This window comes from Dipodomys spectabilis, unplaced genomic scaffold, assembly GCF_019054845.1.
Source record: "Dipodomys spectabilis isolate Male_0828 unplaced genomic scaffold, ASM1905484v1 ptg000145l, whole genome shotgun sequence".
NCBI lineage: Eukaryota > Metazoa > Chordata > Mammalia > Rodentia > Heteromyidae > Dipodomys > Dipodomys spectabilis.
Window position 1 is genome coordinate 22,111,723 of NW_024870822.1, and position 576,716 is coordinate 22,688,438.

The 576,716-nt window shown below is 42.6% G+C and overlaps 1 protein-coding gene across 1 annotated transcript; it reads left to right on the top strand.

Annotated features, from left to right (window-relative positions):
* The first annotated feature begins 120,591 nt into the window (after positions 1-120,591).
* On the top strand, positions 120,592-440,035 carry Galnt18 (polypeptide N-acetylgalactosaminyltransferase 18). Its single transcript, XM_042691681.1, has 11 exons — positions 120,592-121,333; positions 280,482-280,674; positions 298,917-299,083; positions 345,882-346,065; positions 348,010-348,207; positions 353,625-353,739; positions 379,172-379,357; positions 385,102-385,239; positions 391,447-391,542; positions 425,316-425,480; positions 439,618-440,035. Exons 1-11 carry the CDS (start codon positions 121,099-121,101, stop codon positions 439,762-439,764), a joined length of 1,824 nt encoding a protein of 607 aa, XP_042547615.1. The 5' UTR covers positions 120,592-121,098; the 3' UTR covers positions 439,765-440,035.
* Positions 440,036-576,716: the final 136,681 nt, after the last annotated feature.

Below are 576,716 nucleotides of genomic sequence, written 5' to 3' on the forward strand. Positions count from 1 at the left end.
CACACTTTTTAAATCCATTCTGTTATTGACAATTGGGTTGTTTGTAAAGTTTTTAATTATTACTAATAAAGCTGTACAAATCATTTCATCATGTTGTTAATCTCTTGCATAAATACCTTAGAATGGATTGTTGTTTCTTATAGAATGATTATTTTAACTTTATAATCAGAGTCATCACTAATGGAAAGTCCCAGGACCAACAATCTGGACTTCTAGCCCATACCTCTCAGTTGCTCAAGAATGATGATTGGTTTTTATATCAGTGTCTGTTTACCATTCTGCTCTTCTACCCCACCTCTACAACACCCCTCCAGAGTCTCTATGTGGAAAATTTCAGGGTGGAATGTCCCATCAATGTGGCAATGTTCTGGTCTCCCAGACTGTCCAAGGGGATCATAAGGTAGTAATGGCCCCTCAACATGACACTCAGTCTATCCAAGTACATGTCTGTCTGCCCACCATACCCTCTCCTAAACTGCTTATTGTTTTGAGGTTTTAGATTCATCTCATGACTGAAATTAGAGCTTTTAATAACCCAGCATTAGAAGTTTGCCTTAAATTATATTTGTTCTCATAAGTAATAAACAACCAAAATGTGATAGGCCAAGATATATGAACCAAGTACTGGCCCTAACTCTCTCCCAAGTAGTCATTTTCATCACAAAAATTGTGTGGGTCCTATTGAAAAGAAAAAAAAAAAAAGGTCAGATAGCAATTCTTACAGTGTCTGTTTCTCATTCTTCCTTTTGTTCATTTAGCAAACACATGAGTATTTACTCTGTGCTAGGTCCCTATGTAGTGGTGAAAACAGCAAAATATACAAAATGTTCCAATTAGTACAATATGTTTATCACCACAATATGTGCAAGTACAGTGCAAAACTGTACAGGACCAAAACTGAAGGAGTGATTGTCTTTCTTGGGAGGGTAGAAACAGTTTTACCATGGGATTGAATTGAGACTTGAAGGATGAATAAGCTTAGCAGGCAGATTACAGCATGGGAAGTAGGGCATCTTTGACATTCTAGAAGGGTGTTCTAAAACAATACATATAAAGGTATGGATGCATGGAACAGGCAATCTTTGGTGAACAGCATCTTGTTTGATTGGAATATAAGAATGGCAGGAGCTGAGTGTTGATGGTTCATGCTTACAGTCCTTAACTACTCAAGGCTAACATCTGAAGACCTTGGTTAAAAAAGTTTTCAAAGTGTATACTAAGTGGTTGTACCATTTTGCATTCCCACCAGTACAGGTATGAGTTCTAATGGGTGCTCACTCTTGTCAACACTTGATTTCTTTCTTTTTTTGTCAGTCTTGGGGACTGTCCTTGAGCTTATTGTTTTGCTCAAAGTTAGAACTCTATCACTTGAACCACAGCACCATTTCTGGCTTTTTCTGTGTAGGTGGTACTGAGGAATTGATCCCAGGGCTTCATACATGCTAGGCAGGCACTCTACCACTAAGCTACATTCCTGTCCCAACACTTGATTTCTTTTTTTTAATCTTTGTCAATCTTTTAAATTATATTTATTCAAATACATAATTTAATTTAATTAACTATTATATCATCATTGGTCTAAGGATTACAATTTCTCTACATCCTCAAATCATCTTATCTATATTTTTAGAAATTGTATTCCTCCCACTTTGTAAACTCAAAGTATGTTCACAACTGCATTGATACTGATTCCTCTGATGACTAATGTTGAGCATACTTTCATGTGCTTATTGGTCATTTGTGTGTCTTGTTTTGTGAGATATTCATTCTAATTATCTGCTCATAAAATTTAATTTTTACATTCATTTTGATGCTAACTAAAATGAATCATGGAGAGATGAGTAATTATTTGGAGACAATATGACAATTAGTACACTTGATGGTCTTTCATGTGTCCTTGCTATTCTGTAAGGCAGGTGCAGATGATGAGCCTGTTTTTCCTTGTATTGACATTGACTTTCTCAGTCTTTTCTGGATCCAAAAATAATTCTGTTGAATACCTGCTTCTTGGTATTCTATGCTTAATTTTTAGCACCAATATCCTGTAAGTTATCCTAGATCATTCTGTCTTCCTTATGGGTCATGCCCAACTTAAAATTGGCTTACTTCATCTTTGTATTTTTGTTTTGATTTCTGTTGTCAACATCACTGATTAAAGGCAATTTCTCATTTTTTTTTTTAATTTGGAGAGGGAAAGGGAAATAACAAAATGCTGAAATAAGGATACAGGTGACCCATTATAACAATGAGATGTACAAGACACTATGTTGAAAATGAACTTTACAACTTGATGGGGATTGGAGGGAGGAGTTAGGGAGATGGGGAGGGAAGGGATGGTACGGGAAAAATGAAGGAGGAAGTAACAATGCTTGATAGGAAATGTACTCATTACTCAGGTAACTGTAACCCCTCTGTATAGCATTTCTACAATAAAAAACATCAAAAAAGGCAATTTCAGATTATTTTCTACCTTGAATCCATATGTTTTTCTCTGAGTGATATTTCTAAATTGCCAGTCATGCTGCTTCTTTCTCTTGCTCGAAAATCAGCACATAGGCTCCTTATCGCCTACAGTTTCTACTCTAGGCCTTTCTTAACCAGGTCCTACTTGCTTCTTCCTCCACCTCCACTATCTGTCTTCTACCTCATATTTCTGTAAAACTAAATGGCATGCAGTTTCCTGATAATTCTATATTCTTTCACACCTTCCTGTCTTTGGCAATCTCATTTCATTTTCTGGGAATGCTGATAATTTATTTATATAAGATCTGGTCACTGTTTTGGGGACCTATTATAGAGAGAACTAAGTCATTGAATTGTCAAACCACACAATAAAATCAATATATTTGGGCTGGGAAGGTGGCTCCGTGGTAGAGCGCTTGCCTTGTATGCTTGAGGCCCTGAGTTTGATTCCTCAGCACCACATAAGCAAAAAGAAAAAAGCCGGAAGTGGCACTGTGGCTCAAGTGGTAGAGCGCTAGCCTTGAGCTGAAGAGCTGAGGGATAGCGCCCAGGCCCAGAGTTCAAGCCCACGACTGGACCCCCCCCCCCCAAATCAATATATTTCCAGATGAGCTTCAGTGGCTCATGCCTGTAACCCTAGCTACTCAAGAGGCTGAAATCTAAGGATCAGGGTTAGAAGCCAGCCTGATCGGGAAAGTTTGTGAAACTCTTATCTCCAATTAACCACCAAGAAAAAACAAAAGTGGAGTTATGGCTTGAATGGTAGCTCTAACCTTGAGCAAAGCAAGCTCAAAGACAGTGCTCAAGTCTTGAGTGCAAGCCCCAGACCAGCACACACACACACACACACACACACACACACACACACACACACACACACACACACACACACGTGCACACATGCATTGTATTTCTTCTCCCTGTCCCCTTCCTGGTATCTACCTAAGACAGGATTCTTCTGTGTGACTTTGAAACAAAGATTTTATTTCTAGACAGAGGAAGTTATAGAGACTACCCTGTCTCACATTCCAGATTAAGATTGAGCTTTCTGGCCTCATTTTGGCCTTGTAGACAGAAGATGTAAGATAAGAGAAAGGCTGTCATACTTTGGGCTCAGCTTGGTCATTAATGTGAATAAGTTAGGAACAAGATTGATTCATGGGGCATGGTGGTTTATGCATGAAGTGATTCATAGGACAAGGTAAGATAATACAATTCCTTTAACATATATTCCCCCCACCCACATACACTCTGGCTGCCTCTAGCCTAACTTTACAGCCAAGAAAGAAATGAAAGCAACAGTTATGAGAAGCTGAAGTTCCAGATCTTTTATGAACTTACATCTTTTATTCCTTTATGCAAGGTAGTTTGTTGTCTCCCCATTCTTTAGAAAACTTTTAGTTTTAAACATGAGGGAAACACTGGTGCTAGTTGCTCACAACTGTAATCATAGCTACTCAGGAGCCTGAGATCTGAGGATCTCAAGGAATAAAAGACATTATCTCCAGGGAATAAAGGCTGAACTAGAGGCATGGCTCAAGTGGTAGAGCATCAGCCAAGAGCAAAAAAGCCAAGTGAGAGTATGAGGCCCTGATAAGCACAACCAAATCAAACCAAACCAAACATGAAACAAAATGCATTTTAGGGGTCAGAGAAAATAGTGTTAAGTAAATTGCCTATGGGTACACAGTATGGTAGAGTCAGGTATGTAAATCAGTATTATCTATAAGTTCAGAGTTTTCATACTTTCTATAGCTGCCAAGTTAGCTTGTCAATACTGTGACCTGCCAGCTAAACCAACATTGGGCTTTGTGTCATCCTTTGATTCCTCAGTTTGTTCAATACATCTGAAGAAGTTGGAGGAATAGCACCTCTCTTCAGGCCAGGGGCATGGTTGATGGGGACACAGGGACAGAGCCAGCAGTTGTGCTGTGTGAAGTACTGTCACATCTACCAGATGTACCAGTTTTCTCTATCTAAAGGGAAAATATCATTGGTGGAAGAGTGAGTGCCCTTTTGCTGTCTCTATATCCAATGAATGATTTAGGCAAGAGACAGCCCAGAAAGACTCACTTCAATTATACCCAGGTAAGAGGAGCTGCTGAAACTGCCTCTCTTGGTTTATTTATGAAGATGAGTGGAAAAAGGCTTCCAAATACAGACGTGCAGAGAAGAGAAACCTGGTGACACAAGAGAAAGGAGAGAGAAGGACTGGGGATAGAATATGGAAGAGCAAGGCCAGGGCTGTGGTGGCTGTTGGGCCATCATAGGGCTTCCATAAGTCAGGAGGAGGAGGCAGCATGGCAGAAGCTGAGAGGATGGGCAGGCTGCTGGTGGCCACTGTCACCAAGATTGAAACTGGCATCTCAGCTTCAATGGAAATTGATGCTCACATCCAAGTTCATTCTTGTTGAACATGGAGTGGCCTTCTACACACTTTTACTGTTCTGGTACTGGAAAACTTTTTGCTTTTTTTTTTTTTTGTTGTTGTTGTTGTTGGTCATGGGGCTTGAACTCCAGGCCTGGGTACGGTCCCTGCGCTCTTCAGCTCAAGGCAAGCACTCTACCGCTTGAACCACAGCGACACTTCCAGTTTTCTAGTGGTTTATTGGAGATAAGAGTCTCACGGACTTTCCTGCATGGACTAGCTTTGAACCATGATACTCAGATCTCAGCCTCCTGAGTAGCTAGGATTACAGGTGTGAGCCACTGGCGTCCGGCTTTGAAAAACTTTTTTAGAAGGTGAACCCATATCTTTTTCTGTGATATGTGAATAGATTTAACCCAAGGGCTTTTATCCTAGTTAAATGCCCTCCTTTTTTTTTTTTTTTTTGTCGGTTGTGGGGCTTGAACGCTGGGCCTGGGCACTAAGCTAAGCCTAAGGCAAGTGCTCTACCACTTGAGTGAAAACAGCACTTCTGGTTTTCTGGTCATTAATTAGAGATAAGAGTCTCATGGACTTTCCTGCCCTTGGCTGGCTTTGAACCGTGATCCTCAGATCTCAGCTTCCTGAGTAGCTAGGATTACAGTGTGAGCCTCCAGTGCCAAGCTTAAATGCCTTTCTAAAAATGTCCTCTACCTCTACCATTCTTCCCTGCTCCCTCCTTTTTACCTTAGATGTCCCTGTCTTCACCAGTCTTCCTATTTTTTTTGGGAGGGGGGGTCCGGTCGTGGGGCCTGAACTCGGGGCCTGGGCATTGTCCCTCAGCTCTTCAGCTCAAGGCTAGTGCTCTACCACTTGAGCCACAGTGCCACTTCTGGCTTTTTTCTTTTTGCTTATGTGGTGCTGAGGAATCGAACCCAGGGCCTCAGGCATGCAAGGCAAGTGCTCTACCACTGAGCCACCTTCCCAGCCCAGCAGTGTTCCTATTAACTTATGAACACATTCTTTTTCCTTAATCTTCATTTGCCCATATAAGCTCCAGTTTGCTGGAATATCAAAGTGAGCATATTGTTATATATCTTGTAATGAGGTGGACCAGATTGCACAGCTAGGCAAGGGGGTTGTGGCCAGTGAGTGTATTTCCTTCTTTGCTTTTCTTTTCAGGCTTAATACTAGAACATTTCCTGTCTAATATGACTATTAGCTGCATGTAGCTACTAACACTATATGATAGCATCAAGATTGTGTATTAACACCTACATGCCTCATGTTCTACAGACACTTGCTCTAAGCTCAGGTTTAAATCCTTGGTTTATTTTCTCCACCTCCCTCATCTTGATTCATATTGCATGTCTATGCTTCTGAGTCACCACAAAGCAAAGTTTATACACCATAAAGGGTGGGCATACCTATAAATATATATATATATATATATATATATTATACACACACACATAAAACAATAGTTTTATTGAGAATAATTCACATTCCATAAATGTCATACCTTTAAGGTGTACAATTCATTGGTTTTTAGTATATTTAAAAAGGTGGGCATGAACTCATTCTGTGATGCCATCATAACACTCACCCTCAAACCAGGCAGGGACTCATCAAAGAAAGAGAACTATAGACCCATTTCTTTGATGAACATTGATGCAAAACTTTCAACAAAATTTTGGCCAATCGATTTCAACAATTCATCCAAAAAAAATCATACACCATGATCAAACAGGATTCATTTCATGGATGCAAAGCTGGTTCAATGTATGCAAATCAATTAATATAATTCATCACATCAACAAGAGCAAGGATAAGAACCACATGGTTATCTCAATAGATGCAGAAAAAGCATTCGACAAGATCCAACACCCCTTTATGATGAAGGCTCTGGAAAAATTAGGAATCCAGGGAATATTCCTCAATACAGTAAAGGCTGTATATGACAAACCTACAGCCAGCATTATACTTAATGGTGAAAAACTAAAGCCATTTCCTCCTAACTCAGGAACGAGACAAGGATGTCCACTTTCTCCATTTCTAATTTAATATTAGAATGCCTAGCTACAGCAATAAAACAAGATGCAAACATAAAAGGGATCCAATTAGGGGAAAATGAAGTAAAACTCTCCCTCTTTGCAGATGACATGATCTTGTACTTAAAGAATCCCCTGGACTCCACTCCCAAATTACTCGAGCTGATTCAAAACTTTGGCAAAGTAGCAGGGTATAAAATTAACCCTCAAAAATCAATGGCTTGCAGGGCACTGGTGGCTCACGCCTGTAATCCTAGCTACTCAGGAGGCTGAAATCTGAGGATCTCTGTTCAAAGCCAGCCTGGGCAGGAAAGTCCGTGAAACTCTTATCTCCAATAAACACTCAGAAAACCGGAAGTGGCACTGTAGCTCAGTGGTAGAGTGCCCGCCTTGAGCTGAAGAGCTGAAGGACAGCTCTCAGGCCCAGAGTTCAAGCCCTATGTCCAAAAATAAAATAAAATAAAATAAAATCAATGGCTTTTCTGTATTCCAACAATGGGAAAAGCCCATGGCTGAAATCAGGAAAGCAACTCCATTCATAATAGCCCCACAAAAAAAAAAATACTTAGGAATTAACCTAACTAAGAAGTGAAGGACCTCTATGATGAAAACTTTAAAAACCTGAAAAAGGAAATCAAAACAGAACTTAGAAAGTGGCAAAAACTCCCATGCTCCTGGATTAGAAGGATCAACATCGTGAAAATGGCAACACTTCCCAAGGCTATCTACAAATTCAATGAGATACCCATCAGTATTCCAACCTCATTCTTCAAGGAAATAGAAGAGGCAATCCAAAAATTCATATGGAACAACAAAAGACCCAAAAAGCAAAAATGATCCTTAACAGAAAGAACAATGCTGGAGGAATATCAATACCAAATTTCAAACTCTGCTACAAAGCCATAGTAATCAAAACAGTTTGATACTGGCATAAGAACAGATCTCAGGACCAATGGAATAGAATTGAAAACCCAGAAATGAACCCACAGACCTATAGCCATCTAATCTTTGATAAGGGAGCTAAGAAAATAGAATGGAAGAAAGACAGCCTCTTTGGTAAATGGTGCTGGCAAAATTGGTTAACTACTTGTAGAAAATTAAAGCTAGATACTTGTATATCACCTTGTACCAGAATCAACTCCAAATGGATCAAAGGCCTTGGAGTCAAAGCAGACACACTGAAAACATTACAGGATGGAATAGAAGAAACCCTAGGTCTCCTTGGCACAGGCCATAAATGTCTTAATAGAGACCCAGAAACACAACAAATCAAAGAAAGGCTGGACAAATGGGATTGCATGAAGCTGCAGAGCTTCTGCATGGCAAAGGACATAGCTAGCAAGATCAATAGAAATCCCATGAATTGGGAGAAGATCTTCACTAGCCATACAATGGACAAGGTTCTCATATCCAAAATATACTTGGAAATCAAAAATCAAATTTCCCAACAACAAATCCTCAAAGAAACAACTGCCCAATAAATAAGTGGGCTAAAGACTTAAAGAGAAACTTCTCTGAAGAGGAAAGAAGGATGGCCAATAGACGCATGAAGAAATGCTCAATCTCCCTAGCCATAAAAGAAATGCAAATCAAAACAACATTGAGATTCCACCTCACCCCAGTTAGAATGGCTATAATCAAGAACTCTAATAACAACAGATGCTAGAGGGGATGTGGAAAGAAGGGAACCTTACTGCATTGTTGGTGGGAGTGTAAACTTGTTCAACCACTTTGGAAAGCAGTATGGAGGTTCCTCAAAAGACTCCACATAGAGCTCCCCTATGACCCAGCAATCCTACTTTGGGACATTTACCCATATGTTCCCAAACAAGACCACACTAAAGCTACCAGCATGACTATGTTTATTGCAGCATTATTTACCATAGCTAAGATATGGAACCAACCCAGATGCCCCTCAGGAGATGAATGGATCAAGAAAATGTGGTATATATACACAATGGAATTCTATGCCTGCATCAGAAAGAATGACATTGCCCCATTTGTTAGGAAATAGAAAGACTTGGAAAAACTTATATTCAGTGAAGTAAGCCAGGCCCAAAGAAACATAGGTCCCATGGTTTCCCTTATCTGCAATAACTAGTATATGTCTGAGTCAAGCAGAAAAGGTCAGAAAAGTTGATGTTTGGGGAATGAACCTCAAGATAAGTATTCAAATGTTTTTGTTTTTTTTTGCTTTCATGCAGTTGTTTCTAACATATTTATAAGATGATTTCTTTGTTACTTTGTATGTCCCTCCCCCATGGTAGAACCCATGCTTTCACTGTATTTGATGTTGGTATAATTTGTGGAGGGGAAGGAAAAAACAAATTGCTTAAATAGGGATACAGGTGGACCCATCGCAATAATGTGATGTACAAGTCGTTATGTCGGAAAATGAACTTTACAGCTTTGGCAGTGAGGGGGGCGCCGAGATGGGGGGAGATGGGAAGGAATGAGAAGGGGAAACAAAGGAGGAGGCAACAATGCTTGATAAGAAATGTACTCATTACCTTGCCCATGTAATGTAACCCCTCTGTACAGTATTTTCACAATTAAAAAAAAAAAGGTATGTAGAGGCTGGAAAGTTGGCTCAGTGGTGCTTGCCTTGCATGCATGAGGCCCTGGGTTTGATTCCTTAGCATCACATAAGCAGGCAAATCCGGAAGTGGCTCAAGTGGTAGAGCACTAGCCTTGAGCTGAAGAGCTGAGGAACAGCATTCAGGCCCAGAGTTCAGGCCCCACAACCAAAAAAAAAAAAAAAAAAAAAAGGCAGATATCATCACCCTCTAATTCTGGAACATTTTCATTGTTTCTAAAGAAACCCTGCACCTACTTCATTTACTTGTCCAGTTTCTGGGACCCACTGATCTACAATCTGTTTCTGTGAATTTGTTCACTCTAGACACTTTGTGCAAAGAGAATAGTACACTATGTAGCTTTTCCTCTTGGCTTATATTTTTCTTCTTTTTATTTTTTATTGTATAAATACTGTACAGAGAGGTTACAGTTACATGAGTAAGGTAATTAGTACATTTCCTCTTGAGCATTGTTACCTCTCCTTTGTTTTTCTTCAGCCATCCCTTCCCTCCCCACCTCCCCAACTTCTCCCTTCCCCACTCCCATCCCCTGAAATTGTAGAATTCCTTTTTAACATAGTTTCTTGTACATCTCATTGTTACAATGGGTCAGCCTGTATCCTTGTTTCAGCATTTTGTTATCTCCTTTCCCCTCCCCAAATTAGAAAAATGTATATACAAGAGGCAGTGCATGGAATCAAATACAGTGAAAACACGGGTTATACCATTGGGGAAGAACATACAAAAGAAACAAAAGAAATCACATTGTACATTATGAGTGCATTAAAAACAACCACAACAAAGATAAACCCTCTTCTGTCTCTATGTTGGGGTTCATTTCACTCAGCACCATCTTATATGGTCATAACTGCATAGTTTTTGACCTTTTTCTACTTGTCTGGTAAGGTTATCCTAGGCATATGCTAGTTATTGCAAATAATGGAAACCATGGGACCTATATTTCTTTGGATCTGGCTTACTTCACTTAGTATAATTTTTTCCAAGTCTTTCCACTTCCTAACAAATGGGGCGGTGTCATTCTTCCTGATGGAGGCACGGATTGGCTTATATTTTATGTTAGATAATTACAGCTACCCTATCTGGTGACAAGTCATTGAGCCTATTTTGTGTGATGCAATGACGAGTAAGCTCATATTAAAAACCTAATTCTATTTATCTGTATTCAACCCTTATGATCATTTTGGGATGTAGATGCCACATCCATTACCTAGTAAGGAAATGAAGGCATACAGAGATTATCATTGACCTGATACCACTGGTCTCTTAAATGGAACAACAGGGACTTAAGCCCATTTCTCTATTGTTTAATTAAAAAAAAAACCAACTAGTGTTAAGGTACATGTTTTCTTTTCCAACTTCTCTCCACTGTACCATAGTATCTGACACTCATATGTATGTTGTACGATGGATGAATGATCCAGGCAATTAATTAGCTGAGCTATGAAGTGTGGGGAGAAGGGAGTGGCCTCTGGTGTGCTAGGGCTGCTGATGCTGTGGCTAAGCTGAGCGGGGGCGTGAACACAGCAGGCTTCATCACCCATGCTGTGCAGTCCATGCTTCCTGCCTGCCCTGGGGATATGCTGTGTTCAATCTGGGCACTCCTCATGGGGCCATTAGTGTGCCACTGGGGCACAGCCGTGAAAGCTGCCCAGGCACTCCTGAGGGCTGCACACTCAGAGAGGACAATTTCCTTACAAATCAGGGTAGATGGCAATTGGAACCCAGTGGTGACTGGGTCATTCGGAATAACTTAAGGTATGAATTGATTTCTCAGCTGGATACAGTGTCGATGTCCTGCTTCGTATTTTTGCTTCATTGTGCATATTACATGATTTGGAAAAGTAACAGGCAAATTAACCCTTGTATAACACAGGCTGGAGGAATAGACAGAGATTTTGCTTATAATACAGTTTTGACATTTGTAGGGGATGGCACCAGGGACAGAGCAAAGAGGAGGCCAAGATCTACAAACCTCATCAACCTACACATGAGATGCTCTATGGGCTCTGGAAAGAGGTGCCATTCCCTGAGATTTGTGGCATGGGGTGCCATGGTGTGACATTGGGTGAAATGGTAAGTTGAACACAAAGCCATATCTACCAGAGATTTATTCACTGGTAAGGATTCCTCTCTCTCTCTCTCTCTCTGGCAATTCTGGAAGCAGATCACTTCATTGTGTTTCTGACTATTGCTTCCCAATTGCTGTGGCATCATTTTCTGGATTCTGTCCAAGAGCACTTTGCTTCAATCCCTCCAAGGCAAAAGGTTCAGTGGTCATGTGGACAACCCACCTTCCACTCACAACCTTTTATTGTTCTTTTTATTCCTGCCGTTCTTAGAACATAGACTTTAAGTGCTTCCCTGTTTCTCTCAGCCTCAAGGTCCTTGCACACAGTTTTGTCTTTCTGGAATACATGTCCTTTTCTGGGGGCCAAACTCCACTCAATTTAAATGTCACTTCCTTGGGGAAGCATTTTCTGATTTCACACCTCATTCCTTGCACCATTATCTGCTTCCAACCTTGTGTATTCCTCTATCAACAGCATTTATCAAAATGGTAATTAAATAATTAGACTATAATTGGTTGTTTAATGATTGCCTTTTCTGCTACAGGGCCTTGGCGCCAAGAGCAGACATTTTGCAGCCTCTCCCCACCCCCACACCTTTGTCTCTCTAGTAGAGATCATACACCGTAGCATGATTGGATGGATGAGTATCATTCTGGCAGGTGTCTGAGATATTAAACTTGGCATTTCCTGGATAGTTGCTGATTAGTAATTACATTTAGTTCTGGGAATTATCACTTTTATATAAATCTAGATTCCATATGGTCTTGGTGTGGTGCCATATGCCCAGAATCAGAGATCAACATGCACCCAAAAGTTTCTACATCTTTTTTTTTTCAGGTAAGGGGTAGGTTTATTCAGTAGACCTGCTGGGACCAGGCCAGGTTGGCCCTCCACGCAGCTGGGAAAGGCCTGGGAAAGAGAGCTGGGAAATAGAAAGAGCTGGGAAAGAGAGAGGTGGGAAAGAGAGAGGTGGAAAAGAGAGAGCTGGGAAAGAGAAGAGAGAGCTGGGAAAGAGAAGAGAAGGAAAGAGCTGAGAAAGAGCTAGAAAAGAGCAGAGAGAGAAATTTCTACATCTTGAGCACATTTTCTCTCTGGACTTTGACCCCCTCATTCCCATTATTTTTATTTGATAGATTGACAACTCCTTGGCTGTTTGAGTGAGGAAAAGGGTACAATGACAGTCTACAGGGGCCAGGGACTTATAAATACATTAATTTGGAGACTTTTAAGTCTAGGCAAGAGATTATAGTTGCTTAGAAACCAAAAGCATGGGAACATTTGAGATATATTTAGGAGAGAATTTGATAAAGGGTGTCCAGATGATTAGTCCAAGTTGTTCATGGTGACTTCATCATCCTGTTTTCTGGGGGTTTTTATATCTTGTTCCTTTCTGAGATACAAAGTGAAGGCTTAATGGCAGATTTGGGAGGCAATTCTCTCCCATAGAGAACCACAGAGGAATACAGTACCACTCCCTTGCTGGATTTGAACCAGGAACCTGTTCTCATTTACTGTGACAAGATTTGAGAGAGCCAGTCACAAAATGAGAGTGAGAAACTATTACAGGAAGAACCTGAGCCCTTGCTAATATTAGTGAGTTGCTGGGTGTAATGGGTTCTGGAGGTTACCAGAATTCTGAGTAGGTAATAAAATGATGGTTTCCCAATATCTTAAATTTTTTAAAATTGCTATTATAAAGGTGATGTACAGAGGGGTTACAGTTACATAAGTCAGGGAAAGAGTATATTTCTTTTTGGACAATGTCACCCCTTTTCCTTGCTCTCCCCCACTTTGTTTCCTGCTATATTAAGATAGTTGGTTAGATTTTTTTTGGGGGGTCCAGTCGTAGGGCTTGAACTCTGGGCCTGGGCGCTGTCCCTCAGCTTTTCAGCTCAAGGCTAGTGCTGTACCACTTGAGCCACAGCGCCACTTCCGGCTTTTTTTCTTTTTGCTTATGTGGTGCTGAGGAATCGAACCCAGGGCCTCATGCAGGCAAGGCAAGCACTCTACCACTGAGCCACCTTCCCAGCTCTGGTTAGATTTTTCTATTACTTACAGCAGCCCTGATACAAGATGGACAGAGGTAGTTCAATGGGTCCAGAAGTTCTGCTGGCTTGCTGGGGTCTCCTCAGTAACATGGGGAGGCAGCATCATATCTTTTAGATATGTAGGATACTAGGATTCCAAGATTCCTCTGGACTTACTCAAGGATGGAGCTGGGGCAGATATATAGTTACCTCAGTTGGGAAGGGACAGAAAATGATCCACATCAAACAATCCCTCTTTTGAGGTTTCAATATGCATTAAAATGAGAAAGCAATTATTTACTGAGTTTTCTGAAGGTCAGCCTAAATTCTGTTCCTATTCTTAGATAATATAATTTGAGGAATTCCCACTCCCAAGAGAAACTGCTGTGTTACAAAAACAATAGAGATCAACACGTAGGAAAAGGGGAGGAAAAGAATATTCTATTATTCCATAATCAACATAATCAAATTGTTTTCTTTGCCCCTGTATCCTTGTATTCTTATCTGTGTTGGTGAAAAAATGTACAGAATAGTAATCATGGTCTAGACATCATTAATGTTTTCACTGAGATGTGACACTCTTGCCAGGAGGTGCCCAAATCTGTCCAGCTTGATAATTTTTATACAAGTGTTCATTTCTGTAACCACTCCCCAGTTCAAACTAGAAACGTTTGTCTGGGTATCATTTTGTTGTTTGCTTTTTAAATTTAATGTCACAACAGAAGTGTGTGTTACCCTGCTGTGCATCCTCAGAATTGTTTGGTATACTATACAATCTTCATATTGCTCACTACTAACGGCTTTGAAAATTGAATCAGATGGCTTTATCGCAGATAGCTGGGCCAACCCACATCATTGGACATAAAAGTTGTTTATCAAATTCTTCCAAACTGTAAGGAATGCTTCAACAATCTATATGGCAGAGGTCAAAAACTAGCAGACTGTAGGCTGGTTTCTGTCTACTCTCGTTTGCTAGCCTTCCATAGTGTTGGAACACACAGTTTTCTTTTTAAAAAGAATATTTGAGATTGATTTGAGTTGTGTTACAAACTTAAAAACTCCAGAGAGCCCCCATACAAATATTCATTTTTTACTTTTTGCTTCTTTGAAGAAGCAGATCTACGCTCATGGGCCATGTTCTCAGCGGCAGAAATCCTGTTGTATTGAATAGGGCTTCCTTCCTTTGAAGGAGCATATGCTCCTTGGTTTTCCATGGTCTTCATGACTCAGAATTTTTATACATTAATTTACAACATTTTCCTGAGTCTGTTAGTCACTTGGGCTTGCCATTGTAGGTACATGAATTTCTTTTTTCATAATGCCTATTAAGAGGTCATTTACAAGCCGGGCGCCGGTGACTCACATGTATAATCCTAGCTATTCAGGAGGCTGAGTTCTGAGGATCCCGGTTCAAAGCCAGCCTGGGTAGGAAAGTCCGTGAAACTCTTATCTCCAATAAACCACCAGAAAATCGGAAGTGGCACCGTAGCTCAAGTGGTAGAGTGCTCGCCTTGAGCTGAAGAGCTGAGGTATAGCACTCAGGCCCAGAGTTCAAGCCCCACGACCACCACCACCACCAACAAAAAAGAGGTCATTTACACATGAAGCTGTGCATAACCTCAAGAAATAATGTATACCAGTATGTTCAGGAGCGCATGGTGAGAAAATAAAAAACTAGTTTGTCTAAACAATAGTGGAGACAATGACTGCTTATGACTCTGACCCAATCAGGTCACTCTGAACCTCAATTTCCTCAGCTTTCAAGCAATAACAGTGACACCGGTTTTGTCAATCGATTGTGAGGATTTAGTGCATGGCCCACTGGGTAATCAATAAATGATGGCATAGTAAAAATAATTCAATTGAGAATTGTTCTCAATGGCCAATTAATCTATCCAATTCTGGTTTTTGGGTGACAAAGTTTATTTATTCAATTTTTTTGTTTATTTGCTTTTTTCTGGTCCTAGGGCTTGAACTAAGGGCCAGAGCTAGTGCTGTCCCACTTTGAGCCACAGTAACAATTCCAGATTTTTGATGCTTAATTAGAGGTAAGATTGTCACAGACTTTCCAGCCCAGGCTGCCTTTGAGCCATAATCCTCAGATCTCAGCTTCCTGATTAGCTAGGATTGCATGGATGAGCCACCAGTGCCAGGGTTTATTTTTATAAAAATGAAATTTAATTTCCTCTTAAGTTGCTGCTCTTCATTCAAAAGAGCTCCAGGGACACCTATAAAGTTTTTAATCAGCAACAATAATAATCATAAGTGGATAAGATTTAATCATGTGTCTAAGTGTCAAAAGACTGACATTTAATATTGTGATTTAGTTGAAACTGTAAATTTAAATGTATTGACTTGTTTGACCATGCTCAGGAGGTTAGGTGGAAGCAAATTGGTCCTTAACTTTGCTTGAATAGATGTTTCTTTTCCCTTTTCCTCTTTCTCTTTTCTCTTTTTTCCCTTTCCTTTCCCTCCCTCCCTCCCTCCCTCCCTCCCTCCCTCCCTCCCTCCCTTCCTCTCTTCCTTCCCTCTTTCCTTCCCTCCTTCCTTCCTTCCTTTCCTCCTTCCTTCCTTCCTTCCTTCCCTTTCTTTCTTTTGGTGAGAATCCTGGGGCTTGAAAAAAAAGCTTGATTTTTTTTTTTGCTCAAGGCTAGTACTATACTACTTGAGCTACAACTTCACTTCTGTTTTGGGGGAGATTAATTGGAGATAAGAATCTCATGGGCTTTTCTGCCTGGCTTGGCTTTGAACCACATTCCTCAGATCTTAGCCTCCTGAGTAGCTAAGATTTCAGGTGTGAGCCACTGGCATCTCACCAGAATGGATGTTTCTTTAAGAGAATTATGTTTCCTGTTGCCCTGTTTGTCATTTTTCTGTGATTATTGACAGGTCCAGGGATTCTTTGAAGAGAATCTCTAATAATGTATAGACAGGCTTTGGGGAACACAAAGTATTGACTTCAGTAGGAGGTCCTAGAAGAAGTTATTTCATACATAATCCTATTTTCTGCTAAAAGCCTACTAGAAATCCTCTCTTACATCCACCCTCAGAAAGTCTACTAATTCAATTTACTTCCTTTTTATCTGGACCCATACCTCCTTACCTGAACCACAGTTCCTTCTTCACATAGCAGTCAGGGTGATCCTTAAACATCTCAACTCATATCACCATAATCCTGCTTCCTAACAGTCTTCCATGATTCTCATTTCACTCCAAATAAAATCCAAACTCATCATGGTACATGAGGCTCTGCATTATTGCCAACCAACTTTATCTCATGCAATACAACACCCTTGTTTATTATACTCCATCAACACTGATCATGCCTTATGCTGATTCTTTCCCAACCAAGAGGCTCTGCATGTGTCTTACCCCTGCCTTAATATCCCTTGCCTTATACACTAGTCCTGTCCTCTTTATCAAGTTAGCCTCTTCAGGTCTCAAGTTAAATGTTACATTTCTACCCTACCTAAGGAGGCTATTCTTTCTTACAACATTGAACATTCAAACTCTCATGTATTCTTGATTGATCAGTCAGTGCCCTTGTCAGTTTGGTGGTAATGGATTAGGACTCTTGAATCTGATCAGTTCTGAGAACTGATTGATCAGCTGAGTCTGATGGGACTTGACTTTCACTGATGCTCATTCTGATGATTGGCCCACTGTTTAAGACAAAACTCCCACTGAACTCTCACTCATGATGTCAGTTCTGGTCTTTCCTATTCTCCTATCATTTTCTTACCTTGACTCTTCCTTCCCTCAGCTTACCTTCTATAATCTCCCTTTTTCTATTGTATGCTCTGATAATAAGATTGATGAACATATTTCAACCTCAAGAATGAGTAAATCAGGAGACATCTTTTTATCAAAAACATTGAAATTAACTAACTTTTTAGGTTTGGAATCATTAATGGGTTAATTTGGTATCCCCTACTGGTGACGTGTGATATTACAACCCAGCTCTATTAGGTGTTATCAATGTCCATAAAATAGGAAAGAAAGGGGCTGGGAAGGTGGCTCAGTGGTAGAGTGCTTGCCTTGCATGCATGAGACCCTGGGTTCTATTCCTCAGCACCACATAAGCAAAAAGAAAAAAGCCAGAAGTGGCGCTGTGGCTCAAGTGGTAGCGCACTAGCCTTGATCTGAAGAGCTGAGGAACAGCACTCAGGCCCAGAATTCAGGCCCCGTGACCGGACCCCCCCCAAAAAAAAAAATGGGAAAGAAAAGAAACAAAATCCTTGGACCTGTGGAGTGAGACTTAAAGACTTCTCATATGTGGAAGAATACTGAGCTCTGGATTAGAGAAACTAGATAAATCAATAAAATGAGAAATCTTTAAAGGAAAAGTAAACCTCTAAATGTAGGGACTTTTCCTCTTAGGGTTAGGGTTCCCTTCTGTCTTTCTAAAAAATATAGAGTAAGATACTTTTCCTGGTCTCCGTTTTGAAGCTCCCTTATGTGGGTTTAGTTATTATTTTAAAACCACATGGATTCTCAACTCTTGTGATCCAATAGCTCGTGGCTCACAAGCATGGGTGCTCTGAATCCATGCTCACATAGGCTGTATGGCTGACTACCATGACCACTTCCTAACATAGGTCAGCACTGTAATTATAAGGTTGACATACTTATTATCTATGAACTTATTTATCTTGTCTGTATCACATATAGATCCATAACCTCCACCAATTCTTCTTCCCTCAGGCCCACTTTTCCTATTTTTATAAAAGTAACAAAATGAAAATAGTGGCAGTAATGATAGTCATGGTGGTATCAGTCTAGAGGTGTCAAATTCCAGATTTCCCATTTGTTTTTAATTTTTGAGCCTCTTTGCGTTTCAGTTTTCTCTTCACAACATTGAATTGCAAGGCAGATGATTGTGATGGTTGAATAAATATATGAGAAATGATCTTTGCACTCAATAAACATTCTTTTGCTCCATTCTCAAATATATTAACCTGTTTTAAAGGCATGGAAATAGTGAAAACCAAAAATTACTGCTTTTGCGATATAATGTCAGGAAGTGGGTGGCATAAATATATTTGGATTTCAGCTCTTTCACACAATTCTGACAGTATAGTGTAGAGGTGACTTCCTGGTCTGCATACATATAATGTATGCATTGCTACTATGATTCCAATATGATGACTATCCTATTCTTTGGTTCTGACTTAGATTAGTAACTGATCCTATTCAAAGATTTGATGGAAAAGACATTCTAAGATTAAGTTCTGTGCAGTGATATGAACAACTTCTTTGATCTATTCCTTCCTCTTCAGCCCTTTCACCACTGTCATGATTCAGGAACTCATCATTTCCTACATGCATCACTGCACCAACCCCCTAACAGCTCTTCCTGCCACTGGGCTCTTCCTCTCAGATCCATCCTTCTCAACAGGCAGAACAATCTTTCAAAAATATGCCTATGCTGTCAACCCTTTGCTTAAAAGCCTTCGGTGACAACCTGCTTTCCAACCCCAACAGTTCTCAGCTTCTGGTGTCATGACACTGGTTTGTCACATCAATTCCAAGACATTCATCCATCTATTCAACAAATATTTGTTGAGAATTGACTCTGTGTCAGTTGCTGGTGTGTTTGGGAGGGTATATCATTAAACAAAACAGACAAAAATATCCAGGTTGTCAGAAACTCATTACTAGCAAGAGTTAAAACCCTAAAGTCTGTGAATAATTTATTTGAATATTATGGTGGATACATTTTATTTCCATAATAACATTACTTTAAATCACTTACATGATGAGGTACTTCTTAGTGGGGAATAGAGAGGGGATTTATAGTTAGTAGTAGGGGAATTGTGCATAAATTGGAGTATGCCTTTGGTAGCATGTATATAAACAATATCACAGCTTATCTGAAGGAAAACTACTAAATTTTGCTGCTTGTCTACAAGATATAGTACAAATTTTTTAACTTTTATTGATTGGCCTCTGTTTGTTCTATCAGTCTCATCCTCTACTGTACACTTGCTTGTTTTCACTCCTTAAAGATCTTTTATATTGATTTAACTCCATGCAGAAGAAGAGTTTGGATCAAAGATAACTGAAACATACAAATAATTTTCTTCTAAGGGTTGGAGTCCTATCTCTATGAGAGAAGAGACCAAGATCATTTTGGGAACTAAAAACAGGGACTGAAAGGGGAATTTGTTGGGATCATCAGAATACCACTAATAGATTGTATTTTAGAGAAGTATATTTATTAGCACCTGATGAAAATAGGCACAATCATGTGATGATAAAGATGAAAACATACAGCTATTAGCATGTCTTTATTCAATCAAAAGTATACAAAAACATATTGTAGGATAGAATAGCTTTAGGGGATGAAGAACTAACATGTATATAGGAATTATTCTTATTTTGTTCTGTTATGAGAAGAAAATGGATAAAAATGTACTAGAGGAAAAGACCTTTATTTTCAGCCAGACACAAAACAACCCTCAAGCAATGTCACAGCAACCCAGGCCTGATGGATTTTGCAGTCACAATTGTTCTCATGTCACAGAGTAGACTTCCAATTGACTCATGATTACAGCTTCACTTCTGAGCCACATGCTCAAGTCATTTCCTATATTCAGTCAAAATATAGATTTCATCCCAATTCTTTCAACTCCAAATGTTAAGACTCTTCCAATGAATGACGTCAAAGGTGATGTTTGATGCAACCTTGACAGCTTGAAGAGGGAGAAAGCAATATATCATAGAAACTGCTCTAGTCTAGGTTTTATTCAATAGAAAAATGTGAAGGAAGAACTTTGTTAGCATAGATATGGCTTGATGGAGAAGATCTAGTCAGGAGTCAATAGTCTGTGTTTGGATGGAGCTTCTCTAATAATATGTAGGTTATTAAGCATGGATGGTTACTGATTCATTAGGACATGATCCTCTCAGAGGTAAAAGAGAACTGAACAACATCAAAGACAGCCTGAGATATGTATATGTGTCTTGAAGCAGGAAATGGAAATACAAACACTAAGGCTTGAATCACTCAGGAGGATGTGAACATGAATATAGCCAGCAGGGCAAGCAGCTCAAAGCCTGTGATTCTTGGAGAGCTAACTTTGGGAAATTATGTTACAAAGATCTTAGGGACAAGACTATATCTCATTCCTTTCTGCCCTCATAAACGGGGCTCACCATTCTTTTTCCAAAAATGCCATTGCAAATTGTTTTGACATTGATGGGTGGCATTGATGACATGCAGTGAGGGGCATTTTGGGGTGACCCTTACTTTGTAATTAACCCTCCTCATTAGTGGTTCACTTGCCACTGATGGGCAGTAGGCACATGTTAGTGGGTATGTAACTGCCAAACTGGGCTGGGCAAACCCGTTTTCTGGAATCCTAATTGTCTCCAATCACAGGGAAATGAATTACAGGGAGAAGAGTAATGAGAAGTGGAGCACTCTGGCAGCCAGCCAAGAGCTCCAGTTAGCTGCAAAGCCCGGCAATCTGCATCAGAGCAGGATGCTGGCAGGAGACCTAGGCTGTTCATGGAAGGCTGTGGGGCTGGGGGAAGGGTCGAGACACAGAGATAGAATAGTTGATTAAGAGAGAGAAGAGATTTGAGTCTCTTCTTTTCCTCAGGACCTCGTTTTTAAAATTCTATCTCTCTCTCCTTCCCTCCCTCCCTCCCCCCCACTTTGGTCAGTTGTGGGGCTTGAACTGTGGGTCTGAGTGCTATCCCTGAGCTTTTCAGCTCAAGGCTAGTGCTCTACCACATGAGCCACAGTACCACTTCTGGTTTTCTGGTAGTTTATGGGAGATAGGAGTCTCACGGACTGGGCTGTCTTTGAACCGTAATCCTCAGATCTCAGCTTCCTGAGTAGCTAGGATTACAGGTGTGAGCCACCGGCACCCAGCCAGGACCTCATTTTTTTCCTCCTTTCATTCTTTCCTCTTTTCTGATCCCCAAGAGCCTCCAAATCCCCCTTAGCCATTGTATTAGTCAGTTTTCTGTAAAGAACACACTAGCAGGAATTATATGTATGTGTATGCATGCATATAATACAGAATATATTATATATGTTATATATGTGTACACACACACACACACACATATATATATATTTAAGGAGAGGGAAAGAAAGAAAGAAGAAAGGAGGAGGGAGAAAAAAGGATGGATATATGTGTGCATGAGAGAGAGAAGGGGGAGGAGCTATTATTGGCTAAGGCCACCATCTTGGATTCCCAGATAAGCTTATAGTATAGATCAAAGACCTGTGCACAGGGTCTGAGGACAAGAGAATGTGGCTGCCCTAGCTTATGTGCCAGACAGAATAGATTAAACCTTTTATTGCCCTTCCTTTCTTTCCAGGCTATCAATGGATTGGATGATGTCCACTCACATTGAGAAGGACCATCTGCTTCACTCAGTTCACAAATCTAAATACTTCTGTCTTCCAGGAATACCTTTGGTTATGTGAACATCCTGTGGCCTAGTTAAGTTGGCACATAAAATGAACCATCACCACAATGATCTTGAAAGCTCAGGAAAGTGAAGAGAGGGCAGGAAAGGAAACAGAGAAAGGAAGTATGAATCTAAATGAGAGAGCAAAAAGGATCCTAGTAAATGTTGTTCTTCATCTTGCCTTGAGTTCTCTGTTGCTACTTTTGGTATGGGGATGGAGCTGCTGATGGTGCTCGTCTTTTGGATGGGGGGGGTAGTTGCTTATGCTTAGACATTTTTCACTACAATGGTGAGTGATGACAGACATGGAAACCCTAGAGCCTTACATCTAGATTACCTTCTGTGAGTAAAATTAGGAATAATAAAAGTAGCACAGAATGAGATGAACTCTCTTTAGAAATGTCCCACAACTTAATAAAATGAGCAATTAGTAAAAGGCAGCAAAAAAAGTAGCTAAAGAGTACCAAGTCTATCAAACCTGTCAAGTTATGGAATGCTCATCTTTAAATGCCTTTAATTGGCTGCAGCTGAAACCTAATGAGGAGACTGCTGGAGGGAGATTTGCCAAAAGAGAGGACTGGCTTTCAATAAGTTTTTTTTTTCATGGAGATCTTAATGGCAAGATTGGGCAGGGAATAGCCACCACTGTCCAAGGAAGAGGTCTGGCGTCAGGCCCGTTGGTCTGGACCTAGAGGAATGCTCTTGTTATAATCAAGGATGTTTTCACGGGAGCTCACAATGGTTGGGGAGAAGCCCTTTCTGATCATACAGTTTCTTCATGTCCTGATTCATTTATTCATCCCCTGAATATCTACTGGGTACTGTTTGGTAGACCTTTTGCTAACCACTGGGATACGTAAGTGAAGAAAATACATGTAGTTCCTGTGTTCACTGAACTTGTAGTTGAGTAGAAAATATTGAGGACACTGAATATTGAGGACACTGGGAAAGGGAGGTGGCAGTGATGGGAAGGTGAGTCCTAAGTCAGAGAAGGCCTTTATGGTGTGCTGAGGTGCTTGGAACCCAAGTTCAGGACAACTGTGTTTAAGTAGGACTTGGCTGCAAGTGAAAGAAACTCAACTTGAACACCCTGAGGGAAAAAAGGAACGTATTAGTCTAAAATCTAAGGAAGGAACAAGCACCACACATTGATAGGTGGCCAAAAGGGAGGATGGGCTCAGGACACTGGTTATCAGGAATTTAGACATGGCTTTAGGACTGTCCCTGCCACTCCATACAAGCTGGCTTCTGCCTCTCTTCCTGTACTCCTTCTCCAAATGATGAGAAAACAGACCCCTACAGCTTCTGAGGATTATCCTTTGTATCCTTTACTGATGGAGAGAGACCTGTCCTTTATCCTGCCCTAAGTCAAATATTTCATGAAGAAGGCTTATTGTCCCACTCAGGTCAGAGATCCATCTAGAACCAATCAACTGTCTGTACAAGGTAAAGGAAATAATTCATCAAGTTCCTTAGGAACCAATAGAATATGTAAGTTTAGCACCCTATTCAGGGTGCTAAGAGTCCATGGATATCCTTAATGTCAGTGTTTCTAGACTTGTAAGCCAAGTTCCTAAGGTGATCTAGTTTTGGAATAGACTGAAGTATCAGTGCTAGGTTGCTAGGATGTGATAGGATACCTAAGGATACCTAAGAATTCTGATTTTGCAAGGGCTGAGAGAGAGAGGAGAGAGAGAGAGAGAGAGAAATACTATCTAAGGTCTAGAAAAGAAGAAGAGGGAGAAGAAGGAAAAAGAGAAAGAGCAAGAAGAAGAAGAAGAGGAGGAGGGAGAAGAGAAGGAGGAGGAGGAGGAAGAGGAGGAGGACAGATGATCCAGTCCTTTTGGATATATAGGAATGATTTAGTTCTGGGCCTACCAGCTAATATTCAAGGCATTGTGACTCCATCAGAGCAGGGAGAGTTTGGATCACTAGCTGGTACTCTCTATTTCATGCCTCTAACATCTTCAGTGACAGAAGTCTTGATGTATGTCAGGGATTCCATGGAAATAATGAAAAGTTCCTCACAGGAACCACATTTTCCTTCTACCATACACTGCCAAAAGTGGTATCAATAAACAAATGATAATAATAATTGAGAAATTAAAGCTGGTTGTCCCTGTTTGGATAAAGTTTTCCCCCAAACTTTGTGTTGCCCATAGATTCTCAGTGGATCTTCCAATAACAACTTGGTCAGGCAAGGTTTCAAATATTAAGTATTTTAACACTCTTACAAGTCAGTGTGCCATATGACAATAATAAAAAAGAGAATAATTATCAAGAGTAAGAAGTTTAAAAGGGATGGCTTATTTCAACACAACAGAGAGATAATTTTACATATATGTAAAATTAATATTTCCAGCTTTGGCTGAAACAGAAATGTTTGATAAGCCATAATTAGATGTCTTTTAAAAGCGCATTTGATCTAAAGAATACAGGAACAGGATTTCTTGGAGTCCAGCATCAAATTTTGATCGCCCTGAGGGCAAAAGTATGTGTATCCTCTGTTTTCCTAATTCAGAGTCCTATCCTAGTTCAGCATTGTTTAATACAATGTTCTGTGAAGATGCTAATATTCTGTGTTTGCACTGGCTACTGTACTGAGAGACTAATTTTTTAAAAAATTGTATTGTAAAAGTGATGTAGAGAGGGGTTACAGATATATAAGTAAGGTAATGAGTATATTTCTTTTTTTATATTCTTAACACCAAGATTTTGCTGCTTACGATTTTTCTGCAGAGGCTGGAGGATGCAAAGGCTATAAGAGTATATTTCTTTTTGAACAGTGCTACCTCCTCCTTCATTTTCTCCTGTGCCCCCCAGTTCCCCTCCCCCTTAAGTTGTAAAGTTCATTTCCAACATAGTGTCTAGTGAGTGTCACTGTTACATTGGTTCACCCTTTGTCTCACCATTTCTGTTATATATATATTTTTAGTATACTGTTTGCAGTTCTTTCTGTTTTTCTTTTCTTTCTTTCTCCCCGCCACCCCCCTCCATTGGTTTATTCCCTGTTGTCACTGTTTTTAATTTCTGTATCTTTTGTCTTATATATAAGTTTATATGATTTGGGAAAGGGAAGGAACTAAAATTTTAATTTAACTTTAATTAACTTGAATAGTAAATGAGGCTAGAGTCACTATTATACACAGTGAATTCTAAGATCGTGGCTCAAGGATTTGGAAAGTTACTGTAATTTGGAAGAGAATACATAAATGGTGTTAATAGAATGTTAACCAGATTTTAGCTGATGTGCAGGGTACAGAAATTGTCATAATGGTGAGTGCAGTAGTCTGGGTCTTGAATGATGATACAGAGGCCCATGTGTGGCTCTATTGAGAGGCAGGGGAAATTTTGAGAGGTGAAGCCTAGTGGGAGATCTTGGGTTATTGGGAGCATGCTACCAAAGAAAGGTGAGAGGGACCTTAAGCTTTCAATTCCCATCCATTTGGTTAATGGTCATCCTCTACTAATGCTTCTTCCATGACATACTGGGCCATTTATATGCCCAAAGCAGTGAAGCTACATGGCCATAGCTGAACCCTCCAACACTGTGAGCCAAAATAAACCTCTTCCCTTTCTTGATTACCTTGGGTGTTTTTGTTTCAGAAATGGAAAGCTGACCAACACAGAAAATCGATACTAAGGCATGAGAACTATAAAAGACTCAAGATAGCCAAGGTAACGCTGAGCAAGCCATCACATTACAATACCTTGTTTAAAAACACATCATTAAATGTACATAGATCTTGAGCTATTGTGATCCTCTGCTAGCACTATCCTAGACATATGCGAATTATAACAGCTGAGGGAAACCAGGCATCCTATGTTTCTTTGGGTCTGGCTTACTACACTTAATATGATTTTTTCCAAATCTTTCCATTTCCTTACAAATGGGGCAAAGCCATTCTTTCTGATGGAAGCATAGAATTCCATTGTGTATATATACCACATTTTCTTGATCCATTCATCCACTGAAGGGCATCTGAGTTGATTTCATATCTTGGCTATGGTAAATAATGCAATCAACATGGTTGTTCTGGTAGCTTTAGTGTGACCTTGTTTGTGATTATTTGGGTAAATGCACAGGAGTGGACTTATAGGGGTGTTCTTTGTTTAGTCTTTGGAGTGTTGAACAAGTTTACATTCCCACCAGCACTCTAGTAGCATTCCCTTTAGGCCATACCCCCCAACCAGCATTTGTTATTATCAATTTTCTTGATGATGGCCATTCTAATTGGGGTGAGGAGGAATCTCAATATTGTTTTGATTTGCATTTCTTTTGTGGCCACAGATGTTGAACAGTTCTTCATGTGTATATTGGCCATTCTTATTTCCTCTTCAGAGAAGTCTTTCTTTAAGTAGTTAGCCCACTTATTAATGGAGTGGTTGTTTCTTTGAGGATTTTTTTGGAAGGGATTTAATTTTTTGAGCTCTCAATATATTTTAGATATGAGACCTTTGTTGTATAGCTAGTGAAGATCTTCTTCCAATCTGTGGGGTTCCTATTTATATTGCTATCTATATCCTTTGCCATGCAGAAGTGCTATAGTTTAATGCAATCCCATTTATCCAACCTTTCTTTGACTTGTGGTGTTAATGATGCTAATCAAAATGAATTATGAGATATGGAAACAAGAGGTCTTTTTGTTTTTTTCTTAGTGTACTGTATGCAGTTATTTCTTTTTACTTTCATTTTTCCTCTCCTTTGGTTTACCCCCTGCTGTCACTGTTTTTAATTTCAGTACCCTTTGTAGTGTATACAAGCTTATCTGATTTGGGGATGGGAAGGGGAACCACAGAAATGATAAGACAAAGGGCAAAGGACAAAGGGTGAACCACTGAACAGTGATACTCACAAGACACTATGTTGGAAATGAACTTTACAACTTGGGAGGAAGGAGAGTCAGGGAGAAGGGAAAATGGAAGAAAACAAGGAAGGGGTAATGCTATTTGAAAAGAAATATACTTATCACATTATTTATGTAACAGTAACCCCTCTATACGTCATCTTTACAATTAACACACACACACACACACACACACACACACACAGCATGATACTGGTATAAATAGAAATTTTATGGTAATTCCATCAGGGCAGGGACAAGTTAATCACCAACTAGTCCCCTCCACATTAGTGAAAATCTTTTGATAAGAGGAACCTAGGGCACCCTGCCTGCCAGGGACTGCCTTTGGAATGGACTGCTGAATGCCATTTGCATTAGACATGAACCTTTGGGAATTATGGCAGAATGGCTCTAGAGTGTCCTCTGCTTTGCATCTATAGTGTTCTCCACAGGCCCATACAGTCCCAAGGGGGCAATCAGGGCCAAGAAGACATTAGAAAAAAGTAAATTTGAAAGTTATGATTAGAGCACACTTTGTTTTCTTTTTCTATTCTGTAACTCCACACTGTAGGATGCAATTTTCCTTTCTTTCTCTTTCTTTCTTTCTTTCTTTCTTTCTTTCTTTCTTTCTTTCTTTCTTTCTTCCTTCCTTCCTTCCTTCCTTCCTTCCTTCCTTCCTTCCTTCCTTCCTTCCTTCCTTCCTTCCTTCCTTCCTTCCTTCCTTCCTTCCTTCCTTCCTTCCTTCCTTCCTTCCTTTCTTTCTTTCTTTCTTTCTTTCTTTCTTTCTTTCTTTCTTTCTTTCTTTCTTTTTTGTCTGTTGTGGGGTTTGAACTCTAGGCCTGGACGCTTTCCCTCAGCTCTTCAGCTCAAGGCAAGCACTCTACCACTTGAGCCACAGCACCACTTCCGGTTTTCTGGTGGTTTATGGGAGATAAGAGTCTCACAGACTTTTTCTGCCCGGGCTGGCTTTGAACTGTGATCCTTAGATCTCAGCCTCCTGAGTAACTAGGATTACAGGTGTGAGCCACCAGCAATGAGATGAGGATATAAAGGTAGAAACTGGGTCATAATTTGATGGGGATGCTGTAAAGGATATTAGACTGGGTAACAGATAAAATAGACTGTGGGTCAAGACACTGTCTAAATTTTCTGCATGATGTGTAAGTTCAGAAACTTACAATGTGGTGCTCAGTGTGGGAAAATGAGGGGACATTGGAGCCCAGAGAGGAACATTTAGTCCAGACTTCTGGAAAGCTAGGAAGGTCACTCAGAAGTCACCCTTCAGCAGAAGGCTGGAAAATAAATGAATACGACTTAGTCAGGGAAAGGGCTGAGAATGATAGATCCTTATACCACTTTGCTTTGTAACTTTTTTGTCTTTGTGATTTTTTTTAAACAAAGCATTATCTGCCCCAACTGTCAATATTACCAAGGTTAAGAAACCTTGACTTACAGTCAATTTACAATCCATAACTTATGAGAGATGGTAGACTATTCACAATTGCCATTTGACTGTGCTTTTTTGCTTCTTCATTTTAGAAATGATCTGCATCCATCAATTGTTAGATTTTTTGTTTTTATGCTGGTCCCAGCACTTGAACTCAGGGTCTGGGTACTGTCTTTGAGCTTCTTTTTGCTCAAGACTAGCACTCTATCACTCAAGCCACAGCATTACTTCCAGCTTTATTTAGTAGTTTTTTAGAGGTAAGAGTCTCACAGACTTTCCTGCCCTGGGCTATCATTGAAACATGATCCTCAGATCTTAGCCTCCTGAGTATTTAGGATTATAGGTGTTAGCAATTGGTGTTGACAACTTAGCACATTGTAATATAGAAGAAAAAAGAACCAGGCCATACTTGTAATACTGAATTTCTTGATACTGAAGCATGTGCACTACAACCAAATGTATCCATTGAACCACTCAGATTCTGCATCTCTCTCCTGGCATCATCTAAGCATGATACTATCCAGTCATGAGTTATGACTGAACTCTTGCTCATTGTCCCCTTGTGATACCTCTACTACCTCCCAGCTCTAAGGTCCTTCTGAAAGGTACAGGCTCAGCCTGTACCATTTATGGGTAAAGAAGGTGGAGAATGTGATTTATGAGTGATGTTGAAGACCCTTGGGCATTTGAGGGGAAAATGGACTCTTGATCTAGTTTCCATGGCCAAATTCCAAGAATATGCTTACAACCTTGAACTCCCCCCTGGAGTCATATATCCATAAAAGTTTAGTTAAATGTTAAGAGATCTGAAGCTGTTTTATGATTAACTAAACCTAACTTTATTTGTCATAACCTTTTATATAATGGATTTTATGGTCACCTCTGATAACCTCTTCTCTATGGTTGTTTAAAAATATATCCCATTTTACCATGCTGGAAAAATGGCATGATACAAAAAATCATAGAATTTAGAGAAAAATTATGAATCCCAATGCCCACTTAATTAGCTATGTGACCTAGGTCCCTTATATAACATCTCTGAGTGTGTGTTAGCTCACTTGAAAGTTAAGGCAAGATCTGTCTCATAGAAAGTTCCTGATAGAATGACTGACATATATCAGGTGCTCACAAGATGTTTAATTCCCTTTAAATTTTTATTGTATATACTTCAAGCATATAGTATGATATATACATATATACTAAAATAGTTAATATAGTTCAAAAATTGATGAATTCTTCAAGCTATATAGTCCCCCTCTTCCCTGTTTTGGTGTGGTAACATGACATAAACTCTATTCTAGCAGCAAAAATTTCCCAAAACAATGTAATTCCATAATCCTCTCCTCTCCAAAGTTTAGCTTTCCATGGTTTTTTGTTACCTGTGGCAAACAAAGGTCCAAAAATGTTGAGAAAAATTCCAAAAATGATTCATAAGTTTTCAATTGCACAGCAGCAAGTTATGTGATGAAATTCCTCCCACTGTCTTGCTCCATCAGGCCTGGGATGTGATTCATTGTTTTGTCCAGTGTATCCACAGTGTATATACTATCCATCCATTATTCTCTTAGTAGCTACCTCAGTTATCGGACTGTTCTTACAGCACTTGTGTTCATGTAGCCCTTACTTTACTTACTAATGGCCCCAAAGCACAAAAGTAGTGATACAAAGGAGGCACTGGGGCATAAAATATGGAACTATGGATTAAGTCTGTGTTGCAATGCTGTATGTAGGAAAATATAAAGTATTAGCATAGGGTTTGATACTGTCTAGAGTTTGAGGCATTCACAGGAGGTGTTGGAACATATCCTTCCCTGGATAAAGGGGAATTATTGTATCATTAGAATCTGCAATTCTATTATACATAGAGCCCTAAGACTTCTGCACCCTATGTAACTGCTACTTTGTATCCTCTGACCTACAACTACCCATTTCCTTCCTTTTCCAGTCCCACCATCCTTCTTTTTAAAGTGACCAATACCAGATTCTCTTTTCTATGCTTCTCAAATCCTCATACCTCATGAAGATTTGTTACATTTGGTGGCTATAACTTATAATTAAAATGAATAAGAAAGAAAATCCTTTAGTCATGTAGTTTATAGTATCAAGAGGTGTATTGTATCTCATAAGATAGGAATTCTAAATTGCCTCCAGATAGCATATAATGCCTGTCAGTTTTCAACACCCATTTTCTATTAAAGATTTATGTAAAAAAAGATTTGTGTAGGAATGTACAAGTGTAAAACATGTTTAAACAACCATGTTCCTTACCAACCTTGGACATTTTCTGTTGTACAAACTTTTCATTTTGGATGATTTTGATTAAAAGGATTATGGGCTAGATTTTTTTCACCATATACAGTGTAGAACTACCTCAGTAAAATGTTGCAGTTTCTTTAAACAGAATGCATTCTTAATGGTCATCTGTCAGAAGTGTATGTGATAGTGTCATGGCTTGGCTTTGATCAGAGATGTGAGTGAGTTTTATCAGAATTAGAGGTCTGGCTTCCCACCACCCAAAAGCCTAACATTTGGGAAAAGAGAGTTGGTAGGAGGATCAGATTTATTTATGGCTGGAAATCTTTTTTTTTTTTTTTTTTGGTCCGGTCGTGGGGCCTGAACTCTGGGCCTGGGCGCTGTCCCTCAGCTCTTCAGCTCAAGGCTAGCACTCTACCACTTGAGCCACTTCCGGTTTTTTTTTTTTTTTTTTTTTGCTTATGTGATGCTGAGGAATTGAACCCAGGGCCTCATGCATGCAAGGCAAGTGCTCTACCACTGAGCCACCTTCCCAGCCCTATGGCTGGAAATCTTGAGAAGACAAGGAAGAGCTATCACCTCAAAGCTTCATCTTAAGGTGTGGGATCGGGACCACAAAGGGATTTTGTAAGGAGGGAAGGGAAGAGCTGGGCAGGAAGGTCTTCCTCCTGTAGGATATGTCTCTTCTTTCCTCTGGATTGGATATCTCATGAATCTCCAATAGCTAGTTCCTGTATCTTCTTAAGTCAGACATCAAGCCACACATCAAGGTACGTACTTTGTGTTAGCATTAATTGTGTAGGAGGGAGCACTTTAAAGGTGACAGATGTTCTGGGTTCTATAACTCTATAGAATCCTGGGCTAAAGGGAAGAAAGGGTAACAATCTTGTGGAACTCTGACAGGAACACTTCCCCCTTACAGCTGCCCTGTTACATTGTCTGTCCACAAATTAGCTTGATACAGAAGCTAGGCAAGTAGAAGTGGGTTTCTGAAGATGTGTGACAGGGTTAGTGAGGGGACATTATACTGGCCTGCTCAAGCCTCATTCCTCATATGGCACTTGGAGAGGGTCACTTGCCTCTGCCTTATCCATTCAGCAGCAGCAGGGCATGCAGAGAATTTGGGTCCTCTGACCCCTGGCTTTCCTGCTGTGCTACCCTGTTGTGGCCTAGATTCACATACCCCAGTCCCTAGAGTAAGAAACTAGTTGACCACATCAACAAGCTATCATATTGAAGTGTCTGTAAGAGTCAAAACTAAGGAACATCTTTTGTGTGTGTGTGTGTGTGTGTGTGTGTGTGTGTGTGTGAGAGAGAGAGAGAGAGAGAGAGAGAGTGAGTGAGTGGGGGGGAGAAACAGAGTGTGTGTACTGGGACTTGAACTCAGGGCTTAAGCTATCTTGGCTTTTTCACTCAAACCTGGTACTCTACCACTTTAAGTCACACCTCCTCTTTTGGCTCCAAGAAATATCTTAGTGTGGCTTGCGCATGATGGGCTGGGTCAGGCCAGGCAACCTGCCTGAGAAGAGGGGAAAGAGGGAGGGGTTATAGCTCAGAACTGTAGCTGGTCTCTTGAAATGGACTCAGCCAGAAGGTAATGGAAACTTGTCCCTCAGCAGCACTGCAGTTACCTTGACAAGGCAAGGCTGATTGGAAATTAAAATGCATGGAATTGTGCAGGGAGCATTTTGTAGAAGAAACAGAATCAACTTAGTGGCACCATTGAGGCCCTTGCAGCTGAACACCAGATGGGAGGATTTTCAAGGAAACCACAAGGCTCTCTTCTTTTCTGGAGCAAAAGATTTAGTGGCTGGGTTAGTTAGGAAAAAATGCTATTTTAGGAGACACTGATAAAGGCTGAGCAAAATGGTATGGAGAGCCAGGTTGCTAATAGATGCAACCCTAGCCTGAAGCCAGTTTGGAGGAGTGGCCATTGATCATTGATAGCTTGAGTCATTGTGTGTGTGTGTGTGTGTGTGTGTGTGTGTGTGTGTGTGTGTGTGCACGCGTGCACAGTGCGGGTCTCTTCAGGTCTTTATGCTGTTCCAAATTAGCTCTGGTGCATGGAATTAGCGTATCCAGAGTTATCACTTCTTTTTCTGATCCAGCTGTATGAAGCTAGATGAGCAATTCCAACCTGAACAGGTGGCCATGGGTCCAGAACACATCCTGTTCCCAGGACCATTTGTCTCCTGGCAGGAAGCTCAGCCAGAGAATTTTCCTTTCCTTAAGCTCAGGCTTCTATCATTAAAAATGTATATGTATGGAAACCTTGCTTATATCTAAAATGATATCAGTCAGAATGCATTGTGGATGTACAATGCATGCTTTCTATATCTGACTTCTTACATTTGATATTTTTCCTACTGGTACTAGGGTTTTGCTAGGGAGGTACTTTACCACCAAGCCATACCTCCAGCCCCCTTTTTTGCATTTGTTATTTTTGAGATAAGGTCTCACTTCTGTCTGAGTTCCCACCTGGACTGCAATCTACCTATTTTATGCCTCCCACAAAATGAAGATGACTTGGTGGGTCACCATATCCAGCTATTGATTGAGAAGGGGTCTTGTGAACTGTTTTGTCTGGACTAGACTTGAACCACAATCCTCCATGTCTAAGTAGCTAGGATGACAGGAATGAGCCACCACTGATAGTGGCTTCCAAAGAATGTCACATCTTCAGCCTAGAACCAGTGAATGTGTGATGTATGTATGATAGATTTAAGGCTCTTGAGATAGAAAGATCACCCTGGAGAATATGGCTAGATCTAATGTTATCACAAGGTCATTACAAGAGGGACACAGGAAAAGTTAAAGTCAGAATACGAGATATTGGTGACTAAGCCAGAGAATGAAAGATGTACTTTGAAGATATGCACCATGAACCAAATGGGTACCTTTAGTAGCTGGGAAAGTGTAAAGAGATGGAAGGTATGCAGTCCTCCTACTAGCACCTTGGTTTTAGGCTTCTTTGAACATCTATACATTCTTATTTTGTATAATAAGTTATTTTGTTCCAGCAGCTATAGGAAACCAGTACACACACACACACACACACACACACACACACACACACACACACACACACACACACACACACACACCAGTTTATAAAATTCAAGATTTATAAAATTCACTTATAAAAAGATAAAATTCTAAAGTCCAGAGGCAGATGGTGGATAAGCTGGAGGCTAAACAAGCTCTCACGTAAAAAGCAGTTTTAGTGTTCCAGTGAACAGTCCTAGGCTAGAGAATCACACCAATTGTGCCATCACAGTACAGAGAGTTTGGCCAGAGAGGGAAAATCCAGGCAATGGTCAAGGAGACAGATCTGAGCAGCAGTGGCAGCAGCGGTGACTACTATGGCCACCTTATCAACAGAGAGAGTCTAGGACAAAGGCACCAGATCCAGTGTGTGAGTGGATTCTACTCACCACCAGCAAGAACTGACAAGGAACAGAAATCTTCATCCTGCTGATTGCAAACTAGGGATGGCCCAGGAACCAAGAGTCTGGCATGAATAGACCCACGACATCTTCACTCCTTCTCAGGGAGCAGCGGTGGGAAGGTAGCCCCTTCCCCATCACTGAAGAAGATCTCCATCTTTGATACTGACAAAGGCCCAGTTCCAGCTCAGGCCCTGGAAGCAAACAATAGAAGCCCATCCACAGGTCACAGGAACCTGACCTGAGCTGCCGGGCTCAGCTCCACCCAGGAGAAAGTTGCCCTTCCCAGGCAGAGAAAGCTCTGCCCCAGGAGAAGTGACTTTCTTCACTGGGTAAACAGAGCCAGAGGCTGCCCCTCCCCACTACAGCCTAGGCAGAACTTTCAGCAGCAGGAGGGGTAAAAGACAAATAATTGAAACTCAGTAAACATAAATCCTGAGAATGGCTCCAGGCTGGGCTCTGTGAGTGTCTCAGGAGCTAGCCCCTCAGGGAAAAGCTACTGATAGGCCTTAACCCTACCCAGAACCTAGTCTCATTACAGCAACTCCAAACTAGAGGAAACCACCATCTCCTCTTTGGTGATACTCAAAACACATCTCCCTCCCACTGAACTAGCCTAGGAGGAGGATTACAAAGTCCTGGGTAAGGCAGAGCTTCTTTCTGCCTGCTCAAACAAACTGACTTAAGAAGCCAATCAAGCCACAGGAAAACCCAAAACCACAAGCAGACCAGAGACACCACCAAGAGACTGGTTACAGATACAGGGGATCTCCCCCCCCCAAAAAAAAAAATTTTAAATAACTCTTCTTTCTACCTAATTTTAAAAAAAAATTAAAAAATGTTTTCTATTTTTTTCTTTCACAATTTTTATTTTAGATGTGTGTGTGTTTTAAATTTCTTTTAACCTTTTGTTCCTTTTTTTCTTTTTTTGTGACTTAATTGCTGGTCTACTCAGCCCCAGATATATACCTGTTGTCAATTATTAGACGTCATCCCTCATTGTGTACATACTTAATTCAGAAATTTATTACTCAATTCACAATCACTTAGGCTTAACTTCCTTAATAGTAGCATTATTTCTTTATAACTATATATTTTTAAAGTATTCTATTTTTAAAATTTTTTATTTTTATTTTTTCATTTTTCCTTTTTATCTCTCTCCTCCCATCCTATCCTTTTCTTTTCTCAATATCATTTCTTTATACTTACATATTTTTTAAATTTTTAATTGTGAACATACCATACAGAGGAGTCACAATTACATGAGCAAAGTAATGAGTAATGAGAAAAACATTTCTTATCAAGCATTGTTGCCTTCTCCTTAGTTTCCCCTTACCATCCCTGCCCTCCTAGACCCCCCCCCACCAAAGTTGTAAAGTTCATTTTTCAACATAATGTCTTGTACATCTCATTATTGCAATGGGTCTACCTGTATTACTTACATAATTTTTAAGTGTTTCATTTTTTAAATTTAAAATTTTGTTTTTTTCATTTTTTTCTTTTATCTCTCTCCTTTCATTCTGTTCCATCCATTTTGCTCTCTGAGATTAGGACTACCTCTCCACATCCCTCTAATCCTATTTTTCCCCACAATTCTCTGTAAATTCCTGGTCTGCTGAATCCCTCTTTGATGTTCTTAGTCCATTAATCCGTAGTTGTTTGATGTTTAATAGATTGTATCTGTTGAACTAGATTGTATCTGCAGCCATTTTGATTGTGCAACTAAAGGACTCTGGTTGATGCTTGCCTTAAAATAGTTTTCTAGCACAAAATTGGTGTTAATTTCATACCAAATGGGCAGAATAAGCCAGAGAAACACAAGAAAAATGGAAAGTTTGGATATCTCAACTCTCACTCATGATAATCAGATGACAGAACAATTAACAAATAATCCAGAGGAGTATTCCCAAAAAGCTCTACAAACACCACTGGTAAACATGGTGAATGAAAAGATTGAAAACCTGCAAAGGACTCAGTGTGAGCATGATAAGGAGTGAGACGAGGTAAACCAAAGATTAACACAGGAACTTCACAAGCATAATGAGGCTGACCAAAAGTTAATACAGAAATCTCATGAGCATGAGGAAGCTAATCGAAGATTAATACAGGAATTGCATGAGCAGGCTGAGAACAGTCAAAGAGAAATACAGAAATTACATGAGCATGAGGAGCTAATCAGAGAGTAATATAGGAATGCGAGAGCGGGATAAGAATAGACAGAGATCAATAAAGGCATTCATGGATTCCATAAACAGACAGCTGAAGGAATCCAGGGAGACCACAAAGGGAATGTTGAATGAAGCCCATCAGAAGTAAAGGGAGTCCAAGGAAACCATAACCAATCAACAAAGTGATTTGAGAATAAACACTGAACACTAAATTAAGAAAGTAAAGAAATTCAGACAAGATCTAAAACAAAGCTCCAACAAAGAATTTGAAGCCATCAAAGCCAACCAATTAGACAGAAATAAAAAAAAAAAAAACAAAAAACAAAGTAGAAAGTCTTGAAGTAGGTTAGACCATGCAAAAGACTGAATCCCTGGGATGGAAGACAGCCTAGATATTCTAGAGAAAGAACATACAACTATCCAAGACAAATCCAAGAAATTATAGATCTATTCAACATTTGATAGACATCATTAGAAGGCCTAATCTGAGGATAATGGGTGTAGAGGAGCACCTAGAGACAGAAGTTATGGTCTATGAAATTTATTGAACAAGATCCAAGCAGAGAACTTCCCAAGCATGCATAAAGATAGGCCTATTCAGATACAAGAAGCTCTTAGAACCCCAAATAGACCAGCAAGGACAGGACATCCCACGGTCACTATAATCCACACAGGATCAATTCAGACCAAGGAAAGCTGTCAAGGAGAAAAGGCCAATCACCTATAAAGGGAAACTAATTAGAATCACCTCAGATTTCTCAGCAGAGACAATTAAAGCAAGAAGAGCATGGAATGATGTATGTCATGCCCTAACAACAAACAACTATCACCAAAAATACTGTACCCAGTTAAATTCTCCTTCATAATGGAAGGTCAAATAAAAAACTTCCATAGCAAAGAAAAACTGAAACAATATATCTCCACCAAACCAGCTCTACAAAAGATACTTAAAGAGGTCCTACACATAGAAAACCAACAATAAAGGCCAAGAAACCACACCCAAACTGAGAATCCAAGAACCATAGGAAGAACCCAGTTGTCACAACCCCAAAAGAAGGTGGATAACATGGCAGGAACTACCAAATACTTCTCAATCCTAACTCTCAACATTAATGGAGTTAACTCTCCAATTAAGCCTCATAGACTGTCTAGTTGGATTAAAAAGCAAGATCCTTCTATCTGCTGCCTTCAAGAGTCACACCTTGCCCATTAAAAAACAAACAAACATATTTTGAAAGTGAAAGGCTGCAGTAAAATCTACCAAGCAAAAGGCTCCCATAAACAGGCGGGAGTTGCAATCCTAATATCAGATAAAATAGACTTCAAATTAAAATTAGTGAGAAACATAGGTCCCATGGTTTCCCTTATTTGCAATAACTGGTATATGTTTAAGACAAGTAGAAAAAGTCAAAAGCTATGTACATATGACCAGATAAGATGAAGTTAAGCTAAATGAACCCCAAGATAGGGATATAATCAGGTTTTTTTTTCTTGCTATTGTTTCTAATGTATTTATAAGGATCATGTGATTTTTTTTTTTGCTGCTTTGTATGTTTTTCCCCCATGGTATAACCCCTCTCTTCACTGTATTTGATGTCAGTCTAATTTGGGGAGAGGAAGGGGAAAAAAACAAAATGTTTAAATAGGGATATATGTTGATCCATTGTAACAATGAGATGCACAAGACAGTATGTTGAAAACCGAACTTTACAATTTAGGCAGGGGTGAGGGGGTTGAAGGGGGGGTGGAGTGTAGTTGTGGAGATGGGATGGAAGGGATGGTAGGGGAAAAACAAAGGAGGAGGCAACAATGCTTGATAAGAAATGTACTCATTACCTTGCTTATGTAACTGTAACCCCTCTGAACAGTATTTTCAGAATAAAAAATCTTATTAAAAAAAGAACTATTAAAAAGAATGAAAAGATAAAATTCACTTATATTTAGACATAATACACAAAGTAAAGATGCTAAATAATTCGTATATAAGTAGTGGTTCTAACTTAAGACTGTGGTCCTTGGAGCCTGCTCGGTCACTCTCCAGTATGTGGCCTCGGGAAAGTCCCTTAACCTGATTTTACCTCAATTTCCTCATCTCTAAAATGGGGATATGATCCTACCTTAGAGGCTTGAAGTGAGGGTGCAGGAAGGCATTCTAACTAAAATACTTATGAATGCCAGGCTCTTAGTAAGCATGGAACAAGAGACTACTATATTATCTTTTGAGACCAGAAGACAGGTTGATTTCTCCATGGCCATGGGATTCTGAGGTGGCATAGCTGGGCTGGCCCTTGCCAGTCTGGCTCTAGAATGGCTTCCTGACTATCCTGCCTTATCACCAAGTACCTCAATTCCCCAGCCCTCAATTCCCACCTGCAATGCAGGACTATTAACCACTTACCTGTCCAACTATACATGCACATAGACAATATATAATATTGAAAATGAAAGGGTACTATACAATATATTTAGTTTTCTAACCAATATAATGAAAATATTTCAGTTAAATTTATTTTAATTATAATAATACAAAGATGCATCATTTTTTAGAAAGAGCTAGGACATTATAAATAAAGCTGAAGTCCTTGGCCATCACCTTGGATCTTGGACTTCTTGTACCTTAAGATCTAGGCTGAAGCTAGGCTCTGGTAGCTCCCACCTGTTAACCTGGCTAATCAGGAGGCTGAGATCTTGGGACAGCAGTTCATAACCAGCACAGGTAGAAAAGTTCATGAGACTCTTATCTCTAATGAACCAGGAAAAAGGCAGAAGTGGAGCAGTGGCTCAAGTGGTAGAGTGCTAGCCTTGAGCAAAAAAGCTGAAGGACAGCACTTAGGTTTGAGTTCAAGCCCAGGACACACACACACACACACACACACACACACACACACACATACACACACACACACACACACACACACACTTTAAGCTTAATGATCACTTTTCCAAATCTTCTTTAAGTATCTCTGCACTGGTGTACAGGGACTTGTATTGTATCATTTGTTTAGGGTCCACATTCTTATGTGAATTGTACTTTGCTATAAGGATTGTTCTGAAGTTCAGCATTGTGTACCTGCGATCTATCTACATTTAGAACACAGAGCTGGTTTATTCCTTATAATTGCTGAATTGCATTCATCGCATTATGTTTTTCTATTCCATTACTGGTGAACCTTTAGGTCATTTTCAATTTCTTGCTATTGGAATGTTTCATTTAGCTTTCTTACTCAGGCTTCTTGTATGCAAATGGAAGTAGTCCCTGGGTAGGGATGTGGGTGAGGAAATGCTGGGTCATAGGCTATGCACAATGGCAGTTTGATAGACTGTGGAAGAACCTTTCACAGGTTGTCCTTATTTCTGTTTCTTCCACTTGCATGAGGGAATTTTTTCTCTATGGTATCACTGACACTCGATTTTGCCAATGTCTTTATTTTAGTGGTTTGGCTAAGTCAACATGGGATCTTTTTGTTTTAGTTTGTGTTGGGAAAGTTTACCAATTAGATATTTGAACAATTTTCCCCACTGGCTATTTGTGTTTCCTCTTTTATGAACTTCTTGCTCCCATTCTTTTTTTTTTTTAATTTTATTTCATTGTAAAGTTGCTGTACAGAGGGGTTAGACTTCCATGAGTAAGGCAATGAGTACATTTCTTGTCGTGCTTACTTCTGTTATTACTCCATTTTTTCTTGCATTGTCTGCTTTTTTCTTGTGATTTGTAGGTGTCCTTGTCAATATCGTTCTGCCTAATACATAAAAGTCTACTTGGCATTTTGTGTTAATGTCTGCACAGGACTCAGCCTTGCTGAAGCCAACTCCGAGGCCATATATTGCTCTCCATCTGCACCTGTACCTAAGGTGGTTCTGAGACTTGGCCAAGTCATTCTTTTACATGTTGTACGTAGTGGATTTCAGGCTTTCACAGCAGAAGTAAGTTGTTTTTGACAGATACCAGATGGCCCACAAACCTAATAATATTGACCATGTTTTGCTTTGCAGGAAGAGTTTTCTCTACTATAGACAAATCATGTATGTAAGTGGTCTCTCCTTCAGTGGGTTCATAGTTGTTTAGTGCTGGCCACTATAACAGGCAATTCTATAATCACTTCCATCACACACACACACACACACACACACACACACACACACACACACACACACACACACACACACACCCCTCCCTCCATATCACTGACTGTTTCCATGGGCTGGATTCCTGAAAGTGGACTTGTTGGCTTATTCCAGCAAGCCATGATCCCTTGAGCTGGTAATACACTTGAGCTGGAGACTATCTTAGGAAGTGCAGTTATTCTACTAGGAACAGAGGTAGCTTCTTACTATATAGTGTCTGTCAGGTACTAGGCATTGTGCTAGTGATCTAAATATTATCTCAATTAATTCTCCCTATCTTGAAAATGGCATCAAGAACTTGTGTGTGTGTGTGTGTGTGTGTGTGTGTGTGTGTGTGTGTGTTGGTACTGGGGCTTGACCTCCAGGTCTTGCATTCTTGCTTGGCTTTCTTTTGCTCAAAGCTGGTGCTCTATAACTGGAACCACAGCTCTACAGCGTTTTGCTGGTTAATTGGAGGTATGAGTCTCACAGACTTTTCTGCCTAGATTAGCTTCAAACCTTAATCCTCAGATCTTGGCCTCCCAAGCAGCTAGGATTACAGGCATGAGCCACTGGTGTCTGGCAAGAAATTCATTTTATATGATGAACTTGAGGTTCAGTGATCTAAGTAGTTTGCCTGAGGCTTTAGAATTGTTACAAAATGGTGTCAGAATCAGAACTCTCTTCTCTGCCCCCAGACTTTCTAGTATTCTAGCTTAGTATTGTCTCTCGTTGCAAAGTAGAGGTGTACAGACAGTTGCCACAACAGTCTTACAAGAAGTAATTTTGCATGTTTACACTTGGTTAAATGAACAGGTAACAACATTTGTAATTAATGCAGTAAGTTTCTATAGACAGATGGGTTAGATTAAAGTGATTCTACAGACTCCTAAAAGACTGGTTTTCTTAAGGAAGCTAAATATTTCTTTTTCAATCTTATTTGTGCTTCTATAAATAAAGGCACAGCTGCGATGTAGTGGAAAGAACACTGAATTAAAGAATCTGAATTTGGAAAAATTATATTTTCTGCCTCTTCCCAAAATTGCTGTGTGACTGTGGGCAAATTTTGACACTCTCTGGGTCAAAGTTTATGTAGTGTGAATGGTCAATCAGTATGAAGTACTAGACCCCAGAGCCCGGTATATGATGAAAGTGAATCTGTGAAGAGCCTTGTCTCCTGAGGACATTTCTAGAATGAGAGTGTAATTTGATATACTGTGGTACACAAAGAGAACTTTGTGCTAAGGCTCAGATTCTGCCTTGCTCTGGGACCCCAATAGTGAGAGATGCCTGGTACCACCTAATGCCATGGGAGAAGCCAAGTTATGTCCTGGCACTCAACAGTTATGTCTGGCCAGGGCTCTTATTTGTGTGTGTGTGTGTGCCAGTAACAGAGTTTGAACTCAGGGTCTTACTCTCTTACTCAGCTTACTTGCTCATAGTGGTGCTCTATCACTTGAGCCATACCCCCAATCTAACTTTTTGCTGGTTCATTGCAGAGGGAAACTGGCAGAATTTTCTGCTTGGACTGCCTTTGGATCTCAGTCCTCTAGATCTCATCCTCCTGAGTAGCTAGGACTATAGGCATGAGCCAAAGGGCCTGGTTGGTCCATGCCTTTAAAAAGAAAATTCAGGCAGAGAACCTTAACATTGCTAGCTAACAGTTACTTATGCTGGAGACGGTGCCAAGTTTCTCATTTAATTCTCACATAACACTGAAATGATATATTCTTTCTCTCAGAGGCATAAGATGGAAGAAATGGAGGCCTGGACCAAGGCAAGGACCATGACTGTGTAGCTAGGAAGCTAGAAGTCACATCCAGACCTTCAATATTGCTCCTGGGGCTCTTCTCTCCACTTCAGCAGGGAAGCTTTCCTTAGGAGCATTCCTTGCAAGAATCAGGCATGGGCTTATATCCAGCTTCAGACTTCAAGGTGTTGGGATGTGTCATCCTGGGCACACAGTGGGTTAGACCTGGTCTGTAGTCCTTACTAAATCTCCTCTCTTAGCACCAGGAAGGCAGGATTGCTTTGCTTGGCCATCTGGCGCCACAAGTCACCATGTCTGCCTAAGATGTATTGATTTTGCTTTAGATCCCCGGGAGCCTCTCCAAGCATTAGAAAGCAAGATGCATCGTCTGTTCATTTCACTTTGCACATGGACTTTCTACTGTCAGCAAGGGAGTCTCTCACCTCACGCTGCTGCCCAGCATTCAGGTCAGAATATCCATTGTCTGTGCGACTCTGTTGGGACTACTGTCACTTTCTGGTTTTAGCTGCCTCCCCGACCATCTTGCTCACAATATAATCTCCAAAATGGCCTGGAACTTGTCATTTATGTCCTCTGCCAGACTAAACATTTAGAACAGAATACGCTGGCTTCAGCAATGATTGAGAAGCCTTCCAGCCAAGAAGCATATTGATTTCAGTTTAGGCAATTGGAGCTTTTTCAGGTCTTAAGAGGCACTACTGAAGAGCTTGAGACTGATGCCTGCTGATAGACTTGCTTTGCACTCCCAACTCTCCAGTTGGGACCAGAGGGACTCAGAGATCCTGGGTGGGGAACATAAGCCTCCTTCAGTAAGCTATGCTGTCTCTATGAAAATTAAGAGTAGTTTGGCCTCAGTTCAAGAACTGTTATGAACTAGAGAGGCAGCAAGCCAAATCAGGATGAGTATGGGAAAAATCTAGGTTCAGATTCTTCCCTTTCTACAAGTGCGAGTCATTTCACTCTCTGTACCTGGGCTCCTCATCAGTAATTGAGTAATGAGCATATGAATGCACAAAACTTATGCTAACTAATCAAGCACTAGACAATCTTAAATAAAAAATTTAGCGGATGAATTGCGCTACTCTGCCAACATAGATAATGCCTTCTTGTGAGTAAGCATGACAGAATTTTTCTTCTCACCCTGAGCAGGCATCTCGTCATCAACTACTGCATGGAGAATGGGGTCTGGTATATTTTGCATTTTGGTAAAAATCCTGATTGATGGTAGACAGCTTCATTTATGGGCCAATTCTAGGGATAGAGCCATCAACACCAGACCCACGTACAGCCCCCATTTTTCCATTTGTGTGTAGAACATGTATCTACAGAGCCAGTCTCCTTCCACATCAGTTCTGTGCCAGATGTTAAAATGCCACTGAATAAGTCAACGCTTTCCAACCAAGGAACTCACCATTTAGAGTTACTTGCATAAAGCTAACTTCAACATAGTGCCTTAGTGACTGCCCCCAAAGAATATCACTGTGGTTAGAGGAGGCTTCTCTGGATCTCAATTCACTCTCAGAATCTACTATCTCAGGGAACAATCATAGTAACAGAACTTCTGGGTATAGAAACTTGCATACAGTGGCTCAGAGCCATTATCAGGTTGTTTTCTGACTTGTAAAAGTAGTGACATCATTTGGGGAGGGGAAGGGAAATACCAAAATGCTGAAACATTTGTACCATTGTACCATTTGTACCCATTGTACCAATGAGATGTACAGGACACTATATTGAAAACGAAATTTACAACTTGGGGGAGGAGTTGGGGAGGTAGGGAGAGAAAGAAGGGATGGTAGGGGAAAAACAAAGGAAGGGGTAACAATGCTCAATAGGAAATGTACTTATTACCTTAATCATGTAACTGTAATCCCTCTATATAGTACCTTTACAATAATATAGAGATATATAAGTATATACATATACATACATACACATACATATACATACATACATATATATGTGTATGTATATATATATATATATATATATATATATATATGTATATATATAGTAGTGACATCAACATGCCAGCAGGGAGAAAAGAAGAGGACAAGGGATAAAGCCCACTTTCATCTGAGTCAGGCTTCTTAAAGGGGTCTTCCACCACTTACTAGTTGCACACATTGCTAAGCAGGAGGGAGAGTTGTTATTGTAGACAACTAGTGGCCAATGCAACTTCTATCCAATGAAACGTTAGCAGTTTACTACTACTTGAGATCTCTGATATAGGTTTGCAAATAAAGATGGATGTGGAAGATGTCAACCTGAACAAATAAGGAAATTTTGTGGTACAGGTGTGCTACATGTGTGCTCAGTGGTCTGATTAATGTTGATTTGTGATCCTTACATGATGAATGAGAGCTAGCAGGTGAAAGATGGAGATGTAACAGAAGGACTGAGCTGATGTTGAGGCTGACTAAGAAGGAAGTGGCCTTGGGGCATAGGCTTGGGGAATGTAGCAAGTATACAACACATTTCCTACAATCAGAAAAGCTGTTTTCCCTGTCTTTAACTGTGACAGGGAAAGCAAGAGAGAATCCTAGGAGGCAGCAGTATTCCAGGGCTATTCCTTTGGCTATGAAGTTCTGACCTGAATCTACAGCAGCAGTGAACGTTTTGCTACTTCAGCGTTCAGAAAGGCCCCTCCCTGCTGGAATATGTGAGCCTGGAAAGTCATGCTGCCGTCCTCCTGCATTCTTAAATTGATTTGTCATGATGCTATGAAGCAATTGTGTCTTTCAGATCAGAATAACTTCATGTCTTAAAAAAGCTTCTGACTAGTTGCAGAGAAATTAAATTAGAATAAGAAATAGAGTTTGATAAGTGGAAATCTAACTTTGCCTCCCTGCAGAGAAATAGTTGAATTGCAGCCAAAAGTGATTGATGCATTTTCTCAGAGAGCTGGATCAATGAGAGATACTGATGTCCCAATTTATAGAGAGGTACTCAGAGATATGGGGAGACACAGGACAGGCCATGGGAGCTTTTGTGGCTCCATGTCCTTTGTCCCTCCATATGTTTTTGTAAAAGTATTGACCACAGATATTGTAGACATTCACATAGCCAACAGCTTGTCCACACTCATCCCTAGAGCTGTCCTACAAACACCCAAGCTTAGCCTGTCTAAACCTGTTTGCATCATTCCTCCTCTTAGACAGTCCCTCACAACACCCTCCCCCTCCCCCCCCATCTAAATTCTGTCTGGAATTCTTGGCTCCACCCTATATTCTTGTTTCTAACCAATCCCCAAGGCCCACTAATTCAAATATAATAAATAATTCCAAGTCGGAGGGCTCCCTCCTTGTCAGGACCAGGTTGTGAGTAGGTAGGTTTTTTGGCCCACTAGAGAAGCTCTCTGACATCTGGGACAAGGTCTTACCTTACCCTGTATGTCTTGAAGTGCCCTTTGGCTGGAGAATCCTCAAATGGTAGGTGTTCAGGATCTTTGGGTAAATGCAGCTATTGTGTGACCACCTAGGCTTTTCTTGATAGTCTTTACCCTTGCTTTTTTGAATGGCAAATAGAGAACATTTAGCATGAAGCTCTGGCTAAATGGAGAATATGTGATGAATCTAGCCTGAGGATACATGAGTATATTTCCTGTGATATGTGCTGATAGCTGCCTTTTCTGGTGTGGTCAGTGGCCTTGACTGGGCCTCACCTCTGTTACTGACACAAATTGACCTCGAGTGGTCTAACCCTGGAGGTGCTCTCAGAGTTTCCCATGAAGCCAGTCAGTAATGGGTCTTCCATGAAGGGTTCTGGAGGATGCAAAGCTGAGTGTTGTCCCCCAACCCTCTGCAGATACCACTGAATGGGAGTTAAGGTGTTAAAGAAAATACGTCTTTTCTTACCCTTTTTGCATGTACACCAAGGAGCACTAAACTGCACATCTTAGTTCTGAGACATTCATGGTGAGATTTTTTGCCTGTGGATAAGTACTAGTTGAGTTACTATGGAGGAGCAAACCTAGAGAACTCTCATGAGGCTAGAAAGTCACCATCTTGTTGACTTTCCAACTTTACTTACAAGACCCTAACTATTATAGTTTAGACTTTAAATTTACATCAAAGAGTCATGTGCTGAAGGCTTAGTGGTCCTAATGGGAGGTGGTAGAAAGGCTAGGAGGGGCCTACTGCGAGAGAGTAGGTCACTGGAAGTGTATCACTGACAGTGTTTCTTAGTCTCTTGTCCCTTCTTCTTCCCTTTATTTTTGCTTCCTGGGTGCCATGAAGTGAGTAGATTCCTTTACTACACATTCCTGCTTTGCTTCAGTCCCAAAGCAATGGAGCCAGCCAACCTCGCACTGAAGCCATGATCCAAATAAATCTTACTTCCTGTAAGTTGATTTCTCTCAAGGTTTTGTCACCATGAGAAAAGCTAACTAACATATTAGCCCAAACTTTTCTTTCCCAGGTTCTGCTATCAATCTTCCCGTGGATATTCCTACCCTCAGTCCTTCCCCTTGGTTCCATCTTTATGTTCAATCTCTGCTATAATATCTTTCAGTGGGTTCTTTTGCCCTATGTGACAGCATCTTCTCTCTTTTTACATGGCTTCTGTCAACATCTATTATAAAAATGTTCTGGGACATAGCAGTATATCATAAAGCTGGATGTAGTGGCATCCAGCTACTTGGAGGTAGAGGTAGGAAGATCAAGAATTGGAGACCAGCCTAGGGAAAATTAGTGAGGCTCAATATAAAAAAAGCAAACAAAATAAATGTAAAAGAGCTAGAGGTATGGCTCAGGTGGTAGAGTTTCTAGTAAGCAGGAGGCCTTGGGTTCTACTTTTAGTAGGAAATAAACCCATTCACTGTGTGGGATGCTACCTGCCATGGTAAAAATTTAGCTTTGAAAGGAATTTTCTCACAATGTGATTTGTGGCAAGACATACGAGAACATAGTTCTCCCTAAAAGAATTGGGCTGAGAAAAATAGAACTTATAGGATGGCATATGTTTGAGAAAATGTTAAGTCTTTGTTGGAGATACTCCTTAATGTTTTTCCTTTGAATAACTGAAGTTGTTTGAAGCTAACTACTTGGTCACTTGATAGACAGCTATCAGACCCATCCCTTGTGACTGGCTGTCCTGAGCAGTCCCAGCTGTCATTATGATAATCTGGTTACCTTGAATGAAGAAACTCTACTTCAACTTGAAGACAGCCAAGGCCATGGGTGCTGTGGAAGCCACTTCTTCTTCCTTAGATAGCCTTGCTCCAATCATGACCACTGCAGCTTGCATTTGGCTTGCACTGTTTCTGGGAGACTTCACGTCAGCTATGACAAGTCTTTTCAGGCCAGGTGTATGAGAGTTCAAGAGAGGCATTATGAATTAAAGGCTGAGGGATCCATTATTCAAAGCTCAGAGTTGTAACTCTAGCAGTTTAGTGTTAGGGTATTGACACTCAGAGCAATAAGCCCCTTTACTTGAACACCTTGGAACATAACTCTAGCTTTGGTCTCAAGGCTCTAGGTATAAAGGTCTATAGCCACAGCCTCTGTCTTTGACAGCCACAGGCAATGAACTATAAGTTACTGATTCTCAGGGCCTAGAGCTATAAGCCTTTGGGCTTGAAAGCCCAGCATATAGACCTCTGAAAGTTCAGGGCTGCCAATACGAACGGAGCTGCTCCTTGCTTATTGGTGATTTCTATTAGATTAGAGCAAAAGAACCTTCATCTATTCACTTGTACTATTTGTCATTTGTACAGTGAGGATGATAATCTTATCTGATCAGTTTGCTATGAGAACTAAGGGAATAAATAAAGGGGTAGGTGAACGAACACACATTCACACTCATAAAGTATCTCTGCCCATTCAATAAGCACAATATAAACATTTGCTACTATGACTGCTCCACCATAGCTTCTGGTTGTCTCTTCTCCACCCCGTTGTCTCTGTCAGCTGTCCTTCACAACCCCCTGGCCTAGGGAGTCCTTCCAGCTCCCACCAGCTGACTCCTAGCCAATCTCCTATACTTAGTTCAGGAATCTCCCTGAGCCTCCTCTGACACTCCAGGCTCATCCCAGCTTTACACTTTTACCTTCTCATACAGTAATCTCTTTACCAGTTAATTCCCTCAAGAGCTCATGGAGAGAAGGGCTTGAATTCTGTTCATTTAAAACAATTGCCGGTTGGCCTAATAACAGGTACGAGAACAAATGTAGTAAAAGTTAGTGGACTATAAGATAATATAGTACTAATAAAACTCCCTTGTCAGAGCTCTCTTTCTATACAGACCTGATAATAACTTTTCTCTGCTCAAAAATGTTTAGTCTGAGACCATATTCAGAATATAGATCTGTAGTTCATTTCTTGTTTTCTTTCTAGAGAGTTGTCTTTGGTGAGGTCTTGATTGAGATAGCCTAAGGTAGAAGGCGCAGAGGGAGAACAGAAATTAGGAAGAAAGAGCAAAAACACAGATAGGCGAGAGTTATGCTCTGCTAGCTCACTTCTATACTGCCTTACCACTTCCCTGTGATAAGTCAGTTCTGTGGAGTTGGTGCTACTGTCTCCCTGAATTCCCTTAGTAGAGCAACACAGCCTCCTGCTTCCTGGATTATCTGCAGTCAGGAGTTGGCAGTCAGGAGACCAGAGGAGAAGACGGCTGTTCTACTCTTCCTGTCAAGTGACAACAATAATCTCGGGTCACAGAGCTGGCATTTGCTTCCCAATAATGAGGCCATTACTGGGTGAGTAAGCTCCATTGCAGGACAGGGACTCTGTTCAAATCACTGGGGAGTCTGTAAACATTTCCATATCTGGCTGTACCTTTGACAGATAGAATTAGAATGCCTAGCAATGGAACCTAGGTATCAATAATTGGTAACACTGTCCTCCTGGGTTCAGTGGGCAGCAAAGTAGATGGCCTGAAGGGTGGTGGGAGAGATGTTGCTGAGCTGGACGAGGAGAGAGAATCAAACTCATTACCCAGTGGTACTGCTGGGCCTGGTGTACTTCTTATTAGCGAAGGGTTGAAGGTCAAGATGCTTCCCTCTTCCCATCCTCTCTCTGTAAGTGACATATAGGCATTGACACTGCCCATGTGTAGTTGAACAGCCTTTTTCAAATCATTTCATAAGCAGGCAATCACATGATGTGCTTCTGGGATGGGATCTCCCAACTGGCCCATTACATTCATTGTCCAGTTAGAAGATTAGTACATTATGCTAAAATTCCTGAAGGAGGGCTACAGGAACAAAAAAATGAGCTTCCATCACAGAGGCATGGGTTGGGTAGGGAGGACTCCACTCAGCTCAAGTTCCTACTATTCATGAATGTGAACCGAAACGGTTGAATGTTTTTGTGAGAGAAGCTGAGGAGTAACTGATATATCCGGACAAAATGATTGTGAAGAAGAGGCCCAGCAATTGTTGGTTCTTTCCTCCCTCCTTTTCTCTTGCTTCTTTTCCTCCCCTTTTCCCTCCATATGTGTTATGTGCTACTCAAACCTCTGAGTATCATACAGTATATACAAAATACAGACCCATGTATCTTGGAATTCACAGTTAGGTAAGGGTTAACAGGCCTTAAATATAAAAGTCTAAGTTATGAACAGGATGCCATATGGAAAAATAAGATTTTCCCATTATATTATATATTTACCAGCATATTTTTGTACATATTAGTGGGTTTCATTCTGACACTTCCATACATTTATATTATGCTTTGAATTTTGTTCACCTCTCATGACCCTCTTGTCTCCCCCTCCTCTGCTTTCTGGTTCCCTTCCTCTACCCAACTAGTGTTGTCTACTTTCATGTACCTCCTTTTTAAAAAGTAGGTCTTGTATATAAAATAAAACATGTGCAATATAGAACAATATAGTCTGGCTTATTGTGCTTAAAAATAACACTTTATATTTTATTTATGAGTAAGTCGAATTTATTTTGGTACCTGTGGCCTGTGGAATAAGAGCTAGCCAATGGATTTGGGATAATGGGAAATGTATCCCTAGGCCGAGGGAACAGCATAGGTTAAGACTGCCTGGTAGGAAGACACTTTGTGTTTCTTTTCTTATACGATACCTTCCCCAGACAGCCTCTGATTACCTACTCTTTTCCAGGATATGTGCTAGGGGAAAAGAATATAGAGACAAGGGCCAGGCACAGTGGTACACATCTATACTTCTATGCTACTCAAGAGGCTGAGGCAGGAGAAGTTTTGAGCATAGGTGTTTGGGGTCAGCCTGAGCAGCAGAGTGAGACCCCCCTCCCATCTTAAAAGTAACATAGAAGTCAATAAGGTATGGTCTTTAAATTTGAGGAACTCATAGTTCAGTGGGGAAGATAGTATATAAGGAATTAGATTGCAGTCTCCAAGGGAGCAAATTTGACTCTGCTGAATGCATGAAAGGGTGTATCCGTGTGGGTGATCAGAGGTCTCAGCAGGAAGAATTGGGCTTTGATGATGCTGGATACATAATGACATCTGGAAGGCATTCTCTAGGAGCCAGACATGCAAAGTCACGGGGGCAATATCAGAGTGCTTGGCAATCTCAGGAAACAGAGTGTGGTGAGTTTGGGGCCGTGGGTGAGGCATGTAAACAGAACTACCAAATAAATCTCACTCGAGTTGTCTGGCAATCGGGGCAGACAGGCTAGATGATTCTATGCTCCCAGAAAAATCTTCACTTTCCAAGGAATTCCTCAGATGGAGTTAACTGCCTGGATTCAATTCCCCTGGAATGAAAGCTCTCAGATCCCTGGGTGCTAGGCAGCTAGCAGCTCCCAGCATCCCAAGATACCTGACATTTCAGCTAGAGTTCTTGCTGCCTGAGTCCAAAATGATTATTCTTTTCTTTCCTCCTGGGTCAAAGCCACTTTTATATTTACTCCCTGTAAATGAAAAAAACAGCAAGAGCAGAGAGGCCTGGGAGACCCACAGTACATATACCTGTGTTGAAACCCTGCCATGTCTCTCTGTGATGCCTGGAGAATAGAGGCTGTACACCTGCTAGTCCTCTGTCTGCATGGTCTGGATGCACCAAATGATGCTTGCTGCTGGTCCCTCAAGCTTTGTTCACTATAAATGGGATGCTGGATTAGGGAGAAAGTGAAGTAAATGTGTATGGTTGGGGGGACTAGCTTTGAGAGGCTCTTGAGAAACATTTTTAGGAAGTTGAACTTCATCCCTAGGAAATGAGGAACCAGGGGAGAATTTCCCATATGGATAGAACATGATAAAAGCTGTACGTTTGAGGGCTGGGAAGGTGGCTCAGTGGTAGAGTGCTTGCCTTGCAGGCATGAGGCCCTGGGTTCGATTGCTAAGCACCACATAAGCAGAAAAAGCCAGAAGTGGCATTGTGGCTCAAGTGGTAGAGCACTAGCCCAGGGATCAGGCCCAGGGATCAGGCCCCACAACCAGCAAAAAAAAAAAAAAAAAAAAAGCTGTACATTTGAAAGATGTCCCTGTTGACTAGTGTGGAGAAGTGTGAGATATGCGCAAGATAAGCATTGGAGTTCACAGGAATGTTAGCTTCCTGAGTGGAGCTTTACTTCTTGCTCACTGCTTTATTCCCAGAGTCTGGAACAGTCTTTAACATATTGTTAATACTCAGTAAATGTGTCATAAATTGGTAAGGAGATAAGACGTTATCACTGGACCACATGAGAGATGGTATTTAAACTTGGTCAGTGGCCTGGAGATAGAAAGGAGTTAGAGATACTCAGGAAATTTGGAGCTGGAGGAATGTGTCTGGAATACCATTGAGTCCAGGACCAAGGACAGAGAATTCAGCAGCCAGGCTACAATGGGTAAAGTCTGATAGGCTGATGATTGACTTGACAGTCTCTATATTCTGTTCTTAGTCCTCCATGACCAAGGAGTCATTGGCTGTATGATGTAAATCTACACCAGGAAGTCTGGCTAGGACACCTCCCTGCCCTTGGTGAACTCTGACACTGTGGTTTCCCAGCAGCTGTGCTCTTGGCAAATTATTCTGGGTCTCAATCTTTCATCTGTAAAGTGATAATAAAGAATTTTGTGCTGATTGTGCATTTGAGATAATTCATATAAATCATTCAATACAAATTATGACACCTAAGTAAAAAACGCGTATAAATGTTACTTTATAGCTAGAAGCATTGGCTAGAACCTTTTATAACACAGAGTTCCAGGGATCAAAGTTCGAGGCCAGCCTGAGTACCAAAGCTCACCAAATTCCATCTCAACCAATGGCTAGGCATTCATCTGGCTGAGTGCAATGCTGTGCATTTGACATCCTCAGAGACATGGAAATACACAAGTGGGAGGATCACAGCCCAGGCCTGTTGGGGGCACAAAAGAAGACTACCTCAAAAATAAACAAGACAGGGTAGACAGAAGATATCAGTGAAGGAATAAGGAACTATCCCAACTTTCTCTAATCGGAGATGTAGGGTCCTAACACACACTTTCCCCAAAGAGATCGACAACAACAAATATATAAACAGAGAATCACAGGAATGGAAAAAAAAAACTCATAACTTGTCCACACAAGTATGGAAAACTGTGAAGAGCCCTCCCCCAATCCTCCCTCCAGTGCCAGCAGTGCTACAGCTGCCCGGGACTCCAGGACCTGACCAGTGAGACTGAGGCATCCAGAAGCAGAAGGTGTAATAATATCCAGCACATACTAGGAGTTCAAGAAACTAACCCTTCCCCAAGCTGATAAATGGGCAAGGGAGGTAAGGAGAGACTTCTTCAGAAGAAGAGATAAGAATGGCAAAGAAACACATGAGGAAATGCTCATCATACCTGGCCATAAAGGAAATGCAAATTAAAACAGCCTTGATATTCTATCTCACCCCAGATAGATTGTCTGACTTCAGACAACAACAAATGCTGGCAGGGAAGTGGGGGAAAATGAGTCTTACTACACTGCTGATGGGAACGTAAACTAGTTCAAACTACTCTGCACAGCAGTCTGGTGGTTCCTCAAAAAACTAAACATAGATCTTCCCTACAGCCCAGCCATACCTAGGTATCTACCTGAGCATCATTAACCAGGATACGATAAGGACAACTGCACTATTCACAATAGCCAAGATATGGAAACCACCCAGATGCCCCACAATAAATGAGTAGATCCAAAAAAATGTGGTGCTTATATACAATGGAATTTTACACAGCCATTAGAAAGAATAAAATAATTTCATTTGCAGGGAAATGGAACTAGAACAAATCATGAGGTAAGTCAAGATCAGAGAAACAAATGGCACATGTGCTTTCTGATATGTGGAAGTTGTATCTAAACTGCACTGGGATATGACAAATTACACAGGATTCCAGGTACTCACATATAGTGGGACCAAAAGAAAATAGCCTTAGGAGAGAATCACAAAGGTGCAATACCCAAGCGCTTCTTCATATGTATATAAAATAGTGTACATACCACAACAAAGTCCAAAGATATGGAAACAAAAGATTGTTTTAAATTTTGTATTTTCTTTTTCTGATGACTCTGTGTTCTTTACCTTATATAGGTGTATTCACATGAATATCTGTGGGAGGGTGGGAGTGGAGGGCACAGAATCTGAGGAAAAAGGGTAAAAAAGTGCAGTAGTGGAGCCCACTGGACATTGATAAAAGTGAACTGTACAACTTGTGTGGAGATATGGGAAGGAGAGAATAAGGGAACAGATCACACTGTATGAAAGACAATGTACTTACAACCTGATGCATGTAAATGTAACCCCTCTGTATATCACCTCTATAATAACAATAAATTAAATTTAAAAAAAGAAAAAAGAGGAAAAGGAGCTGAGGGCCTGGCTCAAACGGTAGAGCACCTGCCTAGCAAGCAGGAAGCTCTGAGTTCAATCTCTGGTAATGCTCCCAAAATGTAGTACTTTATTATCATATCTATAAAGATCTTTGTTTATGTGCCTGTACCTACAAATTCAGAAAAGTGGAGCTTTTCCCAAAATGTTAACTCCAAAGAAAGAAAGAAAACTAAGTTGTCTTTTGAGCATCTTACCATACCATTTTTTTTTTCTTGGAAATGGAACTTCTGAGGAAAGGAAAAGCTTCTCCTTCTGATGAGAGAACAAAGGTCGTCAGGTCCTCTGGTCTGACCTCTTTAGCCTGGAGCAGCAAAAGGGTGCTTCTCTCTAAGCTCAAGCCTGTACTGTAGAAACACAGTACAGACGGATGGCTGCAGGCCATCTGTGATTTAAGAAAATAAGATCTAGTTCCCCTTGCACCTGGAGTCCTATTGACTCTCTTCCACCTCTGAGGATCTGGCTCCTTGCTATGAGAACCCATTTTAGGCAGACCAGGTGCCACAGTGCTTCGGGAATGGGGGACCCTGGTTTTAAGTCCTGGCTCTGCCATCTATTGGGTAAGCTCTCCATTTTTCAGTACTGGGAGAAAAGATGTTATCCAGGGAGCTGTAGAGGGCTGGGTAGCACTGAGGAGAGCTACTGTCTGAGAGCACTGTGGACAGAGCTGGCACATGGATGTCTGTGGTGGGCCAGTTTGTCTGTCTCTCTGGAACTGCACATATCAGCTGGGACTCACTGCAGTGGGAGATTTTCATGAATTTTTAAGGTCAACTTCAACAAGGAAGGAGCAGGACAATTTTCTATTCATTACAAGTTGACATTCAGTAACTCTGGGTAGAAGCTTAAGCTGGTCAGGGCAACCTTGAAATGTAATTTTGCTTCTATTCCTCAAAATGTTTTATTTACTTGTGAAATTGTGGTTTTTCGGGCGGGGAGGGGGCCAAGGATGAAAACCTTGTTACAGCAAAAAGTAATTTTTACCCACAATTCCAATACCCTAAGAAAGTAAACTTACATAGTGTATTTGAACTTGGCTTTTATTACCACCAGCCAAGCCCTGAGAGTGCTAGCAGGTAAGTTACTTTATAAGGTATCTTCTTGAGCTATTAGTAACACTCCTAACAAATCTTGCATCTCAAAGGATTAATAGGAATGAGTTTCAGTTATGACTACAATAAAGAAGATTTCACTGTTTTTTATTCTGGTGCCCTGCATCTGGTATGTACATTTTTCTAATTGGGGGAGGGGAAGGGAAATAACAAAATGCTGAAACAAGGATACAGGTTGACCCATTGTAACAATGAGATGTACAAGACACTGTTGAAAACGAACTTTACAACTTGGAGAGAGTGGGGAGGTAGGGAGGGGATGGTAGGGGAAAAACAAAGGAGGGGGCAATAATGCTTGATAGGAAATGGACTCATTAATTTACTCATGTAACTGTCATCCCTCTTACAGTATCTTTAAAACAAAAATATATTAAAAAAGAAGATCTCTCATATAGTACAGATAATTTGACTTCATCAGTTTATTCTTTTCAAAACCTTTTTGTGCTTAGGCATAACGGTTTAAGCCTGTAAACTAGCAACTTGGAGGCAGAGATCAGAGGATTATCGTTGAAGCTACACTTGGGGGCGGGGAAAACAGTACTTGATCAATGTCTGGGACTGGTGTTTCCTGCCTATCATCCCAGCCATGTGGGGAAGCACAGATAGGAGCTCTAAGTCCATGCAGAGCTGTTCATAAAGCAGCACCGTATTTGAAAATAATAAATGCATAAAGGGGCCAATAGAGTGGTCTAAGTTGTAGAGTGAGTTATGAAGCCCCGAGTTCAACCCCTAATACCTCTAAAAAAAAGCAACAAAAACAAACCAATGAAACTTTTTGTGTTTGACAAGCAATAGAAGACTAGTCCCCATTTTAAGATATGGACACTAGGGATTTGGTCATTGATGGGCAACTTGTGGTTCTGTTGTCTCTTTACTTCCCCACTACCAGCTGAAATATGTAGGAATTGCATTGGCTTGGTTTATCTTTGCCATATAGGTTGCAGGGAGGCCATGACCTTCCACTTGGAGATAGTATGTTCATGCTGAGCCTCTTTCGCTCTCTGTCTCTCACTGTTTCTCTGTCTCTGTCTGTCTGTCTCTTAGAGGCCAGTATGAGCTGGAAGAGGAGCCAGTGTCTGGCTTGTAGGCAGTAGAGTGTACAAGTGGCTCATTGCCTTATGCCCCAGGGCTGCAGTAAATTAATACCCTGTGGTCTCCATGCCTCTGGCAGCGATGGGGAGGGAGGTTGGGAAAGTGACATTTCTGTAAATAACCACACCTGGTTCTGAAAGCAGAAGGATTGGCATGTCCCTCTTGCCTCATCAATTACCATCAACCTTTCGGAAGGGGAGCCCCAGGGGAGAGAATCTCTTCACACACTTAGGATTATTTATAGACATCTCATCTGGGGAGCCTGGTTGGCTGTCAGCAGCCTTCCTCCACATGTCTTGTGTTGTTCCAGGCCCAGTGGGACACACCCCTCATCCCCCTCACACACACAAAAGAGGTTTTGCCAGGCATAGGGTCTTAGTGAAGACATGGAAAGGGAGATACTGGGCTGGGTGCCTGAGTTTCTGTTATACGCATCTTGTTCATGGTGAATGTTGGCTGAACAGCCACTGCTAACCAAGGCCACTCACCACAGAGCTTCACAGCATGCCTTGCAAGCAGATAACCTGAATCCAGTTCTTATTTGGAAAAAGAGACTTGGTGCTTGGAAATTTGGGGTGGGAGGTGGAGAGAGAAAGACAGACACAGAGACACAGAAAGAGACAAGACACAATGACTCTATTTGTGTGATTTTGATAGAGATAAGCCTGAAGAAACAGGGCTGATATAGGCAATACATGCAGGAACACTTCAGAGAAAGGGAAATTGTTAAAACCTAGAGAGCCAGGTATGGTGCACACCTGTAAATCCCAGCACCTGGAAGCCTGAGCGAGCAGAATAGACTGCCAGTTCCAAGCCAGCCTGGACTACACAATAAGACCCTATCCCAAAAATCCTAGAGAAGAATGCTCTCTGTGGACACACTAGAGGCACCAGTGGAGTCAGGGAGAGGGGTAAGTGAGCCACTTGGATGTTTGATGTGTGTTAGTACAGTGTGTCTGCAGACACACTGGATTGGAACCAATTAGAGATTAGCAGATTAGAGATCAGAGATTAGCAGAATGCATCAGGTAGGTATTTAGGAAGATATATTATGACACCAGAGCTTAGTGCCAAGGCCAGGGTATTGCTTGCTGTTGAGCGGTGTTGTGAGTGCATGTGTGTTCAACAGCTAGTTCAATCCCAGCCACGTGAGGGGACCACCGACAAAGACAGAAAGCCACAGTCCTTGAGGGATGGATGACTTACCAACATCTAGAGGATGACTTTCATGTTCATTGCTCTGCTCAGCAGAGACCTACCATTGTGGTTGAAATATAATGATTACTTACTCTATAAACAATTCAAAAAGTTTGTAATAAATTCAACCATCCATTCTCTCACTTTAATTTGAATTTTTTGATGATTCTGTCTTCTTTCCTTATGTATGGCTCATTCATGTATATATCTTCATGAGGGTTGTGGGGAAAGGTACAGAATTCGAGGGAAAGGGGGTTAAAAAGTGCAGTGGTGGGGCTATACTAACGAAAGGGAGCTATATTATACATGAGTGGAAATGGGAAGGAGGGACTGGGAAAGAATGAGGGACAGAAGACACTGTAGGAAAAGAAGTGTGCTCATTACTTGACACATACAATCCCTCTGTGCATCACCTTTAGAATCACAATAATTTTTGTTAAAAAGAGAGAAAATAGCACAATAAATCCTTATAGACCCATCACCTAACAAAACAATAACGTCACACTCACCTTTGTTTACTCTCTGTCCCCTGATGGATTATTTGAAACCTAACCCAGATATTATAACTCTGGTAAATATTTATGTATTTATTTCTAAGAGACAAGGATTTAAAAAGCATATGCCATCACTAGAATGAAAAGCCTTGGTAATCATTTTATAATATCAATTCAATATCAAATTCAATATTAAATATTGAATTAGCATTCAATTTCCCCAATGGTTTCATAGCTTTTCTAGTTGGTTTGCATGAAGGGAGATTTAAGGGCCACAATTTTTGTGCATTAAAAAAAATCATGTTAAGGCGCGACCTTCTAAGCCCTCAACTAATCTCCTGAGTTGGTAGGATTCTGCTTTTTTTTTTTTGCCAGTCAGTCCTGGAGCTTGAACTCAGGGCCTAGGCACTGTCCCTGAGCTTCTTTTGCTCAAGGCTAGCACTCTACCACTTGAGCCACAACACCACTTTTGGCTTTTTCTGTATATGTGGTACTGAGGAATCGAACCCAGGGCTTCAGGCATGCTAGGTAAGCACTCTACCACTAAGCCACATCCCAGCCCTCTGCCTTAATTTTATTTGCAAGACTATATTTTAGATATTGTCATGTGCTGCCATCATCTATGTGTCCTTGTCTCTTTTTGTGACAACAGTCATTGGTCATCATTGTCCAGATGTATTATTTCATCTTGAGGTTTACAAAAGTGGCTTTAAGTCTCTAGTACTAATTAAACCCAGGGCCTCGTGCTTGAAGATGTTCTACCAATTGAGCCACACCTGCTCTCTGTATTTTGTTTTTGACATGGAGACTCCTACCTTTGTCAGGCCTCAAATTTGTGATCCTCCTGCTTCCACCTCTTGCAGACATACACACCATGCCTAGGTGCAAACATGACATTTTAGTTCTCATTACTTCCTCATTTGTTCTATGGAATCTTTCTATAAGGAAGATAGTCCCTCTTGAACAATTTGATTACCTTATGATATAGTTCAATCAGGAAAAGCAGTTACATGTTAGATTCTCTGCATTCCAGTGATGAAAATGGTGGATTGATTCCCTTATATCCTCCAGAATAGACCAAGATTTTTTTTTCTTTTGTGCCATTAGGAACTCATAAATGTTAACATGTTTGATTTGTTTCAATTCATGTGCTTTCTAGAAAGCAAATATGGCCAAGTTTTGAAAAGTTTTAAAAGTTTAAAAACTTTTCAGATATAAGCTTATATCATAGGTTCAATTCAAATGTGCTCCTAAAGGGCTTTTTTTATTTGATCTGGAATATCTTCCTGTTATGAAAATCTTGGTTCTTAATGACAGTGGCATAAATGCTTATGGGATTTATTCTCTTTTATTGTAGAATATATATACATGCATGTCTCTCTATATAGTGTATGTGTATATTATATATGTATATATATGCCACTAAAACTGATTTTTACATATATTTATTAGTGTAACAATTTGAGGTTTTTTATATGCATCTCACTACAGATGTACAACTGAGTTACTGTATTTTCAGAATATTTGAAATGATCTATCTCCATATCAAGTTACCAATGTAATGCAGTTAGGTTTATTTTATTTTATCTTTGATTTTTAAAATTACTTTACATTAGTTAATACAGGGAGGTTTAAGGAAGGTTTCATTGTTACATTTCCACACATACTTATAATGTATTCCTTTAGTCTTGAATTTAGGAATTGCCCTTTTCATTCTGATTTAACCTTATTTATAGTAACTTAAAATCTTTCTCTAGTTCCCTACAAAAACCTAAAAAGCTTTTTACCTCTTTCATCTCCTTCTTCTCCCTTTCCTTTAACCTATGCTATTTATATTACTATTCATCCTTCCACTGCACATTGATGCACAGATACACACACTCACCCCAACACACTCACACTCACAAAAACACAGGCACATGTTTACACACTAGCACTCAATCACACACACACATTCATGTGTATATATACACACTCATACATTTATCCCATACATACTCACACAATCACACACACACACACACACACACACATGCACACACAGACACATAGACATGAGCACCCACACTCATTCATGTGCACAGACTCATGCTCTACCCCCCCCCCCCCCACTCATGTACACACTATCTAGGTAAGCAATAGCTCATCAAGTTCACCTTGGGTTTTTTTTCCACCTGATATTTCATTCTGAAGTTGAGTCCCCAGCAGTGTCTAGAGTCCCCAGGGTCCTTCTTGTGCAGTTGCACAATGTTACATATTGTCATTTGAATGTGCTGCAGTTTGTTCTCCGAGTCCTGTTGCTAGACCTCTGGGGTTGGCTATAGCTAGGAGTTCTGTGCTCCTGGTTTCTTTTGTGATGAATTCCTAGAAGGCCTGCCTGCAGTAGAGGTTCAGAGTATGGACTCTTTGCTTTGCTTGCTCTCCACCTGAGGTACCTTTCTGCATTCCTCCAGCGTGATGGCAGCACCAGCTGCTACTGCCAACCTTTTAGGCTTTTGCCACTCATGGAGGGACATGGTGTGTGAGTATATTTTTAATTTGATTTTTTTTCTTAAAATGTCTGCTGTTGAGATCTTTTTGTGTAGCATTTGTATCTTATTTTCTGTGGTGTGTCGGCATAGTCCTGGTTTTTTTTTCTTGTTTGTTCCTTTGATCCTCTTCTATATTGATCTTTCATTTTAGCAAGTTCTTTATACACTGGAAATTTTAACTTTTTATTTAAAAAAACCATTTCCCCCTTGTTTGACATTTATCTCTGAAAGGTTAAAGTTTGAGGCAGTGACCACACTTGTTGCTTGATTCTGTCTAGCAAAGCAACACGTGGAGGTAATCAAAACACCTGGTTGATTGTTTGCCTATATAAGACCTGCAAATCCTTAGCTCGGGGCTCTCCTCCTACACTCCTCTGTGTCGGAGTGTAGGACGAGGCCCAAGCTGAAGCCCGTTTAAATAAAACAGCTGTAGAGTCTGACTCTCGGTGGTCTTCTTGTGGTGGGGTCCTGCGACCTTGGCATTACAATCTCCTTTTTTTCCTTATGGTATGCTTATATGAAACATGTATTTTTAATTTTCTTAGTTTTATGTGTCAGAGTCCTCAATCCTTCCCTTCAGTAGCTTCTAGCTACTGAGTTAGAGATAGGAAATTTCCCTCACTCCAAGATTACAGAAAAAAACAAACAGGATGTTTTTCAAACTGTGTGTATGGACTCATAGCACATTTACCTTTCTTATCCATATGAAATGTCTTGGTGCCCGATATAAAGGAGGAATGTAATGTTCTCATTTTGCATAAGGCCTTTTAGTTATCACTAGCTTTTGGGTAAAAAGACCACCTACAATTAGTGGTTGTGCTTTTATAGTATACATAAAGTTTCCAGTGATCCTGGGATGTCCCCCACAGCTAGCAAGGGATGACTGTACTGACACAATGACTGAGAGACCTAAGCTTCGCAGCATCTCATGAATGGCCATCTCACATCATAAGATGATACTTGACACCCACATGATAGCCAGGGACTGAGGGTGAAGGGAATGGGAAGCAGCAGTTTATGGATATGGGACACCTTAATCCATTTTGTTTTGCTGTAAGAAAATATCTGAGACTGAGTACTTTACAAACAAGCTTCCCATGTCTGGTCAGGCCAAACAACATGGTGCTGTTATCTGGTGAGAGAAGAAGCAAAGAGCAAGGAAGAACCAGGTTTGTCCTTTGTAACCCATGGAACTTTGTAAATTGTGGAACTTTGTAAACTGTGGAACTTTGTAACTTTTGGAAACCAAACAGAGCCTTAAGAGAATAACATCCAGGGCTGGCAACCGCATGACCTAATTATCTCCATTACTGTTCCACTGGGCAGTGACCCTTCAACGTGAGTTTTGGTGGGGGATAAGCCACATTCAAATCATAGCACTGGGGTTCCTGTCAGGGTAATGAAAAGATCTTAGACTTAGGAATAAGAAAAGGTGATTGTGTAATATTGGAATGTACTAAATGCCAATGAACTTTCCCTTCTGAAATGGCTGATGATATTTGTGAATCTCACTTAAATAAAATAAGGTCCAATCAACAATAAAGGGCATTGCAGGGAAGGGTTTAAGCATCATGTAGTTGTTTGTAGGATTTGGAGTCATGCCAGCAGTTACCCAGATCTTCAAAGGAAGCAGTAATGTATCTTTCCACCATTTTATACTCCAACTCCTGCGTGCATAAAGGACGGGGTAGCCTCTGTGAAGTCACAGCTCAAGTGGGAGCTAGGGGTGGCCCTGGGCTGTCTGAGAGAGGAAAAGTGATGGGATTGGGAGGTGTCTATGCAAGAGAGCAAGAGTCAAGGTCCAGGCTGACCTGTCACCTGGGACAGGAAGAAAGGAAGAAGGAAGAATAGGATTGAGAGAGGTAGAAATGGAAAAGGATGGAGCAAAGAAGGGAAAGAGGGAGGGAGGGAAAAAAGAGGACACCTTGTTTTTCAATCCAGTTTCTCTATGACCTACAAAAAAATCAATTGCAGAATGCATAACTAAATAGCATATTTTTAGAGAAATGCAAAATGTTCTACTCATGCATTTTTCTTAAAGTTTATTGTTTTACTTAATTATAAAAGCAGCATAATATTTATAAATTGGGAGTCACAGAAAAGCCTAAAGAAAAAAGGAACACACACTCATTAACCCACTGCATAGGAACAGCTACTTTGAACAGTTTCATATGTTTTCTCAGCATTTTATCTTTGCCCTTCTTTGAATAGCTAAAGCCATATTATATACAGTTTTTAACTGGCTTTTTTTCCCATGATGTTATAAACTTTCCACTTGTGTTTTAGGACTGTTCTGTATGTATTTTGGTATAGTCTGCACATTATTTCTTTTTTTTTTCATTTTATTGTGAAAATACTGTACAGAGGAGTTACAATTACATGGGCAAGATAATGAGTACATTTCTTATCAAGCATTGTAGCCTCCTCCTTTGTTTCCCCTTCCCATCCCTTCCCATCTCCCCCCCCTCCACTCCCCACCCCGTCTTTCCCCTCCCCCCCCAACGTTGTAAAGTTCATTTTTCAACATAACAACTTGTACATCTCATTGTTGCAATGGATCCACCTGTATCCCTATTTAAACGATTTGTTTTTTCCCTTCCCCTCCACAAATTATACCAACATCAAATACAGTGAAAGCAGGGGTTATATCCTGGGGAGGGGCATACAAAGCAACAAAGAAATTATCTTACAAATATGTTAGAAACAATCACATGAAAGAAAAAAACATTTGAATACTTATCTTGGGGTTCATTTCACCTAACATCTGAACTTTTCTGCTTGTCTCAAACATATACTAGTTATTGCAAATAAGGGAAACCATAGGGCCTATGTTTCTTTGGGGCTGGCTTACTTCACTTAATATAAGTTTTTCCAAGTCTTTCCATTTCCTAACAAATGGGGCAATGTCATTCTTTCTGATGCAGGCATAGAATTCCATTGTGTATATATACCACATTTTCTTGATCCATTCATCTACTGAGGGGCATCTGGGTTGGTTCCATATCTTAGCTATGGTAAATAATGTTGCAGTAAACATAGTTGTGCTGGTAGCTTTAGTGTGGTCTTGTTTGTGATCATTTGGGTAAATGTCCAAAAGTGGGATTGCTGGGTTATAGGGGAGCTCTATTGAGGAACCTCCATACTGCTTTCCAAAGTGGTTGTACAAGTTTACACTCCCACCAACAATGCAGTAAGGTTCCCTTCTGTCCACATCTCCTCCAGCATCTGTTGTTATTAGAGTTCTTGTTTATAGCCATTCTAACTGGGGTGAGATGGAATCTCAAAGTTGTTTTGATTTGCATTTCTTTTATGGCTAGGGAGGTTGAGCATTTTTTCATGTGTCTATTGGCCATCCTTCTTTCCTCTTCAGAGAAGTTTCTTTTTAAGTCTTTAGACCACTTATTTATTGGGCAATTGTTTCTTTCAAGATTTGTTGTTGGGGGATTTAATTTTTTGAGTTCTAAGTATATTTTAGATATGAGACCCTTGTCCGTTGTATGGCTAGTGAAGATCTTCTCCCAATCTGTGGGCTTTCTATTGATCTTGCTAGCTATGTCCTTTGCCATACAGAAGCTCTGCAATTTCATGCAATCCCATTTGTCCAACCTTTCTTTGATTTGTTGTGTTTCTGGGTCTCTATTAAGAAAATTTCAGCCTGTGCCAAGGAGACCTAGGGTTTCTCCTATTCCATCCTGTAATGTTTTCAGAGTGTGTGTTTTAACTCCGAGGTCTTTGATCCATTTGGAGTTGATTCTGGTGCAGGGTGATATATAAGGATCTAGGTTTAGTTTTCTACAAGTAGTTAACCAATTTTGCCAGAACCATTTACTGAAGAGGCTGTCTTCCTTCCATTCTATTTGTTTAGCTCCCTTATCAAAGATTAGATGGCTATAGGTCTGTGGGTTCATTTCTGGGTTTTCAATTCTATTCCATTGGTCCTGAGGTCTGTTCTTGTTGTCTGCACATTATCTCTGCATGTTCAGCAGCCCTCCTATTATTGGACATTTGTTTGCCATGAGAGCTAAATACTGAACTATATCTACAGTAGAAGCCACAGGTCGGGTGGGGGGGGGTCCCAGAGATCCTCTGGGGCAATGAGACTGTGAAATTACGAACCTTCAGTTGAGGTGACTGAGTACAATCTTGGAGAGGTGATGGGGATTTGATACAATTTTGGTGACAGAAATGAAATCACAGCTGTATCCATCCTGGGTTTTTTGTTTATTTGTTTTATTTGTGGGGCTTGAGCTCTGGGCCTGGGTGCTGTCCCTCAGTTCTTCAGCTCAAGGCAAGTGCTCTACCACTTGAGCCACAGCACCACTTCCGGTTTTCTAGTGGTTCATTGGAGATAAGAGTCTCACTGACTTCCCTGCCTGGGCTGGCTTTGAATCGTGATCCTCAGATCTCAGCCTCCTGAATAGCTAGGATTTCAGGCTTGAGCTACCGGTGCCTGACTTCCATCCTGTTTTAAGACCAAACAGAAATCTGGAAAAGACAACCTGAGTTGTCATAGGAGTCCCTGCCCTGTACAGTGTTTACATTTTGAGCAGACATTCTTTGAGCATCCGGCCAATGTAGGCAAAGGGATGTGAGGCGGGATTAAGGCACTATCTCTCTGCATCTCCCAGGAGCACCACACCTGGCCAGGCAGGGAGGGGCCTCCTGTGCGGAGGTGACTGGGAAGTCCAAGAGACAGTGTAGTCAACATTGTGACATGTGAAGGCTAACAAGGTGTGCAGCCCAACTTTGGCAGCATTGATGGGGGCTAGGCACTGGAAAGCTTCCTGGAGAAGGTGACTTCTGATCTGAAATTCCAAACACAGATGATAATTGAAGTCCTCTGAGCTCTAATGTAAGACCTCCTCTTGGCTATTTCCCTTCTCATCCCACATTCATTGGTAGCTGCTTGTGAATGACTTGGCTTCCTTCATCAGTAGAGAGTTGTACTGCTCAGGTCCACATGATGAATTCTTCTCATTGCTTTGTGTTAGAATTAGGCCTTTAACTGCAAAAATTTTTCTCAGCAGTTCTGGCCTGGATTCTTTCAAACCTTCAAACCTCCAAGAGTATGGATGCTATCTCCTAAGGCATGCTGAATCCACCAGGGTGATCCGCAGCCCCCAAGAAGATCTTTCCTGGACCATAAAACACAACACATCAGTTCCTCTTTAAAGCAACAGTTCTGTGTCATGGGCTCTGTGAATACTAAACAAGATAAGGGGCCTAGGCCTGACTCGGAGCTGCTGCTGGGATGTCTGATCCTGTCTTCCTCCCCTGAGCTCATCTGTGGAGATGATGAGTCACAGAGTTCATTTCCACCCTCAAGCTACTTCTTCCAATTCATTAACCAAGTCATCAGTCAGTATGACTAATTGTTACTGTTTGAGATAAATGTTTAAAATATCATTGCCCATGACAAGGTACTTTTAAAGTTCAAGGGTATGTTGAGGATGGCAGAGGAATATAATATGCATGCACAGAAGGCTCAGAAAAGAATACTGGAGACTACGTAAGTCAAGGGCCTGGGCCTGGGCTGGCTGTGTACCCTCAGTGCCAGCATCCACATGGTACCCTCCCCATCAGAGCCCAGAACAAAGACTGCCTGCTGCTCTCTTACTGCTATGTGCCTGCCAGCAATGGTTCCAGCCACCTTGGCTGCTGTGCAGGAAACAGACACTATCCTTCCTGGATCTCCATGACTTGGTGGTATGCCTGGAAATAGCCCTTTGACAAATGTCACTGGTTTCCTTTCAATGGTGAGCTGTGAGCCATGTGACCTCAACCAAGTGTGGCTGAGGTTCTTGGGGCTACCAATAGAAATGGGCCTTTGGTTTCCTGGACATAGAGAGTCACCAAACAAATCAAAGGATGTAGGTGCCTTAGGCTGTGGTTAGCATAATTTCCACAAATGCCCAAGATGTTTTTGAAATGGAATTTGGACTATTGAGTGGCCAATAGTCAACCCCTAACCCATTAAGCCAGGGTTATACATAGACTGATCCATAACCACACTCCTGTCACCACAACTACAATCTGCAGTGTAGTTTTGCGGGGAGGGAGTTCTTCCTTAGGAATGACCCTGCTCTATATAGCCAGAATAATTCATTCCTTCACTTCCATTTTCCATGCTTGCTCATTTTGACCTTCTTTCAAAAAGCTTCTCCACAGCATTTCACTGATGATTGCTCTTACCCCAGTCAGAACGTGGTGTTGATCTTTGGCTGGACACAATCTCTCACCCTGACAGGGTCACTTGGACCCTCATATCACAGTTCCTTGATCCCCATGTGTAGCAATAGGGTATGCTTCCAGTGTTGTCACTGACTTTGGATAGTGGGTGTTTGCTGGCCACCTTGTGTGCTGGCTGAAGCATGACTTAGAGTTGTACACTTAGATTGGCAATCAGGAATAAATGCCCTTTATGAGGAATAAACTTGGTAGGTAATAACCAACCTAACTACCCACCCACTCATCCACCAACCAGACCATCATCACCACCACTAAGAAAAAATAAACAAGAAAAATTCCCAGTTCTTAACACACTGCTCATCCTTCTCTTAGACCAAGTACAGTCTTGGGTTTTTTCTTTAAAGGCTTCTAATCATGGTCACACCTATATGCTTGGACTGAAGGAGTGGTCTAGGTATGGCTCATAGGTCAAGAGCAGAGATTTTTCTGGCTAGGAAGCTTGTATTTAAATCCTAGCTCAGAAGATAATGAGTTGTTTTACCATCTAGCTGGCAACCACTTTTCCCATGCCTCAGTTTCATCAAATGTAGCCAAAGATGATAGTATTCCCAGCCTCTTGTGTTTGCTGTGAGTACTACGTGAATAATTACAGTAAGAATTTTGTATACCAGAACACAGTAAGCGCTGTCAGACTTTGCTGGTAGAAGGTTCTGGTTGGTCATTGGGCTCATGGCCGTGGCTGAGCCACCTCACTCTGAAGGAGATTCTGCTTTGCTTATTGCTCCTCTTGCTTTGAACACAGGGTTTGACATTTTCCATAGTAGATATTTATTACAAGAATTCCATTATGGCTCATTGGCATTTACTCCCTCACTCCCCCAACCAGAGCAACTGAGCTAAGACACAGAGATTGCTTTGTTTCTTGTACTCTATCTGGGACCCCTCCTTCCCCCATGTCCTGACCCACACCTTGCTCTTTGCTCTTCTGTCACAGGCATGTGTCAAACACATGTCAGGTGTAGGGGCTCTCAGAAAGTCCTGGCAGTCCCCTCTGCTCTCTGTGGGCAGGCTGTGGCATGACAGCCCACCCCTGGCCTTTGAACTTAAGAATGCCCCACTATAGGCCTGTGACAACCAACCTGCCACTGTGGAGCCCAAATCTTGGAAATTGTTATTGACCTATGGGAAATTCTTGAAGTAGCCAGGATAGTTAAGAGCTGTAGCCAGCATCTGGAATTAACTAGAAACATATACTCTGAGAAAAATCTTCCACATGTGGTAGGTGGGAGCTTCTAGATGACCTGGAGTCTACTTTATTCTATTTCCTTTTTACCAGTGTCCGGTTCAGGTTTGGTGGAGTATGTCTTTGCTTGCCCTCTCAGTGGCTGATGATAGTGATCATAATTGTGTCAAGATTATCATGTCTTACATCACTTAATCCTCAAAGCTGTCCTTGGAGATAGCAGTTATTATTCCCATGTCCAAATTTATCAACAAAAATTCAGAAAGCACAGCGATTTGCCCACCTCCATACAGCTATTAAATAGTAAGCTGGTTCAAAGCTGGATTTGTCTTCCTGCTGTCCTCCTCCCCCCGCCCCCCACACCTGCCCACAGCCTGCGCTTTCACCTTCTGTGTTGCTCTCTTTGTGTGTTTCTTGCATGGACATTGGTGTCAGATAAAACTATGTTCAAAACTTGAACATAGCCTTATAGGCTATGAACTCAGATGGATCATTTAGTCTCATAGTAGCAGAGCAATGATAGCTAATACTTACTTGGGACTTGTCAGAGCCTGGAGTGCTGAAGTATTACTTGTTTAGCTTATGGCAACCCTGAGGTTGATGCTGTTATTTTGTGAGGCGTTAATGACCAGGACCTAGGTGTTAGCTCAAAAGATTCCAGGAAATGGTCATTACTGATGAAAACACTTAAACTGAAACTAGACACAGGCTAGGCACAAAACTGGCACAGACCAGAAAGTCTATATTGAGTAATTAATGTAGGAGACCAAGGCTATTCTCTGCTAATGCCTTCATTTGCAAGAGACACACCTGAGCTGGGTTAGAATCTGCATTTTGATTTTCACTGCTGAATGTAGCTGCTTTGCTTCCTCAAGTTCCCATCCTGCTACCTTCTGTAGCCACAGTCTGGACCTTGTATGTGAGACTACATGGACCCATTCTATGATGGAGCCCAGGTACCAGCTCCAGCCACCTGATGGACTGTCATTCCAAGTTTTCTTCTAAACACAGAAGGCTCATTCCTGAGAGAAGTATGTGCATGAGTGTGTGTGTGTGTGTGTGTGTGTGGAGGGGGGGGAGGATGATCATGACTCCCTAGTGCCCTTGTGTGGTTTTATCTATAATAAGAAAGGGGAAGGGGTACCTTCATGGTTCACCATCTGTCACATGCCCAATAGGACAAACCATTCCTCTCAACATCATTCTTAGGACTTTGCTCCTAGGGATAAGAGGAGAGGTGAGGTTGGGAGTCAGACTGGGTATAACTTGTGAAAATACATCATTCATTACCTGCAAAAGAGCACCTGGAATCAAGGGAGATGGGAGCCAACAGCTGGGTCCCTGGGGCGGACAGAGGCCACACTGGAGCTTGGGAGGCAGGTCATCCAGGTCAAGCTACACCATCTCCAGTGTTCCCTGCAGGTCCTTTAATGACCCATTTCCACCTTGGCAGGAAGTGTTTTTCTTTTTATCACACCTGAGCATCTCCTCCTCCACAGTATAAACTCATTTTCTTTGGCCCCTGCACTGAGCAGTGAGAGGCCAGCTGGTCACCGATTTCTATATCACAGCCCCTCAGATCCGCAGCAACTGTTATTAAATCTCTCTCTTCAGCTGCCTCTTCTTGGGCTAAATAATTCCTGCTCCTTTCACCTTTCTCCACAGCTCTGTTTTCATGCTCTGTGCAGTGTGTGTCTTCCCCATAGACTAGGAGCTGGGAAGCCTGGGGGTGCATCTGTCTTAGAGGCTATGGCTGGCGGAGGGAGGAGAGCAGCAGGGCAGCCTGGTCACTTTGTCTGGTCAGTCTACATCTCTGCCCATGAGTCAAAGAAGAAAGATATATTTTTCCACCAGGGACAATCTAGGCTCCTGGTTTTGTGGCCTTTCTGCCCACGCTGCACCCTCCACTGGGTTCGATGTGCCAGGACAGGTGAGCAAGAGAGCGGAACAAGCCAGCTAGCAAACAACAACCACTAGCTAGCTTGCTCCACTAGCTGCCAGCTAAGTGCATGCTTTAGCTCATTAGTTTCTCCAACAACCCAGCTGACCTCATTTTATACAACAAGCTTCTAAAGCTCAGCTCTAAGGCTGTGAAGTGTGTTGCTTGAGACAGTGCTTGTAGGAGAAGGTACAGCCAGATCTACAAGCCTGGTAAAGGGACTTCAGAGCCAGTACTATGACTACCGCCAGCTTTCTCTGCTTATTTTGCAGGGAGTGAATCAGGGATAGGGAAAGAGCCCTCAGGGCTGCACTGGGAGCTGACAACTACTGTAGACAGCTGGAGACAAATGCATAGACTCAGAATCTATGCATTTGGGGAAGCAGAGGAGAGACCCAAGGAGAAGAGAGACTAGGGTCAACTGCTCAGAATGGAGGCCAACTGTAATTCTTGCTTATTTGTCTTCTGCACAGGTCCAAGGGAACCTGTCTCCATTGTAGCCATTTCCTGTTTGTGGCCCAGGCCTGTCTTCTTGCTACATACATGTCACTGATCTTCCTCTCCATAAAGAGTGTCTCTAAGCTTTCCAGCCCCAAGAATCCAAACTCCACCTAAATATACCTCCATATTCTTCAGTGGGAACCCCTTTAGAAGGTATGACTTCCCAGGACCTGCCTCTACTGCTCTCCTGATCCCGTGGTTTATCTTCTGACTGTATTCCCAACACATTGCTCCTCAGTTTCTTCCTCCTACTTCCCAATGTAGGTAGAAGAGGGGTCTTCACTTTTATTTGCAATACTGTTTTCTACTACCACCCTTTGGGGGTATGAGTAGATAAAAAATGTCTTCCCCCAAAGATACTCTAAAACTTGTGAACAATGAATGTTACCTTATATGGCAAAACAAGATGTCCTTGTAGATGTGATGAAGGATGAAGGATTCTTTAGAATTATCTGTGTGGGCTCCAAATGCAATCATATGTGCCTTTATAGGAATAATGGCTTCTGATTTGTTTTTCCCATCACACTGATGGGGACAAGGAAGTTAGGTTGATCAGCATGCTGAAATATAAGCAGTTACTAAATAGATCGAATGAAGACCTAGTTCAAGGTGACTCTAGAGTATAGGCTTCTAAATCACCCCTCCCCTCCCCCCCCCCCCCCCCCCACACACACACAAGCTACCATCTTCAGTGGGTATCACTGTCCTATTCAGCATGGTTAATTAGAGCTGGGCTTCTCACAGCCCAAAGCTACAAACTTCAATTGTTAATTTATAGAACTGATCACTTAAGAGATGATAAGGTACTCTTAATTCATTCTGGGACCAAGTCCACCAAGCCTATGACTTTGATATCTAATGGTCAAAATGCCTTTCTAATCCAATGTGATCCAGAATGGCTGATGGAGGGTCTGGGGGGCAGGGGTGAGAATTTATCCTTTACCCGATTTACTATGTGCATTAGGATCTTCTTTCTTTCTTTCTTTCTTTCTTTCTTTCTTTCTTTCTTTCTTTCTTTCTTTCTTTCTTTCTTTCTTTCTTTCTTTCTTTCTTTCTTTCTTTCTTTCTTTCTTTCCTTTCTTTCTTTCGCCAGTTGTGGGGCTTGAACTCTGGGCCTGGGCACTGTTCCTCAGCTCTTGATCTCAAGGCAAGAGCTCTACCACTTCAGTCACAGCACCACTTCTGGTTTTCTGAATGGCTTATTGGAGCTAAGAGTCTCACAGAGTTTTCTTCCTGGGCTGGCTTTGGACTATGATCCTCAGATCTCAGCCTCCTGAGTAGCTAGGATTATAGGCATGAGCCACTGGCACCCAGCTATTTTCAAAATGACTTTCTCATTCTATTCTACCACTCACACTGCTGACTAAATATTGCTATTGTTATTATTATTATTTGTTATTGTTTCCTCCAAATAATAAAAATGAATTCTGGAACTATTAAAAAACAGACTATAAAGTTGGAGAAAGGGACATTTCCAGAAAGACTGACATTGTGGCATGGGGAGATGAGGAGCAAGCTACTAGGTCTGGGATAAGTTTGGAGCCACTGAAAGGGCAAGTTGTGAATAGAGGGATCCTCTGGGCTTGCTACTGCATCTCCTTGAAGTTCTTTTTTGTTTTTAAGTGGAATTGTGGGTCCTGTGGCTCCCCTAATCCTAAAGTGCGAGCATAGAAGAAATTCTTTAATGGCAGAAGAGAGTTGCATAGCCTTGGGGTCAGGGCTGGAAGGAAGAGGCAAGAGAAGGAGGTCCCCTTATTTATCTCCATCCTATTGTGTAGCATAACATTGGGTACCTGACTGATGCTCAGCCATGATACAGAACTAGAGCAGATGCAATGAAATAATGCAGCTCCAGCTCTGCTCGATTCCCTGGGGCACTATGTTGACTCTTTGAGCACAATTCGCCCATCTGCCACCTACAGCCTACAGAGTTTATCTTGGGGAGAAAGGGCAGCAATGCACTATGTGGACTCCAGAGCCTTAAAAAAGCCTGAGGCCTGAAAAACTGGAAGCTATGTCTGTCAATCCTTTTCCAAAATATGATGTTCCTTCTCCCCACCCCCATGGTTAAAGCACAATTCTGACATTAACATATTTCTGCATAATAATGAGGATATACCTATTCCTTCCCATGGGATTCAGAGAGCTATTTTCAATTTTGAATGCAAAAAACCACAGAAGCTAACTATAAACATTTAAATTTCCTCTCACCCTGTATTAGTGTTGTGCAACCATAAAAATACAGTTTAGGAAGAAAATGTCAACAGCATTATTTGTGCCTTATAAAGAGTTCCTCGTTGTTCCTAGACCAACAGTGCTAGTTACTTCTTTCCTTGCCTCCTTATTCAACATTGGACAATTTTGCATCCTAAAGAGCCATTTTTTTTCCTAAAAAGTCTTTGTGACCCTTTTTTATTAGATTTTTGTTGGCCACACTAAATGATTCAGGTTTGGCTGTTCTAAGCCAGGCATTTATAAGGCTTTACCTGAACTCACCAGGCTGCAAGTGATACATTTTGGGGAGTGTTTGTTAGTAGATACTACTTGCTGGTATATATGCCCAACCTTGCCAATGAGGCATGAGGCAGCAAGACCCCTAAGAGGGAAAGGGCCTTGTTACCTCCCATTCCCACAATGAATAGGAAATCCACTCATACTGAGAGAGCAATTAAAGCAACTCTGTGAGGACAGCATCCAGAGAGCTTCCATTGTTGCCCACACAGCCCTATGACTTAGACTTGTTTTCCTTTTGCTTAGCTAGTAAGTTTCTGCTATCACATTGGTGTGTCTGCTGTCTTGAGGCTCACGTGCATAGTGTACCCAGTTCTTGCTTGGAAGAACATTTGCTGGGTCTCTTCACTCTAGGGCCCTCAGACTTAGACCAGGGTGAGGGTGAAGCATAAGTCTTCTTCTAGAAGCTCTTACTTGACTAGAACATGAGATCAATGGAAGTGCAGAGAAGCTAAGAGCATCTTATCTCCCCAGGAGTTACATGTAAAAGTAGAAGTTAGATGTAGTTGTTTGAGTTAGGAGTACCTAACTCTGGGCAAAACCATGAATGAGCTATGGTTTTACTGGTCTAAGTGGGAGAGCTGGGTTCTGAGTGTGGCAGAGCTGATAGCTCATAGATACTGGGGAGAGAAACAGAGAGGAAATTTCTAACATTCAAGTCAAAGAGTTAAGGGACAAATGGATTTTGGGTGATTTTGGAGGAGGCAGGGTAGAAAGGAAAGAAAAAAACTGGTTAAACTGCTTATAGGTAAATATTTGTAGGCAGATATTAGATTCTGTTTCCAGTTCCAGCTCTAGAGGTGATAATGACCTTGAACATGAATTCCAGCTCTAGAGGTGATAATGACCTTGAACATGTAGCTTCAAATTCCTATTTTCCCATCAAGAACATGAGGCCAGTTACACCATCCTCTTAGTGCCATCGTAGGGTTTAGATGGGAGACTTGTGTGAATCACAGGCCACAGGGTCTGGCATGTAGTAGGAGCTCCAACACTGGCATCACTGATAGGAGTTGAGAATTGTGGTTTCCATCAGCACACAGAGGGGGGAGATGGTGGTAAACCATTGACTCTATGACATTGGGTTTTATAGTACTACCAGTTCTTCAGTGGTGCTTTAGTAAAGGGAGGGGGCTGGCCTTGCCCACGTGGAAAAGAGGCTGAGAGCTGGTTCTGTAACAACCCCTCCCTCAGACTTTGGGATGGGTCATACCTATGGCTGTGTATTGCCCAGAAAGCACTGCAGAGTCTTGGCTGGTACTGGGGTTTGAACTCAGGGTCTTGTACTTGCTAGACAGTTACTCCACCATTAAACTCATATTCCCAGCCCAGAAAGTTACAATCTTGAGATACCATTCCAGCTTCTTCAGCCACTCATTGTTTTAGCTGGCCTCTAAGGAAAATGGAATCCCTAGTTCTATGTGATTGGTCACTGGTTGCTCCCCTCCCATATGGCTCCATTGGAGTACAAAAATCTTGCCCCTGCAACACTGGCCCTTTATCTGTCATGTCAGACAATCAAACATAACCATGTGAGTCTGTTTCCAGAAACTAAGGGGTGATAACAGGAGTAAAATCTAGCATTGCTTTGGTACGTGGTAATGAGCCTCTAAAAAAGGAACTTAATTACACCTTGAAATTGAATGATTCCTTTATTCTCTTGAACGGAATGTGCTGGACTTGGGAAGCCCCTGGCATTCTTGCTGCCTGGTCTATTTCTACTCCTGTTTTGCTGCCAATGCTGTTTGTATCACATTCCAGAAAGCTTTACTAGGGTTGTAATCCTAATGAAAATGGATTGCTGCCTGGCTTAGAGCTCAGAGATCCTCACAGATCTGATCTTAAGCAGAATGGTAAGGCTATACCATGGGCTGTTTGAGTAAGCCTGGGTGATTTCAAGTCACCGTGTCCAGCTCAGTTTTATCATAGTAACAATAATACAGCTAGAAATATATATTTAAAAAAAGAAGAATAAAGAAAAAAATAATACAGCTAGCTTTTCTTATCTATAGGTTCTGCATTAGTGGATTCACCACTTGTGCATTGAACATACGTAGAAAAGAGTGTGTTCTGTTTTCAATATGTACATACTTTTCCCTTGTCATAACTCCCTAAATGATATAGCATTTTATCTACTTATGTAGCATTTACATTGTATCAAGTACAATGAATAGTTGAGAGATTATTTAAAACATACTGGAGGATATATACAGGTTTCATGCAAATACTATGTTATTTTATATAAAGGACTTGAACATTTGCATATTTTGGTAACCATAGGGGTGGGCATCCTGGAAACTCCCTCTCCCTGCAAATACCCAGCAATGTCTGTAATTATGATTATTGGCATATAGTAGGTGTGTCAGACATCAAGTCTGACAAACATCTGAAAGAAGCAACTTAAAGAAACAAAGCTTTATTTTGACTTGTAGTTTTAGAAGTTTCAGTCTATCTTGATGGGAAAACAAGGTGAAGAGCAGCTCACATCATGGTAGACAGGAAGAAAGAGAGAGAGAGAGAGAGAGAATGTGAGAGACAGAGACAGAGACAGAGAGGGAGGGAGGGAGCAGTATTAGTAGGATTCCTTCTTCTCTTTTGTTCCATATGGGCGGTCATATTCAGGACAAATAGTCCCCTTAAATCCCTTAATCCTGTCAGGACATACTCTTACAGATCTGCAAGGGGTATCAGGGGTGTGTTTTACTAATTTCTCAGGCACTTCTTATTGCCTGAGAATCCAATCAAGTTGAAATCAAGATTAACCAACACAGTGGGTTAATTTTTTCTTTAAACTGGTTAAAATGAAAGCATGTAGCCTAATGCCAAGTAGATGACCGAATCTGAGTAGTATCACTTTCATCAAAGGGCAATGCAAAGTGATAACAGCAGCTTGTATTGCATACAGTACTATAAAGTGAAGGGTGACACCTGAGCAAGGAACCCAGCAGACTGCCTGTCATATCCTGGCAATTAGCATCTGCTCACTGTTGTTATCATTGTCAGCTTTGTAGGCTTTTTGCACCATCATGAGTTTGAAAACAGGAAGTGAGACATCATTGCCCCAGAAGGCTGTTCTCAGGGGTCAGCTCTCCACACCACAGCAGGCTGGGGGTGAGGGATGTATGTAGGTCATGGGATGGAGGAAGTGAATGAGAAGCAAAGGGAAGGGTCAGGGATAATTCCAAGAACATCGAGTGATGCTAGTTAGTTACTTCTCGGTGACAGGAATCTAGATCAATCTAGATGTTTTGGTCTCAAGGAGGAAGCTTGTTGTACCCTCTAGGCATGCTGTTCTTGAAATCCTGATAGCATTTCCATGTACAGGATTAACTTCATCCCCACATCCAGAGTGCAGGGCATTCTTGTCAATTTTCTTCATTTCTATGTGTAATTGTTTGCTTCAGAAAGCAAGAATGCAAGAAGGCAAGGCCAAGCAAAGGGAATGGATGCTTTAATCCTTCATTGGGGACTAGGAGCATGGCTGGGACAGTAGAGCACTTGTGTAGAAGTACCAGGCCCTGGGTTCAAAGTCCAGTATCATGAAACAACAACAACAAAACAAAATCCAATCCAATCATAGATGGAGCAGGGTTTGTAAGACTTCTGTTAGATGATCTGACCACACCTGGTCCACATCTGAGGCCAGCTTGGATCTTCCTGTCCCTGAAGCTGAGATGGATTTGGATCTGTGTTCCATGACTACAGACAATCCAGTTCTTCTGTAAGATTTCTGTACTATCCTATGGTCTACATCTACATCAGGTTTATTTGGATGAGGATCTTGTCCATTTTTTGTATTTATATACACATAAACTCAGCCTGGGATTTGGGTATATAGCAGACTGAAGATTCAACTGAAAGTCGAATGTTATATGTTTCCAACTCAAGAATGTCCCTTGGTCACATTCCCATCTCAGAGGACCACTCCCCAGTCTTTCTCTCTGCTCTTTGCTTTCTCTAGTGACTACTCTTTTCTCTCTATTTGGCTCCTGGCCACTTTTGCGTATCTATAAATTATTGTCACTGAGCAAGACTTCCCCAGAAATAGCTGGGAATATATTGCCCCCTCCCTCATATTCAGACCCAGGAAGACTTCTTAATTGTTTGTTGATGAAGAGCAAGATAATGTGCTCCACACCAAAAAGATACTTCAAAGCAAGCTGGATAAGACAAACAACATCACAACCATCTGTCCTGAACCCCAGGCCTTCCTTCCCAAGCCAGAGAATAGCTTGGCCTGACTAGCTCCATCCTTTGAAAGGACAGTGTTTTCTGGAAGCAACCTCAGTCCCTTGCAGTCTGCATACAGAGCTGTGTCTGTCATTAGGCACAGCCACTTGCTGCCTTGGACTGATAAGCCTAGGTGACAGGTGGCAAGGTACAGTACTGGACTAAAGGCTTCAGCCAGAGGCCAGCACTCATGCTGACCAGACCAGAGAGTTGGCGCCACCTTGCAAACCACACCACTGCCATTTGCTTCTACTCTGCCCTGAAACAAACAGATCAAACTAAACACACTCCAAGCTTCTTCCTAAAGGATGGGCTAACGCAGCTTTCTTTTTCTGGTAAGTGCTGTTGCTACCTGGACAGTTTTAACAAGTCTTCACAGTAATCCTGCAGTAGACACTGGCTCACCCTGCAGATGAAGAGGCAGGTGAGGAGAGGTCATTCAAGGTCACGGTCAAACAAGGGCTTCAGAACTTATGCATAGCATTGTTCATGCAACATCCTTTGATTACTTTCTGGAAGGATGGGAAGGAATAAATAGTTATTAGACATCAGTCGTGGGCCCAGCTCTTCCCCATAACTATTGCCCTTTTCAGTTCTCCTTGTATGGATCTGATATATGCAAACTCTGCTTTTTAGATGAGGAAATCAAGTCTAGAGAACTTACCCACAGGCATTATGTCAGTGTCCCAGACTTCATGCAGCCAGCAGCCAGTTCGAGTTTAGTTGTTGCCCAGGCTCTGTTCACCACGCACGGACGTTGTAGGAAACTTCACAGCACACACACTCCATCCAGCTTTGTTGGCTCATAGCTTCCAGGCTTTGTTAGCTGCCAGCTTGCAGAATGAGTCATTAGCTGGCCAAGCTTAGCCCTGTCCAGGCTCTCCCAATAGAAACCTCTCCTGGCACCTGGAAATTTCCTTCTCATCAGAATGACTTCCGGGCTTGACTTGCTGCTCATGACCTGAGATGGGGTTATTACTAAGAGTGAGCAGGAGGCAGTGATAGTCCCATCCCCGATTTCTTCTGCCTGACTGGCAAAGGATATCGCTCCTGTATTAGAGGAGAATACCTACTACAAACAGGATACTTACTGCTCAGTACTTACTTCCTGACACAACCACATTTATTTGCTTTATTTATTTGGTTTGTTTACTTTTTTTCCCTCCCTAACCCTGTGTTCTACAAATGTTCAGTAAGTATAAGTTCAAGCTCACTGTGGTGCTGGCAGTCACGTGATGCCACCTAGTTAATAATGAGAAGCAGGGCAGAGATAGAACTCTAGACACCCACTTGCTGGAGCTCAGGGCTTCCCTTGTTCTACACAGACTCATGAAAGTGACTAGACATGAGAAGGGAGAGCTGGAGTCCATATCATGCTCAGACAGAGAACAGCAGAGAGAACCAGAGATCTTTCTTTTGCCCACAGGCTGGGCCCTGGTGCTAGAGTAGTGCTCTTGACCCTCAGGCCACACAGCAGGTCTAAATCTGTGAGAAGAAGCCAGGAGCCTTAAGGGATTAGAGCAATTTGTTGGCAACATGAAAGAAAATCTATCTTAACTTCTCCCTCAAAAAACGAACAAGTAAACTAGGTGCCGGTGGCTCATGCCTGTAATCCTAGCTACTCAGAAGCCTGAGATCTAGGGATCATGGTTCAAAGCCGGCCTGGGCAGGAGAGTCTGTGAGACTCTTATCTCCAATAAACCACTCAGAAAACCAGAAGTGGTGCTGTGGCTCAAATGGCAGAGTGCTCACCTTGAGCTGAAGAGCTCAGGGACAACACTCAGACCTTGGCAAAGTTCAAGCCCCACGACCAACAACAACAACAAAATAACAAGTAACCAAAAAAAAAAAAAAAAAAAAATCTAGTAGGAATCACAGTAAACAAAACAAATTCTGTCTTGGAAAAATTATTTACCTTGAGAGACAGAAAAAAAAGTCTTAGAAACTTGCTGGATGTTTGAATACTATGAAAGACCCTGGACTCCCTCCCTAAGGTAAACTAAGAATAACAAAGAGATGCAGTATTTTGAATGCAAAAGAAACTGGGTAAAAAAATTTTAAGCGTAATAAAAATAAAGCATCAACAAATTAAGATTTTTTCCTCAATGGTAATGTTTAGCAGAACTGACCCTATTGCCCAAATCTAATTTGGGGACACATTTGGGGAAATCTGTAAGGTTAGAAATGAAAGGAAAAAGCAGATAAGAATAAGAGAGGAAGTGATAACCGTGAAAACAGGGCTTGAGCGTTAAATCACGAAACACTTGGTACCTAGCTCAATAAGCTAATACTTGGCCCAATACCTTGGGACTCATCCAATGTACAAGACTACTTTTGGAGGAGCCTACCCCTCACATTTTGCTGTAGCACCCGGGCCATCCCCTCCTTGTGGACCAAAGTATGCATGGAGCCTGCAGCCTGAACCTACCCTCAGCTCATCTCCCTCCTCCCTTCTCTTTATCTGGGTTTTCTAAATTGAACTCTTGAACCAACAGCCCAGGCTTCTTTCTCATACTTGAATGTGCTCTTTCCTGGATCCATCCTCCAAAAGTGAGAATGGCAAAAGTGAGAAAATCTTCTGGCTGGAGATGGACATGAGGTAGCTTCTTGCAGGACTCATAGACAGTGAGACATGCAGACATATAGACACAAGCATATCTTCTTTTGTACACACAATGCCCCCCCTGATGTGGTTTGGAGCCAGGAGTAGAAGAGAAACAGAGGCTGTCTGGAGGTTCTGCCTACAATGCCACATTCTCTGCACTCAGAGGAAGATGAGAATTCCAAGTTCAAGTCTGTCTTCCAGGCATATGCTTATAAGTGTGTACTTGCCCAAGTGGGAGAACAGGGCATATTTTATTTAACAGGATGTTAACATGATTTATAGCACTTAACTAGTAATGCATAGGGCTCTCCTTTCATGATCTTTCCCTGGGCTCAACATTTGCGTGCAGTTGGGTGGAGTTTGCAGTGACATTTCTGTTCTTGGTGACCAATTCCTTTAGGTCACCTATGTTGAGGAATGGAACCTTTTAGCACTGCCTGTGCAGACAGCAGCTGTCATTCCCTTCATAAAAGAAGGGAGAAAAGGACTTTGGCGGGGGAACCTTACTACCATGGGAACTAGAGCCTATACCTTGAAACCTCACATCACTCTTTCTCTCTTTGCCTTTGGGGAAAAGCCCATGAGGCAATCCCTATAACCGAACAAGTACCATAAACTGTCTTCTGAGGCAGCAGCCAGAGCAGAGACCCCACCTGCATCTCTGCTCCTGGTATCTAGACATTGAGAATAGTTGACCACTTGATGCTGGAGAGAAGTCTTCTACTTCCTGAATGGGATGGTAGGTGGGCAGTGAGTGGCATTTTACTTCCATTGGTTCAGGTCTGCAAAAATCACCACTCATGCCTGGGAATCCTGAGTAATAATCCAAAGGGTACTGATAAGCAGGGCTTGGCACACTCCCCTGAGCATAGTGCTGGGGAGATGTTGCTGCCATTTATGCTGATAGCTCTGTTGAGACTGCTGTAGGTGATCCTGTGCCAGGATACCCCTAACACACCATGAGGAACTCAGAGGAAACATATGGGACTATGGACCTGCTGCCTGGAGACACAGATAAATAGTACTTGTGACAGTTAATACTCTGTGTCAATGGGTCTTGGCTATGGTGCCTAGTTTGGTGAAATGCCTCTCTAGAGGTTTCAGTAATGGTTTCTCTCCAGATGTGATTAACATTTAAATGAGTAGATTTTGAGCAAAGTAGATGAAGCTTCATTATATTCTTGACTTCATCTAATCAGTGCAAGTCCTTAGGAGCAAAGACTGAGATTTCTCAAAGATGAAATTCAGCCCCCAAACTCTAATACAGAAACCCTACATGGTTTTCCAGTTTACTGTCCCATGAAAGCTGGACTTGGCATGCAATGTTTATTCTTATCTAGGTCTCTACCTGCCCTAAAGATTTCTGAATTGCCAGCCTCCTGATCCCATGAACCGTTTCTTCAATGTATCTATCTGTCTATCAACCACCTATCTATCTCTACATACACACACACATATAACACACACACACACACACACACACACACACACACACACACACACACACACACATCCCAGGGAACACCAATACAGATCCCAAATAGTGCATTCTAAGACTACAATGGGAGAGGGCTAGGGAAGCTCTTTGTCCCCCAACATCTGGCTCAACAAAGACATTCTGAAGTCTAATTAAATCCTCAGATGAATGGCTGAGAGTTGAGAGCAGTTTCCAGATCCACCTTGCCCCAGAGGGTAGAATGTGGGCTATGAACTGGTATTCTAGCACAGGGGAAGACAGAAAGAAGAAGAATACAAAGCCTCTTGTGCACCCCACCTGTCAGTTCTGGCTCAAAGGGCAGAGTGTCCAACCTTAATAGGAATGTTTTAACTATCTTCTTCTTGAGTTAGCTTTCTTTTTCTTTTCTTTTTTGTGGCACTAGGGTTTGGACTCAAGTCTTTGTATTTGCTAAGCAGATGCTTAAGCTACATCTTTATTCCTTTTTGTATATTATTTTTAAGATAAGGCCTCACCTCCCTTCACCACTTATGGCCTCAGACTGTGATCCTATTTATGCCTCTAACATAGCCAGGATGACAGATATGTACCTTCTACACCCAGCTAATTTGCTGAAATGAGCTCCTGCTAAGTTTTTGCCTAAGCTGTCCTTGAACCATGATCTCTGTCTCTCAAGTAGCTAGGATTACAGGCACAGCCACCAAATCCAGCATTTGAATTAGCTTTGCATATTAGGGAAATTTCTGCCTTCAGTCTGGCAATGGTTTCTATTAACCTCAGTTTCAGTCTTATTTGAGATTATTTAGTTCCAAGTGACAAAAGCCCATGCAAGCTAATTTAAGGGAAAAAAGCAAAATTAATGAGAAGGACATGGGTTTTTAAAAGCCTAAAAAGATGAGAAATGAAGCCAGGCCTTATGAGGTTTCCTTATGCCTGGGAAACCAAAGTGCTCTGATTTACATTGAGGGCTGTGACTGGCCGGCTTTGGGTATATGAAGATTAAAATGAGCCCATTCCTAGACTAAACCAGCAATCCAGTGCAATCCTTCCAAGGCAATGAGCACTTTCTTCTTTATACAGGGCTGGCCCTTCAACTTGAGGTCTATTGTGAACCATGCTGATATATGTCATTGTAGTGTAGGCTGGTGGGAGGGTGCTGACCACTGCACTGGGACTGATCTCAATAAGTCAGATCTGGCACTTGGTAGCAGTTTCACTAGGTGCTGGGCTCTGTTTGTTCTTGGCCCTAGACAATTATAGAAGTGATGAGCCCACTGTTTAGTAAAAGGGCTCCCCAGTAAACTAACCTTGTCACCAGCCTCTCCCACAATGTAAGGACACTTTATCTTGTGTGACTGGGCCAGCACAGGCCTCAGAATTCCCCATTTTTATTAATGAGGCAGCCCTAGTCCTGCTTTTTACTATGTAAAAAAAAAAAATCTCTCAAGCTGGGCATGGTAGCTTACGCCTGTAATCCTAGCCACTCAGGAGGTTGAGCTCTTAGGATCGCAGTTGAAAGCCAGCCTGGGCAGGAAAGGCTGTGAGACTCTTATCTCCAATAAACCACTCAGAAAACTGGAAGTGGTGCTGTGGCTCAAGTGGTAGAGCACTAGCAGAGCTGAGGGACAGTGCCCAGGCCCAGAGTTCAAGCCCCACAAATAACAAAAAACAAACAAGCAAACACAAATCTGTTAAATTTTCTTGCCTGCAAACTATTTTAAGATGCATGGAGCCCTTTTTAACTGCTATGGTTCTTTCAGTGGTGGAGGACCCATGCCTTAACCCTGTATGTAACAGTACTCAGTAATTGTTTATTTCAGTAGAATTCATGGCTACAAAACAGGACTCAAGCCTGTGTCTGAAAGGCTGGATCCAGCCTGGCTTTAAAGCCTAGTGATCCACAATTCCTGTTCCCTTCTTCATCAGTTTTCCCTGCCTTCGCTTGTACTTGGGAGTTCCTTTGCTTCTCACTGCCATGGGATTGTGAAAAAGAAACACTGAAGTCTACCCTGTAGATATTACACCTAAATCTCAGAGGAAGTGAGTTAAACATATAGATTGTTTCATCTCACGGGACTTTGTGTCTATTACGCAAGAGTTCCCACCTTCTCAGCAGAGCTCCAACTAACATAAAGGAGTAAAAATATCTCCCCAAATGTCCTCTTCATGGCTGGGATTGCCTACTCTCCAAAAATAAAAAATAAAGGTCTTCAGTATCATATTCTGCCATCTTCCTTGATGGAAAAACGATGAACGAACTCTGAGGAGTGTGACACTGAGGTAGCAGTGAAAATCATCAATACAAAGACTGACCCTTCCTCCCTGTTCTTCCCCCCTGCCTCCCCTCTTCTTCTCTCTCCTCCCCATACCCATTCTTCTCTGCTTCAAATCTATTCCATTCTCTCAGTTTGGAGAGTGGATTTTTATTATATAAATATTTCCACTAAAGCATGATGTAAACATGGCTGTCCTAGTTCCAGATTTATATGGTACCCCAGTTCAAGTGCTCAGCATGGACTAACTTCTGTTTTCCCATGTTAAAAGCAGGTGTGTGTGTGTGTGTGTGTGTGTGTGTGTGTGTGTGTGTGTGTGTGTGTGTGTGTGTTTGTGGTGAGGGTACTAATTGATTAAAAATTTAAATGTACATATTTGTTATATACATGTTGGGTATAATGTGAAAATAGAATACAGGTATAAAATGCATAATGATTAAATCCATTATGCATTTGTCCTTTTGAATTGAGAGCTTTCCATCCTCTCCCAGCTTTTCATAAAATATGCAGTAAACTGTAGTATAATGCTGTAGAACCCTGAACTTAATCCTCCTATTAAAATACATTTTGGTACCTATTGTTTGACCTCTCTCCATTGCTTTTCTCCCTACTCTTCCCAGCTCCTAGTAATCATTACTTTCTTCTTCACGGTTTCTATGGGTAAGTGAGATTAGGCAGTGTTGGTCTCTATGCCTACCCTATTTCTATCAATATAGTTAGTGTCCTCCAGGTCCATCCATTTTGCCACAAGGTAACAGGATTTTATTCTTCTTATGGCAGAAAGGTAGAAGAGAGTTTGCCAAGTGGTCCATGTTAGCACTTAGGACAACCTCCTGTGGCATCTGGTCACCAATCACAGCCCTGTTGTCTGACTTTCCAGGACTAAAACAATCAAGCTTTTGATAGTGTGAGAGTTTTAATCCTGGAAATCCACTCTGGCAAAGCAGAGTTCAGGGATAAGTAGTTGCAATATCCGAGTTCTGTGTTCTAATTTGAACTCAATTCATAGGGGACCAGAAACAAAGTCAATGAAAGAAGAGTCTGCACTATGAGTTTGAGAATATGGAGTATGAGATGTAATGAAATTTCAGGTTTCCTTGTGTTTTATAACTTATGTAGGCCATCACAAAATTAATACAATATCAATTCTGCTATACCAAGTCCCAAGGAGAGTTATATCTCTTCCTTCTACATTCCCACAACGTTGTTCAGGTATCAATTTCCCACTTATCAAACTTTGGTTAACAGTTTGATTTGCTTAACATATTCCATTGTATAGACATACTATAATTTATTTATCTATGTTCTTATTGATTGACAGTTGAATTTTTTCCAGTCTTGGGTTCTTATGAGTAATATTGCTTTGAACATTCAAGTGCAAGTTTTAGTATAAACACATGTTTATATTTATTTAGGATCTGTATTTACTAGTGGGATTTCTGGGCCCTGTAGTAAATTAATATTGAACTTTAAAAATCTTGTTAAACTGTTTACCAAGGTGAATTCATTTTCATTGCATTTTGTATAGACTCCAACCTCTTTATGCAGCTTAAACTCTTTCTTTTCCATCTTGTCTCTTTGTTCTTGCATCCACCTATGTAGTTTGCCAAATATAATAAGCTCCTTCATATCCCCTACCATTTGCAAAATGCACCGGTATCAATTGACTGGACTGTAGATTTTCTATGCATACATCCCTGAATTGCGCAAGGGTATTTCCCTTCACAGTGCCAAGGAAGGAACATAAGATTTCATTCTACAAAATCTGAAAACATTCAAATGAATGTGCCTATTCATTTATGTAATTATACTGAGCACTTCCCCAAAAGCTCTCATTCCAAGTACTTCAGTAAAATAGAATAATGAGCCAGAGTGTTAAGAGGAGACAAACAGTCTTGGAACCCAAGGTCTTGGGAGAATTAGGACCAATACCCTAGGCATGGCTTCTCTGTGGGGAAAGATGCTGAGGAAGGGTCAGAACAGGTCCATTGTTGGAAACTGGGACACCAGCTCAAGCTGGGAGCAGCCTTGTTGGATTGAAAACAGACCCTTTATGGAAGGAATGAAGTCTGCTTCTGATGGCTTTAGAAAAAAAGTGTTAACTAGGCCAAGTAAAGTTATCCTCTGTTGCCTCGGTTCCCACGTACATATGAATCCTTTAAAGATTCATGTTTGTGACTTTCTGTCAGAGAGCCTAAGAAGGAGAGGATGGGGTGCAATGTAAACAAAACACAGAGCCAAGCATACTTCTTACATAAAAGGCAGGAGTCCATAAGGTGGATCAGGAGTGAAGCAGCTAATCAATATAGGCATATTTTATTTGTTTCAAAGCTATGTCTCTCTACTCTCCAAAAATGATTTCTTCTAGCTCTCTCACATGAGAAGGGGGAAAACTCGCCTCTCTGGAAACCAAGCCATATAAGAGGGGATTCTTAGGCTGAAAGTAATAGAACTTGACTCTGACTACTGAGACAAGAAAAGGAGAGTTATTGAAATTAGTGAATAGCTCTAGGTTGGATGCCTATAGGCAAGGAGCCAGGGATAATCCAAGGGTATCAACTGTAGAAACTCACCAACTTTTCTTTTGGAAGCTACTACCCAAAGACCTAGATTAAAAAACTCCTGACTAGGAGGATCTGGTTGATACATTGTAGGTCATATTCCCACTTTGGGGGGTTGGGAATAGGAACCTGTGACTCTTAGTTTCATCAGAGCCACAGAAAGGAAGTAATATATAGCAGACAACACAGGTTATTCTCTATTCTGTTCGTGGTAGAGTATCAATAATCAAATTAATTAATCCACTTGTCTTTAACCTTATCAACATTTATATAATGTAATCATACTGTGCTCTGGATTAAATAGATGAAATGAAGCACACCACTTACACTTAAAGTAGTTACTGTGCGATGTTGGGAAACAATAAAAAAAAAACACATAGTCGTTCAAATTATGGTCCCTCTGGTTGCAAGAAAACAAAAGTCATTCCAAGTTACTCAAGTAAAACATGTTGTTTATTGCAGAATGTAGAGCTTTCCTAGAACCAAAGGACATGAAATCATGCACAGCTGAGCACCGGATCGACGAGCAGAACCAAAGCAGCTGGTTATGACCTCTCTCTCTCCCTCTCTCTTGGGTCCCACGCTCTCCTCTTTTCCTACTCACTGTCAGCTCCATTTTTCTTTCTCTGCAATACATCTTTCTCCTTTTACTTATCAACCTGCCAGTGTTGCTATTACTTTTCAACTTGTGGGACCTTCTCACCACCAACTGTCAGCAATCTTGCGTCTCATAACACGTTCTCAGAATCTGTGCATCATTTGGTGCAAGGTCACACAAAGTCAGGTTTCTGGCCAACAACCATGATGGATATTTTGGGATGGGAATCAAGGGGTCATCACTAGTTCAGGTCAGCCCCAGCCCTGTGTATACATCTTTGAGTGGGAGTGGGATATTTGGGTGTAGGAATGTGAAGCTGTAACTGAAATGGCTGTATGGAACATCTTTTGCAACATCTAATTACAATGAATCAGAGAAGATGAATGACTGATGTTGAGAAGAGAAAGTTCTTTTGCACCCATGCATTGGAAGAAGTGTAGTAGAGGGAAGGGGAGACATGGGAGGACAAGTGGATGAGGTAGTAGAACTGAGGTGTGGTACGTGTCTGTTGCATTGGTAGTCACATCTCCCTTCAAATTTTAAAATTTGACCTCAGGTGCTCACTATGCCTGGAATGTTCACTATGGTGCTGTGTTTCCCCAACCAGTCTGACTAGTTTCTTCCACTCACCAAGGTCATGAATGGATCAGAGATGAGCAACTAGACCAAACAGATTGTTTTTTGTTTTACTAAAAACTTATTAATGAAAATTTTCTGTTGACTATGATCAAATGCTCTCATAACAGAATAAATCAGACATGAATCCATTATCCCTGTATCTGAAAGGAACCTCTGTAAGAATGAAGCCAAACAAGCAAGTAAAAGCAGACCTAAGGAAAAATAACAACAACAACAACAAAGATAACTACACTGGTGGATGACTTTATTCACTTGTAACTGGATTTCTCAACTGGGCAGGTACTGATGCTTGTCTGAGTAAGGTTTCTGTCACTCACAATCAAAGAGCCCAAACTAATACAAAAAGGTTTTTGTTTGCAGGTCTAAGTTACAAAGGAAAGCAGAGCCTTAAAGAAAGGCTAGAAAGTATCCAGTTACAAAAACATTCTAAGGCAAAAATCAATCCAAACATCCTAATACAAAAATTATCACCTGAGTTTATTTCCTTCTACACTTTTTCATATACATATACTTTAAATATAATTATTATAGCTTACAAAATTGATTAGAACATATCATTTTCCATATTTTACATGCTTTTAATAAACTTCCTCATACTTTTAATGCTGTTGATGACAGTAAGAGGATGCAGTAAAAATCAAATTAATCATTCCTATGTTGATGGATATTTAGTGTTTTTCCAATTTTTCATAGTAACAAGGTGAGGTTTAGCCTGAAGGAAAAGTTATTCGTTTTGGGGAAATGATTCATTCCAGGTCAGGAATTGGAGGGGGTTCAGAGATTGGAGAGAGAAGAGCTTCTTCCTTTCCGATTGTAGTGAGTGTGTTGTCCAATACCAGAGCCGCTTTGGACTCTATCCTCCTGATGCCAGGGGCATAGCATGAGCAAAATGGCACTGTGTAAAGGCTAAAAATGACTGCATAGCAATGCCCCAGATCTGAAAAAGTGAGCAGGATTCTTTGTGGGTTGGTCAGCTATGGATACTGTCCCTGGAACTGAAGTGACTCACCTGAGGTAGGATAGCAAGCTTCCCTTGGGTCTCTCCTGGAAGTCTGCTCCAAACTGCTGGGCTGTTTAAGGGCCTTAGGCACTTTGGGTATCAGCCATCATAGGAGTGGCTCAAGGGGCTATGAGTGGTTGTGTTACCTGGTGGCTTGCCTGGCTGTTGCCTGACAGTGAGGACAGAGCATGCTCCAGTGGAAGCACAGAAAGAAGACAAAGATTTAGTCTTCTGGGTCAGTTTCAGGTACTACAGCTGCTTAGCCCAACCTTGGGACAGAGAATGAATATGGATCTCCCTTGTAAATACTCATTGGATTTCTTGAAATTACTAAGAAACATAAATTTCCAGATAACAATGGATTTTCTGCTATGGTCAATATAATTCAAAAGTAACTTTATTTGCATAAAAAAAGAAATATGACTTTATTTTGTGCCAGAGGCTGTTGAAATAGGATGTTTTGAAAATTGTTATCCTAAAAATCAGCTTTATTAGGTATAGTTTATATACAATATAAATCAGCCAATTTTAGGTATATAAACCCATAAATGACCTCTGACAAGCTGCTGATCTGCTTTTTGTCACTACAGTTTTGCATTTACTGGAATTTCATATTGATGGTATCATATAGTATGTACTTTATACATGTTAGAGTCTATTTTAATTTACTCAACATGTTTTTTTAAGATTCTTTACTCTTAATGCAGCAGTGGTGCTCACTAGACACTATGTTGAAAATGAACTATACAACATGTGGGTGGGGATCAGAGGAAAAAAAACTGGGAAAGAGTGAGGGAAGGGGGTAACATTGTCCAAAAAGAAATGTACTCTTTCTCTGATTTTTGTAAATGTAACCGCTTGTATATTACCTTTATAATAACAATAAAAAAATTTAAAAGTCTTCACTCTTGTGTATATATTCATTATATTGTTACATCATACTTCTTTTTTATTTTTTTGTGAAGATGCTGCTTGGCAAGAAATGTACTCATTACCTTACTCACGTAACTGTAACCCCTCTGTATGGTATCTTTGCATCATATTCTTAAAAGCTATTTGTCAGTTGATAAACATGGGTTCTTTCTAGTTTTTGCTAGTATGGGTAATAGTGTCTTGAACATTTTAGTTCAAGTCTTTGTGTGGACATATGTCTCTCTCTTTCTTTCTTTCCTTCCTTTCTTTCTTTCCTTCCTTTCTCTCTTTCTTTCTTTTTGTAGGTCATAGGGCCTGAACTCTGGGCCTGGGCAATGTCCCTCAGCTCTTCAGCTCAAGGCTAGCACTCTACCATTTGAGCCACAGCACCACTTCCAGCTTTTTTCTGCTTATGTGGTGCTGAGGAATGGAACTCAGGACCTCATGCATGCAAAGCAATCACTCTACCACTGAGCCACCTTCCCAGCCCATGTCTTTATTTTTCATGATAAAATAACTACAACTATTATTCAGGGTTTTACAACTGAAACAGAGAGAGAGAGAGAGAGAGAGAGAGGGCGGGAGAGAGGGAGAGAGGGAGAGATTTAGGTTTTCGTTTAATTAACTTTGTCTTTTTTTCCTGTTTTGGATTTTTTTTTTCTGTTTTGGATTTTATCTATTTCCTCTAAAGCGATTAAACAATGGGAAACTCTCTCTTACAGTAGCCCTAGTTTAGGTCCAATATCTACTGGGATCTTTTGTCTGGATAGCTAAAGTTTCTTTTTTTTTTTTGAACTCTGGGCCTGGGCACTGTCCCTCAGCTCTTCAGCTCAATGCTAGAGCCACAGCACCACTTCCGGCTTTTTTCTTTTTTCTTATGTGGTGCTGAGGAATCAAACCCAGGGCCTCATGCATGCAAGGCAAGCGCTCTATCACTGAGCCACCTTCCCAGCCCCTGGATAGCTAAAGTTTCTTATGGTACAACTCTACTGAAAAGTTTTTGAATAATATTTATCTGAAAATGTGTTTGTTTCACTTTAATTTTTGAAAGGTACTTTTGATGGGCATGAAAATCTAGTTTTTATCATCTTGCACACTGTCTGCTATAAAAGCTTTTGGTCTTATCTTTGTCCCTTTGTACTTACTATGTCCTTTCCCACTTAGAAGCTTGTGAGAATTTCTTTGTTCTGGTTTTTCTTCAGCAATTAGATTATGAAGCTGCATGTTGCATCTTTTAAGTTTATTCTTTTTGGCATCACTGAGGTTTCAGGTCCAGAAACTTAAAATAGTGAAAAATTTCTGCCACTATTTCTTTAGCTATTTTTCTACCTCTTTCCTCCTTTTATAGGATTCCAGTTACACATTTGTGAAATGACTTGTTAGGGCCTCACAGGTCACTGAGACACTGCTCAGTTTTGTCCGTCCTTTTACTGTCTGCTTCATTGTGGAGAGGTTTAGGTATTTTTTGGTTTGAGATTGAGTTCTGTTAGAGCAGCTCCAGCAGCAGAGGGCTAATTTAGGCCTCCTAAGGAATCTAGCTGATGTCTTTTCTATTTCAAGGTTGTTCTGCTTTGGCAGATAGCAACATGAACTGTTCTTAGTAGGAGTTGAGAACCTGGTTGTTCAGCCAACTTCAGTCTGATGGTTTCCCCAACCTCCAGCAATTCCATCTTACCATGTTTAGATCGGGCCTTAGCCAAAGGCATGAGAGACTCTCTCTGTAGATCTCTGGTGCTCTTTCCTTGAGTAGCTCTCTTCTTCTGTTCAGCATAGTTGTAGCCCCACAGTAGTCTTTCGGAACTCTTCTTTGTTTTTTTTGTTTCTTTGACTCATCAGAATGACAGCCATAATGCAGAGCTTGGAAGCTGTCTCAGGCAGTGTGCTACGTTAACTGGAGGGCCACAGTGATGTTGCTTCCCACAGAGGTCATGGTTCAGTACAGCCTTTGTCCACTGACTTGGAATCGCTTTTATCATATATCTTGCCCAGTTTTCTAGTTCTTCAAGGTGAAACAATAAATCCCATACTTGGTACTCTATCATGTCTGAAAACGAGTGCCCTATATAATTATTTTTAATAAAATGAATATCAAGCAATAAGTAACATATGCTTATGTTTAAAAAACATTAAATATTTAAGACAGCCCAAAATATCTACTGAATGTCTACCCATGCTAATATATAGGAATTCTATTCTATAGAAATAACCCCTTTTAATTAGCTTATTTTTTATTATAGGATCCATATTTCTAAATAATTTCTCTACTGATATTTCTCATTAATTTCTGATTTATTTGCTGATTTCCTAATATGATTAAAAATGTTTTATGTAACTTTTCCATTTTCATCCTTCACTTCTCTAAAAAGTTGTATCACAACTAAAATGAGGGAAGATGGTAGCACAGTTTTATATTAGCTTACATCATGGCTATGCATATATTGTTTACGTCAGAGTACTAATCATTTAATTTTTAGTTTTGCTTTTTTATTGTTAGAGTTAAGAATTAGCCCATTGATAAAATAAGTCTTTTGCCATTTAGGTGTTCTTAATGTTTACAAAAAAGGTTCCACTTTAAAAGATACAGTATTTAGCTAGTCTCCTTTTCTATTAGAGGCAAGCCTCAGGACCTCTGTGATAGCTCTGGGGAACTTGTACATCTGTTTACTTGGAGCACCCAAGCGTCACTTCCCATTTCCCATCTATTCATCTTTCTTGGTTGACTTTCTCTGTTTTGCTGGAGTGTAACCTCAAGCAGCTACTTAGCAAATGAGCTGATATTTTGTGTAATTTTCTATTCTCTGGTATTACTAAGACAAAGTTGGATGTCATATACTCCTCATTTTTCATTTGTGACTTTTAATTTTTGTTTTAGAATATTTTCATAATTCTTTATCTCATATACCCTAATATTAATGCTCATGGCTCTTAATGTGGCCCTTATTTGTTTGTTCGTTTGTTTTACATTTATTTATTGTATTGAACACTCTATAGACCCTCCTTTCAATGTGAAGGTTTGCCTTTGAAAAATCAATAACACCCTTTTCCTAGTTTTTCTTGCAGTTGTCCATGTTTCCTTTTATAATTTGTATGACAAGGTTTCTGGATTTATCTTATATTAAATTCTATTCTCCTTATTTATTTTTTTCTGTCTTTTCTATCTTGCTTCAGATTTTCTTGATTTATTTTCCAGAAATTCTATTCAAATTTTAAATTTGGTAGTCACATATGTCATTTTCTGAGAGCTCTTTCTTCATCTCTGTTTTCATTTTTAGTTCCCCACTGCTTAATGTATGCATTTTCCCCTGAGTAACTAAAGATAATGATTAAAGGGAATATTTTCTTCTGTTGTGAATTACTTTCTAAGGCTTGTTTTTCTGTTTGTTTTGATTTCTCACTTTATGTTAATGAATTTCTCACATCCATTCAATCTGTTTAATCGTGGTTCTCTGTTCAAATTTAATGAGTGTGGGTGTGAGTATGTGTATATGTGTGTCACTGTAGATCCCAGTGGTGCTTCTCAAATGGTGGTTTTCAAGATACTTAGAAGAGTTCGTCACTCTATTGGTATTTCTCTGAATGCCAGAAAAGACCCCCTCTATCCAATCAGGTATATCTTGGACACAATATCTTGCTGTCAGGGTCTGGAGGGTAAAATATGACTAACAGTCAATTGAAAGTCAGTACCCTTCATCTCATGTGTTGCCTGTAACCTTGAGTAGTTCTTGTCTATTTCTCCAGGGAAGAAATATCAAATCTCCTAGGCAGGGAAGAAGTGAGTAGGTTGAGTACCAAATGACCTCTTATCCTTGCATTCTGACTCCTTCTGGATTCTGTACCATTGCAGTTTCATGCAGTAAATTGCTTCTTTTTCATATCCCTCATCCAACAACTTTCAGTTTTTAAAAATTGGTTATAAACCTCTTAGATGATTATTTTCTCTTCCATGTTCTCTTTCTCTCTGTGTTAAAAATTCTTTTAGTCAGAGCACAAAATGAAGAAAAAATAAAGACACACTATCCCACTGCCATCTTTAATTATAACTCTAGCTTATATATTTTTTAATTGATATTGCTATAATGAATACCTTTTTGGACCTGTAGCCTTTTCTTTTCGTGAATTAGTGTAGGATCAAAAGCACAAGTAAGAAATTTAAATAGGGAGGAAGGCTTTATCTCACATTTCTGAAGATGAGAAGAGCTGCAGAAAAAATTGAGGCTAATTGAAGAGAGATGAAGAGCTTTGTGTCATGTTTTCATGTTTTAAAAGAACGTATTTATTAGTAGAGTGACAGCACTGTGAATGTGTTTTACCCTCAATTAGTTAAAAGGGGTTTCTGGGGCTTTTGTTTGAGCAGTAAGAAGTGAAAGTTGATACAACTTCCTGTCTCTGTCTGAGGTAGGTCTTCTTGCTGCCATTCAGACTTAACTCCCAGAAAAATAAAATCTCCACCAAGACCTCAAAGCTGTAGCCCCAAGAACCACGGTCTCCCAGAGACTGTGCCTGGATGGACCCAAGGCCTCTTTTTCTCCACATCCTAGCCCAGAAGAATGTGGAGATACAGAGAGTAAAGAAAGGGATTCCTACCAGGTAGGAGTTGTTATGAGTGCTGTGTCAGGAAAGGGACTAGCTACCTACATAAACTTGCCCCAGAAGCAAGGCCCCTGGGTTTGGGAGATGAATCATGAGCTCTAGGCTATTAACTGCTCCCTATCCCCCTGCCCAACTTCAGCAGCACCTGATTCCTCTCTGCCTAGGATCAAGATGGGGCAGCTAGGAATCACATGGTTCATAAACCAAATGAACCAAGGAATGAATCACTTCATTTCACACTAATTCCCTATTTGGACCACGGATTCTGCCAACTGTGCCATCCATGTACCCTCCAGTTTGATTTTTTTCTCTCTTGGTTTTTCTTTCCTTAACTCTCGCCTTTCTTCCCACCCCAGCTCTACTTTTTCATCCCTTTGCTTCTTTCTCCCTCCACTAACTTACACTAACTCATACCAACTGTTGTTGAACAGTTGTTCAACTTTTTAGAACATTTCTATTCTATTGGGGTAAAAAAAAAAAAAAAACCTACCAGGATGAGTTTCAGTTGTACGTTTTCCCAGAAAATGAAACAAACAGCAGCATTTTTCTTGAACATGATTTTTAGAAATTGTTATACATTGACAAATTGTAAGCTAACATGTCTATGAGGGCACAGGGTGATAGACACACAATATGCAATGATCAAATCCGATCAATGAACATATTCATCTTGTCAAGTTCTTACCACTTATTTCTGTTCTATAATGAAACTTTGTACCCTTTCACCAACATTGAAGTTCCCTTGCTCCCCTCCCCCATTCCCTGTACTATTGTTTTCACGTAATGAGATTGATTATTTTAGATTCCACATAAAAATAAGAACTTACAGCATTTGTCTTTCTGTGCCTGGCTTATGTTACTTAGCATATTGTCTCTCAGTTTAATCTATATCATCACAAATGACAAGGTTTCTTCTTCTATGGTTGAATCTGTAATTTGGTTGTTATGAATATACAGCAATGTACATGGAAAAACTTTTATTTCTTATACTTCCCCTGCAGGCTTTATATAATAATGTGGGCATAGAAGAAACCCCAGGAAATGTTTTTAGCTGAAAATTAGTCCAAAGGAGGAGGAAGACAATGACAAAGTTTCTCAATTGTATAGTACTTTACAATTTTCACAGCCCTCTTCTCTGCATTCTTATCTCAGTCCTCAGCAGAGCCTTGGGAGGTTCTCAGGCTCAAAATAGTATCTTTATCTTGCAGATGTGGTGACAGAGGCCAGGTGAGTTTTCTGACTTGTCTAAGATCACACAGAAAATATGTCTGCTGACATATAGGAGGTCTCTGACCTCAAAAATGCCAAGTTATTGTCAATGCATCCTGAAGCTGGGAAAAAACACAAGGCAGGACTTGGAAGTCATAAGCAATAACCATGAAATCATATAGTATTGCCTAGTGTTAGGGTTTAGATGTTTATGTTCTCTCCAAAACTCTTGTGTTCAAACTTAACTGCCATTGTGCTAGTATTATGCCGTGAGGCCTCCAAGAGGGGATTAAGTTAGAGGGCAAAGTGATTATGAATGGGATTGAGGACTTTATAAGAGACTCCATACAGTGCACAACTCTATTACTCTTTGTATGAGAATGTGTGAGAACATAGCCATCTTGGAAGAAAGGAACAACCGTTACCAGATGCCAATGCTGGCACCTTGATTTGGATGTCTCATCATCCACAAATGTGAAAACTTAATGGATTAAGATATTCAGACAAAAATCTATTGCCAAGAACTTTAAAAAAATTAATTTGCAGTTTATTATCAGTTATTTGATTGAATAGCTAACAAATTGTTTTCACTTTGATTAGTCCATTCATTTATTTTAAAAGTAGTAATTGGTTATTTATTTCATGTCCTGTACTAATATGTAGCTAGAAGAAAAAATATCAACTGTAGTCAATGACATCTGACAATTTGGCACAACTAGGATATAACAGGCAGTATGTGAATTTATTTTTTTGCTACCGTAACATGTATCCACAATGTAGTGGCCTAAAAATTTTGCACTATTATCTTATGGTTCTGGAAGTCAGAAGTCTGTCATGAATCTCATGGAGCTAAAGTCGAGATGTTGGTAGAGCTGTGATCCTTCTGCAGACTCTAGAGAAGAATCTGTGACCTTCCTTTTTCTAAACTTCTATAGGCCTCTTGGTTTCCTTGACTGTGGTCTCTATCCATCCTTCAACCCAGCAATGGTTGTTTGATATATTATTAAGATGCTACATGCTTCCTTCTTCCCATTGATTTGTCTTCCTTGGATAACCCTGAATAATCTCCTTATCTTAAGTCACATGATTATCAACCTTAATTTCATTCATAATTGTAATTCTTCTTTGCCTTGTAATGTGATGTATTCACATATTCTAGATGATTGAATATAGACATCTTTGGGGGCCTGTTAGTCTGCCCACTACGTATAGTAGGAAATCTAATCCTGAATGACAATAACATCATAGTTCTAGGCATCAAATGAGTATTAAGACCATAAATTCAGAGTGAGGAAAGCCTTCTCTGGGCTTGAGTACTAAAGAAACTCTTCATATTAGGAAAGGGAACTCTCTTTGTATTAAGTAAGAAAACTGAATGAGCAAAGTGTCTAGAGGACCTGGTAGGAACTGGAGAAACTATTAGGAACCACAGGAGATTCCTAAGAACAAGAACTTTGATGAAGACAGAGTTTTGAGTGAATGAATCTGGTACTTGATAGATGATCACAGGCTTTTTCTCACTTTCATGGAAGAGAAACCTACTGGCCAAAGAGCATGGAGGCCTTATGAGAAAGTCAGTGAGCAAAGACACTGGCCAGATGGTAGAGAGGTTTTCACTGTTTTGAAGAGAGGATGAGGCTCTAACTTTTTCCTTTGCTCATGATGGTTCTTCATAAACAAAAGTCTCTTTGGAATAATTCCCAGAAAATCCCTAAAATTAGCTCCTGATCATCTTCAAGTACATGTGGGCTACTTCACATCCTTTTCATTTGCAATTAGGGCTGTGGGGTGGGAGGGAAGTCCTGGAGTTTAGATAGGGTAAGGGGTTGAAGGCTTCTCTTGTAAACCTTTCGGAAGTCTTTTGTTCTAGTATTAGATGGCCATTTAAGTAGCATTGGTTGCCAACTTGAACCCTTGCCAAATATGTCGGCTCCATTTTTAGCTGCTCTTTTAGGAAATGTGAAGCAGAGGAAAAGCACAGGGAGACAAGCAGAAAAACTGGTTTCTGCCTTTCTGTTACCAGTTGTCTCTGGGACCTTATGCAAATTACATTTTCTTCTTATAGTTTCCTCATTAATCAGGTGTATAGATTTTTTTATGTCAGTGGTCTTTAGGGTCCTTTGAGTTATGTGTTAGTACTCTAGCATTCAGTTTGTGTTGGAACTACTTGTGGTGATCTAAGCTGGCTCTGAATCTACCAGTCATCTGCCATTTCCCTGACTTTGTGCATCCCTTTCCTCACCTGCTTTGGGTCTCTTCTTCACAGTATATTGGCGACTCTTTGTGTGAGCTGCTCCAAAATGTGTACCACAGATGCCATTATTCATGCATGCATCCTTCCATCTGTTTCCCCAATAATTCAGTGCCTGCATTTATAAAGTGAGCAATTGCAGAAGCCTGAGCCTTCTTGTCAATTAATTAATTAATTAATTTTTGTGCTGATACTGGGGCTTAAACTCACAGCCTGGCACTCTTGCTTGGCCTTTTTACTTAAGGCTTACACTTTACCACTGAGCCATGTTTCCTCTGGCTCTTTGCTGGTTGGTTGGAGATAAAGGCTCTCAGATTTGTCTTCTCTTGCTGGCTTTAAACCTTGATCCTCAGATCTCAGCCTCCTAAGTAGCTGAGATTACAGACATGAGCCACCGACTAGCCTTCCTGTTAGATGGGAGGAAAGTACAATCTAGTCTTCTCAAGTCAAAGGGATCAGAAGGTATCTGAGCTGGAAGGACATTTATCAATCACCAAGTTCAACAATCTCTTAGAAACAAGCAAATGAAAGTCTAAAGATCACATGGCTTATATGAGAATGTCAGAACCAGCTGAGTTTGGGAATCAGTTTCTCAGACTTCAGCCCAGTTCTGGTATCTCTTTCCATTATCTACCGCATCCTATTAACTGATTTGAAAACAAAACTGTAATGAGCCCTAAATTATTTTCTCCTTGAGCACAAAGAATTTTTAATTGGGAAAGGATGTGCCCAAATTTGTGATGAGAAACAATTAACACAGTCTCAGTGGAGTTACTGGGCCATGGCCCATTGTTTCAGTCAAGGTATTGTCTAATAGGAAGAAAAGGAGAATGCAGAACTAGAGGACACAGGCCTTTCTTGTACACAAAGCCCTTCAACTCCTTATTAAGCTCTGCCAAACACGAGTCTAGAAAATCAAAGAGCACTGCAAAATCCCAACTACCCACCTAACTCCTCAGAAGCTCAAGGCCAAGATGGCAGACTACACCTTGACTGAGTTTCTGGCTATGACAGGAAGCCGTGGGTTCCAGGTTTCCATTCTGTCTGTGATCCACTGCGGGGAGAAGCTACTACCTGTTTATTCCTCTTTAACCCTGATAGCCAAATGGAACCAAACAGTAAAAGACCATTTTTACAGCTCTAGGCAGGGAACTGCCTTGGACCTCTCCCTTCACCATGCTTTGATGTTTTATTCTGTACTCCATGCTGGTTTCTACTGCCCCCCCTCTCTTTTTGTATGTTTTTTATTGTAAAAATACTGTACAGAGGGGTTACAGTTACATGAGCAAGGTAATGAGTACATTTCCTATAGAGTATTGTTGCTTCCTCCTTTGTTTTTCCCCTACCTTCCCTCCCACCAGCACAACTACCTCCTTCCCCCACCCCTTCCACCCCCACCGAAGTTGTAAGGTTTTCAACATAGAGTCTTGTACATCTCATTGTTACAATGGGTCAACCTGTATCCCTATTTAAGCATTTTGTTTTTTCCCTTCCCCTCCCCCTGTCTTTTATTTCCAGCTGCATGGATCAATCCTTGAACTTGTTTAGCAGTGCTGGGGATTGAACTCAAAGCCTTATACAAACTATACAAATTTTCTACCTCTTGAGCTACTCTTGTGTCCCTTAATCCTTTAACTGAGCAACTGGATTTATTTGGTTCATCTCTTGCTTCTCACAAAGTGGTGGATCATGCTCATCCTTTCCCACGCCTGGCCACTTGAGGTTAAAGCTCAATTCAATTTTCATTGGCTCCAGTCCTCAGAAACTCCTCAAGGAACGAGTCACTCTGGCTTGTCCCTTTGGCCTAGCTTAGTTCCTACACCTGAGCCATTGTGTCTCTTTCTAGGTCTCCCTCAGATCCCTTTATCAGCCAACTGCCTGCATCTGCTAGTGACTGTCCGCAAGTTATCATGACCCATGCCCTTATATTCTACATATAGCATCTGCTAAGGATGAAGACATCCCTGCATTGTCTCACAGCTCTAGGCGCATAAAGACCTTTCCCTGGCCTTCTGTAGAGCCTTATGTCTGGGTTAACCTCAGCAGTTCTTTCTCATGCCTCATCTATCCCCAAGGGAAGGATATTTAGAAATGACCAGTGCTTTCCCCACAGCACTTTACTTTTTTCTTTTGCCAGTATGGTATTTTTCTTTTTCTTTCTTTTTTTTTTTTTTTGCTGGTCCTGGGGCTTGAACTCAGGGCCTGGGTGCTGTTCCTGAGCTGTGTTTGCTCAACGCTAGTGCTCTACCACTTGAGTCACAGTGCCACTTCCTGCTTTTTTGAATAATTTATTGTAGGTAAGAGTTTCACAGACTTTCCTGCCCAGGCTGGCTTTGAACCATGACCTTCGGATCTCAGCCTCCTGAGTAGCTAGGATTATAGGCACGAGCCATCAGCACCTGGCTCCCCATATTACTTTAGCTGACTGTTTAGAATCTCATATACTTTGGGATATGAAATTAGTAATGACTCCTAGGGTTAAAAACAACTTAAGAATCATGCTTAATTTAGAATTTGTGGTTCTGTGATTGTCTGCATTAGAGTCACTTTATTAAAAATATAGGTTCCAAGCCAGCCGGCACCCCAAAACACTGAATTAGACATGTGTGTAGGGAGAGATTATTAGGCACAACAAAATTCAATATCTACTGATTTAATCCAGCTGTTATCTCGGTTAAGCTATCCATAAGAAACAAAGGACCTTTCTGATCCAGGCTGTCCTCAAAAAGAGAAGTCACCAAACTATCAGAAGCACTGATAATACATGTATCATTATATATGTTTTTAAAATCAGTAGCTTCATCGGAAACCTTTCTTTTATAGAACTCTGATTAGTAGTTGACTAAAGCATTCTAGCTACAATTCTATCTTCCTTTTTGTTTCAGGAAAACAGAGAAGTGTGGGACAGCTTGTAGCAAGTCTGACCTCATCAGGAAGGAGCTGTCGGCATTGACAGGTATGTCGGCTCTGACGGCTGTGATAAGTAAAAGAAAGAATAGTGAAGAAAAAGTGGGTCACTGTCTTCATATCCAAAAATTGACATAACATTTTGTGTGAAAGTGAATCTCTGTGGGAGGTACCTTTCAAATTAAGAGACACTTATGGAGATGAAGTCACGTCAAAATGTGTAAAGACAATGGAGAAGAGAGCTGGGGTATTAGAGGAATCTGTACAGAACCAGAGATTTCTGACTGGAAGGGACTCCAACACACACAACTTTCAAATATTTCTTTTCTTGTGTCAAAGAAAACTTTATGCAGAAGTTAGCCCAGAGAAATGTAGTTTTTCTGGTGTGTGTGTGTGCGTGCATGTGCGTGCATGTGCGTGCATGTGTGTGTGTGTGTGTGTGTGTGTGTGTGTGTGTGTGTGTGTGTTTTAGTCAGGGTAGACTGAATTATATGCAGTAAGAAACAACCTGAAAATTGCATTTTAGAATAGTAGAGGACTTTTCTTGCTTATATCATAGTTGCATCAGGGATGATTTTGAGCTCAGCTCTAACAGCATTTCACCCCAGGCCCCAACTTTAAGGAGCAACCATCTTGAACATTGCTTGTTACCATGGCAATGGTAGAGACAACTCTGAATAATACATTGGCACCTGAACATGTCATTTTAAACTGGAATGACAGTTTAAAGTGACATACTACTTCCAACCAGGGCTCAATGGTTAAAAACCTGTCATATGGCCCACACAACCATACACAGAGCAGAAATTCAATCTTGCTATATGCCAAGAAGGCAGTTTCTAACAAAAAATATATGATGGACACCACAACTGATGTTTCTGAGTGTGTACCAGCACCCATTGAACCCCAGTGTTATCCCTAGATACCTTCAAGGAACTTTAGGACTCCATGAACACTGTGGAGTCTTATAAATGATGAAATTGAGGTCAAGTTGATTACTTAAAGTCAAGTACTATCAAAAAGTAGATCAAGATGGAGCTCTCTGGGCTCTCAATCCAAGGTTCTTTCCATATTAGCCCAGAAGAGATGTGTATGGTGGGGGGGGGCGGGGGAGGCGTGGAGAAGAACAGCAAGAGGAAGTAAGAATGGAAAGAAAGAGAAACAGGGAGAGGGAGGAAAGAGAGAAGGAGAGAAGGGTAGCTGAAGAGTTAAATATAAAGAACAGATGCACTCTGAAAGGAAATGGGAACTTGAGGAGCTTTTCCATGAAGGCTTGCTATGCATTCTAAGTGACAAATAGATGCAGTAAAGCCATTATATTTGCTCTGATTACCCAAGGGATGCTTGGCAATATAAAGAGTTTTGAAGAGAACAGCAACTGCTGATGAAACGTGGAGCTTCTAATGTGGCAAGGAAGCCAAGCAGAAATCACCAACTTTCCCGAGACCTGAGAGAAATACTTGTGTCAAGATCACAAGCCAGGAGGATATCAATGGCTTTCCTTCAAGTGGAGGGAGCATTGTGCACAGACCATTCATCCCCTAGGATTCAACAAACATTGACTGACCATCACCACTGTGCACCAAGCACAGTGTTAGGTGTGAAGAATCCAAGATAAATAACACACAGTTATAAAGAAAAGGCAAAACCCAAACACAAGACTGGAGAGGAAGCTTCAGGACTTTGAGGCTACTTACATAGGTGTGTCTTCTTCCCAGTTTTCTCAGTGTGCGTTTGATAGCAGGGGTTGTAACTTTTCTTTCTTTTTTGGGGGGGGGGGGTTGGGTCCGGTCGTGGGGCCTGATCTCTGGGCCTGGGAGCTATCCCTCAGCTCTTCAGCTCAAGGCTAGCGCTCTACCACTTGAGCCACAGCGCCACTTTCAGCTTTTTCTGCTTATGTGGTGCTGAGGAATCGAACCCAGGGCCTCAGGCATGCAAGGCAAACGCTCTACCACTGAGCCACCTTCCCAGCCCCCAGGAGTTGTAACTTTTCTGCATTCAAGTGCTCCATTGTCAGTCACTCACTGTGACTGTCTCTCACTGAAACACATCATCACCATCTGACCCCATATGGCAGTATCCCATCTTCCCTGTATCCTTACCCTCTTTTTGCTGTGCTAGTACTGAGGCTTAAACTCAGCCTCATCCTCTGATTTGGCTTTTATTTTTTGGTTCAAGGCTGGTGCTCTACCACTTGAGCCAAACCTCCACTTCCAGCTTTTTGGTGGTTAGTTTTATGCCAGGGCTAGTTTCAAGCCTCAATCCTCAGATTTTAGCCTCCTGAGTAGCTAGGATTATAGGTGTGAGCCACTGGTTCCTGGCTTACCCCACCCCCTTTAGGAACCAGAAAGTCTTTTTTTTTTTTCTGGTCCTGGGGCTTGACCTCGGGGCTTGGGCACTGTCCCTGAGCCTCTTTGTGATTAAGGCTAGTGATCTACCACTTGAACCACATCCCCACTTCTGGCATTTTCTGAGTAGTTTATTGAGATAAAAGCCTCGCTGACTTTCCTGTCCCAGGCTGGTTTTGAACTGTGACCATCGGATCTCAGCCTCCTGAGTAGCTAGGATTACAGGCATGAGCACTGGCACCCATCTAGGAAGTCTTTATTCTCATTCTCTACACTGCAGTCTGAATGGTGTTCATCTAAAAACATCACGAAGATCCCCTTGTCCTTCCACCTGTATCTTTCAATGCTTCCTAACTTGCTCTGGGAATGTGAGACTGAAGACGCAGTTGCTCCTGACCCAGACAGAATCAGAAATCTAGACAGGGATTTCTAATCCTTATTTATCTCCATCATTTCCCTTGTATCTCACCTACACCTGCACATTCATGTTTCCAGGGCACAAAATGATTGGCTGAGGTGATTTCCCACCTGAGAGCTTTTGCAGGTGCTGTCTCTGGCCTATGTTCCTGCTCACCTGGTGAAATCCTGTTGCTACTCACCTGACCACTCCTTTCAGTACCCAGGTCTGCCTTGTTCGGACCATACTGTTTGAAACTAGTTATTTACTTGTAGGAAACCAAATAAGCTAAGTGCCAATAGCTCAGCTTCTAGACAGATTTAATGTGAATTTTCCTTGCCTCGATATTTAGTAGCTGCAAATAATTCTGACTCTCTGACTTTTGGTTTCTTCTTCTGTAAAATGAGTATGGTAATAATGATACCTTCTGCACAGATTTATTCTGAGGACTAAGGTAATTCATAGGTAATTGCAGGGTTAGCTACAATGATTACGAACATAAAAATAAATACTATATATACAGATATATGTATATCCTACCATGCTGTCAATTTCTTCACTACAGGTATCTTCTTTTATGCAACTTTATCTTTTTCATACTTAGTGCAGCACCATCAAATAGTAGATCTTCAATATATTTTTGAATGAATGAACCAATTAGGACAGTAGTAAATTATGTTCCATCAATTATTAGCTTAAGTAGGCAGGAAAAATGTCAGGAATATATTAGGATTTCCAATGGATAGGTTTGAAAAAGCAAAGCTTTGTGTGCTCCACTTATTTGGAAAGCTTATTGGTGTGAACCACTAATTTCTTGGTGAGATCGCAGCAGGTTGCCCACACCTCATTCACACTAAAGAGCAGAGTGAGGATTAGCAGAGGGGGAGCACTGTAGTCAGTCTCCCTCCCCCTCCAATGGGTTCTGCTACTTTCCTATTATGGGACTTTAGATTGATGACCTCAGTTTCCTTTGGTGGTGACGGACCTATTGACCTCACTGAATCATTTAGAACTGTGTGTTCAGATCTGTAGCTCTGCCATTTAGTAGCTGCTCATTACTTGCTAGCTATTTTACTTTGGATTGGTAGGTGGGTTATTTCTTTAGTTGGCTTGTATGTAATTTGGAGGTGAAGATTCAAGGTCTGTATGAGTCAGAACATTCAATTCACAAGCGTGAATAGGAGTAGGGAAATCTTGTGAAGTACAGGTTGTAATACTCCCCTTGCCCCACTTTCCATGACTTTCTAGTAATGCTTTCTTTATGTCTCTGTGCTTCTTCATTCTCTTTAGCCAACAGGATTCTCTGTTCACTTATCTACCCACACATGGCCCAAGTGGGCATCTCCCTACTTGACACCACTGTCTTTTTTGGGGTGGGGGTGCTGGTCTTGGGACTTGAATTCAAGGCCTGGGTGCTGTCCCTGCGCTTTTGTGCTCAAGGCTAGCAGTCTACCACCTGAGCTCCACTTCCAGCTGTTTTGTGGTTGAGTGGAGATAAAAGTCTCACAGACTTTCCTGTCTGGACTGGTTTCCAGCTGTAATCCTCTCCTATCAGCCTCATGAATAGTTAGGATTACAGGTATGAGCCACAGGTGCTGGGCAACCACCACTGTCTTTTGTTACTCCTCATTGCTAATAAATTTATCTTTTTTATGCCCCAATTACAAATTCCTGGGAGGCAGACTCTGACTAGGCTAGCTTCTGGCCAAGAGGTGCCCATCTTTTGTTGCCTTGGCTTCTCCAGAACTGGGCTCAGTGTGGTGGCAGAATGCACACAATTTCCCTGCCAGGACTGAGTGTTTCTCTAGGAAGGGAGTGTGGGCAGAAGGAAGTGCAGATGTCTCTGGCACAGTGTCCTGTTCCCAGAGGCTTTGTATCTTTTCAGTGTTCAGTGGAGGGAGAAAGATGGAATTTGGTGGCACAGCAAAACCTTGGAGGGACTACACTCATTTATTTCTGTAGCCATCATTGTAAGAACTGCCTTCCCTGGCGTTTGTTTTGTTGCTGTTTGGTTTGTTTGCAGCCCTTCTCTTTGGCCACCAGGAGCGGTGCCTCAGTTTTGATGGCATTTGAGGAAGTCCTGCCGACTGTCTCATTCTATGCTTCCTGAAGTCACTCTATTGAAGATAGTCATTATTAAAGCCGGGCTTAATTGATCACACAACTGAAGGAAATGAAATTATAGACATCAGCAACATCTAAGACAATGGGTGTCTCCTTCCTTCAGGGGTGGAGTCCCCTTAACTCTCCTTCCTCCACTCCTGCCAATTACATGTTACTGGATCTGATGGCCCTGGGTCTAGTCATTGGTGGAGAATAGCTTAAACTGAAAGCATTCACCTTCTCCCCTCTTAGAACTGCCCAACTCAGATGAACCATCTCCCCTCCCCTTCCCCCTGAACAAACCCACCCTCTGGTCTTAGAAGACAGCCTGAGACCAAGGCCACATCTGGTGCTGACATCCCCTGGTGGACACAGATGCTGTTGAAACTTTGAAACTCCCTATTCAAGATAAGATGGCTTTCCCACGCTGCCTCCATTTCACCCTGCTTTCATCTGCTCTGCCTGACTTCACTTTTTCTGTCTGATAAAAAGAGATAGTTGTAAAGTAGTTCTGTTCAGCCAGTCTACAGACTTGGCTGCCTTTTCCAGGTTTTCTTCCTGAATAAAACCTATTGGACTGTTGAGTTTGCCATTCTACTCTTTTTCTATTCTTACGGTCATGATCAGAGCCTGTGGTCTGCTCCTGATTCAAGGAGATCTGGAGGCTGTGGGGGGGACTGGAGTTTCTGACTGGTGAGCCTGGGAAGGCCAGGGCGATGTGGAGGACAAGAAGATCCTGTGTGTCAGGAGCAGACACCTCAGGAGGGAAGAGGAGCTTGGGCTGGGCTACAAGATCACTAGTCAGGACGGCCTGGGAAGGGACTGGAAGTGGTACTTTGAGCAGAAAAGAAGACACCACCTGAAACGTGCGATGCTAAGGGTAAAGATGCTATTTCTCCTTGGCTCATTCTCAGATCTTCTATATCATAATGGACTTGTGTTCTTTCCTTCCTTCCTTCCTTCCTTCCTTCCTTCCTTCTTTCTTTGTTCCTTCCTTCCTTCCTCTTTCTTTTTCTTTCTCTTTCTTTCTCTTTCTTTCTTCCTTCCTTCCTTCCTTTCCTTCCTTCCTTCCTTCCTTCCTTCTTTCTTTGTTCCTTCCTTCCTCTTTCTTTTTCTTTCTCTTTCTTTCTCTTTCTTCCTTCCTTCCTTCCTTCCTTTCCTTCCTTCCTTCCTTCCTTCCTTTCCTTCCTTCCTTCCTTCTTTCCTTCCTTCCTTCTTTGTTCCTTCCTTCCTTCCTCTTTCTTTTTCTTTCTCTTTCTTTCTTCCTTCCTTCCTTCCTTTCCTTCCTTCCTTCCTTTCCTTCCTTCCTTCCTTCCTTCCTTCCTTCCTTCCTTCCTTCCTTCCTTCCTTCCTTCCTTCCTTCTTTGTTCCTTCCTTCCTTCCTTCCTCTTTTTCTTTCTCTTTCTTTCTTTTTCTTTCTCTTTCTTTCTTCCTTCCTTCCTTTCCTTCCTTCCTTCCTTTCCTTCCTTCCTTCCTTCCTTCCTTCCTTCCTTCTCTCCTTCCTTCCTTCCTTCCCTCCCTCCTTCCTTCCTCCCTCCCTTCTTCCTCCCTCCCTTCCTCTCTCTCTCTTTCGGTCCCTCCTTCCTTTCCTCCTTCCATCCTTCTTTTCCTCCCTCTCTTTCTTTCTTTTGTGCCAGTACTGGGGTTTAAACTTGGGGCCTCATATTCTCATTCCATTTCTTCACTCCCAGCTGGCACTCTATCACTTGAGACATGCCCCCAGTTGTGGCTTTTTGCTGGCTAATTGACAATAAGAGTTTCAAAGTTTAATCTGCCAGCCTGGCTTCAAACTTTCAACCTCAGATGTCAACCACCTCACAAGTAACTAAGATTATAGACACGAGTCACCAGTGCCTGGCTAATTTCTCTTCTTTTGCCTCAACTTCCAACCTCATTCCACCAAGGCCCAAAATCCTGATGCTGCTCACCCTGCTCAGGATTGGTTGGAATGAGCTGTGCGCATCAACTGTTGAACAATTGAGAGGAAACTGGAAAGTTCTAGCAAAATCCCTCTCTTTAAACCTGAACCCCTCTGCTGCCACAACTCTCTTGCACCTGAAGACACAGACCTTTGTTCTATATGACAAACAGAGTAGTACTCCTTTTGGGCCCGTCCCTTTGCTGCTGAGCTCTCTCCAAGGGCAGGGGTTGCTGCTTTAATGTCTGGCAGAGTGTGAACTGTAAACATGTCATTACACTTAAAGGCTGTCTCAGAAGTGGTAGCTGAAGAACAGGCCCTGAAGAAAAGTGGTATTTGGCTGAAAATGAGCTGTTGAATAATTTATCTGGAATTGGAAAGTCAATACCTGAAGTGAGGCGTGGTGAAACTTGAGAATGTGGAGGTAAACACTGCCAGGTTGTAATTTTTGAGAGAATATTATTAAAAAGGAATGACTTGTAAGAAGGAAGGAACACACCAGGGCTGGAGTGGGCTGAGTCTGACCAGAGCTTGCTTCAAGGCCCTTGCCACTGAGCTGGGGGAGAGGAGGGACCAGGAAGAAGCCCCGTGAATCAATGGGGATGAAATAACCATGGGCTTGCTTTGGTCCTAGCAAGAAACTAGCAGTTGACACCAATAAACTTTCCAAATAAATGAAGCACAAGCTGGGCTTCGGTGGCTCACGCCTGTAATCCTAGCTACTCAGGAGGCTGAGATCTGAGGATCTTGGTTTGAAGCCAGCCCAGACAGAAAAGTTCATGAGACTCTTACCTCCAGTTAACCAGTGGGCCCAGGGAAGATTCCTGGATGAGGGAGGATCTGGACCTAGAGGGAGGAATTGATTAAGGAGGGGGCCTGAAAGGGACTTCACCAGATGCACAGTATGACAGGAGAGGAGATCAGATGCTGGTGGCACCTGTGGGTTGAAATGCACCATACAGAACAGCAGACAAATATCTGCTGAAGTGTGAAATGACGCTCCTACAGATTCTTTGACATTCTTCTGTGGCTTGTACTTGACATTCATTCACTTCCTCACTCAGCAATGTTCAGTATGGACCTGACTGAGTAGCTAAGGTCCAGATTCTGGGCTAATATTGAGCACAGCATTGTCCCTGGTCTCAGGAGCTATATTCTGTAGAGGGAGACAGATAATCAGTTTGGTTGTGCTAAGTACTCTGTGATCACCATCTTCAATCCCTGACATGGTGTTAAGAAGTAGTTGAAATAATTACCTGCATTTTATAGGTAAAGAGACTGAAGCTTCGCAAAGCAAACCAATTTGTCCAAAGCACTCTAGTCTGTTAACGGTGGAGCCACAACTCTATCATGTTTTCCTTGCAGTTACGATTCAGGTTGAGTGTTTGAATGGGAAAGTCTAAGGCCATGATCCAGTGTGAGCCACATAGCTGTTCAGGCTAAGAAGGATTTCTAGGGGAAGGAGCTAAAGTAAAACTGGGAGAGCTGGGGTAGCAGACAGGGTGGGGTAGGAGTGGTCTCAACAAGGGCCTGGAAATGGCAAGAGGAAAGACCAGAAAGACTGTTTCAGGCAGGGCTCTGGCTACTGTCAAAGAGGCTGAACTTCCTTAGGGCTAGGAACTACTGAAGGATTTTGAGAGGTGGAAGATGGGGGGAGGGGGTGCATGTATGTGTTTGTGTCACTTAGTCGGTATTGCATTTTTAAAAGCTCACTTGGGTCAGGTGTCTAGTGATCAGGCTCAGGCCTGAATTCTAGCCACTTGAAAGGGAGGTGGGGGTGGGGGAGGGGTGAGACTGAGGCTTGTAGTTTGAAGCTAGGCCTGGCAACAAATCTGAGAGGTTCTTTACTCCAATTGACCAGCAAAGAGTTAGAAGGGGAAGTATGGCTCAAGTAGGAGAGCACTAAGTGTGAGCAAAAAAGCTAAGCATGAACACGAGGCCTGAGTTCAAACCTTAGTACTAGCACAAACAAGAAAACAGAAAAGGAAAAGGGTCACTTGAGCTGCTTGGGAGGGTGTTGATTAATTAGTAAGGCCAGAAGTGCAAGTTGTTCGAACAGGGAGGCTACTGAGGCAGGAAATGAGTGAACCAATAAACGTGAAAAAACCCTGAATACTTTACTCACAGGAGGATCCCTCGGGCTTGTTTTTTTAACATTTGCATTCAACTCTAATAATTCATTTGTTTGTTTCTCCAATGTATAGCAGGTTAAGAATAGCAATTGGGGGGGGGTGGTGGAAATCCATGAGGGTGCAGTGGGTATTCAACAGGCAATATGTGAGAAGTGACAGCTTGATTGTAAGGAAGACACAGAAACAGTATTAAAAATGTCCAAACTAACAAACTTACATTGCTGAGTAGAATGGGGCTATTTGATGAAAAGGCAAGTAACCCTGCTCCAATGTCATCCTCCTGTGTCATGCTACCATTTGACCTCATTAATTAAGAGTATGGTGTATAGTAACTTCTGCTGCAAAAGCCAGGAGAGAAAAAATAACTCTACCTTCCCAGCAGCACTCAGAGCTATTGGTGGGTGTATGCCTAGATGACCTGGTGTCACCCTTCCGGTCTTCATGCCCAGCTCCACCTCTCTGCCTGTGTGAGGATGATCATATCAAAGTGACTGGCACAGAGGGGCTGGAACTCAGACTCAAAGCTTCTCTTCCGACCTCAGTGAGCCATGGTTGCACATGAGCGGAGGAAAGGAGATCACAGTGGCCATGACAGTGATAGGTCTTTTACAGAAGTTAGACTGGAATATTTTCAAGACCGCTGCAGTTGTTTAGGGATTTAGAACGGGCCCAGCTACCAAAGGAACAACCCTCAAGAAACATGAATATACATTTTTCCTTATCACCTGGATTCTCAGATTTGACCAGATGTGTGGCTCAGGCTCCTCACCTGGCCTCATCACCTACCATTGTGATTGTAGCCTCCACTGCCAAGTGTAGAAACCTCCCTTTCTGGAGGATTTAGGTTATCCCTGCTCCATATCTTGGACTAAATCCCTCAGTACCTGTGTACTCAGACACACAGGGACTACCCACCATGCCTGAGCCCAGGTGCTGAGCCTGCACAGTAGGTGTGCCAAAACAGCAGCCCCAAACTATATCTGTTTGACCTCAGGCATCTCCGTTAGGTGGTTAGAACACCAGTGATCTGCCACAAAACTTCTACTTCAGGTACTTCATTTTATTTGTTGTTGGAAACAGATGAAAAAGAACAATTTCTCTGTTCCTGGGTGGAGTCCTGAAAGGATGAATCAGGAAAAATATGCTGTAGGAAGAGTAGGAAGCACTGGAAGATTTAGATTCACTTATGGCTCCACCAACCATCCTGGATTTTCTATCTATACTTCCACTGTTCTATTGGATTCTGTCTGGGAAGCCAGTTAGGAAAAACATCTTCCATAGAGAATGGGTGGTATATCTGAGAGAAAGGCCCTTGTTTCAGTCTTTTCCACTTAAGAACTGGACTGTCACTGGAAATAGGACTGTTGGAACTCAGATCTATCCTGCACAACTTTTACTAGCTTGAGTTTTAAGCATACTTCTTGTTGCTATGATAGAGTTTTATCATTGTTTTCAGATTATGCTTTTCTAAGTTTTTGTTCATTGATTAGATATCCAGCAAGATATTAAACTGCTTTTACTAATTAAAATAAACTAGCATTTATTTGGAGTTATCTAGATATCTAGTCATGAGAATAGTGAGTTTGGGTTCAGATGTTTTAAGGAATATTACCGTCCTATAAAAAAGGAGCAAAAGTCTAGTTTTAATTGCTTAGAGATTCTTCTTACATGTTGGGTTTATAATTCTCTGATATGATCAGATAATCTATAATTTCAGTGAAATGCTCTTCATTCATTATTTGTTTAGTATCCTAATAGGTTTCCAGGTTATTGTTATGAGCAAAACTCAGAGATATGCATCTTGCTCTTCAGGAACCAATAGCCTAAAGTTATAACTAGTCAGTCATCTAGAAGACTTGGTGAAATATGGTTATAGATGTGCAATGTATGTAATTACTGGTTATAAGCAATGCACCTTTTATATGGTGCTTTTTGATGGACTCGGTGAGCAAAGGAGAAGGCTCTATCAAGATAACACTTGCACTTTTGGTTTGTACAATGTATAGATGCTAATGTTCACTGAAGTGAGAACCTGAAAGAGGACCAGATTTGGGAGAGCAGGGAGAAGGAGAGGCCCATGAGTATGATTATACCATCTTGATTTGGAGATGAGTTTTACTCATAAGAGCAATTGTTACTAGGCAATCAGCTCCACTAGTTTGGAGCTTGAAGGAGAAACCTGGGTGGAAACATCTGCATATAGACCGTCCTTGGTGACTGGAGTGTAGATAAGATGGGCTAGGGCTGGAGGAGCTACAGCATTTAATGACCAGGTAGAAGAGGATATGGGTTGGCCATGGGGAGATGTATGAGGAAATCTGAGCCAGCGCATCCTCCTAGAGGATAGGAGGGAGAATGTTTAAGGGAACTTAACCATGTTCAAAGAAGCTGAAAGACTCAAATCAGTTGAGAACTGAGAACTATTATTTGATTCTACTACATTGTGATAATGATTGAAAGCTATTTTGGAGATGGTGAACATGGTTGGCGAATGAGTGGAAGTGAGACATTTTTGATGATTTTTAAGATAATAAATGTGCATTGTTACACTATGGTTTTGGAATGCAATATCACAAATAATAATGTTACCAAGATTTACAGAAGTAAACTTCATTAATTTGCACAACCTACCTATTTGCTGTACCTATCTGTTCAATAGAGGCCTGAGAGTCTGCAATGAAATTAGATGAGATAGTAAGAACTTGCCATGTCTATGAAACTACATGGAGACTCAGGAGATTAGCACTGAATTCTAGATTCTGCCAGCCCCTTCATTGTATGTACAGCTGCTTGGATAAGGGTGTCATGCACTCTGGGTAGTGATGAGCCATGAGCTAATACTTAGTCAGCATTTGGGCTGTTCCCAGGGATGAGATTTATATTGATATCTGTAGCTACATCCTGCCACATCTGCCTGTCCATTGACACCTGCAAAAGCTGTCTTATCTGGACTCATTCATTTGAGTAGTTTGTACATTTGTGCATCTGCCACGTGTCTTGGAACCAACTTTATGCAAATCCTTTGATGATAAATTCCATAGCTCTCTGAGGAGGGGCTCTGGACCTGCTCTGGTCTAGTTTTGTCAGAGGAAGGTTGCTGACTCTCTCCTAGCTGCTTCTTGACACTTGCAATTTGTAGTTTCTCTAATATAGAAATCACTCTATTCTGAACTAGCTAGTCACCTTGCTGCTGTGAGAAGTTAGTGGGACTGCTGAATATTTTATTTACCATCTGGCAGTTAGCAAAACCCAGGACATGTGTATGGGTCAATAATGCTCCCGACCGTGGTCTAGCAATCTTGAAAAGGTCACTGCAGCTTTTTATGCCTGGCAGGCCCCAGTGGCTCCTCACAGGGGCCTTTCCTATTTCTTGGAGATGAGGAATATAAGTGCTTTGGACAGAAACAGCTGATGGAGATGTCTACCTTTTTTGCCCAGAAATTAAGGTGGCCACAAGGAACGTCTAAGAGTCATTTTGCTGCTCAGCTCCTCTTTCCCCTTCTCCCTGAGCTCATAGCAGGTCTTTTCCTGGGTCTGAGGAAATCAGTGACTCTATACTGAGTAAGTAACTCCATTAGTGACTCCAGTAGAGACTCCATAATGCTACCTCCCCTTGCCTCTACTTGCCTCTGCACCAACCAGATCTTCACTTTTGAAAAGGAAGATTTGGGAGCATTCTTTTCTTGTTTGGGGGAAAACATCATAGTCCTCATTTCAACAATCTCCTTTGCAGGTACAAATATTTCCACAAGGTCTCATACATTTGGTTCTTCATCAGACAGCAGTAGCAATTTCTTCATGGAAGATAGAAGTCCTTTCACCATTATTCAAGAGGGAGGTGATTGGTAGAAAGAGCCCTAGACTGGAGCCAGAGCCCTCTACAACTTTTTCACCTTTCATGCAGCAGATGCAGACTTTTCTTCTATTAAGTGGATGTAATGATAACTTACCTTGTGGAGTATTGGGAAGGATGAAATAGACAAGTGTAGACAGTGATGCAGAGATTGGAAATCAGTAGGGCACTTGACCTTCCATAGAGATCTGAGTGGCTTGACAAAGCACATCCTTACTGCCTATAGTTCTACTGGTTTCAACTTTTAGGGACTGTATAGTAAGCCAGTTCTCCTCCCTTTATGTCATAAAACATTTAAAAGTATAGCTGTATACACGTATGCTATATAATCGGTGTAATTATGAACTGAGAATGAAATATTATCATTTATTATTTAAAATAAAATGCTAAGTATAATCAAAGCTAACATCCATTGAATATTTACCACATCTGAGTGCCAAGCTTGACAAATATAATTTTATGTAATCTTCACCACAGCCCTAGGAGTTACAGCTAGCATTTGACAGATGAGGACATTGAGCTACAAGAACATAAACAACTTGCTCAGATGCATAGCTGTAGTAGAAATCAGATGTGAATTCACATGTGTCACCACTATGCTCTTCTGCCTCTCTAGTCCCTATCTTTTATCTTCAGTTGAGTATCCTTTTAAAGAGCAGGGAGCCAAAGCTCTCATAAAATCTCTGACTTGTAACTTTAAAAGCAGGAAAACTCTTATTAAAATATTATGTCAAATGCAGAATATGCACAAGTGGCCCCAAATGAGCAAGAGTGGCAAGTAGTGGCTAATAAGATTCCTGCTCTCATAAGTGGTAAATGTGATTGTGCATATTGATCATTCCTTTGTTTTTTAGTAGGAAACATACCCTTATGGCTAACACAAGTCATTCAAGAATCTTACATGTCTGATGTAGTATGCTTGTATCCATACCCATATAGACACACATGTAAAACATACACATGTGTGTTTCTGCATTGATCTGTATGCATGTGAGCAAAATATACAGTACATATTATGTACATACATGCACACATATCTGTACATGTGTGCACAATGCATGGATGTATATTTGTGTTATATGTGTTATCTGTATACACATGTATGTGCATGTACATACATCTGTTTGCACATGTGTGTATGTGCCTTTGTGTGTGTACTTATATATGTATGTTTGCATGTACACACATGTACAGGTTATTTGTTTCATTTGGTGAAATATTTTTCCGTTTGCATTGCTCTCTTCTCTTTAGCCATAAACCATAGTGCTAAAGCTCACAGGTGTAAGGCTGGACTGGCCACTTATTTAGTAGGTATATTGATCCCAACTCTACAGATGAGGACATGTACTTAGACCAGTTTAAGGACTAGTTCAGATCACAAAGCATGGGTTTGAAGGATGTGATTCAGACTTCAGCACAACTAGAGCAATCGTTTTTGAAATTAATGAATAATTCTAATTTTGAAAGTGCTGCATTCAGAAATGACCAATTCTGGAAATTCAGACATGTATAGTTGAATCTGGTAATGGAGTTCAGACATTGGCAGCTACTACAAACCCTGGTTCTTTTCCAAAAGCAAGTCCATGGATCCCAGCTTTGTGTGTTTTGCTTCTTGGGGATTTCATTGAAATGTAGATTTTGACTCAGCAGATGTGGGCTGGGCCTGATATTCTGCATGTCTAATCCGCACTCAAGGGACAGTAATGCAACTGGTCCTGAGCCGCACTTTGAATGCAGGTCATAGGGTAATGTGCATTTTCACTTTCACTGTTACTGCCAAGTGACACTGCTGTACCCATTATCCTCAGGTCACTCAATTCCCATGTGTTCTCACTAATACTCCAAAATGACCATATTACATTTTGTTTTTGTCAATCTGATAGGTGAATTATGGTATCTACCTTAAAATTTTATTTTAAATATTTTAACCAGTTTAAACATTCTTTGATATGTTTATTAGCCATTTATATTTTCTCTTTACTTGCCTTCCTCTTTTGTTTTTATTTTTATTTTTTGTTATTGTTTTGTCAGTTGTGGGCTTGAACTCTGGGCCTGGGTGCTGGCCCTGAGCTCTTCAGCACAAGGCTAGCGTTCTATAACTTGAGCCACAGTGCCACTTCTAGTTTTCTAGTAGTTTATTGGAGAGAAGAGTTTCACAGACTTTCCTGCCTGGGCTGGCTTTGAACTGTGATCCTCAGATCTCAGCCTCCTGAGTAGCTAGGATTACAGGCATGAGCCACCGGCGCCCGGCTTAAAATTTGTATTGTTTCCAAGACCCACAACCAACAACAACAAAATTATTGTAAAGTTGATGTACAGAGGGGTTACAGTTACATGAATCAGGTAATGAGTACATTTCCTTTTGACCAGTGTCCCCCTCTCCCTCATTCTCTCCCAAGTTTTCCACTGTAGACTCCCCTCCCCCCAAAGTTGTATAGTTCATGTCCAACATAGTGTCTAATGGGTTTCTCTGCTGAATTGATTCACCCTTTGTCCCGCTGTTTCCCCTTCCCCTCCCCAAATCAGATAAATTTATATACAAAACAAAGGGTACGAAAATAAAAAATAGCTATAGAAGGAAATAAACCAAAGAAAAAAAGAAAGAAGAAAAGAAAACAAACCACAAGCAGTAAAATTAAAAACCTCTTACTTCATTTTGATAAACATCATTTTATATGATCTTGTGTTCATAGCTATTGAGCCTCAGGTCCAGGTGTAATTATCTGTCTTTTACTATCCATTGGTTTACTTGTAGATTTATAGGCACATTCTAGTTGTTATGAATGGGGGAAACCATGCAGCCTATGTTTCTTTGTGTCTGGCTTACTGTGCTTAGTATAATTTTTTTCTAAGTCTTTTCCATTTCCTAACAAATGGGGCAATGTCATTCTTTCTGATGAAAGCATAGAATTCCATTGTGTGTATATACTACATTTTCTTGATCCATTTAACCACTGAGGGGCATCTGGATTGATTCCCTATCTTGGGGTGGAAAACAATGCTACAATGAAAATGGTCATGCTGGTGCTTTAGTGTAACATGGTTTGTGGTCAATTGGATAGATACCAAGAAGTGCGATTACTGGGTCATATGGGAGCTCTATATAGAGTCTTTTGAGAAACCTCCATAAGGCTTTCCAGAGTGGTTGGACAAGTTTACATTCCCACCAACAGTGTAGTAGCATTCCCTTTTGGCCACATCCCCTGCCCCTATCTGTTATTGTTAGTTTTCTTGATAATGGCCATTCTAACTGGCATGAAGTGGAATCTCAATGTTGCTTTGATATGCATTTCTTTTATGGCCAGAGATGTTGAACACTTCTTTATATGTCTTTTGGACATTCTTATTTCTCTTTTGAGAAGTCACTCTTTAAGTTGTCTTCATCTTTTCTTGGCCTCCTTTCTTCACCTATACTTTATTGGTTTTATATTAATTCTTTATATACTCTGGGCATCAACTCTTGGCTTTTTAATCATCTTGCAAATATTTCCTCCAGCAGAGCTGTCCAATTTAAATGGCAATGGAGCTGTTGAGAACTTGTTAGGATACAATTTGGTGTATCCACAAACTACTTGTACCTTTCTCTTTCATCTTACTATATCAGGTAAGTGCGTTTCCCTACCACATTATAGTTGTTTATTTGTCGCCTTCCTTTATTAAATGGAGGCAGAAAAGAAATACAGTCTGTAAGTTATCTATGGATCACTGGTACACAGCAATAAGTCTAGCACAGGACAGACTCTTAGAAAATGTGTGGTGGATACCTAAGTGACCAGAGATGGGTTAAACAGAGCTATTTGCAGGAATCTGAAATTACTTTGGATACTTGCATAAGGTGAAAGAAAGAGGGGTAACGAGGCTTAAATCTTTAGCTAGTAGTTAGAAGAAGTCTGCCACTGGGTAGCTGGTCTTCTCTTATTTACCTATTGGATGCTAAGTTGCTCAGAGATAAATACTTTATATACCTTAATTCATCTGATACCCATGAAATCCCGTGAGATGGATATTATTGCTGTTATCCCCACCTTAACAGTTGAAGAAACTGAGGCACAGAGCAGTTATCTAATTTGCCCAAGATTTTATAGGTTATAAATGACCTAGTGTATAAACCCAGATTGAAGTCTGTGCTTAATATTAACACATGAAAACACCAGCCCTGGCCAAAGCAGACATAAAACAAAACATTTCTTTCTCCATTCTCCACTTCTCTTGCAGAAATATGCCTTTTCTGACACTTCAGACCAGTAGCTTGGCGGAATCCAATATTGGGCTTCCCAATAACTCTCCTTTCTGAACCCAGCATCCACCCTTTGGAAGCTCAACAATCCCTGTCCCCTTAGGAACCTGATGCCTACTTCCCATGCGGTCAGTCCATGGATTGAGACTATCCAAGATCAGGACCTAGATTCCTACCCCCTACCTCCCAACTTCCCCTCCAAGGCCCCATTAGCCCCTCCAAGTCCTAATGAGCGTCTCTAGTCCCAAGGCTTTGCACCATGCTGCCATCTGGTGGAGACTGATGGGCACTGACAACCCTCTCTGGGGAGTTGACTCCAGCTCTAATGGTTCACTGTTCCCTTCTAACGCTCTGTCATAGTACCCACTCAGAAGGTAATGGATTGGTGGTTGCACTCCATTAATGCTCGGATTTTTCCAACTCCAATGTCATTTTGAAGGAAGACGTGTGGTGGTACATCCAGGTAAGAAGTCCTACTTAGCTGGCCCTCAAATCACAGCAGAACAGCAGCCTCCTCAACATAAAAGGTATGCAAAATCCAAAGGCTCTATTGGGCAGCCCTTTTAAGAAACTTCAGCCCTTTTGTGCATTATCTAAGGTATCATTTCCTCTTGTGGGAGGAGTAGAAGGAGACTCTAGACTCCAATTCTCAGAATAAGTTTAAAGAGCTATTTTATATTAGTCTTTGCTTCTTTTTGATTAATTTCACTTCTGGTAACACTAGGCAGTCCTTTGCTGGATGCATGAAGCTTTAGTTCCCATAGCTTCTGCTAGGGGAGAGAACTGATATCATTCAGTAGGCAGACTATGTGCTGTTAAACAGCAAGTTGTATTTAAAGGAAAGGTGAGGAAACACTCAGGTTAGATCAATGACCTTGCTAGAGAGTCAGGTACATCCTCATAGTCCACGAATAATTGTGAGTAGTTCAGGAAAAGAGGCCATATTGAGACTGTAAAACACAGATTATATCTACAGGTCTCTAGTAAACTGGGTAGTGTCCAGGGCAACTGATTATTCACACCAAACCTCAGAAGCTCGATAAATACTTGTTAGACTGAATGCAGTTGAACTAAAGATAGGAAAGACGCAAGATTGATTATAAGAGAGCTTGTGCAAAGACTAACTCCTTTCTTTTTTAAAACTTTTATTTTATTGTAAAGATGCTGTACAAAGGGGTTACAGTTACATAAGTAAGGCAATGAGTACATTTCTTGTCAAGCATTGTTACCCCCTCCTTTGTTTTTTGTTTTTTCCTACTATCCCTTCCCTCCCCCAGACTAACTCCTTTCTAACCAAGTGCTCTGAAAAAGCTTTCTGGATGGAGTCTTTGTACCCCTCCCACTTTCCTTATTTATAACCAAGGGTTTGGGGGAGGGGTCTTGCATGGAAAATTGAAACACTTGGAGCAACCATTACCTGGGGGAAACCAATCTTCCATTTAAAAACTCTTATCAACCCAGGCACACCATTGCATCTGGAGGGGAAGACAGACATTATGCATAGAAGGCCAAATGTGCCGGAACCCAGAAAGCAGAGCTGAGACAAGTCTCTTGCTTCTTTTAGTTCCTGTGCTTCCCATCCGGGAGAGAACTGATACTGTTCAGCAGGGAAACCAAGTCTTGTTAAACCACAGTGTGCAATTTAAGAAGTTATGCTTAGACCTAGAAAGGGAAGAACCATATTCCAGGACTGTACTAAGCATCCTAAGTCCCTACTATGTGTCCTGCCCTAAGCCCTTTCTAGTGTAGTCAGTCGTTCATTTGATCCTCACCAATCGGTTCTTTAGCAAGGTGTTACTTATACTTGATATATGGTAGAAATTCTGTCCCAGTCTCCCATAACTCATAATGGTGGAGCTGGCTGGTTGTATGTCCAGTGAATAGTCTTTGCCCTGGTCAGCACACCCCTGCGACTGTTTCAGAGAGGAGAGCCTGGTTTGCTTTCTCTTTGGTGTTTTGTTGCATTCAGGTCCTCTATAGTCACACATTATCTTAGAGGATCAGCTGGTACAAAATTGAGGGTCACACATGCTTGAATCTTTTCTGTTTTAACTTGGAGATTGGTTTCTTTCCCAATAACAACGTGGAAAAGAAAGTCCTGTCTCTGTCTAATTTTGCTGTGGTTTAGGAAGATCTTGGAAGGAGCTGAACTCACAGGGTTCCTTCTAGAAAGAGCCAAAGGACTATGCAGGGTTACACCTTTACCTCAGCAGTGCTCAGGGCATTGCTGGAAGCCAGTGCATCCTGGAGAAAGCCCAAACCCTTCCCTTGGGTTCTGAATTATGCTCACAGGAGGATAAAGGAGAGACAAGTTTTCTCCCCTTGAGGTAGGCAGCACGGTTTTCTACTTTCAATATATATATATTTTTAATTGTACATGTTTTCTCTCCTCCTGAGTGTGTCACACGCATGCATAATATCCTCTTCCTCCAAGTTCCACTGCTTCTCCAGCTAGGGGTGAAATCTTCCTTTGTTGCTTCTACTTGGGAGTTTTTGTCAGCAAAGCCCTGGTGAAGGGATCCTTGGATGAACAGGCCAAAAATGGTCCCTTATTTGACTTTTTCCCTCCCCTCTGTGTGTGTGTGTGTGTGTGTGTGTGTGTGTGTGTGTGTACCTTCCTCCCTCCTCCCTCTCCCTTCCCTCTTTTCCTCCTCTCTCTCTCTGCTAAATCCTGGAAGACTTCACTTGAGGGAACCCCTGATTATCACTGGTTGGAGTGTCAGCGCCTAAGGGAATATACCCGCAGGCCGCTTTCCCATCAGGTAAAAAAAAAATGCAATTTGGAGATGAGAGTCAGGAAATCTGTGTTTTAAAGTCTTTGTTTAAATAATTCTGTTCAGACGCTGGGAAGTGGTTGCGTTGAAGGGAGACATGGAGACTCACTTGCTGCAGTAAGAAGCGCAGCCCTGTGCTGTCTGTCACTGCCCTCTTCAACACAGCCCATTACCCCCATTACGCGGGACAAACAACACGTGTAGGGACCGCGCAGTTCGTTCCTGTGCTGTGTCCCTGTGCACTTGGAATGAACCTGGTCCACGTGAGAGACAACCGAGAACACGGCAGAAGATGGCTTGCTCTGGGAACTAGATAGGCAAAACCTTGGAGGGTGGGGACAGAGAGATGACCAGATAGACGATCCCATACGTCTATTAAGTCACCAATGCTGCTTGGAAGAGATTCCCAGGAGGCTTGGCTCCTCTGACATTTGCCAAATCTGGTGACAGCGAGGCCAGCAAAAAAGAAGGCAGAGGGCAGAGAAGAAACCAATGTGAGGCCAAGGAAGGCCTGGACACATAGGTGTTGGTCTCTCTACTGGCTGGCAATGGTAAAAGGGTGGAGTTGGTCTTCTGGGGGGTGGGGTCAGAGTGAGATGCCTGTGGCTAGAGCAGGTGTGGGGGGGTGGGGGGGGGGCGGGGGAGATGGGCCAGCCGCGCAACCTCCAGGAAACCAGCTTCCTGGACCAGAGCAAGAGACGGACTTCCCCTAGAGGCCCGGCCTGGCGGCGCGCTGTCGCCGCTGGGAGCCGGGTCTGGGGCAGCCTGTGCGGGCGCGGGTGGAGGCTCAGGCGCGTCCCTGGAGGCGGGAGCTAGGGCGGCGGGCAGGTGGGGCTGCGGGACCGGTCTCCGCCCCCACGCGCTGTCCTCGTTGGTCGGCGGCCGCCCAGCACCGGCCCCTCTCCGGAGCCGGAGCGCGATTGGTGGCGGCGCTTGTCTCTCGTAGGGGGCCGGGCCGCGCTGCTCCGCGGCTCTACCCGCCGCCGCTGCCGCCGTCCTCCTGGCAGCGCGGGCGGGTCGGATCGCCCAGGCAGCCGGCGCCTGGTGATGGGAAGCGGCGCGGCCGGCGATCCAGGCAGTGGCAAAGTTTCCCAGACGTGCGTATCGGGGCGCACGCCTCCCGGCCACCCGTGACCGTTCTGGGAAGCCCTTAGGGATTTTTTTTTTAATTGGAAAAGAAAAAAAAAAAAAGAAAGAAAATCCACCTCATTTTCTTTGTCAAGTGTTCGCGGTCCGGGTGGCCAGCGGCGGAGCTGCAAACTTGGGCACGGCGGCTCCATAGCCAATAGACCCGGCTTTGGAGAAGCTCTGGACTCGGGCGCTGGGGTACCCAGCGGCCCAGGCGTGCAAAGGGTGTGTGTGTGTGTGTGTGTGTGTGTGTAAGACAGAGAAAGTGTGTGTGTGTGCGTGTGTGTGTGTGAGCGCCGGTGAGTCCGGGGCGCACAACGAGGAGGGGGGCCCCGGAGCTCTATATGGAGAAGAGAGCCCAGAATGGTGTGCACCAGGAAGACCAAAACTTTGGTGTCCACTTGCGTGATCCTGAGCGGCATGACCAACATCATATGCTTGCTCTACGTGGGCTGGGTCACCAACTACATCGCCAGCGTGTATGTGCGGGGGCAGGAGCCGGCGCCCGACAAGAAGCTGGAGGAAGACAAAGGGGACACTCTGAAGATTATTGAGCGTTTGGACCACCTGGAGAATGTCATCAAGCAGCACATCCAAGGTACGGGCGCTCCGGGAAACTCGGGCCGCCCACCTGGGGTCGGGAGTGCCCAGCAGCTCTGCGCGGGGTGCGCTGGGGCTAGTGCGCAGCGCTCCCGCAGCTCCACACCAGACAGCCCGGCTCCGCCGCCGCCGCCGCCGCCGCGGTGGTTGGGTGGTGGTTGGCGGGGAGCTCTGGGGTCCCCTCTAGTCTGTGTGCGGGACCCTCCGTGCCTGCGGCCCTGCGCGCTTCCCCGGGGCACACGTGTGTGCGTGGGGCTGCACGCACGCCGGGCTGTGCTGCTCGCTGTCGCTATGGGGGCGCGCTGCGCACGTGTCCCAATGTGCGTGTGCAACTCCGGGGGCTGCTTGCTCGCGCGGGCGCTCGGAATCGCACCTGAGTCCAGCTTGGAATGGGTATGCGTGCGTATAAGATGTTTGTGTGTATACAAGAGAAAAAGCGAGGCTGAAAGGGCTCCTGTGCCCACGATGAGCGAGCGACGAGAGGGCTGCCCGCGCGACCCTAGCCGTTGGCGCTTAGGACCTGCAAGCTGCGGGACCAGCCCGGCTAGGAAGATTGTATCGCTCCAGCCCCAGCCCTCCAGCCTGGCTGGGCTTGAACTGTGTACGTTTGGGGGGGGGCGGTGCAAAGCCAGGGGGCAATTTGCTGAGGCGGGGTGTGTAAATTGGTAGGTATCCTCATCACCACGTTCTACTCATCCAGGCCCTCCTAGGAGCAGGTGTCAAACCCGGGAGGAGGCGCTGGAGCTAGGCGGTCCACTGCGGTGGCGCCTCCGCCCAGGACCAGAGAACCCGCCAGGGGAGCCGCGCGGGTGGGACCCGGAACGGGTGAACCCCGATCCCTCTAGTAGCTCCACTCCCAAAGCCAGGGAATGGTCTGGGAGGAGCAGAGGGATCCAAGGGGTTGGGCCTGGAGTTCAGTGCTGCTCTGGGGTGGGTGTCTCCGGGCCAACAAGAGCTCCCTAGAAGGATTGGGATTTGGGGCGCTTTCATGAGGCTACAGGGTAAGAGGAGGTGTGAGGTGTCAGAGGAAGGAAGGGAGTTATGGGCACTGGAGCTGGGTACACACTGACACACAGACACACAGACACAGACACAGACACACAGACACAGACACACACAGACACACACACACACACACACACACACACACACACTCCTCCCTTCTCCTCCATCGTCTCCAGACCCCCTTACTATCTACTGGGCACGTGATCTTCTCTTAGGCTCAGGGCTAAGCCTAGTTCACCGGTAAGACAGGCAACACTCACCCCAGCAAAGACTGCCAGCAGGTGCTTTTTTTTGTTTACTTGGGGGTGTCTGGATTTCAGTCCTCACACTTGCTGTCCTTGCCACAGAAGGGACCCACTCTGTCCGCATCTGGCCTGCTTCCTCCTGCAGCCAGAGTAGTTCCTTCCCTGGAAGGCCTGGCCAGGTTCAGGAGAGTGAGTATTGGCGTCTCTACCCATTGTACTTCCTGATCAATGAGTTAAACACAAGCCATGGCGTTAATACTTTGCCCAGAAGTAGGATCCTGGCAGCTTTTGCCTCAAACCTGCTCCTGCTTGTCAATCAGGTATGGGGTTTGGCATGTCACATGGTCTCTCAGTGAGTGCCTGTTGCTGCTATTTCTTGTCATTTACCACCCCCTTGGACCTGGGTTGACAATTCATCAGCACCAGAAGTACACAGACCCCTCTTGGCTTTTCCCAGTGTTCACTGGAAGACACAGGGTCCTGTGTGGCATGGGCATTTTCAGTTTGCCCACTGATTTTGAGAGGTTTTTCATTCACTTATTTGTGTGTCTGTGGGATTCCCTTGTGCTTTTCTTTTTCTCTTTTTGTTATTTATTATTTTTATTTATTTATTATTTATTTATATTTTGTCGGTTGTGGGGGCTGAACTCTGGACCTGGGCGCTGTCCCTCAGCTCAAGGCTAGTGCCCTACCACTTGAGCCACAGCGCCACTTCTGTCTTTTTTCTGCTTATGTGGTACTGAGGAATCGAACCCAGGGCCTCATGGATGCAAGGCAAGCACTCTTCCACTGAGCCAACTTCCCAACCCCTTCCTTGTGCTTTTCTATATGGTTAGGGAGGAGGTGAGCAGGGCTGTGTTTGTGGAGGCCCTGAGGGGACATCAGGAGCCTGTGAGCTCAGCACAGAGCCATCCCTATCATGTTGAATGTGGACCAGGTCAAAGGGTTTATAAGGCTCTGTGTGAAAACCAGCACAATGTTGTAGAAGAAAAGAACCTTTTTGAATTTTTCTCCCATGAAACCGTACGTGCTATTCAGTACTCTCAAGTATACCTGACAGAATTGGGGGAGATGGGTAAAAAAGATAACAGTATCCTTAAAGCATGTGTTGGTCCAGTTCTCTCACATACATGCAATGGAATTGCACAGATTGAATATCAGAAAGAATTGAAGTTCAGGATAAAAAGACAAAAGCTATGACACACAGTATATGTGTGTGTGTGTGTGTGTGTGTGTGTGTGTGTGTGTGTGTGTGTGTGTGTGGAGGGGAGGGGCAGGGGAGGGTGGAATAAGGGCTTAGAAAAGACTAGATAGGAGGCAGACGGAAGACAAGGGTTGTTGGCTGGTTGTGTAGTGATGGTATAGCAATGACTGATAGCTCCCTCCAGGGTTCCCACATGGTTTAGATCTCAGGTGAGGGCAGAGGAAAGGATGGGAAAGGATGATAAGATGTGACTCCAGAACTTGACAACATGGGCCAAGTCTTGTGCATCCATTGTCACTACATTGTCAGAAGTAACAGTCAAGTGTTTGCTAGTTAGTAGTGCCTTTAGAAAATCCATTTAGTTCTTCTGAGTTGACTGCTGACTATGGGATAATGAGCAGAAAGTCACACAGCACCTACTATGTGCCAAGTCCTATTCTAAGAGCTATGCGTATACTGACTGAGTTACTCCTCACAATCTTATGTGCCAGGTGATACTTGCTCCATCTTACAGATTTGGTAACCAAGGCTTGGAGGGGATATTTGACTTGTCCTGGAATTCAGCTTGAGAGTGTGTGTGTGTGTGTGTGTGTGTCTGTGTGTGTGTGTGTGAAAGAGAGAGAGAGAGACAAGGCTTACTGTGTATCCTGGTATGGCCTCCTGCCTCTGTCTGCCTTCTGAGTTCTGGGATTATGGGCATGCACTACCACACCCAATTATTATTATTACTTCTTTTACTGTATAAAGAAAAGAGGTTTGGTTTGAGTCTCCATTCTGAAGATTAGATTAGCATCTGCCAGACTTCCTGTATTAGAGACTGTTCCTAGTCACATATGATACTGTCTCCCAAGAAGGCTAGCTGGTCACAGGGGAGGAGTATCATTGAGATGGTGAGGGTAAGGCCTCGGAGGATAGCAGAGGGGTGACCTCAGTACCCTTTCTGTTTGGAGATATTGTCCATTGATAAACTCCAACTGCTCTGGATGTTGTCTGGTTCCATGAGGAAGGCAGAGGCCACATTCACTTACCTAATGCTTGTGACCACTCAGGACAGATCCTGGTGTGTCTATACAGAGAATAGATACCAGATGGATAGTGGATGAATGAATGAGCAACGGGGCTAATGCCCAGCGCACCAATTAGCTATAATGAAAGTGTTGCCATTCTCCAAAGGATCTGTTTTGCTTTAGAGTGTTGCTCAGGCTCCATTGTTTCCCCCCCCCCCCCCCCCCCAACCATTTGGAAGGAAAGCTGTCCCGGAAGCTGCAAATGTCACAGAATGCTCGGCAGGGCATTCAATAGGACTTGCAATTAGAAGAGGCTTTGGAGCATCACCCTAGAGATCTGTTCTAGTCATCGCTGAAAGTTTGTTTTCCTCTTGGGGATTGCAGTGATATTTCATTTTAATTTGTTTTCTGATTGAATGATTTAATTAGATGGCATTGGGGAATCTCTTGGGAATGCAAATTGTATTTTTGAGATTTTTTTTTTTAACAAGTCGATGTGAAATGACAAGCTGGATAACTTCAGATTTTGAAATCAAGTATCTTGATGATCTGGAAGCACAAGTAAGTCTTAGCACAGGTTGAAATCCAGGACTTTAGATCTTGCTTGAGATAGTGAAGGGCTGAAAGAAGCCTGAGTGTTAAGAGAATGTGGAAAAGAGAAATGCCCATTCATTTTTGTTTGGAGAGTCAAGACAAACAAAGGCATTTCTTCTTTTCTTGATTGGTATCTTTCTGAGTCTGTCAAATAATGTGCCAATGTTTTTTTAAAAAAAATATTTGTTTTAAATAGAAGAGTACTATAGCTGGGCGCTGGCAGTTCACGCCTGTAATCCTAGCTACTCAAGAAGCTGAGATCTGAGGATCACGGTTCAAAGCCAGCCCGGGTAGGAAAGTCCGTGAGACTCTTTTCTCCAATAACCACTAGAAAACCGGAAGTGGCACTGTGGCTCAAGCGGTAGAGTGCTCGCCTTGAGCTGAAGAGCGCAGGGACAGCGCCCAAGCCTAGAGTTCAAGTCCCATGACCAACCAAAACGATTTGGCAACAATTTGCAATGTTGAGCGCTTCCAGCTCATCTCACTTCCCTCCATAGGTGAGGTCACCATTGACATAAAATTTTATGTTCTGCCCTTTCTGTTAGAAGCATTGTATTTCATGTTTGCTACATACTTGATTGGTTCTACATTTGTGTCAGGGGGACCTCACACATGCCAGACCCTGCACTGGGGAGGGCAGGAGGTTACTGGGGATACTCATGAGCCACTCTTTGCCTTACTGTTCTGGACTTGTTTCCTAAGGGCAATAGAACCCATGTTGTTCAACATGGTTGGATTTCGAGTTAGTTAGCTGAAAGACTGGCCAAGGAGGAAGATCACACAAAATCTTACATGCATGCATGCATGAAATACTTCCAGTCTTATTCAAAAATATGCATCCCATGGCCCATCTTTTTTCCCATTTTTTTACTACATATATTAGTTGTACAGGGCATTACATTGTGATATCTCCATACATGCATACAATGCAACTTGACAAAATTCATCCCTTCTATCCCTTACTCTCTTTTTTTTTTTTTTTTTTGGTCAGTGGTGGGGGCCTGAACTCTGAGCCTGGACGCTGTCCCTCAGCTCTTCAGCTCAAGGCTAGTGCTCTACCACTTGAGCCACAGCACCACTTCCAGCTTTTTCTGCTTATGTAGTGCTGAGGAATCGAACCCAGGGCCTCATGCACGCAAGACAAGCACTCTCCCTGCTTCTTGAAGCAATATGTTCAAATTGCTTCAGGAACAGTACAGTACCATTTACAAAGTACTGTAGTTTGTCCTACCCTCACACATTCAAGCAGAGTACTTCAGCTGAATTCACCCTTACATTCTCTCTTCTTGCTCCTCCTTTCTCCTCTGCTGGAGCCTGTTCCTCAAAGAGAAGCTGTTTTACATTCCTGTCATTCATTTTTAAGGACTAGATTCTGCACATACAAGAGAGAACTTGCCATGTTTGTTTTTCTCAGCCTTTTGTCTCTTGATGTCAGTCCAAAGCTCTGTGTTTGTGGTGGCCCTGCCCCTTGCTTTCCTTTCTTCCTGTACAAACCACACCCAGAATGTCCTATCCATGAACTTTGATTTCACCTCTCTTTGAAATTGCGAACAATCTCAGTGGAAAAGCTTCCATGTGTATGATTTTTGTTTTCATCTTCTGCAGTGATTTTGCTGACATGTCATTTGACTGCTTTTGTGAAGTTACTACCTTGTATAAAGCTTTTAAATTTATTTTCTTAGGAACAACCTTTCTGATCTTATTACTAGTCAGATTTCCCCAGTTTACATACTATTTAATTAGGTGTAGTGAAAATTACAAGCAGTAATAAACACGTTTGGGATAGACCCAGAAGATGGTGGAAGCCCTATAGTTAGAAGGAGATGTGAACAGGGTGGCAGAGAGAAAAGCCACAGAGGGCAAAAACATCATGGAGTTTATTTTGCAGAAGAAATAGAAAGCATGTTGAACCTGCAGAGGTGAGTGGAAGATCTTTTAAGAGAACATGTATTGTATTTTAAATGACTGCATAGTATTCCATCACTAGTATACCATTGTTCATTTGACCACTTCCCTATAATGGACATTTGTTTTGCTCTTATAATTGGAGCAGAAATGGATATCTGTTCCTGTTTTTTTTCTTTAGAGTTATTTTTAGGGTTTATTTCCAGAAATGAGGTTACTATTGACCAAAGAATGTAAAAAACTTTTTCTAAAGGCAAGCTTTCCTGCATAGGCACTGGCAGGTTTGGGTATTATTTTTTTTTAAATTTTTTTTATTATTGTGAAAATACTGAACAGAGGGGTTACAATTCCATGGGCAAGAAAATGAGTACATTTCTTATCAAGCATTGTAGCCTCCTCCTTTGTTTCCCCTTCCCATCCCTTCCCACCCTTCCCCCGCCCCCCCATTCCAGCCTCCCCCCCCCAATCCTCCCCCCACCCCACCAAAGTTGTAAAGTTCGTTTTCAACATAACAACTTGTACATCTCATTATTGCAACGGGTCCACCTGTATCCCTATTTAAACAATTTGTTTTTCCCCATCCCCTCCACAAATTATACCGATATCAAATACAGTGAAAGCAGGGGTTATACCATGGGGGAGGGACATACAAAGCAACAAAGAAATAATAGATTTAGGTATTATTATTCAGTGTTTTCTGGGAAATGAGATCACCAGCCTTTCCACCTGTACTCTTAGGTTATTCTAGATATGACTTGCTTCCTATACTACCTGCCCTGTTGGTTTTCATCTGGGAGAATTGTTGTTCTCTTAGATGGCCAGTGTTCTTTATTTGTGAATCTTACTTTAGTAAATTAATTAATAATGATAAACGCTGGGTAGTGGTGACTTACACCTATGATCTTTTCCACTCAGGAGGCTATCATCTGAGGATCATAGTTTGAAGCCAACCTGGAGAAGGAACATCTTTGAGACTCTTATCTGCAATTAATCACCAAAAGGTGGAAGTAGAACTGTGGCTCAAGTGGTAGAGCTCCAGCTTTTAGTAAAATGGCCCAGGAATACTACCTAGGCTCTGGTTCAAGGCCCAGAAACCACCCCTACCCCGACTCCCCACAAAGAAAGATAGACAGTATGCTTAGATTATGTATCATATACATAATATTTGTTTTAAATAGAAGTCTTAAGGTAGTGTTTTTCAAACTGTGTCCACAGGAGCTCAACCTTCTTGAAGGTTTGTGGGGACTGAGAAATAAAAGGCCCTACGAGTCTCCTTGGCCCTTCTTCTCCCAGCCCCCCACCCCAGCCAAGGCAGCAACCCTTTCATGTGTTTTACTATTTGGAGTTCTGTAAAATATCTCATTTTTCAAAAGGCTCTGCTTCTTTCTAAGAAAGGTTAAAAATCATTCTTCATACAGGGAAGAAAAGATCAGACCATTACATTTTGGTAAGGGATGGCAGTGGCATAAAGAATTCAAGAGTGTAAACAAATCTAAGAGGAAATTGAATTTCTGGGTGGCATTCCAATAACATCTATTTACCCTCCTGAATACCATGATTAATAATGTATTACATTATATGACTAATTTCTAAATCCATTATCTTCCTTCACTGAGTCAAGATCATCCCAACAGTGGGAGAAATGGGTTATTAGCTGCATTTTGTTTCTTGAAAGTTTATTAGGCAGATTATGTGCATATTAATGTACTCTGGTTTTATCGTAGCAGCTTGTTTATCACAATACAAGTTATGTCTGGGCCTAACAATCAGAAATGTCCCAAGGTGGCTATTTCTCAGCCCCCTGTACTATAGCTTTAGGATGCCACCTTAAACTGGCTGGAATTCTCATCTAGTCTTCAGGAGATAAGGCTTGTGAAGAGCAGACTCTTGACATTGGCCCAGTGCTTGGAGTTGATCCAAGGAAAGGTTGGTATCTAAGAGCTAAACTAAGCAAGGCACTGGTGGCTCACACCTGTAATCCTAATTACTCGAGGCTGCAATCTAAGGATTGGGGTTCAAAGCCAGCCAGGGAAAGAAAGTTCATGAGACTCTAATCTCCAATTAACCACCAGGAAACTAGAAGTGGCACTGTAGCTCAAAGTGGTAGAGTGCCTAGCCTGAGCAAAAAAGCTCAGGGACAATGCTCAGGCCTTGAGTTCAAGCCCCCACAACTGACCAAAAGAAAAAAAAAGTAAAGCTATTTGCCCTTTGGAAGGAGCTATGGCATATACATTTACACATATCTACATTTCTACCACTAACAGAGGATGGTACTCTGTGTGTGTGTGTGTGTGTGTGTGTGTGTGTGTGTATGAATACTGGGGCTTGAACTCAGGGCCTGGGTGTTTTCCCTTAGTTATGGCACTCTACTACCTTAGCCATGACTCAAATTCTGGCTCTTTGTTGGTTTGTTGGAGGTAAGAATCTCATGGATGTTCTTGCCTGTGCTGGCTTTGAACTGAGATTCTCAGATCTCAGCCCCCTCAGTAACTAGGATTACTGGCATGAGCCCCCGCCTCCATTTAGCTTAGGGACTGATACTTTGAGGGAGTTCAGTAGCAGGATTAAGAGCTGGGCCTAATTGCTTCTGTTAATAGCCCAAGACCACATCTTCATGGCACAGAGGGACCTTGCCAAGGAGTACAACTTCCCCCCCAACCGAAGAATTTTCATTTTTAGCTAGAAGTGTGTAGGCTGTAAAATAAATGAATTCCACATTCTTTCCCACTCACTTGACATAAATTGTTATTTGCCCTTGATAAGTAGCTTGGTGTAGAAGCTCAAGGAGAATTCAGAATGAAAAGTGTTGGAGAGCCACAGTGTGCTCTCAGAGGGCTGTGAAGGTCAGCTCCAGTCGCTCGGGCCAGTCTGCTTTGTTCTCCCAGCGATATTTATGGGATTCGGAGCCACCTCCGAGGTTATGAAGCATCTCCATTGTCATCTCACAGGATTTTGTTCTTTCTTTCTCTTTTTTGAGGTACTTGGAATTAAACTCAACCTAGTGCTTGCTAGGCGGGCATTCTACTGCTTGAGCCAATCCATTGGTGTGGATTATATATGTTGTGTTATAACACATATAATTATGTTATAATATATGTGTTGGTCGCTCTTTGTACTCTTGTGAGCCTGTATTATAATCTTCCTATTTGTGCTTCCCTTTGTCACTGGGATAACAGGAGTGTGCCATAGTTCAGAACTTTATATCCACACTAGCCTTGATCCTTAATCTTCTGATCTCTGTGCCTTTCAAGGTAGCTAGGATTATAGGCATGATACCACTGTGCCTAGACATTGGTTGAGATGGAATCTTGTGAACGTTTATATCTGGCTGGCCTCATGACCGTGATCCACCAATCTGCACTTCCAAGTAGCTAGGATTACAGACATGATCCATTGCACCCAGCTTTACCATCTCACAGGATTTCTGATTTCACCTAACTTGCAAAGCTGAATGGACATTCTTTGCCTTGCTCTGGGATCAAAAGTTTTTGGAGGTTGTTGCCACCTTCCATGGCTCTGTTTCTATTCAGGAGTTAGGGATGGACCCACTGACTCATGGAGAACAGCACTTAGGCATCATCTAATAGGCACTGGTGTCCTATATAAGGTCATCTTGAGAAACACTCCGGTGACTAGGCAAGAAGACGTCTTTGAGGAGTGAGAGAACTGTGCTCTACATAGAGCTGGAAAGAGGAGAGCTGTCCCTACATGTTGGAGGGATATTGAAATCAGGAATGGGAGAAAGAGTGGCTGAGGGTTGTTGGTTGGCACTCCAAAGGTTGGGCCGTGCAGCTTATACTCATCTCAAATGTCTCTGGAAAGCTGGGGGTTCAGACTCTGTTCTGGCAGACATTCGACTATTTTTGTCTCCTATCCTGGGGGATCAGAGGTGGCTCCATTCTGCAGTGCAGTGCTGAGGGCATAGATTCTTGATGTGCCCCTCCCTTGCACACAGGCCCTCGACACACAGGGCATGCAGCCCAGGGCAGTGCCAGCATCCCAACACATTGCTACTAAATTAGTATGCATGGGAATGTGATAACCTTGAAATCTTTTTAATTTATAGAGTTAAAGTTAATCATTTATAAGTGTTGCTACTTAAATGATTATTAATGACAAATTGCCTTCCAACCGTTCCAAAGCACAGTGGGTTGTGGCAATGGCTGGGGAAGAAGGCTGCTCTGGAATCTTTTTGGGTCCCTGTGCCCTCCGTAGACACTGTGGAGTACAGTGAACTGGGATTTTAAGCAAAAGGGTCTCTGGCTGTGTAAGTGCTAATGCTTTACTGGTCTTTCTGACTACATAATTGTGGATACAAATAGGTTGCCAGATGAGTCACCCCAGTGAGGATGTGGCTCTCTTTCTCTACCTGCCATTCAACTTTTGGTTTCTGACCATTTATTTTTGGGAGATGAAGCTAATAGTGTTAGCTGAAACTCCCAAACATCAGCGACACTGAGATATTGAGAGTTTCCTCCATGAAGCCACAGAGAACGTGAGACTGGATCTGGCAGGTGGTAATAATCACCCTCCAAGAGGATTCCATTAGACTCCTCTCTGAGGTCTCTCGCTTTGGAGTGTCTGGCTACTTTCCTTTCATGGCTTTCCTTTCACTATCAAATAAACTTAGTCTGTTTACTTTATATATACAAAAAGAGCTTACAAAATAGGGTGTTAAGGAAGATCATAAAAGTGGCATCTGTACTCTACCTGATGATGGAGGAAAACAACATCTAAAGAGGAGCCTTGGGCCCAACTCTATGGCCTGAATGCCCTCATTTTACCAGCCCCTTAAGTTCAAGTCTCTGACAGGCACATTTAGATTATGATTGCTAAGAGTTGCATCTTAGTCACTAGCTTTACCCTAGTCCAACTTGTTCAAACATCTCTGGCCCCTGAGAACTTAAGAGTTTAAGGCCATTAATGCCCCTAGAGGAATGGAAATATAATTCAGGATTTGAAACTTGATCATGCTTATAACATGTAGGAATTTATTTAGGGGAACAGCACCAAAATTACTGGGACCAATGAATATGAGAGTGAGAAAACTAAAGAAAGCTTTACAGTGACAAATAAGAATCCTAGATGAATCTTTCAGAGCTATGTGCATATAAAGAAGATTGATCAAACTCAAAAATTAAGGGCTGGGAAGGTGGCTCAGTGGTAGAGCGCTTGCTTTTCATGCATGAGGCCCTGGGTTCGATTCCTCAGCACCACATAAGCAAAAAGAAAAAAGCCAGAAGTGGCTCTGTGGCTCAAGTGGTAGAGTGCTAGCCTTGAGCTGAAGAGCTGAGAGACAGCGCCCAGGCCCAGAGATCAGGCCCCATGACTGGACTCCCCCCAAAAATTTAAATCCCCCCAAAACAAATTCTCAAAGAAACAACCGCCCCATTAATAAGTGGGCTATCGACTTAAGAGGAAATAAGAATGGCCAATAGACCCATGAAGAAATGCTCAATTTCTCTGGCCATAAAAGAAATGCAAATTAAAACAACATTGAGATTCTACCTCACCCCAGTTAGAACGGCTATAATGAAGAACTCTAATAACAGATGCTGAAGGGGATGTGGACAGAAGGGAACCCTACTGCATTGTTGGTAGGAGTGTAATCTTGTTCAACCACTCTGGAAAGCAGTATGGAAGTTCCTCAAAAGACTCCACATAATGCTCCCCTATGACCCAGCAATCCCACTTTTGGGCATTTACCCAAACCATTACAAGGCCATACAAAAGCTACCAGCACAAATATGTTTATTGCAACATTATTCACCATAGGTAAGATATGGAACCAACCCAGATATCCCTCAGTAGATGAATGGATCAAGAAAATGGGTTATATATGTACAATGGAATTCTATGCCTCCATCAGAAAGAATGACACCACCCCATTTGTTAGGAAATGGAAAGACTTGGAAAAAATCATACTAAGTGAAGCAAGCCAGACCCAAAGAAATATAGGTTCCATGGTTTCCCTCATTTGCAATAATTAGTATATGTATAGGATAATCTTCTTAGATGAGCAGAAAAGCTCAAAAGCTATGCACATATGATCATATAAGATGATGATAAGTGAAATGAACCCCAAGATATGGACACATCCCTTGTTGTTGTTGTTTTTTTTATGTACTATGTGATTTTTTGTTTCTTTTGTATGTTCTTCCCCCTATGGTATATCCCCTGTTGTCACTGTATTTTATTTTGATACCCTGCATCTTGTATATACATTTATCTAATTTGGAGAGGGGAAGGAGAATAATAAAATGCTGAAACAAGAACACAGGATAACCCATTGCAACAATGATATTCACAAGACACTATGTTGGCTATGAACTTTACAATTTTGGGAGGGGAGGAGTCTGGAAGGTGGGAGAAGGAAGGGATAGTAGGAGGAAAACAAAGGAGGGGGTAACAATGCTCAACCAGAAATGTACTCATTACCTTACTCATGTAACTGCAATCCCTCTGTGCAAGAATTTTTTCTTTTTAAGAAGACTGGTTGTATGCAGGAAAGGAGGAAGAGAACCACTCCTGTGTGTCAGAGACTGGGCTAGGTGCTGTTGACTTTATTACTTTATTTTTCTGATTAGGCAAATGATTCTTTTGAGCTTATGATTTCTTTTCATCTTACCACATGGTGAGGTATGGTTTTAGAGGTGAGACAATTCAGAGCTAAAGAATGCATGACTCATTTCTAGAAGCTTGGTCTCCAGCAGGATGGCGTTGAGGTGGGCTCTTAAAGTGAGGGATGGTGGGAAGTGACTAGATAGATCACTGATGACTCTGTTCTTAGACGGGATTAGTGTAGGCCTGGATCCTGGCTTTCTTGCTTGTCTTCTCACACGACCGAGCACTCCTCCCACAGGTATGTTTTCTGCCTAGCTGTGATGTAGCTTGGAGGCCCTCACCCAGAGGCTGAATCTCAAAGGCTGGCTGATCTTCCACTTTCAGCCTCCAAAACAAGGAGTTTCCACAAACATTTTTTCTTTCTATATTACCCAGCCTCAAGTATTTTATGATAATGCTTAGAGTTTGTTCAAAGTCAGAGGGCTTCTGTGTATGAAAACAGGAAGGGAAACTAGATCTAGAATCTATGGTGTGTACAGAATAAGACAGAAGAGGAAGACTTATGTAGAGAGGAATGTGGTTGAGGGTAAGCTGCAAGGCCTCAGTTTGAGTGGGGGGATCAGCAAGAGAAGGAGCCAGGCAGATGACTTGGCTTGTCCTTGGGTCTGCAAGAAACTTGGAGGCCTGGGTGGGGAAGAGGGACAGGCTTTTCAAAGTTGAGGAAAACTTTTCCTTTGGATCAGTGCAGATCACTATGGGGGTGTAGGAATTTGTCCTTGTAGGAAAAGCAGGGGGCTAGCAGTGACCATCAGGCACTACTTGTGACTCATCACTCTGGTGGACCATGCATGGTGCTGGTGTCCTACAGAGCGTTGGTACAGTCATATGCCTTCCAGAGTGGCCAGCCGATCTTGGTTCCTTACAGTGTTATAAAATGGAACATCCTGGCTCCAAGGAAGCCCAGGTTAACCTAGATAGCTGGTCTCCCCAGTCTTCTCTCAGTGATGAATTTTGTTTCTTGGCGCCATCCCGCCACAACAGCCTCTGCTAGTGCTTCATCTGTGTCTCCCCTTTCTGTTCTTGAACCTGAGCTATGTGGAGGAGTTATGAGAAAACAGCCAGGGTCCCTACAGCCCTGGCCTGGTTCCTCCGGCCCACACAGGCTGCCTCTTCTCCTTTGTTCTTTCTTTCTCCTTAGTACTCTCTGATTCTAGCTGTCTGTGCCTCTCAGGATTTGGAAAGGAAGAGACAATTGCTTTAAAGGAAAGCTCTAATAAAGTGGTTTGAAGCCCCAAACATCAGCAGCTGTTTATTTGCCCAAAACAGTAGGAGTCCGTATTAGTAACCTTGCAAAGTTATACACTGGAAAGTTGAAAGTAAGCAAAAATCTTACTGGAGAGCTACAGATGTGACTCTCTTCCTTTGTAGAACCGATCTCTCTTCCTGTTTATGCGGATGACATTTTCTGCTTGCCATGTGGAAGACCTGCTTTGATCTTCCATCACCACTGTGGTTAGCTGCACCTTGCTTGGTGTCCCCAGGCAGATGAATTTTCTGTTTTCTCTTTATTGTGATGATAATGCTTGGTGTTTAAGTGGTTCTTGTCTCAAAGGAGCTCAACAAGTGGGGCAGGCTCTGTCTAATTAATCATCATTTTTCCCTGATGGAAGAGAAGGAGCTGCAGAGGAAGGGAGGGGACAGGAGGAGGTTCAGGCCTGCCTGCCAGTTCTTGGGCTCAAAATGCTGTCTTAACACATTTCATTATCTTCCACGTGGAAAATCACATTTTAATAACAGATGGATCACTGGATTTGTTTTGGTTTCTACAAGAATCTAGGGTGGAAAATGAACGGTATTGACATAGAACTTCCAAGTCTATAGCTAGGGCTAGGCTCTTTTATTTATGTGTTTTTGATGTATAGTTTTTGTGTTTCTAGAACCTGGGGTAATATATTAGAAGAGCAATCCTATGGAAAGATAATAGAGGAGACTCTTATATGACTGGAAAATTGGGAAGGAACCAGGGGGAAGGGCTATAGAAATAAGCCTGAACAGCTGGGTTCTAGTGGCTCATACATGTACTCTTAGCTACTCAGGAGGCTGAGATCTGAGGATCACAGTTCAAAGCCAGCCCAGGCAGAAAAGTCTGTGAGACTCCATCTCCAATTAATCAACCAAATGCCAGATTGGAGGTGTGGCTCAAGAGCACTGTCAGCAAGGAAGCCAAGTGAGAGTGTGAGGCCCTGAGTTCAAGTCAAAGGACTGGCACAAAAGAAAAGAAATAGGCTGAACTTGTGTAAAGGGAAGGAAGAAGAAAGAACTGACATTTGTGAAGCCCCTGTTATAAGCTCAATTCAACAAATCAGTTCCATTCCATTTTGGTCAATGTCACCCCTTTCATTCTCCTCTGCTTTTCTCAATCCCACCCATGCTCTTTCTTCAATCTCCCTTCTCCCAAGAATATTGTATTTGGATCCCATTATTGTGCAATTAGATAGGGCTCCCCCAGACTGATCAAACCTGAGATGGTCCTAAGTTAGATTTGAGGGGGCCCCAGCCAGCGCTGGTGACACTTCCGCTGGGATGAGCTTGAAGACTTAGCTGGTAGGAGAATTATGAGAGGTGTTCAGCTCCCTGGCTGTGAATCCCTGGGTGGGACTATCTTCTGAGGAAAGACTCATGTTTTCTTCCACCTTGACCCCCAAACCAAGTGGCAAACCCATCAGCCCAGGGACGATGTGATTTAACTCAAAGCTGTGACTTACAATTTCAAGAGCAGCCAGGAAGATGTGATTTAAGACAATTGTCAAGAAGATTTCCCTTAATCTTTTCCTTTTTCTCCCTGCACAAAGCTTGCATTTTTATACGGTATAATTCTAATACACATTCTTTACAACTCACGGGTAGATGGAGTTTCACATTGGGACACTACATTGCATTTTTTTAAAAAAGTGCTTATCTATTTAAAGACCTTTTACACAATATTCCTTTCTGGTGATAGCAGAGAATGGTTTTGCTTTTTAAATAGAAGGAATTGAAATAAATTGAGAAACTTTCTATAAATAAACTTCTTTATTGTTTGGGGAGGGGTTATTTTGGTCACTTTTTAATAGGAATACAGGGGGCTGGGAAGGTGGCTCAGTGGTAGAGCGCTTGCCTTGCATGCATGAGGCCCTGGGTTTGATTCCTCAGCACCACATAAGTAAAAAGAAAAAAGCCGGAAGTGGCGCTGTGGCTCAAGTGGTAGAGTGCTAGCCTTGAGCTGAAGAGCTGAGGGACAGCGCCCAGGCCCAGAGTTCAGGCCCCACGACTGGAAAAAAAAAAAAAAAAAAATAATAGGAATACAGTTACCTTAACAAAATAATAAAAGTAATTATTTACCTCAAACGAACAATCATAAATTCAGAATGGTTTTCAACCCAAATCAGTTGTCTTTGGCAAAAGAGGTATAGCATTTTTGAGTTTATAATTCCTTTTAGAAAAGCAGAAAGCTTGCATTGATTTTTGCAAATCTGAAATGAAGCATCTTATTACACCTTTGTCACTGAGGAAGTCACAGATCTGTGCTGTGCAGCCCCATGAGGCCACACCTCCATTAGCAAGCAAGGGAAGCCCTCTTCTCTTGGTTTCCTCGCCATCCCTCCATTATGAAGGCTGGCTAGTGTGAGTTAGAATCGGAACTTGCTAGAGCTGGAAGAAACACATCTCCTCAGGCTCAGACTGTTTGCTGAGCTATCCAAGACCCACCACAAATGATTGATTACTTCAAGGACCCTCCACTGTGCCCTACAGGCTCTAGGATGGAGATCTAGTGGTCCCACTTGCAAACCTAGATGGCTTCTCTGCAGATCCAGTTATGCTTCTCAACCTCAGGAGTAACTTCGGCAGCGGGAAAGTCAGTCCTCTGTGGAATCTCAGATGAAGCCACATGCTTCTTCAAGGGATGAAGGGATAAGCAGTGTTCAGTCTTCCTTTGATGGAGTCCCCTCTCCCTCAAAGACCCGGTCTAGGCCCCTGGGAGGTCACACTGCACCCACCAGGGACCGTCTTGGGGATATGGTATGCTGTTGACCTCAGCTGACTTTGTTACAAGTGGTGTATGAAAGCTCCTAGTGGTTCAGCCTCTGTCCCTGGGAACAATTTCGTCCCAGTCTTCAAGCCAGAGTAGGGATTCTGACAGAGGAGGGCAGAAATTTTAAATGTGAGAGAGGCAAAGAGAGAAAGTTGACATTTACCAGTGTCTTAGCCTCCTATCACATACTTGAGATCAACACGGACAGTTGGCTGTTTGCTTTGGACCTATGGCAGCAAGGTAGCATATCAGGTAGGAGCCTATGATGGAGTAAAGCTGCTCACTTCTTGGCAGCTAGGAAGTGAGCAAAATAGAGAGATGACTGGGTTCCAATATCCCCTTGAAGGCCACACCCCCAATAACTTAACTTCTTTCATTAGACCACACCCCCAGTAGTTCCACCACTTCCCATAATCCTATAGGCTGAAGACAAAGTCTTCAACATATGGGCCTTTTGAGATCCAAACTACCCTACTACATATTAGGCAATTTCATCCACTTCATATTATTTAATTCTTAAAATGAATCTGGGGATGGATTCATTGGCCCATTTTACAGATGAGAAAAGTGTACTATGTTGTAGCTATCAATTAGCTTTTCCTATTAGACTGCAGATTTCTTGAGGATGAAGAGTAGGTCCTGCTTTTTCTATTTTCCAGTGTTTCACACCGTTCCATCTACATTGTAAGGCTAAGTGTTTGTTAAATGACTAATGAATAAATAAATAAATGGGCTTGCCTTAAACTTCTCAGGGAGCAGAGACGTCAGGATTTGCATCCAGATCTCTGCCTACAAAGCTATATGAGAGAAAGAAGCTAGGAGACTGAGAAGCTGGCTCTCATCTCCCTGGGGTGGGTGGCTACCTCCGGCAAGGCTCTGCTCCTGGGTTAGTTAAGGCTAAGGACAGTTAAGGCTCCTGGGCTCTTTCCCATAGTGACCCAGGGTTCACCCTGCCATTTCATGGTTTCATTTGAATGGAATGCGTTTCCCTGTAGAGACCCTCCAGGAACCACCTGGAGAGAGATGTCTAATGCCTTTAGGGGATCCTCCATGTCTTCATTTTAATAAAGCTGTCACTCACTGTCACTTTCAGACTATGGCAATCTAGTTGGTACTCAAGGGAGAAAACAAAGCTGTACTAACTGCAGAGAGAAATGCCACAGAGGAGGCAGCAAGCACATGTTCACCTCCAGACAGGAGGGGGATGAGAATAAGGTGACCGTACCTGACAAGAGAAAGGAGAAAGCACATCTTCATTTCCAAGAAAGGATGAAGACCTCTTCAGGCTTCGAGCTGAGGGAATACCGGCCTGTGGCTTTCCTTTGAAGGACACCAGCTCAACTTTCTACATATAGGCCCAGATGGCTATTTCCCTTGGTGGCAGTAGCCACTTAGATCTTTCTCTTACACCTCAGGAAAAAGATGGGGGAAGGCCAGTAGTAAGGAGGAAAGATTAGTGTCAGAGTCATTGATAGGGGCTCCTGCTTGCCTCAGGGATGATCTAATAAGAGATGGCCCAAGAGACAGCTGGAGATCTAGAAGCCTGGGCTTCCTGTTCATCAGGTGGATATAGATCCAGTGTGGACCTGGAAGGCTCTATGGTGGCCCCTACACCTTCCCCATCCTTAAGGGACACAGGAAGACTAGCTTCCTTATACCCTACCTGGCAGGATACAATGGCCTGTGAGTCACACACAACTACGATTTTTCTTTTCTTATTATTTCCTGGTATTTCCAATTTGAAAAGAGTCATTTAAGCAGTAGGGTGGAAGAGGGCAGAGTAGACATAGGGGAAAAATTGAAAATGTCATTTAAAAATGACTATTGCATTCTCTTTTACCTCTGCAGACAGATGACTGTCTCACCTTTTGCCTACGGCCTGGGGCTGTAGCTGGTGGGTCGAGCTAGGAGAGCTGAGATTTTATTTTCCCTTTCATTGCCACCAGATTGTGTAGCCCTCAGGGTGAGGGGCCTGATGGAATGAAGCCAGGGGCTGGAAACTAATTATACTTCCCTGCATGGCTGAGTCTGTTAATGCCAAGCTGTCACTGGGGAGGGTCCTTCCCTGGGGTAGAAATCTTTCTTACATTCCTTACCTCTTTTACTTTGTCTAGGGAACTCAGACCTTTTGGGGGTTGTCAGTTTGAGCTTTTGGTTTGAAAAGCCCAAGAACCATCCCACAGCTCTGAATTAGAGCTCTGGGTTCTGGTTCCAAGGTGACATTGTGATACATAAGAGCTGTCCCTCCCTCCCTCAGCTCAGGTTTGCTGCTCTGGTGGGGGCCAGCAGGGCTTTGGAAGCCCATGTTGGTCTCAACCCTAAAACGACTCCTCACTGATGTTATGCTGACAGAGGCTGCCAGGTATCTAGGACTGGAGACAGATTGCTTGGCACCACTGTCCCTCCCCTTTCCCAGCAGTGTGGGATCCAGACTGTGTCATATGACTTGTAAGTTCTTACTTTCAGGACCTTTACCTTGAGCCCTAGCCAGGTGCAGGCCTGGTTAGCATCGTGTCATCAGTAGAATCACACAGAATGAAGAATGATCAGACTATCCAGTCATGCTTCTAATTAGACTTATACTTACTAATCACAGCAATGCAAAGCCATTGTTAATATAGTACACATTCAAATTGATAGATGACTTCCTTATTTATTAACTCATTTTTGGTGGCAGAGATTTGAATCAGGGCCTTATTATTGCTAAGCAGGTATTCTATCTCTGAACCACGTGTCTTATCCATTGGTTATTTTTGAGATCGAGTTCTGCCAAAGCACATGCTTGAATTGTGATTCTAATACTTCCTGCAATAGCTCAGATGACAGATGCATGTCATCTCACCTGACTTCTTCCATTGAGAAGCTGTCTCCATTAGTATTGTCCTACCCAGCATGACTGGGAACTGTGATCTTCCCAATCTCAGTCTCTCATGTATTTAGAATGACTTGTGTGTGCTATTTATTGGTTGAGAAGTTTTGCTTGGGCTGGCTCTCTCCTCTTGATACCAGCCTCCCAAGTAGCTAGAATTATAGGCATGTGACAATGGTACCTGACAACATTATGTTTTAGATGTAAACACCAGTGAAAAACTACTACCAGTCCTATCAAAGAAAACAGAACATTTTAATTAAAAAGTGTAGTAATTATATTCATTAAGTATTATTTAAGTTTTCTAAAACACAACTTAAAAACATCTAGCATGTTTGTTTAATTTCAGTGCAATACATTAAAGATCAGGGACACATGTTACATACATCAGAGCTGGATTATAATCATCATCATCATCACCTTCACATGAATCTTTCCCCATGTATTTGATGATTAATTGGCTATATTTTGTGATACTATCACCTTACTGGATGTTTAGGGATCCAATTAGTGATGGATTAACCCAGGCATTCTGATCTGCTGATGTTGCAGGAACTGACATGTGTACAGCAGGGAACTGGAGTAGCATCTGTGTTTTAAACCTTTGTTCTGTGAGGGACAAATTAGTCTCTACTTTAGTTGAAAGAGATGTGGATTATGGGGGTTTTTGTGCCTAGTGTGGGAGTCCCTGATGTACTAGTTCCTGGGGGTTCCACCTTCTAATACCATCAATAAATGGGAGATGGGGGGTTACATTCAAACCATAGCAAATGGGTACAATGGATGAGTATGACATATTCAATCTGCAGATAACAAACTTGTTATGCTTTGCAGTAACTCTTACTCCAGTGCTTTCTATCCCTCTTTCCCCCTCTCTGGAGATCTGCAGACCAGGTCTATTTAGTCTTTGGCTAGCCAGAAACCTCATCTACAGTAGATCCAATAAAATCCATGTATATTTTTAAGGACAGAAAATAAGGTTCTAAATACTGAGTGGAAGCATTTTAAAAATACAGCTTTTGTGACAACATGAAGATTATGAATATTCAGCTTGCACTCCATCTCAAGCAATTAGGCAGATGCATATTGGCAGGAAGGGCGTGTTACCTGCTGGCAGAAGGGAGGGGACTGTCTATCATTTCACAACCAGATTTCCCTAGAGATTTGCCAGATATGTCAGAATCTGATTTTAGGAAAATTTGGGAATGGAGTCTCTGAAAGAGTTTTATTTCTCTCCCCCACCTTTATTACCTGCACAATCCTTGGCTACATCCATGAATTTATGCTTTACCTGAAAAATTTCCAGCTCTATGCAGAGAGAACACTCCCTGGATTCTGAGTGCTAAGGCACTGACTGAGTCATAGTCAAAACAAAAGAGCAGTTTCCAGCCTCAGAGGATGGAGTGATCTATATCTATGGTAAAACTAAGTCTTGGCTGATGAGGGCCGTTTGGAACTCTTCTCTCCGTGTTGAATTCTCATTAGAATTAATTGATTGCTTTTGGAGAAGCACCAAGCACAAATTGAGAATTTGATGTTTGATGAAAAGACAAAGCTCAGAATTGTCCTCTTTCAGAGGAGACTGTATCAGCTAGGAACTCCTCAGCTTTTCAGGGGAACCAGAGTCTGGTTTGTGTTCATAGGTTATCTGAGACAACCCAAGTTCAAAAATTAGGAAACCATGCACATAGGTCATAAGCTCTAGCATTTCTTTTTCTTTTTTTTCTGCCACTACTGGGACCTGAACTAAGGGCCTGGGCACTGTCCCTTAGCTTTTTCACTCAAGGCTGGTGCTCTACCATGTGAGCCAGAACTTCACTTTCTGGCTTTTTGCTGGTAAATTAGAGATAAGAGTCTCTTGGGGTTTTGAACTGGAATCCTCGGATGTCAACGTCATAAATAGCTAGGGTTATAGGTATGAGCCACTGGCACCTGGCAATTGCTAGCATTTCTAAATTTCTTGTGTTATACTACAGGCAGCATAGAGACTTTGCCAGACCCAAAGTCCTTATTTTTAATTTAGGAAATATGGTTATGTGAGGTAAACAGAGTGCTGGTAAAGAGAGCCAGCTGTTGTGCAAATGATTCTTTTCTTGCTGTACAAATCACCTGGGTTAGATGATGCACCTCTGAAATGGCAGTGTAAAGAATTATGTGGCTCCTCTCCTGGGTGAAACTGCATAAAAAGTGAAAATTGTTAAATTGAAACAACCATTTAAAGTCTCTGGAAGTTACCCTAAGGGCATCCATCAAATAAAGCAAAACTTACTCAAGAAAATCTTAAGTTTTAGTAAAACAGCCAGAACCTATGACATGCTAGGATTACCCCATTTCCTCCAGAGAAGGTACTTCTCAGATCTACCAGGTGTGTTAGAAGCTCCAGCAGGGCTGAGAGGCGAGGCCTGCCTTCTGTCATCCAGTTCCCACTCGGATGGTTGAAGCTCTAACCTAGGCCAAGAATGCTGGGTAATAGTTCCATGCCAACAGAGGCAATCTGAGCAGAGAGTAACTACCATCCCCAGCCATCACTCACAGAGCAGGGATATCACTAGAGACGTGAGCTGCTATACCTAGCTCCAACTTTAAGGCCATGGTACAGAGATTCTGCCCAGGGGTAGAGGCAGGCTGTAAGAGCACAGAGTTCCTAGCTTCCTCTAAAGAGACTGACTTTATTTGAAATGGAGTGTGAGGGAGTTCGGGCCTAAAAGTGATTGATAGCATTTAAGAGAAGACTAGTAGTTTTATAATAGCAGCAAGAAAAACAGTAGGCCAGCTAGACCAGCTAGACCAGAGAGAACAAGAGAAAGAGATTTCTCCTGGGGTCAAAGCAAGCCATAGAGAATGGCCTCAAAGACAATTGCCTTCAAAAGCATCCAAATGGAGTTGGATCAGACTGCCAAGTATTTTATGTCTAAAGGCACCGTTGAAGACAATCAAACAATCAGCTAGCAATTAGTGGAGGCTAACTGCTGGCTAACACAGTGTAGCCAGAAACTTAACAGGGAGATAAGCAAAATATATGGTCATAGAATTTCAGCAGTGTCACCATCATGTCAAAGGGCTGGATTGGAGAGACAAGAACACTGTACATATGCCCAAAGTCTCCCCTTCCAAGGAGTGACATCAGATACTGGTTAATGTAGAGGAGCAAGAGTCTTCTGACATAGTCTGCCCACAACAAGTAGGCAAAAAAATGAGAAGAGAAACCTGGTGTGAAGAGTGATCATTATCCAAACTGACAAAAATATAAAACATCTGATTTTCAACAAAGCTTTTAGTCATCAAAGTCCTAGGAATGTATGACCCATATACAGAAAAAAAAAACCCCACATAATAGAAATTGTCTTTGAAGGAATCTGGATGCTGTTCTTACCAGATAAAGATGTCAAAGTAGTTATTATAAACCTGTCAAAGAACTGAAGAAAACCATGCCGAAGGAATTAAAGTTTTTATGATGATATCTTACCAATAGGTAATATCACATTATTTTAAAAAAAAGTGGAAATTCTGGGCTTCAAATGTATAAGAAATGAAGTAAAAAAATTCACTGGAGACATTAACATATATTTGGGTTGTCAGGAAAAAGTATCATCAAACTTGAAGATAGATCAATAGAGATTACAAAATCTGAAGAGAGATAAAAGAACAAAGAAAAATAGGCAAACCCTTTGAAAACTGTAAGATTTTATTAAGGGACCTAATGTTATATTTAATGGCAATATCAGAATGAGACGAGAGAGAAAGATTCAAGAGAAATATCAGTAGCTGTAATAACCAGTAATTTCCTGAGTTTGATGAAAAATATTAACCTCTATACAAGAAGCCCCCCAAAAAACTCCATGTAAGACATATACAGAACTCCACATCCAGACATCTTATAGTCAAAATAAGGGAAGCTAAAAATGAATTTAAAAAATCTTGAAAGTGGCAACAAAATCCATACATTTCATATAAGAGAATGCCTATACAATTAACCCCTGACTTCTCATCTGAAGCAGTGGAGGCTAGAAGCAGTGGGGTAGGTCTTCAAAGTACTGGAAAAAAAAGAAAAGAAAACAAAAAAGAGAAATCAACCCTATCAATTCAGTATCTTCTATATGGCAAAACCATCCTTCAAAAATAAAGGCAAGCCAGGCACTGGTGGCTCATATATGTAATCCCATTTACCCAAAAGATTGAGATCTAAGGATCATGGTTTAAAGCAAGCCCAGACAGGAAAGTCTGTAAGACTCTTTTTGCCAATTAACCATCAAAAAGCCAGAAGCAGAGCTATGGCTCTTGTGGTAGAGTCTCAGTGTTAGGGAAAAATGCTAAAAACCCAGTACCAGCACAATAAATAAACAAACAAATAGAGGCAAAGTGAAGACAATAACAGATAAGCAAAAAATGGAAAACATTGGTATCAAACCCACATTACAATGAATCTATGCAATGTTATTTAGACTGAATGTGACACAGGACTGCCATTTGCATTCTTATACATAAAAATCATCCCTAGAGGTAATTATACAGGCAAGTATAAGAGATAATGTAATTGTATCTTCTCTTTGCTCCCCACGTTTGTTCTCTTAAATGATTAAAGGAGCCACTGTAAAAAGCAGTAGGCAAATAACTGTGTTGCTGGGTTTAAAACAGATAGAAATGTAACACACAGTAACATCACAGGGGAGGCGCCGGGAAGAAGGATTAGACCTATAGAGAAAAGCTTCTGTATTTCAGTCTAACTAAAGGAAGGCATTTGGATAAGTTCAAATGCATGTTGTGGGGCTGGGAAGGTGGCTCAGTGGTAGAGCGCTTGCCTTGCATGCCTGAGGCCCTGGGTTCAATTCCTCAGCCCCACATAAGCAAAAAGAAAAAGCCAGAAGTGGTGCTGTGACTCAAGTGGTAGAGCACTAGCCTTGAGCTGAAGAGCTGAGGGACAGCGCCCAGGCCCAGAGTTCAGGCCCCACGACTGGACCAAAAAAAAAAAAAATGTATGTTGTAAGGTTCATACTAACCACTAAATAAATAATTCAAGAAATATCACATATGAGAAAGGATGTGAATGAGAACTGATAGGTACATTAAAAATTAACTTGATTTAATCACTGAACAATGTATACATATATCAAAACAACATGTTTATGAGATAAATATGTACAATTTTACTTGTCAATTATAAGTTTTACAACCTGACAATTACAAAGCTAGATAAAAAGAAATATAGCTAAAGTCATTAAAGGAATACAAGAAAAAACCAAGTGTAGTGTCCCATTCTGAGTGCCTGTCATTCCAAGAGGTAGAGATCAGGAAGGTTGTAGTTCAGTGCCAGACTGAGCAAAAAGTTTTGACCAATAGAAAGCTGAGCATGTTGGTATGTGTCTGTAATCTAAACTATGTGAGAGACATAAAGAGAAGGATCATAATCCAGGCCAGCCTGGGCCAAAAGCAAGATCCTGGTAAAAATATAGCAAAGAAAAATGGGCTCGACCCCACAAAAAATAAAATACCTAGGAGTTAACTAAAGAAGTAAAAGACATCTCTGATGAAAACTTTAAAAGCCTGAAAAAGCAAATTAAAGCAGAACTAAGGAAGTGGAAAAATCTCCCATGCTTCTGGATGACCTATCCAGTCCACATGTAAAAGCTAGGCATTGGTGGCTTCCACCTGTAATTTTAGTTACCTATAATTTTGAAGCTGAGATCTAGAGGACTGTGGTTTAGGTCTACCCCAGTCAGAAGTCTGTGATTCCATCTGCAATTAATCAGCAAAAAGCTGGGCTGGAGGCTTGGCTCAAGTGGTAGAGTGCTAGCCATTAGTCTAAGAGTGTCTGGCACTCAATTCAAGTTCCAGTACCAGCACACACACACACACACACACACACACACACACACACACACACACACACACACACACACACCATAGAAAAGGAGGGAGGGAGGGAGAGAGAGAGAGAGAGAGAGAGAGAGAGAGAGAGAGAGAGAGAGAGAGAGAGAGAGAAATAATGTGAAGATTATCAGATTGGATGAAATGACCAAGATACAAGTATATATGGTCTATAAGAGCATATATGACTCAAAGTTACAAATAATTTGAAAGGCAAAGGCTGTGAAAAGTATATTATACGAACAGAAACCATAAGGAAATTGGAAAAGCTATACAAATATTAACCAAATTAAACAAACAAAAATTTTAAAACATTACAAGAGATAAAGAGAGGTATTTTCTGATGGTGAAAATTTCAGTCAGGAGCATACGGCATTTATAAAAACATGTAATATCAGAGACCAAAATATATAAAACAAAAAACTGAAAATACTGAAAGGCAAAATAGATAATTTAGCAAGAATAGCTAGAAATGTTAACTTTTAAAAATAATTGCTATAACAATTAAGCAAATGTACAACAAAAATCCAAAAGTTTTGATCACTACTACAGACTGGTGAGACCTAACAGCCATCTATAATTCATTTCATTTAATAACAGCAAGGAATACATTTTTGAAGCAAACATGGGATATTCTCCAGAAGAAAGCATATGCTAGATTATACATGAAACTGCAGTGAATTTGAAAAGGGTTCAATTCATGCAAAATACATTCTCTAATCACACAGAATGAAATTAGAATTGATAACTAGAGGAAATCTAAGCAACTCAAAACATGTGGAAATTAGACAACTTATGCCCAAGTAACCAATGAATCAAAGGAAAGAAATCAAAAAGTAAATTGCAAAATAGTTTAAAGTTAATGAAATGAAAACACAATGAATAAAAATGTATGAAGTTAAAGTAGTACTTAGAGGAAAATGAATAGCTACAAATGTCTGTATTTTGTTTTAATTGCATTTTCTCTTTTCGGTACTGGGATAAAACCTGGCACATGGCACTTACCAGGCAAGTGCTTTGCCACTGAGCTACATTGTAGCCCCAAATGTCTGTATTTTAAGAGAAGGAAGGTGTCAATCAGTAACTTAACAAGAAGGCTGATGAAAGCCACTCCCCACCAAAAACAGATATCCAAGAATGTAGCATCATGGTTAGGCTTTGGTGTGGACCAGTCTGGGTTGCAGACTGTTGACCTCTTTTTGTATCTTCAGTTGGTGATGAAGCTCCTGGGGGTCTCCTATACAAAGGGCACTAATCCTATTCATTAGGGAAGAGTCCTCATCACCTATTCATCTCCTAAAGCCCAACTTCCTAAAACTATCACCTTAGTCATTTCAACAGAGAATTTTGAGGCAAAACAAACATTCCAACCATAGCAAACTATAAAATGATTTAATCACCTTGGAAGAGAGGTTTAGGTTTCCTCAAAATTTTTAAACATAGAGTTACTATATGGCCCAGTAATTCCGTTTCCAGATATCTACTCATGATAATTGAAACACATACCTGAGCAGAAACTTGCACACAAATGTTTATAGCAGCATTTGGCAAAGAGTGGAAATAATGCAAGTATCTATTAATCAATGAATAGATACACAGAATATGGTGTATGCATACAATAATAAATTCTATACAATCTATACAAAGGATAATAAAGTACCAAAGCCATTCTACAACATTGAAGCTTGAGAATATACTAAATGAAAGAAGCCAGACTCAGAAGGCCAGGTATTGTATCATTTGTTTGATCTGAATAGGCAAACATAAAGAAACAGAAAGCACATGGATTAATGGTTGCCTAGGATTGGGGCTGGAGGTGGGATGGGGCATGATAAATGATTATTATTGGTATAGTATTTCTTTAGGGGGATAATGAAAATGTTCTAAAATTAGATTGTGGTGGTAGATGCGTAACGGGGAATATACTAAAAACTGTTGAATTGCACCTTTAAGTGGGTCACTGGTTTGATATGCTAGTTACACAACAGTAATGCCGTTACCAAATGAAGTGAGTTAGTATTGTTAACTGGCTTAAGCTAGTGGTTTTCCAACTTTGGTGGGTCCCCATCCGTCCTTTAAAACTCTACCACTACCCAAAGTACAAGCACAAAACCCACTTCTTTCAAATAAGGGAAGGCTGTTAGAATGCTTATGGAGCTCATCTTGGAAATCTTATCTGTGGACCCTGGGTCTGCTCTCGAGTTGAGAAAGCCAGGATCTCTTAAGATTGAAGGAAGAAAAATTCTGGCTATGTAACTATCCCATTTTGAGCTGCTGTGGAGACAAAGGGAATAAGATCCCTTGTATGTCTTGCCACCCTTTCATTTAGAGAAGGAAGGCCATACTTCCTAGTGCCTTTCAGAAATTTGGAAAACTGAGAAGGGGATTTAGTGTGGACTTTTAGTATCCTAAATTATTTTTAGGTTCATAAACTAACAAAGTAAGAAGCATCAGTGGAGAACTTCTAACCAAGGGCACAAACTCAAAATGCCAGGCATCTTGACTTAATGAGCAGTATAACTTAAATGAGTGGTATAGGTTTACTATAATAAAAAGAGGAAATAGTCATAATATGTAGAAAAGTGGACTGTATGTCTTAATTAATAGAGGCAGGCTGCAGTGGGCAGATGTGAAATAAAGCTTAGCTGCTGGTTAGACCTAAAGATAATCAGCACCCTTAAAAAGGAAGCAACTTGCTTAAGTTCAGAGACCCTCGCCTTCTCTTAACACTTTGGAGCTGTGTGAAGAGCTTTCTAGAGCGGGTCCTAGACTTTCTAGTAAATTGGCCCCTTTCCAATTTATGGTATTGAATAATAATAATACTATTGGGGCTCCTTGATCTGCCTCGGGGAACAGTCAAACTTTTATTTGAAAGATGTCCCTTCTTTTTTTGTCTTTTTTGTCTTTTTTGTCTTTCTGGTTTTCCAAGAAGGACTCATGCTGGATTTGGTGTGCTGTGCATACTTAGGTGAAGGTGTATGGCTTCTCCTGGGCACCCTGTGGAACTGGGCCCCTGGCTTGTCTGGAGGTGCCTGCAGCAGGAAAGATGGATGGATGGTTCCAGCATTATCTAGAAAAGACAGTCCATTTCCTTGCCCGAACAGCATGTTTTTGTCTGCTTGACAATGTGTGGGAAGCATCTTTGATTTTTTTTTTGTAACTGTGCATATAATTTCTTAGTATTTCACTTCCGGGCATTGATTAAAGCTTTTCTGTCTCTTTAGAGTCATTAAATAGAAAAACGTCTGCTTGAGACAGATTGACGGTGTTTCTAGGGACTCACTTAGAGAAAAAGGAATCTCCTTCACTTGCTGAAAAGTTTGTTCTGGTCTGTGCCGAATAGACATTAATAGCTAACATTTATTGAGTATTTAGTATGTGCCAAGCATCATGCTAAACGTTATATACAAATTATCTCACTCTGTCTTCCTAGAAACAGTCTAAGATAGGCTGTTAGGCTCTACCTTTCCTTATGTAAGTTCATTTCCTGCAACTCCTTTATCCCCTCCTTCACACACATTCATTCAGAAGGAAACCTTTCCTAAAGCTAGTTAACATGGACAGTGATACTGGCTTCTGAGTAGAATGCCGGTGGTTGAATATGAGAGTGAGGAGAAACCTAAGCTGCCATGGTCTCCCCTACTATTTGATCAAAAAATAAGAAGGGTTCAGTTATTTTCATCATACAAATCATAAACCCAAGAAGCAAGGAGAAGAAGCAACTTGAAGAGCTTTATCCAGTTTCATAGACTGGACTGGACCAAGCCCTGTGCTGGATGCTTTATTTATTTATTTATTTATTTATTTTGGGTCCGGTCGTGGGCCTGAACTCTGGGCCTGGGCACTGCTCTCAGCTCTTTAGCTCAAGGCTAGTGCTCTACCACTTGAGCCACAGCGCCACTTTCGGCTTTTTTCTTTTTGTTTATGTGGTGCTGAGGAATCGAACCCAGGGCCTCATGCATGCAAGGCAAGTGCTCTACCACTGAGCCACCTTCCCAGCCCAGTGCTGGATGCTTTAGATTGTGACTACAGCCAATCCTCACCACAGCCTCACAGGCTTCTTTCAGTAATGAAGAAGGAGATTTAGATGCAGGTTGAAAACTGATATCCCACTAGTGTGCAATGGGTATCCAGGGTCTGAAACTAGAACAAGGAAAAGTAACTTCCAGATCAACTTCTAAACCTTGGGGTTTTAACCAGGAGAAATGTGTTTCTCATTTCACTTACAAGACAAGCAACATAGACATTCCTGGAAAGTTAAAAATTTTTTTTCTTTTGTTTTGTTTTGTTTTTTACCATCTAGGGACCTAGGTTTAGTGTTGCAACCATCTGCTAGATCTTCTGCATGTGGCTGACCGACATAGGAAGAGAGAGAGCATGGAGGATTGTGTGGGAGACTTCCATGGGCCAGGGCTAAAAGTAGAGCATTTCATTTCTGCCAGGTTTTATTGGCAGGAACTCAGTAATATAACATCACCTGACAGCAAGGAAAGGTGGAAAAGTGTTGTCTGGAGGAAAAAGAATTGGGTTCCAGTGAACACATATCAATCTTGGCCACTGTGTTGTTTGTTTGTTTGTTTCCTTTCTTCTTTCTTTCCTTCTTTCTTTCTTTCCTTCCTTCTTTCTTTCTTTCTTTCTTTCTTTCTTTCTTTCTTTCTTTCTTTCTTTCTTTCTTTCTTTCTTTCTTTCTTTCTTTCCTTCCTTCTTCCTTCCTTCCTTCCTTCCTTCCTTCTTCCTTCCTTCCTTTCTTCCTTCCTTCCTTCCTTCCTTCCTCCCTCCCTTTCTTCCTTCCTTCCTTCCTTCCTCCCCTCCTCTTTCCTGGGGCTTGAACTCAGGTCTTCGGTACTGTCCCTAAGATTTGTTTTTGTTTTTTGTTCAAGGCTAGTGTTATACTGCTTGAACCACAACTCCACTCTGGCTTTTGTGGTATTTTATTGAAGATAAGAGTCTCATGGACTTTGCTGCCTGGGCTGGCTTCCAAACATAATCCTCAAATCTCAGCCTCCTAAGTAGCTAAGCTTACAGGCTGAACCACTGGTACCTGGCACTCATTGTTCCATATAGCCATATGGTGCATAACAAATGTCACAAGCCCCCTAAGATATTACCACCTACTCCTGATACTGAAACACTGCAACACTTGGATCAGGTCCCTTGTCTTTATAGTCTTGAAGAATACGTTCACAGACACAGAGGGTCCAAGGGAGGGTATGTCTGGGTTCTGTTGTATAGGGGTAAGGTGTCTCTGGGAGACATGACTACATGATTCTGAAGATCTTTGGATAGATAACCTGCAGGCCATACTAGCCCCCTACCCCAATCAAAGGCTTCACACAGCCTGCACCACCTCTCCAGGTGTCATTTAGCCCCTCTGACTGGATACCCATTCCAGCACACACCTCTGTGGTCCAATCAGTCCATTGTTCAGATGCAAATCTTCCAGAGACAACGGGCCATGATATGATGCCCAGGGGCTGGCATGCACAGCTGCTCAAGGACCTGATGAGGATGCTGAACTTCCATGGGAAAAGGCCATTGCCCTGATTGTCAGCCAGACTCCTTTTCTTCATTTACATAAGCACATTTCTTGGAATATATCTCTTGTCATTAAAAGACACATGATTTTATGTGAATGTCAAGCCTAGGTTGTCACAAAGTCAGCAAGTGGCAGAGCCAAGAGAAAGGCCTAGATCTGTGTAGCTCCAGATCTAGATTCTCCTCACTGCCTGTCCTCCAAGGGCCAGAACAAACTTTATCTCTGGACATGGTGGGTGTTCCATGTGATGCCATGGTCTCAGCATTTCTGGTCACTGCCTTGGAGTTCTAGGACACGGTCTTTTGTGTGGCTTTCATCCCTATGTCTGGCCTCTGTTGTCAACTCTTGGAGCTGTGAATTTGAGAGTAGTTTGTGGGGGAGTTTTGGGAACTGCTGACTCAGGGCCAGGCCTATGAAGCTCCTGGCTTCTGCATGGCCTCAGTGGCTCTGCTGGGAGTGATAGGCCATTGACAAACTGTGTCAACCTTCCAGGCAGGCTGGGCTTCAGCAAGCCTGTAGGTCTTGTTGGACAAATCAGCTGCTTCAAGGCTTAAAAAAAAACAAAACCTGCTGAATGTTACTCTTGGTGGAAGTGCCTGGAAGTGTAGCAGTAACAGTTTCCCACCCTTGGTGAACAGAGACAGGGAGCTGTGATGCAGTACTGGAGGCATATCTGGAAGCCATTTTTAGCAATGTGGCTAAATGTGGAGTTGAACTCGAGCGGTAGGCATTTTCCATGTTTGGTAAAGGGCACTGTGTGCTTTTTTTTCTTTTTAAGTTCCATACCTTGTTTATTCAGAAAACCATGAATATGTTTCTTTCCTTGGAAAATGCTTTTTAACCATCACGTTTCCTGTATTCTCACTGGCTAGATGAAACTTGAGTTGGACAGTGACTTCACCTCCTCTCTCTTTCTAGGCTTCTCCTTCTCATATGGCAATCACCAAGGAGAGGGAGTACAGCAAGGGCCAGATATATTGATCTCTCTCTACTTAGGGTTTCAGGGTCAGTTCATTTTCTTCTGTCCATTGGGAAAGGTGTCCCAGGCAGGAGATACTATGTGTGTAGTTCTTCTCACGGTCAATGACTGGTGTTCTGTGTCAATTTTGTCTGCTCTCCTGAGTCATGGAACTGATCTTGTGCTTCTTCAAGCCTGGGTAGAAAGAGGCCTTGTAGGTAGAGTTCTAAAGAACATTGCTTGTTTGATGTTGATGGAATCAACATCCTTGGGAATTTTTCCAGTTCCAGATGTCTGGAAATTAGAAGCTAATAAATAACATCTGCTCTCATCAAAAGGTAGAGTGACAAAGTACAAATCACAAGTCACTCTCAATAAATCCTGGAGCTGGCATTTGAGATCCAGAGTGTGGAGCCAGCTGACTAGTGTGCACAGGATGCAGGCAATATTCTATGAATAGAGAAAACTGAGTAAACATTTTCCTTAGCCCTCTTGCTTAATCCTTGAGTCTCTCCCCACCAGAGTTAGGGGGAGAGGTTGAGGCTGGTCAAGATGCTGAATGATAAGGAGAAAAAGAAAGAATATTGCTAAGCCCAGAATGTATCTGATCCAGAGAGAGAAATTATAAATGTAGATAGTAGTAAGAATTGACTCAACTCATAGTAATCAAGGCATGGCTCCTTTGTTTTTCCCTACTTTGCACTTTCTTTTCCCCTCCCTCCTTCCCTCTCTCCTTTCCTTTCCTTTCTTTCTTCTTCCTTCCTACCTTCCTTCTTTCTTTCCTTCCTTCCTTCCTTCTTCCCATGTATTTAGTGATTTAGTCCACAGACATCTAAAAAGCATTTTCTTAAAGTTTTTTTTTGTTTTTTTGTTTTTTGGTCCAGTCATGGGGCCTGAACTCTGGGTCTGGGCGCTGTCCCTCAGGTCTTCAGCTCAAGGCTAGAGCTCTACCACTTGAGCCACAGCGCCACTTCCGGCTTTTTTTTCATTTTGCTTATGTGGTACTGAGGAATCGAACCCAGGGTCTCCTGCATGCAAGGCAAGCGCTCTACCACTGAGCCATCTTCCCAGCCCTAAAAAACATTTTCTTAAATGCCAGATCCTATGCTATCTGACCAGAGTGATACCTGTAGTCTTTGCCTACAAAAAGCTCACAGTCCCAAATGAGGGTGAAGAATTGGACTGATGTAATACATTTCCAAGGTGAAAGTGATGAGGGCTGTGAGAAACAGACAGATATATCCTGGGTAGAAGGTGAGCAGCTAAGCAGAAGCATGTGCAATCTTGGGGAAGTTTTATGGAGAAAGAAGGATATTTGAACTGTGTACTGAAAGATAGGTTGGATTTCAAATGTGAAAGGTTGTAGAAAGGATTTGAAGATCTCAAACAGGAGGACCTATAGGTACAAGGGTGTGGAAGTTGGAAAACAGCAGAAAGATTTACAACCTGTCTTTCTTGTGACAAATTGGTGGAGACATGCCACTCAAAGTACAGGCTTTCTTCCTCTCCCGCTTACGTTCATATTTGTGTGTTGTGACAGGATACGATCTATGATCTTATTATTCGTTAGGATCCTGGTAGAGGTCTGTAGAATGTGAGGGTGTGGCTGGAGGGGGGCTGGGCTCCACAGCCATTGACTCTTTTCTTTCTTTGTGAGTACCTAGCAGAGAAGTCAAGGAAATACTGTCCACTGCCCACCCATTCCCTTCACTACAGGTTGGCTTTGCATCTGCTGACCAGTGTTCTGCCTCAGGACCTACTTCTGAAACATCACTGCTGAAGGCAGTAGATTTTGAACATCAACCTCAGCTTCATTTCTCGAAGTTTCACTGTGGTATCCTTGCAGACCTCAGATTGGAGCTCCAGGGGACTCCTGCTCATTACTGCCTCCCAGAGAAGCTGGGAATGCCACCTCTTGCAAATCTTACACTTGGCATCTGACTCACTTCTCAAGAGTGAGCCTGTTTTTCCAATAGGGTTGGACAATGTGGCGTAGTGCCGTGGCATCATGGGGTGCCATGGTTTGAATATGGCTTATTCCCGTCACAAATTAAGTTGGAGTTTAATCTCCAGTTTAAGGTATTAAGAGGGTAAGAGCTTAATCTGGGTGGGTCTTGGGGAGGTGATTAGGATTAGAGCTTAATCTGGGTTGGTCTTGGGGAGGTGATTAGGATTAGATGAGGTCATCAAGGGCAGAGTCCTGTGGTTGAATCTTTACCTAAAGGAGAGAGATCAGAGGACACATACGCACACGTGTGCACCCAGTCCCTACCATGGGCTGCTCAGTTGCTGCTCTGAGACTCTGCCAGCAAAGAGGTCAAATCAGAAGAGTCATCTAGTCTTGGACTTTGAGCTTACAAACCAAACAAATGGAAGTTTGTTTATATTTACAGTTCTGAAACTATGATATCCAAGGTCAAGGCACTAGTAGATTTGATGTCTGCATCATAAGCAGGTGTCTTTATTGTATTCTCATGAGGTGAAGGGGATGATTGGGCTCTCTTGTAGTATAAGGCATTGTTCTTACTCATGAGGGCTCCATCCTTATGACTTAAGTCTTTCTCCCAAAGGCTTTACCTTCTAAGGATTCCAGTGCATGGATTTGGGGGGAAAACATAAACATTCAATCTATAGCAGCTTCCAAAATAAAAAAGTTACTGAGAAGAGGTTATTATGTTATCACAAATCTCTTTTAATGCCTAAAGAATGCAAGTGTCAAACTTGTTCTACATTCAGTTTGCTGTGATAATGTTGAATGTCTTGTGGTGGTTGACGTATATAAATCACTTTCTTCTTCACATAGATATGTAAATTTTAAAAGCAGACATATTTTCATAGTGTTTTCAGATAATTATGGGTGTTCTTTCATATCACACATAAACTAAAGAGATGCTGTATTTTTCGAAGCTACTAAAACCTCTGTACTCCCTGGTCTGATTTGTACTCAAGCCTGCATCTTTTCCCCAGGCACTATTCACTTGGAAAGGTGAGTTCCCACGATGCCAGCTGTCCACTTTGCTTTCCCCCTATCCTGGACATGATTTCTGGGCTTTCCTTGGCACAGTTCAGTGTCTGTCCTTTAGCTTCCTGTCCCCAACTGTTGGCAGGACAATTTGCTTCAATTTTGTTGTCTCTGGCCCACTTGTCCTGAGATTTGGAACCAAGTCTTCTGGGATCTCAGGGGTCACTTCTTCTTGTCCCTTTTTGGCTTCCCTCTCTATGTTCTTTTCTCTCTGCCTGGCCATATTCTTCAAAGCACAAAACTGCCTCTAGCCAGCACAGCTCCTGATACCCTCTAGTTTGAATCCTGATGGCCGCTTGAGAATTCAGTTCACTGTGTTACATCTGGTGTGAACCTTGGGAGTTGTGTGACCTGCTGAGTCCCTGTGATACTCAGTTGGGCTACACATGGGTGCTGTTGTCATGCACTCCTTGCATCTACCTTGAGTTCTACCTTGGATTTATCTCTCCCTCCCAGATGCATTGTATGAATTGAACCTTAATCGTGAATCCTTGGTTTGGTTCTTGCTTTTTTCAGGGAGATAAAGATCAGCAATCTCCTCTGGTCACTTATGTAGCTGGGGTTTTGGCAAGTGTCTTGCTGTGCCCTCTTTGAGGTCTACATTGGGATGTGTGACAGCTCCTAACACCTCTGGTATTTTCATGCTCTACCTTTGGGAAATGAGATGTAAATGTGTTCTTTACTAGTGCTAGGTAGAGAGAAATTTAGTAGCTACATTGTTCCATTTGTTAATTGAACCAAGTTTCTGTCTTCTAGATTGTATTTTCATGTATGGCTCTCAATGGCATGCGCTTATTCATTCATATGAAATGCGCTACTTATATACTGGCTGCATACTCTGCCATGTAGTCAAAGAAAAACCCCAAGGAATCAAACTGGTTGTCATCCATTAGGAGATAGGAGATAGAGAGTTAGTAGCTAGAAGGAACAGGAGCCCTGAGAGAGCCTGAGAGGTGGTCCTTGGAGAATGGGGGAATCAGGTGGACTGGCTGTATGTTCCTGACACTAACCCAACAGAAGTCAGCTTCCCTGGGGGCTCTGGAAGAGCTTCCTCTTTATGGTGACAAAATGTGAGCAGCTTCTTAGAAGACTGGAAAGTACCAAATTTTTTCCAGCCTGTCTCTTTCTGAGAAGAGCGTGTGGACATCCTTCCTGGGATGTGTAGTCAGGGTATCACCGGAGGCCAGCAGTTCTGTTTTGTATATAACACATTGTAGGAACAATAAGATCACTGAGAATGCTTCAGATCCTTTGCTCCTCAGGCCCATGGTGGATATGCTGGCGTAAAGGATGGAGGATGATGTTGGGTAAGGCTGAGGGGCTTCATTCTCCTCTCGGTTACTGGTATATGCTTGTAAAATGGCCATCTGACCAGAACTATTCTCAAGGACCTGTAATTTTATTCATTGTAAGAATAAATTCCATCACCTTTTGTGAGGTCTTTCAGATTTCATTTGTTTCTACTAGTTTGTGTTGTAGTACCATCTCAAAGCTTTTCAACCCTTTTGGTCACTATGACAAGATACCAGAAGCAATTGACTTAAGAAGAGGAAAGGTTTGTGTTGACCCATAATTTTAGGGGTGGTTTTAGTCCATGGATGGTTGGTTCCATCTAGATGATGGACAGCTCTGTTTCCATCTGGTGGTAGAAAGAAAAGGAACAATGGCCAAATATCCTAATGGGTCTTTAAGCTTTGTCTCAGAGTGTGGGCCTCATTTCTGCTGGCCCATAGCAGTGAGGAAGCCATTCAGTGTGGGGTGGGGCTGGACCCTCTCCCCGCTCCACTGTACAATACTGAAGCTGCAGGACAACCAGCTGGGGCATGGAAGGAAGGGCAGGACTAGAGGGGTGCAAGCCCAGCTCTGTGAAGGCCCTCTGCTGGCTGGGCTTTGCCTGGTACCCTCCTGTATCTCCTCTCTACTGTCTCCATCTCTCACTGCGCTCTGGCTCCTCAGGCCTTCTGCTGTCCCTCAACACACCAGCTTAATTCTTGCCTCAGGACCTTTGCCTGTCTGGATTACCCAGTTCTTCACTTGCCTCCTGCTCTTTCTTCAGCCCTGTGCTAAGACACTGGTTGAAGAAGTGTCTGGCCTTCTCTACCCTCACTTCCTTACTCTCTCAGAGCATCAGCTCTGTTTCGGTTTTTTTTTTTCATCCACACAGGACCACTGGGACTCCTTCTCCTTCATCCAACGGCTCCCTTCCTTCTTTCTCTCAGTCCATTGTACACATCATGGTGGCAGGGCACACCGTCCAAACATCTCATGTGTTTATCTTATCTACCTGGCTCTGAAATTCGGTGAGCTTTCAATAAATACATAAGTGGAGGCTGCTCACATAAAACCTGTCCCAAAGAGGAGGGGCTCCCAACTCACAGGGTGGCATATCCTTTGGAAATAAGCACCAACCTAGATGCTGTCTTGCTAAAAATGTGAAATAGCCTTGGGCATTCTTTTAGTCTCCTGATGGAACTTACTTCTACCTCTTGAAGTGTAACCTCCAGAGTTTCAGGAGAGTCAGGAAGGGTCAAATCTTCGGCCAGAAGCCCCTGTGGATCTGGTAACAAGCTGAACCCTTCTGGGCACCACTTAGTAGGTGCAGTAGTAGGTGGCAGAAGCCTGCAGAGGGTACAGTGTGGAGGGGCAAGATGGGTAGCCAGCTAGCTGGACAGGTCAGCTGGGGTTTTGCTGCCTACCCCTCTCCTTGGATCAGTGTTTAGTTCCAAAATAGCAAGATGGTCAACAACTGGTCCAGGTGGGCAAGGAAGCAGAAAACCTTGGCTGGCATTCCCAGAAGGCAGGAATTACTCACCCTCTGCACCTGGCTCTGCTTAAAGGCTGTTTGTAACCTGGATGAAAATGAATCTGGCACTTCCTTCAGAGCCAGTGCTGCTTGGTAAGTCTGAGTACTCCTTTTGCTCTGACTCCCCACCCCTGTGTGTAACCACCTGGCTCTCCCCATCCCTGAATCCTTGCACCCTCAGGCTCAAGCTACTTTTGTCTGTGTCTTTGAATGGTTACAAAGATGAGATCTTCCCAGCTGCCACAGCTGAGATGCAGCGAGTCTCCGAGGGAGAGAATGCCCTGCTATCGGCTAGTGACAACCAGGCAGGGCCAATGGTTACTGCACCTCCTGCTGTGGCTATATGGACCCTCTGGAGCAGCACCTGTTCAGATTGCCTGCATGTTCTGCTTGGTTGGTGTACACCTATTCCAGGTTCCAAATGTTTTGAAGACTATATGCGCATGGAGGTCTCCTGAACTACCTGACCATAGAACTGTAGGCACTGAGCTCAGCATGGTGGTGCATGCTTATAATTCTAGCATGGTCAAGCTGAGGCAGGAAAATAAAGAGTTCAATGACATCCTGGGCTATATAGCAGGATCCTATCTCAAAGAAACAAATAAACAAAGTAAAAACAAAGCAACCACAAACTAGGCACTTGAATTTGGGAGGCCTGGAATATTCAGAGGTTGCATCTTGGGGATAGTTTTGTGTTGAGCAACCTAGGACAAGGCCTCACTGAAGGTATGGGAAGGAACAAGAAGGGCCTTCCTTTACCTGGGTGATGAGGAGCAGATGTGATTTGCCCTGGGTCTGGGTCTGTTGAATGCTTACACAAAGGACTTCGCATGTTGGGGATAGACTGGAAAACCTGGACCCTTGCTTAGACTAACTCTGACAGGCTGAGGGCCACATGGTCAGTGAGCAGCAAGGCCAGGTTAGTCTGGTGGTTAAATAGAGACTTCTTTTGAGAGCTATCTGTCCATATTTTCTGTCCCTTCAGCCCACTTAATTTCCGTCTAAAGTGGAAGCAGTCCAGAACTTTCCATCCCTCTACACCCCCTATCCAGTCTTGCTTTTCATTGCTACAAGAAGCCCACTGCTCTAAGGGGGTGGGAACATTGTTTTGTTGAATTCTCAGGTCCTGTGAGACTACTTTACAGTGTCCTATAAGGCCACTGAGTCACAATGATATAGTCCCAGGGCTCTAACATGACATCCTCCACAGTCCTGTCCCAAGGCTCTCAGGACTCTCTCCTTACTTAAAATAGGGTTAAAATGTATATTAGCACTCATGCATTCCTGGGCTTAGCACATTGATTTATAAAAACCATTTATTTTCCTGGCCTCAGAGCACATAGGAATGGGCTTGATCATTTATCTAGAAAGGGACATATTATCAATTAATCTTAGTCACAACTGCACTTTAGTGGCCTCTCCCCACTTGGAGCTTTGGGCATCGGTTCTAAACCCTGGTCTAATCTTTGTGGTTTTGGATTATGCTCTGTGCCCAGGGCACAGAGAGTGTGTTCGGAGAGCTGATGGTGGGACTGATGGGTGAGAGAAGAGACAGAGATGCACACTCAGCCCCACTTCCATCAGGGCAGTTTTGCTACACTGTATTACACATGGGGGTCACACAGGAATTAATCTGAACACCCTTTTCATGTCTCAACCGAGTTTAGAGACTATTGTTTGTAGTAAGGGAACCATAGGGCTCAGTAGAGTAGCTTACCACCTGTAAGCTTGATCATAGTTGGAGAGTTGGTGTCAGTTTGGATATGATTTGAGAGTTCCCTGCAAGGGTTCGTGTGCTGAAGGCTTGGACATCAGTGTGGTGGAGTTGTGGAGATGGAGACTCTTAAGAGGTGGGCCCACTGAGAAGTCCTTACTACCTGTCTCTAGGTTGCTCTCTGTCTCTCTGGTTGGTGCTATACTATGTGGACTGTCAGCTTCCCAAACTATGAGTTATGTAGAGTTCTTTGTAAGTGTCCAACCTCAGGTATTACAGCAGCCAATAACAGACTCCTGCACATGGTAATCACTGGGTCTATCATAGCACTGACTAGAACCTGTTGTGGGCAGACCAGGGTGGCCAGCAGGCTCCGGAGAGCTGGCCTCATCCCAGGGTAGCTGGATATGATGCTTTCCCTGCTATCACCACCATTTTCCCAAACAAAGGCCTTGGACTCAAGTTTTTCTTGCTGGTATTCTATCTGCCTCAAATCAGTTCCTAAGCTGCTTTTTATGTCTGCTGGGATGCCACTGGCCAGGAAACTCAAGCTGCCCTCCTGGCTAAGTATAGCTATGGAAGTGGCCTTCCTCACCCCTCTTTCTCTTCCCCTCCTCCCCCCTTTCATCCCCCACCCCCTTGAACAGTGATGCTGCCCTTACCACCTTCTGTATTGCCTGAGGTTGGAGGCCAAGAAGACCTTTGGCTTTTCAGGGGACCAAACCTTTCGCCTTTTGCTGCTGACAAAGCCCCTTCAGTTTCTGGGAAGAAATAAAGCATCCAAGGTATTTTATTTTTTTGAGAGCAGTTGCTGGGGAAGTGGTTGGGATTGTGCTTCCCTTTCTCCTCCAGGCCATCCCTTTGTTCAATGCAATAGGAATCCTCTGGGACAGCGTCGGCTGGTGAGGACATCACAGTGCTCATTTGTCCTGGATACAGGAAGCCCAGGCTCACTTGTGACACACAGCCTTGATACCCATCACCTCTTGACTCTGGAAGGAGCAATCTCTTAGAGATGCCTGTTTGATTTTTACTTTTTTAAAAAAATTCTTTCTTTAAAAGCCCAGCAATAAATCCATCCTGGAAAAGGAAGGGATAAAAGAGAACCCCTTCTTAATTGGCTCAAGGCCACTGCACACATTACCAGGTGCACTCAAGCTGCAATTTAGTTTTTAATTAAAGTTCCTTCCACCTACAGGAAAGATGAACATTGAGCCAGGTTTCTCACAGTTGAAAAGGTGTTTTGGGAGAACAGTTACAAGGAGAAAGTTTGGCTTATTCTTTGCTTATTGAGTTTGAGCTTTCTTCCTTGTTACTCTTTCTGCTTCCTCCACACAAGTATCTGTCTCTTCCTAGCTGGTGACCTGCAGAAGGGTCCTTGTCTTCTCTTGGTCCTTGTACAGATCTAGTGGCGGGTGACCTGCAGAAGGGTCCTTGTCTTCTCTTGGTCCTTGTACAGATCTAGTGGCAGCTGAGGTTCTCTTGACTCATTTCTCATTATCCCTCATTCCCTGGCCTCCACAGGGTTTTGGCATGTTCTAGGGCCAGTCACAGGGTCTCTGAAATTGAATGCTGTTGGCTTGCTCCTCAGTAGTGTCTCATCCTTTCTTCTTCCTTCTTTTCTTCTTTCTCTTCCTCTTTCCCTGCCTTTGACATGCTGTGCTGGGTATGGGAGGATCTGAGGATTATGAGAATGGGTGAGTGCATGGGCCTCATGTCAAAGAGAACAGAAGGCAGTTCCCAAGGCACAGAAGGAATTTTGAAGTCATCTTATCCTAACAAAGAACCTTAGTCTCTGGAAGATGAAAAGACTGCGTCCAGAATCTGCAAGATCATATCTAGCCCGCTCTTACAATAGAGAGACAAGAGGGAAAATTTTTTTATTGTCAAGGTGATGTACAGAGGGGTTACAGTTACATAAGTAAGGTAATCAGTACCTTTCTTGTCAAACTTGTTACCCCTTCCCTCATTTTTCTCCTACTTTGTCTTACCATTCTGTTGTTCTCCTTCCCTTCCCTAATTCAAATAAACATATATACAATATCTAGGTATCAGAATCAAATACAGTGACAACAGGGGATATACCATAGGGGGAAGAACATACAAAAGAAAAAAATCACATAGTACATTAAAAACAACAACAACAAAGTAAAACCTCTTGTGTCATGTCTTGGAGTTCATTTTGCTTAGTGTCGTCTTATATGGTCATATGTACATAGCTATTGAGCTGTTCTGCTCATCTGCTAAGATTATCCTACATGAATACTAATTATAGCAAATGAGGGAAACCATGTGACCTATGTTCCTTTGAGCCTGCCTTATTTTACTTAATATAATTTTTTCCAAGTCTGCATTTCCTAACAAATGGGGCAGTGTCATTCTTTCTGATGGAAGCATAGAATTCCATTGTATATATACACCACATTTTCTTGATCCATTCATCTACTGAGGGGGGTTACAATTCTACAAGTCAGGTTATGAATACAATGCCTCTTGATCATTCTTTCTTCATCCCCCCTTCCCATGATCATCTTCCATCATTCTTCTCTATTCCCCACTTCCCATCCCTATCCTCAAGTTATGTAGTTCAATTTTTACATAATGTGCACTGAATACAATGATTACATTGCTCACCCCTCCAAGAAGGAAAATCTTGCTGAAGAGGATCAGGCAAAACTCACTCCATAGAATGAGCTTGGTCTTCATGGTTGTTTAAGAGTGTGGAAGACAAAGATGTGTGGTGGAAAGGAAGGGAGGGCCTAGCTTAAACAAGCATTTAATAGCCAAAAAGCAGAGGCTAAGCCAGGGATGGAGAATGGATCTGGAGTCGAGGGAAGGTGCCAGAGAGACTGTGAGCACTGGTGGCTCTCAGATGCAATGGATGGCCTCCATTGGCCAATACGCTGCCAAGAATTAATTGTATTTATACTAATGAGCTTGGTCCTTGGGTACTAGCCTGGCTTAAACATCTCTTAAATGTTGGATTTATGATGTCTTTTGTATAATAGTAATAGTAACTCCACCAGGCACATGCTGGACAGATGTACCCAAATATTTAAAGAAACCTAAGCTGAGTGCCAGTTTAAAACAACAACAAAAAATACCTCCTGATAAATCATGGCTATTAATTTGCATGCGTTGGGGCTGCCAGGCTGGAGGAAACAATTCTTTAGCCTCCTGGGAGCCTCCTGGGAGTGTGGAGCAGCAAGCCTTTATGAGCACGCAGGGTAATTTATACTAATGCTTCTGCTCTGTCCTTGCTCTCCTAATACAACTCTTTTGGTGGGAGAGATGTTAAATTGGCTCCATCTGTTTTGTGCAGCTCTCCTGGCCATTCCTGCAGCCGGGATTCCCCCTTAAAAGCACCTTCTGTGGCACCTCTGGAACGTTCTGCAAAGTGCTAGGGCTGGTGGGTAGACCTTCATGACACATGACAATGCTTGAGCCTATGTAAACCTATACAATGTTGTGGTGGCATGTGTGTGTGTGTTCTGTTTTTTTGCCGGACCTGGGGCTTGAACTCTGGGCCTCAGTGCTCTCCCTGAGCTCCTTTTGCTCAAGGCTAGCACTATACTACTTGAGCCACAGTGCCACTTCTGGCTTTTTCTGTGATTAACTAGGGAAATAATCTCACTTTCCTGCCCAGGCTGGGTTTGAACCAAGATCTTCAGATCTCAGCCTCCTGAGTAGCTAGGATTACAGGCGTGAGCTACCAGCATCCAGCATATGTGTGTTCTTTTAAGTGGTGAAAGGCCATGCTAATAGCCAGGTGTGATGCCTCTTCCCAGAGGATATGAGATCATGTAGCATTGTCAGAATTTGGAGGTGATTATGAGTTGAGAAAGGATCCTCTGTGGTGGTTTTTTTTTTTTTGCCGATTGTGGGGCCTGAACTCTGAGCCTGGGCGCTGTCCCTCAGCTCTTCAGCTCAAGGCTAACACTCTACCACTTGAGCCACACCACCACTTCCGTTTTTTTCTGCTTATGTGGTGCCAGAGCCTCATGTATACAAGGCAAGCGCTCTACCACTGAGCCACCTTCCCAGCTCTGTTTTGGTATTTTTAAGGCCATTTTAAAGACATAATTATATAGAAGTTCAGATGATGCATCCATGTATCTTTTATTCCAAACCAATGGGTTGGCTCATCTACCATTCACAGCCTTCAGATACTCCCTCATCATCCATTATGCACTGGTGGAGCTCATCATGCGATCAGTGGGATGCTCTGCTTCGCCAATGAATCGAGAAGTTAATCTTCAGTATGGATAGCTGTGTGCAGGGAACCTTCAGGACATACACATTAACTATACAAGAGTGACCCGTGAAAGATGCTATGGCCCAGGAAGGGCAGAGCTTTGGCACTAGGTCGATGGATATTCAGTGTCCATTGCTTGTGAGTCCTGGAATACCTTCTGTGGTATTTCAGACACTGACTTAGCTGGAAAGTGGGGAAGATAATGTCCTACCATGTGTTTCTGTGCAGTGTGAAAGAAAAGACAGTTTGAAAACATATTGCACCAAATGGGTACTCAGTACATGGCCTTATCTTCTGTCTGATGTAAAAATGCAAAAAACTTTGTTTTAAGAATTCTTGATATTTTTACTTCTGACTTTGGCAATTCAAAATGGCAGCCCCTGTCTGCATTTGTTACTCCTTTTGTCTTTGCCTTCTTTCTTGTTAGTAGAAGCAGGTACATGATTCTGTACCCTGAAAGATGGCAGAAGTTAAAGGCCACTTAAGGGCCATCTGTTTCTTGTCATCCTTAGAAGGGTAGACAGCTGGTCCTTGGCTTAGACTTTCATATCTGATGTTGTCAGTGAGGGATTAGGACCAACGGTTGGATCCAGGACAATGTCTCATGTACAGCACTGGCTAGGTGTGACTGTAAAGAAGCTCAGGATATGGAACCGTGCCTGAATTCATATCTTAAGCTTGGGGGACCTCAGATAAGCCCTTTAAATTCTCTACCTCAATTTACTCATCTTTATAAATGGAGATCACAAGCATAACTCCTTCAGATGGCTTTGATGAAGATTGAGATAAACAGGTGCCTGGCACATGACCAATAGCCAATCTTTTTATCTGGTACCTGGCATAGGACCAGTAGTTATTGTAATTATTATTATAATTATTGTTATTGTAATTATTATTTTACTATGAATTCCCTTGGTGTCTATAAGTTGCTCAATGGGCAAGCAGACCGCATACTTGTGTGTCCTCTCTGGGTGAGAAAACTGAAAGGCTCAACTGCTACCTGGCCAAGGATCCCTCAGGAAGGAGAGTCTGGGGATTCTTGTAAGACCCTACATGGCTAGGGTATCTTCACCACTACTCAATGATAACTAAAGGCTTCATATGCCTTCTTCCAGGGAGAGACTAGAGGTGCCTAAAAAAATAGAGTCATCTGCTATGTTAAGATGTCTAGGGTGGAACCTGAGGACCTGTGTTTATACCATGCCTCCCAGGGAATTCTAGTGCCCCGGTAGCGTTAGAATCCATAGTCAGCATTGCTTGCTATACAGTTCATATATTGTCCTGGGGCATACGAACAGAGCAAGGGTTCTGGGATGAGCAAATGCCTTCATGATGTGACACCAGGTAGATATCACTATCAGTAGGTAAAATAGAAATATGTGGAATGCAGGTGAAGAAAATGGTCTTTAACATATACCAATTATTTTCCAGGTCATTGGATTTCTTTCTGGATTAAATAACCTCATTAAGTATTATGGGCTCTATGGAGAAAGTCTTTTAAAACAGGATTGAAATGTTCTTTGTCAAACTATTATGTTTGGCCTTGGCATGGCTAATTAATTGATATGAAGTTGCCAGAGCCAACTTGGCCAATTGTGAAGGGTTTCTGTTTGAGTCCATCGTTGACCGGCATCATGTGTCTCACTGTCTACAGAGAGGGCCCTGTAACCAGAGGAACTCAGAGCTTACCAGGCACTCCTTTTACTGGGCTCTGAACTTATCATTCAGAGGACAGGAGCTTCTGGAAGTACAGGGCCAGATTCAGGTCAGTACTAATTTCGAAGTGTTAAATTTGTCACCTAAGAGCCTCATCTTTAGTACACCGAAGAATCTCATCGCAGACTCACTGGCTTCCTGCTTCTACCACACAGAGAATCAAGAGTTGATTCTCTGAAGACAAGCCTTGAGACTGGTTTTCTTTTTTTGTTGTTTGTGTTTTTTAAAAGAAATATTGTAAAGGTGATGAACAGGGGGTTATAGGTGCATAAGTAAGGTAAGGAGTACTTTTCTTTTTAAACACTGTTACCCGTTCCCTCATTTTATCCTGTTTACCTCTCCCTAATTCCCACACCCCAGTTGTAAAGTTCATTTCTGACATAGTGTCTCCTGAGTATCATTGCTGCATCCTTTGTCCTGTTCGTCCTGTTTCTGTGATTCCCTTTCCATTCCATGGATCAGATAAGCTTATACACAAGACAAAGGGTACAGAAAACTGAAACAGAAAAAAGAAAAAAATAGGAATAACTGCATACAGGACATAATAAGAACATCTTGTTCCAATCCTTGGAGTTCATTTTGATATACTTCATTATATGTGGTCCTATGCACTTAGTGATTTTTGTGTCTGGAAGTTGCCATATTGGTGATGACTGAAGGCACGGGCCAAGGTCAAGGGCCAAGGACTAGTCAACTTGGGCTCAAATCTTGACCCTGGCACTTGCTAACTCTGAGGCCTTGGGAAAATGACTAAATTTGTTTTATGCCTTAATTTTCCCATCCTAATAAGACTTACCTGACTAGATTACTGTGAGGGGAAAAAGTTGAATTTCCTGAAAGTACCCAGTGTAAGTTGACCATATAGCTACGTAACGTTTACCATGGGCTATGTGTGGGTTTAACTGGTAAGGGACCAACATGGGTGACATTTGGATAGTGAGTGGATAGTGAGTCTTTGGAGGCTAGTGAATTCTCCATTCATTCCATCCCATTCAATGTACAACTATGCATCCAGCCCTGATGGTGCCAGGCCCACACTGTTGTGTGATATTATAGAGAGCAGGGATCATTCTCCTTATGGCATTTACTTTGGGCTGAGCCTAATATTGAATGGCTCTTCATCCTGCGAGAAGTGCAATTGAAGTAAAATTTGCAATTTGTCAAGAGGAACAGGTGTCAGTGGTAGGGAAAGCCTTCTTGAGCTTAGTGGTCAGGGAAATTCTGAGACAATTAAGCTAATATCCCAAGCAATAAGAGTGAGAAATATTTCTGGGCAGAGGACAGAGTCCTATGCTTGAGGTTGTAGGATTCTAGAATTCCAGGGAAGCTGGATGTGGTGGGATATTCCTGTAGTGTTAGCATTTGTGAGACTAAGGCAGGAGAAGAGAAGCCAGCTTGGGATACAGAGTGAAACTATGTCTCAAAGACAAAGCAAAACAAATACGAAACAAAAAAAAAATCCTCCACATAAATAATCAAATAGAAGAAGCCAGGGAGAGTGCAGGGTAGGAGGCCGGAGAGGCTGGCAGCGGGAGCAGACTCGGTGAGGGCTGCCAGGCTATCTATGCTAACAGAGGGAAGCAGATATGAATAGTACCGGACTAGTCAGTCCAGGCAAAAAATGGAGGAGACCAACAGAACTGTGGGTCTCAAAGTTTGTGCTTTCCACAGTGTGGTAGATAGGTAGGGGCAAGGAAGGAAGGAAGGAGAGAAGTCAAGAGGTCCTGGGGTAAACTGGGATAGACTCAGTTTAACAGTTTGAGAGACACAAACTGCATCCATGGAAAAGAACTGTACCTTCCAGACATGGTTCAGAACTCACCCTTCTTGTGACTTCCAGGCTAGCTGAGCTCACTCACATCTCTGCTAACAGAGGAAAAAAGGCCTTGCTGTGTGTTTTCCCAGGCAGGAAGCATCCACCCTGCCTTTCCTCCATTTCCCACCAAGCCCTCACTTCCCGAGTGGCCTGCTTTGTGCCTGGCCTTCTATGTCAATCTCTTTAAACCAGAGTTCCTGTCTCCCCTCAGCATTTCCTGTCTCCAAGGACTAGCTTCTCTCTTTTTAAATTAATCTCTGGTTGCTCCAGCAACCTCTTGTCCTGTTTTCTGATCCCCACTTCTCATCTCTGCCCTGCTTGCCTACTTAGCTGCAGCCTGAAAGTAGGTCACAGTCACCCTGGTTCTGTCCTGGCGTTCCGTGGTCAGTGCTGGTGCAAGAATGGCTTCTCATCACATGGGGTATTGTTCAGTTATTTTGGGAAGGACCCTTTGTTGTAGGAAATGGGAAGTGGTCCCCAGTTTAGTGCAGACCTGACTGCTAAGCATCCATTCTGTTTTCCTGGGCTTAGAATGTGGGTGCTTTGAGAAATCCAAGGCTCTCAGTCACTTCTGCAGAGTTCTCATAGCTTGCAAGCTTCCTGGAACCAGAATTCCTGAAAGAGTTCACAGAGAAAGTGAGAAAGAGAGTGAGAGAATGAGGAAAATCTAACCAAGCAATAAGTCTAACACTAGTCTCCTGTCTGAGGTAGTTTCCAAGTTAGCTGTACAATGCAATCCTATTCCAAAGAACACTTTTCCAGATTGCAATGTTGGAGTGGGGGCGGGCAGTTGTCTTATACTGAGACTGTCAGGTGAATTCAGACTCAAGTGGAAAGCTGAAATCTTGAGCATTATTATTCTACAGTGGTGAATCAGAATCATTGCTGTTTTTGTTTCCCTTTAGCCTTCCAAAGTTCAATTGCCATGGAGAAAGAGAGACTAATGTTTTGTATCTCTTGCTTGAGTTATGGCAAATCTACCTCATTGAACTCTGGCTTGTTGGGCATTCAGCACTGGCTGGCCCTTGGGAGATAGTGAATGCTTGATGAGGCAACAAGGAGGTAAAATCATGAATGCATAGGAAGTCAGGCATCCCTAGGGCTAACAATGTACCAGTTTTAGAAAGGCCCTCAGAGGTCCCCTGGTTGGTGGTTTTGAGATGCATTAGGTGTAGAACTTCTAGGCAGGCAAAATATTGCCTGGAAATTGGACATGGTCTGTAGTACAGCACAGACTGGTCTGGCTGGAAGCAGGAGGTAAAACCACATGGCTACAGACTTCTTAACTCTATCTGCAGAGATTTCTCTGATGAAGCCTGGGATAGGCTAGAAAATTACCCACCAGTTTAGATAGGGTCTTTTGCCTAAGGTCATCACACCCTGAGATATTCATGCTTCTTGATCAGAGACAATCTGAATCAGAATTTGGAGCTCTAGTCATATAGCTTCTTGATCCCTACTATGTATCTTGCTCTTAAATAGTGTATATCCACTGGCTCTTAGTTGAGAGCTTCACTCGGAAAGGGAACAAAGTCAGGACTGGGATTCCATTCCCCAATGGGATTTTTTATTTTTTATTGTAGCTTGAACTCTGAATCTGAGTGCTGTCCTTGAGTTTTGGTGCTCAGGGCTAGTTAGCACTCTACCACATGAGACACAGCTCCACTTCTGGCCTTTTGTGGTTAATTGGAGATAAGAGTCTCATAAACTTTTTTGCCTGGGCTGACTTTGAACTGTGATCTTCAGAGCTCAGCTTCCTGAGTAGCTAGAATTACAGAAACATGAGTCATGGGTGCCCAATGGGATTTTTTTTCTTTTTTTACATATTTTTAAATTTTTTATTATAAAGGTGATCTCCAGAAGGGTTTCAGTTACATAAGTAAGGTAATGAGTACATTTTTTGTCAACCTTGTTACCCCTTCCCTCAATTTTCTCCTACTCCCCCCCTCAAGTTGTACAGCTCATTTCCAACATATTGTCTTGTGTGTATTGCTGTTACATTGGTTCCCCTCTTGTCCTTTGTCTCACCATTCTGTTTTTCCCCTTCCCTCCCCTAATTCAAATAAACGTATATAAATACCAGGGTACCAAAATCGAATACAGTAACAACAGAGGATATACCATAGGGGGGAAGAACATACAAAAGAATAAAAAAAAATCATATAGTACATTAAAAACAACACCAATGGGAGTTTGGAAACTTTAAACCCACCTTCTTCTTTTGTAGCTAGAGTCACTGGCAGAAATGAGTAACAAACTAAGGGTGGTACAGAAAGAATCACTCCATAAGGAGCTTTGGGTGTACACGGATGGAAAATTGGTCGCAGTGGGGAGGGAGTCAAACCTGGACTTTGCTGAGAGGGATCAGAGTGGTAGGAATAGGAATGTAATTGCTGGCGGACTCTCTATAGCTTGCTGCTCCCATACTGGAGGATGTTTAGTCCATTATGTATACCTCTGGTTGTAAAACAAATAGCCCCACCTTGCAGTGGCTTGTGAGACAAGTTTATTTCTTCCTCCTGCCATGCCTAGGGTATGTGTTGGCTAGGGTTCTGCTCAATGTACTTTCTCAGTCCCTGCCAGGCCTGTCTTATAGTGTCTGAGAAGGGCAAGAAGCTGAGCCAAATTGCATAGTCACATATCAAACTTCTGTTCCTGCTTGGCATACTTGTTTGCTTGTTTTCCTTTGGCCAAAAGAAGTCATGGGGCAGAGCTGACAGTGGGACAGGGCCTTTGAAAGTCACAAAATGAGATTTTAAAGTCAATTTTCCATTACTGTAGATAAATGATAAAGAGGTTTCCAAGGTCGTAGTTACTTGGCCTTGTGGTTTTGGGTCTGTGGTGCCACAATGCATCGTGGTGGGAGCTTGTGACCAGGAGGTAGATTAGTAGCAAGAGAAAAGAAAAACAAAGGAAAAGTGAGGGAAGAAAGGACCATGATCTCAACATCACCTTCAAAACTATAGCACTGATGACCCACCTTTTTTCTAATGGGCCCCACAACTTTAAGAATTCTATTACCTATCTTTAGGGATACAGGCTGGGGATATAGCTTTTAACACATGGGCCTGGGGAGATCCAAAGTATGGCCCAAATCAAAAGAAGGGAGTTGTATGATGCTGAACGGAGGCCACAATTAGCAGGGAAGTGGGGGTGAGGTGGGGGGAGTGGAAGGCCAGAGTGATCATTCCTAGTACTTCTCTCCCATCCCTCCCAGGAAGTATATGTTTTCTCTTTTATGGCACAGCTGTGACAGGTGACAATTCCATCATGAATGGAAGTTGATTGGAACTTCCACACAACTCCACCTTCTCAGTGGAAATCGATGGGTTCCTACTTGAGTGGAGGTGTTAGTGTTTTTCATGATATTGATTCTGAATAAGTCAAGAATGAGGAAATGGCTCTGCAGTGGGATTGTTGGTGATTCAGATCTGGGTTCCTTGAAGAAGTGCTTCTGCAATCTTCTTTAACAGTGTCTGCAGATCCTGGATCAGCAGAAAGCTTTGCACCTGGGGGTTCCAGGTGGCCTATGAGGCAACAAATATCACTAAACACTGTGTAGGCATTCGGCACTGGGGAACACTAATGGCTCTGATGGCTGCTTGTTGTCTGGATTTCAAAAGGAAACAAGTCTTGCCGGGTGCTGGTGGCTCACGCCTGTAATCCTAGCTACTCAGGAGGCTGAGATCTGAGGATCGCGGTTCAAAGCCAGCCCGGGCAGGAGAGACCGTGAGACTCCTATCTCCAATAAACCACCAGAAAATCGGAAGTGGCACTGTAGCTCAAGTGGTAGAGCGCTTGCCTTGAGCTGAAGAGCTGAGGGACAGTGCCCAGGCCCAGAGTTCAAGCCCCAGGACCGACAAAAAACAAAAACCAAACAAAAGGAAACAAGTCTATTAGGAGGGAAGTGGGAATGGCAGGGCAGACCAGAAGGGACCTAAGAAGGAGGCAGGAATGTGCACTGTTTTTTTTGCCAATTGTAGGGCCTGAACTCTGGGCCTGGATGCTGTCCTTCAGCTCTTCAGCTCAAGGCTGGCGCTCTACCACTTGAGCCACAGTGCCACTTCCAGCTTTTTCTGCTTATGGGGTGCTGAGGAATCAAACCCAGGGCCTCGTGCATACAAGACAAATACTCTACCACTGAGCCACCTTCCTAGCCCCCGAATGAGTACTTTTTAAATGTAGCATTTAGGGTTGAATTCAATATCTTGTGCTTGCTAGGCAAGTATTTTATTGTTTAAGTTACACTCCAGCTACTCCATCACCCCATTTTTGTTTAATTTTTCAGATAGGGTCTCACACTTCTGTAGGAACTAGCTTCAGATGGAAATCCTCCTACTTCTGCCTCCCAGGTAGTTGGGATTGTAGCATGCTATAACCCCAAGTTTATTATTGAGATAGGGCCTCTATAAATGATTTTTGTTTTGTTTTGGCCTGGGATGGCCTTAAAACATGATTCTCCTACCTATACCCACTGTATAGATCTGTGACTACAGATCCCAGGAGCCCACTTTTGCATCTATATGTTCTTCTTTGACTAAGCATATACCTGTACTTCCAGCTATTTGGGAAATAGAAGTAAAAGGATTTCTGCCAGGGCCAGCCCAGGCAAGAGTGTGAGACTATCAAAAAAATAAAAATAAAAGAGGTCTGGGGGGGCATAGCTCACATGGTAAAGCACTTGCCTAGCAAAATGAGGCTGAGTTCAAGCCCTACTCCCACAAAACCAAAACAAGCCAAACACCCCAAGTCCCCTTCTCTGTTACAAAACTAATAAAGAAAGGCTAGAGAAAGCATCAAAAATGCCTCCACGTCCATTCTACAAAAGAGAAGCTTGTGCCAGGTCAGGAAGATGCATCTTTGAAGTCATTCAAGTTCCTAGTTTTCCTGTAGACTTCTTATTATGGAAGATTACAAGTTGCAAGGAGAGTATAAAACAAGTGCCTATGGCCTTGGCCTAGACTCACTATCACTGTTAACATTTGGCCACATTTATCTTACCTTCTCTCTATGGATACTTATTATCTTCCTGAACCATTAGAGAATTACAGACATTATGTTCTAAATAACTCCAGCATGTCCTTCCAATGGACAAAGACCACAGTATACTAATTACACTCAAGAAAACTAATGTCAACACAGCACCATTATCTACAGTCCTTATTCATAGTTGCCCACTGTGCCAAGGATGTTCCTTGCAACAGAGTTCATCTGCAGGGCCCAAACTCTGCCTTCTGTCTGTTCTCATGAATAAACTTTCATTGGGATGCTGCCACACTCTTTCATTTGTTTGTTGTCCATCATTTTGTTCCTTTCATGAGAGCCGAAGAGTTGAGTTAGCTGGGAGACAAGAATGGTCTTGCAAAATAAAATATTTTATTACCTAACTTGAATATTAGCATTGAGTATTCCAGCAGCCAACTGAGGCTCATGTTTTGCATAGGTTCCAAAGTTTGAAAGGTATATAAATGATCTATAATTTATAAACATTTTTAATGTACTAATGATAGCCATCTCCTTGGCCTGTTTGCCTCTAAGGCATTATGCTCTGATTGTTCTTCTCGAATTTCCCATCTGTTCCCTGTAAGCCCCACCCTCAGGAGTTGCTTAATATGGTGTCATAAAGTGTGGATTTCCCATTCATGTCTTTGTTCCAACACAGCTCCCCACCTTGTCTTGAAGACTGAATATAAGGAAACCTCCCGGACCTTCCCATTCCCAACTTCCTTTTACCCACCATCTGATTGTCCAAGCTCTTGAGACCTGTGGGGCTTCCTACAGTCTGAGCACATACTGTACTCAAGTGTTCACTCATTTCTGTTGTTCTCACCACAACTTTGTGCTGACTGCACAGCGATGTCTCCTGCATGCTACTATAAGTTCCTAAAGTGCTCAGGAATTGCTTACCAGATCAATGAATGGATTCCTCAGTGGTTTAAGGGCTTCTATTCCTGGGGCCACCTTGTATGCCTTTCAGTCCTCTCTGCTTCATTTCCCTTTCTTCCCAGTGTCTGTCACTGAGGTGCTTACTTATGGTCACCATCACTCTAATGCAGAGACCAATATGAGAGATTACTGGAGGAGAAAGGAGGACTACCAAGTCTACAGATTAGCAGCACCTTCTGCCCTTCTGCAGTCAAGGTTCTATTTTGCCCTCCATTACTCAGCTCTAGCCTGTGGCAATCATTGGTGGTTGCTTGGAGTTAGGATCTGACATCTGTCACCACTGGGCAGGTTACATTCATAAGCGGTAGGGTGACCACTGGGTATGCTGGCTTAATTGTCACAGACACTTGGCAGAAGGATACTGTCCTTTTGCTTCAGACAAGGGAACTGAGGCACATACTGACAGTCTCATGGTTAGGAAGCATCAGAATGGAAGCATAGACTAGGAGCTGTGTGATTGCAAAACCTCCTCCTTGTACCCAGCAATGTACCACAATTTCCCTTGGGAGCACTGGTGTGTCCCTGTCACCTCAAGTTAATCCCTGAGGGCATTTAGTGCGGTGAGTTTGGAGTCAAGGTCCAGATTAGAGGTATCCAGTGGAGGGAACGGCCTTTGACAAAGGAGAGGCCCTTTGTCTGCTCTGTTCGATGTGTATCCAGTAGCCACATGCCACTTAGGAGCAATTGAAATGTGGCTAGGGCAACTTACTTAATTGTAATTAACACACTTTAATACTCCCATGTGGCTAGTGCCTGCTTGGCAGTGAAGCCTAAAGCAAAAGCCGGCTGAGTTCATTCTGAGTAAATATGCTGTGTGGGTTGGATTAGCAGTTTTTATAGAAAAATTGGCATGTGATTCCAAACAACCTGATTAGCAATTGATTTGCTCTGGAATTGAGGACTGCATATATTGTGCCACTCCGATGAACATCAATGATTTTGGAGGTTGCGTGCAAGACAACTGATTTTTCCAGTCTTGAGTAAGGCAGAGGGAAGGAAGAAGGCCATGGGGAAGAAAAGACATGGAAGAGAAGATAGAAGGGACCTTTGGTGATAGATCCCTTAGGTATTTACTGTAGTTCTCATGTCAGGGAGCCGTTTATGGATATGGGATGCCTTGGCTTTCCAGTTTGGAGTTGCAAGCAGAATATAGACACCCAGGAAAACATCTGCTTTCCTAGAACATGGGTAGAGTCTCAGCAGTCAGTTGTGTTATCTCTTAAGCTGGACTGCCCACAGGGAACCTGGAAAATGGAGCAGCACATTCTAGGGTGAAAACTTCCAAGATTGGTAGCCTTGGAAAAGTTATTGTATCTCTCTGTGCTTTTTGTAACCCCTCTGTACAATATTTTCACAATAAAAAAAAACTTACTTAAAAAAAAACCCTGTAGTTTCATGAGACTCTTATAGGAGTGAGCACTTTGAGCTTAGTACCTCCCTGGTACTCAGACTCCATCCAGTAAATCCTTGCTGAGTTTTAGAGCATTGGTACCCTGCCATGGTGCTGCAGTGCAGGTCATCACAGCCCTTTATCTTCTGTATTCTGCCTCCCCACCCCCCTCTCTCCACTGACAGTTTCTGGCTTTCAGAACTCAAAATACTTTTGGGAGCTTTGCAAAAATGTGCTCCTAAATCCTGGGAAAGGATGTCTGTTTTCTCATCTCCCTCTCTCTGGTTATTTATAGTTCTGGATAGAAAAGAGCTGCTTTGATTTCTCAGAATAGTTTCCATAAAAGTGTGCTGTTGGGGAAGCAGGGATGGGTGGAAAGAGTGTTAGACTTGGCATGGGAGAATTTGGGTTTGAATCTTGCTTGACAGCTCTGTGACTTCAACCTCAGGTAAAGCCTCAGAGCCTCAGTTTCCCTACTTGCAACATGGGGATGGTAATGATGGCTAAGTGAGATGATACAACCTGTTGGCTACAAAGGGAAAACCTTGAAGATGTCAGTGGTACCTGACCCTTGAGATCCTTCTGGGGTTTCAGTGTTCAAGCTCACTAGTTGGCAACTTTGGGCTCTTTCTAGTGGGGCTTACTCTGGAAGCTGTCCGGAAGCAGTCTGTGGAGTTTTGCACTGAGAGGCAGGCAACAGAGCGCATTCTCCCAGCTCTCTCTCTCTCTTCCTCTGCCAAGGACCTTATTTAGACGATTGCAGCAAAGCTTGTGGAAGAACAGTTCAAGCTGAGCTGAAGTTGCCTTGTGGGAACAAAGTCAAAGACAGCTGCATTCCCATACTCAGGGTGGCATGAGGTAAAGAGCCAGCTTGAGGTAGATACTTGGATTCCAATGTTTAGCAGGGTAGGTCCCCTTCCAGCTGCTCTACTCCTCCACTCTGCATGGGGGCAGTCTTGTTTGCATAGGAGATGAAGCAGATGACAACAGGGAAAAATACAGCAGATATAGAAGTTATAGAAAGTAACACATGGAGGAAACACAGGAAGTTCCCGTGTCTCCTTAGTGTTCTGAATGTGTGAACACTGGGAGACTCTATGAAGCCTCAGTCAGGTGATAGGAAAGGAAGGCTGGGCCATGAGACATGCCCAAGTTCAAGTTCGTTTGCTACTTTTTAACACATGACCCAGGATAAATATCATCTCTTAGACTGCAGGTACCTAAGATTAAAATGAGGATTAAATCAGCTCTTCGTGTTTGGACAAACTTAAGCGGACCTTCATCTCATGGCATTTCATAATAAATAATACGTTGTGTGCTCAACTTGCCTTGCTATTTGCAGAGGCTCACATGGGACCACTGAGAGCTTTGAATGGTGCCGTGCTGTGTGCCATGAGGTTGTTGAGGGTCAGAGGCTGGTTTGACGGTAATAACAGTCAGTGGTAGGTGTTTCCAGCACAACTACAGAAGCCCTAGTCCTGTGTATTCGCAGGCCCAGTAATCTACTGTTTTGGAATAGATTCAGCTGTGTCCCTCCCCTCAAATATGTTATGTGGGAGTTGTCACCTCCCCTGCCTCGAAGGTGACCTGATTTTGGAGATACTTTACAGAACTAATTAAGTTAAAATGAGGTCATTAGGGTGAGCCACAATCTAGGATTGGTATTTATATAAAGAGGAGGTAGCCAGGAGCTGGTGATTCACATCTACTTAGAAGGCACAGTTCTGTAAGACCATGGCTTGAGGCCAACCGAAGCAATAAAGTTCACAAGACTGATTCTCAATTAATAGCTGAGCATAGTGAAATGCATAAAACAGGAGGACTGCAGTCCAGGCATGTGCCTGGGAAGAAGGTGAGAACCTATTCAACAGTAACAAGGCAAAAGAGGAACCAGAGTTCTGGTTCAAATAGGAGAGCATCTATCTGCCTGGGCCTTACTTAATTCAAACCCCAAAACTGCCCGTATAAAAAGAAAAGAAAGGAAGGACCTAAGGGAGGAAGGGAAAGATGGAGGGAAGGAAGAAAGGAGGAAGGGAGCTTGGATACATAGACAGACATGCAGGAGGAGGGGGCGGAGACATAGGGTGGAGCCATCACAAGCTGACACGGGACATGGAAGACATGAGGCAAGCCCTCCCCGCACAGCTCTCAAAAGAAGACCCTTCTGCTCCCACCGTGGCTTGGACATCTCCAGGACTATGAGAAAAGAGATTTCTATTGTTTAAGGCACTCTATCTGTGGTCCTTTGTTAGGGTGTTCTAGCATATAAAAATGCACAATGTTCCCACCACTTAGAAAGAGTTCTAAGTGTGTCTTTGGGGACCCAGAGCCTGCCCTGCACAGTGTGTGGCCATTGGTCAGTCCCTTCAGCCTTGTGTCTCGGCTTTTCCTCAGAGCACAGAGGCCGTACTTACTGCACCTGCCCTCTAAGACATTCATGGTGAGGAGAGACAGGAACTTGGTGGTGGCTGGAGTGATCTTTCCCATCCTGTTTTACAAATAGACAGTTATCCTATAGTTGGCTCTGACTAGCATCAAGCCACTCCCTCACTGCTTGGAAATTTCCAGAGGTAGCACCACACCAACTAAGACTTGGGGACAATATTTGGGCACAATTCTGTGCTTATCTGGACCAGAAAGTCTTCCTGTGACTGTGTACTTTTGCGATGAATTGAGGAAGGGAGGAGCCAATGTTTACTAGACATTTGATTTTTGTCTTGCTCTGCTAGGCATTCATGTTTGTGTTCTCTTTTAGTCCTTACTGCATTTCTGTGAAGTAGATATGATCATACCCTCTTCACAGACTGGGACACTGATTTGTTAGGCTCAACTGCTTATAAAGTGCTGTGCCCCAGAATGGTAGGAGTCTACGCTTTCCTTTCCCTTCATTAGAGGGCTTTATTTGGGAAAGAAAAGTTGAGTTTGGGTTCCAGAATATGGGGTCACCTGTGCAGGGTCCTGGGTGGAGGCAGGGCAGGGCAGCTGGTAGGAGGCAGTGGCAGGGCCCCATTGAGCCCGTGTCCCCTTTCCTCCTCTCCCCCTACCTCCTCACCTCCCTGAAAAAGGCTCTCAGCAGTTACCAAGCCTGCTGTTTCTTCATGGATTTTTAATAACCATGATGAATGAAGCAAGAATTGATGAGAAAAGGCAAATGGTATTTGGGTTATGTATTATTCTAGTAAAATGCATTTTTCACTACAAGTCTTAAGTGGCTTTTTTGTTAAAAGGCCATCACAGGAGGAAAGGTTAAATAAAATGAGTTTTCCATGGCAAAGGTGTCAACCAAGAGGCTTCTGCAGGACTTGACCCTGGGCAGCAGAGCTGTAATCTTGGCTGGGTGTGGTTATGCTATGGCTATGACACCTTTTCCAGGGAGAGGCTGGCTGAGTGGCTCCCCAGAGAAGGCCTGGCGGGAATCTTAGTCAGACTATCAGAGGGGTGTGTGTGTGTGTGTGTGTGTGTGTGTGTGTGTGTGTGTGTGTGTGTGTGTGTGTGTGTGTGTGTGTGTGTGTGTGTGTGTGTGTGTGTCCAGAGAGCTTGTACTGGTCTGGTGTCCCCAGGATGCCCTTTGTCCCAGGCCTAAAATATATTGGGCACCAAATGATGTGTTACTTTGCACAGGAAAGTTCTTTTTCTTCTCCAATATGCCTCTGGCAAGTGTCTCCAGGGTGGTGTGGAAAGACCTTTTCACCACTAGTCTGTTCTGTGCATCTCATCCTGTCCCACTGTTCCATCCCACCCTGTTTCCTTCCATGCATTAAGCACTCAAAAGGGTGTGTTCAGTGCCAGGTCCTGTTCCAGGTGCCAGGAGTCCAGCCGTGACCACAATGAAGCCCCTGCTATCATGAAGCTTGCCCTTTAAGAGGGGAAGTCAGTTCTTAGTTCCAGCATGAGTGGAACAATGGGTTGAGAGCCCTTAGAGAAGAAGGTGAAGGCAGGGTAGCATGGCAGAGCCAGGGAAGGCGCCACAGATGATTATCAGCTGGACATTCAAAAGTCAGATGGCCTTTTACTAAGCAAAAAGCAATCATCTCTGAGCTGTCACTTGCTAGGTGCTGGGCTACATTCCTGGTGTTCTGCATTCCTTACCCACTTGACTTCCCTCCTGGAGCTTGTGAGGGAGCTGCTCTTACTATCTTCTCCATTTTCCAAAGGAGCAAGCACAGACTCGAGTGGTGCAGCTGAGGAGGTGGTGAAGTTGCGGTTCAAGCCTGGGCAGGCTGAAGCTGTCTGGCATGGCCAGGAGACATTCCAGACTCTCAAGTGGGCATGTTGTTGCCCTTGATCACGAGCTTGAGATGTGAAAGCTTCAGTAATGTCCTTCTGGACGGCAGATGTTATTTTCTCATGAAATATATCTCCTTGAGCCTTGTGCCCAGCCTGTGACATGGTAGCGAGACAGACAGGAATGGTTGTTAATGACAGCGTGTTTTCCTGGCCCTGGTAGCTGGGTATACCCAGAAGCTTGTCAGGAAAGAGCCTTAGCCTGGCCCTCCAGCCACTAAGGCTGCAGGCCAGGAAACTCTGAGCCTGGGCCTGGCTTTCCATCTCCAGTGTTTGTGGAGAAGGATGGTGAAGACTGCCTGGCTCCAGCCACTGCTTGCCCAGGGCACACCCAACTTCCACCTGCAGGGACAGTGCAGTTCCCTCCACAGAGCCTGGCCACAGTCAGGACACACAAGGTCCCACGCTGGGCATGTGCAGGCATCCAATGGCATGGCTTGAACTGTTTTCCTTTTAAAGAAAATAGAAGGTTCTATTGCATCTGTTACTAGGTCCTGCCTTTTCTCTGTGTTAAGGTACCACCAATCATAAGGCTCACCATTGATTTAATAATATGTTTTGAAAAGAATAAAAGAAAAACTACCACATTAAAATACACATTGATCTTAAGGTTCATCACCAATGCAAGAAAGAAGCAGGCATCCTGGAAGCCAGGATATTGTGTTTCAAAAACAACTAGAAGAAGGAGGGGTAGTGCTGGCTGGGGCTGATGCGGGAAGGTTGGTCAATGTCTACTTCCATTCAGTTCTGTCTGTTGCCTCTTATTTCAATCATCTTGTATCATTTGGGGACATATCAAGTGGCTGAAAAACACACGGCTGAATCTGTTCTCCAACTGCGTTTGATAAATAACTTCCACCTGGAACTGGGGAAATGTTGGGTTCCATGGCTACCCGAAGGCCAGCTGTGATCAGCAAGTGTGTCGGTACATCTTTGTGTTTGTAAGAGCAAGCCAGGCAGCATGAGAATACCTTGCTGTTAGAGCCAAGGTGTTCAACAACCTTGAACACAGTTGCTTTGTCTCTCCAGTTTCTAGATTCCCTTTCTCTAGCATGTAGATACAGAACTACAAGAAGAGCAGTCAGGTGCCATATCTTGGTCTGTGTGTGTGTGTGTGTGTGTGTGTGTGTGTGTGTGTTACAAATACTAACTCACTGAATCCCAGTAACAACTCTATGGAAAAGATACTCCATTCTCTTCCATCTTCACAGGTGAGCAAACAGAAGAATAGGGCAGTTAAATAATTTCCCCTAAGTCACACAACTACTTTAGTGGTAGAAACAAGTGTTGAACACAATCTCATGCTTATGGAATCCATGTTATTAACAGTGATGGTATTAAGTTAGAGTCATAATTACTGCAATAAACAAAAACCAACAAAATCATTTGAAAGATGAAATCTAACACAGCTTCAAAAATAAAACAGATTAACTGACAATCTTTTCAGTAGAGAAAGCCGAGTCTCAGAGACTCTGCTGTTTACAGGGATCTGGAGCTATGCCTATGACATCCTGGTATGTCTTGAACCCGTTTGAAAGCAGCTAGGCTTGGCAGTCTTTAAGGGCCACCCAATGCCAGTGTCCTGGTGTCCAGGAAGGGCACAAAGTCTGGCACTGGGGTATCACTGGGTTCTATGGTCTTCCTGCACAACTAATGGCATGGAACCTCTTCTATCTGATATTCCTGAAATATGTGTTCACCATTTAAACACTGGGGCCTGGAAGAAATAGCCTTTCTATTCTTCTGGCTATGCCATACATTCAGTATGACATCCGAAATGATTTGTGATTATAGTTTCACTGTATGTTTTTCAGTCACACATAACTGGGTGGCTTTGGCCACTTATGAACTAAACAGAGTGGTAGCTTCTACCGACACTTCATAAGAGTCTTGTTCTATGCAAATAATATTGCATTCTACCTTTTGCATTTTAGAATTTCAGCAGGCCATTGCTAGCTGGTGTCATGCAGGGTTGAGTGCAAGGTCTGTGGGCATATGGCCAATTTCCTCATGTAGACTGAGAAAACCCACAGCAGAGGTAGTGAACCGGTGAGAAGTTTGACTTTTATACTAATTTTTTTTTTTTGGTTGGTTGTGGGGCTGGAACTCTGGGCCTGAGCACTGCCCCTTAGCTCTTCAGCTCAAGGCTAGCGCTCTACCACTTGAGCTACAGTGCCACTTCTGGTTTTCTGGTGGTTTTTATTAAAGATAAGAGTCTCACAGACTTTCCTGCCCTGGCTGGCTTCGAACCACGATCCTCAGATCTCATCCTCCTTAGTGGCTAGGATTACAGGCATGAGCCACCAGCGCCCAGCTATACTAATTTTTAAAATCAAGTATTCCATCTTGCACAGAAGTGAATTACTTTTCACCATTATGTCTATGCCATATTGGCCCATACGAGCCTGTTCACTGGTGCCATGTGGGTGACTCACTCCAGTGATATTTTTGCAGTCTCTATGGGTGGAACTGCAGGCGCGATCACAAAAGCTGTCAGAGTGCAGGGTGTACAGAACACAATTCAGAGCATGACAGAATGTGGATGGTGCCCTTTAGTATTTTATATACATGGTCTTGATGCTGACTCTTTAATGGAGCAATGGAATTTGGCCTTCTCTCCTGCAGAACCTGGGCAATCCGGGCATGTTTCTGTTTCCACCTCATTGTATGTTCTTGGGCAGCTACTGTTACTTTTTTCTCTGCCCCAGTTTAAACCTGAAGCATTTGTTCAAGGGGACTTCCTAAGTCCCATCAACTCTATGATGGTTTTGCTTTAGCCCTGAGTTCAGCACTGATGGGCTCTTGATTTCTGGCTTTGACCTGTGTCTGATCTAGGTTACAGAGCTGTGAAAAAAAATGAGAGAATGCAAACCAGATTAATGTGCAGGTGATACATGTTGCATTCTCCCAGACCTAAGTGCTTTCTTTCTGTATTCTAGAAATCTTTAGAGAAGAGTCCATCTCTTTGAGAAAGTGGCTCTTGGTCCAAGAGAGGTCTGTTCCCAGAAAGGACTGACCAAGGAGGCTTTGGATCTGAAGAAGCTGTAGCCAAGGGAGGCATATCCTTGCAGAAAGACCCAGGGCCTTATTTATTTGTTTGTTTGTTTGTTTATTGTCAGTTGTGGGGCTTGAACTCTGGGCTTGGGCAGAGTGTCCCTGAGCTTTCAACTCAAGGCAAGCACTCTACCTTGAACCACAGCACCACTTCTGGTTTTCTGGTGGGTAATTGGAGATAAGAGTCTTATGGACTTTCCTTCCTAGCTGGCTTTGAACTGCAATCCTCATACCTCAGCCTCCTGAGTAGCTAGGATTACAGGCAGCTCAGGGCCTTATTCTTCTGGTAATGCCATTAAGGAAATGAATTAAGTCTGGCAGGATGTGTACCTGCAGGTGTGTTAGTTTCCTAAGGCTGTCATAACTATGGGTGGCTTAAAACAACAAGAATTTAGTCTCTTAAAGTTCTGGAGGTTACAGTCTGAAATCAAGATGTTGGCAATGTTGTGTTCCCTCTTAAAGCTCTGGGGGAGAGTCTTCCTGGCTTCTTCCTAGTTTCTAGTGGAAGACAGAGGCCCTGTGTTCCTAGGTTTATAGATGTGTCACTATGGTCCTTGCCTCCATCTTTAGATTGCCATTTATCTTTATATATTTTTTCATGAGGATATGGGCCACTAGAATTGTGCTCATTCTAATGTAGTGTCATGGGACCTCATCTATCTGCAAAGATCTGTCTTCAAATAAGACCACATTCTGAAGCGTAAGTGGGGTTGCTATTCAGTCCAGTCCAGTGGGCCGTGGGAGACCCTAGTGTCCAACCATCCTTGATGTTATTCTCCCAGAGCCTCTCGAAGGTGTCATTACAGATCAGGATTCTTTGTTTAGACTTGGAAGCTGAAGGATACTGGGAGCCAGCTTCTTGACTTCTGTCCTGTGTTCTGTAACTCATCCAAGCCACTGAAATGTAAAGCTTCTCACTAGCCAGTTTCTGCAGTGCCCCAAATTCATCCAGGGCTGGAGGCTCATCACTTACCCATTAGCTTCTTCTTCAACCACGTTAGGCTTCATTCATTTGCTCTGCTGAGCAGCTGCAAGTGGCTTCTGAGTCCTAAGCATGTGCTGTACAAAGGACTCTGTGTGAATGGGGATGACAAAGTGGCTTTGTCTTCATGGCTGTCATACAGATGTGTGAGGAGACAGACATATGAGTGTGTGCTGAAATGACATGGCATGTGCTAAGTGCTGTGAAAAGAAAAGGAGCCATGGGACGTGGAGGAGCCCAGGCTTAAGACAAGGAGCCAAGAGAGGTCCTTACCTCGACCATGACTGTTCAATGCTTGGCAGCAGGTTAGTCTGGATAAGTGGTTCTACAGTCCAGCTCCCAATTCCAGACATAGCTGAGGGACAAACCAATCTTTCCTGTGCCACTGGGGGCCCTGACGGCCTTAAGAGTCTTTGCTGGCTCCCAGATGCCTTCATCAGGAGTTAGTGCTCTTGTGGGTCTGCTGTGAACATGATTCTAAGAATGAACATGATGCACTCGAACCTTTTAAAGCCCAGAAGGAAAGCATAGTAAGGTAGGAAAAGGAGGTTGGCTTCTGGTGATAAATTAGACAGACTGCCTGACCTTTTAAGGGTAATTTAACTTCTCTCTGCTTTGGTTTTCTCTCTAGAAAATGGGGATCATATTGTACCCCTCAGCACACTGTAGTAAGGATTCAGTGAAGTAAATCTGTCCTTAGCCCATGATCACAAGGATCAGCTCCTTTCCATGCACTTACAGACCCCTCCACAGGACAGCTACCTTGTGAACAACGTGAACTTCAGAAATCTGTTTTGGTGCATAGTAGGTGCTCAATAAATGTTTGTGCATAGATGGGGGCAATGGTAGCAAACAGCTGCTTATTTTTGCAGCTGCTGGAAGCTCCTAGTGGCTGGAATATCCAAAGGCAGTGAATTCTCTCTCCTAATCTGCACCAAACATAGCCTTTCTCATGTACCCTCCTCTCTGTGTCAGACTTGAAGAGCTCTGGGAAGATTGGGAAAGTTGGCTTGAATGTGGTCAAGCTTTTAAAAAAAAAGTGCCACAGAATGTCACTCTCAGCTATGGAATTCAATCTGTTTGAAATTGTAGGGTCTGGGGAGTAGCTTTGCAGGGAATAATGGGCTTTACCCCAGATAACTGGCACAAGTGGAGGTCAGAAGTAGAGCCTAGGAGGACTTTGGTACTGGAGACTCACACTAGGCCCTTGGTTTCAGGACATACATGCCAGCACTTGCTCTCTCTTGGACTAATGCTGTTGTGATCTGACACTACTATTCACTGGAGCATGGATTAAGCTGGGCTTGGGGCAGATAAGAAGCCCAAATATTGACACAGTGTCAGGAAAGTTTTCTTGAGTTAGACCTCCTGGAAAGAGAGGCCCCTGCCTGTATCTGGGAGAGACCCTGTTCCTTGGCAACTTATTGGCATGAATGGTGAGGATGGGCAGAAGACTCAGTCAAGTCGCCCTGCCCTGCCCTGCCCTGCCCTGCCCTGCCCTGCCTGCCAGGGCTCCCATAGAGATTCTTCACATCATCATTCAGAATCCTTATTTGAAATTCTGATGGCTCCATGCTTCTCCACCTCTGTGAGCCTCAGTCCCCACTCTAGAATGGCAATGATTGTTTGTTAGTAGGATTTAATGAGACCATGATTCTAAAGTGCTTGGAAAGCTGCCTGCAAGGTAGGTTTAAGGATTATGTTTCCTGCCCAGCAGGCTGCTCAGAACCAGCTCATAGCCCCCTAGGCTCTTCACCCTTCTCTGTCAGATCTATCCAAGCCAAGTCAGGCTCCATGGAACAGCATTGTATAGATAAATACACTTGAGTATTTTGGTGGGGGAGGGGAGTAGCTGGAATGTAGTCATCCCTCTGTCTCTGAGGAAGATTTGTTCCAGGGTACCTCTCTCTCAATTCTGTGAGGACACCAAAATCCAAGGATGCGCAAGCCCCTTATGCAAACATGTAGTGTTTGCACGGAACCCATACACATCTTCTCCTATAACCGTAAGTCATCTTTATGCTCCTTCTAACACCTAATGCAGCGTAAATAATATGTGAAGAGTTGTGATACTGTGTTGTTTAGGGAAGAATGACAAAAAGTCTATACATGTTCTGCACAGATGCAATTTCTTTTTTATGAACCTTTTCAAAGCCTGGTTGGTTGACTCTATGGGGTGGGAGCTGGAGGATACCACCAGCCAGCTGTACATCAACTACACTAACGGCTCAGAGATACTGTACAGTAAGAAAGGATGCTTGTTTCAGGCTGTCTTCAATATATTTGATTACAGGTTCCTTTCCCAGCCCTTCTTCCCCATTTCCCCTACAAAATACCTGTTAATAGCCACAGATTGTGATTGTCATTGAGACATAGATCATAGGTGCCTCCTGCTCCCCGTGACCTGCTTCCTCCCCCCCCCCCCATCTCTCTGCCTCCTAGCTAAAACCCAGCAGCTCCTCAAGAAGAGGGCTGAGCTGGGCAGCGGGGGAACAAACATACTGGAGAGATAGCTACGGGGGCCCGGGCAGGAGTGGAGCCACAGAGGACAGAGGCCACTGCCATGACTGGAGATGTTGTTGTCACTGCAGGTGCCAGCCAGGCAGAGAGATGAATGTGAGGTGAGGGGATAAATGCCCTCTGTACCAGCAGAGGGTCTGGGGAGTGCCTGGCAGGACAGCACTCTCTAGAAGATTGGTTCTGCTGGCCTATAACCTGCAAATCCTTTTGTGGTTATAAAGTCATGTGCAGGGCTGACTGCGCAGAGGGAGCGTGGTGATCGATGTATAATTATGAAAGTATCAGGGCAGCAGAGCTGGGGAGCTGTGCAGTCTTGTGTGGTAGTGTCCCCAGTGCTCCCCGAGGGATGTGACTATGCATTTTGTAAGTTAAATGGATTTCGGGACCTCTTCTGCAGACTTGTGATTGGGGACATGGCAGGTGACCTTGGCATCTGGTGAAAAGTGGCTGGAACTGAGCAGGAAGATGTATCCGGAGGGCTACTGGGGACTGCGGATTAGCCGTATGTCCCAGTGTGGGGATCTGGAGTAGATGGTGGAGCTTGGTAGTGCTTATTTCCCTCTCCAGTGCTTCTTCTTACTAAGAGCCCCTCCATGAGTGGTTCCATTTTCTCCTTCCAGGGCATTCTGAGAGCGTCACTAATAGACCAGCCATCTCTCCCGTGTTCTTCATGAAGGCAAGACTGTGGTCCCTCAGGACCAGGCAGGACAGTAGAGGGGGTTTGTAGAGGGGCAGCTCTGCTGGTTGCTGTGGCTCAGTTCTCAGCCAGGAAGGCAGAGTATACTGAGATGGAGCCAATCTGCAATCCCACAGGAGGCAGGAAGGCTTGCTTAGGATGCCAAGTGCTCAGGGCTCAAGAAGACCCTAGTTGGGATGAGAAAAGGGATAATAAAGAAAGGGAGGGAAGTTGAACTCTAGGGTGGTTCTGAGCTTCAGAGCATATCCCAGGCTGGCTGAGGTATAGATGGATGGCCCCCTACCCTGCATTCCAGGTTCCAAGGGGTACCGTGGAACCTGGAATTTGCAGATATAGCAGGTTTCCAAGAGAAGCTGATGATGTGGTCCTGACTCAACTGTTGAGAAACCCTGGTCTAAACTAAACTCAGCCAAGGAAGCTAAGCACAGAGGTGTGTGTGTGTGTGTGTGTACACGTGTGTGTGTACACGTGTGTGTGTATATGTGTGTGTAGTGGGGTGAGATAAATGGATCTTGCAGCTGTCCTGTAGGCCTCAAACTAAGGACATACCTGCGGTAGCTAGGAATGTGTAGGTATCGGGTGCAAACAGGGCATGGAAGCGAGGAAGGCTATTACCTGGGTGTTGAGTACAGGAGACCTTGTCTTTCCTGAGGAAGCTCAACAGAATCACATTGAAGCCAGGATGTTGGGCCCAGCCTGTAGTCAAAGCCAAGAGGTCTTTGGGAATGTCTCTTCCTTAGTGACATCATGTCTCTTTCCAGTTTATTTCAAATAAGCATGGCTTGTGGAATCCTTACCAGGAAACTGGCTCCAGGCTGGGCCCAGTGTTTGCTTGTGTTTAATCCTAACGATGGGGCTCACTGAGGGTAAATGGTGCTGGGATGTGAGCATCAAATCACCTGCTCCAACCCCCATCCCGAAGCTCTGTGCTAGACAACAAGGACATTGGGATGGGTTAAATCAGGGCCTGCCTTCCAGAGCTCTAGGTCGTACCAGGAAGATAGAAGTATAAATGTGAATTTAATACATGACAGGTGCAGTTGTACATGTGAGCACAGGGGTCAACTGGCATTCTGACGTTCCTGGGCTTCTGCTTACAGTCTGGCTGTGGTGGGTGAGTGGAGTGCGTGACTCCAATCTCACTGCCCAGAATCCCTGCTTTCTGAAGAGGATATGTGCCTCAGATCCCCACAGCTACTCTCTTCTCTCTTTTTCTTCTGTCCAGCCTAACATACCTATCAATACAGAGTTTTCCTTTGCAAAAGCTCTTATTCCACTCTTAGGAAGTGTGCCGTCAACCAGTGGTTCTCCCAGTTGGCTTGCACCACCCTGCAGTGGGTCCCTTACCTGGGCCACAGTAGCTACCCAGTCAAGACCCCTGCTCCTTTGATCCCAAGATCAAGGATGATCCCAAGGATGCCAAGGGACTTAGATATTTTTGAGCATTGAGTTCCGTGTCTGCCAATTACTTGGGCATCCTATTGGGGAAGGAAAGTCATGGGGAGGTGGGAGTGGTGGTCTTGAATTCTTGCAGGATGTAGAACACTTTTCTCTGTGACACAGCTCTGAGGCATATGGTTAAAAAAACAATTAGATTTGGTCCTAATATAGATAGCAACTTTATTTAGTTTACTTTTCCTCAGAGAGAGACATAGAGCCTTGAGCTGACCCACTTAAGCAAAAGTTTATTCTTTCTGACATGAATAAAATGAGCTCACCAAAGTATCTGGAAAATATTTGGGGGTCTATTTCCTTTTGGGCTTCTTTAGGAAGGGATAGAGAGAGTGCAGTTTTAAAAATATATTTATGTTATTATAAAGATAATGTACAGAGAGGTTACAATCACATAAGTCAGGTAAAGAGTACATTTCTTTTTGAATATTGTCACCCTTTCCTTCACGCTCTCTCTCAATTTCCTCTTCTACCCCTCCCCCCATAAGTATAAGCTGTATAGTTCATTTTCAACATAGAAGTTCTGTTTCTATGTCCATATACTTGGATTGGCTACAATAATATGACAGCTGTACAGAAAGAGCAGAGTCCCTTGGAGTCCTTGGAGTCACTGGTGGTCACTGGTGCTTGCCAGGTAACAATGAGACCTCATTAGCATGACTATTTACCTATTTGTCTAACTACCCTAGACCTCTAGTGTTCAAGATGGTAGTCACTGGCTCCATGTGTTTGTTTCAATGAAATGGAATTAAATCAAGTAAAACCTCAGTTCCTCTGCGGTACAGGCTGCACAGGAGCCACGGGCATTAGATGTTTAAGATGTCTAGAATACAGACTGAGATTTTTTAGGTCATCTACAATTATATGCTAGAATTAGGTTCAGTAGCAAGTGACAAAAAAAGCACAGTATATTGGTGGCTAATCAAGAGAGAAGGTTGGACAAGTTTTTTAGTCCAGGGGTATTTCTTCCTTAATTTAAGATGCATTGCATTAAGCAGTCTGGAGCTAATCTGCTTATTCCAGTATCAGAGCCCTGAACCCCTTTTAGTTAGTTGCTATAATATTTTACATAAACCGTTCACTCTGTGGTCAAAAATGATTACTTCAGCTCCAGCCATTCCGTGTGCCTTTCAGCTAGCAGGAAAGAGGATGGAAGGGGAGGACACATCGCTCGTCTTCATAGACAATTCCAAGAAGTTATGTGTACCACTTCCTCTTCTGTCCTGTCTCTAGACTGCAGTCACACAGCCACATCTACTTTTCAGAGAGGCTTGGAGGTGTCCTTTTTCTGGGTCACCAGGAATACAGCTATGATTTTTTTTTTTTAGTGATCAGTTTTTGTCAGGATAGCTAATAAGATGTACAGATGTTCTTTGACTTAAGATGGGGTTATATCTCAATTAAATCCAACATAAGTTGAAAGCATCTTGTTAAAAATGTATTTAACACACCTATCAAACATCATAACTTCATCTCACCTACTTTAAATATGCCCAGAACACTGTGTTAGCCTATAGTTGGGCAAGTCATTCAACACTAGCTTATTTTATAATAAAATATTGAATATCCCACGCAGTTTGTTGAATACTATACTTAAATTAAAAATGGATTTTTTTGTAACACTAGACTGAAGAAAGATGAAAAATCCAGAATTAGAAGTATAGTTTCTACTGCTCTCACACTGTATGAAGTAGAAAAGTCCTAAGATGAGCTGCTGTGAGTTGGGGCCATCTGCGCATTAGTATGAGTGAGCACAGATGAAGCCTCTGCTGTCCACCAGGAACACATTAGACATGATCAGCAATGATGTGTATTTTTGTCGCATCTTCTGCAGACAGCATGAAGATCTGTTTATTGAATTTACAGATGCTTCCTTGGACCAGAGACTTTTTAGCATACAAAAATGGAGTTGGTCAAGTTGGGAAAAGTGATGAGCTATTCATGTGTTTAGTGGTTTGTACTGGAGGCTTCTAGTGATTTTGATATGGGGCATCATTACTGATGGAGGGTGTGGAAGTTCTGCTTCTAGGGGCAGGGGACCTCTGTACACAACATTCCCCCTTTGCAAGTGCCAAAGCTCTGGCCTAGGGCTTCTGAAGGCCAGGATGTTGTCAGAGAGAGTGGAGGCAGGAATCAGAGGACTATCTAGGACAGGTGAATCATTAGATTCACAGAGACAGGTTTGTCTCTGTGCTCAGAGCCTTTCCAGTGGGTCAGAGAGGTGCTTTCTGTGGTACTGGATAAGGACTACCAAACACTCAGGCTCAAGCCTCCTGTAGTTTGTTGGAGGTGTGCCAATCTGTGCATAGAATTGTGGGGAGGGATGACTTTGATTGGAAATGACAGATTCTGCTTTCCTTTGCAGCTGAGTTCTTCAAATTCTTGGAGATGCCAGTGGTGGCCTAAGGGGGCTTTATTTGTGTGACAACTGGTAGTTCAGTGTCAGACAGGGATGAGAAATAAAGGTTCATTTAGAGAATCTTGGAAGTGGGGAAGGCACAGGTCCATCCTGGCTGCTCAGTATCAGGAGGCAGGGCTAGTCAGATCCCCACCACCTTCTCACCAAAGCAGAGAGGGACTCAAGTCAAAGGAGAGGGCTTACAAAGACCAGACTTGGCCACCTCCTTGCTGAAGGGTCTAGGGAAATTCTGGCAGAGGGAACAGCAAATGAACATAGCTGGGGAATGTGCTGTATTCCAGGAGTAGGACTCAGAGCACAGGGGGCAGGATGAAAGCCTGGGAAGCCGGGCTCCAATGCTGAGGAACTGGATTTCTCGGAAGGGAAAGGAGAATTCTCCTGGGGTAGGTAGAATTTAGGATGGAGAAAGTGTAGCAGTTAGCTTTCCATCACTATAATCAAATACCCAGTGCAGCCTGCTTATGAAGAAAAGAGGTCAATTTTGACTCGTAGTTTTCAAGGTCAAGTCCATGAACAGAACTGATATTACTTTGGGCTTTCTGTATGGATAATGGATGGCAAGAAGTCATATTTTAAGTCATATTTTGAGGAATAGGGAAAGAGAGATGATGGGTAGGGCTCCAAATCTCTTGCCAGCGTTCACTTCTAGTAGCCTGAATCATACCCTAGTGTCCTCACGAGGCCCCACCTCCACAGAACCTTCCAGGAGCACCATTCTGGGCACCAAGGATATGGACTTTGGGGGAGAATCCTTGTTCAAACCACAGCAAGGGACAGAATCAGAACAATGTTAGTACTATTTGCCCTAGTGGCAGCATGGAAGATGTGCACAGGAAGTGGGAGGGGTCAGAGAGGCCTACTCAGTGGTGGCCGGGGATGTCTTGGACAAGCATGTTCTTGTGTCATGTGGAGCAGGTGTGTCAGATCTCCATGCAAGGGTTTCCCTGTACCCTAGGATAACAGGCGGCTGCCTTAGCCTGTGGAGAAGAGGCATGTCTGGCCACTTGAGAACCTGAGCTGTGGGCACTGCCTGAGGCTAGGAAAGAGCCTTGGGCTCTGAGTGGCCCAACAGAGAGGTGCCACCATGAATTCTCTGTCCCCTGGGCCCTATTAGCTGCTGCTGGCTTTGAAGGTTCTTTGCATCACTCACTGTCTAGAGGCCTAGACTGAGCCTAAAATGGCACAAAGTAAGCTAGAAGCCTCTCCTTGCTGCTCCCATCTCTGTCTGAAGGAAGGAGTCTCACCAGAGCAAGGAAGGACGAGCCACTTGAACAGTAAGACCAGCAGCATTGATTGTAATTGTTGTGCACCTACTGTGTATATAGCACAGGGCTAATGTATTCTGCACACTCCTCATTGAATCCTCTTAACAACTCTGCAGCCTAGTCATTATGATCAGCATCTTTCCTATTAGTCAGTTTAAAAGCAGAGGCCCCTGCTGCAGGGGGCCCATGTTCAGCCACTGACCCTTCCTTCCTCTGGCTTGGCTGTCCTCTGGGGAAGGGACTGACATTTACAGAGGCACGCTATTTACTAAAGCTTCTTGATTGGAAAATGCTTCTTAGCAAAGACTGTTTAATCCAATGGGGATTGCAGGAACCATGGAGGACCACTCTCAAACAGGTGACTTTTCTGCAAAGGGTGTCCCTGATGAGCGTGGCATGGACATGGTATATACCCTTGCATATCCCAGTGCCACCTGCACATATGCCACAGCCTGGAAACGGACGCATACACATGTCTGCACATGGGCGTGGGCGTTGGGATTTCCATCTGGGCTGTTGAGGCCTGAGGGACAATGAAGGGAGTTAAAGCTTTTCTTCCCCAGCTTTTCTTGCCCAGCTAGCAACCTGTGTGTACTTTCCCCTTCCCTTCCGGTCAAGGCTGCTGTTAGTCACTGTTCTTCCATCTGGTTATTCTCTACACAAGAGTTTTCAGAGGAAGTGTGATGGGGCAGGGGCAAAATGTGAGTCTTGCTTGTTGTGTAGACCTGACTTTGAGTCATAGGCACTTGAGCTCTGAGATCCGCTTTTATCATCTGTAAAATGGGGTGCCAGGGATACCCCATTTCATGGGGTCCAATAGCTGTAAAGATAACACGATGAAATCATTTGATACTCTGCATATCCCATCATAATTATTTGGACAAGTTTGGGAAGGGCAGGTTAGCATAGTAATTAGAAGGTAAAGGATTGTATCTGTGTATTTATGAGGGCATAATGAAACTCACTGAAAACTTGAATAATAGAGGGAGGGGAAAAGAGAGTAATTAAGGGAGTTAATTTGATGAATATAATAGGTGCATACATGAAGTACCATGATGAAACTTCTTTGAACAGCCACTATACACGTAAAAAAAAGAAGGATGGAAATGTATAATGGGTCCTGCATGGGCAGGGTGGGGGAGAAAGGAAGGCGAATAGAGAAGGTGAAAATACTTTATATACATGTATGAAAATAGAAACATGAAACCTGTTGAGATTTTTTTAAGAAGGGGGAGGTATGAGAGCAAAGTGAGGAAGTGAATCTGATCAGGGTACATTGTAAGCAAATATGGATATGTCAAAATGACCCCCCTGCCCTTGTACAGTTAATAGATGCTAATTGAAAAATACGGGGGGGGGCGGAGCTTACCCTTTATGAGCTTGTGACCCAGTATCATTTACTTAGACTCTCTGAATCTCAGTTTTCTCATCTGAAGCATGCACACAGTAATTGACTTCTGCTGTAGCCCCAGAACTCTCTGTCTGAGTATGAAACAGGGGTGGCTTCTCAAGACAAATCAAGTCTCCTGTTTCAGAGTGAGGCCTGAGTTAATGTGCCAGTTGATGCCTACAGGACGCATACCTATGAAGAATCATGCCTGTAACTGGAGCTGTGTTTCTTTCAATGCACCTGTGTGCCTATTTCAGTTTCTGGCACATTCATACTGATAAGTTTTGGATGAAACAGACAACTGACTATATGACTTCATGCTTCTGAAGCAAATTAGCAGAGTGCCTGGCAAGAACAAGACATCCAGAGACATCAAAGTGCTTTGTTATCACTAATAGAATTTGTATCTGGATATAAATCAAGAGGGCCTACCACATCTGGCTCACCTGCCCACCTCACCTCATGACTGAACTTTGAGCCTCACTTTCCATCCCAAGGTACCTGGTTTTCACTGATACTAATTTAGAGCCAGGCCTTATTCAGATCCTCCCCTCAGAGGGAATCTAGCCCCCAACTATGGCATCTAGATGTCTGGGTTGAGCTCATTTTCTCTCTGCTTTTTTGCCTTTGAAGGGCATGTTATAGCCAGGGGCCTTCAGCGCTGGTGGGGAAGCCTTGTGCTCTCATTATGGGACCCAGAGAGCAAGCAGGACAGGAGATCGGGCTGGTTTTTCATGGTTCCAGCTTCTTGCTCAGTCCTGTGAGAAGAAGAGGCATTTAAGGGAAGACTGAGGCAGAATGGGTTTTCAGAGAAGCCCTCAGATCCCAGCGCCCAGAGGAGGAGGAATAACTACTCTGCACTTACCCAGTGGGTACTGCACACTCATTCCAGTCAGGATGTAGAAGTCTATGTTCTCATCTGGCCCTTCACTTTACAGATGAAAAATCCTGGGACCTATAGATGGATGGGATGAGTCCCAGGACATCTGGTGTCTTGGGGACCAGATAAAGTTCCCATGTGCTTGAGGACCCTCCTATCACCCTATCACCAGCTCCTGTCCGATGCTCCTGGCTCTTCCCCCACCTTCTTCTCCAGCAGGCTGCAGCAGCACTTGATCTGTACAGAGAGGTCAGATTCTGAGTGGATGGTGAACACAAGAACAGGGAAGAAGAGCTGAGCATCCTTGACCTGAAAGGTATGACCTTGATGGCATGTTCAGCTCTAGAGTGCAAAGAAGTCCCAAGTCCCCACTGAACACCCACTGCCCTCATCACACCCCTGCATTGGGCCCCTGAAGTGGCCCAATGAAGTGGGTACAGGGATGAGGGCTGAGACATCTGATTAGAAGATTCTGCTGTGAATGAAGCTAAGATGGAGGATAGTTGTGCCGCAAATACTATTTATCCCCAAAGACCTCATTCAAAAGGTTTGTACCCATAGTCATTAGTCATCACAGACCAGTTTGGCTGGACTTCAAAACTTCCTGAGATAGTGGCCCTCAAAAGAGGCATAGCTTACAGTTTTATGCTGTGATAGAGGAGGCTTTACTTTAATAATAGTAAGCAACATTACCTCTCAAGGGAATCAGATTTACTGTCCCTCCATTAAGCGGGGGTGGAGGGAGTAGATGCTCAAGCAATGTAGTTGTATAGCCAAGGCTACACAACTACAACAGCAGAAGTAGGATTTGAACCTTTAACTTTGGAGTTGTATTCTTACTCATCTCAATGCACAGACCTGTCTTTGAGCATGGCCATGATGATTGTTTTCTGGAACTATGATGTGATAGGATTCTTTGGCCTATGAAGAGCAAGAAGAATTTGGTGACTTCTTCATTCAAGCATCACTGAAGTGTTGTAGGCTAGCACTTTGCTCTATGACAAGATCATGCTGGAAAGGATTAAACAGACATCACGGAAGCAGGAGAGCTCTGGGGAGGGGGTCTGGGTTGCTATGACAGCAAAGGAGTCATTGTTCTCCACCTGGTAGGAGGAGAGGCTGATGAAAGGCTATAAGACTTTTGAGATAGGAGAGCTATTCTGTGGTATTAGGATTGGTCTGGGGTGCCACCTTAAGAAGGGCCTTATATTTCAGGCTGATGATGTAAGACTTGGTCCTGTAAGCCATGGTGAGCCCTGGAGGAATTTTAAGTAGAACTAGGAGGAGGCCTGTGGTGTAGGGAGAACACTGAAGCTGCATTGGAAGAGAGATGGGAGAGGGCAAGGCAGAAGGCATGGAGCCCTGACTGGAGATAATACAAGAGAGCAGATGAGGCAGGCTTCAGGTGGAAACTAACACTTTCATGGTGGCAATGGAGGTGGATCTTGAGGAAGCCCTGGTGGCCAATTAGGCAGGGGAGGTGAGAAAGGTGAAGAGGATGGGAGGATTCAGGATCTGAAGCATGGGTGGGAAGGCAGGCAATTCTTCAGATGGTGGGGGCTGCTACTGTTGGGTGAGGAAGGTTGAGCACTTGTAGGTGTAGAGCAGGATAGTGAGGACAGCAGCTGCTAGGCCATCCCCATCTATCTCAGCCAGTGGGAATGCTGTCGTTCACCCTGCTAATGCATGTATTTTAGTGATCTCGTTTCTTTTTGTCCAAAGCAGCACTGCAAATCTCTGAGCAAATCGGATATATTTTATAGGGTCAAGATGGACTGGGAGATTTTTCTCTCCCCTTTTCTGTCAATTCAATGTGTAACTAGAGTGCACTGGTTTCATCAGCCTTTCTGCCAGTTTCTATTTGGGCCCCCCTGATAGGAACCTGCTTGTGACACGTTTCCCTTGAGTCTGACATGTTGACAAGAACAGAGAGAGTCACGTACAGATGATAGCATTTCATTTAGCACTTGTTGAAGGCAGCTCTGTGAAGTATTTGTCATATTCAAGGTAACAGGAGAGTCTTAAAAGTGTCATCCTGAAATCACAAAGCAGGGTAAGAGAAGCCTACAGATGGAGCAGATCAGGGGTCAGCTTTCAAGACCAAAGGATGCTCCTCAAAGCCATCTCTGAATGTTAATTGGATTGCATAATCCCCCAGTTTCTAACCCTGCTTGATAATTAAAAGAGGAGCAGCAGTGGCTCTCACCAGCAAGCCCTCACCCTCAGCTCTGCATGCCCTTCGAAACTCACAGTGCGAGTGCAGACAAAGCAAACCAAACCACCCAGGGTCCCTAGGCCTGCTATTGTCCTAGCACCAATATAAGAGTTGCAAGTTCCCATAGCAACAAGGAAAAGAAACAATTATCCTGAACTATCCAAGGCCCTTTGCCAAGGTTACAAGGACATAGTCTCAGCCTTTGAGAAGATGACTTACTAAGCAGACAGCACTCTGTGAGTCTTGAAAATATTGACAGGGAGCTGGAGAAGAGTCTTTGTTGTTGTTGTTGTTGTTGTTTTTACACCCACAAAATATGTTTAGAATAATCCAGTCCAACTCCTTAAGTTAGCAGAGAATAGAAAGCAGGACCTAAAGGAATTAAGCCCCTTGCCTACGGTAGCCAAGGATTGGGTACCTTTCCCCCTCTCCCTTCTCTTAAGCTCTGCAAAGTGCTGTATCTCACAAAGCAACTGAAGGTTGGCCATTAGCTTTCTTTGTCAACTAAGGACCCCTCTTCTTTATTTCACATCCATTTTTGTTAGCACCTTTCCTCACTGTGGGGCTGAGATTTGGTTTTACTTCCTGAGGCATAACCACAACTTTTCTTCTAGCAATGTCTTTGATAACCAGTAAATAAACCTGAGCATTTGACATGGATTCATTACCCCTGGAAGATCAGCAGAAAATGAACTTAGGAGATGTGTCGTCTTCTCTGGCTGCTAACTCAGGCTTCTCCTCACCCCATGGCCTTTCCAGTATCAGACATAGCCTTGGAGATGATGGTGACAAGTCAGCTGCTTGCAACCCTGACCTTGGACTCAGAACCAAAGTAGTCAGGTGTCAGGTCAGGTTTGGATTTCACCTCTCTGCTTCCTCCTTATGTTATCCTGCCTCATCACTCAGAGTGCCTAAGTCTAGATTTCACCATCCATAAAAATAAAATCTATGATAACTCTAATGCAGGGGGCTGACAAAAATAGACTGCCCCTCTGCACAGTATCTGGTATGCATGCATCAAACACTTAAGAGTAGGTAGTCATTATTGTTATTCTATCAGATTAAGCTTGGTAGTGCAGTTAGGCTAAGCTGCATGTAACTCACACTTTCTTTTGATGTTTGAATCATATTTCCCAAGGAGCACTAGGCATGGATTCCTACAGAAAAGAGACATGCCAGATTTTTTTATGGCAGAGAGTTCCAAACTCCAGAATTATCAGAATACCTGAGGAGATTGCTTTAAATCCAGTTTGGGGGTTATTTTATCTTTTATTCTCTCTCCCCCTCCCTCCACTAACATTTTCTGGATCCTAGGTCTGGGATGAGCTTCTGAGGTAGCATTTTTCATCAAATCCGGAGGTGATTCTGTTACTGGAAGCCCAGGGTCTGGGTTCCGGAAGCATCATTTTATATGCTCTTTCTTTCCTCCTTGGCCAGTGTGGTGGATGGCTCTCCTCCATAGCCAGGCTATTTCTGTAATCACTAGGAGCCCTTGTTTTGAGTCAGGCTTCTTTTCTTTGCCCTGGAGACATACGAGCAAATCCTTTCTCCTCAGCTCCCTGTCTAGACACCACACAGACCTGCAAACATTTTTCCCTTTATGAAATGAGATTGCTTGTTTCCTGGTGACCGCATTTCTTAAATTCTCCTAAGAAACCTGGTGAAATGAAGAGCTTTTTCCCCTGATGTGTGTGACTTCATCTTTAAAAAAAAAGCCTTACAAAGGTACAATATCTTTGTCTTTCTTTGTATATTGAATGGATCCCTAGCAAGTGCACGGTCGGGTAGCAGAGACTGTGATTCACAGCTCTGTCCCTTACTAGCTGACCTTGGACAAGTTTTGTCAGTGGTCAAGCTTTATGCCTCAGTTTCCTGATCTTTGGAATAGGACTCACAACATATCTCCTAGAGTAGTTAGGGGGTTAGCATAGCAAATATTGATAATGTGTTCAGCACAATATTTGACCCACAGCAAGCAGTATATTTGTATTTTAAGTATAACACAAAACACATGTCCTCATTATAGAGGGTAAACTGTCACAGTGGGAGACAGCTGAGACAGATCTGGGGAGCTCCAGAACACCCCCACATATTCACAGAACTTAATAAGAGTTGTAGCAATGGTGCTCACTGACTTCTGCCAAGATTCATTCTTTCCTGCCTTAAAATTATGCCTTGAAGCAAAGCTTTCTGACAATTGTTTTTCCAAATAGGGACGAACAGTCCAGTCAAGCCATGGAGAAAGCCATATCTGTGACTATCATGTGTGAACACGAATGTCATTCTAGCTAAGTCTATCAGGACTTTTCTTTGGGGAATCATTTCGGCTGGTTCTAAGTGTGATGGAGGAGATAATTTTTTTTCCTAATTTCATGTCTAAGATATGGAGTTGGTGAAAATCTTGGCTAGTTTCCTCCACTAGCAATAGAAAAGAACAATAGAAGAACAGAGCAATAGAAGAAGAACCTAATGTCTTGAATAGAAAAATAATTAGAGAGCAGAGAGCAACATCACACTATGTCTTCAGTGAGGATAAAAGATAAGGGAATGAAAGATCTCCTTCCCTGCTAGTTCAGGATCCAAGTCACCACCCTGAGGAAGCTGGATAGTGATGTAGCTTAGCTCTTGGACTTGGGGCAGACAGATCTGGCTGATGACCTTGCCTGGCATGTAGTAGTTGTGTTATCTTGGCAACTTTGCTAACTACCTCCCTTCTGTAACACATAGGTAACAATGGTACCTGTGTCACTGAGCTGTTGGATTGAGTTTAGCCAAGCAAGACATATAACATATAATGTATAACATATAACTCATAATATATAATGTTCCTGGTACTCAATAAATGTGAAGTTTTCCATATGTCCAGGTCAGACAAAGGTCTTCCTTATTTAGTTCTTTCCCTTTTAGGCTCCTTAAAAGTATCATCAGGAAGAGCTAGAGGGAGGGCATAGGTTGAAAGATCAGTTTTCTTAGCATAACCCACGAGTTAAGGTGCATGTGTCTGAAGGGGAAATGGGTGGGGCCTGAGCTGCTTGTGCTGACCTTTCTCCCTAGTAAATGCCCTGTGATTTCACATCTGTTCCTTCCAGTGCTCCAAAGGCCACTGTCTGAAGTGAGGAGACAAGCAGGGAAATGCCTGAGCCAGTAGGCCATGGGGTAATCCCAAGATAGGAGACACTCTAGCATACAGCAGTCCCCAAGGTATGTGCAGGGGGAAGAGGTAAGCCTGGCAGGAAATGCAGAGCTAGGAGGTAGGTAGGGTCATGGAAAGTGGGAAAGTCTGGGCCATGTCTGCTGGTAGATGGCAGAAGCAACAGGGATGCAGGCAGGCAGATAGGCAGACCTGTCAGAGCAGCTGTGGGTCTCAATTGAGTGAGTGGTCATCTTTAGAGTGCCTGGCCCTGGCAGCTGAAACAGTCATTGGGCTGAAGTAAGGGTAGGGCTTTGTTCCTTGGAAAGTAACAGACATGAGTCTTAGAGCTTGGATTTGGGAAGGAGCCCATGGGAATGGGAAGCTAGCCCTAAGATACTGGAACTTGGCTCCAGTGGACCACAGAGGCAACACAGGAGGAAAATGATAGGACATCCCATCCACTACTTCACAATGTGGTCCAAATCACACTTTCAGGTGACATTCAGACTAGCCCCGTGAAGGAAGCTCGGTGTTTCTGCAAATCATCATCGTGTTCTCAGTGAGTGAACCAAGGTTGGCCTAGGCTAGATGACCTGCCCAGTGTCCCGGAGCTGCTCATTGGTGGAACCAGGGATCACCATGTCAGCTTTGTCACATCTCCCACTTTTACCTCTGATGCCAAAGTGCCAGGGTCTCTGGCTGGCCAAGGGCTCGGGGCTGCTCACCAACTGCTGTTCAAGTTTGATCTTCAGTATTATATGAGAAACCCTGCACTATGGCTGCAATCACGTAATACTCCATGGGACTTTCAAAGGAATTGAATAGGGCACCTCATCCAATTTCCTCAACTTAAACAAAAGGAAATGGAGCTTCAGAAAAGTAACAGCTCCAACTAGGGTCACTCAGCAAGACACTAGTCAAATCAGGGCCTGAACCATTTCTGACTCCTGTTATCTGTCCCCACAGGGGTGAGAGAGCTGTCAAGGAAGCTTTATTGTGCCATTTATGCCTAAAGAACATCTGTAGAATAAGACATTTAGAGGCCACCAGCATCTCTCATAGGACAGGTGGCAGAAACAGTTTGTGTCTGCAGTTACATTTTGTAAACACTGCATGGAGAATACCAAGAAGCCAGCAAGGACTGCACAGATTCTATCTGTTTTCTAATTAGGATGAAGAACATGCCAGTGGGAAAGAAATCAGATTGGGCATGAAGTGGGTGTCTTTAAGCCATGCAGAATGACAGTAGAGGTGGCAATCCCATGTCTTGTAACTATCTCAGGGTGTGTGTCTATGGCTTTGGTTAGACTATTGTTTCCTCATCTGTCTCTGACTGGCTTGAGCATCTTGACAGCAAGTCTTGTCACATTCACTATTATATCAGTGGTGCAGATACAAGGTTTGGGCGGAGTCTGTATTCAGTAAGCATTTGTTGAATGGACTAACTGACTAGATGATTGAAAAATATTATTCAGGGTAAGTGTAAGACAACTGGGGATTGGTCTTTCCTCCTGTATTACACCCACTATAGGTTCAAACTCCTTCTGTTGGAGGGTTCTGAGAGACCCCATGATCATCCTGGGATACTCCTGGTGTCCTTTTGAACAATGTCACCAAGAGCCATCAGCTTGGTGATAGTAGTACTTTTTTGGAGTTTGTTAATATTGATTGGCTAGGCTTAAGGACCTGGAGCAGCTAAATGGGGCTTGGGATCTGTATGCCCAGCTCTAATCTTGGCTTCATCATTTCTATCTCTGTGACCTTGGGCAAGTCACTTGAGCTTTTCAAGCCTCATTTTCCTTATCTGTAAAATGGTGAGGACTGGATGAAACCCTGTGCAGTGTTTATGCCCCACAAAGACTCTGTCCATGTTAGGTCTTTGAACTGTCATTCCCCGAGGAGCCCAGAAGAGGCCTCATCTCTCCCTGTTCCATCTGCCAGGCAGGCATAAGCAGGCTCTGGCTGTGTGCCCACATTGCCTTTGTTTAGGAGCACAAAGGCAAGCAGGAGATAATGAGGCAGTGAGGAGAGGAGTCTATTAGGAATGGCACCAGAGAAATACTGGATCCACAGACGTGCACTGTCGCAAGCCCGTGATTGGATAACATTTCCATTCTGTTTCCTTCATCCATAACTTAGTTATTTAAAGTGCAGGGAGAAAAAGCCAGAATACACTGTTCTGTCTGTACAAATGAGGTTTATAAATAGCTGTTTGGTGATGAGTAGGGTAGGAGGCAGCATGGGGAGATGGTGTGTGTAGTGCCCACAGTATGCCCTGACTCAGTGCTGTGGGTGCACTCATGTATGTTTGGAGACGTTCCATCCATCTGGCTCTGCACGAAACATGCCTCGCTCTGGTGGGAGACCTACATGCCTTGCCTTTGGACAAAGAGCACCATGGCCCTTGAACAGGCTTGGAGGCATTGTTAGGTATGACAAAAATGGCAGGATTTGGAAAGGGAAAGATTGGCTTCCTTCCTTCCCAGCTGTGTGACTATAGGCAAATTGGCTGGGCCTTGACATTCCTCTGTACCCTGCAGAAGTGATGCATTACTGATAAGAGCTATAGCTAAATTCTGAGGCAGCTCCACAGAAGTTTATGGCCTGTTTTGGCAAACGAGGCAGGGGTGCCTGATGCCATCCAGCTGCAGTGTGTGTAGGAGTCTGGAGAATTTTTTTTATGGGCTAAAAAGTAAGAGCAGTAAAGAGGGGATCATAGCAATGTGTTGGTCACTGGTAAGGAGCAAATGTTAAGTAGGCCCCAAACTTTGAGCTATCCTACCTTCTAAAGGCTGAGTTTAGTTATTATTATTTTTGTAATTATTTAGGTAATTAATTGCCTGGCATTTCACCAGCAACATAGACTGCCTCTGACCTGCTATTGAGTTCTTGCCCTGACCTTGCAGAGAGGAGAGGCTACAGCAGGTGTTAACCACTTAGTCTTTCTGATGTTCCAATTCTCAAGTTCTCAATCATGTGTCAGACCATGAGAAATCCCTTGTAAAGCTCTCATCCTGGACTTTAACCATACTCTTGGCTTTGTTCTATGTCCGTCTTTGCAGCAGCTCAGGGATGACATCCACCATCCTCGTATGTCTTCTGTGGTCCCACAGGAATGAGTACATTATGTATTCTTTGGAATGGTCTGAGCTCAGGCATTGACTACTGCCATCTCTTCATGACTGGGGGACTTCCTCTTGGATCCAAGCCTGCCATTGGATTTCCTAGCTTCCGTTCAATTGTATAAACATTGAGCACCTACTGTGCAGCCATGGTTATACACCAGGTGAGGGAGATTAAGAAACAATCCAGTGGAAGTGCAAGTGTGGCTCAAGCAGTAGAGTGCCAGCTTTGAGTGAGAAAGCCAAGCAAGAGTGCAATACTATTACCCTGGTACCAATACACAAAAAGAAGTATGATGATTGCAACTCCTCTGTCCCTTCACTTTATGGCTTTGGACTAGTTACCCAACTCTAGTTCCCCCTTGTAAAATGAGGTCAATATTTAAATGAGGAAATAGTTTTAAGGTTCCTGGTGCAGCATGGGAACAGCCTAAGACTTTTAGTCACTCCTGTAAAACAACAGAGGCTGCTCTCCAGAGTGAACTTATCAGCCATCCAGCCTGGGAGCTAGTACATGACCATGGCTGAGACCCACATCAGTCCAGTGGGCCTGTCACCATGGAAGAAACATGGCAGAAAGCTATGCTCATCAGTGGCCTGAAATGATATTCATTGTCTTCCTCCACTCTCCTACCCCCTGGACTTATCAATGATTTGTACCCCATGGTCTACAAAGAAACCTGGACATTATGTATAAACTCCCATGCCCTCTTCCTCTGCATCTCTTTTGCAATCAAAGTCCTGCCAATTCCTTTTGTTGTTGGTGGTGGTAGTGGTGGTCATGGGGCTTGAACTCAAGGTCTAGGTGCTGTCCCTAAATTCTGTTTTGCTCAAGGTGAGTGCTTTACCACTTAGAGCCACAGTGCTACTTCCAGTTCCCTGGTGGTTAATTGGAGATTAACCACCTGCGCTGGCTTTGAACAGTGATTTTCAGATCTCAGCCTCCTAAGTAGCTAGGATTGCAGACTTGAGCCATCAGAACCCAGCTTGCCAATTCCTTCCTACTTACTGTTTCTTCGATTGCTTACTCTTCTCTTACTCTCTGCCATTACCCAGGCCCCAGCTACCATTGCTTTTTACTACTTTCCTGCATCCTTCTACTTGATGGTTTGTTTGTCCTTGATATTGCTTCCACAGCCTGGTATCTACTGTCATTAGTCCAAGGTAGGTCTTCAAAACAAGAGATTTGACCATATCATTTCCTGATGAATTCACTTTATCAGCTTCTAGCTGTCTAGTAATGCTTATAAGATGATGTCTTGAAGGCCGAAGTTAGCTCACAATTAAAAATAAACAAAGCATGTTAATGCTTTTCCATAGGAAGGGTGTATGCTCTGTAGTGTGCCATAGTCCACATCTCTCCTAATGCTTTATCTCTGTCTCCTTCTCTTTCATGTTACTTGTCCAGTCTTTGGAGTCAGAGACCCAAGCTCAAGATCATAACATACAAGTTCCTTCACCAGTGACTATCCTGGAAGTCCTTCCTAGATTTATTTTTAATCACTACTATCTAAGTACGATGTGTTCTAACCCTTTTCTCTACCCTTCCACAAATACCCAATATTCTGTATTTTCATTCCTTATCCAAGCTGTTTATCTTGTGTTAGCAGCCTTCCGCCTTTAAACTCCTAGAAAACTCCTAATTATCCACTAAGACTATTCATCAGCAATCTATGGTTTAAAATGTATCCAGAACACTGTGTCACACTCAGTTTTCTCCTCTGAACTGGATGGAAGTATAGGACCTATGATGGAATTGTTGTGAGAATTAAACGAGATGAGCCATGTTGGGTGCTTACATAGAAGAATAACTGGGAGGCATATGGAAGGAAGTGCCCATTTAATACCAGCCACCACTTACCTGGCATCTAGATATAGTGTTTCTTTGAGCCATGGTGATGACAGGGGCAGAAACTCTGCATTCTGTTTCTAGGCAAGGTGCCTGAGTGTGACAGTCTCTTACTATTTACAGCTGAAGAAAAGAGAGCATAATTGGTATCTATCAGGCAAACAGCTCATGGTATGTGGCTCAATGGGGTTGTGAAAGATTAGAAAGGAAAAATCTGTTATGCCTAGAAAGCTCTATTTGAGAAAGCAAAACCCAGAAAGTGAAATCTGATAGTATAAATGTATTTAGACTTGGACCTTCTAAAAACACACATGTATGTGTGCCCTTGAAGAAATGTTAATATTTCATGGGCCATTGCTCTCAGACTGGTACTTCTAGGTGGTGAATGTCAGAGGCTCAGGTAAAGCCTTGCAGTGTCTGTTGCCAGTTCTGATGAATGAAGTTCTGGAGGATAGTTACCTGGGAAAAAATTGTTAATTGTAGAACCACTTAGGAATCATAATTATTGTTCTTCTTTTTGGCATAGGAATGAGTTGTTGCTTCAGATTAGACACTCAAAAGACAAATATCTACAAGGTGAAAAAAAGAAACCACCAACCTGTAACAGACAGATGACAGTAGATCTGAGTGTGATAGAGGATAAACACTCTGTGCCATATTTTCCTTTACTTATGCAGAGAAAAGCTTACAGTGGAGACAGAAGCAGAAGCTCCTTAGCTCCATCTTTAGTCTGGAGTTGGGTCTGGGACATCACTTCCAAGATAATTAAAACTTTGAGAAGGATAACAATGTAGAGAATATAGGACTAGGCATGAGCTATTCTTGGCTGGGAATACCAAAGTTGTTGGTTACCTGATGTCAAGGCCTGAAGAAATGCATTTATAAAAGGGGAAATATGGTCTCCATATTGCATTCCATCCTGCAGGAGACGAGCATTCCCTCTCAAGGAAATCCTATCACAGTGTGTGATATGTAATAGATTTCGTTGCTGCTCACTTAGTTCAGCTATGTCTCTCTGCATAGGTTGCACTTCCCATTGCTCTTGGACTGTAGGTTTGTCTGTGTTACTATTTTGGCCAAGGAAATGTAAGAAGAAGTGATATGACACTTCCAGCGGAAGCTTTGAGGGCCAATATGTACCTAAGGATCAGTGGTACAGGTGTTCCAGTGACCTGCATCTCGGTGTGATGGTAACGGTAAGGACACAGGAACAGGCTTCTGGTTGACTCTCCATAGGTGTGCATGCAGCACAAGTGAGGAGTAACCTGAGTTGTATAAACCGCGGATGTATTGGTGGTCTCTTACCAAACTGTCTAGCACCCGCTGCCTAAGAATACTCTATATTTTAAAAAGATAAATACTCTATATTTAAAGTTGTAGGCATTTGCAACTTCCATGAATAACTAGGCATGTTCTGATTTTTATAGCAAGGGGACCCTGAGAGTAGAAGTCCCCATAAGTGCTAGAAATAGAACAACAGCTGAGTTTATAAAGGAGCGCCAAAGATCCACATGACTCTAAACCTACAAATTTATTCATACTGCAGGCATTCCTTTACTCACAGGCATGATTGCCCACGACCAGTCCTTAGGATTGTGGGAAAATGTCACAGAAAATGTCACAGATGCCATATATTGGCTTCCTACCCATTAGCCATATCTGATTGCTTGCTCTTCCCTGATTACATCTGTTTTCTGTATCTTTGTGCATCTTGATCCCCTTCCTGGAGATAGCACTGTTATCTTCTTCCCAGTATCTTATCCCTCCATGATGACCAGCAGACTTTGTGTAGTTGTCACTGCTGCCTGTGGAGCCTTTTCTAGGCTCTTCGCACCCTCATTTTCCAACTATCACAGGATACCTCCATCAGGATGTTCTGGGGCCTCTCATGGGAGACATGTTCAGCTTCAAATGACCATCTTTCCTATGACTCTTCCTCTGCCTTTTCTATATCTGTAACAACTCTACTGCCCACTTAATGATCAAGTCCATAACATACCATTGTGTGCTGTCTTCTATTCTTTCCTGTCTCATCTTTTATTTGACTGTGTCTTGCTCATTTCACCCCTGAAGTGATTTGTGCACACATTTACTCTTCTTGTCACTGTTTAAGTTCAAGACCTAATTATCTGGTGCTGGATTTAATCTAACAGTTTTCTTAGTCATTGTGTTCGCTGCCTCTCATCCATTCTCCATTCTATCACTTACTGTGTGATATTTCATTCCCTCCCTTCCTCTCTCTCTTCTTCTTACTTCCCCTCCCTCCCCCTTCCCTTTCTTGTGATACTGGGAATTGAAACCAGGTCCTTGTTTACAAGGCAAGTGCTGGACCACTTGGACTATGCTTCAAACTCTTTTTGTTTATATTTTTAAATGAGGTAGGAGCTTTCTAACTTACCCTATACTGTACTGAACTGCCCTAAGATTATAACCACATCCCTCCCTGCTTATAGTGTGCTATTTCTAAATACAGAGCCATTAGAAAATCTGTTATACCCATTGCCTCAATAATGAGGTTGAAACCTGTTGGCATGGTATTCTGGACCTTTAAAATCTCTTCCATTGAGTATTTACTACCTATTCTCATCCTTACCCTGATCACACACACATATATACACATGCATACTAATGAACCCCAATATGTGCATATGTACACATGCACATACATATATGTATATGTATATACATATATAGTCATATATACTTATATTTGTATATATGAATATTTATGTGTATATATATTTGCATTGAATTTACATAGTGTTTGAATTTACCTAGTATGTACATAGTGTTGTTTGTAAGTCTGGACTTAGCTTTCATGGTCCAGTTCAAAGTTCTTATGTTCTGGGAAGCCTTCTGTAGCTGAATGATCTCTAGGGCTTATGTTTATACCTCTCTTAAAACATTTCCATTGCTGGGAGTTGGTAGTTCACACCTATAATCCTAGCTACTCAGAAAGCTGAGATCTGAGGATCACGATTTGAAGCCAGTCCATGTAGGAAAGTCCATGAGACTCTCATCTCAAAAAAAAAAAATACTCAGAAAAGCAAGAAGTGATGCTGTGGTTCAAGTGGCAGACTGCTAGCCTTGAGACAAACCCAGGCCCTGAGTTCAAGCCCCAGGACTGGCACATACACACACACACACACACACACACACACACACACGCACGCACGCACGCACGCACGCACCAAAACCAAAACAAAACACAACATTCCCACTGTCTGTACCAGCTATGATTTGAGAGTGTCACAGACAAGTGTCATCAAGGCAGACACAGTTGTTTAGTAGACAAGGTGTGGCTGTGTAGTTCTCCATGTATGTTTTTAGGCTATTTCATTTTAACAGCCCATCTATCAGTAACTTGGGATGAGAAACATTCAGTTCATATCAACACTGTTTGCTATGAGTCTATGAGATTCTGTTCCTCATGTCTCCCCATTCTAGGCACAGGCTGAAGGATCAGCTTCTGTTTGAGACATGGCTACCCAGCATCTCTCATATCATGTCTCCTAAAGCCTCCACTCGGGTGTGGTTTGCACAAATTGCATGCTCTGGCCCAAGGCAAATAAGGAAGAAGCAATCTCTGAGAAAATGGGGGGCTTACAGAGTGATGGTAATGAATGATCATGTCTAATGTATTTACAGAGCGGGGTAAACAGATAATTAGGAGTTAGAATATACTCTACTATAATGGTTTGTTAAATGAAATGGATTCATATTGCTGAAAAAGATTTTAAAGTACTTCTCGTTCTATTTCTTTATTTGTTAGATGTGTCATTTTGAAGGATGGGGAAATTGTTACTTTTTAAGTTTTGAATGGAAGCAGAGGTCATTAGAACAAATGATTTTCAGCCTCCTTTAAATCAGGCCCATGACTTGAGTTTCATCAATCAGATGGACCTTCTGAGACTTTGAATCAAGAGCTGCTTAGCACTTGCTAAGATGCCAGGAGCTCCACGTTCAGTGATTGTATGGTGGTAGCAGTGCCCAGTGTTGAAGTGCTAGACATGTTCAGGAATGGCCCTGTACTGAATTAAGACTCAGGGTGCTGTACTTGGTGACCTTACAGAGAGCACTGTTCTCTACTTCTGACAATTTCCTGAGCCACCGGATGCCCTCCCTCTAATTTCTTCTGTTCATTATTGCTGCTGTTGCTGTTGTTATTTTCTCTTCTTTTTTTGAGTGTGCTGATTCATAGGCTTGAATTCAGGGCCTGGGTGCTATCCCTGAGCATTTTTGCTTAAGGCTAGCACTCTATAGCTCTTGAGCCACAGCTCTACTTGCAGCTTTATGGTAGTTAATTGGAGATAAGATGCTCACAGACTTTCCTGCTTAGGCTGACTTCAAACTTCAATCCTCAGATTTTAGCCTTCTGAGTAGCTACAAATGCAGGTGTGAGCCACCAATACTCAACAGGATATAGTTTTTAATGCATCAGAAATCAGACTTCTTTCAAGACCTCTAGTTCTCTGCTATTGCTGTACTTAGAGTAAGCTGGTTTATTTCTGCAAGCCTCAGTTTCCTCATCCGTAAAGTGAAATTGTTAACAACATTTGCCTGATATAGTTGTAGCAACAGATATTCACGAAGGGGTTCAGGACATATTATAGAAGGCTAAATGTTTTTCATATATATATATATATATATATACATATATACTGTACAGAGGTGATACAGTTACATGAATAAGGTAATGAGTACATTTCCTATGGAGCATTGTTACCTCCTCCTTTGTTTTTCCCCTACCATCCCTTCCCTCCCCATCTCCCCAACTCTTCCCTCCCCCTACCCCCCAAGGCTAAATGTTTTTCTCAATTTCATAATATGTGCTTATGGCAAAACCACATCCAGAAGGTGGCTCTTGTAGCTCAGGGACAATACTATGGACTTCCACTCAGAGGGAATTTATGTTGTGGATATGACAAAAAGGCCTGTGGTGAGAAGGAGAATATGAATTACACCTCTCTCAGCAAGTAGCTTATAAAGGAGCTCATCTGCCTGCATTGTTGGGAGGCCATGGTGCTGAACTCCATCTTTTATTGCTTTTCTTCTGACTAATTAGAGGTCAAAGGAAGAAGTAAAAGTCTTGATAGCTCCATTGGAATCATGAAATTCAGCCTGGAATAGTCTTTTTTTTTTTTTGTCAGTCATGGGGCTTGAATTCTGGGCTGGGCACTGTCCCTAAGGTCTTCAACTCAAGGCAAGTGCTCTACCACTTAAGCCACAGTGCCACTATCGGTTTTCTGGAGTTTTATTAGAGATGAGAGTCTCATGGACTTTCCTTCCCAGGCTGGCTTTGAACTGTGATCCTCAGATCTCAGCCTCCTGAGTAGCTAGGATTACAGGTGTGAGCCACTGGCGCCCAGCTGGAATAGTCTTATCCATGCTGTCTTTGTGGCAAATACATTCTCAGTATGTGACAATGCTAGTGTGCTTGTCAATAGAAGGGGAGCCATCACCCTGAGACTGTCAGAGACCTTGGGTCCTGAGGATACAAGTGGTTGTCTGCTTTGTTTCACCACATCCAAAAATATACCCAACACAGAAAACTGGATGTTCATACATAAACTAAAATTGGGTCCCTGTTTATTACCTTACACTGAGAGCAACTCAAGATGGATCAAAGACCTCAATGTCAGGCCTGAAACTTTGAAACTACTACAAGATGGAGCAAGGAATATTAAAACTTATCAGTACAGGCAGAACTTTCTGAGGGGGCATAGCAAATAGGAGAGAAACTTGATAAATGGGATTACATCAAACTAAAATGTTTCTGTACAGCAAAGGATATAGACAGCCAACTACCTAGTAGAAGAGCTTCAGCATTTATACATCTGGCAAGGGCCTAATATCCAAAATATACAAGGAGCTCATGAAACTAACTCCCCCTTCCCCAAATTAATAGCCAATTGACAAAGGAGCTGAATAGAGACTTCTCCAAAGAAGAAGTAAGAATGGCCAATAAACATATGAGGACATAAACAACATCCCTGCCATAAATGAAATGCAAATTAAAGCAACATTGAGATTTTACCTCACCCTGTAGTAGGAAGACCCCACTCAGGCAGGCAAGCCCACCTAGTCATCTGGAGTGACAGAGCCCACCGCAACTAAGTTGTTAATAAGGAAGCAACTTTATTGAGAAGGTTCCTACACTGACCAGCCAGGGCTGCAGCACAGGCTCGGGAGCTGATACTTCGACCTCCAGTGGCCCATGTACTTTGGTTTTTAAAGGCAAAATCCATGAGGTAGAGGCTGGTCACTCACAGGTGACCAATGAGATTGTCACACACCCAAAAGATTGCACAGTCAAACTAGACCACATGCAGGTGGCCAATGAGGTTACAGTTTGTCACATAATGGCTGTTTAAATCAGCCTATCACTTTTGGTTTAAATGACTCACAAATTCAATGGGTAAGGCGGAGCTTATGGTAAGCATACCCAAAGGAGGAGTTTAGTGGAGTTTACTATAAGCATGTGAAAAAGTCGGAGGGAGGTAAACTCGAGATGTTGCCAGTGTGAGCCAGATTACAACCTATCTGTTTTATCAGTCAGTCCTTAACAGAACAATCAAGGTTGGTTAGGTTGTTAAGGGGAGGGGGACCTAGAGGTATTCTTTCCATTCTAGAAATTGGGCTGGTTGGAGCCAAGGTCCAGTTAACCTTGTTTAAAGGTTTTTTTTTTTTTTCCTAAAATCCCTAAAACAAAGGCAAAGCCTGGAAAGAAGCTGTACCAGCTCGAGTCTCCTCTCAGGGCCTACTTCAACCCCAGTAAGGTTGGTCAGCAATGAGAATTTAAACACTAACACATGCTAGCAGGGATGTGGGGGGAATGGAACTATATTACACTGTTGCTGGGAATGTAAACTAGTACAACCACTCTGGAAAGCAGTTTGGCAATCCCTCAAATAAAACAAACATAGAACTAATCTATGATACTACTATTGGGCACTTACTTAGAATATTACAAGTCAGGATATGGTAAAGACATTTGCACATCCATGTTCTTTGCTACACTCTTTATAATAACCAAGTTATGGAAATAGCCCAAATGTCCTACAGTGGTTGAATGAATCAGGAAAATGTGGTACATGTACACAATGGAATTTTGCTCATCTATTAGAAAGAATAATACTGTGTCATTTGCAGGGAAATGGATGGACCTAGAACAAATCATGTTAAATGAAGCCAGGCTCAGAGACAAATGGCACATATATTCTCTCTTATGTGGAAGCTAGATCTAAAATACAACTAAGCATGATAACATATACAGGGCTAAATATATTTAATGAGAAACAAAAAAATCTAAAGGGGGATCTGCTTATGGGAGGAGTCCAAAAGCATAGTTCCTCCATACAACTAATATACAATTTATCAAAACAAAAACCAGGATGGGTGGGCAAGGGGGAAGGGGCAGAGGAATGGAGGGAGGAAGGGTGAGTAAGTATAGTCATCATATTCTATGTACATTATGTTAAAAAATGAACAATGTAACTTGAGGGTAGGGATAGGAAAGGGGAAAACAGGGAGAATGAAGGAAGGGGTGACACTGACCAAGAAGCATTGTACTCATATCCTGACTCATGGAATTTTAATCCCTTTGTTCAACCACTTAATAATAATAATAATAATAATAATAATACCCAACACAGTCACAGTGGCTTATCCCAGGATTCCAGCATGCTTCAAGATTTCTAGCTCTGGTCCTGATGCTTAGTGCATAGCATGAGCCAGTAGAGGTCTTCTACTTGCTTTCTGAGGTAAGGGGCAACTGAGGCAGGCCTGTGGGTTTCTAAGGTATGTCTCTTTGACACTTGTCTGTTCTGAGCACAGGGCCTCGGGTCAAAAACTGCTACATAAAGGAAAGTTATGGAGACTCTCATTCCCTGTCTCTCTGTGGTGGATAGCTCCATAATGCCATTGGCCCCTGGAACTTGAATGGAGTTTCATGAATGCAGGCCAGCTGTGAGGATAGGCAGCCCACTCTCTGAGTGGGTAATGACATAGCATTTGTAGGGCGGGGACAGATGTGAATCTCATCTGGTCTGTTTTCTCTGGATGGAAAGGTTGTTAAGTTGAAGTGGGAGGAGTCCTGAGGGAGGAGAGGTTGAGGCTTCCCTTTTACATCAGGGCTGGGGTAACAACCATTTCTCTCTAGCAGTGGATGAACTGAGATGCTCTAGGGTCTTCACCACATACAAGTCACCTGGTGTCTTTGCTCTTTGAGTCACATCTTTCCTTGGGATTCAGGAAAATGTCCTTGATGGTGGACTCTCTAGGTCAGCAGGTCCCCATGCCTTTCCTATGAAGGATGGTGACAGAGTCTCTCTAGGGACAGTGTGACTGCAGGAGTGGACGCAGTGGCCTGGTTGGTTCTCACTGCCCTGGTACTCAGGAGGGTAGAGAAGGGTCTGGCCTTCCTGGCTGAGGGAACACAGATCTTCCTTGGCTTGGCCTTCCCTGGGGACCACAGTTCCCTCTGTACAGCTCAGTGGCCTTGTTCAAGAAGAAGGTAACTGTGAGTCATTCTTTGGACTCTTCCCTGGAATCTTTTCTGGCATTTTCTGACTGAATTAAAGACCTACAGAATTCAAAGCTGAAGTAGGGGGCTCACAGAGTGGTGCTGATCTGGCATTTTCCTTAAAATACAATCAGAAATCCTGTTGCCCCCGGTGCTTCCCTAGGGAGCTTCCTAGAGTTGCCTGAACAGAAAATAAACTAGTGCAGGATTGTGGGAGCCACGGGCAGACCTGGTCATGAGACTGAAGAGACAGGGAATGTGCCCCGGCCCACGGCTAGAAACAAGCGCACAGACAACCTTCCTTCACAGATACGGACAGCCAATCCTGGATGTGTTTCCCATAATGGAGACTGCCAGATCCCCTCCTCCAATAAAAGACTTGTCTTCCCACATGCTGGGAGTAGAATAGGCAATAAGGCTCAGCTGTCCATGAGTCATATCTTTGCCAGACTGATCTTTCTTTTCATCCCAGCCCATGACAGCTCTGAGAGACCACCTCATCTTCATAACTTCCCCAGTGTCACTCTGCATAGATGGAGGCTCTCTGCTCCTGGCTTTACATCCTGCCCTTCCTGGTACACACCCTAACATGCTCTCTTGCTCTCTCTTGAATTCCTGTTGTCTTCTCCGCCCTAGATTGTGCTTCCAACATAGGAACAGCCATGACATTTCTGTCTGGCCCTAGGGGCTCTGTCATCTCTGTAAACTGCTCAGGTTGGCTCAGCAAATGGCCCAGAGCATCTTGCTAGAGAGGCCTTAAGTGTTCTGCCAGGGAGAAAGAGAGAAGCTGGCCAGTTCCTGGTGGCCATTGAGGGTATAGGTGAGCAGGATCCCATCACCTATCAGTCAGAGAGCAATCCTAGCTGTGTGTCCTACTCTTTTATTTCCTCCCTGGGTAATAGGAGGCAGTATGTTCAATCCCTCTGTACCTCAGTCTTATCCTTATTTTGCAGAAGATGACTGGTTCTACACAGAATTTTTGTGAGGATTAAATGGGGACATCTTCCTCAGGCTTCTACAACAGCCTCCAGGGGCATGTAATAAGCTCCTTAGGCATGCTGTTAAAGGCCTCACCCAAGTCTATGACCTCACTCAAGTCTTAGCTCAGAAGCTTAGCAGGATCAGGCCTGATTAGTTTTTGGTGGGAAATGACACCTAAGAACTCTGAGATAGGGCTTTTTCTGTGGCCTCAGGACTAGCAGCTTTTGTAGTTCTTGCTGCTTCTTGCTCTCAGCCCCCTTTGTTTGGTGGCTTCTGCTGCATACTTGACTGGCAGACCTTTCCCCAAGTTATTTCCTTAGCTATAAAAGCCCATTACTGGCACTGGGAAGTCACTGGTTTACATGCACCATGGGCACACCCATTCTTACCCACAACTGTGGGCCTGATCAGTGGGTTCCGAAAGCTGATCTGACTGTAGTCTGGTATTGCCCTGCCTTGCTATGAGGTGTCTCCTGCAGACAGGAAGCAACAGGGCAGACACACACACAGGGAGACTGTATAATACATAGAACATTCTGGTGGCAGTGGTTCCAGTAGAGATCCTCAAGGGGAAGATGAAGTGTTCGATGGTGCATCAAGGGAAGATACAAATCAGGTTTGGTTCACCTCACCTATACAACCCTTCTGTGAGGATCACACTGAGTTCCTTCCTGGCCTTGACAGAATTCCCTGGGCCCCTCTTCATCTTCTCCCCACTTTTCTTGGCATTGATTTGCATTCAAACGGCTGATCTCTACAGACGGCATCAATCAGCCTTTCAGGCTTGGCTCCCAGGTGGGAGCAGCCAGTGGGCAGCACTTGGCAGGGACTGTGTTCTTTCATGAACAACGCCCATAGCTGCAGCTCCTGCTGGGCTCCTGGAAGGATGCCCTCCTCCAATCTCTTCAAGTCTGATGTGGTTTTTGCTGCCCCTCCTGCTAGCCCAAGTGCCTTTGTTTCTAGGTAACTTTCCTCAGTTCTGCCCATGTTTATCAATAGTTCTTTCATTAGACTCCCTCGCTGTTTTCTCACTGGTCCACTCACTCTGGCTGATGTAGCCCAAGAGCTGTTAGAGAGCAGAGTGGGGGCTGAGTTGTTGCCTGTACAATCCCCAGGTACTCATGTGCCCAGCTGCCTTTGGGGTGTAGCTCCTCCATTGCTAGAGTATGTTAGAGGTTGGTTTCCCCAAGGAAGCGCTGGATCTCTTAGTTGCTACCCTACTGTCCTTAAAGTGGAGGAGAGGGCTAAAGAAACCAATGCCTAAAGAACTGGCATCAGAAGGTTCTGGAGGGCGTGACTCTGTGTGTCTCTTCTTGTTTTTTAGAGCCTGTGTGTAAAGAAGCTGATGAGCCCCAGGCTCCCTCCCACTCACACATGACTAATACCCTGCTCCTAGAGAGTTGATCTACTAATTCTGAATGGTTTCTACACTGAAATCCATTCCTGTTGACAATAAGCCACAGACTGCAGTAGTTCCAATGAGTCTTCTAATATCTCTAAGTTTCCTAGAAAACACTTCTTTGTGTGTTCAGCTTCATGCAGAAACCATGAACTACTTTGACTGTTTCAGTTTAGATACTGGATCTCTTTCCTTGGATTTTAGCTCTAGAACTTTTGAGTGGATAAAAAATAACCCTTGTAAGTATAGCACCCAGACCTATCACCTCTACTAAGAGGGATTCAGAGTGGTGGAAAAACCCTGGAAATCCCAGATCCAATTAATAATTCCATGAGACAGTTCATTAGAATGCACAAGTGCTTAACTAAACCGAACCACAATCGAAGTTGTCAGAAGTGATCCGCAGTAGTGCTGGAATTTTCTCATTCACACATCATTTCCTCTACAATTTAGTTAGATAACAAACACTACTTATCCCGTCAGTGGCGTTCTCAGCCATGAAATGCATTCGGTGTGTTGAACTAACAGCGGAGAAAGGGCTTGTAGCGAAGTGGACCCTGAGATGGGGCCCCAGCTGGTAGGGTTCCCTTTTGAGCTTTGCCTTTGTTTTAGGGATTTCAGACATGATGGGCCTACTTCTTGGAATGAAAAAAATGCATCTGGTCCCCCTCCACTTAACAACCTAACCCACCCTTGATTATTGAGTTAAAAACTGACCCATAAAACAGATAGGTTGTAATCTGGCTCCAACTGGTGACACCACGTGCTTAAGGTAAACCCTGCCTTTTGCACATGCTTACAGTAAACTCCGCCTATTGGCCACCTGTATGTGGTCTGGTATGACTGTACAATCCTTTGTGTGGTACCTGCGCGCGACCAGGCTCGACCTCATGGATTTTGCCTTTAAAAACCAAAGAATGGGGGCTGCTCAAGGTCACAGTATCAGCTCCCGAGCCTGTGCTGTGGCCCTGACTGGTCAGTGTAGGAACCTTCCCAATAAAGTTGCTTCTTTGTTAACAACTTTGTTTCAGTGGGCTCTATCACTCCTGATGACTAGGTGAGTTTGCCTGTGTGAGTAGGGGTTCTTCTGACTATGGTAGCTGAAGAAGGGTCTTAGCCCTGGGATCAGCAAGGCTTGAGCAACCATACCCAAAGTCAGCCTGGCATCCAAAGTTCTCTGTATCTGCAAATGATGCCCCTCTCCTGGAGTCTTTAGGGCTGGGCCATCTCAGAGCCATTTAACCAGGCTGGAGTAGGCACTTGGCATGCAGAAAGCCTGCTTCTCCCAGGATGCTCTACATTCCACCATTACTGCTTCATTCCATTAGCTGAAGCTGGTTATAATGGGAAAGTGCAGATTCCTTTCTTAGGAGGGTCATTTTGGAGAGTTATTCAGTGTTCTCACCTCGGTTAGAACAGTCTGTTTAGTCTTCTTCTCAAGAGGATTTGAAGGGGGAAGGTCCGGGGGTACAGCTTGAGCAGGCTACTGGGACTGCAAGCTGCAGCAAGAGCTATGATTGCAACCTCACCCTGCCAGCCTCTCTTGGGGCATTGGAAAGGGAGTGTCTACTTGTTTTAGGTATTATTTATGAGATCTGTACAGCTCCATGGTAGGGATGCTGCAGCTGTTTTGTGAGGGACATGACAATCTCTCATTATTTGAGGATAATGACACTACCACAACTATTTACCTTGATTGATTAAGATAAGTCCATAAGTGTGCTTATATGGGTATGTTTGTTTCTCTACTCTTTTCCCCATCTTTATTTCTTCTTAGGTTAACAAAGTATTTGTACATGTGGCAATAAAATTGTATTTTGATCCTAATGGAATCAAGAAGCCAGTAATTTTGAATGAGTAGAGGACAAATTTTACTTCCCTCTTGGGTTACCTGATTGCCTGGGGTGAGTGATTTCTCTGTGACCTATTTTGTAGAGCTGGTATTGTTTAGGCTGTGGTAGGGCCCTTCTCGCTGTCCTGATCAGTCTTGGGTCCCAATAGAAAGTACTTGTATTGCTTCATTGCTGTTTTCGCCAGCAGCTCCAGGACTTTCTCATTCTCTTTCCATTCTCCCAAGTACCTGGGCCCTAACGGAACTTCTCTGTTCTGGTGCTTCATAGCTATCCCTTCTCTCCTTTTTTCTCTCTCTTCCTACAATAGATCTGCATTCCTCCCTGTGGGATCTCTATATTGTTCTTCATACTACTGCAATGCTCTTCCTTCTGAAGAGCCATCTGGCTGCTTTCTCCTTTCTTCCCCTTCCTTCATTCAGAGTTTTGCTCAGGAGTCAGCTTGTCAGGAAAGCCTTCCCCTGCCTATCTTTACCCAATAGCCCATGGTACTCTCTGTCTCCCTCTTCCTGCTTAATTTTTCTTAGCGTCTCTTGTCATCCCCTGACATGTTTCGTACTTGTTTGTGTGTTTGATCATCTCTCTCTGCCTGTAAGCATGTAAGCTCGGTAAGACCAGGCTTTGCTGGTTTTACTCACTGACTTTCACGTGTAGGTAGTGGAAGAGCGGAAGACTTGAAGACCAAGAGGCTGAGGTTGTGAACCTGCGCCTTCCTTGGCAACTAAGTGACCTCAGGCCATAGCTTCCACTGATTTGTTTATAAGGCAGAGCTATTAATGCCTACCTCTTGGGCTGTCATGAAGATTCATAGTAATAGCTCATATCTACTAGGTGTGGATCAGCTGTCATGTGCTATACAAAGCTCTTTCTAGGCCAATCTCAATTTTTTCCTCATTACTTTTCTTAGTTTGCGAAGGAGACCACTGATTCACAGATGAAATGACTTGCCCAAAGCCTCACAGCTAGAAAGTGCTGGATTCAATACTGGAACATAGAGCCTGAGGCTAGACTCTATGATTTGGATAACATGTGTTTCCTATAGAGCTCTCAGTAAGCGATTGCTGTTCTCCTGAATATGACCTGTCCTTATGATCTCTCCTATGGTTGAATTTTCTTCTGATTTCTAACCGTTTACCCTCTATGAACAACCAATCCTCCTTTGACTTCTGGTTTATACTTTTGGCTTGCTTTCATTCTTTGGCTTTTGGGATCCAAGCTGCAGCCTGCCTTGGCCTGGTGTAGCTGCCTCTGCTGTTACTCCATCCTGCGGTCAGCTCCTTGGTGTCCTCTAGTCTCTTCCCAGCCAGATGGAAGCAGCTGGCAACACAGGACAGAGCTCCAGCCCAGGATAGAAGTCTGTTAAAACTGAAGGGGGCATCCTTGAGTTTGACATTATAGGATAAAAGTAGGAAGAGACATCAGACCAGTGATTTGTAGCCACAATGAGATTAGTGACAAGCAATGGGAAAAATAGGTCCACATTTTAGGAAGACTGATTCATCCTTGAGAATGCTGTTCTTATACATGCTGAGAAATGCCAGGACTTGGGTCCCTTGGACAGAAAGGAGATCAGCCATCCACTGCCACTATAAAAGCAGAGGTCAGGGAGCAGCTTGGGGTAGGGGGGGGGCAGGGAGGAAGGTCTGGGGGAGGACTTCAGGTGTGTCACTGAGTAAAGGAATTTGTCTCTGCCATCACAAGTCCAGAGAGCCTCTGCCAGCAGCCTGTTGGAGGTGATTCTCCTGAACGTTCAGCTGGGGAAGGAACTTGTTCACCTTGGACTTTGCGAACCTATATTCCAAAGTCACTCCAATCCAACGTAAATCCCAACATTTACTGCCTGCTTCGCTTTAGACATAACTTCACTCCTGGTCCTTGGTTTTCCTCATGTGTATTGTGTATTGTGAGATTTATTGGATAGGTTTGGGACCAAGGTTCTTTTTAGAGAATGTGTTTTAGGAAGCTCAAGTTCCTGTTCCAACCCCTCTCTCTGTGATCACAAGCATTTCACAAGGTCTCCTTCCTCCTGGTGGATCCTGTTAGCCCATGGTAGGTCCAGCACCTATTGGTGATTTGTCCTATTATCTTTCTGATCCATTCAAACATGGTATATTTTTTCTAGCTGTCCCATCAAAATCAGTCAGACAGGACACCTAGTAACTGCTTAGGAACACATTTTGGTCCCAGTTACAACAAATGAACAACAACCTTTAAAGCTTTACAAAAAATAAATTACATTCCTTTTGAGCGGTCCCAGAAGAAATGTCACTGGAGACATAAAACTCTTTTACTGTGGCCTGTGTAAACGTCCCAGGAAACTGACTTCCCATTCCGTAAAATCTCTCATCCGTTGTCTTGAACAAAACAGATTGAATTATTTGAAAAGCCAGCACTTGAAGCTTGGCAGAAAAGACAGAGTACACTCATAATGCAGAGGTGTGGAGCATGAGTTTACATTACGGGAAGCGCTGTTACTAATGTCCTCACCCAAGTCCTCTGGGAAGTGCCAGTCCTGGCTTCTTATAGGACATAGATGAGTGACCCATGCCTGGGAAAGAGACAGATCCTGTAGCTAATGGTGAGTTTAAAAGCTGGAATCAGATTCTTGCTCAGATGACTCTATCTGGAATCATTGAGAATAGAGCCAGGAATGGAAAATCAGCAGAAGTATACTGACCCACTGTAATGTGTCAAGCATTTTTCTTTCATACCTCATATTTACTCTCCCAACCTTTTGAAGGAGGTTTGTGATCAATTTATCTTAAAACAGAGAAGTAAGACTCAGGTGTGAAGTGCCTTTCCTAAGGTCACACAGGAAGTGATCACTAGAAACTGGATTTGAACCCAGGTCCACATGTGTATGGCCTGACAATGCCTACCCTTCTGTTTCATCAAGCTTCTCTTTTCTTACCCGGAGAGGAGTCTACTGTTCTAGGCTCTAATAATTGAGAAACCGACATGGAATTCTAGTGTGTGTGTACAGCATCAGACCCTACTGCCCGTCATATCCCTGATCTCTGCCTCACTGGGGAATTTCCATGCATTCAGGACCCTCAGAACCCCCGAGGTCCACCTGAGATCCAGGATGTCTGTGAATAACAAAGCACCACGGACTGATCCCAAGAAACAGTCTGTGCTTTGGCAGATCTGGGTCAGGCAGTCTGTCAGCTATGAGACAGGGACAAGGTGCCCAGCTATGAGAGACTGCTCTCTACTCTGCAAGGCAGGGCCACATACCTCCAGGATCCAGGACCCCATTAGTACAGGAGATTCTAAGTGGAAAAACTGACTTTCTTCTTTGGTGACTTTATGAGGAAGGCTGGAAACCTAGGATTGCTGGATTCCTGGCAAGATCAACTGATTGACCTATCTGTCTGTCTGTCTGATTTTTTTTGAGACAGAGTCTCCTTAGGTAGCCCTGGTAGCCCCAAACTCACAATTCTTCCCTCAGCCTTCTCAGTGCTGGGCTTATAAGATTGTACCACTATATCTGGTTCTCCCAGGAAGATTTTAAAAATAGGATTCTTGCTGAGCACTAGTGGCTCACACTGGTAATCCTAGCTACTTAAGAGACCAAGAGTGGTAGGAAGTTCATGGCCACCTCAATCAAATAAGAATTCATGAAAAACTACCTCAAAAATAACCAGTAATAATAGGGCTAGGGATAGCAAATCTGAGGCTCTAAGTTGAAATACCAGTGCCCACCCCCCCAAAAAAAAACAAACCCTCAAAATAAAGATTCTTAACCTAGACTTTTGAATAGGCTTTAAGACATTTGTGAACATATAAAAACTGTGAGACCAATTCTGTATGTGTATATATGGAGACATGTGTGTAATATACATGTTTATATGTATATATGAAGTAGGATACATAATTATATATGCATGTATATATGTGTGCACATATATAATCTACATGTTCACTTCAGCTACCACACCAGGAGGCTTATAAACAACAGAAAGTTATCTCTCATAGTTCTGAAAGTTTAAGAAAGGGGTGCTGATGGCAGGGGTATTTAGTTTCAAGTATACCTTGCTGGGTCAAGTTGAACATCTGGTCCCTCCAGTTTTCACAGATTCTGTGACTGGGATTTAGTCCTTGAGAACCACCTTTAGATACCTGGTATGCTTATTCTCAGGGGAACCTCCTTCATCCCAAAAGGAGAGACAGCCTGTTTTCAGAACTACCAGAAAAGTACTCATCTATAGCCTGGCCCTACATCACTAGACAGTCACATGCCTTTGTTTAGCAGAAAGTGGAAGCTACCAAGTACACAGATACTGACTGACCTGTCAGAGCTATAGAGCAGCTTTCAGAGGCTATAGATATCTGTCTGGAAGCCTGCTGTGTAAAGGATAGACTCACCACACAGAGCCCAAATCATAGCTGCCATTGTTACAGAGCTGAGTTCTAAGACGGCACTCCATTACAAGCCTCTAATTGAAAATGATATTCCATTGTGCTCAGCCCTTTTACTATAGTGATGTCTCTCTCTGAAAAAGATTACAGCCTAAAGAAACTGATGAGCCAACATGTCACACAAATGGGCAAAATGGCTCTATCACCAAACAACTCCTCATAGGCAGGTGCTTTCACTTCTAATTTTTGCATTGAGCGCAGGGACAGGAATTTCCATGCATCAGGAAGTGTCACTAGATGGATAAATGCCTTGCATATGGTTAGGGTTAGGGTTAGAATGGACTTGATGTACTTTCTGTGTCCCTGGTACCTGAACTAAAGCCTTCATGATGAGCTGTACTCGTGGAAAATGGGCAGAAGTGACTTGAATAGAAGTTGGATCATGGTGAGACTTTATCAAAGAGATCTAGGAAGCTTTTATTACCCTGTTTCATAGTTAATGCTTCCACCTACCCAGTACAGATGGCCTGTGAGGAGAGTGCTAAGACAATGGATGTGAAACTGTTGGTGCATTCAGTGCTGTGGAGAAGGCTTACTGCCATTAAAGGAAATGCTTTTATTGTGAGAATTACCAAATCCCTCCCATGTTGCCTTGGCTGGTTCTTGATTGTTTCAGATGCATCAGTATTGTCACTGTAACTTGGTTGTCATATTCCGTTGGGTCAGGAGCTGAGAGTATACTATTGACTGGCCTTTGCACTTGATTGGACTTTTCTGGGCCATAATAAAGGGTCTGGAATGCTCAGATACTATACTGAAGACCCTAAATGGATATGGTTCTTATCAAGATATCTCTGAGAAGATGTGATTTCCAGCTGAAAATGGGTGCTGGAAATATGCTAAGCATTGATGTTGCCCCCAACATCTAAAGGCTGTTCCACCATTTGAAAAAGGATGGAGCAGTCTGTGAGTTGACCACAGGACCATGAAGGATTTGAATATGTGAGATAAAGGCCAGTCCCTTGCTCTCTGCCAGTGGTGAGGGCCTGGGCATGATATGTCTAAGGAGATGTGGAGAGTAATAGAAAGGGGGAAAATTCCATTTTACAGGAACAAAAGCAATCAGTGTGATTCTAAGTTTTTCCTGTCATTCAGTAACTACTTATTGAGCAGTTACCATGCATAGCATATTATGTAGGCCTGGGGCTAGGGGAGAACTCATCCATGGAGTTTTCAGTAAGGGCTACATTAAGATATACAGAGTTCTAAAAATAATAGTACTCTCTTCCTCTTTTTCCTATATGGAATTCAAAATAAAAATATGTGAACATATTTATAAGGCATACCAACAATTCTATCATTCTCATGATAACCACTGAAATGTTTAAATGTATATATATATTGATCTTTAGAAATATTAATGTTCTGAACAAATGCCCTATGTGTCATGTAGATGCCAAAACACTATGTGAAGAGTAGATGCACATCGCACCACATGTACCATGTGCCATAATTGTCACAGACTGAGCAGACTGAGAGAACTCAGACAAAAAGGAGAGCACTTTTTTTTTTTTAACAAATGCTTCTAGAAAAGCAAAATAAAGATTGTCTTTAGACTTCCAAGGTACTGAAGATTACAATTCTAAGATGGGAATCATGGCAAAGCAATCAAAATGAATGAGGGCAAAACGTAGGGTATATAAAAAGCAGAGAAAAGCTCAGATTGGTCCAGAAATGAGAATGTGTGAGGAAGTCATTAAAGAGAGAATGAGGTGGGGGGCCACAGGCTGTTGAGGATAAGGAGCTTGTGTTACATTGGGTGGTTCTTGGAAGCCATGAAGGCTTTTGTAACCTTCTTTGTTATTGGTGACCAATTTTCACCTTCAAGATATTCCAAACCACCCTTGCATTACATTTAAGAATATCTCCAGCGATGAAGTGATGCCAGAGTAATTGAGTATTGGTAATTGCTTTCACTGTGTTTTGGCATAATGCATCTTTAAAATGGAGTTCTATCCTGTAAGTGTTTCTATAGAAGAAAAGTGCCAAAGACTTCATTATCATTAACCAGTGCCAAATGGGATTATAGAGAGGGAGAAAGCAAACGAAGACCAGGCCTCTGTCCTCTCATTACTGCTCAAATCTGTTAGGGAGGGAGCACAGTAATTGCAGTGATTAAAAAACAACAATAATTTGGGGAAGCAGATTTTCACATGGCCTCCAAGTAACATCCCACACATTATTTATTAATTACAAAGGAGCAGAGAAATTTTACAATAGAGAAATGTGGTAGGCAACATCTTAATCAAGTGCTTACACTTAGAAGCACTAGTGATGGGCCAAACTGACATTATACAGCATCTGATGAAATGCAATGGGAAGGACACAGAATTGCGTACATAGTACAGGTGCCAAAACCTTTTAGCCTGAAGATAACAAAGAGAAATTAACTGGGCACATCCACATTGCAGGATATCATATATCCATAGGCATAGATTTGAAATGTCAATGTTTTGAAAGACAAAACAAAAATGCATATGTTTATACAAGGAAATGCTCTACACCAAAATAAATAAAATATAGGACAACCGAATGCAATGTCTAATCTCAGGTTGAATTGAAAATTGGAAAAAATAAACAAAGACCAAAAAAATGAACAAAGAGCTATGAAGAACATTGAGCTATGAAAACCATCATTGAAAAGTTTGGGAAAACTTGAATATATATATACATACATATATATATATAAAATAATAGTTCTAGGTTACCATTATATATGAGGATTAGAGAGACAGAATGAGATAGATCAAGCATGAGTGAGAACTTAAATTTTTACAGTGGATTAATCTAGAATGTAATACAGACTTTTGCACAAAACTACAGGAAATCCTTGTATTGCAATAAAGAAAATGTGATCTCAAATTGGTTTGAAGTTAACTTTGCATGTTGTTAAGTTCCTCTGAACCAAGTTGTACATAATATAAAAGAAGAATATGCTATAATTTTACTGCACCATGAATTTTGGTAGTTTGCCTTTTATTCTTACTTATTTCCATTGCACAAAAAGAATAGAGTCATCTCTGATAGATGGAAGTGAGCCTAGTTTCTAGTTTCCCAGGAGCTATCATTCTATGGCATCCCGGGAAGGGTTTGGGCAAGAGTTTCAGGTCTCCATAGAAATGTTTTGGCTATGTGCTTTGCTTCCCTTAGGGTTTTCTTCATTTAGTTGTGCTAAGGTATTATATATAAGGCTGTGTGTGGTGGTCTCTAACTTCTCATGTACTTGCAGCTCTCGAGACACTTCTTGGTTATCCTTTCCACTCTCAGTGTTTCAAAGAGCTAAGCTGCTATGCCATGCATAGTCAGAAGGTGACAATGCGTATCATTGACTAAACAACTTCAAAGTCTTCCTGAGGCTTCAAGATCTAGTAAATGTAGCAATATCTTATCTATCAGTCCTATGACTAAGGTTCAAATGAAATGTTTATTTCTACCTGGGCACCAGAAGCGTATGTCTATAATCCCAGCTACTCAGAAGACTGAGATCTGAGGATTGTGGTTCAAAGCCAACCCAGGGAGGAAGGTTTGTGAGACTTTTATCTCTAAATAACCATAAAAAGCTGGAAGTAGAGCTGTGGCTGAAGTAGTAGAATGGCAGCCTTGAGCAAAAAAGCTAAGAGACAATACCCAGGCCCTGAGTTCAAGCCCAAATTACCGCCTCCCCCCCCAGAAATGTATGTTCAAAAACCAAAGCTTATCTGTAAACCAGTTACAATTCTAGATCTTTAATTCATGTTGCACCCAAGATTAAGCAAGGAATGAACATGGCTGCTATACAGGACATATAGCTCCTCTGTCCACAGTGTCTTGAGGAGATGGAGATTAATAGTCAGCACATAGAGAAACTTGTAGAATCAAGCAGTTGTGTGAGAACATCATTACCTAAAATTACTACCATTGTTAATTACTGCTACTTTTACTACTATTGACTATTCAATCCTCAAAAGAAACTCTCATGTGGTGAATGATATACTTAATGTTTTACAGGTGTGGAAACTGAAGCTCAGAGGGTCTATGTAAGTTGTTACAAATCACATAGCTGCAGGCAAATGTAGAGCCAGGGTTTAGATTCTGCCCATCTGACTATAAAACCTATGCGTTTGCATACTTTGGTGACCCTAATATGTCCTTCCTCCAAAGGAAACTGGCATTTATACTGTTGTGTTGAAATGAAGAAGGAAGAGCCTTCTCTCTCATTAAAGGAAGTTTAGATAGTCAGAGCATGAAGAAGACACATTTGGGGACAGTTCCTAAACAGATTATCCTTCACTTTGCAGGCAATACACAGGGGCAGGGTTGGGGTGTAGAAATATGGTAAAAAAAAAAAAAAGAAAGAAAAAAAAAAAAGGTTAGCCTGGGTTCTGAGTTCTGGCAAAGTTTGTACCTTTTGGTAGATAGTCAAGGATCATTGGACACTTAAAATGGAAGGAAGAGAAACAACATGAAAGATAGGCATAAAGCAAACAAAATCAGAGAAATGCTGCCCTAAAGAAACGGATAATCCAGAGAGAAAACATCTTTAAAAAGTAATGTAACCATCCTCAAAGAAATACACAAAGAAGTTGTATGTAGGTGAGACTTTTTTTTTAATTCAAAGCTCTTGGGAATTAGCAACATATTAGCCAAAGTGAAGGATGAGTTAGAAGTTAAAATGGACATATCTTTTAAAAACTAGAGGGAAGACAAATGACTTGGGTTAATGGTAGGAGAGAAAAGACAAGGAATTAAAAGCATCATCCTTGGAGGTCCAGGTGTTCCAGATAGAAAGGAGATTACCAAAGGAATACCTCAATAATATTCTTCATAACTGAAGTGCATGTCAGGATTGAAATGTCCCACTGAATGAATGAAAATAAATCTATATTGAAGCATATGTGGTGAATTATCAGAATCCTGTGGGCAACAGAAACTACTCTAAGCTCAGGCAGAAGAGTCAGGAATTAAATGGCCTAATAGCTACTGATGACCCAAAAACAATGATAAAGTGGTGCTTTTAAGATTCTGAGAGAAAATGGTTTTCAAGTTGTAAATCTATACTCACCTATACTATTAAGTGTGGCTGCAGAAGAAAGTCATTTTCTGAAATGTACTGGTGGAGATACTGGGAAGGGGGTGGCAGAATATGTTTGTGTCAGACAGAGAAGCCAGCAGAGAACATTTAAAACTGAAGGAGAATTAGGAAGAGGTGTATGTTGCATATATATATATATATATATATATATATATATATATGTATGTATGTATGTATATATATTACAGAGAGATGTGGCAGTAGGAGAGTGAAAACTTTTGAAAACTTTTGCCCCAAAGGAGTGAGAATTGTGAGTGTGGCTTTCTTGGAACTTGGGATCATCTTGCCTCAGCCTCTGGAGGGCTAAGATTACAGATGTGTACATCCCTAGTACTAGAAAGGATAATTTCAAACTAAGGCTTATAGTAGTTGACCCTTGCCTAACATATACAATGTCCTGGGTTCAAATTCCATTCCTGCAAAAAAGTACACAAAAATATATTAGAAGAGGCATTCAAAAGGTACTATATGCATTTATAGAATCATCACAATGAAAACCCCTTATTAATGTTTGCTATAACAAAAAAAAAAGAAAAGAGGTATTTGAAATTTCAATATGCATGAAAACTTGGATAAATGTAAGCCTAGAAGAGCTGAGGCAGAGAAAGAGAGTAAGAGAAAGGCAGCTTGGAGAAGGTGAAGCAGGGAAGCCTTAGAAGAAACAGGAGGTAGAAAAAGACAAAGAGGAGGAACAAAGAGAGGAAAATTTTGAAAAGGAATGTTCAACACTGGTAGATGGGAAACTGACTCACTTCTGGGTTTTTCAAACTCAGCTTCTTCATTTCTAAGCTAGAGAAAACAATATCTTCTTTGGAAGGTTTTTAAGAGAATTAAATGCTCCTGGTATAAAGTAAGTCTTTAATCAATATTGACTTCAATGATTTTCCATTTTGTTTTAAATGAGAAACGTTAAAAAGTAGACATTCTCCACTAAAGAAAAATGCACTCACTGAATACCAAACACTATGTGTCTGTCGACAGTCCTGTGTGGCAATGTGGCCTCCAGTAATGTAGCATTATTTCTCTTGGTTTGCCCATGTTTGGGACCCCAGAATATGGAGACGGGTGTGCCTATGAGAAGCATCTTGTAGGTACTCTTCAATTGGGAAGACCTCCCTAAAGGGCCTTGTCCTACAGTTGTCCTTGTCTGGAGCACCTAGATGAAATTATGTAGAAGCAAAATATGACCTGGGAGTGTTACAGTATTTTTAAAATGTGCTATTACTAAGGGCTTGAACTCAGCGCCTCTCTCTTTCATTTGATTTTTTTTTCACTCAGGACAGGTGCTCTATCACTTGAGCCACAGCTCCACTTCTGGCTTTTTGCAGGTTGGTTGGAGCTTAAAGTCTCATGGACTTTCCTTCTCAGCTGGTTTTGAACTACATTCATCAGATCTCAGTCTCCCAATTAGCTAGGATTCCAGGTGTGATTCACTAATGCCTGGCAAGGATGTGGTATTCTTGAGAGAGAGAAAATACTAGTTTTACATGGCCAGTTCTCTACCTTCCCCTGCAGCTGGGTGTCTCCTCGGACACTAGCACTGTCCTGTCAGCAAATCAGCTTAGCCTTCCTTGGGTCTCCCATGTATTTTCCTGATTGTTGACTGGAAGTTTTGTGTTGCTGGGGTCTGGAAGCAGCATAGCTTTGAGAGCTTCTCCACATGCTTTCACTTTTGCAAAAACACAGTCCTTTATCCTAGTCTATTTCTAATTAATCTAAGACAAATACTCCACTTTCCACCAGTAAATAGCAATGACAGGAATCAATAGTGCTGGTTGATACACAGCCAGCCCTGATCCAGGAAGTCTGAGATAGCACTCTGTATAATGGAAGAAATCTGGGACGTCTCTTCTACCCCTAATGCTCAAGCTACTATTTGGCTAGCATCACCATTGCTTTTCTTTGATCTCCTTGTAGCAATTTGGAGAAGTAGCTATCTGGACAGCGTTTAGACAGAGGGTGAGACATTTATGCCTGATCTTCCTGGGTCACGCTACAATTTTTTAAAAAAAGCCATAATGTGCACTAGGTCTATATGAAATACCTTGTAGTGGCATTTCTTTAACAAAATGTATGAATAGCTTTGATATTGGAATACAGAACAAAAACACATGTGGGATTTACAAATTGTGTGTGTATGTGTTGCTTGTATACTTTTTACACATTTATTATTATTATTATCTTTAAGTAGTTGTACAAAGAAGCTCCCATTCTACAAAACAGTATATGAATCCAAGGTGTCTGACAACATTGTCACCCATCGCTCCTAACCCATCCCTTCTCTCATTTTTTTTAAAAAAATTGAGATTAGGTGATTACATAAATTTCACATATATCACAGCATTGTGGAATAGTGATACTTAAAGTCACAAGCACATTTATACTTTTATATCCACCTGCTAGCAGAGCTGTGTGTAAGAGCTATGGTAACATAGATCATTAGAAATCAATGCATGAGCCCTAACTTTATTTCAGCTGGTAGCTTCTACTGTGTTGGTCTGGCATGAGTCTTTCATCAAAGGGTCTCCCAAGGCCTAAAGTAGCCAGATGGTGTGGACATTACAAGTGGCTTCAGGGTGACTGGAAGAGGCTTAAAAATCCTTAGTTTCATCCCTGAAAGCTGAGCTAGTTTTAAACACTTGCCAGCCTGCCTTGATTGGAAAGACCATAACGGGCTCATGGGTTGCCTTCGGGGTTATAAGGAGAGAAGGTTGGCTTCTCTGACTGAGAAATTAGCTCCAGTTGGTCACTAGGGTATTTACTACAGAGAGCGACAGATCTGAAACAATGGGTAAGAGGTGCAGTCAGAGATTGAAGCATGTGGATAAAGGAGAGAAGGCAGTTGCTCTGGGTTCATGGTTGAGGAGGCGAGTTTCCAGAAGGAGCAAGAGCAGTATTATATCATGTGAGGAGCTTCCAACCTGGCCAGGAGGAGGAGGATGGAAATAGAGAGAACAGTTTCAATGGATACCAGATGAAATAGCATTTCTGAGGCAATGGGCCACATTATGTGCCACCTAGGATAGTGCGACTCCTATGGTTTTGTGTTGCTTGTCTAAGGCTCTTTGTTTAAGAGGTTGTTTCTGGGTGGATCTAGAAAGAGTGCTGTAATTGAATACTTATGTCTGCTGGAGGTGTAGCAACAGTCAGCATTGGCATGCATAGTGACTGTGTACCATTCCTATTAGAGATTATATGCTCAAAGATCTGGCAACTCAATGTGGTCTCTCCACATTGCATTACTGTTGCATTGTAATCATTTGGGTTCAAAATGATGAGCTCCTTTCTTACTGTGAATCACCCACCAAGGAACTCAGGGTTGTGGAAAAAGGGCTTTATTTTATTGGCTGAGGAAGCCACAGTACCAGCTCAGGGACTTGATAGAGCAACTACTCTGAAGTTCTTTTTTTTTTTTTTTTTTTTGTCAGTCATAGGGCTTGAACTCTGGGCCTGGGCGCTGTCCCTCAGCTCTTAAGCTCAAGGATAGCATTCTACCACTTGAGCCACGTCGCCACTTCCAGTTTTCTGGTGATTTACTGGAGATAAGAGTTTCACAGACTTTCCTGCCTGGGCTGGCTTTGAACCTCAATCCTCAGATCTCAGCCTCCTGAGTAGCTAGGATTACCAGCGTGAGCCACCAGTGCCCGGTGCTCTGAAGTTCTTAAGTTCACACAACCTGCAGTGCCCTTAAATAACTACACACACTTGTTCTTCAAGACCTTTGCATATGCCATCTCCTCAGAGTGGCCTTTCCTCTAACGGCTCCTTCTTTCCTCTAACGGTTCCCATGACACTGTGTTTGTTGATGTCCTTGTATCTTCCGTTAGCCTGAAAGCTTCTTGTGGGTAGAAGGCTGCCTGATTCACCTCTGAGTCATCAAACATGAGCAGAAAATCCAACACATCATCCACAGTCTGCAACTGGCTCTTCTTGCCTAGTGGAGCATAAGCTTTCATTAAGTACTTGATGACCTGATTTCTTTGTAATCAAGCTTTTTATCATTTTAATAAGAAAATGCACATATTTTAAAAACTGTATAGGAATGCCTGGTGCTTAAGAGAACTACAGTAAGTGATGATTGGGACTTAGGACTGTCCATTGCAGATGGACAGAATGACCTAGAAAAGAGACTTCTGTTCTACAGTATCTCTCAGACCTCATGTTCCTTATCCTGTTGGTTCTGACCCTTCTTTTTCTCAGATGTACTCAGGGGTCTGATGTCATCAGCTACTTACTCAGCATGTACTTACTGAGCAGCTACCTTGTGCAGGCTCTAGGGATTCTCACCCTAGCCCTTAGAGGCTCACTGGAAAAGAAAATTGTGTAATGATACAAATTAATGATACAAAAGAAAACCCATTCACTGGGTATGATGGCACACATCTGTAATTGGCTACCCAGCTGATAGACTGAGATGAAAGGATCACAATTTGAGGCCATCCTGGGCAAAATGTTCATGAGACTTAATTTCAACCAATGAAAATCTAGGTGTAGTGGTAGGTGCTTTTCAACCCAGCTAATAGGAACTATAAATAGAGAGATTCCAGTCCAGGATGTCCCAGACAAATTGGGAGGCTCTTCATAAGAAAAATAACAAGCTATGAGTATAGCTTAAGTGGTAGAGCACCTGCTTAGCAATCATGAAGCCCTGAGTCCAAACTCTAGCATGCCCTGGAAATGAGCCAGACTTTACATGGTCATCTCTAGTCTCCCTAGTAGTCCAATTTAATCTTACAGAAATAGGCTCAGAAAGGTGAAATAACTTACCTCAGGCTACTTAGCTAATAAGTAGAGACAAAACTGGCAATTCAACTTAGGTCTATCTTATTGATGGCCTTGCTTTTTTCTCCCAGAGCACATTACTTTAATACCTTCAATATCTGCCCCCATACCTGAAATTCTATGGTTTTCAAATTCCCACTTGTTTGTGGTGGCTTTTGTGAAAGCAGCCTGCTTTCCTATGCCTGAGGAAAAGGTGTGACTAGCAGGTCAGAATGCCATTTTCTCCCATGAAGACTTTGCTCTGCATTTATATTGCCAATGTTCTGATGGACCCAGAGTCCAAGTCAATAGGCCCTCTTGGTGGTTGACCTTGGACAGAATGGCTGTACTTCCTTCTCAAATGTTTCCTGCCTTGGACTGGCCAGCACCAACCAATCTCTTCAAGAGCGAGCTAAGGGACCAAAGCGGCGGAGGAACTGAGTGATGAATTTCTCTAAGGATACGTACGCTATGCCTCTTATGACTGGCAACTTATTACAAAATGTCACAACTTATCTGCAGCTGGAAGGATAATTTAGCAAACCCTGTGTCTGCCAAATGGGGATGTTTGCATTTCATACCAAGCATCCTGTTCATGTGTTAAAAGATGCCATCAGGGAAGGAGGCCTTGGCCATATAAACAAATGATTAACCTTAAAAACAGACACACACACATACAACCACAGTAGATGAATTATGTAGCAGGCTATCCCTGCTGAGGACATAGGCCCACATCTGGCTTCTCTGCTCTGGCTGTTTCTGTAAATGACTTTGCTCCTCTGTTCCATTTCTGGCTCTAGCTACCTGTTTTCCTTTACACTGAAGCCAACAGAGTGTGGCAAAGCTTCCTGTGTGTGTTCCCCAGCAGCTACAGAGGCTCAGGGACCAGGGCCTCTCAGAAGCCACACATGCTCCTGTCTACCTGTGTAGCTTAGGAACACCCTAGACAAACAAAGAAGCCCTTTTACCCCTGCCTTCAGGGCCAAGTGGGTACACAGAAGGAGAGAGACAGACATTGTTGGTTTAAGCTTGTTTGCAGGGGGGCCCAGGAGCACATAGAACCTGCCAGCCTCCCTCCTCCTAGGGATGAGTCTAATTTATACAGCTTGAGCCTCACTTTTATGAGGTGCTGAGCTGAGTTCAGGGGTGGCAGGTACTATGTCCGCAGACAGAACTGCACTCAGGACAGTAGATACGTTCCTATAGATTTCCTGGTCTGGGCCAGCCCAGCATTGGACCACATCCAAAGCTACCTCTTGGTTTCTTCCACTGACAGCTTCCCTCCAGACCCCTGAGATCCTCCTCCCAGCCTGCAGAAAAGGGGACAAACAACACCAGAGACTTCAGACCTTCCTGAAGCTGTATTTGTTGTAGGAAGAAAGGCAGGCAGACAGCACATGGAAAAGAACACAGGCAGGAGTCAAGCATTCAGGACTGATACCTGTAATCCTAGCTACTCAGGAGGCTGAGATCTGAGGATCATGGTTCAAAGCTAGCCCAGGCAGGAAAGGCCATGAGACTTTTATCTCCAATGAACCACCAAAGGCTAGAAGCAAAAGTGTAGCTCAAGTATTAGAGTGCCAGCCTTGAGTGAAAAACCTAAGGGACAGTGATCAAACCCTGAATTCAAGCCCCAGTATTAACACAAGTGCACACAAGTGCACCCCTCGCCCCCCTCCTCCCCACAGAAGCAGGGTAGCCATTGGGAGCCCAGAGACATAAAACCACAACTCTTTATTCTGCCTCCTCCCACCTCTGGAAATTAAGAACACTAATGCTGATTGTGGGGGTTGTTGTTTGCACTGGGCCTTCTGGCTCATGAGTGCTTTCCCTGCTTTCTCTCTGACATGCTTAGGCAGTGTGGAAATAGGCTTTGGTGAACTTAGGAGTAAAAAAAATAAGCATTTTTCACTTGGCTTCTCTGGGGAAGATATATTAGTATATAATAGAGGCAGATTGTGTCTGGGAATAGTTTGCTCATGAAAGAGTAGCATTTCAGAAAATACTGTGCTTTGGAAACTCCATGAATCATTTCAGAGGCCTTAATAAAGAGTGAGTGAAGAATAGAATAATATTAACTTGCGCTAGTTCATCCAATGGGCATTTTCACCATTTCAAATGAGGCTGGTCCCATCTGCAGTTCGGTGAGATTTAAACATCTCCTTCCCTCTGTTACTTATTCATTCCCTCCGACGTCTTGGTTAAATAGTTACAGGCCTTGAAAAGTAATAACACTGATTTTTTTCTAACATAGACGATTGGAGCGCTGTGCACAGCAGAGTATGAAACCAGTGTTTGTTGAATAATTGAGTGAAGTAATGAATTCTGACTTCTGTGCTCTGCATACGGGATTGCTGTCAGGTCTGGGAGGAATGGGAAACTTAGGGTCTGATGGAGCAGCTGTGTTTTCATCTCTGTGAGTGGAAACATGAGAGGGCTTCACAGAGCTGCTGCCCAGGCTCGGCTGTCTCTCTGAAGTCCACTTCTTTGGAGCTGCTGAGACACTTGGGTCTCTGTCAGGCCAGAAGGCATCAAGAGCTGCCTGGAGTGCATACCTTGGGGTGGTGTTGATGGAGAAGGGGCATCTGATGTCTTTAGGTACAGCTCTGTGGGAACTGGTAGTTATGAAGAGAGTTTAGCTACCATTCTGTCTCTGTTTGTACAGAAAATGTAAGGAAAGGAGAGCTGGAGAGCTTGGGCTCCTTACCTGATTGTGCCTACAGAGCAAAGGGAGAGGAAATGGGGAAGGACTGAAGATTAAAGCCCAATTCTATGTATGTTGGACAGGTATCTCAACCTGGCACCATGGCCACTTTGGATGGACTCATTTTTGCTCCTCTGTCCTGTGTGTGGTGAGATGCTGTATTTGCCAGCATTCTTGGCTTCTTGCTTCCACCCATTGATGTCAGTAGAACACCTTATATGACATAAATGTTGGCCCATGCCAGCTCATGTAAGCCTCCCTAGTTCCATGAGCAGTTTTACTACATTCTACCTGAGGAAATTAAGTTTTAAAGGAGTCCTGCATTCTGAAAGCCTCCAGCAAGAGGCGATGAGACTGGTTTTACCACCATGGCTGTCCACCAGGGCTAAAGCCACCCCCTCCCCAGCTAACCATCTGGCTGCAAGGTCTTGGTTACCATCGCCATGTGTCTAGGCTTCTACTTTTCTAGAACTCAATGTTGTGACTTCTAAGGGCCTCCCACTTCTCCCTTACTTTGGGATCCTCTCTGCCATTCCTTGTTTCTTTCTCTACTTTTTTTATGTGCAGTAGTGGGCTTGAACTCAAGCTCTTGCTTTTATTTATGAAAGGCTAGTACTCTGCCACTTGATCCACAGCTCCATTCCTGGCTTTTTGGTGATTAATTGGAGATAAGCATCTCATAGACTTTTCTGCCTGAGATGACTTTGAACTGTAATCTTTAGTTTCAGCTTCCTGAGAATCTAGGATTATGGATGTGAGGCACCGGTGTCCAGTCTTGATTTCCTTTCTTTTTGTCTCTTTAAATTGGACTGTTTATGTCTTTTAAAAAATTTATGTCTTTATAATTGGCTCGATTTTGTCTTTTGAAGATAGGGCTATTGGCTAATTGCTAAGATTGCTGGTAGGGTTCTCTCTGCCTGAAGCTGCCATGGGGTTTTGCTAGTGTCTGGCATTAGAGACACTTTCCTACACAATATTTGTTACCTGCATATTCTCCAATCCCAACATGTCATGTATCTGTTGGTACTAAATTGGGGCAGTAGAGGTTTAAGTCTTTCTAGGGGTACCAGCTGGGCAGTAGAGGTTTAGGTCTTTCTAGGGGTACCAGCTGGGTCTCTGAGCCAAAGCTTGGGTGGTCAGGATGATGGTCAGGATGCTACTGGAAGCATGTGGAGTAAACTGAGGCCATGCCATGTAATAGGCTATACTTCTTGGAAGGCAAAGCAAAGGCCTGGAGTTTCTGGAAGTCATGGCTAGACCAGTGCAGAAACCTAGACAGGAAGAAAGAGGCAGGAGAGAGGCAGAGAGAAGAAGCAGAGCAAAGAGAAACTCTATGTCCATAAAGGCATCCGCCAGAGAAGCAGGGCAGAATAATGCAGCACAGCCTTAGAAGGATGTAGGCTGATGAGGCAGCCCCTGAACCAGGTGCAGGTATCTTCAGTTCACAGATGAAGGTGGAAAGGTATGGGCTTCAGTAAGAGGTGAGAGGGCAGGGGAAGGTCAGAACTGATGAAGGAAGCTTTTATTTCAAATTAACTTGCAAAGCAGAGAGCTGGACAGTTATAGAAGTGAGGACTTGGCCAGTGATGATGCTCATCAACTTGATGCCTTGTCAGCTCACAGGGCTGCTGATTTTATTCAGTGACTTTATGGTCTAGAAGAGGGGCTGCCACATTGGACAGAGTGCTAGGATTGCATTTTGGCCCTCAGGAGTGAACACAATGGTGCAATCACAAACCTGCTTATAGTACCTGCTTTTGGCAGTGACTATGAGAACCAGATGTAATAGATGTAAATTGTATGGAACAGGACCTCGGGAAGTGGTGACTTGCATCAGCAATATGTGTCCTTTGATTCAGCCTAGAGTACAATTTACTCTGTGTTTTTGTGAAATACTGTTTCTGAAGTCAAAATTTTGAAAGCACCACTAGGTATGATGACTCGAATCTGTAATCCCATCTACTCCAGAGGCAAAGATTGGGAGCACTGCAGTTGTAGGATAAAAATTTCAAGAGACTGTATCTCAACCAATAATTGCTTGTGGTGGTACATGCCTGTTACCCCAACTACATGGGAGTGTAAATAGCAGGATAAAAATCCAGGTCAGCCAAGGTATAAATGTGAGAATCTATCTCAAGAATAACTAAAGCAAAAAGTGTTGGGCATGTGACTCAAGTGGTAGAGCACCTTCCTAACACATGCAAGGCCCTAAATTCAATTCTGTCAATTTGTGTTTTTTATTTTTAATTTATTTTTTAATTGTAAAGATACTGTACAAAGGGGTTATAGTCACATGAGTAACCCCTTCCCTTGTTTTTCTCCTACTATCCCTCCCCTCTCCAGCTCCTTGATGTCAATTTGTTTTTAAGCATACAGGAAATTGTTAAGAAGAATATAGTAATCTACCAGAGAAAATATTCTGGCACCTTTCCATTTAATCTTGTTTGACTACAGCTATTATTTTGATGTCACCACACAAGGAAGTCACAAATTGATCAGTTTCCCATTCTCTTCCTTCTGTGGTACCCAGGGACTGAGGTCGCAGCCTTTTGGGTGCTCTGGCTGGCAGAGATCCGAGTATTCCCATATATATCTGCTGCCACCTATATAGCGCAAAGGCAAGGCTTAGCAAGAGTCAGAAGGCTGCATTTTTCTCAGCCTTTCTTTTGCTGCCTGAGCATGTTCTTGTACTAACATAACTTAATTAAATATTGAATGACCTAGAAGAGTATGAATGGGGTAGGGGAGTTGTTTCTTGGGAAAACCATTTCACACATTGAACGATTTATTACAAACATCACTAGTAAGAATGACTGCCAAATTTGTTGTGGGCAGAACCAGTGATAATAATGAGGAAGAATTTGCATTTAGCTCAATAGGAAAGGTACTCATTACCTTACTCATGTAACTGTAACCCCTCTGTACACTATTATAAAAAGAATTTGCATTTAGTTCTAGAAGAAGTTTTATACTTGGGTTGTTTATATATATATATATATATATATATATATGTTTGAGTTTCTTCTGTTTTTTTGTTTGTTTGTTTAGTTTTGGAAATACTGGGCTTTGAACTTCAGGTCTTTTGCTTATTAGGCAGGTGCTTTACCACTGAGTCTTGCTTCCAATACTTCTTCGCGTTGGAGATAGGGTCTTGTTTTGTGACTAGGCCCATACTCAGACTGTGATTCTACCATTTTTCTCTTCTTATGTAAGCTGGGTTGACAGATACATACCAGCATAACCAGTTTCATCCAATGAGATGGAATCTTCCACACTTTTCTATTCAGAGTGGGCTGGAACTGTGATCCTCCATTGCAGCCACCCAAGTAGCTAGGATTACAGATATGAACGATGGCACCCCAAAAGTTCTTTGTAAGTCACATCTGAAAATCTTAAATGGTATGAATAATTAAAAAGGGAAGGAAAAAATGTGGACCTTTAATCTAGAGATAAAGTCAAACAGAGGCTTTGGCCTAGCATCTAAAGATTAGCAAGAAATGTTTTAAGTTGAAGTGTTGAGGTTTGTGTTGTGATGTGCATGATTCCAATGGCTCTTGCTTTTTCCACTTTTTGAATTAGCTGATTGGTAATCCAAAATGATTGGTAATCATTTTGGATTAGAGAGTTGTATTGTGGGCTTATTAGATACTAGTCTCTCCATAAACTATGTATTCATTCACCCAGCAAACTTTAATCATGAGCTGTCCTGTGCTGGACACTGCTCTAGGTTCTGGAGCTTTCTTTCTTTCTTTAAAAAATGTATTTCTTCAACTGCCCAATAAGTAAGTGGGCGAAAGACTTAGAGAAGCTTCTCTGAAGAAGAAAGAAGGATGGCCAATAGACACATGAAGAAATGTTCAACATCCCTAGCCATAAAAGAAATGCAAATCAAAACAACATTGAGATATCACCTCACTCCAGTTAGAACAGCAAAAATCAAGAACTCTAACAACAACAGATGCTGGAGGGGATGTGGACAGAAAGGAACCTTACTTCATTGTTGGTGGGAATGTAAACTTGTTCAACCACTTTGGAAAGCAGTATGGAGGTTCCTCAAAAGACTCCACATAGAGCTCCCCAACGACCCAGCAATCCCACTTTTGGGCATTTACCCAAATGATCACAAACAAGGCCACACTAAAGCTACCAGCACAACTATGTTTATTGCAGCATTATTTACCATAGCTAAGATATGGAACCAACCCAGATGCCCCTCAGTAGATGAATGGATCAAGAAAATGTGGTATATATACACAATGGAATTCTATGCCTCCATCAGAAAGAATGACATTTCCCCATTTGTTAGGAAATGGAAAGGCTTGGAAAAAATTATATTAAGTGAAGGAAGCCAGGCCCAAAGAAACATAGGTCCCATGGTTTCCCTTGTTTGCAATATCTAGTATAGGTATGAGTCAAGCGGAAAAAGTCAGATAATGTGATGTTAGGAAAACGAACCCTCAAATATGTATTTTAATGTTTTTGTTTCTTTCATGCATGTGTTTCTAACGCATTTATAAGATTATTTCTTTGTTGCTTTGTATGTCCCTCCCCCACAGTGTAACCCCCGCTTTCACTATATTTGATGTCAGTATAACATGTGGAGGAGATGGGGACAAACAAGTCGTTTAAGGATTCAGGTGGACCTGTTGCAACAATGAGAAGTACAAAATGTCATGTCAAAACCAGCTTTACAATGTCGGTGGGGGGGGGGGGGGGAGGGGGGGTATGATTGGGTGGGGGGGAGGGGGGAGGCTGGGAAGGGAGGTGAAGGGTAAACAAAGGAGGAGGCTGCAATGCTTGGTAAGAAATGTATGCATTATCCTGCCCATGTAATTGTAACCCCTCTGTACAGTATGTTCTCAAATAAAATAAAATAAAATTTAAAAAAAATGTATTTCTTAAAAAAATACTATTTCTTTTAAAACATGTATTTATTTATTTATTTTATTACTTATGGTGCTGGCACTAGTGCATGAACTCAGGTCCTTGTACTGTCACCTGACTTTTTCTGTTCAAGTCTGGTGCTCTACCACTTGAGACACAGTTCTACTTTTAGCTTTGAGGTGGTTAATTGGAGATAAGAGTCTATTTGAACTTTTCTGCCCAGGCTGGCAGAAAAGATCCTGGCCTAGAATTTTCGGATCTCAGCCTCTGAGTCGCTAGGATTATGAGCAGGAGCCCTGGTACTGAGAAGGTTCCTACTCCTAGGGAACTACATATGACTGTGTATCAAATGGATGTCAAACATAATTTTTTAAAAACTAGGTAATTTTAAGTAATGACAAAAGCTAAAACATAAAATGAGGTAAAGCCCTACATCTTACTTAGCCAGGATTGTGTTAGCTCAAGATTCACAGGGGCTTTGAAGCTGATTCCTGTTTGGCCTTCACTTTTCTTGAGTAGTCTTTATTTTGATGTTTTGGGGATTCTTCCTTCCCAGGTGCCACTGTTTGGTCCATGATTTTTTTAAAAATATATTTTCATTGTTTTTTTTTATTAAGGCATTGTACAGAGGGGTACCATTTCAAATGTCAGGTAATGAGTACATTTATTTTATTTTATTTTATTTTATTTTTTTAAATTTTATTTTATTTTATTTGAGAACATACTGTACAGAGGGGTTACAATTACATGGGCAGGATAATGCATACATTTCTTACCAAGCATTGCAGCCTCCTCCTTTGTTTACCCTTGACCTCCCTTCCCAGCCTCCCCCCTCCCCCCCACCCAATCATACCCCCCTTCCCCACACCGACATTGTAAAGCTGGTTTTGACATGACATTTTGTACTTCTCATGAGTACATTTCTTTTGTGGACAATGTCACCCCTTCCTTCACTTTCCCCCAGTTTCTCCACTTATCCCTGCCCACAAGTTACAGAGGCCAATTTCCACATAGTATATGCTAAATAATAAATTTTCTTGTGAGTACATCCAATTTGAGGATGGCCATCACACTGACTTATACCTCCCAAATACACCTAGTACTTCATTAACAAATGAACATGGCTGCCTTAGATGAGCTCTTTGGTTTCCTCTGGAAGGTTGACAACTTTGCTTTTGCAGTCCCTGAAATGCTCAACTGAATGGTTCTGGAGGTGTGGCCTGGGGTATCCTCATCTCTCTGCCTTTCTCTGTCACTTGGTCTTTCTGTCCCTTGTTTCTTTCTCTGTTTCTCTCTGTCTCTCTATCTCTGTCTATCTGTCTCTCTCCCCTCTCTCCTCATGGTAAATTGTTTGGTGGATGTTTGCTTTGTTGCTGTTCATGATCATTCCCTAGCATAGTCAAAGCTCTGAGAAGTTTATCAGTAAAGAAGCATGTTTGCTGCTGTTTAACCTGATGTCCCTGCCCATGCTTTGAGAAAATGCTAGTCTTTTTCTTATATTGTTGAATGGATCTTAGGAATCAAAGTTGGAAATGCCCTAGTCCAAGCTCTCTGATTAAAACTTTGCATTCTAACAAATTGCTGAGCTGATTTTGAATGCCATTTGGCTATTGTCTTCTCTTGGCTGGATGGGATTTTTTTTTTTAATTGAATATGCAATTTCAGTTTCTTGAGACAATGCTCCTCCTCCTCCTTCCCTGGGTAAAGCCAAGGTACTCTTGAAGATTTGTATTTGGAATTCTATATACTCAAACCACAGAGTGGATATTGGCTCCTAACTCCATGTTATTACATTTTCCTTTGGTGGAATTTGGTATCTGATTTGTGACACTTCTGGATGATCATGGTTGGTGTCAGATGATTAAAATACTTCTCCTCCAGTGAGTTTTGTATCAGCTTTGAATAATGTCACTATGGGTTGCATTCATTTTTCACAGCAGAAATGCTGCCAGATGAGGAATGTGGGGACTGGCAGAGTGGAAGAGGAACAGTTTTTAAGTTCACACTTAACTTCTGCAGTATTAAAAGCAAAGTAACACAAAAATGTGCATGCAACAGGATCCAGGGGGAAGAAGAGAAGCTGTGACACATTGTGAAGCATGACTGTGCAGCCTAGCCTTCAAGGTGCTGTGGACTTGGCCAAGTCAGGGATGAATGGTTATCACAGGTGTCAGGGAGATGGCTCAGCTTTGTGGGTCACAAAGGTTGTTCCAGTGCTTTTAGGTGTGACAGCCCTGGGCATTTAGGTTATCATGGCTAGGCAAAGTGGCCAGTGGTATATATATATACTGAGAAAATAGGGTTACCAGGTTTGTAAGGCTCCCAGAAGAAGGTGTGGGGGAAGGGACCTAGCAACTAAACTCATATCTGGTTGATTTTTCTGCTCCTTAGAATAGTAAGTTTTCTGTTGGGAACCTGAATGTCCTCTTCCTATGTGCATATCTCACTTGGGCATTTTATTTTCCTTCTCTGTTCCTCTTATTCTTAACATTTTACTATTATTATTATAAAGATGATGTACAGAGGAATTGCAGTTACAGAAGTCAGGTAAAGAGTACATTTCCTTCCCTCACTGTCTCCCAGTTTTTCCCTCCCATCCCCACACACAAGTTGTATAGTTTATTTTCAGCATAGTGTCCAGTGACTACCATTGCTACATTTGGAGATTCTTCTTCTTCTTCTTTTTTGGTCATTTGTGAGGCTTGAACTCAGGGCCTGGGCACTATCTCTGAACTCCTTTGCTCAAGGCTAGTGCTCTACCACTTTAAGCCACAGTGCCACTTCCTATTCCTCTTATTCTTGACAATGATAATAGCAATGATGATGTCCTATGTTAGTATTTACTATACTTCAGATATTATGTTATTTATGTGCATAGCCCCCTTCATAGATGGCAAATAGAAACATAAGTAGCTTGAGTAACTGGCCCTAATTTAAGTTGTCTAAATTCTAGAGGCAGACTCTTTAATATGATGTCATGGCATCTAGAACAGCTTCCCACCTTCCTACTTCCATATGCTGAGACATGAGCTTGTTCGACAAAGAAAGGAGCGATTCATACTTATTTCTTGGTCGGCAATTGGGAGGCCCAATGGTGGGTATTTCCCATAGATTTTCCCTCCAAAATTATTGAGCTATAGATAGCAGTATTTTCTAACCAAGGCCAATTTACTGAGTATATTTGTGTGCTAGAGACCACTAAAAGCTTCCAACGTTTTCTCCTCTTCTTTTTTTTTTTTGCTAGTCCTAGCAAATGAACTCAGGGCCTGGGTGCTACCCTGAGCTTTTTTGCTCAAGGCTAGTGCTCTATCACTTGAGTTACAGCTCCTTTTCTGGCTTTTGGCTGGTTAATTGGAAATAAGAGTCTCATAGACTTTCCTACCTGAGCTAATTTCAATCCATGATCCTCAGAACTCCATCTTCTGAGTAGTTAGAATTATAGGCATGAGCCACCTGTGCCCAGCTGAGGTGGTCTTGAACTCATACTCCTTCAGTCTCATCCTTCTTTCATTGGCCACCAGCATGTACCACTATGGCTGGCTCAACATTATCTCTTATTTCCCAAGTGATATTCAAGGTAGCTAATTATATCCCCTTCTATGAATGAGAAATAGGAGAATTCAGGGATTAAGCTATTTGTAAACCTTGTGAAACAAGGATGAATGGCTTACAAAGCCATGGTGTGTGAATGAGTGAGAAGACATTTTCTATGCAGTCTTTGGTCTTAGTCTGTGAAAATAAGCTATGTAGAAAGATGAGCCCCACTAAGGGAAAGTTGTTCTACTGAGGCCCAAGAGAGTTGAAAGTCCAGCTACCAACTGCCCCTCTGAGCTCCAGGACAGAGTCATTCCTACCAGTGTGTTTTCCACTGCTTCTGGCTCCAGCCAGCTCTTCTCTGTGTTAGCAGAATCCTTGACTTCCACAGGACCCTTACTGTTGGCTTGTGCATAGGTATGTGCCAGGTAGCAAATATACCTGTTTGAGGCCAGAATGAGTAGGAGAATGAGTTACAAGGTAGCACCTGTTGTCTACTAATTTCCATATGCCTTATGACTGGAACTAAGCTGTTAGGATACCCATGCAAATAGCTGTTGGATAAAAATGCTTAGCCCTTACCCAAATGCAAGGCTACCTATGTTGCCTAAACACCAGTATAAATTTGGAATCATTGTTCCTCTGCCTTGAAGATCTTTTCCTTCTTTTTTCATTTATGCATTAATTCTAGTTGAGCCAATAAAATAATATTATTCATTTAACTTTTTGAAAAATCAGATTTGGAGTCAATGCTAACTAGATCATAGATATTCTTTTCTTCAGTGAGAGATGAACTTTCCCTTACCAAGTTTGTCAATCTGAATTGCCTGTAATAGGCAAGACTTTGTTTCTTCTACTCAGTATGGTTGTGGGTACTAAATGAGACTGTCCTGTTGCTCACAGGGAGATAATACCCCAGAAACCATCCTTCATGTTTTTGTGGCTGTGGTATTGACTGTACCAGTTAACAGGATGCTGTCCATACAACTCACTGCCCCAGCACTCAGCTGTCAACCTTCCCAGGGCACAGATTCTGGGGAAAAATGGTAAAGTGAAATTGTGTTGAATGATTAAATGAATATGCATTGGAAAATGCCCAGCCAGGGCTTTGAAGCACAGAGATTATCAGTAGACTCTGTGCAGAGCCATATGAAAACCAAATCCATTGGGAGGTTTTAGATCTGCTTTAGGAAAAAGAAATGCTGGGCAGAAGAGCTTCAGCAAACCAGAGTTTGTTCCTTTGAGCAAATCAATCAGCTTTTTTTTAAACCTTGGCTTTAATTGGTTATGCCCTGGGAGAGAGTTTTTTTTAATATATCCCCCATCTGCTAGAACTAAATGTCTTTTGTATCACATGGTTAGATTGGTACTCTGAGCCTGGGAAGAAGGCCTAGGTGTTCAGGCCTGCAAAATGTCACAGCTCATAGCTCATTGATGGGTCTTTCCTAACATTTAGTTCTTGCAAATGATTCATGGGATTTGTCTTGTAACTTGAGTAGCTGCCACAGGGGTCCTGGAATGACAGAGGTGAGGTATTCTTCTATGGCCTGGGAATGTGAAAGAGAGCCACATTGAGTTACTAGCTCCTGACCTTCTTGGTGATAATGGCTCCTCACAGGCAAAGGAAATAAGTGAAATAGACCAGAGTGGGTCACCTCTCTCTAGGCCTCATATCTAGTCTCTCTGGATATCCTATGCTAACTCAGTGGCCAACTTACCTCTGCCCCCTTGCCACCCGTGTCTTTTTTTTTTTTTTAATCTGCTAGAGCCTACCTCTGGGATTAGACTTGCAGGGCTGGTGAGTAAGGTTTACACACAAGCAATGAAGCTGCCAAGTTTTTTTTTAAATCTAGTTTTGGATATGTTAGGCAGATGATCCAGGAGTCTATACTGAGCTGCCTCTGTTTCCTTAGAGACAACCAGGGACAATACAGTATGATTTGAAGAAACCAGAAGTCGAATGTAACACCAGGCTTATTGACTATGTGTGCTAGGATAGACCTGTTGAGTAGTGTTGTTTCTGTCACATAAGCTTGAGAGGCTCTTGTTTCCTATCACAATTGACCACCATTGGCCACTTGGAAATAACGATAGCTATCCCTAGAGTTCCCTGGGTCCTGCCGAGGTACTCTATCACTGGGCCTTCATCTGTTTCTCACTCATATGTTTAGCCTTTTTAGGTCAGGCAATTATTACATTTTTTTAAACTATATATGAGTCATTATGCATCTATAATACATAGGTATAGGTACATTATTCCTGATAGTCCTGTGAGATAAGCACTGTCTTAGTCCATTCTGTGCTTCTATAACAGAACATCTGAGACTGTGTAATTTATAATGAACAGAATTTATTGAGTCACAGTTCTGGAAAATCCATGATCTAAGAGGCCAGAATCCGATCCTTCCTGCTGCAGTATCCCATGGCAGAAGGGAGGAGGGATGAAGAGAGAGAGGGAAAGAGGGAGGGAGAGCTGGAAGAGGGAGGGAGAGAGACAGAGAGAGACAGAGACAGAGAACAAACCAAATTTTTAAATAAGTTTTTTATTGTGAAAATACCATACAGAGGGGTGACAATTACATGAGCAAGGTAATGAGTTCATTTCTTATCAAGCATTGTTGCTCCTCTGTTTCCCCTTACCATCCCTTCTCATCTCCCCCACTTCACCCCCCAGCCCCCCATGCCAAAGTTGTAAAGTTCGTTTTTCAACATAATGTCTTAAACATCTCATTGTTGCAATGGGTCCACCTGTATCCCTATTTAAACAATTTGTTTTTTCCCTTCCCTTCTCCAAATTACACCAACATCAAATACAGTGAAAACAGGGGTTATACCATGAGGGAAGGACATACAAAGCAACAAAAAATATCACCTTATAAATATGTTAGAAACAATAGCAAGAAAGAAAAAAAAAACACATGTGTCCTTATCTTGGGGTTCGTTTCACCTAACATCATCTTATCTGAATTTTTCTGCTTGTCTCAGACATGTGCTAGTTATTGAAAATAAGGGAAACCATGGGACCTGTAGATGAATGGATCAAGAAAATGTGGTATATATACACAATGGAATTCTATGCCTCCATCAGAAAGAATGACATTGCCCCATTTGTTAGGAAATGGAAAGACTTGGAAAAAATTATATTAAGTGAACAAACCAAATTTGTCCTTACAAAAGGGGCTCACTTCTGTGATAAAGAATCTACTCCCACAATAAAGGCTGATCTATGCACGAGGACAGAGCCTGCAGGAACCTACATCTCACTTTAGGCTCCACCTCTCAACACTGTTGTATTGAGGTTAATACTTCTGGAAAGTCCATTGGAATCACAGCAGTGGGTTGTGAGGCAGTGAAGAGGGGTGGTTAGAACCTCGAGGATGAAGCAAGAGTATCTGTATTTAAACTCAAGCTTGGATCATTCATGTGACATTGAGCAGGTTGCTTTGTGTTTCTTATCTGTGAAATAATATCTACCTCATTGGATTGTTACAAAGAATGAAAGATAATAATAAATAATGTTATGGAACAGGACGGGCATTTGATAAACATATATGCATTTTCTGTTATTAATATCATCATTGTCTTACAAATGAGAAGCCTGAATCAAGAATAGTTAAGAATATCCCCTAAAGTCACCAGTACTTTATGTGGGAAAGCTGGCATTCCAACCAGGTCTAAGCTGGGTATCAGTGGCTCATGCCTGTAATCCTAGCTTTTCAGAAGGCTGAAACCTGAGGATCATAGTTTGAAGCCAGCCTAGGCAGGAAAGTGTGTGAAACTCTTATCTCTAATTAACCAATCAGAAAAAAGCTGGGAATAGAGCTATGACTCAAATGGTAGTGTACCAGCCTAGAGTGAAAAAGCTCAGGGACAGTGCCCAGGTTCTGAGTCTGAGTTCTACCCATCCCCCACTTCACACACCAAGTCTAACTATCCTGCTATCCTACTCTTTAGCCTGGCCATCCCGTAGACCATGACAGTACCATCACCTCATTCTCTGTGCACTTGTCTCTCAGGAGTTCACACTTGGAGAAGCAGTGCTCAAGTCAGGATTGAGCGCTCGATTGTGTGTCTGTTTCATTCATGAAACAGGTATGAGCCACTATGCAGAGGAAGAGAGAGGAAGCTGGCTTGCAGAAGGAGCTCGATGGACCAGCTGCTCCAGTCAACCCTGGAGCTCTGTTGTGGCCCTGCCTCAGAGATGATGGCACTGGGCTTCTGCGTTCACTCTGCCCTTATCAGCAATCCATGTGTGGAGACTGGTAGGCTCAGCAACGGCGATGAAACTGTCCAAATGCTCAAATAAGGGGAGAAGTAAAATAACAATTTTCATTTGTAGCCAGAACACTGGAAAGGCTGCATGGATGACTGAGTATTTTCAATAGGTCTCTAAACTTACTCATTGGATATAATTTATTTGTGTTATCATTTCTTGAAGCTAAATAATATTGATGTAATTTAAAACTATTTTTATAGTAATGTGAAGACAACCTTTCAGAGAAGAAAGGAAATATACTAGCTTTTAAATAAAGGGGAAGACAGAACCTTTATTATCTACTGTAGAAAACACAACCTGGAGTGGCCTAGGGAAACAGCAGAGAAGGAAGTTGGAAAACAATGGGAAGAAGTAGAGGAGGGTAAGCTGTGAGGGCAGGTGGGAGTCAGCAAGCACTGTCAGGAGCAGATCTGTCCAATATAGTAGCTAGGTGCCACTCACAGTGGATAGTACTAGAAATGTCCAAAATCAGATGGACTCTGAATGTGGAATACGGCAAATGAGCTAGGCACATTGGCTCATGCCTGTAATTCCACCTCTTGATCAGGAGCACCGTGGTTCAAAGCCAGCCCTAAACAAAAAGTGAGTGAGACCCCATCACAACCAATAAGCTGGGTACAGAGGCATGCACCTGCCATCCAAGCTAGATGGGAGGCATTGGTATAAGGATCAAGTCCAGGCAAAAATGCAAGATGCTATCCAAAATATAAGTAAAGCAAAAAAGCTGGGGATGTGGCTCTAGTAGTAGAGTACCTGCCTAGTGAGAGTGAAACCCTGGGTTCAAACCCCATTACCACCAATTTAAAAACAAATGTGATGTCAAATGAAAACTATAACGTAACTTTTTTGTTAGTCATTTTTGAGTTAATATACTCAGGCTTGCACATCTGCAAGGTTCTACCTATTCTAATTCAACCAACCACATGACAAAAATATTCAGAAAAAAATACATTTATATTGAACATGAATAACTTCTTCTCATTATTCCCTAAACAATACAGCAGAAAGCCACTGCAAAATGCTCACATTGTATTAGGTGCTATAAGTAATTTAGAGATGAGTTATGATATTCAGGATAGAATATTCATAAGATTATATGCAGATCCTGTACTATACCCCTTAATTCAGAGACTTAGTACCTGTGGGTTTTGGCATCTTTGGGGCCATGGGAATCAGTCTTCTGTGGATACAAAGAGGTGGCTGCATATTGAAGTGGTAATATTATACAAGTGTTAGTTTTACTGTAATATTTTATTAAATTAATTTTGTCTTATTTTTGTACTATTTTGAATGTGGCTACTAGAAAAACTTTGAATCGCTCCTATGGTTTACATTCTTTCTATTGGATGGTGCTCTCCTACAGGGCAGCAGTAGGAGGGATGGATGATGTACTAGGGAAGCAGATCTCATAGTTGATGCTACCCTAAGAAGAGAAGAGAAGCAGCAAGCTCCCCATCACTAGGGGTGGGGTAGGCAAAAATCCAGGGCAAGGCCCTCTTTCCAGGGCCTTTGTAAGTAGTGCTGCTTTGAGACTAGGACCAAGCTAGGTCACTACTCTGAGTCCTTCTAGTGCTTAAAGCAATGTAAGAACATGAATAGATGATTATATATAGACATGTTTTTCTTGATTTTGCAACAGCAAGTGATTCAGGGCTCTTCTAGAGAAGTACCCCTGTCATCCTTCCCAAATCTAGAAAGGCTGAGTGTCTGGATTGGGGGAAGCCTACAGATCCTTAGTGCTCCTGAGGCCTTTATGGGCCCTCTGATTCCAAGCCCAAGCCCTTGAGTCATGGTATACCTGAAAGGGATACAGCTGCCTAATCCTACGTGAGCTCCCCTAGGAGATCTTGAAGGCCACCTGGGAGCTTGCCCTCCTGTTGTTTTATGGCCCAAGGAACCTACGGATAATTATACCCTTCTCCATGGCAGCCAGGGTAAAGGCCCCAGGAGCCTTTGATATTTGCTGAGGCAATAATCAGCCACATTATTTCTAGAAGCAAAGAGAGAAGTTTTCAATCCTATGGAAAGGCAATGATTTCCGGCTATGGGACAGAACTCATCTGCATGGTATTCTAATCCTAACCCGGAGATTCATGGAACTCATATGAACTCATGTTCATATCACTGAGCATCCAAGTGACACACTGAGTATCACTTGAAAGTGACACTCTTGCATTTCTCTATACACAAGCTGCTGCATTGACCTTCTGCCAGGCCAGGTTGGCTTTGCCTTGAGTGTAACTATACCCTGGGCCATTGAGATGACAGGCCATCCACTGTCCTCCCAAGGCAGGTAGCTCTAAATAAGCAAGAGTTCTGCTTCCACAGGTGGCAAGGGTTACATTAGCACTTTATATCAATGGTCTCCATTGAACCTCAGGACCACCTAATAGGTGTATAGTATCAGCCCCCATTTTGTGAATGAGGAGGTGAAAGGTAGAGGGGTTAGGAAGACATATCATTAGAAAACTTCTAGGAAGAGCCATAAAGATGGATTTGTCTGACTTCAGGCCTCCAACCAGTAACTACCATAGCCTACTGTCTTAGCAGCCTGACAAAATGTAAGCTCGCAGGTGAGGAATTTCCAGGAGTAGAGATGGTGAGAGTGGGAAGAAGCCAGGAAGAATAGGAGGAAAGTGACCTGCCCATTCATTCATTCATTTATCATAAATTGAGTCCAGGCCCTTGGTCTGGTACTGAGATGAGTAAGACCTACTGTCCAGCATATCAACCCCCAAACTACCAGATAAAATAGAGATGTCCAGGGGGCTCTGTGGGCAGCAAGCGCAGAGCTTAGCAGGGAACAGACTAGAAAAGAGTGAGTTCTTCCATGATGGAAGGTCAGAGGGCGCACACCTGAGTAGGAAACATTCAACTTGGATTTGAGGGAACATCTGACATTCAAGATAGAGGGAACCATATAAACAAAGGTCCAGTAATTGGGAGCTTATTGGTTAATGGAGGCCAGAGAGACTGCACTGGGAAAGGCTCTGGCCATCACAGCAGATTATGTGGAAGGGATAGCTTGGTAAGAGTGTTTTTACCTTCCCTGGGTGACTCAAGCTTGTTTCTGCCTCTCTTCATGTGTGTATCAAGCACTGTTAGCACATTGGAGGTTTGGGTCAGCTGGGGTGAGGCTATGAGCTTAGAGGAAAGCATCCCGGGACTGGTCTATCCCACTCAGATTTTCCTTGAGTTTGAGGCACCCATAGCAGAGCCAGGTTAGTGCCCTGAGCAAATAGACGCTGGGATGTAGAGAAAAGGCAGGGTTTCAGTGGCTGTCAGGCATCTCTCCATGGAGAAAGTGGAGATTTATTGGGTGTTAAATGTCAGTATCGATGTAATAAAGATGGTACACTGTAAGTAATAAGCACTTTCCAGGTGAGGAACCATTTTCAATAAATTGTCAACCTGTCCAGTACTATGAATTATTTCTTTAAAAGGGAAGAAGAAGATGATGGTGAAGAAAACCCATGTGGAGTTATTTAACTTTTAGATCTACTCCTTGGCTGTGCCTCCTGGATGAAGCACAAGTGTCCTGCCGCTCCCAATGATGCTCTTTGTCTCATAAAATAAATTAAGAATATTCCTTGTGGGTTTTATCTTGTGATATGGACAGTCTTGATGTCAAATAGATTTCTGACCTTCAGAGGGCCTTGTAACAGGCAGAGAAGTGCCTGGAAATGAATACTGGCAAGAAAGCAGGCAAGAAGGGCAGGTGTTGGGAACCTGAGATTGTGCTAGTCATTGACGGGTGTCAGTAGGGACCTAAATTCTACACATAGTTCAGATAATTCCACCTGGGGGGCGGGGTGCAGAGCCTATCTCATGAACTCCTGAACACTCTCAGAGTCTCAAGCCCTCTCTGGGGTCTGGCGACCCAGCTTCCCATGGACCATGTCACATGGTCACTGTGTTCACTGCATCCATATTCATGTTCCAACATACAAGGAAGCTTCTCCACATTTGATTCAGTAGGGGAGCAACTTTGGTTCCAGAAGCCTCCAGTTTCTTAAAATTTTCTGCTGGCTATGATATCTCGTAAAGCTTTACTGCACCAGCATTAATCCCAGGTTTATGTCGTCTGGCTGGTCTGACTCTCATGGTCTTTCCTTTCTGTTTTTTCCCAGCATCAAACCCACCCCATGCCTTCTGTGTCCTTCATCCTGGCCCGTGAAGCCAGATCCTCAGCATATCTGCTGTCCTAGCCACAGCTGGTGCCTTGCTCCTAGCAGAAACAGAATTTGCAGACTCTCAATTAAAGTACAGACTCCCCTCCCTAAGAGGAATGCTACTGTTGGCCATTGATAAAATAAAGACATGTCATTCTGGTGCTATCTTCTGAGTTTGACATAATGATGGTTACATTTTACCCAGGAGGGACCTGAGGCTTAGGAATGTCAGGTGGCTTGCATAGGCCTGGGAGAGCCCAGGTTGAGGCCAAACCTCAGTGCACTGATTTGTGAACTCCACTCCAAGTGTTCTGGCCAGGCTGCTGAGTCTTTCCTCTTCACTTGAGTCCTGAGTTTGAGCCTGGCTTATTTCTCCGCATGACTGAGTTCCTTCTAATGTGGGCTCTGTGCTTCTAAACCCGAGTCTCTTGTTCTTACAGCCATATAACTTTCTGTTTACTCCATCTTGAGCCATACCATTATTTGAAGGCAGCAGAGAGCCCCAGGGGTATTTTCTTAATATTTTACCTGGCTATTTTCTTAACATTTCACCTGGCCATTTTAGAAACCAAGCATATTGCTCGGAGCGTCTACATTGTCAAGAGGCCTTTTACAATTCACAGAGCTCTGCCCTAGAGATAGGCAAGCTCAGGTGGGTATCTCGATTCCAGCACTCAGCTCTGTGTCTTTGGATAATATGTAGATCTTAAAAGTATTCTGAACTTCTGGTTTCTTTTTATTAATAAAATGACACATCACAATGATTATTTCAATGAACTTTCACCAAGATTGAAGGAGGACTGTGTGGAGTATCTAGCACACAGCAGGTGCTGTTTCCTTGGCCGGAAGGGGTTATGTGCTGGTTCCAATCTATCCACCTGTGGCTGCTTTGTTCTGGGTCTTTATCTGCAGGACTCTAACCTGCATCTGTCCACACATACTTCATTGCTTCTCTTCTATAGTCTCATTAATCATCCCTCCCAGAACATACAGAAGGAACCTAAATGTCAACTTGCTCATGGATATTGGGCTCATTCTTTATTGAAGAAATGGTGGTGCAGCTCCTATTACCTGCCCTTACAGCTTGTTAGTGTCGTGAAGGGCTGGATCTGGTGCTCTTTAGTTTTGAGGGTTTGCTGAGAGAGAGAGAGAGAGAGAGAGAGAGAGAGAGAGAGAGAGGCCTACCAACCCTCATAGAGCTAATGAACTGACCTGTCCTCAGCTCCTAGATGCCCTGTGGAAAATGCCAGGTGGAGGATAAGCTAGGGTGGAGCTGGGAAGGAGCACTTCTCATGTCCTGTTGCCACTGTCACCTCTGGAATTAATGGACTATTGTCTCCTCCAAAGACTATCCAGCAGATACTCCTCAATGAGAAGTTTTATGTCTATGCCAATAGTTGGTTAGGTGATGGCAAGGGCTTCTATTGATGACAAGTGAGCTATGTGACTAAGAACAGGGCACCTGCGGAACTGGAGGAAGGCCTGGTGTAGCCCAGAGGGAGATCTTCAGGGCAACAAGCATGATATAGGCAGTCTGAGACTAGAGCTGGGAGAAGGGGGAACTCAAGCAAAGGGCAGAGCGAGAGTGTAGGCCCTGAGGCCTCCTAGTATACTAGGAGGAAGCAGTTAGGGTTTCAGAATAGCATATCCATCTACTTCTTCAGCGCACAGAAGAGAACTCTGAGCAAATGGAGTGGATCTGAGCAAAGGTTGTGCTTCCCAGTTTTTAATGTGCTTTGCCAGGGCATCTGTTAAAATGCAGGTTGGGCTTAGGTAGATCTGGACTGGGAGCCAGGAGTCTGCATTTCTGGTATACTCCTGGATGAGGCTCATGCTGTTGGCCTTTGGATCACACGTTGAGTAGCAAGAATACACATGAAGCAGATAGGGCACCTCATGTATCTGACTTGGTTTCCAAAGTGAATGGACGTTTGCTGTAGCTAATTCTGTATGTTCCTGAAGGATGGGTGTTTTGGTGATTGGAGATGCCCACCGTTTTTATATGTGTGCCTGGGATGATAGTTTGTTTTCATCCTCCACTTAACCACATTTACATTCAGTAGCTATGTTTCTGAATTCCCATCAAGACAGGGAAAGGGCCTTTCAGGAGGAAGACCCCAATCCTGTCTATGGAATCCAGGCTGGTATGACTGTTCATATGTGTGACTGTAAAGGGTTGGGGTCTCACCCCACCTCTGAGCTCAGGATTCTATATCTCATTCTTTTCTTATGCAACTCCACTCATGTAGGAGCAGCTCAAGCTGTAGATTCTGTCCAGAACCCACTCCTTCCCCTACCCACTGGCTCCAGGGATCTTTGGACCACGACAGAGCTTTAATAACTAGGTCCTGTGAGCCATGTGGAAGGCATAGTCCCAGAGCCAGGTATTCAGCACTGGTGTAACAGTCCTGTGGGGACTATACAATTGGAAGAGAGTAGCTGGGCCACTTTCTAGCACTGGCTAGAACCCAGTGCTCTTTTTCATATGTCCTCTGAGTCAAAGTCCTAGTAGGAAGCCAGTTTCATCCTGTCCCCTCCAGGGACTGAAGTACTGAGCTTTCTCCATAAGTGCTTACCACTGGGCTTTAGGAAACAGGGTACTTCTTTTCAGGAGGCTGTAGACCAATAGGAAAATCAGACAAGAACACTGACAGCTCTAATTCATTGTGGCTAGAGAAGGGCAAAGGAAGTGTGGGAACCTCAGTAGGGACGATTAAGTCTGTAGACAGAGTAGTGATTTTTTTTTAAAAAAATTTATTGTTAAGATGCTGTACAGAGGGGTTACAGTTACATGAGTGAGGCAATGAGTTCATTACTTGTTGATCATTGTTACCCCCTCCCTTCCTTGTTGTCCTACTATCCCTTCCCTCCCCCACCTCTGCACACCTCCCCCTCCTTCCTATCCAACCCCCCCCCCCCAACACCCAAAGTTGTAAAGTTCATTTCCAGTATACTGTCTTTGGGTATCTTTTTTGCAAAGGGTCATCCTGTGTCCTTGTTTCAGTGTTATTTCAAAGAAATGTATTTAAGTGGAGAGACCCTTTCATTCAAAGATACTGATGAAGCTGGCCATCAGTGGCTCACATCTATAGCTAGCTACTTCAGGTGTCTGAGATCTGAGGATCACTGTTTGAGGCTAGCCTGGCCAGCCATGTATGGAAGACTCTTGCTTCCAATTAACCAGCCTACAAATCTAGACCTGGCATCATGGCTCAAGTACAAAAGCCAAACAAGAATTCAAGCCCCAATACTGGCACAAAATAAACTAGAAATAAATAAAAGAAAAATAAAAAGCATAACCAGATAAAAGCAGGGCTTAAGTGGTAGAGTACCCAAGTACTGCAAAATAATGATGATGATGATGATGATGATGGGGGGGCGGGGGGCTGGTGCTAAGCTGTGTGCTGGGAGATGGCATTAGAGAGACAGAGTAAGTCCATACCTTCTGAGGCCCTGCTAAGGTGGGAGAGTGAAAATGTCTTGGACAGGTATAGCAGGTGCTGTGTGCTCTCGCTTTGCTCCTTCCACATATATTGGCCCAACTTCAGCCATATTTCTCTGCCTAGGTGATTTCTCTTCCTACTGATTCCCTCTGCTGGGGCAGGCCAGAATGCTGGGAATTAAAGTTGCTGTCCTCAGGGGAAAAACTGGGAGAAAATGAGGGAGGGGGTAACACTGTTCAAAAAGAAAAATACTCAATACCTAACTTATGTAACTGTAACTCCTCTGTACATTACCTTTGCAATAAAAATTTTAAAAAATAAAGTTACTGCTCATAGCAGACAGCTTATGACCAGCAGGAGATTGTGTATAAATAATCCAGTTTCCTCACCCCATGAGAAAGATGGCTTGGAGGTATTCACTCAACACTGAGTGTTAGCCTACCACATCAGCTGCATAAAGCACACCTTCTCTTCATTGTCTTGTTTTCCTCCCTTATCCAGCTAAATCCTTGTCCTAGAGTTGGTCAATTGAGGACCATTCCGAAGGAGGAATCCATGCTTTGAAATGAGCCTACTACGGGATACCACCAGAGTATTCCTCTAGAAGTAATCTAAGAAAATTCTACCAAGAAGAAAGATCAGTGCTGAAGAACTTGACAATTAGGGATGAAGTCATGACCCAGAGCATATTCTGTCAGTCTTGGGATGTGCCCCATAAACAGAGTTCTCAAGTCACATTCCCATTGCCAAAATTACGTTTTACTCTTAGAGATTTCCAGTGTATATCAAAGGTCCAAGAAGTCCTGAGTCAGGAATTCTATATACATAAGCAGGACTAACTAGAGTTTTCCAGTCATTCAACCATGGACTCTCCTGTCTTGTAGTATTAATAACTGCACTGTGCTAGGCTCCACAGGTCATGCTATGTGTAGTGCAGTTATAGGGATAAAAAGACACCCCAGGAGAGGCAGGGAGGACTGTGGAAGGCTGAAACCAGTCTCCAATGTCACTCACATGCCGTTAGTAAGAATGGACACAGGGAATTACAGAGTCAGGTCACAAAACCAGGGCTGGAAATAAGCGGTGGGACACACACACACACACACACACACACACACACACACACACACACGACTCTTACCTGTGAAGAGCTAGCTATCCTTGCCTCCCATCGTTCTTCTCCAGATTCCTGATGGGGTTGAGGGATAGCATCTTTGCTCCTCTCTCCTCTTCCTTTCCTTTCTTCTGACATTCCTATATCTGGAAGGTAGAGTACCAAAGTATCTTATCTATTCCCAGTGTGATTTGATAGGAGCACAGCTATTTTCAATGAATTCTAATTTCTGGTTCCCACCCCATGAGGCTTCCAGAAGGTAAGTTTACAGGAAAAAAAATTGGTCCACCAGCCACATGTTTCATGGTATGGTAGAGAGTAGGACTAGGGTCTAAAGCCATAGATAAATCAATGTCCTGGCTTTCACACAGATGGAGTAGAGGCCAGCTTATCTAACTCCAGCTTAGTGAGTTTAATGTCATCCCTTAGCAAAACACTAGAATGAACCATTAAACTTTAAATTATTTTTTAATGTTATGGGAATAATCCTTTACCAGTGAAAAACCTCAAAAAGCACTTACAGTAAAAATAAAACAATTTTCTTACCTTACCACAGTTAGAATTCTAAAGGGGAAACAAAGGAGGAGGCAACAATGCTTGATAAGAAATGTACTCATTACCTTGCTTATGTAATTGTAACCCCTATGTATGGTATTTTCACAATAAAAAAAGCTCACATTTCTTTCTGTTTCATCACATATGATGAAACACAACATATTTCTCAGAATATGCTTCTGTTTCTGTTTTCTGGTTCACCAGCAAAAAGCAGCATGTATTGGTTTTCTATTGTAGCAAATGAGAGTTTGGCTTTCTTATACTGTCCACTTACCAAGAGCATATCTCTCATTTCCCCTAGTTTTCCAATTTTAGGTTAAACAAATAGACATTGCTTAGCATTTCATACTATGCAAATATTATGCACTTTTAAAGAGACTTCTATGCTGTAAACCTTTTTGTTTTTCCTTGTTAAATCCAGTTAAGAAAACAGAAATCACCAAATATTTTAAGCAGAAGAGAATGAAGTTGTTTTGTGGCAGTACTGGGATTTGAACTCAGAGCCTTGTACTTGCTAAGTAAGCACTTTACTACTTAAGCCATACCTCCAGTCCCTGGCAGGGAATAAATTTGTAGAATTGGCTTCACAGATAATTGAGGAACTAGGAAACTTATTAGGAATAGTTGAGGCCACCAGAAATGAGCAACACAAGTAGCTGCTACCATGCCTAAAGCTAGACAGCCATGGGTGTGGACAGTTTTGCCAGCCTCCCTGATTGGGGCCATCCAACCAAAGATTGGAACCACAATGGAACTTTCTAGGAAGAATCCAGGCTAAGAGGAAAGGACGCCTCTGTAAGAGACACAAGAGGAGCCAGTGAGTAAGCCAGAGGGAGATGCACCTTGGCTTCACTCTAGCTCTTCTCTCTAGTTCTTCAAACCCCTCCAGGGCCTTCTACTGGTCATATATGGATAGAGGCCAACTGCGAAGTGAACCCTCAGGAATCAGCCCTGTCTCATGGTTCTAACTGATCAGAGAAGCACAAGGGATGGTTATGAGGACAAATAAGCAAACCCCAGACACACTAATCTCATTGTTCTCTATGTTAAAAAAAATTAAATAAGTATCCTTCATGGTTTTTTGTGTATGCTCCATCAAATCTGCTTTATAACTTTGATACTACATTCCTATTGTTGGGATATATCATCTATCCATTAGCTGACGTTTATACCCCAGAACACTGATCCTTCTGTTAGATTGGTGCTGCATGCTCCAGGCTTGCCTCAGTGCTGCTGTTCATGGTTTAGGAAGTCTTCACCTCAGAGAGTCCCTTATTCTTACTCCTGAGCCAGATTTCCTGCTTTAATCCCATGACTTCCTCTTTCTTACTCTCTTTTTGTTTGTAGGATCATATCTCCCAGTAGTTTTCCCTTCCTCCCCCCAAAAAAGAGGTCATGAGAAATATAGCTTTGGGCTTTACATGTCTGAAAATGTCTTTATTCTTACATTCACACTTGATTGACAGATGAGCTGGCTGTAGAACCATGGGTTGAAAATGAATTTTCCCTGAAATTCTGAAGGTGACAGTTCATTGTCTCTAGCTCTAGTGTTGCTTTTATGATTCTTTTTTTTTTCTCTTTCATAGATGACCTGTTTTTCTCCCCTCTCTTTGGAAGCTTTTAGGATCTTCCTGATATCCTCAAATTATCTTTGCAAATGTAGACAAACAACCCTAAATATAGATTTGTTTTGCCTACAGCAGAAAGCCAGTCCTTCTACAGTCAGGAAAATATCAAGGCCCAATGGAGATGGAAGCTTTTGATCTTAGATAGAATGTTGTATTCCAAAGAGACCAGTTCCTAATTGTAGGATTTTCTAGCAGAATTAGTCATGGATGATTGAGTAGAGTCTCTCCTGCTGTTCTGACTCACTGTAGTTGGTATTTTGAATAAACAAGACTCCTGGGTGTTATTTCAGAGCCACCTTTATCTTCCATATCACTGTCCTTTTAAGTGTGCTCAATAGGAGAAAAGTCTTTCTCTGCTGTGGGGTGAGAATTCAGACAGAACCATGACTTTTCATCTTCACGAATGACACGAATAAGTCCCAAGACGGATGTAAACTAAATCATAGTCTCCATTCCATCCTCAGGGGGTCCAGAGCTATATCATCATCCAAACTTCAAACCTGATTTAATGTTAGTTCTTGGAGAATCCATAGGACATGAAGTGAGAGAGTCTTTGCCTCTTTCTGGTCCTGACTCTTCTGTCTCTCACTGTTGGAGAAAGGAGGAGGAGGAAACAGAAACAGTTTAGAGGGTAAGAGGACCTTTACTTGAGTGATAGGTCCTAAAATGCCTTTGTGCCCTCAGTCCAGCAGACATTTAAGTGAACTATTTTGTTGTACTGTGAGTTTTCTGGCTGCAGCTTCCTGCTGCAGTCAGAGTCTGGCTTTAAACAGATGATCCCAGATGTGCCACAGTTTCTGCCCCTGGGATGATGCCCCCACCGAGGCTTAAAAAAAGATCCCTTGCTTTGGAAGGCTGCCCTCTTGGAAAGGATACCTATTAAACCAACGGCAGGATAACATTCTCTCCATGGGTCCCAGACTCAGCCACCTCGATCCTGCCATTGGAGAGGGGCTAAGGGCTTCTTAACTCTTTTAGTCAGGTGTCAGGCAAAGCCCCCTGTGCCCTCCAACTTCAGGAAACACATACCAATTCTCTAGGTACTTCCACCGAGACCTCCAACTCTAAGCTTGGGGTAGAGGTAGGCCATTGTTCCTCCTCTCAGGTGAGGGAGGGTCCACAACTCAGAGTCCTCCTTACAAATCCTTTTCCTTGAACAACCCAGTCCTATGTCCTGCTCAGTCAGGAGAATCACAGATCCATTTCCAGTCATCTACTTTGAAGTTCTATGCTCTCATTTGACTAAGAATTCACTTGGGCATCTCACATCCATCGCATATTAGGTTTACAGAAAATTTCCAGCTTAGCATTCTTGTTATCTGAGCATCTTCAGGTATCTACCCCCTGGTCACATCATGTCCAAGTTGCTATGAAATAGTTATCTCCAATATCTAAGTGCCTCTGAGTGATAGCTCCTGCAGAGAGACAGTGAAGATTGGAAATCAGATTCCTTCAGAAAGGAGTTTCCTGAGAAAAGGACATTCCAATTAGAGGACTGATAGCTCAGCCTTGTCACTGAAGTTGTCGATAGCAGAGCAAGAGTGTTGGGCAATGCTTTATGAGCCAATAAAAGAGGCACCTCCAGAGTCAGAGGAAACACGTTTATTTGCTTATTTATTGCCTTTAATTTTATAGGCTGGGGGAGAGATTTCTCCCTTCTGAATGTGTCCAATTAGTTTTGTGCAACCAAGAGGAATCATACTCTCTGGCTCCAAGTATTCCCGAATAACCACAGAGGAAAACAGCAGAGTAGAAGTAATGCACACTTTTAGTCTATGTTTTTGTCTCCCTTTGTATGTCTCTCCTGGACTTTGTCTTTGGCTCTCTCTGTTTTTCTCTGTTTCTCTTTCTATGTGTGTGTGGGGGAGTGGTGTTGATCTGATATGAACATATGAACATATGAACAGTTCCAGGCCCTAATAAGTCAGCTATTGAAAGGATAAGAATCTAGAATCTCAGGGGGAATGTGATTATCAGGAGTCACTTCCCTGTACTGTTATTTATGTTTGGATGCCCCCCAATCCGGTTGCTACTCATGAGAACCTTGGCACTGAGCTAGAGTTCTCAGCTGGTTTGGGGACAGATTGAACGAATTGATTTCTGAATTCCATGGGCTTGGCTGGCAGATATGCAGGGAAAATATGACTCTTGAACTGCTGTGTTGAGAGAATGTAGCCTCCTGGGGACATGAAGGGATAGCTCATCAGAGAAGGGCACTTACTTGCTCTCCATATCCATGTCTCTGTCAGCAGGAGCCATCTTGCCTCCCTGGTAGGAAGGGAAGTACTGAGCTAGGAAAATGTGATGGATCATGAAGACCATGCTACCCCAACTCTGCTCTTGAACTTTGTGCCTGTTGTTTTTCCTGTGGAGATAGTAGAGTTGGGACTAAATGATGTTGAATTCAGGATGCCTGAAGGAGGTGAATATGGATTGTGGTGGTTATAATCCAGAAGGCCTCTGTTGAAATACTGTCAGCCTGGGAAATGTGGTCTGACACTTTCTCAGTGTTCTAATGTCATCCTGCTCAAGGTTTCATCTTAATAACAATATATCAGATGAACTCTGGGCAGGGCCAGCCATCGGCATGGCTCCTCTCATGACTGGCTAGTGATACTGTGAAGTGAATGTGACCAGCAGGATCCAGAAACCTCAGACCAACTTTCAAAGAGTTTGTTTTAAAGTATGCTTTCGGATTTTAACATTCATTATGACAAAAAGGAGCAAAACTCCACCTGGGGCCTTGGGAGCCACAATTCTAAACTCTTTGAATGTCAGGAGGCATACTCTGAGCTGCTCACCCTGCTGTTTTAATGAGATTAATGATTGTTTTTCCACTGAGTGCCTACCTGTGATGTTCATAAAAAATGAAATAAATGACTCACATGGAGCTTGAGTAAGATCTCACTATGGAAAGTAGCTGTTAACAGGCTCTAGAAATATGATAATTAGCAGCTATTTAAGATACAAAGACTGCAGGATGAAAACAAGATGTATTATACAAGTAGAAGGCATGAGAAAAATGGCATGGAGTAAAATTAAAATGTAAAGAAAAGGAGATCTTGTTTGGTTATTCTTTTTGATGTGATATAATGGAATGGAGAAAACTTTGAATCTACATGTGGGAATGTACACAGTATTCAGAAGCCTCTCACTGTTAACTTGTGGTCTGAATGCGATAGCTTCCTTCCTGCATTCCTGTTCACAGTATGATTGGTGGGAAGCCTGGCTGTGAGGCAGGGTATCAACAGGCATAGGGACATTTGCTCATATTAGCTGCCTGCTCCTACATCTGGACTCCACCTCTGGAGAGTGATAAGTCAGGGCACTTTAGGCAGCTTTGGAGCAAACACTAATATAATTTCTAGGATATTATCTATCTATCTATCTATCTATCTATCTATCTATCTATCTATCTATCTATGCATCCATCTACCTGTCTATCTGCCTGCCTACCTACTATCCATCCACATATGAAAGCCTTATTTCTGCCCAACAACCATTCCATGATGTAAGTCTCTACAGTTCTAAAACACTATTGATGGAATAAAGAATAAATCTATGGACTTCATATTTCCTGCTCTTGAATATTTGTAAATCCACCTTACTTTAATCCACCTTACTTCCTCAATGTAGCTAAGATTCAGCTTTCTCTCCCTTGCTAATCTCATCCAAGCCATTTCTTCCTTAGACTACTCCATAGCTCCTCACTAGCCTCCTTCCACACATTGTCCACCAGAATGATTTTTTTATTATGCTAATCAGACCTTGCTGTACCTGTGCTTAAAACCCTTCCAGGTTTTCTCATTGCTGTTAGTCTAAGATCCTCCCAAGGATCTTTTACACTCCTCCCAAGGCCCTACCCAATCTCACCCTTGCTTCCTACCTAATACACTGGTATCACTCAGCCAGTCACACTGCTTTAGTTCTTAGTTCTTTGGCCACAAGGCTCTTGTCATTGCTGTCTCCTTTGTCCCGTGGCTGGCTTCTTCTCATCTTTTGGATAACAACTCAAGAGTGACTGTGCTAACCACCCTGTCTAAAGCAGTGCTCCTCCCTGCCAAGTCTCTTTGCACTGTAGTGACCTGATCTCTTGGTTTATTTTATGTAATATCTGTTTCCATCAATAGAAGGTAAGCTACCTGAAGCAGAGATTTTCGCTTGCTGTGCTACAATAAAGCCTGAACATCTAGCCAACGGCTTTACAGGTTATAAACTTGACTGTCTTGTGTCTCTCTTCCTTGCCCTGTATGTACATCCTGGGTCTGTAAAGAGATGTCCCTGCTGCTGCTATCCCTCCAAGACTTTCTTCAAAGGCGGTACTCAGGATGCTGAAGGTGAGGCTCATAAACCTCGCCCTGCACATCTGCTCATGTAGCAGCCTTCAGGCCTGAAATGAGAATTCTGAATCCTCAGGCTTTCTAAATGCTAAATATACAGCAGTAATCGGATCTTGCATCTCTGGTGAATAACTCAGACACCTTTATGTTGAAATGCTGATTCTCCATTGAAAGGCAAATCTTTCATTTCAAACATTTGAATAAGACTGGGTTTGTATTTATAAAATAAGATATATACCAGAGCATATTCTGGGCCCAGAGCACTTTCCTTTGATTGCTCAATAAATACATTCTCGCTCATCCAGAGCTTTTGCCTCTCAGTATTTTGCACTGAATAGTCAAGTAAGTGACAGTAGCCCTATTGAGTTCTACTTTATTTTAATCAATGTAATGATGTTTAGTTTGGTCCTCGGGCTTTTCTGGGTCTGTGTGCACTGGTTGGGGGTTATAATAGAAACAGTGGGAAGAATAGGGTAGAAGAAAGTGACATGGATGGCACCCCCAGATCATACTTGTATCATCTTTTGTAAGGCCCAAATCCAAGTTCCTACCTTGTGTGTGAAATGAAGATAGTGGTACCTACTCCCTTGCATTATTTTGAAGATGAGATGCTATAATGAATAGAAATTATGCAGTACACTGTCTGGTGCATAATTGGTACTTTGTAAACATAGCAAGTCTATATTTTAATCACTGCAACTAGACTTAACATGTAAGAGTTCTATCTTTGCCCCCACTGCTTGTATTCGATAGTGCTCCAAAAGTCCTCAAAGTGTTATTTGTTATTGTTTTTCCATTATAACACTAATCTTCATGGTCAGTTACACAATCTAGAAATCACCACTAACAGCTTGGTGTGTTTTCTGCCTCCCTTCTCTCTCTGAACCTACTCATCTTGAATTGACTTCATTTTGATTTACTGGGGATAGAAAAGGGCAGCTCTGGGAAATACATCAGGCCAGGGAGAGAGAGTGAGGAAAGATTGACCCTGGTGCGCTCCCTTCTTCATGTGACCCCTCTCTCCCTGAGCCAGGGAGTCTGACAGCCAAACATTGGCCCTGGGCCCTGTGATCCCTCCATTTTCCCCAGCCTGGCAGCTCAGAACAGTGGGAGACATGGCTGTTATCCTGATGGTCGAGCCCTGTCCTCCATTGGATTTGGTTACTATCAGCTGTTCCTAGTGTGAGACAGATCACCCATTCTTCCCTGGCTGTATTCTCCAAAGAAGCACAAATTGCTTCCTGCAAGTGGCCTTCTGCTGAGGCCCCTGTGGCTCTCCTAATGCCTCAATCACATCTCCTGTGCTCTAAGACCATCTCTTTGCTAAGATCTTCATGGCCTAGCATGAAGTTTCTGCTGGAGAGAGCCAGGCTACAATGCCGTTTTATTTGTCAAACAGATATCTAGTCAAGGCCAGATCAGAGCAGGAACCACAGGGCCATGAGTCAACTATTCAGGGGGTACCATTAGAAATACATTCCGGAATACAGATGCTTTATTTTGCTGGGTATCCCTATATGATACATTTAACCTTCCTAGGTCTTAGCTTCCTTGTGTGGTTTGAATGTGTCCAAGTTGGAAACTTGCTCTCCAATGAACAATGGTGAGAAGTGGGGCCTCTGGTGATGGACAGGTCATGTGAGCTCTGGGCTTAGGAATGGATTAATTTGTTTATAGATTAGTGGATAAATGAAGAATGGAGGGAATAGGTTAATTATCATAAGCGTCTGTCTTTCATAAGAGCCACTTTGGCTACTTTCGATGAGCCCCTCCCCATAGGATGTCCTGGATTATGCAGGACATTACTTCCATGCCCTTGAACTCTTCAGCCTCTAAAGCCACCAACTATACAAACCTCTAGTATTTATAAATGACACATTCTCTGAAAGTCAGTTGTAACAACAGAAAAAGAACTAGGATAGCATGACCCTACAAAGGCCTTCTTTAACATGCTGACCCCTATGCTATAGCATTTGTAGACATCATTTCAGTTAGCATCCACAAATCTGATCATCAGGGTTGCGGTAGCCAGCTCTAGGTAGTGATGTAGTGGATCCAAAGGTGGCTAAAGCACATTCTACCTCAGAGAGTTTCTGGCCTCTTCAGGGATTCCCACATGGTCTCATTCCTATTATCTAGTGTTCTTGTTTCCAAGGTTTTCTATGGACTCTTGAGGCAAGTCCTGGGCTACTGAGGAAGAAGATGCCTATACATGGATATAATGAAGATTTCTATACATGGATACAATGTTCTTTAGAGTATTAGAGCCACTTAAAATGAAAGGCAAGTTGTCCCTGATGTCCCACTGCCTTTTATCTGTTTCCTCTGTGAAGTCCCTGCAGTCTGGGTCCATGGCTCAGGGCCTTCATTAGCTCTTTACTGTCTGAGGCCTTCACAGAGGCAAGAAAGCAGGCTGGCTCCTTTGTGTTTACAGCAACTCTGACAGCTTTTCTTGGCCCCCACAAACCCAAAAATAATACTCCAAATTATTCAGCTGTTCAGTGATATGGTTAGAGTGTTATATTCTGCCCTCACCCCTCCAAGGACAGCAGGTGTGCCTGACATGCCCTCTCTGCCAAGACCTGGATGCAGCTGTCTGACCATTTGTCTGTGTGACTATCCATCTAGCCAGCCAGTCAGCCCAGAGTAGTGATGCACCAATAGTAGCATACCTGGGTCCATGTCCATCTCACCATAGAGTACTGAGCCTGGAGTCAGGGAGCCTGTGGGAATCACCTCTTTATCCCTCTGCAGTGTCTGTATCAACTTTAACCACATCCAGAGTGTGCCACGCCCCATGGGGAGTGGATATTTACTAAGCTAGCCATTCTGCAACAGAGAGGTGACCAAGATTTCTGGAATCCTGCTTTAAAAAAAAATCCTATCCCTAAGAATCTTGTCCACAGGTAAATCAGGAAAGAGGATCTCAATGAACAGACTCTGTGGTCTTTCATTACTCCATTTGAATTGGATTTTTCTCCTAGCAACATTTCTTTAGCCCCAGCCCTAGCTGTCATTTCAGTAGAACTAGATGGAGAGTTTTTTAAAAGTGTTTTTCAAAGTGTGTTCTAAGGAACACTCAGCACAAACATCTGGGGAGTTTGTGGTCTAGAGAAAAGACTGAATCTTAAAAGAAGACTTGGCTGTTTTTAAGAACTTCATGATTGGCAGGCAGGAAGAGAGCACTTACCATCTGGAGCCTGGGGACCATCACAGCTCAGGTCCTGGACAGGTTCTGTCTTGTCTTGAGAACACCTCAGAGCTCTTACTACTTTGCCTTTGTTGCTGAGGTAGGAACACTAAAACATTATGATGCTCAAATGGGGAGACCAGACCTTGCAGTTTTACGTTATAAACTTCCAAAAGGCTGTTGGAAAGAGAATAACACTAATACATTACTATATCCGAGAGAAGGCATAGTATTTTTTCCAGTTTAACATTTATGATATGTGAAGAGATGACAGTATTTGTTTAGGGGAATGAGACGTTAAGGGTTGCTCTGTATTTGAGATGTGAAGGTTTTCTAGTGGACCTGGGGTCTTGTTGACCCAGAGAAGCTAATTTCTTATAACTCGGGCAATCAGGGGTGGGTCATCCCAGAGTGAACTTTGTTTATAACACCTTGCCAGGTGAATTCTTAGGCACACATTGGAATTTGGAACCATTGCCCTCAATTCTTGTGGTTTTTGAATCCCCGGGACTAAAGGGTCTCTAAACAGAACGTTCATCCTTGGACTGTAGCCTGTGAGACCTTGGCCCTCACAGGAAGGCTGACTTGCCCTTCTGAGATTTTTTTCCTAGTCTTTATTGTACACTGTGAAAATACATTTGTAGAGCACAATGCCATGATTATAGAGCAAAGTTCAGACTCTGGATAATCTCCAGGCCTGCTGAAGAAGCTTTGTCTGACCTTGTGCATGAAGTATCAGTGTGGCTGCTTTTCAGAGCTCATGGCTGACAGAGACAGATAAGTCTGACACCTTATTTACTGTGCTCTGGGCATTCAGAGTTGCTTTAGGCAGACCTTTGCTTATTCTGTTGGCCACAGGCTATCTCTGCCTCTTTCCTCTGCCTGGGTGCCCATGGATTATGACTGGGTTGGTAAATTAAGAATATTGCAGACTAATTTTACCTCCTTTCAAAATCATAGGCATGATGGGTTCTGCACACGTCCCACCAGACACATGCTGCATTCCTAACACAGATCGTCCAGACATCATAAGGGGCTCACTTCTTTCATGTGATAAATATTTTTTACCGTCATGCTCAAGAAATGGATTTTGTTTGAAAATAGCCTATTTCCTTTGATGGCTTCTTTGACGTGAATTCAAAGCTTTTCCTGATCCTGCCGGGGCCTGAGGTGGGAGGGCTTGTTTGTTAACTTTTTCTGAAGGACAAATCCACATTTCTATGCCACAATACAGCCCTGGCTGCCAGGCTGGGAGATTTATGACTAAGGACTGTCAAGGAAAGATGTCCGGTGACCAACAGCTGTTGAGATCCATGGCACACTCAGCCCCAGGCCACCCCACTGGGGGTCACTCAGGGCCACACGAACAGATTCTCGTATTTACTCCTTCTCTGCTATAACTTGCATGTAACGATTCTGATGTCAGCAACTTAACAAGAGTGGAGCCCCATAATATTTCTCCTGGCAAGTTTGTTTTTATAAGTATTCTTCTTTAGTCTTTGAAATGACACATTTCTAATGGACTTGATGCATGCAGTGAGCAGCAGCTTGAAACTAGAGGAATCTGTTCTCAGGATAAGCCTTTTGGTATGCTGCAGGCGTGTGTGTGTGTGTGTGTGTGTGTGTGTGTGTGTGTGTGTGTGTGTGTGCATGTATAGCCCCTGAGAGCTGAGTAGTAAGGATAGGAACTCCTTTTTCCTTTAGGAACCTGACTTGGTAATCCCAGGGTCTGTGACTGAAAACTTCCCAACTATCTGTACCTACCAACAATTACAGGAGCTTCCTGTTGATTTGTCCCAGACACCTGGCCCAGACAGAGTGCTTAAGAGAGGAGGTTTGCTATTTTCCAAGGGCTCTGGCTTTGAGTTGGCTTCCTCTAAGTACTGAAAATACTTGTGCATTCATCCAGGAGGTGGCCTTGTGCAGGAGCCTTGTGGGTGGCAGAGGATCACTGAGTAGGGAATGAGGGAATCTTAATTGGGTGGCTTTGAGAAAGACATTCAACTACTTTGGGATTCATTGGTTTATAACATGAAAGAGTTGAGCTTAGAAGCATTCTGCTTCTAAGTGGAAGGCACCAGTGGTATGCGAGTCACAATCGGTGATCTGAGCCACCTTGGGATCAAGACATTTGGGGACATGAAAGGATTGGAGTGATTTCCTTGTGTGTACTGAAGAGAAGACCAGGTCTAAGGTGAGGGAATGGCCTGTTAGCACTGCAGTGAGTGAACTGAGAGCCAGACCTGGAGAGGAAGCCCATGATTCCCAGTCTCATGCTCCCTCTCCCACCTCTGTGGTTCTGAGTAGGGACTCTGGACTGCAGCCTTAGTTTCCCTTTATAGTGTACTGGAAATGAAAATCCTCAAGCCCCACCCCGACCAGCTGAACCAGAGACTCCAGGGGAACTGGGAATGAGTGCCTGGGTCTGGAATCTAGTACATTCTTCAGGTGAGTCTGACACCTGCTGATGCTTGAGAACCTGTGCTCTACAACAAGTCACCTCTCTTTAAGACCAGAAGGATGATTCTGGAAATGAGCAGGTTCCTAGGAGAGGCTGAGAGCAAAGCATTCCCAGAGAGCAAAGGGTACAGTCATATTTCAGAGGAGAGCAGCACAGGATTTGAGTCACTTAATGCAGGCAACATGTATCCCAAGGCAAGGATGAGTGGCCCATCTCAGCATTTTAGATGGACTCATGATGGGACAATCAGACTGCCCAATTGCAAAGGGCCACATTTCTTTCTCCCTGTGGAGCCCAGCCATTGCCTCTGTGCACCTCCTGTGCAAGGCTGGACCAATAGGTTCATTCCAGGAAAGTGATGTGTGGAAATACTATTTTATGTGGGAACAGTGAGGTATATATTTAGAAGTCCGGTGCTCAGCTCCAGGCTGTCAGCTCTTGGTTGGGGAGAATGATGGGATGTGCTTCAGAGTTCATTATATCTCCTAGGCAGAATTCTGAGTTTAAAGGGTTGTTTTAAAGTAGCAAGTAATGGCACATATAAATCCTGGTTCCTAAGATGCATACATTTGTCATTCCCTGAAATGAGTTTTTCACATGTACTTTTATGTGGTTGGCTAAGAGTGTAAAAACTTCTTTACACTTTCTTTAATAGTAGCTTTTATTCTGCATGATTTCTAATCAGGCCATTCCTTTGTCTATGAATGCCAAGTTCTGGCTGCTTCTGCCTGTGGTAAGCTCTACCACACTCAAACTCAGAAGTCAGTATAGCACAGGGCCAGCCTGGTAGGAGAGGGTTCGGGCTCTGTTTGCAGGGGTGAATGCATAGAGCCAGGTGTCTGCCTGTCCTTAGCTTGACCTGTAAATGCACACTGGAGACACTGAGCTTCTCCTAAGACCTTTGGAATGTTTTCTATTTCTTGTTGTGTCTGTGCCACGCTTCCCTGACTCTTAGCCCAGTGGCCCTTCCTAGATGGTGGTACAGATTCCAGGACCCCTGCACTGGATCCTGTTCTCTATGACTTGGACTTCCAGAATGTAGTTGCCTGTTTTCCTTTTCAAGTGGGTCTGACTTACACTTCACTGGGCTCCAGCCTGGTGGGGTAAAGTTATGCCCAATGAAGCCAATACCAAGGAAGCCAGAGCAAGTCCTCCATGCAAACATATACCAAAGCTGTGTCCTGGAGTTGGAGGCTCATAATCTACAGGCAAATCCTTGCTCATATTTTTATTGACCTACTGTGGTGCTAGGTGCTGTTTGTATACTATGCATATGTTACCCCTCCTTCCCACTGCAACTCTGCTGTGGGTATCGCTTTTACCAGTTTACAGCTAAGGAAATTGAGGTAATGAGTAATTAGGACTTGTCCATCTATAAGTGAAGAAGCCAGATCTGCAGTCTGCTATGGTTATACTTGGCAAAGTTCAACGCATGGCTACATCAAACCCTCTGCCTGCTTTTCTATAGAAGTCACAGAACCTGGCCACACCCATGCAGCTATATGTGTTCTGTAGCTAGATGGTTGGGACTGAGACCCATGATCTGCCAATCAAAGCTATTTACTACTGGTATTTGATGAAAACAAAAATGCCTGCCATTCCCTTGCTTCCCATTGTACTCTCTGCCATGGCTCCTGAGAATTTTTTTTTAATTGTGAAAATACTGTACAGAGGGGTTACAATTACATGAGCAAGGTAATGAGTACATTTCTTATCAAGCATTGTTGCCTCCTCCTTTGTTTCCCTTTACCAACCCCCTCCCCCCCTCACCAAAGTTGTAGGGATACAGGTGGACCCATTGCAACAATGAGATGCTCCTGTGAAATTGAATGCAGATTGTTCACATTTTTAGGTGGGAGGAAGTGGTCCATGGTTTTCATCAGATTTTTAGTGGGTTTGGGAACACCTCCCACCCCAAGAACAACAAACAACAGAACAGCAGCTCTAGGGGATTTTGAAAGATGAACTGAGACAGCCACATGCCAGTGCTTAAGAGAACAGCAGCAGGAAGAGGAACACAGGTCAGGAGCCAGCTGGGAACTGGAGTGGCTCTATTGTAGCCAGCAGGAAATTCATAGCAGAGCAGGAAGTGATTGCTGCAGCCTCTGCCTTGTACTAGCTGTGGCTCCCTGTGGCTGTCCATTAGCTACTGCATGGAGAAAACAGACCATAGTGGCTTCAGAGTTGGGGTGGTAGAAGGGATGAAGCCCTTCCAAAGCTCCAATGGAGGGCTATTTGCCACCCTCGGGTGATCTGTTCCTTTGGAGTCCCTGGAGGCAGCCCTGGAAAAATCTCATCCAGTGAGATCCAGGTGGTCTTTGTGCATACTGAGGAACACCTTACTTAAAACTAGTGTTGGCATATGGTGGACTCAATAAACATCAGCTACAGCTGTCTCACTATAGCCCTCAGGGAAAAGAAAGTATTAGAATCTCCTTATACTCAGGAAAAACGAAATGATCAAGTTCTGACTATGCTGGCAGAATAATGGCCATCTAGAGCTGAGCCTGTCAGCTTGTCTCTAGGAAAGGGGCTGTAGGTAGTTACTCTGTTGACCCAAGTTACCTAAGGTAGCTGTGGTGAGGGGTGGGAGGGTGAGGCAGAAGAAGCTAACATGTTGTGTTGGAGAAGGACTTGACTTTGACCCACTGCTGTCAGCTCTGAAAGGGAGCAAGAGGCCCTGGACCAGAAACACAGCAGCCAGAACACAACAGCCACTTGAAGCTGGAAGGTGCAGGAAACAGATTTCTCCCCGAGCCTCCAGGAGGAATCAGTCCTGACCCCACCTTGATCTTACCCCAGTTATATCCCTGACATGCTCTTACTTCTAAAACCATAAGATAATAAATCTATGATCTCTTATGTCCCTGGGTGGGCACTTGTTACACTTGGAGAAAATGATCCTACTTAGTGGGTCTGATCATCACCAGGGCTTGCTAAGATCTTGCTAGTGTCTATCGCTCTACTCACTCTCTGCAACAAACTTAGAGGTACGTATTATGATCCTGAACAATCAGATGAGTAAGCTGAGCTGCAGACAGGTTCAAGAACATAGTGAAGGTCACATAGCCAGTCCAGGGTACAACAAACCCAGGGGTTCCACTGGCTGGCAAAGCCTGCCCCTTTGACATTGCAGTAAGGCATTTCATTTTCCTGCAGAGCACTCAGCCTTGGGAAGAGGCACCCTTGAAAGTCTCTCTTCCTCCTGTGGCACTCTAGGGGCTGGTGGCATATACCCAGTCAACCACCTCTGCTTCCAAGAATTAAGCCCTTGGGCCACAGGGCTTAATGATGTGGGACTGAGACTTGGGATTCTTTCTTTCCCCTTTATCTCCCACTCTTTCTTATCAGATGTCAGTTCTTCATTTTATCAGCTGTGGAGTCCTGAGAGAGAAAGCCTCATGGTGGGAATACCAACAAAGACCTTCAACCTCTGCTCAGATGCACTTCTAGAAGCAAAAAAGAAGGGCCCTCTGCTAGAAGGGGATCTTATTGCCTATCTTCTTCCAAATAAACCAAAGGGGATTTAATATGATCTGGAAAGTTTCCCTTGGGAGCCCAGCCACAATGGAGGTCTAAGGTCTTACTTTACTGGGCCTAGAGAATCACCACAATGATATACTAAGGTCCTCCTTCCCCTCCAGATAAAGCACAAACACTGCCCCATTTTACAGAAGAGAAACAGAAGCTTGAGGCTTGAACATGAGGCAGCCAAATGTTCTGCATTTCGGGCTACTGCTCCCCACAAGTCTAAAGGGTTGCTTTGATGGGAGCCAGTGCCAGAGCTAGGATGTAGACCTGGACCAGATATTTGGAAGAGGATGGAGATGAGACAGCATCCTGGACTGTGGGGATCGCACAGCAGAGGCCATGCTGAAGGCAAGGTTTGGGTATGACTCTTACCCTCATTAGCAGTACTGAGAGCCTGAGTTTCTCAGGAGAGGCCAAGAAGGCTCCTTAGAGGAAACAATAGTAACTTCACACCTGCAGGAAGTCAACAGGCAAAGAGTTTACTGGAAACTGACGGGAGAAATGTACATTTGTGGACACTCAATTTAGCCACTTTCCTTTTAAACCATACACTACTACATTTCAAAAGTTGAAGAAAAGTTTTTCAAATTATGGATTCGACACTCCAACTGGGTGAGTGTTACCATGCCTAAAGTACACTTTAGGGGCACTATTTTTAAAGATAAGGAGAAGAGAAGGAAAACTAAATATTCTACCTAGAGCTGAGCACAAATGGCTCACACCTATAAACTAGCTATTCAAAAGACTGTGATCTGAGGATCCTGGCTCTTACCAGTGTAGGCCAGAAGGTTCATGAGACTCTTGTTTCCAATTGATTATGAAAAAGCAGGAAGTGGAGCTATGCCTCAAGTAGTAGAGAACCAGTCTTTAGTGAAAAAGTTAAGACTACCACCCAGGCCCTGAGTTCAAGCCCCAGTACACACACACACACACAGATGATAATGATAATGACAATGATGATGATAATTAGAATAATAATAATTAGAATTCTACCTGAGATAGTAGCAAGTCCTACTCCTTTATATGATGTTATCCTTTATCTTTTATTTTCCAAAAGCTAATGTCACAGTGATGCCCTGCTTGCACCCTACTTGCCCAGTTGCATTTCACAAGGGAAGACAATGGAGGCTAGAAGGGAATCTTCTTGCCCAGAGACCTTGAATATTAGCTGTAGGACTAGAAAGAGACAGTCCCCATGGTGGGAAGAAGAGCACCAATGAACTTCAGACCTAGGACACTGGTGGCCTATAGCAAGCAGTAGGCCACTGGGTTTCCCCTGCTTTTAGTCACCGGGATCTCATCCACTACCTCCAAAAGCATGGAGCAAAGGCTGAGGACAGGAACAGAAATAGCAATAGTTGCAAGATTAGCTTCAGGGCAAAGAAGAGTTCCTCCTCGCCTGCCCTCAGAGCCCTCTTAGCTATCCCCTCTACTGCAGAGAACAAGAAGCAACAAGAAACAAGAAGCTTCTATGTACTCCTTGGGGAAGTATCTCTACAGGAGCCATTCTCATTGATGCACAGCCTGGTACGGGCAATGGGCTGCTGATTGGCTGTGTGAGTTACATCTCATAAGTAGCTTTGTCCAGCCCCTCCATGGAATCCCTAAGCCTTTCTAATCTCCAGCAGCACCAGTACATCAGGACCCTTCCCATTGCCTGCCATACAACCCAAGAAGCAAGGAAAGGGACTAGGGTCTGCTAAGCATGACATCTGAGCTATTAACTCTTCTGAAATGCCTCCAAAAAGCGATTGCACGTCTAGGTTTCTATCTGCAGCCATGATTAAAAGCTGGTAGAATAGCTCAGCTCCAGACAATGGAGCTCTCCATGACCTGGTCCTCAGGAAGCTAGGCAGAAACAGTAAGACCAGACGGAGCAGCTCTGTAATGTTCATTTCACTCTAGAGCCTATATTCTCACTCTATCTTGGGGTCTCAGTACTGCTAAGACCTTGTAGCAAAAGCCAGCATGGCCAGGCCAGCCCTGTGCTTGGGCTGCCAGCTTCATGCAGGTGGCCTTCCTTCCTTAAGCATGAGTGCCTTTGAGAGCCTCAAAAGACTTGGCAGGGTATCCAGATGTGCTCCTCATGCCTGGACAGTTAGCCAGAGAGGAGGCTTGGAAGTATGGCTTTTGTTACATTTGCTGCTCAAGGCTTTGCAAACCCTTTCCTGCCCTACTTCTCGCCTGTCTCAGAGAATTAGTAGGGAGGTTGTCAGGATGAATCTGTAATGTTCCACTATCATTTGGAGACTGTATGTCAGGCTCTGAGCCTATTCTGAGACTACTGTGATTCTTTCTAGATGTTCCATATGCTCATCAATAGAACTTACTGGGAAACAGATTATGCACAGTGCAGGAGATCCAAAAAACTGAGAGAGTGTCCCCCAAAACCCATCCTTCTCTTCACAGGGGCCAACCCAGGAAAGGCTTGAGCATGTGATAGTGAAAATAGTCTTGGCAAGCATCCGGCAAAGCACAAGCACCAACCAATCAACAGAGGTGCTTGTGTGGCACAGATCAGGGTCCTGGGGCTCCTGGACCATGCATGCAACTTTTGAGGTGCTGTTGGTGAACTGGGAAGGGTCTAGAGTATCTGGAGAGCAGAGCTACCTGGAAGAACTCTGAGCGGCAGCCATTTGATCTATAAAGTTATTCCTACATTTAGCAGCTGTTCCTTACCAGGGCAGCCCCACCTGAAATTGCTCAGATCCTCAGGAGGTAGGTCTCCTCTCCCAAGTGTGTCTTGGCCCGTGACATACAAATGGGATGTTATCAGGAGGAATATGCATGAGCCATAAGCTCCTTAATGTCTCTGAGCCACTGTGTCCTCCTACATTCAATGGGAATGATGAGATCTACAGGCCAAGAGAGATAGGAAAGGCCTGGGCTTGCTATCTGACAGGGAAATGAAATGGGAATGGGACTCTTTATTAGGGGATCAGTTCTAAGGGCAGAGATTTCGCAGTTTAGATACCCAAGATCAGCTTACAGTTGGATCTCAAATATTGCACTTCACCTGCCTGTTCTTCTTTGCCTGCCTATTGGGAACAATACCTATTGTGGGCTTTGGGATGCATGCCTTTAGGTTCATAAACATGGCTCATCCCATGGCTTTCAGCTTTGTAGTCTCTGTTGTTTTGATGCAATGTCTTACTGAGTCACCCGCAGTGGACTAGATGTGTAATCCTCCTGGCTCAGCCTCCCAAGAGCTAGGATTATAAGCCTGTTCCAACATACACATCTAAGGCTTGCAGTCTTCACTGTGCTTCTCCTTTCCTATCCACTGGCTGCCCCAGGCCTACATATATCCTGAAAGGCTCGTTCTGTTTCCCTGTTTGCAAACCTGCACAGCATGGGTCCTGCAGCATTCAACCCCACATCATGCTCTTCCTGCTTTGCATCTTTGTGCTTGTGGGCCCTACTTGTCATTCCCTTCCCTAGAGTGAATTGTGGGTCTCATTTGTCTTATTCATTGTCATCTCACACAGCATCCTCTTCTATAGGAAACTTCTTCCATACCCTCCCTACCCCTCCAGGGACAGATGACATTTTCTAGGGACAGATGACATTTTTTTACACCCTCCATCATAGCATTGCTTGCATTCTTTACATGTTGTCTTTGCTGCTGTCAGATTCTACACAAGAGCAGGGAATGTGTTTGAGTAATCTTTGTATTTCAATATCCAGTATAAATCTGGTGTAGAGTAGACCTGCTTATGCTAGGAATGTAACTTGGTGTAGAGTACTTTTCTACACGTGCAAAGCTCTAGGTTCCATCCCACAACCCAGAGGAAAAAAGCAAAACAAATAAACAAGAGTAAATCTGCTTAGCTGATAAAAGAGGCCAAGCTTTTGTGGACAGATCTGACAATAAGTGCTGGAGGTCCCGCTAAATAGCTTTGACCAGCCCATGTCTCTCAGATGCAGGCCTGGAAGGACATCCCGAGTCTCTCAGGTGGTTTCCTAAAGGGTGGAAATCAAATCAGCTTTTATTCCTGTTGATGTCATGAGCATCTTGTTTTGCAGCTATTGTCTTCAAGGTGTAGAAGAGAGAGAGTCCTTCTCAGCAGTCTGTTTACTTTCCAAGGGCTCTATAATGAACATCTTAGTGATTTGGGGGGCTTAGAAGAATAGGCAGGCATCAACATGTCTGTGGGTCTTTGGGGATACTTTGTTCAGGAAAAAAAGGGACTATGTGGTACTCTACCCAGTCTTGTGTGGCTCTATCATTTGGTTGAATACACCCCAAAGGTACCTTGGGTCAGTTTTCCAGAGGTGCTGGGTCTTTATACTGCACTGCCCTCTGTGCCTGGCTCCTAGAAAGAGGGAGATGTGGAGTCTCCTTTCATGTTCCTTCTGGTACTGAGCCCTTCTGTATGAGAGTAGGAAAAGAGAGAGAATGAGAGAAAAAGAAAGGGTGGGGGGAAAAGACACAGACTTCTCCCATCTTCCTCTTTGTCTCCCTTCTTCCTTCCTGCTTTCAGGATGAGTACTCTGTGCACAGTCCTGTTTTGGATACTTAGGAGAGGTGCCAGATAATTCTTTGGTATAAAAGATTTACCAAGGCAGTGAAGGTCCTCTACCAGTGACATATTCTATGGCCCACCTGACAGCATCTAAGAGTGTTCTGTTAGTCTGCATAACAGTACACAATCATTTGCTTATGTGAACTGAGAAGGAGATTAACCATGACTGCCCTAGCAGTACCTTCATGCTACATGCTCCTGCTGGCCCAGACTCCAGTGCACTTTCATCCTTGGAAGTCCCCAGCAGGCAAGGACTTACTGGTGGCCACTCTGTCAGCGATACTATCCTATTTATTCATTTTGCTAATATTGGTTGGGCACCTACTTGGTATGCTGTTGTAATTACTGTTGCTTCAGCCAAGCAAATTCCAGAACTTGGAGAGGTCATATTCTCATCAGAGAAAACAAACAACAAGCAGGCTAAATGGGAAAATATCTAGGTGGATGCAAGAGGAATATTGGGAAGGGCCCTGGATGCTTAGGAAAAAGGCCTAGCTGAGAGGTTAGAAACACAGAGCAGTGAAGGACTCTAGCCCCAAGGGAGACAAGGCAGACAAGGCTGGAGGTAAGCTGCTCCTGTGCTTTGAAACCAGAGCTCTTGTAGGGACAGGACTGGGACTGGTGGCGTTCTGATTGCCTGGCCAAGAGACCTCGCAGATGTCAAGAGGAACATTGTCTTTTATACCTAAAGATATGGAAAGCCTTGGAGGAGGCCGGCATGGTACATTTGATAACTGGAATGATAATACCTGGAACAGTAACTTTAAGGAAAATAGATTTATGATTTGTTCATGGTTTTAGAGATTTCGGTCCCTAGTGCTTGGCTCTGTTAATTCTGAGCCCATGGGGAGGCAGAACAACATGTGAACAAAGAAGCTGTTTATCTCATAAGAAGCTGGGGTCATGGGGAGGGGACTGAAGACTAGCTATATTCTTCTAAGACATACCTCAAGGGAGCTAAATCATATCTCCTAAAATCTCCCAAACCTTCTCAAATTAGCACCACTCTTTGGTGACTAAATGGTTAACCCATGAGCCCATGGTAGACCTTTCCTATTCCATCCATAGCAGCAGAAATGGCAAGTTTTTTCTGTAAGACTAGGTAGGATTTTCAGCTTCCTGGGCTATAATACCTACTCGACCTTGTGCTTATAGCTACAATCAACCATAGATAACTTGTGAACACATGGACATGATGTTTCAATAAAGTTTTATTTAAAAAAGTAGGTCGTGGATAATGGATCCATAATATGCCACTTCTGTTGTAGAGGAATAAATGTAGAATTTGGAGGAAACCAGACATTGGTTCAAGATACTTAACAAATGGGTCACCTTGGATTAGTTATTTTGCCTTTTCATGTTGGACTTCTCATGTCTATTAAGTAGCCACTATAGATAATTTATCAACCAATTTATTTTAAAATGATTATCACACTCCTATAAATCAGAAACACAATAGGAACTAGATAGACATGGCCCTTCCTATTTGGAGTCCATCCCAAAAAGACAAAAAGAGAAGATAAGAACTCAACTAGTATGGTACTTGGCTCTTGGCAAGAGCTTTCCTCTAGCTGTAGTGCCACTACTTCATCTTTGAGGACACACTGGGTTCAGGTTCACGGTCACTTGTATTCAAACTGAGTAAAAATGTAGGGACATGTGATGCTATAACCCAGGACTTCAATATGTTTGCAATACATTATTATGCAACACAGGTCTAATTGTGAATCATAATTTTTTCATTAACTGATCTCATTTTACTTGGTAATATCCACTTAGGCATTTGAGAGCAATAAAACTACATTTCTTTTAAATATTATATGATTCAGTTGGTTCACTGACTTAGATTTTTACTACCTCCCCTCATTCCAAAAGAATGAGTCATACATCTTTTTAGAGATAACAAGGACCTTCAAGATCATACAAGTTGGCTTCCCTTTAAATATACCCTCTAGGTAAGAAGGATGAGCAAGGGTACCCCAGTTCTAGGTGGAATATTTGGGCAGATCCGTCACAGGTCTGAAAACCTTTGCTTTGTCTTGGAAATGCTTGCACATCTAACATTTCATTCCTCAGCATATCCTGATCTGCTTGATGAATTTGATTTTCCATTATTTCTTTAGGAAAAAATGGTAACCAAGGTGATATAGCATTTGGAGATGTGTGCAGACAAGCTTGCTTCTCTGTAGAGCTAGTAAAGCACTATGCACATACACTTCCCAGGATTGAATCTCAGCTTCTTCACTCCTTTTGGCTTGAACTTGGGCCAGTTTCTTGTCCTCTCTGTGGTTTACTTTCTTCATCTTCTCAGAAGTGATGATCTGAGAGAGATAACTGATGGGAGGGACATGCTAAGAAGAGGGTCTGATCCGTGGGAAGAGGAGCTCTCAGTAAGTGCTGGCTGTTAAACGTATCCAAGAAGTTACACGTGTGTCAAGTTAGAGGACAGGGCCAGAGAAGAGGCCCTTAGACTGGCCAGCACCTAGCCATCCCTTCATGTATTTTTTTTGCTTCTCTTGTTCACTAAACTCTCTAACTGAATCAGTGCATTCTACTTGCTTTCAGAATCATGGAATGTGTTCCACAACAGCTTTTACACGCTTCTGGTGATAAGGGATTCCTACCAGTGGAGTACCTCCTCCATGTTGAAAGGACCTGGGCTTTGGAGATCCTCCTTGTTACCAGGCATCCTCCTCCCTCCCAGGCCTGCCCTTAGCAGAGTATCCCAAGAGGAGATGCAGTCTATGGCTCTGATTTTGCCTGTCTCTTTTCATTATGCCACGTTCATATTGGCTCCGTGCAGGGGACACAGGCAGATATCCCACACTTGCCTCTCCTGATCCTTACCTCTTCCTGCTTTCTTGGATTTTTCTCTCCTGGGGAATGGGCCTCTATCTTTTACTTACCGCACATATTTATGATCATAAAAGGCAATGTCCAGTAGGCTAGGCATCTCTGTCCAACTTCTCCAATTTCTAGCCTTAGAAAGTTTGTCTGACCACCTATTCCAAGAAACTAATCTGAAGTTCTGGCTTGGCAGCTGTGCCTGGCAAGATCTGTTACCCTCCTATAAAAGAGATGTTTAAATGGCCTTCCCTTGTTAAAATAACTTTAATTACCATTGATTATGTACTCATTCTGAGATATACACTGATCTAAGAACTTCATATACATTATTTAATGCAATCCGCACAGATCTCTGTGGGGGGTATCATGATCCCCACATCACAAGTGGGATAATTTCAGCTCAGGGAGATGCGAGTGTTTTGTGTGATCTTGTAGCCAGCAGGTGTAGAATAGGATTTGAATCCCTGACTGAATCTGAAGCCTGGGTCCTTCCCATGTTCTTGGAAGTTCCTGGGTAACTATGAGTTGTCACCGACTCCACCAGGGACCCAGCAAGCAGTATCTAGAGCATGTGACAAACTGGAGGTGGTTTGGTCATCATTTGAATCCTTATATCCTCCACGGTAAACAGAATCAGAGTAGCAGGAAGTGGAGTGGCCTGTGGTAAGCACAGACAGTTAAGTGCCATAGGGTGGGCCAGTTTTCAGCAGGACCAAACGGTGGGAAAGGTTATGCACAGACAGGTTGAAGCAGAGGTAAAGACCCTAGGCTGGTTGTGGTAGTCTTAGGACTGACCAGTAGGAGATGGTTGCCTGCTGAGGAAAGAGAAGCAGAGACCCAGTGGAGGACCAACCAGGACAGCATCCCCGGCAGGAATGGAAAAAGCTGAGAGTTTGTGCTGAAGACATGAGGCACACGGCACACATTCCATCAGCTTTGTGGTAAACCCTGCTGGGTAGATTTCTACATCCCTAGTGTCTAGTGGCTATTAAATAGATGAAGGAATAAAGACTCATGGATGAATAAATCTGTGGGAAGCATAAACAGTTGCACTCCATTTCCACCCAGCAATGAAGGGGCTCAGATTGTTTTATCTAAGTGTGGTATGAGGAAGAGAAGGGGATTGTTGTAGCATATTCAGGAATACATTCTGACCCACTATCTCCTTGTCCCTTCTTTCTCCAGAGGCTCCTGCCAAGCCTGAGGAGGCAGAGGCTGAGCCCTTCACAGACTCCTCTCTGTTTGCACACTGGGGCCAGGAGCTCAGCCCTGAAGGCCGCCACATGGCCCTGAAGCAGTTCCAGTACTACGGCTACAACGCCTACCTCAGTGATCGCCTGCCCCTCGACCGGCCCCTGCCTGACCTCAGACCCAGTGGGTGAGCAGAGTCCGTGACTGGGCCCTTGTCAACCTGCCTATTGGGGAGATGGGTCTTCACGGTGTTGGGAACAGGGCCAGGACTGGGTATCAGGCCCCGGACCCCTTTCCCACTTCAGCCAGGATCTGTCCCTTCTGATTCAGTGTCTCTATCTGTTGTGTAGGGAGACAGCTTCCCTCCATTAGACATTTTTTTTCCCCATTAGACATTTTGAGAACCAATAATCTAACTTAGCCTTCAAGGGTATTATAGCCATCTGGCATTCCCCCTAATGTGTCATTTTAATCCAATTAGTTTCATTTTTATGAAGAATTTTTTCCCTGTAAATTAGTTTTTTAAAGATGCATTCATTTTCCAGGACTAACAAGTCATTACACCCAACAGAGAAGTCTGTCTTGACTTCTATCTTTGTTACAAAGGATGTTCCTTTAAGGTTTAGTTAGAATTTTTATTACTCCTAATTATTAAAAATGTGGGCACGTACTACAGCTGAGAAAATCTCATTAACTTTTGTGAGTTCCCCTACACCTTCTTTCCCCCCTTTTTAAACTCTTCATTTTAAAGTTTTTATTAAAAGCTACAATCCGAAGTGAACTTCTACCTGGAGTTTTCAGGAAAGATCTTGTAGTGGGGTTTAGAGGTTATGTTATTTTAAAGGGAAGAGTTCAGTTTAGTTCCATTGACATCTATTGAGCACCTGCTGTATACCATATAATTGCGTGTGGTTGTTCTTGGCCCAGATGGAAGCTGACTTCACTGGAGAGATGAAAGGGCTGGGAGCTTACAACGGGAATGAGGACTGGGTATTCACTTAAGGATTATTTGTAAAGTCTTCATCGTGTGCCATTCTAGTCTAGGGATGGGGATAGAGTAGTGTGTAAAGCAGACAAGTCTCTGCCTTCACAGAGCCTTCATTCTAGATGGGTGGGAAGATACTAAGTAAGCCAGATAAGTAGAATTTTTTGATGATAGTAAGCACTGTGGGAAAACATGAAGTGGAAAGGGGGATAAGAAGCTCCTGGGTTAAGAATGGGAATTGTAGGTTTCTATGGATGACCCAGAGAGGTCTCACAAAGAGGGCAAAACCTGAGTGAAAAGTTGAAGAAGCAAGCCATGTGGCTATGAAAGGGCAGAAACAGTCCTCACAGAGCACATGTTTGTCATCTCGGCTACTGACCGGACCCCCCCCCAAAAAAAAAGAGGATCACACTCCTAAGGCCCATTTTTGCTGCAGGCAAAACCTGTAAGACCCTATCTGAAAAGGCAAAAAACAGCAACAACAACAAAGTCTGGTGGCCTTGTGTAGAGTATGGTCCTTGAGTTCAAACACCAGTACCACCAAAAAAGAAAAAGAAAACAGAAAAAAAGAAACAGTCAGAGAGACTGGCAAGTTCTACTCTAAAGCATTAGTGTGCTCAACATGTTTGAGGAAAAAGAAATTGGCCCGTGTGGCTGAAACAAGGGGGCAGTTGTTGAGCAATCTACAAACTTCAGATGCCAAACTCACACCCAGACCAATTAAACGAGGGTTTCCAGGGTGGTGCTCAATGTCCTAATGTTTGGCTCCAAACATTGTGATTCAGATGAGAAGCTGAATTTGGGAATCACAGAAGGACTTTGTCTGTTGTGAAGTATGTGTTGTTTACTAGGCAAGGTAGGGATTCATGGGAAAGGCTGTAGCAAATTAGTAACATGCTCGAATTATCACTGTCAAAGGGCCCATGAAAGAGGGAGATGGAGGCAAAGAGAGCAAGCAGGAGACTGCTGCATACCCAGAGGAGAGGCAGAAGGCTGGGGCCATGATAGCCCAGTTGAGATGGAGCTGGATTCTGGAAATACCAGAAAGGTGACTTCAACTATATATCATAGAGCCGTAGCCCACACAGCATGCCCTAGGGACCATCCTGGGTCTAGGAGAGATTCAAGTCTGATGTGGACAAGATAGAGAAACTCCAGAGAAAGTGTCCTCAGGTGGAGTTGGAAACTCCACAGAAGAGCTGTGGATGAGGCAGCTAACCTAGCACAAAAGACAAGACACGCTCAGTACATGTTTGTTCATAATTAAAGGGAAGCTAAGAAATAATCAACAGGAAGTGTGGCCCTTACTGCAGCCTGTGATAACAATAACCGGTATTGTCTCAGGCTGGACTTTGGAGTGCCTTTGCCATTGACCCATCCACAACTGACGTAACAATAGGAGAGGTCATAACCTGTCTTTCCCATTTCTAGTTGAGGAAACCAAGAAACAAAAGGAGTGAATGAGCCAGGCACTAGTAGCTCATGCCTGAAATCCTAGCTTACTAAAGAAGCTGAGATCTGAGGAACTGTGGCTCAAAGCCAGTCCAGGCAGGTACGTTGGTGAGACCTTTATCTCCAATTAATCACCACCAGCAAAAAAGTTAGCCATAAGTGGAGCTGTGGCTCAAATGATAGAGAACCAGAGTGAAAAAGATGAAAGATAGCCCCAGGCTTGAGTTCAAGCCCTAGTACTGATTGTGTGCATGCACACACACACACACACACACACACACACACACACACACACACACACACACAAGAATGAGTGTTTGAAGTTACACAATTGAACAAGTAGCTGAACTTGAGCCCTGAACCCTACATCTAATGCCAAAACTGGCCTTAGGCTGTGGCCCACAGCTGTGTTGTTTTGACTGTATACCATGCTGCTGTGAGCTCACAGTGGAGCCCTTTAGTCACCTCCAGTAGAGTTTGAGGGACTCTGAAGGACGCTAGGTGGGCAGAATTCTGCAGTTTCCTCCTGAGATGATCAGAACAGAAGGCCCTTCCCTCCACCCAGGGCTCTACAGTTTATGGAGCTTCCACAACTCCCGTGGGAGGCAAGGTGACTTTTGTTGGCCCTTCCTCTAGACAGAAAAACACTGTCCAATAAAGGCAGAGAACACTGAGCCTTCTCAGTTCTCAGAGAGAGCTCTGGGCAAGTGGCTTTAACAACAGGCAGTTTTTCTTTGCACATGAACTTGGAAGGCCCTGTCCGGTTCTATTTCAGCTTACATGCCGGACACACACCCAAGACAGAGAGCTGTTAGTGGATCACTCAAAAGAGCGTGTGCTTAGGGAGAACAGGGCTTTCCTTTGTCTACTAATTTCCATGAAAACATACTTGCCTTATAACATGCCCATCACTTGGCTCATCCTATTTAATTAATTTCAGAAGCACTGCACCAATGACCTGACTCTCATCCTGCTTCAAACTACATTGGAAAACATTTCTACACAGCATAAGCCATGTCTTTCAGGCGTGCCTTTGGGCTCTTTGTATTCACTTTCTGGCTTCTCTCAGTGACTTTCTGAAGTAGATACTATTGCCAGTCTCCATTTTACATAAGAGGAAAGTGAGGCACAGCTTCCTGAGGGCAGATGCCCTCAGGATAAGAACTGAAAATGAACCCAGGCTGTGTGGAAATAGTATTTGTGCTTGTAACTACTGTGCTATGCCATCAGCAGGTATCAATTTGTGTCTCCATCACAGGGTTGGAGGGCCTGCTTTAACATAGCATGGGTTTAGGAGGAATGAATATTTGTTTCTACATGTTGGAAAAACTTTTTAGTGAGCATCAGATTCATTACCAAGGCTCAGAGCAATGCATAGAATATGATAAAGGTTCAAAATTGAACTTACCAATGCTCGATAGGAAATGTACTCATTAACTTACTCATGTAACTGTAACCCCTTTGTACACTATTTTTACAATAAAAACATTAAAAAATTGAACTCAGGTGGATGAGAGGAAGTTCCCTGTCACCAGTAGTCTCCAGAGAATCTTGCCACGTGGCTATTGCTTAAGCCTGAGCCCCTAAACCTCCTGAAGCCTTCTGTTACCTCTTATCTGCCCTGAGAGCGGGGGGAGAGTGTTCCTAGCTTTGTTATTCTATATTCCAACCCTGGTGATATGTTTGATTATCCTGGAGAAAAAAGGGGGTGCTCAGGATCCTTTGCCTCCCTTTTGTCATGTCTGGCTGGTCTCTTCTGTTTTCTCTTCTTTTCTGGGTGCTGAAAGATGTCATTTGGATATGCTCAGACAAGGCATAATCAGAAAAGAAACATAATCTTTCCAGTTGGTTGGTAGTCATCATTAATATATTCACCAAAAATTCTACTGAGCACCTAGTGTGTGTCAGACACTAGCAAAGCATGAGACAGACCTAGATCCCATAGACCACACTGAGGTGGAAATTCAGACAGAAGGGGCTGAAGGGCAAGACACTGAAGGGAAATTTTGTTGCTACTTCCTAGTGTCCTTAGAGAAGAGTCAGCCTGGCAGCTTCCTAGGAAGCAGAAGCTGAACTGTAGAAGCCCTGCCCCTCTGTAGCCTCTGTGGCCTGGAAGGTGACATGGGCAAGGAGGCTCCTTTCTCTAACTTTTATGCTCCCCCTCACACTGGATGGAAGGACATGGAGACAGGAAGCACAACATTTTTCTTACCCTCATATGCAAAGAAAGAAGAAAAGCTTTCTTTCTCAGAGGCTTCTGGGGACATCAAAGTATTCCCTTTATCCTGATTCTTCCAACAGGTGCCTGGACCATCCAGGAGACAAACATCACCATCCTCTTCTGACAATCCTCATGGACCTTCCTCCCATGCCAGGCTCAAGGTCTGAGCCAGGGGTGTGCTTGTTTCCTTCCTGTGCTGGGAAGACCTACGGCCTCTCAGGGTTACAGGGAGGACATGCCGCATCCCTGCCTGCTAGGTTTTTCTCTGTCTCTTATGACCCTGGATATAGGAACCAGAGTTTTGTGGCTTTTTCTGTGTACCTCCTCCTGCTTCCTTGTGTTCACCTCCTTTTTTTTCTTATCAATAGGCTCCAAAATACCATGAGGGTAGCAAAAACCAACAAAGGAAACACCAAGCCTTAATGGGGTATGAACTGCAGAGGCATGCCAATTTGTTGGAATTACATATTTATGGCCTGGGTGTTTCCATGAGTGTAAGTCAAATAGCAATGCTTTGAAAAATGAAGGTGTAAGAAAGCGATTGAGAAAGTCCTTGCCCTTATACATTGGAGTGGAGAGCAAGGACAAAAGAAGCATATTTTGGTTACTGAGAGGGGTGTGAGCTGAGGAAATGGGCTGTACAAGAAGCAAACTGGCTTCTTGGGCAATGAGGCAAGGTGTGTGTTCTATCCCTGAAACAGAGGGTCAGGATGCAGCAACAGATTCATGTCACATTTATTTTTTACTTGCAAGCAGTGGTCATTTCCAAGCAGGGCCATAGGGAATGCTACTTGATGGGGAGAGATGGGGGAGGGATGTGGAGGAGACTGTGGATAAGTGCGTAGGAGATAGAGGGCCCAAGACTCTAGCTTGAGGCCAGCCATGTTGTCATGGCAACTCTATGGCCTGCCTCCAAGGTAGTTCAGGGCAGAGCCCCTGGCAGCCACTACTTCCTGTCTCCTGCTAGAAATCATGAGAGGCTCCTAAGCCTTGTCAGTAATGACTCTGCTTTTTTTTCTCCAGTCCCTCCTCTGAGATCCATGTCCCTTTCTTCTAGTGGTGAGAGTGGACTTGTCCTTGGGGTGATAGTTGGGTTAGGGCCTGAGTGGGATCACCAGGGGCTGGTAAAAGAGAATAGACTAGTTTCTGCAGCTCTAGATGGGAGTCACTAGGAAAAGTCAGTACATAAGGCCTCACAGGAGCCCAGATCCAGAGCTGGAGAGATCCTGTACTGATACCCAAGTGGGAAGGAGGGGGATAGAATGAGAGCAAAGAAAGTATACATGTACTGGGTCCTGGATCTCCTAGCATGCAGGCCAGGGTCTATTCAAGGTGCTGTGGTTATTTGCCGTCATGAATGTGATATGGCCACAGGACTGTGTGTATTATTTGGAGGTCACAGTGCTTGAGTGGGCAAGATTGTTTCAACGGTACAGACCCCGTGTCTGAGATCTTTGAACTTTGAAAGCCAACGGGACTGGCTTTGTGGGTACATGGACAGGCAGGATAATGGGCTTATGAGATGTCCCCATCTTAATTCCCTAAACTCTATCTATGTTATGCTACAGGGCAGAGGGGAATTAAGGTTGCTAATCAGATGATGTTAAAATAAGGAGATTATCCTGGAATACTGGAGTGAGCCCTTTGAAGTCACAGGGCACTTCAAAGTACAAGAAGATAAAACAGAAAAATGACCATGAAAGGAGATGTGAACTTCTCCTGATGGCTTTGAAGGCAGAAGGGAGCCATGAACAAGGAAATATAGGCAGCTAATAGTGACCAGCAAAGTCAGAAAAATTCTCTTGTACAGCCTCCAAAAGGAAAATTGTTCTGCCCCACTATGACTTTAGCCCCATAATACTGAGGTTAGACTTTGTGATGTCCAGCTCTAAAAGATGACAAACTCATATTGTCCAACAAGTCTGTCACAATGCGTCACAGAAGCAATGTTAGTATTAGAAAAATAATATAGCAAATGACTTACTGCATAAGACTCTATAATTGAAGAGCTCTGTGCTTGCTTTAATGCTCTGTAGTCATTTGGTTAAAATAATTAGTAATTTTGCATAAGGGACACCACAATTCATTTTTACATCCCCCTTCCTTCTAGTTGTATAGCTGGTCTAATACTGAGCATTCTTTCAGAATACTGGACATTTGCAAGACTAACAAACCTGCTCAAGTTCCCACAGGTGCTATTGGGTAGAGCTAGGAATTTCATATTGTCCTCATGACTTTAGGACTCTACCTCATTGCCTGTCCCTGTCAGGCCATAGTGTGTTTCTCTGACTGGGTGCCTCAGCCCTAGAGAAGATACAGAGAGCTCTGAAAGACCTGTCCTCTGGTATCACAGCCTCAGAACCAACAGGGGAAAGAACATCCTTAGCAGTGGCCCTGCTGGCACAGTGGAAATATGAACTGCACAAACATCATTGGGAAGAAATGCTCTTTAACCAAAGCACTCTGGGATCATACTTCTGGTTCTTGTTAGTGGTATACTCATTATGGGCCTATCGTATAATATTGTTGTTCTAAAAGCCATATTAATAAAGTGTAATATCTGAAAAGAGGGAGCTGATAGTTTTTTTTTGACTCTGTTATTGAGATCTTAACTGTAGAAATGTATTTTAAAAAATATAGAGAATATAGACCATTTAGAGACCAACAACCCAGAACAGAAAGTGAATTACATGACAGATAATATTTCCACTTGGATTATATGAGTGTGAAGAAAACCTAGTTTACTGGACTCTAAGGAGAGATATCTTATTTGCAAGCTAGGTGACCTCCAGTAAGTTACCTAGACTTCTGTGCTTTGATTTTCCTATCTGCAAATTAGGGATTGTAATATAACAATTGAGTAAGATATGTAGTCCCTGACATGTCATAGCTGCTAGCTAGCTTTTCGTTACCTTTATTAGCCATGTCTCTGAGTTGTAAGAGATATGAGTTGGGAGGTGGTCATGATTATGAGCATTCTCCAAAGTACTGATGTGTAGGCAAGAACCATGTGGACAAGGTCTGGGGTAGAAGAGAGCATATGGAAGAGAGAGAGATGGGTTGAGAATATAGAGGAGAGAGATACAAATTGTGGGACAGATCAGACTGAAGTTCCTGAGAGTAAGATCTTGTTTGCGCCCTGAGCCAGCTCTGCTGGGGAGCAAAGATGCCCTTTCTCCTTTGGGACCTGCTTTCTCCTGTGTCCTGGCAGATCTCTGAGATCCACTCCTCTCTGTCACTCTGGTCTCTGAGCTTCAGCTTCTAGTATCTTGGCAGATGTGCTTTTCCTTACATTCCTAAGTGCTAGTTGTCATTATATATATATATATATATATATATATATATATATATACATATATACATATATATAATACGTTTTATATATATATATATATATATATATATGATCTGCTTACCCACAGACCTACTACATATAGACACTGGTCCCTAAGGTGACAGTGTCTTCAAGCTAGCTGACTTTTGTTTCCTGATCAATCATTTATTTAACTCCATGGAGCCTATATTCCCCTGATAGCTAGGGTGTTTGGGGGAAACAGATGGTCTCCCTGCCCCCTGTAGGTTACTTTCACTGTAAATAATTCTTCCTCCTATTTTGCTTCTTAAAAATTTACACTTACTTAGCTAGTAGATGCTTCCTCTAAATTGGAAATATCACTGGAAAGGGTACTTATTGAACTTCTTCCTCTGAATGGAAAGCTGAACCTCGGATGATGACATTATATCTCAGTTTACTCACCAACCTGAGTCAAATTGTGTTTCCAGATCAGGGCTGGCCCCCATTTCCCTTACTTTGCAGACTATTGAGACTCTCAGTTTTCAGGTGTCAATTAGTACTTCCACATCTGGGCCAGAGGTGGTATCTTGTGACAGACCTAAAGCTCTGGCTGCACTAACTACTCCCACCCTGGCTCTATTACCCTCCTGTCCAGTTCTGTCCAGTCTTGGTAACATTCCTACCTATAGAGTTCTCGTGGCCTGAAATTATCCTACTACTCATGAGTTCAAGAATTATTTATGTGTTTAGACACCCAGTGCTTTCTGAGTTTTTACTCTGTGGTTTCTATTGTGCCACAAAGGATTTCTTGTGTGAAGACAGGTTCTGACCCCTTACAGCTTATAGCCTGATGCAGACCCTGATGTTAATCAACCAGCATATAAAAATGCATTGTGGTATTCTACTATGGCATCAAAGAAATTGGAAGCATCCATATGAGTCTAATGGGGGTCTGCCAAACCATCAAATGAAGTCAGACTTTTTGTCCTGGGCGGGGCAGATGACCTCAGGGAGTGAGGGACCAAACCTGTTCAGTAACTACAAGTTCTTGAGGTTCTTTGTAGTCAGTGTAGACCTATTGCTACATGCTCTGAAGCCAATAACCAGGCTCTGAAAAATGGCAGCATGGTGCAAGATACACTGGATGACTCAAGGTCTAATGTCTTAGCTCTACTTCTGCAGTATCTCTACTGACTTATGCTCATATTCACAATTCATTCAATGTTAGTCTTCTGCTTCCTCCTCCCCATTGCTGCTGGCCTGGACATGCACATGCAACCTCCCTAGGATATCATACCTTCAACTTAGAGAATTGGAGAATTCTTGAGACAGTTGGCGGTCCTTCTTCAATCGTGTGAAATTTGACTACATAGCATTCCTGAGCTCAGCTGCCTTATATGCCAAAAAGCCAACCCCCTGATAGCTCCACGGGAATCTGGAGTCAGTCTCTGACTCCATCAGTTCTGGACCAAATGGTGAGGACACCAGATGGAAGACTGAGGAATCCCCAAGATTATTATTTAACCATGAGTTAATCTTAGGCATCTTGGACTCAGTCATGAAGATCATAATTGTCCTTGCCATTCTGGTAGCAGTTCGGTCTCCTCTCTATTCTCATACAGAATTGGTAGACTGTGAAACAGCATCACACATAAGGTTTCTGGGGTACCAGAGGAAGGAAGGTGAAGATCCTCATGTAACAAAAGCTGAGAGTATAGGCTTTAGAGTCAGAAGCCAGATTTAAGCCCTGGGAGATAACTTTCCATCTCAAATCTATTTCCCTCACCTGTAAAATTAGGCATTAAATTTTTTACCTACAGAATTATAGGAAGGAATAAAATGAGAAGAAAAGAGTAAGTAACTGTGTATCTCCTAGCACAGTTTATGGCATATTAGAAACACTAAATAAATGGAAATACGGTTATTATTTCCAAGGACTTTTCACAGAGTTCCTGGGTAGAAAGACATCAAGCACCAGAGTCTTAGTTCCAGAGGTTGTTGAAATATAGACACCAGCTAGAGGAAGTGGGAATCTTGGCTCTTCTCATGCCAGTGAGAATCCGTACATTGCTTTAATAATTTTTATTCACTAAGTCCAGCATCCTGGACATAGACAGACTTAGAAGTCTATCTAATCTAGAAAGGTTTGGATAAAAGGTATAAGTATGCCTAGATGAGGCCACAGGAGGACTATACAAGTTCTGTAGCTACAACTGGTGGTGTTTGAGGACATTGTTAGCCTTAAAAGACAAGAAGATGTTGCTGGTCCTCCTGTGGGCAAACTGTCCATCCGAGTCTGTGCTTCAGATGGTTAATGGAGCACCTCAGATCTTCTCTCTGAGAGAAGCCTGGGAAGACAGAGTGACCAGGAAGACCATAGATCTGGAAAGTAGATCTGGGAGAGTCACCTTCTTACTTGCTTTGTCCATGTAGAGACCTCCTTGATACAGAGAAGTCTGACATGGTTGGACTCTGTTCCCAATGTGCATTGACAGACAGATCTCAGTTCAGGTCAGGAAGCCCTATGAGTCATTTACTGAGATGGGCTAGGATCTTGTGAATTTGCTATGGAGGGATCTGAAAATCCTGCATGAAGGTGCCCAGCTATAGAAGATCAGTCTTCAGTCTTCTGCCTGATCTTGTTCTGACTTAATCTTCTATAGCTTCTCTTTCTCTCACAGGTAATGACACTAATGCTCTCAGTATAAATTTGCCTCGATAAACAACTCAAAATAATGTGGGGGTAAGTCTACAGAGAGGCTTTCTAAGTTGTTGCTCCCTGTCCCTGCATTTCCTTTTGTGTGCAGAGATCGATGAACTGGAGTTTATCATGACCATCAATTCTGGCTTATTAGACAACCCTAGATCTCCCCTCTCAGAAACACCTTGTTTTTATTTCTAGTGGAAAATAGCTTGACTTTGAACAAAAATAAAAGTTAAAGGGGACCTTTAATGGCTTAATTTTATAGGACAAGGTGTCCTTTCTCGAAAATAAGTAAAGCCTCAGGCTCATACAGGTAGGCATCCTCAAGGAGTTTAGATAAGGAAGAACTGGTTATGCTTGTGGCTTCCTGGAATTCCACACACTCAGGCCTTTCACTGCAGAAGTAGGAAAGCAGTGGTGGCTGTCCCTGCAATAACCAGTGCTACAGTTTGCATATAGAATGGCCCTCAGGTATTGGATGTTTGGTTATCAATTTGTGGCACTTTTGGGAAGTGGTAGAGAGGTGGCCTAGTGGAAGGAGCCTAGGTCACTGGTATCATACCCTTGAAGGGGGTAGTGGGACCCTGACTCTGACCTGCCTCTCTTTGCATCCTGAGCATTACAAGGTGAGCAGCTTTCTCCTGCCATCATGTGCTATCCTACGCGAGGGCCAAGAAATCACAGACTGAAACTTTTGAAGCTACGAAACAAAGTAAACCCTTTCTTCCCTTAAACTGATTTATTTTCTCTGTGGGCAGTATAGAGAAGAATGCGTGTTAGTCCACTCTTACTCTGATACTAAATACATTATTTATTTTACTGTAATTGTGACCAAAGTGCCTGACAGAAACCATTTCAGGGAGGACTTATTTTGGCACGTGGTTTCAGACAGTTTAGACCATGTTCACGTGGATCTATACTTCTGGATCTCTCGTGAGGCGGAACATCATCATGTCATGTAAATGTAGAGTTTTTACCTCATAAAAGACTAGAAACAGAATGCAAGAAGGTATACCCTTCAAAGGCAGGACTCCAAAGACCTACTTTTGCCAACTAGGTCCCACCTCCTAAACTTTGCAGAACCTCAAAACGTAACATCACTAGCTGATGTCCAAGCATTCAAAACATGAGTCTATGGAGGCCATTTCATATTCAAATCACAATATTTGTCCCCTGGCTACCAACAGCTTAAGGTTATCTTGTAATTTAAAATGTACTTAGTGCATTTCCAAGAGTCTCTGAAGTCTTAACAGTTCCAACACTGTTCAAAAGTCCAAATCCAATGTCTCTTTGAGACTTAGGCAAACACTTAGCTATGAGCTCCTTTAAAATTGTAAAACTATCTGCTTCCAACTTGCAGTGTAAACATTCCAAAAGAAAGAAATAGCAGCATAGCATGGAAAGATTGGGCTGAAGCCCATCATGACGATCACTAAATCCTATAGCTCCATGCCTAGAATTTGGGACAGATGGTGTTGTGCTGAGAACTCCAATGCACTTGGACCGCCCGTCCTCTATAGCATTGACATTTATAGTCCACATAGCCTCTCTCTTGGGCTGATTCCACTGATTGCTTTTCTTGCCAATGTTGCATGTATCTGGGGTTGTAGATTGGGCTTCTTCCTCACAGGATCATCATGCATCATCCTCTGAGGGCTGCCTGTGAGGATTCCAATGTTGTCACACATTGCCTAACCTACCAGGCCTTCCTTTGAAATCAGTGTGGAAGGCTCCATGTTCCCATAACTTTTACATACTACATGACTGCATCATATGGATGACACCAAGGTCTGCCACCAGCTTGAGCTTTAGTCCAGCCTCCTTGGAGGATGGCTGTAGTAGCTTCTGAGTGTCTGGGTTATGCAGAAACATCTCAGGTATTTCTGTTTCTGCAGGGTACCCAGAAGTACTTTCTTCCCAAGGGAAAGTCTTTCAAATGAATTTTTTTTCGAGCTCACAACATACAGCATCAGGTCAGTTACTAAGACACTCTCAGTGCTGGATTTCTTTCTAATGGTGCTAATCTCTTTAACTGCTATTCTCTCCTCATGTAAAACTTTAAATGCCCTCTTTTGTTTAGCCAAATTGCACATTTTTCAAATCTTTCCACTCTACTGCTCCCAATTCTCACTAGCTAAAAATAAATGATAATACCTATGTAATATCTTGAATGCTGGGCCTGCCTTTGAAATTTCCTCTGCCAAATTAATTACTTTTAAATTCAACTTTACTCAAAGTCTCTGGATACAGACAAAATATAAACAAATTCTTCATTAGAATGTAGCAGGAATGACTTCCATTTCCCAATATCCTCATTTGTACCTGAACATGTATAAGCCTGGCTTTCAGTCCTGTTGGCATTCTAGTTTTCTGAGCACCCACACCAGAACTGCCCATTAAACTCTGCTTAAAGAAGCCTATGCTTTCTCTAGCCTACTTCTCCAAACTTTTCCAAATTGTTCCCACTTACCAGTGCCAAAGGCTTAATAACCACGTTGGTTTAGTCAGAGCAACAGCCCTACTTCCCTGACTCTACTTTTCTGTAGAAGTTACTTTTACTAGCTGTGACAAAAATACCCAATAGAAAAAAAAATCTTATAGGAGGAAGGGTTTATTTTGGCTAATGGCTTAAGAGGATTCGGTTTGTGGTCATGGTCACTTGGCTTCATTTTTCTGGACCCATTGTAAGGCAGAACATCATGGTGGTGTAATGAGGAATCATAGTTTCTCATGGTGGACAGGAAGTAGACCTCAAGGAAGGGACTAAAGACCAGGTATACCTTCAAGGCACATCCCCAGTGATCTTCTTCCTCCATATACATATCACCTCCTAATGCTTACAGAATGTCAGATATAGTGCTTACAACTTGAGACCAAGCATTCAATACACAAGCCTGTGGAGAACATTTCTTATTCAAGCCTTAAGACTAGGGGAGAACCTCTCAGCAGTGCACATGGGAGAGGAAAAGTCTTACAGGAGTAGTTGCTGGGCTGACAGGTGAAGCCAGTTGAATTCTGGGGCAGCTATTCAAGGATGGAATGGGTTCTGAGCAATCTTCTTCCATGACAGCTCTGGGAGGCATGTTCCAGCTGCAGTGCTCAAGCAGCAAAGATGTCTGTCCTGAGTTCAGTATCCTGCAATGATAATGAGGGCTATGCCCCAAAAGTATGCACACATCTTCTCCAACATGTTCCTTCTTCCCTCCTTCTTCTCTCTTCCTTTCCTTTTTTCCTTACTTCCCTCCTTTCTTCCTACAACATTCCTTTCCATTTTGCTTATGTGGAAAGAAAAATAGGAACCCCAAGTGAGCACCAGGATGATGGGAATCTATGGCTGGAGAAGTCTGAAAGGAAATTAACTCCACAAATCAACAGAATGTCTGCAGTCTGCTCTGTACCATGCTGGGTGGTGACATGCATATGTGAGTGAGGCCAGTCCCTTCCCTTGAGAAGCACATGATGAAACCACAGGACAACTAGCTCTCTTACTTTGCTGGAGCATTTGCTGCTCAAACTGGGAAAATCACAGGCAAAGCGGAAGAGGCGATCACCTGTTATAGTCACATGGTGGCAAGAGATGTCTCTTATGAAGTTTAGTGGTAACAGAAGGAAGGGAGGGAGTTGAGAAGGAAACAAAGTGTGAAAATTATTTCTACAATGAAATTTCTTCTGTTCCTTGCATATGTGATATAAGAGAATGAATTCTGCACATCTAAGTGACCATTTCTTCCTACAGTGATGACAGGGAAAGAAGTGGAATGCATTGTTTATGTTTCCCCCAGCAAGGCAGGGAAAGCTGGGAAAGCTGAGACCAGTGCTTGGGTGCCTCCTCTCCATGATAGTTCACTGTCTCTAAAAACCATCATCCTTATCCCTTTTTCTTATCCCATCTACTCCTCTCTTCTCTGCTTACCCAGACCCACTTTCAGTTATAAAGCAAGCAAGCAAACAAACACACAGAGGATGGGGGAAGCTGCACGTGACCAGGAGACGGTGACTGTTGCAGGTGGCTGTAGCTGGAAGGGCCTGAGCACTCCCTAGAGAGAAGAGAAAAGAAGAATTAAAAAAGGTCAGGACATTTAGCCTGGAGGGACCATTTAATTACAGTGTAAAGAAATTGAGAACTTCTAGAAACTGTGAGGAATGGAGACCAAAAATTCAAAGGAAGAAAGGACAGAAATCAAGAGCTAGCTGGTATAGGTAGGAATACTGACTTTCCTTTGAGAGAGGAAATTTATGGGGAAAAAGGAATATTCTGCGATCACATGAAGTGGCATGGATATAAAGTGAAGGCTGTACATAAAATGAGCAATGCCGTTAGTTTGTTTTTATGCTAAAATATTCACTGAGGACTTACCATGTACCAGGTCCTGGCTGATGGTAGGAAGATAGCATAGTCACAAAACAAAGTCTTTGCTCTAAGGAGCCACATTCATTACTGGAGAGAGAGAGAGAGAGAGAGAGAGAGAGAGAGAGAGAGAGAGAGAGAGAGAGACACTCACCAACATAATAAACAAGTACCAACAGGATGCAATATACTAGGTATTCTGTTATCTGCTAAGGAGTTTTCATATAAAAGCTATATGTTCAAATGTCTTTCATATATGAAAATAGTGCTCTGCAGGGTTTAGCTTGTAAAACAACTATAACATTTTGATTCTGCTTGGAGAGAACTCATCAGGAGACCAGCTTACAGTGACTGCCAGCTCACACCATCCTGGCTGTTACTGGGAGAAATTAAATTTGGTCTCCTCTGATAAGGGAGGTTGGATAGTAACATTTAAAACTAAGAAGAGAGGCTGGGAAGGTGGCTCAGTGGTAGAGCGCTTGCCTTGAATGCCTGAGGCCCTGGGTTCGATTCCTCAGCACCACATAAGCAAAAAGAAAAAAGCAGGAAGTGGCGCTGTGGCTCAAGTGGTAGAGCGCTAGCCTTGAGCTGAAGAGCTGAGGGACAGCGCCCAGGCCCAGAGTTCAGGCCCCATGACCGGACCAAAATAAATAAATTAATTAATTAAATAAAATTAAATAAAACTGAGAAGAGAGTGAGGAGCCCGGCACTGGTGGCTCTTGCCTGTAATCTTAACTACTTAGGAGGCTGAGATCTAAGGATCACGGTTCAAAGCCAGTCTGGGCAGGAAAGTCCATGAAACTCTTATCTCCAATTAACCATCAGAAAACCAAAAGTGGTGCTGTGGCTCGAGTGGTAGAATGCTTGACTTGAGCTGAAGAACTCAGGGGCAGCACCCAGGCTCAGAATTCAAGTCCCATGACCAAAAACAACAACAACATGAAGAGAGTTAACTCTATCTCTGAAAAACAGTTGGGGAACAACTTGGAGATGTAAAAGTGAGGCTGAGAACTCATAGGAAACCCCTGGCCAAGCACACAAAGCCCCAGGCCTAGAGTCTTCAATGCTACTGGAATTTACCAGGGAAGGCAAGTAGCTTGTCCCATATGCTGACCTCATTAGGAGCTGTCCATTGTACTTACACTGAAAAAGAACCATGACCTTATGCTATTTGCTTCATCTTGTATGACCTTACTTTCAACATGTAATTAACAAGTATTTTGTATATTCATATCTATCTATTTCGATGCCAAGGGAAAGCCTAACTGCTGGTCTTGATCCCCCCACCCATAAATAAGACTAACCCCAGAATCGTCTAACTATACACAGTAACCCTTTTAACTGATGTTATGTAATTGTCTTCACAACAATAGAAGCAATTTGGGGAATGGTCTGATGAGCTGAGTCATTCCAGTCTTTCTCTTTGGTGGAAGTTCCTACCCCCTTGTTCCATCCCCTCATCCTTTCAATTGTGGAACAGCTCAATTTGCACAGCTCAGTTTTGTACATCATTTAGATTTCTGATCCGATCACTTCTTAACTCCTTAGAATGGCTACCAGGATATCACGCTGTCTTATACCCCAACCTAATCTTCATCTTAGCACTTGTATGGAGTTTGTCCATTTCCTTGCTTCCATGTTTATTTTTTTACCTTGTGAGAATATAAGCTTCATGAGGATACAGACTTTCTCCATTTCCCATCAGACCCTTAAGCACCTACAACAGTGCCTGCCTGTTAGAAGAAGCTCAATAAATATTCATTCTGCTAATTATTCTCTATCTCTTAATTTGATAGTTTTATAAAAATTGCAAATGTGAAGTTGATTCGGAAAGAGGCTCAACCCTTCTCCTCCCCACTCCCTTTGGTGAGAGAGAAGAGCTAGAAATAGAATAGGAGAAGTTTCTGTAAATTTCTGGTAACCATAGAGACTGTGATTTTAGTTTATTAATCTCTTGCTCTTAAGCAGGCTGGGGCCCCATGGTGATTTCTCCAAATTGCTCAGTATGGTTATCCTGCAGCCTTCCTCATCAAGAAGAGCAGGCCCATTCCCATCCTGCAGTACTTTAATTACCGTACGTAGAAGTTCTGTGCTATGACACTCATTACTGCATGTTCTAACCTGGCTTCAATACACACTTTGGAACAATGGGGCATGATCACCAGCCCTAAATCCCTGGAGCCTTCAGAGCCAGGTACTAACTGTGAGCAACTTCTGCTCCAAGTCCAGGGCCTGCGAAAGGCTCAAATTCCTTCCTTATCCTTTTGTTCAGTGACTATAGAGCAGAATTTCATTCCAGCTAGGGAAGAACCCCACAGTATTTTCCTGCCCATGAAGATTGTGCTTTCTGGGGAAAGAGGTGCTCTTGGGAGCCATAGCCCTTCTTCCTGTCTGGTCTCTAATGGATCTGATCTCAAGTGTTGTGTGTTCCTATGGGGAATACATGCAGCCTTTCATGGATTTGCCTCTAGTCTTTTGGGGTACTGTCTTCCCCTGAATGGCTTCAGAGAGCCTGAGGAAATGATCAGTTAGTCTCTTTCAAGGCCATTTCTTTTTTAGAGAGGAACCCTGATGCAGATGTCCAAAGATTAGAACTGGGATTCTCTCTTGGCAGCCATTGGTGAGGGGCTCAAACTCTTTGTGCCTCAGTGTCCTGAACTGTGTATGAGACTTGGCTTGGTCCTTCCATCCCTATCTCGCCTGAGACCTTGACTCCAGCTTGTACCTGGTTTTGAGGCTGGATCCCTGAATGAATGGGAGTAACTGGAGGAGGGCAGGCAAAATGACCTCTGAAGCAAAGATGAGTGGGTTTAGCAGAGACGTACGCCTCTGGGAAGAGATATATTCCCCCTGTGAGGCTGGTTGCCTTAAAGGTCTTGCCAGTTTGAAAATCCCTTTGTCTTTGTTTTTCATCCTGTTTTTTTAGAAGTGTAGAACCAAACTTTATAGACCATGATAATGACAATTTGCCTTGTGAAGGTTAAAATGTGTTTGTGACTTTAACTATTGCTATTCCACAATACTGTGAAATATGTGAAATTTATGTAATCACCTAATCTCAATTTTAAAAAAGAATGGAAGGCAAAAAAAAACTTATACATTCCCTTTAAAAAAAAAAGAAGGGTAGAACCATCCTTCCACCAAGCACTCTGGAAATACTAACCATTGTCCATTTGCTACTGTAGGTGCTCAGGTGCAGCTGCAGCTGCTCATCTGGAAGAGCCATTGACAAATTCACACAAACTTTCAATAGTTGTAGGCCTTTTGCTGCACACATAGGGCACATCTTCAGTGTATGGAAGAGGCTTGGAAGAATCTGCATTCTAGAACCCTCTAGAAAAGATGGAGAAAATTCATAAGGTAGGCTTGCACCTGGAATGACCTGAGTTACTGAAAGATTCAAGAGCTTGGCTGTTCTTTCTAGGTGCCGAAATCTCTCCTTCCCGGACAGCCTGCCAGAGGTGAGCATCGTGTTCATCTTCGTCAATGAAGCCCTGTCGGTGCTCCTGCGCTCTATCCATTCAGCCATGGAACGCACCCCCCAGCACCTGCTCAAGGAGATTATTCTGGTGGATGACAACAGCAGCAATGGTAAGTGCTCAACTTCTGAGGCCAGTCCTTGCCTACTGGCTGACTGTTGAGCTGAAGTTTCCATTTCCAGTTCTCATTTTCAAGGCTTTCTAAAGGCTGCTAATTTTCTGCAATGTCACCTCAGAGATACAAAATTCATGGCAATCACTGCTTTGGAAGGTTCTTCCTATTTGGGCAACCAAGGAGGCCTAGTCCTCAGGCTTTTCCACACTGGCCAGTCACTCTCTCTTCCAACATTCCAGAACAATATTGCAGGGGGAAATACCCTGATATCCTCCATCCTTACCATATATACAATGATGTTTTTCTGTTAAGCACTATTTCATTTCGTGTGTCTCCTCACCCCTGCCTGAAAGATTGCTCATTGGCATTTGTTCCTAGTGGCTGTGGAGGTTCATGGTGGTGTTGAGAAGGGTCAGTGTGGCTGTCAGTGATAGTAACCAAGAATTTGAGCATCTAACCTATTTTCTGGATCCCTGTACCCTATTCTCTCTTGTCTCTAGCGAGGTCCTAGTCTACAAATACCTTGTTAAAGTTTTCATTACGTATCTCCTCCAGCCACCACCAACTGCTTTCCTCTTCTTATACACATTCCTTGACCTCTGATTCTTCTCCAGGTAACGCTCCCATCCATGATCCATAAATTTTGACACCATGTTACAGAGAGTGTTCAGGGACTGGGCTCTAGATTGGTTCATTTCTATGAATGTGCTTCTGATAATTCATGGTTTTAAAACATGGATTTCTAGGTCATCTGATCATAGAGTCGCTGGGCTTGCATTATCTTTTGAGCCTTCTCCGGTGTAGGTAGTAAATTCCCCAGTGAATCAGTTGCTGTAATAAGACGGGCAATTTGTGATTCGTTATCAATTAAAGCTGAAGCATATCAGATAATTGAAATGCACTTAATCTCAATAAAGAACTCTCTTTTTTTTATTTGATCATCATGTAGTAAGAAGTGTGGGAGCAGAGCTGTGAGGGATGTCAGAGTTTCTGAAGAGTAATTCTTAGGTATCACTTAACTCTCATTGTTGCATAGACACAAAGGGAAGGAAGGGCACCAGGATATTAGCAAAGAGGCAGTACCATTTTGAAAGTGACTATCTTTTGTGAGGGAGCTAGGAAGGGGCTCACCTCCCATCCCTACCACCACCTCCCATCATCTTTCTTCGAACCCAAGAAATGAATACCTAAGAAAGCTTTTATTTCTCCAATGGCCAACACTAGACAGCCCATCTGTTATATCCATGACTGCCACCCTCTCACAGTTTATGTAAGGATCCAAAAGGTAGAAGAACCACCTTCCCAAAGATCAGGACATCATCACACAAGAAGCAATCCCGGGATTCTCATATCAAAGGGAAAAGAGAATGAAGTCCTGGAGGAAGACATCTTGGAGCCTTTTATGCCTGCCCCAGGATGAGAAACTTATCGCCTCCTTAAGGACACTACTTGTCTTTAATCTAGATGGAAAATGATAAAGTACTGACATTTTGTTTGAGACACTTAGATAAGGAAAGTGAATCAAAAACAGAAGGTTTTGTACTTTTAAAAAATTGGTCTATTTTGTAAATGATGGCCCTCATCAAAAGGCTCAGTCAAGGGAATGGGCAACGGTGCAGTTTGGACCTCCTTGAATGATAGAGACTGGAAAGGGGTGCCTAGAAGGGTGAACATGAGTCAAAGGACTACTACTACAGACCAGCAGTCTCCAAGGCTTGGAGCCATATGGGATGTGGCACTCAAGGGTCAGACATAAGCTTGAGACATTATGAAGGAACAATCTGTTGGCTCTACCATGGGTAGGTGGGCCAAAGGAAAGTAGGTTAATGATGACTCCAGTTTTAAGCCAGGGGTGACATAAAGGGTGGCAAGATATTGTCCTGGGTGAGGAGCAGTGTTTTGATGCAGTAATTACTCACCAGCCTTGTGCACAAGAAGGAATCACTTGGGAGGTTTCAAAGACAAACTAGAGGGAGTTTTGTGGTAATGGTTCAGTTAAGTATCTTGATTGCAGTGGTGTACATACTTAAGCACACATTTCAAAACTGCATCCAGCTGTATGTGCACACACATGTGAGTGCCTGTATAACTGTAGGGATCTGAATGCCCCCCCCCTACTTGTCCCGGTTTTGATGTTGTACTGTGGTTGTGTAAGGTGATACCAGTGGAAGGCTGGGAGAAATGTGCATGGGATCTTCTGCTACATTTATGTGTATGTTCATTTCTTCAAAATATAAAACTGAAACAAACAAGCCAAAAACTCTCCTAGAAGATTCTATATCCATCTAGTTTGATATGGAGTCTGGACATCACTGTTTTAAAAGCTTTCTTAATGAGTTGCAGCTCTGGATGAGAGCCTAGTTAAATGAGTAAGATGTTGCTATACTGGCATATGTGCACTGTGCAAAGGGAAGAACACTGAAGTTCTAGATTCTAGGACTCTCTTCATGGTGGCGAGGAAACCACAGACAAAACCCTCAGCAGCTCAGTCTCAACGATTTCCTCTGGGATTGTCAATCACACCTTACATGTATTCCATGACTGCGGCAGACAGCAAACCTGTGACTCTGCTGTTCCTCCCCAGTCTTCACCCTAATTCCAGGAGACCAGCTCATAGCTAGTAAACTGCACATATGGGGCTCTAGAGACGAGAATGTAGACACAAGGTAATGACATCCATTGAGAGAATGTCAAGAGGAGAGTCCAGAGCTGGAAAGAGAGAATACTGAGGGTGCTAGGAGGATAGGATGGCTGGTGAGGATGGAAAAGGAACCATAGGAAGGATGGGGAAGCTAGCACGGGCTCCATGCACAGAGAGAGCTCAGGATGAGACTGTGCATTGACATGACCCGCAGACAGGTGAGAGACAAGGAAGCTGAGAAAACACCTTGCATCCGGATGATGTAGGGCCTGGGAAACTCAGTGAGGAGCCACAGTAGTGTAGGGTTTGGCTGGAGTTGGAGACATCAGATGAAGTGAACAGCAGTAGGCACTGAAGGCCCTTTGACTCTACAGGAGGATCACAAGCTATGTTTTCCAAAAATAATTTATTTTAATTACCATAATCTACAGCAAGAAGTAAGTTTATGTTCAGACTCAAGATGATACACCTACACACACAATTGAAACAATACTTTCAGCAAACATTACGTATCATTATAATGCACAAAGCAGTCTGCTATTTTCTATGGTGTGTTGTTTGTTGTGTTCTGTGTTATCCAAGGTGTGGCATTTTACTTTATTCATTTCTCTCCATCGTTAAAATCAGGTTTTTCTCCAGATATGGCATACATAGTAGACTTGCTTGGAGAGCTGTAAAGAAAATGAAAGGGCTTGTCTCTTAATCGGTCTGGAAAGGAGGGCACCTGAATCCTTTGAAGCTGAAATCTGGAGCAGGGTCTCTGCAGAAGAGAGGTAGGAGGGTAGAGGCTGGGACCGCCTCTGGTATCAGAGGGGCTGTCTCCCTCCTACTTAGGAGGGATAAATTGTGAACAAGAAAGCAGGTGGAGACACTGAGGGACAAGCCCAGGCACAGTCCCAGCTTCTGTGGCAGGCAGAGCTCCCTGGGCAGAGATCATGTCTTAGTTAGAAAGCCCTTGTGTAGACGGAGTCAGAGAGTGACCAGTAGCAGGGCTCCCTGAGATTCGCCTGAGCTCAAGTCATACAAAGAAGAGGCACTTGGAGAAGGTATTGCCTCTAGTCTGAGGACCTGCTATACTGTGTGGGAACTCCATTGTGGGAGCTGCTTCTTTTAGGGGCCAAATCATTTGGCACAATGTCACTCATTCCAGTCAAGTGTCACTTACTCCAATCAAGCTAAGTCAGCTCAGCCTCTCAGATACTGCTCAAGTATGATGGCTTGGCTCTAGTTCCTGCCACTAACTAGGAATGAAATGTAACCAAGCTCCTTTCTAGGCTCAATTCTGCCTCTTTCTGGCCATGGGTCTTTGGGATTTGTTCTCTTAGATGTCATGCCTTGCCCTGTCTGCCAGCTAGAGTTGCCCAGGATAACACGGGCTAATGGAATTGAATATTTCATGTAAGCAGCAGGGTGGTAAGGGGGCGGGTTAAAATGATAGAAATAGCCAGGTATAGTGACTCATGCTGAAATCCTAACTACTTGGTGGGGAAAGGAGGGGGAGGGTGGTAGATAAATAGCAGTTTGAAGCCAGTCAGGCAAAAGCTTCTCAAAACCTCATTTCAACCAATAAAACACTGGGTGTGGTAGTATGCATTTCTTATCCCACATATTAGAAGTATAAATAGGAAGACCACGGTCCAGGCTAGTCTGGAGTAAAAAAACAAGACCTTTTTTAGAAGAATAGTAAAACCTGAAAGGCTAGATGTATGGCTTAAATAGTAGATCATCTGGCCTAGCAAACACAAAGTACTGAGTTCAAGCCCTGATACTTCCCCAAAAGATAAATAAATAACATCAACGAGGAGCCAAGTGACCATGGTAATGTAGTCTTTGAATAAAGGCAGAATATATTGTTGAGAAGAGCCCAGAATTAGATATCCGACCAACTTTTCCATTCTAGCTTTTTCTAGTTTCTTCCTAGCTGTGTGTTCTTAACCTCTGTGACCCTTATTCTCCTTATCTATCAAATTGAGATGTATAATTCCTACCTCGGGATTGTTTGGAGGCTTGGATGAGATAAGACATGTCAGAAGGGAGGTCAGCTTTTGAAATTCTAAATTAAGTGGTGCAGAGTTGTTAGCACGTCTGCCTTCAAAACTCTCTGTCCTGGGGTTACCAGAGACTCTGTGTGTGCTGGGGCCTCCAATCTCCCAGAATACTCTGTTACATATTCTCTAGGGTAAGGCCTGTCTTTCTTCAAACTAGAAAAGTAAGGGAGGAAAAAAACAGTCTTTCTCTATCCAAGCCTTTGTACGTTTAGCTTTCCCAGAGGCCCAGGGCCCAGGCTCTGCTTGGGGTGGCCCTGTGAAGGAGATTTTGAGTCTCTCTGCTCGGCCTCCTTAGCTACTACACCTACTAGCTCTGCTTTTTCAGAGACTGGCTCTTATGTAGAACTGCCACTCTGCTGTAACAATCTCAAATTGCTCCTGCTTAAAAATATGAAGATCCGGGCTGGGAAGGTGGCTCAGTGGTAGAGTGCTTGTCTCACATGCATGAGGCCCTGGGTTCGATTCCTCAGCACTACATAAGCAGAAAAAAGCCAGAAGTGGTACTGTGGCTCAAGTGGTAGGGCACTAGCCTTGAGCTGAAGAGCTGAGGGACAGCACCCAGGCCCAGAGGTCCACCCCCATGACAGACAAAAAAAAAAAAGAAGAAGAAGAAGAAGATCCATGCCAGGCATGCTCCTGCCTCAGGACATTGGCACTTACTGCTCCCCTAACTTGGAATGTTCTAGTTGCACAACTTATCTTTAGGCTTTTGCCTGATTGTCACTTTTCTCTCTAGGGTTGTCACTGAACATTACCATTTAAATGAAAGCCCTTAGCCTAGTCACCCCTCACCCTCCCTACCACTTACCACCAGCTGGTAGATTAAGTTCACCTGATTAGTCTCTTGCTTGTACATTTTCCCTCACTGGAATGTAAACTTCAGAAACACCAGAGCATCTGTTTTGCCTCATTTGTGTCTCCACTTCTTGCTCAAGGGTTTGATTTGTTCTTAGTTGGCAGTAATGTGTCCAAACTAAATCCAACCTCTGTTACTGCTCCCAAGTGGAGCAGTGGCTCAAGTACTTGTTGATTAAATAAGAGAAAGAGTGCATTGGGATTCTGCAGAGCATGAGTCACTAGCCTGGAATCTGCATTTTTGCAAGCTTCCCGGGGCTATCTGATAAAATAAGATGCTTTCTACTGTTGTCCCTGGGCCCCCCCCCCCCACACACACCCTTCTGTGCTGGTGCAAAGAGACTGCCATCACTGGCTCAGCATCCCACACTCCCCTCACACAGCAGACACCGGGTGCAATGGGGTGAGGCGGGGTGCTGGAACCCTCTTGTTGCTCCTCCCCCCACCCCAGGTAAATGCACAAAATAGGTCAAATGTGGAGCCATAGCAAAACGTTCTTTTGTTGTTTCCTCAGCTAGCCTGAACTCATTTTTCAGGTCTCATGGTCACATGACCAACCCAGAACCTCTCCACTTTTGCTTTAGTATTATCTATTCCTCCATATATTTCAATAATCGGCCATTCTCTTCCTTCTCTGAAGCTCAAAGCCATATTCCCTTCCTTTCTCCTTATTATCTCCAGGAAAATGGTAAGAATCTCATTCTGTGCCTTCTGGCTCCAATTACTTCACTTTTCAGAGAATCCCAGTAGGCTTATGTTTTAGCTGGAACAGTAAGATGCAACCTCTCCAGGCTTCCTGAGAAAGTGAAGCCCCGGGGCTTTCAACTGATAGATTCTTCTTGGCTTTCCATTCTTGCCATTCAGTTAGGTGTTTGCTCATTCATTCACTCATTTCTTCTCCTGCTCACTCATTCACCCATTCACTCAGTCATGCATTTCCTCAGCGAGCTTTCCATGGCCTCATCCTGTGTACTGAGAACATGGGTGAGCCCTTTGTGGGTTCATTCACACCACACAGTTTTCTCATGACCTGGTTCAGAGCAGGCCCTCAGAGATCACAACACTTCCAGGTCCTTCAGCAGCTGTCTCAGCGCCACCCCATCTTACAGTCCAGCTACCCCAACTCCAAACAAAAATCATTTTCTTTGCTATGCTGTTTTCATTTCCTTTATGACTCTGTGTCCTCTTTTGATAAACATAAGAAGCATACAACCTCCTTTTCTGCCACTAGAAATTTCTAAATTAATCTGAATTTTGTGACTAGAAGCACATCAAAGCAATAGTAACATCAAGTATTCTTTTAAGAATCCATTTGCTGGAGGTTTCAAGCTGCTCTTGGTTGCCAGCGATTTGGCCAGCCTAAATGCTATCCTGCTTCCAAGCAGAGTGGAATCGATAGCATGTCTTGCCCTTGAGGGATAGGGTGGTACTGTCCCTTTTTCCCAGGCCACCATGTCCTTGGCTCATAGGTTTGAATTCTATCTCCACGATGGCCACATTCTCATGAAGCCTTTCATATCTATTGCTGAAAGAAGGCATGGAACCTGGTCGACCTCAAGAGTGTACAGAACAAATCTGACTGTCCATGTCACAGGGGTAGAAACACAACCCAAAGCCTAGGGAACCCTACATCCATCAGTCAACCATAGCTGTCAGGAGGAAACTGAGGGCCTATATGTGACAGAACTAAACGGGACCTCTTGGTATTGTCATCCCTCCTGTATGGTCTCCTTGCCTTCTCCTGACTCCTGGTCTCCTGCGTATTTGTGTTGTGTGTGGACTTGGACTGGGTTACAGAGGCTCTGGGCACATGGAATACTCAACTCCTGAGGTGGGAGTTTTCCTCAACTTGTCCAGCCTGGGACTTGTATTGAAATGACTTCCAGTGTCCCAGCTACAGAAAATTGTTACTGGGTACCCCTGGCTCAGTAAGCACTTCTGTGGGCCATAGCTATTTTAAGTACTTGGTATAAATTAAACCATGGTAAGAACAACTATTAATTGTATTTTATGGAACAAGGAAGTAGGAAAAAAAGTATGAGAACTCTTCCAAAGTCACATGGAGATGAGGATTGAACCCAGGCTGCCTGGTTTCAGAGCCTGAGCCTCTGATGTACCCGGGGGCTTTGATTCTGAAAGATGTATTTGCACTTTGTCTCATTCTTTTTCTCTATCCCCTCTGGAGAGAGACACTGTGACGTAGGAGACAAATCAGGAAAGAGGAAGAGCATGGTATCCATAGTGTCTCCTCTGCTGGAGCTTGGCCGGGGCTTCAGGAAGGACTGATGCCTTTCATGGAAGCTTCTTAGCTCTTGTCAGTGGCAAGAGGTAACTGAAGAGTTAGCAACTATACTCTAGGTCTCCTTGTAAGAGGGAGGCAGCTTCCTACCACTTTCAAATTAGGAAGAAGGTATGTTTGTATTTGAGAGAGAGAGAGGAGAGAATATATAGGTATATGTGTGTGCATGTATTGGTGTGCACTGTGTATACATGTACATTCGTGCATGCACATGTTTTTGTGAGCATGCATGTATATATGTATGCATATATGTGGGTATGACTTGTGTTATGTGGTTTTGTGTGATTGAGGAGGACAAGAGCATGTATATTCATGCAGTGATTAGTATGTGTAAATTGTGTGTTCATGTGAGCAGTTGTGTAAGCTGTGTGTGCATGTATGTACCTAAGCTCATGGGTGTATGTAGGAGCAAGAATATGCAAGGCCCACTAACTGTGGGTTGAGTCTCTTCCTTTCATCGCACACTACCTGGAACCACCTTCAAAATCCTGATGAATGACAAATAATTACACAGCCGTGAATCATTGTGATTTTTTAATTGTTGGTAAGAAAATCACTATGTAGTGACGAAAGAGAATAAGAGTTCCCGGACTGCTTGCTGCCAGCTGCTGGGTGCTCCGCTACCCCTTGCAAAACCCTCATTGTCTCTTGGCCCAGAGCCTGCCTAATCGTTGTTTAATGTTTCAAAGATGCTGCCCCACACAAGAGATACCCATTCCAAGCTGTAAAACCACCAACGGCTTTGCATGCAGCTGGAATGATTGCAAGAATTTTCAAAAGCAGAGGGAAAGAACAGTCTGACACGACTGTGCTTTATAGAGCTTAAAGAATCATATAGCTAATTGAATTACAACCAAGACTCAGGCAGCTTGAAGGTGTTTACACAGCCAGGCATGTGGGCTGTCCACCCCAGCCTTCTATGGCCTACTCAACATTAGGCTCCTTGACATTTCTCACCTCTATGCCTTCAACTAGTACAACCCAACAACCCAAGAGACTGGCCCTAGTACCTTTATAGCCTTGTTTCAACAGCCCAGTACAGTCTTCTGTAAGACTCAGGATGTACTCACCTTTGTTCCTTGCTGTTTGGGGTTGCTTCCGCATAGCACATAGTTGATTGCCAGGCCTAAATATTACTCATGGGCCCACCTACTGATCTATATACTCTGGTGCCACCCAGCATACTCTTCTAAGCCTTTTCCTTCATGGGTGATGGGATTCTGAGCTAGTGGCTCTTTCAAGTAGCAGGTGCTTGCCTCTCCTTGACAATCAAGCCCTCTGTGGACAGTGGCACTGCTGACAGAAGGGAGTCAGATATTCCTCCCCCAACAGATTTTAGCTATGTTGGTTTGTGAGCTCACATCTGAAGCTGCCACCTGTGGCACATAGGCCATAGCCACGTGGGGGATAAAATACTGCCTCTTTCTCCACTTGCTAAGCCTTATATCTTGGTACAAACCTGTGTCAGGAGCACTTTTTTCTAAATGGGTGACTCGGGATGGCATAGCATTGTGCATCAAAATGCTATGTGCTGTCACCCACAATTCTGACCTCCACAGAGATAAACAGAAGGCTCTACTTCAGTATGGCCTGAACACATCTACTGCAGCCTGGCCTGAGTTCCCTGCTGACCTCAAACCCTAGCTTTCCTCCACCTGCTCTAAGCTGGTCTTGTACTTGACCTTCTGTCTACAGGTATCACCAAGCCACAGTTCGCTGTGGAGTGAGACCTGCTTCTCATGCCTCCTCTGAGCCCCTCTGTTAGGTCCTGACTGCTTATCTGCTCATGGCCAGCTATCTTCTTTGAGGGGCTAGGCTCTGGCTCCTGTACCTCCAAGCTGAAACTGAGGTCTTATGTGCATTTTCTGACCGACCTATAGTCTGAAGGTAGGCCCTAAGTGTCCCACAGATAAGATCTTGCTCCTTAGAGATCTCTGGGAGTACAGTCTCCTGGAGATGTTGTCTTAGTGTAGTCCAGTCTCAATGTTTGGTTAGTTTTTCCAGGTCTGCTTTTTGTCCTTGCCAGCCATACTCAGTTCTCAGCACTGCTGAGCCTGTGGGCAGCAGGCAGCAGTGTGAGTTGCTCATCACCCTCTAGTGTCCCACTAGCTGGCCAAGGAAAGGATCTTAGGGAGTTGAGATCCCCTGACATACTTCCTGCCAATCAGAGACAGCTTCCGGAGGGCCTAAGGCTTGCCTTCTCCTCAGCCATGAGTGAACTGTAAGGCATCTACAGCCAAAGGAGTTGAAACTACTTTGTTTATACATTAGCCAAGGTGATCAGTTTTTGATAAACAAGGCAGGAATCAAGTTCGAAACAGTGCTTCTCCTCTGGCTGGCTACATGACCATCTGTCAGAGGGGAACTTCCCAGAACGGGAGCACTGAGCTGAATCCATAGAGATAGCGGTCTCCTGCCCTCAGGTGAGGGGCCCTGCTGCCCGCAGCTGCAAATCAAGCTGTCCCTGGAAAAGGCCATGGTACTGCTGGGGGCTGTGTGCAGCCAACAGGAAAGGACTCCTTGTCCATTCTTGGCCCACAGCCTATCTTGCTCAGCAGCTTGAAAAGACAAACTCGGGTGCTGACTATGAGCCAAATGCTGGGCACTTTTGCTCCTGAGCCAGGCTCCTCCTTCTGCTTTCCCAGATGTTTAAAACAATGCCAAACCCCACAAAGTAAAATACTTCCTTCTTGCTGTAGTTTGAGTGTCTCCATCACAGTTTATGTATTAGAAACTTAATCCCCAACATAACAGCGTTGAGAGGAGGAAACTTAGAGAGGGGTCTGCTGTCATGGATGGATTAATGCTCTTATGCTGGGATTGGGTTAATTATAGCTTAGTGGAGTTCTGATGAAAGGGAGGAGTGAGTCTGGCCCCTGTGTTAGTCGGTTTTCTGTTACTTTGACAAAATATCTAGAACCAACTTATAAAGATGAAAGGCTTATTTTTAATCTTAGTTTTGGAGGTTTCAGTTCATGATGGATTGGCTCCATGGCTTTGGCCCTTTAGGGAGGCATCAAGCACATCATAGGAGCTGGGAGTAGGGAGAAGAGCAAACTGTTCACCTAATGGTGGGGATGGAAAATCCAGGAAAAGGAGGGTCTCCAGGTCCCATTCCCAATACATCTTCCCAATAACTGGAAGATCTCCCACTGGAGCTCACATATTGAAGTTTCAACCATCTACCAACAATATCAGGCTGCAGACAAAACTTTAACACATGGTTTTTAAAAGGCATTTAAGAAAGAGCTAAACTATAGCTTTTTCTGCTATTTCAATATGCAGCAAAAAGGCCCTCAATAGGTTCCCTAACTCAAACTTGAGCTTCCCAGACACTAGAAACCTGACACAAACATATTTTTATCAGACTTGACTGTCGATGGTAGAATTGGTTTCTGGAAAGGTCTCCCCTAAGCTATGCATAAAACCCAGCTGGCCTCCAGTAGCACCAAGGTCCATTTCTTGCTCAGTGTAAAGAAGACTATGAGAATAAGAATTAGATCTTGAGCTCTGAAGACTACTTAGGTTCTAGCTAAGCATCGTTCAAATATCAATGCATTTAACCCTAAGGGAGGTATGGTAGATGTTTCATGCCATTGCACAGATGAACACACGGCCTGACAGGCTGTATCTCACACAACTGGGGATGGCAGGGCCAGGGTGGGATCCAGCTCTAGAGCCTCTGTGCCTAACCCTGCCTCCTAAGCAGAGTCACCCACAGAGCTGAACAGAGAGTGAGTGAGGATGAGGGAGACAGGCCAGTGGCAAAGCTACTTGGAGTGAGGGGGACTGTGGCAAAGAGAACCAGCCCACACGTTACTAGCAATGCAAGCACTGCCAGCCCACCCCCTTCTCCTGTTGCTAGTTGCTAGTCTGCTGAACTTGTCCTTTAGTTCAAGTTAGAAAATCCACACTTTTATGTTTATGGGCTGGACAAACCAGGCAGGCAGGTCAGATATGAGCTTCATCTGCTTCTGCCTGTCTGCAGTATTTGCTGTTATGGACTCCTGCTTTGAGAAATGGGAGCTTTTCTTGAAATGATATTTAGCTCCAGCACCCCTGGTGAAAACTTCACCTTTTAGCCTTGGCCTCTCTCCTCTCCCTCTCAAAACTGCTGGTTTTCCACATCAGAGAAAGTAGTCACCACAGACAGTGGAGTTAGCCACTTCTTTGCACAGTACCACTTTATCGCATGTATAAGCTGAGGGTATCACAGCATTGGCCACGTGACTGAGTTCCACAGATCCAAGGAGGCACCATTGTGCTCTTTCAGAAAAGCACATGGCCTTACAGTCATGCTGTGGCCTGTGGCTCTAGGCAATAGGTTTAGCTGGGCATTCTTGGTGACAACCTGAATCTTCAGACTAGGGAGATCATATGAATGAGGTCTCCTGATCCAGGTCCAAGTTTGAGAGAGGATGTATCAGAACCCAGGAAAGTAGACTGAACTGCACAGGAGTTTGATAGTATGAGGTCATTTGGGGCCACTTGTAACTCCAGTGGGCTTGTCTCAGCAAGGCTCCTGGGAGTTGGAGCTGGGGAAGGTTCAAGGCAGGGCACAGGCCTACCTTTGCCCTAACTTGGCTGTCATTTGGGTGTTCCATGGCCCAGCAGGTAGACTCAATTGTTTTCCCCTGTATCCTTCATCTCTAGTTCCTAAACTGTGGCCTGCCACTCTGAGGACAGTGGTGGGGTGATGGGTCTGCGGTTGTTGTGGGGGATGGTAAGTGGAAAGGAGTTGCCATCTTGGAGGAAGTAACCACACCAAACCCAAGCCAGATGAGATCCAGAAATAAACCCCAGACCCATGTTTCGAACTTACAAGCCCAAATCGCTAAACCTTTCCCTACCAGATAAATTTGATGAGTGACAGATATGAATTAGAAATTAGATCAGGGTTGAGCATTTACATGGGCCTGGAGCCAGAGAGAAATTAAAAAGAGTATCTCAGTGGGGTTAATGGTGGAGGCAAGGCTTCCAGCATTCCTTGTCAGAGTGTCTGACCCAGGTCTCAGAGGGGATTGATTACAGAATCCTGCTGATGAGATCAGGAGGCGGAGAGAAAGTTCTGTATCCAGACTGGGGGAAGGAATTAACTTATCACCAAATGACACTCACTGATGCCACAGAAAATTCTAGGACAGACATCAATGCCAGGCTGCCCATGTGGCAACATCAGTTACCCACATCTGTCCAAAGTTGCTTAGACACCAAAGAAAGAATGTTCCTCTGCTTGAGAGAGTCATAGGGCCAGACTCCTGGCCCCTTCCTGAGGACTGTGAGTGTGCCTGCAAGCTTGTCTGTGTTGTCACATTTCATTTGGCTACAAAATGAGAACTAATGCAGAGAATCAGAGAAAACAGAGTTGTTTGCCTGACTGGGTTGCTCAGGCATGAGGTGGAGAAATTGGCTGAAGTGATTTTATTTGCTCTGAAAAGAACATGCAAGGTTGTGGTTTCATCTTTCTGGAGGGATTTCTCACAGTCTCCAATGCCTGATGACAGCCCTTTGAACTTGTGTTCTCTACATTCCTGTGACAGGGGTTCAACAGTGGGTAGGTTGTTGTTTGCTGAATTCCTGAATTCTTCATGACAGCAGAAATCATATTCCACTCTCTATTATTAGAGAAGTGAGTGGCTGGGTACCTGCACGCAGGGGCAGATGAGTGGGGAGATACTTAAGTGAGTAGAGGGGAATCGATGAATTATTAAACCTTTTCTGTTCCATGATGCTGGTATTTTATGCCCATTTTAGAGATGATGTCACTGAGGGGCAGTGGAGCTACATGATTCATCACAGTTCTCATACACGATGATAGCATAGCTAGTACCAGACTCAATGTATCCATCTTTTCTTACTCACATTTCCTTGTAGGATTCTTGCTTGCTTTGTACCTCAAGACAACCTCACGTAGGCTTGGAGGAACCACCTGCACAAATATTTGGATAGAAAGAGACTCATTGTTTTTCATTCAGCAAATATTTATTGATCACTATGCAGGCAGAATTCTAAGATTTTCCTGCCCACCCCCCCCCCCCCATTCTTAGTCCTTATTTCTCTTAGTTACTCAGCCAAATACTAATCTGGGTACTGCTTTTGAAAGGACTTTGCTGATATAAGTCCTTTACCAATTGGGTGGGCCAGACCTGATCACATGAGCCCTTTGAAAGCAAAGTTTTCTCCAGCTAGTGACAAAAGAGGAAATCTCAGAGATGTAGTCTGGTGGCTTGAAAGGAAGCAGACCCCCATGCAGAGACCTCCTGTCGAGGGCCTCATGGCAGAGAGCTGAGGGTAGCTTGTAGGTACTGAGAGCAGCCCGGGCTGACAGCCAGTAGGAAGCAACAACATTGGTCCTTCTCCTTCAGGGAAATGAATTGGACCAACAACCAACAAGCCTGAAGATAAACTTGAGCTTCAATAGAAAACCAAATTGTTGTCCACCACCTTGATTTTAGCCCCGGCAATTCCCAAGCAGAGAAATCTCTGACTGGAGTATGACTCTGAGATAATGCATTTGTGATGTTTTCAATTGCTAAGTGCACGCTGATTGTGAGGCACCCCTGGAAAACCAATGTATTGCCAGTTCAAGGTGCTGTCCCCTGGGGACTTGAGGCTGACACACTCCCACTCTTATACAATCGGAACTCACAGTTTGGCTTGAAAGATTCTTTAAAAGATTAAATAGAGTGGCCAAAAATAAATCAAGTATGGGCACTATGCTTGTGTTAGGTGACCTCTCAGAGCTGCAAAGGAGAAAGCCACATGAAGAACATGGAGGTGTCCAGACAGAAGGACTGGCACATGCAGAGATCCCAAGGGAAGAGACAGCCTGACCCTTGTTCTCAGAACACAAAAAATTGAGTGTGGCTGGAGGGTGGTGAGAAAGGGGAAGGGTGGCCTGGCACGGTACTGAAGCATTAGGCAGGAACTGTTGTACACAGCAGTTTGTAGATTCCTCCGTGCCAGGAGTTTTAAAGAAAGAGATGGATGATCTGAATGATACTTTGAGAAGCTCTCTGGGTGGCTTGGATAGAGGTAGGAATGGACACAGGTAAGGCACGATGTGGTGTGACTGTGGTAGAAATCAGGGAGAAAAGTGAACTCAAGATCTGTTTAACTGGAGATCTGTTTGACTGATGAACTGAAAATAGAGGTGAAGGAAAGAATGGAAGATGTGGCTCCGATCTCTGGCTTGGGTCATGTGGAGAAAGGCAGTACTATTCGCTGAGTTGGTAGGATGTATGGAGAAGAGGAAGGGGAAGGAAGACCAAGAATATAGTTTGAGCTCTCTCTGCTCTTTTCTAGCTCTTTCTCAACTCTTTCCTTCTCTTCTCTTTCCCAGCTCTCCCCTCTTTCCTAGCTCTCTTTCTTTCCCAGATGCTCTCTTTTCTAGCTCTTTTCTCTTTCTTTCCCCGCTCTCTTTCCCGGCTGTCTCTCTTTTATAGTTCTCTCTCTTTCCCTGCTCTCTTTCCCAGCTCTCTCTCTTTTCTAGCTCTTTCTCTTTCCCAGCTCTCCTCTCTTTCCCAGCTATCTCTTTCTCAGCTCTCTCTTTTTCTAGCTCTCTTCTCTTTCCCAGCTCTCTCTTTCCCAGCTCTCTCTCTTTCCCAGGCCTTTCCCAGCCACGTGGAGGGCCAACATGGCCTGGTGCCAGCCAGAACGATGAATAAACCTACCCCTTACCTGAAAAAAAAAATAATATAGTTTGACTGTGTTGAATATGGCCTGCCTGGGACACCTATGAGTAGAGGCCTTAAGTGGACATTTGGACAGATAGTTGCTGTGAGCAGAGGAGAAGCTCAGTCTCACAGAGAAGATTAGGTCTGGCTGGGCCTAGTTTGCTGCATAGCTATCTCCATGATGATCTTCTAGAATGGCAGAACAGCCTGTCCTTCACCCAGCAAGGCTTTGAAGATTCAGGATCTGGACCTCTGCAGTAGTCTCTGAACTCACATTGGAGCCCTGGGCAGAGCCACAGACCCATTGGAGGGCTCAGGAGGAAATGATTCTAACCTGAACCAACATCTCAGTGAGTTACTCATTGTTCTGGGATACTAGTATGGTGCATTAAGCACCAAATTATATAAACTTGAAATTTGCAGTCTAATATTGTTAAAAGGCCTGAGGGAGATGGAGAATGAGCATGAACACAGAATCCTCTGTAGGATGATCAAATCTCTGATTAAAATCACCTCCCAGGATCAAATGGCCCCTAGAGAGATGGGGGCAGTGCCTCTGCATTCTAATGGGGCCTCCATAGCTCCAAGAAGTTGAGCCAGTCGATGGCTTCCTCTCTCCAGGGTTGTGCATAGAGAGAGCTTCCCTCAGGGAGCTTAGGACATATGCCAGCCACCTAAGAGGGTGTGAGTCACCTGTGGCAGGACTGGCCTCAGCTCCTCCAGCTGTAGCTTACAGGGGCTGTTCCCATAGAAGCAGAGCCTAAGACATGGATTCAACTGCAGTTAGTTTATTTTACAAGCCCAAGATCTACCCACAAGGTGGGGAAAGAAAAGTATGCCTCAAATAAGAACCAAAAGGCACTACTGGGGCAGGTGGAGCTTAATCCCACAGGAAACTCTGGGAAACAGGTGTAAAGCTCAAGCCTCGGATTATCCCTCCTGAAAGGAGAGGGAGCTGGGGAGTGTTTATGTTCCCATTAGATGTTTGTTGAGGGCTGCTCTTGGGGAATGTTGGTTTTGGCACTCAGTCCTCCAGCTGTTATGGTAGAATATCCTTTTGTGATTTTGAATAAAGTTCATGGGGAAAGGATCTGGAAATTAGATTCCAGGAGGAGAGGTACACTCTGAAGAGCAGAGGCTGCAAGGATATGGGTGGAGCATTGGCTACAAGTACCATGATGCATGTTTTGAGTGCTTTTAAAACCTGCACTTCTACAAGTCTTTTGCTACATACTAGCTCTGTATCAATGCAATTAGGCCAGCTGTAAGGCACACTGTTAAGAGGCTGAGGTTGCACCCAGTTCAAGCAAAATTAGGGTGGGAGCATCTATCAGGACTGTATTAGTCTGTCTCTCTGCCCAGCAAGTCCTTTTCAGGAGCAGAGCATCTAGAGGAAGCTGGGATATGACTTTTTTTATAGAGACTTATTTAGGCTACAGTAAAGATTCAAGGTCCAAGGTTTCTGCATCCTTGAAGCCCAATATCAGATTGACACATCTTAAGCGCAAGGATAAGATTCAGTCCCTGGGAAAAACTGGCAAATTATTCTTTACTATTGTTTCTTAATTAAATTTTTTATTGTTATTGTAAAGGTGATGTACAGAGGGTTTACACTTACATGAGTCAGGTAAAGAGTACACCTCTTTTTGGACAATGTCACCCTTTTCCTAGCTCTTTCCCAGTTTTTCTCTTCCATTCCTACCCACAAGTTGTGTAGTTCATTTTAAACGCAGTATCCAGTGAGTACCATTGTTGCATTTGTTCACCCTTTGTCCCTCCTGTGCGGCCCCTTACAATCTCCAAAGACATGTAAACAAACATACAGAACACAAAGGAAACAAAACAAAAACAGTAAAAAAGAAAAAAAAACTCTTGTTTTCTTTCCTGGAGTTCATTTTGATAAATACTATTTTGTATGATCAGATGTACATAGGCTTTGCACTTTTCTGTGCCTCTCCTAAGAGTATTCTTCTTTGGTCTCACTGTGTCTGAATGCCTAGAGACCTGCATAATTTATTATGTTCTGGTATTTTAGATCTAGTTTCCCATATATAGGAGAAAACACGCACCATTTATCCCTCTAAACTTGTTTACCTCACTTAACATGATTTGTTCTAGATCCATCCATTTCCCTGCAAATGACATATTATTCTTTCTAATGGCTGTGTAAAATTCCATTGTGTATATGTATCACATTTTCTGGATTCACTCATCTATTGTGAGACATCTGGGCTGTTTCCACAACTTGGCGATTGTGAATAGTGTGGCAATGAACATGGATGTGCAAGTGTCTTTGTGTTATCCTGGTTTGTGATGCTCTGGGTAGATGCCCAGAAGTGGTATGGCTGGGTCATAGGGAACATCTATGTTTAGATTTTTGAGGTGTCTCCAGACTGCTATCCACAGTGGTTGTACTAGTTTACATTCCCACCAACAGTGCAGTAGGGCTCCGTTTTCCCCCACAGCCCTGCCAACATTTGTTGTTGTTCAAATTCACATTCAATCTAACTGGGGTGAAATGGAATCTCAGAATCGTTTTGATTTGTATTTCATTTATGACCAGAGATGATGAGTATTTCCTCACATGTTGCTTTGTCATTCTTACCTCTTCTGAGAAATCTCTCCTTAACTCATTTGCCCACTTAGTACTTAGTTTTTAGCTTTGGGAGGGGTTAGTTTCTTCAGTTCCTTGGATATTTTAGATATCGGGTATTGTCTGCCAGTCTGTTGGCTGTCTTTCTGGTTTAGTAACTATACTCATCCCACACTATATCATGGTTCACTTATTGTGCTTCACTGTATTGCAGGTTAAAAAAATGTAAATAGAGATCCCTTAGCTATCATAGATATGAGTTATGTTCCAGAAACCCCCAGGATAGGTGAAAATCCATGAAATGGCAATAAGTGAATCATGATATAGTGAAGAACCCAAAGAGTACTATATAACACCACTACTTTGTGGATTTTCACCTATGGAAGGGATCTCTGGAACATAACTCCCGCAATAGGTGAAGGATCACTGTATATCCTTTTTTTTTGTGCAGAAACTTTTTAATGTAATACCATTAGTCAAGTCTCTCTCCTATCTGCTGTGCCCCTGAGGACTCTTTTCAAAAAGTTTCTGCCTATACCTGTGAGTTCTAGTGTTTCTCCTACTCCCTCTTGTAGTAATTTCAAAGTTTGAGGTCTGACATTGGGTCTTTGACCTACTTTAAGTTGGTATTTGTGCATAGTGACAAACAGGGATCCACTTGTAGCTTTCCGCATATGGATGCCCCCAAACTGGCAAATTCAAATTGAGCTCAGTCCCTGGTCAAGAAAGGTTGCAAGAAAGTTCTAAGGATGGGAACCTTGCAGCTAAAGTAGTCTTGGAAGGTCTGAGTACATTTGTGGGAATTGGTAAGAAGCTGCAGTTTGTCTGGCACAGGTGTTGAGGGTGCATCCTTGGTACCCCATGTACCGGAATTGACAAGTAGCTGCTCTTGGTGACTTCTAGGTCCATGTCATATTCCACCTGTCCTATAGGTGCTGTGAATGTTAGTGGCCAGAAGCTCAAGATTGTATCAGCAGCAATTTCCTTGCTGCTGCTGTTTTAGGGCTGCCTTGCCCAAAATGCCTGAGGTCATGCCATTGCCCTGCTGTGGCCCAGAACCAGTGCCGGATTGCAAGGGTATCTAAGGTGGGAGTCTTCAGATGCCATTTGTGCCCCAGCAATGCCCATGAGATGAGACTGAGGCTGGCACTTGAGCTGAGCCCAATCTCTTCCTGCCTTCACCCCAACTCACTAGTGGGAATTTCTCATGAAACCTACGGATCCCTATCCCAGCTCTGCTTTGTCAGAATATGTGAGCAGTACCAGGCCAGGTGGTTAAGAAGACACAGCATAGCAGACCGTCCATCATCCCAGTTCACCCTGGAGCATGAGACATTTCTAGGCCAAACAAGATGGCGATTTACCCTGTATGTAAGCTAGGGTCTCAGCTAGAATGGATGAGTTCTGTGTGTGCACCCAGAGCTGAGCCAGCATTCCCAGGGGGCTAATGAAGCACAAAGACATGCTATTCATGATAATGAGCTGAGCAAGGCTGAATTTTACAAAGCATTGCCTCCTCTGTTGTGGGAGTTGTACATCTAGTGTGCACAGATTACTTCCTGTAGTAACAACAACCAGAAGAAAGGAAGATGAGGTAAGGGTGGGTGAAGAGGTGAAAGGAGCCCAGGAAAAGAAAGGAAAGGCTGCTGAACTCCACTAAGCTCCTTTGGAGGGAAGACATTGTTGAGCCAAAGCAAGATGTGGCCATTCCCCTGTGGGTTCTAACAAGTGGTTGTGGAAGATGCAGGGTGTGGAACTCTAGGCGTAAGGTGGGGGTGGGTGGGGAAATGTCTTCTCAGTGGTGGCCAGGAGCCTGGATTAAATAAGTGTCATAGTCTCTCAAGTGCTGTTGCATTCCTGGAAGGAAGATGAACTAGATGAATGGTGATGGATTCATAGAGATTATGGATACAGGAAACTACCCCTTCAAGTCCGTGTTATCTATAGTGAAGTACACTGAGCAGACTTGTGTGCGGGTCATTGAAAACTACAGGGGGTAGACATCTTGAAAAAGTTTTTAGCTAGCAAAGGGTATGAGATGGAAATTAATTATACAATACCCATGATTGCTCATTTAAGAAATGTAAAAATGGCACTGATGGTCTCATTACTTCATTTGCCATCTTAATTATTTGAATATAATGAATATAAAAATGCAAGTTATGGCTTTCTTAGGCTCACCCCTGTCTCTAAATTTACTTTGTCATCCTCCTTTTTTTCCTACAATCAGATGGCAAGGTTCTAGCAGGAAGCAGGTGGCACTGAAATTGGGTCATTTGAGTGGAGTTAATAAACAGTTTACTGAGGTGTGAGCAGGCTGTGGGAAACTGCAAGGGGCATCAGGAATTGCAAGGCCTGGTGTTGGAATTGCGGGGATCCCAAGGGGCAGTGGACACAAAGGAACAGATCCAGGGAGAGGAAATCTCTGACAGAAGCCCACCTTCTAGGCCTGTGAATGGAACCCTGCTATAAAGTACAGAACCTTGCCTCTGCTGTCCCTAAAAGAAGGACCGTTCATTGACACCTACCCTCCCATCCTGCCTCCTGAGCTTGTCCTTGGGGGATGGCAGAAGAAGTTCAAATAGCTTTTGGGGAGCTCAGGCTCTAGAATTTAGGATGACTAAGCTCCCTGCAAAGGGAATGAGGGTGCCACTGCTGCCAGTAACTTGGAGAAGGGTATCTGGCTGCCCCAGGAGCCAGCAACTGGGAGGAAGGGACTGGAATAAAGTAGGAACCACAGAGCCAGTCACTGTGCCATTCATTAGCAAGGAAGTGAGATGTGCTGGATACATATGGAAGAAAATGTCAGGTCCACCTTTAGCCTATTATCCCAGCATTGTTTCACTCTAAGATATCTTCCACCTTAAAAAAAAATGCATCTGGCCCCTCCAGCCCTGCAAGCAGGTGGGATGTGGTGAGTGGGCTTGGTAATTACGATGCAGGTGTGTTTGTGGGTCATGCTGTTTTGATATTTAGAAGACATTTGGGTCTGCCTGCCCGTCTTTCTCCTGGGGAGCAGTTGAAGAAGCAGAGCCTTGCCTGGGCCAGGCATTGAACCACTTCCTTGAATACATATACCTGACCTTGAGCTATGAGGGTGAGTGTGGGGAAAATCAGGGATTATATCACACAGAAAAGATCCTTAGATGTGGCCCCAGAGGCCTCGCCAGCATGAAGAGTGGACTCTTCTCATTGATGTGGGAAGTGTTTAACAGAGAGGGCAGGAATCACAATTGCTAACCCCAAAGAGAGGTTGATCCTGAGGAGGAGTCTAATTCCATGCAGATACGCCTCATCTGTCAGAAGTGTCTCCTTCTACAGTCTTCTCCAAATGGGTCTTGGATGCCCTGTCATCTGTTCACGGAGGGGAATATTTCCCTAAGTCATTTCAATATGTGATTTTTCAGTGTTCTTTTCTATATATTTTTACTAGTCATCCAGAGGATGAACTTAACAGGGAAAGGACCATATCTTAGACACAAAGTCTCCCACATGGCATTTAGGATGTGCTTGTTCAAGGAGTGAATGGCTAGGGTTAGAGACTCTACTCCTTGCATCTCATAAGCAACTAGGAATGGATACCTGGCCTTTTTTTTTTCTCTCCTCTTTGGTTAGCAGTTTTTGTTGTTGTTTTTTTCCACTCGTGCTGCTCATATTCTTGAAAGATTTGGTCTGTTTTCGTCTAGCTATATAAAACCTTTATTGGAACATGTTCCTTCTTTTCACTATGTCCTGGTCGTAGGTTTATTAAGTTCAGCGGCCAAATAAAGTTATGTTTTTCCCTTGTCCTGCAATGTTTTCTGACTGTGTCTGCAATAATAGCGGTCACGGGAGTATCTCCTCTCCTGTCCCATAAATCATCTTGCAGCACTGGCTGGCTACATCATGCAGCTGACTTTGAGAAAGCTCTGCAGTGCTATTTCTGAATCGTAACAAATGGAACTGAAGCCCAGTGGCCTTTACTATTTGTCTGTGGTTCTGCAGGACAGAGGTATCCATACTGAAGGGATATAGGTGCTATCCCAATGCTGGCAAAACTCTTGGGGGGAAGAAGCACTCACCCCTTTCACCCCACACTGCCTCTTCCTCACAGAAGTTGCCTTGCTCCATTTCTTCCAGGTATGATCTGCTAATCTGAGCAGAACATGCTTTCAGCTCTTCAGCCCCAACCCTTGGCCTGGTCTGAAGAAAGCCATGGGGTTCCAATGGGGCAGGGAATGGCTCTTATTGGACATAACCCATAAAGCCACCCCCATGCAATCCTCTCCTATTTTTCCTCTTGGTCGGAACACTTCATCTCAGCCAATTATATGTGGAGTACCCAATTTGTTTCCTGGTCAGAGGTCTGGGAATCTGCTTGTTTACATCCAGGTCGGCTCAGCAGTTTAGCACTGGTTTTGCTTCTCCTGGCTCTGATGAGACTTTTTTCTCTCTAGTGGTATTCTTGGAGGCTGATTTAACTGTGAATGCTCCTCCTGGAACACCGACCTCAGCATAGACTTTCTCCCATTCCCTACATGGACAATTTGCCTCCTGGGATCATCTCTTGCAAAGCACCTTAGACTCACATCTCTAGTAACAGGGCCTGGGGCTTCTGACTAGAGCAATGATGGACAGCCGCATTGGCCAAGGAGGAGACTCTGAATTGTATTTGACTTTGAGGACTCCCATGTCTTTTCTGTTCTGTTGGCTTTTCTCTCCCCATGTAATTATCCTATTTGATTTGAAATTGGCTTTGGACACATTACTTCTGTATTCTGCCCAACTTTTATGTCATTTGGGCCCTGCAGCCCTCTTGCATTCAATTTTGCCTTTAGTGTTCTTCAGTTACAACTGAGACCATCCTTCCTTTCAACAAAGCTGAAATTGTAGATAGATAGTGGACCATTTTTATAAGTGACTAGAATGTAGAAACGGGGCTGGAACTGTTTGGTAGTATTACCTGTGTTCAGTGCACTGAATGTAAAAATCTAGCTCTATGAAGACAGAGCATTGCAACCTGTGACTGTAATTTCATGGTTGCCTCCAGGCACCAACTCACAAAGTCTGAGAAGGTGCAATAAATGATGGAGGCCATTTGATAGACTCACGGCTGGTAGTAACAACAGACATCTGATGATCACCTACCTACTTAGTGACAGGACTTTCTCCATCAGCCTCAGCAGCCACTAAGCCAGACTACTTGCTTGGTCTATAATAGCTACCCAGAAAACAGTACCTTTGTTTTTAAAAGGCAAAGATCTATTTGTTGTTTTGATATAATTTTTATTAAATTGATAATATAAGTGATACCATAATTTATAATAAGAAAGTCATAATAAAAGCTGTGTGTTAGTGGCTCATGCCTGTAATCTTAGGTATGCAAGAGGCTGAGACCTGCATGATCATGGTTCAGAGACAGTGTGAATAGAAAAGGTAATAAGACTCTTTATCCAATTAACCAGAAAAAAGCCATACTGGAGTTGTGGCTCAAATGGTAGAGCATTAGCCAAACAAACAAGCTGAGCAAACATGAGGCTTGAGTTCAAGCACTAAAACCAGAGAAAAATAGAAAGGGAGAAGGAGGAAGATGGAGAGAGAGAGGGAGGAGAAGAAAGGGAAAGAGAGGGAGGAAGGGAAAGGAAAGAAAGAAGGAAAAAAGGAAGGAAAGAAGAAAGGAAAAAAGAAAGAGCAAGCAAGCCATGGGAACTATTTGTCCCCTGGTGTCTTATTGAGTCTTTCAAGTCCTTCCAGTAGAAATTCACCTGGGAATGAAACACTAAGCTTTGGGTCTGGCAGCACTGTCAATACTCTGCCCATCATCAGGTAGCAGGGTGAAGGTACTAAAAACAAGGTTAGACCTAGGGATCAGTAAGATGCTGAGAAAGGCAAACATTCAGAGATGCAGGAAGGGAATGAAAGAGCCACATACTCCAAAGGCAAAATCCGTACTTCTTCCTTGCCAAATCTAACTATTACCTAGCTATCACTACTTCATTAATCTTGACTCCTGGCTCTCAGAAGATATTAACTTTCTTTCTTCCCTCTGATAGCTCCTAGGCATTGCAAAGACACCTTCCCAGCTTGCCGATGAGATCAAAGGAGCTCTCAAAGGGCTCTCGCTCTTGGCCTGCATCTAGTGCTTCTCTCGAATTTTCCTAAAGAGAAAGTGTTCTCCTTTCCTGTGTTCTGTGGACTTCTGAGATCTGTCCCCCAAAAAAGAGGCCCTCCTGTCTCCTCTGTGCTTCCCTTTGTCCTAAATCCTGAAAGCCCAATGTGGCTCAAGGAAGAATAGGCTGTAATCCTCAGTGCCTGAAGCACTAGTGCACCCCCACACCCTCAGCAACCGTCAGTGGGAACCCAAGGCACTATCACCTTCCTCCCATCCACCTGGGCCTTCCCGAGTCTGTCATTCAAGTTACCTTTGAAAGGATGGATTTAGCTGCTGTCTGCCAAGGAGATAAACACAGTCTTAGTTTTGTCTTATGAACAATGTAAATCCAATTGGAACAGAATCAAATGCTTTCTAACAGTGGTGCAGTTGTTTCCGTTAAAAGTCTCCTTCTTAGCTAGAAACCAAAAACAAAAGAAGGGAAGAGAAAAAGGGCAGGTCTCTAGATCTACCTTGTCCCAACCCTCCTATACACTGCCTCAGATCTTTCAGTCAGTACTTGGGCCATGAAAGTGTACAATAACAGGGTCAGGCTTCTTCTCATTGTGATTTCTCCAGGGAACAAGTTATCTGGGTCACATGATGTGAACTTGCCTAGGGAGGGGCCTCAGCAGCGCAGCTCTGTTGCCTAGTCTGTTCTCCAGGGACAAGCGAGAGATTGGCCTACTCTGTTCTCTGAAACATGGCTGGGCCTGGGCCCGCTATGGGTTAGGAGTCAGGACCACAGAGGGCTGGATTAGGTGTGGCAACAGCACGGTCCACTCGAAGCCCAACACTGATGAAATCACAGTTGGTGGAATCTCAGAGTATGGTTAGAGGCTGGGAAGGGTTGGGAATAGAGGGAAGGCTAAGAACAAGGAGCCACCAAGGTTGAGATGGAGTCAGAATTATGTGGAGATTAGATTCGAGAAAAGAATATACTTATGGACAACAGAGTTTAAGAGGAAGTTAGGAACTAGGATGGGATCCAGGGCTTACATTTAAGTGGAGCCGTGGGTTAGATAAAATAACAAACTATGTTATAGTAGTGTTTAACACATTCTCATGGATGCTGTTTGGTGCTTAACACCTTTAGTGAGCACCAGGGCTCATGGAAGCCTTGGTGTATTTTAGCTCCTGTGCCTGTCTCTCCTTCCTTCCCAAATGTCATGGGTCCTTACACTCTCCCAGGAGAATGTGCAAAAATAAAAGCAGCTGAAGTTGGATCTCGATAATGTACTCATTGCTCTTGTGTTGAGGCAGGGGGGTGGAAGAGGCAGAGGCTTCCACACTGAGCTGGGGGCTTCCCTGGGGAAACGGTGGTCGCTGCCATCCAGGCAACCTGGAAGGGCTGATGAGTTTGTTTCCTGGGCCCTGCCTACTGCATGCCACTCCGTGGGAGCAGGGTCCAGGAGTTAGGGACAGGTGTCCTCTGTCCTTCAGGTGCGGAGCAGGGACAGCTGCTGACAACAAGCTGGGTTCTGTCCGCACCATCTCCAGCTCCTGGCCTGGAAAACAGAGAACAAACCTGTCCTCTTCAGCAGCATCTGACAGTATCAAATCTGCGAGACTCAGGCTGCCAGACTCTTACACACCTAGCCATGGACATATTTGTCCTCACCACAGCCTGGAGAGTCCATAAGCACGGCTGGAGAATGACCCAAGCACAGCTCAAGGGTGATGAGGCTACTGTCACCGAAGCTATCCCTCTTTCTCCAAAGCCTATCTCTTAACCCTAGACTAAGACCCTGTGGAAACTTGCAGAAGGAAAGTCCTGGAGGGTGGAAAATGTGATCTGTGCTCTCAGAGATACAGTGCTGGTGAAAAGGCCTGGGATTATTCAGCTTCCAGAAAATGGAGAGTGGGGTATGGTGGGGTAGGTTTTGGGATGACTCTGCAGCTTCACAAGCAGAACTTCTCAGGACAAAACCTAGAGAGTAATGCACAGAAGTAACTGTGAGATAGATTTCTTCTCTAGTGGAGGAAGCACCCTCTCTGCTAGAACCATTGGCACCACTTTGTTAAGTGATGAGTTCCCCATGTCAGGAGATGATCAAGTAGAGTATGAATCCTGGAAGATGTAACACTGTGATGAAGGATTATAAGAAGCTACCACAGACCCTTCTGGGATGGGGGAGGTTCTGAGACAAGCATCTCAGGTTCAAGGTTAAGTGCTGATTACAGGTACTACTTAGCTTTCTGCCTACCCCTCCATTGTCCAGACCCTGCTTCCCTCCTTGTCTCTGTCCTGTCAGTGTCTCTATACCACACTTCCCTAAGGAGAACATGCTTCTTTCTGCAAGACCACCTCTCTCTCTCTCTCTCTCTCTCTCTCTCTCTCTCTCTCTCTCTCTCTCTCTCTCTCTCTCTTCCAAGGCCCGCATTCCTCAGGGAAATGCCTGGGGCAGAGAAGAGAGAAGCATCTACCTGTCCCTGTTGTGCTATCTCCTAAGATAAATCAGCATCACACCATCCCTAGAGCCCACAGGGACACCCGAGGCTCCTTGTCATACAATATACAACAAGAGGCCTTTATGTTTCCCTAGCTTCTTGTGTCCTCCTGTAACTATGTTTCCTGCCTGTGGCTGCCAGGTGTATGTTTGAGGATGCCACACTTCAACCTTGGACATAGGACTGAACTCTCCCCCAAAGAGTTTTCAGACTGCTAGTGAAATCTGTGAAGATGAAGACTTTAGGCCCTGAGACAATGAAGTTTGGAGCCATGTAAAACCCATGTTTGTAGGGAGCTACAGCTCACATTCCTCCACACACTGAGAGAGGCCCACAGGCACACTGACAAAAGTCACTTATAATTTCTTTACTGTGAAAATACTGTACAGAGGGGTTACAATTACATGGGCAAGATAATGAGTACATTTCTTATCAAGCATTGTAGCCTCCTCCTTTGTTTCCCCTTCCCTTCCCTTCCCATACTCCCCCTGCCCCCCCACCCACCCAATCCTCCCCACTCCCGTCACTTATAATTTTGACTTCTATTGCTGCAAAGTTCTGCTTGGCATAGCATCAGGCCAGAGGAAGCTGCCCACCATCAAAGCCTGGTTCAGTACAACCGGAGCAGTGGAGGATTGAACACAGACTGTCATCACGGGTTACAACGTATCTACGCCCCCCAGTGACAATAGCTATTTTTTCCCTTGAGAATATTGGATGTGTTGCTTACATTTCATAGATGAGGGGGAAGAAATCTAATTCCACCAGGCTAGATCGTTTAAAGCACTCAACGTTCTATAAACACACTGAAAGATAGTGTTCCCAAGGTGATAAAAAAGAAACTGTGATTGTGTGATTCTATTGCCTTACGGTTTGTTTTCCAGCTTGTCAGCCTTTACGTGGAGCATCAACTGTGATTACTATGAATTTACTCAATAAGCAAGCCCACTTCATAGCTTCTTGCTTTGGTACATGTCTTCCCCTAACTGGATACTCTTCATCCAACTGGCAAACTCCTCTTCATCCCATACAGCCCACTTGTGACTCATCTGCAGTCTTTTCCTCTGGAAAACACTCCCTTACTCTCAACAGGAGTTCGCTGTTAGGGGTTCTTTAGCTATCACTGCTTATATTGTTGTACTCACCATTAAGAGTGGGGCCCAATTATCTGTGTTTACATCCATCTCTCATTCGGCTGGAAACTACCGGCAACCAGGGACTGTGTCTCTTCAGTGCTTAGAACAGTGCTTGGTATATGATAGGTTCTCAATAGCAGTTTGCTGCATGTGCTTTTTGCCTATTGAATGCAAAGTTATCTGTCCCTTTTGTTTTCAACATTGGATGTTATGAAATATGTGTAAAGAAAAGTTTGAATGCTGCATGTGCTTTTTGCCTATTGAATGCAAAGTTATCTGTCCCTTTTGTTTTCAACATTGGATGTTATGAAATATGTGTAAAGGAAAGTTTGAATCAAAATGATAGATGGGGCTAGAGGTATACTTCAGTGATTAGAGTGCTTTCCTAGCACGCACAAGGTCCTGGGTTTAATGCTTACTCATGTACATATGTGTGTGCATGCATACACAGAGAGAGAGACAGACAGACAGACAGAGACAGAGAGGAGAAAGTGTTTTCCAGTAATAGAGGGATCACATCACTTTTGCTGGGTTTTATGCCAGGCTATCAAAGGGGAGCTGGATACCTCAGCAGACTTAGCCATGGGACCAGGGGCAGAGATCAAGGCACTAAACACTGTACTGAAAGCTGCAGTCACACAGTAGTGTGAGTCCTCATGAAGGGTAGTGTTTATTGGTGACATTCAGGAGGTTGGTTTCTGTGTTTGTTTTTTTCCCAGTTAAGAAAAGAGGTAAAGTTTCTGTGCTGTGAACTCCCAGGCCTGGAATGTCTGAGGTTCAACATGATCTCTGTGATTCTCCTTTGCTTTGCAAGAGATCCAGAAAACATCTTTTCCCCCCTGCCAGTAGAGGGTTTGAAAACCTCCCTTTGAGATATCCCTTAGAAATCTTAGCCTGGCATTGTGTCTTCCATAATTGGAATCCAGCTTGACTCTCTGGTATTGTATCACTACTGCCCTCTTGTGTCTTGTATCCCAAAAATGTCTCTGTTCCTGCCCAGCCTACCAAAAGCCATTGAAGAGTTGAGCTGGCCCTTCCCCTTGCATTGGAACCAAATCTGTTTCCAGTCTGGGGAAATTTGATGCTCTTTAGATCAGTAACTCAGTGGTGCATATTCATGACATGGTTCCTCCAGTGGAGAGAAACTAGCAAATACTAAGACAAGAGCTAGATACTTATTCATAACTATCCAGCCAATCAGAGTATACACACCCACTTTATAATTATCCAGCCAATAGAATCTAGTAAGAATTAACCTAGTGGTAACACAGGGTAGTCTTATCCTGGTAACATCAAAGATAAGAAGGAGAAGCATGGGATAGACTAAAGATAGGATTCAAAGACTGAAGACTACAAGCCTACTGTACCTTTTGGATACTAACCATAGCCTGGGACCCTAAATCCTGTTTTCAGGCTTTTCCAGGTCCCTTGGCTGGTCCATCTTCATCATCTTCTGTTTCTGAGACCTGATTATACACCATTTATCCCAAGCCAATGTGCATATCATCTTAATTTCTTTCCCTTTCTATATGAGTTGTTTCAGGATCAGTATTACAGTTTGGCTTTTACTTCCTATCTTATGCATTTGAAGCACAGCCACACATATTCTAATTTTATTCTGTCAAATTCCATTCTGTTGGATTTAGCCCTTGACTCCCTTTTGTTAAAATTTTTTGTGTATGTTATCATTCTCTCCTCTTTTTTCATTTTTTTTAACATCCCCTCCTCATCAGTGAAAAACATGAAAATATTATTTCTCTATCAAGAATAAAGCTGCAGCTAGGATGGAACTAAAGACTGACTTTTGCCTGGTGCTAGAAACCCTGTCATGTTGATTGTGAGTCCCTTTGGAGAAAATCATTCAATTAATGACTATTTTACTTGATTATAGAAGCATCCAGCCCCAATTTTTCAAGCAACTAGTCCAGATGGCTCAAAATGGTAACTTTCTGGCAAATGTTTTATTTGGTTTATACACAGTATTTTTTAAAAGTTTCTGTTTGTGTTAAAAATAAGGAAATTTCTCAGAAATTTTTAAGTTTCTCAGATTCAGTATTAAGTTTCAATATAACCTGGGCACTGGTGACTCATGCCTGTAATCCTAGCTACTCAGGAAGTGGTTCAAAGCTAAAAAACAAAACAAAATAAAAAGAACCTGTTAGATTCCATCTCCAAAGAACTGGCAAAATATTGGACTGGTAGAGTGCCAAGCAAGCAAGCTTAATTCAAACCCCAGTACTGAAAAAATAGAAAGGAAGGAAGAAGAAAAGGAAGGAAGGAAGGAAAGATAGAGAAAGGAAGAAAAGGAAAGAAGAAAAGGGAAGAAGAAAGGAGAGAGGGAGAAGAAGGGAAGGAGAGAGGAGGTAAGAAAGAAGGAAAGAAAGAGAAGAAAACTAAATTTCAGTGATAAATGTTTTTTGTTACAGGGTAATTTTGTTTTTGCCAGTCCTAGAGCTTGAACTCAGAGTCTTGGTGCTGTCCCTGAGCCTCCTTGTGCTCAAGGCTAGAGCTCTACCACTTAAGCCATAGGAACACTTCCATCTTTTTCTGAGTAGTTTATTAGAGATAAGACTTTTCTACCCAGGCTGCCTATGAACTGTAATCCTCAGATCTCAGCCTCCTGAGTAGCTAGGATTATAGGTGTGAGCCCCTAGCACAGCACAGGCTGAATTTTTATATGCCTCTAAAATCTATATGTCAAACTGAATCCCCAGTATGATGATATTAGGAGCTGGGGCTTTGAGAGGTGATTGGGTTATGAGAATGGAGTCTTCAAGCACAAGTGGAATTAGTGTTCTGCTAAAAGGGACCCAGAGAACCTTTTCAGTACTTCTGCCTTGTGAAAACATGGCAAGCAGATGACCATCTGTGAACCTGTAAATAGGTCCTCATCTGGCACTGAATCTTGACTGTAAACTTTCCAACCTCCACAACTCTGAGAAATGAATTCTTGTTCTTTACAAGCCAACCAACCTGTGGTACTTTATTACAGCAACAGGAGATATTAAGATGCATTTACACACGCATTCTCTGGTCCCTAATTACTCTATCACATTGTTTTATGTTTGCAACCTTCCTAGGGTTAGAACTCATCTAATCCTAAGAATATAAAGAGGGATTTTGTCTGATGATTGCTGTATTCATTATCTACTGCCACATAACAAATGACTTCAATCTTAACAAGCCAAAACAATAAGTATTTATTATGACACATCATGTTTTGAGTGCTGGGAATCCAACAATGCCTAATCTGTGTGGTTGGGTCCTGAAGATACAGAAATGTTATTAAAGACCACACCATCTGCAGGCTGTCTTGGGATGGATAGATGGATTCCTCCAGAGGGAATGATCTAGGAGAGAAGTGGCAATAGGTCACTTCCACTAATGCCAGGTTCTATTCATTAGGAGCAGGGCACCAAACCCAGCCCTCAGCTGCTGCTCCCCCAGGGGCACATCTCAATGACCAAAGCCCACCCTCCTCTTACCATCGTACTAGAGAATGGGTTTCTAACGTGTGAATTTGGGGGACACAGCGTTAAGACCATAGCAATTGCTTTCTTTTTTATTTTTTTTAGCAAGCTCTTTCTTTAAGGTTGGTACTTCCTTCTTTCTCTCTGTCTTTATATCCAACTCACTCTCCCCTGCCTGCTACCCTCAGTCCTAGCCCAGGGGCATCCTCAGCCTCTCTAAGCATCACGTTCTGTTTTTGTGCTACTTTGACTTGCTGCTGTCACATACCTGGGACATCTTTCTCATCTTGCTTGTGTCTTTGTTAAATCTCATTCTCTAGTGCGAATAAATCCCCTCTGAATGGGATAAAATTCCACATGTTCATCTGGCCTTCTAGCCCTTTCTTCCGCCTATTAATTTCAGAGATGTGATCTCCAGTGGATCTCAGTGCCCTGAGTTGTAAATTGTGATCTCTTGGCCTTGAGACAGGCAATCTTAGAGGCCAAACCCTCTCTCTATTCCTTTTTAGCAGAATAATTTATAGCCCAAGGCTGGAAACCTCACTTCCTGGATTCAAATCCTGGTTCTGTTAATGAATGGCTAGTGACTTGTGCATAATCCCCCTCTTCTCCTCTTCATCTGTCTATTCCTTTCCCCTTGACCCCACCCTACCCCTTTTGAGTACCAACTTCCTGGTGTATTTTGATGAAGCTTAATTTTGGCTTTCTAAGAAAATAGCTTGGGCTGGGAAGGTAGCTCAGTGGTAGAGTGCTTGCCTTGCATGCATGAGGCCCTGGGTTCAATTCCTCAGCACCACATAAGCAAAAAGAAAAAAGCTGGAAGTGGCGCTGTGGCTCAAGTGGTAGAAAGCTAGCCTTGAGCTGAAGAGCTGAGGGACAGCACCCAGGCCCAGAGTTCAGGCCCCACAACCAGACCCCCCCAAAAAAAACAAAAACAAAAAAAAACAGGCCTATTTGAAATCCCCCGTGTACCTACCATGTTTCAGCGAATACATTTGTATACGCTCACATACAAGTACCCAATGTTTATATTATGTAATTAAGAGGAAAGGGATGGATACAGGAGGGATGGGTGAGCACGTTGAAAGGGGTGATATTGATAAAGATTCATTCATTAACTTTGTTAAATAGCAACTTCTTTGTACAACTACTTAAATGTATTTTAAAAAAAGAATGTGAAAAAAAAGCTGATGAGTTTTCCTGATGACTCTGGATTTTGGATTTCTCATGTTAAAGAAAAGGCATCTTTCCTATGAGAATTGGAGGAGGAGTAAAGACAATACAGTAAGTGCTAGCTCTGGCCACAGTGAGCTCTTGCCATCCCTCACTTCTTCTTAGCTAAGGAATAAGGTGGATTTGACCCCCAAGTCATCCCAAAATTTCTGAGGTTGAGAGATCAAAGACAGTGAGCCCAGAAAACACACTTTAAGAAAAGATATTCTGATTTGGCTCCAGCCTCACAACTTCTTAAGTATTCAACCTCAGACACATTGCTTAACACTTCCGCTGTCTCACCAATAAAATGCAAATACCAATCACTCCTCTCAGGGTTGTTTTGAAGATTAAATAATACCTATAATGTTTGGAGCACTTCGCCGTGGGAACATAGCAGTTATTTAATAAATGTTAATTTCCTTCCTCTTCCCTTCAAATCAAGTATTATCCTCCTGGGTGTGGGGCTGGGCTGGAGAATGGAAGGTAAAGAGCTTCGCTTTCTCTCTGGCATCTCACACAACATGCTGTTGGCTCCAATCAGAAGCCCAGGCTGGTCGCCTTAATATTCTCACAAAGCCCAATCACAGCAATTTCGAATATCCTTCCTATTTCCTCTATATGACATTTTAAAAATAAGAGCCCTTCAAGAGTTCTCCAGGCTCTCATTTCCCTAGAGCCTCTCTTTCTTCCTGTTTTCATGTAACACTGGCTTTACCAGAGGAACTGGGTGCCACTTTAAAAAAAAATTACTGCAAAGGTGATTACAAAGAGGTTGTAGTTACATAAGTCAGGTAAAGAGCGCATCTCTTTTTGAACAGTGTCACCCCCTCCTTCATTCTCTCCCAGATTTTCCCTCCCAAACCCCTTACCACCCCCCCAAGTTGTATAGTTCATTTCCAACATAGTGTCTAATGAGTATCACTGCTGAATTAGTTCAACTTTTTCCCCACCATTTCTGTGCTTCCCCTTCCCCTCTCCAAATCAGATAAACTTACATATAAGACAAAGGGTACAGAAATAAAAAATAATGACAAAAAGGCGGGGGAAAAAAAAAGAACTACAATCACTCAGCTTTCCCAGATACTCTTAGAAATCTATTAAAAGCCAGACTCTGTACGCCTGGCCTCACTTGTCTTTCAAAAAAAGTGCCATAAGAATGGACCAGACCCCCTCACCCCCAGTTCCCAGCACTCCATCTCACCAAACAGTGCTTTATGGATGACCAGCCCCAAAGAGCAAAGGGTTTTAAAATGGTCTGCAGAATCCCAGGAACACCAGGAGCAGTCTTTGGAGACTGTGTAGGCCTCTGAAAGGGTGTGTGTGTGTGTGTGTGTGTGTGTGTGTGTGTGTGTGTGTGTGTGTGTGTGTGTGTGTGTGTGTGTGTGTGTGTGTGTGTTTATGGGTGCATTTTTCTATAACTAAGACTCCTGGGTTTTAATGAGCCCCTCAGAGATCTCCAAGATGCATAAAGTGTACCAAGCTGTGGCATCATTCCTTCTAGCCACTGAGAGAGGAAAGCATAGCTCAGCGAGTTGTTAAGCATCCTGCTTTGAAGGAAACAAAAGCTTCCCTTTAGTGCCTGGGCAGCTGGGGTCCTCCCCATGTGCTTTCCTACAAGGCTGCCATCTGGGCCAGAAACACAACCACTCTCGCTACATCTGGTCAGAGTGTCAACTTCAGATTATATATCCAGATTTCCCCTTTCTATTTTTCCTTTTTGTCCTCACCAGACATTTCCTGCCTTAGGTGATATATAGCCAGGCAGGAGGGAGCCCTATAAGCTCCAGCATCACCATTTACACACACTGAGCCCTGCCTGCAAATCTTCAATTCAGAGAGATGATCCCAGCCTCCAGTTCTCATTGCTTGTTACTATGCTGCTCTGGTTGTCCTGTAGCTTTCTGGAAGTTCCCACCTTCAAGGTTTACTCCTGTGACTCGTTGGTCCTTCCCTATCATCCCTCAGCTCTCCATGGTAACAGGCTCACATGTTCCTTCTCTCCTCTGTTGATGGCCTCACTTAATTGCTAAGCAAACTCTCTCTACCTCCCCTCCTGAATGATGCTTTTCTCGACCTGGTTTTTGCTAATTTCAGTCTAGAAATGAGAAAGCCAAACAGTGCTAGGGGTACTATGGCCACTGCCATCTCCATATGGGCCCTTCTGGTCTTTGTTCTTTTAAATCCAGAGGAAATAGCAATAAAAGTACCACGCATGTTCTTTGGGTGCCTCATTTTCCTATGTCAATGTTAAAGACTTGACTCTTTCAGTGTGGGGTTGTTCAGCCCTGTGTAAGTCAGCAACCAAGGAACATGGTCATGGCTAGAGAGTGCCCTCTCCCACTTGACTGTGTCCTGACAACAGTTTCCCTGTGCCTACAGTGCTGAATCTCTTCTGAGCCAGTTGACACTTACGTCTGCTCATGGCCATGTGTTCTGTCTACAGAAAACTTGCCTTTCTTCACCTATTTCTCCAGTGTTCTAGAGCCTTCCCTTAGAACCTAGATCCTTTTCTTCCTCTCTACATGCAGTTGTCCCCCTTTCTCTCCTTCTGCCCCTTTCCTCCTTTGCTGTGTGGCATCCCCTCTACCTATCTACAAGACAGTTTCTTAGGTTTATTTCCTTTCACCTCTATAGCTCTTGGACACACATCCACCTGACAAAAAACAGGAATACCCAAAGCCCTCTGAGGTTCCAGAAAGTATCTTCTCACATTCCTTGTAGCCTGTAAGACCCAGTTTCCACATCCTACAGGGTTGTTGTGAAGAGTAACTGAGCCAGTGCTCCTGAGGCACCTAGCCCACATTCTGTGGACACTGTGCTTCAACAGGCTACCCGCAGTCCTCTCACTCCTTTGCTTCTGCTTCCCTTCAGAGCACAGGAAGAGGCCCATGTTGGCAGGCCAGGTGATCAGGTATCTATTTAGCTTAGATTCTAAACTTAAAACATAATGCAGCAGATGCCTAGAGCTCAGTGAGCAGCCATGCCTTGTATTGTTGGGGGCAGACCAGCAAAGCTAAGACCTCCCCTCTATCTCCTTGGGTTTGTGGAAGCAGACAGTTTGGAGAAACCCAAGTAAAAGCTTTGTTACAACAACTTCCTAAATATGTTCGGTTCTTCATAATTTCTCCATCTCTTACTTCTCCAGCCAGCTTTTCCCTGATTTAATCTATCCCCCATCACTCAGCCATACCCCTCGCTTGGTGGTACTTGACTTCTCACTTTCCAAACATGACATACATACTTACACCTCTTTGCCTGTAGGCCCAAGATGTTTGTCTGCTTGGTCTGGTTTGCCCTATGTCTAGATGTCCCCAGCAAGGCACCAGCCATCCATTTAAGATGTTGAAAAACTACATTGATTCTTTTACAGTTACCCCACCCCATTACCATCCTGTATCTTCACAGCTCCCTATGCCTAGCACCTCGACTCAGTTTAATGTACTGAAATTATTCATTTAATGATTTCCTCCCACTAAACTGAGCACATGGAGAGGAGGACTCCAACTTATTCCACATGCCTAGTGCTTATCTAGACCTGCTGCATGCTGAATGCTCAGTAAATAGCTGTCAGATGAGCACAGAAATGAAAGAACACAGAGGAGACTGGAAGTGAGAAGGAGCAGTATTTTCAGTATTTGGGGAAAGTAGTATTTCCTGGGTTTTCTAATCAGGTCTCATGACAGTGATATGATGATGTATGTTCCTGAAATAGAGGTGTCTAGGGAAAAAGTAGTAATTGCCTAGCCAAAAGTGATGCTGGCAGTGTGCTAGCTGTGAAGGTTGTAGACTTGGCAGGGCAGAGCCTCTTAGCCTCCTTCCTCCTCAGGTTCTGGTATCTCAGGTTCTGGCAGGAGATGTACCTGGTATGGTAGCTATTCCCAGGACCCAGGCCTCTGCCTTTGTAAGCTTACTAAGAACAGAATGAGAACTGGAGATGGAACAAGAAGTCCACATAACCGGGAAGATGTCTATGTTGGCACTCCAGTATTCTGTACCCAAGGACCTGGGCCGTATCCTGTCCAAGGCCCAATTTCGATTTAAGCTAGATTTTAGCACCCCTCAATCCAAAATTCTTCCAGTCCTACAAAAATCATGAGTGGCTTTGCCCTGGAGACAATGCTAAGCCTCCCTCTCTAGCTCCAAGCCTGCTCAGTGTCACAGCATATCCACAGGCTGGCAGGCCCTGGGAGGGAAGCTCAGCCATGCTTGTTGAATGCACTAATGGCCAGCCTACATGAGCACTGTCTAGCAGCCACATTACATCATGTGACATCACATCATGTCCTATGAAAAGCAGTTGTTCTAGAAGACTTGATACTGACATTGGACTTGAAGTTAGCCAGGTGAGATTTGGATCAAGGCTTCACAGTATGACATTGGACAAAAAAAATACAGATGAGAGCTTAATGAAATAAATCATTTGAAGTGCCTCAGACAGCCTGGTGCATATGTATATATACCCAAAATGCTCCAGACACCATGGTGGGCATAGAGAGACAAGGTCCTATCACCTACATGACTCCAGCTGGTCCCAGGAAGGTAGGAAATGCCAGCAGGAAGCCTTGTGTACAGCAGGAAGGAAGGATGCTTGAGAAAGGGTGAATGTTTGTCATGATTCACATTCCTTCAGGATCTGAGCATACAGAGGTTCAAAGGCAGGTCAGAGGGTTCTGCAAGGATAGATGGTAGAGTCCATTCTCTGACTCACATCCTCACCCAGGGGCTGAAGCTGTGCCTTGCCATTCGTTAGCTGCATGAAGAGGAAAGAATCTTAGTGTTCTGTGCCTCCTTGTTCTTCTACTAAAAAAGGCATTAAAAAGTCTACCTGACTTGCAGGGTCCTGTGAAGATTGGAAGGTGACAAACCCAATGAACCCAAGTAGTGAAGACATCTTTAAGTAGATCTAGGTAAAGAGCCATGCTTGAACTTGTAGGGATCTATGAAGCCTGGCCTTTAAAAAATCTGCATACAAGGATTATTGTCTCATGTGATATCAATCCATTGAGTGAGTTCACCTCCCTCAGACTCTGCTGGTACTATGAGTGCATGGAAGAGAAAGATCCCATGTCCCTCTTCAGGGAGCTGAGAATCCAGGGAAGTGTGCATTGTAAAGGGCACAGGCCCAAGGCTGGAGGGAACTGAAGCAAAACCATACCAAAGTATAATTGCTGGTCATTAGAGACCTCATCCATCATCCACTCTTTCCTGCAATACAAGAAAACACAACAGACATGTTCAGTGCCCTGTCAGGTGGTATGCACAGGGGCAGAGTCAGCAGTGCTGGGCGTAGGCTCTAGCCTTGCCTCCTAGGTGAGCACAGATGGTCTCCAGCTACCCCGACCTACCTTTCTCTTCATAGGTTTTTGTTTTCTTCCTGAAGCTCTGGTAGGTTGCTTAGGTATGCACTGAGCAGTCAGGCTGGGGATAAACTCACCCCTACAGCAGTTCAGACTAATGATCAGGTAATAGCACTGCTGGAAATTGTGTATCTTTAGTTAGGCCATCAGTTCTTAGCTTTGTTTTGCTTTGTTATACAAAGAATTTTAAAGAATAATGGCACCTTTTTTTTTTTTTTTTGGTGGGTCCTGGGACTTGAACTCTGCGCCTTTGCTGTTGCTGAGTTCTTTCTGCTCAGGGTTAGCAATCTACCACTTAAGCCATAGCTCCAGCTTCTTCTGCGATTAGTTGGCAATAAGAGTCTCACACACTTAAGCCAGGTACCAGTGGCTCATACCTATAATCTTAGCTACTCAGGAGTCTTGAGATCTGAGGATTGTGGTTCAAAGCCCAGGCAGGAAAGTCCATGAGACTCTTATCTCTTATCACCAGAAAACTGGAAGTGGCGCTGTGGCTCAAGTGGTAGAGCACTAGCCTTGAGCTGAAGAGCTCAGGGACAGCACCCAGGCTCAGGGTTCAGGCCCTACAACCGACCCCCCAAAAAGAGTCTCACAGACTTTCCTGCCCGGGCCAGCTTTGAACTGCAATCCTCAGATCCTAGCCTCTTGAGTAGCTAGGATTACAGGCATGAGCCACAGGTGCCTGGTGGCAGAGCTGCTCTTTATCTTTCCATTTGCTTTATATCACAAGGTGTTCAGTGTCTAGCATTGAGCCTGGGTAGAGACACTAAATGCATCGCTTACCTTTGGTCCCATAGGGAAAAATTCTGCTAAGAATATGAAACTCTGAGGCCAAGCTTGCAAACTTGGAGGATCTACAACTAACTCATTACTTGAACAAGTGACTTACCTCTTGTACCTTGGTTTTCTCAGCTATAAAATGAGTTACTATGAGTACTTACCTAGATATTATAAGAGTTCGATGACAATACTAGGAAAGCCTAGGCTGGAAGCATGCTCTCTCATCTCTGCAATGTCTGATCAGGCATTGCCTGGTAAGGGGCTACTTACAAATATCAATGTAGGTGGGGGCAGGAAGGGGATAGAGGAGTTGAATATAAAGCCACAAGATGGCCCTTGGGGAAGCAGCAGTATCTGGTACCCAGGAAAAGACCCAGGGCGGCACACTGAAGAACTGGCTCGATCAGACATTGCAGAGATAAGAGCATGCCTGTAGCCTAGGCAGCTGCCTTTCAAAAGGAAGAAGGGAGTGAAAGCGATTAAATGAATGAGCAGATAATGACACCACTTATGAAGCCCTTGCAACATGCTGCTCTGTCCCATGGACTTCCGTGATGACATTCCTATTTTAAAGACAAGGAAACTGAGGCTCAGTGAGATGAAGTCATCAGTCACACGGTTGGTAAATCACAGCACTGGCCATTCATTCAAGCATCCTTACTTCCCCGTATCCTTGCTCCTACTGCTGAATTTGATATCTTTCAAAAAAAAAAAAAAAAAAAGGAATAAAAGCAGGAGGCCTGGGAGCCAAACCTGTACATTCTGGCTTGCCAGACACCCCTGCACGCCCCTTCTCTTTGAGTATAGATTGCTGGGAGGTGTCCTATGACCTGAGGAACAGAGCATCACACCTCCCATCTGACAAGGCGTGTGCTTGCTCTGGCTGTAAATATATGTGTGCAACCCCGCCATTCCCTGTGTCATGAATCAGCCCTGTGGCCACTGGTCCCAGAGTCTGAGCAGAGCTGACTTACAGTCTGTGAGAGCTTTAACTCTTCCCCCTGGAGGATGTTCAGCCATGTTCCTGTGAGCAGGAAGGAGCTCAGGCCCCAACGTCCAGTTACCTGGAATATGTTTCTGGCCCTCTGTGATGTATCCCAAGGCAAAAAAAATAAACAGTTCCCTTTCCTCTTCTTGTGGTTCCCAATTGTGAGAGCTGCAAAGGGAAGGAAGGCTTTCTAAAGCACCTGCACTAGATCAGGTGAGGAAAGAGTGTTCCAAGCAGAGGGAACAATCAGTACAAAGGCACTGTGGCACAAGTGAATTTGGCATGCTTGAGAACATGAGCACTGACTCTTCCAGAGGAAGCAAAGACTAAGAAAAGACCAGAACATTGTAAGCCATCAACAGTGGCAGGTGGGGGGAGGGAGCTCAGGAGCTTAAGAGGTGAAAGGTGGGGGCCACATCTTGGAACAATTACTCTGGCATTTCAAGAAACATAGGTTCATATGACCAGAGACTCCTAAAACTTTGTACTTGACAGATGGTAGGACACTTAGAATCTTGACATTTTGGACCAAGACTTATAAATCTGAGTTTGCAGCATGAGATTTTAAGATCATGTTTCTGAGCTGTGTAACTCCAAACCTTGCACACAAAAAAAGAAGTCAACACCAAAATTCAAGGTGGCCTTTGACTTGCCACCATTGGCAACTGGGCCTTCCCACATGCTCATCCTCCATAAATCCCTTGGTGAACCAGGCACTGGTGGCTCACAGCTGTAACCTTAGCTACTCAGGAGGCTGAGATCTGAGATTTGAGGTTCAAAGCCAACCAGGCAAAAATGTCTGTGAGAATCTTATCTCAATTAACTAAAAGCTGGAAATAGATGTGTGGCTTAGCTGGTAGAACACCAGCCTTGGGCAGAGAAAGCTAAACAAGAATGCAAGACCCCTTCGTTCAAGCTCTAGCATAAAAAAAAATGAAAAGAAAAGAAAGGAAAAGAAAAGAAAAAAGAAAAGAAAGGAAAGGAAAGGAAGAAAAGACGTCCCCTTGGCAGCTTGGCACTGACATTCAGACTCTCAGCTTGGGTGTAACCTGCTGCCTCTTGCTGTCTGCCAGCAATGCCAGGCTGAATTCTGGTCAGTCCTCCCTGGCAGTTCAGGGGGAGATGTACCCAGTGCTCCTCAACTAGAGGAGATAATGCTGCCTGAACACACAGGCATCAATCTCCCATCGTGGCATTTTTAATAAGTCCTGTGGTTCCCACTGAAAACCACAGAGCAGCAGAAGTCATTTATGTTCTTTAAGTAATTTCCTGGCCTTTGGGCCATGGTCCCACCTTTCCTTGGTAGGGTTTTCTCCTCACAGCTTCAAGGAATACAAAAGCTACTTGGCCTTTTGCCAAGATCATTGAGCCTATAAGACGACTGGCATCTGTTTGTGCATTATTCTCATTTTCATTTGCTCAATTACCCACCATGGATAAGGAGAGAGTCACAAAGCTCTGACCCCTGGGAAGACTTGTGTGTGAAGCCTGAGGCACAGGGCTTCCTGAGGAGGGCTGAGGGGCAGAAAGGAAGAGAGCATAGTCTTTAGGGTCAGGCAGATATGAGTTGAACCCTGTGCCCCTCCTTTCCCTCCTGTGTCATTTGGGCTATGTTATTTAAAGTCTCTGATCCTTGATTCTATTCATCATTTGGAAGATATAATGGTCTCTGGAGTTAGGGTACCTGGGTTTGCATTCCTGATCTACCACTGTTCTGTGACACTGAGCAGATCCTTGAACCTCTCTGGGCTCTTCTGATTGCCTTGTCTATGAAATGGGAATAATAATATTCCCTACTGGGGAAAGGTTGCAGAGGATACAGCAATGGTCACCTAGCTATTATTTTCGGGCAGACTGTCGTGGTGGAGGACATGTAGTGAATCACAGCTACTCACTCATAGTGCCAAGGTAAGGGAGAAGGAGGGAGAGACAGAAACAGATAAACAGACACAGAGTCAGAGAGAGAGATACCAGGATTCAATACCTCCTCCAAATACTTGTCTCCAATGACACCACTTTCTTTAGGCTCCTATTTCCTAGAGTTTCCATTACCTCACAACGGCCATTCAGTGATGAACCTATAAGTGAACTATTCCACTGATGAGATCAGAGTCCCACAACCCAATCATCTCTCAAAGAACCCATCTCTGAACTCTGCATCATTGTAGTCCAAGCCTTCAACACATGGGCCTTTGGAAGGACATTTATAACTCAAACCGTAGCAAGTCATATTAAAGCAAGTCATATTGTGGTACTGAAGGAATGAGTATTAACTATGAATACCATTGTCCACAGGGAGGCAGTGAGGTGCAGACCTCAGTGTCTTGTACCTGACATCCATATCATATATAGTTGAATGATGGAGAAAGAATTGGAGGGATTGATGGTAAGTGGTGGAGGTGTCCACTGACTGTCACCTCCTGCTCTGAGCACTGGACTAGGGCTGGGGCTGCCTTACCATTATAAGCTGATGAATCCAGTATATTCTTTCCCCAGCGCTCAGAGTCAGTGGCATCAGGCTAGTAGTCTGAATCAGCTATAGGGGAGTGTTTACACAACAGACATTGGCAAATGTTAGGTGTGTTTTATAATGAGAGTGACATTTCAATTAGAACTCAACACATCATCTCTGCCTGCTAGAAGAACATTTTCATATCCTTTGACCCAGGCATCTTCAAAACTTCAATTGACAATATTATTGTGGGGCACAGATGATGGAGAAAATAAACAATGTTATAGCAGGTAGATGGTGTTAGTGGGGTTGAAAGCTTGGCTTTGGGGGTCTCCGGTAAGTTTGTAGTGCATATTTTTAGTGGGTTTTGGTGGTCACTGGTACACCTCTGAGATACTGAAGAGGAAACCAGAAAGCATGAGGTGACATGGTGGGGCTGTTTGGTGGTAATCTCAGGACTTTCTGTAACTTGATCAGACTGAATTGATGCTGTAACCTCCAGGGATGACTGTTAATACTGTTTGATCAGACTCTGTGGATGGATTTTACAGGCATCTGTGGGCTCCTTCATGGAGCATCTAACTCCCCAGGTCCTTATCATAAATGGCCAGATCAGCCTTCTGACTGAAGGGACTATTTAAGGACAAATCTCCTTCAATATCAATTGACTTTGAAGAGGTGTAGCTATTAAGAGGGCCAGACAGAAGTGTATCCATTAAGTGTAGAAGACAGAAGAATGAATCCAAGGAAGGCATTTATAAACTGCCCAAGAGATAGAAGCTTGTCTTGTGTGAGAAGAAAGCACAAATCAAGATGTTCTAAGCTAAGACCCAGGCTCACAGTGCATGCTGCAATCCCTGCTGCTTGAACATGCTCAATATGGGGTCTCAATGAGGCCCTTTGAGTCCAGAGCCCCCATTTGATTCTTTACTGTGGGTGAGCCACCTTCTTTCTGTCTTCTTACCTCAGGGCTGTGGATGGTCAGCATAATTGTTTCATCCTTAGGAATAAATATCTCTTTTAAAGTGTGTTGACATAGCATTTGTGTTTCAATGGCCCTAAATGGCTTTAGAGGAAAGCTAGTTAATCCTCTGATCTGAGGAAGACCTGATTCTGTTCATTCTTAGAGGAATAAAAAGAAAATGCTGTGCCTTTAATCTCTAAATTAGCACCATTGGGACTGGCAATTACCAGCCCTTCTCTGAAGGAGTGGAGTGGGGTGTTTATACTTAGCAACTAGGTAATGTGAGGTACGGAGGAGGATGGATGGCTAGAGGGGGCAAAAAGTAGTGGCTCATGTGGAAGACAGCTAGGGAACTGCAAGGAACAGATCAAAGCAGCTCCAGGGGACAGTTCTTAAATATCCAAGGGCCTTAGTCTCCAGTTTGTGTGACTATTGGGTGGCGATGGAATCTAGGAAGTGAGACTTAATGGGAGGAAGTTAGGATATTGAGAGTGTGTTCATGAAGGAGATATTAGTACCCTGGCCCTCCTGTCCCTCTTCCTCTCCTCTCTCTTTCTCCCTCTCCCTCTCCCTTGTGGGGTCAGGGGTATCTCATCAGCACTGCTTCTGCAGGTGCCAGTTTACAGAGATCTCCTGGATGTTAGAAGAAGGAGGCTTTGTGACAGTAGGAGAGGCTGATGGGATCCCCCCACCCGGCCCCGCCCTAGCCAGCAGGAGGACACTTGAGCTCATGCAGGGTGCAAATTCTGTTTCTCTGTCAACACTGGCTAAGGACTGCTCCTCTTGACTCTAAATCTGGCACAAATCACCAAAAAGCAGACTCCCTTTTCCAGCATATGGAAACAAACACAAAATATGGCTGTCCCTTGCCCATCATAGTGATGCTCCTGTCCTGCCCTTCTCTGACATGTTATGAAAGATTATTTATAGGTTTTAAAAATAAATGCAGTTTACATAGGGAAAAGGGTACAAAGCAATGCAGCTTTAAAATTGGAGCTTGAAAAAAAAAAAAACAAACCAAAGCTTTACTATCAGTAGGAAAGCAAAAATACTGATTGAACTCTTGTGATCGGTCATTCTACTTATCTTTGAGCTTCCTAGCAGTCTTTGAAAAAAAAAAGGGAGCCAGCCGTGGTGGCGCATGCAGGTAATCAACGAGGAAGATGAGGCAAGAGGATCATGAGTTTGAAAAAAAAGAGAATATGATGAATTTTGTGCTCATGTTTAGGTCTAAGGAAAAAGAGACAAATTATGTTTTATGGAGCTAGTTCTATTATATATATGTATATATATATATATATATATGTACAAATACATATAGTTTGTATTTATTTAATGCCTTATTCTTACATAAGGATATCCTATGAGCAGTGAGCAATCTCACCTGGGAAGTGGGGAGGGAACAATACCTTACATGGTTTTGTGTTTATATATGAGGAAAAACAGTTCCTTTTGTTGTTTGGGATGTGAGGGGCTCTAGATCATGTCACAGGGCACCAGCCATGTTCTTCCTCTAAGCTCTGCGCAGGACCTATTTCACTGCTATCATCCAAAGTCTGAATCTCAGGTGGTCTCAGCTCCATTTGAGAACTTCATAGCAGATACATGAGGGCTGAAGAAGACTGTGTCTTAGGAAGCCTGCTGCTACCTGGCTTGTAGACCTTGGAGCTTAGAGCGTACTGACTGGTGCGATTCTGTGGCCAGTGTCCTGTGAAGTAGGGCTGTTCCCATGCCTCCCTCAATCAGTTGTGGCCATCACAGGTTATTTTCATGTAGGGTAGAGAGACCACAAGGTATTAATGACAGCCTTCTCCAGGACCTACCTTTTAGGACAAAGGCCACATTGTTCCAAATGATGGCTGGAATAAAGACCAGATACGTATCACTTTTGCAAAAGCTGTAAAGCTGAAAAAGCTAGATAGGAAAGACATTGAATAACAATCAAGAGACAGCCAGAGAAATGATGAAAATCTTTGCAAACATTGAATTAAATAGGACCAAATATAAGATTCTATGTTTTGGCTTAAAGCATCCACAGGTGTGTGCACATTCACACTCTTGCACACACATGCATACTCGTGTACATATTTGTGTCCAACTATGTGCATGTGTATACATATCCATGTGTGTGAACATGTATGCATATAAACCTGTATGTGCACATAACTGCATGTATGCATGCCTATATACATACATATACACCCTTATGTTTACATGCATTCATACACAAACGCACCTGTACCCATATGCTTACACATAGGCACACACATGGCTATGAAGAGATGACATGAAGCAGACCTGACTTGGTAGCACAGCGTGAAAAGAACTTGAAGGTGTAGTTAGCAGAAAGCTTCACTTGAGTCAAAAGGAGGCAGAGTTATGGGACCTTATACTGCACTAACAGGAGCATAGGGTCCATTAGTTCATTCCTTGTGTATTGTATAGCACAGGTTGTTCAAGTCAATTGCGGGGCATATAATTTAGAAGCCTTTGAGAAAAATTGACATCTTGAGGGGGAAGTTCAATTTGAGAAAAAACCTTTGAAATCATGAGTTATGAGGCATTATCAAGAGGAATTGAAGGTATTGGGCCTAGAGTAGTCCTCAGTGAGAATTTAAGAATGCCTTCAACTGTAAGGCAGTATGTAAGAAAAGACTTGGTCTGTGCCTATGTCCCAAAAAAGTCTGTCCAACTGGACTAATGGAAGAAGAAGGGAAAAGAAGTAGGACTTAATGTGGCTCATTTAAGGGTGGTTGACATGAAATTCCTTGTTCTACACGGGCTGTGTGGTCACCATCAGAACAGACAGGGGCTTGCACAGAGAGAAAGGTAACTGCTTCCAGTGAACTGTAAAATTCTGCCCAGATGACTGTGAGGTTCCCTAGGCCTGCTCTGTGGGAAACTTGATGAACACCTTTCTTGTGTCCTCCCAGGTGGAAGGGTTGGGGCAGCTGCCAAGGACCCAATCCAGTCATGATGAAGTACAGTGTTAGGTGCTCAGCTGGGTATAGCAACAGTGGGCAGCAGCCCAGGGCACCTGCTCATGTGGCACAATGCCTGCTTCCCACCTCCTGGAAAGATGGAGATTCAGACAGAGGCAGCCCCAGGCTGAGATCTCAGCAGCAAGGGCTTCTCTGGGATCCTGGGAGGAGCAATGGAAAGTCTCAGACAATGGAGACAGCTGAGCTGATGAGAAAATCTGCTACTCTTGATCTGCCTGGTATTACAGAAACTGATACACTTAAAGCTGAGTGTGATGATGGCACACATGCCCTTGACTTGGGAGGCAGAGGCAGGATTGTGAGTTCAAGACCACCTGGGGGAAAGTATCAAAACTCTTTCTCAAAAACAAAGTAGAAACAGAAAAGCTGGGGGACATAGCTCAAATAGTGGAGTACTGGCGTGGTGTTCATGAAACACTGGGCTCAATCTTTACTACCAGAAAGAAAGAGAAATTGACAAACTCTTCTGAGCCCTCATTTTGCTGTCATCTTGTTGTGAAAATTAAAGACAGTGTCTGAGGCCTGTGACCTGTGCATGTGGCTAGCATACTATAAATACTGTTTTCTCCTCTCTTTTTTTCCTTCAAAACTGAGCCACATTGACACTGTGGAGACTTAGGGGCAGGGTGGGTCTTCTCACCTCTCTAGGGTCAGTTCACCCTAATAGTGTGCATGGTGCTTGTCCTCTGATCCCTGCCCCTCTCGCACTTTGCTAAGGAGATATTTTCTCCCTGACAGAGGAGCTGAAGGAGAAGCTGACCGAGTACGTGGACAAGGTGAACAGCCAGAAGCCCGGCTTCATCAAAGTCGTGCGCCACAGCAAGCAGGAAGGCCTCATCCGCTCCCGGGTCAGCGGCTGGAGGGCAGCCACGGCTCCAGTGGTGGCACTCTTCGATGCCCATGTGGAGTTCAATGTAGGCTGGTGAGTGAGGAAGAGTCTCCTGGTAGCCTAGAAGCTTTGAGTACAAAGCATGCTGGGAGCGGAGACATTGGCAGGAGGAGGGAGAGAATCTTGGGGACTGGTGAGTGTGGGTGTATGAATGACACAGACAACAGGATTGTCCCGTAGTAGGGCAGGAGGATTATGGGTCGAGGGGTCAAAGCACAGTACCTTTATGATATGGTAGCAATATCAGGTGTAGCACTGACTGGTGTGGTGTCCCTTTGTTGGTAGGACTAGGAAGAGGGGTACCTGGTAATTGGCTAAGGACAAGGGTCCAACAGCCAGCACAGCAGAGCTGGGGCAGATATGTGACAGATGCCCCACCTGGGAGATAGGGTAGATGTATGATAGAGGTGTATGAAGGTAGCATAATGTTGCCACAGGTACACAGGGCCAGGATTGTGGCACACAATCCCAGAGCTTCCTGCCTGGTGAAACCAAGTATGAACCAATCTTCCTTTCTCAGTTTAGGTGGCAAGAGAGAGCAGGCAAAAGCCACAGTGCTACTGAACACTGACTGGGTCTCTATTCCCCATGTCCTTGTCAGGCCTAGGGTCTGTAGTGCCACCCCTATGTCTGGCTTCACTTGGGCATGGATAGCACAGATGCTGGGAATGACTTGCATGGCTGGGACCTGGAGGTTCCCAGTGTTTCTCCCAGTATGCCTCCTGGCCTCAGGGTCTGTTCCCTCCCCAGCTCCACTATGCCAGCCTTTGCCTCTTTCCAAGGAGCCAGGAGAGGAGGATCCTTTGGCAGGAAGGACTCTTGGGGCCTGCATACAGCCTGGGCTGGCTGCCGGCATAAACGGGCCCAAATTAAGACTGCAGCAGAGTCATTTTTTATACTTGAAGTCCCTGCTTGCCATTTGTGACTATTTAAAAAGCATTTGTACTGAATTTATGGCCAGGATAGGAGAGGGACACTTACTATTTCAAGCTGATTTGAATAAACAATTATGCGTTGAATGTATTATTAATGAGAAGCTTATCATTCCTGTCTGCAAACACATTACTCTTCTGGTGCCCAGAGGGTCCTCTAGATTCCCTAAAAAAGCCTGGTTGCCCATTTCTCCATGGGCAGTTGAGGAAATGTGCCTCCACCTTCCTTGTCTGCCTTTTCAAGTTGCTACACTGGATCTCAGTAGGAGATGTAGGTTCCTTCATTCTTTTTTTGTTTTATTTTTGATCTTATTTTATTGCAAAGATGCTGTACAGAGGGCTTACAGTTACATGAGTAAGATAATGAGTACATTTTTTGTGAAGCTTTGTTACCTCCTCCTTTGTTTTTCTCCTACGATCCCTTCCCCCCTCTTCCCCCCCACCACCCCACAAAATTGAAAGGTACATTTTCAACATAGTGTCTTGTGAGTATCATCGGTGCAATGGGTCATCCTGTGTCCTTGTTTCAGCATTTTGTTATTCCCCTTCCCCTTCCCCAAATTAGATAAATGTATATACAAGATGCAGAGTACCAAAATCAAGTACAGTGACTACAGGGGGTATAGCACAGAGGGAAGAACATACAAAAAAAAATCACACAGCACATTAAAAACAACCACAGCAAAGAAAAAAATACCTCATATGTTCATATCTTGGGGTTCTTTTCGCTTAGCATCATCTTATATGGCCATGCGTACATAGCTTTTGAGCTTTTTCTTTTCCTTCCTTTCACATTTTCATTTTTGTTCTGTTAGAGAATAAAGGGAAGGCAAAGCAGGCTGGATGAGACTCTGTCAGCCTGGTTCTAGACATGCCAAAGGAGTGGCCAAGCTGCTTGCTAACCTGGAAGTCCTCTGAGGACCAGAAGCTGAACAGAGGGTCCTTCCTAGGTTCTTTCTCCTGGGGAACTACCCTCAGGAGAGGCTGCTGCCCTGGTCAGCCACAGGGGCGCAGTCACCCCCTCCTCTCTCTCCTTTCCTCTCAGGGCAGAACCCGTGCTCACTCGCATAAAGGAGAACCGAAAGCGGATCATCTCACCATCCTTTGATAACATCAAATACGACAACTTTGAAATTGAGGAGTACCCGCTGGCCGCCCAGGGCTTTGACTGGGAGCTGTGGTGCCGCTACCTAAATCCCCCCAAGGCCTGGTGGAAGTTGGAGAACTCCACAGCCCCGATCAGGTAGAGTATTCTTTCCTGTGGGTCTCTTTACTTTGGGATCCAAGCAAGACCTCCACTTCCAGCCCAGCCCTTCCCTAAACTCTAGCCCCAATGGGTGTCAGACAGAGGGTGGGGAGGGCAGAGGGGAGTTCCATTAGGATCCTTAGTCACTGCTCTCAGGCTCGAAGGATCTCTTTAATTTAATTAGTTGTTTCTTTGTGACCTATGTACTAGGTCTCAAGTTTCCTAGGCAAGGACTCTTGAGCCACATTCCCAACCCTTTTTGCTTTAGCTTGTTTTTAGATAGAATCTCAATCTTTTGCCAACTCTGACCTTGAATTGCAATTCTCCTACCTCTCCTTCCTCTACATTACCATACGCCGCTTGTTTTTAAGATAGATTTGAGGTCCCCCGCTGGCCTCAAAGTGAGACAGTCCTATTTCTGCCTCTTGAGTAACTGGAATTATAGGTGTATCCACCATAACCAGTCCTCGTGATTCCTTTTAAAAAGAGCCGCCATGGCATTCAGAAACCCACTCTTCTAATCACTCATGTGGACACAATACCATCAAATACCCGCTAGGTGGCAATTGCTATGCTCAGTGCTGAGGGTCCAATTTACTGCCTATCCCCCAAAGCCTGGAGCATAAATGAAGACAGACAAAGAAAACCCACCCCAGCATGCAGGTGGAAGCTCCATGGCAGGGCAAGTCTGAGTTCCTTTACAGACAGGATACCAATGAGCTTCTCCTGCAGAGTGTGTAAGAGATGATTAGGGTGGGAATGAGCACCCATGTGGAAGTTCATGCGCCCACAGAAGGAGGTTTCTAGATGGAGAAATGTGAGCCAGGCAGTCCTACACAATTATGCTAGAGCAACAGAGAGGCCAGATCAGATCCACAGGGCTTATAGATTTGACAGTGTTGGGGTTTTCTTTTATAGGACTCAGATAAACAAACACACAAACAAGCAAAAGGCCTCAAATTCTCTGTCTTTACTGCTAGACCCCTGAATGACTCCCAACTGCAGCCTCTGCTTTTAGGGTCTGGATTCCTGCCACAGCTATGTCCACCTACCTTGTTTTTATCTGCATTGATGATAAGGTATGGCTGTACTCCTTGCCTGTTAAACACAACAGGAGGCAATGGAAATATCCTAGGGGGCCACTTCTAGAGTAAAAGAGATTAGAAACCAGTGTTACTTTGTTTGCCATGACAGAGAAAGATGATGAAAACTTTAGTTGAAAATAGGTGATTATTACCTAAGATTATGTTTTCCTTGCCAGAAGAAAAAAATATGTTCATATTAAAAACAGGATGGAAGAGATTTCTGTTTTCTTTTTTTTTTTTTTTTTTTAATATAACTACACATGTATGAGATTTCTGTTTTCTGTGGTTACTTCTATTATTTCCTTAGTCGGTCTCAGGTTAGTATAATGAAATACCTGAGGCCAGGTAATTTATAATGAAAATAGATTCATTTAGTTCACAGTATTGAAGGCTAAACATGTGACATTGGGTTGAGCTACCTCGTTAGCCTCTGATAAAGGCAGATGATATCATATAGCAAGAGTAGAAATGGGAAAACCCACACACAGAGGGGGACAAATATGTTGGTGGCCTTTATAACCATCTGTTCTCTTAGGAACTAATCTGACCTAGTCAGAACTACATGAATCTCTTGTGTGTGATCCTACATAACTTAATCATCTTTTAGTAAGCTCTACTTCTGAAGGATCCACAACCTCTCATTACCATTGAAGCTTGGACCATTGAAGCTACAGAGTTTCAACACCTAGATTCTTGATACACCCTCAAACACAGCAGCTGCCAACTCTGCCAAGCCTGTGCCACAATTCTGTGTTGTTGAATATTTGCTATCAATCTGATATATATAATCGTTTTATACTTGTATTCTTACCTGGATGCTCTTGTGTGTGTGTGTGTGTGTGTGTGTGTGTGTGTGTGTGTGTGTGTGTGTGTGTGTGTGTGTGTGTGTGTGTGTGTGTGTGTTGGTACTGGAGCTTGTATTCTTACCTGGCCTTTTCAAGGCTGGCATACTACCATTTCAGCCACACCTTCAATTCCAGATTTTTGCTGAGTAATTGGTGATAAAAGCCTCTCAGATTTGTCTGATCCTCAGATCTCAGCCTCCTGAGTAGCTAGGATTCCAAGCATAAGCCACTGGTGCCTGGCCTTCATAGGTCTTCCTCATAACATGGTGTTGACTTGCAGTGCCATCACTGTTTTACAAAATGAAGAGTACAAGACTGAGAAAAGACATCTGCCAAAGTCTCTGGGCATTGTAGCCAGGATCCTCTGGGTCAACCAGACTCCATGGCTTGTCATCATCCCCCTACTGGGCTACTGTTAGACACAGAATTGATGTGTCTGACTCCTGCTTTTATCTGCTGAGTGCTAGTTGATGGAAACATACCACCAAGCAAAGGAAGCTCTTACAGGATACTATATGGATATTAGCTCTTTCTCTTCCCCTCTCTAAACATAATAAGCCGATCATCATCAGCAAAGGTACATTTTAGATCCTTGCCAAAGGATGTCATCAACTTCATCTTTTATATCTTTCCATTTTTATCATTTAAAAAATATTTGATTGAGGAAAATTACATTTATAGATGGTTTTGAAGAACATTCCTGATTTTATTCGTAGATGAAGACAGCCCTGCAGAGACTATGGTTTATACAAATGTATCTTTGGAACTGCATTTTAGTGTTTTACCCACACATGGGGATATAAAAGGGCCCAGAATCATCCCTAGTTTTATTCTAAAGAGTGTCTTAGAGATTGTTCACTGGGTCCTCAAGTGACCTCATTCAAGAAAAGATCCACATGAAAAATTTCTTTCAAATCAACTGCTGGTCTAAGAAAGCCTTGCTATCCTTGAGGAATCAATTGGTATTACATTTTTATATGGGAATGGTAGATTTTATTTCTGAGACCTTGTATATATTTCCTCACCTCAGCTGACAGGAAGCTCAGGCTCAAGTTTCCAGGCCTACTTTCAGAAACATGAAGAAAGTACTTGGTCTATACGTGCATTCCAATTCTAACTAGTCCCCAGATACATCTTTGCAGTCATTAGTTCTATTTTCCAGTGTTTTTCTTTCTTCCTTTTTTTGTGTGTAATATTGGAGATTAAAGTCAGGGCCATATACACATGTACTGGGCAGGTGCTTTACCAATTGAGCTCTGCCCCCCAGTCTCTTTTGGCATTGGTTATTTTCAAGGTAAGGTATCACTTTATGCCCATGCCAGCTGGGCTTTGATCTTTCTATTTATGCTTCCCTGTGTGACTGTGGGTGACAGAGGTGAACCACCGCACTGAGCCATTGATTGAGATGAAGTCTCATGAATTTTTATGTCTGGGCTGGCCTCAAACTGAGATCCTGGATCTCTGCCTCCTGAGTAGCTATGATTCCAGGCTTAAGCTACTACACCTGGCTTACATTTTTTTATAAACTATTTCTATTTTTTTTGGAATGAAGAGGTTATAAATTAGTAACACTTTTCAGGCGAATTGGGTCCACTTGATATCCTAGCCAGTTACATAATAGACTACCTTAGGGTAGCCTGTATCCCTCTGAGATGCTGATTGTGGCATTTGCAGGCCCCTTCCACAAGCTCCATGAGAGCTGTTTCTGAATCATGTTATAGCTAACCGTCAGAATTGCAGAGGAAAAGACTGAGACCCTGCTCTGATGGGCCAATGTTTTAAAGCACTCCGTATTTAGAAAGGGAATCTTCTTGTCTTATTTAACGTACAAGTATCTTTTTGAAATGATCTTTTGAGTACCAATTATGTCCAAGAGGCTTTCAAAAGCTTTACCCTGTTTGATTTAGTCCACATGAAGTTATTACTGATTCTAGCTCATAAAGATGGATGGATTTTGAAGCCTCAGAGAGGATGGGGTACTTCAGAGACGCATAGCTAGATGGAAGATTAGTCCCATAATGCTCACCTCTAAGGCCTGGGTCCAGTGTTCTCCAGCAGAAAGGATCTCATTCTGCTTCAGGGACATGATATACCTGGTACATCTACAGTCCCAGGAAGGTGAGGAATTTAGAGTAGAGTGCAATGATATGAACCTAGAGTACCAGTTTGCCTGAGCAACCTCCTGTATCAGCATCCCCAGGGGAAGCAGCCTGCAAAATAGTTCTTTCTCCGCCTTGATGAGTTTCCAATGTCAAAGACAGGTCTATTTGCATGTGATTGACTGACAGCTTCCTGCATCCCTAAGGACTCCTCATTTCTCCTTTTCTCTCCCCCACTGAATCAGCCATGGGCTGATAAAATGCCAGGAAAGAGTTAGGAAAGGTAGCAGCATGCAAGAGAGCAATTCAGAGTCATTTGCTCTCAGCAGAGGAGCAGCCGCACAAGCTCCTGCTGCTTCCTTAATGTGAATCATTCTCAGAGAAGTCTCAGGCCAGGCCTTTGCTGGAGCTGGTGTGCAAGCCTTGCCCTCTAAGAAAAGAAGCCACTGCAATGATGCTCCAGCCCGAGACCCTGATTAATCCAGACCCCACTATCTATCTAAGTGCTACCTGCCAGCTCTCTCCTCTTGATGCCCCACAGACAGTAGAAGATTGATGTCCCAGGATAGGAACGCTTGCTCCCTTCTGAAAACAGCTTCATCCCCCACATTCTGTACTGATAATCCCCATACCCTGTATGGCTGAATGACTCTAATTCACCATTACCCAGACCACAAACCCATTAGCACCCAGGCTACTTCCTCTCCTCCTCTTAGTTCATCTCTTCCAAGCTCTTGCAGGTCTTTGGCATCTCTCATCTGAGCTGGCTACAAGCTTCACACTGGACTGCTCAGCCTCTCATTTCCCCAGTCAGTCACTCCACAGCCATTGAGTATCCCTTTTAAAAATTTAGATCTGTTTATACCACTGTCCTGCTTAAAATTCCTCATAGACACCCCTCTACCTGCAGATAAAGTCTATAAATTATTTACTGTGCTACCAAAGCCCTATACAACCTGGTCCCAGCCAATCTTCTTAAGTGAACCAAGGTTGACATGTGGAGTCTCAGTTAGGGATGGCAGGCAACGTGGCCCTGGGTGCCCAGGCATAAATAGTCTGGCTCTGTGGCTTAGAAGTCAGGCTCTAAGATCCAGACAGATCACTAATCTAAACCAGCACAGTGAGCACTGCTTTCCTGGGCAAACACACAAGCACACACAGCAGGGAATAATGGCTGGTCTCAGGAAGGAACTGTCTGCCTGCCCAGGGCCTTCATAAACAGCCTCCTGGGAATGGCTGGGTGAGGAAAGACCCGGAAGGCCACTCGGTCTCTGGAAGCAAGTGAAAAGAGAGGGCATATCCCCCTGATACAAAGTTCCTTTTCCTTGGGAAGCTCCTAGGAGCCTGCCTCGACTCACCACTATCCCATCTCCTTCACCTTGCAGGAGCCCTGCTCTCATTGGCTGCTTTATTGTGGATCGGCAGTACTTCCAGGAGATTGGCCTCTTAGATGAAGGCATGGAGGTCTACGGAGGAGAGAATGTGGAGCTTGGGATCAGGGTGAGTAGGGTTTCTTGACAACAGGGCTGAGTGCAGTTCTGAAGAGGGTGACTGAGTCTGGGGGTAGAGAATGGGAGGTTACAGTTGATGGTCACAGACTGATTTTGGATGTCCAGTCTTTAGTCCTGGTCCATTGTATGACTGGGGCCAGAAGCAAGATGACTTGAGGGATGGAGCCTTTTGGCATTTCAGGATTAAGAAGACATGGGAGCCTGCTTCCTGCAGTCCAGGACATGGGAGAATTGAGCTCCAATTCAAGGGGACAGTTTCTTTAAAACCAAACCTAAATGTATTGGGTTGAGCAAAGCTATGCCCCCTTGAAGACCTAATAGGCATATAGGTTGGAGAAGATGGACCCTCAGCACCACTGTTGGCCAGATCTATAGGACCATTTCTGCCATAGACCATTTGCCTGAGGTAGCCACCCATCCTGCCTAAAGGGTGTCAGCCCATCCTTTGCAAATGTCAGCCTATGGTGTGACTCCCTGATAGGTGCCATTTTGTTTCTCACCCTTTGGACATAGTTCCTAGGCTTTCTGATTTCTTTTCCCTGACCTACGGATTGATTTCTAGAGGGACACATAAAGTCTGGCAGTAATACAATGATGGATACAGTGAAGGAGATGTCCATGTCCAGAAAGTGTCCCTAACATGCTCATTGTTTGAGTTACAGTGTGTCCCTATGATCATTCCAATAGTCTATGGATTGATAACACCTATGTACTACAGGCTTGGGAACTTTTGGAGAGGACCTCATGCCTTCTGGTGTTCATAGCTCTCATCTGAGATTTCCTTCCTCAGACCAGCTGTTTGCACAGATCTGGAGGAAACCTCCTCCAGCGTCTGGCTAGTTCTAAGTAGTGATCCACTTTATCATTTTGCCCATAGTGTCTGGGCCTGGTCTAGCCTCTTCCTGCTGCCTACTCCATGAGACAGACGGCTGACCCTAAGTAGCGCTTGACCCTCACCTGAATGAGCCCTAACCAAGCAACTATAGTGAGCATCTCATAGTACCTATGGGACCTGACAGTGCTTGGCAGAAGGACTTCAACTTGTCTGAGGATTTAATACTAGGGCTTTGAAGGCTGCCCATAGGAACAGCCTGTATGAAGCTGGGCTTAGAAAACACTTCCAGACACCTGTATTCACTGAAACTCCAAGAAATTGCTTAGAGGCAGTGGAAATGCATAGGCTGCCTGGGAGCTAATGTATTCACAGAGGACAGTGCCTGCATAATCACCCTCATTTCTCCAGCTCTCCTTCCACTGGCCATTTTTTCACCGTCTGCGTCCTCACCATCTCATTTCAGCACAGCTCTTGGATAAATGCTTGCCCCCAAACACAATCTGTTTCACTGGGAGCTGCTGTCAGGAATTGGCTGAGCAGGCTGAGCACCGCCTCCGGTCACTTGTGTTCTCTGGATAAAAATGTCCTGGAATGCAGAAAGAAATTAGATTTGTGAACTCTGTTTCCAACATGTGTGTGAGTCAATCACAAAGTGGTGGAGATTTCTGGCTTTTCCTTCCTTAAATTATAATACTATTCTGGAATGTGGGCCTGGATGAGGCTCTCAAATGTGTTAAAATACGTATGGATGGTTTCGTGTTCAGGATTTAAAATACAGTATAAAATGTTGTCTGGCTTTTTTTCCTCTATATGGCTTCCCTCCTACTTGTCAGAGAGGAAGTGTGACTGGAGTTGAAACAAAGGTGGCTTTTAACCCTGAACCCAGAACCCTGTTAGCTAGTAGAATTGAATACACCAAGGAGAGCCTGGGTAATCTGAGTTGTGGTTTCTACTTGAAGGAATACAGCAATGGTGTATGGTCAATGGTGTACGGTCAATGGACCATCACCTTGCCAGATATTCTCATTTGTGTTGCTATTGTGTCTGTTTTCATGTTTACAAGCTGTAACTCTCAATGCCTCAGTTTCTTCAAAAGACATCATATGGCTAATTATTACCTCTGAATTGTGTGTAAAACTGAAAGGTGTTACTTTTCATACCTTACTTATCCAGAGACTACTTACTCAAAGCTGTTATGTATTTTGGAACATAGAGATAAAGTTGTTTTCATAATTGTTGAGTGTTCTGAGCCAAGAAAGAAGCTAAGCATTGTTCTTATGTCATGTATCCATATCTATCTAACTGAAAAGTAGACTTTTTAATGACCTCTCCCCTTTATTCAGTTGAAAAAAACCCGGAATGTTTTCAAGGTCATGTAACACATAAAATATAGACAAAGGATCCAACTCCAGATCATAATGATTTAATACATAGACCACAGTTACTTATCCAAGAATAAAAGCCCTTTGAGCAACCCCAGAATATATTAAATGTCTATGAAGTACTTTTCTTCTCTTTTATTCACAATCATGTCTCCCATGTACCCATTTAAAGTCTTACTCTTATTTTAAACTCAGTTCTACTATGACTTTCTTTTCTGGTTTCTAAGTCCATAAGGCAATGGAAAAGGGGAAAGAATTGCTGTGGCAGAATGAATTGACTGTGAAATAAGAGCTGACATATAGTAGAAGATAGAATGATTGCATGCTTCATGATTATAAAAGTTCTAAAGCATATAAAACTGTGTTCATGAGCTGGCAAGGAAGCAAGAAATTGTTAAAAATTTTTATGAGTTCAGGTGAGTCTCTCTAAAAATATGAACTCTTACCCTCCTTTAGCTGTGAATGAAGTTTCATTTGGAATGAGGTTTTATGCAGATATAATCAGGTTTAGGTGAAGTCAACACTGGTGGGCACTAATCTGATATGATTAGTATCCTTGGAACAAGTAGACATAGGCAGACATGGAAAGAAGGTGGCCATGTGAATAAAAACTAGGGTCATGATGCCACAAGCCATGGAAGGGATATGGAAGGATCCTTCCCTAGAGGCCTTAGAGAAAACCTGGCTCTACCAAAAACATCTCAAATTTGTGTTAATTGAACAATCTGGTTAACAGCCCAAAGAAACTAAGATAGAGGCCAAAATTTATGTGATATAGATGAATATTATATCTGAAGAAATTAATACCTCGTAGTCTTATGTTTTCTCAACTACAGAACAGGTTTCCTTCACCTTCCATAGATTTGGGATCCCAAGGCCTATTTTGTCCATATCAAGTATGAATTCTGTCTGGAAAAAGACTCTTTTAACTCAAGCTACAAAAGTACACACAGCTAGAGTCTTAAGTAATCCAAGTTCAAAAATTTAAAAACAGCACACAAAAAAACAAAAACTAGACAGGAAAAAAATCAAAACTACCAGGAGCTAACACTTCAAAAGTAGTGAACAGTCACATTTGATCCATAAATTCTTCAAGTACAAAATCAATCAGACACAGGATATAAAATCTGTTGTATAATATACTTAATTTGGTAGGAGACTGAAAATATGAGTAAGAAACAAGATTTTATACAAATGATCAATGTTGGTTTTCAGCCCCTGACGGAAAAAACTTACAGATTTATTTTTATTCATGGTTTCGATCTATGGTCACTCGGCTTCATTGTTTCCAGTCCATGGTAAAGCTGCATCCTCTAGCATAATGGAGTAGAGCTGTTCTCAGGGCTGCTAAGAAGTAGAAAGACAGAGGAGCCACTGGCAAGGCATATACTTCAAAGACATATCCTCAGTTGCCTACATGTTCCAACTAAACCCCACCTCTAACTCAACTAAGACTTCAACAACAGATGGATCCATTGGTGGCATTAGTACTCTTCTGATCCAATCACCTTTCAACAGTGTCATAGGCTTGGCACCAAGGCCTCAGCAGATGATCCTTTAGAGACTTTTTAAACTATACTATTCAGTTGCTTTGGGATAAAAACAGAATATCAAACATTAATACTATAAAAATGAAACAGAAAGTTCAATGGATAAATTAAATGCCTACATGAACATTATTAAAGTAATAAAACTAGAAAACTGGAAAATAGATCTAAATAAATAATTCAAAATAAGCCAGAGACAAATTAAAAGATAAGAGAGGAAGGATGACAGGGAAAGGTTTACAAGTATGTGAAGTGAGGGAGAAAGTCTGATATCTTATAACTCCAGGTGGAGGTGTTAAGAGGAACAGATCAGGCAAAAGCAATATGTGAGTAAATTATGCCTTAATTTTTTTCAAATCCTCAGTTTGAGAAATTCAGCATATCCACAACAATATAAATATGAATATCATCTGGGCTGGGATGTCACTCAGTGGCAAAGTGCTTGCCTAGCAATTGCAATATCCTGGGTTTGATCCCTAGTACTGAAAAAATGAAAGGACATATCATCTAATGGAACCACACAACCCCAAGGCAAAAAAAATTTACAGCACATAGCAGTAAGAAGAGCAAGAGTACAAAAAAATAATAGAATAACAACTAACCTTTCAACCACAACTATTGAAGCTAATAAGTAATGGAATGATATCTTCAATATACTGAGAAGATAATTGTCAATCTAGTAAGCCATGCCTCAGTAACTCATGTCTATCATTCTAGTTACTTTGAGGTAGAAACTGAGATGATCACAGTGTGAGGCCAGACTGGGCAAAGAGTTTGTAAGATTCTATCTCAACCAATAACTGGGTATAGAAGTATGTACCTCTCATCCCAGCCATATGAAAGGCTGAGATTGGAAGATCAAGTTTCCAAGGCCAGCTTGGGTTAAAATATTTGAAAGACTCCATGTCCATGGAAAAACGCTAGGAACAGTGGCTTATACCTATCATCCCAGCAATGGCAGGAATCATAGAATAGGATTGTGGTACAGGTCAGCTTGTACAAAAAATTGAGAACCTATATCAAAAATTAGTAGAGCCAAAAGGGCTGGAGATGTTGTTCAATCATGACACCCCGAGGTTAAACCTTATTATTTCAAAATTAATTAATTAATTGATTAATAAGCCAAGGTTAATTGATTAATAAGCCAAGGTCAAGCACAGTTATTGCAAAACATTGGTAAATCCTTACTAAAATAATTTCTGAAGGATTTACTTTAAGTATAAGGAAAATGATCACAGAAGGAAATCCGAGATTGAAAATAGTAAATATGTGAACAAATCAAAATAAATATATCAATGTTAACTAGTACCAGAGCAACATCTGATACAGGTTACCAATAGCATATAAGTTGGGTGGGATGATCAGAATTAAGATGCTGTTAAATGCTGATGTGGTGAGAGAAGAAAAAAAAAATACTGGTTGACTGGCTGACTTGAAAAGTTGGTATTTTAAATAAGCACGTTAAAAGTTTTAGGGTAGCCACAAAAGTCATCAGTAGAAACTGTAGCTTCCAAAGTACTGGAGGAAAACTATAAAATACAAAAATGTGAAAGAAGGAAGAGACAGAAATATTGAACAGGTTGTACAAAGAGAAAACATAAAGCCAAATATATCAGTAAATTTGCATCAACTAAATTAAGAGCTAAATAATTTTAGACTACATTAAAATTTTCACTAGCTGTAGGCTATTTATAAGATCATATCTAAAACATGATACAGAAAAACCAAAAGTATGGAATAAGTCATTGTAGGCAGATGCCAAGCAAGAGAAAGTTGTTTGGATAACCATAGAAAAGGAATGTCTCAATCTGCTTTAGTATTAAGAGGTCTACAAAATTCATAAATGTGAAACTTATCAAGAATATAATTAGAATTTATATAAACATAATTGCCAAATCTTCAGCTGTATAAAGTAAAAATTGACAAAGCTACAAGGAAATTTCAACAGCTCCCTAACACAGCAACTTTTGTGATTTTCCCCAATAAGAGATAGACCAACTTGTACATGCCTAAAAGGCATATATGGAACACCCTATCTAATGGTTGTTGAATACAGCTTCAAGAACTCATGTGACAGTTATACAAGTTGAGCACATACAGGAGTATAAAGCAAAATGCAACAAATTTCAAGGGATTAACATCTTATCCATCACATTCTCTGACCACAGTAGTATTAAGTTAGAAATTCATAACCAAAAAATGACAGTGAAAAGCTGGATTCTGGGAATTTATAAAATATGCTTCCAAATAACTTATAGGTCAAAGACAAAATTATACTGAAAAGTTGAAAGTATTTTGAATTGAATGATAACAAATATGCTATGTATTACATTAACGTGTAATATAGCTAACCTAGGAGAAAGAGCATAATGTGCCATTCCTAACTTTAAAAAGAAGAGCTGAAAATTAAGAAATAAACAATATAAGTATTTAGCAAGAAAACAGTAAAGAATATTTTCATCTACTCTTTGTGTAATAATAAGAACAAAATCTGGTGAAATAGAAAGCTTGCATCTATGCATATAATAGCAAGGAGTGGTTCTAGGCTCCTCTTATACATTGCTAGGTGCATTTCTGTCTCTAGGCCTGTAATCAACTTTTTCCTGGCTTAGTTTTGGTGAGGAAACCCACGGCTTGGTGCTTGGGTAGTCATCACTGCTAAGTTGCTCCATTTCTATATCTTTTCAATAGTAATACAATAGTAATTCCAGAAATTGAAATTATTATTGTAGAGGTAAATACTTGAAGCTTTCATGATGATCTTTCTAATTCAAATCCAGAAGTTCAGAGTTTTACTTAGCCTCAACAACCTGACATCTTTTTTTTTTTTTTTTTTTTGGTCATGGGCCTGAACTTTGGGCCTGAGCACTGTCCCTCAGCTCTTCAGCTCAAGGCTAGCACTCTACCACTTGAGCCACAGCACCACTTCCGGCTTTTTTTTTTCTGGTTATGTGGTGCTAAGGAATCGAACTCAGGGCCTCATGCATGCAAGGCAAGCGCTCTACCACTGAGCCACCTTCCCAACCCCAACCTGACATCTTGATGTATTTCTTTCCTCTCCATACTAAAATCCTCATTCCTAAGGACACCTACAAAATTACTTATTTACTTCATTCCCCAGAGTGGCACACCACTTCGCAACATGAAAAGAACACTAACCAATAATGCAATAACCAGAAACACTGTAATTTGGGGGCATTTCATTTTTGCTCTAAGATCTTTCCCACTAGGGATGTAGAGTTAGATTCCTGTGATTTGAAGATGTCTCTTCTGATTCCTCCCTGTGCAGATATCCAAGCAAACTAATAAACAAATTCTGCTACTTCATTTTGTTCTTTGTTTTCATATTTAATTTGTATAACTATGCAAACATGTATACAATTCCAAAATCATATATCTAAAGTAAAGGAAGATTCAGAAGAGTTTACTTTTGATCACTGATCTTGCTACCTCATTTCCTCACTACTGCTAATGTAAACATTAATTTTGCTTTTGTTTTCCCTTTCACTTGAGAAGATATAAGGAAGTGTTTATGTGCATATCTCTCCTCTCTTAGACAAATGGTTATATATTCTTGCTACTTTGCAGATAGATTAGAGAGAGAGAAAGATTTTTCCTTTGTAGGGTACAACAGTATAATTAATTAGGTGTTGTACACATAGTTCATATATATGCCTTTCATATTACCTATCTTTTGACTAGATTCCAAACATTGGAATTGTGAGGTCAGAGGGTAACTGTACCTGTAATTTGCTGGACAGTGTCAGGATCTCTCCAGACAGATGGTATTATTGTTCCTCTAGGAACAATGAAGGTGCCAATTTCCACACAGCCATACCAATCCCGCAGCATGTTGCAGGATCTCTGAGGTTTTGCCAATTCAGACAGATGAGAAATGGCTTTCAGAGTAGCTGTAATTTGCATTTCTCTTATTAAGAACTAAGTCGAAAAGCTTTTCATATGATTAAGATCATTTGCATATCTTTTTCTTTGCGAGCTGTTCATCTCTGGCCCACTTTCCTTTAAGGTTGTTCATCTTTTCTCTATTTTTAGCATCTCTGCATATTAGGCATGTTAATACTTTGCCTATCATATTATAAATTGCAAATATTTTCTTCCAGTTTGTTACTTGTCTTTTGATGTTGCTTTTGGTGTTTGTTTTTTTTCCCCCTTTGCAAAGGCTTTTTTCCCTTAATGTGAATAAATCTATTGATCTTTCCTCTTGTTGTTGCCAGATTTTAAGCAATAGGAAATCTGACATGATCTCAGACTATAGAGAAATTCACCTGTGCTTTTTCTAATTATATGCATATTATTATACATTTTACATTTTAATCTCTGATTTATTCAGAATCAATCTCTCTATGCAGTGTGAAAAGAGGATATAATATCCTTGTTGCTTTTTTAAAAATGAGAGCAACCACAATTATCCTACCACTTCTTAGCAGAATATTTGAAGCTGGCTCACTTATAAAGAATAGAAGTTTACTTTGACTCTGGGTTCTTGAGGCTGGGAAGTATAAGATTGTGGCATCGCATCTGCCTAGCTTCAGGATCTTGTACTCCAGTATAACATGGCAGAATCATGGAAGAGAAAGCGAATATATGCAGAAGACAAAACAAAGCAGAACCTTTATTTTACAGCAACACACTTTTGTGGTAACTGATCTGGTCCCTTAAGAGCAATAATTCATTCCCTTAATAGACAACTCAGTCACTGAGTGCAATAGGTAGTATAGGGGACAGCCGAGCAAGAGCCTGACTGCTGCTGAACTTGAAAGTAAGAACCAAGGTTCTGTAATGGGGCATGGGGCTGAAAGGAAGGTCAGGAACAGACAAGGAAGAGCTATCAGAGGGAGTCAGAGAGAGGCTGGTCACCGGCAGTGCAGAAGATAGCCTTTAGTGAGTTCTCAGCTCATCCTATCTTATTCAGCACTTTTAGCAGAGACTTGAGTGGCAGGAAAGTGCATTTATGGCAGACACTAAGAGAGTTCATGCATTTCCTGGGTGCCAACACTGGCTTGTCACTGTCTAGGAATATCTAAGATTCTGTTTAGTGGCATAACTCTTAGACAACAGAAGAATGGTATTATTCCATAAAGCAGATATATGTCTCACAGTTGGTAGTAGTTAGCTGATGATCTAAAGTCATGGGTAGTTCCCCAATTTGGAAGACAATGGTAATAATGTTAATAATAACAAGAGAACCCTCTATGTATTACGTGGTATTTGCCTTTCACTTTGTGTATATTATCTCATTAGTTGTTATGATGCTTCAGGTTGTTGTTCGTGCATTGTGAATTAGAACCTGGAGAAATGGAGTTAAATTGCTACTCCTTCTCCAGAAGCACTCAAGATTAGAGTCAGCCTCACTAGTTAAAAGATGCATGCCTTAATCACTGAGTTTATCCACCCTTTCCTTTCAGGGGTTTTGATTCTTCATGTTTAAAGAGCTAGAGACTGGTAAAGTCCAGGCAGGTTCATACATGTAGACCAGGGTGTATTGGAAAAGATACACTAGATTGACTTGATGGCTCTGCCCAGAGGCCTGGAACATAAATGTCTAGGAAATCTCAGAAAACTGTTCTCATCATGGCTGTTCCCAACAAGTCATGTGGGCATTCACTAAAAACACTGAATGCAACAGTTTCAGGTAAGACAGCCTGGCATCAGAAACCATTGTGCAGGAGCTTCTTTGTCACCGAGCGCATCCTTTCCCAGCTCACCAGCCACGGAGGGACTCTGCAATTACAAACCAAGAGCTGAACAGACGCAGTTTAATAGTACATTGTAAAAAGTTTTACGGTTACTGGAGATAAGTGCAAAATTAATCCCTAAAGAACAAAGCAATTAAAAAAGTACATAATGAAGCAGTTAGCTACAAATGTTGGTGAGCAGAAGGAGAATGCCCACAGATGATTGTACTCAGGAAGGGTCCTCACACTTTGGTTTTGTTAGTAGTGTTCATTGAGGGAGCCATCAAGAAGTAAGATTCATAAAACCATGTAGAAGTGATAACAATTGATCAAGGATTCTGAGTCAATTTAAAGGAAATTTTACCTTCTTTAAAAGCTGGGCCCAGGAGGAGGAAGAGGAAACGGCTGTAAAAGCCATTATTGGAGTGATCCATGAAATTTGTTTATAGTCAGTGGATTATAGAGCAGTAATGGATCAATGCTGAATTTCCTGTTTTGAAGGAAAAGGTAAAAAAGCCAAAAAATCCTGGGAGACAACAAATGTATGTTAAAGCTCCCAAGAGATATTTTTTTCTCTCCCCATTTTGCTTCCTTTCTTCTTGTTCTTTAGCTGAGGTAGCTGCTGGTTAGTGTTGGACCCAGGAAGGGAGTTTCTTTAGAACCATTTTTTTGTACTTCTCACTTTCCAGGAAGGTACCATCAGGCAAGGCCTAAAAAAACTGAGAAAGGGATCCTCCTCCTTTTGTTCCTCTTCCTCCCCTTCTTCCTTCTCTTCCGTCTCCTTCTCATTCTGTTCTCTTCCTTCTCTTCCTCCTGTCAATCCTCCTTCTTCATCTCCTGTTCCTTCTCCAGCTTCCTCTCCTCCTCGTGCTTCTCTTCCTATTGCTTCTCCTCTTCTTCCTCTTCCTCCTCCTCCTCCTCTTGCTTCTCCTTCCTCCCTACTTTCCTTACCTCCTCTTCTTGCTCAAGCAGACAGTTTTGTAATTTTTATTGACATGACCTAACACTCATAAATCTGCAATTTCAGAAGAGGAGTTTAGGGATCACCTCTCATTACAAATGTTCTTTATTTCCTAAAGCACTGCAAGTACTACCTAGAGTTTTTTTTTTTAGTCATAGAAATTATGGACCAGGAGGGTCATGATTATAAGACAGATACTTCATTCAGGATTTTCATATTTCTGAAATCAGACTTTGTATTATAGGTTTGGAATACATAATTCAACAGTAAATATCTGAATAAATGATCATTTATCATCCAAACCAGATACTTCTCAGAGCAAAAATGGGGTACTTACAAATAATTACACTGCCGAGCTAAAAATCAATCCTTCTTCATTAAAAAAAAAAGTCACATTAGAACACAAAGTATAAACTAGTACATTAAATATAATTGTCCTGAGCAATCCAGGACATCTGAATACTCAGAATTTTCTGTGCACATTTAGTGCAGTTTATTCATCTGACATGATTTGATGGGTACCTGCCACATGCACGATACCACATTTGAAAGCAAGCACACATTTCAAAGGTAAATACAGGCCTATCACTATGTTGAAGATTTTTTGTTTTGTTTTGTTTTGTTTTTGCACTAATAGTATAATAGGGTAAAAGTAAAACTTGGTAAATAGAACAACAAGCAAAACAGATGCATAGTGACAATGTGTAGTTAGGGCTATGGTTAGTTGCCTGAAGCAGACTTCATGCACAGAAATTTCCTTTCTCATCATCATGGAGACTGAAAGTTCAGGAATGGGGTGCAGCATGGTTTGATCAGGTAAAGGCTCTATTTCCACTTTATAGACAGCTATCCCCTCTCCACATCCTCACATGACAAGGATCTCTGATATCCCTTCCTCTTAGCATGGCACAAGTTTTATTAGTGCTCTACTCTGATGACCTCATTTAATCAGAATCACCTCTTAAGGAATTAGATATTCAATACAGGAAGGGAGAGTACACAAACCAGTCCATAACAAATGCTATAACTAGAAGAAGAAAAAAACCACAGATGTATACCAGAAAGTTAAGAATTTTGTGTTAGGTTTAGTGACAAAATTCCCAACTCTTGTAACAGTGCCTGATACATACTAAGCACTCAATAAATCAAGAATGAGATTAAACTGAAACACAGGAAGCATACTAAGCATTCTAAGTTTAGAAAATGGATTGGGGGATGACAGAGGTTGAAGGAAAGACACATGTCAGGATGCTCTGCATGGACATGTCCACACAAAGATAATAGTGACTTGGACCACAATGTTGGCTGTGCAGATGGAAATAAGGGATTAAATTCAAGCTAGACATGGCGATGACTGTACTTTCTCATGTGCTGATGTGGAGGAGGAGGACTTGATTACAAAGTAAAGGTGCATTAGGAAGAAGACTCAGGCACAGATGGAGCGGCAGGAAATCAGGAAGGAAATCAAGAACTTTGTTTTGGACAAGATGAGCTTGACATATCTGAATGACTCAAAGATGCCATGTAAACAGTTGGGCATATAAATCTGCAGCTTAGAAGAATGCAATATGTTTCTTCCTGCCCTAAGAAGATTCTGAGATAGCAATGGTGAACTTTATAATCAGTGGACTCTTACAGAGGTAATAATCATAGGTAATATTTATTAGGATCTAAATTTGTGCCAGGTGATAAAATAAACCCTCTCTATATGTTCTTTCCTTTAATACTCCTGCATATTTTGGGAGTTAGTTTTATCTCCATTTCACAAAAAAGAAACCTAAAAGATGAAGTAAAACTCTCCCTCTTTGCAGATGACATGGGCTTGTATTTAAAGAATCCCATGTACTCCACTCCCAAATTACTCAAGCTGATTCGAAACTTTGGCAAAGTAGCAGGGTATAAAATTAACCCTCAAAAACCAATGGCTTTTCTGTATGCCAACAAGAAGAGTGTGGCTGAAATCAAGAAAGCAACTCCTTTTGTAATAGCCCCACAAAAATTAAAGTGTCTAGAAGCTAACTAACTAAAGAAGTGAAGGACCTCTATGATGAAAACTTTAAAAACTTAAAAAAGGAAATTAAAGCAGAACTTAGGAAGTAGAAAAGCCTCCCATGCTCCTGGATTGGGAGGAATAACATCGTGAAAATGGCAATACTTCCAAAGGCTATCTACAAATTCAATGCGATATCTATCAATATTCCAACCTCATTCTTCAGTGAAATAGAAGAAGCAACACAAAAATTCATATGGAATAATAAAAGACCCCGAAGAGCAAAAATGATCCTTAACAGAAAGAACAGTGCTGGAGGAATATCAATACCAAATTTCAAACTCTACTACAAATCAAAACAGCTTGGTACTGGTACAAGAACAGACCTCAGGACCAATGGAATAGAATTGAAAACCCAGAAATGAACCTAAAGACCTATAGCCACCTAATCTTCAGTAAGGGAGCTAAAAAAAATAGAATGGAAGAAAGACATCCTCTTCAGTAAATGGAGCTGGCAAAATTGGTTAATAACCTGTAGAAAACTAAAGCTAGATCCTTATATAGCACCCTGAACCAAAATCAACTCCAAATGGGTCAAAGACCTCGAGTAAAAGCAGACACCCTGAAAACATTACAGGATGGAATAGGAGAAATCCTAGGGCTCCTTGGCACAGGCCAAAATTTCTTAATAGAGACCCAGAAACACACAAATAAAAGTTGGACAAATGGGATTGTGTGAAGCTGCAGAGCTTCTGCATGGCAAAGGACATAGCTACCAAGACCAATAGAAAGTTCACAAATTGGGAGAAGATCTTCACTAGTCCTAAAACAGACAAGGGTCTCATATCTAAAATATACTTAGAACTCAAAAAATTAAATCCCTAAAAACAAATCTTCTAAGAAACAACTACTCTATAAATAAGTGGGCTAAAGACTTAAAGAGAAACTTTTCTGAAAAAGAAATAAGAATGGCCAATAGACGCATGAAGAAATGCTCCATATCTCTAAACTATTTTTTTTTCCTACACACTGTGTGTGTGTGTGTGTGTGTGTGTGTGTGTGTGTGTGTGTGTGTGTGTGTGTGTTGGGGTTGTAAAAGAATGTTTTATCATGATTTTTTGCTTCAGTGACTTTAGGACAAATTAAAAGTCCTAAACTCTGAAAAAAAATGCAAATCGCTGGGAAGGTGGCTCAGTGGTAGAGTACTTACCTTGCATGCATGAGGCCCTGGGTTCCATTCCTCAGCACCACATAAGCAGAAAAAGCCAGAAGTGGTACTATGGCTTGAGTGGTAAAGCACTAGCCTTGAGCTGAAGAGCTGAGGGACAGTGCCCAGGCCCAAAGTTCAGGCCCCATGACCAGCTTAAAAAAAAAAAAAAAAAAGAAATGCAAATCAAAACAACATTGAGATTCCACCTCACCCCAGTTAGAATGGCTATAATCAAGAACTGTAATAACAACAGATGCTGGAAGGGATGTGGCCAAAAGGGAAGCCTACTGCATTGTTGGTGGGAGTGAAACTTGTTCAACCACATTGGAAAGTAGTACGGAGGTTCCTCAAAAGACTCCACATAGAGCTCCCCTATGATCCAACAATTCCATTTTTGGGTATTTACCCAAACGATCACAAACAAGGCCAGCACAACTATGTTCACGGCAGCATTATTTACCATAGCTAAGATATTTACCATAGCTAAGAACTCAGATCTCTCTTAGATGAATGGATCAAGAAAACGTGGTGTGTGTGTGTGTGTGTGTGTGCGTGTGTGTGTGTGTGTGTGTGTGTGTATAATGGAATTCTATACCTCCATCAGAAATAATGACACCTCATTTGTTAGGAAATAACTAGTATACATCTAGGATAATCTTATAAATAGAAAAAAATCAAAAGCTATGCACTTAGGACCATATAATGTTTGATAGGAAATGTACTCATTAACTCATTATCTTACTCATGTAACTGTAACCCCTCTGTACAGTATTTTTACAATAAAAAATGTACAAAAATAAAAAATAAACATTAAAAAAATAAATCTAATAGAAGTCCTAAAAGATAAAATGAGTCGCCCAAACCCAACAAATCGGCAAGTAGGAAATGGAGTACTTCATAACAAGACTGGTCCAGAAACAGTGTTCTGAACCATGGTGACTTCCTGTCTCAAAAGACAAGCTCCCATGGGTAGACAATATCTTACTCTGCTTCTAAAGTATCATGTGCCCTTGAACTCCAGTTTTCTGGGGTTCAAGCCAATGGAGCTCCAGAAAATGGGAATTAGAGGATTTGATGCCAAGACCGCAGTGTCTAGAACCCGTGTTCTGAACCAAAATGACTTCATGTCTCCCAACAGACAGGTTCCCCAAAATAGACCATATTCTACTCAGCTTCTAAGTTTCATATTGCCTTGAACTCAGTTTGCTTACCTGGGCAGTGGTGGGAGCTAATGAATGAAGTCCTCTTCAGTCTTGCTCAATCACAAGGCTGATCTCCTTTGTAAATCCCAATATCAATGCAGGTATAAAAGTCCCTTTCCAAGATGTCACTGTGATGCCCAAGCTGACCATTCATTCTGATGTGCATGAAAAAGACAAACCTCTTTAAGAGAAGTCAAGACACACCAACTTTTATACCCTGAATTTCAGCCCAGTAAAGGGAAGCTCCTTAGAACAAATAGTATTTCTAAGTGGAGAAGGTTCAGCATTTCAGCTTCTCTTTATCATCTGAATGACAGCCAGGACAGCCCCAGTGATGCACATGTAGGGTAGCTTGCCCCCATGTCTGCCCCAGGGTCTGCTTCAGCTTCTACCTGCCCTATCTCAATACATTGCGAATGTCATCAGATAGTCCTTGCTGTGCTGAGGATAGCAGTATATCAATGTTCCTGGTTGCACTAGATTTTGGAGAGAGCCTTCCTGACTTACAATGGCAGTACTCTTAGACAGGAGCTCAGAGGCAGCCCATGGGCCAATGTCACCCTTTGGAGGTGGTGGGGGGCATCTGGTATGGATAGCCAATTTGAATTTGATTGGGACATGTTAATGAACCATTCATATGTGTGGGATTTGTTTCTGATTAGATTAAGCATCAGAGAGAGGAAAGAAGCAGCCACTGATTAAAGACATAAAAAAGGAAACACTTTAAATGAGTAAGTGGTTCATCTTCATACAGCGAAGTATAAATTAAACATCGTTTGGGTGGTCCACTTTGAATAGCAGTTAGATGGAACACGCATATCCCCACAGAGAAGGCTTCTTACAGCAATTGAAAGGAACTTAACCCACCAGAGAGGGCTCTGAATGCACAGAGTAAATAGATAGGCTCAGTTATCTAAGCAAAATGATTCTAAGATTAAGATGGGGAAGCTTTTATTTGGATTTTAGAAAAATGGCCTGTGAATCCTGTGACATTCAAGCTGATTATCATTCTCTGGCAGTAGACAGGATAGTAATGGGGGCCAGAGATCTTAGTTCAAAATAAAGAAGTGATTAAAGTAGACAGCAGAAGTGTCAATGGGAACTGATTTGGAACCGGCCTAATATTTCTGTGTCTGAGCTTAAGCCTTCTGTAGAGTTTTGCTCGATACATGTGTCTGGGTTTGGAATAATCCACCTTCCCAGCTTCTTGCAGTATGAAGGGTTTAGCCCCTTTTAAATGCTGTGTCTACTGACCAGGGCCAGAGATACCTTTGGCTCACTCCACTATTGAGCTGTGTGTGATCAAGCCATCTGCTCTGGCTGGTTTCTCCCTTGGTTTCCTGCCCTCTGCTCTGATTTTGACCTTGAGCCTGACCAGACTCTCACCAATAGCCCGTTTTGCAGATGTCCTATCAGCTGCTAATGGAGTTCTGTCCTGAATGAACTCATCAACTGAAATTAGGGTTCCCTCTCTCTCTCTCTCTCTCTCTCTCTCTCTCTCTCTCTCTCTCTCTCTCTCTCTCTCTCTCTCTCTCTCTCTCTCTCTCTCATCTTCAGCTTTCATCTGCCAAATGTGGCTTGAATTCCTGGCTGCTTGCCTAAAGGAACCAAGCCTCTCTGGTCACCTTGCCTCTATACATAGGTAGCATCAGAGACTACAACAGTAGCCACAAAACTCAGAGCTTTAACCTAGGAAAAGTTTATTGCCTGCTCAGAGCACAGTCCTCTGAAGAATAAGAGAGTCTAGTGGAAAGTTTTCTTCAGGAGATGATTAAAGGACTCAGGCTGATTTTTTCAAGGATTCAGTATTTGTGAAGTTCAAAGCCACTCTGGCTTAAAACATCCAGTGGATGGATTGGGTGGCAGAAGAATGCACAGGGAAGGTAATGTTTGCTATTTGCCCATTTTATCTGGAAAATGACTACATGTTATTTCCTTTCTCTCATCTCATTGGTTAGAACTTCTCACATGATCCCTCCCAACTGCAAGAGGTAGGGGCTGGGAGATGTAGAGACTTCTAGATGTTGGTCAGTAACAGGAACTTCTGTCACACTCTTGGAGACTACTCCAAGACCCTTCAATCCCAGTATGTCCATGCCTGACTCCAGATATGAATTTTGAGCTTGACCAAACAAGCTCTCCTTGTTCAGAACCTTTAGAGTTGTGTTTTAATCTCAAAGCTCAAAAAATGGCAAGACCATCCTCATGAAATTATTTCCCTGAATTCCTGTGGTCTAATCTTCACAGACAGAGCATTACAGTCCAAGGAAAAGCAGGGACCGTTAGTTACAGTGGATCCTTAGCTGAGGTCCCCTAACTTCCTCCTAGATTTTCCTGTAGGTAAGCAACAATTTTCCACATATCCCAAATCCCTTCAAAAACAGCCTCATAAGTTTTTCTTTGTAAAAAGCTCCTAGACATTCCAAACAGGCTTATCTCTCCTTGGAATTCTGCCAGCTAAATCCTTCTGCTGCCTGGTGATAGTTATGAAGGATTCCTTTCAGATGGGGAAACTGCTTTGAGTGTTTCTTGGGATGAGCCCAAACATTCAGACTCTTCAGGGACACCTTCCATTAAAAAAAGCATCATGCTTTCCAAAGTATTCATTGCAAGAACTGTTGAGAAAGGATATACCCAGGGAACAGTTTTCCTAGGAACCTGGTGGAAAGATAAGCATTGTCAGATTTTAAACCTCTTTCCTTATACCTTAAAATATCTAAATAGCTACCCTAGGAAAAATGTGGGAATACAAGGTAGAATCTGCTGAGGATAACTTAGAACAACAGCCTAATTTTTGATCCTTCATTTATGCAGTAAATATTGAGCACTTCTAGTATACCAGACTATGTAACCAACTAGAGCCATATCATTGAGTGCCGGAAGACATGAGCTTTGTCCCAGAGTCTGGTATTATGGGTCAGTATTAGAGATGAAACACCATCTTACTTGTAATCAGGAGAGGCTAAAAATTAAAATTTCAAGGGTGACATTGTCCAAAAAGAAATATACTCTTTGCCTGACTTATGTAACTGTAACCTTCTGTATATCATCTTTATAATAACAATTTCAAAATTTTAAAAATTAAAATCACAGCGAGAAAGAATTTTATGGCCATCAAATTGAGGAAAAATGAAAAAAAAAACCCAGACAGTGTGAAATGTTGCCAAGGATATTAAGCAGTGTAAGAGTCATCCATGCTGGTGAGAGTGTGATTTGGTTGTACAACTTGGAAGAGTTTCACTTTCCATGAGAACATTGACTCTGTGTTTAACTTATGCCCCAGAAATATTTCTGTACATGGAAAGAGACCACTCTTGTATCCCAGGAGACACATATAAGAATGGTTCAAGGAATGCCATTCTAACTGGAAACAAGCCTGCCAAACAACAGGAGAATGCATAAATGAGTTGCTGTGTATTTATACCATAGAACACTAGAGTGAGAAAAATAAATGAAGCAAAAAAGGCACATAAAATGGAACAATGTGATTTGGGTTGGTGGCAAAGATATTATTAACAAAATGCAGTATAATGAATTATCTTTGGAGGTAAAGAGGTACACCAGAGGTTTCTAAGAGATGGCCACAGCACTGTTTCTTAAGTTGGAGAGGTATGCAAAATATGTGTTTAAATAATACATAGTTTTTCTCTGTCTCTGTCTCTGTCTCTGTCTGTCTCTCTGTCTCTGTCTCTGTCTGTCTGTCTGTCTGTCTGTCTGTCTGTCTCTCTCTCTCTCTCTCTCTCTCTCTCTCTCTCTCTCTCTCTCTCACACACACACACACACACACACACACACACAGAGTCATTTTTACCAAAGAGCAGCCGCGGAAGGCAAGTGGGAACTACAGTGGCATATAAATTTGTACAAGGAAGAATTTCAGTACAAGGAAAGTGTTGGGAAGATAGAGATCCATGAACATAGTCTAGCCACCCCCGCACTCCCCAAATAAAGAGAGAAGTTGGTATAACTGTACAGTAGTGGATGTGAGAAGAGGCTGTAGGGAGTAGAAAGGGCTATTCTCAGAGGTCTGGCAAGTCTTCTTACGTACTATGAACCTTTGAACACTAAAAATTGCAAATATTAGACTGAGAGATTTTGGATAATTTTTTTCTCTGCATGTACATCATCTATAATCCTAGGTCTTTCTTATACCCTTGACCCTGGTTTGCTGATGGCCTCTGGATAGTATGCTAGCCTTGTCAAGATATAGCCTCTTCTTCATATTCCCATGCAGGACCGTACATAAGAAGTGGCAAATAGGATGCCCCGAGAGTAAGTACCCTGCCCAGCCTGTTTGTTTACTTAAACCTTTGACCCTATGACCATTCTAGTCTCCTTCCAGTCCTCAGGCCAGAGGTTTGGCTGCATCACCCAGTCTTCCTTCCTGAACTCTGCCTATAGCTCTGGCTTTCCACTCTTGTCTCGGTTTTTTATAGCCAAGTTAGGTGAGACAGCTACACATAAAAAGATAATTAATCACATAAGCCAAGAAATCAGGATTACATAAATGGTATAAATCATATGTTCCAAGAGTTTTAAGGAACTGGGTCATACTGGCTTTGGATACATGGCAAGTATCAAGGAGGCTTTCTGGGTGACAAGAAAAGGAGGGATAGTTTGCCAAGAATAAATCACTCTATGACAGTCCTAAAAGAGATAAAGGCTGATAATGATTTGGGATGTTTTCCTGGTTATATGGCAATGAAATACAAGGCTGTATTTCACTACTGCCAGTTCCATACCTATGGTCAACATAACCCACTGAACATGCTTTTCCTTTGAGCCTGGAGAGAGCCATGGAACCCTTCTCAACAGAAGACATTAAGTGACTGGATATGACACAAGAGTTAATTCACTTGCTACTCCTGTCTCATACTATGACTTGATCACAAGTCTTTGAGCAAGAGAGATCATCAAACTTCATCCTGTTACTTGGTCTCAGTATTTTCCAATTATAACCCAGTTTACAACTTCATTAGTTGTGTGTCAAATACTGGGCATCACTGTAGTACTAATACAAATGAACAGTCATAAGGTGAAAAGTCAAAGGGATCTAAGATGCCAGCTTCTCCTGTTTGCAACAGGAAGTAAGTAAGACTTATTTATATATGTGGAAAACACAGACACAACCCCCTGAGTAGCTCCCATTTCATGAAGAAAAACAGACCTGACCTCCTCGAATCCACTACAGGCCTTGCTTTGCTTGTGGGAATTTCCTCACACTGTATCACTTTTAAACTGCTCCCCTGCCACTCCCAGGAAATCATTATAAGTAACTGATATCCAAGGGCAGGTCTGAGTCAGTGGCTAATGGTGTTCAAAGCTTTACTACAGGTTTCTAAGATGGATTTGCCTTCCTCAAATTTCAGGCCAGTCCAGAACTGGCCACAGAATCAGGGCTTCTTCTCAGGGAGGGAATGTGGAAGAGGTCATGGCTCAGATCTGAGGAAATCATTTCTCACAAATCTGCCTTAGGTTCTTTTCCCATCTGTGGGGCTGGCTCAGCAGCTCCTCTGCGGCATTTACAATGTTTGTGAGGTCAGGGGTTTTTGCTATAGTGGGTTCATGATTCCATAAGACAAAGCCACCTGCTATCACCCATACTTATTTGAGGACTTCCTAGGTCTTACAACATTAATTCAAGTGCTGTAGCCAAAGTATGTCTCTGATTATAGCAGTAGGCACTTAAATGTCGGAGTGTTGCTGAAAAACTGCTTGGGTTTGAAGGAATTCATTGTGTTTGGTAAAATCTGGCTACATTTTATCTCTATGGCCTTTATTAGGGCATCCAGCTAAACTAGTTACATCCATGTCTCTATAGTCAGTGAAAGACCTGTACTCTCAACATCACTCATTCAAATAATAGCTATTGAAATATAGACCCGGGTTTCAAGGGTTGCTGTATATATACAAAAATAAACAGACATAATCCCCATCTTCATGAAACTCAGAAACCAGTTTGAGGAAACAAACATAAATGTAAGTTGAGTAAGTGTTCTTAAGAATATGAATGAGGAGACTGCAGTCATAAAATTCAATGCACATTCTACAAAATTAAGATAATTGAGAGAAGGGGTGGGGTTGAGAGGGATAGGGGAGAAGGCTGAAAGGGGTGACATTGATCACGATGCCCTGGGGTTGGAGATTTCGTGCAGTAGAAGAGCCCACAAGGCCCTGTGTTTGTCCCTCAGCTCTGCAAAGAAAAGAAAACAAGATTCAATCTGTTCATAAACTGCTTTGTTGAATGGCACCCCCTTTGTACAACTACTTAAAGATGATAATAAAAAAAAGAATAGGAAATGAGGTATAAATGTATTCAGAAGGGGCCTGACTTGGACTATGTAGGTCAAAGAAGTTGATGTTTAACTTAAATAATAAGTGAGGGAAATGATTCCAGGAAGGGAGACTAGCAGCAAGCACAGAGTTATAGACACAGGAAGTACTTAATGCGGTCAAGCAACACACCGCTCAGTGCTGTCCAGAAGTGACGTGCTGTCTGGTGTCCCCAGTGTCTGTATGATTTGGTACGTGCTTGCAGCTTACTTTATGAGCTACCTATTTTTTGGAGTGTTTGGCATTACTAGGATTTGAACTCTGGGACTTAACACTGGTAAGGCAGGTACTGTACAACTTCAGGCTTTTTGATTGCTTACAGTGCTCTGTTTCCTATGACTTCTGGGTCTTTATTTCTTAGCCACCTCTTTAGTACCTACCCACCTCTCTCTGTGTCTTTCTCTCACTTTCTCCTCTCTTCTCACTCCTCTCTAGAACTTACAATTCTAAACTGTCCTTCTACCCACAATTCCATCTTTTGCCCAGTGGCCCTGCTTCCCAGACATAATCCTTCTTGGCCATGTCTTCCATCTGACTTGGGTCCTGCCATCTCGTGAATTAGATATTTCCTAGGCCAAAGCCAACTTGGTCAGGGACCTACCTCTTTAGCCATGCACTCAGCCCTTTTTACTCTTAATGTTTTTAGATAGTCTTGTGCTTTTGCCTAGGCTAGCCCCAGACTATGACCCTCCTACCCCTGCCTCTGAATAGCTGTGTACCAACACACCCAGACCATGCCAGCTCCTTTTCTCTTGCTTCCTCATTCCCTGATTCTCCCGAGTCTCCATGAAAGTTTCATGACATCATCTTCCACATGGTCCAAATGCCAGGGAGTGTCTTTGAGATCCCATCTGGATAAGATTTTTTTGAGACTCTTTCTTAGGTTTAGCCTTTGGTCACTGAAGGCTCTTCCAGACATTGGTAAACACAAGCATGTCCTCCCTCCTTCCTTCCCTAACTTCCTTCTTCCCTTCCTCCCTCCCTCTTTTTATTCTTCCATTCCTATCTCCCTCCATTCTTTTCTCCTCTCCCTTCCTTTCTTCCCACTTTTCTTGTTGTAGCTCAGGTTGACATCAAACTCATAACCTTCCTGCCTCTGCTTCCTGAGAGCTGGGATCACAGGCATGCTCTACCACAGGCCTTTTCTGGGTGACTCCCATGTCATTGGTAGGGTCCAGAAATGTTATGCATTCCCAGGATTACATGCTGTCAAGAACCAAGGTTGTATACAAGGCAAATGTTACCCCTTCCCCAGAAACCAAGCTCCTTTCCAGAGAGAGAAGGAGCCTGCAGCTTCTCTGTATTAACAAGGCCTCTTGGTCTCTGAGCAGAGAGCTGCCTTCTGGGAAGGCAGCCTGTCCTCTACAGCCTGCACGCTCCTCAAAAGTTATTGTGCAGAAAAAGCCAAATAGCAGCAGCTGTAAAACTATAAAACAACAATAGGCAGAATCTGAGGGTTTCCATATTCTGGGCACTCCAGAAAAGGCTTCCTGAGGCTGCAGCCCTGTATGATATCCTCTGGCATGTGAATTACTTAGACCAGAGGTTAGTAGCCCCCCCAAAAAACACCTGAGTGGTACCTGTCAGGACAAGAATCATCCGAAATTCTTGTTGCCACATGCTTGACATTTTAACTTCCTCCACTGCTGTCCATGTGGGGCCCACACTGAGGCTGACACAGGATGAAACTACTGCCCGTAACTGGTCATCCTCCTCCACTGGATGGAATGGAGGCCTGGGAGAGAAGCAGATTTTCAAAGACACAGAGCAACCAGTGGCAGAGATAAAATCTGAATCCGGGTCTCACTGACTCCAATGTTGTGCTATTAAAAGACAGGCACTCAACTCCTACGTAGCTGCTGCCCACCTCTTGCTGGAAACCTATGATTCTTCCTGAGCCTCACTTAATGTATGTCTAAAGGAGAGCTTGATGGTATGCTTAGAGAAAGTTTTAGAGGTGGGGAGGTGATCAAACAAGCAGTTGCAGTATTGCTACATGGGAAACAGCTGAGGCAAGAACCCCAGAGCACCACAGGCTTGCCAACTTTGTTGAAGGGGTACAGGGAAGTGATGGCACCCGATACCCAAACCACAATCTGGGGAAACAGAATGGAAGTGGGAAATCGTCACAAGGGCAGAAACCCAGTGGTAAGAGAAAAATTGAGTGTTGGAGGAAGAAAATCATTATCTGGTGTGACTGCATCTTAGAGGGAATTGGGAATTGCAGTGTAAGGTAGTTTGGTGGTGGAAACAAGCCCAAATCAAGAGCTGTGCCGGGGCAAAGAGACGCCCAGTGTCCGGAGAACTCTGATCCAATTCACACCTTCAAAAGAGCACTCTGGCTGCAGTGTGGAGAGGAAAGAGGAAGAAAGACATCAGTCATTTGGAGGTACAGAGTCCAGGAAAGATGGCTATTGTTCACTTGGATAAGGAATATGACTACCAGGCAGAAAAGGGAAGTGAATTACCCAGATCCTTTCCCCCAACATCACCGTCTTCTGGTGAAAAGTTTGCAAGTCTTATAATAACAGAGCTTTGGTATGAATCGTGTTCTGTGTTGAGTTATGGAAACATTTCACATAATAGCTCCATTCCAATAGTTGCAGGAAGAATAATTGTCTGTGTTGTCCGCGGTATATTTACCTTACATATGGACAGTTGGAACAAAGCATACCTGAAGTTAGTCTCCTGGACGTGCGCATCCTGGAAAGGAAGGAGCACAGCTAGCGACCTGCAATACCCCTCTCCTGATCCTCAGAGACTCAGGATTTGCTAACTGCTCTCCCAGCACAGTCACCATGGGGTGCATTTGCTCTACCTTGAGCTTCTTCAGGGGTCAGACAGATCCATCTGTCGTCAATGCAGCCATGTGGCTTTAGTCTGCTTCCTCACTTGGAGTTGGAGATAACAACCACAGTATTCCACAATTTGTATAGTAAAAGCTAACATGACCAAGTGGATATAATGTACGAGACACTACATACCATTGCTCTAATTCCCTCCTCAACCTCATGAGATAGGTACTATTAGGACCTTGGTAGAGATGAAGAAACAGAAGCACAAATGAGAGGAAGTGACTTCCTCAAAGTCTCATAGCTAGGATGATGAACACAAGTAGTCTGTTTGCAAACTCTGTCCTTCACCACCACTTTTCCCTGTCTCCACACGTATGCAGTCCAGTGCCTGGTGCACAATACTCAATGGCAATGCTTGCTGCTTCTTTTCTATTGACTCTAACTACTATATTAAGTACAAGATGAGCTGAGGTAAGCAATGAACCAGTAAATGACGTTTTTTTGGTCATTCATAGGGCTTGAACTCTGGGCCTAGGCGCTGTCTCTCAGCTTGTCAGCTCAAGGCTAGTGCTCTACCACTTGAACCACAGCACCACTTCTGGTTTTCTGGTGGTTTATTGGAGATAAGAGTCTCACAGACTTTCCTTCCTGGGCTGGCTTTTTGAACCATGATCCTCAGATCTCAGCCTCCTGAGTAGCTAGGATTACAGTGTGAGCCACTGGTACCTGGCCAGTAAATGACTTTCTAATAGCCCGTAGCCTGTGGGTCCTGTTGGTGTAACATGGATTAGAGGAAAAGAAGACTGACAAAGGGGGTTAAGCTAAATTCAAATCTTGCTCTGTCGTGGACCCAAGTATTATCACTGGTGGCCACACATTATACATGTAGACATTCTCATCAGATCATGAAATTGCCAGGATAGTGGGTGGACATTACTCTCCAGTAAAGGTCTTTTCTTCAGAAGCTCACAAAAGCTGGTATAGAAGAAGATGTTTGTTTGTTTATTTGTTTTTTATCATGAATCCTTGCCTAGGCTCCAGAGACCCATTAGGAGATGTAGAACTGAGTTGGGAGTCTCTCCTTTTTCCTTTTATGTTAAGCAATATATAGGGACCATCATCAAAGGCTTTGTAAACTTGTCCCTCAAAGCAAGAAGAATCCACATCTTTGGTTGCAAAATGTCTAGTCTCTGTATTAGCCATCCAGGTGGGACTATTGGAAGGGGAGGGGACACATGAATTCTTTGCAAATAAACTTACAGCAATGAAAATGAATTGATGACTCAATAATCTTGCTGCTATAGGACTAGAAATCAGACCCAGCTCATTCCTTCAGACAGTAAAGAAAGGGAAAGACAAAGTGAAGAGAACTGAATTTCCCTGTGATCGGGTTGAGAGGTGGTCTGTGGTGTAGTTTCGAGATGCAGGGTCTAGTCTGAGTACTGACAAGTGGCTCTTTGTCTTCTGCAGGTGTGGCAGTGTGGTGGGAGCGTGGAGGTCCTGCCCTGTTCGAGGATTGCCCACATCGAGCGAGCCCACAAGCCCTACACAGAGGACCTCACTGCTCATGTCCGCAGGAATGCTCTCAGGGTAGCTGAAGTCTGGATGGATGAATTTAAAAGCCATGTGTACATGGCATGGAACATACCCCAAGAGGTAGTGATCTCTGATGGAATTAGATTTCTTGGGGGTGTTGTGGGGGTAACAAGGGAAAAACAAGACCTGAGAATCAATTCTTTTTCCAGGAGTCACTCACAATTTCATTTGCCATAGGGAATAGACTGTCAATCCCCCAAATATGGTACATTCAGAAAAGAGAGTCATTCTGTGTCTCCAAGCTACTTTTTGCCTTTACTCTATCAAAAATGCTTGAAGGAGGATTTGTTTTCTCGAAACCTTAGTGGCTTTGTTTTAAAATGGAAGTAGGACCAGGTAGCTCCTGGTTTCCTTTCTGCTTCTCAGTCCTCAGCTGCTCTAGCAATAGGTGTTTTTGTGGCTCAGTATTCTAAATACATAAATATGCCAATATTGACAGTAATTCACAGAATATACCTTAATGTCCATGTGAACTAGATTTATGCTTCTCCATTGAACCTTTGACCAGAACAATTAGGAATTCCCACACACCTGTGAGATTTCTGGAACTATCTGGATGGAAATGGGAATATATTCCCTTAAGGACTTCCAGAAAAAAGAAAGGAAGTATAATGGACAGGTTAGGCTGTTTCTGATCTTCACAGATCCTTATCATTGCCTGCTACTGTCCTTTGTTATCTACATTTAAGAAGAGTCATGTCCCAAATGGAAATCACCTTGGAATGTTGCTGAGATGGGAGACCCACGGGTGCCAGCCATAGGATTCAAGCCTGCTTGCCATCTTGTCTACCTGGAATTTATGCTGTGTTACATTCTATATAATAGAGCTGTGTACCTGTATGACCTCTTTCTGTCCTTCTAATACTTCCCATTCCCTTGGGAGTTTTTCAGGAAATCTTTGCTTTCTGGCTAATAGAGAAAGGGCTGATCTTTGTTTAACTTCCATAGGAAAGCCCAGCACCCTAGACTTGCCATCAAGCTAATATTGCTCTGACTAAATTACCAGCAAAGTAGGTTGAACCTTGTTTGGGGGATTTAGGAAAATTTTCTCTACCACTAAGATGGGTTGCATATTCCTGTAGTCAGTGATTTTTCATCCATTCATAAGGGAAAAATGAGAAACCAAGGCATCTCAGCAGAGTATAGCCAACACTGATGAACCAGCCTTAGGACTGCATCTCTGAGAGTAAATGTTTCTAGGGAAACTGCCTTCTGGACTCATCTGTCACTGTGGGCATTGGATCAGAGTATTCTACATAGGGTACTAAGCCCATGGTGGTAAGAATATTAGAAGCACCAGGAAGCTCCCTAGGAGCTCACCAGAGAACATTCCAGACCCCAGGCTCTGTGTAGTAAGGACTGGAGTTCTGCCCATGATCTTGCCCTCTTCTTTCTGCTTCTCAAAGTGACAGACTTTCCAGCCCTCCCTGGCTGCAGTTGACAGATGCTGAAATGGACAGCCACCCAGTGAACTGTAAAGAATCATGTGAGCAAAGTAATTGAAAAATGATGAGACTCAGCGTCTGCCTGTGACCCCTCAGGGATAGTTTAAAACAAATCAAACGGGTGGGGAGACGTGAATAGATGAATGGTAGATGGATAGATGGATGGATGGATGAATAGATAGATACATACATACATACATACATATGTACATACATAGATACATAAACACATAGATACATAGATACATAGATTAGATAGATATGGTCTCCCTCCAGGCTGAAGCCTTTGGTGGGGAAAGAAAATGTCAGCTGTTTCCTTAAAAAAACAACTTGCTCTTGATTCTCCTATTTCATGTCCAGATTCACCCTCTCCTTCCTCTTGAACCGAGTTGGCACTTTGCCACTCATCATCTATTTTTCAAGTCATATCCCAACACTCCACTGAAACTCTTTATCTAAGATCCCATAGGCTTCCCAATTGCTTAATTTAAATGGGAATTTCAAAGTCTTCATCCTACAGGATTCTACTTTTTCTTTGAAATTCCATAGCCCATTGGCTACATCATTCCATACTTTTTTAATATTGTTATTGTGAAAATACTATACAGAGAATGTCTTCATTTTTTTTGCTTCTCCCAGGTTCCTCTTCCTTCCTCTGGTTGCTTCAGTACTCCCCAAGGATCCCTCCTAGGACAGCTGCTCTCATTCTCCCACTTCTCTGGGTAATCACATCTGCTCTTGGATTTAACTATACCCATATGCTGAGGACTTCCTAATTAATATCTCTGACCCTACTTGAAGACTTGTGTCTCCTCCTGCCAGCTGGACATCTCCTCCCATTGTTCCCACAGGCACTCAAGCTGAAGTTAACCAAAACTGAGCACATCTTCTCCTAAGTCTTTTCCTGCTCTTATCCTCAGTCTCAGTTCATGATGCTACCAACTGCCCTGTCACATGAGCTTGAAACTGGCCACTATCCCGGTCTCCTTTCTCTTAATCCCATCTCATCAATCAAGCTTTCATGTCTACTCTCCCTCCTGTCATATTTGAGTGCAGGCCTGGCCAGTATCTCTGCAACAGCCTTCAGATCTACCCTTCACAGGGCCCAATGTCATCTTGGGAAAAATTCACAATGACCAGTCTATTCCCTTGCTTGAAATCTACAAACAGCTCTCCACTGTATACAAAGTCAAGTGCCAAGTACACTGTTTGACATGTATCTGAGTTTCAAATGCCTATCCTCTGTCTGATCTTCAGCCTCACTCTTACCACTCCTTTTTGGGGGGAAACATAGCGTTTGTGTACTGTGGGAACTGTCTACAGCTTGGATCGTGTTGTTTATTACATGTGTGCTTTGCTCATTCTATAATCTTTGCTTGAAATTCCCTATCCTCTACCTCTTCCAGATCTCTAAACTTGCACACTCAGCTCCAATGACCCTTTCACTAAGAGCCAGCCTTTGCAGAGAATGTGCTTCCCCTCCCATACATGCCTCTGTCATCATATGACCAGCCTATAAAAGAATGCTTTATTGCCTAGTCTCTTGTTCCCATTAGACCAATGACTCTTAAACTCAGGCTGATTTGGGAGGGACTCCTGCCAGTTTTGTTTTTGGAAAGCTCACATTGGGATGCTGATGTCCATCCAAGGCTGAAAAGCACTGCAATAGACTCTGAGCTTCCTGAGACAAATTGTGAGATTCATTCTGTGTCACTGTGCCTAGTATAAGGTAGGGCTCATGTTAAGAACTCCTAGTAAGGGAAGTGGAGCGGTGGCTCAAAGTAGAACACTAGCCTTGAGCAAAAGAGCTCAGGAACAGTTCCCAGGCTCTACAGCCGACAAAAAAAAAAAAGAACTCCTAGTAAGAATTCCTAGTAAGCATTAGTAAGGACTAATGCTATTAATGGATGAGTTAACTTGCTGATTTTATGTGTAACCCTTTGGTCAGTGGTTTCTAGGGGAGCATCTACGGACTGGACTGAGACCCTGGCTCAAGTGGCAAAGCAGCTGCCTAGCAAGTGAATGGCCCTGGGTTCAACTACCAGCACCAAGACAAAGGAAGGAATGAAAGGAGAGGGAGGGAGGAAGGAAGGAAGCAAATCTGCAGACTAACTATCAGCATCAGTTGGAGACCTTATAAAAATACCCATGTGGACCTCACTCTCAGAGATTAGGATCAGTAACTCTGTATAGGTGCTAGAATGTATAAAAAGCTCTTCAGGTTGGTAGTTTAAAGGAGTCTGGCTTGGGTAACTGTAATTTAGTGAACTCAGCTTATTTTTCATACTCAACTTCAAACAGGTTCTAACCTAGGAAGCTTTTTTGACTGCCTACCTCTTCCCTGACCCACACTCCTGGCTGTTTCCTGGTATAAGATGGATTATGGGGGCTGGGAAGGTGGCTCAGTGGTAGAGCACTTGCCTTGCATGCCTTAGGCCCTGGGTTCGATTCCTCAGCACCACATAAGCAAAAAGGAAAAAGCCAGAAGTGGCACTGTGGCTCAAGTGGAAGAGTGCTAGCCTTGAGCTGAAGAGCTGAGGGACAGCGCCCAGGCCCAGAGTTCAGGTCCCACAATTGGACCCAAAAAAAAAAAAGATGGATTATGGTTCCATCTCTCTTCGTCCTTACTGCCTTTGCTTCTTTCCCTGCCTAACACGGTATGCAGAGTCTCCCACGGGCTATTTATAGAAGAGAACTGCTCCTTGACCACATTCAATCCCAAGTTAGTAAGAGTCCAAAGAAACCCCCACTGCTTCATCCTGCTGCCTTAATTGAAAGTCAGTTTGCTTATCAATAAACAGAAAGTCAACCTACAGCAAAGCATCAATATTTTCTTAAGCAAGGAACTCTAAACCAATCCCTATTTCTCTTGTCCAAAGACAAGCTAAGTGTCAGGGATGCTCATGTGGTGCTTAGCTGACAGCTTTTCTTTAGGTTTGGCTGCAAGAACTTTTTGGTCTCTGTCGGGTGGGTAAATGTTAGTCGCTTAGGGCTGCCAAAACAAACTACCATAAACTCGTGGTTTAAATAACAGAAATTTGTTCTCTAATTGTTCTAGGAGCCAGCAGTCTAAAATCTAGGTGCTGGCAGGGTCATGCTGCCTCTGATGGCTTTAGAGAATAATTATTTTTTGTCTCCTTCAGCTTCAGGTGGCTCTTGGAATTCCTTGGCTTATGGATACACCACTTCAATCTCTGCTCTATCTCTACATGGTTCTCACCTTGGTGTGTCTCTGTGGATTCAAATTTCCTTTCTTTTCTCTTATGAAGATAGAAGCCATTGGAAGTCCACCAAAAATATAAAATTTCATCTTGAGATTTCAAATTGATTATATCTCCACCCTTCTCTCTCTCTCTCTCTCTCTCTCTCTCTCTCTCTCTCTCTCTCTCTCTCTGTCTCTCTTTCCATCGTTCTCTCTCTTTTTCTCATCATGTCTTTTGTTCTGGCTTTCTGTTAGTTAAATAGAGATGGAGTACCTCAGATTTGTCTGCCCAGGTTAGCTTTGAATCCTGATCCTCAGAACACAGCCTCTTAATTAGCTAGGATTATAGGAGTGAGCCACTGGTTCCTGGCTCCAAACAGATTATATTTTTAGGAAACTGTAATGACAAATTCAGAGTTTCCAGGTAGACATGAATTTTGGAGGATGAAAGCCATCAACAAACTACACAGTGGAAAAAGAGGATGGTATGTTCATTGGTTTTTAAGAATAAGATGTTTTACATATTTCTCAATGTATTCCCCATCCTCTGATAAAGGAGTTGTTGGAGTTGACAATAAATACACACTACAGAGATTCTGAACCATTAAAACAGAAAAGCCAAAGTCAATTAATAAACAGGAAGTGAGTTGGTATTCTGCAATGTAAGTTTAGCAATGAGCTGGTTCTGGAGCTCCTGAGAGGTTAGAGTAGATATGGGCACTCTAGTGGAGTGTTCCTCTCTCACCTTTTATAGGATCATAAGGAGAGTAGCAAACTTTGCTCCAATTCTATGTGCAGAAAGACAAGTTTCTCATGGGAACCAAGAATTTTAAGAAAACACAGAGAGGCCATCCTGAGACAGATTCTGCTGGAGGGTCTCCATAAAAGCTGACACCCATGTTAAATTGTAGTCAAATATAATCTAAAAATCCAGCATCTTTATTTCCAAGGCTGCCCTTATGTTTTAGGTTTCTAATGGTGATGGTTCTGGGGCAAAGGTATGTGTGGAGGACTGAGTGAGTTAACTTTCTACAGCGTTCCGTTAGCAGAAAGTTTCTGCAAATCTTGGTTTAGGGACACTGGGTCATACTGAGGTGAGTTCTGGGAAAGCCTCTAAGCTAGTGATGGCCACATCTCTGCCCCCATTCCCTATACAGGACTCAGGAATTGACATCGGAGACATCAGTGCACGGAAGGCTCTGAGGAAACAGCTTCAGTGCAAGACCTTCCGGTGGTACCTGGTCAGCGTGTACCCAGAGATGAGGATGTACTCTGACATCATTGCCTACGGGGTGGTAAGGAACCAGTCTCTTCTGGGATTCATTTAGATTCAGACTGAAATCAGAACCAGAAAGAGGTATGGGAAAGAAAGGAAAAAGAAAGAACAAGCCGCCTGTGACCACTTACTTGAGGACCTGTGCTAGACCCAAGGACTCAGTATGGGGGACAGCATTTGCATTTACTACCCAAACGTTTCTAGTTCCTTAGGAGAGCAGTTCAGCTCTGGCTATGAGCCTGTATATTCCTCTTAGTAAAATATATAAAGAAGCAGTTAGCTGAAGAATACAAATATCATAACCAGCACCCACTGTTTTTCCACCTGGAGTGCCACCCAGTATGCCCCCCTACTAAAGAGGACTAAGGAGATAGAACCTTCGACTTACATGCAGAGCCATTCTGGGAAGCGTTCTTGGAAAAAAATAACCTTCTTCAGTTCACTGTATTTTGAAGGATGCTGTAGTCTTGCTTTTTGATGAACACAAAGCTGTTTGTCTCAATGTGAGGCAGTGAATAGGGGAAGAATGTAGAGAATAGAGAATAGGGCTGTAGTCAGGCAGACCTGATCTAGACAACCACTTCCCATGCAAGCATCAAATAGGATGAATTAATAATGCTCTCAGAAGATAGATGGTAGTCTGAGAAATGTAATTGATTCCTTTCCTTCTTCCTTCTTCCTTTCCTCCTTCATTCCTTCCATCTTACCTACCTACCTACCTTGTTCTCTTTCTTTCTGTGTATATAGGTACCAAGGCTTTGAACTTGGGTTTCACACTCTCACTAGGTTCTCTTGTTCACAGTTGGTGCTCTGCTGCTTAAGCTTAAAATGCTTAAAATACTTCGAACTCTTCCACAATAAATTCTATTCTCCCAATATTTCTAAGACCCAACAGCTTGTAAAGTATTGTAAATTGTACCTAACTGATTTTGAGATATCTAGTTTTTTTCTGACTTAGATAGTCCAAAAAACATACTTTTTTCAATGATAGTTATGTCTTAGGATTATTCTATGGGATTCCTTTCATTTTCTTCATGTTACAGGTGAAGAAGAAGGGGAAAAGTGTTTTGTCTTACTCCCACATATAGTCAGCAGTGAAATTCAGTCTGAAATATCAGCTGGTACCACCCCAGTTCCTAACCTTGTAGAGTGTCCTCTCAAACCTTTTTGATCTCCCAGGATTAGAACTTGAAAGCAAATTGAAGCCTCTTGTTTGATTCCTTACGGTCAGGGCTGAGTTCAAGGCTTGCTGCAGGGAACATAAAGGACAGAGCATTTACCTGGGAGTAGGAAGTGTCTTTCCTGTGAGACTCTTCCTCAGAGTTTTCTGTGAACCTCCCATTTTAACTTTCTAGGATATTAGAAGATGTACAACTGGGACTTCAGAACTACCCAGCATGTCTGTTGTCCATGAGGCTAGTCTGTAGAAAAGAGTCATGTCCTCCTATGAGAGTCTATATGCATGGTTGGCACATTCCAAGAGAACTGCCCAGTGGCCTCTCCACTTCTCAGGCTGGTAGAATTTTGAGGTCAGCAAATGCCTCTGGTGGTGCTGCCCAGCTCTTATCTAAGCTATCTTGTTATCACTATGGAAACAAGCCACATTGATTGTGCCCATCAGTCCTCTCTGTCACCAAGACCTTCAAAGTACATAGTTTTCCTGAGGCACATGCTCTTTTCCGTAGTAGGCTGTGCATTAGGCACAAGCCTAAAAGGATAGTGATGCTTCTCTGGCTCCAGAGAAGATATTGGCTCCAAGTATTTGTGAGCACAGGGCCAGCTTCTGGTCCTCTGGTCTCAGAAGGCTGTCAGCTGTAGCTATACAAGATTAACTAAGTCGACCCAGAGAGGCAGTGGAAGGTAACAGTGGAAGTGTTGGCCTGTGGCCTTTGCAGTTCTGTGTCTTGGCCAAAGGCATTTTCATCTTCCAAGAAGAAATACCTCATTTCATGTGCATCAGACTTATTGTGTAGCCTTCTTGGTGCCAGATGCAGAAATATTTGATTGGCTAAATAGTAATTGATGTGTCTACTGTTGTGATCTAGGTCTGTTTAGGCAGTTTTCACTCTGTCATGCTGAAAACTATCCACTCATATTCCCAAATGGCTGAGCTGTGTTAGCTATCCCTGTGGCTAGTGGAAGTCTGACCCCATGCACATTCATCTACTAGGCTTTCCTCTCTCTCTTTGCCTTCTCCACAACAATGCCACTTTCTACCTTATACATGAGTAGAGACACAGGCTGGTTAAGGAGTATAATAAACTCTTAATGGAGGAAGTGGGATGAAGATGAGCCAAGCAAGATGCAGCCACAGAAAGACGAGGATTTACTGAGTCTCAATTGTTCTACCTATTAGTTTTATTTTAAAATAGAAGAATAGGATGTATTTTCAAAGGCAGAGTTTCTTTTATCTTACTTCATTCCAACTCATACCCAAACTATTTTGCTCAGATCAATTAGGCCAGTATCAAGTCTATAGACCATCCTAGTCATCTACAAATAGGTCCCATGATGGCTTCTGCAGGCAAGAAGATGTGTGTATTCTAGTGTGTAGGTATGGACTGCTGAATTCTCTATCTGAGAGATGGAGTAACTTTGGAAGAATAGCTCTGTTGCTCTGTTACTGCCAAGAAACATGGAGAATCATCTAGAAACGACATGCCTGCCTTCTGAACTCTTGTTTTGCACTTACTTGCTATGTAATCTTGACAATGTGTATCTTTTTTTATTGTGAGAATGTGTATAATCTTAATGATTATAGTAAACCATTTCATAGGACACCTTACTGTCTCAGGATTGTGCCTATTTGTGTGATGGAAAGAGTTTGGGCATTGGGGTCAGGCTGTATCTCTGCCACTTGCTCAATTGCAATGCTATTCATTCATTCCTTCATTTTCTTTTTGTTTTTTTTTTGGGGGGGGGTCTGGTCATGGAGCCTGAGCTCTTAGCCTGGGCACTGTCCTTCAGCTCTTCAGCTCAAGGCTAGCGCTCTACCACTTGAGCCACAGCGCCACTTCTGGCTTTTTTCTTTTTGCTTAAGTGGTGCTGAGGAATTGAACCCAGGGCCTCATGCATGCAAGGCAAGCGCTCTACCACTGAGCCACCTTCCCAGCCTCACATTCCTTCATTTTCTGCACATACTCATTCAACAGTTAGCAATTGTTTACTGTGTGCCCCAGCCCATGCAACATACATTGATAATGGCTAGGACCCAGTCTGCAGACCAACAGGGGGACAGGCAAGGGAACAAGCAACTAGAAAAACATACTAAGTGTTACAAAAAGAGAAATGAGAGAGCTGGTGAAGCATAAAGCAGTGACTCCTAAACCTGGGTCTGAAGGGGCTTCTAGCATGGCAGACAAGTTAAATTCAGAAGAAGAGAAAGGTATAGTAGATAAAAAGGACAAAGGAAAGAGTAGCGTGGAGAAATGTCCATACAGAAAGGAGAGCATCACAGACAGGGAGGTAAGGGAGAGCTTGCTGCTAGACTATGACTACAGATACTAAATTCTTTTTTTTTTTTATTTATGTAGTGTTCAGTATATGGCAGACATGTCCTGTATTTTTTAGTCTTTAAATTGTTATTATAAAGGTGATGTACAGAGAGGTTACACTTATATAAGTCATGTAATGTATACATTTCTTTTTAGACAATATCACCCCCCCTCCTCATGACTTCCAGGTTTCCCCCCTCCAGTCCCCACCTATAAGTTGCATAATTTATTGTCAACATGGTATCTAATGAGTACCACTGCTGCATTTGTTTACCCTTTGTCCCCCCATTTCTGTGCCTCCTTTTACCCTCCCAGAGACAGAGAAATGAACAAACAAAACAAAAAGAGAAGAAAAGAAAAACAGAAACAAAGAAAAACTCTGTTTTCATTTCCTGGAGTTCATTTCAATAAATATTATTTCATATGATCAGAGGCACATAAGCATTTCACCTTTGGGATCCCAAATTCTTAAAAGAGATAATATCACCAACCTGGCTGGATTGTTTTGAGAATGAGATGCAATTTATGTGGAAAATACTTCACATGTTACCTGAGACATAGGTGTGCTCATAAAAGCTAGTTTACTAAAAGGCTGTGAGGTTATAGTAGTGATAGCAGCTAACAGTTATTGCACATTCTCTGTTTGCCCTGGGCTAAGCCCTTATAGATGTTATTTCACTTAATCCTCATAACAGCCCCGGGAAGTAGACACTATTATTATCCCTGTTTTCAAGAGAAGAAAACAGACAGTAAAGGAGTTCTATTTCTGTATCTAAGACCACACAGGACTGAATCCCAGCCTGTATCTCTCAACTGCTTCACTAGACCCCTTGTTTAATAGTGGGCAGATGACACAGAGCCAGGGAAGACTTTAGCAAAAGATACCCACTCTCTTACCCAGAGGACAGCTTTAAGAACCCAATGAGCATGGATCAAGATGTATTGTACTCATAAATGACATGTTGAAATTGAAGCCCCCTTGTCCAACTACTTAATTCTTAAACTTTATCAATCAATTAATTAAATGAAAGAAAAAATAACCCAGGGAAAGCCACAACTATCCTCAGGGCACCCTAAATCTTCCTCTTTGTAAAGCACTTAGCAGGTCTTAGAGTGGTTTTAATGCTTGGTTTTACATTGGTACTGATTCTCCGTGGGCTGTAGAACAAATCCAAAGTATAGCCTCATATTCTTCTTCCACAAAGTCAAGCACAGGAATGGGTGCCTAGTAGAGGATTGCTACCTGGGTGCTCTGGTAGCCCCTGCCTACAGAGCAGATGTACATCCATTTGTATTTCTTCAGAACTAAGTATGGGAATGGGCTGTCATAACCCAGCCGAGCAAAAGAAGCTTTGTAGGAAGGTCAGAAAGGAATCTGATTTTGTGTCTTGTCCCCTGTGAATATTACACGTGTGCCTCTGGTTATCTGTTCAACAATATGTCCCTCAATGAAGCTTATTCTATTCCCACCACAAGAGAAGAGGACTCTGACACTCAATCCAGCTTCCTTCTCTGTCCAGCTTCCTTCCTGTGATCCATTGTCCGAGTTTCCATGGATTCTTACTCCTCTCCTCTGTTCTAATCAGAGGATTTTAGGTTGGGAAGAAGAGAAACTCAGTTAGGCTAGCTCAAGGTAAAGCGAGGGTGGGTGAAGATACCACACATATAGGCATGGGAACTGAAGTATGGCCAGGCATGGACACATAAGCTGCAAAGCCATGAAGGCCATAGTGGGTCAGGGCGGTCTCTCTTAACCAGTAATTCTCTATACTACCTAGTGCATTATCTCATCCTTGATCCCAATTGATTTTCTCTGCTTGCACATAACACAGTAGAAACACACACACACACACACACACACACACACACACACATACACACACACACACAAGATCTCAATGGTTCTACTAAGACCATAATCTCTGGATCTCATTTAGAGACCCAGGTAAGAGAATAAAGAGCTAGCCAGATTCCAAAAAGATAGGGGAGGAGAAAGAAACAAAATGACATTCTTTCTAAATTGTGAGGAGGCGCCCACTGGTCCATTCAACTTTGGCTAGTGAGCAGAGTTACATGGAAAATAGTCTGTGCTTTCCACGAACTCAGTCTCTTAGGCCACAAGGCAACCTTGAACGTTGGCTCTACCCAGTCATGGTTTGCTGATTGTGAACACTGTGGAGCCATGAACCTGTGGGTTGAAGGTAAAAGATGCATCTACCTTTCTTGCTCCTACACTTTGCTTCTCCTCCTCTCTCATTGGACCTCCTGCTCCGGCAGGCCCTTAGCAGTTAGGCCACTACTGGTACCTGACCAAGCCTCTGCTGGATCTGTAGGAAGCAGAGAAGTCTGGCCCCTTCCAGGCCTAAAATCAGTTAAAGTGTTGCCTCAACCATGAAAATCAAAGACTTCTTTGAGGGCCCTTAAAGACCATTGTCTACCCCAGCTAAGGATGAGTGGAAGGACCAGTATGAAGCACCATCTTGTATGTACACATGTATGTGTTCTCCTGCGTTTCCTCAGACTATCTCAGCTCCCAAGTCAACTCATTGTTGAAGGACATGTGTGTTTCACCTTGAATGTAAGGCAAAAGCTGGGCCTGCTGATTCCACTCAAGGGATTTGGGGTTGATTATGGAGATGAATCTGTCAGGAGAATTCTTGCTTCTCCTGAATTAACGTGTGTTTCCTTTCTTCTTTTTTCTTTGGTATGGCTGTCTCTCCTCTAATGTTCAGCTGCAGAATTCCCTGAAGACGGATCTGTGTCTTGATCAGGGGCCAGACACAGAGAATGTTCCCATCATGTACATCTGCCATGGGATGACACCCCAGGTGAGTCCTCAAAGAGACCCCTGTGCTAGGAGTGTGCACATAGGGAAAATAGTTCCATTCTGTCATGGCTGCCCTGGGTTCAGCAATCTCTGGTTTGCATCATGAATTATTCCAATGGTCCTAAGAAGAGAGTTAGGCATGCCTTGCCTAGAAGGAACTGAAAGAGTAGATCCTAGTTGCAAGATTCTCTGGGGTGAGGAGGAAGAGAGTTCATTTCTAAGGTAAAATTTTGCATTTGAGCCAGGTACCAGTAGCTCACACCTAAAATCCTAACTACTCAGGAGGCTGAGACCTGAGGATCAAGGTTTTAAGCCAGTCCAGGCAGACAAATTCAAGACTCTTATCTCCAATTAACCAGCAAAATGCCAGAAGTGGAGCTGCGGCTCAAGTGATAGAGCACCAGTTTTGAGTAGAAAAGCCAAATGGAGCAAGAACATGAAGCCCTGAGTTCAATTCCTATTACCAGCGCACACACAAAATCCTCCATTTCTAGTCTCAGCTTCAGGTAAGTGAAGAGGATGCCAAGACACAGGCAGGAGACATAGTATATTCAACAAAGCATACTAGACAGCTATGGACCAAGAATGCTATAGAATGGCCTGTTCTGAATTCTTAACATTTCCAGAGTTTCCTTAGCTCCAAAAAAAAACCCAACAATGATTTTCAAGCAGTATTACTATATTTATATAGTTGCATAATTGCAACTCTATATTGAAAAGAGTTGCCAGCTGTACATCACCTTTATAATAACAATTAAAAAAAGGAGTCGCCACCTGCCTAAGTACCTGACTTAAGAATATCACAACATGTATGACTCTGCATATGAATGATGACACTTCCTGGTACTTGTTCATTGTGATCCTACCACCTTGTTGTTTTGAGCTATGACATTACTGGATAGTTAATTATGGGTCAGTAGATCACACTCTCCTTACACCTCCTAACATAGCATTCTTTTTTAAAATATATTTTTATTATCTTTAAGTAGTTGTACAAAGGAGTCACCATTTAACAAAGCAATTTATAAATATAATGCATCTTGATCAATGTCACTCTTTTCATCCACTATAATTGCCAACCCCACCCTTCCTTCAGTTTTCTTAATTTTGTAGGATATGTACTGAATTTTATGAATGCATTCACACACACACACACACACACACACCAAGAATTCTTTTTTTTTGTCAGTTGTGGGGCTTGAACTCAGGGCCTGGGCACTGTCTCTGAGCTCTTTTGTTCAAAGTTAGCACTCTACCATTTTAAGCCACAGCTTCACTTAAGGTTTTTGAGTGGTTAATTGGAGATGTGAGTCTCACAGGAACTTTTCTGCCCAGGTTTGCTTTGAACTCATGATCCTCAGATCTCAGCCTTCTGAATAGCTAGAGGTATAGGCATGAGCCACTGGCACCCAGCCTTATTCTTTATTATATAATATATAATATTATATAATATTCTTTATTATATAATAATGTGATTTTTTTGATGGGTGTCTATTTTTACATAAACTTTTATTGTTATATAACATATATACAGAAAACAGATGAATAGTAAGTATACAACATAATGAACTTCCAAGGAGTGAGCACTTGTATAACAAGCACCCAAATTAAAAACCAAAATGTACCACTGCCTGACTTTGTATTTTTCATAAACGTGAGCCTATCATATATGCCTTCTGTATTATCTTCTCTACATGTGCAAGATTACAACATGCTGTTACATGTTGTCATTCGCTCACTTGTATTATTGTATACTGTTTCACACTAGGATATGCTTAGTTTATTAGTTGGAAGTACTGTGAGTCTTGTTGTAATGCAACATCCTTGCTTGTTTTTTGTGATATATATATACATTCATTTCTTTGGGATTTACACATAGGAGTGGAACTTCTAAGTCTTTGGGTTGATATTTGTTTACTTTTGGTAGATATTGCCTGTATTACTCTGCTCAGGCTACCAAAACAAAATACCACAGGTTGCATGGCTTAAACAACAGAAATGAATACCTTTCTTGTTGTTCTGAAGAGACTGGGAAATTCAAGATCAAAATGGCAGCCATCTCTGGTACGGATCCTCTTCCTGGCTTCTTTTTTCTGTGCTCACATGAAATGAGAGAGAAATAGAATAAGCTCTCTTTGTCTTACTTACAAGGACACTAATGCTATTTGATCATCAACCCTTATGACCTCTCTTAACCTTAATCTGAAGTTGGAGAAGTGTTAGTGTATTCACATTGCAGGGGAGGGAAAGATAAAGAAGACTTGTAAAGAAAATACTATGTAACACATGATAAAGAGATCTAGAATGTGAGTACTAGACTTTACCTCCTTGGAAGAAGCCAGGACATAGATTGCTGGGAGGGAATGATGAGGGGAAGCAGTTGGACTATTGGATTCTACAATGCTAGGCCACAGAGAGAATTGGTGTTGAATTGCACCATCACTCCAGGAAAGGGAATAATGGTGCTAAAGGTAGTACAGAAATCATTAAGGTTGCTGCTCCCACCAGAGACTCTGGAAGTGAGGCTGACATCCCCTCTGCCATTCACTAGACCTGGAGGGAAGACATTCAGGCAAAAGGATTATCTTCAAATCTATTGTAATATGCCTCACTGCTTTTTAGACTTGTTTGGGACTTCCCATCCCTTTCTTCATTCTTGATTTTGGAATGGGAATGTCTCTCCATTGCCTGTCCAACCCTTGTACCTTAGAAGTACACAATCTGTCTGACTTCATAGACTTTAGGTTTGGTATTGGGATGAGTTTAATGTTGAAATGGAAAGAATGTGCTTTGCATGCCTTTATAGCATGAATTTGAGCAGGGCAGAATTCTATGGACTACATTATGCCCTGTCCCAAATTCATTTGTTGAAATTCTAATTCTGGCCGTATTTGATGTAAGCAGTGATTAAGGTTAAGGAAGGTCATAAGGTGATCTATAGAATTTATGTCCTCCAGAGAATAAGCAGCAGAGAGCTCCCTTTGCTAGCTCTCTGTCTAGGTGTGAAAGGCTCAGTAAGAAGGCAGCTGTCAGATACTTTTCCTCATCAGAAACCAAACTGACTTACATTTTGATCTTGGACTTCCCAGCCCCCAGAGCAGTGAGAAATTCAATTTCTGTCATTTAAACCATTTAGTCTATGGTATTTTGTTAGGGTAGCTTAAACCAGCAGATATACTGCCAAAATGTTTTCCAACTTTAAATTCTTTTGTCAGCTGTTTATTAGAGTTCTAGCAGTTTCACAACCCATTGTTGGTCAGTTTTTTGTATTATCTATATTTTAATAGATATTGTGCTGGGTATATAATAGTCTCACATTGTATTATAATTTGTATTTCACTGATTAGGAGTGAAGTTGGGCACCTGAAATTTCAGCTCAGGACCTCCTCATGCAGTCCTTGTGTGGGCCACAGTGGCCTGGTCACAAGTCATTTAGGGCTTTTTGTAAATTTCCTCTCAGCTTTCAAATCCTTCCAGTTTTATCTGGGCCCTCAGCCACATGTTGGGTGTTAGACTGAATGGAGGCTTCCTATTCTCAGCCAGCTGCAGATAATTCGATGTGGGACCCGTCTGTGTTGTGTCTGGAGGACACACAATCTGTGTGTGTGTGTGTGTGTGTGTGTGTGTGTGTGTGTGTGTGTGTCTGGCTTCAGCTGGATTTTGAAACCAGTTTGCCCATGTCTAATTGCCAGCTTTGAAAATTTGAAGTTGTGGAATCTTGGCAAGGCTTCTTAATCTGGGCCTATTTTCTTATTTGTAGAATGTAGATTTTTCAAAAGTGCTAGGGTTTGAATGTGTCCTCAGGGGATTTGTGTATTGAAATTTACTCACCATTGTGAGACATTAAGAGAGTGGAAGTTCCATTCAACTATGGTATTTAGATATACAGCCTTTAAGAGATAATTAGAATGAGCTGTGCTATTTACGATAGAGTCCCGGGATTTAATCCCTGAGACTTTCTAAGAAGAGATAGAGAAACAAAGAATAGACATACATGTGTATGCTTCTTCCCTCTTGCCATGTGAGTGTAAATAACTTGTTTTTCTTTTTTTTTTTTAATTCAGGGCTTAGGCTCTTTTTCGTCAAGGCTAATGCTATATACTACTTTGAGCCACAGCTCCACTTCTAGTTTTCTGGTGGTTAATTGGAAGTAAGAATCTCAGGAACTTTCCTGCCTGGGCTGGCTTGAAACCATGAGCCTCAGATCTTAGCTTCCTGAGTAGCTAGAATAACAGGCATGAGCCACCAGCACCCAGATGTCTTTTATTTATAAAGCAGCCAACTTCGGGCTGGGAAGGTGCTCAGTGGTAGAGTGCTTGCCTTGTGGCATGCATGAGGTCCTGGGTTCAATTCCTCAGCACCACATAAGCAGAAAATGCCTGAAGTGGCACTGTAGCTCAAGTGGTAGAGTACTAGCCTTGATCTGAAGAGCTGAGGAACAGTGCCTAGGCCCAGAGTTCAGGCCCCATAACCGACAAAAAAAAAAAAAAAAAAAAAGCAGCCAGCTTCAGGTATTTCATTGTAATAAAGCAAAACAGAATGCAAATGATATATACCTAAAGGTTGTGAGGATTTAACACATGTAAACAAACTATTTAATGTAAATTAATGCGTTAAATAATGGCACATCAATGCTATTAGAATTTCTATGATGATGGTATCATCATAGTAACTACCATGCAAACCCGACTCTTGCTTAGTAAAAATACCATCAAGGGCCCTGCCCACAACCTGTCCTGAACTTGACTTCATCTACCATATGCCATGGGTACCTGCCCTAGTCCAAACCTACACATCGACGCTTGGAGCATCACTGAGTTGCTATAGCAGCAACAGGGCAGTGGAGCAGTACAGGGAAAGGGCACAAGAGGGGACATCAGGAGGCCCTGAGTTCTAGTCTTGATCTTGACACACAGGACCTCTTCTTGTCCGTTAATTTGTTTTTTTTTTTTTTTTAATTTTATTTTATTTTATTTGAGAACATACTGTACAGAGGGGTTACAATTACATGGGCAGGATAATGCATACATTTCTTACCAAGCATTGCAGCCTCCTCCTTTGTTTACCCTTCACCTCCCTTCCCAGCCTCCCCCCTCCCCCCCACCCAATCATACCCCCCCCCCCACACCGACATTGTAAAGCTGGTTTTGACATGACATTTTGTACTTCTCATTGTTGCAACAGGTCCACCTGAATCCTTAAACGACTTGTTTGTCCCCGTCTCCTCCATATGTTATACTGACATCAAATATAGTGAAAGCGGGGGTTACACTGGGGGGGAGGGACATACAAAGCAACAAAGAAATAATCTTATAAGTGCGTTAGAAACACATGCATGAAAGAAACAAAAACATTAAAATACATATTTGAGGGTTTGTTTTCCTAACATCACATTCTCTGACTTTTTCCGCTTGACTCATACCTATACTAGATATTGCAAATAAGGGAAACCATGGGACCTATGTTTCTTTGGGCCTGGCTTACTTCACTCAATATAATTTTTTCCAAGCCTTTCCATTTCCTAACAAATGGGGAAATGTCATTCTTTCTGATGGAGGCATAGAATTCCATTGTGTATATATACCACATCTTCTTGATCCATTCATCTACTGAGGGGCATCTGGGTTGGTTCCATATCTTAGCTATGGTAAATAATGCTGCAATAAACATAGTTGTGCTGGTAGCTTTAGTGTGGCCTTGTTTGTGATCATTTGGGTAAATGCCCAAAAGTGGGATTGCTGGGTCATTGGGGAGCTCTATGTGGAGTCTTTTGAGGAACCTCCATACTGCTTTCCAAAGTGGTTGAACAAGTTTACATTCCCACCAACAATGAAGTAAGGTTCCTTTCTGTCCACATCCCCTCCAGCATCTGTTGTTGTTAGAGTTCTTGATTTTTGCTGTTCTAACTGGAGTGAGGTGATATCTCAATGTTGTTTTGATTTGCATTTCTTTTATGGCTAGGGATGTTGAACATTTCTTCATGTGTCTATTGGCCATCCTTCTTTCTTCTTCAGAGAAGCTTCTCTTTAAGTCTTTCGCCCACTTACTTATTGGGCAGTTGTTTCTTTGAGGATTTGTTGTTGGGTGGTTTAATTTTTTGAGTTCCAAGTATATTTTAGATATGAGACCCTTGTCCGTTGTATGGCTAGTAAAGATCTTCTCCCAGTCCGTGGGCTTTCTATTGATCTTGCTAGCTATGTCATTTGCCCTGCAGAAGCTCTGCAACCTTATACAATCCCATTTGTCCAACCTTTCTTTGATTCGTTGTGTTTCCGGGTCTCTATTCAGAAAATTTCGGCCTGAGCCAAGGAGACCCAGGGTTTCTCCTATTCCATCCTGTAATGTTTTCAGAGTGTCTGCTTTGAGTTCAAGGTCTTTGATCCATTTGGAGTTGATTCTGGTGCAGGGTGATATATAAGGATCTAGCTTTAGTTTTCTACATGTAGTTAACCAGTTTTGCCAGCACCATTTACTGAAGAGGCTGTCTGTCTTCCATTCTATTGTTTTAGCTCCCTTATCGAAGATTAGATGGCTATAGGTCTGTAGGTTCATTTCTGGGTTTTCAATTCTATTCCATTGGTCCTGAGGTCTGTTCTTATGCCAATACCAAGCTGTTTTGATTACTATGGCTTTATAGTAGAGTTTGAAATTTGGTATTGATATTCCTCCAGCAGTGTTCTTTCCGTTGAGGAGCGTTTTTGCTATTCGGGGTCTTTTATTGTTCCATATGAATTTTTGGATTGCCTCTTCTATTTCCTTGAAGAATGAGGGTGGAATTTTGATAGGTATTGCGTTGAATTTGTAGATAGCCTTGGGAAGTATTGCCATTTTCACGATGTTAATCTTTCCAATCCAGGAGCATGGGAGGTTTTGCCACTTTTTAAGTTCTGTGTTGATTTCCTTTTTCAAGATTTTAAAGTTTTCGTCATAGAGGTCCTTCACTTCTTTAGTTAAGTTAATTCCTAGGTATTTTATTTTTTGTGGGGCTATTACAAATGGAGTTGCTTTCCTAATTTCAGCCACACTTTTCTCATTGTTGGCATACAGAAAAGCCATTGATTTTTGAGGGTTAATTTTATAACCTGCTACTTTGCCAAAGTTTTGAATCAGCTTGAGTAATTTGGGAATGGAGTCTATGGGATTCTTTAAATACAAGATCATGTCATCTGCAAAGAGGGAGAGTTTTATTTCTTCTTTCCCTATTTGGATCCCCTTTATGTCTGCATCTTGTCTTATTGCTGTAGCTAGGCATTCTAATACTAGATTGAAGAGAAGTGGAGAGAGTGGGCATCCTTGTCTTGTTCCTGAGTTAAGAGGAAATGGCTTTAGTTTTTCACCATTGAGTATAATGCTGGCTGTAGGTTTGTCATATACAGCTTTTATTGTATTGAGGAATGTTCCATGGATTCCTAATTTTTCCAAAACCTTCATCAGGAAGGGGTGTTGGATCTTGTCGAATGCTTTTTCTGCGTCTATTGAGATAACCATGTGGTTCTTATTCTTGCTCCTGTTGATGTGATGAATAATATTAATTGATTTGCGTATATTGAACCAGCTTTGCATCCCTGAAATGAATCCTGTTTGATCGTGGTGTATGATTTTTTGGATGAATTGTTGAGGTCGGTTGGCCAAAATTTTGTTGAGAAGTTTTGCATCAATGTTCATCAAAGAAATGGGTCTATAGTTCTCTTTCTTTGATGAGTCCCTGCCTGGTTTTGGGATGAGGGTTATGATGGCTTCATAGAATGTGTTCGGTAGTGAGCTTTCTCTTTCAATTTCATTGAAGAGTTGGAGGAGAATTGGTGTGAGCTCTGCTTTGAAGGCCTTGTAAAATTCCGCTGTAAAACCATCTGGTCCTGGACTTTTCTTAGCTGGGAGGTCTCTTATTGCTGTTTCTATTTCAATGCTTGATATGGGCCTGTTAAGATAGTTTAACTCATCTTGGTTTAGTTTTGGCATGTCAATATTTGCTAGGAAGAGGTCCATTTCTGTCAAGTTCTCAAACTTATTAGCATAAAGTTTTGAGAAGTATTCCCTTATAATGTTCTGAATCTTGGTTGTTTCCGTGGTGATGTTTCCATTCTCATCTCTGAGTTTATTAATTTGGGTGTGTTCTCTTCTTTTTCTGATAAGATTTGCTAAGGGTCTGTCAATTTTGTTAAGTTTTTCGAAGAACCAACTCTTTGTTTTGTTGATTCTTTCTATAGTTTTTTTGGATTCTAATTCATTTAATTCTGATTTAATTTTGATTATTTCTTTCCGTCTACTGGATTGGGGTTTATCTTCCTGCTCTTTTTCAAGGAGGTTTAGATGTGTCATTAAATTGTTAGTTTCAGATCTCTCCAATTTGTTGATGTAGGAGCTCAGAGCTATAAACTTGCCTCTGAGTACTGCCTTTGCTGTGTCCCAGAGGAGCTGGTATTTTGTGTGTTCATTTTTGTTGAATAGCATGAACATTTGAATTTCCTTTCTAATCTCTTCCATGACCCACTCATGATTCAGCAGTGTGTTGTTCAGCCTCCATGTGATACCGGACTTTCTTTGGTGGCTTTTGGTGTTGAGTTCTAATTTTATTCCCTTGTGGTCAGACAGAATGCAAGGTATAACTTCAATGTTTCTGAATTTAGACAAGTTTGCTTTGTGGCCTAAAATGTGGTCTATTTTAGAAAACGTTCCATGTGCTGCTGAGAAAAACGTGTATTCTGATGCTGCTGGGTGAAATGTTCGGTAAATGTCTGTTAAGTCTAGTTGATCTATGCAGCTGTTTAGATCTGCGGTTTCTCTGTTGAGTTTTTGCCGAGTTGATCTATCTAGTGGGGAGAGTGGTGTGTTAAAATCCCCAACAATTAATGTCTTTGGATCTATATGGGATTTGAGGGAAAGTAGTGTTTCTTTGATAAATTTGGGTGCTCCATTGTTTGGCGAATAGATATTTAGAATTGTAATATCCTCCTGAAGGAGAGATCCTTTAATTAGTATGTAGCGACCTTCTTTATCTCTTTTCACGAATTTTAATTTGAAGTCTATTTTATCTGATATTAGGATTGCAACTCCCGCCTGTTTATGCGGTCCGTTTGCTTGGTAGATTTTGTTCCAGCCTTTAACATTGAAAATGTGTTTGTTTTTACGGGCAAGATGTGACTCCTGCAGGCAGCAGATAGAAGGGTCTTGTTTTTTAATCCAACTAGACAGTCTATGTCGCTTAATTGGAGAGTTCAGTCCATTAACATTAAGAGATAGGACTGAGAGGTATTTGGGAGGTCCTGCCATGTTATCTACCTTCTTGGGGGCTGCGAAAACTGGGTTCTTCCTATGGTTCTTAGATTCTCAGTTTGGGTGCAGTTTCTTGGCCTTTATTGCGGTCTTGTTGGTTTTCTATGTGTAGGACATCTTTAAGAATCTTTTGTAGGGCTGGTTTGGTGGGGATGTATTGTTTCAATTTTTCTTTGCTATGGAAGGTTTTTATTTGGCCTTCAGTTATGAAGGAGAGTTTAGCTGGGTACAGTATTCTTGGTTGATAGTTGTTTGTTTTTAGGGCATGGCATACATCATTCCAGGCTCTTCTTGCTTTGATTGTCTCTGCTGAGAAATCTGAGGTGATTCTAATTGGTTTCCCTTTATAAGTGATTACCCTTTTCTCTCTGACAGCTTTAAGGATCTTTTCCTTGTTCTGAGTTGATCCTTTGTGGATTATAATGTGGCAGAGGGATGTCCTATTCTGGTCTGGTCTATTTGGGGTTCTAAAGGCTTCTTGTATCTGGACAGGCCTATCTTTTTGCATGTTTGGGAAGTTCTCTGCTAGGATCCTGTTAAACAAATTTCCTAGACCATTAACTTCTGTTTCTAGGTGCTCCTCTACACCCATTATCCTTAGATTAGGCCTTCTGATGGTGTCTTCCAGGTGTTGGATAGATCTATCATATTTCTTGGACTTGTCTTGGATGGTTGTATGTTCTTTCTCTATAATATCTAGGCTGTCTTCAATCCCTGAGATTCGATCTTCTGCATGGTCTAACCTGCTGTCAAGACTCTCTACTTTGTTTTTTATCTCTTTTCCTTCTAGTTGGTCAGCTTTGATGGCTTCAAGTTCTTTGTTGAAGCTCTGTTTTAGGTCTTGTATGAATTTCTTTACTTCCTTAATTTGGTGTTCAGTGTTTGTCCTCAAATGGCTTAGTTGATTGGTTATGGTTTCTTTGGGCTCCCATTCCTTCTGTTGGGTTCCATTCAGCATTCCCTTTGTGGTCTCCCTGACTTCCTTCAGCTCTTTGTTAATGGATTCCATGAATGCCTTTAGTGATCTTTGTGTGTTCTCTACCTGGTCTCTCAATTCCTGTATTACTCTTTGATTAGCTTCCTCCCGTTCGTGGGATTCCTGCAGATCTCTTTGAGTGTTCTCAGCCTGCTCACGCCATTCCTCCCTTTCTCTTTGAGTATTCTCAAGTTGTTCACGCAAATCCTGTATCAGTTTTTGAGTAGCTTCCTCACGCTTATGATATTCCTGTATAAACTTCTGGGATGCCTCCTCTCTCTCCCTATCACGCTCATACAGAGTCCTTTGTACGTTGTCAAACTTTTCATTTATCATGTTTGCCAGCAGTGTTTGTAGAGCTGTTTGGGAACTCTCCTCTGGATTATTCATTATCTGTTCTAACCCCTGATTATCAAGATTGGGAATTGAGATACCCGAATTTGCCATTTTTCTTGTGTTTTTCCGGCTTACTCTGCCCATTTGAGATGAAGATAGCACCAGTTTTGTGCTAGAACACTATCTTAAGGCAACCATCAACCAAAGTTTGCATTTGTACAGTCAATAGTCTACAGATACAATCTAGTTCAACAGATACATCTATTCGACATCAAACAACTATATGTTAAAGGGCTTCGAACCGCAGAGAAGAATTTGGAAAACCAGAAATTATTAGGGTTAGGGAGAGATGTGGGTAAAAAATAGGAATAGATTGGTGTGGGGAGGCACAGGGAGAGTTAACTATGTCCTAATCACAATGCAGGAAATAGGTTGGGTAGGATGCAAGTAGAGAGAGAAAAAGAAGAAAGGGAAAGGGGAATGAAAAGAGACCAGAAAAAAAAAATAGAAACGTAAAAATTAATGTTATTTTAGAGATTAAAAGACCATCTATTTATAGAGGAATATGAATATGTTGAGAGAAAGGGAGGGACATAGAGGAGATGAGAAAAACTTTAAAAAAATGCTTAAAATATTCTATAGGTATAAAGAGGTAGTACTGCTATTAATGAATTTAAGTCTCAGAGGTTTTGAATTGAGTAATAAGTTTGTGGATTAAGTGTGTACACAATGGGGGATAGGGTCTACTGGTTAACTACGGGTTTATCTGAGGATGTGCAGGACAAGAGTTAAGTCACATAAAGAAGAACAAAGAGGAAAAGATAGAAAGGATAGGAAAGTGAGAAGAAAAGATCAGAAGTTCAGTAGAGCTAGACAAAAAACAAAAAGATAATTAAGAATGAAAGAAAAAGAGAAAGAAGACAAGAAAAGAAAGGAAAACACACATTCACGTATTCCTAAAATAAAAATTATAAGAGGAGAAAAAAAAAAAAGTTAATGGAAAACAATTATTTTTTCAGAAGAGGCAAAAATTAAAGATTAATAAAAGTTTTAGAAAAGCAAAAAAAAATTTTTTTATATATATAAGGTAACAAAAAACGAAAAAAAAAAAAAACAAAAAAAGAAAAAAAAGAAAAGAAGAAGAAGAAAAAAAAAAGTTCTTTGATTTTTTTTTTTTTTGGGAGGGGTGGGAAGAGTCCTGTATCTCCCTTTTGTCTGTAACCAGAGTCTGGTTGGAGTCTCTGGTCAGCTTGAGGTCCTGTGGCTTGATTGGTTTCTTAGTCAGTTTGTTGGAACAGGCAGAAAAATGCTCTGCTTTACCCAAGATTTTGAGATCCCCCTCCCAGGTTAGTTTACTGGGAGGGTGATCTGCTTTGAGAATCACAAAAGAGGGGGATGCAGTGATGAGGCTAGGTTCTGGGTATAGTTGAGGCCTTTCAACGAACAGTAGCTTTTCCCTGGGGCTATTTTGTGAAAAAAACTCACAGCACCCAGCCTGGAGCCATTCTCAGGGTTTCTGTTTTTCAATTGATTGTGGTGGCTGCTAGAGGGAGGGGCAGCCTCTGGCTCTGGTTACCCGGTGAGGAGAGCCACTCCAATGGCTGGCGCCTGAGCTGGGTGACTTTTCCCTGGATGGAACTGAGTCTGTGAGGTCACTTTGCCGTTAAGTTCTTGTGACCTGCTAAATGACTCGTTTTATTCCAAGGCCTGAGCTGGAGCTAGCCGCTCCTCCGAGCTTTGTCGGTATCCAAGATGGAGATCACCGGTGCTGGGGGGGGGGAGGGGTGGCCTTCCCTCCTCTGCTCCCAGAGAAGGAGTGAGGACGTCGGGCTTCTACTCACGCCTAGTCTTGGATCCCGGGTCGTCTCTGGTCTGCAAAGTGCAGGATGAAGTTGTCCGCTCCTTGTCGGTTCTTGCTGGTGTTGAGTAGAATCCGCTCGTCCGCTGGGTCTGGCTCCTTCATCCCGGACTGTGTCTCAGGTATGTCCCCGCGGCGGTGGTCGCCCCCGCGACCCTGCCGCTGCAGCGGCAGCTGCTGGCAGGCGCTCAGATGTGTCTGCTTGGCTTCCCCTCTCTTGACTAACTCTCTGTCCTGTGATGGCACACTTGGTGTGATTCTCTGGCTTGGGACTGTTCACTGGAACTCTGAAACTGTTTTCTATGCAAGAGCTTGTTCAGATTCCAGCTTCTCCTCCGCCATCTTCCCGGAACTCTTGTCCTTTAATTTGTTTTACTATTTTATTAGGTCATGAATTTACACTAAATATGCAAAGACTAAGTTCAGTGAATCCCTGCTTTGTATATATTACCATCACCATCCACATTGCATTTGTCCTCTTGGTCAGTGTCACCACCAAGAAGTAATGACTATTCTGATTCTTCCCACTGTTGCCTAGTTGCAGATGGGCCTGTCTTCCTATCTGTAATGATGGAGCTAGACTAAGACATCTCTAAGCCCAGATCCACCAGCTCTGACAACCTGCTTATCTCTCATTCCTTTGTTCTGAAATGCAGCTGGCTCAGAAAGCTGCGTGTTTGTTCTGTGCTTACCAGAAATGGTGGGAGCTGCCTTTGTAACTCAGCTTCTTGGTGTGGAGCTGCAGCGTCTCAAAATCTTGGTTCCCCATTTTCTATCTCTCAGAGCCACAGAGCCCTCTGGTACCTGGCTGTGCGGGGGACATTGGGGCCGATTGCCCTCTCTACCAGTCTCACACTGAGATTCATAGCTGTGAAGGCCTAAAGGCCAGACTCAGGTCACACATTGTGCAGAGCAGAAAGCCATAAGGCTCAGCTATAGCAGGAATCAGCTAAGACCTCCCTGCCCAGAGAATTAGTAAGGCCAGGAAAAAAAACAAACAGATTATCCTAGAGATGACCTGTGTCTCCCTGGCCTGATTTCCTACACATCCAGTCAACATAAAGGCAAGGGCAGGGACCAGTGATAAGGATGGAGTGATTGGGATTGGAAATGATCTGGGAAGAGTTGGGGGGGTGGAATCAGGACTTCTGGCTGTCAGGATTTCCCAAAAAATGCCTCTTCTAACCTTCAAGAAGTCCACTTGCTCCTAGAGAGGATGAGAAAAGGAGATGCTTTGGGATGTGTTACCCAAGGAAAAAGTCCAGCTGGAGTATTTCTCAAGAGACTGTGGGTGAACACAGGTCCCAAGAGTGCTCTGGAACCCTCAGATTTGATTTGTCCAATCAGATGTCCAGCATACATTTCCAGGGATGCTGAACTCTCCTCGTGGCCGTTCTCAGCAAAATCAAGAGCTACGTATGCACAGATGGGAATGTCATGTGTCACTGTGCATTGTGTACTGCACAACTGTGAGAGAGGGATGAGGTACTTCACATTGTTGATAGACTTTCTGCTGTGAAGCCTAACATACTCCTCCCTAAGCCTCATACTTAATGAGAAGCCTGAAAATGTGGAAAAGTGAATGATAAGGCAATATAAGAAGCAATGAACTGGGTTCAAATCTCTTCATACCACTTACAAATTAGTTTCCTTAGGTAGGTATCCAATCTTTATGCCTCAATTTCCTTACCTATTAAATAGAGATATTCTGTTGCCTGCCTTGTAGCATTGTAAGGATCACTTAAATAGAAGCACATGATATAGGTAGGTAGTGAAGGCTGGCACATAATCATGGCCTACTGAAGGTAGGCTATCATCATTATTCCAAGATTGATAATGAGACTCAAGGCTGTCCTTGAGCTAAAAGAATAGAGTGATTTGTCAAAATGAACAGATTTAAGAGAGACTTGAAATGATCTTCCAAATACAAAGCCTCATATTTGTGGCTGAGAACCAGGGAACTCAGGTGACAATGAACATCCCTTCATGAGTGCCCAAGCCAGTTTGGTGGGCTTTGGGGACACTATAAAGGGTTTGTATGTCACATAAAAACATAGCAACACCAGAGGTGTCCCCTTCTGGAATACTACAACTTTAATCTTCCCTCCCTCCCTCTTCCTCTCCCTCTCTCTATGTGTGTGTTTGTGTATGTATGTATGAGTTTGTGTATATGAGAGAATCTTGCTATATAGACTTCCCTGGCCTCTGACATGTGATCCTCCTGCCTCAGCCTCCCTAGTGCTAGGATGTAGACAAGAGCCACCAAGCTGAGCAAGAACTCCATTATCGTGTTTGTGTGTGTGTGTGTGTGTGTGTGTGTGTGTGTGTGTGTTTCTTTTTAAGTTAGTGGGAGTCTACTACTGGGCCAGAAACTGTTCTTGGCCCTGGGAGACAGCAGTGAAACAGAGGAAAGCCATTGCTTGCATGAAGTTTTCATCATAGTGCTAGAGACAGACCAGACCCTTGTCTGCATTTTAATCTTTTTAAGTCTTTGCCTCAGCCAAGGTGTGAACTGATGCTGCTCTTTAGCATTGCCTAGGTGACTTTCATTTGTGCTTCAAGACTTGGACTTCAGCCAGCTATAGCCAAAAATGTTGAGAGCAGATGAAGGCTGACTCAGTCCATCCTGCCAGCCTTGAGGTTGACCTTAACCTCCATGGTTAAGCGCCAGCTGCATTTGAAAAAGTGAACATCTGCAGGCATTTAGAATGCTAGAATAAAACAGATTAGATACACAGTAGTTAATGTCCTACCAGGGACATAAAATTATAGCCTTTCCTGTGATCTTTCCTACCCAGGCAGAAATCTACAAGTTAGCATATAACTTCAGAGAACCTAGCACACTTGGAAGGTAAATAGCAAAGTCAAACACAGGTACAATTCTCTTAGAAAATTATACTCTCCAGTGAGGCTGTTAAACTATATCCTGATAGAGTACTGAAAGCATAGGGCTTCCTCTCTGCTTCCTTTCTGCCTCATTTATAGGTTTTTAGAGATTTTTCTTTTTTTTTTTTTTTTTGGGTCCGGTCGTGGGGCCTGAACTCTGGGCCTGGGCGCTGTCCCTCAGCTCTTCAGCTCAAGGCTAGCGCTCTACCACTTGAGCAACAGCGCCACTTCCGGCTTTTTTCTTTTTGCTTATGTGGTGCTGAGGAATCGAACCCAGGGCCTCAAGCATGCAAGGCAAGCACTCTACCACTGAGCCAACTTCCCAGCCCTAGAGATTTTTCTTATTCTTCACAAAGTTTGTTCAGGGTCTACTAACGCTCAGGCCATTAGTGACTCAGTGATCCTTGTGGATCCATTTGTTGATCATGTGGTCTTTTCCTTCACCTTAGTTCCTGCAGCCATCATAATGAAGTGCCACAGGCTGAATGGCTCTTACAATAGGAAGTTTGAGTCTGGAAGTCAACAGGGCCCATCCTTCTGAGGGGCCCAGAGAAGGATGTGCCTAAGTCTCTTTTCCTGCCAGTGGTTCCTTGGCTAGTTTCAGCCTCACTGCATTGTCAGAGGCTAGTCTCCATGTAGGACGAGGTCCAGATTTCCCCTTTTGTAGGGCACTAATCATTTTGGACTAGGACCCCACCCCACTCAAGGAAGACCTCATCCAAACTTATCTAATTGCATCTGTCATGACTCTATTTCCAAATAAAGCCTCATTCTGGGTACTGGAAATTGGGACTTCTAAGTATGAATCTAGATAATATACACTTCCACTCTAACACCCTCAACGCAGAGGAGTGGTGACGGAAGTCTGACTTTCACTCCATTGACTGAAAACCCCCTTACTTCACTGCCTCTCTCCTTTTATTGGTCACATCTACTCATGTGGTCTTGCCTTCCCACCTAATGGGCATGCTGTGTACCCAGGGAGACTTGTCTCTGTCACAAGAACTTAGCTACTTTTCAAATCAGTTTTACCTCCAACAAATAGGAAAATAGTATCTTGGGTATGAATTGACTTGTCTATGTCACTCCAGAAGTTACTGGCAAAGACAAGTTGAGGAAAGATGTTACCTCTTAAGTGTCATTCATTCATTCATCAAAAATATGACAGGCTGTCATTTACGAAGTCCCCATAATTTGGAAAGTCTCATTTTCCTGGGAAGACAAACTTCATCTAGTGATAGGAATCGTTTTATAGAGCAACTTACAATGGAAGCTAGTGAAGTCCAAAGACGAGGAACACAAGAGGAATGGTTTCAAAGGGGAAATAGTTTCAATGGCTATAAAGAGGAAATAATTTCACACCTGTGTTGAATCTTTGGAACAATTCTGCTTTGGTATGGATCAAAAAGGTCACTCTGATTCAGTTGTGATTCTCTCAGGTCTCAGAGGAAGCCCTGGGTGGGAGAAAGCATCATACCACTAATCAAATTAGTGACAGAAAGCTGCTGAGAAGCCTGCTAATTGGCTAATGAGTAAATGTAACCATTTTGCTTAAATTAGCAGCAAATTTCAAGCAATCCTCAAAATAACTGAGAATATTATCCCTAATTAGTTTAACAGCCTGGAAAATTTCTTCTAATGGGAAAAATACAATAACAGGGTCTCCCCCACAGACTCTTTATGCAATCAGTCACTCATTCACTCATTCATTTATTTGCTCATTCAACAAACATGCATTGTGTCTTATTTGACACCAAGAGGAAAAGGCCCTATTCCCACATCACTGCCTGGAGGAGTCCAAGGCTGGAGAAGGAGGCATGCACTCAGATAATTGAAGCTTATATAATGAAACTTTGCAACCTACTGCCCCAAATCACCTTCTCATTAGCCCACAAATAAAAGAGAGGTGGGGAGACAAGACAGGGCCTGGGGACTTCTCTCATTCATTCTGCCAAGAATTTTTCGACTGTGAAAGACATGGGAAAATGAAGTGCTTTTCCTCTGGGAAGGAAAATGCTTGGCTGTAAAAGAAGAAAGATAAAAGGGATTTTAATTCCCTCTAAAGTTTTTTTGAAATACTGAAGCTGCCACATTTATGCTTCGGGATGAGCTTTGACTCAAGGTATAAAGATTAAAATGGAGATGAAAGACAAATTCTTGGTTAACAGAGCAATGAAGATAGTGTATTTTAAGAAAACTTAAGGCCAAAAAAAGAAAACTTAAGGCAAGGATAGAGTTGCAAATGGGTCCTAATAACCATTGCTATATATATATATATTTTTTTTTCAGGGTGGTGTTGAGAATAGAACCCAGGATCTTTTAGTAATGCACGCTAGGCAAGTACTCTACCATCTAGCTACATCCCTAACTCATTTATTTTTTAAGTTCTCACTTGGTTAGGATACAGGAAAGAGGGAGGGAGAGAGGAAAAGAAAGAGAGGGAGGAGGGAGGGAAGGACGAAGAAGAAGAGGAAGGAGAGAGGTAAAGAGGGAAGAAAGGTGAAAGGGAAAGGAGAAGGAAGAAAAGGAAGAAGAAGAAAGGAAAGTGGGAAGGATGGAGGAAAGAAGGACAGGGAGAAGGGAAAGAGGAAAGGAAGCAAGGGGATGAAGGAAGAAAGAGAAAGAAGTAAAGGGGAAGAGAGAAAGGAAGGAGAGGAAAGAGGGAGTGAGGAACAGTAGGAGAGAGATAGGAGGGAAGGAGGAAAAGGAAGAGACGGTCAAGAGAGGAAAAAGGAAAGGAGAGAGGGACAGAAAGAGAGAGGACTAGAAAGGTGTGCTTATCTTCCTGTCAAGAAGCTGCCATTTCCCCACAAGTCACAATGGGTCCATCACCCCTTCCTTGCTTGGCAGCACCTCCCAGTGGCAGCAGAGACATAAGAAGCCCATGTGGCTTCCACTTCCCGATGACCTTTGCCAGGTATCACCATTCTCCCAGTCTTTATCTTTAATAAGTAAAGACAGCATCAGGCACTGAGTGGCTGAGCAGCTTGAAACCCTCTCCTGCGCTTGCTTTGTGTCATCCATGCATGCCCTCCACAACTCCTTGGCCTGTGGTTGTATTTTGGGGGCACCAGTTGATGCTTGGCCGGGTGGGCCTTGACAGCAGTCTGTTTGGTCGCCCCCAGATTTGCATGATTCCAGAACCACTCCAGACACAGTTATGTGGGTTTTGCTAATTGTCCCTTCACAGTTCCAGGAGCCACCATGCATGTTCAATGCTGTGAGTAGAGTCATGGAGTGTCACAGACCCTGTCTTTGTCCTGGCCCGGGGTAGCTGGAAGATGCCTCTTGTTCTGCACCCCCAGGCAGCCCACCCCTTCAAACCTACCCTGCAGCACTTTAACTTTCTTGGTGTACAAAATGCATCTTTGCTCTAGAGGACCCAGGGCCATGGCTGCTACAGAGAAGCATGAGCTTGGGTTCTGATAGCCTGTACATGACAATGCCTGGGCCAGCGCCTCAGCTTGCTATTGGATGTTACTGTGGCACTCCCCAGAGCCACCTCTGCTGGGGTAACGAAGGGCAACTTTCAAGGCTGAAAAAAGCAGAGACAATACCTATAGTGTCCTGCCTCCCTGGCTGCAGTTGTGCCCTTATCCTTTGAGGTATCCATGGAGACCAGGTGTCTCATCTGTCATGTCCATGCTCAAGAGCCAAGCAAATTTCTCTTTTCTCTAACTGCTCCCCAGTAAGGATTAATCAAATGAGTCACCTGATTAATGTAGCCTACCATCTCACCCCTTCCTTAATGCTTTATTGAGAGGAAGTGGACGAGACTTGATGGACCCTACTGAGATTCATAGACTGTAGATTCCAGCTCTGCCACATATTCAATCTATGACCCTAAACAGGATTCCTTCCTCCCTCCCTCTCTCCCTTTCTCCCTCCCTTCCATCCTTCCTTCTGTTTTTTTTTTTTTTTTTTTTGTATCAGTACGGGGTGTGAACTCAGAGCTTCTCACTCTAGCTTGACTTTTTTTTCTTCTCTTCAGTGGCTCTTTACCATTGGAGTCACACCTCTACTTTTGGCTTTTTGCTAGTTCATCGGAGATGAGTCTCCTGGACTTTTCTGCCCAGGCTGCCTTCAAATCTCAGTCCTCAGTTCTCATATTCCTGAGTAGCTAGGATTACACGACTTGAGCCCCTGGTGCTTGGCCCTGAGGCAGGATTCTTAATTTCTCTTTACTCAGGTATCCTCTATAACTTAAAGCAAAGCTTAGTTCATAGTAAATGCTAATGACTTGCAGTCTATTATTGACTGATACATGTTTATGTGTATGTATATCCATATGTATATGCACATTTGCATAATCACACATAAAATTACTGTGTGTCAGTCTCTGCTAGACATTTTCTAGCTGTCAGCTCATTAAACCTTAAAACCATCTTGCCAGCTTATCCCCATATTGCTCAAAGATGCAAAGTACCCAAAGATGTACTCTGACAGATAGTGCATGCAGACTCTAGGTCCTGGAAGGTGATGGCAGATGGTGTCACACCTAAGAGCAGCCCTTCCACAGGTCAAGGCCAAGGAGAGGAAGGCTGACTACAGTACTATCTTCTCTACAAGCGCAGCCTCCTTCCAACTATCCTCACAGACCTATCCCAGGTGACTCTCACAGGACTCCCTCTCCTTTGCGACCAACCATTAGACTACCTGGTTGCCCCCCACTCCCAGTCCACCTGGGGCTGGGCCTTGTGTACTGAGTCAGACATCCAGAATATTTCCTACCCTGCTGTTGGGCAGAAGCACATTCCCATTTCTCTTTTGACAATCACACACAGGAGCAGCATGCTGGCCCAGACGCATGAGCTCTGTATGGGGGCGCAAGCGGACTGTGGGAGCAGAGGGCTGTGTGAAGCACACCAATGCAGGTGCCTCCATGTTAGCCTTCTCCCTCCTCCACATGATGGTGAACTCTAAGCTGCTCCCACAGCTTCAGAGCTAAAAATAAATTAATAATAAAAAGAGCCTCTTGATTTGTTATTCATTCCACATGATAGTTTCTTCACTTCATGTCCAAACTCTGCAATTAGAGTCATAAACACTGAGTTTTGTATGACTTTTATGGAACTCTTACCGGCTGGGAACCGGCAGTCATTAGCAGCACCATGGTGGCCAATTCAGGCTCACCGAGCAGAGGGAGGTTTCAAGTTTTGCTCTCTGCACATCGTTCTTTGCAGAGTTTTGCTTCCCAAGCATCCCTGGGCCGTGGAAACACAGGGACAGAGGAGCTACATTTAGATGGTGACTTGGTTCTGTGTTCTTGGGCAAGTCAATTGACTCCTCTGAGCCTCAACTTCCTGATCAGTACAATGGGGATGGTTACTGAGAGCTAAAGGATGTAGCAAACTTGTGTGTGCCTCTAGCACCAAGCCTGGCACAGACTGGCCTAGGCAGACTTTCTCGCCAAGATCAATCGGCCTGCTCAGGCACACTAGCTTTGTTACTTCCTACTCATCTGTAAAAGAGGTTCAAATGATCTGTTTCACAGAGGTTTTGCAGGGGTTAAATGGAGAAATATAGAGGATGCTTCACACCATGCCTAGCATACAGTAAGCCCTGAATGGATATGTAGTAATGGCTTTTTTGTTAGTATTAGTATCAATCAACACATGAAAACTGTTAGTTTAGCATTCGAATCAGTATTGTCAGGATGAGAGCTGGCAGGATCTATCCCTCTTCTTTCAGATCTGGTGTATCTTTTCATGAAGTCCTGGATATGGGAGCTCAAGAGATATGCCACCCCCACTGGGCTGGAAGCCAAGCCCTGGCCCTTTTCCTTGAGAGTGGGCCATTGCTATGGGCATAGTTTGGGCAGGAGAAGGGGATACTTCCTTCTATCAGTGACTCTCCTGCCACCAAGTTTTGCTGGCACACTGAAGCTGGCCTGCCCCTCTACTTGACCCAACTTCCAAGTGAGAGAATTATGAAGTCCTCATACCCCAGGGGTCCTGGTTGGTGGGGCTGCATTCACTTAGGCTTCCCTGCAGCTGCTGTCACCCATCCCCCGCTCGTGGCGGCCATATAAGAACTGTACCAGGGGAAGCCAGGATAAGAATAGAGAGCCAATGACAGTGTAAGGTGTCAGCATTCCAGCTCCAGAGTGGTACCAGATGCAGTGCCCTCTCAGAGGCACCTTTTGAAGAGGTATCCATTTGAAGCAGGGGATGGCGGTTCCCCTATACTGGATATTCGGACAGCCTTTGTATGCAGGGTCAACATTCAAATGAGCTGCTGAAATTTGCAGGTCCCTCTGCTGTTTCTCAGTCAGGTGTCACTGGCTTTCCAGGTGGGGGTGGTTCTTCATCATATGGTCTGTCTTATTAATGACAAGACATTGCAGCCCTGGGCCCTGGGGATCCGCAGTGTCACTGTTTGACCAAAATATCCCCCATGCATTTCCAAATGTCCCCTGAGCAGCTGAGGCTCCAAGAAATAGAGTATAAACAAACAGGCTATGGGATTTAGAAATGGTTGGGAGCCTTGAGTGTGGGCATTTGAATGGTGTTTATATCAGGATATCTTAAGGATATGCTTAATCTGTTCAAAGAAAGATTCCTAAGGAGATGTGTTTGGAATATATCATGGGCATAAATAGATTCTTCTATTTTTTCTGCTAACTCCATTGTTACCACCTTGCCTTTATCCCACACGCTTTTTCTGAAATGTGTTCATTGCTGTGCATTAGCCCCGAGAAGGAAGATCTTTAGTGGAGCCCTTGAGGTTAGCACTGTGTTAATATATAGGGAATTTAAGTAGAGCCAGGCCCTCTGAATCAATCACAACAGCTTTATTTCTTTATTTCTTTCTCAAAATGACACTATTAAATGCAGTAACACGTGTGAGAGTGGAGGTTGGCTTGGGTGAAGGACACTTAGAAGGAACATTTTATAACATTTTTTTTTCTTCAGGAAAAATGACTTTACATCTCTGCGATATTTCTGGTCTGACTATGCTGGGCTGCTCAGAAGTCAGCCAATCATATTTGTCTGTGGCATAACAAACATGAGCTCAATGAAATCACTAAATTAATGAGTGGTGGTCTAAATCACTAAATTAATGAGAAGTTAGATGTTAATGAGAAAATGGCATGAGATAATGCTTTCCTTTTCACACCCTCTGGATGTTCCTAAGGTGGCCAGGGTCACCTTGGTGCCTATGTGTGGACCCTGAAGACAGTTGGAGCACAGGAAATCTCTCTTTGCATGATGTATGACATAGGTGTGGGCATCTGAGAGGACATGAGAGCTTATGTTTAGGGACACAGGTAAGGAGGTGGAGCCCATGATTGGAGACTCCTCTGCTTCAGACTTTGCTATAAAGGGGAAAGAAACAGGCTGACCATCAAGAGGGATGTGGGATTGAGAAAGATGTGTATTCTGATTTGTTTAAAGACAAACAGCAAAGAGGCATATTTGTTCTTGCTTTGTTTTCATTTTTGTTTTCGTTTTATATGCTAGTACTGGGCCATGAACTCAAGGCCTTGCACTTTGTGTCTGGCATTTTTACCCAAAGTTGGCATGCAACCATTTGAGCCACACGTCCTCTTCTGGCTTTTGTTGGTAGTGAGAGTCTCAGGGATTTGTCTGCCCAAACTGGCTTCTAACCAGGATCCTCAGGTCTCAGACTCGTAGGTAGCTAGGATTACAGGCATGAGCCACAGGCACCTTGCTCAAGGAAGCATGTTTTGAGGCTGAAAGTAGTAAAGAAAGAAGTGATATACTTGTAAAGGGGGAACCATTACCAAAGCAGAATCTCTGGGGGTGGCGCTGCTCCTGGACAGCAGGAAAGGAGCTCCCTTTGCTGAGGAAGTTCAGTCAAGAGCAGAGCAGAGAGTGTGTCAGTACCGGGGGCTATGTGTAGAATGGAGAGAATGTCGATCTTCCCTTCTTTTTTTCTTAGGGGGAAGGGTGTCTGGTGCTTGACAGATGGGCTTTTAGAGATATCTGACTGAGTTCAAATCCCAGTCCTGACACTTGCTCTCTATTAATTTACCTCAATTTCATCCTTTTTTTAAAAATCACCATTTTTTTCTCCCTCCTACCCAAGGCTAATGTGAAAATTAAACAAATGTATGTAGAAAGCATTTAGCTTCCCTGACATGTAGAAATAACTCATTAAATGGGAAATGCTGTTATTATTACCATTATTTATCTTACTTTCTTGAAGCAGGGATAAAAAGAAGTAGGGTTGAAGAACACCTGTATGTTGTATCTTGTGCTTTAGAAGCACACCTGTGAAAACAAGCTGCCTCTGCCAATATACTTTTACTAATAACACATGAGATATGTCCTTCCATCGAGCTCAAGATTCTGAGTGTGAGCAGCTCGGGCTGGGCTGGGCTGGCCCTTTCTTCTGTCTTCTCAGAAGATACCTGCTTACACCCATGTCTACGGTCACCTGCTGCTCCGCTAGTGGAACTGCTCTTGAACAGTAGCTACCCATAAGCTGAAAGGAAGAGGCTTCTGGGCCGTGCATGTGTTGTCACCCACTGGGTTTTCTTACCAGGCTCTTTCCTACATCTTCCTGATAAATGAGAGAGCTGGAGAGTCCAGGGCCTACCTTGAACACTGAATATATGTGTAAATGCCCCTCCTCCACTTCGCATTGTACTCTTTCCTTAATGTAGTGTAAGGTAATTGTTACCAGCCGTTTCTCATGGGGTTAGGGAAGGGTTAGGCCTAGGCCAATCTGTGTCCTGGGAACAAATTTTAAGAATCTTGTCCTGTAGAAAGGCATAGTCTATGCAAGCCACTATCTTCATGTATATGGAGAGTGGTATCCAAGGTAAAAGAGTAAGGGATATGAAGCAGATGCCAGGAAACAAGCCTGGGTGAACTTTTGTGGTGAAGTTCAAATGAGCCTGAAGTACTTTTATTTATATACTAATTCAATCCACTAGTACGTTTGAGTGTGTCTTGAGGGTCAAGCAATTAGTTAGATAATACAGATAACAATGAACAAGGCAAGTGTGGTCCTTACTCCCAAGGATCTTGAGGTCTAACAAGTGACCAATGTTAAAACTGTATTATGGTCTCCTAATACCAAAGACCCATCATTCCACTGAATTCTGAAAACACCCTATGAGATGAGCACCATTGGTACTCCTGTTGTGACAAGTGAGTCAACTGGGAGAATGATGGCAGAGAAAATTGTATGGGTTTACAGGTGTTTCAACTATATACTGAATTACATTCCTTTGGATATATGCTCAGGAATTGTGTGGCTGGGTCATATGGTAGTTCTACTGCCAGCTTTTAAGGAACATTTATACTAATTTCCATAGTAGCTATACTAATTTAAATCCCCACCAAGAGTGTATAAGGGTCCCTTTCCCCCATGCCCTCACCAGAATTTGTTATTTCTTTCCTTGAAAATAGCCATTCTGACAGGGGTGATTTGGAATCTCAATGATAGTTTGGATTTATTGATTTATTGCTAAGGATGTCGAACATTTCTTCAACATTTATTTGCTATTTGCATTTCTTTTCTTTCTTTTTTTGTGCTGGAAGTAGGGTTTAAACTCAGGGCCTTGCTGTCTCGTTTTGCTTTTCTCTCAAGACAGGTGCTCTACTACTCGAGCCATACCTCCACTTATGGCCATTTGTATTTCTTTTGAAAACTGTCCCATTTGCCCATTTATTAATTGAATTACTTACCTTTCGGTGTTTAATTTTTGGAACTCTTTACATATTCTGTATATTAACCCTTTTCCTCTAGATTCTGGAAATTGTTTCTTTTGCAGTGCAGAAGTTTTTAATTTAATGCAATTACACTTTTCAGTTTTTGTTCTTATTTTTCTTAGCAGTTGAGGTTCTATTCAGTAAGGAGTCAGTCTTTCTTGATCTAATAAATATTAGATCCAGTGACCTTGATATATATTTCCCAAGTAGCTGTACTTTTCCTAAGAGCATACATCACCTTTTGTAGCTCTTCTCTTGCGTGATGATGTGAGAAAGGAGCTCAGGTTCCATCATGCTCCAGAAGCACATGACCTCAGAATCTCTGTGGCTTACAGTAACAAACATTTCTTGGTCTTGCTCCATGTCTATTTGTTGTCTGACCTTATCTCCTTTTTGCAGAGTCTTGTCAAAAGTGGCCCTAGTACCAAAGGCTTGCTCTTTATCTGAAGCACATGCTCATTCACCTTGTTGGCCTTCCAAGATACCCAATGCAGCAGATCTGCCACACATTTCACTGCTCTCTGGAAGTAGTCATCACTCTTCTGGTCTCCAGAGATGGTTTCCTCATCACTCACCTTTTAGCTCCCAAGTGAGAGGCCCATATTGTAGGGGTTTGGCAGCATCTGATCTCTTTAGGCTGAGATCCCCCAAATCTCAGTTGCTTACAACTAAAAGGACTGTTCTTGATCATTCTCCATGTTTATTTTAGACCAGCTTCCACTCTGTGTTACACCCACCTTTCTCTGTGACCAAAGAAACCTTCCCCTTCCCCTCATCTGTGATAATAAAGTGATCAAAAGGCAAGTGGGAAATCACATGATATCTCTTAAAACTTCTAATCAGAAATGATGTGTGTCACATTGGTCAAAGATAGACATGAGGCTACACTTCACATGAGTAATGGAGCATGTAGAAAAGCTCAGTAGGGGGGAAACAAAGAGGAACTTAATAAGACATAAGACAAGCCAGAGCACATTTTGAAGACATGGACAGCTATGGATCGAAGTTAAACTTCTGAACCCAGCAATGGTTCTGTGTAGCTATTTTCCTGGGTACACCGTGGGAAGCAGAAGCCCGGTTCAGCTCAGCTTTTTCGGTTCAGTCTGAAGTTCAAAGATGACTCCTTGGTCAAAAGCTCTGCTTTTCTTCCTGCTGCTCTCCAGACACAGCTGGAATCGTCCAGACAGGCCTGCAGCAAATGTTGCCCAAGTCACCTCTAGCCCAACCTTGCTTTCTAGGTCCCTTGGATGTTTCTGACGCAAAAGTCTCTGAAAACCTCATTAGATGTGCTAACAAGCAGGAGCCACAGTCTGAGCCACAGCTCGCTGCCGCCTGGTTGGATGGTATCCATTCTCTCTAGCCCCCCACTGCTTTCGCCTCATCTCCCTCCCTGCCTACATAACTGCAGGGCACTGTGTTGCCAGGCCTCTGTGGCTTGTTTTATCCTGCATCCTCTGCCAGGAGTCTCAGACTGTCCTCTGCCCAGGATATAGTCAAACCTCATAGCTCATGAACCTCCCTGGGTAAAGACAATCATCGCTCCAGCTCTGGACCATTGCAGACCTATCTGCTCTAACCCAGAGTATTCTCCATACTCTTCTGCATGTGGCTGACAGATTCTTTAGGGGGTATGGAAAGGTACCTTGGTCTTCTCTGCTTCTCCAATGCATAGTTCAGACCGAACACCTCTGAGGGCATTTGATGAGCTAAAATGAGTACCACACTGACTGATTGGCTGAATCCAGGTACAAATTTCTTCTCCTTGGAATGTACAGGGCTCATGGGCTTAGCCTTACCTGCTCCCCCCCATTAGGGACATGGGTTTTCAGAGGAATCTCTGAGCTAGAAAGCTGGCTTTGCATATGCATGTTTGGGAATGGCTAACAGGGCTTCCTCTTCTCCACACAGCCCTCGTGCTATGAGCAGTGAATGTAAAGAGCCTTTTGGAAGTGACTGCCCTCATTCCTGATTTAGCATCTGTGCACTGTGGCCCTCCGCACAGTAATGAACCTCTGTGTCAAGGGGTTAATGACCAATAACTGAGCCCTTAAATCAGCCCACCCTGTCTACACAGAGGCCTGCGGCTCATTCTTGGGGAAAGAGGACAAAGAGGCCATTTCTAATGCACATTCTGGATGTCACAGTCACCACTCTGTAAATTGAAATTTAATAAAGCAAGGCTCTGCATGCTCCTTCTTCCCTCTGCCCCTGCCATTTCTGGTACCTTCTTCTGAATCCTTACTGCTAGCCGGTTAGTCATGAGAGGGGCCACAGAAGGGAAGGGGGTTGAGGCTGTGAGGCTGGACAGGGAATTCCCCCTCCACTTAGCCTTTGTGTGGCCTCTTAGGGAGAGCTGGTCCCTACCTGGTCTTGTCCTTACTCTGAATTTCCCAGCTACTGCAGTTGACAGGTAAAGAAACTGAAGCTCATGATGGCTTGCTTTTCAGCTAGAACGTGGAGTGGAAGTGTTTCATAAAGATCCAGGTCTTCCTGGCTTGCAAGTCTGTATTCTTTTTCTTTTTAATTTTTGGCAGTACTGGGCTTTGAACTTAGGGCCTTGTGTTTGCCAAGCAGGTGCTCTAGCACTTAAGCCACACCCCCAGACACCAGAAGTTCATATTCTTTCTATTCCACCTTTTTCCTAGACTACAGTGGTTTTCCCAGGTCAGAGATCTGCACAGATTCCTGAGCCCCTCTCTCTGAATTCCTAACTTGGTAGGTCTGGGGTTAGGCTCAAAAAATGTTCATTCTGACAAGTTTCCAGATGATGCTAGCACCACACTTTGAGAAACATTGCCCCAGGCCACTGCACCCTCTCCTCACGTGGCCACCAACCTCAGAGTCTTAAAATCAATGCCTCTGAAGATAGGGATCCAGCTTGTCCCCCACAAGGAGAACAGAACTCAAGGAGCCCTAGATGCTACTCCTACATTTTGTTCCTAGCTGCCCAAAGTCTCCTTTTGGCATATTCAAATCCTCATGCATAGCCCCACCCCTGGGGACATTAGTTTATTGGTAGCGCTGGAATGGGATCCCTCAGTTTGATCACATTTTAGGTCACCCTTGTCATTCTCCCAGCCTCCCTGCTTTGCTGCTCTCAGTTTCCTTTTCTTCCATGATCAGCTCACAGTTCAGTTTTCCCTTTGATGACCTTAGCTCAAATCCTCATTTTAACCTTTGTAATCATCTCTGAACATGTGACTTCGAATTTCACAAGCTGCCACACACCCCAGGTGTGTACCCATCCCACAGAGAGTACGCTCCTCATGCCTCATTGGGCTGCAGCGATCCTCTATTGTGTCCCACCCCTTCTAGGTCTTCAAAGAAAGGACCATAAGAAGGTGGTGCACCCCAGACCCTCCATGCCATGATCTGGTGGCAAGCATGGTTGTTTTCTCCACTGTGATAGTTCTAGAACCTTCTTTGAAGAGTGTCCCACTGCTTTCCTCCCCACTCCTCCTAACTCTTCAGAGTTAAGATAATTTCAACTTAATACCACCATTGCCTCCCCATGCTGGAGGTTGGGCCAGAATGCATCTCTACCTGTCTCAAGGACATTTATATACCAAGGGACAGCAGTGTTGCCAAGGAAACATGGCCTATGGAGGAAGAACAGCTCCTCACATGTCCATGTTCTCTGGAAGAGATCTTGAACTTTATTTGGGCCTGGAAGGAGTTTGTGTTACTAAGCAACTTAGCCCAATTTTGCAATATGTTCCTGGTGTGTCTGAGAGGTGCTCCTCTCCACTCCCTTGACCACATACCACAACTCTTCCATCTCAGTCTCCATTCAGAACTTCCATAGAGGCTAAGGTGTAATGTAGGTCTTAAGGTCTGGGCAGAAGAAGGAAGGAAAAAATGCAAAGACCTGCGAATTGGGACTAGAGGCATGGTTTAAGTGGTAAAGCACTTGCTTAGCAATTGAGAGGCACTGAGTTCAAATCCCAGCAGCATATGCACACGCATTCGAGCACAGGTGCGCATGCGTGCGCGCACGCGTGTGTGTGCGCACACACACACACTCACACACTCACACACACACACACACACACAGAGGGCAAGAGAGGGAGGGAGGGAGAGAGAGAGAGAGAGAGAGAGAGAGAGAGAGAAATCTGAGAATTTTCCGTGTCAAAGAATTCAAGAGAGTGGGGTCTGGTAGAAGCTGAAGGGAGGTTAAAGCATCTTATCCAAATATCTGCAAATTCTAGTTGGTGAGGCAGAAGCTAAAGGAGGGCTTGCTGAGCCTCCATATCTTGTTGGAGGGATGATTCATGCCTTACTCCATGATAATCAGCCATTTAAACTTATTTGAACTTATTTAAACAAAATATTCTATGAAAGCCAATTGAATGCAAGAAAGAAAATGAGGATTACATGGTCAAGCAGGGACAGGACCCTAGGACCACCCCCCTCCCACCTTCAGTGGCCTCTGAATCCTTTCTTGGATCCCCCAGGGCTTAGTATGAGCAATTTATGGTAGTGGGCCTGGCCTGGCCCTTGGTGGTTCTCAGGGGATGAGATCAGGGTGGCCATAGGAGCCGAGCTCTGCCTGAGCCAGCCTCACTGAGGGCTCAGCCTGGAAGTGGAGCACTGTGGCTGCCCAATAGTGCTGAAGAATGGGAGGTTGGTCTGGACAGCTGGCTTTGAAGGGGATGCAGGTCCTAACCTGCTAGGAATTCAGCCTTCCTGGGAGCTTCCTTTCAGGCAGAGGGAGAAAGCAGTGATTGTCCAGGCATCTTAGCAAGTTGTTTTTAAAACTCATTGTAGTCTGTTTCCTTGTCCTTACAAATGCAATGTGACCTTGAGAATGAAAATTACCTACCTAGCAAAGTTTGTTTTCCAGATCTGTGAGGAAGTGATGGGAGGGTGAGCCATAAGTCAGGCTCTTTGAGACATAGACTCACCAGTGTGTTGGACCACACTGGCAGCAGAAGCCACCAACATCCTATGGGAGCAGGGGATATGTTATCCAGAGATGAGGAACAAAGCAAGGGGAACCACTTGCCCTTGAGTCTCTGCCCAACCATGGCTCTATGGCTCCAAGGACAGGGCAGGAATGTGCACTTGAGGGCTCCACAGCTGGCTATCTAGATTCACAATTGTTCCTGACCCTGACCTAGAGGAGAGCAAACATCACCATTGGTGTGAGACCTGAGATCCAGATGTGTTCATTCATAGAGGTGCAAGAGAGTTTTCTCCTCTTCTAGTAAACATCACAATGGAATGCAGATCGGGTTTGCAGCCCTGCTGAGCGGTGGTGCAGCTGAGTGGAGAATGAGCTGAATCAATCATTTGTAGCTGAGGAGGAATTGACTGTCCAGGAATGTTGTTTCAGTACCCTAGGGGTTTGTAAAATGACCAAAGACAGGATAACAGCTGGCCTCAGCCTCTGACAAGAATCACAGGAAGGATGTTGCCTGGCTCTGGAGTCAGACCACCTCAGTTTAAATCCCAGACTCTGGTCTGGGAATGTGGTTCAAGCAGCAGAGTACCTGCCTAGCAGGCTCAAACCCTGATCTCAGGACCCAGCTTCTAAACAATGATAAACAAATATATAAATCTCAGCTGCTAAACACTAACCATGTGATTTTTGGATACATTTTACTCAGTTTCCTCATCTACAAGATTGGTAAAAATAGTAATATAGATTGGACATCCCTGATTAAAAAATATTTCCTAATCTAAACTCTTTGATGCCACAAATAGAAAACTCTATACCTCACCTCATGTGAGAGGTTGCAGTAAAACTAAAAGAATGTTTTTTTAAAAAAAAAAAATGACATGGGGAAACAAAGGAGGAGGCAACAATGCTTGATAAGAAATGTACTCATTACCTTGCCCATGTAATTGTAACCCCCTCTGTACAGAATTTTCACAATAAAAAAATATGACATAAACTCACGTTTAGGCCATGTGTATATGGCATAAATGAAGTGTGTGTGTGTGTGTGTGTGTGTGTGTGTGTGTGTGTGTGTGTGTGTATGCAAATAGCCCAAAATCCGAAGGGAAGAAGTCTGTAATCTGTAACACTTGGCCTGAGAGTTTCAGATACTCAGCCTGTACCTTTTCCAAATTCTTATTATGATTAAATGAGATAAAACACATGGACCACCTCCTGTCTGAAATATGGTATAAACTAAAGAGAATTCAGCTTTTATTATCATCAATAGTCTAAGTTGAGGTTTCTCCTCAATGGCAAAACTGACGTTTGGCGCTAGAAAACTCTTTGCTATGAAGCACTAACAACCCCAACCAAGTCTCTCCAGATATCCCAAATAACTCCTGCTGGGAAGAATCACACCCCAGTGAGGACCATGGCTCTAAACCTCTTCTCCTGAAAACCTTCAAAGCTCCCTGCTGCTCAGAAAGTGCAGCTGTGCTTGCTGGCCCTGCAAGCATTGAAAATGGGGCATCTTGCACAAATCCATTTCCCCTTTTTGTGTGTTTGGGCCCATTTATTGATTCATTGAAGTACTGTCTGGGCCTCTGAGATGTTCAAGGGAGGACTTGAGAGAATCCTCTTTGCTGAGCCTCCCTCTGTGATCTGCCGTCTTTTTACTTACACCAGTGAAGCTACACTTTGCTGTTGCTTTTTAAATAACAAACAACTGTCTGTCCCTATTATGATTTTCCCTGACTCTGGAGCAATAAACAGCTTTGGTGACAGCTGTACCAGATAGTTAAGTGCACACACGCCTCTCAGAGCAGCTCCCCAGGCACTTCAGAGCAGCTAAGTGGATACAACTGGTTTCAGCTATTACCTGGGTGGCCACTTGTGCCTGTGGAGCCTGCCCTGGAGAGGAGAGCCAGACTAATGACAGGGAAGAAGTGGGGATGGGGATGATTGGCTCCCTGGCCATCCTTGTCACACAGCCTATGTTTCCTAGCCTCAGGGAACTTGGGCACTGACATACAAGGTAGCTAAGGGCTATGCGGTCCTGAGGAGGTGACCAAGGTGCATTTAGCCCAAAGGCCTACGCAGGTGTGTGCACCTCCTGGCATAAGGCTCAGGTGGCACGCTAGAGCCCCGCACTATTGCATGTTCCAAGGAAGTGTTCCAGAGATGTGAGTTTTTACAAGAGTTGGCCTAGGTGAGTGGAAGAAGTGAGGACAGCTCTCACGTTAGTGGAATTAGAACCATTGTTCTCTAAAGGCTATTTGCTTGACCCCCACGTTGTCTATGGCTCCTCTAGCACAGGACCCATGGCGTTCTCATCTCTGTTTGGGGGTTTTGTTTTGGGGTTTTCTTTTTGGTCAGTTGGGCTTGAACTCTGGACATGGCTACAGTCCCTGAGCTCTTCAGCTCAAGGCGAATGCTCTAACACTTGAGCAACAGCACCAATTCCGGTTTTCTGGTGGTTAATTGGAGATAAGAGCCTCATAGACTTTCCTGTCTAGAATGGCTTTGAACTGTGATCCTCATATCTCAGCCTCCTGAGTAGCTAGGATTACAGGCTTGAGCCACTGGCACCCAGCTACGTTCTCATCTCTGAACCCTCAGAATTCAACTTCGAGATTATTTGTCCATTGGGTGGATGGATATAATGCCTAATGGCATAACTATTTGATTTACTAAAAACTAGGGACAGATTACAGCCCACGAGACAGCCCCTGTATCCGCAAATAAATTGTTATTAGAAGAAGGCTATTGGTTTATGCTCTGTCTGTGAGTGTACAGGCACCACAGCAAGACACTGAATGGGCCTCTGTACAAAAATGAATCCATGTAGAAGGTCTGATTTCTATCCTCCAGGAAGGCCTCTTGTAGGACTGCTTGCTGGGGGGTCATTTTCTGGCATCCCAGAAAGAGGATTCCCATCACAAAGGAGAAGAGGCCTAACTGTGCCTAAGCCTAGTATATAAATGCTACCCGATGGTTCATACTGAACACCCTCTGTCAAGTCTGGAAGCCAGGCAGTTTGGTACATTCTAGGCAGAAGCTGCCTCCATGATCTACCCAATGGCAAGCTTGGATGCTGAAGCTCGGACAGCTTCCCTGGCAGTCATTCTCACATATGGTCACATTTGTTGCTAGAACTGAGTGCTTCCTGGGACTCCACCTGGACAGGACCCTTGAAGCCCATGCATCCCAACGTGAAAGTTCCTAGGCCAGGCCTCAGCTATTTTTCTTGTTTAATGATCTCCTTTTAATGTAATGGAGCATAGCTGGGAATACAGCTAGGAGCTGCATCCTCAGTTCTCATGGAGAATCACTGAATCTCACCGGGATCTTGGGGACTCCCCAGCACACCCCAATGCCAATATTTGCTATTTATCCTTTAAGGAAAAGCCTGCCCACCCATGTTCTTCACTGACTCATAGGGATGGATGTTTTGTCTCGTCATCCAAGACTCAGAGCTCCCCCCAAAGGCATGGCCCAAACCTTTCAGTTCCACGCCCTGGCCAAGTATAGTATCTGGCACAACATATTTATGGAGGAAGTCAGTTACACATAATGGGTTCACAAGGTACTCTTTAAACAATGGATGCAATCAATTTTTAAAGTTATGGCCAATGTTTTGCAATGTACAGATTATAAAAAAAGAAAAGGTAGCTGTTATTCCTTGAAATTTTTGTTTAATTATAGATGAGGACCCCATGCTATACTAGATCATGATGTAAAAGGTTTCTTCTCCTCTATAACAAAAAGATTTGACAGTCTAGGGTCTTCCACTGAGACCTCTTTAACAGCAGCTCCGTTCCCTCCATCTCTCCGGATGATATTTCAGCTCTTTCTCCCCGCTTTCCTTTCCCCTCAGAATGTGTACTACACCAGCAGCCAGCAGATCCACGTGGGCGTCCTGAGCCCCACGATCGATGACGATGACAACCGGTGCCTGGTGGATGTCAACAGCCGCCCACGGCTCATCGAGTGCAGCTACGCCAAAGCCAAGAGGATGAAACTCCACTGGCAGTTCACTCAGGTAACCGCCCTGAGCCAGGGACAGCTCAGCACCACGCTCCTAGAGTAGCCACAGGGGCCAGGCTGGGGGGGGGGGAGGAGAAAGTTATTGCTTTATCATTATTTTGATGATATTAGGGTTGAACTCAGGGCCTTCTGCTCGCTAGGAAGGCCTTCTACCACTCGAGGTTATTATTATTTCGTTTAACCTTTAGATGTAAGGGAACTGAGGCTCAGAGAGGGGAGTCATCTGTCCCTTGCCAGTGTCCCATAGAAAGGGATAGAGCTGGGATTTGAACTTGGTTCATCCTAGCTTCAAGCCTTTGAGTCTTCTCTCCACAAGTACCCTCTCATGAGATAAAGTCCCACCAGTGTCCCAGCTAAGATAGTGCTGGGCCTCTGGTCTATGGCTCGTGTGCCTTCCTCCCAGTATAGAGTCTCTAGGGATGAAATTTCTTCACAGGACTATGTCTGAGGTCATCTATAGTGGAGAGACCCTACACTAGTGATGATGGAACATTATTTACTAGGTCTCCGTAATTCGGGGGCCCCTATTTGATATCCCACTCTTCACTGGCTGCTGTATCTCCCTCACAAAATGATGCCCAAGGATCCAGACACCTAGCTTGAAGGAGAACCTTTGCCCCTTCCCTCAGTCCTCCCTGCCCCAGGGAGTCTAACCATTAGGACCAGGGTTTTTCGTGGGATTTTTTTTGTAATCTTTTATTTTATTTTTGTTATTGTAAAGGTGATGTGTAGAGGGGTTACAGTTATGTAGGTCAGATCATAAGTGCATTTCTTTTTCAACAGTGTCATCTTCTCCCTCATTTTCTCCCAGTTTTTCTCTCCTTATCTCCCTCTCCCATAAGTTGTGTAGTTCATTGTCAACACAGTGTCTAGTGAGTATCACTGCTGCATTTGTTCACCCTTTGTCCCTCCATTTCTATGCTCCCCTTACCCTCTCCCAAACAGATAAACTTACATACAAGACAAAAGGTACAGAAAACAAAAACAGTGACAAAGGAAGAAAAAAACAAAAGTCAAAATAACAGCTAGGCACTGGTGGCTCACACCTGTAATCCTAGCTACTCAAGAGGCTGAGATCTGAGCATCACGATTCAAAACCAGCTGGGGCAGGAAAGTCTGTGAGACTCTTAGCCACAATTAACTGCTAGAAAACCAGAAGTGGTTGTTCATGACAGGATTCTGGAAGCAGCCCTCTCTCAAACTGACAGAGTGAGACCTGGAGGTGTGGTTAGGAATGACAGTTAGGCTCTTACTGGGGAAGAATGCTGTAGCTTCCTGGCTTGGGCCAAGTAAGACCAGATTCACAGTCTGGTGAGGAGATCATCCCTCACCCCAGCCCAAGAAGTGAGCAAGGCTGACTTCCCTGGAGTAAGATACGATTTGTGCCTGAGACATCAGGGTCTCTAGCATTCATATCATATGTTATGGGGGATGTTCCATGCTGCCTTTAGCCAGGCCTGCTAGTGTTCAGCTTCCATCTGGGGACTGAGAATAGGGTAGTTCAGGGATTTGGGGCTGGTAGAACAGGAACGGGACAAAGCTAGTCAGAAAACAGGGTAGTTCACTAACCTGGGATGTTCTGAGTGTGCAGGAGCCTGCTCCATTCAGGAGGCATGAAAGCTGTTCCAGGGAAGAATGGTGCATGTCAAAACCTGGGCAATGTCATCACACTCAGTGTTGTGTTGGGGAGCAGTGGAGAAGAGCCTGGGAGGGTCAGCCCAGCCAGAGGACATGAGGCCTGGTGGACTTGGTTGAGAGATGAGAATGTGCCACCTAGGACATACTTAGGTTTAGGCTTTTGAAAGCCCACTCTTAGAAGACTGGTGGAGCTAGGGTAGACAAGGAGATAGAAGGGTAGAGAGGAAAAGAAGATGAAGACTTAGCAGGAGCTAAAATCTAGGTTTTGAAAGTTCAGCCATTCACTCCTGAAACTCAGGCTTAGAGGATATGGGCTGGCAAGTGTGCTGTTTTACCTTCCTGTAGGAGGAAGGTAGGGAGTGGGCTCTGGGCTCTTCAGCCAACCATCTGAGATTCTGGGGACTTAGTGTCCCTCAGATAGAAATAATAATTCTCATAGATTTAAATCCCTAACCCCTCAGAAAGAGGCCTTGCTCCACCAAAGACAGTGGCATCAACAGAGCTGTGTCTGTCTTTGTGCTTCTACTACAGCAGAGACTCCTCAAAACCCAGCTCCCAGCTTCTTTCTTAATCTTGGGTACAACTTGAACAGCCTGCCCCAAAGGCTTCCCACTTGAATGGGAGTCAGAGGTAGAAGGTGGCACTCTGATGCTTGGGCAGTTTTCAGTTACTTGGCCATACATCTAATTAAAACTCCCAGCATGCTTTGGCAACTACAGCTTTGATCTCTCTACCAAAGGGAACTGTTTGGAAGTAATCTTTTTAAATTCCTAAGTTGCAAGCTCAGAGTAGCCGCTCTCATTTGGTGGTTAATAATTAACGCATTGCAGTTTTTGCTTAATACAAAAGGATCAGTCTTTATCAAGTGACCTGGAATCTGTCCTCAAACCCTCATTGATAAAGGCTTGCTGTTCAGAGAGGAAGCCTGGAGCTTTTTACATGATTAAAATCTTGGGCTAATTTTCTTGCAACAGGTTTTAGTCTCTGCAAAGTATGTAGGAATCCAACCGACTCTAATGATCTGCTATAGATGCTGGGCAGGAAGGAACTTTCACTGGGTTCACTTCAAATCTCCTTTCTGGTTCTACACTGTGTTATTTACTCTCCTGAGGACCACAATTAAGCTCCACAGCCATTCAGACTGAATTTCAAAATCATCTAGTGTGATTCTTGTAGATATGCATTTGCATATCTTAGTGTTCGCTTTCCTTTCCTGATTTTATGTTTAACAAATAAAATGCCTGTCCTCTAACCCCTGCGAGCTATTCTGAATTTCTAATGCTTCAGGCAGAACCAGGACAGTGTTAGATACCAACACCCAGAAGCCACATTTGATGAAAACATCTCCTGGCAACTGTGATGTACGGGGCTCTGATGAGCAATTTTCAGATGATGAACATTCTTTCCTTCAGCCATTCATCAAACATTTATTGAGCATGGGGGTTTGGCAGGAGGGACACAGATATGAATCAGCCTCAGCCTCTGCCCTCAAGGAGCTCATGGGCATGTAAACACACAACAAAACAGGCTGATGTGAGCAGAAACAGTGGTATGTGGTGTTCTGGCAGCTGGGGGAACAGGCTCCTTCCACAGACTTCAGGGACAGCTTCATATGCACAGCTTATTTGATCTGAATCCTGAAAGTTGGAGAGACAGTTCCCAGGCACAGGAAGGAAGAATACCTCAAGTAGATGATCTGCGTAGGTAAAGGCAATAAAAGAATAGAGGATATTTGAGAAATATGAATTCACTCTTTGGTGTGGGTGAAATTTACAGTCCGCCCTGGGGTATGTGGAAGATAGAACCTAAGAGGCAGATGGGTACAGCTGACCAATAGATGGTGTTGGGGGTAGGGAGTTGTTACAGACATACCAAGAAGGCTGAGCCTCACTTTAAAGCAAGAGGAGGTATTAAGGAGAATCTTATAAATCATAGATTTCTGCACTGACCCATTTTTCCATGACTATATTCCTGAGGCTGGGTACTTATAAAGAAATAAAGAAAATATTTTCATGTGATTTATAGTTTGGGTGGTTAAAGAGCTTGGCACTGGCATTAGCTTAGCTCTGGTGAAGGCATAATAAGGAATGGGATCCCCATGACAAGAGACAGGGCATTTTGGTGTGAAAGGGGAAGAGATGGCATCTTGAGGAAGAAAGCCAGAGCATGACTCAAGGCTCAGGTTCTCTTCCATAACTCGTTGCTCTCATGAGAACTAACTCAAAGTCCTAGTAGAGCTACAGTAATCCCTTCAGAGGGCAAGGCCCTCAGTGACCTAACGGCTTCCCTCTCGGCTCCACCTCCTAAAGGTCTCCCCACCCCAACCACCACCACACTGAGGAGGACTCAGCCTCCAACACATGAATCCTTGGGAAACAAACCACATCGAAACCACAGCGGCAACTTCCCTAGCCAGAAAAGAAATGCGAATCAAAACAACATTGAGATTCCACTTCATCCCAGTTAGAATGGCTATAATCAAGAACTCTAATAACAACAGATGCTGGAGGGGATGTGGACAGAAGGGAACCTTAATGCATTGCTGGTGGAAGTGTAAACTTGTTCAACCACTTTGGAAAGCAGTATGGAGATTCCTCAAAAGACTCCACATAGAGCTCCCCTATGGCCCAGCAATCCCACTTTTGGGCATTTACCAAAAGGATCACAAACAAGACCATATTAAAGCTACCAGAACAACTATGTTTATTGCAGCACTATTTACCATAGCTAAGATATGGAACCAACCCAGATGCCCCTCAGTAGATGAATGGATCAAGGAAATGTGGTATATATACACAATGGAATTCTATGCCTCCATCAGAAAGAATAACATTGCCCCATTTGTTAGGAAATGGAAAGACTTGGAAAAAATTATATTAAGTGAAGTAAGCCAGACCCAAAGAAACATAGGTCCCATGGCTTCCCTTATTTGCAATAATTAGTGTATGTCTGAAACAAGCAGAAACAGTCAGATAAGTTGATGTTAGGCGAAATGAACCCCAAGATAAGGACTCAAATGTTTTTTTTTTTCTTTCTTGCAATTGTTTCTAACATATTTATAAGATGATTTCTTTGTTGCTTTGTATATCCCTCCCCCACGGTATAACCCCTGTTTTCACTGTATTTGATGTTGTATAATTTGTGGAGGGGAAGGGCAAAAACAAATTAAATTGTTTAAATAGGGATACAGGTGGACCCATTGCAACAATGAAATGTACAAGATGTTATGTCAAAAAACGAACTTTACAACTTTGGCAGGGGGGGAGGGGCGAGAAGGGATGGGAAGGGGAAACAAAGGAGGAAGCAACAATGCTTGATAAGAAATGTACTCATTATCTTACCCATGTAATTGTAACCCCCTCTGTAGCAGTGGGCAAGGTGGATTAGAGGAGAAAAGGCTAGGGATGAATCAAACTAAGGAAGAGGCTGCTCCATCTTCCATAGGAGAGGTAGGGGGACTTGATAGCCATAGCCAGGTAGCAAGTGCGGAGGACTCTGAGAGACATTTCTGTGGTCTATTGGTCAGTGTTGGATTAAGTGGTGTCACTGGGGGTTATTAATCCAGACCCATTTCTCGCCTTGGGTTTAAAACATAGTTGGTGGATGAACAACATTGACTATCCCTGAGCTCAAGCAACACACCCATCTCTACGTGGTCCACACAGCACATAATGGAACCTCCTTAATACAAAAGGTGGTAGTTCTTTACTTCCATGATTTCTCTTAACTTGTGACTCGCTGTGAATTAAAGAATTCCCCAAACCAAGTACTTACTGGGGTTGTAAATCCATATGCTCTGAGTATTTCTTTCAGTCTTCTGGGAGTTCCTGAGGTTTGGAAGAGTCTTGAGTCTGTGATACAGTGCTAGTGGAAGAAGCATTTGACACCTGACCCCTGGTTTAGTGGAGGGAGGGGGAAGCAGATGTCAGATGTACGTGGAGAAGAAGTTGATGGCAGGACACCAATGGAGCAAAGCCATGCCCTGCCTCTCACTGGCAAAGAGACTCACTCACCTCCTCTACCTCCATGATTTCAAATGCTAGAGTCCTCTTCTCAGAGATGGGACTCAGAAGGGACTCTCTCTTGGAAGACTAGTGACGTATGTTCACCAAGTTCCAAGTTCCTCATGACCTGCTATGGGTTCACATGTATAGTGGACGGAATAAGGCCTATTGAAGACCAGAAAGACCAGTGAGCTCCATGTTAGTATTTGAAAGGCAGCCTTGTATGAGACTGAGCAGGCTGGGCCCATGTAGATCTGAGGTGGGACCAGAGCAGGGAAATCTACAGCTGCCTTCTCATTGCCAAAATTGGAGACTTTGGGAGAGGCCAGGCTCAGGGATCAGCAGCCCATCACTGGTCTCACAGTTCCGCATGGAGATGGACTGCATGGCTTTAAATTTTGACAGTTTTGAAATTTTAACATTCTAAGGTTTTGAAATTAGATTGCACCCCCCCCCCAGAATGTTTATTTTTCCATCTGCATGTCCCACTTAGCCAGCTCAAACACAAAGAATGACCTCAACTCCTTATATAAGAGTCTTCATCTCAATTTCATGGAATCCCTTACCCATTACTCCATCTTGTGCCCCTCTCTTCTATCAGCCAATAGGTTGGAAGGTGATGCTGCCTTGCACACTTTCCAGAGCTCTCACACTGAACAGAAGCTCGGGACAGAGGAGGCACCTAGAGTCCTAGTGGACAAATGGAGTCGTTATTTTTTTTTAAAAAATGGTGCTGGTCTTGGAACTTGAACTCAGGGCCTGGGCCTGTCCTTTAGCTTTTTTTACTCAAGGTTATAGTTCTACCACTTAGGCCATGGCTCCACTTCTACCTTTTTGTTGGTTAATTGGAGATAAGAGTCCTAAAGATTATCCTGTCTGGGGTGAATTCAGACTGTGATCTTCAGATCTTAGCTTCCTAAGTAGCTAGGATTATGGCACCAGTATCTGGTGAGAAGTTTTACAAGTCTTAATCAAAATGTGCCTGTTAGGTTTGTAGGAAGCCCAAAGACAAACCCCTACCTTTGACGGTTTACAGACATATGCATGCTCACTGGAAAATCATCATCATCATCATCATCCACATCACCACCATCCTGTAAGCATGTACTTCTCCCTCTAACTTCATCTTTTGGGGAAGGAAGTGGACATCTTCTGAGCTAAACAGATATACATGCTGTATGAAATTTAAAACCAAGCAGGTGGATTTGATAGAATGTCAGAATATTCCTACTTTCACACTACCTCTAACTCTGAGCTCTTTGTGGTCCGTGTTGGAAAGGTCTGGCTGGGAGGCCACGGGCCTGGGGCGGACTTCTGGCATCAGGCCTGAGCAGCATTTATGCATTTTCCAAATCGGGGATGTCAAGGATAGCAATGGAGATGTCTGTCAATGCCAGGAAAGAGGAGTTTTGTGGAGTGTGTGGACCTTGCCTGGAAGAGGGTGGATGAAGCTCAGAGCCAAGCCTGCCTGTCGCAGGATGACTGGCTCTGACTTATGGGGTCTAATTTGATCATTTGATGCAAGATGACTAACCCATGCAAAAACAAACCTATTTGCCGAGTACATTTCCCAAGGAGCACCACTAATCCTGCCAAAGAATTTCCCCTCACGCAGGGAGGAGGAGCGCTTGACTTTCTCCCGCTCCAATCCCAGAGTGCTGTCAGCAAGTCCAACTGCAAGAGCCTTTTGTGTTGAGAGAAGGCTATAATCGGGCATCCCATTATGGTGGTGGTTCAAAACAGCTTTTCATTTCCATGTCATCAGAAGGGGCTAGAACTGTCCAGTTTTTAGAGACTGACAAAGCTTTGTTTAGGCTCTAAATGTTTTCTTATTTTTAGATGATAGCAGTTCCTTCTCATTTCACAAAACCCAGGACAAGACCTGTGTGACAGCTCAGCTACGCAGAACTGGCTGAGATGCTACAATGTACCGGGCACTTCTGTGATGTTTACTATGCACCAAGCACTGCTGCAGCTTGTTACAAGCATTACTTAATAACCCTGATGGTGCTATAAGGCACTTACCAATATTATCTCTATTTCACAGACGAGGAAACTGAGGCATGGAGCTTAAGTAATGAAAGTCAGGTCTGGGAATTCAGACCCTTTGTCGGTGCTTTAAACACAGTTGTGGGGTTGACTTTCATCCTGCATGGAGTTTGAGGCTGGGGTCCTGCTAAGTAAAGCTCAGGTAGATGTGAGCTGGCTGCATCCCTACCTTCTCAGCAAACTCAAGCCATCCTGCTATCTCCATATGTCTTCATCAGCCCTCAGACCTTGATGTGATTACCCCCATCACCACCCAGCCAGTGACTCACAGAGAATACCAGGGAGATTTTTAGGCATACGTGAGTCCTCTTTAAGAAGGAAAACACCAAAGTGCTGATTGAACCAATCAATGGGGTGTTGAATATTCATTATACAGAAAGACCATTTTACTCTACAAAAGACTTAATCTTGGGGTTTCTTTAACCAGCCTGATCATCCCACCCATGCTTTGAAGTATTTGCTTACTAATCATTAACTGCTTAACCTGGAAACAACTGAGCCAAAGACCCATAGGGCTGCTTGCCTGTGGAAATTTTAAATTAGCAAGGATGGTGGCATTGGGAGCTATGAAAAAAACAGAGACATCTTCAGAACTTTGCGTTCAGCACACACACAGGCTCTTTGTGGGTACTTTCATTACTCCTGAGACCAGCCTGAACTCACACACAGATCTGCAAGCTCCACCTAAGGAGCAAATGACCTGTGGGCTCTAGTCTTTCCTGAGAGTCATGGCTTCTATGTGGTCCTCCGTGGTGGTCTCGGACCGGCACTACCAGCCCAACAGCACCTCGGAACTTAAAAAGGAGCACTTTCAGGCCTCATTTCAGGCCTAGTGATTGACCATTTTCCAAGCTCTCGACTCCTTTCCAATCAATATACCTACCCATTATCCCCAGGAGGGGTAGGGCTAGTTTGCTGATAGCACACTTGTCATGCTTAGCTGCCACCAACACATATTTGGGGAAACTGAGGCAGGGAAATAATATGGGATATATGCCCTGAGGTGTTCATAGACTGGGACTTCCACATGTCCTGGCATGCAGCAGTTCTGCATGCGAAGATGTGAATTGAGTACCCCCAAGTTGATCTCTCTGTCCCCTACAAATGAGACGATGAAACCTAGAGTGGCTCATTCACCCTGGGGCCACGTGGCCAAGGCCTGGAACAAGGTTGTGTGTTCCCCGATTCTGCAGTCACCCTCACCGAGGGGTGTAGAAGAAGGGAGGCTGAGAGGTGCGCACCCAGATCTAGGAATTATTATTAGCATTCTTAATTCTATACATTCAACTTTTTAAAACTACTGTTTCCATACTTCATTTGGTTTCTATTCCAATTAAGCTCTCTGTGTGTGTGTGGCTTCTCTCCTGCCAGGTTTAATTGCCCTTATTTAAATTCTTTAATTAAAAGTATTGTGTGTTTCCAGATCCTATAGTTGTAAGTATCACACAAATAATTTGACTGCCTAGTAAATCAAGTGATGGTAGCCCTGCCCAGGGGACAGAGCAGTCTAGACTTAGCAGTCTGCCCCAGCCCCAGGACAGGGGGCTGGAGAGGCTGTGGGCTTGCTCTCCAGTTTTAACAACTATACCTGCATCCTTCCTTCCTTCCTTCCTTCCTGCCTGCCTCCCAGGTTCTAATCCAACTCAGCTTCCAGAGCGGTCTGGTTCATATGTCAAGCAGACATGGCAGTGGGCTAAGGTATCACTCAAGTCAAAACCAGCATCTGTTCAGTAGCCCACAAGACCACATCAGCCAGCCCCACCCTTTGGATCCCAGTGTCTCCCTCTTTCCCCATGCCTGCACTCCCCTCAATATACAGGGGTCCCCTGACCACCTCAAGCCATCTGCTAATGCAGGATCTTTGTGCTAAAACATGGGAATTCCCCAGCTAACCCCTGAGTAACCATGTCTTTGCCTAGCCCTCATCTTGGACTGAGCACCTCTTGCAACTGCTGCCTGCCCCTTGCTCGCAGCGTTCCTGAGACTCCTCCTCAGATCCACGATTTTATGTGCAGTTTACCTCCTATCACACCACGCCAATCTAGTATCTGTCCTCCCTGCTAGAGCATAGTCCCCACAAAAGTAAAACTTTTCTCTTGTTTAGTCACTCATACCTGCAGTAAATGAGAGCCAAGCAACCTGGCCCACAGTGAGCACTCATTCAGTGTTTGCATGGTGGAAAAATGAATGAATCCTGGTCTCTAAAGAGAGACATCAAAGAGAACAGACCAGGCTCTTGTTCATTGACATGCCCTTCTTCTTCAGCCTTGGGTACCACCAGCTTCCTCATTTTGAATCTCAAAGAGAAGCATGGAGTGGGAGATACGGTGGGGTGGCACTGGCTACTTATTCCTGTAGAGAACTATGAGGAGACAAATGTAAGGAACCCCCACCCCCAGCTCTCAGCCTGGCTCTATCACTTACTGACCAAGGGTCCCTGGACAAGCCTCCCATCTGCTTTCGGCTGTGGATTCTTTCTATCCTAACCTTTCAGAGCTATGTGGGTTCAGTCTGGAAAGCATATTTACTATAGGCAAATAGCAAATAATCACCGGCTACCACAAGTGTTAGCTTCACTGCTTAGCGAACAGGTGGAGATATAGATGCTCACAAGGGCAGTGAATGAAGTTGTTGTGTGGAGGAAAATAAGGCCTCTTTGCAAGTTTGGTGAACGAAGTTTTTCCAGTGAGAGGTAGTGATCTCAGCATCTGCTCAGGAGGAGATGCAGAGGTCAGACGAAGGCAGTGCTTGTGGCCTGTGCCAGCTCTACCACTCCTCCCTCAACCCCCCAGATGCTCAAGGAACATCCAGGGCCCCCTCCCTATACCAAAACATGCTCATCTCTCAGCCTCAGGAGAGGAAGCTCTTGGCCACATCCCTTACCTCCCAGGGCCAACTGAGATATTCTCACTGTAGCTGTGTCCCTTCCACCCACTCCAGCCCTGCTCTTGGCTTCCAGACACTTCTTCCACATCCTTGTAAGAGGCCACACTGGCTGTTTCTGCCACAGGATTACACACTTCCTGTGTGTCTGGTACAGAGGGCATAGGAGGCATAAGAGGGCCTGGGAAATGTCAGGCTTGAATCTCTGAAAGAGGCTTTACTTCTCAGAGACTTCTGCTTTCTCCTCCCCCTCTCACCTTGGCAAGGAGCCCCAGGAAGGCTGAGAATGTAGATGGTGGGGAAGGAAGAAGCTGAGGCTACCTCTGTGTTAGACAAGCTTGTCCAAGCTCCAGTGATCCACAGGTTATGAAGCATCCTCACCTGGCCTGGGCTATGAGGGTGTGCTGAGCAGCCAGAATCTTCTGCAGCATGGATGGGGCATGTGCTTCAGCCCCCATTCTATGCGCTAATGCAGGAAGCCAGCTCATCTCCAATTGCTGCTTCATAGCTGATGAAGGAGTTTCCCATCAGTCCCTCTGCTCATCCTCCCAGGAATCAGGACAGGGAGTATCCAGTGACACTGTAGTCAAATGAGAGGCAGAAAAGCTTGTGTCAGACTTGCAGTTGACACCAGAAGAGAAGTCCTGGGTTAGCACTATCCCCTTCCGGCCTCAGATATCCAGTGGGACCAACTTAGGCTGGTTTTGCTCCCCTTGCCTGAGCACTGCTCTCAGCCATCTCCAACAGACAGATGACTAGGCTAGCAGCACCATTTGGAGGGGCCAATGGAGACTGGCCACAGGTCTACTTAAGGAGCATCAGTGACACAGCTCAGCTTAGGTTTGGCCACAGATGTGCTCTGGCTTGGGGGCTACAATGTTGACACAGAGATGTGGGAACCTGGGCTAGAGGTGTGATGGACTGACCTGGCTTTGCTTGGAGCAAGTATCACAGGGAATGCCTCTGACTCCAAAAGACCAGGCTTTGAGGAACAGCATGGGGACCCAAAAGGGACAACAGGTTCTAAAAGAACAGCTCATAATACTATGGATAGTCATGGAAGCATGGAGTCAGGTTTGGCTTCCAAATGTGCTGATTCCTTGGCCATGTTCAAGAAGCCTGTTGTCCATTGTGAGTGAGGTGGTGGCCTTCATTCTGAGGTGAGTTCTCAGCAACAGGAAGTAATGGGAGTATGTTGAGGTTAGGAAATAAGCCCCTAACAGCACACAGAAGCCTCCTCTTTTGTCTCCTGCCAATCATTTTCCCACCTTCTCTACAAAGGGAACCACATTCCTGACCTCAGTCAGGACTTTAGTCCCATGCTTTCATTTCAGAAAGTTTTTTTTTTCAGGTTTTGTTTTGTTTTGTTTTTGTCAGTCATGGGACTTGAACTCTGAGCCTGGGTGCTCTCCCTCAGCTCTTCAGCTCAAGGCTAGCTCTCTACCACTTGAGCTACAGCGCCACTTCTGGTTTTCTGAGTGGCTTATTGGAGATAAAAGTCTCACAGTCTTTCCTGCCTGGACTGGCTTTGAACTGTGATCCTCAGATTCTCAGCCTTCTGAGTAGCTAGGATTACAGGTGTGAGCCACCACTCCTGGCTCAGAAGGTTTTTATAAATACAATGATGTCAATATTTGTTTGTCTGGATTCCTTTTGTTCAACATTGCATTTGCGAGACTTTTTTTAGAGCATCTTGTTCTAGCTAAGGATGTGCTTGAACTCTCCATCTTCTTGTCTCAGACTTCTGAGTGCTGGGTTTATAGACAGGTATCACCATGTCTGGCATTGTGAAATGTGTTTTTATTGAGCTAAGTAATTTGTTTTTTATTGCTGTATAACAATATACAATTATACCCTAAGCTATTCATTCATACTACTTTTGGTGGGTGATTGGTATGTTTCTAGCTGGAAGGTTTTAAACATTGTATTTTAGAAAGCACTGAAATATAAGTTTTGGTGTGCACACGTTTCTATTAGATATCAGCCTAGGCATGCAGTTCTTGGGTCATGAGAAATATATGTTCACTTATATGAGATACTGCCAGTTCCCTAGTAAGTTGTGAGAACTGTGCCTCATGTCCTCTTGAGATGTCTCTGGTTGCCATGGGGATGATTGTAGCCCACTCAAGATGACTTCATTACAAAAGAGGCTTGCCAGCTCCCTCTCCCACAGTGCACTGTGCACTGTGAGCTAGAGAAGACCCAGAATGAATAGCACCAAGCTAGCTGGGCACTCTGGGAAGGTTCAGGGGGAAGGGAGGTGGAAAAGGCTTCATGAGGACATAGAGCCAGAGCTAGGTTAGAAACATGGCTGATTTCTGTAACCTCCTTAGAAGCATGGAGAAGACATGTAGACCCAGAATTTGTTCCAAGTGCAGGAGCCCTGAGATAATGTACATGAGTCCAGAAAACTGAAAGGAGTTTGACGTAGTTTTAACAAAAGGTATGGATTTGGGGAGAAGTCCAATACAAGGCTGGGGAAAAGCACATCAAGCAGCCAGGAAGGCCTCCCATGATGCACTGAGGCACTTGGGCCTTGTCTTCCAAGCTCTCCCTTATTAGGCTGGTGCAGTTGATCAGGTGAGTTGTACAGTGACTCCAATTGGAGCTTCGATCATGGCAGAAGGACAAGGGACCAGTCAAAGCCATGAGGAAAGTGGAATTGGCAGGACCAAGGAGAAGGGGACTAAATGAAAATGTCCAGGTTTCCCCCACAAATACCTGATTACTGCCATGATAGGAGATGCAGTGGGGGTAGATTCTGAGGAAGGATGAGTTTGTTGTATTCTCAGGGACTCAATCATCAGGACCATACCCATTCCAGCATTTCTGGATTTGAGGGCCAAGTCCAGCTGAGCACAGATTTAGTAGTAATGGAAGTGTTCAGACAGCTTGGGCTGATGTGTCACCACCCAAGCCCTGCAAGGAGCTCCCTTCAAACAAAAAGTGGAGGTTTTCTCTTTGCTACTGTGGAGCTGTTTTAGGGAACAGCCTTGAAGGTTTGGAACATACACAGGATGTTCTTGGGCTACAAAACATTCTGGAACATTACCAGCATGGAGGAAGCATGTATGTCCAGAGCTTGGGGAGCTCGGGGGCTTAAAAACAGTATTCAAGAGTCCTAGTTTGGTAGCAACCAGCACTAATGACTCCCAAGGTCCAGCTGGGGAGAGGGCATTAGGAATGGGAGGACTTGGGTCTCTTCAGGTGCTCAAATGAATGCTGACAATGGCATGGTACCAAGGAAAGAGGCCTTCCAGAGCTAGCCTCAGATCGCCTCTAGCCTCAGAACTATACCAGCAAACAGTGTGCCACATCTTAACCAAATAGACACAGCTTGGGGCAAGAAAGTCTCTGCCCTCAAAATGAACAAAGGCACAGTGAGGAAACTGAGTCACACATTCAATCTCAGGGAGGAGACCAGCTGGAGGAGCCTGAGGTCATGGGAATGGTGGTCCCAATCCACACAGATAATTCTAGCCCTAAGTGGCCACTGGGCTCCCTATGTCTCCCTGAGTTGCCTACGTGTCCTCTGACCCCTCTGTCCACTGCTCCTAGGGAGGCCCCATCCAGAACCGCAAGTCCAAGCGCTGTCTGGAGCTGCAGGAGAACAGCGACCTAGAGTTCGGCTACCAGCTGGTACTGCAGAAGTGCTCAGGCCAGCACTGGAGCATCACCAATGTCCTTCGGAGCCTGGCTTCCTGACCTCCAAGCTGCCATCAGCCTCCCCTTTGCTACTGTGTAGCATTTGCTGCAATGTCGCCTGCTGTCCGCGTGGGGTTGTTTGGAGTCTGGGGGTGCCAGGTTAGTGGGCCCCCTCCACAGAGCTTTTTATTTCCTATCGATTTTCACGGAGTTTATAGAAAGATGACGGGTGGTGGGTGAGGGTATAATATCCTAAACTATTTTGCAACTGTAAATAGGGGACATGGAAAATATTTATAACTGACAATAAAATACGATTGATTAAGAAAAAGGGGGTTGAAGTCCTTTGGTTTCTAGAGGAGATGCGTTTCTGGTTCGTCTGAACTTGTAGCCAGTGTCAGATCCCTCTTCACCCTTTCTGTTTCTCATCCCTGAAAAAGGAGGCTTGAAGCATCTGCAACCAGTGGGAGCTTGTTCAAGCTGCTAGCTTGCTCTGTGAGGTCCAAAGCAGTAACCCAGAGGAAATGTCCTTCCCTATTTCTTTCCTGCCCTTTGGGTATGTTCTACCTCCTCTGAGAAATCACCGCTACCCATTGGTCACTGGGCTGGCATCTGCTGGCTACGTTTCTCTTTCCTGAAGTCACCAAGTCTTCTCTTTTTTCCCAAGCTGTGCACGACCCACACCCATCGCATGACAGTTGCCTTTGTCCAGTTGCTAAGACCAGTTGGACTCTTGCCACAAATCATGCTGTACTAGTTTCTTGTGGCTTCTATAAGAATCACTCAAGACTGGGTGGCTTAAAGAATAGAAAGTATTTCACTGTTCTGGAGGCCAGCGGTTCAGAATCAAGGTGTTAGCCCCTTCCGAGGGCTGAGAGAGGATCTGCTCCACGCCTCTCTCCTGAGGCTTCTGGCGTGCTTAGGGGTGCCTCAGTGTGTAGACATCCCTCTTTTTCTTGGATCCCACACTGCCCACCATAAACATGACTGCCTCTCATGCCCAAGTTTCCCATTTGTATAAGGACACCAGGCCTCCATTGAGAAGGAGCAATTTCAACTGGATTATCTAAAGAAAGATTCTACTTCCTGATAAGGTCAAATGCTGAGGTACTGGGGTCAGGATTTTCACCTGTCTTGGGGACCACAATCCCATGCATAAGACAAGGCTTATTCTGTTTGGGCTTCACACTTAACTGGACTGCACTCATTCCCTTTCTCATTCCAACTGGTATCTTCCTCTACCTGCAACCATTCCATAGATCCAGATTCTTCTCTGTCTTAGCCTCACCCCACCCACCTCTACTCCACTCTAAACCACCAATCTCTGTTCTTCCTGATCATCTACAATGTCCTACATCAGATTTCCCAAACTCTGGTCCCCAAACCAGCCACAAGAGCATCACTCACTTGGGAGCTTTCCATCAATGCAGTTCTCCAAGCCCCACCCTGATGTCCAGATCAGATCATCTCTACAGACTAACGAGACCTCCAGATGACAATGATGATTCTCTGCTGAAAGTGGAGAGCCGCTACCCAGCACCCATGCAGGCCAGGACACACTGGTCCTCCCACCTACCTTTGCCCAGGCCTCCATTCATAAGTCTCTGCGTGTTTGCAACAGTCTCTACTGCATGCCTGCAAACCATACCACCCCTCACCTACCTGTACTTAACACCTTCACTGCCAGCACTGCATCTCTCATGCAGAGAACAGAATGGGGGCTCTGGAGCCAGATAGCTGAGGTTCAAGTCCTGACTCTCACAGGAGATCTCCTGTATTTGAATGCTTTGTGCATTAATTCCCATCACTTAAAAAAATAGAGATAGGCTATCTCTTTTATGGGGTAGCTGTGAAAATTAGATAATTAAGTTTGTGTCAACCACATAGGCCCATGATGGTACATAATCAGTGCTTGTCTATTGTTATTTCATTCAGTGTCAGTCGCCACCATCCACACTGTTATACCAACCACACAGTTTGCCATTCCTGTCCATGTCTCAATCCACCCACCTGGACTAACACCCAGGCATGTCTGTTCCACATGCCTGAAAGCATCTGCTCTCACACTTTGCTACCTGCATACACACACACACACACACACACACACACACACACACAAACTCTACACATTGTTGCCTTCCTATCCAATGCACCCCAACGTCAACACATGCTTGACCCCTATACTCTGGAGAGCAAACCTGAGGGCGGCACCACCCCCTCACCTAGGGGACAGTAGGAACAGGACAGAGGAGCAGCTTCCTCTTGGAATGTCAACTCACCCTCTCCCTGGGCCTAGATGCTGGGCTAGGAGAAGAAGGAAGATGCAGCCCTCTTTTCCCTCTGGGCATGAGAGCCATGTGGCAGGCCGAGGATCTCTGCTGAGATACCCAGGTAAGAAGCAGATGTGTGCACAGCCGAGGCAAGAGATCAGAGCACCAAAGAGGACAGAGGCTGATGCAGGGGTGTCTCAGTGCATGTCCAGCCTTACCCATCCCAGCCTCAGCTAGCTCCTGCAGCAAACTAATTAGCAGCTGTTTAGGGACTCTCTCAACACCCTGGAGTGAAATCATTATTTTTCTTAATGATTTTGCACATTAAACAACTTTGTTTCCTGCTCCCACTTGCCTTCCCTTGACACTGGAAGGAGCGTTGTTTTGGCCTATCCCACAATATTCCCTGGACTGCCAGACTTCTGCTTGGGTCATGATGCAGCTCTACCACACAGCCCAGCCTTGCACCCAGTCTCTGCTCATGGGCCCAGCTGTTATAAGTAATGGGGGGAAAAAGACATCTCTTTGTTCCCTGTTGAAAAGGACAATTGTTGGCAGTTATAGAAGAACTTGTCAATATCCCAGCATGTCCTAGCCAGTGCTGATGGACACCTGTCAATAGCCACAAGTCTCCAGCTCCTCCAACTTCCTGCATCTCTTCCCTCCTGCTAAGCCTGGGCACAGGAAGACCAGAAGTACCAAAACCCCAGCCAATGTGGGATTGGCTACCTCATGTCCAGGGGAACAAGTGTGAGTCCTGATGCCCAATCTCTCAAAGTGTCCCCCGGTTGCCCCTAGATTCCCTTTGCCTTTCTTCCCTTCCTTGTCTCTTTTCCTCCACTCCCCTTCCCAAATCTGAGTCTCTGGATCTGCTTCCAGGATCAACTGCCTGTGCCCACTTCTCCTGGGGCATGGCTGCCTCTTACAGCCCACCTGCACCTGGGTACCAGGGATGCGCAGATAGGCACCTGCACCTGGACCGCTCCTTTAAGCTCCAGGCCTCATCTTCATCATGCTCTTGTCTAGGCCTTGATCAGATATGCAACCTTGGAGATGATGCTGACCTGAAATGCTGGAAGTGGATCTATCACTGTCCCACCCAAACTGGACCTATCCCAGTGACAAGCAGCTCCAAGTGACTGAACTCCAGATCCTTCCATCCAACCCCTTCTCATTGTTGCTCAGCATATCTGGGCAGTGATGCCTTTTAAACAGTTCCTGGGCTCTTCCATGAGCTACTTCACTGCCTATGCATCATCCTCCATGCTACGATTGTCATGGCTTTTTCTGAAACATAAATATCAGATTCATTTCATGTCTAAGACCTCCAGGAACTCGTTGGAGATTGTCGACAACCAGCTCAGAGACCAGACTCAAAACTTACTCCCACATTAGTGCAAAGGCCAAGTGTGCAAAACATCAAAGCCAGGGTCTCAGACACAAGTGGGCCCTGAGGACAAGCAAGCTCCCTGGCTGCCATTTCGACTGGACATCTATAGCATCTGCACCATTTTTCAGAGGTGTTACTATACCATGGGCTTTGTCCTTTTCAGAAAACTTTCATTGAGAGTGTATATTAATTTCCTAGGGCTGTCATAACAAATTTCTATAGCCTGGGTGGGGGGCAGGTACAAGCCATCTGGAGGCCTCACAACCAAGATGGAGGTTTGGACAGGACTGGCTCTTTCTGAGGACTCTGTGTGATGGCTCTTTTGCTAGCTTTTGTCCTTGGCTTGTAGATGGTGACTTCTCTGTCCCTATTTCTAAGTGTCTTCTTATAAGGACAGCACTCATAGTCATGTGGCCCATCCTCATAATATAAACTCCTATTAACTTCATTACTTCAGTACAGACCTTATCTCCAAGTAAGGTCCCCAGAGTTAGGAAGTCCATATGTACCTTTGGGGTACACTTGAAGCCAAGAAGAGGTGGTAAAGAACAAACTGAAGGCCAAGGTCTTCTGTGGGGGAGAGGGAGCAGCCTCATTGGTCCTCACAGTAATTAGAGTAGCTACTACATGGTGACAGAATTTTTGCCTGGGTACCTGAGGCGTTCAACATTGTCTTCCATGTCCACTTCAAAAGGGATGTGGAAAACTGCCCTAGCACAGCACAGCTGTGACCCCCCCCCCATACCTGGCACCCTATAACCATGGCGATGATGTTTTCCCTCCACACCAGCTTCAGCCTGACCCAAGGGCATCAGCCAGTGGTCAATGCCTCAGTATAAAAGATGTGGTGAACCAATCAAATTCTGCCTGGAGGACTGCATGTTACATGACACATGTAACAAAGCAGCCATTTACTGAAGAAGGTCAGGACCATTGGCCATGCATAGAGATGTGTTGTGGTGTCGGACAGTAGCCCAGAGGACTGAGCAAGCCCCAGTTCAGGCATGTGAAGCCACAGAGGGAAAACCACAACTAAACGAAGAGAGGAGCTGATTTGCAGAGGCAGCAGATGACAGATAGGCCCTTGAGCAACCAGGGTTTCCCACACCCCAGACCTAACCTGTACACACCTTAATGATTCTTCTTTTCCTTGTGGAATAGAAGCAACCTGATCTTTACAATAAGCAATATGGATAGAAGCAGGATGTAAAGAATTAATACATCAGAGCTACAACCTTCAGCTGTGTGAGAAGCCTCACGCAGTCCCTGCAGCTGTGACACTCATACAACAGAAGTACACACGAGTACCGTATTTGCACAAAATATGTGTACACACATGAAGTTTGTCTTACACACAACCACGTGCATGTTCATACAAACAGACATACACATACACATATACACCAAAGAGAAAATGGATTTCTTCTCCCTCCAAAAGATCTTTGTTTACAATAATAATGCACCAGGTGTGGTGGTACATGCCTGTGTGATCTTACCTACTTCAGAGGTGGAGATAGGAGGATCATGTTCTGAGGCCAACTTGAGCTGACAAGCAAAAAGCAAAAGCATTGGAGGTGTGTTCCAAATGGTTGAGGCTTTGTACTCACAAAGCTCTGAATTCATACCCCAGTACTTCAAAACAATAAATAAATACATAAATAAACATAAACAAGGCTGTTGTCAGTTAACCTAGCCTTTGCAAAGCCAAGGCTGTTGGAAATCAGAGCTCTTTTATTCTCTTCTTTTCTTTCTAATTACCAGTAAAAGATATAAGACCATTCTCAGACAAGATACTGGGACTTTTTGGCCTTCACATGCTTTCTGTATGATTAGTTACAACATCTACAAGTTTAGGAAAAACAAACACAGGTCAGTCACTCAAAAATGTATCATCTCAGCCAGGTGCCAGTGGTTCACCCCTGTAATCCATCCACTCGAGAGGTGGAGATTTGGAGGACTGAAGTTTGACGTCAGCCTAGGCATAAACTTGAGAACTCCCCTCATTTCAACCAATTGTTGGACACCGTAACAGGCACCTGTCATCCTAGCATAACTAGGCAGATCAAGGTCTAGTCAGAGGCAAAGATGGCTGGAGTCATGGTTCAATGTGGTAAAGTACCTACCTAGCAAGCACATGGTCCTGAGCTCAACCTTCATTACTACCAAGAAATAAAAGTATCATCCCAAGTTGGGATTCTTCTGTGTCCAACTCAGCATAGGAGTGAGACACTGTTCATCCAACACCCAGCCTCTGTGACTCTTACCTTCTGCCTCACCCAGTCACTTCCAACCCCATGCAAGAACTGTATCCTCACTTGGACTTTTGGTAGACCCTGGCTGGGGGGGGGGGGGGGGGGATGGGGGAGGGTTGTTATTCCTGGTAAGGTGTGTTGTTAGAACAAAAAAAATGGCCACAAGTTGGAATCCAGTTTCAAAGATGATCACCATATACTGTCTCTGTCTCTACTGAGCCTCCTGGTGACTGTGCCAGGGGCAGGGGACTTACTCATTTTCCCCAGGAGAGAACCTGTGTCCAAAGGAGCCTGAGGCACCAAGCTCAGAGAGCCCTCCGCTTAGCTTAATAATGCTCTACTGTCACTATCTTGAAATTCTAATAACTTCTGTACAAGGGGCCCCATATTTGTATTTCATACTGGGTACAGCAATTACATAGCTGATCTGCTTGTGGCATTGCGTTTTTGTAGGAAGAAACCAACAAGTCCACAGGAGGAGCTGTTCTGGAGAGAGAGGTAATGAAGCCATGTGGCAGAGAGTCTGCTTCCTGTCTCTTGTCAGGATAGGTAACGCTCTCCTTCAGCAACCCCATTACTCAGCCAGCTGCCACTACACAGCAGCCCCCAGGGGGCGCTGCGCGCCCTCCGTGCTGACTCTCAAGTACAGGCCCCAAATCCTGACAGCACAGCCAAATTATCCAAAGGAACTGAGAGAGACTCCAAGGAATAATCCCCAAACCAAGGAGAGAGTATGGGAGAGATTTCTCCCCACCCCGCCCCCAGCCCAGTACTTTCTGTTCCACTCACATGCTTCTATGACCTGCTCCATCTTCAATTCTTGGCCATGGAAATCACCCTGGAGTAAGTAACACGCCCAGGGCAAAAACAACCCTCCTGTCCTCAGTATACGAAGGCATTTGGGGAACACTGGGACCAGAGGACGCTAGGTAGATGGAGGAAGATTAACAGTAAGAGTTCATGGTGGCAGGAATGTGAGTACAGAACTGACAGGACAAAGCGAAGCTGGGGGGGGGGGGGGCGGAGGGGGAGGGGGGGGACGGTCTAAACCATGCTGGCAGCTGGAGCCATGGGGAAGTGAGCTGCCCAGCAGCACTGAGGCTCAAAAGGGATGAACCCCCACATGGAATCCATAGTCCAGCAAGGAGAGGGGCTTGCTGGGAGAAAAGTGCCTCTCCTTACTCCTCTTTCACATCCTTTCCCAGTGCTTCCATGGGCCAACACCAGAGGGAGGAGAAAGCATAGAGCCTTTGATGCTCTCCAGAAGTCAGTGCAGAGCAGGCTGGGGAAAAGCCTTGCCCTGTCTCAGGTCACCCATCGCTGACTCTCCTACTGCACGCCCTATTCCCTCCCCCAGTTCCTAAGCACCCCTTGTATGAAAACTAATGTACTTTTGCATTTAACTATCGCTTGTGTTAATACGAAAGAGAATGGCAGCATGAGACACTAGAAGATGTTGCCAGTCTGTTTCCTCCTATCCCTTTTCTCTGGATCTTCCAGACCCAGCTCCATCGGAGAGACTCAGACTCTCTGATCTCTAAGGAGTGGGGTTGTGGACAGTTTCAGTCTCACCTACATAGAGGGTAGGGATGGATGTGGCCTAGATGTCTTGATACCCATGGGATGAACCTTGATCTTGGAGCAAGCAAAGACATCCCATCCATTTAAGGGCCTTCAGCCAATTCCAGCTGCCTGGAGGGATGTGTTTGAGCAGGTTCTGAAGGGAAAGGTTTAGAATTGATATGTAGATAGATATAGATGTGTGAATGTGTAGGAGATGAGCAAAGTGGGCACATGTGCCATGTAGTTAGACTCTCAACATTTGCTCCCTGCCTCGCCCTCTGCGGGCTCCAGCATCCCTTCTCCCAGCTGACACAGTCATTCAGTGAACCACAGCCCACTGAGGCCCTTAATGTCCAGGTGCTACCACCAAATGCCATGTCCTGTTCCATGGACACCACTCTCTGGTCAAAGCACATGGACCCTTCTGCTGCCTCTCTGGCATTGACCTTTGCTTTAAGTCTGGTTTCCTCAGCTCTTCTCCTTTGGGTCTTCCTATCACCCCTGTGCCCCACCTGGAAAGGAGCTGTAGCCTCACCATGTCTTCTTACCTGCTCAAGTAAATTTACCTGAATGATGGTTGGTGTTTGGGGAACATTGCAGGCCTAGACTGTCCTACAATGGTTAATAAACATTTATCCATTACTCCAGTGGGTACTAAGGTAAATACTTTTTGTTGCTTTCTAGTACAAATGTCCATCATAACTTCATCAAATGATACTATTATCATCATCGTCATTTCGTGGTTGAGAAAAATAAAGCCATAGAACTATCAGAGGCTGGATCTGAATAGCAGAGCCTAGCCTCTTCACCTGTTGTTCTGACCCCTGGGATGGGGACCTGGGAGCCCCACACTAACTTCTGTTCATCCCAAAGATCTCTACCCTGTGTGTGGTTCAGCCTGGACCAAAGTAGCAATTGCAGCTAAGACCTCTAGAGGTACCAAACAGGATCCTGGGTGCAGTACCAACTCAGTTAAACTCATGGCATCCTAGAAGAGAGGCTTTTGAACTAACATTATTTTACAGATGAGGAAACTGAGGCATAGAGGTAAATAGCTTGTTCATGGTCACGTAGAATAAGTTGTCAAGTGTCAGAATTTTAACTCAGATTTCCTGCTGCCAACCTCTGGTCTTGACCATTAAGACATATGGCCTCCAGACCACCAAGCAGTCCATGCATGTATTTGCTCCAGAATCCACAGACTGTGGCCTCTGGGGTCTGGTTTCCTCAGGCTCCACATGCCGCCCGGCTATAAACACCACCTTGTTTCAATTCCCTGGTAAGTAAGCCTGACCTTCTGAACGTGACTATGGTGAGAATGTGATTAATGAGCCAATTATTTCTGGGGAAGACATGGTGCAAAATAAATAGCCCATTTCCCTTCAATTTACTGTTTTAATAAATAAATAGCGTTCCATGCTCTGGTTTTGTTTATTGCTGCTCATACCTGAAAGTTTGTGATGAATCTTCATGTTGTTCATTTCCAAAATTAATCAGATCTGCCTGGTGACTTTGAAATATAGGGCTGCATTTGTCCTTCGATGTTGAACATCATGATAGCCAGACAGGACCAAGGGGTAAGACAAGGCCTGGGAGACAGGGTGGGCGGGGGCAGGATGCCTACTCTGCTTAGGTCTATGTCATCAAAGCACCAGGCCCTGAGCACCTGCACATGAGAACTACCATCAGGGAAGCTCTGAATATAGCCCCATGATTCATAGATTACAACAAACAAGACCTGCTAAGTGAGCCAAAAAGCCTTCCCCCTCTCTTGAGGGATACAGAGATTGTAGACATTATTCAGCTGGCTATATGTTGTAGGTCGCTTCCCTGCATTGTAAGCACAAAGGCAAGACTGAAGGGCATGTGAGAGGCAAGGCTTGCTTCCTGAAACAAAGGGTGATCAGAAGTAAAAGAAACTTAGGAAAACTGATGAGATGGGTGGGGTTGGGAACGGTGAGGGAAAATGATGAAGGGATGATGTTGATCAAGTTGTATTGTACTCATAAACTGGCACGCTGAATGGTAACTACTTTGCACAAATGCTTAAAGATAATAAAGAGAAGATAAAATAAGAAACCCAACCAGTGAATGTTTATCATGAATGTTGACTCTACCCACCTTAACGATAGTTAAGCCTCACAAGAGTTCAGAAGGCAAATGCTCAGTTCCCACTTCGCAGATGAGAAAGAAGAGCTTCTCTGGGATCGGAAACTTGCCAAGGTCTCAGCACTAGCAAGTGAAAGTGGGGTAGTCTAGATTCATATGTGCATCTTTAGACTCCAAAATCAGGGTTCATTTTTCATCTGGAAAATAAGTACACAGCCATTTCTCCATATCTGCTAATCTGCCTTCACAGAGTCAATCAACGGCAGATGGAACTTTGGGGGGGGGGGTTGGAAATAATGGCCACTATTGACCATGTACAGACTTTTTTACCTGCTCATTAGTCCCTAAGCAATCCCATATAACAACTACTAACATAACATTGCACTGTATTAGGTACTGTAACCAACCCAATGATGATTTAAAGTACATGGGAGCATGTATAGAGGTTATATGTAAATACTATATCATTTTATACAAAGAGCTTGGGTTTGCTGTCCAAGGGAGTTCTGGAACCAAATCACTCATGGACATTGAAGGATTCTCCCTCCTTCCCTCTCTCTCTCTCTCTCCCTCTCTCTCTCTCTCTCTCTCTCTCTCTCTCTCTCTCTCTCTCTCTCTCTCTCTCTCTCTGTCTCTCTCTCTCTCTCCCTTTCCCTCTCCTCTTTCCTCCTTTCTTTCCCTCCCCCCTTCCTCCTTCCCTTCTTTCCCCTTCTCCCTCTCCCATCCCCATATGTAGTAGTCTGTCCTAAGACAGTCAAAGAATGCCACCAAGAAGTGGTGATTCTAACCTGGGCATTGTCATATGGATAGTTTTCTGAATGGTGAATAGCAAATGCAGAATGACCTATCCGCCAGCAAGCAGAGTTATGTCTGACTTAAAGTCATGGAGTGCGACAGGTAGGAAGTAAAAGGAATTATGAAGCACGGGGAATGACTGGACATAAGTGAGAGAGGGAGAAAAGAGAATCACTGCTCTTTCTCTACATCTCTCAGTGGTGAGTGAATCTGTCTCACATCTGCCCCTAGTCTTCTCTTGGCTCCCTGGGATGCTATAAAGGCAAGTGTGCAGGTAGTCTACAGCTTCCCCAGAAGTGAGACCACTGCTGAAGGACCCGTGTAGGAAGCCAGATCTTGATCTGTCTTGTGTGTGTGTGTGTGTGTGTGTGTGTGTGTGTGTGTGTGTGTGTGTGTGTGTGTGTTGGTACTAAGGCTCAAACTCAGGGTCTAGACAGACACTGTCTTTTAGTTTTTATACTGAAGGCTGACACACTACCACTTGAGCTTTTTGGTGGTTAATTAGGGAGAAGGGTCTCACAGGCTTTCCTGCCCAGGCTGGCTTTGAATTGAGAGCCTCAGATCTCAGCCTTCTGTGTAGCTAGGATTACAGGCATGAGGCACCAGTGCTTAGCTGCCAAACGCTGTCCTAAATCTGCAGAGGTCAAGAGACCTTGGGGACCTCAGATGGATGTCAGAGGACTGATGGTGGGCTCTGTGGGCCTAGAGTGTGTCCATGATCTAGAGGATTCATGATCTAGTTCTAAATTGATGCTCCCAGCACCTCGCTTCCCTCCTTCATTCCTTCTCATCAAGACACAAACTATTCTTAGATAACTTAGAAGCACACCCGACTCACCTTGGGTAGAGATAGAAGTGTGAGGGACCTATAAACCTAGTCATTACCAACTGCCAGGTGTGCAGAGCTTTACAGCTCACATGGGGCTCTAACTCAGTGGAGCGTCCCAGCAACCTGAAATGAGCCAGATAGTGGATCAAGTGTAAACTACCGACTGTCTCATTATCAACTGCCTTCTGCAATAGCTGGGGCTGCAAAATGCCTTGTTAGGAGGCGTGAATTCTGTCTACTTTACATGCGTCCTTGAGCCCAAGTTGGAAAGATGAGAGGCCATAGAAGACCTGTTCATCCCATCTAAGATCATAATCTAGTGAAGAAGCTCCATGGTTTTAACACAAGAAAGTGATCCAGGTATGGTGATGCATGCCTGTAAGCCAGCACATAGAGGGATGAAGCAAGAGGATCTGGATTCCAAGGCCAACCTTCACTGCATAGTTAGACTCTGTCTCAAGAAAAGCAAAACAAAAGAAAAATCCTACAATAAATGCTACATGAACTGCCCTTCAAAAATGTTTCTCTGATTATGAAAGTAGCAAATGCATAGTATAGACAAATGCATAACAGACATGAAGAGGAAAACAGTGAGTGTTTTTGATCCATTCAGAAGTGTCTATATTACTATTTTGTCTGATTTTTGCATATGTTTGAAGTGGATTTTTCAATTGCTTAAGACAATAATTATCTTCTAGGCATCACTTGGGTTTAAGTGAAGATCTTGTAAATTTGTGATCAATAGAAGCATAAATGATAAGACTATTTAGAGAATTGAATCAATTAAACTGTGCAAAGTACATATTACATAACATAGTCCCTAGATTACAGTCAGTATTCAATGAAGGCCCATTGGTATTCTTATTCTGATTCTATCTTGAGCCATTGGGCCCGTCACACACAAGATGATTTACATGAAATACCCAAGTGGAAACTGAGCCCAAGGTAAGGAGGCTTAGTACACAAGACTGCTTCAGTAAGAAAACCTCAGGACAAGCAGCAGTTCCACGTCCTGCCTGGTATTTGCCTGGTCTCCTAGCTTGCATCTGTCACAAGTGGAGGGGTTGGTGTAAGATAGAGTGGGAAAGATGTGAAGTAAAGCTGAGCTGTTGTGGCACCACTAGAAATGGAGTCACTGACCTTTGCTATCCATAAAGACCTTCCTGTCTAGCACAGCCCCAAGCCCTGGACCAGCATCTCTATAAGCAAAATGGGAGGCTAGGGATGGGCTGAGCAAATGTGACCTCTCACTTATCAGGATCACCTTTCACTCATTTCCCCGATTCTCTCTTGACCCATCAGCAAGAGAATTCAGGCCTCAGTACTCATTGACTTTCTCAGCTCTTTACATTGCCCTGATCTAAAGCAATCCTCCTATGAAAGGCCCAAGTGCCACCCCTGAATTCCTTATAGAAATCTTCAGCTGTAACCCCAGGCCTGAATCTTAGACATTTACTAGCTGAGTGCAACAGTGTGGGTAACAGCCAGGAACATGATCCAGAAAAATGTAGATGAAATGTAGATTTTGAAAATGTAGATGAAAGTAGATGACTTCCTAATAAAACATAAATTACCTAAATTGACTCAAAGATATCAAAATCTTGAATGACCAAGGCAAAAAAAGCAGCTAAAACCAAGCAGTTTAACATCTTGTCTCACTATGAACAATGAGGTTTACCAAAAAAGTCAAAACAAGTAAAAAGTAGAGAAATAACCAATTTACCTTATGAAATTTGTAAAACAAAACTAAAAATAAGCAACGATGGTATATGAAGTTTAGCAAAGGATATGTTGCACAGATGTATATAAATACATCTGTGCAATTGTCAATAAAATATTTATGGAGGGAAACTGAGGTATCAAAAAGTTATCTATAACTAAGAAGGCTTTATTTAAAGAATGAAAGGTTGATTCCATATAAGGAAATCTATCAAAGTCTCCACTATGCCAAAGTATTAAAAGATAACCCTTTGAGCCAGGCACCAGTGGCTCACACCTGTAATCCTAGCTACTCAGGAGGCTGAGATCTGAGGATCACAGTTCAAAACCTGCCCGAGAAAGAATGTCTGTGAGACTCTTATCTCCAATAAACCACTAGAAAATTGGAAGTGGTGCTGTGGCTTACCTTGAGTTGAAGAGCTGAGGGACTGCACTGAGGCCCAAAGTTCAAGTACCATGACCGACAAAAAAAAAAAAATAACCCTATGATCATATCAGTCATTGCTGAAAAAAAAAATTTGAGACACATTCATCATCAAGACTTTTAATAGAGAGAAAAAGAAGAAAGAGAGAAGAGACAGAGGAGACTCCATACATTAAAAACATCCAATGACCAAAAACTAGCAGCCAACAGCATCCTCAGTTGGGAAACATGAAAAGCATGTAATTGGACTATAAAGCCAAGGTAAATGAATAATTGTGGAACACAGACACACAGACACACACACACATACACACACACACACACTGATACAAGGCCAGAGAAGTAGAAATTGATGGATCAGTAGAACAGAACAGAAAGCCCAGAAGTAGACGGAGCCATACACAGAATCTGAATACATGCCAAAGGTGACATGTGAACTCAGGAGGAACAGATGCTGTGCTTATCATGTAGTTTTAACTCCACTGCCCATCTGTCTGGAAAACATGAACCCTCCTTCTCCATAAGCATCAGAATAAATTTCAAAAGTTATTCTATAAGAATCAATTTCAACTGTGAAAATGGCAGTTCTTCCAAAGGCTATCTACAAATTCAATATGATATCTATCAATATTCCAACCTCATTCTTCAATGAAATAGAAGATGCAACACAAAAATTTATATGGAACAATAAAAGACCCTGAATAGAAAAAATGATCCTTATCAGAAAGAACAGTGCTGGAGGAATATCAATACCAAATTTCAAACTCTACTACAAAGCCATAGTAATCAGAACAGCTTGGTACTGGCACAAGAACAGACCTCAGGAACAATGGAACAGAACTGAAAACCCAGAAATGAACCCAGAGACCTATAGCCACCTAATCTTTGATAAGGGAGCTAAAAAAAAAAAAGTAGAATGGAAGAAAGACATCCTCTTCAGTAAATGGTGCTGGCAAAACTGGTTAATCATCTGTAGAAAACTAAAGTTAGATCCTTATATATCACCCTGCACAAGAATTAGCTCCAAATGGACCAAAGACCTCAAAATCAAAGCAGAAACCCTGAAAACATTACAGGAAGGAATAGGAGAAACCCTAGGTCTCTTTGGCACAGGTCGAAAGTTTATTAATAGAGACCCAGAAACACAACAAATCAAAGAAAGTTTGGACAAATGGGATTGCATGAAACTGCAGTGCTTCTGCATGGGAAAAGACATAGCTAGCAAGATCAATAGAAAGCCCACAGATTGGGAGATCTTCACTAGCTATACAACAGACAAGGGTCTCATATCTAAAATATACTTAGAACTCAAAAAATTAAATCTCCTAACAACAAATCTTCAAAGCAACAACTGTCTGATAAATAAGTGGGCTAAAGACTTAAAGAGAAACTTCTCTGAAGAGGAAAGAAGGATGGCCAATAGACACATGAAGAAATGCTCCACTTCTCTAGCCATAAAAGGAATGCAAATCAAAACAACATTGAGATTCCACCTCACTCCAGTTAGAATGGCTATAATCAAGAAATCTAATAACAACAGATGCTGGAAGGGATGTGACCAAAACGGAACCCTACTGCATTGTTGGTGGGAGTGTAAACTTGTTCAACCACTTTGGAAAGCAGTAGGGATGTTCCTCAAAAGACTCCACATATAGTTCCCCTATGACCCAGCAATCCCATTTTTGGGCATTTACACAATCACAAACAAGGCTATACTAAAGCTACCAGCACAACTATGTTTATTGCAACATTATTTACTGTAGCTAAAATATGGAACCAGCCCAGATGCCCCTCAGTAGATGAATGGATCAAGAAAATGTAAGATATAGATATAGATATATATTCTATGCCTCCATCAGAAAGCATGACATTGCCCCATTTGTTAGGAAATGAAAAGACTTGGAAAAAATTATATTAAATGAAGTAAGCCAGGCCCAAAGAAACATAGGTCCCTTATTTGCAATAACTAGTATATGTCTAGGACAAGCAGAAAAGGTCAAAAGCTATATACATTTAACCATATAAGATGACATTATGTGAAATGAACTCCAAGATAGGGACACAAGTGGTTTTTGTCTTTCTTGCTGTTGTTTTAAAAATATTTATAATGTACTATGTGATTTTTTTTTGTTTCTTTGGTATGTTCTTCCCCCATGGTATAACCCCTGTTTTTACTGTATTTGATTTCAGTGCCCTGTATCTTGTATATACATTTTTCTGATTTGGGGAGGGGAATGGGAAATAAGAAAATGCTGAAATAAGGATACAGGATGACACATTGTAACAATGAGATGTACAAGACACTATGTTGAAAACAAACTTTACAACTTTGTAAAGGAGAGGGAGAAATTGGAGAGGTGGGGAGGGAAGGGATGGTAGGGAAAAAACAAAGGAGGTAACAATGCATGATGGAAAGTTACTCATTACCTTACTCATGTAACTGTAACCCCTCTGTACAGTATTTTTTACAATTAAAAACATTAAAAAATCAATCTCATAATGGTTTTATATGAAAAAATAAAAGCCACAAAAGGGAATTCTTAGAGACTGCATGTGGAACCTAAGGTATCAGGGACAGTTTCTTAAGAAACTATAAAATAACTGAGCATGGTGGTACATACCTGTAATCTCAGCCTTCAGGAGGCTGACACAGAAGAATCTTGTGTTTGAGATCAGATTAGAGAGACTCAAAACTATTCCAAGCATCAGTGGCTCACATCTGTAATCCTAGTACTTGAAAGGCTGAGCTGTAAGGATCACGGTTCAAAGACAGCTCCGGCAGGATAGTCCATGAGACTCTTATCTCCAGCTAACCACCAAATAGTAAGCCTTCAAGAAAAATATTTAAAGAGCTCAGGCCTTGAGTTCAAGCCCCAGGACTGGCACACACACGCAAAAAGCCCTATATAAAACATTAAAAAATGCTTAAATAGAGATACAGGTTGACCCATTGTAACAATGAGATGTACAAGACACTATGTTGAAAAATGAACTTTACAATTTAGGCAGTGGGTGGTGGGTGCGGGGCATAGTTGTGGAGATGAAGGGAAGGGATGGTAGGGGAAAAACAAAGGAGGAGGCAACAATGCTTGATAGGAAATGTACTCATTACCTTGCTCATGAAACTGTAACCCCTCTGTACAGTATTTTTACAATAAAAAATATTTTTTAAAACCCTGTATACAATAAGGCAGCAATCTTTAGAAATATAAAAATTAGAAACTTTTATATATGATAAAATATTACAATCAAAAACTAAACAAAAACAAGGATTTAAGAAAACTTACAATCCAGACAGCAAATAAAAATACATCTATAAAGTAAACATTCTTGGGCTGGGAAGGTGGCTCAGTGGTAGAGCACTTGCCTTGCATGCCTGAGGCCCTGGGTTTGATTCCTCAGCACCACATAAGCAAAATGAAAAAAGCCGGAAGTGGCACTGTGGCTCAAGTGGTAGAGCGCTAGCCTTGAGCTGAAGAGCTGAGGGACAGTGCCCAGGCCCAGAGTTCAGGCCCCACAACCAGACTCCCCCCCCGCAAAAAAATAAATAAAATAAACATTCTTACAAAGGCAACCCAAAATGAAATAATCAAGGAAACAAATGTGCAGCAAAGAGAAGATGAATCTAAATGCCAACACGCACCTAAAAAGATACCTTGCTAAGAAACTGCAAATCAAAATAAACAATAACACATCTTTATATTCAGTAGACTAACAAAATTTAAAGAAACAAAAAATCCTAAAACCTCTGGCCTGTGCCGATGTGGGGAAAGGTGCACTGGCCCTGCTGCTGGGACGGGGAAGTGCTACAGCTTTTGTGGAAATCAACCCAGCAACACCTGCTGTAAGTCAAACTACTTAAACCTTCCAATATGGAGCTCTCGCTCCTTGGGGTGGGGAAGGGAGCAGGAAATTGGTCTGTTGGGATACATAGAAGCATATTTGCCACTACATTGTTTGCAATGGCAAAAGACAATAAGAAGTAAAGAAAAGAAAAGGAAAGCATGAGAAACAAAAAAGAATATCTAGCCTGGAGGAATGAGGCAAATTCTGCCACTCACCCCACTATGAAGTGCTGCCCTGCCTCTGGAGGGGAGCAGGCCAATTGATTTAGGGTTCTCTATGGAGTCAATTGAAGGAACTGTGAGCAAGAAAAGGCAAGCAAGCTGCATCTATTATACAACTCCTTTCTGGCCAAGTAAAGATCCTTTCCTGAGAACTACTATCATTCGCAGTAAGAAAAGCAGCCAGAATGAAGTGTGGTGCTCAAGCCTGTAATTCTAGCTACTGTAAGAAGTGACGATCAGGGTATCAAAGTTCAAGGTGGACTCCATGGCTGGGCTTGGTGGTGCACACTTGTTCCCCCAGCATAGTGGCTCAGCACAGTAGTGCCGACCAGTTATCCCCAGTAACACAGGGAATTACAAGTAGGAGGATTGCAGCTCAGGCCAGCCCACGAATAAAGCAAGACCCTACCTTGAAAATAATTGATGCAAAATGGAGCTCAAGTGCCTCAAGTGATAGGGTGCCTGTCTAGAAAACACGAGGCCCTGAGTTTACTCCAGGTACTACCCGAGGAAAAGAAAAAAGGAAAGCATCTAGAAATCAGGAACCAGAAATCCTACAGTGAAACATAGGTGTTGAATGTAGTGGGCGTCATATGTTGGTGGGTAGACTGAGATTGAGTGTCCTCAACTGCTTTCGAGTTGGGCTCTGTTGTGTTCTCTAGAAAGAGACCCGATCACCAGCTAGGTAGCATTCCAAGCTTTGGTTACACATTTAGAATCACCTGGGGATATTTTGCAAATGTTGCTGCCTGATGGATGGATAATGGATGGATGGATGGATGGATGGATGGATGGATGGATGGATGGATGAATAGATGGATGGATAAACAGATTGATTGACTAACTGATTAATGGTGGATGGGATGATAGACAGACAGGTAGATAGACAGACAGACAGACAGACAGACAGATAGATAGATACATAGATACATAGATATATACATAGCTAGATACATAGATAGATACATAGATAGCTACATAGATAGATACATAGATACATAGAGGTTATTTGAGCCTCCCCTAATGTCCGGCAAGAATTGGCCCTTTCCATAGAAACTTTTATGGCTGACAGTGAAGGGAACATGACAGCTGAAATCCTAATCAGCAAAACATAAATGTCTAATCACAAGTTCCCTCCTCCGGAACAGGAAGCACCAGGGGAAGGGAAACATGGTCCCAGGCCAATGGGAAGTATGTGTGGCTGTTGGTGTTCACTGAACACCTCATTCCACAGGGCGGGACAGAGCTCAAGCATGGCTTGGAAACCTCAGCAGCAGTATGTGCAGATAGGAAGCTGAGGGTGTCTGATCTCAGAGAGGGAAAGCAATTTTGAAGATCACAGATGTTGCTGACCGTGTAAATGCCTCTGTGGGTAGAACAGAAACTGCAAACAGAACGCGGCCACGGGAACAGTCAGCTCATTTGTGCCTGGTGTGGGACAGCAAGTATTTTTGTGACTATATCACCCAGCATAACAACCCCATGGCCCCATGCACACTGCTGAAGTTCTGATGTTAGAGAGGAAAAGAAAAATGCTTTCAAGCAGAAACTTCTGGGATGGAAATCTTTCTTGGTGTTCACTAGCTCTGAGTCTAACTATCCCCTCAGAGACTTGTTTCATCTGTAAAAGGGCATCAAAAATTCATTGCACAAATATCTATGGAGCATCTGCCCTGTGACAGGCATTTTTAAGATTCATGGAACAGCACAGTAACAAATAAGTAAACTATATGGTATGGTAAATGTCCTATCCAATTATATGAAGCAGGAAAAGAAGCTAAGTTGCTTATTGGTGGGGAAAATAGTTCTATAGGACTGTGAAGGAATAGCTCCTTGAGAAGATCACATCTGAGCAACATCCTGAAGAAAACCAGAAGGAAGCAAGTTCAAAGGTCCTGGGGTCTTTCCTGCTTAAGAATAAAGTTATTTTTAATAATAAATATCTTTATATCTTTATTTATATTTTTATATATTTTATATATTTATCTTTATATATTATCTTTAATATCTTTATAATATTATCTTTAATAATGAAGTTACTTTCCAAGGTTGATCTATGTACACATGCACATCTATGCATGTACATATAATACAAATGCATATATTTATGTATGTGTGTATATGTGGTCACACACATATACACATACATATAATTTGGGGAAGAATATGAAAATAACTTGGCAATTCCCTAGTGGGGTTGAATAACTTCAAAACCATCCATTCCCCCCACGAAGGCTACCACCTTTTCTGGCAGCTAAAGGAGATCTAATTATAGCTCTGTGGCCTTTTGAAGCTCATCCAAATTGAGACAAAGAGCCAAATGCTGCACACTTTAATGATGGAGATCTCTGTTTTGTAAAGAGTAAGGTCAAAACTTCCAACCAAGAAAAAGAAAAATATCCTTTCTCAAATGAGTCCGTGCTATTTGTGAAACGCCTCCGTGAGGTGCCTGCTTCTCAGAGGAGCAGAAGAGGAAGAAGGCCACAGTGCCACTCAGTGGAAAGGGATTCAGAAATTCCCCAGAGGGATCCTCACCCCTCCTTCTCAATGACACCACGGAGGAAGCCTAAGTCACTCTCATTTGCCACGTTAAATGGTTTGAGTTGTAGAGCCTCATTTTCTGGCTGGGGAACCAAGAAAGAGCCAAACCTAACAGGCTCCAAAGGGCTGCAAATGGAGCAGAAGAGGGGTTGGGTTCTTTTTTCTGCAGCTAGGTGAGGGGGAAGAGGAAAATTGGGCTAATGTGCATAGTTTTATGGCCAGAACTCAACGTGGCATCAATCAAGCACTTCCGCCCATGTCCTGTCGGCTAGAACTCAATCTGAGGTCACATATTAGCTGCAAGAGAAATTATACAATTCAACATTGCCAGATTCCCGAGCTGTCCTCAGATCTGTCACAGCCCTACTTTGTGAGGCAGAGTAGAACTGCTGTTTGTTAAACCAAGCCTAAGAGAAACCTGCAGTTCACCCAGGCAGAAAAAAACACCCTGTCCTTGACCATTTTCTGTCTTCCCATTCCACTCCAGACCCACCTATCCCCTACTCCCATCTCACCCCCACCCCACCCCCTGCTGTGGGTGTGCAGATCCTCAGAACCTGGCTTGGGATGAAGGTCATGATAAGGATTTATGTTTTTACATTTGAGCTTCTGTTCTGATTTTATTTCACCTGGCATTTCAAAGGCTCAGTGGGAGTTTGAGTCCCAGTACTCATAAAAGAAAAGAAAAAGAAAAAGTCATATGGCAGGGTGCTGGTGTCTTACACCTGGAATCCTAATACTTGGGAAGCTGAGATCTGAGGATTGAGGTTCAAACCAGTCCAGACAGACAAATCTGAGTGACTATCTCTAATTAACCAGCAAAAAGCCAGAAGTGGACATTCGGCTTCAAGTGGAAGAGTACCAGACCTGAGCAAAAAAGCTAAGAGATAGCATGAAGCCTTGAGTTCAAACCCCAGGACTAGTACACACACACACACACACACACACACACACACACACACACACACAAACACATCATTATCATCATCATCAGCTCATCATCTAAAAAGATGCCTGAGTTTTGCTATTCCATCTACTGTTGGTCCAAAACTCTCTCGACACAGCTTAATTCTGGGAGCAGCAACCAGAAGCACATCCAAAGCAAGAAGAGGCCCCCCTAAATCAGGTGTTACCTTTTGTGGCCTCTCCACACCACCATCAGTCAATAGCCAACATTCTCAGAGAATGGAGATCAGAACCCTTTGGGTACTGAAGCAGTTCCTCTCTCTGATTCCAGCAGAACCAATTCAGTTCATCCTCATTATTGGCCAGTTTACCATCAACCCTTAAGTGGGTGAGGACTCTTGTCTAGAGAGACCATATTCCAGAAACTAGCTCCATTCAAGTCAAACCCTCACACCAAGTACCATTCACAACAATCCTTTAGCCTAAGCACACTAGAGACACCAAGTCTGGTTATAATGACTAGAAGCCATCCCATAATGTTTAGTCATGGTGGTGCTGCCCCTACCCCACCCACCCAATCCTCTAAGAGTCTTTAGGCCTCTCAAGCTGTGTCTCAGGACTATCAGGATAGAGAAAATAATGAATTCAATGATTTCGACCTTCCATTGGTCAAAATTGTGTTTTATAGGATGTTAACTGTCTTGCACTTCCGTGTTCTACTTGTGTAGTGGCAGAGGGAGATTCTACAGAACATTCGCAGACAGACACACCCCAGCCCCCCATCAGAGGCTGTTCCTGTATGAAAACAATCAAAGCCCCAGTTGCTATAATTTGAATGTTTTCTCCTCTAAAATTAATCGAACTAACATTGTAAAAAATATTAGGACAGAATTCATAGAGAGGTCATGAAGCCAAGTATATTATATGCTATTATAAATGAGCAAGTGGGCAAGTTTGGTTCCCTTTGTTCTGATACAATACAAAGGGCCTCTCCACGCACCAGCAAATTGATCTTGGATTTCTCAGCCTCCACAACTGCAAGAATAAGTTTCTGTTTTTTATAAACTCATCCCAAGTATTCTGTTATAGTAGCACAAATTGGCAGACACCCATAGGAAGATCCTGTCATCACCATCCAAGCTGTGACTTCTAGAGAAAGGTGACACTAAGACATGGTATTCGATCCACAGGGGCTCAGGTGATGGTATTTGTTGCTATTGGCATTAGGATCCAGGCACAGATACCCATTGTTAGGTTGTGGACTTCTACCATAAAGTCTGGAACTCTGAACTTTGATTTGACCAAAACACTCTCTGCAGATCTTCCATTTTCAACGCAGTCAGAGCCCAGACAGAGAATGCTGGGCAGACATGCCCTCATGCCAAGCAACCACTCTAATTGGAAACCCTGGGAATGTGAAGGGGTGTGGGCTCGTGATTGCTGCTGCTGTGAAGCCCCTCGGAGACCAGAGGCCATTTCCTGTAAGATGAGTTTAGCCCAGCCACCCTGACAGCTGTGTCAGCCTTCCAGGAAGCCTACTTTGTGTAACTTGGTCTGAAACAGCATAGCCAAGAAATGCAATTAGCAGCTAAAAGCAAGGATGGCCAGTCAGATCGTCCTCTCCCTGGGAGGCCATCAGTCAAGAAGCAGACATGGGCATCCTTAGCCCACAGTGCTCACGGCTCTGTGTCTTAATGGGGTTGGCTCATCTGCTCCCTTTGTGAGCAAAACATGAAAATTGAGCTCTAAAAAAACACACTTCAGAAACAAAGCATAAGGATCTGCTGACCACCCTTGTATGACTCCATAGATATGTATGTTGTTTGGTAAAGGAGTAGCTGCTGTCTAGATAGGACAGGGGGTGGGCCTGGGAAGGTGGCTCAGTGGTAGAGTGCTTGCTTTGCATGCATGAGGTCCTCGGTTCGATTCCTCAGCACCACATAAGCAGAAAAAGCCGGAAGTGGGGCTAAGGCTCAAGTGGTAGAGTGCTAGTCTACAGCTGAAGAGCTGAGGGCCAGCGCCCAGGCCCAGAGTTCAGGCCCCACAACCACCACCAACAACAAATAAAAAGGTCAGGGGGTGGCAAAGCCATGCATACTAGACGTCAATAAGAATATTTTCTGTTTAAATTCTACCTGTGCCTCTTGCAGGCTATGTGGCCATGGGCAACTTACTTGACCTTGCTGAGATTATAACCTCTACTTTAAAACAAAAAGCAGAACTACTCATCTGGTTGTGAGAAAACAGAAATTAGAAATCCTCCCCCCTTCCCCAGTACCAGTATCTGTGTGTGAGTCATAGGTCTTACAGCAGAGTTCAGACAGTGGAAAGCCATCTCCAGAGAATCAGTCTTTGAGGTAGCAGGGTGGGGATGAGCCCCCAGTGTCATGGTCACAGGATGAATGGGCATCCCTCATCCCCTGCCAGTCCTAGCTCACTTGGGCTCATGCCTTGCTCCAGAGGGAACAATGGAACCCAGAATCCACTGCTTAGGAATCACAAACTGAGGCTTCTGCACAAAATCAGCCAGTAACTAACTTTCTGGCTTCCTGGGGCCAAATAGATAAGCGTAATGCCTATTGTAAGTGTAATTCAAGAGAGCTAATTCCAGAGTCATGGCTTATCTTTTAAGTCCTGGGTACACCTTCACTGGGAAATTACCTCACTTCTTTGTGTCTTAGTTTTCTCATGTAGAAAATGGAAGGCAGGATTAACGATACCTCATAGTAGAGTTGTGAGGTTTGAATGTAGAGAGCATGGAAGATTTTCTAGAGCAAAAAGAGCCTTCAGGAATATTCAGTATGTTCATCCCTCACATTTACTGAGTTTGTTTATGCCTGTGTCTGCAGAAGTCATCACATTTTAATATGATTTTTGTGTATCATTATACCTATCCTATAGATCAAAAACATTGGGATGCAGAAAATGGTATTTCCTGGGGACTGGAAAGCTGGAGGGAGGTAGATGAATGAAGAAAGGGAAGAAGGAAAAGAATGAAGTCACAAAATTCAAGGTACATCCTAAAAAATTAAGAAAATTGAGGGATGGAGTAGGCAGGGAGGGGTTGGGGAGAATGATGAAAATGGTAACATTGATCAAAATGCACTGTTCTCATACACTGCTTTGTTGATAGCAACTCCTCTATACAACTACTTAAACATAATAAAAGTTTTTTTTTAAAGAAAATGATATTTCCCAAACCACCCAACTCATTTCCCCAGGAGGTTTCTCAAGAAAGAAATATTTTACCCTGGCAAAGTCCCTGCCACACACTGTACCATAAGAACCTCTTATCACTTTGCCCTTCCAGACCAAGGTTAACACACTTCAACCCTTGAACCAAACTTGTCCGTTTTTACATAAAGTTTTATTGGAACAAAGTCGAGTCCCATAGTTTCCTTATAGGATGTAGCTGCTTGTGTACTACAAGCACAGAGTGGAGCAACTGCAGCAGAGACCACATGTTCCACATAGCTAAGAGTGTTTTCTACTAGGAGAGATGAAAGACTCCTGCCTTTGTTTCTGTACCACCTCATTTTCACACATAGTGCGGGATCCTAAAAGGGAAGGAAGGAAGGAATGAACGAACCTGAGACCTATTTGAATGAATGCCTCTTCTGAATAGACCACTCCCTCAAAAGCCTGGATTTGGGGATTCTGGGCTCCACAGAGAGTCCAAGAGTGTCAGCTCTGTGACACAGCATGTGGCTCTGAAACAGACTTGGTACCAGGTTCCACATCATCACCGCCACACCACTTTCAGCTTCCTCCCCTCCCAAAGGAGAGGACCAGAGCCTTTCTGGAAGGAAATCCCTCTTACACGTGCAGCTGTGCCTGGGGGGAGGAAGCTGCTGAGGATGGCTTTGAGAGCCACACTCTCCTGCCTTTTGTCCACTGCCTTGTGCCCCTGGCGGCAGGCTTGTGCCCCTCCTCTGCATTGGCTCTGTGGCTGCCTCCCTGCCTGCCTGAGGCAGGTTGTCCGCAGTGAGCACTGTAGTCTCCTGATGGAAGACAAAGGCAGCAATGAGGAAAACAGGTGCTGTTACCCAGCTCTGGGGCCATGGTACACCTGCTGTGCTACCCCTGTCCCATATAGCAACACCCGTTCTTAGAGCAGCCCCCAAAGTGAGCCAGGCTTTATCTTCACTTACAGATGAGGAAACAGAGGCTCCTTCATAAAATCAGATCGCTAAAAAACATGCAGAAGTGAGATAGAAACCTGTTATTTCTTCTTTTCTCATGTCCCAGAGCTGCTTTCTCAGGGAACCATAACCAAGCAGAGTTGGAATTTGATGAGATAGACAGTCTATATATTCAAAGTATAACCTTATTATACTTAGAATCAAAGTATTTTAGCTGTGTGCACCTGCATGCCAGGTTTGTGACAGGTGTGTGTGCCATTTAGTATGGATGCATTTGCTGGACACTTACCTGAAGCAAGCTTTGCTTCTCAGAGATTCACCGTCTAATAATGGGAATACTGGGTTAGCTAAACAGAGGCAGAAAGGAAGAGGAGGAAGAAAGATTGTGTGTAAATGGCCCTTTTGGTGGACAGCACTCTGAAAGGGTGAGATTCCATGCTCTACCCCATCTCTCTGAGCTAGCTGTCCATTATCTCCTGCACATTGAGGTGCCATGTGAGAGCTGTCTTTATCAAAAGATTTCTTTTGCTAAGTTCAAAAACTTTTACACTAAGGATGAACAAAGCAGGAAGTGCTAATACTCTGGCTGTCTGAAAAATAGACTTTTTCATAAAATCATGTTCTCTTAGAAGTTCACAGACTAACTCCTAAATACATTCCTGGAGCGTTTTTCATCTCAGAGGACAATTAACCTTTGCAATTAGCTTCATCAACAGGAACTTAATATCAAATATTTGGTTGCTTAGCAACAAGGAAGCAGCCACAGTGGGATTGCAGTATCTCCATTACTCAAGTCTCAGAGGGGAGTGTAGGCTAAAGAAATGCTGAGTTGGATTTCCATGTTCTGCAAAACTCTTTGCCCAAATGACCTCAACACCTAAGGCCTTGCTGTCAGTGATCCTCAGCAGTGACCGAGACCAGAGCCTCCAATAGTTCCCAAGTGAAGAGGTGATACTCTGGTTCACCCTACAGAGCTGGTGGCCTGGGAAGCCAAAGCCTACTGAATGCCTACTGCTGGCTGGTTTTCCATGTATTCTTCACCGTTCTCACAGGGCCCCCTGGTCCCATTTTAAAGGGAAAGAATGAAGTCTCTATTCATCCCTTGCTCAGGTTCTTCCAGATGAGTGTTAAGCTTCATGCTCTCCCCACATCCCATGGTGGCCTCCTCCTTCGTGCCTGAGACTCCCTGTTGGGCTGGATGAGCCTTCCTGGTCCACCATAGCCTGGCATGCTGGAAGACTTTGCTTCCCATATGCCCGGTGCTCAGAAGCCAAGGGAGAGTCTGGAGGTCTCTGGACTTCACTGCTCTCTCGTTCACTTGTCCTATTTCTCATTGTACGCTTTAATAAGGATGAGTTTATGATATGTAATTACACTTCAAAAAAATTAAATAAGTTAGGGAAAACCTCATCCTGTATCAAGCTTACCTGTAAGTAATAAAAATGTAAATATTCCTTTCTTAATCAAATTAAGGTCTGGATCAATTGAATTTTATCAAATGATTCAATGAAACTGTGAGTCCCACAGGAAGCAAGGCACAGTGTGGGGCTGGCACCTAGCTCTGCCTCTTACTGTATCCACCTGGGGACTCCGTTTTCTCACCTGAAAAGTGGAATGGGTAATACTTGGCCTTCTGAATATTGAGGAGTCAGTGAAATTGTCTATATAATGGTTGTCATGTAGTAAGTCCTCAATAATTGTGCACAATTGCTTTTACTGCATGGAGAGCAGTCACTTGACAGTGATCCACCCTGAAGGAGACTCAATCATCCTTTTAAGTTTATTTATTTATGTATTTATTTAATGTATTTATTTATACATTTATTAAATGTATAATAGTAATATTTAATATAATAAATGTATCAGGCCTGTGAGGGACATTTGCACAGATTCCAGAGTGGACAGGTGAGGATATGAGTGGATGAGAAAAGACAAAAAGGAAAAAGATGAGGACTTCACAGAAAGAGACCAACTATACCACTACTCATTATGCTGTGTCTGTCTGTCTGTCTGTCTGTCTGTCTGTCTATCTGTCTGTGTCTGTCTGTGTCTGTCTGTGTCTGTCTGTGTCTGTGTGTGTGGCTGTATGTATGTGTGTAGGATGTGTGGAGTATATGTGTGTAGAGTGTGTACATGTATATATGGGTTTCATTTATTTTGGTGTATCTGTGTATTTGTGTGCATATATGTGTATGTACATAGGGTGTAGGTAACAGGATGAAGAACAGAGAACAAATGGGAGAGAAAGAGCAAAGAAGGTATTTCTAGGTTCGAGAAAAGGCTCAGAGATAAGATGTAGCCTGGATTTTTCTGGTAATGTTGGCAGTTCTGTTACTGTATGAAATACAGTAACAGACCAATGTCTGTCCTGTCCCCAGTACTAATTTCTGAAGTTCTAATGAATTGATCTAAGGTAGACCTTGGTTGTAAGTTGTTGAATTAAAGTGCCATAGGTAGTATCAGTGGGGAGCCTGGACTGAGACTCTGTGCCCTAGAACTTCATGGTCAGTGGGCCAGCAACCCTGATATCACCTGACAGCTTATTAGAAATGCAGAATCTCAGCCCCAGACTGCAAGTCCAATTTAGAAGACTCTTGGGTAAGGGTGGGGAGGATTTTTCCCCTAAGGAGAGCACTTAGGCCTTCCCTCCTTCTGGACCTCACTTGCTGTCTGCAAGTCTGAATGCATGTGAGCAATGTGAAGAGTTCACATGACCAAATGCTAAGTGCATGCCCTGTTTGAGGCCCACAACCACTGTGGGGTGACCTTTGGGTCTTCTAGGCCCCATAGAGGATTGTCCCCCAGAATTGCATTACCAATAGCATTTCTAAGTTCTCTCTATTCAGCCCCTAGTGAACTTGACCTTAGACTGTTAGTAACTACCCTCAATGAGCATGTGTTAAATGACAAGTCTTTTGCAAATGCTGATTGGTTTTAATCACCCCATGACCCTTCCCATAAAATAAGTCTTATTAGCCTCATTTGGCAAATGCAGAAACTGAAGCTCAGAGAGATTGAAGCTAAGAGTCCAAGGCCACACAACAAGTCACTGGCAATGCTGTGACAGAAATCCTAGGTGTTGTGATTAAAAACCAGGTTCTGTCCATGGTGCTATCCAAACTGAACCCTGCTTCATAAATGAAAACTGTGATGGCATATCAAAAATCTGACTCAGAAATTCCAGCAAAATTCCAAAGGGGAATAAATAAGTAAGTAAATAAATAAATAAATGCATTGCTATTTCCTGAGACCAGTAGGTGGGGGAGGGAACATTTTACATAAGCCTAAATTGCCTTTGGGAATATGAGCCTGATGCATTAATGTAACGATTATTCCTCCCACCTGGGCTCTAACTATATTTTTATTAGGATGCTTTACATATTCTTTCACTTCTTTAAAATGCTAAACTGACTCTGAGTCCCCAAATGTTCCAAAAATCAGGCAATATGTTTATAGGAAGTAAATACCCACACCCAACACACACACACAAAATAACTCCCAGAGGTCTAGATTAGTGGTTTGTATTATAAGCAGGTGAAAATTCACATCTCTCCCAGGAACATAACTGCCATAAATTTCAAGCCAGACTAAATTTATGAGAGAAGTCAAAGGATGGCTTCAAAGCTGATCCCGTGGCCCGAATAGTAAATGGTCTATGTTCTATGATCCCACTAGGCTCCCAGGAGCTGGAGAATCTGGTGGTTTTGTGAGAAGCCAGGGTCAGAGGTCAGCCAGTATTGAGGCTCAGGGACCATGGTTAGTGACCAATCTCTAATTTGTATACAGATAAGATGTAGCAAATGACTATCTCTTGAAAGTCATCCATCTGCAGTGTCATAAGGCCTCTCACCTGTGTGCCTTATTAGAATGCCCATAATTGACTTGCAAATACTTCAGTCCAGACAGAGGAAGTCCATCTTAGGGACAGATGCCTTACTTGGCCATCCAAATTTGGGACCAACAACTATTATGCACCATGGAGAGGAAGCTCATGGGAGAAGCAGCATTTTTAGGCCTTTCTGTCATTTGTATTCCAGTCAACAGCAGATAGTACATGGCTTGGCCAGATGGGTTTTATTGGTGAAAATAGTGATTCTGTTGGTCAGCAAGATAGGTATCAGCTGGTCTGTGGTTCAGTGGTAGAGTGCTTGCCTAGTGCTTGCAAGGCCCTAAATTCAATCACACACACACACACACACACACACACACACACACACACACACACACACACACACACACGAAATGGTCCTTGTTTTAGTCTGTTTGGGCTGCTGTAACAAAATACCATGAACCAGACATGTTTCAAAACAACAGAAATTGCTGTGCTCTGGTAGCTCACGCTTGTAATCCTAGCTACCCAGGAGGCTGAGATTTGAGAATCATAGTTCAAAGTTAGTCAAGGTAGGAAAGTTTGTGAGATTCTTAGATTAACCACCAAAAAGAGGGAAGTGGAGCTGAGGTTCAAGCAGTAAAGCTCAGGAACAGTCCAGACCCTGAGTTCAAACCCCAGAATTGGCACACACACACACACACACACATATAGTTCTATAGGGACTATCTTTTTGTGTCCTCTCTTGGAGGAATAAGGAAGCTCTCGGAATCTGTTAGATAAAGGCACCAGATCATTGATGGGGTCTTTGCTACCATGACCTAATCACTTCCCAAAGGCCTCACCTTCTAATGTTGCCGTCTTGAGGGTTAGGATTCCAACACATGTATTTCAAGGGGACACAAATACCCACACCAAAGCAAGCATGCTTTGGTGAAATGAGTGGTGTTCAGAAATTGTGCACTGATTGAAAGCAGGCTGCGGACACTAAGTATATATGGATGACTAGGACAGAAGGATTAGGGAAGGCCATTTGCCCAGATCAGGGTTCTGAATCTGACCATAGGTTTAAGAGCTGTGTTCTGGTTGGCTGATGATAATGGGAAGCATCAACTCCCATGGGTAGAATTGGTGTGGCTGCTTCAAGTGCTGCTTTCCCACCAGCTATGGTGGGGCAGAACCATGGCTTCACTGAGCCCACAGGAGAGTTGTGGACTTGTGTGGCAGCCTGCTGTGGCTGCATTGGTGACATACATGGATCAGAGACGCACTTTTATGTAAACTGAAAATGAGTTTGAGGGAGAACAGCTATCTCACACCACCTCAGATTTCTCGGGATTAACTGTGACCCACTGCTCCGCTACAGGATGAAAAGCCTTTAGGTTATCTTTACTTCTCATCAAATCCTTTAGCCTTGCATTTCATTTGTCTTTAATTTATTTCCCTTCCCATTCTGAGGTGGATCGGCTGCATACAGAATTTCCAAATAGCTCCAGGTGAGGATAATCTGATGAGAAATAACTATGCTCTTATTGGAGAAGCAATTTATTGCCAACCAAATTCTTGGTGCCAGATGAATAAATTGTTGTTAATTCTTCTCACTCAGAGTCCTAAACAATTTCTTGGAGCTACCCATGAAAGCCAATGGATGGTGAGGGCAAAGACTGGGCATAGCGACCCACAAAAAGGTATTCAGCTCTCTCACTTGCAGGCCAACCTGCATCTCCCTAGCATTTTCTTTCCCTGGCATTTCAGCACTGGAGGCCTAGAAGGTCAGGGGTCACAGGGCCCCATCAGACAAAGGAACTGTTGTTGCCCAGAGAAATTCTGAGATTTACACATCATCCCATAGGAGAGCTGGGAGGAGAATTCTGTCACTCCCCAGACAGCTACTCAATTCAATTCCTCAAACACCTGTCCTGGACGTGCTCAAGGTCAGGTCCTGCCTCATCCCAGAAGCAGACTCTGCACCTAGTCAGCTCAGGACAGAAGAGCACACAGATGCTGATCCATCTGGCAAAGGGAAGAAACAGAAAACATAAGGCTGGAGTCAGAAAGGAGGCTGAGCACTCTCTCTCTCTCTCTCTCTCTCTCTCTCTCTCTGTCTCTCTCTCTCTCTCTCTCTCAGACACAGAGCCTGAGAAAAGGACTAGACCAGGACTGAGGGAGGATGTGTCAACATCTGGAAGCACTGGATTGGAGATTAAGCCCAGAAAGCAACCAGCAGCAGGAGCCTCTGTGCTGGGTTCCAGAGGCACAGAGCCCTGTGCAAGAAACCCAGGAAGCTCCAGGACACTTGTGTGCAAGTGGGCACATGATTGTATCTCTGGTGCTAGAAGGACCCCTGATGTGGCCGAGATACAGGCTCATATCTCCTCCCCAAGGTTTTTCTGTTCTCTCACCTCCATGGATCCCCTGAGATCTCAGTTTTTAAACTCCAAGCCCAAAGCCTTCCCCTTCCCTCACCTAGGAGAAAAGTAAAGACAGTGAGCATTGTGGTCATTGTGTATAGCGTCCTCTAGACCCAGAGCATCCCTTCCTCTTGTTGTCCAGTCTTTAGTATATAAGTTAAAGAAAAAAAGAAAGAAAGAAAAAAGGAAAGGAAAGAAAAAAAGGGGCTGGGAAGGTGGCTCAGTGGTAGAGCGCTTGCCTCACATGCATGAGGCACTGGGTTCAATTCCTCAGCACCACATAAGCAGAAAAAGCCAGACGTGGTGCTGTGGCTCAAGTGGTAGAGCACTAGCCTTGAGCTGAAGAGCTGAGGGAGAGCACCCAGGCCCAGAGTTCAGGCCTCATGACTGACAAAAAGAAAAAAAAAAAGGAAAAAACAATCCAAGCAACAAGCAACTTACCCCTTGCTAGGGTACTTGTCATCTCCTCTCTCTCCTTCCATTTCCTCAACAGTTCTTATTTCACAGGATTGTCAAGAGGCTATTCCAAGAACCAAGAAAGTGCCTGGAACACAGTAAAGGCATTCTATTGGCTGTTACCAGCGTTAACTCCAATATGGGAGTCTAACCCAAACTTCCCTTTAGGTTTCTTAACATCTCTGGATCTCCTCAGGAAGTTGCCTAACCTCTCTAATCCTCATTCCATACTTGGCTTTCAGGAAGATTTGGATTCTTGATGAGTTTGTCCCCTTCTCCTGTCCTAGGCCTCTATTTCCCCTTTTGCCCCCAACAATTTCTCCTCAGTATCCCTCCCACATACACACCTACCTAGATAAGCTATCCCACAATGCTACTGCTTTGTATTGTTCAAAGACCATCCTTTACAATGTTAGAGTTTTTTAAATAATTTTAAACAAAAAGATTTACTTGTCTCCTTTAAGAACCCAATTTTGAATTAAAAAAAAAATTCCTCTCTACTGAGAAACAGCTTTGAGTCAGCCTCTCAGCAGTATCGAGGGGATTATCAGCATAGAACCACATTGCATATTTAATTGCAAAACTATCCCCAAGGCCAAAGTCTGGACTGGGCTGCATGGCGATTTGGATCCTTATATGGCTTCAATTCCAAGTCCTGTCAAAGACTTTGTGGGCAGCAAAAAAAGAGGCGATCTCCACAGGAGCCATTATCTGACACTCAGAAATAACATAGATTAACAACTGGTTTTTGCTTTAGCCTGTGGCCTCTTATGTGCTTATGTGCTTATGAGGTAGACTGGGATCATAGCTCAATGACAATGCACTTGTCCAGTAGGTGCAACATCCTGGATTCAATTCCCAGTACTAAAAAAGAAAAAAAAATTACAGTTAAATAAAAACCAAAAATCAAACAAAAATTACCCGAGAGGAATGGGGGCAGAAATCCAGGAAATGGGTCCTTTCTTCAGCCCCTGAGTTAGCTTGCTCCTGATTACTCAGATTCAAGCAGGGTTTTGCCTAATGGAACAGCATGTTGGGTCTGCCTGGGCCACTTGCATCTATGAGCTAAGAAAATGAGTTGTGACAAAGAGGGTTTTCCTTTGTCATCCCTAGAGCCAGGTACACAGTAGCTATTCAGGAAATGTTCAATAGGTGAAATTTCCTCGAGTTGATGATACCTACTCAGAGTTATGAAATTCAGGGACTGTGCCAGGGGGATGGGGAAAGGGTAGAAGCAGGGCCTTAGCTTCTCTAGTAGTGGGGAACTTTATCTCAAACCTTTCAAGTAAAGAGAGGCAAAGCTTAAGTGCTCAACAGCTTCCTTTGATATGTATCAGTGACCTGAAGCTTTCCTGAATCCCCCGTGGAGCATCCAAGTTAAGGAATGGAGGGTAATATCTTGCAAGGGCAGGTGTCCTGAGATTGTTCAAGAATATTCTATATATGATAGGAGATGAGCTGTGAAACAGCTAGCCCCTACCCTAATCTGTGTGAAAATTGAGTTTTGGAGGCTTGGAATTTTGTGGGGTTTGGGAGAAATCAACTCAACCATACATATCATCTCAAAGCCATATCCTTCCCAGTGTGGTAGCTGCCAACAGAGAAAAGACTTTTCCATCATGGACACCCATTTCTTGCCTGGACCACTGTCTCCAACCTCCTTCCCAGTTTACTTGGCTCTGGCCCCTCATTCTGTCAGCTTCAACACATCATTAGACATCCAAGAGAGAACAAAGATGCCAGACACTCATAACTCATGCCTCCAAGCCTAGCTACTCAGGGAGCTGAGATCTGAAGACTGAAGTTCAAAGCCAGCCTGGGCAGAAAAATCCATAAGACTCTTATCTCTAGCCAGCAAAAAGCTAGAAGTGGAGCTGTACCTCAAGTGGTATAGCACCAGCCTGGAGCAAAAAGACAAATTGGAACACAAGGCCCAGAGTTTAAGCTCTATTACCAGCATAAAAGGATAAAGCAAAGATTCCTCAACTTGGTGAATAAGCCTCTATTACCTGCTTTGCAGTCAGTCCTCACTAACGAAGCCTTACCAACCATTAAAATACTGAAGTATTTCTGTGCCTCCCCAAGTCTCTTTGCCATTCAACAGCCAAACCTGTGCCCCAGGAGTGACGTGGCCCTGTGACAGTCAGGAGGAGATGGTAGGCTGAGGTTTGGACTGCTGCTCAGTGCTCTCAGCCAAAGATCACTATGCAATCTCTTTTGGAAGCTACAGAATGTACAGTATACCACACTAATTGTTAAGCATATTTTGAATGCTTCTCCTATGATATTCAACAACTTGTCTTATTGCTAACTGATCCTTTGTTCATTTCTGTGTGGAATTAAAAAAAAACTGTATGAACGAACTGGGCTCACACCTATAGTCCTAGATATTCAGGTTGCTGAGCTCTGAGTATTGCAGTTGAAACCAGCCAAGTAGGAAAGTCCATGAGACTCTTATCTCCAATTAACCAGCAAAAGGCCAGAAGTGGAAGGTTGGTTCAGGTGGTAGAGTGCTAGCCTTCAGTTAAAAATAAAAAGGAAAATGAGAACTTGAGGGCCTGACTTCAAGCTCTAGTACTGAAACCAAAAGTTTAATAATAATAATAAAATACTTGAATGATGTGCAACATGCATCTGGCCATCTTCCTGAACCTCATCATGAAGGAAGAAGGTCTGTGGGGTAGTCAGTGGTTTGAAATATAGCAAAGAAAGTAGCATCCACAGTGGCCATAGAGCTATCACTCGGTGCCAGAGATATCCCACAGTCTGGAATTTTCAATAGTTCAGGAACTTGAGTAGCCAGGTTCTCAACCATTCAAGCTCAATAAGTGGACTTTTTCAGACCACTTCAAAAAACTACCCATCAGTCAGGAGCAAACTCAATAGAAAAGTGAGAATGCCAACCTAACTGTTTACAAAGGTGAGTGACCCACCAAGGTCCCTTGTCCAGGTGTTTCAGCTTAGAGTCAATTGCAAGAGATGAAAATCATAATTCAATCTAACTTAAGTGTGGAAGGAATTGATTGGCTATCAGGTAAATGTGACAGGAAATACATCTAGCTTCAGCTATAGTTGGATTCAGAGGTCAGGTATTCTGGTCCCTGAGGCCTCAATCACATGCTCTATGCCAAAGCCCAGAGTTGGTGCCTCCAAAGCATAAAGGCTGAGAATACAGGAAAATGGGAATTTGAATCTGGGTATCCCAATGCAGTGCTAGATGCTTGGCAGCAAATCTAGCTGATGTTCTTTGAGGCAGGTCACCCCTTTGTGACATGGCAAAAATAACCAACTTTCTTCAAAGGCTTGCTTGATGGGTCAGGGGAATAATGCAGAGAGGGAGGATATTCCCACTAAGATCCAGTAGTTTCTGTCCTCACTCAAAGCTGAAGGCTTGTCCCTAAGACCACTTCAACATGGCAGGGCTGACCCCTACCATGGAAGTAAAAGACCTCTTATCCAATCATCTTCAGCCCTGAATCATCCTTGGAGATAGTGACCTTGTTACTCCCAGGCTTGAGGCAGAGTCCCTGTCTGCTATGGATTGGAATTCACACGGCCTCTATCGAAAAGCAGCAGTACTCAGGTGAGACAAGATGAATGGCAAACAACAATTGGACCAACAAGTACATTTGTTAACAGGCTCTAGATCGATAGCTTCCAAAATTAAAACATTCTGTGTCTGTCAGTTTTCTCCACCATCTTCTCTGCAGGGCAAAGTTGCCCAGCTCCAGATTGGTGGGGATGGGGGATATTTCTCACCAGAGCCAAAGCAAGCCTCCTCCCACCATGGAGACCCACTCCCTCCAAGGCTCCCAAGATAAATCAGAGGACAGGGAGTAGGAAGCCTAGACACTGGCATTTTTGAGACAGAAGATGAAGGGATAGTTTTCTTAGTTTTCTAGAAAACTGAGCAGTGTCTTAAACAGGTAATAGACTTACTTCCCTCTCATGGAAAAAGAAGGAACTCTGGTGGCAAAGCCAGTTTCCTGCTTCTGGTGTCATCTGGAATCTAGGCACAGCCCTGTTCACCTGAGTTTCCCCCACAGCCATGACAATGGTTTTCAGCCTTCACCCCCAGCATCTGTGTCTCTTCTCCCTGCAAGTACTCTAAGAGTTATCTCTGGATATCCAGGTACAGGTGTTAGGTACAAGGAAGGGAGTGCCCAGGAATGAGGAGCATCAGAGGGCAAATAAGTACCTAGCTACCCTGTCCTCCAATGACATATTCCAAGGCAATGACCCCATGATTTTCAGAAGATCCTAGGGCATCAACCCTACCTGAACATGATGATAATTCATTGACTAGTATCTACTTCATATTCCCCACCTATGTTTAACTTTTCTGACTTTTACATTGTTCCCTGGGATCACTTCTAAATAAATACCCATGTCCTTGTCTTCCAAGAATGCTCATAGAACCCTTTGTTCCTCCAAGCCTCCCACAGGACCTTGCTTTGTGATCAGTAGGTACAGGGAGGCCCATACCAACTCCGTGGCTCTACTCATACTTGACTAAAAGTCCCAGACCACTGCCACCCTTCCCTTCTGCTCTCATTCCTACCTTTCCCTGACTTACCAGTGGGCAGCCCAAATGGGGAAATACATATGAAGCCCTTTGTAAACTCTCTTTACCATGCCTGACATTCAGTTCTGTCTGTTGTTTATGGCTACTGTTTATTCTGGTTATTGATCAGAGTCTGTGGCCCTGCTATTAAATATTTCAAATATCATTTTAGACTACCACCAGAATTGCTTATATTTCTTGTGCCCCTCTGAATACTAAATCACATCTTATCCCTAAGGTAAGTTCTAGGGAGGGCCAGCTCTTCCTTCACCCAGCTGTGGTTAATACAAGACATACAACACAGCCTCCAGACAGATCAATTCTATTACTATTTTGCAAACACAAAGCATATTGTGCGATTATGCCACAGGGCTGTGTTCGAAACCCATTCTATTGCTGGGGCCCAGTATTTCACCTAGCTCAATTAAGCATCTTTCAAGGGCTACATGATCTCCTCCATCCATTCACAACAAGGCCCTGGGCAGGACTCAGCTCATCAGAAGTATGAGCAGGTGCTCTCTCACTGGGGAGAAAAACTGCACTACTAGGCTCAGATATATGTAAGTTAAAGCGCGAGAAATGTTATAAGATTGGGAAAGACAACCTGGGGCTGGGCTAGCAGGCATTTGAGGCTGAGCACAGAAGAGATGAACTTGTACTTCTAAATGTAGCTGAATATTCACAGTAGGGTGGGAAGATGTGCCACAGCCTTGATTAGCATGTGTTTGCATATTCATTGTCAACTGTCACGAGGTTAAACAAAACTCACTCATCAAAGAAATCTGTAGTGACTGTCAGCAAATGATAAACTTCTTTAATTCTAAATTTTGCTTTGGAGTAGAGATGACTGGGAATTCTCTTCTGTGATGCTCATAATCAAAGGTAGACTCCAACATAGACTTGTCAGTGATGGTACTCCACCCCCACCTATCAGCTCAGCTCTGTGTCAAAACCACACTATCCATCCTTCCTGACCTAGTTGTTTCCACCGTAAGTAACTGAGCTTTGCATGCAGGGCCTGGATTAACCTATTCTTGGAAGAATATGGGCAATGCTGGGAGTGTTCGGCTTCTGTGCTATCTTGGAGTCAAGAACAAGCTTTGGTTTAGCAGTGGCTTAATAGTATGCTAGACAGGAAGCTGAGAGAGTGAGCCCTGAATTCAGGAGAAGAAAGCGGGAAGAGAAAGAATTAACACTTGCTGTGCATTTCCTATCTACAGTCTTTAGCTATCCCTGTTAATTCTGGAAAGTTCTGCAGGTACTTTAGTGCAAGAACACCATTACAGAGTAGATATGATATAAAATCTCTCTTAGACAGCAAGGTGCCACTTCCTTCTCTCATTTGCCTGACCTCCTTGGTCTTTCTGCTCTAAAGCTGAATTGCCAGGGTCTTGGACCATAAACCTCTTGTTCTGTACAAGCTCTTGAATAGAGGGGAACAGTGTTTTATTTTTAATCATAAACTTTCTGTGCTGTCACATCTCAATATTGCCATATTCTACCCACCCAAACAGTGAGTAGAAAGAGAAGAAAAGAGAGTGGAATGTGAGAAAACTCTCTCATCACAGGCCCTAATACACATTTGTTCTCATCTGTTTCTAGAAACCATCCTTGAGAAAAATCCTCATCATCCAATCCCATTTTACAGTTGGGGAAACTGAAGCTACAAAAGGTTGAGTGAACTCTTCATATAATGAATGAGTATTAGAACCAAAAACTAAGATTCGTCTCATGCTGAAGCCCAGGCTTCTTTCCCCCTGGGCCATGACCCATGTCATATCTTGGGCAGAGTCTCGCAATTCATTATTCTGTGTCTGGTTGGATGTGCTTGACTCTAGTTAATTCTGACATTTAGGGTGGAATGTAGAAGTTGATCAAGAAGAAGTTACCACAAGTGAAGCTTGGTTGTACTAGATTCACAGCTGAGCAAGGTTGTACAGATTCACAGGCTGGACTAGAAAATCAGCAAAGGCCACAGAGCCCTGGGAGCAAGGTCTAGCTTCTAAGCTAGCTCTATAAAGATGTAAACCCAGCCATGTCATCTGGGTTTACTCTAGAGTTGATAAAAAAAAAAGGTGACCCAAAAAAGTTATGTTTATGTCTTAACACCCAGAACCTGTGAATATGACCTTCTTTAGCAAAAAAAAAAGTCTTCATAAGATGCAATTAATATCTTTCATGCAATTGTTTTTAACGCATTTATAAGATTATTTCTTTGTTGCTTTAGATGTCCCTCCCCCACAGTATAACTCCTGCTTTCACTGTAACAAAAAAAGATGCAATTAATATTAAAGATTTTGTTATGATTTGAATGTTCTTGTCCTCTTCACAATTTGTGGTAAAACTTAATCTTCAATACTGACTACCAGTATCATCAAGAGAATGGCATTTAAGAGGTAATTGAGTCATGAGGATTTGATGGAGTGAGTTCTTCCCATTTTTTAATTTCTGCCTATGTAAAGATGTAGTATTTCTGACCCAGGAAAGATACAGCAACAAGGTATACTGCTGTTTGAACTCATTTGCTTGGCAGGTGCTCTGCCACTTGAGACACTTAGCCATTTCGCTTTAATTATTTCCCAAATATGGTCTTGATGTTTTACTCAGGCCAGCCTAGACTGCGATCCTCCTACTTACAATTGCATTGAAGCTGAGCTGACAGATACAAACTAATTGCATTGAAGCTGAGCTGACAGATACAAACTACCCATTCAGCATTGCTATTGGCTCAGATGAGGTCTCCTGGTCATTTTTGCCTCTCAATCACAACCTCCAATGTAGGTAAGATTACATGCATGACTCAAGGTGCCATCTTAAAAGCTTAGAGAGCATCCTTCATGGAGATTGGACTTTCTTGTGCCTTAATTTTGTCCTTCCAAGTCTTCAGAACTGTCAGAATTAAATTTCTGAAGTTCTGAATGACCCAGTTATTTTGTTATAGCAACACACATAGATTACACAGATCTCTAGGTTAGACCACTGTTGATTACCTGAATGAGCCCCAAATCTGATAAGCAGTATCAGGGAGGAGAAGAAAGGGAAGATAAAAAAGTACAGAGGACAAGTTGATGTAATAGCAGAGGTAGAGATCTGAGTAATGACTCCACAGCCAAGGAACACAAGGATTTCCAGCAGCTTCTAGAAAGTACAAGAATCTTCTCCCTTAGAGCCTCTTGGGGAAAAGAAAACTAGCCCTACCAACACTTTGATTTGGGATTTCTGTTCTCTAAGATTGTGAGAGAATAAGTCTCTGTCCCAGTGTATGATAATTTATTAAAGTAGCTCTACGAAGCCAACATGGCCTCTATTCCTGGTAAGACTTAGGGTTGAGCCATAAAACACTAGTAATCTAGTGATCAGCCTTGGGCTGTTCCTAGGTCAGAAATTAAAAACCCAAGACATTGTATACTGATGTTAAAAGCTCAAAAAAAAAAAAAACACCATTCCTCTCTCTACTTAAGCCATTGGCGAAAGTTTCAGATGCCCTCCTAACCCTGGTCAGAGGGGGTCCAATGTCCTAATGGTGAAAAGGTTTGCATCTTCAAGTCCAGAGATGTGTGGGGTGCCTGCGGAGGGGACTTGATTTCACAGGTATGAATTGGACAAAAGAAGATGAACCCATCTGACCCTATTTTCAAAAATCCAATGTACATTTGAGAGTCACATTTTTTCAGTGCTAGGGATGGAACTGGGCATTCTAGGCCAGCACTCTGCCATTGAGCTATATTCCTGTGACTATCCATTTGAAAGACTGGGCAGCCAGGGCTAGCTGGTCATCATCTGCTGTCTCCAGGTTGGATTCAGCTTCTCTGACACAATACTAGAGCTGCCCCTTTCTCTGCTTTCCATAATTCTCCTGCTTCACACCTGAGAGAAGGGAGCATGGTCCTGGCCTTACAGGGCTCCAGCAGGGATCAATGTCAAGGCCAACACAGAACCCAGCTAGGAATTCTTTATTGCAGCATCTTGAAGCCTGGAAAGTAAAGAAAGTGATGTCTACCAGCTCCAGAGAAAGCTGAGATCCTGAAAGACAAAGTGTGAATGTCAAGTCCAAAATCTTAAGATTCAAAATCAAAATAGAGATGAGAAAGCCAAGAATTCAGAAGGAGGCAAAAAATGGGCTTTTCAGAATCAGGCGAGGGGTGAACCAGGAAAGTGCAGATGTCTGCTTACTGCTGATACCTGGGGATTGTGACTTCATTGAGGAATGCCCAGTCATCAGTGCACAACTGGTATAGAAAGGTAGCTGGTTTAAAGGCCCTAGGTGGCCCTGATACTAACCAGGGAGCTCCAAGTCCAGCTGGACAGGACTAACTAGTCTTCTGCGATTCTCTTTAGTTTTTAGTGCCTAAAATGCTTCCCTCAAATCCCTAAAGCCTCCAAACAGGGCCTCCAGGTTAAACTAGTCTGTCTCCAAGCTCAGGCCTGCGGAAAGAGAAGGACAAGGGGCTACAGTCAGGAGGAATACATACATACTCTAGAAGCTTCTTTAGATCCAAACCCCAGGGGTCTCATAGTTTGAAATACTGTCCTAGGCAGGAACACTCAAAGGAACTAGAGGCTGGCCTTAGGACAATGCAATTCGAGGCTGCATTCGTACTGACAAATTAGGAAACATTTTCCCAAAGAAGCCAGATCATCTGGCTCTTCTAGCCTGAACCCATTCTGCAGAAACTCTTGAGTTCTGGGAGACTACAACCAACAAAGTCCTGAAAGCAAGGAGATAAATATCTCTAACACAGAGGGAAAGCAATGAATGGGAGTAGGCCTTGACCTGGGTAAGAGAAGAAGGAGGTCAAGAATTGGAGTAGAGCCAGTGTTCAGCAATAGAAGCAGGTGACAAAGTAGCTGCCAGAGTTGAATCTGACTTTCTTTAACCTCCCTAAGACATGATCCAGGACCACATACTCTAACCCTGGGATTAGGAGAAGCAACTGAATGCTTTCTGCCCCTAGAGTTAGCTTTCCCTACTGGCTCATTAGTTTCAAATGCAAAATTGGGTAGAGCAGCAAAAATATATACATTAGTAACAGAATCTCATTAATATGTTGAGAAGGGCTGATGCCAACTGGAAAGTGACATCCAGAAACTCTTTGATAAATGGCTGTGCAGAAATGAAGATTTCATTTGGAAGCTGGATGTCAGATAGGTGACATGCGGACAGTTTCACAGAGGACCCCTCCTTCTCAGGCTCCGCTGACAAACTGCTCAGAACAGCTTCAGAAATTACATCAACATGCAAATGTGACTTGCACCCATCAACATGCCAATTCTTTTCCCTCCTAAATTATCTTATTCCAAAGCTAGCCACGGTGAGGGCAAAAGGACCTTTACCTAGAACTGCTGGCAGAGTGTAAGATGGCATTTACCCTCTGAATGCCAATCTATTGGCAGAGTGAAATTGAACTTGTTTGTATTTCCTAATCTGACTTACACTTGTAAAACTTGAATTCATCCTGATGCTGATAGCTCAGACTTGTAATCCTAGCTACTTCGGAAGCTAAGATTAGGAGAACAGAGGTTTGAGGCCACCTAAAGTATATAGAACACTCCTTCTTAATAACAGTTGGGTAAGGTGCACACTGTCATTCCAGATGAATGAGAGGCTGAGACAGTTCCAGGCCAGCTTAGGCAGAACAATTAGGAAGACTCCATCTCAACAACAACAAAGCTAGGTATGTTGGTATATGCCTGTCATCTCAAGTATGATACATAAAACAGGAGATCACAATCCAGGCACACATGTGGGCAAAAGTGAGACCCTATCTCAAAAATAACCAGGCAAAAGAGCCAGAGCCATGGTTCAGCAGTGGAGTGCCTGCTCCTAAGTATGTATCCCTGTACCCTAGCACCACACACACAAAAACAAGAATTGAATCCAAAGACATAAGTGAAGGTCTGTCCATGTCCACACACACCAATTTAGCTAAAGAATACTCACTAAAAAACCAGTGCCAGTAGTTCATGCCTGTAATACTATTTACTCAGGAAACTGAGATCAGATTATAGTTCAAAGCCAACCCTGGGCAGGAAATTCCATGTGACTCTTATGTCCAGAAAAGTACCAAAAGAGCTGGAAATGGAGCTCAAGTGGTAGAGTGCTAGCTTTGAGCAGAAAAGCTCAGGGACAGTGCTCAGGCCCTAGTTCAAGCCCCAGAGCTTGCACATACAAAAAAAATATTTCTTAAAGATATTCTTAAAGATATTTCCTAAGAAAAATTACAATAAAACTTCACTACTTCTGTCTTGTAGAGGGATAGCAAAGTTATCTCTTTAGGAGATGTCTATACGGTTTAGGATAATCCTTAGACCTTTGACTACAATAGGTTAATTTGTATATGAGAGATTGAGCAGAAAAGAAACTGAATTACTTGACATAGCAAAGTAACAGGAACTTAAAGTCTCCCTTGGCCACCTAAGAGAAGAGATTTAGGGAGGCGCATAACACAACCAGAAGAAAGGAGACAGGAAAAGGACATTGGGAATAGAATGGAGCTGTGGAATCTGGTGGCAAGACCTTTATCCTAACAGACAGAGGCAGTAAAATGTTCTGGAGATACGACATTTTCCATGCACTTTTATTTCCAGGAAATCCCTTTAACCCAAACCTTTAAATAAAAGTCATTGCAGAGCAGACTAGTGTGAACTGTCCTCTGGGGAATGAAGGAGGAGGGGCTTCTCATGATTGACATGGTGTGGAGCAGAAGCTGGAAGAGCTAAGGGTAAGGATGGGAAGATGGTGAGAGAATTATAAATGGAGATTAAGGTGAAAATTTGGAAGCAGGGGCAGAAAGAAAAAATGAGTTCTGCCCACCACACCAGGCCATTCTTTGGGATCCAGGAAGGTGTTAGCCAAGCCAACCTAGAAATAGCTACACCACAGCACTATTAGTACGTATCTCAGGGTGATGGGATTATAGTTTGGTAATTTTTTTTTTTGCAAATTTTACATTTTAGTTTTGTTTTCTTTTCTTTGCAGATATGATTATCAATTGTTTTGTAATGAGTACAACCAACTATTCCTATCTATACATTCCACATCCACAAATTCAACTAACTGCATATCTAAGAAAATATTTGGAAAAAAATAAAAACATGCATCTCTCAGTACTAAACACATACAAACTTTGTATGTGTGCCAATCAGGGCCTGTATGCTATCCCTGAGCGCTGGTCTCTCAATTCTGGTACTCTACCACTTGAGCCACAGTTTCACTTCTGGGTTTTTGGTGGTTGATTAGAATTAAGGGTCTCATGGACATTCCTGATCAAGCTAGCTTTGAACCAAGATCCTCAGATCTCGGCCCCTTATGTAGTTAGGACTATAGGCATGAGCCACTGGTGCCTAGCCAGACTTTTTCTTACCATTATTTCCCAAACAATATAGTCTCATAAATAAATATGTGCATACATTTATATTGCATTAGGTATTATAAATAATCCAGAGGTGATTTAAAATATACAAAAGGATAGGTTCTGTATCTTTGTGTTTTATATATATGTATATATATATATATATATACATACCAGAAAGATATATATATATATATATGTATGTAGGTTATATGCAAATACTATTACATACAAAAATACACATACATTCATATTTAAAGGAATAAAGTATCCAAGGATTTTAGTATTTGAGAGAGGTCTTAGAATTAATACCCCAAGAATACCAAGGAACATTTCATTACTTGTAAAAAAAAACTGAGGGAAAATTTTTAATGGGGATTAAATTTTCTAGGTAAAAACTTTTTTACTGGGGATTAAATTCAGGTCCTTGTACTTGGTAGGCAAATGCTCTACCCTTTGAGCCACATCCCCAATACCTTTTGCCTTGGTTATTTTCAAGGTAAGGTCCCACTTTACACATGTACTGACTTGGGCTGCCATTCTCCTATTTGTGTTTCCCAGAGTCACTGGGGATGATGGGCATGTACAACTTAGCCTAGCCATTGTACTTCCCTGGTAGCTGGAGCACCACCACAGCCCAACCATCTCTATGTACAAAGTTGCGCAACCACCGATTCAACCAACTATAAATCCAAGGAAATATCTGCAGAGGAAGGGCAAATTATATCTGTACTGAACACACAGACCTTTTCCTTAACATTATTTCCCAAACAATATACTCTAAGAACTATGTACTATGGTTGAGATAGTAGCTCATGAACTTTTATGCCTGGACTGGCCTCAAACTGTGATCCCCAGAACTCTGCCTCCTAAGTAACTAGAATTATAGGCTTGAGCCCAAATACCCAGCAGAATTTTGAAAGTCAAACTACCAAGATAAATAAATTGGCTGGACTACATAACTTCAGAGGACTTACACACTCAGTGGAAAGAAGCAGGCATTGCCCTCATTCATTTTCTCTCCAGACAGAGGAAATGTAAACATCCATCATCTAAGACCTGCTCAGGACATTATTGGAAGTACTCACTAAGCCTGGACCAAGAGTAGAGTGCTTCTGTCTTCAGATTCTGCCAACATAGCTTCCAGCAGCCCCTGAAACTACATTGGCCAAGCTGTCATTGGCAGGATGTTCTCTGTCCTTACCATTCTCATTATTCTCCAATGCCCAGTATTCAGCCTTTCTCATATATACAGATCCCTTCCAGAGAGGAAAATGGATAATGGATACATACCAGTCAACTGATTTTAGCCTTTCAGAAAGTTCAAGGAGCCAAAAATCCTGAGTTCTAGCCTTGGCTGCTCTCATCCCTGATAGAAACACTGTCCTCTTGTCTGTGCTTTCTATGGCCTCGTGAATCTTGGCAGAAGATTACTCTCTTATGGTGATGACTCTCATATTAATTTAAGTCTTTTCCAGACATACTTTCTAATTAAAATGTGAAATGGTTTCTATCCCTTTAATTAAGATACAAGATGGGAAGCATAATTTAATTCGGTCCATTGAAAATATCAGTATTATCAACTCCATAAGTTGCCTTCATTAAAGATGACTGTGTTAAACAATATTTTTTTTACTCTCATACTCACTGCAGCTTTGGCATGTACATAGTGGGAGTTTGGCTACTGGGACCCTAAAGGCACAGAATGGAATCCAGAGCCATGCAGAGTATCAGCTTTCTGACCTTGTCTTCAACTTTAGGACGATGTCTAAGATTAGGCAAACTCAAAGAAGGACTTGGATCATTGGTACAAAAGTATTTTAGGGGAGTGAGGAAGTTCAACACAGACAGATAAGAGACAACTCAGAGTGAACAATTGAGCTAGCTGCTATTGGTAGGAATTGAGGGTCACTGGGTATCCCTGTCCACGTTGGGAGGGGGTTTGGGGGACACTTAATAAGGTAGAACACACCTCAGGACTATCCCACTGATGAATGGAAGCCCTTGCAATCCCACCAGGCTAGGCAGAAAGAAAGGGAAGATAAACAAAATGAGCAGCTTAGCCTATTGATAATTCTTTCCATGCCCAAGGCTCTCAATCATACACTTGAATGCTACTAAAAAGGATACAAGTAGGACTGGAGAAGTCAGACCATCAAACTCTGGTCCAAAGTCAGAAATGGGGTACTGAAAGCATAGTTTAGTGGTAGAGCAGGTGTCTAGCACATGCAAAGCCCTGAGTTCAATCCTACCACTTTTCCATTAAAAAAAAAAAAAAGTTCATTTGTTAATTGGGCTATTGTTTCTTTGAGGGTTTATTTTTTGAGGGTTCAATTTTTTGGGTGCTAAGTATGTTTTGAATATTAAGCCCTTGTCTGAAGGGTAACTGGTAAAAATTTTCTCCCATTCTGCGATCTTTCTATTTAGCTTGTTAGCTACGTCCTTTGCTGTGCAGAAATATTTAAGTTTGGTTTATTCCTATTTATCAATTCTTTCTTTGATTGTTGTGATTCTGGATTTTTACTTAGGTTTTAATCTGTGCCCAGAAGCCCTAGCCCAGGTGCCTCTCAATGGATGAATGTATCAAGAAAATGTAGTATATATACACAATGAAATTCTGCTCATCCATTAGAAAGAATGATATTGTACCATGCAAAAGGAAATGGAGAGACTTGGAAAAAATTATATCAAGTGAAGTAAGCCAGGCCCAGAAAAAAAAAACACAGGTTGCATGTTTTCCCTCATTTGTAGGAGCTGGAAAGGTGGCTCAGTGGTAGAGTGCTTGCTTTGCATGCCTAAGGCCCTGGGTTCCATTCTTCAGCACCACATAAGCAAAAAGAAAAAAGCTGGCAGTGGTGCTGTGGCTCAAGTGGTAGAGTGTTAGCCTTGAGCTGAAGAGCTGAGGGACAGTGCCCAGGCCCAGAGTTCAGGCCCCACGACCGGACCCAAAAAAAAAAATCAAGAAGTAAACATAATGGGTGGTTATAAATGAATTCACGAAGTATAACAGACTCTATAGAGAGTGCAAATAGTATAATACTTTAGAAAGACTATGCCAAAGCCCAACAAACAAGTATCAGGAAATGGGTACTTCAAAGGGGATGGGGACAAGGACAGAGGGGTAGAATAATGAACGGGGGCAGAGGGAAGAATGGAGGTAAGAATACATTGTATATACCACAGAATTGAGAACAATAAGGAAAAGGGTGGGCCAAAGGGGGAGGGCGAAGATGTTGGTGATATGACACCGATCAAGATGCATCATGTACATAAATTGCTTTGTTAAATGGCAAAAAATTAATTCACAACCTAAAAATTAAGAAAACTGAGGGAAGGTCTGAGTGGGAAGGGTGAGTGAGAATGTTCAAAGGAGTGAAGTTGATCAAGAGTCACTATGTTCATAAACTGCTCTGTGGAATGGCAATTCCTTTGTATAACAAATTAAAGAAAAAATATATATAAAGCATTAGTCACACACCTGTATAATTTGTAATATTTCTGAATAAAGTATGCTACCTTGTATCTTACAATAAACACAGTTAAATTGGGGGAAAATGGCCCACATTCCTTTTCATCCAAGGTGACCTGGATTCCTTTTCTACTATCCCTATTAGAAGATGGATCCAAGAGTGTGACAAATCACACACTTCACCCTCAATCTCACACCTATAGAATTCAACATCATTTTTATCAACAAGTAATTCCCTTATTAATCCCTTTTTTATTTCATTGATATTGAAACATCCTCAACTGCTCACATAAAAAGAACCACTCCAAAATTACAAACAGTTCCAGAGGAGAGAAAATTTGAATTTCCATCCCTAGGAGAAAAAGTAATCAAGAGCTCTTCAAAATGGCAATAAAAAGGAAAGAGATAAAATCTATCCTACGCTACCAAGTCTGTGTCAGTGATTTGAGTATGTGACAGTGATTTGTTTAGGCACTATCTCATCTTCTTGGTACCTTTGTGAGGTGAATTTATGATTATTATCTAATAGGTAGAGCAACTGAGGCCCAGAGTTCATGTACCTACCCCAATGTTGCTCATTTGCTGATTAGTAGAGCCACGGTTTAAAGCCAGTCAATTCAGAGAAGCAGTGTTAAGGGGGATGAAGAGTGTAGATAGGTCAAGACATTAAAAGCACCCACACTTACAGACTTAAGCCCTCCAAAAACAAATCCTCAAAGAAACAACAACCCCATTAATATGTGGATTAAAGACTTAAAGAGAGACTTCACTGAAGAAGAAATAAGAATGGTCAATGGCCAATATGAAGAGATTTTCAACATCTCTTACCTTAAAGGAAATACAAATCAAAACAATATTGAGACTCTACCTCACCTGAGTTAGAATGGCTGTTATCAAGAAAACTAATAATAACAGATGGTGATGAGGATGTGGCCAAAAGGGAACACTACTACACTGTTGGTGGGAATGTAAGCTTGTTCAACCACTCTGGAAAGCAGTATGGAGGTTCCTGAAAAGACTAAACATAGAGCTCTCTTAGGACCCAACAATCCCACTCCTGGGCATTTATACAAATGATCACAAACCAGCCTGTACTAAAGCCACCAGCACAACTGTATTCACTGCAGCATTATTTACCATAGCTTAGCTATGGAACCAATCCAGATGCCCCACAGTAGATGAATGGATCAAGAAAATGTAGTATATATACACAGTGGAATTCTATGCTTCCATCAGAAAGAATGATATTGACCTATTCATAAGGAAATGGAAAGACTTTGAAAAAATGTATATTAAGCAAAGCAAGCTAGGCCCAAAGAAACACAGGTTGCATAGTTTCATTTGTAATAACTATAACATGTCTAGGATATTCTTGGCAGAGGATCACAATAGCTCAATAGCTAGGTGCATATGACCATATAAAATGAAACACCAAAATGAACTCCAAGAAACAGAAATAAAATGTTTTTATAAGGTACTATTTGCATTTATTTCTTTTTCTTTCTTTTTTTCCCTTTGGTTTATGCCCTGTTGTCACTATTTTTTATTTCTGTACTCTTTGTCTTGTATATAAATTTATCTGATTTGTGGAAGGAAAGGGGAATCATAGAAATGATGGGTCAAAGAGTGAACCAATGCAAGAGTGATACTCACTAGACACTATATTGGAAATAAACTTTACAACTTGGGAGAGAGGAGAGTTGTGGAGGAAGTAGGAGAAAATGAGGGAGGGGGCCACATTGCTCAAAAAGAAATGTACTCAGTACCTTATATATGTAACTGTAACTCCTCTGTACATCACCTTTACAATAAAAAAATTACTAAATAAAATAAAATGAAGAATGTGTTCAATCATCCAAGCCCACTGTTGTTTCTAATCCAAACAAAAGAATGGACTCCCTATCAAGAGAATCAAGTTTTACAAACAGCATTTTTATTTATTTTTTATTTTTTTGTCAGTCATGGGGCCTGGACTCTGGGCCTGGGCGCTGTCCCTCAGTTCTTCAGCTCAAGGCTAGCGCTCTACCACTTGAGCCACAGAGCCACTTCTGGCTTTTTCTGCTTATGTGGTGCTGAGGAATCGAACCCAAGAACTCATGCATGCAAGGCAAGCACTCTACCACTGAGCCACCTTCCTAGCTCAGACAGCATTTTTATTTTATTTAAAGTTGGAATGTCTCTTTGCATGTGTTGTAAAAGAGTATTACAGAGCCTAGATTATGAGTTCATAACTGAATCTATAATTTCACTGGCCTGGTCTTGAGTTTCCTCAGATCTAGCTAATCTAATGTTTGTTCAGGACCTACCTCATGCCTGGCAGAATGTGTGCTAGTCAGCATTCTGTCATTGAGAAAAAACAACTGAAATTCTGTATTTACAAAAAAGAAAAGTTTGTTTTGGCTCACAGTTTTAATCTAGTCATTTGGCCCTGTTGCTTGGGCCTATAATGGCACAATGTATTTTGTCAGGGGTACATGGTAGAGGAGGCCTGTAACTTTCTGGAGTATGGGAGGCAGGGAGAGAATGGGGTCTCAATATCCCCTTCCCAGGCATGCCCAAATTACCTAACTTCCTCTCATTGGTTCCCAATTCTTAAAGGCCTTAAAACAACATTACACATGGTGATGTTGAGGACATTCAAGGTCCAAACTATAGCCAAATCTAGTAAATGTGGATGAAATAATTTGCCCAGTTTTTATTCTCCCAAATTCATTTGTTCTACATCTTCCACTAAGTGAATTCATTGACTTCCCTCAAATTGTCTTTTAAGGAGCTCTACCTTCAGATGTTAAGAAATGTAATAGGAGGAAGTGGCGCTATGGAGTGGTAGAGTATTAGCCTTGAGCTGAAGAGCTGAGGGACAGGGCCCAGGCCCAGAGTTCAAGCCCCACAACCTACAAGAAAAACAAAACAAAACAAAAGTCAGGTAGTAAGAAATGTAATGGGATCAAAAACTCTATGTGCTCAAATGAGTTTCCGGCTGGGGCCAGGGGGAGAACTGTATTAAACACTGTATTAAACAAATATTTCATTGTGAATCTCCTCTAAGATTTCATGAACTGATGCCATTAAGACTCCACAGGAAGAGAAAGAGTAATTGTATTTTCTAAACATACTGGTCCAGAGGATCATTTTCAAGAATCACCTGGCAAAATGAGGCTTCCAAGAACTTCACTTTGAGGAGCACCAGACCAGGGCTTAAAAATCTTAATCCAAGGGAGGTGTAGTACACGTCTATAATCTTATCTCCTTGAAAGGCTCAGATTGGGAGGATCACAGTTCAAGCCAGCCCAGGCAAAAAATTCATGAATCCATCTCAACCAATAGGAGGATGTGGTGTTGGTTATCTGTCACCCCAAATATAGTGGGAAATGTAAATAAATAAATCAGAGTCCATGTCAACCTGAGCAAAAATTAAGGTCCTACTTTTAAAAATAACCAAAGCATAAAAAGCAAGCCAGGAGGAAAGAGAGGACTCAAGTACTGAAGCATCTGCCTAGTAAGCAGAGGTCCTGAGATCAAACCCCAGTACCATTAAAAAAAGAAACTCTTTATTCAGCAAAGCCTGAGTTGCAATCATAAATGTGCTGTAATATAAAAGCCTCAGAGGCCAGAGTCTGACACAGAGTTGGTGATGTTAATTAAATGTTAACACAAAAGGAGCTTATCTGAGTGCATAATGAACACTGTCTCTGGCTAGCAATGACCCCACAGGTCTCATTACCTTTCCCTGACTGGAGAGGGAGCATTTGGGGTCAGATGACCTCTGACATTCTAGAAGTACATTTTCTTAAGATGCATTTACAGCTGTCAGCCCAGTGCCCTTTTGCTTTACTTAGGACATTTTGTAAAGGTGAGTCATTTGGTATGGATGGGTTTCCACCTAAGTACATACACCTGTCAACAGGAAGTTTACCCAATCTGTCCTTGTCCAGAATGGCTGGCTTATGTGCTGTATTTTGAATCTACCAGTAGAGCAGTGTGGGAGTTCCATCAACAGCCTCTTGGAGGGTTTCCATGAGCTGATAGTTTTTAAAGCTGAAGGATCTGCTTCTCTGCCCCAGTTTTACATTGAGAACAAGAATATTCCAACCAAGAGGCTCAAGTTTGAGAAAATCCAAACATATTGATTGGAATGCATGAATTCATTTTCAAGAATGAATAAATACATACTGGAGAAGGGAGAGGAAGAGGAGATGCTGTCTGCTGGAACTTGGAGACCCACAAGGGGGACCAACCAGGACCGCAAGAGGGATCAGACGATTCATTGCTTCGGGATGTGCCAATAGGTGGGCCTCCAGCTGTTGACTCCTATCCTGTGTTCTAGGGGCACATGGAACTCCATTTTGGGGAAAAGACGAAAATCAATTAAATTTGATCCTACATCTAGCTTTTGCCTGTTTTCAACTTCTTTCTTATCCTTCTACCATATCATATTTCATACCATAGCAGAGTAAACACTTGGATTCTCTGAATTCACCATGAAATTCCCTGAATTTCACACATGCAGTTTCTTCCACCTATGTCTCCATTTCTTGCTTCCACCCCTTTTGACCTCCCTTTCAAGTCACTTCTTGTGGGAACTGGATCTTAACCACCTACACTGGGTGTACCTTCCTGTATGTCGCTGATCCACATCCCTGCTGCCAACACTGCATGAGACATGTCTGCCCGCCTTCCCCACCAGGCAACGGGCTCCCTGACAGCAAGGACTTGATTTAATCCCTGCTGAGAGCCCAGTGCTCAGCAGACACTCTACACACTTGTCACCCAACAGTGGCCTGAATAAATAAACATGATCACAGGGCTGTCAGTCAGCATATACTGACTATTCACTTCCAAAACCCACAACCTTGTATTTCCTGGGACACCTGGAAAGGGCTGGAGAGACACTATCTTTGGAAGGATACCTTCAAGCTGCGCTAATTTTCTTTTTCTTCTTTCTAAAAATTATCTTTAAGTTGTTACACAAAGGGATTCTAATGCAACATGTCAATTTATGAACACAATGCATCTTGGTTAAAAAAAAAAATGTCACCCTTTCCATCATTCTCCTCCATCTTTCTCAACCCATTCATCCCCTCAAGTTACCTGGTTCCCTTAATTTCCTTTTTAAAGCAGCCCAAGGCTGATCTATTACCCTAAGGTTCTCAAGCATGGCTGCACTTCAGAATCACTGGGGGAGCTTCACACACGACCCATGCCTGCCCTCTGATTTAATGATCTGAAGCAGAGTCTGGAGTATAGAATCCTCAGGATTCCAGTGATTCCTGTGGATACTGGAATGTCACATAGGAAAGACATCAACTCAAAAAGAACATGGCAAAGTTTACTTCTGCAAAAGGGCATGCTACTGACCAGAAGCCAAGTAAGCAAGCACACTGGGTGGGCAATCCACCGAGGTTTTATAATGAACACATTACTTTCCTTTGTTCTGATTGGTCAGAACTTAGGCTCACAATCCTGTGCCACTGGCTAGGGGTTAAAGCATTTATCTCAGCAATCAGCCAAAACCTAGCAAGGCAAGTGAAGGTTCCAGTGCATGCCAGGTGAGACTCTATCTTAAAAACAACCAGTGAAAAATGGGAATGGAGGCATGGTTCAGTGGTAGCATGCTAGCCTATCAAGTCCAAGACTCTGAATTCAAACCCCAGTACTGTTAAAACTGGGGAAGGGGAGAATAGAAAGGAAAGAATATGACATGAAAATTTGAATGTGAAAGTATCTAATGCCACTCTGTAACACAGAAGGTACTCAATGCTCTTACTAAAAAGTCCAAATGTAGGTTTGTGCTAGCTCTAACAATCTAGCTGTTTGTGTTACTAATGATACCTTCTTTCATTACAGGTAAGAGCCCAAACCCCTGCTAGCTTTTTAGCACTGTTCATTTTGGCATCGATGATGAGTCTAAGAATGTAAGATTTTTTTCCCTTTCCTCTTTTGTTTCCTACTCTGTAGGGTTGGATCCATCAGGGAATGGATGTTTCCTGATTTTTTATTTCTTCTGCCCCACCATTATTATTTTTAAATTTCTTTTTTTCTGATACATTATTTTAATATATTTTTGTAAGCTTACCATCCTAGTGACTATATTTTTATCATTACCATTTTGATATTTTTATTATTGTTTGAAGCAGTCTCACATGTAGCTTAGACTGGCTGGCCTTCAAATTCTTGATCCTCCTATGTCAGCCTCCTGAGTGCTCAGATTATAGAGTTACCTTGCCCAGCTACCATTTTAACTTTTAATTTTAGTTCTTAGGTCCTAAATCCCATCTACTTATACTTTACCTTATAGTTTTATCTTAATTTTCATCTCATTTACTTTTATATTTTTAACCTTTTTTTTTGGTATACAGCCTTTTTATATTTTCTTTCAAATCTCATCCATCTTATTCTATTGTTATTTTTTAATTTCTAACCTTTGCCTTCACTATGATTTATGTTCTTTATAAATGTATATTGGTTTTTTACCGTTGTGTTAATCTCTTTCTAACCTTGTATTTCCTCTCATAAATGAAATAATCTCATTCTTTTTCCTTTTACTTCCGTGAAAATTATGACAGATTTTCATTTCTCCCTATACTAGCCAGCTAAAGAGTGCTGACATAGATGTGGTAGCAAAGAAATATAACCCCACAAGGAGAGGGGGTTAGGACTTTCCCCTTTGCATGGTCTCCAAGACTACATCATGTAGTAGTTTGCTTCTGGAGACTATCCTTTCAATTTATAGGGTTCTGGTTCACCCATGAAAACCCCAAGTCCCACAGGGTAGCCCTTCCCACAATTCTAATTCTCTTTGTATAGAGGATACCCATTACTAAGGGAATTGAATTGCTTCGTAACATCTCACACCCTCTACAATGTAGAGTGAGTCTCTGTTTTTAAATTTATCCTCTCCAAGTGAATTAGACTTAGTTGCTATGCAGGGAGTGCTAATTAAACTTTGTTTTAATTGCCTCCAGGGACACATTTTCTCTCTTACTTCCGAAGGAGGGGACTGTTGATTGCTTAAATACATTTGCATTCCTACCATATCCTAGGATAAAGGGCCTTCAATCACCCCCACTGTGAGTAAATGTAACTTGAAGGAAGGGAGGTACCTGATGGGCAATTCTTTGATCTTATTGTGAGCTTTCACCACTGTAATTGATCCATGTCAGAACAACTAGCAATAGAGGGAAAGACTAGAAAATAATTACAGTAGATATGTGTTTGAGGAACAGGATACTTAATTTTCTCAACTTTACAAAGCAAAGGCAATTACTCAAACCTTGTAGATCCCAGACCACTTTCTTACTGAGATTTGGCAATCATCTCTCATTTTCTACGGTTAATTAAACCAAAGTCCTCAAGCTGAATAAAACACCTGAACAAAATTTCTCATGTCAGATCGTTCAGGAATGGCCTCAATTATCTGATTTAGGACATTGAGTCTGTTAAAATACTCAGGACATGATGTAGGCACAGAGCAATTTGTCAACAGGAGGAAGAGCAGGTAACTACTACTTTAAAAACCATTTCCTTTATTCTCTATTATTTTAGGATATTTTATCTAAATATATGTCAATCAAGCCTGGGGTTCTATACTAGGAGGTTGTTTTAGGCATGGTTGTCCTACTGACTATTAGAGCTAATCTTAAATACCTGTTAGCAATAATGCAGGATCCCTGGTAGCAGAGGACATTTTCTTGACCTTTGACTTGTGAAAAAGGCTTTAATGGGTTCAGTGTGTGCATTAACAATGTTCACCTCTGGTAGGGATCTGAAAGGATTTTCTTTAAAGGACCAGACAGAAAACACTGGTATGTAATCTACATAGTCTTTGTTGGAACTCCTTAGTTCTGTCATAGCATGTGAAAGCAGCCATTGAACAAGTGTGCTTACATTCTTGTCAAAGGTTATTTGTGGACACTGAAGTTTGAATTTCATGTAATTTTTGTGTTTTGTTTTCTCTTTGAGTGCCCATACTTGAACTCAGAGCCTCATGATCTCACTCATAGCTGATACTCTATATCGTGAGGGAGCTGGTACTCACCAGTCCAATCACATAATTTTTAATTCACATCACAGATATTCTTCATCTATTGGCTTTTTTTTCAACCAGCTACAAATTGTAGAAAACATCTATGCAGTAAACTCACAAGACTTTATCAAAACGAATATCAGGAAGTTGAAACAAGATTATAAGGAGGTAGGGAAGGCAAGGGGTGAATAAAAAAAGGGACAAGACAAATACACTAGGAAAACTCAATGTACATATGCCATACAGGAGTGGGAAATGTGCAATGAGTATTGGAGAAAAGGCAGATGAGTTGGGGGAGAATGATGGAAGGGGTCACTGATCAAGAAGCACTGAACATTTAGATGGACATGTTAAATTGTAATCACTTTTGTAAGGTAAATTAAATAGGTAAGTTTAATTAGGTAGCCAAGAAGAGAACACCATGCAGTATTCAGGCAGGAAGAGGAATTTATTTATTTACAGAACTGCTGCCCCTGCTGCGCATGGTAGAGACTACCTGGCTGAAGGGTGGAGCTGAGGTCCCGTCTGGGTTTAAGTAGGGAAGAGGTGGAGAAGGTGTGGCCAAGTAACAGAAGGTGTGGCCACACCGGATATAGATGTGACCTCAGGGCCTGAGGTAGAGAGGTGGCCCTTACACCTTTATACAATCTTTTGAGGTACAGAAAAGAAAAAGACAAATTAGAAAATTAGAAAACAATCTTAACTTTCAGGCCATGTGAAAATAGCCTTTATACCAAATTTGAACAGTGATTATGGTTTTGTTGTTGTGATTATTTGGTGCTATTGTGTATGCATATGTATGTGTGCTAGACCTGTGGCTTGAACTCAGGACCCTAGATGCTGTCTGTGATGTTCTTTTTGCTCAAGAACAATGCCCACTTGAGCCACAGCTCCACCTCTGGTTTCTTGGTTAGTTTAGTGGATATAAGAGTTTCATAGACTTTGCTGCCTGGGCTGGCTTTAAACTGCAATCCTCAGCCTCCAGAGTAGCTAGGATTACAGGTGTGAACCAATGGCACCCAGCTTGTTGTTTTCTATTTTTTGTCCTGGTCCTAGGGCTTGAACTCAAGGCCTATGCACTGTCACTGAGCTTTTTTGCTTTAGACTAGTGTTCTACTGCTTGAGCCTAGCTCCACTTCTGATGTTTTGGTGGTTAATTGGAGATAAAGAGTCTCATGGACTTTTCTGCCCAGGCTGGCTTCAAACCACAATCCTCAGATCTCAGCCTCTTGAGTAATTTGGATTACAAGTGTGCACTGGCAACTGGCCAAATGGTTATGTTTTATTGACCCCTGATCTTGAAGCTATAAATAAAAATATGTATTGATAACTTAGATGGCATTTTTCAAAGAAATTAAAATGGGTATTTGTTGTGGCTACATTCTGTTTAATCCACATCTCACAGTCGTGCTACTACCCTTAAAGGAGTAGACTATCAGAGTGTCATCCCCTTATTATGAAAAATAAGAAGGGAACTTGATTGTCATATATGCATAGTGCTCTGAGCCCAGACCAACCTTCATAGATAACATATCTACTATCTAATTGATGTTGTAAAGGACTACTGATTCAATGCTTCTACAAATAAAGTCATCACTTTTGGTAGACAGCCTCTAAAATTAAACTGACTTATAGTCAATAACCCTAAGGAACAAGTTAACTAATTCAGTCACATAGTCATATATTTTGCAAACAATTTAGTTTCAAGAGGACTTGGAAACTATATTTCTCAAGGTTAAATGTTCCATGGGTGTTTACCAAGATGTTTTATGAACAAGATGGGTATTTGGTCCACTGGCTTTAAATTTTTTTCCAGCAGAAATTATGGCTGTACTCTGAGGGGAAGGTTTAGGGGTTCAATTGCCTTTTCTTTTCTGTGCACTAGCGCATATCTGAATGCTTCCTGAGGAGAATCTTGGCATACCATGAACCCCTCAGTCTGCTTCTTTGTCTTCTATTCATGCCTGTGTCATTGCTGGGCCCCTCAGTTTTCCCGAAGGACCCAATCCTGTCCGTACTAGCTGGCCAGTAAGACTAGTTTGCTTTACACTTCAGCAGCCTTTCAGCAAGCTGTATCATATGGCAGGCTGTGCAAAAGACCCAGTCAAACAGTGAGTAAGAACTCACAAAGTGCAAATCTTCAGGACAGTTCTTAGAGGAAGGAGGCCTGGCTAGCATATTCCTCTTAAGATGTTTCCAATAGCAGCATTTGTATAGATCACTTTGAATCTTTCTGGAATGACAGAGAGTGTAATCAAACAATCAACATAAATTACAACTGTATCTATCTGGGAATTTGGCCTCCTGGTCATTATAACATTTGGACAAAAAAGAAATAGAAGGTAAACAGGGTCAGGATGTGCTGAGAAGCCAGGACACAATCAATATTTTGACATCTCTGATGCTCCTCAAATTGCTGACACTTGCAAATCAGAAGCCATTTCTGATTCTCACCTATCTCGCTCATGTGTGTGAAATCCATGTCAAAGATGATGCTGGAACGCTTTCATCCTAGCCCTTTCATGGCTCTTAGACTCACTTGCTAGACGCCTTTAGAAAAATGTTGTGAGCAGACAGCAGTAATTCCATGTTAACAGACATGACTGTTCACCAGGGTTCAGTTCACAAATTGGATGATGCTCAAGATTGCTGTACAGATCTTGATAAATTTCAAAGTCACTGCTGCAGAGTCAGAATTGGACAGGCCCTCATTTGTCAGGCTATACATCAAGCAACTTAAAATGGAGCTAGGCATATTCACTGCAGCAGATAATCCTCAGGAAATAATGTATGCTGTGTAGCAACAATAAAAAGAGCTGTCATTTTCAGATGCTTATTATGTGCCAGGACCTGTGCTAACAAATTATTTTCCTTAATGCTATCGTAACACTATGGTATAAAGTTTTATTAACTTTCCATAGAAACATAATATGCTTTCATAGGGCACATAGTACAAAGGTTGAACTTAATTAATATTCACAAACCAAACATAGGCATGCAACCCACACTGAGATAAAATGAACATGATTAGCACTCTGAAGTTCCTTTATGTGACCCCTTCCAGTATACCCAGGGTGGTCATTGTCTCAATAGCTAACTGCATGAATCGTTTCCTCTGTTTCTCTACTCTACCCAGATGAAATAAAAGATAAATGTGCTTTGCTGTTTGGCTTTTTCACCTAGTATTATGTCTTGTGAGCATCTTTCATACAGTTGCATGGATGTAGAACATTTATTATCATTCTGTCTAACATTACATTATCTAGACTTGACAAACTTGTTTATTCTGTCTATTGTTGTTACACCTTTGGAGAGTATTCTTTTTTAAAAACTACTACAAATAATTTGCTCTGCTCAGTTTAGTACATATTATTTGGTAACAAGATGAGTGTAGTTCTTTTGAGTATATAATTAGATCCTTTTTTGGTAGCAATATTGGGGTTTGAACTCAGGGCATTGTGCTTGCTAAGAAAGCATCCTACCACTTGAGCCACGCCCCCTAGTCCCTGAGTGCATAATTAGAAGTAAAATAGCTCGGTAATAGGTATGCATATATTCAGCTTTATTTGACACTGACAAACAATTTGCCAAAATAATTGTACCAATTCACACTGCCACCAGCAGTGTAGGAGAGTTCATTTTGTTCCGCATTCTCACAGGTCTTTATTTGAAACTTCATGTCTTTTTACTTTTTAGTATTTCCAGTGGGTGTGTGGTATTACATTGTGGCTTTAATTTGCAATTTCTTGATAATTAAGCCAAGTACTTTTTAATATGATGGGCTTTGTTTAATTAATTTACTTAGTCACTTGGGTATTCTCTTTGTGAAGTGAGGATTCAAACCTTTTTGCCCAGGATTGTCTATTTCTAATTGATTTATAGGAATTCTTTGCATGTTCTGTTTTCAAGTTCTTTGTTGGACATAGGCATCAAAAATATCTTTTCCTGACATTTGCATTGCACTTTTACCCTCTCAGTGGTATCTATTGAAAAACTAAAATTGTTCACAAAACATTAATATGTATTTCTTTTGCAGGTATTTAAATAATATTTGCCTAATCAAAGATCATGAATGTAAGATTCTATATTTTCTTCTACTGTTACGCATTTTACTCTCAGAGCTATTGTCCCTCTATTTCATTTTTTGGTAAAATAGGAAAAGTAAAGATCGCATGTTTTCCACATAATTGATGGAGCAACATTTACTGAACAAACATTCCTTTCTAATTCCCTGCCATAGGGAATCAGAAACTTAATTGTCTATTTCTGGATTTTACTTTGTACCATTGGTGCAAAATATCTTTCTCTCTGTGTGTCAGTTCTATACTATTTAAATTGCTAAAAGTGTATAAAGAGTTTTGTTATCTGGCAATGTGAATTTGTCCATTACTATTCCTCAAGATGGACTGTGCTATTTTGGACCCATCTGAATGTTGGAATCAGTTTATCAGTTTTTGCATGAAGAAAAAAATGCCTGGATTTTACTGGAGTTGTACAGATTCCTTTGGGAGGGAAAGCCATGTGCAATATTAAATTTCCAAGCTACAAACATTATATGTATATATCCTTTCATATATGTAAATTTTCTTTAATTACTTGCAGCATCTTCTAGACTTAATTAAGAAATTTTGGTGTTTATTGGTATTATTAGGAATGATATATTTCATTTAAATTCTTATGTGTTAGTTGCTGATAGAAATTCAATTGACTTTCATGTATTTGCTCCTTATCTGGTAACTTCACTAATTACAATTATTATTTCTAATTGTTTGCATGTTAATTGTCCAAAGCTGCTGTAACAACTTGACACAAACTTAGTGGCTTATAACAGCACAAATTTATTCTCTCATAATTCTGGAGGGCAGAAGTTCAAAATCTGTTTCATTGGCTAAAATCAAGGAGCCAGAAGTCTCCAAAGAGGAATCTGTCCTGGCCTTTCCTAGTTTTTGGTGGAACTAGAATTCCTCATAACCACTTAACTTCAATCTCTACCTCATCCTCACATGGATTTCTCTTCTTCTGTGTGTAAATAACTTCTGCCTTCCTCTCATAAGGATTTCTGTGGCGCCATTTAGTCAAATCAAGATGTTCGGGGTATTTTTCCATGACAAGATCTTCAACTTAGTCACCTCAGCAAAGATCCTTTAGTTTAGTTTAGTTTTGTTGGCCAGTGCTAGGGCTTGAACACAGGGCCTGGGTACTACCTCTGAGCTCTTTTTCTCAAGGCTAGCTCTCTACCTCTACTTGAGCCATTGATCCACTTCTAGCTTTTTGATGGTTAGTTGGAGATAAGAGTCTTGTGGGCTTTCCTGCTTGGACTGGCTTTGAACCTTGATCCTCAGGTCACAAGATTACAGGCATTAGCCATCTGGACCCAGTAAAAATACTTTTTCAAATAAGCCTGAAGCTAAGAAATAAATAACTTGCTTAAGAACATACATGTCTTCATCTTTGGTCTCATACTCTTTCACTGAGCTATAGTGTGCAGTAGGGAAAACACCCCCTGAGACCTCGCTCAGAGAATTATTATGCCTTGAGAACTAAGTAAGCATACCTTGAAGAAAGACACTCATCTTAGGAAAAACATTTTATAAAATGACTTCGAACAGAGACATACTTGCAAAAGAAAGATAGTTATCTTAAAGAAGGACACCTATCTTGAAAGGAGCTTCTGGTGAAATTGGCCCTTTACTTAGAAAGATGCTCAAGGAGGACAGACATCTATGTCACAATGACTCACATTTAGCAAACTGAACAGACTTAATATTTCTGGGCTCAGTTGGTAAGGTCAAACACTTCAATGTCAAACAAGAATGATGGATTGCACCCAATGACCGGAACAAAGAAAATATTTATCTAAAGGAATATTTAAGCTAAATTCTTGTTCTTTTCCTGCATAAATATCCTTAATATTAGGATGCTTAGTAATTGGCCTCTTTCTAGAGACCTGCATCCATGTCTGGGTGTGTGCTGTCCTTCCCTTTGCTTTACTAATAAACTCTGTGAGTTTCTTACCTTAACTTGTGCGTCAGTCTGAAATTCTTTTGTGTGGTCAGCCACAAGAATCTGCAGGGGTCTTTTTCAGGACCCACCAAACATCTGGTAACAGCAACACTTAGAGGTTCTAGAGATTTTCTTCAGAATGGTGTTGGGATTCATTGTTTAGCTTACCACAGTGTATCTGTGGTTTTTCAGTGGAGGCAGATTTTCTAAGTTACATAATCATGACATCTGAGAATGATGACAGCTTTGTTACTCTAACATAGCTTATTTTCCATTATCCTTTTTCATATGCAGGTGCTTCCTGACCTAGGATGGAGTTGTATCCTAATAAAATCCACCATATATTTAAAATATACCGAGGCATATGCATTTAATACATCTAACTTACTGAATACCCTGGCGTAGCAACACAGTATACTGCAGAGCATGAGTTGTTTGCCTTCATGATCATGACGCTGACTGGGAGCTATGGCTCATGGATGCTCAAGAGAGTATCCACCATACTTTAGTTTGCTAATCTAGGAAAAGATCAAAATTCAAACCTGAAGTGTGGTTTCTACTGAATGCATGTCTTTTTGGCTGCATCATAAAGTCAAACATTTCTAAGCTGGGGACCATCTATAGGAAAGTACAATGATTTTGTTAAGCTCACATGGACAATAGGATCAGAAGCAAGACAACAGTCCAAGGTTTCTGCCATTGAGTCCAACATTTGTTCCTGGTTCCTTTCTGCTCATGGCCCCAACACTCCAGTAGGCTGTCAGTAATGGTCCTGAACAAGTTAGAGTCCTGACTGAATTTCCAGGCAGAGTAGTATCAGTCCCATTACAACTGTGGATCTAGATTTCAGCTAAGGCAGCCTTCATGGCAGTGCAGTCCTATCAAACTTCTCTTTGCAAAGGAATTTTTGCTTTTAAGTTAATGCTGTATGGCACCATCTTGGAATTCTTAATAATTTTATCTTTAAGTGTGTTTTGTAAGTGAGGTCTTATGGGAAGGGCAATGGGACTCACAGGGGCCTAAGGACTCAGCTCACCCATGGTTCTGCCTCCCAGGACCATCCTCAGTCCTCTCCCTGAGACTCTACCCCACAATTGCTACTGGTTTCTACCCTAAGCAGTGCCCAGGGAGAGTTAGGGTCCAGTACACACCCCACAGAGTTCTACAGAAAGTCCAGCCAGAGGCCAGGCCTCCCAGGATCCAGTCTCTCATATAACCAATCCAGGTAATGGCATTAAGTGTGAGCTAGCACTGATACTTAAAAACTTTCCAAAAGAACCCTCTCCTGTGGGCTGGAGTGGAAAGGAGAGACACAGGGCTTGATTTTACCAAATTCCATCCCCCACAGCTTCAGGCCTCAGCCTAACAAGAGGGGAACCTTGCAGCCCAGAGTGTACATGTACCCTCTTGGGGCAGGGCACCTGGAAGGATCCACACACTAAAGTCCACTCTAAGGTCCTCCCTTAGGCAGGTCCATACCTGACCTTCATTTAAATCTGGCTTGTGTCTGTCTCTTCTGGACAGCTTTAGAGAGCAACTGAAAAAATATGAAGGTTATAATTTCAGTGGTTCTGCAAGTCAAATATGACTATATTTGCATTAATATTTGTATTGCACAATATAAAGATGAATTGAAAAATCTATGGCAATAACTGAAAACTTTAATTTTTCTTAGGACATTAAATAACAAATGAGAAAAAAAACACCATGACAAGTTGAAAGAGAGACCACAGAAGAGATGAAAAAGCTTTATCTATAACTGCATTTTTCCCTGCTTTTTAACCTTGAGGCCTCACATTTTCATGCTGCACTCTGTCTCACAAATTATGTTGCAGCTCCAGTTGTAACTTGTTCCTCGCCTAAGCCAACACTGCAAGCCTACAGCTGACCCCAAAACCAATGGCTAGAATCCAGCCTCAGAATAATGTGACTTTTTCTGTGTGCCCCATGGTGACTCACAGCTCAAGACTGTATATTTCTCACTTGTCTGAATGCAAAGTAAAAGTGGCTATTTTTACAGAACAAAAACCAGGGGGAAATGTGGAATTCAGTCCATCTATATGCACTGCTGCACCTGAGACACTCAGCACACATAATAAATCTGTCTTTGGAAACTTGCTCCTTTGCGGTTTTGACACAGATAAATGACAAGTATTAAATCTTAAGGGAAAAGAACCAGCTGCTGTAGTTGTTGAATTACTGAGACATAAGCCTCCAGGCCTGCTGATGTGAAATACTTGCCACAAACTTCTGCAGAAGGGCACAGGTGAGTTGTGAGAATGTCAGGGGTGACCACAGGATGATTCTGTCTTTGCCAACCCAGACAAACTCAAGGTCATGTCTAATTTCACAGGATCTGAACCTGAGGATTTGTTACTATAAACTTAGACTTCGACCAGTAAGAAGACCTTTTTGGGTCACATGCGACACTTAATGTTTCAGAACTCAGATTGGTATCTACTGGAAAGAGCAAGAACTGGCGATAGACATATTTGTTCATTGTTCTGCACAATAGTGTTGGAAGAGTCAAGACAATTGGGGATAATTCTAAAAGATAAAGCTAATCAGCTGGGTGCCAATGGCTCATGCCTATAATCTTAGCTATTCAGGAGGCTAAGGATCATAGTTCAAAGCCAATTATCCACCAAAAAAAAGCTGTGGCTTTTTTTAACTGTAACTCAAGGGGCAGAGTGCCAGTCTTGAGGGAAAAAGGTAAGGGACAGGGTCCAAGCTCTGAGTTCAAGCTCCAGTACCAGCACACGCACACACACACACACACACACACACACACACACACACACACACACTTAAAGTTAATCATAACTAGTGGATGATGCATCCCTTTATCATCAGAGGAGAGGGGATAGATACCTTTGTTTTTATACTCCATCCTGTTGGTGATATTCTTAAAGTCATATAGCTAACTAATAACAGGGCTGAGACCAGAACCAAGACCTTCTAACCTTATTGGGAACTATGTCTATTCTAGGGAAAAAATAGTGTCATTCATTCTGTTGAAAGTTATGCAAGTACTTACTATATGGATGGATGGAAAGGAATCTTAACAATGAGCTGCTTATCACAATGTGAGCAGAACTGAAGAGAAGGTCCAGGTGCTGGGGCCCAAGTAGCAAAGGGAAAGCTGACCAGTACTCAGACAAGAAAGTCCATCCCCTGTTTAAGGGATCTGCTAGTGATGCCAGCCCACAAGCACAGGTGAAGGTTCTTGGCAGGAAGATAATACCAATAATAGTAACATTTATTGAGTGCTATTGAGTGTTTCTTCCCAGGCAGGCACTTTTCCCCAAGATAAAAGTGGATTAACCCATTTAATCTGATAAAAAGAGGCATTTTTATCAATTCCATTTGAGTGAAACTGAGAGAAATTGACCAGTAAAAACAGGAGTTGAGCTCCTAACTCAAGAATCAGGGAGAAAAAAAAAGAATCAGGGAGCTAGAATTGTGGCCCAAGTGCTAGAGCTCTTGCCTAGCCCAAGGCCCTGAGTATCAACCCAAGCACCTCATAAATAAAAGATAGATTGATGATGATACATAGATAGGTAGGTAGATAGGAAAGAGCAAGAGAGAGACAGACAGAGACAGACAGAGAGAGACAGAGACAGAGATACAGAGAGAGAGAGACAGATACAAAGAGGTGGAGATGTGGAAACCTTCTCTTAGTTCAAATCTTTTCTTAGATATTTTTTTGCTCAGTTGCCTATCTAGTGAAGGATACAGAGCATTCACCAAAACCAGGCAGTAGTTCTTCCAAAGAGGTAACCTTTGCCTTCCTCGATGGTAGCATAAGTCTAACACCACTCCTGGGTGGGCCTCCACTCGCAGCTCTGTTTTTGAAGCTTCCCTAAAGCTACCACTGAACTCTGTAGACTTGGAGCTGGATGCCTGATTCTCAAAGACCCCCTCTTCCCATTGACCCTGTGGTGTACTCATAGAGCCCTTGGCCACTGAGCCTGGCTTCTCTCACTAATTGCTGTGAACAAGCATTTAACACCTGCAGATCTCAGCATGTTCATCTACAACCTAGCTACCAGTCATTCTTCACAAGGCCCTGTGAGAATTATGATGCATAAAAGCAGATCATGGGTAATTTACCACTAGTAAATGGTCCATCCAGACCAGTTTGTACATAACAAGGACCAATGACATGAAAGCTCGAGAGTGTGGACTTTGGAAACAGGCAAATAAGGGAAGTGGTAAAACTTTTCTTTGCTTCAGTTTCTACATCTGTAAAATAGGTATAACAGTAGTATTTACTGTAAGAATGGCAAAAGTTGTATACAAGATATATGCATAAAAATTAGTAGAAAAAAGCCACTGTATCTTCACATGAGTGAATCAATATACAACATAATCACCTGGCAATGGGGCTTGGCATGTGTGTTAGTATTACTATTAATTCTTTTCAAACCATGTAAAAGACAAAAACTAGCCAAGAATAAAGAACCTGCAATGCCTTTATAAAGTGTTTGATTTACATCTGGTACATGATTTGTGCATGACAAATACAAGCTTCGAAGGTAATGTTATCACTGCAGTTATTTCCATCAGTGGCAGGATTAAACACTTGGTGACTCCTGTGTGCATCATAGTAACGACTCTGCCTTGGGATGCAGTAGGGCTCTGCTGATTCCAGCCTTGCCTGGCCTTGAGAATAAGGCTGGATGGTACTCTTAACTCCCCACTGTCTCTTGACTGGGCTCAGTCTTCATGTGCCCGTGCTTTCTTTCATGCTCCTGAATTCAGAAGGGCCCAGGATCAACAGAACCCCTTGCTTGGCTTAGTTCTCTGTCCTTATTACCTTGAAAAAATCTTAATAATTTTTAAACAAAGGATCCCATGCTTTCATTTGGCACTGAGCCTGTTCTCTGGCCTTTGAGGGCTGGTGCCCAGAATATACCTGGTTCCTATCATATTTCCCTACCCAGATCCTACTACCTAGTTCCTAAGTATCATTTTTGCCTTGTACAGAGGCAGTCCTGGATGCAGTCCTGACAGACTTGCAAACTGAAGTGTGGTTTAACAATCAGACTATAAGATCCTGTCTCCTGGAAGCTAGAGTTGCTAGAACCATTGTAGGGCATCTGGGCTCCATTTGTATAGCTTGCTTATTGTGAATAGAGCTATAATGAATATGAGTGTGCAGGTGACTATTGTATCCTGACAGACATTCTTTTTGATATAAGCCCAAGAGTGGTATTGCTGGGTCATACAGTAGTTCTTTGTTTTGAGGAACCTTCATGCTGATTTCTATACAGGTTACACTAGTTTACATTTCCACCAACAGTGTATAAAGGTTTCTCCACCTGATGCTCACATCCTTTTCCACATTTATTGTTTGTGTTTTTAATGCTTGCCATTCTAATTGGAGTGAGACAGAATCTCAATGTTGCTTTAATTTTCATATCCTTTGTGACCAGGGATGTTAAACATTTCTTTTTTCACATTTTAGTTGTGTTTAATATAGATCCAAATATAGTTGGCTTACAAATAAGCTCTGAGCTTTCTAGTAGCTAACAGGATCAGCGCTTCACTGTCCTCAAGAAAAGAGACAATTTCTATAATAAAAATTTAATTTTTATCATGCATTTTTATTGTTACTATAAAGGTGATATATAAGATCAATAGAAAGCCCACAGAATAGGAGAAGATTTTTATCAGCTATGTATCAGACAAGAGCCTCATATCTAAAATAGAGCTCAAAAAAAATCAAACCTCCCAAAAACAAACCCTCAAAGAAACAGCCCAATTAATAAATGGGTTAAGGCAAAGAGAAATTTCTCCGAAGAAAAAGTAAGAATGACCAATAGACACATGAAGAAATATTCAACATCTCTGGCCATAAAAGAAATGCAAATCGAGATTCCGTTGAGATTCCACTTCACCCCAATTAGAATGGCCGATATCAAGAAAACTAACAATAACAGATGTGGTGGGGATGTGACCAAAAGGGCACTCTATTATATATTAACTTGTGCAGCCACTTGGGAAAGCAGTATGGAGGTTCCTGAAAAGACTATACATAAAGCTTCCTTATAACCCAGCAATTCCAATCCTGGGTATTTATCCAATAGAACACAAAGAAGGCCACACTAAAACTACCAGCACAACCATGTTCATTAAAGCATTATTTATGATAGCCAACATGTGGAAACATTTCTTACTGTATGTGTTAGACACTTATACTTCTTTGGAGAAAAGTCTCCACCCAGGCTTGAATCTGCAGGGGAGGCTTTCCTGATCAGAGGATCCCAGTCTTGCACCTGCCAGTAGGGCTTTAATCTTGGAGTCTTCAACGCCCTAAAGAGCTGAGGGGAAGTACACCCTCAGTATTGAAATGGTGAATATAAAGAGAAAGAGAGATAGAGGATTGGGATATTTTATTATTTTTTATTATTATTTGTTTGTTTTGTTTGTCAGTTATAGGGCTTGAATTCAGGGCCTAGGGGCTGTCCCTGAGCTTTGTTGCTCAAGGCTAGTGTTCTACCACTTTGAGCCACAGTGCTAGTTCTGGATTTCATGTGGCTAATTGGAAATAAGAGTCTCATGGACTTTCATGCCCAGGCTGGCTTTGAACCACAATCCATGATCATCATATCTCAGCCTCCTGAGTAGCTAGGATTACAGGTATGAGCTATTTTTATAATTTCAGGAATTGACATGCATTATGAACAAATTAAATGCTCATTGTAAGGTTGTCTCTGTGTCTGACTGTGAACTTAAAGTCCACAGGGCAAGCATCAGGAAGGGAAAACCATAGGCACTCTATAACCCCATGGCCACAAGTTAACACAGAGCCAGGACAGCAGGAACCCATCTATTCATGCTGTGTCTGTCCTTGATGCAAAGAAACCTTGTGAGACTAGGCCTTTTATCACTGAGCTAACTGCACACACCTGGCTGAGCTATGACTTCACAGCAAGGAAGTGAGTCGGCATAACAGTGACCAAGAACAGATGCTACAAGCTGTCAGCTGCCTCTGTTTTGCCTCCAAAATCTCCAGAGAATTTCCCTGTGCCCTGCCGCAACTGGAAACAGAAGGAAAGGGAATTACTGTCTGTGGAGAAGCCAAGTCTACACTTTGCAAATGAGTCAGCTTCCCAGGAAACCAACTCTTGTGATGCCGATGCTGTGTGTTCACAACTCCGGACATGCTCTTGCAGGTGAGAAAGCCAGAGGTGCAGAGGCCTCTGCACCAGGAGGTCATTGAAGCAGGAGCTAATGCTACATAGAGTTCTGGAGCTGATGGCCTTCCAGGTTTGTCACAACTGCCTTTAGAAGAGCATGTGACTTTGGGGAGGCAACAAGGTGAAAGGGCCTTAGCTGCGGGCCATCAGCAGCTACTCTTCCCTGAAGTGAGAAGACTGCTTTTGAATCCCAAAGCAGTAACCTGGATGGGCACCAGAGCACCCAGTAGGTCTGCTGCACAGCTTTCCCTCACAAAATACACAAAACATCTGCTAGAAGAGGGGCTTTGGGTAAGGCCAACAACCTTCATTTATGGTGGGTGCTGAGTGATCCTCTTTATTTCTTAAGGAGCCTTGCTTGGTAGCCATTCCCTCATCCACCTTCTACTTCCACATCTCCTTCCAGCTACAAAGATGGCCTCCGAAATCTAATGACTTCCCTGGGATTTTTCTATTTAACTGCTTCTTGTCTACTACATGTAGTGGCATGGCTGTCACGGATACTTAGGCCTCTCTGAGAGAACCTGTGACATTCTAGGAGGTGGCATGAATTCTTTACACAGTTTGCTTAGAGGGCCAAGTGCCACCTTGCCTCCAGGAAGACTGCCCAAAAGCCTCATCGGCTCTGCTCTGCTCTGCTCTGCTCTACAGGGAAAGATGCTGGCTTCCACCTCTAATACTTTAGCTTAGTGGCAATGTAGCATCTTTGAGAAACAGAAAATGCAATAAGTGGCCAACATATCAGTTTCCAGAGCCACCGTACCACTTTCTTACATGGAGCCATTCCCGGACATCCTTAAAGTAAAAACAAAAAACATGTGGATTTGAGAGTCACAAATAGAAGTGTAAACAGATGTAAAAGGTAAGTACAGCCTTTCAACATCGATTCCTTTGTAAACAGCTTCAACTCATTGAGTTGTGCCAGCCAGAATATGAGGAATTTCTAGATATTCCCTTCCTCATATCCCCCTTTGAAAGAACTCTAGTTTTCCCATGCTATCTCTCCTTCCCCCCCATACATTGCCTTGGGGCCCCTGAAGTGGACACTAATTTTCTTTTCTCTTATCTACTCCTAACCTCTTCCAATCTGTGTGCCATTCCACAAACAAAATGGCCTTTTAAAAATACAGTTCTGATGATATATTTCCTGTCCTCAAATTCCTTCAGTATCTCCCTATCTACTGTGTTCAGAATACAGATCAAGTTTCTAACCTTGTAGATCTTAACAAGGCCCTGTAACTGAGGGAAAAAACAAGACAATGCACATAGAACACTTAGGCACACTCAGGATTATAAACTGTGGTCACTACTCACCCTTGGGCATTGGAGCAGATGCCATTCCTCAGAGTCCTTTCTCTGATTGGCCCAGGTGCCTTCTAAGTACTCTCACAGCTTCCCAGCCCCTCCCTTCATAGTACATCTTATGGATTTGTCAATGCTTTGCTACTCGTCGGCAGTCACACTGGAGTAGAAACAATGCCCATTATCTCACTACTATAATCCCCAGAGCCATTTCTGAGAATAAATGTTCCCTTTTCTGTTGCTGCTGGGAGGGTGTGACACATGTTTCTTGTCACCATACTTCAAGTCAAAAACTTAGAGGCAAAAGAAAACAGCTGAGCTGTGTCCTGGGTAGACCTCCCAGTGGCTGACAAATAGCGTCTGGATGATCTGCACCATTCTACTGAGCCCCCTGAGAGGCATGCAGCCAGCCTCTGGCATTTTGTCTGGGATGATGCAATGCATACTTGGTGTGTTCCCACCAGGCCTGTGGGCTTCAGATGGGGTTCCTGGCATTGCTCGGTGCTGAACCCAAGGAGTGCAGCCCTCACACCTCTCCAGCCTTGTCATGACATCCAGCTGTCCTCTGGGCTCCAGCATCACATCACTTTCATTCCATAGCTCCCTTTCACCAGGCATCTGCATGTGAACTATAGGAAGACTACAGTGTCCACATGGAAAAAGTCCTAGGTCCTGAATTGGGAGGACTGAATTCAGGTCCTAGCATTGGCATTAATGCTGATTTTGCACCATCACTTGGACTCCCTGATTCATTTTATTCACTTATAAAATAAAGCACTGAGATGAAGAACTTAGTTCCAGAAAACTCAGTACTAGGCTATCTCTACCTCTCAGAAAACCTACTACCAAACTGAAGTCAGGTCTAAGAAATATGGAGGCCTACTCAGCACTGAGGGAACAAGGGATGGATGTCTCTCATAAGCTAGATCTGAGGCTTGTAAACTCAGGTAGTTACATAGTGTGTTGGAGGAGAAGCCAAGGCCAGGCTGGTATCAATATTGAAAGGATCCATCACATCCATCCCAGGGGACCACACGGAGGCAGGCAGGCACAGGAGAAAGATTATTACAAGGTTAATTAAAGGAGCTCCAAAGCTCCATGTGCTCCGGAGAGGGAGCACATGGCAGCCTCTGCTATCTAGGTAGCATCAGGGTCTGGGGGTAGGAAATGAGGTAGATGGGAGCTCAGGTAGATCTGGGTGGAGAGAGGGAGGGCAGATCTCCAGGGCAGGGAGGAACTCAGGTCTGGGCGGATCTGAGGACCAAAGGTGGGCATAATGCTCATAAGTATCAGACAGAACTACATGGTAGTTGATTTGGGGAGTTGGGTTATAAGCCTTAGGCAAGAAACCTTTGTGGAAAGAAGCAATGGAACAGAGACAGAGAGAGGCACATGGACCTTGAAAGAGACCGACAGAAGTCACTTGGTGACTTAGTCAATGAAGTCTGGTTGTAATTCCTGCAATTGGATACCTAGGAATTCCCTTGTAACCTTTCTTTTAAATGAGGTTCTGGCTGTTTCTATTCTTGTAAGGCAATGACTGCTGACTGAGACATCATCTTAGATGTCAATTGAACAAAATCTCAGCTAATAAGAGGGCCCTGTTCTTGACAATTGAAAACTTTTCAAAGACCTCTGTCTTCACCCATCTGTGCTTTTCAGCATTTTATCACAATAATGGAATATCCATAATAATCAGCTTAAGAAAAAAGGTTTATTTCTGTCAATATATGATAGTAGGAGCACATACAGGACAAACCTGCTCACTTCATGGCCAAGAGGCAAAAATGAAGAAGAGGAAGGAACTAGGGCCCCAGTGTACCCTTCAAGAGCATACCCCCAGTGACCTAAAGACCTCCCCACTGGGCCCCTACTCTTAAAAGTTCCACTGTCAGACTGGGAATGTGACTTAGTGGTAGAATGCTTGCCTAGCATGCATGAAGCCCTAGGATCTATTCCTCAGTACCACATAACAGAAAAAAGCCACAAGTGGCACTTCGGCTCAAGTGCTAGAGCACTAGCCTTAAGCACAGAGACGCTCAAAGACAGTGCCCAGGCCCTGAGTTCAAGCTCTAGGACTGGCAAAAAAAAAAATAGTTCCACTGTCTCCTAATACACCACCTTGGGGGTCATCAAGTCTTTACCACATGGGCCTTTGGAAGACATTCAATATCCAAACATTAGTTCCTTGTACATTTCTAAAGCGCACCAAGCTCTAGGCTAAGGCCATAAGGAGGAGTTTTATTGCATAAATGAGGAAAGTGGGACAAGAAAGGAAACAGGCTTTACTCACCCAGTTGTCGGCTGGAGACAACCAAGGTGAAAACATAGCATGGCCCTCCCATGCCACCATGGAACCTCAACCACGTCGAAGCTGTTCTACAGTCAGAGCTGTCCCTGCTGTGGAGCAGTCTTTGCCTTTGTCTATTATATATCCTGGAGAGTAACAAGAAGAGACTGTGGGTGCTGGAGCTGGGGATGTGCACAGCTCTCAAAAGGAAGCAAGCATCAGACACCTTAGCTGTGAAATGTGGCCCACAGAGCACCCCATTTGCTACTCCTCCATACATGGCCTCAATGAGCCCTTGTAAAGCAAGGATGGGGCTTCAGATGGATTGGGGACACATATAAGTAGCTGAACTAGAACTGTGGCCCTGGACAACAGTTGCCAGAAATCCCCTGGGTTTTGAGCACCACAAAGGTGAGCCCAGGTGAGAAATTAACCTGTAAATCAGATACCCTGGAGAAGATGGTATGGCCAGCATTCCTTGCCATTATCCAAAGACTTTTTGTTCCCTTCAACATGGCTTCAAGAGAAAACTAAAAGATAAGGATTTTACAGACACCATTCTTATGATCTAGTCATGTATTTGCTCTCTGTGAACTGCATTACTTGGGACATCGGTTGTCTTTGTGGCCTCAGTAGCTCATGCTGGCTAGCCGTAGTACACAGGAGACTCTGTGCTTGCTTCAAGACAGGAACTAGCTTGACTTAAAGCACTGTTATTAGACCATTTTTGCAGCTGAGTCTCTGGGGATGTTGGAATACAAGATCATTCAGATAATACTTGACAGTGTCAAGCAGCCTGAATCCACATAGCCTGCTTCCAGAACCCTTAGCTTGACCTTAAGCTATAACCAATGCTTCTTCAGCTTATTGCTATATAGGACTAATGCTATGTGGGCAGGTGGGCAGGGGTCTGCATAATTTCCTGGGGTCAGCCTAACTGTCCAGCCCATCAGTGCTAGCCGTGGAAAGACTTGTGGCTTGTCTTTCCTTGCTGAAGGCCTGAAAATATTTTTCACCAGTATCTGAGCCTAGTTTTTGTCTGCTCTGTCCACAAAGAAATGAAGCCTTTGAAAGAGGAAGGGACAGGGAGTCAGGAAAACCTGGACTATGGACTATGTGTAGGTCTCATGGCTTGTCTGGGTTTTGGTTTCTCTATCACAAAGCACAGGTGGATGAGAGGGTTTTTCACACCTCTCCTCATTTTGTACTTCCAGATGATTCTCATGGTTGGTCTGAATTCTCCCACAGAGAATAAGCTTATTTAAGCTTCAGGTTACATAATTTAGCAACTAGCACATGGTAAGCCCTCAGTAAATGTCCCAGAGTAATTTAAGGATGCCTCAGGCACCTAGAATTTCTCATCCTATCGGTGTCTGTCCCCATAATTTCCTAGCACTCAGTGAGCCGTGTGGGCTGTGGTAAAGGCTGTGGTTTATGAAAAATATTTCAGGGATCAAATCCTGACCAGAGGGCACAACATCCCCAGGAGAAAGAGACTAGAATATCATTGAGGCTGACAAAGAGGCTGCGTAAAATAGATCCAGACTGATCTCATTCATGAATATAAATGTGAAAATTCTCAACAAAATGCTGGGAAATTGAATTCAACAGTATATTAAAAGAATAATTTACCACAACCAAGTAGGGTTTACCAAAGAATGCAAAGCTGTTTTAATATTAGTAAATCTGTTTATGGAATACATCAACAGGTCAAATAAGAAAACCCGTATGATTATCTCAATAGAAGCAGAAAAATCGTTTATGAAGATTTGACATTGGTTCCTAAATAGGATACTTTCTAAGATACTAGCAATAGATAGTACAAGTAGATAGGTATGGGGTATATTTAAGGGAAGAGCGCTCCACATCTGACTCTATATATCCTCCCTAGGTTTGAGGAATTCCTTAACTTTCTCTGCTTCAATGGGAGGCAGAGCTGCTTTCCACTGGAAAAAATGGAGAAAACACCAGATTCTCACTGCTCTGGGCAGGGAAGGAGCACTTAGCCCAATCTCAGATGGTAGAACAAAGCGAGGTAGCAAAGAACTCACTGTCTGGTGGTTCCAATAGTGATCGCAATTTCCAGGGTTACTGTGATAGAAGCAAGAGTATTGAATCCAGGCTCTGGGCTCTACAGGCATACTGTTTCAGCCTATGGATCTGCTGTTCAAAGATATTGGAAGCCATTTCTCTCTGACAAGATCATAATCAGAGCTATGGTGCCAGCTGTCCAGGTGACTTTTGTTCCCAACATTGTGGTGAGCTATTACAGAGTTTGTCATTTCTTTTCTGCTTAAATCAGGCAGAGTCAGCGTCTGTTGTTGACATCCAAGAAACCTTAGAAATGGGCACCTGTAAAGGATATGTCTTACTTAAAAATCCATCTAAAAGGGGGCTGGGAAGTTGGCTCAGTGGTAGAGCGCTTGCCTTGCATGCCTGAGGCCCTGGGTTCGATTCCTCAGCACCACATAAGCAAAAAGAAAAAAGCCGAAAGTGGTGCTGTGGCTCAAGTGGTAGAGCGCTCGCCTTGAGCTGAAGAGCTGAGGGACAGCGCTCAGGCCCAGAGTTCAGGCCCCACGACCGGACCCAAAAAAAATCCATCTAAAAAAAAAAGCATCATTAATGGCATCCCTATCAAAACAAAGAGTGAACCCAGAATTACCAGTAATGCCAAGAATATTATTAAAAGAGAATTATTCATACATTATGTGTTTGAATGGTTCCTGCAAGAGACACAGTTATCTCTCTTGCTAGTAACTTATCATTTTATTCCATTATTATCTGATAAAATACAGGATATCATTTCAATTTTCTTACTTAGTAAGACTTGCTTGATGTTCCTAATATATGCTCATGCATAAGGTTCCGTGAGCTGCTGAGAAGCATGTGTATAATGCCGTTGCTGCTGGGTGGACTATTCTGTAGATGTCTAAAGAGTCCATTTGATCTATAATCTCATTTAATTAGTCATTTTTTTTTTGGTCTGGATGACACATCTCTTGGTAAGAGTGGAAAATTAAAGTCACCTATTATTAGGTTGCATCTATCTTTTCTTTTTTACATCCCATAACAGTTCCTTTGTTTACTAGGATTATCAACATTCAATACATAAATGTTTACAATTGTTATATCCTCGAGATAGTTCCTTTTATCAATATGAAGTGACATTCTTTGTCTCTTTGACTAATTTTAGATTAAAGTTTGCTTTGTTAGATGTAAGAGAGCTACTTCCACTTGCTTCCAAGTTCAAATTGCTTGGAAAATCTTTTCTTTTTTTATTTTATTTTACTTTTTAAAATTTCATTGTAGAGTTGATGTACAGAGGGGTTACAATTACATGAGTTGGGTAATGAATACATTTCCTTTTGAACAGTGTCACCCTGTCCCTCATTCTCTCCCAGTTTTTCTCCTCCTGACTTCTTCCCATCCACCTCCAGTTGTACCATTTCCAATATATGGTCCAGTGGATCTCTCTGTTGAATTGGTTCACCCTTTGTCCCAACTTTTCTATGTTCCCCCTTCCCCTCCCCAAATCAGATAAACTATATACAAGACAAAGGGTACCGAAATCAAAAACAGCCACAGAAGGGAATAAACCAAAGAAGAAATGAAAGATGAAAAGAAAAAAATTAAACATTCACACAGTGATAAAAAGGAGGATATTCTTAGTAGAGGATTGCAAAGGCTCAACATCTATGTGTATATGATCATAGAAAATGATGCTTATTGAAAGGAGCTCCAAGAAATGAAAATGTATTGTACTGTTTAAAAATCTTTTCTTCATTCTTCCACTTTAAGCCTGTATTTGACATGGATAGGTGTTGTTTTTTAATCCACTCCACCCACCTATGTAATTGGAAATTTGAGACCATTAGCTTTAGAGTTATTATTGAGATGTATGTAGTAACCTGTACCATTTTGTTGTTTTTGTAGTATTTGATTCTTCCCTACTCCTCATTTGTTCATCTGCTCATCTAATGAGACTGAGTTTTCCCCTTATTTTCATGTATGTAGGATTTCTTTAAGTATTTTCCATAGTGTTGGTTTAGTGGTCATGAATTCCTTTAATTTTTGTTTATGTTAAAAGAATTATTTCTCCTTCAATCACCAAGGGAAGTTTTGCTGGATATAGTGATCTAGATTGGAAGTTATTTTCTTATGTGTATGTTTTTAGTTATCTTTAAGTAGATGTTCAAGTTGCCACTTGACAGAGCAGTTTATTACTACAATGCATCCTGATCAATGTCACCTTTTACAACATTCTCACCCACCCCTCCTAACCTCCCCTCCCCTCACTCTTCTTAATTTTGCAGAATATACATTGAATTCTTGACTGCATTCTCCCCCTCTTCTCTTCATTGTCTACTTCTCTCTCCTTGACCTCATCTCACCTCTTTCAAGTACTCATTTCCTGTTGTTCATTTTGTTGAACTTTGACTTTGCCCTTCTAAGGAATTTTGAGTTCTCCCTTGAATTTATCATATTTCAGTTAATACATTTATATCCATTCCCGTACCACCCAACATATTTACTTTTACATTTATAAACTCATTCTAGATTCCATATATAAGGGAAAACATACATTCATACATACTTTGATTCTTTGGGCCTGACTTACCTCAAACATAATTTACCAGGTCTTTCCATTTCTTTACAAATGATACAATATCATTCTTTCTAAAAATGGGTAAAACTCCATTGTGTGTATGTATCAATTCTTGGAATACACCATTTCATGCTCTCTTTTGTTTATAGAGTTTCTTTTGACAAATATGTTGTTATTTGGGTGGGTTTATCTTGGGTGTGTTTTGGCATATCTCTATTGAAGCTCCCAATATTCCTTTCTTGTTCTGTGTATCTAATGTTTTAAGTATATCTTAGGGAGGCTCTTTTTTGGTCTTGTCTGTTTGGGGTCCTAAGATCCTCCAGTCCCTGATTGGCCTTCCCTTCTCAAGACTTAGAAAGTTTTCTCCTATTACTTTATTTACATTCGTTGGCCATTAGCTTGCACTTCTATGCCCATGTTTAGTCTTTTAATGGTGTCTCAGAAGTCTTGCATGCTCTAATTGTAGATAATTTTTCCTATATCTTTACATGAATGTTGTACTACATCTACCTTGTCTTTCAAGCTTTGATATTCTGCTTTCAAAATCTGATCCATTCTATTAGAGAGACTTTTGGCTGAGTTCTTATTTGACCAAATGAGATTTTTATCTCTAGAATTTCAATATTTTTGAAGATTTCTATGTCTTCATTGAATCCCGATTTCATATCCTGTATTGTCTTCCTTACTTTATTCAGCTGTTTGTTTGTAGTCTCTAGGAACTTATTCAAACATTTACTCATGTCCTACTTAATTTCATTGATCATTCTTGCCATTCTTTTCATTTCTTCAGGACTTCATTTGCTTTATTATTGTTAGTGTCCATTAATGTTGAGCTGTTAACTTTTGAAAGGTTATTTTTCCGTATTTCTTCTGTTTCTGTATTAAGAGGTTTGCATCTGAGGCTGTGTCATTAGTTGACGGGTTTTTTCAACTGTACTCTTTCAGTTCACAGGTTCTGAGTGTTCAGCAAGGCCCATGTAATGGTGGGATTGAGCTGTTGATTCTCACCATGGATTTGGCTTAGAAGTCAAGCATTTGCCCTCACTTTCTGGGCTCTGGGTCTGATTTCCAACACTGCTCAGACCAAAGAAAAATAGCAAGAGTATCTTGCAGAAGGGTCAGTTGTCTGCTTCTGGTCTATTTTTACTTATAAAAACTTCCATCCTTAGTATAAACTTGTTCAACCACTTTGGAAAGCAGTATGGAGGTTCATCAAAAGACTCCACGTAGAGCTCCCCTATGACCCAGCAATCTCATTTTTGGGCATTTACCCAAATATTTACAAACAAGACCACACTAAAGCTACCAGCACAACTATGTTTATTGCAGCATTATTTACTATAGCTAAGATATGGAACCAACCCAGATGCCCCTCAGTGGATGAATGGATCAAGAAAATGTGATATATATACACAATGGAATTCTATGCCTCCATCAGAAAGAATGGCATTGCTCCATTTGTTAGGAAATGGAAAGGCTTGGAAAAAATTATATTAAGTGAAGTAAGCCAGGCCCAAAGAAACATAGGTCCCATGGTTTCCCATATTTGCAATATCTAGTATATGTCTGAGTCAAGCAGAAAAGGTCAGATAAGGTGATGTTAGGGAAATGTACCCTAAGAGATGTATTCAAATGTTTTTTTTCTTTCAGGCGATTGTTTCTAACACATTTATAAGATGATTTCTTTGTTGCTTTGTATGTCTCTCCCCCACAGTATAACCCCTGCTTTCACTGTATTTCATGTCAGTATCATTTGTGAAGGGGAAGGGGAAAAACAAATTGTTTAAATAAGGATACAGGTGGACCCACTGCAACAATGAGATGTACAAGTCATTATGTCGAAAACAAACTTTACAACTTTGGTGTATGTGGGGGGGGGGGAGAGGATTGTGTCGTGGGAGGGAGGATGGGAAGAGATGGGAAGAGGAATCAAAGGAGGAGGCTACAATGCTTGATAAGAAATGTACTCATTATCTTGCCCAAGTAATTGTAATCCCTCTGTACAGTATTTTCACAATAATAAAAAAAGAAATGTTCCTACAAAAAAAAAAAAAACAAAACTTCCATCCTTTGTGGATTAGGAGATACTGCTGATCTGTGAGTGGAGCAAGTTCCAAGTTAGTTCTCAAGTCTTCCCTTCAGTTTCTGTCCCAGAGACAGTAAACTTTCTAGCTTAGGGATGCCCACGGAATACATTGAAGAGTGGAGGAGATAAGCAGAGCACTGAGTTTTGCACTGGCAAACCTCCCTATGAGGGAGATACTCTAGAAATCATGTAGTTCATGAGAGCCTCAGCTTGGGCCTCTCAGAGCTACCTAGATGCCAACAGACTAGTCAGGAGTAATGATCCTAGAAGAAAAGTACTTTTCCATCCACAGTCTTAGTAGTATGCTTCTGCTATGACCCTTAAGCAATGGGACTAGCTCCCTGCCAGAGAGGGTAAGGCCTCTAGCCACTCTGTCCTTCACTGCCTGACTCCCTGCTACTACATCTCAGCAGGATCATGTCAAACCCTTTCCTCAATCAAGTCTTATGGTCATCTTCAAGCCAGACACTATGATAGAAGATCCCAAAACTCCATGAGCTTTGGTTTTTTCCCTACTTTTCAAGTCCCCAGAATAGCTCAGTCTCAATGGGCTAACTCTCAATATTTTGCCTTGCTACAGCTCTCTGTGAGAAGAGAAGCAACAGGACATCTTTCCTCACCAAAGCTAACTTTCCATACCTGAGCAGTAAATATCTTACTAAATCCTGTACTGGACTCAATGTTGCAGGAAGTGTGCATTTATCTTGTAGCTAGAATTGCCAGACTGTTGCCAATCTAGTGTACCTTGAGATCATGTTTTTTACTTCCTTTTCCTCCATGGATACCTTCAGTCCTAAGAACTCTTTTCTGCTTTTCTCTTTTATTCCTTCCCTCTTTCCAGTTGTCTTGCCATCTCTTTGGCGATTCCCAGTGCTATTCCTCTTAATCTCTCTTCAGAATATAGTCTCTCCTTTGTTGCCTGACTCTTTTCATTCATGGAGTCAAAACACAGTCCATTTTTAAGCAACCATCTTGCCCCATCTTCTTTCTCTTCATTTTTAGAGTATCTTTCAGAAAGTAAAAGATTTATTTTGATAATGTCAGATTTATCACTTTTTTCTTTTATGATTTGTGTTTTCTATGTTCTATCTAGGAAATTATTGCCTACACCAAGGACACTGATATTTTTCTGCCTATGCTTTCTTCTAAACATTTTATAGTTTCATTCCATTTGAGTCTATAATTTGTCTTTAGTCAATTTTTGTATATGCAGTGAAAAAAAGGTTAATGTTCATTTTTTGCATAGGAATGTAAAAAAATTCCAGAATACTATTATTACTTAGCATTGTTCTGGTTAGCATAATGAGATGCAAAGCATAAGTAAAAGGTATAATTACTGGAAAGGAGTAGAAAGACCATCAGTATTTATAGTCAATATGACTTCATATTTAAGAAACTCAAGAAAATCCATTGAATATACCTAGAATAAGAATCCAGTGAAATGATTTGTTACAGAACAAGCATACAAAGATCAATAACTTTTTAAAATAACAGTAATCTTTTAAAGAATATAAACTTTTTAAAAGTAAAGAATCCTATTCACATTAAATAGAAGACAAAATGACTATAAATAATTTTTTTAAAAAATCCAAGGCCTACATCATAAAAATCAGAATGTTCTATTGAGACTATAGAAGAAAACTTAATATAGATGTATCTGTCTCTTAGAAGGAAAAGCTCAGTAGAATAGAGATGTTAATTTCTCCAAATTAACTTACAATATGGTGGTTTGGGAGGTTGTATGACAAGTGATTCTAAAATCCATCTGAAGAAAGGAGAAAAAGAATAGCTGACAATAAAATGTCAAATAGTTAAATAGTGTGGTGGATGAGCATTCCTACCAAATAAGAGGGTATTTTATAAAGATATCATAATAAAGACATTCTATTAAGGTCCAAAATCAAATATATGGATCAATATGCTAGAATGGCTGAATTAGTCTAGTCTGAAGTGAACCTAGCATATACTAATAATTTGTTAATGATAAATAAACCATCATCATTAGTTGGGATCATAATTCATTGCAGGATAGCAAGATTGGGTGCATTGGAGTAGCAGAAGGGGAACACAGTGTCATAAAGTCACTTGAAGTGATAAGCCAGCACTGTACAGGCATTAGCACGCTTCCAGGAGCAGAACAGCCTAGCTGGTGGGCAGGTATGCCAAGGAATTGGACACATCAGCACCCTCTACTGATAAGGCTGAATATCACACCTGGAAGCAAAATTATAAAGACATCAAAAGTCCTAGGCACCTCCATAGATGATCCAATGGAAGAGTTTGTAACTGAGAGGTAATATGTGAATACATTACATAGGATATAAGGGCCAAGCCACATCTTTCCAACAGGTTTGAGATCTCAGCTTTGGAAATATTTACTAATATTCTAGCATCCAAAGCAAGTTTAGTATCAGCTGGTTGGGGGAAGTATACTCTGAAGAGGGGATAAGGAGAAGAATGAATATTTGCCAAACAATAATCCAGTGATCACAGACATGGCACTATTAAGAAGTACTGATGGAAAGCCAGACAAATAGAATGAATTTTAGTTTGGATATGAGCAGCTGGTGGGTATGATTTACTGACATAGAAAGGATGAACATGTTTGCTGAGTAAAACAGAAACTCTGTTCTACACTTGCTAAATGGCTAATAGGAGATGTCAAATAGGCAGCTGGATATGAGTTTGGAGCTGTAGATAAAAAATCGTGTCTAGGAATACAAGCAGGATAATGACCCACTTGTAGTTTCATGGATCTGTTTGAGATCCCTAGAAGCAGCATTGTCTCCTTTAACAGAACTCTGAAGACTTATATGTCTGGATAACAGAGAGAAAGATTCACCAAGGTGGCTGCAAAGGTGTTGGAAGGAGGAAGCAGAACCAACCTAGTGAAGTGCTGCTAGGCATTGTACAAGATGAGAACAGAGATGGAGGCTGATAGTGTCTTTGGCAGTGGGGACCCACCCTAGGAGACTGTACCAAATGATGGCAATGAAGAGATGGGTAAGATACGTTTCTTGCCATTTAAGAAATCACAGCCTGGTAAGAAAGGCAGACGTGTGAATAAATCATTGCAAAAAAAAAGTGTGATGAATCTTATAATGGAAAAACATTTTCCTAAATGTGCTCTACAAATACTATTTGAGGGAGATGTTAATCTAGTCTCAAAAACCCATAATGTTCTGAGACCAAGTAAATTGATACAGACTTAATTCTCATCTAGAAGAGTTCTAGGATATGTTAATATTTTAAAGTTTCTGAGAGTCTGGAGTAAAGAAATCTGACTTTCATTTAAATATGAAATATACATTTTAGTAGAAGAGCATTTTATGTTGTGGCTTATCTGTTAGTATCCTTCAACCTAGAGTAGTTTTTTTTTTTTTTTTACTTCATTTTGGGTAGCATTAGATTAATGTATGAATGGGCTGGGAGATCCCGATGGCAGCATGGTATTTTTACTTGGGGAAATCAAAAGTGGCTGACTGCTAGAAGCAGTCAGAAGCTGGCAGTCTGGGCCTATTCTCTCCCAGGTCAGGAGTTCAGGAACTTTATGAAGGTTTCCTAAAGAGCCACATATGATCTACCTGGCAAGTAATGGGAAAACATAAATTCCTGATTCACTTAACACTGATGTGAAGTAAAAGAGACAGACTGTAGATGGGCCTCCATATCCACAGATTCTCCATCTCCAATGGTGCATTGAAAATATTTCAGAGTAAAATGAATCTGTACTGAGCCTGCATGGACATTTGCCTATCACCATTCCTCAAACAATACACTACTATAATTTCTTGCATGGTATTTACAATCATATTGGGTATTGTAAGTAATACAGAGATGTGTTGAGGTATAGAGGAGGATAGCCAGGTGTATGTGGTGGTATATACCTATAATTCTAGAATTTAAAAGGCTTGAGGCATGAAGATTTTGAGTTAGTGGCCAGCCAGGGTTATGTGGTTTAAAAAGTCTGTCTCAAATAAAGGGGAAGTGTAGGGAGTGATTCAAATGGCAAAGTACCAGCCTGGCAAGTGTGAGGCACTGAGTTCAAGTTGCAGTACCACCAGACAGATGGATGGATACATGATAGAGAGACAGACAGTCAGAAAGACACAGAGAGAGAGACAGACAGAGACAGAGACAGAGACAGAGAGAGATAAAATAAAGTATACAAAAGTATAGTTGGAGACTATTGTTCTCCCTGAACAAGGAGGAAGGCACACATGACTGAGTGCAAAGGCACAATGCTAACGACAAGGGGCACTTAGGTGGGGTGCGGAAGCAGGAGCAGGAAAGCAATGGCCCTGCCTCTTATCCCTGACCCATAGCAAGATCAAAAGTAAGATAGTAGCTAGGTTACTCAAGAATGTTAACTTAAGAGTACTATGTTCAGCTTGAGGTTAATTCTTCTACTAGAATGATACATGCTTTGTGATTAATAGGGAAGTTCATAACACTTCACTAGTTATGTACAAAGTCCACCTTTGCCTTTCCTACTATGTCATCCTGGATAATAAAAACTTCCTGGGAAATGAACTGGGGGCCTTCCTATTGTAAGACAGAGTATCCCTCATTCCCCTGATTTAATTCCTGTTTCCCATACTGCACCTTTCCCCTTCTAGGTGCCTGATCACCCTCTGGGGCTGGATGTGGCAGGTTATCTGCAGATACTATGCGAATTTAGTCCTATTTTGATATTATGTTATTATACTAGTTATGTTATTAGTCCTATTAGTCCTAGGACTGATATCCCCCCCGGATACCTAGGGATGAATGGTCTAGGAGACAGAAAGGAGAAACAAAGGAAGGAAAAAGCTCTTCCAAGTCTGAGGAAGCAGGATGCAGAAGACTGTGAGAATGCTTCTTTGTAGTAATATTTAAGAATCACTTTGTTAACATCTCTCAAAACAGAGGGAAAATATGTGGCTTCTTTCTAACACATTTTCATTACCCGAATGTCTGTTGGCAAAATCCATAAAAGTTGCAAGACTATTTAGTGCTGAAGGCTTTGCAATGCTCTGAAAAACAAATAAAATAAAGATTAATAGAAATGGAGAGCTGCATGTAGCCTGAGAGCCCAGGGGGCTGCAATAAGCCAGCTGAAGCCCAGAGTGTGGCTTGCCCATTCTCCACACCACACAGGCTGGAATTGAGACCAGACGGACCAGGCTGCTACACCAACTGCTGGGATTTTGGCACTAGGTTGAAGCTTTAAGAAACCTACACATGGCACTTTAGGATTTTGTCCATATACCTATATCTTGTTTGGCATCCCAGAAGTGAAGAAAAGGCAATAGTAGTTCTGTAATAAAAACAACTACAGGTGAGAGGGAAATGAGGAGCAGTCATATTTTTCTTAGACAGGGAACCCTGACAGAAAACCTGTTCTCACCAGGAACTGAGGCTGGATTTCCCAATGTGCCCTAGGTCTTGTGACTAGCTACAGGCAAGATGGGCATCACTGTCCCAGAATGCTCCTGGTGGCCCCAGCAAGAGACAATGACAATCCTGCATTCCTAGAGCAGCTACCCACACATTGCAGTAGAAAGTAGTTGAGAGCTCTATTTGGCAGTTTCTCCAGAGGTAGAAAAATCAGGGGAAATTAGATCACCAGCTGGCTCCTCAGCAGTTTGAGGTCTTCTTCCATTTTTTCCTGACAGCTTAAAAGGCAGCAGAGACCTCTTCAATACTTTCTGTTACACCAAATGCATGTTCCCAAACAAAATCAACCCATTAGTCCATAATGCTGGTATCTACAGGTGCTTCCTGAAATAGCCTACCTTAGAAAAGTTTGGAATGATGAGGGGAGTGAGGTAGGTCTCACACTTACTAATGGGGACCAAAAGGAACCCCTACCTGGCAAAACAGGGCCATGATCATAAGGAGCCTGTCAGGAGAATGGGAGGGTCAGGTTACAATGTTCAGGGATTGAGGCAAGCTCATGCCTAGCAGGAGAACATACCAGAACCTGGTGGAGGACTGTGACAATAGGAACCAGAGAGCAGAAACTGCCTTAAGGATTCTGAAGGATAGTTCAGTCACAGAATGGCCCTGACCAATGTCAAGGAGTAAAGCAAGTGGCAGCTTGGGCAGAGGGGTTGAGTTCAGCACAAGGAAACTGAAGTGAAATACCATACCTATAGACTGAGTTAGTATGATGAGGATAGGATGGTAGGAATATGAGAGCAGCTGTGATTCAATACTAAGAAAATTGTCAAGTAACCCCTCAGCCTGATACAGCATGCTGAACGTTTACAGTGTTTTCCCTTGGTATTATTCCCAGAACAATACATTATTACAACGATGTATAGGACTTCAACAGATCCAAGATTGAAAAGAGAGGTGCATCAAGGCATAGGAATTGAAGAACCCATACTAGGAGACCACAAAGGGTGCCATGGAAACCCCAATTCTACCATCAGGGGCTGCAGTTCTTGTGCCATTGTATTCAAATTTCTTTGATACTGCCATGGCAGTCATGGCAGTCATTGGCACAAATGGAAAAATCAATGGGTCATTCATTATTCAAGAATGTCATTATCCAGAAATCAGGTCACCTATTCATCAGCTATTGCTAAAAAGGATCTATTCACATAACACTTGAATTCTCCCTTCCAGTGAATGTAGACAAATCAGATGTTAAAACACAAGCAGTTAAAAAATTAGATAGATGATTGCCATCAGACATGCAGACTTGTTGCAAGAAATCATAACAAATCAGGTATGATCAACCTGAGTAATGACCAACTCACAAAAATATCCACATCCTAGTAGTCAGAACTTTCTGTGACAACAGGGACTTCGCAGATATAATTAAGGATCTAGAGATGGATAAGAAGGAGAAGCAGGGTCAAAGACACAGTTGCAGAAACCATGACAACAGCAACCAGAGTGTGATGATGGAAGTAAAAGGTTGGGTTGAAGTGACACAAGTGAGATGGATCAGGAAAATGCAACGTTCCCTAAGGGCATCTGTTTATGGGGTTAAGCACCGTACGATAAAACTCATTGGAGAAGAATGTTGATTTCATGGAAAGTCTTGGTTGAAAGCACTCCCTTTTGAAATTATTTGAGCTGCTATGTATGAGCAGCTCAGCTGTTCGACTGATGGATATCAGTTCCTTCCACGCCTTGTTCCTGCTATAGGAGCCACTACAATGGCCAAAACTATTATCAAAGATGAGCCTTGTATTTTAAGAGGCTTTGCTTTGGTCACAGCCACTCTGGACAATCTGCAATGGCTCCAGCTTCAAATGACGCTTAGATGACTCCACTCACAGTCGCTCCAGGCCTCCTCGCATGACAGCTGGGGCAGGTAAGACTAGTGCAGCTATACAGATTGTGCAACTGCACAGAAATATATGGTTAGCAGACAGGAAGCTGTGTGCATGAATGACTGACTATAGAAACAGCCTTCTTTTCACAGCACTGTGAGAAAGGTCACTCCTAGGCACGGATCCCTGGTGAGGCAGTTCGGGCCAATGTCTAGTCCAATTTTGCCTAATCATGGTCTTTAGCACAAGTAGTGTAGGCTAAGATGGTTACACAAAGAGCAGACAAATCCCAGGAATGCTAGAGCTAGGCGCATCCAGCAGCAGCTTTAAAAATAAAAAGTGCCTAAACAGTTTCAGAGAGTAGAAACTGAATAGCTGACGCTGGAAAAAAAAGCAGAGAACTGCCCAGCACTATGAAGGACTGCAGAAGTTGGTAGAGAACTGAGTCTGTACAAAGGGAAGGACGGCCTCCTGTATCTCCAGTCATGCCCTTGACTTTGCAAATTGTCTTGAAAGATGGTGAAAGCTCACTGCTTGCCAGGAGTTCAAATAAAAAGAGAAAATCCATTAAAGGTAATTTCAGGTTCTAGGCATGAAAAGAGATGTGATGCTTCAGCTTTCAGAAATCAGGATGACTTCAGAAGTCAGAGAGAGATTTGAATCACTGCCTTTGGGACTTGAAGAAACCCAAATAGTCAGAGGTATAAAGGCACAGGATTCACAGTTTGATAGGTGTTGATAGAGCCCTGAAACCATATCTCTGCGCCCTAAGAAGCCTGACCTCATTTAAAATTGCTGGGGAAAAAAATGTATGCGATAAGCTTAGTCTGAACATTTCTTGATGATTCAATTTGGATTAGCCACTTTCCTGTGGGGCTTTGTTTCATTAGTTGTTATTATTATTATATTTTGGTTATTTATGCTTCCCTCTTATAATATGCTACCTTTTTTAAACAATTGATCATCCCTCGCAAGACTTTCTAGACATTGGTGCTGTTCTGTGGTCATTATTAAGAGGTAAGGATTCTTTTACTCATTATTTGTTACGTACTTGCAATTTCCTGTCTCTTAAAACAGTTTAATGAGCTTTCCTAACTTTGTCATTCTGAATTTCCAATTCTGACCACTAAATTAAAACTTCTAGAATGATTTAATTTAGTTATTAGATTATATATATATATTAAGATTTTAAGTAAATATTGAGTAGCTAAAATATATCTATCTTTAGAAATTATGCTTTTTATAATATATTTACCTTAGAAGGCAAAATTTATCTAGCATACCCTACATTTGTAAAAAATGTGATTGATAATATGGTTTAGCACAGATATTTGCAGCCCCCCTAGAAGGTACCTGGAGTAAAATGATGAGCAATTTGATCTCATTTCTCCACTGATAATAATATCCAAAGGGCAAGGAGAGTAAATCTTTGGGTTGCCGCAAGACTGAAAACTATGTTTCTGCAGCCAGCATGCATTTGAGAAAGTCTAACATCTCTATCTCACACCCAGTCCTGTCTCTCCAGCAAAGATCAGCTCTGATGTGTAATGTGTAATGTCAGCACATCTAACTTGGGTGTGCTAAAAGGAGATCTCAGCCGCATGACCTCTAAGCCTGGACACATCGTGCCTAGAGGATGGGGTAACCAGGACCTTTCCCAATCTGGTGGAGCCCTCATCACCTCTGAGAGGCCTTGCTGGAACCCTAAATCATCTCATCTTGTTTTAAGGAGCCATGTGGAAACTATAAAGGTCCCAGCTGACAACCAAGGAGCCATTGCTAATCACAGTTTAATGGTACCCATTTGCCCAACTCCCCAAGTGAATTTGATTCAAGACTTAAAGCAATAAAGCACTAATGGGGGAAAGCTAAGCAATGACAGTGGGGCTCTAGTACGGAGAACCAAGCTCAGTACCACTACCACCCCTTAAATGAGAAGGCATCTAGCCCTGGCTGCAAGATTCTCCTAGCACCTAAGGCCCGAGATGGGTTGCTTGTAGGAAATATTGCTATTAGGGGGCTCAGAGGCTTCATGCTGAAGGCTGGGAGTTCAACTTCCTGTGGACTTCTCCATTGGAGCAATCTTAGACATAGATGCGCTACTTTCAAAACTTTGAATTCCTCCTAGAAACTGCATATATATTTCTCAATAGCCACCCTACCACCACCACTAAATGAAGGGACAAGTTTCAGTTTATTTCAACTCAATATTTATTCCAATTGTGATGAACTCTTATGGATCAGAAAGTGGTAGTTTAGATATGGTTTTGATGAATACAACTGTGAAGATAAGGTTGTTATTATCTTTAAGTGAATAGTAAATGGTAGATTGGATCTTCCAAAGCATGCAATTGCATAAAGGGTATCCATGGTGATGGGAAGACTGCAAACACTGAAAGAAAAACACCAAGGGTAGGGGCTGGAGCCCAAGAACAGTTGTTGTATTGAATCAAAGCTGTCACAGTTGAAGCCATACACAGTAGCAGAAATAATACTGGGACCATCCCTGAGAGGAAGCTGAGAACTATGGGGGCAGAGCTATGGGATTCAGTAAGGAGTTCAGCTTTAACAATCTATCATAATCCTAGATCCAAGCTTTGGATCTGCTGTGGGTGTCTCTTTTCTTACTGGATCTTTTTTCACACCTAAACAATAGGAGATAGGATTTGCCTGAGTCCTGTGGCCAGAATGGAGTATTGCCAACTTTCCCATGTTGTTGTCTTAGGACAGAATGGAATTCAGATATCAGGGAGTGCTCTCAGTACCCACACCAGCAGGAAAAGTAAGGAGGAAGGATGTGGACCAAAGGAGGAATCATATATACATAGACAACCTGGGCCCCTACCAGGAAGCAAGTGGGCCCTTTATTTCCCTGCCTTGTCTTGACATTGAGTGCACAGCCCCCTGGGTAAGATGTCAAGGTCGTATCTTAAGACAGGGGGCACTATGCCCTCTATAGGCATAGTGATGTACCTACAGCCAACCATCCTGTTATGGGGAGAATCTTGGTGTGAAAGGCTCAAGAAGGAAATACAGGAGACCAGACCAGTGTAAGAAGTGTGCAGACTTCAGGGCTGCCCCTCCCAGTTGGGTCTTCTCTGTAGTCGTCAAAGTCAGGCACCTATGGCCTTGGCTGTCAACAAGGAGAAAGCTGGTTAGAGCCCTGACCAGATAAAGCCAGGTTCCATTGTGCTTAGACTCCAGGCAATCTCAGAACCTCTGAGGACTGAATGAGACCAGCCTGGGAAGAAGAGATGTCTGAGCTATATGAAGCTTCTCATTCACTGCCTTCCATCTGCTGTCCATCAGTCCTTGATTCTCCCCAGTCTTTGGCTTTAGTCCAATTAAAGCCAGCCCAATAGGTCAGAAAGAAGTTAAGATTATTTGTTAGGGGTCAAGGAGTTCAATTTTTATAGAGTCAGAAGTCTAGGTAACAGTATTGTATGGAGCAGAGACCATGAGGTTTGAGGTCAGATGATCCTGCCTTCAGTTTTGCCTTCAATTTCAAGGCTCTGTGGCCTTGAACAAATTGCTAAACCCCTCTGAGCCCAGTACCTACCTGTTGGTACTTGATTAAGTCTCCAGAATAAGTAAAGCTGTTGATTTTACTGTGGTTTCTGGTCTTTTTTTGAACTTTGACCCCTGGCTTGGATTTTGGATTATGTTAAATCTGGAATCCTTACTGAGCCCTCTATCTAGTTATGTCCCATAGTTCTCTGCTTATCCTCAGGGCTAGTCCCTTTTTGTTATCAGCTTTCTCGTGTCTGCGGCTCTTCTCTTTCCTTTTCAGCATGACTGTTTCAGAAGCTGACATGAGTCCAGACAGTAGAGATCTGTAACGTCTAACCAAGTGTGTCAGCTTTGGAATGAATGGCAGGGCTGTCTCCATGAAAGAAAACATACTCTGTCTTCTAAGTTGTGTCAGATGACATGACTCTTTAGCCAGACTGGAGTCAAAAGTTTTCTAAGGGGCTGGGAAGGTGGCTCAGTGGTAGAGCGCTTGCCTTGCATGCATGAGGCCCTGGGTTCCATTCTTCAGCACCACATAAGCAAAAAGAAAAAAGCCGGAAGTGGCGCTGTGGCTCAAGTGGTAGAGTGCTAGCCTTGAGCTGAAGAGCTGAGGGACAGTGCCCAGGCCATGAGTTCAGGCCCCACGACTGGACCCCCCCAAAAAAAAAGTTTTCTAAATTTAAGGTACAGCTCAAATTGCATACTTGAAAAACTTTGGAGTGCGTGAAAAGAAACATACTTCCTTTCCTCTATTGAAAGAAATGTAAGCCTTAGAGAGCTACCTGGATGAAAAATCCCCATGTGAAAAATATAAGTCTATCTACTAATAGCCTCTAATTGAGATCAATCTCTTCCTCAAAAATTGAAAGCTATGGCTCAAGAGTTTAGCTGTAGCTGAAGGTGGGGGTAAAGTAAAAGCTTACATAGCAGTTACAGCTGGTGCTAGCTTTGAAGAATGAGGAAGTGTGAGCTATGGTGGGGGCTTGAGTGTGTCAGGAAACCTCCGGGATAACCTGTGACTCCCTGCCTCGTATTCATGTCCATGTGTCATTTTTCCCATTTGAGTGTGGGTTGTAAATGAATAATGGTAAGCTATATCTTCTTTTTTGTTTCTTTTTCTTTTTTTTTTGGTCGGTTGTGGGGCCTGAACTCTGGGCCTGGGCGCTGTCCCTCAGCTCTTCAGCTCAAGGTTAGCGCTCTACCACTTCTGGCCTTTTCTGCTTATGTGGTGCTGAGGAATAGAACCCAGGGCCTCATGCATGCAAGGCAAGCACTCTACCACTCAACTACCTTCCCAGCCCTATATCTTCTTATATTAGCTCATAAAAAAGACTCTGGGTTTCATGTTCTTGACCCAGAGGAACCAGATGCTATGTTATGATCTGCTGTCTGGAAAGATCCAAGGGGCAAATAACCAAAGGTGGCCTCTAGCCATCTAATAGTGCCTAGTCTGCCAGCTGTGAGGAACAGAAGCCAATACCAGGTAAGAAATGGATCTCCCCAAATAGAACTGCCAGATGGAACTTCAGTCCTACCCAATATGGACATAAAAAGAAATGTAGAAGCAGGAAAAAAAGTGTTGAATCTTCAATGCTTTCCATACTTCACTTTGAACTATGAGTGCACTCTATGAGGTTTATGTTGGTAACTCCAGTGCATACATGAAAAAATAAAAATAAAAAAAGTCAACCAAACTCCAAAAGGTTAAAGCTTGCTAAATGTCATATAACAAATGAATCAAAAAGTAGGGATTTGGACCCAAGAATGACTAACACAAAGCCTACAGTGTGGTTATTGAAAAAAAAATATGCTGCTTACGCTACACATTTCTATTGGAACTTTAAAAAAAAAAAGATAGGTGTTCAGCTTTCTTATGAGTAAACATTTGGATTCAGGAAAACTGAATCCTAGACCGTGGGCCCTGGGGATGAAGTCCTTGACATCTAACAAATCTCCTTGGAGCAGTATGCTAACAAAAGGCATACCTTCCCCATGGGAGATGAACCCCTAAAGTAGACTATGGGACAAGTATGCACAAAATGATCTAATGGTTGGTTTTTTAATTGTTTTATGAAATCTTTTGATTATTTTTTATGCAAGTTTTAATTGTTATTATAAAGGTGATGTACAGAGACATTATAGTTACATAAATCAAGTTATGAGTATGTTTCTTTTTTAACAAAGTTACCCTCCTCTCATTCTCTCACAGTTTTCCCCTCCTGTCTCCACCCACGCAGTGTTTAGTTCATTTTCAACATAGTGAATAGTGAGTACCACTGCTGCATTTGTTCACCCTTTGTCCCTCCATTTCTTTGTCCCCCATTACCCTCCCAAAGACAGATAAATGAACAAATAAGACAAGAATAAAAGAAAATAACAACAAAGAAAAAAAACTCTTGTTTCCATTTCCTGGAGTTCATTTTGATAAATATTTGATAAATTAGTTTGAGTGATTAGAGGCACATTGATATGGCACCTTTGTGTTCCTCTCTTTAGAATATCCTCATTAGCCAGGCACCGGTAGCTCACGCGCGCGTCTAATCCTAGCTACTCAAGAAGCTGATAGCTGAGGATCACAGTTCAAAGCCAGCCCAGGCAGGAAAGTCTGTGAGACTCTTTTTTTAAAGTTTTTTTGAGACTCTTACCTCTAATTAGCCACCAGAAAACTGGAAGTGGTGCTGTGGCTCAAGTGGTAGAGCACTCAAGTGTAGAGCTTGATCAGCGCAGGGACAACGCCCAGGTCCAGAATTAAGACCCACAACAACAACAAAAAAGAATATCCTCATTGTGTGTGAATGCCTAGAATCTTGTATAATTTATCATGTCCCCGTGTTAAACACTGATTTTTAAGAAAAGAGTTAATCTGATGCCCCTATGGGCCAAGATCCACATTTAGGAACATGGTTTGTTTTAACTCACTTAAACAGCCCTACAGAGAAGGCATGATAATAGTCACCCAACTTACACATAGGGAAACTGAGATACAGAAAAGTTAAATTATTTGCAGACATTCAACTAGAAGGGGCAGAGTCAGGATTTTAAAGCACATGATCTGACTCAAGTCTCAAGCAAAGGCCCCAGAAGAATTCTCTATTGGTCTGAGGCTGTTGTATTACCTGGGTTTCCAACATGGCTTTGGGTTGAGCTGGCTTGGTTCCGGACACCCAACTTCTAGGTTCAATCCAGTACCAAAACCTTCCTCTCTGACAGTCTCTATTCAGTTCCTGGCTTCTGCTTCCCATCAAGCTGTTCCTGACTTGATTCCACCTGCTTGGCTCCTGAGCTCATGCCAGCATCACACCCTTCATGTACACCTGCATCCTGGATGGTCTTACACTCATCACTCAGCCCACTTGTGGCTCTGCCTACTGACACTCTACTTCTGAGACAAGGCCAGCTCTAAGGGTAAGAGTTGCACCCAGGAGGCATGCTCTCAACTCAGTAAGGAAGGGAAAATAGTCCTAATTCTGGAGATATTATTTGCAGACTGATTACTTCCAGGAAGAAAAGGGAGCAATACAGAGGTAGGAAGAGCATTACTGTGCAGATAAAAAGATAATATATGCAAATGAACACATAGAGCTAACAACTTAAATCAAGGATACAGCCAGCTATGTTAGGGAGGATAATAGAAACTGTTACACACCTCTAGGGCACGATGAAAAAGCAAGTCTTCCCATGTTTATGCAGATAAGTGAACTGCCAAAGAGACCATGATGTTGATCATATGGGATTGCAATATCCTGAAATGGACTAGAATAAAAATTGTAGGGTAGCTGGGAGGAGGAGCCTGGAGGCAGCAGTGATCGGAAGCTATTTTCCAGGACACTTTGTTGAGCAATCAGGAAGATCATGGGCTATTTGGGGCGGCCATCCGAAAAGCTGAATGCAGTGAGGGATGAAGGGACAGGGCTAAAATGCTAAAAGCAGCATTTTCAAACAAGTCTCATTTCAATTTAGTCTTCCCATCTGCGATGATTTTTAAAAATACAGCTCCCAAATTGTTCATGGCATCTGAAGAGCAGGGTCTGTGGGCAGACACCTGTGTGCCAGTGAGCCCTTGAAGTGACAGTTGAGATGGTTTGGAGACTGATAAGAAAGGAGACACACATCAATTCCCAGAACAGTAGAGCTAGAAGGGATGACTTAGCTAAGCTTCCCAGAGAGGATAAGTAACACACTCAACACCACGCAGCTGATGAGTTGATGGGCCAGGGACTAGAACTCTACTTCTTAACACTTGGCTCAGGGGTGTGATAGCCCCTGGATAAACAAAAGGAGAGCTCCTAAGAGCTCCTCCAAGGACATGGAGAGTAAGAGGCCTGTGGTCACCACAGAAAGAAACAAGGGCAAAAATTAAGATGGATACCTTCAGAACTGAAAATAAAATTTCTAATAATATTTTTTCTCACTAGCTTAGAAAAAAACAAGGACAAAGATTGTCTTGGTGCACTAATATAAAACAAGACTAGGGAAGCAGCAGCAGTCAACTGCCATCGAATGATGAATTTGTAGGGAATTAAAGAAAAAGAGTTCCAGCATCCACATTGGCTGACTATCCTACTGCAGTACCTTGGTGTGTGGCTACTCATCCATTTCTCTTACTTTTGCAGGCCCACAAAAAATCATCAGCAAGCACTGCAGCTACCTCTTTCAGGTGACTCCTAGAGCCTCCTTGGTGCTCCTGCACACACTAAACGTCTTCTGTCCCCTTAGATCACAGATTTTTGGCATCTCATGCCCACATGGGACATTTCTTCTGGCCATTTCCAATTAACCATCTGTGCTCTACTATTTAAACATATCCTACTGTCCCTGATCTGGTCATGTCCCACAAGGACTGCCACCGGATGCTTTTAAGTAAAAAGTGAATTAGATGTGTTTGTCTTGAAGCCCAGCTTTCCACCTGGGGAGGAGGTAATGATAACTGGCTCTGTGTATGTGTGTGTGTTCCATCTCTTGAGAATTTGGAGCTGTGGAACCAGAAAAAGAATAACCATAGAGCTGGCTGCAGTAGGGAGAAGAAAGTGAAGGGCAGATAATTCCAAAATGTAAAGGCATCATTGGCTAAAATCCTAGCCTCACTTTTACTGCTTCTGCTACCATTTTACAGGAGTAATGTATGGATATGTGTATTGTGTGTGTACGTGTGTGTGTGTATACACATATGCAAAGAGTAGGGAGAGTGAGGTGGTACTGGGAAATAGAAGATTCTACCCATCCTCCCAGTTTCCTTCTCTAGCTGCCCCTCTTCTGTTCTTGTGGTTTATAGAAGAGACAGACTGTGCCTGTGTTTGTCGGGATATTCTGGTTGTAAGTGACAGAAGTTCAACTTGAGCCAAAGAATAAAGGAAGTGGTTGCATCCAGCTAAGAATCCCAAGGTGTAGTTTAGGTATGGCTGAACCAGATTCCAATAGAGCTAGTAACATGCTGTCTCCCCCTCTCTTTTTTTCAGCTCAGCTTCCTCCTAGATGAAAACCATTCTGCATGCTGACCGTGTCTAGGTGCCAGAAGAGTGGCTGCTAGTGGACTCAAGTCATTATCCTTAGAACCAATGATCCAAATGGAAGTGAAGACTTGTGGAAGGCTCTGGTTGACTCTGAAGGACCCTATGCCCACAGTGGGCTCGTCCCAATACCAGGGAGTTGCGGTACCTTTAAATTGTGGCCTTGGTGTTAGTGTTGAGGCAGGGAGCGATACTCTAAGAGCAACAATTGGGTCATGTTAGGGATGAGTGGTTCCCAGAAGGAAAGGATGTTGGAGGAATAGAAAAATCTATGTTCTCTGCAGGTTCTTCCTCTGTTCCCAATTGGCTGGGAGTGTTAGATAACTCATCACCCCCAGCTGGGCAGCAACTCTGTGAAGTATAGATTCCTGGTCCCACTGTGGTAAGGTTCAGCAGCCCCAACTAACCTTCTTGGATGGGTGCAAATACACACCAAACGTTCTCTTCTTCCTTGAGTAGCAGTTGGAGAAAAATAAGCTTTAATATTAGTCCTAATTTCTTGATATGGGAGAGTCAGCAAATGATCTCCCATAGGAGAATTTTCCTGTTCATTTTATTATATAAATACATATACTGAGTATCTGATTATTCTCCAGGCACTGTGTAGATTCTGGAATACAGCAGTGAAAACAATGGACATGTATTCTTGACCTCATATAGAGCTTAATTTAGTCTGAAATACAGATAATAAATAGACATCTTGCATAGTAACTGGTGAAATTAAGTGCTAGGAAGAAGCAAGATTAAAAGAATGAAAGAGAGGCTATTTCAAAGTTGCTTCTCAGGGAAGGATGCTCTACAGAAATATCTGAGTAGAATCCTGCGAAGAGTGAAGGAGAGGTATGAGGTATGATGGAAACTGGCATCTGGGTAGAGGAGACTGCAGGGACCCATAGGGAGGCCATACTCAGCTGGCATTTGAAAGTACAGTAAGATCAGTGTAGCTGGAGCCTAGCAAGACTGAGGAAGGCAGAAAATGGAGGATCCTTATAGGCCACCATGAGAGCTGTATTCCACGGTGATGGGAAGCCAGCACTTGCAGGCCTGTCCAAATGTCCCTTTGGGGCTTAGCTGGATCTCCAGCTGTAGCGGTAACACCAGGGGTAGTAAGAGAAGGGACCTCCCCGTAAGAGTCCACACTTGAACTAAGTTGTGAAGGATGACCAGAAGTTCATCAGGAGAGGGAAGAGGAAGGAAAGCAGCACCTGAGATGAATATATTCAAGGGTAAAGCATGGTGCAAAAACACATGTGTATCAAGGATGGCTGGAGGAATGTTGGAGGAAGCCAGAATAGAATATAAGGCTCAGAAACATCTGTGGTTAGATCACAAGAGCCTTGCAGAAAGCCCAAATCTAGTTTCACTGGGAACATACTGCCTTTTCCAAGAGCAATATGAGCCCTTAACAATGAGCTGAAGTCACTGTGTTACTTCCTGTAGTATAAACCAACACTGGAGGGGAATATGGCTTCTCTCCTTCCTCCTCCCTACCTTACTTCAATTCCTCCCAGCCAGGCATCTGAAGTGTCCATGGGCTTGAGGCTGCCAGACCACTTTTTTTGAACAAGATGAACGCTCCATCTAATCTGGAGAAATGAGATGCTATTAAACTTCACTGCTGAACTGTCATTGCCTATAAGCTAAGGACACCAGAGTGAAATGTGGAGAATAAGGTTGGTGGGGGGGAGGGGGGGTTCAGATGAGACAGAAGAGAGGTAGCAGAGGTTGTGAGCTACTGACCAAGGGTAGCCCAATAAATTTACTCCAACTCATGGGCTGCTACATGCCATGCAAGGTATGAAAGAGACTTGGTAATTAAAATAAGAAATGAGGGCCCTTTGATCAGTTATTGTAAAAAAAATGATGGAGAGGTGGCTTGCCTCTGCCATGGGGTAGACCCAAAAGTAATTACCAGGATACTTTGCAGACTATTGAATAAGTCCCTGTAACTGGAACATTGATTTATATAAGACCTAGAGATTTTGAGAGATTTGAGAGAATATTAAGAATCAATCAATATTTTAATTTATTTCAGGGTTCTGGAGACTTCAGCTCTGCAGAAAACCACTGGGAGGAAATGTGACCTTTGAAATATGGCTTGCTGGAAGGCAACTCTTTGGCAGCAGCTTCAGGGAAGGACTTCCCTGAGCTGGAATGTTCTTTTTCTTCAAGGCATCAGTCAAGGATTTGAGTAGCCAAAGATGGAGGGCCTGAGAGTGTATATGCTTTAGGGGCCCAGTAACAAGACTCTTGAACCAGGAGTGCTGAGCTCACGCTTCCCAAGAGACGTCCTCAGGCCTGGAGAGAGAAGCCTACAGATTTTTCCTCTTCCTAGAGTGTGCTGCCACAATCTGGGGACATTGTTTAGGACCAGTTGGTAGCTCATCTTTGGGGAAGATCCAATATGGAAGCAAACACCCCCCATCTCTGGGGCCACACTCCTCAAGCCCATCCCAGGGCTTTGTCAGATATCTGTTTCCAACAAAGAGCCCTTGAGCACTTGGTCCCAGAATATCATGAGTCATGGCCTCAGACTTTTGGCAAGTTCCTTTTGAGCAAGGCTGACATCTGATCCATTTCTGGACTCCCATGTCTGCCTCCAAAATAGGTAGATAACTGTCTTCGTCCATTTTCTGTTGCTGAAACAAAATTGCTAACCCTGGGTGGTTTATTAGACCACAAGCTAATTTGGGTTCATCATTCTGAAGAGTGGAAGTCCAAGAGTATGGTGCTGGCAGCTCTCAGTTTCTGGTGAGAACCTGGTGCTACTTCCAGTTCTGGGGACCTGCAGAAGACAAGCCAGCAAGCCGGTCTATGGAAAGGGACTTAACTCCCATGACAGCTGACCTATTCCTAAAAGAAAGGCATTGACTTACTACTACTCAGCTCAAGATGTCAGTGGTGTCATGGCTGAGAAGTTTTGGGAGGAAGTCATGTCCAGATCAACTCTGTACTGGCCTGTGTGGGACTGGAGAATGGGGAGCTTACTGTGCTGTAAGAGGTGTTATCATTTTGTTTGACCCAAATCCACCAAAGAGTGACCAGTGTCCTGACTTCTTGAGTACCTTTGAGAAAGTGCAATGACAAGACGGAAAACGATTTGGTCTCCATCTCTCACCAACAACAATGAACCCAGGGTTGCCAGGATGGTGGAGGCTACAGGGTGCAGAGTTTTCTCAAGCCACAAGTAATTCATTTTTCCCCCAGAATTCCCCTCTGAGTTCCCTCACTCCAGCTCCACATCATTGCACCCAGCTTATTCCTTTTGTTTTTAGTTTTGTATTCACATCGTACAAACATGTGCCAAAAATGAGTCAAATCTTATCATCTGTCCTTTTCATGTTTATTATGTTTGTAACAAAAAGAAGAGTTGAGAAGGAAACCATGTCCAAACTACAGTGTTCCAAGATCCTCCCAAACAAGGCTGAGCTTAAAGGAAGGGGTTTGGTTCTATGTGGCTACAAAAATTCAGTGAGTCTTAAATCAGTCCCATCTCATGTAGTTCTCTGGGAAGTGAAGTAGTGATTCCCATTAAAAGATGAAGTATCTGAGGCTCATTGAGAGCAAATTAATAGTTCAAAGTTGTACTCTCAGCAAGTAACAAAGCAAGGTCTCACACTCTAACATTCAGTTAATTAATTCCCACTGGAGTTTGGATACTATCCTGAAAACTATTAGAATTGAAGTAACTTTAGTCCTTATCAAAAATCTCATTTTTCTCCTTGCCATATATTAAAGAGTTTTTCATCTAACCCTCCTGGATCAGAGCTAGGAAAATAATAGATTGTGTGCATGCATTCATGCCACAGATATGCGTTGAGGGACAACCAGGTTTTAGATGTTTGATCATCCAAGAACACCTACTGAGCACAGCAGAAGATCTTGTAAAGGGACTCTCAAAGCAAGATCACACAGTACCCTAATAATGGTTGACTACATTTCTAGGCATTTACCATGAGCCAGCTGTTGTGTACATACTTCCCATCAACTCATTCACTGAACTCAGAGGCTGATGCTACAGTAGCCTCTATTTTGTAGATAAGATACTTCAAGTGGTCAATATAACTGCTCAGGGTTCCTTGTTAAGCAGCTGGGCTCTGTTCTGATGCACATAGCAACATGAATGAGTCTTGAAGAACAGTAGGTGAAGGGAAAGAACACAAAATGACAGTAAAAATGTGTGTGTGTATATATTTACATATAATGATTCCACTTAGTGACATTCATAGATAGAGAAGATAGATAGGTTGCCAGAGGGTGAGGATGGGGGATAAACTTGCTTAATAAGTACAGGTTTCAGTTTGGCAAAGAGTTTTTAAAGTTCTAGAGATGGATGGTATATTGCAGAGCAATGTGAAAGTTCTTAATGCCACTAAGTCATAAGCCTAAAAATGATTAAAATGCTCAATTTTATGTTTCTATGTTTTCATATTTAAAAAGGTAAAAAAAAAAGTGCTGGGTGCTGGTGGTTCATACCTCTATAATCTCAGCTATTCAAGAGGCTGAGCTCTGAGGATTGTGGTTCAAAACTAGCCTGGGCAGGAAAGTCTGCCAAAAAGCCAGAAGTGGAGCTGTGGCTCAAGTGATAGACAGCTTAGCCCCTGAGTTCAAGCTCCAGGACCAGCGCTCACACATTTGTACACACACACACACACACACACACACACACACACACACACACACCACAAAGAGGTGAAAAAATACAGCTTTTTTAGTTGGCCATTAAAATTCATAAATTGATACAAAAATAGTAGGATTCTGACATTCATTCTCTTAATTAGCCCCATGTTAGGCATTGGGTTAGTTAATATTCTACAGACAAACAGACCCAGTAGAATGCATAACTGTATAAAAAGAGATTTATTTAAAGGAATTGGCTCAGACAATTATGGACCACACAATCCACAATCTGCAGGGTAGGCAAGTAGGCTGGAGATTTAGTGAAAAGCCTATGCTTCAAGTCTAAAGGTAGTCTAACAATATAATTCCTCTGTTGACAGAGATAAGTCTTTGTCCTATGAAAGCCTTTATTTGATTGGATAAGAACCACATGGGTTGTGGAGAGCAGTTGACCTTGCTCTATATCCAACAACTTCAATGATATATCACCTATAACAAACACAAAAACATTCAGAATATTTCTCCAGATACCTGAGCACCTTGGTCCAGCCAAGCTAAAACAAAATATACCACCACTGATGGCAAATCCCACTGAGCCACATCTAAAGATCAGGCACAGGACCATCTCTGCCACAAGGAAAAGATAATTAGTGCTACTTCAGAAATATGCAACAGGGGCTGGGAAGGTGGCTCAGTGGTAGAGCACTTGCCTTGCATGCATGAGGCCCTGGGTTCGATTCCTCAGCACCACATAAGCAAAAAGAAAAAAGCCGGAAGTGGCGCTGTGGCTCAAGTGGTAGAGCGCTAGCCTTGAGCTGAAGAGCTGAGGGACAGCGCCCAGGCCCAGAGTTCAGGCCCCACAACCGGACCCCCCCCCCAAAAAAAAGAAATATGCAACATCTGTCATGGTAATAAAATAGTGACTTCACAATTTCTAATTTAAAAAATCAAAACCAATGACTCATGCCTATAATCCTACCTACTCAAGAGGCTGAGATCTGAGGATCAGGGTTAAAAGCCAGCCTAGACAGCAAGTCCCCGTGAGACTCTTATCTCCAATAAACTACTCAAAAAAACCTGGAAGTGGTGCTGTGGCTTAAATGAAGTGGTAGAGTCCTAGCCTTGAACATGCTCAGGGACAGTGCCCAGACCCTGAGTTCAAGCCCCAGGACCAGCAAAAAAATAAAAAGTCAAAGCCAAACTAAACAACTTTGGGTCAAAGTTATTGCTAATGGAGCCAGTGACAGGAAGAGCAGAGAACTGTAGCCAGAGGTTTATAAATAATAAAGCATCTATGCCCAACCTAGGCTGTGTGATTACTTGAGGTCTAATAAGTAAGTCGAGGGCCAGAGAACATGGATAGTCTGAACAGATTTCGGATCCTCAAGTTACCTACTAACTAAAAGTTCTCAATACATCCTGGTACCTTCCATTTCTGTCAAGCTTCTTGAGCCCTTCCCATGGCTCTGTTGGCTCCTTCCCTCTCAGTCTATAAACAAAATCAGTCTCACTACAATAATATAAATGGACACCAGGAACATGACTATAATAATGCCTGAAACCACTTCTTATGGGTCTGATGTCATACCCCATACTTTGTTATAGCACTAAATATTTATTTTATGTAAACACATTTTTTAGCCATTTTAAGCATACATTAATAATACAAATTGAGTTGCATCATGATAATTCCATAAGCTGGTACAGTGAGCTTTGAACAAGTTCACCCCTTCTATTAAGGTTCGTAACTCTCTCTTCTTCATCCCTTTTCAAACAGTATTTAGTGGGTTCCATTATCTTCATTAATATATGTGTGAATACACACACACACACACACACACACACACACACTTTGATCCTCTCCACCCTCCAGTATCCTCTCTTTCTCCAACTAATTCCATGCAATACTGAATTTTAAAAACTGAACTTTATATATAAAAAACCTAAAGTCTTAAGAGATTAAACAACATGTCTAAGGTTGTCCCCTAGCATGAAGAAGAGCTGAGATTTGAACCCAGATCTTGGAGGTGTCAAAACAAACACATGAGCCCATGATTCCCTTAAGGTCTTGAGTGCCAGGAAGAAATGTTGGGTGTAACTCTATCTGCTACCCAAATAATCTCAGGGATGATGGAACAGAAAATGTCACTGAGAGGCTCTATGGCGATCTGAACGATTTAAGGTTATTTAAGGATTACAGAACCTGAGAGAGGAATCTAAAAAATATGTAAGTGAATTTAGGAGCCATCCACTGGGTTCTTGGCCAGTGACTGTAGATAACATTCCCTGTGGTTTAATTTCCCTGTAACAGCTTTCGGTGATGAGTTGAGGAAACAATTGTAATAATGGGCAGGTTAATCTGCACCATAATTCACCCTTGGTGAAGAGTTGAGCAGGAGACATTAAGAGCTTTGCTGGAGCAGAGCAGATTCAGAGACGGCATCTGAGCCTTAACTGTTACTAGGCAAAGGTGAGGGTATCTCACAGAGAAAGTAGAGTACGAGGTTCCCATGGAGAATAGTAGCTGGGCCAGTCCTGTCATTTCATTTTAATGGCTTGCAGAAATGTTTGGAGGGACGAAAGCTACCAGTCACCTGCAAACCTCTACATACTCCAGAATCAAGCCTCGGTTTGAAGGTTGATTCTATGGAACCACAGGTTAAGTTATAGAGTTCAAAGTCTCCAGAGCTCCAGACTACCCACAGTGACTTCATTTATTAAGACCTTAGGGGAAAAAAGACAGGATCTAGTTTAGCATTCTTTTTCTATGTCTGGAAAACATTCTTGCTTACTATGGGACTTGGTGGTAGGCCACTCAAATTCTTGAGGATCAAACTCTTGATTTCCCTTCCTTCTTTATTTCATTTCTAACAATAACCATGAGGCAGCCTCCATGATATAATCTAAAACCCGGATCTAAGATTTGGACAAATTTCCTTACCCAGACTCTGAATGCTGGCAATATAGTAGTTAGATTTCTGTATTTCTCTGACCAAATACCTGTGAGAACTTCAGGGAGGAAAGATTCACTGTGGCTCATGGTTTCAGAGGCTTCTCAGTCAGTTGGCTGTGTGTTTCCAGGCCGATTATGGTTAAACATCAAGGCAGTGGGAGGTGCTGCTCTTCACTTCTTGGTGGACTGAATACAGATTGGGAACACAGGAAGAGGCTGAGACAGATGTAGTCCCCAAGGATACACCCCAGGAACCTACTTCTTCCAACTAGGCCTCACCTGCTACTTTTCACTGCCTCCCAATGACAATACTGTGAAGCCATCAAAGGATTCATTCAGAGACTTTGTGATCTATTTGTCTCCAAAAATGCCATTGCAGACTCTCCTAGAGCTTCTAGGCATTTCTCAATCCAAGCAAATCAGCAATCAAAATTAACCATCACGATAAGACACTTAACTAATACTCTAAGCCTTAAATTCTCCACTTGTCAAACTGAGCATTCATGTTTAGAAGATTCTTAAGTAACTCTAAAAGTTTATAAAGCATAAATTGGTAAAAATGTAAATGTAAATTGTATATAAGGGAATTCTAAGGAGGTGAGTCAACCCCACCCATGGTACACTCGTGGCTCTGATGTTCTCTGCTTGAACTTCATTAACCTACTAATATATGGGTCCTGGGGACATGAAGTTCCTCACCACCGTCTTCACAAGGTTTAAGAGGCTAACTAGCTCTCTGGGGCCTCTTCTGTTAGGGCTTCTCCACTCCATGATCTAATCAACTTCCAAAGCCCCATCTCCTCAAGTCATCACACTGGTGATTAGGTTTCAATGTATGAATTGGGGGAAACACCAACACTTAGAACAGCCCATCTGCCATTTTATGTTAGCACTATATGCAAAGTTGTGTTTTTTCACTAAAGAATCTGCTTTGTTTCAATAAAACTCTGCTTACAGCTGGGTGCTAGTGGCTCATGCCTATAATCCTAGCTACTAAGGAGGCTGAGATCTGAGGATCATAGTTCAAAGCCAATCCCTGGCAGGAAATTCCATGAGACTCTTATCTCCAATTAACCACTAGAAAACTGGAAGTGGCACTGTGGCTCAAGTGGTAGAGGGCTAGCCTTGAGCTGAAGAGCTCAGGGACAGTGGGAAAGCCTAGAGTTCAAGCCCCAAGACTGACAAAACAAAAAATGTTCTGCTTACATAAATACATGGACTGGGGGTAGTTCCTGGAGAACTACCTCTAGTTCAGTGGTAGAGTAGTTCAGTGGCAGAGTACTTGCCTAGCAAGATGCAGGCTCTCCGTCTGAAAACCAGCACACACCAAAAAAAAAAAAAAACCCACAAAATTTGTGAACATTTTAATTTAGGTTATTACTAGCTATGTGGTGCCACCTCTTGCTTTCTTCTCAACAACGACAAGATGGTCCTGATTTTTATTTTCATTTTTCTGGAAACTATTTCCATATTTTTCCTTCTAGTTTTATTGTCTAAATATGCATCTTAAGCACTAACATTGTGCCTAGAATTTTCATTTATCATAAATAGATTCATGCATTATTTACTTTTCTAAGTCCAGCTTTCTTACCCATGTTACTAGCATATAACTCTAGATCACTGAAGTACTGTTATGCATGTTGATGTCGTTCCCACCTTGGACCATCATGAATAATGCAGCTATGAATATTCTTAGACAAATCTCTTAGTACATGAGTACATGAATTTCTGTTGAGTGTACATCTAGGAAAGGGATTTGGGGATCATAAGGTATACATATGTAAAAGATACTGGTGGTGCGCATTTGCATCTCCCCCAGCAATGGACAAGAAGTGTTTCAGCTGTTTCCCATTCATTCCAGTACTTGGTATTAGCAGACTTTTAAGACATTCTTTCTGGTGCAGGTAGTGTTCATTCTTAATTTTAATTTACATTCGCTGGTTAATAATGGATTCCAACACTTTTTTGTTGTGTTTATCAGTCCTTTGGACTCCTTCATTTGTGAAGTGGCTATGCAAATCTGCCTAGTTTTTTTTGCAGCTAGCTATGTGATTTTTCTTACTGGTTTTTTAGAAGTTGTTCTTATATTCTGTTCTATGTATACCAAATCTTTCTTCCCACTCTTCCTGAATATTCACCAAGTCATGTGATGTACAGAGCGGTTCCTAATTTCAGTGAAGTAAACTTCATCAACATTTTCTTTTAGAGTTCATACTCTTTTCCATGCCAAGAAATCTTCCCACATGAATATCTTTGCCTTTTCTGAATTACATTTCTGTTCATGGTTGTCCATACAAACTTCAGCTATATAGTAGAGATATCAACCTACATCTGCAGTATACATTAGAAATATTCTTCCCAAGTTCTCAGTTGCCTTTGGATTTATGTATGATATTTTTGTCATTAAAAAGAGGGTTTTTTTTGTTTTGGGGATTTTTTTGGGGTCCGGTCGTGGGGCCTGAACTCTGGGCTTGGGCGCTGTCCCTCAGCTCTTCAGCTCAAGGCCAGTGCTCTACCACTTGAACCACAGCACCACTTCCGGCTTTTTTTCTTTTTGCTTATGTAGTGCTGAGGAATCGAACCCAGGGCCTCATGCATGCAAGGCAAGCGCTCTATCACTGAGCCACCTTCCCAGCCCCTAAAAAGAGGTTTTTAAAGATTATTTTATAGTTAAACTTGAAAACCATTTCTTTTATTACATCTAGATTTTGAGTCATGATTTGCAAATTTTCCCTACCCTCAAGTTATAGAGGAATCAATCCATATTTTCTTCTAATATTCCTACAGTTTAATTTTATATATTTATATTCTTGATCCATTTTTACCTTTTATCTGGGATTGTTTTCCTTTTGTCTAAAGAACATTTTTCAAAGTTATCTATAAAAAATTATCTCTTTGAGTGTGTGTGGGCAACTAAGAAGCTTGAGCTTGTTTGACTGAAAATGTCATCATGATATCTTCATATCCAAGAGATTTTTTTTAACTAGGCATGGAATTCTAGGTTAGCAGTTATTCTTTTTAAACATTTTCGACATAATTACATGCCTTCTAATTTCCATTATTTCTCTTGAGAAATAAAAGACTACTTGCAGCTATATTCAGTGGCTCAAGCCTGTCATCCTATCTGTTTGAGAAGTGGTGATCTAGAATTGTGGTTCAAGACTAGACTGGGAGAAAAGTTCATAAGACTCCATCTCAACTGATGACTGGGTGTGGTGGCATGTATCTGATATGCCAGCAACTAAGGGAAGCACATATAGAATACTGAAGTTCAGGTCAGAAGAGGCATAAAGCAAAACTCTATCTCAAAAAAAAAAAAATAACACAAAAAGAGAACTGGTGAAGGGGCTCAAGTGGTAGAGTACCTACACAGCAAACATAAGGCCCCGAGTTCAAGCCTCAATGCCCTTTAAAAAAGCCTATTTGTTGTATCTTAAAAAGTAACTTTACTGGGGATAGGAAAGTGGCTCAGTGGTAGAGCGCTTGCCTTGCATGCATGAGGCCCTGGGTTCGATTCTCAGCACCACATAAGCAAAAAGAAAAAAGCTGGAAGTGGCGCTGTGGCTCAAGTGGTAGAGTACTAGCCTTGAGCTGAAGAGCTGAGGGACAGCGCCCAGGCCCAGAGTTCAGGCCCCATGACCAGACCTCCTCCCCCAAAAAAAGTAACTTTACTATTTCCTCATAGTTTTAAATTTTCCATTTGTGGAAGAGTTTCAACGGTTTACCAGTTAATTTCTCTATTTGTGAATTTTTTTCCTTCGTCTCATTTTAAGCCGGAAGTGATTATACACAGCTGTAATCTCAGCACGTGGGAGGGAGAGGCAGGAGGAGGTGAAGGCTAGCCTGAGCTACAGTAAGAGTTGGAGGATGGTCTGGGCTACATAGTAAGACTCTGTCTCAAGGAGGGGGAAAATTGTCTTTTGAAGTTTTAAGGGATTTCTATAGTTTAAAGTCTTTCATCAGTTTTGAAAAAATTCCTTATTATAGTGCCTTCTGCTTCTGTATCAATTTTATTTTCTTCCTTCCTGAGACTACATGAACACGCTTACTCTGTCTCATTATTTCCCCCGTTTCTTACTATCTGTTATACATTTCTCTCCTTTTGCCTTTCCTGGTTCATTCTTGTTATTTTCCTTTAGTCTATTCAATTTTCTAGTTCTTTCTTCAGTTGTGTCAAGTCAGCTACTAAACACAATCACTACAATACTCATTTTAGTTAATGTATTGTTATTCCTTGAATTTCCATGTGGCTTCTTTTTATAGTTTTCAGATATATATTAAAACTATGACGTTTTTCTATTATCTTCTTTTTAAAGTTTTTTATTGTTATTATAAGGGTGATGTCGAGAGTGGTTGCAATTATATAAGTCAGATAATGAGTGCATTTCTTTTTGAGACAATATCATACCTTCTCTCCCTGTCTCCCAGTTTTTCCCTCCCATCCCCACCCACAAGTTGTATAGTTCATTTTCAACATATTGTCTTCCTTTTGAATTTTTATTGACTAGCATTATCTTCAAGTAGTTGTACAAAAGTGTCCATTTAATTACAAAGCTTATTAATACAATCTCTTGATCAATGTCACCCCTTTTAACATGCTCTCTCCCCACTCCCCTCTCCCCTTCTCCCCTTACTAAGTTCTGTAGGGTATACATTGGATTCTTAATTGCATTCTACCCCACTTTTCTTCACTCATCTACCCTTGATACCACCCCACCCCTTTTGAGACCTGCTTGCTGCTGCTTTATGTTGCTAAACTTTAATTTTGCCTTTCTAAGGAATTACATTATTGGAGGTCTCCCTTTAATCTATCATATTTCACTTACTATATTTGTATACACTAGCGTTTCAGCCAACTTATTTACTTATACATTTATTAGCTAAATCTGGCTTCCATATGTTAGGAAAACATGTATCATTTGTCTCTCTGGACTTTGAACATAACAACCATAGTCATCTTAAAGTTTTTAATATTTGGATTCCCTAGAATTATTAGTATTAGTTTTTACAATTTCATTTCTGCCACCAAGGGAAATAAATAGAGGATTGTGTCATTCTTTTATGTTTTGTTGGTTTAAATGAGATCTCTACAGGGGTAGTAAACAGAATTCAGCAAATCAATCCAAATATGCTGTAGTGAGGAAAAATAAGGACTGTGACTAAGTGGTCAATGCATCTTCTACCCAATGGCCTTCAAAATCAAAATTATGCTTTCCAATCAAACAAAATGTATCTGAGACTTAGTGGCACAAACTTGTGGTCCTTCATCTAAGGATTGATATATTGTTGCATTTCTCTCTTACCTAAAAACCTAGGAAGAGAAATTTTAGGGTAGTAGGAGACTGAACCTGAAAAATGACTAAAGGAAAAGAAATTTTCAAGTAATAGGAGAAAAATAACCAAAGGAATGGTGACACATGCTACTCAAAAAGCAAAACAGAAGCATCTCAGTTCAAAGCCAGCCTGGGCAAAAGTTAGCCAGACTATCTCAAAACCAAATCAAGCATGGTATCATACACTTATAATCTCAACTACTCAGGAGATGAAGATAGGAAGATAATGGTCCAAGGTCAGCCTAGGGAAAATACATGAGACTCTCTCTGGGGGAAAAAAAAACTAAATAATGAAGTGGCATAAGTGGTATAGCACTTACCTTGCAAGCAAAAGGCCCTAAATTTAATTTCTATACTATCAGAAAAAAGAAAGAAAGAATTATTGTGGAATCTCAATACTAACAATACTAACAGTATTTCATTTTTAAAAATTTATATCATAGGCTAAGAAATCTTCTAAAGACTTAACATAACAGTATTATGAAGAATTATCTAATCATCCACTTTATAGATAAGGAGACTGAAGCTTTGGGATTCAAGGATTGACCAAGATCATCAGCTAGTGAGGAGCAGAGCTGGGTTTCATGTCCCAGCAGTTTGTGTCTAGAGACCATGGTGTTAACCAGTACACAGCCCAAACTCTGGAGAGAAGAACTAAAATTCTGCAAGTTGAAACTGTTGACTGAGCTTTGCTTTGTTCAGTGGTCATGAAGTCCACAAAGAAAGATAAAGAAATGTACTATCTTAGAGGAGCAGGGACACATCTGTAGTGCCAGCTAACTGGAAGAATGATGCAGAAGGGAGGGAGAAATGGGGAAGGGTCAGGAGAGAAAAGAACTAAGACAGACGGCAGGCAAGAAGGAAGGAAGCAAGCAAGCAAGGAAGGGAGGGAGGGAGGGAGGGAGGGAGGGAGGGAAGGAGGAAAATAAGGAGAACTGGAAAATATGAAGGGAGATAGGGAGGGAAGGAAAAGAAATAAGATGTTTTATGAGCGCTTTGCAGAGCTCTGCTCCTCAAACACTGCTTTGTTGTCATTTTTTCTATTATAAACAAGGATGTGTTTGAATGTCAATTCAATTACTAAACACATAATTGTTATCTTCATAAACTATACTTTGACATTTAATATGCCAAACATGATCATTTTATAAGCAAACCAAGTTATCCATAATACATTTTTATGTTCTGCAGCTATCAAGATGGCTTCAGATTTATAGAGTGCTAAAAAAGTAACTATATCATAAATTTCAATTTTCCCTAAAATTGCCTTTTTTAAATGGAACAGGAAAAAATTATTTTCCTGTCAATGTCTCCCTTCCAGCAGACAGAATTCTTGAAAAAGTCTAAATTGGTCAAAGATTGAGGGTCCTTGTTCAGTTCCAAACAGTCACTGTTCAATTCTATACACTTCACGGGCTGTGGAGTTGCCCACACATGCATGAGATGGGGGAAGACAGACCCATTAATATAAAGGAGCCTTGACATCCTCAGTCATCTGTAGTCTCCAGGTTGTGAGAACAAACCTGCTGGCAAAGAGATGAGTCTGGGATGTGGGGCTCCCGGTGACCATGCTGGAGTCCTGAGGAAGGAGTGAATGGGTCAGCAGGCAGGTGATGGTTGACAACCTGCACATTGCCAAGCTTCGTCATCCTCTTGGTCTAGGGCCGTATGTGGAATGGGTTTCTTGGTCCTGGAAATCTTCCTCTTCCCTTGGGAATGCCACCTGGATGGGAAGCTGTCTGGAAACTTGATGAGAGACTTCCTGAAGATGGAGAAGTATTACAGACTGAGGAACACCTACAAGCCAGCAGGGAAGGAGAGCACACACTGCTTTTGAGGGACAGGAAAAGGAGAGGGACTGTGGCTCAAGTCGTTGTTGGCCTGGTTGTCATGCCCTGAACTCATCGGTGGGTTGGATTGGGGAGAAGGTGAAACAATGATAAAAATCAGTAGGATCAGTCAAACCAAATTGAAAGCCAAAAATACACAAGAATCTAGTGCAGGATAGAACTCATTTTTTTCACATGTGTGACTATAATTATCCTATGAATTATATTGGCACAAAATACTAGCCACTGGGCCAAAATGACACCAGATCCTCATCTTACCTCATACAGAAGATAGATATCAGATGAAATGAAGTTTTAGATTTGAATTTAAATTTAAATTAAATTTAAATTACAAAAACAAAAACCTTACCAAGAGGATGGATATGTTAACAATCTTGGTCATGATTATCATCTATAAATCAAGACATCCACATTGTACCTCTTAAATATACAATTTTTATTGGTCAATCATATCTCCATAAAGCTGTGAGGAAAAGCATAAAAGAAAATAGTCAAGAAAAGATGACAATATATAGTCAGGCTTATAAAACTTTATTATCCAAAACCTGCAAAGTGAACAGAAAGAAGTCAACAGTAAATATACCATCCTCACTGAAAGTTGCACATCACAAAGTTCCAGGAGTTGTATCCTGAAAGTGAAATAAAATTATTTGACTGTGAAATTGACAGACTACAAACCAAAGCCATGGATTCTAAAAGGAAAAAAAATATTTTTAAGTCTTACCATTATTCCATTTCTGGGAACTAGGGTAAAGTGGTCAGTGGGAAAACATGTGCTATTCCATAGAAAGCTCCCTTTCCCCATGTTCCTGAGAACATGTGGATGGGAATAAGAGAAAACAACTCTCAGGAAAAGTTGTAAGGACTCCACTGGGCAGAAAAAAAGTGAGAACCTCCAGAGTCTTATTCAGAAGAGAATGGTGATAGGGTAGAATCTGGTCTCAAATCAGCACAGTTTACTCAGAGAAATAAATTCATTTAAGTCTACGTAATCATAATTGCAAAGAAGAAGATGAAATTTATAATTCTTGACATTAGAAAAATCAGAAAAAATTTAAGATAGAATAGAAATCCAAGACTATGCTAACAAAAGATGTGCACTTGGGCTATCGGTACATATTGCTTCATCTATAACTGAGACTAAAAATAGGTTTTACTGCATTAAGTACATATGCACACATTCAATAATAGAGCCAGGAAAACAAGTCCCTTCTAAATTAACAAAGAAGAAAACATAGAAGAACAAAAGAAAACTAGAAAGTAGCAACAATAAAAAAAGAAAATAGGAATTAGATGACAGAGATAAAACTAAACAGATCTGTTACAAAAGCACATATTAACGTAAAAAGTTAACATAGTGCATAAAAAGAATTCTCTGCTTGTTTCAAGATAACTGAATCTAACTCTAAAACATATCTTACAGCCAAATAGCTTGCATTGGCTTTTGATGTCTGCTCTGTTATTTTTCCATGGCTTTGTGTGCTAAGAGGTCAGTGCCAATATATTGATGCAGGGCCTTGTTTCTAGCTTCCAGCTGGAGTTGGGCAGAGGAAGCCCCCACCTGAGGTTGGAAGGAAGAAGGAAGATGAGGTTGAGACATTCAGTTCCCCTGCTCCCTCATACAGCATCACCACAGCTGCCTTAATCCTGCCACCAAAGCCCTCTGCTTAGGCTGTAGTAAGGGATCATTACACAGTCACTAGTGGTACCTCTGTACCTTGCTAACTTCTCAGCCAGGGTACTCATATCAAATTCCCATTAACTTGCCCAATCAGAGTATGGCATTTGCAACCTACGAGGATTCATACCCTGACTTATTCATACCCAAACAAAATTACTCATAAAGCTGAAAGTAAAAGCATAGGCTATTGTAGGCACATTTGAACAAAAGAAAGTCAGGCTTGTTTGCTTCAGAAAATGCTGAATTCAAAGAGTATTCAACGGTATTTAAAAGATCACATTATGCTAATGAAGTGTAAGATTCACATGAACATAAAATTGTCTTGAAGCAATATGAGATAAATTACATAAAACCAAAATATACAAAGACAAAAGATTTGTGAAATGCACAGGGAAAAGAGGCCAAAATACAATTATACTGGAGCCTCTCAATGTTTAAATCAGGCTCAACATTAGTGGGAAAACTCGCAGAATCTGAAGTTTAGATAATATAGCTATGCCCATGTTAATTTCCTAGAGTTTTTCAAATTTTCTGTAGTGAGTAAATTAACACTGGAGAAAGTTAGATAAAGGGTATTGTGAACTAACCCTATTTTTACAAACAAATGTAAAATTATTTCCAAAGAGAAATGCAAAATTGTCTATTAGACAAGTTTAAAAAAAAAGCCTTCCAATCTTGTAAAAATAAAGGCTTCATATGTGACTCCAGAGGCCCACTTTTTTTATTTTTGGTTGGTCCTGGGACCTGAACTCTGGGCCTGGGTGCTGTCCCTCAGCTCTTCAGCTCAAGGCTAGCACCCTACCACTTGAGCCACAACACCACTTCTGGCTTTTTCTGCTTATGTGGTGCTGAGGAATTGAGCCCAGGGCCTCATGCATGCAAGGCAAGCACTCTACCACTGAGCCATCTTCCCAGCCCCAGAGGTCCACATTTTAAAGGCTTGGTCCCAGCGTGACATTACTGTGAGTGCCATGCATCTGTGGAAGGTCCACAGGTTCTTTGCTCCAAGGGGATTGTGGGACCTTAATCTCTTCCTTTTCCTCTCATGACAAATTTGTTCTAAAATTTTGAATCTGCTATGTTTTTGCTTTCCATGAAACTATATACACTTTTTTCAACTTCTTGACCCAAAAGCATAAATCTTTTTGAATCAGTGTGTGTGTGTGTGTGTGTGTGAGAGAGAGAGAGAGAGAGAGAGAGAGAGAGAGAGAGAGAGAGAGAGAGAGAGAGAAATTAAAGAGACAAATGGTAATAACCTCTCCTCTGAATGATGTTTTGGCTGCATCCTATAGATTACAATACATAATGTTTTATTTTCTTTATTTTCGAGGTATTTCATACACCAGTTAGACTTCTTTCTGTAAACAATAACCAAATAAACCCTGACTTGGCTATCTTGAGTTGTTATTTCCCATAACAAGAAATTTGAGGTAGGAAGTTTTGGGGTCTGGTTTACTCATCAATTCTGTGACAGCATCAGAAACTCACAATCTTTTGACAAGTTCTGCAGTTATCGGTGTTTAAGGATTATTCTTAGGCTAATTCTTATTCATGGTGGAATGATGTGGTTTTAGGTATCACGCTCATGACCATTTCCAGGTGCAGAAAGTCTCTGGTCAGCCACTGCTCTCCTGACTACCAGGGCAACAATGGAAACTAATAATTACCCCCACACACACCTCCCACCCCCCAGAGCTCAGCACAGACTTTCCCCTCCCTACCTCCTTTTCTCACCTCTAGAAGACAAAGTGGCTCTGTATCCTTCACTAGTCATGGCCACCTTCATTATCTTCAGTATATATATTTTTTGTTTTAATGATTTTTTCTCTGTTTTCTTATCAAAGGATTATACATACCCTATAATTATGTCAATCAGAGAGACAGCCACATTGGAGGTTTCCATATGTTACACCCAATTATGGGAATTATCAGCTGGCTCTAAAGAACACATAAATTTCAGCCTAGCAACTGTTTGGATATGGAGCTTCACAGGGATCAAAAAAAATTTTCTATAAGTTCTCATGTCCTTTGTGAAAAGAGACTAAAGGGGCTGAAAAGGTGGCTCAATGGTAGAGTGCTTGCCTTGCATGCATGAGGCCCTGGGTTCGATTCCTCAACACCACATAAGAAGAAAAAGCCAAGTGGTACTGTGGCTCAAGTGGTAGAGTGCTAGCCTTGAGCTGAAGAGCTGAGGGACAGTGCCCAGGCCCAGAGTTCAGGCACCATGACTGATGCCAAAAGAGAGAGACAGAGACAGAGACAGAGAGAGACTAAAGCAAGTACTAACAGATACACTTTTCCACATCCTCTTCTTTCTTCCTTCAGCATATGGACATTGTTTGCTGTAGCAGACTGGATCTGACAAGCAAGTACAAGCCAGAAGGAGGCTGGAAATAAGCTCTTCATCCCTCTCTATAGTGTATTTATATGTTGTAGTTCTGTTGTATGTATGTGTATATATATACATAGTAATTTATGTGTTGTATATCTCCCTGTAAGGAGAAAGATAAACTATTTGTATATTGTTAGTCTCCACTACACAGAGATATACAACAATGTAAATTCTTGTCAAGGAAAGTTAAGATCTCAACAAAATGACAGTATCTCTAAAGTACACACTCTCATTATCCCTTACAAATATTTTCTGAAATTCCCTAATGTAGAATTATTCTATTCCTCTCATTGCCCCAGAGTACCAGGAGAAATTTCTTATCTAAATATCAAAAGAGAAGCTTTTGATAGTTTTGATCTGGAGGTCAGCTCCTCTCTGGCTGACAGTAAGGCAATCCTAAAAGGTGTTCTGACATTATACTTGTATATATTGAAAGAAAGCCTATGACTTCTTTTTAATGGGTTAAAGAACTGAAATGTGATTGTGGTCATCAAGTTTCTGGTTGGTAAACACTCTTTCCTTCTTTCTTATGTGGTGAAACGAAAGTCCTAATTTTAAATTTCAATGATATACTATTATTTTGAACAGTAGATAAAGCCTAGGAAAACATCTTGAAACCTGGGTAGTATTACTTCTGAAAATGGCAGACTAGTTGGTTCAACACAAATCTCTTCATGAAACAACTATACAATATAAACAAAATATTGTAGAAATATGTTTGAGATACAGTAACATTTTTTCAATGTTAGGGCATGGTAAGACTGAAAGGGAGAGACAAGAAAAATTTGCTTAGCCATAGGGTTTCCTAGTACCAATTAAAAGTAAAGGCAAAGCCAGGTACCCACAGCTCATGCCACAATCCTAGCTACTTAAGAGAATAAAATCTGAAGATCATGATTCAAAGCCAGCCCTACCAGAAAAGTCTATGAGACTCTTATCTCCAGTTAATCACCAAAAGCTGAAAATGGAGCTATGGCTCAAGTGGTAGTACACTAGCCTTAAGCTAGCTCAGTGAGAGTGCCCAGGCCCTGAGTTCAAGCCCCAGATCAGGAACTAAAGAAAGAAAGAAAGAAACAAACAAACAAATGTAAAGACAGTAATTGAAAGACCGAAAATGAGTCAAGTTTTCAAACACCACAGAGTTAAAGTGATTAAAAAAAAATAAAGTTCATTATCTTCTATGAGGAAATAATCCAGTAAGCCTCATAAGCTTTTGAAACTGGAGAAAATAACAAACAGAAGTAGCTAAACCTTTATAAGGTCTGAAGCTCAGCTTGAAATTATTTGATCTCATAATAATTAAGGTAATTTTCAAGAAGCAAGAACAAATCTACTCTGGAGAAAAACTGCATAATATCCACCATACATTCAAAAATACACAGGCACATGAAAAGACATGATTTGAAGAAAGATACAAGAAAGTCAAAAATACAACTACTTAAAGATAATTTTTTAAAAAGAGGGTAAAAACAGACAAAAAGAAGTATTTAGTAATGATACTTACATTGTAGCATAATTTAAGTCAAGATATAAGCAAAATCTAAGTATCTATAAAGACACTGTAATATATAAATGAACAACACTGATGTTTCAAAGAAGATACAGCCATTTCAGGCAACCTAGAGGACATTGTGCTAACTGAAATAAGCCTGATACAGATAGAAAAAAAAGACCAAATGATTTCTCTGAATATGAAATCTTGGGAACAAATGGAGCAGTGCTTTCCATGGACAGGGAATATGCAGAAATGGGAAAATTCAGGTCAAAGGATATAAAGTAGCAGTAATCTAGGATTTGTAAGTCTAGAAAGCTAGTATACCACAGAATGATAGTTAATGATAGTGTATTGCATATTGAACATTTACTAAGAGTAGGTTTTAGGTGTTGTTATTACATACAATAAAAGAGCTAGATGTGAAAAGCAGATATGTTTATGTGATTATGTACAGTAATAAATATTTCAGTCTATATGGTCATGATTACTTACTAAAATCATATCACTGTATTTATGTAGGACAAGACAGTATGTTGTACACCTTAAAATAACTTTATAAAATTGTAATTATCTATAAAAACTTAAAAATTTGAGATAAATTTTTAAAGATACTGATGTTAGATTTATTCCACACAAATCTTAAAGATAATTACATTGTAAACTTAAAGATTAAATACCAAGATGGTAAAATTGGCAAACTCTCAAAATGCATTAAATGGAAACTTTGATATAAAGAACACCAATAATTGAAATAAAGAACTCAATGGTGTTTAGCAGCAGATTAAAGATAGTTTAAGGAGGATTAGTGAACTGGAAGAAAGCATAATGAATGAAGCATAAAGGAAAAAAGCATTTTTTAAATCTAGAATAAAAAGTAAGTGTAAGGTATGGCTAGAGTTAGCTTTTCAAAACTTGATGTTTTAAAATGAGAGGATAGTTGGAAGTGAGCAGAAAACATATTTGAAGAGACAATGGCTGAGAATTGTTTAAACTGATTAGTCCATAAAGCCACTTCTAACATCAGTCAAAATAAATACAAAGAAAATTCCTTATCATGTTATAGAAAAGCTGTTAAAGTAGAGGAAACAATTTAATACAAAGAGACCTATTTACTCTCAAATAAATGACTAAAATGTTGGAGCTGACTTCTCAGTGGAGCAATGGAAATGTGAAGATAATTAGAATCATCTAATTGTGAAATGACAATAGTTTCCAATCAAGAATTATACAACTAAATATATCCTCCTAAAATGAAGGCAGAATAAATTTTCACAAAACGTAAAGCAATTAACTAGCAGGAATGGATCAAAGACCTCGGAGTCAAAGCAGACACCCTGAAAACATTACAGGAAGGAATAGGAGAAACCCTAGGTCTCCTTGACACAGGCCAAAATTTTCTTAGTAGAGACCTAGAAACACAACAAATCAAAGAAAAGTTGGAAAAATGGGATCACATGAAATTGCAGAGCTTCTGCATGGCAAAGGACATAGCCAGCAAAATCATGAGAAAGCCCACGGATTGGGAGAAGATCTTCACTAGCCATACAACGGACAAGGGTCTCGTATCTAAAATATACCTGGAACTCAAAAAATTAAATCCCCCAACAACAAATCTTCAAAGAAACAACTGCCCAATAAATAAATGGGCTAAAGACTTAAAGAGAAACTTCTCTGAAGAGGAAAGAAGGATGTCCAATAGACACATGAAGAAATGCTCAACCTCTCTAGCCATAAAAAGAAATGCAAATCAAAACAACATTGAGATACCACCTCACCCCAGTTAGAATGGCTATAATCAAGAACTCTAATAACAACAGATATTGGAGGGGATGTGGACAGAAGGGCACCTCACTGCATTGTTGGTGGGAGTGTAAACTTGTTCAACCACTTTGGAAAGTAGTATGGAGGTTCCTCAAAAGACTCCACATAGAGCTCCCCTATGACCCAGCAATCCCACTTTTGGGCATTTACCCAAATGTTTACAAACAAGACCACACTAAAGCTACCAGCATGAATATGTTTATTGCAGCATTATTTACTATAGCTAAGATATGGAACCAACCCAGATGCCCCTCAATAGATGAATGGATCAAGAAAATGTGGTATATATACACAATGGAATTCTATGCTTCCATCAGAAAGAATGACATCGCCCCATTTGTTAGGAAATGGAAAGGCTTGGAAAAAATTATATTAAGTGAAGTAAGCCAGGCCCAAAGAAACATAGGTCCCATGGTTTCCCTTATTTGCAATATCTAGTATATGTCTGAGTCAAGCAGAAAAGGTCAGATAAGGTGATGTTAGGGAAATGAACCCTAAGATATGTATTCAAATGTTTTTTTTTCTTTCATGTGATTGTTTCTAACACATTTATAGTGTTATAAGATTATTTATTTGATTATTTATAAGATTATTTCTTTGTTGCTTTGTATGTCTCTCCCCCACAGTATAACCCCTGTTTTCACTGTATTTGATGTTGGTATAATTTGTGGAGGGGAAGGGGAAAAACAAGTTGTTTAAATAGGGATACAGGTGAACCCATTGCAACAATGAGAAGTCAAGTTGTTATGTCGAAAACGAACTTTGGTGGGGGGGTGGGGAGAGTTGGGGAGGAGGATGGGAAGGGGAAACAAAGGAGGAGGCTACAATGCTTGATAAGAAATGTACTCATTATCTTGCCCATGTAATTAACCCCTCTGTATAGTATTTTCACAATAAAAAAAGAAAAAAAAAAGAAAATGTGGTACATATACACAATAGAATTCTATGCCTCCATCAGAAAGAATGACATTGCCCCATTTGTTAGGAAATGGAAAGACTTGGAAAAAATTATATTAAATGAAGTAAGCCAGGCCCAAAAAACATAGGTACCATGGTTTCCCTTATTTGCAATAACTAGTATATGTCTGAGACAAGCAGAAAAGTTCAGATAAGATGATGTTTAGTGAAATGAACCCCAAGATAAGGACACAAGTGTTTTTTTTTTTTTTCTTGCTTGCTATTGTTTCTAACGTATTTCTAAAGTACCATGTGAATTTTTGTTGCTTTGTATGTCCCTCCCCCGGTTTTCAATGTATTTGATGTTGGTATAATTTGGGGAGCAAAAGGGAAACAAAACAATTGTTTAAATAGGGATACAGGTGGACCCATTGCAACAATGAGATGTACAAGACGCTGTGTCAAAAAACGAACTTTACAATTTAGTCAGGGGTGGGGGGAATGTAGTTGTGGAGATGGGAGGGAAGGGATGGTTGGCGAAAAACAAAGGAGGAGGCAACAATGCTTGATAAGAAATGTACTCATTGCCTTGCTCATGTGATTGTAGCCCCTCTGTACAGTATTTTCACAATAAAAAACTTACTTAAAAAAACTAGCAGGTCCCACATTAAAAGAAACAGTAAAGAGTATTCCTTAAGCATAAGAAGATGATATGAGTAGGCAACGTGGAATTACAAGAAAAAGTGGAAAGCAAATGGGAAATAAAATATGGATACATCTAAATGAAAATTCAGTGAATAGAACAATGAAGTTAAGATCTTATAGTATTTGACATGTAATAGAGAATTGCAAATTCAAACTGGAATGACTGGTATTGATTTTCAAGTTGATTGTATCAAGAAGCACCTAGACATTAGTAAAGCACACCTCTAGGTGAAGGTGTTTCCAAGATTATCTAAGAGACAGAGGTGCACCTTGAATGTAGGTGGCATCAGCCCATAGACTGGATACCCAGGTAGAATAAAAGGAGAAAAGAGGAGATTCCAAGAGGGAAGGCATTCTCTCTCTTTTTCTCTTTGTTTCCTAACTTCCATGATGTGAATTTATGTTCTTCCATATCCTCCCACCATGATGAACTGAAGCCTCTGAAACAGTGAGTAAAATCAATCTTTCTTCTCTTAAGATGTTACCTCAGGGCATTCTGTCAAAATGACAAGAATGCTAACACAAATACATATGGCAAGAGAGGAATCTAGAGTATTACATTGACCAAAAAGTGAACAGGAGAGGGGGGAAATCCTGATTAAATCTTAGCTTTTTATTAATTTAGCTAAATTACAAATATTCTTTGAGATACTTTTGTGGTATTATCATGACTGCTTTTGTAGATGAGGAACCCAAAATCAGAGGTCATGGGAACTATCTTAGTACCAACTATAGCTACAAATTTTAGTCTGGATCCACCCCTAAGAAAGACTCAAAGTTCACATCCACTCACAAGGTAATCAGTTAATATGCCCCCCCCCAAAGCCAAGACAGACATTGGTACTTTGTACCATAATTCATGGTTATATCAGTGTTCATTGTGATAGACATTGACCGGTATGAGGGCTTCGAAAACTGCTACACAGCTTAGCTTACACATGCTTTTTTGTACATCATCTATATTTCTTTCTTTTTCTTTTTTTGGCCAGTTGTGGGGCTTGAACTCAGGGCCTGGGCACTGTCTCTGAGCTCTGTTGCTCAAGGCTAGTGCTCTTCCATTTTGAGCCACAGTGCCACTTCTGGTTTTTGGGTGATTAGTTGGAGATAAGAGTCTCACAGACTTTTTCTTGCCTGAACTGGCTTTGAACCATGATCCTCAGATCTCAGCCTTCTGAGTGGCTAGCATTACAGGTGTGAGCTACTGGCACCCAACCCATATCTATTTCTTAAATTATGTACTGACACTAAAAAGTCAAAAACACATTTCAGAAAAGACATGGGTAACTAACATAATTTTTCCTATAAACTATTTTGCTTTTAAGCTATTATTTTAAGTTATTTTATCTATTTTTTCTTTTCTTTTTTTGTCGGTCGTGGGGGCTGAACTTTGGGCCTGGATGCTGTCTCTCAGCTCTTCAGCTCAAGGCTAGCACTCTACCACTTGAAGCCACACTGCCACTTCTGGCTTTTTTCTGCTTATACGGTGCTGAGGAATCAAACCCAGGGCCTCATGCATGCAAGGCAAGCACTCTACCACTGAGCCAACTTCCCAGCCCTATTATTTTTCTTTTGTATTGTTACTATAAAGGTGATATGCACAGGGTTTACAGTTAAGTAAGTCAGGTAAAGAATATATTTCTTTTTGGACAACGTCACCCTTCCCTTGCTCTCTCCCAGTTTTTCTCTTCTCTCCCCATTCACAAGTTATATAGTTCATTTTCAACATAGCATCTAATAAGAACCAATGCTGCATTCCTCCACCTTTAAATTCCAGGGTAACCACCAAAAGGACAAAAGAATATATAAATAAAAAATGTATATACAAAAAAGTATCCAAATGAAGGCAAGAAAAAAAGAAACATAGAACAAGTGAAATAACTACAAAAGTTTTTCATCCCAAATATATCAGCATTTATATATGAACTATAAATGAAATAAGAATTATAATTGAAAGAAAATATTTTGTGTAAAATATCTTTATATTTCTTATAAAAGATATACCTAAATGGGTGGAAGTAGAATGATGGAAAAAGATACTTAACAAAAACACTGATCAGCTGGGTCCCAGTGGCTCACACCTGTAATGCTAGCTCTTCAAGAGACTGAGGTCTGAGAATCAAGGTTTGAAGCCATCCAAGGCAGACAAATCACAGAAACTCTTATTTTTAATTAACCAGCAATAAACCATAAGTGGAAGTGTAGATCAAGTGGTAGAGTACCAGCTATGAGCCAAAAGTTGAATAAATACACAAAGCCAGGATTTTAAGCTCTAGTACTGGCACAAAAACAAACAAAAAACAAACAATTCAAGGAAAGGCTGGTATACCTAAGCAACATTAAGGTAATAAGCATTACTAGAGATAAGGAAGGATATCTCAGAATTATAGACAAATCTATCCCATAGGAAACTATAATAATTCTGTTTATACATAAGCCAAATAACATAGCCACAAAATATATTGTCTAAGATCTCAGAGGTAATTAATGATTAGTTTCTGGTTAGCTTGCCTTTTACTACAATGCTTAATAAAGCACTTGAAATTTTTTAAGTACACAAAATATTACTTTAAAAACTGGTATTAATATCTGGGATGCCTAATATTTCTACCCAAACCTACCCATGTAGCAGTTCTATTAAATATATTAGTAGTCTTTAAATTACACACACACACACATGTGCACACACACACACACACACACACACACACACACATGTCGAAGTGGCATATTGATGGTACTAATAGTTCTTAAATCTTTCTCTCTCTCTCTCTCTCTCTCTCTCTCTCTCTCTCTCTCTCTCTCTCACACACACACACACACACACACACACACACACACACACACACATACACACACACACACCTAAATGGCACATTAATAGTACTTAAAGGCATAGTAAGCATTGGACTTGTAATTACCTGGATTCAAATCACAGCTTTTTACTAACTATATGACCTTGGAAATGATCATTTGCAAGTGCAAACTTGTAGTTCCTCATCTGTTGATTGAGGACAATAATTGTGGAAGTGGGAGGGAAGGGGTAGTAGGGGAAAAATAAAGGAGGAGGCAGCAATGCTTGATAAGAAATGTACTCATTACCTTACTCATGTAACTGTAACTCCTCTGCACAGTATTTCCACAATAAAAAAAACTTATTTAAAAAAATAACTCAGGAAATGAGTGACACAAGCAATGTGAATGTACTTGAATACTTCTGAACTATACACTTAAACATTTACAATGGTAAATTTCATAACATGTACTTTACCACAATTTCTTCTTAAGAAAGAACTCTTAGGGGAAATCATTTGGGCTGGGTGGCAGGACCTTTCTTAAAATATCCTCCAGTAATCTTGGAAGTTCATAGCAAACCTGCCTTGTTAGGATGCTGGGCTATAACTGCAGTATGTTGTTTTACTGAGTGTGTCATGAAAGTCTGGACTGTAGCCTAATTGCTTGAGACATAAGCGGAGAAATGGCCCTGGTCCCGCCCTTTCCCATCCAGCCTCACCATATGGCAGTACTGAGCTTCTTCACTAACTCAATGTTGAACAAATATTGAAAGACTATTTTGCAGAAAAAGCATCCAATTATCAACCAGGGTACCCATGTGTCCCAGACCAACTCTAGAATATGGCAAAGCCATAGGCTCTATAGCCAAGTTCACTAATTAGAAAGAGAGGCTTTTCACTGTGTCCACAAACAGTATAGATTGTGGTGTTTCTGCTTAGCTGATCAGAAAATTTTAACACTTTGCTCCAGTGTTTTTAGGCAGCTTATAGCTGAGTATTCATTAATTATGCAAAACAGGCTTCAGGGGACTTGTTCTATTGAGTTAATTAATACTGAATGTTGCTGGCCAATTAGCAGCCTTCTCCCTTATTGCAGGAGGTTGCTGTGGGATCAGCCAAATGGGGGCTGGCTCCAACCACATCCCACTATACCACATCCCACTACCATCCTCACCTCTCCTCTGCGTGATCTGTCTCCTCTTCATGACAGTAATCAGGAGCTCCTTAATCAGGAAGGTAGAAGACTTGAACTTCCTCCTGTCCCCTGGGCCTACTGCTCTCCCTTTAGATACTGTACCTCCAGGTGTTGGTTGCAATTGGGAAAATGGCCATCCATGAGCATGCTCACTGAAATGAAGGCTCTCAGGCTCCACCCTGGACTTCATGAGTCAGAATCCATTGTGCCTTGTATAAACATTAAAATTTAGGAAGCAATGATGTGCAAGACCCATCCAAGACCCTGCCCCTCACAACCTTGCCCTTTATTAATCCAGAAGCTTCTTGCTTAGCTTCCACAGACCCCCTGTGAACACAGCTTGAGCTATGCTTTCCTCCACTGATGTAGTGACCATTGTGAACTTTTAACACATAATCTTAGTGTATCTTGTTTCTAATGGAGACCTCCAGGCCATTGGCCATGCTAGAATCTCTCAGTCTTTGCTTCCTTATAGCTTCCTTTCTTTTTACACAATAGGAAGCTCATTAGTTGTTCTTCATATCTTCTATTCTCCTATCCCAAGACTGTTTCATAAATGCTAATAATTCAATGTTGCTGGGAAATCCTCCACACACCCTCGCAGCTCCCTCCCCTATTCTAGCCACTTGCAAACTGTTGTGTCTATTTCAAGTTCTTGAACTTGTGTACCCTCCTCTTAGACCATGGAGAAATCCAAGCTATTCGGTGCATAAAACAGATGTGCAAGAACCCACAAAAATATCCCATTCTAGTTTTGGGGTTTTTTGTGCAAGTCCTGGGGCTTGAACTCAGGGGCTCATGCATGTTGTGCTGGTGCTCTACCACTTGAGCCACAACTCCCATTCTACTAGTATAACTGTCAGGTCTGCACAGGGACACCTCCCTACCTCTTGGCTAAGTTTCTGCCCAGTATCTGTTACCTAGGTAACTGGCAAACATGGAAGCAGTCACCTTCTCCTCCTGCTGGGTCACATCCTAGGCCACCTCTGGTCACGTGCCTCCCATCTGACCTTAGGAGGGTCCCAGACCCTGAGGTCACATCCAGATCCACACCTTTCCTCCACCTAGCCACACCTCTTCTGTCCCTGGCCTAGATAAGTCCTGGCCTGGGGTGGGTCGCCCCTTTCCTTTTCAGCCATACCTCTCCACTATGCATAGTGGGGGCAGCAGTTCAGTAAATAAACTTCTCCTGCCTGAATAGTGCGTGGTGTTCTCTTCATTGGCTACCTAATGAAACCTACCTATTTAATATACCTTACACTAATGTACAGTGATCACCAAGCTCTTTCCTGCTCTGCCTTACTCTGATTAAGCCCATAGTCTAAAAAGCTGGTCAAAGAACCAGATCTCTTTGGGCCTGGCTTACTTCACTTAATATGATTTTTTCCAAGTCTTTCCATTTCCTAACAAATGAGGCAGTGTCATTCTTTCTGATGGAAGCATAGAATTCATATATATATATATATCCATTCATCTACTGAGGAGCATCTTGGTTCCATATCTAAGCTATGGTGAATAATGCTGCAATAAACATAGTTGTGCTGGTAGCTTTAGTATGGCCTTGTTTGTGATCATTGGGGTAAATACACAGAAATGGGATTGCTGGGTCATAGGGGAACTTTATGTGGAATCTTTTGAGGAACCTCCATACTTCTTTCCAGAGTTGTTGAATATGTTTACATTCCCACCAACAAGACAGTAGGATTCTCTTTTGGCCATATCCCCTCCAACATCTGTTGTTATTAGATTTCTTGATTATAGCCATTCTAACTGGGGTGAGGTGGAATCTCAATGTAAGCCAGACCCAAAGAAATATAGACCCCATGATTCCCCTTATTTGCAATAATTAGTGTATGTCTAGGATAATCTTATCAGATGGGCAGAAAAGCTCAAAAGCTATATACATATGACCATATAAGATGATATTAAGCAAAATGAACCACAAGATATGGTCACAAGGGGTTTTTCTTTTTTGTTGTTTTTAATGTACTATGTGATTTTTTTCTTTGTTTCTTTTGTATGTTCTTCCTCCTATGGTATATCCCTATTGTCACTGTATTTGATTTTGGTACCTTTCATCTTGTATATACATTTATCTAATTTAGGGAGGGGAAGGGGAATAACAAAATGCTTGAACAAGGACACAGGATGACCCATTGCAACAATGAGACTCACAAGACACAATGAACCTTATTAAGGGAGGTAGGGGAGGCGAGGAATAATAGGAGAAAAATGAGGGGGTAACAATGCTCTACAAGAAATGTACTCATTACCTTACTGATGTAACTCTAACCTCTCTGTACAGCATCTATACAAGAAAATAAAAAAAAATTTTAAGACAGAAAAAAAAAGAGCCAGATTGCTGCCCAAGCTGAGTACACTGCATGAAGCTGCCATTTCCCAGTGAGGGCGCCATTTTCCCAAGCACCCAGAACACTCCAGAGGCCAGAAGAGTGCTAGCTTCCATGCAGTTGGAGAGAATGAAACGTTCCAAATCTGTTTTTACCCTTTCCCCAAAACACCTAGGCTGTTCTATTTGTGCCTACAGTCCACCAAATTGTCTCATTTTTTAAAAAATTGCTCATTCGTTCCACTCTGACCTTCACGTTCCTGGCCCTGTCTGAAAGGTCAGGTAGTGAACAAAAGTCTTACCATCTGTGGCCCTTGTTTTTATTCTTTCCTGTCTTTGACCACAAGCAAACTGCCCCTTTCTCAACTATGAAGCCAATGTCTCCCCAATTATTAATGGAGACAAACAGGTCCTAGTGAGAGGATGAGGTTCACCATAGTTGGAGTACTAATCTTCCACCAAAATTCTTTATTAAAGGGGAATTAAATTAGGGAAGACATTTGACATCCTGTAAATTCCTCTCCTAACTCTCAATGCTGGTGACATTGGGAGCATATCAATAGATAAAATTTAATGAGCTTTGATCATGCAGATGCACTGTGCGGTGTGTTCTGCATACACTCTCTTAATCCCCAAATTAAGTCTCAGGGAGAAGGGCAAGAGCTGTGGTGTGTGGTTTGGATTGTGATTATCTATCTTGTATGTTTGGCATTATTTCCCTGCTGTCCTTCCTCTTCAACTAACTTGAAAGGGAAAGATGGAGTTTAAATGAAATCTTGAGTTAACTAATACAAGAGAAGCAGCTCCTCCACTTCCAAGTCTTAATGCAAATCAATCAGAAGATGTTAGTAATTATTAAGGTATGAGAAACTCTCCAATAATGACAGTAACTGGTATTTACAGGACCCTCCTATCAATGTTCTGTTGCTGTATATGAGATAGATGCTGTTTAAAGTCAGAAAATTAGTGCAGAGAGTAAATAACTGACCAAGATCAAACTTGCCCAATGTAAATGATGGAGACAAAATTCTAGCACAGCAGTCAAACTCTAGCCCAAAGATACTCTAGGCCACAGGTGACTCTGCCTCCTTCAGAAAGGTGAGGCTCAGGCAGCAGGTCACATTGGAGAGTGGGGTTCTGGGCTGTAGCTAAGCTGAGGGCCAGTCCACTGCCTTGGGCACTTCACAGAGCACCTTCTGGTCACAGTACTGCAAAAAGCAAATTACAACCAACCAAGGCACTGTCATAGGAGATCTGTCCTGCTGAATTGCTCAGATATCTGCTATCAACATGAGTCAAGCAGACCCTTCCAGAGAACTGAAATCAAGGGACCAGTGCAATGCAAGGCTTAATGCTCATGTCAAAACTCATTAAGGTGATCATCCCAGGCAGCAGGTGGTGGGATCAGATAATTTTCAAGGTTCATTGAAAAATTCATCTCTCTCTCCCTTTCACACACACACACACACACACACACACACACACCTCAAAACACAAGGGCTTTAGTTGGCCTCTAGGTCCAACCAACCTAAGGTAACTGGATCTGCATCCAGTTACAGATGATTGGGACCTAGGCTCCAATCATTTGGGGAAAGTTGGATTGAACAGAATTATCTATGCTCTCATAGACACCTGGGGACCTAGACTGTACCCATGTACCCAAGGCGCTGCGCATCTCCAAGCACAGGAGAGAGTATAGAGAACTGACTGAATTCCCATGCCACTGCGCAATAATAGATCATAGTAAGTGCTGCTTTGGGAAGTGGTGCTGGGGCTCAAGTGGTAGAGCGCTTGCCTTGAGCTGAAGAGCTGAGGGACAGCGCCCAGGCCCAGAGTTCAAGCCCCACGACTGGACCCCCCTGCAAAAAAAATAGAGCCTTGCTGGGTGCCAGTGTCTCACGCCTGTAATCCTAGCTACTCAGGAAGCTGAGATCTGAGGATCGCTGTTCAAAGCCAGCCTGGGCAGGAAAGTCCGTGAGACTCTTATCTCCAATAAACCACTAGAAAACTGGAAACGGAGCTGTGGCTCAAGCAGTAGAGCGCTTGCCTTGAGCTGAAGAGCTCAGGGACAGCACCCAAGCCCAGAGTTCAAGCCCTACGACCAACAAAAAAAAGAAAAAAAGAAAGTGCTGCTTTGTGTAACAGGAGATAGAGCCTTGTGAACTTCCCTGCCCAGGCTGGCTTCTAACAGCAATTCTCAGGTCCCAGCCTCCTGAGTATCTAGAATGATAAGCCTGAGCCACCAATAACTGGGTACCAGCTCCTAGGAAATTTTAAAATATGCACATAGCTCATAGATTGGCTCACATTACATGTGAGCTCAGATATCAATAGATAAAAATTAACAAGCTTAATCCCCACTTTAAGTCTCAGGGAGAAGGGCAAGAACTGTGGTGTGTGGTTTGGATCGTGATTATCTATCTTGTATGTTTGATGTTGTTTCCCGTTGTCCTTCCTCTTCAACTAACTAGTCTGGAATCTTTCTAGTCTGGAATATATTGGCATGCTGAATTCCTGAATCTTCATGGGTTTCTTCTTTCTTCCCAAACTTTATAACATTTTATAATTAGGCATTCTCACTGAAATGTAAACGCCATGAGGACAGAGACCATTTTTTCCTTCTATGTCCTCTTCTGCTAACTCAGTCTGTGGCACACAATAGGAGCATAATAAGTAAGTGTTACACATTTCAAAGAAATCTCTAAAAAGTGAGACACTGCTTATATGAGGCATTTTCCATTGTGTGTATGTGTGCATATGTGAGTGGGGAGGTGTTGGAGGGCGAAATGCTTTTTTGCTATTGAAAGCTTGTACAGAATCTTGAGCTATAAAAAGAACTTGAGGAAAAAAGGTGAAAAAGTGCACCAGTGAAGCTCACTTGACATTGTGATGAAAGTGAACTGCACAACTGATGGGTGGAGATGGGAGAAAGGAACTGGGAGCGAGTAAGGGAACAGAAGACCTGTACAAAAAGAAATGTACTCATTACCTGACTCCTGTAATTGTAATCCCTCTGGACACCACCTTTATAGCAAAGTAATTTTAAAAAAAAAGGAGCATGACAAAATAATTCCCGCATAGACAAACACAATACATACAGGTCCCATTGAACTCTATACTTCTTGTAGAAGGCAGAGCGGCGCAGCATGAATTTGTATAATGTGTCCCTTGTATAGGGACATGTGATCCTCAAATGCAAAACTAACAATGTCACCTCACACAGTTGCTATGCCACCGTCTCGATGGGCAGAACAAGGGACTTATGAACATTTGTTCCTAATTAACAAAAAAAAAAATCTGTCTTATTCATTCTTACTAAACCATCCAAAGCCAAGCTCCTGAGGTGCCAATTGTCATGTTTCATTTGAGAAGGGCATCATTGCATCTCCACGGTGGCCAGGACAGACTCCAGGGCTCTACATTGCATACAAGACGGCAGCTCCCATTCCTCACACATTAATGAGGCAGCAGGCCTGGAGGATGGTTGGGGTCAGGGGAGCTAACTATTCAAAAATCTGGTAACAACCCAGCACCTGTCAAAACAGTGGCCAAGGAGCGGAAAACCACAGAATTCCACCAAGAAACATAGCAGCAGGAGAGTCCAAAGCAAAGACTGCCAGTCAGTGGCTCATGAATAGATTTCTCTGAGGACCTCAGCTGCAAGATCTCAACTTAGAAACAAGGTGCAGTCCTGCTTCTTCTGCCTTCCACCTGCCCTGCTGGACCAACTCAGAAGCCCTCTTCTATAGTCCTTCCCTGCCCCCAAAGCCCACAACCCCACACTCACCCCAAACTCAGAGCTTCCGGAGCCAAAGCACTCACAAAGTCTCCAGGATATGAGGGATCAGCATATGGTGGCCGAGGTTCACCTCTCCTCTGTGGCTAACTCTAAATGCACATGGAGCTCGGAGCTCAGAGGTATTTTTCTGTTTCCTCTTCTCCTTTCCACCCAACATTATATGTTATCTACCTGAATTATAGTGATTCAGCCTACACAAAATGAGGTAGTCGCAGGAGAGCTGCAAATCATGTGACTAAAAAAAGGGGGGTTGGGAGAAATGGAGGTGTGACTCAAGTGGTAGAGCACCAGCCTTGACCAAAAATGCCAAGCAAAGGTATGAGGTCCTGTAAGGTACCTGTAGGGCCTGGGTTAAATATACATTCTGTCACCAGCTTACACCTAGATTCTTCAGAGATCTTTCTCCTTTCTGGGACTCTGTTTTCCCAACTGTTAACAGAAATGTGTGGGTTTGAGATTCTGTGGAGGCTTACACATCATCATCTAATACAGATTATTAGGATGCCTACAAACCAGATGGTCCAGGTCAAACAAGCAGTCACCTTCCTTTCAGCCCTATTGCCTTTCAGCTAACACATGTTTCCTACATTTCACAGCTTGAGCCCTCATTTTATCAGTTAGCTCCCACTTGTGGATGGGATCAAAGCCCAGAGAGAATTAAGAACTTTCCAAAGACTATCAGAATAAAGCCCAAGAAGTGAGGGTTTTTAAATTTTATTTTTTTTTCTAGGACTGGGTTTGAACTCAAGATCTCATGCCAGCTCAGTTTGCTTGCTCATGCCTGGTGTTTTACTACTTTATCCACAGGTCTAGCTCAGCTTTTTGCTGATTAATTTGGAGATGAAGTTCCATGGATTTTTTTTTTGTCGGTTGTGGGGCTCGAACTCAGGGCCTGAGTGCTGTCCTTGTGCTTTTTTGCTCAAGGCTAGCACTCACCACTTTGAACAACAGCTCCACTTGTGGTTTTTTGGTGGTTAATTGGAGATAAGAGTCTCATGGACTTTCCTGCCCAGGATGGCTCTGAACCATGATCATCAGATATCAGCCTCCTGAGTAGCTAAGAGTACAGGTGTGAGCCACCAGTGCCCAGTTGCACTGGTTTTTATGCTCAGGCTGGCTTTGAACTAAATTCCTCCAAGTCTCAGTCTCCTGATTAGCTAGAGTTACAGGCATGAGCCACAGGCACCAGTTTTATTAACAGACATGATCCTTTTAGGGAATGGTATTTTGTTGTAACCCCAAACTCCAAGCTTCAGCTTACCTTCTATTCCAAGTTAAGATCAATTTCTAAAGCTCAACAATGAGCTTTCAGGAACCAGCACAAGCTTACCAAAAACAGGCTGTGTCAACTCATCCCCTTCCTTTTTTTTCATGGGCTATTAGATGTGCAGGCCAGGGAAATTCAGCAGAGAGCAAGTGTCTGGGCTTTGAGAGAATCCTGACAAGGTGTCTCACAAGGCCCTGCAGAGCAGCAGGTAAGATGAAGGCCGGAAAAGATTGAATGAGGCAAATCCATGGGTGATAGACAAACAATAGCCAAACAGCATCATCTAAGAGAGTCCTGGGAGGGGGATTCAGAAGCCTATATCGGAGTGGAAGGAGAGGCGAGGATTCTTGCAAAGAAGGGTAGCTGACAGAAAACAGTCTCTGTCTCACAGCTGCAGCCAACTGTGGCTACCAGGTGACTCAGGCTCGTTGAGACAGAGCCCAGAAGGAGGAAATCAGAATTTCCCATGCAAAAGTGTTGCAGGCATATTCTAAGTTAAAACAAATTGTGGGCAGGAGCAGTGGCTCATGCTTATAATCCCAACTACACAGGAGGCATAATAAGAGGATTATAACCCAAGGCTGGCCCTAAGTGAAAATAGAAGACCCTATCTGATAAAAAAAACACTTAAGCAAAAAGGGCTGGGGTGTGGCTTACATGGTAGAGCATTTGTATAGTAAGCTGAAGGTCTTAACTTCAAACCAAAAAGTAAAATGAAATGATTACAAAGTTAAAAATGAAAGTGTTTGACCAACAAAACATGTCTATAGACAAGCTACTACCCACTAATGGAAGTTTGCAACGTTGGGATTAAAGGTTTGCTGTCAACATAGGGAAATGTCTCCATGAAGTGACAAAGCTCTATTCTCTGGCCTGTCTCTCTCAACCTTTTTATCAAAGGCTTGAATGAAGACACAGAAGTCAAAATCATCCCACACATGGATGCCAGGAGACAGGGAGAGAGGATGACAGGATCAAAAATTCAAAGTAATTTTAACAGGCTAAATCACTGAGCCCAGGGTGTCAAGATGAGATTTATAAGAGAAAACTTTAAGGACACTCTGAGCTAAAATGATTAGATGTCACTAGAGCCACACTGTTCAGCTCTCTCACCAATTACAGTGTATGCCTGGTGGTAAGCCCTCCAGTTCTGCCCCTTATATGGTGGACCTTTGTCCCCTGGCCTTGAAGCCAGACAGTACTGACCCAGGACACACCAGGCTCTCCCTGTTCCTTGGAGAATGTATTTGTCCTCAGCCTGTGGCCTCTGCATCCATCTTCCCTGCCTGCTATGGGCCCAAGTCACAACGGACAACTTTCCACCCAAACTGAGGCAGGAAATTATGATGAGTTTAGGCAGTTTAGAGCATGTAACCCTATGGAAATCACCCCTGGCCCAAAGAGCCAGGACTAGCTCCAAGATGGCCTTGTCCCTCAGGCTATGGGAAGAACCAGTCTTCATACCCTCAGATTAAGTTTTCTAAAGCTTCCTTCATCATGGACCCAGTGCCTCAAAGATTGAGTATGTCTTAACTAGCAGATATCTATTATCTATTGATCAGTCTATCTATCTGTATCTTGTATGTATGTGTGCATGTATGTATGTCTTTATCCATTTTGTTTATTTATGTTTATGGTATTGGGGTTTGAACTCAGGCCTCACACTTGCTAGGCAGGGGCTCTACACCTGAGCTATGTCCCTAGCCTCTTTTTGCACTGGTTACTTTTGTACACCTACCATGCCCAGAGGTGTGCCTGGACCATGATCCTCCTGATTTTTGCTTCCTACTATGGTTAGGATGGCAGATACATGCCAGCACATCCAGCTTCATTCATTGAGATGGAGGTACATGGACTTTTCTGCCTAGGCTGGCCTGAAATCCCATTCCTCCAAATCTTAGCTTTACAAGTAGCTAGGATTGCAGGTGATTATAAGTATAAGCCCCTTGCACCACCCAGTCTCACTCTCTCTGTCTCTCTCTGTCTCTCTCTGTCTCTGTCTCTCTCTGTCTCTCTCTCTCTCTGCCACTTGTACTTGTATGTGGAGATATAAGCTAAAGTAATTATAGGTAAGATGACATAACGTTTTGGATTTTCTTTAATATATTCTAGCAAAAGAAAACCTGGGGAAGGACAAGATCAAACTAGGCTTTGTTGTAGTTAAAAATTATCATAATAAAGTTTATTTTAAAAAAATGTCTGCTAAGGCTGGAAGGTTGAGCCCTTGCTTAGCAAGGCATCTAGCAAGGATTGGTTGCTACTGTCACAGCATGCCTCGCATGGAACCTAGCGCTCCCTTCCTTTGCCTTCCCCTAGGGACTGGAGAGGAATCCCATCCTAAGGACTTAGGCTCTCCTCTTGCAGTGGCCTTTACCATCCCATCTTCAGCCAGGCCCTGAAGCTGGGGCTGAGTTGGGCAGCACAGCTTTGTCGAGAACTGAACTGAAAATAGGGCAAAGGGTAAGTGAAGCAACCGTTCCGTGCCATGGAGGAGAAAAGGGCACACAGGATGTCTAAGAGATTTGCATTCTCGATTCACAATTTACTATTGATTTAAAGTCTCAGAGATGGTAAAGTTGGCTACTTATTGATTTTATGCAATAGCACTGAAAATAATTTTTATATAGTAGATAAGATGAATTCAAAGTTCATACTCATATATTTGTTGGCCAGTAATGCATTTGGCTCTAAGCAAACAATCTTCTAGCATTTCCTCTAAAAATCTAGCTTTCTCCCATTGACCCCAGTACTGGGGATTGAACCCAGTGCTTCGTACTTACTAGGCAAGTGTTCTGCCATTTTCAGATAGGGTTTTTCACTAACATTACTTGAGCTGGCCTCTGACTATGATCTTACCTCCATCTTGTGGGTAGCTGGGATTACAGGCAGGTGCTGCTGTGCTGCATTCAGGCAAACAAAACAAAACAAAACAGTTTTTTCCTGCAGCAGTTCTGGGGCTTGGACTCAGGCCTGGGCACTGTCCCTGAGCTTTTTTGTTCCAGGCAAGTGTTCTAACAATTGAGCCACAACTCTACTCCCAACCTTTGTTTGGTAGTGGTGATAGTTATTTGGCTATAAGAGTCTCACCAACCTTCCTGCCCTGGCTGGCTTCAAACTGCAATCCTTGGTCTTATCATCCTAAGTAGGCATTATTACAGCAGGAGCCATGAACACCTGGCAAAACCTGGCCTCTTAAATGCTTTTTGAGCTAATTCTAATACCTTACTGGCTCACCTAGTAACTAATGAGTAGTGTAAAATCTTTGACACAGGATCATTTTCTATTAGTATAAGAGTGGTGGTTTTTTTTTAACCTTTTGAAAACCTCCTGTAATTTGGCTGTTCCCCTTCTGTTGACATGGAATTTTGGATGTAATGTATTTCCATTTTAGATAGTTCCTATCCTTTAAAAAATAGCCTTTTCATTTAGCTAGAATCTGTCTCTAGACAGATTTTCCTCCCTCTTATAATGCAGTAAAAACAGTAAGGGCTCTGGATCAGGCAGACCTGGGCTTAGATCCCAGTTCTACAACTCATTAGCTTCATGCCCTTAGCAATGGCATTTGATCTCCCCTGCCTCTCCTTTTTCCTTATCTTCCAGTTATGAGAATCAAACAGATAGTTCAAGTAAAGCACTTAGCATAGTGCCTGGTATATAATCAATTAGTTTATCTTCTCCTCAATCTTTTTCTCATCCATTCACTTGCTTCAATAAACATTGAGGCTTGGTTGGTGAACGCTGGAGATGCAAATATGCATAACTACAAGCTCCTATTCTTCAGATGCATGCAAATCAGGAGAGAAAGAAATGTATAAAAAGAAATTCTAATACAGTATGATAAGTACAATAGAGTCATGCACAATGCACAGAGGAGAAAGTGATTAGCTGTAAGGCAGAAGCAGAGGTGGTTGCCAAAGAAAGCTTCTCAGAGAAGGCGATGCCCACAATGTGTTTTGAACATAAATAAGAGTTTCCTTGGCACTCAAGGAGGAAGAAAAATTACCGACTTGAAAATTAGAGTGTGCTAGGCTTTGATGGAATATAAAGAACCAATGAGAGGCAGGGAGATGAATCTGGTTGGATAGTAATGGAGATGGCATTGGCAAGCAAAGAAAGTGTGACTTTTTTCCTTTAAAAAATGATGGAACAGTGGCTGGGAAGGTGGCTCAGTAGTAGAGTGCTTGCCTTGCATGCATGAGGCCCTGGATTTGATTCCTCAGCACCACATAAGCAGAAAAAGCCAGAAGTGGTGCTGTGGCTCAAGTGGTAGGGTGCTAGCCTTGAGCTGAAAAGATGAGGGACAGCGCCCAGGCCCAGAGTTCAGGCCCCAGGACCGGCAGAAAAAAAAAAAAAGATGAAGTGCATTCAGAAGATTTAACCTGGGGACCAATATCATATGTACATTTTAGAAAAGTCACGGTGACATAAGCTAGGAGAAATGAAGCAAGACTTAAGGTGGAAGATGTCTTTGGCAGTCCAGTCTATGTAGTAAGGGGACAGAGGCAAAACATGGGAGTGGAGGGAAGAGATTGTATGTGCTATGCTTAGGACATATAGTCAACCAGCATTAGCGAACTAGTGATCATGGATCATGATGACTACCACATCCAACCTTCCTTTGTAGGGAAGCCAAGCTTAAAGAGTCTCAATGGAGAGAGGGGACCCTGATATTAGCTCTTGAGCAATGATGGGCAACTATATGGACCAGAGAAGGCATTTGAGCCAGGATCATTCCATCTGCCAGCTGGACAGGAACAAGAAAAGTAGCTGAGTATGTAAAACTGTGTGTACTAGGATTGATGATAACATTGAGATAGATATTTTCCGTCCTGAATTTTACTAGGAAGATGCAAAAGCAGTCATGAGCAAGAAGAGAAAGGAGAGTGGCATGCAAAGAGAAGCAGAGATGCTATGAGAAAAGGATCAGTTCCAGAGGCAACAGTAGCCATGTGCACTGCAAAGCCAGGCATCCAACAGCAAAGTAGCTGTGAGATTCTTCAGCATCCAGCACATAGACTCATCTCAGTTCCTCTGGGTTCCCTGTTGGCCCTCTTTGTAACCAGTCAGATATTAGGGGAAGAGGTTCAGCTGCATAAATATTTGAATGCAGGTCTTAATCTGTTCCCCAAGCTAAACACCCCACTCTTCAGCTCATCTTCAGTGACTATGCCTCCCCTCCCACCTTGATTTTTCTCCATTTCATAAACCCTTGACTGATCTTGTTTCATGAGCCCATCCTGGAGATCATACTACATGAGAAACAGTCAAAGGTACTAGAGGTGTTCCACCTAGAGAAATCTGGGAGGATGTATTAGCCTACCTGGGTGACATAACTAAGTACCATAACTTATGTTGCTTAAAACAACCTAAGTTTATCCTCTCACAGTTCTAGGGGCCAGGTATCTGGTCAAGCTGTTCACAGAGCTGTGCTTCCTGAAAGTCTCTAGGAGGAAGATATTTCTTTGTTTGAGGAGACCACAGTATCCCTTAGCTTGTGGCAGTATCATTCTAAAATCTGGCTCCATCTTCACATGGTTTCTCCCTCTGTATGTCTTCTTATAAAGACAACAGGAACATTTCACTCCCTGTACCAGTAGGATTTCATTTTAACTAAGTATATCTTATAAAGATCTATTTTCAAAGGCCAGAACCTAACATACTGGGAATTAAGACTTCAATGTATCTTTTTGGACAACACAACTCAAAGGGGAAGAAAATAATCTTTACGTTTTCAAAGAGCTGATCTATATGGCTCGAAGAGCAGTGCTAAGAATAAGGGTTTCAGAGGTACACATTACCAGCACTTATAGAGTAGAATGGTTTTTTTTTTTAAATAATGCAAGCTGTCTCCCCTAGGACTCCAACCCAGAAGCTACTCAGGAAGCAAGCTGACCCACAGCAGGAGAGTAAGAAGATATTGTTGCCTAGGAAAAGAATAGGATGCATGGCCTTATCACACTCTCAGCTGACATGATTCTCTAGTTCTCTGGCATGAGGGACCCATTTAAAAAAAAAAATTTATTGTAAAGCTGATGTACACAGGGATTATAGTTACATAAGTCAGGTAATGAGTACATTTCTTTTTGAACAGTGTTACTTCCCTCATTTTCTCTGTTTTTTCCCTCCCAGTTCCTCTCCCCCATAAGTTGTATAGTTCATTTGCAACAAAGCATCTAGTGAGTATCACTGCTGCATTTGTTTAGCCTTTATCATTTCTGTGCTCCGTTAGCCTCACCAAATCAGATAAACTTACATACAAAACAAAAGGTACAGAAATCAAAAACAGAGACAAAAGTGGGTAGGGGAGTAAAATAACAAAAAGCCTCTTGTTTCCATTTCTTGGAGTTCATTTTGATAAACATCATTTTATACAATCGCATGCACATAACAATTGAGCTTTTGTGATCCTCTGCTCCTTTGTTCTCACTGTGTGAATATCTACAGCCATGTTTAATTTATCATGTCCAAGTATAATTTTTTGTCATTTACCATCTATTGTGTTCACTTGTAGATTTATAGATACATTCCAATTGCTACAATGAGGGAAACCATAGAACTTATGTTTCTTTGGGCCTGGCTTACTTAGCTTAATATAATTTTTTCCAAGTCTTTCAATTTTCTTATGAATGGGTAATAGCATTCTTTCTGATGGAAGCATAAAATCTCATTTTTTATATATGACATATTTTCTTGATCCATTCGTCCACTGAGGGGCATTTGGGTTGGTTCCATATTTTTGCTATGGTAAACAATGCTGCAACAACCATGGTTGTGCTGGTAGCCTTAGTATGGACTGATTCGTAGTCAATCATATAAATGCCCCAGAGTAGAATTGCTGGGTCATAGTTTTGAGGAACCTCCATACTGCTTTCCAGAGTGGTTGAACAAGTTTACAATCCCACCAACAGTGTAGTAGTGTTGAAGGAGCCATTTTTAACCAAGCAGAGATTTAGGCAGCTATTTTCAAG

What these genes read in the sequence shown, in the direction of transcription:
- Galnt18 (XM_042691681.1), top strand. Translation starts at nt 121,099, where the DNA reads ATGGTGTGCACCAGGAAGACCAAAACTTTGGTGTCCACTTGCGTGATC. An exon ending in ATGTGGAGCTTGGGATCAGG is followed by an intron (nt 353,740 to 379,171) that starts GTGAGTAGGGTT and finishes TGTCTTCTGCAG; the next exon opens with GTGTGGCAGTGTGGTGGGAG. An exon ending in TCCACTGGCAGTTCACTCAG is followed by an intron (nt 425,481 to 439,617) that starts GTAACCGCCCTG and finishes CACTGCTCCTAG; the next exon opens with GGAGGCCCCATCCAGAACCG.